This window comes from Hypanus sabinus, unplaced genomic scaffold, assembly GCF_030144855.1.
Source record: "Hypanus sabinus isolate sHypSab1 unplaced genomic scaffold, sHypSab1.hap1 scaffold_122, whole genome shotgun sequence".
NCBI classification, from domain to species: Eukaryota; Metazoa; Chordata; class Chondrichthyes; order Myliobatiformes; family Dasyatidae; genus Hypanus; species Hypanus sabinus.
Genome location: NW_026779281.1, coordinates 567,902 through 1,036,826, shown reverse-complemented (window position 1 = coordinate 1,036,826; position 468,925 = coordinate 567,902). Strand labels below are relative to the sequence as shown.

The window sequence follows — 468,925 nt, the reverse complement described above, 5'->3', positions numbered from 1 at the left end:
GGGGACTGGGAGGAGAGACCCCACAGGAGGAAGGGGGACGGAGACGGGAGATCCCACAGGAGGAAGGGGGACGGGGAGGGGAGATCCCAAAGTAGGAAGGGGGACAGGAGCTGAGATCCCACAGGAGGAAGGGGGGACGGGGAGGGAGACCCCACAGGAGGAAGGGGGACGGGGAGGGGAGATCCCACAGGAGAAGGGGGACGGGGAGGGGAGACCCCACAGGAGGAAGAGTGACGGGGAGGATAGACCCCACAGGAGGAAGGAGGAAGGGTACGAGACCCCACAGGAGGAAGGGGAGTGGCCGAGAGACCCCACAGGCGGAAGGGGGTCGGGGAGGAGAGACCCCACAGGAGGAAGTGGGACGGGGAGGAGAGACCCCAAAGGAGAAAGGGGGACGGGGAGGAGAGCCCCACAGGAGGAAGGGGTACGGGGCCGAGAGACCCACAGGAGGAAGGGGGATGGGGAGGAGAGATCCCACAGGAGGAAGGTGGACAGGGCCGAGAGATCCCACAGGGGGAAGGTGGACGGGGACGAGATCCCACAGGAGGAAGGGGGCCGGGGAGCAGAGATCCCACAGGAGTCAGAGGGACGGGGAGGAGAGATCCTACAGGAGTCAGGGGGACGGGGAGCAGTGACCCCACAGGAGGAAGGGGGACGGGGAGCAGAGACCCCACAGGAGGAAGGGGGACGGGAGCAGAGATCCACAGGAGGAAGGGGGACGGGGAGGAGAGACCACACAGGAGGAAGGGGGATGGGAGGAGAGACCCCTCAGGAGGAAGGGGGCGGGGCCGAGAGACCCCACAGGAGGAAGGGGGACGGGGAGGAGAGACCCACAGGAGGAAGGGGGACGGGGAGGAGAGATCCCACAGGAGGAAGGAGGAAGGGGACGAGATCCCACAGGCGGAATGGGGAAAGGGCCGAGAGACCCCACAGGCGGAAGGGGGTCGGGGAGGATAGACCCCACAGGAGGAAGGGGGATGGTGAGGAGAGATCCCACAGGAGGAAGGGGGACGGGGAGGGGAAATCCCACAGGAGGAAGGGGACGGGGAGGAGATATCCCACAGGAGGAAGGGTGACGGGAAGGAGAGACCCACAGGAGGAAGGGGGACGGGCAGGAGAGACCCCACAGGAGGAATGGTGACGGGGAGGAGAGACCCCACAGGAGGAAGGGGGACGGGGAGGAGAAACCCCACAGGCGGAAGGGGACTGGGACGAGATCCCACAGGCGGAAGGGGGACGGGGTGGATAGATCCCACAGGAGGAAGGGTGACGGGGAGCTGATATCCCACAGGAGGAAGGGGGACGTGGAGGGGAGATCCCAGAGGAGGAAGGGGGACGGGGCCGAGAGACCCCACTGGAGGAAGGGGGACGGGGAGGAGAGACCCCACAGGAGGAAGGGGGTCGGGGAGGATAGACCCCACAGGAGGAAGGGGGACGGGGTGGAGAGATCCCACAGGAGGAAGGGGGACGGGGAGCAGAGATCCCAGAGGAGGAAGGGGGACGGGGAGCAGAGATCCCACAGGAGGAAGGGGTCGGGGAGCAGAGATCCCACAGGAGGAAGGGGGACGGGGAGGGGACATCCCATAGCAGGAAGATGGGACGGGGAGGAGAGATCCCTCAGGGGGACGGGAGGAGAGATCCCTCAGGAGGGACGGGGAGGAGAGATTCCACAGAGGGGACGGGAGGAGAGATTCCACAGGAGGGACGGGGAAGAGAGATCCCACAGGAGGAAGGGGGACGGTGAGGGGAGATCCCACAGGAGGAAGGGTGACCGGAAGGAGAGACCCCACTGGAGGAAGGGGGACGGGCAGGAGAGACCCCACAGGAGGAAGGGGGACGGGAGGAGAGACCCCACAGGAGGAAGGGGGACGGGGAGGAGAGTCCCCACAGGCGGAAGGGGGACGGGGAGGAGAGACACCACAGGAGGAAGGGGGACGGGGAGGAGAGACCCCACAGGTGGAATGGGGATGGGGAGGAGAGACCCCACAGGAGGAAGGGGGACGGGCCGGAGAGACCCCACAGGAGGAAGGGGGATGGGCAGGAGAGACCCCACAGGCGGAAGGGGGACGGGCAGGAGAGTCCCCACAGGAGGAAGGGGGACGGGCAGGAGAGATCCCACAGGAGGAAGGGGGACTGGGAGGAGAGACCCCACAGGAGGAAGGGGGACGGGGACGGGAGATCCCACAGGAGGAAGGGGGACGGGGAGGGGAGATCCCAAAGGAGGAAGGGGGACAGGGAGCTGAGATCCCACAGGAGGAAGGGGGACGGGGAGGGGAGACCCCACAGGAGGAAGGGGGACGGGGAGGGGAGATCCCACAGGAGGAAGGGGGACGGGGAGGGGAGATCCCACAGGAGGAAGGGGGACGGGGAGGGGAGACCCCACAGGAGGAAGGGTGACGGGGAGGATAGACCCCACAGGAGGAAGGAGGAAGGGTACGAGACCCACAGGAGGAAGGGGAGTGGCCGAGAGACCCCACAGGCGGAACGGGGTCGGGGAGGAGAGACCCCACAGGAGGAAGTGGGATGGGGAGGAGAGACCCCAAAGGAGAAAGGGGGACGGGGAGGAGAGCCCCACAGGAGGAAGGGGTACGGGGCCGAGAGACCCCACAGGAGGAAGGGGGACGGGAGGTGAGATCCCACAGGGGGAAAGTGGACGGGGCCGAGAGATCCCACAGGGGGAAAGTGGACGGGGACGAGATCCCACAGGAGGAAGGGGGACGGGGAGCAGAGATCCCACAGGAGTCAGAGGGACGGGGAGGAGAGATCCTACAGGAGTCAGGGGGACGGGGAGCAGTGACCCCACAGGAGGAAGGGGGATGGGGAGCAGAGACCCACAGGAGGAAGGGGCACTGGGAGCAGAGATCCCACAGGAGGAAGGGGGACGGGGAGGAGAGACCACACAAGAGGAAGGGGGACGGGGAGGAGAGACCCCACAGGAGGAAGGGGGACGGGGAGGAGAGACCCCACAGGAGGAAGGGGGACGGGGAGGAGAGACCCCACAGGAGGAAGGAGGAAGGGGACGAGATCCCACAGGAGGAAGGGGGAAAGGGCCGAGAGACCCCACAGGCGGAAGGGGGTCGGGGAGGATAGACCCCACAGGAGGAAGGGGGATGGTGAGGAGAGATCCCACAGGAGGAAGGGGGACGGGGAGGGGAGATCCCACAGGAGGAAGGGGACGGGGAGGAGATATCCCACAGGAGGAAGGGTGACGGGAAGGAGAGACCCCACAGGAGGAAGGGGGACGGGCAGGAGAGACCCCACAGGAGGAATGGTGACGGGGAGGAGAGACCCCACAGGAGGAAGGGTGTCGGGGAGGAGAAACCCCACAGGCGGAAGGGGGACTGGGACGAGATCCCACAGGCGGAAGGGGGACGGGGTGGATAGATCCCACAGGAGGAAGGGGGACGGGGAGCTGATATCCCACAGGAGGAAGGGGGACGTGGAGGGGAGATCCCAGAGGAGGAAGGGGGACGGGGCCGAGAGACCCCACTGGAGGAAGGGGGACGGGGAGGAGAGACCCACAGGAGGAAGGGGGACGGGGAGGAGAGACCCCACAGGAGGAAGGGGGACGGGGAGGAGAGACCCCACAGGAGGAAGGGGGACGGGTGGAGAGATCCCACAGGAGGAAGGGGGACGGGGAGCAGAGATCCCAGAGGAGGAAGGGGGACGGGGAGCAGAGATCCCACAGGAGGAAGGGGGACGGGGAGCAGAGATCCCACAGGAGGAAGGGGGACGGGGAGGGGACATCCCATAGCAGGAAGATGGGACGGGGAGAGATCCCTCATGGGGACGGGAGGAGAGATCCCTCAGGAGGGACGGGGAGGAGAGATTCCACAGGAGGGACGGGGAGGAGAGATTCCACAGGAGGGACGGGGAAGAGAGATCCCACAGGAGGAAGGGGGACGGTGAGGGGAGATCCCACAGGAGGAAGGGTGACGGGAAGGAGAGACCCCACTGGAGGAAGGGGGACGGGCAGGAGAGACCCCACAGGAGAAGGGGGACGGGGAGGAGAGACCCCACAGGCGGAAGGGGGACGGGGACGAGATCCCACAGGCGGAAGGGGGACGGGGTGGAGAGATCCCACAGGAGGAAGGGGGACGGGGAGCAGAGATCCCAGTGGAGGAAGGGGGATGGGGAGCAGAGATCCCACAGGAGGAAGGGGGACGGGGAGGAGAGATCCTACAGGAGGAATGGGGACGGGGAGGAGAGACCCCACAGGAGGGAGGGGGACGGGGCGGAGAGATCCCACAGGTGGAAGGAGGACGGGGTCGAGATCCCACAGGCGGAAGGGGGACGGGGTGGAGAGATCCCACAGGAGGAAGGGGGACGGGGAGCAGAGATCCCAGAGGAGGAAGGGGGACGGGGAGCAGAGATCCACAGGAGGAAGGGGGACGGGGAGGAGATCCCACAGGAGGAAGGGGGACGGGGAGGGACATCCCACAGCAGGAAGATGGGACGGGGAGGAGAGATCCTCAGGGGGACGGGGAGGAGAGATCCCTCAGGAGGGACGGGGAGGAGAGATTCCACAGGAGGGGCGGGGAAGAGAGATCCCACAGGAGGAAGGTGGACGGGGAGAACAGATCCCACAGGAGGAAGGTGGATGGGGAAAGAGAGATCCCACAGGAGGAAGGGGGATGGGGAGGAGAGATCCCACAGGAGGAAGGGGGATGGGCAATTGAGACCCCACAGGAGGAAGGGGGACGGGGAGGAGAGATCCCACAGGAAGAAGGAAGACGGGGAGGAGATCCCACAGGAGGAAGGGGGATGGGGAGGGGCGATCCCACAGGAGGAAGGGGGACGGGGAGGAGAGACCCCAGAGGAGGAAGGGGGACGGGGCCGAGAGACCCCACAGCAGGAAGAGGGACGGGGAGGAGATATCCCACTGGAGGAAGGGGGACGGGGAGGAGATATCCCACTGGAGGAAGGGGGAAGGGGACGAGATCCCACAGGAGGAAGGGGGAAGGGGACGAGATCCCACAGGAGGAAGGGGGACGGGGAGGAGAGATTCCACAGGAGGAAGGTGGACGGGGCCGAGAGATGCCACAGGGGGAAGGGGGACGGGGGGGAGAGATCCCCACAGGGGGAAGGGGGACGGGGGGAGAGACCCCGCAGGGGGAAGGGGGACGGGGACGAGAGACCCCAAAGGGGGAAGGGGGACGGGGAGGAGAGACCCCACAGGGGGTAGTGGGACGGGGAGGGGAGATCCCACAGGGGGAAGGGGGACGGGGAGGGGAGATCCCACAGGAGGAAGGGGGACGGGGAGGGGAGAACCTACAGGAGGAAGGGGGACGGGGAGGGGAGATCCCACAGGAGGAAGGGGGATGGGCAATTGAGATCCCACAGGAGGAAGGGGGACAGGGAGGAGATCCCACAGGAGGAAGGGGGACAGGGAGGGGAGATCCCACAGGAGGAAGGGGGACGGGGACGAGAGACCCCACAGGAGGAAGGGGGACGGGGCCGAGAGACCCCAAAGGGGGAAGGCAGACGGGGAGGAGATATCCCACAGGAGGAAGGGGGACGTGGAGGATATACCCCAAAGGAGGAAGGGGGACGTGGAGGAGAGACCCCACAGGAGGAAGGAGGACTGGGAGGATAGACCCCACAGGAGGAAGGGGGACGGGGCCGAGAGACCCCACAGGAGGAAGAGGGACGGGGAGGAGATATCCCACAAGAGGAAGGGGGAAGGGGACGAGATCCCACAGGAGGAAGGGGGAAGGGGACGAGATCCCACAGGAGGAAGGGGGACGGGGCCGAGAGACCCCACAGGCGGAAGGGGGACGGGGAGGAGAGATCCCACAGGAGGAAGGTGAACGGGGCCGAGAGATCCCACAGGGGGAAGGGGGACGGGGGGGAGAGATCCCACAGGGGGAAGGGGGACGGGGGGGGAGAGATCCCACAGGGGGAAGGGGGACGGGGGGAGAGATCCTACAGGGGGAAGGGGGACGGGGACGAGAGACCCCACAGGGGGAAGGGGGACGGGGAGGAGAGACCCCACATGGGGAAGGGGGACGGGGAGGAGAGACCCCACAGGGGGTAGTGGGACAGGGAGGGGAGATCCCACAGGGGTAAGGGGGACAGGGAGGGGAGATCCCACAGGGGGTAGGGGCACGGGGATCCCACAGGGGGAAGGGGGACGTGGAGGAGAGACCCCACAGGAGGAAGGGGGACAGGGAGGAGAGACCCCACAGGAGGAAGGGGGACGGGGAGGAGAGACCCCACAGGAGGAAGGGGGACGGGGCCGAGAGGCCCCACAGGAGGAAGAGGGACGTGGAGGAGATATCCCACAGGAGGAAGGGGGACGGGGAGGAGATATCCCACTGGAGGAAGGGGGAAGGGGACGAGATCCTACAGGAGGAAGGGGGAAGGGGACGAGATCCCACAGGCGGAAGGAGGACGGGGAGGAGAGACCCCACAGGCGGAAGGGGGACGGGGTGGAGAGACCCCACAGGAGGAAGGGGGACGGGCAGGAGAGACCCCACAGGAGGAAGGGGGACGGGCAGGAGAGACCCCACAGGAGGAAGGGGGACGGGGAGGAGAGTCCCCACAGGCGGAAGGGGGACGGGGAGGAGAGACACCACAGGAGGAAGGGGGACGGGCAGGAGAGACCCCACAGGAGGAAGGGGGACGGGCAGGAGAGACCCCACAGGAGGAAGGGGGACGGGCAGGAGAGTCCCCACAGGAGGAAGGGGGACGGGCAGGAGAGATCCCACAGGAGGAAGGGGGACTGGGAGGAGAGACCCCACAGGAGGAAGGGGGACGGGGAGGGGAGACCCCACAGGAGGAAGGGGGACGGGGAGGGGAGACCCCACAGGAGGAAGGGGGACGGGGAGGGGAGACCCCACAGGAGGAAGGGGGACGGGGAGGGGAGACCCCACAGGAGGAAGGGGGACGGGGAGGGGAGACCCCACAGGAGGAAGGGGGACGGGGAGGGGAGACCCCACAGGAGGAAGGGTGATGGGGAGGATAGACCCCACAGGAGGAAGGAGGAAGGGTACGAGACCCCACAGGAGGAAGGGGGAGTGGCCGAGAGACACCACAGGCGGAAGGGGGTCGGGGAGGAGAGACCCCACAGGAGGAAGTGGGACGGGGAGGAGAGACCCCAAAGGAGAAAGGGGGACGGGGAGGAGAGCCCCACAGGAGGAAGGGGTACGGGGCCGAGAGACCCCACAGGAGGAAGGGGGACGGGGAGGAGAGATCCCACAGGAGGAAGGTGGACGGGGCCGAGAGATCCCACAGGGGGAAGGTGGACGGGGACGAGATCCCACTGGAGGAAGGGGGACGGGGAGCAGAGATCCCACAGGAGTCAGAGGGACGGGGAGGAGAGATCCTACAGGAGTCAGGGGGACGGGGAGCAGTGACCCCACAGGAGGAAGGGGGACGGGGAGCAGTGACCCCACAGGAGGAAGGGGGACGGGGAGCAGAGATCCCACAGGAGGAAGGGGGACGGGGAGGAGAGACCACACAGGAGGAAGGGGGACGGGGAGGAGAGACCCCTCAGGAGGAAGGGGGACGGGGCCGAGAGACCCCACAGGAGGAAGGGGGACGGGGAGGAGAGACCCCACAGGAGGAAGGGGGACGGGGAGGAGAGACCCCACAGGAGGAAGGCGGACCGGGAGGAGAGATCCCACAGGAGGAAGGAGGAAGGGGACGAGATCCCACAGGAGGAAGGGGGAAAGGGCCGAGAGACCCCACAGGCGGAAGGGGGTCGGGGAGGATAGACCCCACAGGAGGAAGGGGGATGGTGAGGAGAGATCCCACAGGAGGAAGGGGGACGGGGAGGGGAGATCCCACAGGAGGAAGGGGACGGGGAGGAGATATCCCACAGGAGGAAGGGTGACGGGAAGGAGAGACCCCACAGGAGGAAGGGGGACGGGCAGGAGAGACCCCACAGGAGGAATGGTGACGGGGAGGAAAGTCCCCACAGGAGGAAGGGGGACGGGCAGGAGTGATCCCACAGGAGGAAGGGGGACTGGGAGGAGAGACCCCACAGGAGGAAGGGGGACGGGGAGGGGAGACCCCACAGGAGGAAGGGGGACGGGGAGGGGAGACCCCACAGGAGGAAGGGGGACGGGGAGGGGAGACCCCACAGGAGGAAGGGGGACGGGGAGGGGAGACCCCACAGGAGGAAGGGTGATGGGGAGGATAGACCCCACAGGAGGAAGGGGGACGGGCAGGAGAGTCCCCACAGGAGGAAGGGGGACGGGCAGGAGAGATCCCACAGGAGGAAGGGGGACTGGGAGGAGAGACCCCACAGGAGGAAGGGGGACGGGGAGGGGAGACCCCACAGGAGGAAGGGGGACGGGGAGGAGAGATCCCACAGGAGGAAGGAGGAAGGGGACGAGATCCCACAGGAGGAAGGGGGAAAGGGCCGAGAGACCCCACAGGCGGAAGGGGGTCGGGGAGGATAGACCCCACAGGAGGAAGGGGGATGGTGAGGAGAGATCCCACAGGAGGAAGGGGGACGGGGAGGGGAGATCCCACAGGAGGAAGGGGACGGGGAGGAGATATCCCACAGGAGGAAGGGTGACGGGAAGGAGAGACCCCACAGGAGGAAGGGGGACGGGCAGGAGAGACCCCACAGGAGGAATGGTGACGGGGAGGAGAGACCCCACAGGAGGAAGGGGGACGGGGAGGAGAGACCCCACAGGCGGAAGGGGGACTGGGACGAGATCCCACAGGCGGAAGGGGGACGGGGTGGATAGATCCCACAGGAGGAAGGGGGACGGGGAGCTGATATCCCACAGGAGGAAGGGGGACGTGGAGGGGAGATCCCAGAGGAGGAAGGGGGACGGGGCCGAGAGACCCCACTGGAGGAAGGGGGACGGGGAGGAGAGACCCCACAGGAGGAAGGGGGACGGGGAGGGGAGATCCCAGAGGAGGAAGGGGGACGGGGAGGAGAGACCCCACAGGAGGAAGGGGGACGGGGAGGAGAGACCCCACAGGAGGAAGGGTGACGGGGAGGAGAGACCCCACAGTAGGAAGGGGGACGGGGCCGAGAGACCCCACTGGAGGAAGGGGGACGGGGAGGAGAGACCCCACAGGAGGAAGGGGGACGGGGAGGAGAGACCCCACAGGAGGAAGGGGGACGGGGAGGGGAGATCCCAGAGGAGGAAGGGGGACGGGGAGGAGAGACCCCACAGGAGGAAGGGGGACGGGGAGGAGAGACCCCACAGGAGGAAAGGGGACGGGTAGGAGAGATCCCACAGGAGGAAGGGGCCGAGACCCCACAGGAGGAAGGGGGAAGGGGCCGAGAGACCCCACAGGCGGAAGGGGGTCGGGGAGGAGAGACCCCACAGGAGGAAGGGGGACGGGGAGGAGAGACCCCAAAGGAGGAAGGGGGACGGGGAGGAGAGACCCCCCCAGGAGGAAGGGGTATTGGCAAGAGAGACCCCACAGGAAGAAGGGGGACGGGCAGGAGGGACCCCACAGGAGGAAGGGGGACGGGTAGGAGAGATCCCACAGGAGGAAGGGGGACGGGGAGGGGAGATCCCACAGGTGGATGGGGGATGGGGAGGAGAGTTCCCACAGGAGGACGGGGGACGGGCAAGAGAGACCCCACAGGAGGAAGGGGACGGGCAGGAGGGACCGCACAGGAGGAAGGGGGACTGGGAGGAGAGACCCCACAGGAGGAGGGGGGACGGGGAAGAAAGATCCCACAGGAGGAAGGGGGATGTGGAAGAAAGATCCCACAGGTAGAAGAGGAATGGGTAGCAATCTCCGAGGAGGAGGATGTGAAATGTGGAAACCATAGACAGGGTGCAGAGGAGATTTACAAGGATGTTGCCTGGATTGGGGAGCATGCCTTATGAGAACAGGTTGAGTGAACTCAGCCTTTTCTCTTGGAGTGACGGAGTATGAGAGGTGATTTGATAGAGGTGTACAAGATAATGAGAGGCATTGATCATGTAGATAGTCAGAGTCTTCTCCCCAGGGTTGAAATGGCTAGCACGAGAGGGCATAGTTTTAACAATGGGCTGCTGGAGGCGAAAACTTTAAACTCCAGGATGGCTACATGGAGCTTAGAAATATAGAGCACTATGGGTAAAACCGAGATAATTCTAAGGTAGAAAAATGTTCAGCACGGCTTTGTGGGCCGAAGGGCCTGCATTGTCCTGTATGTTTTCTGTGTGTCTACTGATCACATTCATTCTCAGTGTCAGACACCCAGTGACTGTAAACACAATCTCCCACAGTCTGGTACTTACCACAGTGTCTGTATTTTACACTCCGGGTTCCTCAGAGCCGCAGACACCAGTTTCACTCCTGAATCTCCCAGGTCATTATGCCCAAGTCTAAACACAAACAGACAGATTGATAAACAAACTGATTCAAACTGTGGGTCTGGGGGAATTTCTGTCACTCGGATATTTCAGGAAACATTAAACTGTCCAGTGAATCACTGATCGGAGTTCCCATCACTGTCACTGTCCCTCACTGCCCAGCTCCAGTGTATTTACCGAATGTCGGTAATTTCGTCTGTCGGTGTGACCCTCTAAACCCCACATATACTGTCCCATTCCCCAATGGAGAGAAAAGTGTTTCTGACCGAAATGCAGAAATGTCAATGGGACACAGCGAAATAGACCCACCCAAGCTAAAGGAATGGGGAAGAGAGATCCCACAGGAGGTAGGGGGTTGGGGAAGTGATCCCAGAGGAGGAAGGGGGATGGGGAAGAGAGATCCCACAGGAGGAAGGGGGACGGGGGGGAAGAGATCCCAAAGGAGGAAGGGGGATGGGGAAGCGAGATCCCACAGGAGGAAGGGGGTTGGGGAAGAGATCCCACAGGAGGAAGGGGGATGGGGAAGAGAGACCCCACAGGGGGAAGGGGGATGGGGAAGCGAGATCCCACAGGAGGAAGGGGGTTGGGGAAGAGATCCCACAGGAGGAAGGGGGATGGGGAAGCGAGATCCCACAGGAGGAAGGGGGTTGGGGAAGAGATCCCACAGGAGGAAGGGGGATGGGGAAGAGAGACCCCACAGGGGGAAGGGGGATGGGGAAGCGAGATCCCACAGGAGGTAGGGGGTTGGGGAAGAGAGATCCCACAGGAGGAAGGGGGATGGGGAAGCGAGATCCCACAGGAGGAAGGGGGTTGGGGAAGAGATCCCACAGGAGGAAGGGGGTTGGGGAAGACAGACCCCACAGGAGGAAGGGGGATGGGGAAGAGCGATCTCACAGGAGCAAGGGGGATGGGGAAGAGAGATCCCACAGGAGGAAGAGGGATCGGGAGGAGAGATCCCACAAAAGGAAGGGGGATAGGGAAGAGAGATCTCACAGGAGGAAGGGAGATGGGGAAGAGAGATCCCACAGGAGGAAGGGGGATAGGGAAGAGAGATCCCAAAGGAAGAAGCGGGATGGGAGAGAGAGATCCCACAGGAGGAAGGGTAATGGGGAAGAGATCCCACAGGAGGAAGGGGGATGGGAGAGAGAGATACCACCAGAGGAAGGGGGATGGGGATGAGAGATCCCACAGGGTGAAAGTGGATGGGGGAGAGAAATCCCACAGAAGGAAGGGGAATGGGGAAGAGAGATCACATAGGATGATGGGGCATGGGGAAGAGAGATGAGACAGGAGGAAGTGGGTGGGGAAGTGAGATCAAACAGGAGGTTGGGGGATGAGTAGGAGAGATCCCATTGGAGGAAAGGGGATGCTGAGGAGAGATCCAACAGTTGGAAGGATGGGGGAGTGGGAACAGAGAGCCCAGAGGATGAAAGGGGGATGGGAAAGCGAGATCTCACAGGAGGATTGCTACCTGTGCCACGTGCTAGTGAGGCTAGAAATAGGAAGATAATGCAGCTAAATACATGGCTGAGGGGATGATGCATGAGGGAGGGGTTCACGTTTCTGGACAATTGGGCTTTCTTCCAGGGGAGGTGGGACCAGTTCGAATTGGACAGTTTGCACCTGAACTGGAGGGGAACTGGAGGACTAACATCCTGGCCGGTAGGTTAGCAAGTTCTGCTCCGGGGGTTTTAAACAAGGTTGCAGGGGGAGGGGAACCAGAGTGTTAGAGCAGATAGTGAGGTGGTGGAGGATAAGGGTCATGCGAGGACTGCTTCTATAGACAGATATCAATGGTTTGTATGTGATAGAAATGTTCTCAGGTGCATCTATTTCAATGCAAGGAGTATTGCAGGTAAGGCAGATGAGTTTAGATCGTGGATTGGCACGATGATATCGACATTATTGCTATTAGTAAGACTTGGTTTGCAGGAGGGTCAGGACTGGCAGCTTCATGTTCCGGGTTTCCATTGTTTCAGATGTGATAGAGGGGAGGGATGAAAGGGGGCGGAGTGGCATTACCAGTCAGGGGAATATCACAGCTGTGCGTAGACGGGACAGCCCGGAGGGTTCATCTACAGAGGCCATATGGGTGGAGCTGAGGAACGGGGAAGATGTGACCACACTAATAGGGTTGTATTATAGACCGCCCAGTAGTCAGAGAGAATTCGAGGAGCAAATCTGTAGAGAGGTAGCACACCAATGTAAGAAACAGAAAGTCATAATCGTAGGGGATTTTAACTTCCCACATATTGACGGGGACTCCCATTCTGGGAAAGGGTTAGATGGCGTGGAGTTTGTCAAATGTGTCAGGAAAGTTTTCTAAATCAATACATTGAGGTATCAACGAGAGAGGGTGCAGTACCTGATCTCCTATTAAGTAACCAGACAGGTCAGGTGACAGAAGTATGAGTCGGTGAACATTTTGGGTCCAGTGACCATAATGTCATTAGTTTCAAGATAATGATGGATGAGGATAGGACTGGTCCGCCAGTAAAGGTTCTGAATTGGAGAAGGGCCAATTTTGTGGAAATGAGAGAAGATCCGGGAAGAGTGGATTGGGATAAGTTGTTTTCTGGCAAGGATGTGTTCAGTAAGTGGAACGCCTTCAAGGGTGAAATTTTGAGAGTGCAGAGTTTGCATGTTCCTGCCAGGATTAAAGGCAAAGTTAACAGGCAGAGGGAACCTTGGTTTTCAAGGGATATTGGCGATCTGCTTAAGTAGGTGTTTAGCAGCTATAGGAAACAAGGAACAAATGAGGTACTTGAAGAGTATAGAAAATGTAAGCAAATACTAAAGAAGGAAATCAGGAAGGCAAAAAGAAGACATGAGGTTGCTTTGGCGGATAATGTGAAGGTAAACCCGAAGGGTTTCTACAAGTATATTAAGAGTAAAAGGATAGTAAAGGACAAAATTGGTCCCCTAGAAGTTCAGAGTGGTCGTCTCTGTGTGGAGCCTCACGAGATGGGGGAGATCTTAAACAGTTTTTTTGCGTCAGTGTTTACTCAGGAAACTGGCATAGCGGATATGGAATTAAGGGAAACAAACAGTAGTGTCATGGAACATATAGAGTTTAAAGAGGAGGAGCTGCTTGCTGCCTTACAGTGAATAAAGGTAGATTAATCCCTCGGGCCTGACGTGATATTCCCTCGGACCTTGAGAGAGACTTGTGTAGAAATTGCAGGGGCCCTGGCAGAAATATTTAAAATGTCCTCAGCCAGGGGTGTGGTGCCGGAGGATTGGAGGGTAGCTCATGTTGTTCTGTTGTTTGAAAAAGGCTCCAAAAGTACACCAGGTCATTACAGGCCAGTGAGCCTGACATCAGTAGTAGGTAAATTATTGGAAGGTGTTCTGAGAGATCGGATATACAAGGATTTGGACAGCCAAGGGCTGATAAAAGATAGTCAGCATGGCTTTGTGTGTGGTAGACCATGTTTAATGAATCCTGTAGTGTTTTTCGAGGATGTTACCAAGAATACATATGAAGGAAAGGCTGTGGATGATGTCTACATTGACTTTTGTAAGGCCGTTGACAAAGTTCCACATAAAAGGTTAGTTCTAAAGGTCCAGACACAAGGTATCCATGGAGAGGTTGTAAACTGGATTTGAATTGACTGTGTGGGAGAAGACAGAGAGTGGTAGTGGATGATTGCTTCTCAGACTGGAGGCCTGTGACTAGTGGTGTGTCTCAGGGATCTGTGCTGGGACCATTGTTGTTTGTTGTCTGTATCAATTATCTAGATGATAATGAGATAAATTGTATCAACAGGTTTGCGGATGACACTAAGATGTAGGCATTGTGGACAGCGAGGAAGGCTTTCAAAGCTTGCAGAGGGATCTGAACCAACTGGAAGAATGGGCCAGAAAATGGCAGATGGAATTTAATGCAGACAAGTGTGAGGTGTTCCATTTTGGAAGGACAAATCAAGGTACGACATACACGATAAATGGTAGGGCACTGAAGAGTGCGGAGGAACAAAGGGAGCTGGGGGTTCCGATACATAATTCCCTGAAAGTGGCATCACAGGTAGACAGGGTTGTAAAGAAGGCTTTTGGCATCCTGTCATTCATAAATCAAAGTACTGAGTATAGGAGTTGGAATATTATGGTGAGGTTGTATAAGACATTGGTGAGGCAAAATTTGGAGTATTGTGTGCAGTTCTGATCACCTAACTATAGGAAGGATATCGGTAAGTTTGAAAAAGTGCAGAGAAGATTTACTAGGATGTTGCCAGGTCTTCAGGAGTTGAGTTACAGGGAAAGATTGAACAGGTTACGACTTTATTCCTTGGAGTGCAGAAGAATGAGGGGAGATTTGATAGAGGTTTACAATATTATGAGGGTATAGACAGGGTAAATGCGAATAGGCTCTTTCCACATAGATTAGGAGAGATAAATATGAGAAGACATGGCTTCAGCGTGAAAGGGGAAAGGTTTAGGGGGAGCATTAGGAGGAAATTCTTCACTCAGAGGGTGGTGAGAGTGTGGAACGAGCTGCCATCTGATGTGGAAAATATGGACTCACTCTTAAGCTTTAAGAATAAATTGGATAGATACATGGATGGGAGAGGACTGGAGGGTTATGGACTGGGAGCAGGTCAATGGAACTAGCGGAATAAGGTTTCGGTACAGACTAGAAGGACTGAATGGCTTGTTTTCTGTGCTGTAGTGTTCTATGATTTTATGATTCTATGGGGAGGAGAGTTCCCACAAGCAAAAGGGGAATGGGGATGGGGAAGAGATCCCACAGGAGGTCGGGGGATGGGGAAGGGAGATCCCACAGCCGGCATGGGAGTGTGGAAGAGAGATCCCACGGGAGGATGAGGCATGGGGAAGAGAGATCCCACAGGAGGAAGGGGGATATAGACAGAAAATAAACAGGATGAAGGGGGAAGGGGTTAAGAGATCGGCCAGGAGGAAGAGGGATGTGGAACAGAGTTCCCACAGGAGGATGTGGGATTGGGAAGAGAAATCTCACAGGAGGAAGGGGGTCGGGGAAGAGAAATTCCACAGGACAATGGGGCATGCCAAAGAGAGATCCGACAGGAAGAATTCGATGGGGGAGAGAGATCCCACAGGAGGAAAGGGTATGGGGAAGAGAATTCCAACAGCAGGAAGGGATAGGGAAGAGAAATCCATAGAAGGAAGGGGGATGGGGAAGAGCGATCTCACAGGAGCAAGGGGGATGGGGAAGAGAGATCCCACAGGAGGAAGAGGGATGGGGAGGAGAGATCCCACAAAAGGAAGGGGGATAGGGAAGAGAGATCTCACAGGAAGGGTGGTGGGGTGTGTGGACAAGACATCCCACAGGAGGATGAGGAAAGAGTAATAGAGAGTCCACGGGAGGAATGGGGATGGGGGCGAGATTCCAAAGAATGGAAGGGAGATTGGGTAAACGATAATCCTACAAGACGAGAGGACGCAGACATTTTTTGTACATGTGTGTTGGGTCTGAACAGAGACCCAGAGGAGATGCGCCCTCGCTCTTTGCGTATCTGGAAGTGAGCAAAGTCACACACGGGGAAGGGCAGTGGGAGGACAATCTCACAATGGTATTTCTTTCCTTCTCACTGGGACAGTCTGCTGACGGTCTCTTGTCTCTCACCGGGAAGGGGGTGTGAATCTCTGACCCACCTGCTGCAGTCAGTGTCGGTCTGGGTGTCAGTCACAGTGGGAAGGAACATTGTCAATGGACGTGTCACAGGCAGCGAGAAACACGACCATTCCTGTGATTTACTATCATTAAACCAATGGTCGTTGTTCACTGATCTGATGAAGTCTCCAACATCCCTTCACAAGGAACCACAGAACCCTCCTGTCCTTGGGGAATTACTGACTGATCCCCTGGGCATTTGTCACAATTCTTCACAATCTGATTTACTACAAATTTACCAAAATTCCTTTACATTGAAACAACACAATGGAACAGTTTCACAGATCAGAGTGAGAGATAAATCAAGTTACCTCAACTCCTGGCACTTATGCAACCCGGGTCCCAGCCGCTGTATTCCCTCATACTGAATGTGGCAGTTCTCCAGGTCGAGCTGTTTTATTGTATCACAGAGTCCGATGACATGAGACAGGACCGCGCAGTCAATCGGGGTCAGTGTCATTCCACTGAGTGAAATCCTTTCCACAGATCCCAGTGCGGCCTGAGCCAGTCCACGATTCTGAGACTCAAACAGATAGTGCAATGTGTTCAGGAGGCTCCTTTTACCAGCTTCACTCCCTGTGTTTCCACTTCGGCGTTTAACCTCCTCCTTCACCCAGTCAATCACCCGGCAGGTTGTTTCATTGGGAAATGGACCCAGAAACTCCTCCAGACCCCGAGCTGTCATTGGGTTGGAGAGACCAGCAACAAAACGGAGAAATACCTCAAATCGCCCATCCCTCACGCAGTGGGCTTCAGTGAGGAGTTTCATGATATCTCTGCCATCTGGGATCAGGAATTGTGCGACTGCAGCTACAAACTCTTGGATGGTGAGGTGTGGGAATGTGTACACCACGCTCTGGGCAGAATCCTCTCTCTCCAAAAGCTCCATCAGGAACCCGGACAGAAACTGGGAAGGCTGCAGATTGTAGTTGATCAAATCTCCACCTGTAAACACAATCTTCTTCTCCGACACTCCTCTGAAGGCCATCTGACCAACTCTGAGTAACACATCACGGGGGTTCTCAATCTCACGGCCGTGGTTTTTCAGGATGTTGTAAATATAGTAGGAGTACAGTTGGGTGATGGTCTTGGGAACTCGCTGCGGGTCCCTGACTCTTTGTGTGAAGAAGGGGCCCAGTACCAGAGCAAGGATCCAGCAGTAGGAGGGGTTGTAGCTCATGGTGTACAGGATCTCGTTCTCCTTCACGTGTTTGAAAACAGCTTCTGCCTCCGTCTGATCTTCAAAATACCTGATGAAATATTCCTTCCGTTCCTCACCAACAAATCCCAGGATTTCAGCCCAGACACTGATATCCACCTTTTCCAATAAATGTAACGCAGTGGGGCGGGTGGTCACCAGCACTGAACACCCTGGGAGCAGCTTGCCCTGGATTAAACTATACACAATGTCAGACACCTTGCACTTGAATTCAGGATCTGTGCACTGTGATTCTGTGTCTCTCCGACCATCAACAAAGTTGATTTTGTCCTTGAATTCATCCAATCCGTCGAATATGAACAGCAGTCCCTCTGTCTGTTTCCAGATCTCTCCCAGGATATTCCCAAAGTAGGGATAATGATGCAGAATCAGTTCCTTCAGGTTTATTCTGCAGTTAATGGTGTTTAAATCCCGGAATTTGAAACTGAAGACAAACTGGAATTGTTGGTATATCTTCCCCGTGGCCCAGTCGTAAACAATCTTTTGTACCATTGTTGTTTTCCCGATCCCTGGGACTCCGGCCACTGCTGCGGACATCCCTGATTTGTTTCCAAAGAAATATCTTTGCAATTTTTGAACAAAGCTCTTCTTGAATAACTGATCAGTACGGATTTTTTCCAGCTTACCACGGAGATCTTTTTCTCTCCACTCCTCGTGGTCTCTGCCTCTTGCCAGCAGCTCATGTTCCACCAGTCTCCGATCTCGAACAGTAGAAATGACCGTGAGCTCAGCGTATCGATCAACCAGCTGGAAAACCTTCACCTTCTCCCTCATCAGGATCGTGTTCACTCTCAGTTTTTCAGTCTCTGTCCGCAGAGTCTCCTTGTGTTTCTGTTGAACATCTTATGACGGACAGAAATAGGTTGTCAATGCCTGATCTGATGAACATGGAGCTCACAACATATACTCGTTAAAGACACTGTTCAGGTGAAATCGGGTGATCAGAGATTAGAGTGTCTGAAAATGAACGACGGCCCAGAAACAGTTCTGATCTGACTCAGATCCGCTGTTAAAGGCTCCACTCTCCCCTCTGTTGGTAGTTTGCAGATTCCCCGGTGTTCCAGCGAGCAGCAAGTGCACACGTGATTCTGGAGAGGAGAGTGTTGTGTGGAGAGGGTGGTTTCACTGCTTTCACTGCTCAGCTTCTGCTGAACTGTGCAACCCTACAGAGGGTAACAGTGGGGGAGGGGGCATTTACTTGCTCTACTGACTTTTACTTCTCTCACAATGGACCCCATGTTCTTGACACTCCTTTAGGATTAAGCTGTCTGTACTGCGCCTCAGAAAAGGAACATAATTTCTGTTTCCTTTTCCAGGCTGAGCCAGTCACGATGTGACGCACCCCACACTGGTCTACAGTCTCTTATTCTCCGAGGAGCTGGTACATGAACCCAGGCAATTCCCCGATGATGTGCGGAAGAGCAGGAAGCTGAAGAGGATGGCAGTGGTAATGGGAAGAGAATGAGGTGGCAGAAAAATGTGTGGCAGAGCATTTGGAGCAGGGAGCAGGAATTCAGATTTCTGGATAATTGTTACCACTTCCGGGGTAGGTAGGACCTGTACAAAAGGCACGGGTTGCATGTGAATCCGATGAGGACCAATACTCTTATGGGCAGATTTACTGGAGCTGTTGGGAGTGTTTTACCCTAAAATGGCCGGGGGACCGGAACTAGGACAATAGAGCTGTGGATGAACCAGCAGTTTCACAAGTAGATGATGGGTTTAAGATGAATGTTAGGGTGGACAAGCCAATGAATGTTTTCAAATACAGAGAGAGCAAACTGTTAAATTGTACTGCATAGACAGCATTCAAAAAGGCGCAGATGCAGGACTGAACGCCTTGTGTTTAAATGCACGGAACATTCAGAATAAGGTGGACGAACTTTTGGCGCAATTAGAGATTGGTCATTATGATGTCGTGGGCATCACTGAGTCATGGCTGAAAGAAGACCATAGCTGGGAGCTTAACGTTTAAAGATTTACGTCTTATCGAGAGGACTGGCAGGAAGGCATAGGCGTTGGTGATGTGGCTGTGCTGGTTCAAGGTGGAATCACATCTGTAGAAAGAGGTGACATAGGGTTAGAGAATGTTGAAGCTTTGTGGGTGGAGATAGGAAACTGTAAGAGTTAAAAAAAAAGCTTTATAGGGACCCTATATTGGCCTGAAAATAGCGAATGTGTGGGGTTGAGATTGCAAAGGGAGTTGGAAAAGGCGTGTGTTAAAGCCAATGACGCAGTTGTAATGAAGGACTTCAATGTGCACGGGGAATAAGAAAGTCAAACGAACGTCAGGAATCAGATTGCAAGAGAGGGAATATATTGAATTCCCACGCGATTGCGTTTCAGAGCAGCTTGTGCTTGAGACAACTCAGTGAAAGGCTGTCTTTGATTGGGTGTTGTGTAATAACCCTGATCTTATGAGGGAGCTTAATGTAAAAGAACCATTAAGAGATAGTGATCATAATATGAGTGAATTCATAATACCATTTGAGAGGGAGAAGCATAACTTACAGTATCAGTATCGCAATGGAATAAAGCGAATTACAGAGGCACGAGAGAGAAGCTTTCCCAGGTAGATTGGAGAAGGATACTAGCGGAGATGGCTGAAGCTTTTTGGAATAGGTCTCAAGTTGCAGGATGGAGGAAGAAGTTCTAAAGTGACACGTGCAGGCAACCATGGGTGACAATGGAAGTTAAGGATTGCATAAAAGCCGAGGAAAGGGCGTACAAGATAACAATAGTCATCTAAAAAAACTATAAGTAGGGAAAAGATGAAATATGAGGACAGCAAAGCCAATAATATAAAGCAGGATAATAAACACTTTCTTTCAGTTACATAAAGATTAAAAGGGAGGTGAGAGTCCATGCTGGAACACTGGAGAATGTGTACTCTGCATATATCTTCACTGTGGAGGACGCTAGCAGTCTGCGAGTGACAGGCAGTAGGAGTGAGTGCCATTGCTATCACAAAAGAAAAGCATCTCGGCATACTGAAAGCTCTTCAGGTGCAAAGTCACCTGGGCCAGATGGACTGCATCCCAGAGATCTGAGAGAGGTTGCTGAAGAGATGACGGATGGATTGGTCATGATCTTTGAAGAATCACTTTATTCTGGCATGGTCCCGGAGGACTGGAAGATTACAACTGTCACTCTGGTCTTTACGAAGGGAGGAAGGCAAAAGAAGGAAAATTATCGGCCAGTTAGCCAATCCTCAGCGACTGGGAAAGAGTTGGAGTCTCTTATTAAGTTTGAGGTTTCGAGGTGCTTGGAGACTAATGACAATATAAGTTAGCATGGTTTCTGTTGGAATTCATCCTGGAAGTAAGAAGCAGGGTGGACAAAGGAGTCAGTGGATCCCATTTACTTGGATTTTCAGAAGGCATTTGATAAGCTGCCGCACAGGAGTCTGCTTAACCAGATAAAAATCTATGGCGTCACAGGAGAGATACTGGTTTGTGCAGTGGAATTGCTGACAGGCAGCAGACAGCGAGTGGGAATAAAAGGGGCCTTTTCTGGTTGGCTGCCAGTGTCCGGTGGTGTTCCGCACGGATCAGTATTGGGACCGCTGACTTTCAGATTGTTTATCAATGATTTAGATGATTGAATGTATGTATTTGTGGTAAAGTTTGCGGATGATACAGAGATAGGTGGAGGGGTCGGTAGTGCAATTGCAACAGGACTGAGACATATTGGAAAAAATGGCTAAAAGGTGGCAGATGGAATTCATTGTTGGAAATGTATGATAATGCATTTTGGTGAAAGGAGCGGACTATTAACTAAATAGGAAGAAGTTCCAAGAATCAGAGGTGCAGAGCGACTTCAAAGGGACATCGGAGCCTCGAGCAAAACTCACAGAAGATTAGTTTAAAGGTCGAGTCTGTGGTAAAGGTGGCAAAAAAGGGAATCGAATATAAATGCTGAGCCTTTACAAGACTGTATAGTCAGGCTGCACTGCAGGTGTGTTGTCAACAGCTTTTCAGTACCTCTGAAAAGATGTGTGGTCATTAGAGAGAGTCCCGAGGAGATTCAGGAGGATGATTCCGGGAATGAAGGAGTTAACATATGAGGTGTGTTTTGGCAACTTTGGGCCTGTACTCACTGGAATTTTAAGGAATGCAAGGGAATCTCTTTTAAACCTGCAGAATGTTGAAAGGACCAGATAGGGTGGATGTGGAAAGGATGTTTCCTGTGGCAGGTGCATCCAGAACTAGGGGCCAGGGCCTCAAAATTGAGGGGCGATCCTTTACAACAGGTAAGGAGGACTCTTTGAGCCAGAGAATTATGACTGTCTGTAAGGCTCTGCCTCAGACTGCAGTGGAGGCCGAGTCCATGGATGTAATGAAGGCAGAAGTTCCTGATCGGTCAGGGCATCAAAGGATATGGCGAGAAGGCAGGTGTATGGTGTTGCGTGGAATCGGGGATCAGCCATGATGGAATGGCGGAGCAGACTGAATGGCTGAATGGCCGAATTCTGCTCCCATGTCATGTTCGTATGGAGGAATAACAACAAATCTCGGCTCCACTTTGGATCAGATGTGCGAGATTTCCCTTGCTGGAGTTGGATGTTCCAATTGGAATGGTTTGGCTTCAGTTTTGTCAAATCTCCAGATACTCGGCCCCACAGAAAAGGTGTTGTGACAAATGCAAATTGCTTCGTGTCCTCCAGCCACAGCAACAAAACCTGTCTCTCAGACTCTAACAGTCTCTAAACAGGCCTCTAAAGACACGTATTCAGACTCTCAGTGTGAAATAACAACAAAACCTGTCTCCCAGACTCTGACAGTCTCTAAACAGGCCTCTACAGACACGTATTCAGACTCTCAGTGTGAAATAACAAGAAAAACCTGTCTCCCAGACTCTGACAGTCTCTAAACAGGCCTCTAAAGAGATGTATTCAGACTCTCAGTGTGAAATAACAACAAAAACTGTCTCCCAGACTCTGACAGTCTCTAAACAGGCCTCTAAAGATACGTATTCAGACTCTCAGAGTGAAATAACAACAAAAACCTGTCTCCCAGACTCTGACCGTCTCTAAACAGGCCTCTAAAGAGACGTATTCAGACTCTCAGTGTGAAATAACAACAAAAACCTGTCTCCCAGACTGACAGTCTCTAAACAGGCCTCTAAAGAGACGTATTCAGGCTCTCAGTGTGAAATAACAACAAAAACCTGTCTCCCAGACTGACAGTCTCTAAACAGGCCTCTACAGAGACGTATTCAGACTCTCAGTGTGAAATACAGACTTTCAGATTTCCGTTCCATCACTTACCTTTCAGATGTTTGGGCACTTCAGAGAAATCCCGCTCAGTGTCCATGTAGGCGAACTGGCCGTCACCTGTTCAAACAGATTTACCTGCATGAAGTCTGTTCTGTGTAATACTGTAAACTCATCAGCATTTACATCTGTAACACACAGTGTATTGTACACCGTACCTCGCTCCCGTATTTCATTCAATATTCTGCTCAGCTTCGGTAAATGGTGGTGCAGTTTCACAAAGGATTCCCACATCACCTTCCGGGCCCCGGAGCCTCTCTCCATCACCAGATCCAGGAGGAGTTTGGAAGCGCCCGCTCGGTTTCCCTTCTTCACGAGCTCAGTCACGCTCTGTAATGAACAATGGGGAATATATTGAGGAACGGAGGGATGGGTTCAAATCTACCCTGAACATGGACAGACCCAGCACATTCTGCTCGTCGCAAATCACTGACAGCAATTGTTCGCAGCAGGAAAAAGAAATTAAAAGAAGTTAGCATGGCCAATGATGACTTTCTGAACGCCACAGATTGCGGGGTACTTATCCACTTGGCAATGTTTAAGCAAAGCAGTCATAGTGTGAGTGAGCCAGAGATAGAGTAGGTTATTGATGCTTTGTGTCAGAGAGGGTTCATTGAGGAGAGGCGGAGGCTTGGGTTGATCTTGGGTAATACTTCCCTTCTCTTTTTCACGGTTAGAACAGTGGGAAAGCCAGGCAGGATAGTGGGATGCTCTTCCTACAGGGTGCGGCAAGACAGGGAGACGTTCAGTGTCCCCGATAACTACACCTTCAGGAATTTCATCCAGCTGCAGCTCAATACAGACTGTGCTGAGGAATCGGAGCTGGAGCTGGGTGAACTCAGGATCATTCCGGAGGCTGAGAGATTGACTGACAGGCCATACAGGGAGGGAGCTGTACACAAGGCCCGGAACACAGGGAACTGGGTGACTGTCAGGAGGGGGAAGGGAACAGGCAGCCACTACAGGAAACTCTTTGTAACTGGGATACGGCTTTCTGTTTCGGGGTATGGCCTTGCAGAGGAAAGCCACGGTGATTATGCCTCTGGCTCTGAGTTTGGCTTTGTGACTCGGAAGGGATGAGAAGTGCTGTGCTGCACTGACGGGGAATAAAATGATCAGGAGAATAGACTGGAGATTCTATTTACGAGAACAGGATTTTTGGATGGTGTGTTACCAAGGTCAGTGATACCTCGTATCGACTCTGAAACTTTCTTAAGGGCAGCATGAGCAGGTTTTGGTCCACGGTGGTACCAAGGACAAGAGTAGGAAGTGTGATGAGATACTGCAAAGTGATACAGGTCCAAAATTTCTTGAAAGTGTTATCGAAGGTAGATGGCGTTGTAAAGCTTTTTTGACATGGGGCTTCATAAATCAAAATATTGAATACAGAAGTTGGGATATTATGTCGAAGTTGATGTTTCAGAGGCTAAATTGAAGCAATGTGTACATCTACCTCCTGAAAGGATGTCAATAAGATTGAACGAATGCAGAATAAAATACAGATTGTGACCAGGTGTTGAGGATCTGAGATATAGAGGAAGTGTGAATAGGCTAGGACATTATTCCATAGAGTGTAGGAGGACCATGAGAGATGTGAAAGAGATATACAAGTTTATAAAAGGTATACAGAGAGTTATTGTGAAAATGCATTTATTACTGAGGTTGAGTGAGACTGGAATTAGAGATCATAGTGTAATGATGACAGGTGAAAGGCAAAGTGAAGGGGAACCTGTTCACTCAGAGGTTGCTGAAGAGCGCGGAGCGTGCTGCCATCTTAATTAGTCGATGTACATTCAAGTTGATTATTTAAGATCAGTTTGGATAAGTTCATTCAATGGGGGAGTTTTGGACGTCTCCAGTCCGAGTTCAGATCAATGGGACTAAGCAGATAATACGTCGGTGTGGACTAGGTGGGCAGAAGAGCCTGTTGCTGTACTGTAAGGTTTGATGACTATAACTAGGTGAAACTATGGCCGGGCCACTGTTGAGTTTTGCCAGGGTAATCCCTGGTGAACCGCAGCAGCTTCACCCTTCACTGCCAGGATCCATGAAGGGTCCAGTGCCAGCCAACAGCTGGGAACTGGCAGTGAGGAGCAGCCAGCAAACTCAGGACTATTGTGTATGTGTCACAGACCAAAGCCGACCGGTGGTAATGTTGAGTAAGAAGTTTGGACTGAAATTCTCAGCTGCCTCATGTGGAATGCAATGCTCAGTATGGTGTCTGGCTCTTCACTAAGATTCATTCTAGGTGGTAATAGGTGAACGCAGTCCAGTAGCACGTGGACCATTGGAAAGCTGTTTCCTTGTAATTCTCTGTTAGCTGTAGATGTTTGGAATATTTTCAGTGGCACTAATGTTGCACTTCCCATCTTAACAGTATATGCTATGGTAATTACAAACTCAAATTGGAAGGCACAAGGAACAGAAGGTAACAGAACCATGAGGCATGTTGGGATATTGATCAAAAAAGGGTCAGCAGTTCAAATGAGAGATGACAGTCAGTGTTGAACTGACGATGGGGTTGAAGGTCGACCGAGAATGAGCTGAGAAATAAGTCACTATATATTTGATTTGTGGGAAACCCGTGGGTCATCAGGAGAACGCAGACTGGTGAGTGGCCATTAAGGTCGAACATTGGGAACATGATGGGATGAGTGGTGTAGAGTGGTTATCTGTCCACTTGCAATGTCCGTCAAGTGTCACATCACTAAATTCACCAGTCAATCATTGCCTGTATCCTAATCTGTCTATAAATGAATGTGATCAGCAAACTGGAGAGAGGATTGTGTTGGTTAATAAAAGTTCAGGGTTTTTCGCAGATGAAAACTCTTTTCTTGATGTTGACCTCAAGCATTACAGGATTTTTACAGCCCAGAGGTGTCGTTACAACGGTTCTGTCGGTTTGTGATAGATTCAGTAGAATATACAGTCAGTGTATGTCCCTTCCACTTACGTGATACTCCTGCCCGGTGAAGTGATCCTCGCCCATTAACATGAAGCTGACTCCCTCCACGCCCTCCTCAATCGTCTGCTCCAGTCGCTCCATGTAGAATCTCGTCAACCGAAACAGTTGGTGATCGTCACAATTTGACAGGAAGGCGGAGATGGCGGAGTTCAGATCTGTAGTCGGTCATAGAACATAAAATAGTAGATGTACCATACGTATGCGGACATGATGCCATTTTAAACCAATCCCATTTTCAGGAACACGGTCAATGTCCCCCGTTCCCGGCCTACTCATGAGTTCAAATGCCTCTCAGACGCTGCTGAATATCTGTTTCCAGTCCCTCCCTCGGCAGCTCATTCCAGACACCGATCACTCTCTGTAGAAAACCTGCATCGTAAATCCCCTTTAAACTTTACCATCTAAACAGACCTGTTACCTCAGGTTTTTGTGGTGAAACTCGTCTGCACCCTCTACAGACCCTCCACATCATTCTCGATTTGTGCACAATACTGAAATTGTCTCTTAACCAATGCGTATCCAGTTACAGTCTAACCTTAACAAATACCTCAACTCATCGTTAGCACACTACCAATTGTGTTGCCACCTTCAGGGAGCTGTGCACACCCATCACAGGACCCGACAGTACATCAATCTTATTATCAGTCCCAACATTCACCGTGCACATTGCGCGCGAATTTGACCTCTCAAAATGCAACTTCTCACATTTGCCTGAATTATCTGTACTTGGTGACACTGTGTTCCTATTTCTAACTGGATGCCGAACACTTTGACAACAGTCCCAAATTTATTCAACTCCTCCAACTCTGTAAATCAACGAATAAGTCCACCCAGTACATCATATGATTAACCTGTTTGATTCACACACACGACACATGGCGAAACATCGATCCTTGCGAACACTACTGGTCACAGACCTTCAGCCAGAACAACGCTCCTCTGGTGCTGACTCCATTTTATGTACCCAAGACGACTTTGAAATCAATTTACAGATCCTCAGCACGAAACGTTGAAGGTTATTTTTTTCACTATAGGTGCTTCCTGACCTGCTGAGTTCCTCCAGCATTTTGTACGGTGCCCTCTCCACTTCTTATTTTGTTTTACTTTCATCCTATTCGCCAAGGACATTTCATTGCTTCAGTAGCCCCCCCCACCCCCGCCCCAGATTCCCTGTGTACAATTTCTCTTGTTCACTGTCTCCTGTACCCAGCCCATCCTCCCTCAATATAACCTTCTTTAACTCGGCCACAGAAAACAAACACCGGGAACTCCCCTCACCTCCATTGTGCAACAACCCGTTTATCTGGGGAGAATTCACCATTGCCCTTCCAAACAGAAAACAACATCTATTTCTCTCGCTGGCTGTCGGAGGCATTTCCCACATCAGGCCTTACCAAATGCTGACGGAAATTCTATCTGTTCCCTCTACTGTTACATTGCCCACTGTTGTCTTCCTGTCTGAGTGTTACCCACAGCCACCTTATTCAGGGGCTCCTTCTCCTTTCACTCAGGTGAAGATTTGTGGGGTGAGCGGAGCGATTCGATCATTCCCCTCGTTAGGTCCCTGCGCTGGAGCTGGTGAATTGTTCCAGTGCTCAAAGTCGCTTTACCAGGTGGAAAAATGACCCCGTTTGATGGCACTCTTTTGCCCAGTTATTGCCCAAGTTTATCCCTCTGAACTATTGATAATTTGACTACACGTGTACCATAAGGACAGAGTTTTAATGAGAATGAGCTCAGTGAACATACTTGTGTCCATTCTGACTCTGACTGACGTTGGTTGGTTGTCGTCTTCTTGTCTGCCGTCTGGGTGGCAGAAAGCTCCACCTGCTGGCAGTGACCTGAATTACACAAATAAAGGAGTGAGTCAGTTACTCCGCCCTTCATAATTTAAACAATGTTTGTAAGGTCACTGCTCACTCTCCTACATTTCAGGGAGCAAATGGAGATTGAAACAAAGACCTCCAACTGAACACAGAGTTCAAGATGATAGCAAGGAAATATAAGGAAACTTTCTTAAAGGAGCGATGCACTGAAGCTGAAGAAGCCAACAGAATTGGAAAAAGAAACACAAGAGAACTTTTGCTAAATGTTAGGGAGATCAAAGAAACATTTCATGTAAAATGAGCATAGGAAAAGACAAAGAAGGGAAGGACCTTACAGAAGCAAAGGACATCAAAGGGAGTCGGCAGGAACACACAGAAGAATTGCAGACAGATCCAACAGCGAAGACATCTGCAATGACTCCCTCATCGATCTAGAGCCAGGCATTCTGGAAAGTGAAGTCGAATGGGCCATAGAAATCATTGCCAATAATAAGGCTGCAGGATGTGACAGGACTCCGGTTGAATTGTTTAAAACTCTAAAAGATGATGCTGTAAATGTGTTGCATACAATTTCCCAGAAGATCTGGGAAAAAATTAGAAACAACAATGACCTTTATGCTGGATTAAGATGTGTTTTTATCCCCATACCCAAGAAGGGAACTGTAAAGGATTGTTCAAATTACTGAACATTTTCACAAGCTAGAAAGATAATTCTAAAGATTGTGCAAGCAATACTCCAGCAATATATGGAACCCGAACTGCCAGATGTACAAGCTGGTTTTAGAAGAGGCAGAGGCACCAGAGAGCATATTGCTAACCTACGCTGGATAATGGAGAAATTGAGAGACTTCCAGAAAAGTATTTATCTGTGTTTTATTGACTACTCTAAAGCCCTCAACAGTGTGGACCATAATAAACTACAGCAAATCCATAAGGAAATGGAGATACCTGGACATCCGCTGTGCCCTATGAGAAACTCTAATAGGTTGGCCACATCAAGAGAAAACAGTATTCCATGATGGTAAAACAGAAGGTAAAGGAAGGGGAGGACACCAGAGATGATGATGGCTACATAATACTACTAGACAATGAGCCTGACCTTGTGAAATCTTGGATAGGCAGTTTCCAACAAGGCAGCTTGGTGTGCAGTAACGTTGTTTTATTTCACTGTATTCATCAGCTTTCATGTATGGTTGACTGACTATTGAGTTTGAACATAAATTGGACAATGATTTTATCATAAACTAAATGCAATAATAAATATAAATGTTTTCAGTCAATAACAGACTTATTGTTGCATTTTATTCCTCAGATAAATCGCTAATGCAGACAGGGAGCAACCATGCACCAAGCATCCGTCCCCATAACACCCCCTTGGTGAGCCTGCTGGCCCAAGGTGGGTCTGTTTACTCTGTTGTTTAAACCCAGACACCTCAAACAAAAGGCATCCGCTGGGTCCCTCCAGCCCACCGTGTCAGATAGTAAGATCGTGACTTGTTCACAAAATCACTCAACACCGCACTTGTAGGTTAACACTTTACCGGTGTCTGCTACAAATATACTGAAGCCTTCTTTATCCTCGCTACTTCAGAGGAAATAAACCCCCTGTACTCCCACTGTCGCCATTGCAGCTCCGCTAACTCCTTGGAGAGGAAGAGCAGCATTAAAAAAACGAGCTTGTTGGATCTTTCCCGGGAGTCAGGTTAGGAAACGCGTGGTGGGGTCCAGGGAGGAAACTCCTTAATGACGAAACCCATATTCCCGTTGGTTGGTATGCTAAATTGGCATTTGCTGTCACCAGTGAGGGATAAGTAAATCTCACATCACTTCACACGAGATACCGGGCACGCGCAGCATGCTTAAATTGTCAAAATGTCAGCTCGGGAGCGCAAGCGTGATGGCGCTCCGTGAGACGCATGAGCAGTGGGCTGGTGCACGCGGTCGATGGGGAAACTGTAGAGTCAGTAACAGGGAACGGGGAGCACGTCCCTCGGTCCCGTACCGTCCTGGCCAGCTCACCAAATGAGTCATGGTCAATCCGCAACCCACTGGGGTTAATACACCAATCCCCATGTATATACTTAATAAATGTAATGGTTCTTGTCAGTTCCACAATATAATTAATTTGCTGATGTTATATTGTGTTACACTAATTAAACTGTCAGAACTTGTCTAATCAACACACAAAATGCATAAGTGGACCATTCGGTCCTTCGAAACTGCTGCTGATCTGATTTAAACTTTCGTTACGCATTGCCCCATGTTCATCTCGATAAAACTTCAATCCCACTTTTTATGAAGAAGCTGGGCTTCGAATGGAAACAAAGGCTTTTCTTTCACTGGTCAGTGAGGAGAACGAGTTCCTAACTCTCCCGATTAACTACAGCAAAAAAAAGGGAGGTTGAAAGAGGGAGTGGAGAGTGGAAACTGTTGCTGCTTTTCACTGCACGACGCCCTTTCCACAGTCAACCCTTCCACAGTCTTTCTGAACATTGCATCTACCTTAATATCATCTCCTTCATCATCTGACCCAACACGCTGCCTCCCATCAAAAAATGACTGAATTTAAAGCAATTCCGGTTGCAAGGGCATTCGTTCATGTCAAGTAAAGGTATTACCTGTGACTTTGGTACCGGGTCAAAAGGGAAATTGCAAAACCTAGTTCTGTTTAAGCACAGGTTCATAGGTTCTGGCAATTTATTGGAAGAAGACTACTTGATGTCGCCAGGCTATGTAAATGTAAATTATTGGTTGCCATTTGCTAGTTAGGACTGAATTAAATGTGGTGCTAGGACATTTGGCTTCAAGAGGGTTTGCTCTTAGCAGAGGCTTGCACGACGATATACTCGAGGGCAAGTGTATCATTGTAGCTTGCAATAGATAGAGGAGTCAATGACATGTTGCTGTAGTTCACGGTAATTCCACATTTCTGCAATAACTACAGCAGGAAGCGCTGCGGGTCTCATAAAGGGAGAAAATTCTCAACGCATTTTGAGATGATTGCCACCTAACACAGCCAAGCAAAGAAACAACAGAACCGATAAGAGTTTGAAATGAGCAGGCAATGTGAGGGAATGTGTGTGGCTTCACAGAGCTGGGATGCTGAGAGCAATTAGCAAATCTGGAGTGATTGCTACTGACATAACTGGCACTTCTACATGTATTCAGTCCCACTTTATCTATTTCCTGCCTTCCTTGGTACAGATATGTAATGTCTGAAGGACCGGTGTTTGAGTAAATGAGACTCACCAAACTTTCTCCTGACTGAATCAATGGAAACTAAGGGATCTCTCCAGTTGATGCTCTCAGTACTCGGGCTGGTTCACTTGTTGATCTTCCCTCGTCTTTAGTTGTTATTTCTTTCCAGTTGTGAGCTTTTCTTCCAGTAAATCTCTCACTGTAGGTCTAACTTTAACCAGAGAGACGATGAAGCATGTTAACAACAGAAAGGAACACCAAGCATTAAACTGAAATTTAAATCTTGAATGCATATATAATGATCCGAGTGAAGAAATCTGGAACTGTCCCTCACACTTTACAAAACCTAACAAGGGATACAAAGGAATACACATAAAATGCTGGTGGAACTCATCAGGCCAGGCAGCATCTGTACGTTAACTCGACTCTCCATAGATGCTGCCTGGTCTGCTGAGTTCCTCCAGCATATTGTGTGTGTTGCTTCGCAGTATCTGAAGATTTTCTCTTGTTTGTGATGGGATACATATACAGGGGCTCAGTCAAGGTACAAGATACAAGTCATGATACATAGGAGTAGAATTCGGTGATTCGGTCATTCTAGTCTGTTGCATAATCAGTCATGGAGGATTAATTTTCCAACCCCGTATTCTTGCTTCCCTGCTATAATACTCAACCTATTTAGCAATTCAGAACATGAATGTACCCAACGATAGCCTCCGCCACCCTCTGTGGCATCAAATTACACAGATCAACCAACATTTGGCTAAAGTAAGTGGTCTCGTCTCAGTTTTAAAGTGAAGCTTCTTTATTCTGAGGCTGCACACAGATCCCAGACACTCCGTCTAATCAAGACATCCTCTCCATTCCCAATATATCCAGGCTTGTTGTTATTTAGTAGGTATAAATAATCACTCCCCCCCCCCCCACAACCAGCATCCTTCTGAACTCCACTGAACTCAGGCCCAGGGCTATAACATGCCCCACATGCATAAAGCTCATCATTCCCCGGCTTATTTTGTGAACCTTGTTCTCAACAATTGTACTGAACAGATGTCCGGGATTAAAAGGATAGAAAACTGGTACCAGGATAATTTACAGGGAAAAGCTTTGATTTCTTTACTGTCCTACAATTACAAAACGAGCGCAGCTGCACTGCTCCATTCACAGGAAATTTAACATGTTCCAGAGTGAGTGTAATAAAGAGAAACTGGAATCACTAGAAATGCTCAGCAGGTAAGGAACAGCCGTGGGGAGAGGACCAAGTTAACAATTCGGTTTCCTAACCTTTCGTCAGAATAGATTCAAATATTACCCAGTTTTTACTGGAAATCCTGTGTTGTTTACCTTGGGGCGGCGGAGACTGAGGGGAAAACTGTCAGAGGTTTGTAAGATTATGAAATACATTGACAGAGTAGTCAGGGAGTATTGTTTCACTGGTTAGAAATGTCCAATACCAGAGGACATGCAATGAACGTGTGAGGGAATAGTTGCAAAGGAAATGTGAGGGTAAGTTGTTTTACTCAGGGAGGGAGTGGTGAATACCTGGAATGAGCTGTCAGTTATAGTGGTGGAAGACAATACATCGGAGTCTTTGAAGACACGGTTAGATAGGCACATGTGTGTGAGGAAGATCGAGAGGATATGGATATTGTTTAAGACAGACGGATTAGTTTTTTTTTGGTGGGGGCTTGATTTCTTTTTTAGCTGGTTTAGCACACCACTGTGGCTGAAGCGCCTGTTCCTGTGATGCACTGTTCCATGTTCTGTTCTATCTCCAGCATCTTGAGTTTCTCTTTGACTCCCACTGGCAGATAGATAGGTGAGAGTGAGGGGGGATTTCCAAATGTGAATTGAATTCTGAAACCCCGGTCTATTTCTACTGGTGCAAACACAAAACTACATGTTTAATCACAGGCTCACCCTGTGAGGGACAGAATTGGAAATTCAATTCCCTACTTTTCTTCCAAAGGAACTATAGAATCAAATATCTGAGCACAGAACAGAACTACGAACTGATCATTTCATAAACCCGGGAAGCTTGATCCCCGAATTAATTTTATCTGGTTAAAAAATTAGTGTTATCTATCCCGGGATCCAACCTCACTGGGTCACAGCCCACACTGAGAGTTTAGGACATCTTTCCCATTTTCCACATTGGGCGGCATCAACACAGATTCAACCTGATAGTTTTGAACCAAATTTCCCAGTTCCACACAACTGCCCTTCCCAAGAGACTTAACCCCTTCCAAAGCAATGTACTAAAAAGCTGAAAACGAAATGAACATTCAGCAGATAAAGATCATCTGTGAATAGATGATCTTTCAGGTCCAACACCCTGAATCGAAATGGCGTTGAACATTTTTTTGATTTGATTTCAGGTCTCCAGCATCTTATTTTTTTTATATATAATATACAGCTGTTCACAGACAGGCGACAGTGAGTGTGAATTTCCAAACACTGTGAGGATACTGAACCCGAGGTAGATAACCAGTGATGCAAACACTGAACAGCTCACTCCAGGTACTCACCGCCTCTGTGTATTGAGGTTAACTCGCAGGTCTATTCGATCTGTCTGCTCTATTGTTTCTGTGCCCTTCGGTTCAGACTCACTCACCCTGGGAAACGAACACTGGTGTATGTGGCTGGGCATCAAGGGTTTACAGACTACACAAGGCTGGACTCACTCACCCCGGGAAACGAACACTGGTGTATGTGGCTGGGCATCAAGGGTTTACAGACTACACAAGGCTGGACTCACTAACCCTGGGAAACGAACACTGGTGTATGTGGCTGGGCATCAAGGGTTTACAGACTACACAAGGCTGGACTCACTAACCCTGGGAAACGAACACTGGTGTATGTGGCTGGGCATCAAGGGTTTACAGACTACACAAGGCTGGACTCACTCAACCTGGGAAACGAACACTGGTGTATGTGGCTGGGCATCAAGGGTTTACAGACTACACAAGGCTGGACTCACTCACCCTGGGAAACGAACACTGGTGTATGTGGCTGGGCATCAAGGGTTTACAGACTACACAAGGCTGGACTCACTCACCCTGGGAAACGAACACTGGTGTATGTGGCTGGGCATCAAGGGTTTACAGACTACACAAGGCTGGACTCACTCACCCTGGGAAACGAACACTGGTGTATGTGGCTGGGCATCAAGGGTTTACAGACTACACAAGGCTGGACTCACTAACCCTGGGAAACGAACACTGGTGTATGTGGCTGGGCATCAAGGGTTTACAGACTACACAAGGCTGGACTCACTCACCCTGGGAAACGAACACTGGTGTATGTGGCTGGGCATCAAGGGTTTACAGACTACACAAGGCTGGACTCACTCACCCTGGGAAACGAACACTGGTGTATGTGGCTGGGCATCGAGGGTTTACAGACTACACAAGGCTGGACTCACTCACCCTGGGAAACGAACACTGGTGAATGTGGCTGGGCATCAAGGGTTTACAGACTACACAAGGCTGGACTCACTCACCCTGGGAAACGAACACTGGTGTATGTGGCTGGGCATCAAGGGTTTACAGACTACACAAGGCTGGACTCACTCACCCTGGGAAACGAACACTGGTGTATGTGGCTGGGCATCGAGGGTTTACAGACTACACAAGGCTGGACTCACTCACCCTGGGAAACGAACACTGGTGTATGTGGCTGGGCATCGAGGGTTTACAGACTACACAAGGCTGGACTCACTAACCCTGGGAAACGAACACTGGTGTATGTGGCTGGGCATCAAGGGTTTACAGACTACACAAGGCTGGACTCACTAACCCTGGGAAACGAACACTGGTGTATGTGGCTGGGCATCAAGGGTTTACAGACTACACAAGGCTGGACTCACTAACCTTGGGAAACGAACACTTGTGTATGTGGCTGGGCATCAAGGGTTTACAGACTACACAAGGCTGGACTCACTAACCCTGGGAAACGAACACTGGTGTATGTGGCTGGGCATCAAGGGTTTACAGACTACACAAGGCTTGACTGTACCAATGACACCCCCTCCCTGGCACTAACCCTGGGAAACGAACACTGGTGTATGTGGCTGGGCATCGAGGGTTTATAGACTACACGAGGCTGGACTCACTAACCCTGGGAAACGAATACTGGTGTATGTGGCTGGGCATCAAGGGTTTACAGACTACACAAGGCTTGACTGTACCAATGGCACCCCCTCCCTGGCACTAACCCTGGGAAACGAACACTGGTGTATGTGGCTGGGCATCAAGGGTTTATAGTCTACACAAGGCTTGACTGTACCAATGGCACCCCCTCCCTGGCACTAACCCTGGGAAACGAACACTGGTGTGTGTGGCTGGGCATCAAGGGTTTACAGACTACACAAGGCTTGACTGTACCAATGACGCCCCCTCACTGGCACTAACCCTGGGAAACGAACACTGGTGTATGTGGCTGGGCATCAAGGGTTTACAGACTACACAAGGCTTGACTGTACCAATGACGCCCCCTCCCTGGCACTCCAAACAATGCCTCGAAGCACACAACACAAGCCAGCTAGGAAAGCTACCCCCCTCAGAGCTGAGCATCCAATGTCGGTAACAGCAAAGTTAATGAGGACTCTGGCCAGAAAGCATCCAGGCTGAGCTCGCAGAAAGAGTGTACATATGCACATTGATGTCTGCACCGCTATCGTCAGCACTTCAATCATCCAGGCTGCTGTTCCCATGTGCTTCAAATCAACCACCTGTACCACGGAACTCTAAATATTCGGAACAAAGTGACCTACTGCCCAGTGGAGCTGTCGCCAACCAGCATTAAGTGCTTTGATCGGCTGATAACGGCACACATCAAAAACTCACTGGTCACTCTTGTTCACTGGTCACTCACCAGTATGCTTACCGACTGAATTGCTAAGTGGCATATGGCATTGCATCTCTCATTCTCCTTGGCCTGACCTGCCTAAAAAAAGACAATTAGGTCAAAATGTTGTTTCTGGATTCCATTTCGGCATTCAACGCTGTTGTCCCACAAACCTTGGTGAACAAATTCCCACCCCTCCGTCTAAACACACCACTGTGCAACTGGGTGGTGGACTCCCTAACCAACAGACGACAGACAGTCAGAGTGCACAACTGGTACTGTCTTCCCATCATCGTCAACCTCTGTGACCCTCAGCCTTGTGCTGAGACCATTGCTGTCCACTCTGCTCACCCGATTGCGAATCCAGACTCCTGAGCAAGACCGACCTGCCATCAAGCACATATTCACAGAAAGGTGGTGGAAAATTTACCATAGGTCCCACACACCCTAGTCCGGGACTGTTTGTCCCACTCACATCAGTCCATCAGGGAAGAGGCTACATAACATCCACGCCAGTACAATCATCCTCGAAACAGTTATTTTTCTCTTTTTGAAAAGTAAAGAAAACTATTGAGGCTTGGTCGACCTCTTTAAATTGCTTTATAATCAGCCTGCAGTCAGAACATTTCTTGTAAACATAGCAGGAGTAAATTGGCCACTACCCCACCGAGCCTTCTGCCCCAAGCAGTGAACTCATGGCTTTCGTTCCGCAATGCCGCCGGCTGCTTTCTGTCACTGGTCACACCCTCACTTCCCCAACTGTTTGCTGTGTATCGAGCCTTTGAACAGAATCAGTCTTTGCTTCTACAGGACTTTCAGGAGATCAGCTCAAAACACCCACAATAAACACACTTTCAAAGAGAGAACAGCGAACATTTATCGGAAACGGCAAGTTCTGATAAAAGGGAACTCATGTTCCAACTCAAACAGCTCTTTGCACGCTTGCTTTGCAGTTGTAACACCCGGTTAGAGAACTGTTCCAAATCTCAAACATCTCTTGCAGACTCACTGGTGTTCACTCCTTTCGCAGCATCATTTCCCTGCTGACATTGATTTACAATCACACCCACTTTGCATCAAATTTATATCAAAATTGAAAACACTCGGAACCCTCCCTCACTTAATGTCTTTACTTTTGAGCTACTGTTTCTTCATAGCATTCGTGTGATCTGTAATAATGAGCACCCAGACCAGGGCATCTTACAGCCATATCCCCGTAATCGCAAACAGGCCCGACTGAAATATGCTGATTTAGGAATAGTTAAGAAATTCTATCGAGGCCTCCATATCGATACTCAGAAGATCTCGGATACAGTTTTGCATAACATACAGCTGACAATAAGAAGAACAAAATAAAAAGTAGGGTTTTGATTTAGAGAAACACAGAGAGGACGCTGACTGGGAAGTTTAGAAAACTGTGTGAATGGAGGGAGGGCAGGGAAAACAGAGCCAGATCATGATAATTCTCGTGGCGAAAGGGGTGCAGTAGTAGGGTATATAAACGTGAATTCTGTAAACACACTGTAAGGCAGAGGGTGGGGTCTGAGTGCAACTGTGAGCGAATAATCAAAAATGTTATTCATGAATTATCAGACTGGAACAACGTGACACTTCCTGCTCTGGGGGGGAAAGGAAGAGGTAATTCACCGAATGAAAAAAACAATTGAATAATTTAGAAAAAATTACCAGGGCATTCGGCAGATTCCCACATCGGAGGTTAAGTCAAGAAGCCTCAGTGACTTAACGTTAAGGAAGCGATGGTAACATAGCTTCGGCATCGGCTTCCTGGGAGAAGCCAGTAAGCGGTAGAAAATCTTTTGGTCCTCTGACTGGAGACCATTGACTGGGTTCCTCGGGGATCGGTGCTGGGTCCATTGTTGTTTTTAAGCTCTGTTAGCACTCTGGTTGATTTAATTGCTGCAATGTTTGTTTTTGGTTCAGAGACAGGTATTTTGCATGAGAGATAGTCCGTACTTTTTAAATTGTTTTCCAATAACTCTGGAGTCAGACCTTTACTGTAAATATACCACGCAGAAATCGGCCACTCATCCCATCCAGCCTTCTATCCCGTGCAATGAAATCATGGTTTTCGCTCCGCAATCCCGCCTGCCGCCTGTCTCTTTCTGTAACCGGTCATACCACCTTTTCCCACCACCGGCCCACACGCGCTGCTTACTGTCTCCCGTGGCCTTGAAAGGAATCAAAATCTTTGCTGCTACAGGATGTCAGCGTGATCATTTCGAAACACCCACAGCAAACATCTAAAATGTCTCAAACATCTAAAATGACAAGTATTGGAAATGGAAATCGTGTTGTCCGAAAAGGTTTTTCACATGCTTACTTTGAAAACGTAAACCCTGGTTAGAGATCTGTTTTTAATCTTGACATAAACTGTGGAAAATCTCAATGGCGCTGACAGGAAACTGCAGGATCTCAAATACAATCGCGGACAGAAGGGGGTTAAAATGGAGCGAATGAGCTATTGATCACTAATCCAAAGCACAGAATGATTTGAAATAAAGATCGAAATAAATATCGGAAGCTGAATTATTCTGACCTAATTCACCAAGAATGTTCAGTCTCCGTGTGGATATATTTTCAAGTCGTTTTCTTCCAATTTCGTATCAGAGAATCAGGCGGACCTCAGTTAGTAGCTGCGGGGGAGGGGCCGGGTTGCTGTTTGTGAGACTCACCTACCAAAATGAACTATTTCACGCTTATCTGGACTGAACTCCATCTGCCACTTCTCAGCCCAGTTCTGCATCCTATCAATGTCCCGCTGTAACCTCTGACAGACCCCCACACTATTCACAACACCACCAACATCTGTGTCATCAGCAAACTTACTAATCCATTCCTCCACTTCCTCATCCAGGTCAATTATAAAAACTACGAAGAGTAAGGGTCCCAGAACAGATCCCTGAAACACCCCACTGGTCACCATGCAGAATATGACCCGGCTACAACCACTCTTTGCCTTCTGTGGGCAAGACAGTTCTGGATCCATAAAGCAATGTCCCCTTGCATCCCATGCCTCCTTGCTTTCTCAATAAGCCTTGTATGGGTTACCTTATCAAATGCCTTGCTGAAATGCACATACACTACATCTGCATTTCTTACTTCAGAAATGTGTTGAGTCACAAGCTCAGAAAATTCTAACACTGGGAACAGAAAAAGCAAAGCCGCCAGAAATGGCTCAAAATAAACAAATATCTCCTTGATCGCTGATTCAATACAGGGACAACTTGTTTGGAAATAAAGATCCAAAATAAATATCCGAAGCTGAATTATTCTTAAGCCAATTCCCCAAGAGTGTGAGAGCTTTCTGACAGTGTAAATACTGTGTACCGTTTCTTACAATTAATCCCGCCCACAAACCCACACGTATCACACGTAACCATGGCAACACACAGAGTGCTGGGAGAACTCAGCAGGTTAGCCAGCATTTAAGGATGGGTGTAAACAGTCGACGTTGCGGACCGAGTCCCGCCATCCGGACTGGACTGGAATGGGGAAGAGGGCAGATGATTGACTGATTTGGAAGGTGCGGCTTGTTGTTCTGTGAGACTCGGTGCTCAGGTCTGCGTGCAAGCAGCTGCCTGTCTGTCACATTCCTTAGAACAGGGAGCGGCCGTTCCACTGAATTCAAATCCAAACCGGTTCAACAAAACACTGTTATTCAAATATGAAGAAAGTTTAATATTGCATTTAACCCCTTCTTCTACAGGGAAGAGCAGTAGAACCAAAGGCACAATGTAAATAACATTACTGGGCTCTCGAATGTCGACTGTACTATTTTCCATAGACGCTGCCTGGCCTGCAGAGTTCCTCCGGCATTTTGTGTCTGTTGTTCGGATTTCTAGCATTTGCTTTTTCCTCTTGTTTGAGAGAAATCTGTGACGGGTCACTGGCCCGTGGGATATTTCACATCTCACTACCGGGGAGAAAGACGCCCTCTGCTCCCAATCGGTAGAAACCACCCTCGTTTCTCTGAATCCATTTGGTCAGTAATTGACTCGTTAGCATGAACTCCCTTCTCCCACGAAATTCACTCCCGATCCCGACCAAAGCCGAGCCCCGCTGTAAACGCTGAATAATTTTACAGAATCGTAGACAACATTTACCTCTGATGTTGTAACCGGACGGCGTTCAATATGGTCCCGGGAAATCACAGTCTGACTACCCGGGTGACCGACAATGTTCCTGCACCGATGTGCTCACCCTGTACGGAGAGTTGAGTCTGAGCTGCTGCTCCCGAGGCCACTCGGCTGTGATGTGTCCGTCGCTCATTACAGACGGACAGGGCCGGGTGAGCCGGGGTAGAGCGGGACTGCCGCAGTCCGGGTCACACTAACTCTCACCGGCTCAGGACGGGTCTGACAGCGGGAGGGGGCGGGAGTGGTCACTCATTACAGATGGACAGGGCCGTGTGAGCCGGGGTAGAGCGGGACTGCCGCAGTCCGGGTCACACTAACTCTCACCGGCTCAGGACGGGTCTGACAGCGGGAGGGGGCGGGAGTGGTCACTCATTACAGATGGACAGGGCCGGGTGAGCCGGGGTAGAGCGGGACTGCCGCAGTCCGGGTCACACTAACTCTCACCGGCTCAGGACGGGTCTGACAGCGGGAGGGGGTGGGAGTGGTCACTCATTACAGAAGGAAAGGACCGGGTGAGCCGGGGTAGAGCGGGACTGCCGCAGTCTGGGTCACACTAACTCTCACCGGCTCAGGACGGGTTTGACAGCGGGAGGAGGCGGGAGTGGTCACTCATTACAGATGGACAGGGCCAGGTGAGCCGGGGTAGAGCGGGACTGCCGCAGTCCGGGTCACACTAACACTCACCGGCTCAGGACGGGTCTGACAGTGGGAGGAGGCGGGAGTGGGATCAATGCAGCAACCCCGAAGAGGAAAACAAACAGGCTGCGTTAACCTTTCTGTCCGGATTTCCGTGTGGATCTCTCCTTTTTCTTTCATCGCAACCAGTGGGGCGGAGATTCTCTGTTTAACTCAGCCAATCCCAGGCTACGGATTTGATCCAGTCCGGGTTCTGGGAGGGTCTGAGCTCCGCCCCGTGTGTAAACTGGACTGCCCGGAATAGATATAGCTTCAGTTCCAGCGTCCCTTACCTGTTCAGGTACAGGGAACTGACTTTCTTCTGAAATTAAATCAAACTCGTTCGGCTATATGTATTCACACTCAACTGGAATAAATCTGATCAAAAATAGTCAGGAAGGAAAAGTTAAACTCTAGAAGTTTTGATCAAAGAGAAACACACGAGGGGATGCTGGGCCTCCTAATGAGTATTAAGGCTAAAGACCGTAAGACATAGGAGTAGAATTAGGCCTTTCGGCCCTTCAAGTCTGCTCTGCCATTTACTCATGTCTGATCCTTTTTTACCCCTCCTCAACCCTACTCCCTGGTGTACTACCCATAACATTTGATAGGTGGATGGGTCCCCAGAGCTTTTTGGGATTTACTCCATTTTATTTTACGAGGCAAGAGATGAGATTGCTGGGACCTTGCCCAGTATCTTTCTGTCCTCTCAAGTCACCGGCGAGGCCCCGGAGAACAGGCAAGCCGATAATTTTGCAACTCTCTTTATGAAAGGATTAAGGAGAAAATCCTGGGAACTGTAGACCGATGGGTCTCACGTCAGGTGGAATGAAGTTGCGGAAGGAAATTATTCGGTTAGGGCTTTTGAGCATTAGGAAACCATGGCCTAATTTAGGAGAGCCAGCTTGGCTATGTGTTTGTTAGGTCGTGTCGTACCAAATTGATTGAGCATTTCGACAAGATGATGTGAGAGATTGATGGCGGTGGGGCACTGGATGTTGTCTACATGGATTTTAGTAAACCATTTGACCGTCCCTTATGGGAGGCTAATCCAGAAGAGGAGGATGCACGGGATCCGCAGCGAATTCGCTGTTTGAATTCAGAACTGGTTTGTGCATGGACGACAGGTTGTAGCGGCTGAAGAGACTAACTCGAGGCGGTGGTCTGGAATTAGTGGAGCTCCGCAGGCATCTGCATCGGGACCTCTGCTGTCGGTGCTGTGTATAAATGATCCGCAGAAAATGCAGAAGAGTCGGTTAGTACATCTACGTATCATACCAAGACCGGTGGAATTGTCGACTGCCAATAAATACAGCATGACGTAGAACAGTCACAGATGTGGCTGAGAAATAGCACTTGGTGTTTAACCCAGATAAATCTGAGGTGCAGCTCTTCGATAGGGCAAAATGCAAGGAGACAGTACACTGTCAGGAACAAGATCCTTAACAGTTTTGCTGAGCAGAGAGATCCGTGATCCAAAGTCATAACTCAAAGGAAGTGGCTACACAGGTCGATAAGGTTCAAAAAAGGTAATAGGGATAGTCCAGGTAATTATAGAGCAGTGAGCCTTACGTCTGTGGTGGGAAAGCTGTTTGAAAAGATTCTTAGAGATAGGATCTATGGGTATTTAGAGAATAATGGTCTGATCAGGGACAGTCAGCATGGTTTTGTGAAAGGCAGATCATGCCGAACAAGCCTGATAGAGTTCTTTGAGGAGGTGACCAGGCATTTAGATGAGGGTAGTGCAGTGGATGTGATCTACATGGATTTTGGTAAGGCATTTGACAAGGTTTCACACGGTAGGCTTATTCAGAAAGATAGTGTAGAGGATTGTCAAAGATTGCCGAGAGACATCGATAGGATGCAGAAGTGGGCTGAGAAGCGGCAGATGGAGTTCAACCTGGAGAAGTGTGAGGTGGTACACTTTGGAAGGACAATCTCCAAGACAATAAAGTAAATGGCAGGATACTTGGTAGTGTGGAGGAGCAGAGTGATCTGGGGGTACATATCCACAGATCCCTGAAAGTTGCCTCATAGGTAGATAGGGTAGTTAAGAAAGCTTATGGGGTGTTAGCTTTCATAAGTCGAAGGATGGAGTTTAAGAGACGCGATGTAATGATGCAGCTCTATAAAACTCGAGTTAGGCCACACTTGGAGTACTGTGTCCAGTTTTGGTCGCCTCAGCATAGGAAGGATGTGGAAGCATTGGAAAGGGTAGAGAGGAGATTTAGCACGATGCTGCCTGGTTTAGAGAGCATGGATAATGATCAGAGATTAAGGGAGCTAGGGCTTTACTCTTTGGAGAGAAGGTGGATGAGAGGAGACATGATAGAGGTGTACAAGATATTAAGATGAATAGACAAAGTGGACAGCCAGCATCTCTTCCCCAGGGCACCACTGCCTAGTACAAGAGGACATGGCTTTAAGGTAAGGGGAGGGAAGTTCAAGGGGGATATTAGAGGAAGGTTTTTCACTCAGAGAGTGGTTGGTGCGTGGAAGGCACTGCCTGAGTCAGTGGTGGAGGCAGATATACTAGTGAAGTTTAAGAGACAGGTATATGGAGGAATTTAAGGTAGGGGGTTATATGGGAGGCAGGGTTTGAGGGTCGGTTCAACATTGTGGCCGAAGGGCCTGTACTGTGCTGTACTGTTCTATGTTCTATGTACTAAGGTGGTTAAGGAGGCTTATGGAACGCTTGGCAATATCAGTCGAGGCATTGAGATCAAAAGTTTGAGATTATATTGCAAATTTATAAAACTCTAATAAGGCCACATCTGGAGAACTGATACATTTCTGGTCTCTCCACTGGAGAAAGGATGTCGAGGCTTTGGAGAGTGTGCAGAAGAGGCTTACAAGGATGCTACCCTGTACAAAGAGTATGAGTTATCATGAGAAGCTGAGTAAATTTGTTGTTCACTGGAGCAACAAAGCTGAGCAGAGATTTGATAGAGGTTGAAAATATTATGAGAGGCTTAGATGGAGTGGACAGGGGTTATCTGTTTCCTGGGGTTGCAATGTCTTATACCAGAGTGCACGCATTGAAGGCAGGAGGGGGTGGCTTCAAGGGGGATGTGAGGGGTAAGCTTCTTTATTCAGAGTCGCGTTCAGAGAATGTGCTGCCTGGTATGGATGGAGAGGCAGAGATATTAGAGGGTTTTAAGATACGTTTGGATAGGCACATTGATGTAACGAAGACTGGGGATATGGACATGGTGTCGGTAGGAGGGATTAGTGTCTGTGTGCTTTGATTTACCTCTGAGGTGCTTTGGCACAACATTGTGGGCCACGTGGTCTGTTCCTGTGCTGAGCTGTTCTGTGTTCTCTGTGGAAGAGTTCTCCAGTCTGTCCTGTCTGAGCAATGATGTGATCTTTTCCCTGACTAGTAACGCCGCAACCCCCCTTTCATCCCGCCCAGATTCTTGCATCTAAAACACCTGAACCCTGAAATTCTGAGCCGCCAGGCCTATCGTCCTGTAAACAAGTCTAATGGCTACAGTAGCTGATCTGCCTGTCCTTCAATAATTATTACACTGAATTATTAGTCTTATCACCATCGGGACATTATCATATCGTACTTAAACTTTTGATTCCTTACTCTTTCCCCACTCCCTACTCCCTCCCCTCCCCCTATTATTCCGCCTCTCTCTCACTTATCCCACACACACGCTCTCTACCTCTCTCACTCACCCTCTCACCATCCTTTAGACCCTTTCTCTGACAATCTCCTCCTGTAACTCACCCTCACTCCCCTCCCTGTCCTCCGCTCTCTCTCTCTCTCCTCACCTATTCCTCTCTCCTCTGTCCTTCTCTTTCCCTAGCTCTCTCTCTCGCTCCTCCTTCTCTCTTCCTCTACCTGCCCCAAACAGTGAAGCACATTTTCAGCATTCCCCTCTCCAACTACCAGACCCACACCCTGCCATTCCCCTGCCCTGTTCACCCCCTGACCATCCACATCACCGTGTCCCTTCTCCTTTCCCTCAGCTGTACACCAAACCTATTTAAAAGTTTACTGGTAACTCTGACTGGGACTGAAACAGGTTCCAGATACTTGATAATGTTCTTTATATTGTGGAATGACGAGGTTGGGAATACCAAGGGTTGATTTATTTAAAGGCATCATGAAAAATAGTTTTTAAAACAGCAGCAGATTATGTGAGTTTCAGGTGAACATAAAATGTTGTAAACCCGCAGAAAACAGGGCAGCAACTATAACTGGTAACGTGGCGGGTTCACGACCTTAGGCAATTTACTATAAATCACGTTGCAGTTTTTAATCGTATTATTCTGCAGCAGAAATTGTTAAATACAATATTGAAGCGACTTTTTTCACACCCGCATGAGGGCGAATTGTCAAACTGGTCCGATTTGATTTCAGCAGAAAGGACGCTCCCTGTTCTGAAGAATGCGCCCGGGCAGGAAGCTGCTTTTACACAGACCCTGAGCTCATAGTCAAACAGAACAACAACCCGCATCTTCCAAATCAATGATCTGTCCTCTTCCTCATTCCTTTACAATTCCACTGAGGGGTCTTGGTGCGAAACATAGATTAATGATTCAGTTCCACAGATGCTGCCAGACCTGCTGAGTTCCTGCAGCATCTTCAGTGTTACCATGGTTACGAAAGATTGGCGAGTGGGAACGTGTGGGACAGTGGACAAGGCAGTGTGAAACTACTTCAAAACACATCCATGCTTTTGGATTTTATTTGGGGGGCGAGATTAGGTGTGAATAATTCAACATCTGATATTTATTTTGGACCATCATTTAATCAGCCCGTTGTCTGGATTGTGGATCGGAGATCAAGAAGTAATAGAGTCATAGATAATTACCGCACAGAAATAGACCCTTAGGCAGAGGAATTTAAACTGCTTAATCTCATCGGCCTCCGCCGGGGACAGAGCCCACCATACCCCTACCATCCAAATGATTAATCCCACCGAACCGCGCCGGGGACATAGTCCACAACACCCCTACCATCTAAATGATTAATCTCATAGACCCGCGCCGGGGACATAGTCCACAACACACCTACCATACAAATGATTAATCTCATCGGCCTGCGCTGGGGCCGTAGCCCACCATACCCCCATCATCCAAATTATTAATTTCACCGACCTGCGCCGGGTCCATATCCCATCACACACCTACCATCCAAATAATTAATCTCATCAACATGCGCCGGGGCCATAGTCCACCATACCCGGACCATCCAGATAATTAATCCCATCGACACGCGCCGGGGCATAGCCCACCATACCACGACCATCCAAATTAGTAATCTCATGGACCCGCGCCGGGGCCATATTCCACCATACCCCTACCATCCAAATGATTAATCTCATAGACCCGCGCCGGGGACATAGTCCACCATACCCCTACCATCCAAATGATTAATCTCATCGACCCGCCCCGGGGACATAGTCCACCATACCCCTGGCATCCAAATGATTAATCTCATCGACCCGCGCCGGGGACATAGTCCACCATACCCCGACCATAAGCGATCAGTTAAACAGTGAGGCCATGTTCGCATGCACTGCTTTTTCTGGCCACTCATTCCACGACTCTCTGAGTGAAGAAGTTTCCGCTCATCTTCTTCTTAAACTTTTCATCTTTCACCCTTCCCCCATGCCCTCTGGTTGCAGTCCCACTCACCCTGGGTGAAAAAAGCTTGCTTGCACTTACCCTACATATATGCCTCATAATTTTGTATACCTCGATCAAATCTCCTCTCAATCTTCCAACCTCATAAACCTGTCCTTATAACTCAAGTCATCCAGACCCGGCAACACCCTTCTACAATGTTTCAGTATCCTACAGCCCTATTCACATCTTTACTGCAGGTCGGTGACCAATCCTTCACACTGTACTCCAAAGTCTTATACAAGTTCAACATAACATCCCATCTCCTGTACTCAATACATAGATTTATGAAGACGAATGTTTGATAATGTTTTCTTTATGACCCTATCTAACTGTCACGTTACTTACAATGAATTACGGACCTGTCAACCCAGATCCCTTCGTTCTTCCACATTCCTCAGTACCCTACCCTTCACTGCTAAAGTCGTACCCCGGCTGTTCCTACCGAAGTGTAACACCTCGCACTTGTCCGCCTTATATTACCTTTGACGTTTGTTAGCCCACTTTTGCAACTGGTCCATTTCCCGCTGAGAGTCATGATAACATTCCTCACTATCCACTACACCCATAATCTTGGCGTTCTCTACAAATTTGCTGATCCAGTTAACATTATCATGTTGATTGATGTTTTCGATGACAAAGAACAACGGAGCCAGCACTGATCTCTGCAGCATTTCAGTAGTCACAGGTTTCCAGTCAGAGCGATAACAATCTACTTTCTGGTTTCTGGTTTCACCCACTAGGACAATTTCTTATCCAGTTTATTGAATGCCGAGTGTCTGAACCTTCTTGACTATCCTCCCATGCGAGACCTTGGTAATTCCCTTCGAATGTCCATGAAGACTATATCCACTGACTTGTCTTCATCAACTTTCGTTGTAACATCCTCAAAAATATCTATAAGATTGCTGAGACAAGACCAACTACGTACGACGCCATGCTGACTATCCATAATCAGTCAATGTCTATCAAATAATTCATATATATGTTATCCCTTAGAATAGCTTCCAATATCTTTCACACTACTGATATCAGACTTACCTGCCTATTACATTCTCACAGAGTTTTAGACCCTTTCTGAAACAGAGGAATAGCCCTGAACTACCCTACCCGTTGTTTAGGGTGATTTAATTATCTATTCCAGGCCCCCTGTAATTTCTGTCCTTGCCTCCCACATTCTGAGGAGGGGCCTTGTCAGTCCCGGGGGATTTATCCTCCCCAATTTTCTTGAAGACAGCAAACACCTCCTGTCTAACCGCAGAGGATCCAGCACGTCAGTACTTATACAGACTCTCTATCCATCTCCCGAGTAAATTCAGATGCAGAAAATCCATCTCTTCCATCTCATCTCCCCCATCTCCTTTGGCTCCATTTATGCACTACTGTTCTGATTTTTCAGAGGACCTGCATTGTCCCTTGTAATCTTTTTATTACAGTGGGCGAGGCAGTGAGAAACTACTTCAAAACACATCCATGCTGTTGGATTTTATTTGGGGGGAGGATTAGGTCTGAATAATTCAACATCTGATATTTATTTTGGACCATCATTTAATCAGCCCGTTGTCTGTATTATGTATCGGAGATCGAGGAGTAATAGAGTCATAGATAATTACAGACCAGGAACAGGTCCTTCCGCCGAGGAATTTAAACTGCCTAATCTCATTGGCCTGCGCTGAGGCCATAGTCCATCATACCCCACCATCCGAAATATTAACCTCATCGACCCGCTCAGGGTCCAAAGTCCACCTTAGCCCTACCATCCAAATGATTAATCTCATCGACCCGTGCCGGGGACATAGTCCACCATACCCCTACCATCCAAATGATTAATCTCATCGACCCGTGCCGGGGACATAGTCCACCATACCCCTACCATCCAAATGATTAATCTCATCGACCCGCTCAGGGTCCATAGTCCACCATAGCCCTACCATCCAAATGATTAATCTCATCGACCCGCGCCGGGGCCGTAGCCCACCATACCCCTACCATCCAAATGATTAATCTCATCGACCCGCCCCGGGGACATAGTCCACCATACCCCTACCATCCAAATGATTAATCTCATCGACCCGCCCCGGGGACATAGTCCACCATACCCCTACCATCCAAATGATTAATCTCATCGACCTGCGCCGGGGCCAGTCCACCATACTCCTACCATCCAAATGATTAATCCCATCGACCTGCGCCGGGGCCATAGTCCACCATACCCCTACCATCCAAATGATTAATCTCATGGACCCGCGCCGAGTCCATATTCCACCATACCCCTACCATCCGAAATATTAACCTCATCGACCCGCGCCGGGGCCATAGTCCACCATACCCCTACCATCCAAATTATTAATCTCATGGACCCGCGCCGAGTCCATATTCCACCATACCCCTACCATCCAAATGATTAATCTCATCGACCGGCGCCGGGGCCATAGTCCACCATACCCCTACCATCCAAATTATTAATCTCATGGACCCGCGCCGAGTCCATATTCCACCATACCCCTACCATCCGAAATAATAACCTCATCGACCGGCGCCGGGGCCATAACCCACCATACCCCAGCCATCCAAACGATCAGTTAAACAGTGACATACTGCTTTCATGCACTACTTTTGCTGGCCGCTCATTCCACGACCCTCTGAGTGAAGAAGTTTCCACTCATGTTCCTCTTAAACTTTTCATCTTTCACTCTTCACCCATGACCTTTGGTTGTAGTCCCACTCACCATGTGGAAAAATATTGTTTACACTTACCCTATCTGTCTCAAAATATACAATTTTTCAGTATCCTAAAACCTTATTGACATCTTTACTGCAGGTCGGTGACTAATCCTTCACACTGTTCTCCAAAGTCTTATATAAGTTCAACATAACATCCCATCTCCTGTACTCAATACATAGATTAATGAAGACGAATGTTTGATAAAGTTTTCTTTATGACCCTATCTAACTGTCACGTTAATTTCAATGAATTACGGACCTGACACCCCAGATCCCTTCGTTCTTCCACACTCCTCAGTACCCTACCGTTCACTGCTAAAGTCGTACCCTGGCTGTTCCTACCGAAGTATAACACCTCGCACTTGTCAGCGTTAAATTGCCTTTGACGTTTTTAAGCCCATTTTGCAGCTAGTCCAATTCCCTCTGCAAGTCCTGATAACCTTCCTCGCTATCAACCATACCCCTAATCTTGGCGTTCTCTGCAAATTTTCCGATCCAGTTGACCACATTATCATGTAGATTGTTGTTTTAGATGACAAAGAACAACGGAGCCAGCACTGATCTCTGCAGCATTTCACTAGTCACAGGCCTCCAGTCAGAGATTTATCTATCAACTGATACTTTCTGGTTTCACCCACCAAGACAATGTCTTATCCAGTTTATTTAAAGCCGAGTGTCTGAACCTTCCTGACTATCCTCCCATGCCAGACCTTGGCAATTCCCTTCTGAAGACCATGAAGACTATATCCACTGCCTTGTCTTCATCAACTTTCGTGGTAACACCAGCAAAAATATCTATAAGTTTGCTGAGACAAGACAAACCACGTTCGACTCCATGTAGATTATCCATAATCAGTCAATGTCTGTCAGATAATTTATATATCGTATCCCTTAGAATAGCTCCCAATATCTTTCCCACTGTTGATATCAGACTCACCTGCCTAAAACATTCTCACAGACTTGTTGACCCTTTCTGAAACAGAGTATCCTCTCTAATCCACAGAGGATCCAGGACCTCAGTACTTATAGAGACTCTGTATCCATCTCCTCAGTAAGTTCAGGTGCAGAATATCCAACTCCTCCATCTTGTCATCTCCACGTCTCCTTTGGCCCCATATATGGTTTGCTGTTCTGATCTTTCAGAGGACCAATGTTATTCCTTGCAATGCTTTTGTTCTAATCTGTATAACCCGTTAGTACCGGCCTTCACCCAAAGCATTAATTTAGCACTCTTGATTTATTTCTAAGTGTTACCTTGCACTTCGTATATTCAATGATTACCGACTTGCCTTTACCTACTAATGAACTCCTTTTATCTCGTAACCAGAGCCTCAACATTTCTCAAAAAAACAAGGATCACTAAACCAGTTATCCTTGCCTTTTATTCTGACAGGCACATACTAACTTCATACTCTCAAAATTTCACCTTGGAAGGTCTCCCGATTATTAGAAAGCCTTTGCCAGAAAACAGCCTGTCCCATTCCATAGTGGCCAGTTCATTTCTGATACTATCAAAATTGTCCTTTCCAAATTTTAATCTCAACCCATGCAGATAACCCTTTTCATATTTCCTTTGAGTCTGGTGGTATTGTGATCGTGAGATGCAAAGATTAACCCTCCACACCCCTCTGACCTTTCCGCCCACCTCACTCATTCTTCTCCCCTGTGCTTCCCGGTCTCTCGTCCATCTTACTCACTATACTTTTCTCCCACCCCTCCCACTCGCCTGCTCGTGCACACCCCTTCCTCTCTCTCAATCAACCCTCCTCGCACCCCTCTGCATCATCGTCACTCCCATTCTGCTGAACCCTCACCACTCTCCCCTTTTCCCCACCTTTCTCTCCTATCCTATTCCCCCTTCCTTACATGTAACTCACCCTCTCTCAAACTCTCTTCTCTCCCAGCCGCGTTTGCTACCCCTCTCATTTACCCTCTCCCGTTGCCTCACACCCTTTATCTCAAACTCTCCCTCTATCTCCGCCCTCTATCTATCCCTTCCGTTCTCTCCCCTTTTCCTCCAGCGGTTCCAGTCCCCTTTCTCTGTCGTCCCCCTCTCTGTCGCCCTCTCCATGTCTCCTATCTCTTTAACTCTCTCCCACTCTTCCTGCTCCTGACGCAATTTCATCTTCCTCCTCTCCAACTTTCACACACTTATCCTGCCCCTCCTCCGCCTGTTCACCCTTTCAACCCGCACTCTCCATCGGGCTGTCCCTCCCCCTCACCCTCGCGGTTACAGGAAACATTTAATTACTGGCAGCCGTAACTGGGAACATAGCCAAGTTAATGTTGTGGTTAAGAATGCCACGGACTGATTCTTTGAAGGAATCCTGAAAATACTTGTACAGTAATTGCAGCTGATGCGAGTCCTCGGGGAATATAAAATGTTGGAAACTCGCAGCCCTGTAACGGGTATTGTTGCGGGTTCGAGACCCCAGGTAAATTTCTTAAATACACATTAATGGTTCTATCAGTCTTCCCCGCAGCAGAAATGGTCAAATACATTATAAAAGTGAATGATTTCACACCTGAATGACAGTGAATTGTCGAACCGGTCGGATTTGATTCCAGCAGAAAGGCCGTTCCCTGTTCCGAGGAATGTGGGGTCCAGCCGATGCTTCCACACAGACCCTGAGCTCCGAGTTTCACAGAACAACCACCCGCATCCATGGTCTGCCCTCTTTACCCTTCCTTTCCAGTTCCACTGAAGGGTCTTGGCCCGAAAGCTCGACTTATTTCTCCATTCCAAAGAAGTTACCTGTCCTGCTGGGTTCCTCCAGCATTTTGTGTGTTACCATGGTTACGACAGATCAGCTCGTGGGTCAGAGAGAAGGGGCAGCTTGAAAATTCCTCAGAACCTGTCCTCCTTGTTAGAATATTCTTGGGGAATTAAGCTGTGAAAAATAAAAATTCTGATAATTATTTCTGATCTTTGTTTAGTTAACCCGTTGTCTCTGTTATGAATCAGAGATCAAGGTGACATAGAAACTTACAGCACAAAAACAGGCCTTTCGGCTGAGCCATTTAAACTGCCTAATCCCTTCGTGCTGTACCGGGGCCAAAGCTCTCCACACCCCTCCCATCCAGACTGTCTCTTAATGGTTGAAATCGAACTTGCTTGTAACATGTGTAGACAGCAGCACGTTCCACACTCTCTGGCCCTTCTGAGTGAAGATGATTCCCCTCAGGATCCCCTGAAACTTTTCATCTTCAACCCTTAACCAATGACCTCTGGTTGTAGCTCCACCCAACCTCAGTGGAAATCGACTGATTGTGTTTACCCTCTCAATCCCCCTCATGATTTTCTCTACCTCTGTTATACCTCCTCTCGATCCTCTTCGTTCAAAGGTATAAAGTTCGAACCTACTTGATCTTTCCTTACAAACTCGTTTTTCTATAATTTGTTTTTTATTAAATTTAAAAATATTTTATAATAATGCAGATGACGCGAATCAGGAGTACAAATAAAATGCTGGAAATTCGCTGCGAACGGGGTAGATTGACTGGTAAAGTTGCGAGTTGAAGACCCCAGGTAGTTTTCTTTGAATCACGTTAATCATCCTATCTCTCTTCCCTGCAGCAGAAATGGTTACATACAATATTAATGTGGTGTTGTTCACACGTGAATGACAGTGAATCGCCGAACCGGTAGGATCTGATTTCAGCAGAAAGGCCGCTCCCTGTTCTGAGGAATGCGGGCGGACAGGCCGCTGCTGTCACACAGACCTGAGCCCAGAGTCTCTCAGAACAACAACCCGAACCTTCCGAATCAATCAGTAACCCGGCCTCTTCCCAGACTGGCGAGAGGGAGTGTTTGGTGTAGTGAGCGGGGCAGTTTCAACGACTTCAAAACAGATCCAAGAACATACTTGTGGAATTTAGGAGTGAATAATACAACTTCCGATATTTACATCGGATCTTTGTGTAATCAACCCGTGGACTGTTGTGAATCAGCTACCAAGGATTTATTCCTTGCTAGGGATTTATTTCCCCCGCCCCCCAAATTCAGGAGCAAACCGACTCTTCTGTACAATTCCCAGCCTCCCTGCCGCGCGCCGATGCTTTACGTACTCAGTCGGCAAACCTGATTGGCGACGTCTTCGGATTCAGCGGACACTGCGGATTCAGATTGGCCGCTGCTCAAAAGCGGTACAAATCCCCAGTGTTTATCAGTAACGCAGTTACGGATCACATTAATGTTCAGTGTCAGACACCCAGTGACTGTAAACACAATCTCCCACAGTCTGGTACTTACCACAGTCTCTGTATTTTACACTCCGGGTTCCTCAGTACCGCAGACTCGGTTTCCACTCTGAATCAATCACGTCATTCCAGCCGAGTCTAAACAAACAGAATAAAAAAGAGAAGCAAAGCGAATCAAACCCTGGGTCCGGAGGAGTTTCTCTGCCATGGGTAATTTAGGATCTGCACTGTAGTGTAGCAGTGAGCATTCTGCTATCAAAGCACCAACGACCGGGTTCCATTCCCGAGACTGTCTGTTTGTCCATTCCGCCCGTCACTGAGTGTGTTTCCACCGGGTGCTCCAGTTTCCTCCCACTTCCATAGGTGCACGGTTCCGTGGGTTAATTGGTCATATTGGTGTAATCGGAAGGCAAGAAATTGTTGGGTCCGTAGGTCTTGTTCCTCTCCCTTATCTTTACAATGAAACAAAGTAAAATTCACGAAGCATCAAACCTTCCGGAAGTGTCAGTCTGTCAATGCCCCTCAGACCCCAGCTCCAGTGTGCTCGGTAAACTGACTCGCCGACGGAGGGAAATATTTCTGACATGAGAGGGTCAGAGGGGACTAGGGGGATGGATGCAAGGAAGTCCTATAGAAGGTGGAGTTTGGGCGGGAAATAATCCAAAGGAGTTAGTGGGATAATTCACACAGGAGAGGGATGGACAACAGGGATTGCGCAGGAGGGGTTGATGGGGAAGAGAGATGCCCACAGGAGGGAGAGGATTGAGAAAAAGAGATCTCACCAGTGGAGGGGGTTGAGGAAGTGAATCGCAGAGGGAGGGGTGGTTTGAAATGAGGTCGACAGTGGAGAGAGACAAGAAATCCGGATGTCTGGCGTGACGGGATTGACAAGAGTCTTGCAGGAGAGAGCGATGATAGTAACTCACGGTGGCAGGAAGGGGAATGGGGTGAGCAGAATGCCACAGATTTACCGCTCAACCCTCTCCTGGCCCTCAACAGAAAGAGGCTGTGAAGCTCTGACACAGCGACTGTTGCAGTTAGGAACAAGGTCCATGTCATAGGCACCGAAAAACACGGCCATTCCTGTGATTGACGGCCATTAAACCAATCTGATGATTACTCCAACATAATACAAACTCCTTCAACATGACTCTAGGTCTCGGAACGCCGACTGTTTACTCTTTTCCGTGATGCCGTCTGGCCTGCGTGGGCTACTCCGGCATTTTATGTGTATTACTGATGTTCAGCATCTGAAGATTTTAAAGAGCAAACACGAGGAAATCTGCAGATGCTGGAAATTCAAACAACACACACAAAATGCTGGTGGAACTCAGCAGACACAGACCTGACGAAGGATTTTGGCCCGACACGTCGACAGTGCTTCTCCCTATAGATGCTGCATGGCCTGCTGTGTTCCACCAGCATTTTGTGTGTGTTATCTGCAGATTTTCTCTTGTTAGCGATTCCACCTTGTATTCCTTGGTAGCCTCCAACATGAATGCATGAAATCAATTCCTCCTCCGGGTAAACAAATTTCGCTCTATTCCCGTCAATGACTTTTTGCCTCTTCTCACCTACCTGTATCCTCCCTCAGGGCCCCGCCTCTTTACACTTTGTCCAGGTGGAGGAAAGCCCCACCTGCTGCTGGCGTTCTGAATTACACATAACAAGCAGACATCGAGTGAGATTGTCTCTAACTGGTGAGTCAGAGACAGCACGATTACTTTGCAAACATGACAGTATTTTCATCCTCCTTACACTTTGGTCCAGGTGGAGGAAAGCCCCGCCTGCTGCTGGCGTTCTGAATTACACAAAACAAGCAGACACCGAGTGAGATTGTTTCTAATTGGTGAGTCAGAGACAGCACGATTACTTTGCAAACATGACAGTATTTTCATCCTCTGTATCGGAGCAGCAGTCGGCGTAGGGAGCAAACGTTCCCCATTACCACCAACATTCACACCATATCTTCATGCCTGTCCACTGATATCTGTTGCATCCCAAAGATAGAGTCACAGACCACGCATACAGTCCCTTCTGCCCAGTGGGACTATGCTGACCACAGTGACAACCATGATGCTCCCAATTTCCCGTGATAGTCCCAAATCGCTCCGGGCCCCGAGCCTCTATGCACCAATCTAAACTGCTTCTTGAATGATACTGCTAGTCCTCTGGAAACTCACTACACATTTGAAAAACTGAGGATCATATACCTTTTAAATATTCCCCTCTCACCATAAACCTCATTCCCTAGTTTGCGCTTCACCTCCAAAAAGGAAACCCACCTAGATGTCTGGCGCCTAATCAAGTTCACTGCCTAGTGCTAGACACACTACGGCATCTCATCCGGCTAGCTTATCCACATGGTATGTCAGGAATTCTTCCGGGACTCGCATAACATTCTGCCCAGTATTCTGAAGCATTTTTTAATAAAGAGGTGAGAATCAACACTAGGGAAATTGAAATCATCAACTATAAGAATCAAGTTATATTTTCACCTTTCCAGAAGCTACCAGCTTATCATCTCCTCATTGTCCCAATGCCGTTAGCGGGAGGGGAGGCTATAGAATACTTTCAGAGCGATCACACCTCTCCTGCCATTGCACTAATCCTGTTGAAGGGATTCGGTCTGAAACGTCAACTGTTACTTTCTTTTTTCAATAGTTGCTACATGACCTGCTGAGTTCCTCCAGCATTTTGTTTGTGTTACACGTTTCCTGTTTCGGACATTCACCTACACTGAATCCGTGTCTGCTACTCCTTGTCCCGGTGAACACTGGGGTGGGGAGGTGCGATAGAATACTCCTTACTGTTTACGACTTTTACTCATAAAAGACGGTGTAGACATGTATCATCTATCTACTGTACACTGTACTGTTACTGCTATTCTTCATACTTACTGCATTGACATGAACACATTTCAAAGCATCCAATTGACTCTATGATGCCCTGTCCACAGCTTATCCTTACACAGTCTCTGAACGTCCAGTCTACACTTATATCCACTGCTCCATCATTTGACCTAACACGCAGCTTCCTTCTCTCATATCAGGCGAGTTTAAACAGACACCAGCAACTCCAGCAGACCTGCCTGCAAGGTATATCCCGTTCGCATTGTACACGTTGAAATGGGAACAGAGCTTCCTTCCAATTCCCACTTCTCCTTAATCACAGTGTCAAAGAATCCGACAATTCAATTCATAGAAAATACCTAACGATACCTGACGTATATAAATGTAAATTACTGGTTGGTATTTGCACAGGACTAAAAAAAATGCTATGTTGGGACATTTCGCTTTAACAGGGTTTGTTCTCAGCAGAGGCTACACCACACAGACTCGAGTGTCAGTATATCATTGCAGCTTGCAATGGCCTGAAAATCAATGAAATACTGCTGTTGCACATGGTAATTTCACAATTGTGCGGGTGCGACCTGTACCAAATCCGAGGGGGGCCTACATCCTCGTGGGCATATTTACTAGAGCTGTTGGGAGACATTCGGGGCTGAAAGAAGCCCATAGTTGGGAGATAAATATCAAAGGATATACATTTTTTTCGAAAGGACAGGCAGGAGGTCAGAGGCTGTGGTGTGTCTCTGTTGGTAAGAGCGAATTTATTGAATGGCTACGAGATGGCTCTTTAGAGCAGCTTGTGCTTGAGCCTACTCGGGGAAAGGCTATCTTAGACTGGGTCTTGAGTAATAATCCATATCCTATTAGGAAGCTTAACGTCAAGGAGCCCTTAGGAGGTAGTGGGCATAATATGATCGAATTCATTCTGCAGTTGGAGAAGGTGAAGCATAACTCACACGTATCAGCATCGCATTGGAACAGAGGGAATTACTGAGGCATGAGAGGGGAGCTTGCCCAGCTGGACTGGAGGAGGATACTGACAGGATGACGGCAGAGCAGAGATGGCTGAGATTCCTGGGAGAAGATCACAAGGCACAGGATTATTATGCCCCACAAAGGAGCAAATTCTCAAATGCTACGGGTAGGCAACCATGGCTGACAAAGGAAGTTAAGAACTGCATAAAAGCCAAGGAAATGGCAAATAAGGCAGCACGCTGAGTAGGAAGATGGATGATTGGAAAGCTTTTAAAATCCAACAAAAGGCAACTAAAAAAGCTATAAAAATAGAAAAGATGAAATATGAGGGCAGACTATCCAATAATATAAAGCAGGATAACAGAAGTATGATTGGAAGTTTGTGGATGTTGTTCCCTCATTCAAAAAAATGGAGTAGGGGTAGCCCAGGACAGGTGAGTCTTAATTCTGTGGCTGGTAAGTTAATAGAGAAGATCTTGAGAGGCATTAGTTATGAGCATTTGGAGAGGCATAATATGATTAGGAATAGTCAGCGTGACTTTGTCAAAGACAAGTCGTGCCTTACGAGTCTGACTGAATTTTCTGAGGATGTGACTAACTACATTGTTGAAGGTAGAGCGGTAGATGTAGTGTATATGGATTTCAGTGAGGAAGCTGATACTGTACCCCATGCAAGGCTAATTGAGAAAGTAAGGAAGTAATGGATCCAAGGGGACATTGCTTTGTGGATCCAGATCTGGCTTGCCCACAGAAGGAAAAGAGTGGTTACAGACACGGAGACTGGACTTGGACTTGGACTCGGACACGGAGGCTGGACTTGGACTTGGATTTGGACGGGGGACGACAAAACCAAACAACGAGAGTCCATTCGTATCTTGGCTCGGAGTAGCGGCAAAACGGCCTGGGATACTCAGCTGGACACAAGAGAACAAAAACAAACAACGACAGACAACTTGTATCTTCATTCGAAATAGCGGCAATCGGCCAGCTGTATACGAGACGACAAAACTAAACAATGACAGCCCATTCGTATCGTGGCTCGGAGTGGGGGGAAACGGCCGACAACTCAGCTAGCCAGGAAAACAACAAAATTCACAAAGCAACCCCGGGCACCGAAGCAACTTAGAGTCCACTATTCTCAGCGGCCCAAATGTGCATTGCCGCACTGGCTCGGAAGACGGTCCAAATTCTTGGCGGCCCGGAACGAGCAATGCCACACAAACCCAGAGACGAACCAGCAGCGGTTAGATGTGCTGCCGGTTCGAAAGAGGATCAGGTGCCCGAATCAAGGAGCCCCCTGGAACACAAGGGAAGGGAAATTAACTGAAATGTGTCGCTAATGGACCAGATCGTGACACCCTCCTACTCTGGGAGAAAAGACAGTTGATCTACCGAATTGAAAATAATCCAGAACAATTTGGAACAATTTAGAAAGGTACTTGGCAGGATCTCACGTGCGAGGTTAGTTAAGAGATTTCAGAGGCTTGGCATTCGAAGTGATGTGTTAAGCTGGCTTTGACATCGGCTTATCGGGAGAAGTCAGTAAGGGGTAGAAGATGGACTGACCCTCGCCAGTGAGTAGTTGGGTGCCGCGGAGATCGGCGCTGGGTCCATTGTCGCGTAACATCTAAGTCAGCGCACTGGATGATATAATTACTGCAGTGTTTGTTTTTGGTTTTGCGAGAGGTAACTTACACCTTGGACTGTACTCATCGGTTGAGAATAACTGGTCAGATACCACGGAGAAATTGTCCTCTCTGCCCTTTCGGACTTCTGCCCCACACGGTGAATTCAAGGCTTTTGTTCCGCAGTGCCGCCCGCGGCTTTCTGTAACTGGACACCCCGTCTCCCACCCCCAATGCTTACTCTTTTTCAGGACCTTGAACAGAATTAAACAGAGTTAGTCCTGACGAAGGATCTCGGCCCGAAACGTCGACAGTGCTTCTCCTTATAGATGCTGCCTGGCCTGCTGTGTTCCACCAGCATTTTGTGTGTGTTGTTTGAATTTCCAGCATCTGCAGACTTCCTCGTTTTTGCTCACAGTATGGAGGCCTTGAACAGAATTAAAGTCTTCGCTTCGACAGGACATTGAGGAAATCAGCTTAAAACACCCACAATAAACACATTCGCAAAGAGAGAACAACACGAATTCATCTGAAATGACAAGAATTCTTATTGGAAACGGAACTCCTTTTGCCGAAACAGCCTTTCGCCAGCGTGCTTTGAAATCTTAACCCCTAATTAGAGAACTGTTTAAATCTCGACGATCTCAATAGTTCGGACGAAAACTGCAGGATCAATTATCTCACCTCCGGCAGAGGAGGGTCACAATTCAAAACACAGATAAGGTGCTGATTGGAAATAAAGATCGGAAATAAATATCAGAAGCTGAATTACTCTCACCTTAATTATCCTAGAATGTTCTTTTTCCGTCTGGTTATATTTTCAGGTCGCTTTCTTCTTCCTTCATATTAGACAATCAGACGGACTTCAGTTAGTAACTGCGGGGGAGGGGCCGGGTTGCTGTTCTGTGAGACTCACCGCGCGGTTTTCTGTGTCAAGCTGCTGCCTGTCCGCAGGGCGGATTCCGACACGCAGACATTCCTCAGAGCGGGAGCGGCTTCTCTGCTGAAAACAAATCCAAATGGTTCGACATTCCGCGCTCACAGTCAACTGTGAACAAAGTTGTCTCAATACTGTCTTTAAATACTTCTGTTACAGGGAATACACTATAAAAAGAATGATATAGAAAAGCAGGTTCTCCAGTGTCTGCAATCTGATGTCCACTTGCTACAATTGCTATCAGACTTTATTAGATAACAGTATTTTAATTTTACCTCAAACTCCCATCATCTGTTGTTTTAATGTGCGATTTTGCAATTTAATTAAATAAATCGATCTGTGATCGGTGGCTTTCTGAACGGCGACATTCCGTGTGTGTGTGTGTGTGTGTGTGTGTGTGTGTGTGTGTGTGTGTGTGTGTGTGTGTGTGTGTGTGTGTGTATGTGTGTATGTGTGCGTGTGTGTGTGTGTGTGTGTGTGTGTGTGTGTGTGTGTGTGTGTGTGTGTGTGTGTGTGTGTGTGTGTGTGATCTGTCCTCTGAGAGATTTCGGAAGTCGTTGTCGGAGCGAAAGGTTCTTCTGCACCGACTCAGTACAAACCAATCAGAGAATTCGTGATTGAAGGTAATAATATCGTTTCTTTCAATCCATTTGGTCAAAAATGAATTCGTTTAGTTGAACATTTCCCTTCTCCCCTAGTATTCCGTCCCTATCCTGACAGATGCCGAGCTGCGGGGTAAACGCTCACTGTTTCTGGAGTAGCAGACACACCATTTACCTCTGATGTTGAAACGGGGCGGAGTTGAGTGAGTTCCCGGCTGACCGGTGTGATCACCATGCACCGAGATTTCAGTCCGAGCCGCTGCTCCCGAGGCTATTCGGTTATATTCCATCCGTCGCCCATTACAGGTACACAGTTCCGAGTGAGACGGGGTAAATGTGGATTACAACAGTTCTGCTTCCGCAAACCCTCGCCAGTCTGGGACGTGTCGGACATCGGGAGGAGAGGGGACTGGAGCAAATGCAGGAGGCACAGACGGGAATATTAAAGACTGGGGTGACTGTCAGTCGCGGTCGCAGCTAGGTTCCGTCCGGATTTCCGTGTAGATCTCACATTCCCCTTGTTTTACAATTCCCATACTGTGGAAGGGATTCTGAAAGTTTTTATTCTTCACCTTCCGTGGGGACGTACTTCCCGACGCTGGACGAGTTTGAGCTCAAACATTCCTCACCTGTCCCGGTACCGGGAGTCGCAGTTCTGCTGAAATCAAACCAAGCATTTTGGACAAATTGCCCCCAGAGGAGATCTGAACAACTTCTGTCGTATATTTCTGAGAGATTCCCGATTACAGAAAATCTATAATATTGATTTAGTAACACTAACATTAAGATATTAGTGCGTCTTCATCCGGACAAATGTTGTCACGAGAAAACCGTCGCCGGCCGTCAACAACGGGCTTTACTTCACAAGCAGCGCTTGTTGACCCACATCACGCCAAAACTCATCAGAAATGCTCCTTCCCTGATTTATTTATTTACTTAACCCTCCCCTTTTTGTTCTCTCTCTGCCCATCACTCTGCCCGTTCTCCATCTCCATCTGGTGCTCCCCTCCCCCTTTCTTTCTCCCTAGGTCTCTCGTCCCATGATCCTTCCCCTTCTCTGTATCCCTTTTCCCAATCACCTTTCCGGCTCTCAGCTTCACACCCCACCCCCCCTTTCCAGTTTTCTCCTATCATTTTCAATTTCCCTCTCACCCTCCTACTTACAAATCACTTACTATCTTTTCTTTCAGTTAGTCCTGACGAAGGGTCTCGGCCCGAAACGTCGACAGTGCTTCCCCCTATAGACGCTGCCTGACCTGCTGTGTTCCACTTTGTGTGTGTTGCTTGAATTCCAGCATCTGCAGATTTTCTCGTGTGTGGATAGAGATGCATTGTTTAAAGCGGAGATGCTCAGGAACGTCTTTAGCCAGAGAGTGGTGAATCAGTGGAGCTATTTCCCACAGGCAGCTAGGGAAGCGAAGTTTTTATTTATATTTAAGGCAGTTTGACAGACTCTTGATTGATCAAGCAAGAGGGATACGGAGATTAGTCTGTAGACTGGGGCTGCGGGGAAAAATGGATCAGCATAATGAAATGCCGGAGCGGACCCGATGGGCCAAATGGCCTAACTCTGCTCCTATATCTTCTCGTATTATGGCCCTCCTGCTCCTGACAGAAATTTGTATTTGGAAACCCTTTGCTTCTAGAGATCACAAAGCTACTAAATCCAACTGAACAGTGAAAAACAGTGCACCGTGTTGAGATTCTGAACTGGAGTAATCTATCGGAAAGGATTTGACGTGTGGATTGGGAGCAGCAATTTTCTGGCAAGTCTGTACGTGGTAAACAGGAGACCTCCAAAAGGGAAACTGTGAGAGTTCAGAGCCTGTACATGGGAAACAGGAGACCTCCAAAAGGGAAACTATGAGAGTTCAGAGCCTGTTCGTGGGAAACAGGAGACCTCCAAAAGGGAAACTATGAGAGTTCAGAGCCTGTTCGTGGGAAACAGGAGACCTCCAAAAGGGAAACTATGAGAGTTCAGAGCCTGTACGTGGGAAACAGGAGACCTCCAAAAAGGAAACTATGAGAGTTCAGAGCCTGGAAGTGGGAAACAGGAGACCTCCAAAAAGGAAACTGAGAGTTCAGAGCCTGTACGTGTGAAACAGGAGATCTCCAAAAGGGAAACTGTGAGAGTTCAAAGCCTGTACGTGGGAAACAGGAGATCTCCAAAAGGGAAACTATGAGAGTTCAAGGCCTGTACGTGCCTCTCAGAATAAGAGCTAAATGTATCAGTTTGGGGAATCCGAGGTTTTCAAAAGATATTGAGGCTCTGGTAAAGAAAAAATGCAGGTGCATAAAAGGTATAGATTGTTAGAAACAAATGCGGTATGTTTGGGGTCGAGGGAACGTACGAAAAAAACTTGAGAAAGATACCAGAACGTTTAAAAGAAGACATGAATTTGCCCTAGCAGACAAGGCGATGGAGAATCTTATGGGATTATACTGATATTTGCAGAACAAAATTATTGTCACGGACAAAATTGACCGTCTAGATTATCAATTTATGCAATTTATTGCAACTTATGAATGCAGACAAACAAGATGGGAAAGATTGTAAATGGTTTATTTGCATCTGTGTTAACTCGGGAAACGGACACAGAATCTACCCAAGAGAGGCAAAGCAGCAGTGACGTCATGGACCCTGGACAGAATGCGGAGGAGGAAGAGTTTGCGGATTTGAGGCAAATTAGGGTGAATAAATCCCCAACGCGAGACAAGTTGTTCAATTGGATACTGAGAGGGGCAATTACAGAAATTGCAGGGGTGGTAGCAGACATATTGAAAATACGCTTAGCAACAGGAGAGGCACCGGGTGATTTTATGCTCACCTCACATTCGAATTACCTGCTGTTGTTTTCACGATGTCTTTAAATAAATCAACCCGCGGCAGTCCCGACCGCGACATGACACAATATAAAGAACTATATCAAGGGGGAGGGGAAGGGCAGGGGGTGTGTGTGGAAGCTCCTGAGGGGGAAGCTGAAAATGTGTTCCCCTCTGTGGGTAGGTTGAGAGAATGAGAAGGAGCGAGAGAGAAAGAGATGGAAAGAGGGGAGAGAGAGAGTGTGTGAGGAGAGGGGAGGAAAGGAGGGAGAGTGGAAGGGACAAAGAGCGGGGTAACTAGAGGAGGCGAGAGCTTGAGTTAGAAGAGAAGAGTGTAGAAGAACTGGATTATGAAGGATGGTGAGACGGTGAGTAACAGGTAGAGAGCGAGGAATGTGATAGGACTGGCAGCTCAATATTCCGCAGTTCCGTTGTTCCAGACACAACAAAGTTGGGGGGCGGGGTAATTAAAGGGGCTGTTGCCGTCACTAGTCAGGCAAAAAAAATCGTGATTACTCAGTCAGGCCAAACTGGAGAACCTGTCCACATACAACACAGAAAAATACAGCACAGCGGCAGGACATGCGCCAAAATGTTGTGTCGAACAAGCTAAAATGCAAATCACTACATCCCTTCGACGTACGTCATGTCCGTATCTCCCAAACTTCCTTACATATATGTGCCTACCCAAACGTCTCCTAAAGGTCTCTAATGTATTTTCCTCTCCCACCAAACCAGGTCATTTACAAAACAGCACAAACGACAGAGGCTCCAGCGCCGATCGCTGCAGACTCTCCTCATTGCAGACCTCCCACTCGAATGTCCCTTCAACTACTACCACCTGTCTTCTATACGCAATACAGTTCTGAATTCAGGCAGCCAATTCACCCTGGACTTTCCCTTGTTCCCTTCACAAACAGAACAGCAAGATTGGCCACTTGCCAGTCCTTCGGGACCTTGCCTGTGTCAAAAGACGACAAGGATACTGGTCAAGGGGTCGGCAATCTCATCTCTAGTCTCCTGCAATAACCCGGGGCTAATTAACCCTTGGGTCCGATCCACCCTAATACGCACCTTAATCGACAAGTGTCAATTGGAACACGTTGTTTTCTGAAAAGAAAATAGACTATGTCAGTGGGAGAACATCAAGGTAAAATTTTGGGAATTTAAGCTTTTCTGGGTCTGTCAGAATAAAAAGGAAAAGTAATACTTTTTGGGAATCTTGATTTTCAAAAGATATTGAGCCTTGGTAAAAAGAAAAATTGAGGTGTGTGTGATGCAGAGGCTGGTTGGAATAAATGTGGTACCTATGGAGAGTAGGAATAACAGTGAACGCTTAAGAAGGAAATCAGCATCGCTATAAGATGGCATGAGGTTGCCCGAGCAGACAAGGTGATGGAAATCCGATGGGATTATACAGATATTTTAAGAACAAAGGGATTGCAAAAACAAAATTGACTCCCTGGATTTTCAGAATGGTAATTTAGACGCGGAGACAAAAGAAAAACAATGCGGGAGATCTTAAATGGAGTTTTTATATCTGTGTTCACCCAGGAAACGGACAGAATCTATAGAAGTGAGACACAGCAGAAGTAGGTCATGGACGTGATACAGATTACAGAGAGGACGTGCTTGCTCATTGAAGCAAATTAGAGTCTGACAGGTTGATCCCTCAGACCCCGAGGGAGACAAGTGCGGAAAGAGCAGAGGCCATAGCTGATATGAGGGTGATGTAGGGGCAGCGAAAAAGGGTGCCAGAGGAATGGGACAGAGGGTCATGAGAGGCGTAGGGGAAGAGTGGGATAAGCGAGAGGAGAGGGCACGTGAAAAGGAGAGCGAGGGTGAGAGAAGGGTAGGAGACCAGGGAGGAGTAAGGGGTAGGGAGAGTGAGGAATATGAATAGTAGTGAGGGAGAAACAGATGAGTATGAGACAGGATTAGGGAGGTTGAAAGGGGGAGGGGAAATAACGGGGGCGAGGAGGGGCTGAGGGAGTGGGATGCGGAAGGAGAGGTGTGCGTCGAGGAGCAATCGGTGTGTGATAGGGGCAGCAAACATGGAGGGATGTGACCGGGGATACCTGAGATGGTCTGCAGGGAGGGAGGGGTGGTGGACTCTGCGAAGAAACAGGGTGACGAAGTCGGACGGCGAAGAACAACGGGGGAGTGAGATGGCTTCAATGACGACAGTGAGCGAGGCGGGTTGGAGGCAGAAGGAGGGAACGTGTTTTCTGCGGAGGGGCAGGAGGGTGAGCATGACGGTGCTGGAGAGAAACAGAGTTGAGCTTGACATGTGGCGAGGTCAGGATTATTGGAACAAGTATTTATTTATCCACAATTGCAAGAACGGTCGTCATGGCTTTTCGTGAGTCACTGAACAAAGCCAGTGTGAGATTGCGGTTCCTTGTCTTTGGACACCTCAGTGGGGATGTTCAGCACGCAAGGTTCCTGGTCTGCGATTTTACACGGGAATTTTCTACAAACGATTCATTCACGGTCTCTGGATCTTATTGCGCACCATTCCAGTCTTTACCACGCATGATTCTCATTCTCTGTATCCCACAGCAGGAGATTCACTGTGCACAGTTCCCGATCTCCAAGTCGAACGTGTTAATCTATCGAGTCCCATTCATCTGCTCTCCATCCCCTCACATCCATGTTCCACGAAAAAAATGCGATGCTTATGGAGTCGAGGAAAAGCAAGATAACATGGAGAGAGAAAATATGAAGGCCAAAAGGTGGGATACGGTTGCTTTACAGAGAAGATGAGTAGGAATCCTAAGGGATTATAAAGGAATTTGAAAATCAGAAGGATTGCAGGGGACACAAATGACCCTCTGGATTATCGGAATGGTAATCTGTGCGTGGAGACAACAAAGATAGTAAAGTTCCGAGGTGGATGTTTGCACCTGTGCTCACTCGGAAAAAGGACACAGAATCTGTAGAAGTGAGGCAAAGAGGTGAGGCCATGGACGTTGTACACGTCACCGATCAGGAGGTGCTCAGACAAATCAGGGTAGATAAATCCTCAACGGCTGACAGGTTGATCCCCTGGATCCTGATGCACGGAAATTGTAGGGACGTAGCGGATATGTTCAAATTATGTTCAGCGACAAGAGACCGACCAGAGGATTGCAGGATAAGTAATTTTGTTCCACTTTTTAGGAATGGCACCAAATTTAAACTGGGAAAATTATAGGACAGTTGCACCTCATATCTGTAGTGGAAGGAATTGGATGGACCAGAATAGTTAACATTTGAACAAACAGGCCTGTTTAGGGACTTCGTGTTTTCTAGAAAATCCTATAGTTTTTTTTTGAAGAGGGATGTTAACAGGAAAATTGATGAAGGGAAGGCATTGGGTATTTTCTGCATGGATTTTGGTAAGACTTTATACAAGGTCTCACATCGGATGATGGTCAATCAAGTTCACTCTCCGGGCATTGTGGGAGAAGGCAGACAGTGGTAGCAGATGGTTGCCTTTCTGACTGGAGACCTGTGACTGGCGGAATGTCGCAGGGATCGGTGCTGATATCCGTTGTTGTTTGTCACATATATCAGTGATATGGATGATAATCTGATTAACCGGATCGTCAAATTTGTGGATGACAGCGACGTTTGAGATGCATTTGACAGCGAGGAGGACTATCAGAGCTTGCAGACGGATCTGCATCAGGTGGGAAAATGGGCTGAAAATGGCAGATGGAATTTAACTCAGGCCAGCGAGTTGTTGCTCTTCGAGATGATCAGCCAGGATAGGAATTTCACGGTGCACGGTAGGGCACTCAGAAGTGCGGCAGAACAAGGGCGCCTGGGAATACAGGTCCACATTTCATTGAACGTTGCGGCACACCTGGACAAGGTAGTAAAGAAATGTTTGGCACATTGTCCTTCATAAGTTAAAGTATTCAGTACAGGAGATTGCGTCAGTTAGGAAGGTTATGAGGCCTAATTTGGAGTATTATGAGCAGTTTACGTCAGCGACCCACAGGAAAAATGTAAATAAGATTGACAGAGTACAACGACAATTTACAAGGATGTTATTGTGACTGCAAGACCCGAGTTATAAGGGAAGATTAAAGAAGTTTACGACTTTGTTCATGAAACGCAGAAGATTTGGGAGAGATTTAATGAAAGTCTACACAGTCATGAGGGGTATAGATAGGTTACATGGGGTAGAGGGATGGGGGGAGAGTGAGTATTAGGTCAGGCGATAGAGGGAACTGAGAGTCCCATTTTTAATTAGCACACTACTACTCCCCACCCCACCCTGGTAGCTCATTTTCAATCAGCCCATCACCACAGCCCCTTGGTAAAACTTCCGGCCATTTGGAACAGCCGAATTTTAAGTGAAACAAATTCCACAAGTATTTCCGGCAGGATGACATTCAGCAATCACTGCTTGTGAAACGAAACCCGCTGTTAACCGTGAGCGAGGGGATTTCTTGTGACAGCAGTTGTCCGGATGGAAATACAATAATCTCATAATGATGGAGTTTATAAATGTTAATAAACTCCTCTGAATCGAGAGGCGCTGAGAAAATCATTGACTATATTTTTTTCCCACATGAGTTGGAATATGTAGTCGAACGTGTTTGCATTAATTTCAGCAGAAAGGCGGCTCCCTGTACCTGAACAGGTAAGGGACGTTTGAGTTGAAACTGTACCTACGCCGGGCAGTCCTGTTTACACACGGGGCGGAGCTCAGACCCTCCCAGAACCCGGACTGGATCAAATCCGCAGCCTGGGACTCGCTGAGTTAAACAGAGAAACTCCGCCCCACTGGTTACGATGAAAGAAAAAGGAGAGATCCACACGGAAATCCGGACAGAAAGGTTAACGCAGCCTGTTTGTTTTCCTCTTTAGGGTTGCTACATTGACCCCACTCCTGCCTCCTCCCGCTGTCAGACCCGTCCTGAGCCGGTGAGAGTTAGTGTGACCCGGACTGCGGCAGTCCCGCTCTACCCCGGCTCACCCGGCCCTGTCCATCTGTAATGAGCGACGGACACATCACAGCCGAGTGGCCTCGGGAGCAGCAGCTCAGACTCAGCTCTCCGTACACGGTGAGAACACCGGTGCAGGACCATTGTCGGTCACCCGGGAAGTCAGACAGTGATTTCCCGGGACCACACTGAACGCCGTCCAGTTACAACATCAGAGGTAAGTGTTGTCTATGATTCTGCACAACGATTCAGCGTTTACAGCGAGGCTCGGCTTTGGTCGGAATCGGGAGTGAATTTACTGGGAGAAGGGAGTCCTGACATGTACATGTTAACGGGACAATCATTGTCCAAATGGATTAAGAGAAACGATGCCGTTGCCTTCAACCAGAAGTACTTTCCAGGGTGGTTTTTAATGAGTGCGAGCAGAAGATACCTTTCACCCCGATAGTGACACGTGAAATCCCACGGGGTAGTGACCCATCACCGGTCTCTCTCTCCCTCATTAAAACACAGAATAACAGGACGAGATCCCAGTTATATTACGGAATGTCTCTTTTGGTAATGCCTCGGTTTGACTTATTTGAAGAAAGCCTGAAAATTATTTGAGCACATGTCCAGATGAAGTGAGTCTGAGATTAAACGCAAAATGCTGGAAACTCGCAGCAAAGTAACTGATAACGTTGTGGGATCGAGACCACATGCAATGTTCCGTGCAGCACATCATTGGGACTATCTCTTCCTGTAGCAGAAAGGGTTAAACTTCCTTTAGATTTGAAGGGCAGTGTTCTGTCCAACCGGTTGAATTTAGTCTCTGCATAACGGCCGCTCCCTGTTCAGAGGAATGTATACGAGCAGGTAAATACTTGCACGCAGACACTGGGCTCCGAGACTCACAGAACCAGCCGCACCTTCCCAATCAGTCAATCATTTGGCCGCTTGCCCTTTCCATTCCAGTCCTAATGAAGGGACTCGGTCCGTAACGTCGACTATTTACACCCATCCATAGATGCTGCCTGACCTGCTGAGTTCCTCCAGTATTGTGTGTGTTGCCATGGTTACGAGAGATCCGTGTGGGGCATGGGCGGGGTTATTTGTCAGAACCGACACACGGTATCCACACTCACAGAATATTCTTGGGGAGTTACGGTGAGAATAATTCAGCCTCTGATATTTATTTCGGATCTTTATTTCCAATTAGCCAGTCCTCTGTGCATTGGATCAGCGGTCAAGGAGATATTTTAAGCCACTTTTGTCTGTGGTGCTTTTTGTCTTCCGACTGTTACCGGCTTGCACAATTTACATTTTCCACAAGTTAAGTAAAGGTTAAGAACAGCTCTCGAACAATGGCCACCTGTTTCAAAGCAAGAGAGCGAGATCCGTACAGCAAAACACCTGCTTCGTTTTCAGAATGTCTTATTTCAGACGAAATATCGATTGTTCCTGCGCCGATTGGGAGAGTTTTGAACTCTGCTCCTCAATGGCCAGTGGAAGCAAAGTCTTCCACTCTGTTTATGGCCGATATTGTCGATAAACAGCGGGATTGAAGTGTTTCGGGGATGGACAGGGGTGGGGGGGGGGGTGAACGCGTAATTACATTTTAGATCAGATCTGCCGTGACCTCATTATCTGCAGCAGCAGCTTCTAGCAACCGTGTGGTCCAGTTATACGTATTGGTGTGTTGACACGAAAAGCTCTGACAATTTAATCAGTGCAATTTAGTATAATGACGGCTTGCGAAGAGGGATATGATTTTATTATAGGGTTGAATTGGAAACAAATAGTAAATCGATTAATTATTCGATTTCCAGTTTTATGCATTGATTATTTCCCCCTGCTGGTAAATAATCAACACACAGTTGGAATTTAAATAATTTAATTTATAATTAAGGTGAGGGGTTCACGCTTAGACGATTTGGGGAACCTTGTGTGCCCGTCATCTGCCAGACAACCGTCGTCAGGAGACGTGCGAGTTATTTAGTTCCATTGGTGCCGAAAAGTGTCAATTTCTGCCTCACCTCAGACTGAACTCTCCTCGCAGGTTAACCACCCTGGTCCAGATCCACTGCCGCTCACCCGGGAGGTCAGAGTGAGGTTACCCGGGACCACACCGAACGCCATCCGGTTACAGTCTCAGAGGTAAGTGGTGTCTCCTATATCAGGGTATAGGTTTATCTGTTTCCCCGCAGGGCAAAGGGTTGTGTGAAATATGAAAGCGACGTCGATCATACCTAAACGAGAGAGAGTTGTTGGGTAAATTGGAGTTTGCGCGAATAGGGAGCTGCTGACAAATAGAACCAAGTCTCACAGGACCACAACCCACTTCTCCAAAATCAATCAAACATCTGGCCCTTCCCCCTTCCTTTCCAGTACTGATGGAGTACTGATAAAGCTGTTTACCCTCTCAACCCCAGATCCTGTCAATGGGGGTTAGTCTGTCTCCCTTCCTCCTGTAGTCCACAATCAGCTCCTTAGTTTTTGTGACAATGAGGGAGAGGTTGTTTTGTTGACAAAAGACAGATGTTGTTCAGACGTCAGGGCATGGAATTATGATATTGTAGCCATTACTGGAATTTGGTTTGACCCAACAGTCTGAGGGATTTACAGGAACCTATTTATAGAGAGATCGCAGACTATGCCAAGAAGCAATTTTTCATTTAGTAAGTGAATTTAACTTTCCATATATTGACTGGGACTCCCATACTGTAAAACGACTAGATGGGGTAGAGGCGTCAAATGTTCCTTTAATCAGTACGTAGAATTCCCGACGTAGAGGTTAGGAAATGATCCAGGGCTAGAGACAGAAATTAGTGTATGGGGACACTTTGTGTCTAGTGATCATAATGCCATGAGATTCCAAGTAAATACGGAAAAACAGAGGCCTGGACAGCACTTGACATTCCAAATTGCAGAAAGCTCAAATTTAAGGATTTGACAAGGGTGGATTGGGACAGAATGATTTTTGGCAAAGGAGTACTTGGTAAGTGGGAGGCCTTCAGAAGTGAAATATTGAGGATGTCTAGTTTGTATACGCTTGCCTACATAAAAGTTGAAAAGGAACTGGTGCAAGGTACCTTGGTTTTCAAGAAATATTGAGGCCCCGGATATTTTGTTCCTCTAAATGCCTCAGACTGTTGGGTGCAGCCAAGACTCATTAATGACTACATCATTACATCATGACAACATGACTACATCATTCCACGCCGTGAGCTCAGATGACATTTTTTAGTGGTCTTCTGTTGGTTTCTGAAAGCTTCCCTATGGGTTTTGCTCGTTTGTTTGCCCTTTCTTTGGCTTTTATGTTGGCTTTGGTCTCTCATTTCAACCACGGTTGTGCCCTCCTGCCTTTACAATGCTTCCACTTCTTTGGGATGTACCTACCATGCACCTCCTAAGTTGCTCCCAGAAACTCCAGCCATTGCTGCTCTGTCGTCATTCCTACCAGATTCCCCTTCCAGTCAAGTCTGACCAGCTTCTCTGTCACAGAAACATGGACAAGGTCAGAACAGAAACATGCCCACTCTGGACGATCAGAATGGTATTCTATACGGGAGACAAAATGGATGGGGGAGGTTTGAAATAGTAGTTTTGCGTCCGTATTTATACAGGAGATGGACACAGAGTCTGTAGAAGTGAGTCAAGGCAGCATCAACTTCAGGGACCCTGTACAGATTACAGAGGTGAAGGTGTTTTCTGTCTGAAGGAAAATTAGCGTGGATCAATCCCCAGGGCCTGACAAGTTGTTCCCCAGGACCCTGCATAAGACAAGTGCAGAAATTGTCGAGACCTAAGCACAGATATTTAAATCATCCTTAGTGACAGGTGAGGACAGCCAATGTTGTTCCTCTGTTCAAGAAAGGCTCTAAAAATAAACGAGGAAATTGACATCAGTAGTGGGAAACGTATTGGAACATTTGTGCAGAAACAGAATATATAATTATTTGGATCTACGTGGATAGATGCCATGGCTTTGTGCATGGTAGGTCATGTCTAACCAATCTTATAGAGTCTCTCGAGGAAGTTATCAGGGAAGTGGGTGAAGGCAAGGCAGTGGATGTTGACCACATGGACTTTAGCAAGGCACTTGACAAAGTCTCATATGGGAGGTTGGTCAAGAAGATTCAGTCACTCAGCCTTCAAGACGAGACAATAAATTGGATGAGATACTGTCTCTGGCAGAATTCAGTGGTAGCAGATGATTGTCTTTCTGACTGCGGGCATGTGACTAGTGGTGAGCCACAGGAATCAGTGCTGGATCTGTTGTTGTTTGTCATCTATATCAGCAATCCGGGTAATAACATGGATGGCCGTAACAGCTAATTTGTAGATGAAAACAAGACTGCGGGTTTAGCAGACTGAGAGAAGACTTGCTTGCAGTCTTGCAGTGCTTGCAGTGCGAACCGGACCAGGTGAAGAAATGGTTTGAGAAATGGAAAATGGAATTTAATGCATCCAGTTTTGAGGTATTACACTTTGGTAGGATCTACCAGGATAGGTCTTACACAGTGACTGTTAGGGCACTGAGGAGTGTAGTTGAAGAAAGGGATGGGACCATAGGTCTATAATTCACTGAACGATGTGTCACAGTTGGATAGGGATAAAAAGAAAGAATTTGGCACATATGCCTTCATAAGCCGAAGTACTGAGTACAGGAGATTGATGTTATGTTGACGTTGTACAAGACAATGATGAGGCCTTATTTGGAGTATTGTGTGTAGTTTTGGTCACCATCCACATGAAAGACTTTTAAAAAAGTTGAAAGAGTTCTCAGAAAATTCACAAGGATGTTGCCAGGTCTGGAGGTCTTGGATTATAAGGAGAGATTGAACTGGACTTTATTCCTTGGAACGCAGAAGATTGAGGCGAGATTTGATGGAAGTGTACCAAAATTATGAGGGCATAGATAGTGTAAATTCAAGCTGACTTTTGCTACTGAGATTGGGTGGGACCAGAACCAAACGTCATGGGTTAGGGGTGAAAGGTGAAACATTAACGACAACATGAGGCGAAACGTCATCATGTCATCGTGCGAGTGTGGAATGAGCAGCCAGCTCAAGTTGTGCATGGGAGATCGATTTCAGCAAGTTAGAGGTTTGTACAGGTACCTGGATGGTAGCGATATGGGAGTGGGCAGATGGCCAACGAGCCTGTTTCTATCTTGTACATTCTATGACTCTGATTCAAGAAACTGAAATAATACTAATATTCATTCTAAATTCTTTGAACAGCTGTGTGGATCAACTATTCATCTCAGCAGGATATATTTACATGGCTTTAAAATGTGGCACTTTAGATTGACAGTACATGAAAGAAAGTCAACATAGGCTACTTGTGTGAGATTGTTTCAGTTGCTCTGGGGCCAGACACCAACGCAGCTCAGTGGAAACAGGGAGTAATACCAATTCGAGAGTCAGACTGAGGCAAGTCACAGATTGGAGACAGCAGAAACATAGAAAAAATCCAACAGCACAATACAGGTCCTTCGGCCCACAAAGTTGTGCCGAACATGTTATTACCTGAGAAATTACCCAGGGGTAGCCATCGTCCTCTAATTTTCTGAGCTCCATATACCTGCCCAGGACCCTCTTAGACCCAATGGTATCCGCCTCCACCACCGTCGCCGGCAGCCCATTCCACACACTGACGACTCTCTGTGTAAAGATCTTACGCCTGATAACTCGTCTGCACCGATTCTTATAGAGAAAGGAGGAGCATCAGAGAATTTGATGGGCATCCCATATACCAGCACTGTGCCCAGTTAGAAGGTCATTTCTCTCTCCAACTTGGGTTGAACTTCACTGTAACAGTTTGATGTCAGACCACACCTCGGCGACCAAGTGATCTCATCTTAAATGTTGTCCTTCACACACTGATTGATTTTGTTATTTTTTTCAGGTTACACACGACAAGGAATTTGGCTACGGGAATCTCGAACACAACAGGCCAGTCTCGCTGTGTCTGCCCAGATATTTAAAAAGTGCAGCGGGCTATTCGTGCAATCATCCTTCAATCGTGCAATCATCCATTTGTGCAATATTTCCCGATCCTACCTGTTTCGACTGGGAAGGGACTCGCTCGGTCATCTGACCTACTGGCATACCCGTCATTTTACACCGGGGAGCGGCGTTCATCTGCTCAGACTGCGGGAAGGGAGTCACTCGGTCATCCCACTTACGGACACACCAGTCAGTATACACTAAGGAGAGGCCAGTCACCTGCTGAATTTGTGGGGAAGGTCATCTGATATAATGGCAGATCAGCGAGTTCACACTGGGGAGGGGCCATTCACCTGCTCAGACTGTGGGAAGGGATTCAGTAAATCATCTCACCTACTGAAACACCAATCAGTTCACACTGGGGAGAAGCCGTTCACCTGCTCAGACTGTGGGAAGGGATACACTCGGTCCTTTCAGCTGAAGGCACATCGGAGACTTCACACTGGGGAGAGACCATACATCTGTTTTTTGTGTGGGAAGGGGTTCACTCAGTTATCTAACCTAAAAGCACACGAGTCAGTTCACACTGGGGAGCGGCCGTTCATCTGCTCAGACTGTGGGAAGCGATTCAGTCGATCATCTCATCTGAAGGTACATCAGAGTGTTCACACTGGGGAGAGGCCGTTCACCTGCTCAGACTGTGGGAAGGGATTCACTCATTCATCCTACCTGCGGAGACACCTGGTAGTTCACTCTGGGGAGAGGCGATTCTCCTGCTCCGACTGTGGGAAGGGATTCAATCGATCATACGACCTACAGAAGCACCAACAACTTCACACCGGGGAGAGGCCGTTCACCTGCTCAGTCTGTGAGAAGGGATTCACGCGGCCATTCGACCTACAAAGACACCAGCGAGTTCACACTGGGGAGAGGCCGTTCACCTGCTCAGTCTGCGGGAAAGGATTCACTTTCTCATCTCACCTACAGACACACCAGTCAGTTCACTCCGGGGAAAGGCCATTCAGCTGCTCAGACTGTGGGAAGACATTCACTCAGTCATCTAACCTACAGAGACACCAGCGAGTTCACAGTGGGGAGAGGCCGTTCACCTGCTCTGACTGTGGGAAGGGATTCTCGCGGTCATCTAATCTACTCAGACACCAGCGAGTTCACATTGGGTAGAGGCCGATCATCTGCTCAGACTTTCGGGAGAGATTCTCTCAGCCATCTCCACCAAATGTGCGTCATTGAGTTTACACTGGGGAGAGGCTGTTCACCCGTTGTGAAAGTGGGAAGGGATTCACTCAGTAATCTAACCTTGTGACAACTGGAGTTTAATATTCTGGATCTGAGACAAATAAATCAGTTCTATTTTAAACTCGGTCTCCGGTACTTAGTTAATTTATAGCACGCGTAGTGCAGAGTAGAGAGTCAATTCAGGCTAGCTGGACCCTGCCAGTGATTCTGTTCCAGGGCAGTCCTTTAAATCCTCCCCTGTTGTTCCCCTTTCGCTCTCCCTGTGGGATGGGTTCCAGTCACCAGTCTGTCGGTTAAGAGGTTCCCCTTGAATTCCCTGCAGACTGAAGAAGACGAGCTGACTGCAGTTCTGTCTGACATGTTCTCCGCCCCTCTCATCTCTGGACTGAGGAAGAATGACCTCCTTATTCACGACTCATTTCCACATTATGTGTCATTTTTCCTGCTTCTAAAGGTTGTTGAAAACACCCCTGTCCTTTAAAGACTGAAAGCAGAATGGGGAAACATCTGTTGGATGTTCAACGAAGCAGGGTCAGAAACCCGATGGGGATCTGCACAGGGCAGAGTTTGCGGCTCTGGATTATGAACGTATGATGATGAGAAGGGAAGGAAATTTGTCTCCAGGAAGCTCAAACATGGCACAACAGTTTTTTTGTCTCTGTCTAGATATTTAAGAAGTGGAGCAAGGGATTCAATCGACCATCCTTCCTGCTCAGACTGTGGGGAGGGATTCATTTGGTCATCTGACCAACTAGCAAGCCCAGCATTTTACACAGGAGAGAGGCCATTTGCCTGCACAGACAGTGGGAATGTATTCACTTGGTCCTTTCAACTGAAGGTACATCAGCAAGTTCACACTGGGCAAGGCCATTCATCTGTTCTATGTGTGAGAAAGGATTCTGTCGGGCATCCCACCTGTGGACACACCAGTCAGATCACACTGGGCAGAGGCTGGTCATCTGCTGAATTTCGGGGAAGGGATTCTCTCGGTCATCTGACCTAATGGCTCACCAACGTGTTCACACCAGGGGGCTGGCATTCACCTGCACAGTCTGTGGAAAGGAATTCACTGCGTCATCCCACCTACTGAGTCATCAGCGAGTTCACACTGGGGAGAAGCCGTTCATTTGCTCAGTCTGTGGGAAGGGATTCACTCAGTCATCCCAACGACAGAGTCATCAGCGAGTTCACACTGGGGAGAAGCCATTCATCTGCTCAGTCTGTGGGAAGGGATTCTCTCAGTCATCCAACCTACAGATTCATCAGCGAGTTCACACTGGGGAGAAGCCATTCACCTGTTCAGAATGTGGGATAGGATTCACTCAGTCATCCCAACTACTGGCACATCAGTCAGTTCATAATGGGGAGTGGCCATTCACCTGCTCAGTTTGTGGGAAGGGATTCACTCAGTCATCCCACCTACAGAGTCATCAGCGAGTTCACACTAGGGAGAAGCCGTTCACCTGCTCAGTCTGTGGGAAGGGATTCACACAGTCATCCCAACTACAGAATCATCAGCGACTTCACACTGAGGAGTGGCTGTTCATCTGCTCAGAATGTGGGAAAAGATTCACTCAGTCATCCACCCTACTGAGTCATCAGCGTGTTCACACTGGGGAGAGGCCGTTCACCTGCTCAGAATGTGGGCAAAGATTCACTCACTCATCCACCCTACAGAGACATCAGCGAGTTCACACTGGGGAGAGGCCATTCACCTGCTCAGTCTGTGGGAAGGGATTCACTCGGTCATCCATCCTTCAGAGTCATCAGCGAGTTCACACTGGGGAGAAGCCTTTCACCTGCTCAGTCTGTGGGAAGGGATTCACACATTTATCCAGCCTACAGAGTCATCAGCGAGTTCACACTGGGGAGAAGCCGTTCAGCTGCTCAGTCTGTGGGAGGAGATTCACTCGGTCATCCCAACTACTGGCACACCAGTCTGTTCATACTGGGGAGAAGCCGTTCACCTGCTCAGTCTGTGGGAATGGATTCACTCGGTCATCCCACCTACAGAATCATCGGCGAGTTCACACTGGGGAGAAGCCATTCATCTGCTCAGAATGTGGGAAGGGATTCACTCGGTCATCCACCCTACTGAGTCACCAGCGAGTTCACACTGGGGAGAAGCCATTCACCTGCACAGCATGTGGGAAAGGATTCACTCGGTCATCCACCCTACAGAGACACCAGCGAGTTCACACTGGGGAGAGGCCATTCACCTGCTCAGTCTGTGGGATAGGATTCACTCGGTCATCACAACTACTGGCGCACCAGTCAGTTCACAGTGGGGACTGGCCGTTGTTATGAATCCCTGGGTTTCGTTTGCTGTGGACTGTCATTTTAAGAGAGAGAGACAGAGACTAGGATGCCGACTCAGTCTGACTTGCAGCTTGTTTTCATTGCTCGCAGCTTGTTTAGTTTTAACCGAGGACACAGACACTCAGAGTCAGACGGAGACAAAGGAGGAAAAATGGAAGGATCGAAACCAGGGAACTACTGGCCAAGTTCACTGTTTGGAACTTTCCTATGCCCACAAGGATGGGTTAATTATCGATTCACCGTACATCGAATGTGTGGTTGTTACCTCGTTTGATCCTTAAGAGTGGATCGGATTTGGCGCATCCTGTGTTAACCCTTGTCTGGCTGTGGTGTGGTAGTTCATGAAGACAATACCCCTTGTGACAAGTCACTTTCGATGAGAATTTGTATGTGGATTTGGAACGATGACGGATAAAATCTCCAGCAACTGTTCTCTCGCTTTACCACCGTGGAACCTGTGCAATTCTACATATTTGCCTTCTCTCGCCATTTACCCTGGATCATAACTCTCTCTCTCTCTCTCTCTCTCTCTCTCTCTCATCGCCTATTCTGTAGTTGAACTGAACTTTCATACTTTACCATCTCAAGACTGTAAGCCTTGTTTCCCCCGAGCTCAATAGTTTGGGAGTTACATTTACACACATTTATAAACTTAACACTGTTAACTTCTGTTTATCTTGTTTAAGTTGCAATTTTACAAGTAGATTCTAATAAAGACAGATTTAACATCAAAACCAGACTCCAGGTGTAGTCTATTGCTGCTGGCTTGTTTCTAAAGCATTATGGTTTGTAACAAATTTGGGGCCTGCGTCTGGAATATGAGCAAATTTGGGGGCTATTGATTGATGAATTCTCGATTTGATTGGGGAAATCCCTTTTGATTTATTTGTGTGTGGAAATCAGCAGCGATGGCATTTATAAATTTCTGGAAGCACCAACCCATAAGGCATTAGCAAAAGCCAAAAAGAATGAATTGCTGACTGTTGCTAATGGGCTGAATCTTAAGCAGGTAAGGGGATGTGAAGGACCAGGGCAAGCATAAAACTGGGAGAGGAGTTAAAGGTAAACCAATAGGGGTTTTATTATAAAATATGGGCATCCACCCCCTTTTTCAGAGACTGGGATCCCTGTTTCAACCGGTAATGATGTGCATTGCAATGTGTTCACCTCTCAGTCCTCGATTCTCTAAATGAAAGGGTTATCACATTTGATCTTTCTTTATATGATGACCCAACCATTTCAGGGATCAGTCCGTTGAAACTTCATTGCACTCTCTAATACAAATACTCTCCAACCACTTTTTTAATCCTCTGTGCAAAAAATGTCCATCTTCCGCAGCCCCGTGTTGCCCCAACCACTCAGCTCCTACCCCTGTTATTGGCCACACTTGCAGGTCAACAGTCTGTCGGTGTTTCCCCCCCCCCCCCCGCCATGTGAATCCCTCTGCTCGCCAGCACCTTCGGCTCAGACATTTTCACAGATTTCCACCGGGACAAACATTCTGTCCGCTCCCTCTCACACCATCTTTTTCCTTTCAATAAAATCCCTCCTCTCTCTCCCCAGGGAGCTGGCATCAAACTGACGGGCCGAGCGGTCTCCACCTCTCGGCGACACATCAGACTCTGGCCGCTTGAGACGCTTCACAAACGTCCCAACTTCCCTTGGAGGGAAATGGAAATAAATCAAAAAATGGACATTTACTCCGCTGTGATGTGGCCGGAGCGGGAGGCGAACAGAGCGGGGGAAAGGCCCCATCGACTTGTCCACCTCTGCGACTGGTGGTAACAAGTGATTGACATCGCTTTGCACCAATGGGAATAGCGCAGCCCCGAATCCTCTGTTGACAGCGGTGGGGGAGGGCTGGTCACGTGATTATTAGCCAAGCTATTAAACTGATAAAGCCCGAGCTCACCAGCGCATGGATGACGTAAGACGCTGTGCACGTAAGGGCAGATCCCGGTGTGGGAAGCCCATGCGTGACGTCAGGCGCGAGGGGGGTCTGTGCGACATCACCTGTGGGGATGCGCTCTCATTTAAATGCACCTTAGTGCGTTTCTTATGATTTCAGAGGGACAACAACATTAATCACGGGTTTCATTACTGAATCCACTGTTGTGAGATGTAAAGTCACCTGTTATGTGTCCGGCTGGCACGTGTTGTTTTGGGGGCTATTGATTGATTAATTATCTATTTGATTGGGCATATCCCTTTTGATTTATTTGTGTGTAGAAATCAGCAGCAGTGGATATTGATAAATTTCTGTAGGTTGGATGACTGAGTGAATCCCTTCCCACGTACTTCCGCATCCAGATCATCCACACTTGGTCTTCCTGGAATCATTCTTTGACACTTCTCCGGACCCACTCCAATACGAGCACATCTTTTGCTCAGATAATAAGACGTAAGTACAGTTCGGAATCTGCTCACAATGCACGAACAGTGATCTGCCCAATGCATTATAAATCTATCGTATAGCATCCTTGCTAACATTGCAGTTGTCATCCTTAATCAACTCAAGCTACAAGCAACTCTTTAGGGCCTCTTGCTCAAGGACTTACAAGCACTTATGCACCTCTAATTGTTTCAAGTTTCTCCCATTTATTTTTACTCTACGCCCAATTACTTATACCAAATGTACATGACTTGCATACACTGTATTTCAACTGCTACTTTGCTGGCATTCTCCAGACCTATCGAAGTCCTTCTGCAGACTCCCGCTTTGCTCTAAACTACCTGTCCCGTACCTATCTTTGTATCAACTGCAATGTTCGTCACTAAGGTATCAATGCCGTCATCCATAACATTCAGATTTAACATGAAACGATGCGGTCTCAATACTGACCCCTACAGAACAGCATTTGTTACCGACAGCAAAACAGAATTGCCCACATTATTCTGACTCTTTCTCCCTTGTCAGTACAAGTTTCTTCCCTGTAATTCCATGAGCTGTGATCCTGTTAAGCAGCCTCACGTGCAGCACCTTAGAAACATAGAAAACCTGCGGCACGTTACAGGCCCTTTGGCTCACAAAGCGATGCCGAACATGTCCTTGCTCTAGAAATGCCAAGGGTTACCTACAGTTCTCTGTTTTTCTTAGCTCTGTGTACCTATCCAGGAGTCTCTTAAAAGACCCTATCGTGTCCGCCTTCACCACCATTGCCGGCAGCCCATTCCAAGCACTCACCACTCTCTGTGTAAAAAAATTTACCCCTGACATCTCCTCTGTACCTACGTCCAAGCATCTTCAAACTATGCCCTCGTGCTCGCAATTTCAGCCCTGGGAAAAAGCCTCTAACTATCCATACGATCAATGTCTCTCATTTTCTTGAACACCTCGATCAGGTCACCTCTCATCCTCCACCACTCCAAGGAGAAAAGACTGAGTTCATTCAACCTATTCTCAAAAGGCATGCTCCCCTATCCAAACAACACCCTCGTAAATCTCCTCAGCACCCTTTCTATGGCTTCCACATCCTTCCTGTAGTTTGGCGACCAGAACTGAGCACAGTACTCCACGTGGGGTCTGACCAAAGTCCAATATAGCTGCAACATTACATCTCGGCTTTTAAACTCAAGCCTGCGGATGATTAAGGTCAATACACAGTATGGCTTCTTAACCACAGAGTCAACCTACATAGCAGCTTTGCGTGTCCTATGGACTCCGTCCCCAAGATCCCTCTGTTCCTCCACACTGCCAAGAGGCTTACCAGTAATACTATATTCTATCATATTTGACCAAAGCAAATGACAAACATCACACTTCTTTGGGTTGAACTCCATTTGCCACTCTTCAGCCCAGGTTTGCAGACTATCAATATCCCCCTGCAATCTAACCCAACCTTTGTGTCATCAGCAAATTTACTAACCCATACCTCCACTTCCTCATCCAGGTCATTTATAATAGTCACGAAGGGTAGGGGACCCAGAACCGATCCCTGAGACAGACCACTGGTCACCGACCTCCATGCAGAATATGACCAGTCTGCAACCACTCTTTGTCTTCTGTGAGCAAGCCCGTTCTGGATGCACAAAGCAATGTGCCCTTGGATCCCATCCCTCCTTACTTTCTCAATAAGCCTTGCATGAGGTACCTTGTTGAAGATCATCTGAAAATCCAAGCAAACAACATACACTGCCTCTGCTTTATCTATCTTGCCTGTTATTTCCGCAAAATATTCCAGGAGATTTGTCAGTCAAGATTTCCTCGAAAGAATCCTGCGGACTTTGGCCTACTTCATCATGTTTCCCCAATTACAGTACCCAAAAAACACACTCTTAGTACACTCTAACATCTTCCTGACCACTAAGGTCAGACTAACTGTCCAATAATTTTCCTCTTAAATTGTGGAGTAGCATTTGCAAATTTCTGGTCCACCAGAACCGTTCCAAAATCTAGTGATTTGTGATAGATCATTACTCATTGCCAGAGCAAGTGGCAGGGACGATTGTAATCTTCAAGAGAAGTTTGCTTAGGTCACTGGATGAGAAGCATATGGAGGGCGATGGTCCAGGTGGAAATTGTTGGAACTCGGAAGATTAATGCTTTAGCACGGACTAGACTGGCCGAATGGCATTTTCCTGTGTTGTAGTGTTTTATGAGTCTAATGCCTTCACAATCTCTTCAGCTAACTCTTTCTGAACTCTGCGGTGTCTTATCTACCTTCAGGCCTTTCAGCTTCAAAAACATCTTCTCTCCTTGGTAAAAGAATGTATCCTAACTTCTGCCCCAGGTACTGCTGAATGTTTGGCATTTATGTAATAAATTTAATGACACAACTGTAGTGGGTGACTTCACTCTGCAGGAGGATCGGGAAAGTCAGATTGGCGTGAGATCGCAAAAGAGGGCATGTATTGAATGCAAACGAAATGGCTTTTTAGAGCAGCTGATGGTTGAGCCTACTCGGGGAACTGCTATTTTACATTGGGTGTTGTGTAATAACCCAGATCTTATTAGGCAGGTTAATGTAAAGGAACCATTAGAAGGCAGTGATCATAATATGATTGAAGTCCTACTGCAATTTGTGTGGCAGAAGCACAGGTCACATGTGTAGTATCGCAATGGAATGAAAGGGAATTACAGAGGCATGAGAGAGGTGATTCCCCAGGTGGATTGGAGGATGCTGGTGGAGATGACGCCAGAGCAGAAATGGCTGACGTTTCTGGGAATAGCTCATGAAGTACAGGATAGATATGTCCCACAGACGTAGTTCTCAAACAGCGGGGCTAGGCTATCGTGGCTGACAAAGGAAGTTAAGAACTGTATAAAAGCATATAAGGTAGCAAAAATGAGTAGTAGGTTGGATAACTGGGTAGCTTTTAACATCCAACAACAGGCAAATTAAAAATAAAAGCTGTAAGGGGAAAGGTGAAATATGACAGCAAACTATACAATAATATCAACCAGTTATAAAATATACGAAAGGGAGGCGAGAGTTGATATTGGACCACTGGAAAATGATGCTCATGGGGTACAAATGGGGAAGAGATGGTAGATGAACTTGATAGGTACTTTGCATCCGTCTTGTCCGTGGAAGACACCACCAGTGTGCCAGAGATCCATGAGTGTCAGGGAACAGGAGTGAGTGCCATTGCTATTACAAAGGAAACGTTTGAGGCAAACACAGGTTCTTGAAGTGGATAAGTCATCTGGACCAGATGGACTACATCCCAGAGTCCTGAGAGAGGTTGCTGGAGAGATAACAGATGCATTGGTCATGACACGTCAAGAATCACTTGATTCTGGCATGGTCCCGGAGGACAGGACAGGAAGATTGCAAATGCCAATCCACTCTTTGAGAAGGGAGGAAGGCAAAGTAAAGCAAATTATAGTCCAGTTAGCCTAATCTCAGTGGCTGGGAAAGTGTGGAGTCATGATAACAGTTGAGGTTTTGGTGTACTTGGAGACTAATGATATAATGTCAAAGCCAGCATAGGTTCTATACAGGGAAATCTTGCCTGACAAATCTGTTAGAGTTCTTTGAGGAAGTCATAAGCAGGATGGACAAACGAGAGGCAGTGGATATCATTTACTTGGATTTTCAGAAAGCTTCTGATAAGGTGTCACACATGAAACTGCTTAACAGGATAAAAGTCAGAAGTAATACTGGCATGGATAGAGGAATGGCTGACAGCCAAGAGGCAGCGAGTGGGAATAAAAGGTGCCTTTTCTGGTTGGCCAGCAGTGACTTGTGCTCTTCAGGGGTCAGTATTCGGACCGCTGCTTTTCACATTGTTTGTCAATGATTTGGATAATGGAACTGATGGCTTTGTGACAAGGTTTGTGGATGATACAAAGGTAGGTGGAGGCGATGGTAGTGCTGACGAAGCAATGCGATTGCAGCAGGACACAGACAAATTTGAAGAACGATCAAGAAAGTGGCAGATGGAATACAATATTGGGAAAAGTACGATAGTGCATTTCGGCAAAAGGAACAATAGTGAACTGTTATGTGATTGGGGAGAAGGTTCAAGCCACAGAAGTACAGAAGGAAACGTGATGATGATGATGATGTCCTCGACTCAGGACTGACTCAGGGCAGCGTCGGGCATTTTCATGCCTTACAAGGCGCGAATCGGAAGGTTGTGTAGGGCGCTTCTCCTCACATAGACATTTCACAGTATTTTTCTTTATTTTATGAGGTCGAATTGCGAGCTCAACACTCAACCCGGCACGGATGGAAAGCGTACTCGGGAGAGGACCGACTGTATTCAAACCCGGGAACCTCCGTTACGGAGTCCGGCGCTGACGTCACTACGACACCAGGACCTTGGGCAAGACTCCCAGAAGATTAACTTCCGGGTTGAGTCTGTGGTAAAGAAGGCAAATACAATGCTGGCTTTATTTAAAGTGAAGTAGAATATATCAGCAAGGAGATAATGCTGATACTTTACAAGACACTCCTCAGGCCGCACGTCAGAACATAAGAAATGGGAGCAGGAGTCGGCCATTGGCCCATTGAGTATGTCCCGCCATGCAGTAAGATCATGGCTGATCCGTCAGGAAACTCAGCTCCATCTACCTGCCTTTTCCCTATAACCCTTCATTACCTTATTCTGCAAAAACCTATCGAGCTCTATCTTAAATATACTTCGTGAGGAAACCTCAACTGCTTCCCTGGACAGAGAAGTCCACAGATTCACCATTCTGTGGGAAAAGCAGTTTCCCCTCATCTCCGTCCTAACTCTTCTCTCCTGAATCTTGAGGCAATGTCCCCGAGTTCTACTCTCATCTACCAATGGAAACAACTTTCCTACTATCTTATCTATCCCTTTCAAAATTCTGGGTATTTCTATAAGATTCCCTCTCATTCTTCTGAACCCCAGAGAGAAAAGTCCCAGCCGACTCAATCCCTCCTCATCCCTGGAATCAAACTGTTTCACCTTCTCTGCATTGCCTCCAAAGCCAGTACTATATATCCTTCCTCGAGTACGGAGACCAGAACTGGATACAGTACTCCAGGTGCGGCCTCACCTGTACCCTGTATAGTGGCAGCATTACCTCCCTGCTCTTGAATTCAATCCCTCTGCCAATGAAGGCTAACATTCCGTTAGTTAGAGTATGCGGGACTTCTATCTTAGAAAATGTGTGTTATCATTGGAGAGAGTCCAGTGGATCTTCAAGAAGACGATTCCGGGAATGAAGGGGTTAAGCATGAAAAGCGTTTGCCAGCTTTGGGCCTGTACTCCTGCACTGACTTATGTTCAGTAAATGTGGGTGGAGGGTGTTCAGAAGCTGCAGAAGGCTGTAAATCTCGTCACCTCCATCTTGGGTACGAGACTACAAAGAATCCAGGACATTTTCAGGAAGCGGTATCACAGAAGGGCAGCGTCCATTATAAAGGACCTTCAGCACCCAGGACATGCCCTTTCCTCACTGTTACCATCAGGTAGGAGATACAGAAGCCTGAAGGCGCACACTCAGTGATTCAGGAAAAGCTTCTTCCCCTCTGCCATCCGATTCCTCAATGGACTTTGAAAGCTTTGGACACTCTTCAATATACAGTATTTCTGTTTTTACACATTTTAATAATCTATTCATCACAGATAATTGATTTACTTGTTGATTATTGTTTTAATTTATTATTATTATTATTATTATTATCTATGTCAGAATATGAATTGCATTGAACTGCTGCTGCTGTCAACAAATTTCACGCCAAATGCCGGTGATAATAAACCTCATCCTGAATCTTGAATCTCACTGAAACCCACCGAATGTGGAAAGGTCCGGATAGGGTGGATGAGGAGAGGCCTTTTCCTATGGTGGGTGTAGCCATAACAGAGGGCACAGCCTGAAAACTGAGGAGCAGCCCTTTAGAGCAGTTAAGGAGGATTTTATTTAGTCAGAGAGCAGTGAATCTGTGGAATTCTCTGACACAGTTGGCAGTGGGGGCCAACTCTGTGTGTACATTTCAGGCAAAAGCTAATAGTTTATGGATCAGTCGAGGCATTACAGGATATGCCGAGGAGACAGGTGCATGGGGTTGAGTGAGAACCGGGATCAGCCATGATAGAACGGCGGAGCAGACTCAATAGAGCTGATTGGCCTAATTTTGCTCCTATGTCTTATAGTATTATTCTGCATGTGTCTTACACAGTGAAGATTGACACAAAATACTTATTACATTCGGCCGCGATTTCTTTGCTCTATTACTAACACGCCAGCATCATCTTCCAGTGGTACAATATCAACTCTTCCCTCTCTTTTACTCTTTATATATCTGAACAACTTTTGATACCTGATATTATTGGATCACTTACCGTAATTTTTCATCATGTCTCTCCTGTGTGTGTGAGTGTGTGTGTGTTTTTTTTGTTGTCTCCTGTTGGTTATGTAAAAGATTTCCAATCCTCTCACTTCCCACTGTTTTCTTGCTATATTACATGACCCTGCTTTTGCTTTTATCAAAAACAGGAGAAAATCTGTGGATGCTGGAAATCCAAGCAACACAGACACAAAATGCTGGAGGAACCTGGGAGGCCAGGCAGCACATATGGGAAATAGCAAACAGTCGACGTTTCGGGCCGAGACCCTTCATCAGGACTGGGAACAAAAAAGATGAGACGTCAGAGGAAGCAGTGTGGGGGTTGGAGGGGTGGAAGATGTGGTAGGTGATGGGCGAAACTGGGAGACGGGGAGCAGTGAAGTAAAAATCTTTGGATTTTATTTCCTTAACGATTCTCGAAAGATCAATGCTAATGCCTCCACATCACTTCAGCCACCTCTTTCGGATCTCAGGGGTGTACACCATCTGGTCCAGGTGACCTATTTACCTTCAGACCATCTCTGTTTCCCAAAGAACCTTCTCCCGTGTAACGTAACTTTACACATTCTGACCACTGACATCTGGGACTTCCATATCCCTGCCAGTGTCTTCGAGAGATAAGAGTGACATACAAGACTTTTTCAGTTCATCTGCCATCACCATGCAGCCCCACCCCATTTCTACCTCTCCAGCATCATTTTTCAGTGGTCCGATATCCACTTCAGCCTCTCTTTTACAATATATGTTCCTGAAGAAAACTTTGGTATCCTCTTTAATATTGTGGGCTCGCTCATCTATGTGATCCATCTTTCCCTTCTTAATTATTTTAGTTGCATTCTGTTTGTTTTTAAAAGCTTCCCAATTCTCTAACTTCCTAATAATTTTTGCTCTGTGCCCTCTCCTTGGTTTTTACGTTGTCTTTGGTTTCTCTTATCAGCCACGGTTTTGACACTTTACCTTTAGAATACTACTTGCTCTTTGTGATGTGTATATACCCTATGCCTCGCAAACTGCTTCCAGAAATTCCAGCCATTGCTGTTCTGTTTTCATCCCTGCCCGTGTTCTTTGCAAATCAATTTTGACCAATTCTTCTCTCTTGCTCTCTTTTTAAATCTTGTTATTAATTTTAAACAAACATAAATGAAACATGAATACAAAGTGTTTGAGAGTACGTAATTAATAGTGTAAAGACATTAATATATATAATAATAAAAATAGATAACCTCCCAAACTCATAACATTGATGAACAAAGAAATAAAAAGAAAAAAAGATTAAAAAAAACACTAACCAACATGGGCCATCAATAATGTTAAGTACGTATACAGTAGTGCCAGTAACTCCGAACCTCCATCCAAATAATTAAAGATAATGTAAGTAAGGTTTAGGAAAAGACAATTCAACTCATATGAAAATGTTTCATCATTTCCATCGAAGTACGTCTTTATGTCATCAGGGACGCACCTTCTGAATTCTTCAATTAAAACCAACTCTCTCAAGCTGTTAAAATCCTCATTTACATGTTCAGATGTGCACCAGCAGTCAAAACACACAAATTTCTCATAAGCAAATTCTGTATGTCTGGTTCATAGATTTCTTCAAATTTCTAAACTTTTGCCTGTCTGCTTCTGGGACCAACCCGTAAGCTTTGAGCACAGCCTGTTTTTCACTATGTCATAATATGTGGTCATAATGCGTGACCATGTGGTTAAGGTGGTGAACTAGCGATCTGAAGGTCATGAGTTCAAGCCTCAGCCGAGGCAGCTTGTGTGTCCTTGAGCAAAACACTGAACCACACACAGCTCCTGCACATTTATAGCCCAGTGGCGATGATTGGGGCAGCATAAGTAAGTAAATAATAAGCTGCTTCAGCTACTGTCAAAGCAGAATAGGCTTGCTAAGCCTTCCCTTTAATTACACTTTGTAAGAGAATTTTCTGTCTGTTTTTTTGCCTTTCCAGCCTGTAACTGCCTCTGCCTTTCCGGAGCCTCCATCTTCAATTTTTCTAACTTCTACTGGAGCTCAAGCCCACGATGTTTACTTTCAGGAAACACCTCCAACTCCTCCACTTTAAACACACCCTCAGATACATAATGTTCAGCTGTTATCCTCTGCATCACTGCCCTCCTCATTGTCAATTTCACCTCAGCAAGTATTAACGTTCTAGCAATACTCAACAACTCAATCCTTCTGGTGTCCTCTAATGCCTGAGAGGTTCACACTTCCAGATATCTATCAACATCCATTGCTGCTGGTTTTCCACACACAAATTAATCAAAAGGGATTTCCCCAATGAAATCCATATTAAATCAATCCTTAAATTTGTTCATATCCCAGGTGCAGGCCCCATTTTGTTACAAACCATAACTCTTTAGAAATGAACCAGCAGCAACAGACTACTCCCAGTGGCCATACATTTTAATTCCATGTCCCATTCCCATTCTGATATGTCTATCCATGGCCTCCTTTACTGTCAAAATTAATCCAAACTCAGGTTGGAGGAACAACACTTTATATACCGGCTGGGTAGCCTCCAACCTGATGGCATGAACATTGACCTCTAACTTCGATTAATGCCCCTCTTCCCCTTCTTACCCCATCACTGACATATTTAATTGTTTGCCTGTTTTCCATGTCTCTCTGGTGCTTCCCCCCAACCTTTCTTTCTCCCGAGGCCTCCTGTCCGATGATTCGTTCCCATCTCCAGCTCTGTATCACTTTCGCCAATCACCTTTCCAGCTCTTAGCTTCATCCCACCACCTTCGGTCTTCTCCTATCATTTTGCATTTCACCCTCCCCCCACCACTTTCAAATTTCTAAGTATCTTTCCTTTCAGTTAGTCCTGACGAAGGGTCTCAGCCTGAAACATTGACAGTTCTTCTCCTTATAGATACTGCCTGGCCTGCTGTTTTCCACCAGCATTTTGTGTGTGTTGTTTGAATTTCCAGCATCTGCAATTTCCTCGTGAGTGTTATGTGTATAAATATAACTCGCAAACTATTGAGCTCGGGGGAGACAAGGGTTGGAGTCTTGAGATGGTAAAGTATGAAAGTTCAGTTCAACCGCAGAATAGGTGACGAGAGAGATATTTGTAATCCAGGGTAAATGTTGAGAGAAGGCAATTATGTCGTATTCCACAGGTTCCATGGTGGTAAAATGAGACCAACAGTCGCTGTAGATTTTATCTGTCATCCTTCTAAATCCACAAACTAATTATCACCCGAAGTGACTTATCATGAGGGGTATCGTCTTCAAATGAATTACCACACCACAGCCAGGCAAGGGTTAACACATAAGTGGTCTCTGCAGGATAAACCAAATCAGATCCACTCCTAAGGATCAAATGAGGTGACAACCACACATTTGAGTATGGTGAATTAGCACACACTTGTGGGCAAAGGAAAATTCCAAACAGTGGCCGTTGGCCACTAGTTCCCTGGTTTTGATTCTTCCATTTTTCCTCCTTCGTCTCAGTCTGACTCTGAGTGTCTGTGTCCTCGGTTAAAACTAAACAAGCTGCACGCAATTTAAGCAAGCTGCGAGTCAGACACATTTGCCTTCTTAATCTCTCTCTCTCTCCACAGCAAACAAAACCTAGGGATTCATAACAATGGCCACTCCCCATTCTGAGCTGACAGGTGTGCCAGTAGGTGGGATGACTGAGTGAATCATTTCCCACATTCTCAGCAGGTGAATGGCCTCTCCCCAGTGTGAACTCGCTGGTGTGCCAGTAGGGTAGATGACTGAGTGAATCCCTTCCCACAGACTGAGCAGGTGAACTGCTTCTCCGCAGTGTGAATTCGCTGATGACTCTTTAGGGTGAATGACCGAGTGAATCCCTTCCCACAGACTGAGCAGGTGTACGGCTTCTCCCCAGTGTGAACTCGCTGATGTACCAGTAGGGTAGATGACAGAGTGAATCCTTTCCCACAGACTGAGCAGGTGAACGGCTTCTCCCCAGTGTGAACTCGCTGATGTACCAGTAGGGTAGATGACTGAGTGAATCCTTTCCCACAGACTGAGCAGGTGAACGGCTTCTCCCCAGTGTGAATTTGCTGATGTACCAGGAGGTTAGATGACTGAGTGAATCTCTTCCCACAGACTGAGCAGGTGAACGGCTTCTCCCCAGTGTGAATTTGCTGATGTACCAGGAGGGTAGATGACTCAGTGAATCCTTTCCCACAGACTGAGCAGGTGAACGGCCTCTCCCCAGTGCTAACTCGCTGGTGTCTCTGTAGGCTGAATAAATTAGTGAATGTCTGCCCACAGACTGAGCAGGTGAACGGCCTCTCCCCAGTGTGAACTCGCTGATGTCTCTGTAGGCTGAATAAATTAGTGAATGTCTGCCCACAGACTGAGCAGGTGAACGGCCTCTCCCCAGTGTGAACTCGCTGATGATTCCATAGGTTGGATAAATGAGTGAAGCTCTTCCCACAGACTGAGCAGGTGAATGGCCTCTCCCCAGTGTGAACTCGCTGATGTCTCTGTAGGTTGGATGACTGAGTGAATCCCTTTCCACAGACTGAGCAGGTGAACAGCTTCTCCCCGGTGTGAACTCGCTGATGTCTCTGTAGGTTGGATGATGCAGTGAATCCCTTTCCACAGACTGAGCAGGTGAATGGCTTCTTCCCAGTGTGAACTCGCTGATGTCTCTGTAGGTTGGATGACTGAGTGAATCCTTTCCCACAGACTGAGCAGGGGAATGGCTTCTCCTCAGTGTGAACCCACTGGTGAGCCATTAGGTCAAATGACTGAGTGAATCCCTTCCCACAGACTGAGCAGGTGAATGGCTTCTCCCCAGTATGAACTCGCTGATGTCTCTGTAGGTTGGATGACTGAGTGAATCCCTTTCTACAGACTGAGCAGGTGAAAGGCTTCTCCCCAGAGTGAACTCGCTGATGTACCAGTAGGGTAGATGACTGAGTGAATCCTTTCCCACAGACTGAGCAGGTGAATGGCTTCTCCCCAGTGTGAACCCGCTGGTGAGCCATTAGGTCAGATGACCGAGTGAATCCTTTCCCAGAAATTCAGCAGATGACCAGCCTCTGCCCGGTGTGGTGTGAACTGATTGGTGTGTTCACAGGTGGGAAGACCGACTGAACCCCTTCTCACACACAGAACAGGTGAATGGCCTTGTCCAGTGTGTGAACCTGCTGATCTAACTTCAATTGTGATAACCGAGTGAATCCATTCCCACTGTCTGAGCAGGTGAAAGGCCTTTCTCCTGTGTAAATTACAGGTGTGACAGTTGGTCAAATGACCGAGTGAATCCCTCCCCACAGTCTGAGCAGGAAGGATGGTCAATTGGATCCCTTGCTCCACTTTTTAAATATCTAGACAGAGACAACAAAACAGGTGTGCCGTGTTTGAGCTTCCTGGAGACGAATTCCTTCTCAGTTTTAACCTGTAAAAAGATTTACAAAATCCATCAATGGGTGTAGGACAACATTTCAGATGAGATTACTTGAGTTGCCAAGGTTTCATCTGGTATCACACTGTTACAGTGAGGTTCAACACAAGTTGGACAGAGAAATCATCTCCTGACTGGTCAGAGTGATGGTATCTGGAATGACCATCAATTCCCTGATGCTCTTCCTGTCTCTATAAGAATGGGGCATTTCTGCCGTCTCCTGGCTCAGTTTGACTCTCTCCGTTGGTATTATTCCCTATTCCTGCTGAGCAGCATGGGTTCTTCGCCCCACAGTAACTGAAACACTCTCACACAAATAGTCTTTCTTGACGTGTATTGGAGTGTTATATATTGGAGTATAAATTTTGCTGGACCAAAACTATGCAGTCAGCTTTGACTTGCTATTTGCTATGCATGTACCGAGAATGAAATCTTAGGAATGTAGAAGACAAAGGTGTGTTAATGAGAGGTAGCTAAGAGATGTAGATTAGTTTGGTCAAGTTTTGAAGCTTGCTATTTTGCTATGCATGTATCCAATTTAGTAGAATGAAATCTTAGGAATGTAGGTGTGTTAATGAGGGATAGCTGAGAGATGAAGATTAGAACATGATTAAATCAATTGGTAGAAACAATGGTGGCAAGATGTACATGTAGTACGTGTGATACGCAACTATAGATTGATTACATATGCTAATACAACTGGACAAGTACTATAAAAAATGCTGTGTCTGAGGATCGGGGGAGGGGGGCAATCAGCGACTAGCTCAATGACTGTCTCAGCTTTGATTTGCAAATTAAAATTTAACCCTTCTTGAAGAATCTTCTGCGTCTCCTGGTCATTTGTGAGGCACGAAAAACCACGACATAATTGGCGTCAGGAACAGGACCGGAAATAGACCCGCAGAAAGGAAACGGCAGATTGTGGATGCTTCCCAGCCCTCTGGGGATCCCCACAAGGCTAACAGAATTAAGGATGCACCCAAACAAAAGGTAAGCACTTTCTGCGACAATTTGGACTAAGAATTCGGTTGGCTTTGGGGAGGTCTTGGAGTCTCTGAAGTGTGGAACCACTGCCGAAGGGTCTCTCCGGTCCAAAGAATCTGGCAGAGTTGGGGGTAACAGAGGAGGCTCAGAGGATTGATCAAGAACACTGCAGTGAGGGTAAGTACAAATAATTTAATAAGACGTAAAGAAAAAGTCCACGTGGTGTTGGTAGATCACTGTAGGTACCGCTTCGTACGAAACGAAGGGCTGAACGGGCAGGGAAAGGAAATTAGACTAGGCGTAGAATTAGAGTAAATTTAGTAAAGAAAAAGTCCATGTGGTGTTAGACAAGGCGTAGAATTAAAGTAAATAATATTATCCAGTAAACAAACTGCGAATCTCTGAAATACCTTAAAAAGAGAGAATAACCTGACATGTGAAGGAATGGCAGTAGAGATTCTGAGCAAAAAATTCCTGCTAATTAAATATGAGATCACAAAAACTTCAGAAAAATGGGGAAAAGAACCAAAAACCTGGAGAGAAGGAAAGTTTGATGTAAGCTTGTGCAAAGATATGGAGGGACTAATTAAAAAATTACAAACCAAAAGATAAATCTAAACAAAGAGGACAAAAAAGAGAACGAGAAATGGAAGTGCAAAAACTCTTCAGAATGGAGGGGGAAAGGCAGAGGGGGACAGGCAGAATATTGATTACAAGCGAGGAAGACACTAAGGTGCCGGAGAAACACCGGAGAGAGAGGAGGGTACGGAGAGAAGCTGGCTTCAGCTCCGTACCCGGATGCGAAAGAAACAGAAAAGCCCCCTCCCTATAATGCGGAAGGAACCCCTAAGCAGTGCCCCCTGCTGACGAGAATGGTAAACATGCAGGGAGAAGTACAGGTTTGGGATAATGAGGAGGAAAAAAAAACAATATGAGAAGGAAAAAGCGGCGATATGGAAAGAGATACAGGCAGAAAGGATAAAGATAGAACAGGTACAGAGAGAAATGGGAGAAGAGATTGAACGGATGAAATACTTGAGAGAGGAAAAGGAGTATGAGGAGTATCGGTTATACTATAGAAATAAACAGACTAGAAAAGAAAGTAGCTCATCAGAACAGGAAGAAAGAGAAGGTGACTCATTGGAGGAGCAAGAGTTAAGCAGAGAGAGAGAGGATACGAGAATTTGGGGGAAGAGGGAGGAGGCAGAAGCCTAGAAGGGCAGATGGAGGCGGTAGAGGAACAACTTGCAGAAGTAGAGAGAGAGCTAGATAAGTTACTCAGAGGGGATTGTCAGGAGAGATGCGAAAAATACTCTAGGGGCCAACCAAGTATAGAATGAAGACAGAAAGGAAGGACTCCACAGGGAGACCAAGGGAAGGAGAGGACCCCAGAGACATTTGTGTGGGAGGCAGTACAGACATACCCTGAGACAGATGGGGAGTCAGGTGAGGAGGAGAGCCAGGTCTGGTGGGAAGAAGGAGGAAAAATGATGCCTTTGTTAGTTAAAGGATCAGGACAAGTGCAGTATATCCCTTGGGGATCCCAGGACCTAGAAGGGCTGAAAATCACTCTGCCCAATCTACATGAAGGAGCAGGGAAATGAATTAGAGCCTTTGAAGAAGAAACAGCAGGACGATTATTGGCGATGGGAGATTTGAAGGCACTGTTGATAAGGTTGATGGGAACCTCCAAATTTAACGAACTAATGGAAATGGCTGGCATAGTAAACTCGAACGACCCAAGAACTGATGGAGATGGGTTTGAAAGAGTGAGGCAGAGGATATGGCAGGCTTTATCCACCCAAAGTGGACCCCAAAGCCTTAAAAGGGGATCCACTGGGAGACACTGAAAACCCAGCAGCCTACGTCGAAAACCAGTTGAAAAGGTGACGACTGGAGACTGAACAAGAGGTGAAGAATAGCTTATTTATGACCTCACTGTTCCGACATAACATTTTGGATGCAATGCCTCGACAAGTAAAATCCAAACTGGAGGAAGTGGTTGGGCTGACGTCAATGACCCCACAAGTATTTAGAGACCACATAGTCCATGCGGTTGAGAAATACCGGAAAGACAAACGAAGGTTGGCTGAGCAGCAGGAAGAGGTGCAAAGAATGTTAATACAAATGCAGCTTGAAGAACACAAAAAGAAGGAAAAAGAGAAAAACAAAAAGTTGCTGCCAGCAACCACCAGTTCGAGTACAGCCATCGAACTGGACAAAGCACTGCTATATGGAGGGACCGATCATACTGTAAGACAAGGGCTGGAAAACCCCATGCCAATAATCATCTTTGGAGGAGCATTCCCACAAATGCCCTATCAGGAACAGACTAAATTCAAACAGCCCAGACAGGACTGGAAGTCCCAAGGAGGGGGGCAGAGGAGCTATGGGCAGAGGGGACCAGTGAAGAGACAGGGGGAAAGAGAGGTAGAGAGATTGTGCTGGGGATGTAATCAGCCAGGTCACATGAGAAGAGATTGTCTGTTTACACCATGGCCTGTCACACACCAGCAGGAACTGATAAGGGAACTAAAGTTTAGTCAAGGACAAGCCCCCACAGGCCCAAGCGGACCTGCGAACCCCTATGCAAGGTATTAGGGGTGCCCCGAGATCTTGAGTGGGAAGGGACATTACCCAATGATAAGGGAGGCAGATGAGGAACCCATTGTTCAGGTTATGTTAGAAGGACAACTGACACCAATGATGATAGATACTGGAGCCACGTACACTTGTGTACAGCCACAGTCTGCCCTTCACCTTCCCATGTCAGGAAAGTTTATTAAGATGGTAGGGTTCTCGGGGAAAACACATTTGACACAGTGCACGGCTCCAGTGCGGTTGAGAATGGGAAATAAAGAAATTGTTTTGCCGGTGCCAGTATTTAAAGGAACTCCAATTAATTTGTTAGGCAGAGATGCCTTATAGAAATTGGAATTAAAATTAGATTGTACTAGAAATGGGCTGAGTGAGGAAAGAGCAGGGGCTCAATTGATAGTGCGAGAAGACAAGAAGGCTAATGTCTTTTGGATAGGAGATATCACAGATCAGATTCAGGAAACCTGGGAGAAATGGACAAAGGGCACCCAAATCTGAGCTACATTGTACAGTGATTTTTGTCGAGACTCAGAACAGGGAGTTCGAGGAGAGATGGCAACTGGAGGCATCTACCCAACAGCACCTGGAAGGGGAGGCTGTGATAATTGGAAAGCAAGGGGCAGCTTTACAAGTTAAGTGGAACACATTAGAAAAATGGTACAGGATACCGGAGGCTGTGCCCCACATAACGTTGTTGGTAAACAAGGGATATCAGTCTAAAGACTTAGGACCCTTAGTTAAGAGTGCTGAAACCGTCACAGTGTGGAGGAAAATCATGCCCGAGGTGTGGGTATCAGAAGACGACAATTGCATTAAAATAATGGTAAGTGTAGATATGGTAGGGACAGTGAGAGAGGTCGAAATAACTCCCCAACCAGACCTGCCCTTGCTGGGAAAGGATACAGGCCAGCAGAAAGATAAAAGGTTCTATGAGTTGCCGTCTATTCTGTGGTCACAGCCTGACAAGGACGTAGGGAAAATAAATACAGCTCGTCCGGTGGAAATAAGGCTGAAAAAAGGAGCAATTCCACCCAGGAGACCACAAGCAGAAGAGGGAATAGCATCGACAGTGCAGGGGGTGCTTAAAAGAACAAACAGTCCATGTAATACCCCGTTGCTGCCGGTCTTAAAAGCAGATAAATCTAAGTGGAGATTGGTGCATGATTTGTGAGCGGTAAATGATGTGGTAGAGGACTGGCCAGCGGTAGTCCCCAACCCACACACGCTTTTGACTAATGTCCTACCAGAAGCAAGTTACTTTTCAGTGATTGATTTGTGTTCGGCTTTCTTCAGCATTCCTCTAGCCGACCAGTGTCAGTATCTGTTTGCATTTACGTACAGAGGTGCTCAGTATACCTATACCAGAATGCCGCAAGGATTTAAACATTCACCACACGTTTTTAATCAGGTGTTGAAGGCAGACCTAGAGGGCATGCCATTGGAAAGTACATTGTTACGGTATGTGGATGACCTGTTGATTTGCTCCCACAGTAAGGAACAGTGTGAGCAGGACACTATAACTCTGTTAGAGAAGCTGGCATACAGAGGACATAAAGTATCCAAAAAGAAACTGCAATTTTGCACGCAGCAAGTGGAGTACCTAGGCAGGGTAATATCCAAGGGAGTGAAGGTGAGAGCACCAGATCAGATTGAGGCAATAACTAAGGCCCCCAAACCCCAGACTGTAGGGCAGATGATGACGTTTTTGGGAATGGCAGGGTACAGCTCAGATTGGACAGGAGAATACGCTGAGATTGTGGCACCTTTGGGAAAGATAATGAAAGAAGCAGGACATACAAATTTGAAGAATGGCTTACAGTGGAATGGAGAGGCGGAGATAGCTTTCAATACTATTCAGCAGGAATTGCAGTCAGCACCAGCATTAGCTTTGCCTGACTACGAGAAGGTTTTTCATTTGTATGTATCCAACCGACAGGAGGGTTATGTCACAGCGGTTCTAACACAGGAGAGAGGCACAGGAAAAGCAAAACAGCCAATAGCAGACTACAGTACGAGACTAGATGAGGTGGCTCAGGGGTATCCACCCTGTTATCAGGGATTGGCGGCGCTGTACTATGCATATGAAAAGGTGTCACCTGTCACCCTGGGCTATCCTGTGACTCTGTCCACACACCACAAAGTAGCAGAATTGTTGGAAAGAGGGAAATTTGTGCTAACGCCAGCCAGGATAGCAGCGGATCAGATGCTATTGACATTTCCTGACATATCAATACAGAGATGCACTACCAGTAATATAGCCGATTTTGGCCCTTTGGACTATGAAGGAGAACCCCATGATTGTGTAGGGAAGACGATGGCATTTGCCAAATTGAGTGCAGATTGACGGTCAGAACCTCTAGAGGATGCAGATAAAAAGGTTCTGTTCGTAGATGGCTCTTGTTATAGGGATTATGATGGAAATCATGCAGGGTTCTCAGTCGTACAGCAGGATCAGTCGAGGTATAAGATTATTAGGATGGAGTCCTGTCCCCAACCGTGTTCCGTCCAACTAGCGGAAATCAAAGCCCTGACAGTTGCGTGTGAAATGATGGAAGGTGAGAAAGTAGACATCTATACTGATTCGGCATATGCTCATGGCGTTTGCCATTTGTTCGGGGCAGTGCGGAAGCAGAGAGGTTTTAAAAAAAGTAGCGGAGATCACATACAACATTGTCAGCAAATTCTAGACTTAATAAAAGCTATAATGAAACCTAAAGCATTGGCTATAGTAAAATGCCAGGCACATAAAAAGGGAAATGATGTAATTACAAAGGGAAATCAAGCTGCGGACGAGGCAGCCAGAAAAGCGTCTGGATGTACATCAGCTGTCATTGCTCCCTAGGTAAGCCTAACTCCAGAACCCGAGGTAGAGGACCTAATTGAAATACAAGGTAAGGCAACTTTGGCAGAACAGACAATGTGGAGAAAAAGGGGGGCCAAGCAGAACCCAGAAGGCTTGTGGAGCACGGAAGACGGTTTGTTGGTAGTGCCCACCCCTCTACTGACGATTCTGATTTCAGAAGCGCATGGGATTGACCATTGTGCACGGGGGGATAAAGAAAATAAAGGATGGTTTTTGGTTACCTTATTTACAGGCTTCAGCGGACTTTGTCTTGTCACAGTGCGAGGTATGTGCACAGAATAATGTTCAGAAGGGAATTACAACCCCAATAGGTCACATTCCTATACCTGAGGGACCATTGAAACATCTAGTAATCGATTACGTAGATATGATAAAGACAGTGAGAGGGAAAAGATACATGCTGGTAGTAATCGATCGATTTAGCAGATGGGTGGAGGCGGTACCTTCAAGAGATCAAGGGGCAAATACAGTGGTAACATTTCTGACAAATGAAGCGATCCCAAGATTTGGAATACCTACAGAAGTTAGCTCAGACAATGGTTCAGCTTTTATCCAGAAAGTGGTCAAATTGGTACTACAGGCGCTGAGGATAAAGCAAAGATTTGGATGTGTATACCACCCTCAGTCGCAGGGCATGGTAGAGCGAATTAATGGAACCCTGAAAGCCAAACTAAATAAAATTTGTGCAGACACTAAACTTAATTGGGTTGATGCTTTACCGTTAGCATTGATGTGTTACCACATGCAAACTAATCGAATGACATGCCTGACACCGCATGAGGTGCTCACTGGGAAGCTATCACACCTGTGATAGGGGTAAGCAAGAATGTTGAATGGATAAACTATATATACTATAATCAGCAGAGATTCATCAACTACACCGATGATGCACTGGAGGCCTTAGGGCAACAGCTAGATGCAACTAGCAGGATGGCGTGGCAAAACAGACAGGTACTGGATTGGCTTTTGGCAGAAAAAGGGGGTGTGTGCGTAATGTTTGGAGAAGAATGCTGCACTTTCATACCGAACAATACTAGCCCAGAAGGGTCTTTCACCAGAGCAATGAATAAATTAAAGAATCTGCGGTCGGAGGTCAAACAGAATGCAGGATTTGGACATCAGTTCTTTGGTTGGTTGGAAAGTAGACTCGCAGCATGGGGAGCATGGCTGACTAAAATTGCAATAACTGTCAGTATTATATTGTTGAGCTGTGCGCTTGTGCTGTGCTGTTTTCTTCCTTGTCTCAAATCTCTTGTAGTGCGTGCTGCAACCAAACAATTTCCGATGCTCGTGGCAATTACTGAAGCAAGCTTAGTGGAGAAAGAAACACTGAAAATGTATTGTTACAGCCTACAACACCTGCAGGATGAACAAGAGCAAAACAACAGTGGGGGAGTAGATTGTAAGGGCTTCTGAGTCTTTTTCCCTGTCTCAGGTACAGAGGGACAGGTTTTTGGCTCAGCGGCCCAGGGTAGCAGGGAGAGAATACTTTGAGGTCTTGGTGCAGAAAATTATAGTTTACCCGAGATTTGGGAATAAATGCTTGAGTTTATTGAGGCTTTTGTGCGGGGACTCTTAGTCTTCTTTCCCTGTGTGAAACCCTCTGGGTCTCAAAGGGGGGATATATTGGAGTATTGGAGTATAAAAATATTATGGAGTATAAAACTTGTATATTTTGCTGTGTACCTAGTCAGTTTGCTATGCACGTACTCAATTTAGTAAAATGAAGTCTTAGGAATGTAGAAGACAATGGTGTGTTAATGAGAGGTAGCTAAAGAAATGTAGATTAGAACATTGCTCAGTTCTGAGTTTATTATTTGCTGTGCATGTACTCAATTTGGTAGGGGACTGAAGTCTTAGGAATGTAGAAGACAATGGTATGTTAATGAGAGGTAGCTAAGAGATGTAGATCAGAACATGATTAAGCCAATTTATAGGAACAATAGGGACATGATGTACGTGTAATACACAACTATAGATCGATTATATATGCTAATACAACTGGACAAATACTATAAAAAATGCTGTGTCCAGAGATCGGTGGGCAATCAGCGACTAGCTCAATGACTGTCTCAGCCTTGATTATCAAATTAAATTTTAACCCTTCTTGAAGAATCTTCTGCATCTCCTGGTCATTTGTAAGGCAAGAGAAACCACAACATAATTACCCCACCGATAGTAAGGGATAAAATTGGTCCTCTTGAAGATCAGAGTTGTCGGCTATTTATGGAACCAAAAGAAATGGGGGAGATCTTAAATGTTTTTTTACTAAGGAAACTTGCATGGAGTTAATGGAAATAAGGCAAACAATTCGTGAGGTCATGGAACCTTTTCAGATAGAAGAGGAGCTTGCTATCTTGAGGCAAGTCAGAGTAGATAAATCTCCAGGACCTGACAAGGTATTTTCTTGGACTTTGAAGGAGTGCAGAGAAGGTTTATGAGGATGTTGACAGGACTTGAGAACTGAGTTACAGAGAAAGGTTGAACAGGTTAAGACTTTATTGCTTGGAGCATAGAAGAATGAGCGGAGACTTCATAGAGGTATATAAAATTATGATGGGTATAGATAGAGTGAATGCAAGCAGGCTTTATCCACTGAGGCTAGGGGATACCAGAGGACGTGGGTTAAGGGTGAAGGACAATAAGTTTAAAGGGAACATTGGGAGGGCTTCTTCACAACTGGTTCTGACAGAGGCATAACTGGTTCTACTGGGCATATTCAGTCTCACTCCCAACCAGTGTTTGAGTAAATGAGACTCACCAAACTTTCTCCTGACTGAATCACTGGAATCTCCAAGTCAGATGGGTTCTCTACAGTTGATGCTCTCAGTCTTCGGGCTGGTTCACTTGTTGCTGTTCCCTCGTCTTCAGTCGTGGTTTGCTTCCAGTTGCGGTTTTTCTTCCAATAAATCTCTCACCACAGGTCTAACTTTAACCAGAGAGATAATGAAGCACATTAACAATAAAAAGGAGAACCAAACATTTCTGCTTAATGTCACTCTGAACAACACTCACTGACAGTTAAACACTGAAGGCAGATTTAATGATCTCTGTGAACCATCTTTTATTGTCCCTCACATGTCACAGAACGATATGGGATAAGAAGGAGCCATCATTCAATCATGGTAAGACATACGACACAGGAACAGAATCAGGTGATTCAATCCATCTGGTCTGCCCACCATTCAACCACGGCTGATTTTTATTCCAACACCATATTCCTGTCTTCCTCCTGTAACCCTGAAGCTATTTAGCAATCATGAATATATTAATCTCTGTCATAAATATACCCAAATGGCAGCCTCAACCAACCTCTGCGGCAAAAAATTCCACAGATCAGACATCTTTTAGCCAAAAATTGTTTCTCATCTTTGTTTTAAAGAGAAGTATCTTTATTCTGAGACTGTGGTGTCAGATCACAGACTCTGTCTAATGGAAACCTCCCCTCCCTTTCCAGTGTATACAGGCTTTTCAGCATTCGATAGGTTTACTTAACCATACATCCCTCCACCGTCCCTCTGAACTCCATTGCGCACAGGCCCAGACCCATCAAATGCTCCTCATACATAAAGCCAATCATTCCTGAGATTGTTCATGTAAACCTCATTAGCAACAACTGTACTGAACACATTTCCAGCAATAACAGACAAAATGGTACCAGATAATTGACAGGGAAAAGTTGTGCTTTCTTTACTGATGTACTATCACAGGACGAGTCATTTCCATTTCCAGGTTAAATCAGGTCTATTTCAGGAAATACCAATCAGTCCTGGGTGAATGTAATAAAAAGAAACTGGAATTACCAAAAACACACAGCGGGTAAGGAACAGCTGTGGGATCTACAATTCAGGTTGATAACGTTTCATCAGAATGACTTCAAACATTTTCAGATTTTAGTGCAGATCTCCAGCAACTTGAAATTCTGCTTGATTTCCACCGATTTTACTCGGATCAAAAACTGATATCCCAGGACCCAACCTCACAGAGTCACACAGCTGAATCTGCCACTCACCGACCCTGAGAGTCTCTTGGACTCGAGTCCCATGCTTAGTGACGATTCCTGGGGTTACACCCATTGCTACTGGTCATCTATGTCAATAATTTAGTTGAGAAAGTACAGGGTATGGGTAGAGAGTCTGCAGCAAGTTCAAACAATTACTTTTTTTGAAAGACAGTCAGTAAAAACACTCCCCTCTCTTTCCCTCTCCCCACTCAGAACTGACCAATAGCGACTTCAGAAGATGCAAGAGTAACCACTGTGAGGGAATGGGAGTGGTTTCAATGGGCCGGGCTGCTGGAAGCACATTACCAGACCTGGAGTGATTGGAACCGGGTCTGACAGAGGCATAACTGGTTTTTCAGGGCACATTCTCCAACTCCAACTATTTCCTACCTTCCTTTGTACAGGTATGTAATGTCTATGTGTGTTATGTGGTAAACACTTGTGAGAAGGGATATTCTGTGGAAATCACTGTCAGTAATACTTTGTGTGTTGGATCTGGATTGGGAGTACCTTGCGGAATCTACCTGTGTGTCAACCCCTACCTGGGTGGTCATTCCCTTTGCAGACAGTACCCCTGTGATAATTCGTATGTGGATTTAGAACGATGATGGATAAGACCTACAGCAACTGTTATCCTGTTTTACCACAGTGGAATTTGTGGAATTCAACGTAATTGCCTTCTCTCGACATTCACCTTGGATTACAAATATCTCTCTTGTCATTTATTCCATGGATGAACTGAACTTTCATACTTCACCATCTCAAGACTTTGAGCTTGGTATTCCCCGAGCTCAGTGGTTTGGGAGTTATGCTTACACATATGTGTACTCATAACACTTTTAACTTTTGATTATTTTGCTTAATTTGTTATATTATAAGTAGATACAAATAAAGACAGTGGTATTAACATCAAAAAAGGTAAAAGGGTTAGCACTACATTAAAAAATAGCAGCCTGTTTTTCTGAAGGAAACTGCTGATGATCAACAGATCAATAGATGTGCTAAGCCGGGCTGAGCCATATTTCTTCTGGAGGGTAGCTAGCTAGGGTTTCAGGATGATTATCTCCTTGTGCACTCATGTGTAGAGATAGGACAGCTTCAGTCTGTTCTGTGTGTGCAAGCCATTATGACTATTTTGTAATTTGTCTTTAGGGGCTGTCATGTAGTAAGTAGCTTTGGCTCCAGCCTGTCTTGTGTGGGGAGTATCTGGATGGATATATCTGGGGTGTAAGGGGAATTGTTGGTCAGTTAGTGGATTGGGTGGGAACAGTCATCAATTGTTCCTGTTTGAGCGAGTAACTGATTAAGCCCCGGGTACTTGGGAATAAAGAGTTTGTACTTATACGGTCTCTAAGAGACTTTCTCCGGATTCGATTTCCACAGATTGGGAGTGGTTTCAAAGGGCTGGGCTGCTGGAAGCACTGTACCAGACCTGCAGTGATTGCAATTGGGTCTGACAGAGGCATAACTGGTTCTTCTGGGCACATTCAGTTTCACTCCAGCTATCTCCTACCTTCCCTTGTACAGGTATGTGATGTCTAAAGGACCAGTGTTTGAGTGAATGAGACTCACCAAACTTTCTCCTGACTGAATCACTGAGTCAGATGGGTTCTCTCCAGTTGATGCTCTCAGTCCTCGGGCTGGTTCACTTGTTGCTGTTCCCTCATCTTCAGTCGTGGTTTGCTTCCAGTTGCGGTTTTTCTTCCAATAAACCTCGCACCGCAGGTCTAACTTTAACCAGAGAGACAATGAAGCACATTAACAATAAAAGGAGATCCAAACATTTCTGCTTAATGTTACTAAGAACAAATCTCAATGAAATTTAAACATTGAAGGCAATACAGTAATGATCTCAGTGAACAATCAGTTATTGGCCCTCACATGACACAAAACGATATGGGATAAGAAGGAGCCATCATTCAGTCATGGTAAGACATTAGGAACAGAATTAGGTGATTTGATCCATCTGATCTGCCCCATCATTCAACCATGGTTGATTTTTATTCCAACACCATATTCCTGCCTTCCTCCTGTAACCCTGTAGCTACTTAGCAATCTTGAATATATTAATCTCCGTCATAAATATACACAAATGGCAGCCTCAGCCAAACTCTGCAGCAACAAAATCCACACTTCAGACACCTTTTGGCAAAAAAAGTTTCTCAAATGAATTTTAAGGGGAACCACCTTTATTCTGAGACCGTGCTGTCAGATCACAGACTCTCTGTCTAATGGAAACATCCTCTCCATGTCCACTGTATCCAGGCTTTTCAGCATTTGGTAGGTTTACTTAACCATACATCCCCCACCATTCCCACCGTCCCTCTGAACTCCACCCCCACTGACCCTCTGAACTCCAGGTCCAGAACCATCTCTATCATTCCTGAGATTATTCATGTGAACCTCATTAGCAACAACTGTACTGAACACATTTCCAGCAATAACAGACAAACTGGTACCAGGATAATTGACAGGGAAAAGTTGTGCTTCCTTTACTGATGCACTATCACAGATGAGTGATTTCCATTTCCAGGTTAAATCAGGTCCATTTCAGGAAATGTAAACCAGTCCAGGGTGAATGTAATAAAAAGAAGCTGGAATTACCAGAAACACTCAGCAGGTAAGGAACAGCTGCGGGGAGAGGAAAAAACCTTACATATCAGGTTTATGACGTTTTGTCAGAATGACTTCAAACATTTAGTTTTTAGTGCACATCTCCAGCAACTTGAGATTCTGCTTGATTTTCACCGAATGAGTGAGGGGTGGGGGAATTTCCAAACACAGTTTGAACGCCAGACTCACGGGTCTAATCCTGCTGTTGTAAACACGAAAAAGCCGGTCCGGAGACGTCAGAACACACCAGAGCTACTGAATGAATGATACATACTACTGTATAAAAGATTCAAAAATGACAAAGTTAGAAGAAACAACAAGAACTTTGTCATATGTACTTTGACCCTCACCAAATTTTTATCAACACACCATAGAAAGATTCCCATCCGGACACCTCACGCTTTGCATGGTAACTGCTCCGCCCGTGACTGTGAGAAACGGCAGCGACCTTTGGATACAGATCAGCACATCACAGAAACCATTCTCACCCCGAGACTTCCCAGTCCCTCGTTAAAGCAGGCAGTGAAATCAAAGATCCCCAGAACCTGGGACGTTCTCCTTTCTCACCCACCCCAGTCCGGGAGAACACACAACAGCCATAAAGCTCCAGGACAAATGTGAGGAGCTTCAGGAAGCGAGGCGAGTTCGGGGAAGTTAATGGAACTCAGTGGCCAAAATCACACCACGTGATCTGGCGTCACAAAGCGGAGGGCGGGGCGAATCTGCGGCACACAGCCTCACGTGACCTGTCGGCGGGACTTCCATTTCAATTCTGCGGAAACAGACAGCCTGGGCTCCTGGTTTGGATCGTTCAATGCAAATTAAGTGAAGTCGACACATTTCTGACGAGCCCAGATAGTTGGGAAACAAATGAATTCCTGGCCCTCAGTTCGGGGCTCACGGCCAACATCGGACCTCCCCGCTCGGGATCGGTCTCAATACTCACCGATGGGAAAGTGATATCTTCGGCCCGCAGACAGTGATCCCGACGGGAGACGAAAGTCTTTCCCGAACACACAGCCGACCCACTTCAGCTCTGAGCGGAGAGGATAACACCGTCCACCCGGAGACTGTGAACATGCGCGAAGAGATTGTTACATCATCGGGAGGCGGGGCCTCGGAAACAGACGCGCAGATGCTGCCCACCTGCGGTTAAATGGGAGGGGCAAACGGAATCACGTGTCAGGATTGGTGACACCGCCCCCACCCAGGCTCCCATCCAGCTACTCATTCGTCTGTGGAAAGAAGCAAACTTGCCGCTCACATCACCTCTCACCTTAAATGTATTAGACATTTCAAACCCCAGGAAAAATATATCGTCTGTCCACTCTATCTATTCCTCTCGTAATTTTATAAACGTCCATCCACTCTCACCCCAGCCTGCACCGCTCTGGAGAAAACAACACAAGTTTGTCCAACCTCTCGTTATAGCTCCTGCCCTCTAATCCAGGCAGGGTCCTGGTAAACCTCTTCAGCGCCCTCTCCAAAGCCCCGACATCCTTCCGAGAATGGGGGCGACCAGAACTGTATGAAACACTCCAGATGTGGTCTAACTAGTTCTATAAAACTGTGTTACGAACTGTAACGTTTTAGAAACGAACCAGCAGCAATAGAGTTCACACTGGAGTCTGGTTTTGATGTTAAAGCCATTGTCTTTAGTAGTATCGACTTATAATATAGTAACAACGAAGTAAAGGAAAGTTACCAGTGTTAAGTGTATATATGTGTAAATATAATTCCCAGACTATCGAACGTGAGGGAACAAAGCTTAGAGTCTTGAGATGGTAAATTAGGAAAGTTCAGTAATCCAAGGAATAACTGACGGGAGAGAGATATTTGTAATCCAGGGTGAAACGTAGAGAAAAGGCCGTTACTTCAAAATAACCGTCGACGAAGTTCTTATCCGTTGAATCCGTCCACAGACGAGTTATCAGCGAAAGTGACCAGTCACAGGAATATCGTCTTCCAGGGGTTACCACACAACATACCCAGGCAAAGGTTAACACAAGATATTTCAAAACCCACTCCTATGGATTATACGAAGTGACAGCCACACACATTCGTTGTGTTTCCGTGTACCGATGATCAACCCACTCTTGTGGGCAGAGGAGAGTTCCAAGCCTCAGCTGCGACTAACTGAAGCGATCAGCTTTTCCAGTCTCTCTCTCTCTCTAGACTGGCCGACTGCCTGTCTGCAGATCTCTCTCTCTCTCTCTCTTATGGTTCAGTCCACAGTCAGCGCTGTCAGCCTGTGACTGACGTCATAGCCCCGCCTCCTCACGCCGGCGCTCTTAAAGAAACAGTCACAGTACGACCGCAGGCTCGTAACAGCCGCAACACAACTTCCCGACTTTTGAACTCAGTGCTTCAACTAATAAAGGCAACCACGCCATTTGCCTTCTTAACCACCCGATTAATCTGTTTCGGTCTCTTTCAGGGAGGGATGAACTTGGAGTCTAAGATCCCTCTGATCATCGACACTGTTCAGGGTTTTGCATTTAACAGTGTACTGTCTCATACATTCGTCCTACCGAGCTGCCAAGATGATCATCACTAATCAAATCTCACTGAGATTTCTCAGGTCCTGTTGAATTTATTGCCAAGTGCACAAGTACGGGAAGGTACAGGGACAGAGAAACACTGACTTGTGGCAGCATCACAGGCAAGTACATTCACATAACACACGGAACACAAATTATACGATGCTCTGTCAGTAACAATCTCTAAATATGTTTTATATCATTAACAATATATTAAATACATTGTGTCATGATCAATAGTAAAATGTGCATTTTGTGTCAATAACAGACATGGAAATGTTGAATATGGTCCCTGTCTCCATTCCTCCTGTAATCCACAACCAGCTCCTCTTTTTTTGTCACAATGAGGGAGAGGTTGTTTTCTTGACACCACTGTGTCGGGGTGATGACTTCTTCTCTGTCGGCTGCCTCGTTATTGTTTGAGATTAGGCCAGTCAGTGTAGTGTAGTCAGCAAATTTAATTAACAGATTGGAGCTGTGGGTGGCGACACGTCATGGGAATACAGAGAGTAAAGTAGGGGGCAAAGAGACACCCCTGTGGGGTATGTGTGCTGAGGGTCAGAGAGACAGAGGTGAGGGAGCCCACTCTTACCACCTGCCGCCGATCTGACAGGAAGTCCAGGATCTAGCTACACAAGGCAGGGAGAAGGCCGAGGTCTCTGAGCTTCTTGTCGACACTTCACGCCTTCGTATGGCTACTGCTCTGCCCATGACCGCAGAGAACTTTGGAGAGCAGAGAACATCAGGGAAACAAGCCTCCCCTCCATGGACTCTTCCGACTCTTCCCCTGCCTCGGAAAAGCAGGCCATGTACTCAAAGACCCTCACAACCTGGATATTCTTGCTGCAATCCCGCTCTCCCATCGGGGAAGAGATACAAAAGCCTTAAAGCGCGACACGCCCGGCTCAAGGACGGTTTCCTGTCTACAGTTACAATCTAAATGAATGATAAAATGGACTCGACCTCCCAATGTAACTCGACGTGACTCTGCACCATATGTCTAGTGATTGTTTTGCCAGTTTCATTTTTCATTTTTAGAATCTTTTTTATTGATGCATAATCTTCTACAGCTATATAATGATGCAAAACGTCAATAGATTAGTATGTACACAGTTAATAAAGCTGAAAAAACTGATCGTAAAATATAAAAATGGAAAAAAAAATATATATAGAAAAATAAGGGAAAAAAGTGTCCCATCTAACGCGGAAAAAACCCAGTAACCAGAAAAAAAGGGGAAAAGTCCATTAGGAATGAACCCTCCGGAGCAATACGTTTGACCATTACCTAAATTTTTTTAAAAAGAATCATCAACCGTCATTTCACACTTATAAAAAAAATAAAATTGGACGGAAACCATATAGCATAATTCAAATTAAATGATAATATTTGGCAAAAGAACCCCATCTTCTCTCAAAATCGAATCGAGGATCAAAAGTTCTACTTGTATTTCTTCCAAACTAAGACATAACATTCCTTGAGAAAACGATTCAATGAATGTAGGGGAAGAAATATCTTTCCATTTTAATAAAATAGCCCTTCTTGTCAGTAGAGTAACAAATGCAATTACATGTTGATCTGAAGATGAAATACCCTGAATATGATGTGGAGCTATTCCAAATAGAACAGTCAATCTATTAGGTTGTAAATTAATTTTCAGAGCTTTAGAACTTGTAGAAATAAAAGATTTCCAAAACTATTTTAATGAAGAACTTGACCAGAACATACGTGACAAAGTAGCTACTTCAGTTTTACATCTATCTCAGCATTTGTCTATACTAGGAAATATTTTAGATCGTCTCTCCTTTGTTAAATAATAACGGTGAACAATTTTAAATGGAATTAAACAATGGTTGGCACATTCAGAAGAGGAATTTACATTTTTAAAAACTCGAAGCCAATCTTCATTAACAAAGGTCATATTAAGTTTTCTCTCCCAATCTTGTTTAATCTTTAGTGATAGGTTCTCGTTTGGTAACAAAAATAAATGATACATTCTGCCAATGGAACCTTTCACAAAGGGATTCAATTTCAAAATGGTATCCAACAAATCAGTTTCTTGTAAATATGGAATCTTAGGTAAATAATGTTGTAAAAAATGTCAAAACTGAACATATTGAAAAACATGTGTATGAGCGAGAGAAAATTTGTTAATTAACTCTTCAAAGATCATCAATCGGCCATCACAAAATAAATCTGTAAAACAAAGGATCCCTTTATTTTTCCATAGGAGAAAAATGGGGTCAGTTGTTGAAGGTATAAATGAGAAGTTTCGATGTAAAAAACTAGTCATCTTAAATTGTTTAAAAGTTTTTAAAACACGAAACTGAACCCAAATCCGTAGGGATTGTTTAATAACCGGGTAAAGATTTAAATTTGGAATTTTAAAGAGCTGTAAAAGTAATGGAGCTCCTAATATTGAAGTTAAATGAAATTGTTTAACTGCTTTTAATTCCAAATCAACCCACAATTGATTTTAGTTCTTATCAAGACAATATAACAAAAAACAGGATTCTCTAATGTTCACAGCCCAATAATACAGTCTTAAATTAGGAAGTGGAATTCCACCATCTTTTTCAAATTTTTGTAAATGATACTAATTAATTTATTGTTCCAAATAAAGGAAGAAATAAGTGAGTCAATTTGATCGAATTTGTTTTTTAGTTAAAAAGATAGGTATATTTTGGAAAACATATAAAAATCTAGGTAAAATCATTTTCACAGCATGAATACGACCGATTAAAGAAAAAGTAAGTGGATTCCATCAGGAAAATTGTTGTTTCCTGGAGACCATTAAAGGAAATGTATTCGCTTTGTAGAGATCTTTATTGTTTTTTACTAATTATAATACCTAAATGTATAACGTTATATAAAATACATTGTGTCATGATCAATATTAAAATGCGTATTTTGTGTCAATAACAGACTGGGAAATGTTGAATTTGATCCCTGTCTCCATTCCTCCTGTAATCCACAACCAGCTCCTGTGTTTTTGTCACAGTGAGGGAGAGGTTGTTTTCTTGACACCACTATGTCGGGGTGATGACTTCTTCTCTGTAGGCTGCCTCGTTATTTGGGATTCGGCCGATCAATGCGTGTAGTCAACAAATTTAATTAGCAGATTGGAACCCGCCACTGCAGATCAAGAAGGAACAATATACGAATTTTGGGTCTTCCTGAGTTGGTCGAAGGCAATCGACCTTCAGAATGTTTTCCAAAGCTGTTCGCTCGTTTGTTTTCTGACGTTTTGGAGACTCCGCCTGGAATAGACCGGGTACACCGAGCCCCGGTGTTTAACTCCTCTTCTCAACAGAAACCTCGACCTGTGACCATTGCTTTTCATGACTTTCAAACAAAGGTTACCATAATTCGCCAATATCGTCGGTTAGGTATGATGAGGATGATAAGATAAGGCTGGTCGAAAATTATTTGCCCGGGGCATTAAATGAACGTTTTAAGTATGAAAGAAAAGTCATGGCTGCGTTATATAACAGAGACTATAAACCTTCACTAAATTACCCCGCTCGCCTCAGGATCATTTTGAAAAATGAAATGTTGTCTTTCATCCACTGACATTCTTTGTAAACTTTTAACAGTGTAAAGAATTCAAAGGATTTGTCGATAGGAATATCAAACACAACATCACATTAGCTCCGCTGTATCTATCAGGTCGCCAGCGCTTGAATGCCGCCGATCCTTGAAAGTGGAGACGGAGATGCTGGAGAAGACAGCGCCCCTCTCGCTGCAAGGAGAGCGCGAGCACGTGTCCATCTCCGTGATCTGATTGGATACATCGCCATGACGTTGTAGCACTGTGACGTCATTCACTGGCTCTCATTTTGGAAGGGATTCAGTGGCACATCGCAGATACACCAACAGCTTCGCTCTGGGAAGCGGCCGTTCACCTGCTCCGTGTGTGTGAAGAGATTCATTCAGTTAACCCACCTTGTGATGCTCCGGTGAGTTCGCAATAAATAGAGGCCACATTTCTGTCCGGAGTGAGCAAAGAGTTTTACTCAATCATCCCAGCTGCTGCAACACCAGCAACTTCACATCAGGGAGGAAGTTCAAATCAGCTCCGTGTTAAATGTTTCACCATCGCGGTGACTGAAGGCAGCTGCAGGTCCATGAGGGACTGTTACTGTCAGATTCTGCAGTTCTTGCGGCTGCTCATCGCACCCAGGGCTGAACCCTGGTCACTGAGCATTGGAGGAGTCTGTTCTGCTGATGTTAGACTTAAACTAGACTGATGTTTAATATTGTGGATCTGTGAAAGATAAATCAGTTTTATCAAATCCCGTGTGTCAGGTACTTACAGTCTCCACTACACTCACTATGTACACTAGAGAGGGCACTCGGCCCATCTGGTTTCAGCCCATGTTTCTGTTCCGTATCAGTTTATGAAAATCTATCCCTGCCGTTCCCCTCTTGCTCTCCCTGAGATGACAGGTTGCAACTAGTCACCACTCCGTGGGATAGGAAATTCCCCTTGAATTCCATAGAATCACAGAAATCTACAACACATTACAGACCTTTTGGTCCACAATGTTGTGCCGACCACGTAAATTAGTCTCTAAACTGCTTAGAATTACCCTACCGAATAGCCCTCTATTTTCCTAAGCCCCATGTACCTATCTAAGAGTCTCTTAAAAGATCCTATTTTATCCGACTCTACCACCGTCGCTGGCAGTGCATTTCATACACAATCACCACTGTTGTTTAAAAATCTTAGCTCTGACATCTCCTCTGTACCTACTTCCAAGCAGCTTAAACCTATTCCCCCTCGTGTTAGCCGTTTCAGCCCTGGGAAAAAGCCTCTGACTATCCACACGACCAATGCCTCTCATCATCTTATACACCTGCATGAATTTCCTGCATGATTTTCTCCGGGCTGAACAAGACGATGAGCTCACTGTGGTTGTGACGTTGTTCAGGGCTCCGGACGAAGATGGTTAAACTCCTTCTTCCCCGCTCTTTTCAATGTTTTCAGTCATTCTCACTAATTTCAAAGGTCTTCGCTTCGAACTGCTGGGTTGTTACAATGAACCTCTGAAGTCTGACAGCAGACCAGCGAGTAAATGGAGCAGAGTCAGAAACCAAGTTGCCAGTCAGGGATTTGGGGCTCCAGAAAGAGATGGGGCCTGGAGTTTACAAGGAGGAGGAAGAAGAGAAACCGAACCTGCAGGATGTGGCTACAGATGAAAGATCAGACACATTTGGAAACTGCTTGATTAAAAAAAAACTGGTTAATTTCTGCAAAATACTGGAGGAAATCAACAGATCGGGCAGCAAATGTAGAGAGGAATAAATAGACTACGTTTAGGCCGAGACCCTTCAGCATGCCTAGACTGTGTACTCCTCTGCTTAGTTGCTACCTGAACTGCACAGTTCCTCCAGCATTGTGTGTGTGTGTGTTTCTAGCAACTGCAGAATCTCTTGTGTTTTATATCTGCCTCTGTAAGAGGGTTATACGAGAGGCATTAGATAAATAGAATGCCTGTTGATATTGAGTATATTGTTTTTGGGAGCCGCTTTCCAGGTTAAAACAGCTGCTGTGTTCTCTACACAGAAAAAAAAACCCTGAGGTGTGGACATGAAACCGGTGCGAGCAGGAATGTTTAATGGCACCGCGATTACCCATAAGGCCCTGAGTTTAAAATTTCGCTGTTTCTGAAGCAACGATCAAATGTGCAGGCATCAAGGTCGATGACGTCACCGAATACCACGCATGCGCGCCGTACACAAAGGATCTCCGGAGGATCGGTAACGGTAAGAATGATTTTTCGGGCTGCTATCTTAAACACCCACTGAGGGACATTTGCTGTGAACTCTGGACATCATAGTCCGCAATCCTGGGACGGTCCTGCTCTCTCCCCTCTCTCTCAGCCCCGCGATCCGTACACGGGCGCCGGGAAGCTTCCGGCCGCTAAGCGAATGGGAACCGATGGATCTCTCAGACAGAGCTGAGCTCCAGCTATCTAAAATGCAAGGATTAGGAACTCGGAGAAAGGGAACAAAAATCTTTTACATCTCCAGTTGAGAAAATCACCTTTGTTCTATCTCCGATCACAAACAAGAGAAAATGTGCAGATGCTGGAAATCCAAGCAACACACACAAAATGCCGGAGGAACTCAGCATTAGTACTTTTTTCAATAGATGCTGCCTGGCCTGCTGAGCTCCTCCAGTATTTTGTGTGTGTTGCTTGAGCTACCTCCTCTAGTTCTGCACTTTTCTACCGGTGAGAACATGTTTTGTCCCATTCTCTCTGGGTACGTAATGATATCAAACACCTTTGCCCTGGGCAACAAGCAGCTTTCACATCACAAATGTGCCAGACTCCAATGAGGCAGACTACTGCCCTTCCCTTCATATTCATTGGCATTGCATTCACTGAGTTTAACACCATCTGTCACTTGGGGGAGGGTTCAGGGGAAATATTTATGTACAATACAGAAACTGGTGTTACAGTATTGTGGCGATGCAAAATTTGCTGGAGAATTTGCAAGTGGGGAGTGATATTTGGAAATCTGACCTTTGAAAGTATCATTTAGCAAGCAAATCACATATGGATGGTTTGCAAAAGTTCTAGTGAGAAAATCCTTCATAACCCACAACAGGCCTGTTACATAGTTTGTGTGAGAGTGCAGATGAACTCGATCAAACCCAGAGGAGATCAAAGTTCTTATCGACAGTGATTTGCTAGCTGTTAAAAGAAATACCTCCCTATTTAAAATTCAGTGTGCATGTCTTGTTGTCAGTGGGTAAATATTGCACAGCACAAGGTGTTTTGGCACACCGGTCATTACAAATTAGACGGGACATTGGTGGGAAGGCGTGGAGACCTCCAGTGCCCCTGATACCCTCACATACAAGATGTGCATACAGCTGCAGCCTGTAACCCTGCATTTTAAGGAGCTGAAGCTGGAAATGGATGAATTCTGGATCATCTAGGAGTTGGAGGAGGTGATAGTTATAACATCAAGAGAGGTGAGTTACACTCAAGGTGCAGGACACATTAAACTGGGTGAGAGTAAGGAAGGGGAATGAGGTTAAATAGCCACCACAGAGTACTCTTGGGGTCATCTCATACAACAACAGGTGGACCACTTTACAAACTGTTGGGGGGGGCGGGCGGGTTACCTGGCAGAGGAAAGTCAAATGTTCGGAAATTAAAACTAGCAGAGATCTAATATCCTAGTGGTAAGGCTTGCTATTGCTAGTGTGTGGAGTGGAGGGTGTTTGGTGAAACTAAATTTGCAGGGGGGAATTGGAGTCAGAATGCCAGAACAGATGGTGAAGCGGGTGAAATGAATTGACTTATACCATTCATATACATGAGGAGTAGAAATCTTCATATTACTTCTTCATCTAAATGTGCAATCTGTAATTTACAATAAATAGTTTATACTTACGACAGTCATTATAACAGAAACACAATTGTATCAGCATAAATTAATCAGTCTGTTGCCCTGGTGGAAGAAGCCGTCCAGGAGCCTGTTGGTCCAGCTTTTATGCTGCTGTACCATTTCCTGGAAGGTCGCAGCTGGAACAGTTTGTTGTTGGAGTGACTTGGGTCCACAATGATCCTTTGGGACTTTTTACTCCCCTGTCTCTGTAAATGTCCTGAACAATGGGAAGCTCACAACTACAGATACGCCGGGCTGTCCGCACCACTCTCTGCAGAGCCCTACGATTGAGGGAAGTACAGTTCCCATATCAGGCAGTGATGCAGCCAGTCAGAATGCTCTCAATTGTGCCCCTGTAGAAAGTTCTTAGGATTTGGGGCCCCATCCCAAACTTCTTCAACCGTCTGAGGTGAAAGAGGCACACGGCCACGTACCACACAGCCGGTATGTACAGACCACATGAGATCCTTGGTGATGTTTATGCTGAGGAACTTAAAGCTGTTCACTCTCTCAACCCCACATCCATTGATGTTAAAAGGGGTTAGCCTGTCTCCATTCCTTCTGTAGTCCACAACCAGTTCCCTTGTTTTTGTGACATTGAGGGAGAGGTTGCTTTCTTGACACCAGAAAGATGTTGTTCAGACCTCAGATAGAGTCAGCAGACAAAAGGTTAAGCATGGTATGATGAACGTGCTGAGCTGTATATATCACAATGCAAGAAGCATTGTAGGAAAGCCCGATGAGCTCATGACAGGGAATTTGATATTGTAGCCATTATTGGGACTTGGTTGCTCCCAACACTCTGAGAGATTTAGAAAAAAAAAACTTTGTAGAGATCGCAGACTATGCTTAGAAACAAAGATTGATATAGTAAGCGATTTTAACTTTTTATATATTGAGTGGAATTCCCATACTGTAAAAGGACTAAATGGAGTAGAGTTTGTCAAATGTGCTCTTAATCAGGACGTCGTATTCCCGACATAGAGGTGTGCGGTAAGCTGTTAGGAAATGATCTTGCATTAGTGACAGAAGTTTGTGTATGGGAACACTTTGTATCTAGCGATCGTAATGACATAAGGTTCCAAGTAAATATGGAAAAAGAGAGGGCTGGACCATGGTTTGAGTTTCTAAATTGGAGAAAAGACAATTTTGATGGTATCAGAAAGATCTAATAAGTGTGGATTGGGACTGGCGGTTTTTCTAGCAAAGGAGTACTTGTAAGTGTGAGTTCTTCAGAAGTGAGGGAGTAGAGTTTGTATGTGCCTGCCAGAATAAAAGTGGTAAGGTAACTGGTACAGTGAAACTTGGGTTTCAAGAGATATTGAGAACTCGGATATTTTGTTCCTCTAAGTGTCTCAGACTGCTGGGCGCTACCAAGACTCATTAATGACTGACTCATTAATCATCATTCCAAGCCCTGAGCTTATCTGACTTTTTGTTTAGTCGTCTTCTGTTGGTTCCTAGAAGCTTCCCAATAGTTTTTTTGTTCTTTTGTTTGTCCTGTCTTTGTCTTTTATGTTGGTTTTGGCTTCTCATTTCAGCTATAGTTGTGTCCTCCTGCCTTTCCAATGCTTCCATTTCTTTGGGATATATCTGTCACTCAGCTCCCAAATTGCTCCCAGAAACTCCAGCCATTGCTGCTACGTTGTCACTCCTAACTTTTCCCTCCCAAACACGTTTGGCCAGCTGCTCTGTTACAGAAACATGGAGAAGTTCAGTACAGAAACAAGCTATTTGGCCCATCTGGTCAATCCAAAAAAAATTTAAGCTGTCTAATGCAACGACCTGCACTGGGACCATCGCCCTCCATACCCCTACCATACAGGTACCTGTCAAACTTCCCTTAATTGAGAAATCGAGTTCATATTCACCACTTGTGCTGGCATCTCTTTCCACACTCTCATGACCATTTCAGTAAAGAGCTTTCCCAAATGTTCCTGTTAAATTTTCACCATCCCCACTTACCCATGACCTCTGGTTGTCATCCTACCCAACCTCAGTGGAAAAAGCTGCTTGCATTTACCCTATCTATACCCTCATAATTTTGTAGACTTATAACAAATCCTCAGAGCAATGTCTAATTTCCTTGTTTATGTTTAGAGCCTTTTTTAGGTTTATGAAATGATGAGGGATGTTGATCGTGTGGATAGCCAGATGCTTGTTACATTGGCCTTTATAAATCTAAGTGTAGAGTATAACAGTTGGAATGTAATGGTGAAGGGGTATTAGACATTGTTAAGACTGAATTTGGAGTATTCTGTGCAGTTTTGGTCACCTAATTACAGGAAGGATATTAATAAGGTTGAAAGAGTGCAGAGAAGGTTTACAAGGATGTTGCTGGGACTTGAGAAAGTGAGTTACAGAGAAAGGTTGAATGGGTTAGGACTTTATTCCCTGGAATGTAGGAGAATGAGGGGTGATTTGATAGAGGTGTATACAATTATGATGGGTTTAGATAGAGTGAATGCAAGCAGGCTTTTTCCACTGAGGCCAGGGGAGAAAAAAAACAGAGGTCATGGGTTAAGGGTGAAGGGGGAAAAGTTTAAAGGGAACATTAGGGGGTGATTCTTCACTCAGAGAGTGGTGGGAGTGTGGAATGAGCTGCCAGATGAAGTGGTGAATGCGGACTCACTTTTGACATTTAAGAAAAACTTGGACAGGTATATGGATGAGATGGGTTTGGAGAGATATGGCCCAGGTGCAGGTCAGTGGGACTAGGCAGAAAAATGGTTCTGCATAGCCATGAAGGGCCAAAAGACCTGTTTCTGTGCTGTAATGTTCCATGGTTCTATAGTTGAAATTTCCCAGGGAAGAAATGGCTAACATGAGGGGGCATCATTTTAAGCTGCATGAAAATAGATACCGAGGGGATTTTGGGGTAAGATTTTACACAAAGAGTGGTGGGTGCGTGAAATGCACTGCCGGATATTTGTGTGAGAGTGCTTCAGTTACTGTGGGGCCAGCAACCCATGCAGCTCAGTTGGAACAGGGAATAATACCAATGGCGAGAGTCAAACTGAGCCAGGTCACAGATTGAAGATGGCAGAAATGCGCCATTCTTATAGAGACAGGAGGAGCATCAGAGAGTTTGATGGTCATTTCAGATACCAGCAATCTGCCCAGTTAGAAGATGATTTCTCTCCAACTTGGGATGAAATTTACTGTAACAGTGTGATGTCAGATCACACCTTGACAACTCAAGTGATCTCATATGAAATGTTGTCCTACCCCATTGATGGATTTTGTAAATCTTTTTTACAGGTTAAAAATGTCAAGGAATTTGTCTACGGGAATCTCAAACACAACACACCAGTTTTGCTGTCTTTGTCCAGATATTTAAGAAGTGCAGCAAGGGTTTCACACGATCATCCTTCCTGCTCAGACTGTGGGGAGGGATTCACTCGATTGTCCTTCCTGCTCAGACTGTATGGAGGGATTCACTCTGTCATCTAACTGACTGGCACACCCATCGTTTTACATGGGAGTTCACCTGCTCAGACAGTGGGAATGGATTCACTCGGTCATTTCAACTGAAGGTACTTCAGCAAGTTCACACTGGGCAGAGGCTGGTCAACTGCTGGAATTGTGGGAAAGGATTCACTCAGTCATCTGACCTAATGGCTCACCAGCGAGTTCACACTGGGGAGAGGCCGTTCATCTGCTCAGACTGTGGGAAGGGATTCATTTCGCCATCTAAACTGAAGATACATCAGAGAGTTCACACTGGAGAGAGGCCATTCACCTGCTCAGATTGTGGGAAGGGATTCACTCAGTCATCCTACCTACTGGTACACCAGTCAGTTCACACTGGGGAAAGGCCGTTCACCTGCTCAGAGTGTGGGAAAGGATTTACTCAATCATCCACCCTAATGGCTCACCAGCGAGTTCATAGTGGGGAGCGGCTGTTCACCTGCTCGGACTGTGGGAGGGGGTTCACTCGGTCATATAAACTGAAGGTACATCAGCGAGTTCACACTGGAGAGAGGCCATTCACCTGCTCGGACTGTGGGAAGGGATTCACTCAGTCATCTCTACTGAAGTCACATCAGCAAGTTCACACTGGGGAGCGGCCGTTCACCTGCTCAGACTGTGGGAAGGGATTCACTTGCTCATCTCAACTGAAGGTACATCAGCGAGTTCATACTGGGGAGAGGCCGTTCACCTGTTCAGTCTGTGGGAAGGGATTCACTTTGTCACCTCACCTACTGAGACACCAGTTAGTTCACACTGGGGAGTGGCCATTCACTTGCTCAGTCTGTGGAAAGGGATTCACTGAATCATCTTTCCTGCAGAGACACCAATCAGTTCACATTGGCAAGTGGCGGTTCACCTGCTCAGACTGTGGGAAGGGATTCAATCGGTCATCTCACCTGCTGTCACACCAGTCAGCCCATACAGGGAAAGGGCCGTTCACCTGCTCAGTCTGTGGGAAGGGTTTCATTTCATCATCTCAACTGAAGATACATCAGCGATTTCACACCGGGGAGAGGCCTTTCTCCTGCACAGACTGTGGGAAAGGATTCACTATGTCATCTCATCTGAAGGTACATCAGTGAGTTCACACTGGGGAGAGGCCATTCACCTGCTCAGACTGTGGGAAGGGATTCACTTCGTCATCTCAACTGAAGGTACATCAGAGAGTTCACACTGGGGAGAGGCCGTTCACCTGCTCAGACTGTGGGAAGGGATTCACTCGGACATATCAACTACAGAGACACCAGCGAGTTCACACTGGGTAGAGGCCAATTTCATGCTCAGACTTTGGGAAAAAATTCTCTCAGCTAAATCAACCAATGTATATCACCGTTGACACTGGGGATATTCCGTTCACCTGCTGTAAATGTGGGAATCGATTCACTCAGTGAACTAACCTTATGTAACTCTTGCTTTGGCTAGTAGCTTAATATAATGGGTGATAGACCCCAGCCTGGCTAAACTTAAGAAATATCATTTGGATGGATGCTGTGTGATGTGTCCCCTGCTACAAATCAGAACCCAGAAATAACAGTAAACAATATGTGATTAAACAATTGAGCTTTGTAATTCATACTTTGACCAGAGGGTTAGTAAAGAAAACAAATTTAAGAAAAAGAAAAATGACCCACTCTCTCCATTTGCATTTTCTCATTTCTCCCTAGCAAAAGACCATGAAAATCTCTCTTCCAGACTCACAAGAAAGAACATTTCTGTCATTGGATAGCCCCATAGTCGTAGCCTAAACATTGCTGCTACTGAGAAACCATTACCTCAGCTGGGAAACTTTACTGAGAGGTCCTTACATTAGCAGTGAAACCTTACAGCATGTAAGACTTGTGATACACTACTGGGTTCACACTGGGGAGAAAGTTTCAATGAGCTGCATGCTGGATATTTGTCCATCACCATTGCTGAATGCAACTTCGAGACTGACTGTCGGTGCTGAACTCTGCAATTATTGCTGCTGCTCACCACACCCAGTTCTGCACCCTGGTCACTGGGCATGGGAGGAGTTTCTTCTGCTGCACATTCACCTTTAATGGGACTGAAGTTTAATATTCTGGATCTGAGACAAATAAATCAATTATATTTTAAACTCTGTCTCTGGTACTTACTGAATTTATAACACACCTAGTGTACAGTAGAGAGTCAACTCAAGCCAGCTGGACGCTGCCAGTGATTCAGTTCCATGACAGTCCTTTTAAATCCTCTCCTGTTGTTCATCTCTCGCTCTCCCTGGGTGGTGAGATCCACCACTGGATCCATATTCCAGTGGTGACGGATTCCAAACAGACACAACTCTGTGGTGAAGAGGTTTCCTTTGAGTTTTCTGCAGAGTGAAGAAGTCGAGGAGAAGGAAATCAGAAGTGGGGTGTGGCATTGTCAGAGTTGAAACATTTTGAAGCTGATTGACAGAGAAAATCTTTTGTTTGTCTGACTGATAACACGAACAATACCTGTGTTGAAGTGCTCCACTGTTTGAGGAACTGTGTGTGTTCGGAAATGCTTTATCTATTAAGGGAGTTGTTCCTGCTTGTTTATCTTGTAATATTATATCTGTATCGTTGTTATGGATTGTCCTATCTGAAATAATGTATTGATTAATGTATAATTTTGTCACCATTTCATCTGCTCAGATCATTGGGATGTCTCCCATGGAGGATCATACTCGTTCAACTGATTAATGTTTCCTTCCATAGTGATGATTAATTTTTCTGAGTTGGCCTCTCATTTAAGATTTCCGGTCTGTATTTCTTATCACAATTGGATATACACACATGGAGTGCTGAATCCAGTTCATTTTTGATGAAAACATATATACCTAGAAGTTTGATCTGACTTTTCTGTGATATTTTTTTATTTCATGTGTGTTATTTCCCTTCCTCCATCTGTCCAAGGTAGTGTTAATCTAAGTGGGTTTGAGTGTAAATAGTCTTTTCTAAAGCTTTCTTAAGTTATTGTTTATCTTTCTAAATTTTACTAATTGAAATGGGACCAAGATATTTTTATTAAAAAAAAAGTCAATGTCAGTCTTGATGAAAGTGTGTATTGCCTGTGTTGTATTTGTTAGTTATTGAGCTCTATTTGGTAGTTTTTTTTTAAAGTCTTGAACTGAATTTTGTCAAAGGTTTTCCCTATTTTGCAGTACTTTCTATTTTCGTTGCTTGTTGATATTCCAGATATGTGGGTATCAAGTGTCCCAGTGAAGGATCTTGGCCCGAAATGTTTATTCCCATCCATAGATGCTGCCTGACATGCTGAGCTTCTCCAGCACTTTGTGTGTCGTTCTCTAGATTTCTTGCAACTGCAGGTCCTCGTTTCCCAGATACTTATATGTTTCTTGAAAGAAGAAGCCAAGAACAAGCTGGTAGTGGGGTTGAGTGGCTCTGTTGGTAAAATATTAAATGAAATCATTAGAAAGAAGTGGCGTAGGGTAGGAAGGTGTAAAATCTGTGGGTAGAATTAAGGAACAGCAAATGTAAAAAAGAATCCCTGATGAGAATTGCACAGAGACCCCCAAACAGTAGTAAGTATGTGGTCCTCAAATTACAATGGGAAATAGAAAATGCGTGCCAAGAGGGCAATGTTACAGTAGTCATTGGGGATTGTCATGCAGGTAATTAGGAAAATTAGGATGGTGTTGGTCTCAAGAGGAGGAATTCCTGGAATGCCTACAAGATGCTTTTTTAGAGCAGCTCGTGATTGAGTTCACTTGGGGGTCAGCTATTCTGGATTGGGTGTTGTAATAAACCAGAATTAATTAGGTCACTTAAGTCCAAAGAACCTTTAGGGGTAAGTGATCTTAATCTGATCTAATTCACCCTGACATTAGAGAAGGAGAAGCTAAAGTCAGGTGGAATAAAGAGAATTAGAGGGGCACGAGAGAAAAATTGTTCAAAATTGATCTAAAAAAAACATGGGCCGGGACGAAAACAGATCAGCAATGTCTGGAATTTTTGGAAGGCACAGGATATATACTGTGGCATGCAAAAGTTTGGGCACCCCTGTTCAAAATTTCTTTTACTGTGATTAGATAAGCGAGTAAAAGATGACTTGATTATAAAAGGCATAAAGTTAAAGATGACACTTTTTAAATATATTTTAAGCAAGATTACATTTTTATTTCCATCTTTTACAATTTCAAAATAACAAAAAAGGAAAAGGGCCCGAAGCAAAAGTTTGGGCACCCTGCATGGTCGTTACTGAGTAAAACCCCCTTTGGCAAGTATCACAGCTTGTAAACACTTTTTGTAGCCAACCAACAGTCTTTCAGTTCTTGTTTGAGTAAATTTCTGGGTTCACTCATAAGTAGCAAACTACTGACTGTGGAAATTACAAATGAGAATATTATTCAGGTCACAGAGCAGCAGTACTGAAACAGGCCCTTCTAGTCCATGCTGACCTGTTTTTGTTGTCACTGCCTGGTTCCAGCTACCTGCACCACAGCCTCCATACACCTCCCATCCACGTCCTCACCCAAATTCCTTTTCAGTGTCTAAATCGAACCCACATCCTCCACTTCCACTGGCAGCTCATTCCACACTCTCACCAACCTCCAAGTGAAGAATACCCCTTCAGGTTCTCCAAAAATAATTTCCTTTCACCCTGAACGTATGTCCAATGTCAGGGTGAGAGGGTGGACGGGGCACAGAAGGAAGACAGTAAGGGAAGGTGGTGGTCGAGTGCAGAGAGGGAAACAGTGTGGAGAGTGTAACGTTCTCCTTCGCGTGTACTAATAACGCCGAATTCAACGTCGAGATAAACCACAGTCAATGAAACCAGATCGCAGTAAGATTAACCATTTACTGTTCACTCTTCACATTAACATATGGTGAAAACTGTTGATAAAACAATACAAAATTGATACAGTATTTGTTCCTTCCTTAATATCACATTTCAATTGTAAATACTTGCAAAGGTGACTATAACTACATTACACTAAGGTGCAGTATACAGGCAGAGTTTACCCGCTCCATTGACTACTTTAAATACACTTCAATGCAAACTATCCGCAACTCTTTAACTAACGAAAGCATAAACATTATCGACCGTCGTTACTTTTAACAGGATCGGCATTAACATCTTAGTTCAATATATTGATTATCTATCAACTTACAGCGTTGCTCTCACTGTGATTTCTAATGCCTGCAAAACAACTTCTGCTCAAGTGTGCCTCGTGGTGAGCCCCCACCCTCGCGCTAATTTCAAACCGGTACTTTCCCACAAGACGCGGCGAAACCGAATGTGACGTCATCGCATGCCGATATATTTTACATGCAATGAATATACTTTAAACACTTCTAATTCTAACTAGAAAATACTAACAAATGAATTACTAAGCGAAAATATTATAAACTAAATAACTGTCGTAAAGACAGCACAGAGAGTTTATACTTAATATCTTTCAGAAAAAGTAATTGTTTGAACTTACTGCAAACCTGCTATCCATACCCTATACGTTATTGATCTAGATGACAAGTAGCAGTGCTTGACGTTCAAAGTAAATATTGTTATCAGAGCACACATATGTCACCACATACAACCCTGAGATTGTTTTTCCGACAGGAACACTTAGCAAATCTATAGAATAGTAAAAGGATCAATGAAAGTTCAACTAGAGCATAGAATTCAACAAACTGTGCAAATGCAAATATATTCAAATATCAATGAATAATGAGAGCAATGTGGTGTAACCCTGGGGAACCTCACTAGGCTCGGGCCTCGAGTCCAATAAACAGCCTCCCACCATCACTCTCTGCTTCCTACCATCAAGACAACTGTGCATCCAGTGAGCCAGCTCTCCCTGGATCCCATGTGATCTGACTTTCCACAGCAACTTACCATGTGAACCGTATCAAAGGCCTCCCTGATGCCCATATCAGCCCCGATCCTGGGACAGAGGTGTCACCGATCAGAGGGCACAGATTTAAGCAGAGGATGAAGAGGTTTAGAGGGATCTGAGGAGGAGATTTCTCACTCAGGTAGCTGAAATCTGGAACTCACACCCCTCAGGTTCCCTTAAAATATATCACCTCACATCATTAACATATAACCTGTCGCGGATCAGAACAAAGACTGCGTGGAGAGGGAAGGCGGGTGGGGAAGGGGGATGATGCGGGAGGGTGGCCACAGCTGTAAGGGGTAAGGGGAGAGCAACTGCAAGATGGAAACAAGGAGTGTCTAGACTTACTATCTGAATACAAGTAATTGTTTGAACTTACTTGCTGAAAAATGCTAATTATACCCTGTACATTCTCAACGAAATTATTGACATAGATGACAAGCAGCAATGTGTAACCCTGGGGAACACCACTAGACACGGGCCTCGAGCCCAATAAACAGCCTCCCACCATCACTCTCTGCTTCCTACCATCAAGACAACTGTGCATCCAGTGAGCCAGCTCTCCCTGGATCCCATGTGATCTGACTTTCCACAGCAACTTACCATGTGAAACTATTCAAAGACCTCACTGATGCCCATATCGGCCACGATCCTGGGACAGTAGGGTTACAAGTCAGAGGGCATAGATTTAAACACTGGATGAGTAAATTTCGAGGGATCTGAGGAAGAGGTTTTTTACTCAGAGGGTAGCTGAAATCTGGAACTCACTGCCCGAGGTGGTGGTGGAGGCAGGTCCCTTCACAACATTTACGAAGAGGATGAACATTGAAACTGCCGAGCTACAGTCGGCTGTGAACCAAGTGCTGATAAATGGGACCAGTGTAGACAGTGAGTGGATGGTCAGAACAGGTATGGCCGGCCAAAGGCCTGTTTCCGTGCTGTGTGATCCACCGCTCCGGACATGCTAAATTAACGATGGTGGCACCGCAAGGCATTGATTTCAAAACTCCACACCCCTCTCTAACCTGAAGTAAACCAGACTGCACCCCTTTGTCACCTCTGTGAATATCTGTTTCTGTCAAGGTAGCATAGAGATTGGTCACTTCTGCTAAACCACTGGCAATTGATGAAGTTCCCGTGTCGTCTTCCATTAATGCTGCTGCCTTACATCTCTGTCACTCTATTCCAGCTGCTACCATCCGGGAAGCAGTACCACAGCATAAAAAGCAGGACCAACAGGCTCTGGGACAGCTTCTTTCACCAGGCCATCAGACTGATGAACGTACTCTATATTACACTCTGTTTTAATTATTATAAACTATTATAAATTACAATGATTGCACGTTGCACATTTAGATGGAGATAATGTAAAGATTTTTACTCCTCATTAATGTATGAAATAAAGTCAATTCAACTCACTTCCTGATTCCGTGCCTGACCTGCTCGCCTCTGGGTATCCTCCGTCAACAAGCTTCTTCCTCAGTCACCATCTGTGAGGTTACACAAACAAAAAAAAACATAAAATGATCTATTAGACTGCTCCTGTATCCCTTTACCCCTGAACATGTTCTCCTGTTAAAACTCTCTCCTCAGCCCCTTCCCGATTCCCTTTCACTTTCAGAATCCCGATATGCCAGCTGATCCGAATTCACTGTAAGGACATTTATACCTCACAGGAGGATGTAGAAACCCGTGTCCCCTGATGCAAGTGTCACTGACACACCCTCCCCCTTCCCAATCTGCACTCGCAGCCCATGATGGAGACAGCTGTCCTAGACTCTGAGACTCTGTAACACACAATCTTGTAACTCATAATCTTGTGAACAGCAATCTTAGACAGTCATTAATATGAAGAGTGAATTGTTGTTTCCTGAAAGGACACGCGAGCTAAGCTGTCTGATCCAGTTCACCAGATTGTCCCTTGTTTACAACTTAATTTGTCTCGGGACCATCCTCCCCGTATCACGGAATGTGCAATCATCCCACTTTCACTCAAAAGAACCCAACCCGCCTACAAACCCACACCCACATTCCACTCATAACCTCTACCCACACACACAGACAGAGCCCATTCTCCCCAAACACCTTGGAGAACCACAAGAAATTGACCCTACAGCCCTGGCTCGGTCGCAAAGTTAAAACCGGGGCTGAGGAGAGCCTGGAGCTCACAGCCACCCGGCAGAGCTCGGGCCAGGCCCTTTCTCACTGCTACCGGCCCCCGATTTACACAAACCCGACATCAGCCTCTGTCTACCGCCGCTCGGACTGTCACAGACCCAGTGTTGCGACGCTTAGTGTCGGCAGCGCGCCTGCGCGTCTCCCTATGGTCCAGACTCTGGCCGAGGGTTCCCACAGCGCCACCACTGGCCAGAGCCGGAGGGACAGCGCAGAGAGCTCGGCCGTTCGGCTCTTTCGCTGAGACACGCCGAAAATCCCCATCAACTCCATCCAGCTGGAATGTAATAACCATCAAATATAATTCCTGTCAGCGATTAGCTGTCTGAGTGATTCGATGACTTTTAGAGGAAGGGATATCTATGGTCCACATTGTCAAGGTGTTAGTTTACCAGCATACAAAGACGCTGCCGGAGGAACTCAGTGGGTCGGGCAGCATCTGTGGAGGGAAATGGGCCGTCAACATTTCGGGCCGAGACCTTCCCTCTGGATTGTGAGTGGACGGGAAATAGTCAGAGAAAAGAGGAGAGGGGTGGGGATGGGGCAAGAGCTGGGGAGTGAGAGGTGGATCCAGGTGAGGGGGTGGGTGGGAAGGTGGAAATAGGGACAGGGGTGGGAGGTGAGTGGTTGGAGCAACACGGGATACAGAAGATGGAAATTAATTCCATAGGTGATGAACAAAGAGGTTAGAGAGTATTTGTTATAGAGAGTGCAATAAAGGTTCACCAGACTGATCCCTGGGATGGTGGGGTCATCTTATGAAGAAAGATCAAGTGTGATAACCCTTTCATTTAGAGAATCGAGGACTGAAAGGTGAACTCATTAAAATGCGCAACATCATTACCGGTTGAACCAGGGATCCCAGTCTCTGAAAAAGGTCATGGACTGTCCGAGTTTGAAATGTCTCCACTCCGAGGGCGGTGAATGTTTGTAAATCCCCACAACAGAGGGCGGTGAAGACTCAGTGATCGTCCTCACATAAAAACAGAGAACAACAGATGTGTGGAGACCAAAGGGAATCGAGGAAATGAGGATCGGGCAGAAATATGTGGCTGAGAAGGGAGAACAGCCGCTATCTTGTTGATGGTTAGAGGGGCTGAATGGCCTTCTGATGCTGTTTCTCACTTAATGTTTCAGTGTTCCTGATCAGTGAGGCCGGAGGAATATAAATAGAAATTAGTGTTTATAGACATAGTCTGATTTAAATGAAACTTGCACATTTCTGGTTTGGGTCTGAATTGTGTTTCGGACCGCGATGTGAGTCGAAACTCTTAACTCTGAGAGCTCTGTGACCTGGGGCTAGAGGGAACGGGACCGGGGAAGATATGGTGGGAAAAATTAAATACGTATCTGGTTTAAGTTTGGAAATAATAAAATAATATGGGAAATGCGACGGTGGGCAGGGCAGTGTGTGAAGGGCGAGGAGCCGTCACCGGATCACGTGGGAGGCCCTCCACTCGTCACGTGATCCCGTTTTACCGCAGATCGGAAGCATCTGCCGATTTTTCTGAGGCCCCGCCCACCGCTCGATGACGCAATTAGCACATTGCGCATGCTTACATTCCTGGGCTAGTCCGTGCTGTTTTTTTCGTTCTTTGTGAAAGCGGGTCGGCGGTGAGATCGGGATGCGGAGGGGGGTTCTCGCCGTCTTGGACGGGGTGCCGAAGACGGATTATTCTCTGCGGGGCAACACCAAAAATTTTCTTTCGGTGAGTATTGAAGCCGGTCCCGATCGGGGAGTTCTGACGTTGGGTAGTGAGTTAACTTTCCCGAACTCGAAACAAGAGAAAATCTGCATTTGCTGGAAATGCGAGGAACGCGCACAAAATGCTGGAGGAACTCTGCAGGCCGGGCAGCATCTAGGAGAAGAGTACAGTCGACATTACTGGCCGAAACCCTTCGGCAGGACTGGAGAATGAAAGGTGGGGGAGGAGAAGGGAGAGAGAAACACAAGGTGATCGGTGAAACCTGAAGGGGGAGGGGATGAACTTTCCCGAACTGGCGGCCTCGCCTCGCTTCCTTCACAGAATCTGCCAGGGTCAGTCCGGGTTGTGAGACCTTCACAGCGAACCGTCTGAGATGAGCCGCCGCTCAGCCCCTGTTGTTCTGGTCCTATTAGCATGATGACGTAAAACATATTTCCATATTGTTACTGACAGAGAAATGTATAATTTGTGTTCCGTGTGTTAACTGAATGTACTTGCCTGTGATGCTGCCACAGTGTTTCTCTGTTCCTGTACTTTCCCGTACTTGTGCACTTAGCAATAAATTCAACAGGTCCTGCGAAAATTCGGTGAGATTTGATTAGTGATAATAAACTTTGCAGCTCGGTCGGTGGAATGTAGAGGCATGTTAATGTAGACACTGTTAAATGCAAAACCCTGAACAGTGTTAATGATCAGAGGAATCTTGGAGTCCGAGATCATCGCTCCCTGAAAGAAACCGCACAGATTGATCGGGTGGTTAAGAAGGCAAATGGTGTGGTTGTAGCGGTGTGCTATAGGCAGCGCTAAAATAACGACACGGGAGTTGGTAAACTGCAGTCAAAGATAACTTTATTCGAACTCAACAGCCTTGCTTTAAAGCCTCCTTCAACCCGCCCCCGTGGGCGCGGATGCTCCAAAAGACACGTACTCACAAACCCCCGTAGGCTATCTCCCTTAGCTGGAACGCTGGCTAATTGTGAGCCGGTTCGGGTGTGCCAGGAAATGGGTCGCCACATGGTTGTATTGATCATTGAGTTCAAAAGTCGGGAAGTTATGTTGCAGCTTTATAAGATTAATTAGGCCACATCTGGAGTGTTTTATACAGTTGTGGTGGCTATCATTCTCTGAAGGATATCGGGGCTTTGGAGCGGGTGCAGAAGAGGTTTACCAGGACACTGCCTGGATTAGAGGGCCTGAACTACAACGGGAGGGTTAGGGTTAGGCCACATCTGGAGTGTTTTATACAGTTGTGGTCGCTCTCTGAAGGATATCGGGGCTTTGGAGCGGGTGCAGAAGAGGTTTACCAGGACACTGCCTGGAATAGAGGGCCTGAGCTACAACGGGAGGGTTAGGGTTAGGCCACATCTGGAGTGTTTTATACAGTTGTGGTCGCTATCATTCTCTGAAGGATGTCGGGGCTTTGGAGCGGGTGCAGAAGAGGTTTACCAGGACACTGCCTGGAATAGAGGGCCTGAACTATAACGGGAGGCTGGACAACCTTATGTTGTTTACTCTGGAGCCGTGCCGGCTGGGGTGAGACTGAATAGACGTTTAGAAGATTACCAAAGGATTAGAAACAGTGTCTCAGAAAGTCTCTGACTAACCACATGATCAATGCCTCTCATAAACTTATATACCTCTTTCAGGTCACCTCTCATCCTCTGTCACTCCAAGGAGAAAAGGCCGAGTTCACTCAACCTATTCTCATACGGCATGCTCCCCAATCCAGGCAACATACTTTTAACTCTCTTCTGCACCCTTTCTAAGATTTCCACATTCTTCCTGTAGTGAGGTGACCAGAATTGAGCACAGTGGAGTGTGACCAAGGTCCTATATAGCTGCAACAAAAACTCTCGGCTCCTAAACTCAACACACAATTAATAAAGGTCAATGCACGGTAGACCATAGAGTCAACCTGCATATCAGACTTGAGTGTCCTATGGACTTGGATCCCAAGATCCCTCTGATCCTCCACACTGTGAAGAGTCTTCCCATCAATGCGAAATTCTGCCATCATGTTTGACCTAACAAATTGAACAACTTCAAACTTATCCGGGTTGAACTCCATTTGGGACTTCTCAGCCCAGTTTTGCATCCTTTCAGTGTCCCACTGTGACCTCTGACAGCCCCGCACACTATCCACAACACTCCCAACATTTGTGTCATCAGTAAATTTACTAACACATCCCTTCACTTCCTCATCAAGGTCATTTATAAAAATCACGACGATCAATGGTCCCAGATATAAGTATACTGTAAATTTTTATTATTTTGTTTTTTTTTTCTTCTATATCATGTATTACATTGAAATGCTGTTGCACAGTTAACAGATTTTACACCACATGCTGGTGATAATAAACTTGATTATGAATCTGAGTGGATAGACAATACATTTTTCCTGGGGATTGAAATGTCTAATACACTTAAGGTGAGACCAGATGTAAGTGACGTTTGTGTCTTTCCACAGAGTGTTGGGAGCTGGACCCTCTGCCTGGGGTGGGAGACCCCACTAGTCACGTGATCCTGTTTGCCCCTCCGATTTATCCGCAGATGTACAATCTCTTCACGCATGTTCACTGTTTCCGGGTGGGTGGTGTTTTCCTTTCTGCTCAGCCTTCAATGTTTAACGTTCAGTGAGTTTTGTTCATAGTAACAATTAATAGAAATGTTTGGTTCTCCTTTTTATTGTTTATCGGCTTCATTATCTTTGATGTTAAAGTTAGATATGTGATGAGAGATATATTGGAAGAAAATCCCCAAATGGAAGCAAACCATGACTGAAGACAAGTGAAACAGCCCGAGGATTGAGAACATCAACTGGAGAGAATCCAACTGACTTGGAGATTCCATTGATATAGTCAGGAGAAAGTTTGGTGAGTCTCATTTACTCAAACACTGGTCCTTTAGACATTACATACCTGTACAAAGGAAGGTAGGAAATAGTTGGTGTGAGACTGAATGTGCCCAGAAGAACCAGTTATGCCTCTGTCAGACCCAGTTACAATCACTCCAGGTCTGGTAATGTGCTTCCAGCAGACCAGCCCTTTGAAACCACTCCCATTCCCTCACAGTGGTCACTCAGTTCAAGATCTCTCATCCTCTGATGTAGCTTTTGGTCAGTTCTGAGTGGGGAGAGGGAAAGAGAGGGAAGTGTTTATACTGACTGTCTTTCAAAAACAGTAATTGTTTGAACTTGCTGCAAACTCTCTCCCCATACCCTGTACTTTCTCAACTAAATTATTGACATAGATGACAAGTAGCAATGGGTGTAACCTCAGGGAATGTCACTAAGAACGGGACTAGTCCAAGAAACAGGCTGTCACCATAACACTCTGCCTCCTACCAATCGTCTGTTTGCAGACTCTGGGGCTCTGTAACAAACTCAATGTTAACAGGAAGATTAGTCAGTGATTAAGATGATGAGGGAATTGTGGCCTCCTGAAAGGACACGTGAGCTGATCTGTCTGATTCATTGGACCAAATCCACCCTCGATGATAACGTAATTTACCCCTTGCCCATCCACCCAGGTCATGTTACTTCTGATCACCCACAGTACCCCAACCACCCTCTGTCCCGCCAGTGGCTCCAAACCCTTCTGACCATTCACCCCACACCGACTCACTGACAGGCCCCCTTCACTCACATCCACCCTCCCAAGCTGGAGGGGAACCACAACAAACTGATCCCGCAATCCCGACTCGGGCGCAAATCTAAAAGACTGGAGAACCCGGTGGCTCCAGCTGTCTGGATCGATCCAAGCCCATTCCCACTGCAACCGGCCCTCGATTTACACAAACCCGAGATTAACTCTTTCCTCACCGCTACCTGAACATGAGAAACACCAGCATCACCTGGGGTTGGCATTGCACTGTGATTTGCTGTAGGTCCTCGTATGCTGTGAAACTCCCCACTGTTGGACATGTAGACCAGAACCGTATACGTTAAAGACTCCCCACTGTCAGATATGTTGACCAGAACCATACGTGTTAGAGCTCCCCACTGTCGGATATGTTGACCAGAATCATACACAGTAAATGTCAAGGCATGGAACCATAATCCCATGGTGGATTTGTTCAGTGACATGTGAACATACGTGATTAACGACCCTGCAACTGGGGACTGAATAAATAGTTAGCCTAACAATTCTAATCAGACACATCATCTTCTCACCTTTCTCCCTCATCCCTGTCTACGTACCCCGTTTCCCTCACCACTCCTCCTCATGGTCCCTCTTCATCCTCCTGCCCTCTACTCCAGACCTCCCTTTTTATTCAGTCTCTCCCTTGCCATCTCGCCTCTCCCTCACCCCCTTCCATATCATCGCCCCCTCAACCATTCTTGCTTCCTCCCCACCTCTACGCTCCCCTTCACTCTTCTCTATCTGTCTCAGTGACACTGCTACTTGACCATTCTCTCACTCTCTTTCACCTTCTGCCTTCCCCTCTCCATCTCCCCCTCTCTCATGCACCCTCTCACTTCAATCAAATTTGTCTCTCTCACTCAGTCACCTCCACCACTCTGTAACCTCCATTTCCAGCTCTCACCCTCTCTTTCTCTCTCTCTGCATCCCACCCTCCCCCTCTCTCAAACACTTTCCCTGCTGGCTCCTATATCCCACATTGTCTTCCCCTCTTTATCACCCTCTAAATCTACCACTCATCCCGCATGTTCTGCCTCTTTGCTCCCTGTCAGTCCTCCTCCTCACCCCCACCCCCCCATCACACCCCGTGCTCACCACCTCATCCGATACAGTGGTATGTAAACAGCTGGGCACCACTGGTCAAACATTCTGTTACTGTGAATAATTTAGTGTGTAGAAGGTGAACTGATCTCCAAAAGTCTTAAACACGAAACATTCTTTTCAACACTTTAAGCAAAATTAGTGTATTATTTCTGTTTTGTACAATTTTAGAGTGGAAAAAAAAAAGGAAAGGAGCACCATGGATAAGTTTGGGCACCCCAAGAGATTTGAGCTCTCAGATAACTTTTACCAAGGTCTCTGACCTGAATTAGCATGTTAAGGCTATGGCTTGTTCACAGTCATCATTAGGACAGGCCAGGTTATGCAAATCACAAAGCTTTATAAATACCCTGTCTCTTCAAACCCTGTTCCAACAATCAGCAGCCATTGGCTCCTCTAAGCAGCTGCCTAGTACTTGAAAAGTTAAAATAAATGATGCTCACATAGCAGGAGAAGGCTATAAGAAGATAGCAAAGCATTTTTCAGGTTGTCGTTTCCTCAGTTCACAATGTAATTAAGAAATGGCAGTTAACAGGAACAGAGGAGGGCAAGTTGATGTCTGGAAGACCAAGAAAACTTTCTGAGAGAACTACTCATAGGACTGCTAGAAAGGCAAATCAAAACCCCCATTTGACTGTAAAAAAAAATTCAGGAAGATTTAGCAGACTCTGGAGTGGTTGTGCACTGTTCTACTGTGCAGCGACACCTGCACAAATATGACCTTCATGGAAGAGTCATCGGAAGAAAACCTTTCCTCCGTTGTCACTGCAAAATTCAGCATCAGAGGTTTTTCTCACATTGAGGGAGAGTTTGTTTTCTTGACACCAGACAGATGTTGTTCAGACCTCAGACAAAGTCAGCAATCAAATGCTTGAGCATGGTGCGATAAATGTGTTGAGCTGTGGAAATCATGATCCAGGAAGCATTGTAGGAAAGCCAGATAAGCCCAGGGCATGGAATTATGATATCGTAGGCATTACTGGGAATTGGTTGCACCCAACAGTCTGAGGGATTTAGAGGAACAAATTTGTAGAGAGTTCACAGACTACACCAAAAAACAAAAGTTGATATAGTAAGTGATTTTAACTTTACATGGGACTCCCATACTGTAAAAGGACTAGATGAGGTAGAGTTTGTCAAATGTGCCTCAAGCAGTACGTAAAACATCCGGCGTAGAAGTGTGCAATAAGCTGTTGGGAAATAATCCAGGGCTGGTGACAGAAATTAGTGTATGGGAACACTTCATGTCTAGTGATCCTAATGCCATGAGATTCCAAGAAAATATGGAAAAACAGAGGCCTGGACTTCTCTTGAGATTTTAAATTGGAGAAAGATCAATTTTATGGTCTTTGCAAGGATTTGACAAGTGTGGATTGGATCAGGCTGTTTTCTGGCAAAGGAGTACTTGGTAAGTGGGGGTTCTTCAGAAGTGAAATTTTGAGTGTGTAGAGTTTGCATGTGCCTGCCAAAATAAAAGGTGAAAGGTAACTGGTGCAGGGAACCTTTGTTTTCAAGAGATATCGAGGCCCTGGATATTTTGTTCCTCTAAATTCCTCAGGCTGCTGGGTGCTACCAAGACACATTAATGACTACAATATCATATTTCCACACCCAGAGCTCATCCGACTTTCTTTAGTTGTCTTCTCTTCGTTTCTAAAAGCTTATTTACCCTCTCTTTGGCTTTTATGTTGGTTTTGGATTCTCATTTCAGCCAAGGTTGAGTCCTCCTACCTTTCCAATGCTTCCACTTCTTTGGGATGTGTCTATCACTCAGCTCCCGAGTTGCTCCCAGAGACTCCAGCCATTGCTGCTCCATCATCACTCCTACCAGGTTCCCCTTCCAGTCAAGTTTGGCCAGCTCTGTCACAGAAACATGGAGAAGGTCAGAACAGGAACATGCCCACTCTTGACGAACAGAATGGTGACCTATACAGGAGACAAAATAGATGGAGGAGGTTTTAAATAGTAGTTTTGCATCTGTATTTGCTCAGGAGATGGACACAGAGTCGATAGAAGTGAGTCAAAGCAGCATCAACTTCATGGACCTTGTACACGTTACAGAGGTGGAGGTGTTTGCTGTCTTAAGGCAAATTAGCATGGATAAATCCCCAAGGCCTGACAAGTTGTTTCCCAGGACCCTGCGGAAGACAAGTGCAGAAATTTTCGGGGTCCAAGCTCAGATATTTAAATCATCCTTAGTGACAGGTGAGGTACTGGAGGATTGGAGGACAGCCAAGGTTGTTCCGCTGTTCAAGAAAGGCTCTAAGGATAAATGAGAAAACATTATGTTAGTGAGCTTGACATCAGTAGTGGGAAAGTTATTAGAATATATGTGCAGGAGCTGGATATGTAAGTATTTGGATAGATGTGGACTGATTAAGGATAGACAGCATGGTATTGTGCATGGTAGGTCATGTCTAGCCAATCTTATAGAGTCTCTGGAGGAAGTTTTCAGGAAAGGGGATGAAGGCAAGGCAGCTGATTTTTTCTCCATGGGAACTTGACAAAGTCACATATGGGAGGTTGGTCAAGGAGGTTCTGTCACTCAGCATTCAAGATGAGATAGTAAATTGGATGAGGCAATGGTTTTGGGAGATATTTAAGGAAAGGTACGCTGCAACCGGTGTTTCTCCAGTTAACGGACGATTTCCCTCCATGCCTCTCTGGCATCATGGGCAACCGCGTACGAGGCAATTACAGCAGTGGTTCCAAAGAAATCAGCAGCCCATAACCCAGCTCCCCTGGAAAGTGTCCAGGGGAGCTGGCTGGATTCAAACTCAGGTTCATCCTGAAGTCCGGCACGGTTGCCACTGTGCCACCAGCCAGATCCGGAGATTTCTTTTCAATATTGTTATTGATTTTCTTACATAAAAGAATACCGAGTAACTTAAGTGTGTGTGTATATATATACTATATAATAATATATATATAATATAAATATAATATATATAATAATCTATAAAAATGATAAAATGGTACTAAATACAGTATATTAGAAACTGTATATTAGAAAAAATCTAATCCGCTACCAACAAAAAGCTGCTTGGTAAAAAAAAAAGAAAAAAAGGAAAAACATCCTTATCATTATAAATAAATAGATGATAATATTAGCCAACATCCGTACGTAACAACAAATCAAATGCTTTGAAAATAATTCAAAAATGGTCCCCATTATGTTTGAAAGTCTTTGATTCAGAAATTGAACACCAAATCTGTTCTAAATTTAAGCATGATGTAACATCACGTAGCCACTGATCAGGTATTTCCAAAATCATATCTTGCCCTCCAACATTACCAAATAAGGCAGTCAAAGGATTAGGCTTAAAATTAACTTTAAAAAGTGCAGAAAAGGTTTGAAATACTTCCTTTCAGTATTTTTGAAGACTCGGCCATATCCGAAACATATGAATCAATGAAGCTACTCCATAGTTGCATCTGTCAAAATAGGGAGACATATCTGAATAAAAACGAGAGAGCTTATCCTTAGTCATATGGGCCCTATGGACTACTTTAAATTGTAGGAGGGAATGGCAGGCATATAACGATGAAGTATTAACCAATTTAAAAATTTCATTCTAGATGTTGAAATCTGCAAATCTTGTTCCCAGAGATTTTAATTTTGTCTAAAGGAACATTTCTCATTCTCAACTGCAAGCCACAAATATTGGATATTGAACCATTCTGAAAAGGTTTCAGATTAAAAATTACATCTAATAAATTTTTATCTGGACTTTTTGGAAATGTATGCAATTGAGACTGCAGAAAGTCCCTAATTTGCAGACATTAAAAAAAAATAGGTTTTTGGTAAGCTCTATTTAGCTGAGAATTGCTCAAGTGAAAAGGCTTCCTCCAACTAACAAATCCTGGAAGCAGTTAATACCCAGTCTATCCCATTCTTTAAAAACTACATCAATCAAAGAAGGGTTAAAAATAGTTAGAAAAAATAGGACTTGATAGCAAATGTCTCATTAAAACAAAATATTTTCTAAATTTTATCCAAATCCTCAAAGTATGTTTAACTACCAATCTGTCAGGTAGTTTATTTAAAGGTAAAGGAAGTGAAGATCCAAGAAGAGAAATAATAGAGAATTTATGAACAGAATTAGCTTCTATAGAAACCCAAACAGGACAGTCCTCATGGTTAATATAGTATGACCAAAATGTGAGGTTCCATATATTGCCTGCCCAGCAATAAATCATAAAATTTGGTAAAGCTAAACCTCCATTCTTTTTTGCCTTTTGAAAATGAAATTGATTTTGTCTAGAAGGTTGATGTTTCCATATATAGGAAGATAGGGGAGAGTCAAGAGAATCAAAATAGGATTGAGGAATAAAGATGGGTGAGGCCTGAAAATGGTATATAAATTTAGGTAAGATTCATTTTAATAGAATTGATTCAGCCAATCAACGATAATGAAAGTGGCAACCATTTTGAAACTGTCCTTTTAACGTAACTCAATAGAGTGAAAAAACTTCCTTTAAACAGTAGCTTATAAATCTTAGTAATTCTTACACCAAAATAGGTTAATTGATTTCTTATAGATTTAAAAGCAAGGTTAGTATGAATGGGTACCAAATTATTCAAAGGAAGAAGTTCACTCTTATGTAAATTTAGATTATATCCTGAAAATTGGCTGAAACAAGAAAGTAAAGAAAGCACAGAAGTTTTGACATTAGAAATATAAAGTAGTACGTCATCGGCATAGAACAAAACTTTGTGAATAATACCTCACCTTAATATCCCATTGATACCGTGAGATACTCTAAAGGCAATAGCTAAGTGTTCTAAGGCCAGATCAAAGAGCAATGGACTCAAAGGGCAACCTCAAAGGACCAGACTGGATTTATTAAAGATTAATATTCTCATTTCCCTATTCGTCTTTTATTAAATGTCATTTATTCTCCTTCTAAAGAGACATTGGAATGTGTGACATCCTTAGATACTGAGAAGGCCTTTGATTGGGTTGAATGGAATTATCTATTTAAAACATAAGAAAATTTAATTTTGGGTCTGATTTTATTCAATGGTTTAAATTATTTTATTTATATCCTTCTGCTCGGGTTTTAACTAATTCTCAGAATTACAAACCATTTATCTCCAATGTTGAACTAGACAAGGTCAGGAGATATTTACATGGCATTAAGTCTATGGCACTTTAAATTAATAGTACATAAAAGAAAATCCCAGCTGTATGTCAACAAAAGCTACTTGCGTGAGAGTGTTTCAGTTACTGTGGAGCCAGGCACCCATGCAGCTCAAGGGGAATGGGGAATATTACCAATGGAGAGAGTCAAACTGAGCCGAGTAACAGACTGGAGATGGCAGAAATGCCCCATACTTATAGAGCATCAGAGAGTTTGATGGTCATTCCAGATACCAACACTGTGCCCAGTTAGAAGATGATTTCTCTCTCCAGCTTGGGTTGAACCATACTGTAACAGTGTGAGCTCATCTGAAATGTTGTCCTTCACCCACTGATGAATTTTTAAATCTTTACAGGTTAAAAATGACAAGGAATTTGTCTATGGAAATTCAAACATAGCACCCCAGTTTTGCTGTCTCGGTCTAGATATTTAAGAAGTGGAGCAAGGGATTTACTCGATCATCCTTCCTGCTCAGACTGTGGAGAGGGATTCACTTGGTCATCTGACCAACTGGCACGCCCATCATTTTACACAGGGGAGAGGCCATTCACCTGCTCAGACAGAGGGAGTGCATTCACTCGGTCATCTCAACTGAAGGTACTTCAGCAAGTTCACACTGGGACAAGGCCATTCACTTGTTCTGTGTGTGAGAAGGGGTTCAGTTGGTCATCCCACCTGTGGACACACAGTCAGATCACACTGGGCAAAGGTTGCTCATCTGCTGAATTTGTGGGAAAGTATTCACTCAGTCATCTGATCTAATGGCTTACCAGCAAGTTCACACTGGAGAGAGGCCATTCACCTGCTCAGACTGTGGGAAGGGATTCACTCGGTCATCTCACCTATTGAGACACCAGACAGTTCACACTAGGCATAGGCCATTTACCTGCTCAGACTGTGGAAAGGGATTCACTCGGTCATCCCATCTGAAAGTACATCAGTTAGTTCACACTGGGGAAAGGCCATTCACCTGCTCAGACTGTGGGAAGGGATTCACTCAGTCATCAAAACTACAGACACACCTGTCCATTCACACTGGGGAGAGGCCGTTCACCTGCTCAGAATGTGGGAAGGGATTCACTCGATCATCTCACCTATTGAGACACCAGACAGTTCACACTAGGCAGAGGCCATACACCTGCTCAGAATGTGGGAAGGGATTCACTCGGTCATTTGAACTGAAGGTACATCAGAGAGTTCATACTTGGGAGAGGCCATTCAGCTGCTCAGTCTGTGGGAAGGGATTCACTCGGTCATCCAACCTGAAGTTACATCAGCGAGTTCACACTGGAGAGAGGCCATTCACCTGCTCAGACTGTGGGAAGGGATTCACTCAGTCATCTAAACTGAAGTTACATCAGTTAGTTCACACTGGGGAGAGGCCATTCACCTGCTCAGAATGTGAGAAGGGATTCATTCGGTCATCTGACCTACTGGTACATCAGCGAGTTCACACTGGGGAGAGGCCATTCACCTGCTCAGAATGTGGGAAGGGATTCACTCGGTCATCTGACCTACTGCTACATCAGCGAGTCCACACTGGGGAGAGGCCATTCACCTGCTCAGAATGTGGGAAGGGATTCACTCGGTCATCTGACCTACTGAGACACCAGTCAGTTCACACTGGGTAGAGGCTGATCACCTACTTAGACTCTGGGAGGAGATTCTCTCGGTCATCTCACCTTTATGTGCATCATTGAGTTCACACTGGGGAGAGGCCGTTCAACTGCTGTGAATGTGGGGAAGGATTCACTCAGTAATCTAACCTTGTGACACACTGCCGGGTTCAGACTGGAGAGAAACTTTCAATAAGCTGCATGCTGCATATTTGTTCATCACCATTGCTAAATGTAATTTCAAGAGTGACTCGTAAATTATTGCTGCTGATCACCACACCCAGTTCTGCACCCTGGTCACTGGGCATGGGAGGAGTTTCTTCTGCTGCACATCCACCTTTAATAGAACTGGAGTTTAATATTCTGGATATGAGAGAAATAAGTCAGTTTTATTTAAAACTCTGTCTCCAGTACTTGGTGAATTTATAACACACCTAGCGTACAGTAGAGAGCCAACTCAGGCCGGCTGGATGGTGCCAGTGACTCTGTTCCAGGACAGTCATTTTCATTTTTTCAACTTTTTTATTGATTTCCAGTAAAAAATATACAAATCAGTGGAAAGGTTTAGCAAACAGATAATACAATAGACATATAAAGAGCAATAAAGAAAAGTATATATTGTCAAAATCAGATAGGTTTAATGTTATGCAGTTATACATACAGTATAATCAAAAAAAACACAACTCCTCTTAACAAATCGTTAAAAAAAATTGGAAAATTTTATTTATATGCAGGAAAACAACACCAAACTAAATTGGAACAAAAAAAAGAAAAGAAAAGAAAGATTGGGCTGTCCAATTGAGGATAAAATTAGAAGAAAAACAAGGAGAAATGCAACCTTCCAGTCACCTCCAAACTTTCACGGATAAGGAGTTTCCCGAAAGAGAATAAAGTAAAAATAAATTAAATCATACGAAAATATTGAATAAAGGGTTACCAGACTTGCTCAAAATTAAAAGATGTATCAAACGTCCAGCTTCTAATTTTCTCCAAGCTCAGATATGACATAATGAAGGTGAGCCAATAGAAAACAGTAGAGGATTAGATTCTTTCCAATATAACAAGACAGTACTCCTAGTCAGTGAAGTTGAAAAGGCTATCACATGCTGAGCGGAAGCAGATACTCTGCCTATTTCCTCTGGAATAATCCCAAAAATTCCTGTAAGTGAAATTGGGTTGAACATCCACATCTATAACTTTAGACAATATTCTAAACACATCTCTCCAAAAATTATTTAAGCTTATACATGACCAAAACTTATGAGTTAGAGCAGCTACCTCTATGGTATATCTGTCACAAATAGGGCTTATATTAGGAAATATATGCACCAATTTATCTTGGCCCTATGTACTATCTTAAACTGAATAGAGAGTCAATTTAGGTCTGCTGGACCCTGCCAGTGCTTCTGTCCCACGAATCCTTTTAAATCCTCCCCTGCTGTTCACCTCGTGTTCCCCCTGTAGGATGGGTTCCAAACAGTCACCACTCTGTGGGTAAAAAGGTTCCCCTTGAATTTTCACCAGACAGTTGAGCTGACTGCAGTTCTGTCTGAGATGTTCTTTGCCCCTGAAATCTCTGAGCTGAGGAAGAATGACATTTGGACTTACTCTCCTTATTCATGGCTCATTTCCACATTTTGGGTCATTTTCCGTGCTTCTAAAGGGTTGTTAGAAGACATCACTGTTCTCTAAAGACTGAAAGCAGAATGCGAAAACATTGGTTGGATGTTCAAAGGAGCAGGGTCAGAAACCAGAGGTGAGTCTGCACAGGGCAGAGTTTGGGGCTCTGGACGATGGTCGATGTAAGAACGTATCACGAAGAGAAGGAAATCAGCAGCTGGGTGTGGCAATAAATGACAGAGTAGTAACATTTGGAAGCTGATTGACAGAGAAAATAATTTGTCTGACTAATGACACAAACAATACCTGTGGTGAGGTGCTCCACTGGTCAAGGAACGTGTGTGTTCAGAATTGTTATATCTATTGAGGGATTTGCTTGTTTATCCTGTAATATTATATCCGGATGGTTATTATGGATTTTCCTATCTGTAATAATGTATCGATTATCATATATATTGTGAGAGTTTGACTAAGTGGATCAGGCTGGAAATAATTGTACCTTAATTAGGTTAACATGGTCATTCATCCGTTTGAATTTTAAAGCAAGATTTTGGTGAATGATATTTGCCACTTGATTGCAGCTGCATAATTAATCAGATTGAGTTCAACTGCCGCAGGATCCTGGAATGTGTTGGATTGTGTCTGGTTTCTCTTAGTATTTTCTGCATTGATTGCCTTGTTTATATTGTATGTATTTTTGATTTTTTTCCCCGCTTTTGTTAACCACCTTGTCCTGTATTTCCGCAAGGAATCCTTCTGTTTCTGGGAAGAGGTCTCCAACTCTCAGTCAGGTGCTCGATATTTCCTTTTCACTATCTCATCTGCTCAGATCATTGGGATGTCTCCCATGGAGGGTCATACTCATTCCACTAGTTCATGTTTTCTTCCACAGTGATGATTCGTTTTTCTGAGGTAGCTTCTCATTTAAGTTTCCTGGTCTGTATTTCTTATCACAATTGCATATACACATATGGAGTGCTGAATCATGTTCAAATTCAACTGTAATCCAAGATGGTGGCGCGACGGAGCTTGCAGCGGCCACTCCGGAGCTGATTATCTGTTATTTGTGAAGCGGGGTGCCGTGCGCCATCATAATCGGGTGAAAAACGGACGTGGGAGCACGGAGGAACCTCGGGAAATGTCCAGTAAGACCTTCTTCGTTGCTGCTGCTGTGAGGTCCGGGACTCAGCTGGGAAGAACAGGCCCCCAGTCCTCGGGGTCGCGTTGGTGGGGCCGTCTTGATACCCACGGCAGAGGATGGTGCTCGGAGAAGCTGTGCCGGAGCGGATGGTCGGAGTCTCGGAGCTTCGCCGGACATGGAGTCCACTGCGGTCAGGTCGCTTTCACTGTGTGCTGTGTCTGCGAGGCTGAGTCGGGCGGCGCCGTGGAAGCCCATAGCAGGGGTATTCCCTTCTGCCGCCGGCGTGGGATGGCGAGTCTGTCGGGACCCTGGGGACTTGTGGAAACTCTGTGGTAGTTTCTGTTGAAATTATAGTCCTTTAACATCTTTGGACTACTTTTACTGTGCCCATGGTCTATTTTTTTTAATGAATTATGCTATTGTTTGCACTGTTGTAACTACGTGGTTTTGTGCAGGTCTTGTAGCTTTAGTTTTTGGTCTTGTTTTGTCTGGTAGCTTTGGAGCTTCTTTCCGGGGAACGTGCTAAGATAGTAATGCGATATTAATACGCAGCAGCCTCTCCGGACTCTGGATTGGGGATTGCCAAACGTTATGTGGATTTTCCGGTGTAGTCTGTTTTGTCATGTGCTTTTGTGATATCATTCTGGAGGAACGTTGTCTCATTTTTTTAACTGCATTGCATTTGTGGTTTCTAAATGACAAACAATCTGAATATAATAACGTGTTTTGATTTACTTTGTTTATCTGTGCGTGGCTCATCGGAGGATGCTGTCCTTTCTTTCATAAGTTGTTGTGTGTGTTGTTTGTGCTGCTGTTCTTTACAACCCGGCTTGGAGAAACCTTGTCTAGTTTGTCGGAGTGCATGTGTATTATTAAATGACAGTAAACTCGACTGGAGTTAGCTAGGCCACACCAGCCTCCGAGAAAAACATAGACTGACTGCCCAAACCATGTTCAAACAAAAGAAAGGTGAGGAATCTCAGAGTCTATATCCTCACCTAGACAGCCAGTGCCCAGGCAGGAATCAGGTCTGAACAAAGTTTTCCCGTCTTTGTGACTCCTTTCCTTGACGGCACTCCTTCTAACCGGCATTCACGCTCTCCCTCCCTCCGAACATTATTCACGACCATCACCCTCGCTCTGTCTCTCTGACATCGAACCGCCATCCCTATGGATGACATTTACTAATAGAAGGTTTACAGGGCTGTATGCTGCTTAAGCTTTGGGAGATTGTGGACTTCTGCGTTTTCCACGAAATAATATCGTGCCTGTCACTTCTGTTCCTCAGAACCATAATACAGCTGCGCAAATGAGATGAGTTTAAACCGATAAACAATAAGTCATGAAAATAAACATTGTGAACTAACTCCTTTGTTCTGCTAAGATTTCACACACCTCTCTGCTACTAGATATAAAGAGATGCATTATACTTGTACCTTAAGAATTCCACGCATGTGGACTCTCCGTGATAGCATGTTAAATAAAAGATTTGCCAACTGAACTTGATTCTTCAACATCTCTGACAATTTGCCTTAGCTAAGCAGGACGCCAACAAAATGGTTTCGAACGATGGAGTAACTGTGGGTGGGAATGGCAACTTCGAGTTAGCTACCCGTTGGGTGATCCGCTTTGAGCCTCCTGGCCCATGACCGGGTAGAAAGGACGGCATCGGCAAGATCAAGTCGGAAGGAGCGCAGCATTGTGTGAAATTGTGGGAATTAAGGACGTGAGGATCCGGATCCTAGTCCCACCCAGGATGTTTTCCGATTAGTAAACAAATCCAACGAGTATAAATAAGTCTTCGACAGGCGAACAGAACGAAATGTCGTTCACGCTTGTGCTTGCGACTGACCGTCTTTCCTTTGCAGGAGCAGGTAAGTAGATTGAAGGCGGATGGGAAGCAGTGACAGTAAAGTTGATCAGGGAGAGAGTTTCCTGTAAACGTAATGATGAAAACCAGGTAAGTAGATTGAAGGAAGATGGCAAGTAACGACAGTAAAGATTGCTGACAGAAATGCGGGGTGAGTTTTCTCTGTAAAGGTAAAGAAAAACAATGAGAAAGTTGCACCGGCAGATGGAACGAGTAAAGAAATCCCGGGGAGAGCCGCTGGTGCCGCCAGTCTCCACTGCTGATGATAGCTAGTTGGAAAGTGGAAATACTAGACATGTGATTCCTTTTACCAGTGACTTGTGTGGTTGGACACAAGGACGGTGGCTCTATGGGAGTCTTTTGAGATAAAGAAAATTAAATATTTTAAACGAGATCCTGTTCGAGGAGACGGAGACACTACGCGGGATTTAATAAAGTGTTTTGATTTATGCAATTTACTTTGTTATTTTGAGCCTAGTCAACGGAGTTTGTTGTCTTTGTTTTCCTAAGTATCTGTGGGTTGTGTGTGTCCTGGGTCAAACCTTGACTTGAGAAAAGGCTGGTGGTAGCTAAGCGACATCAGTCTCCGAAACCAATAAATAGACCGACTCTGCAGAAGACGTCCGAACAGAAGAACCGGGAGGTGTCTCGGGGCTTATATCCTCACCCAGAGAGTCTGAGAGAGCCCGAGCCCGCCCCGGATTCAGATCTGATCGATGTTTTACTGTTCGCAGAAGCTGTACAACAGAATCAAACACCCCGACCCGTCTGATAATGCCCAGGCAACCGAAGCCGACGAGCAGAAGGGGGATAAGGACAAGACAAGGAACTATCCAAGGAAAGATGAGCCTATTTTAAGGGTCTTCTGTCCACTGGCGGAAGGGACTAAAAATCAAATGGGACATGAATATAATTTGCGTATTTAACCCGGAAACGGGAAGCGAATCAGAATAGATCCTGTTACACAATATCCAAAAGAAAATGTTTGCCCCGTCGCGGTAATCCGGCCGTGGGCTATGTCCGAGGTGCAAGCTAAGGAACAAATTTGTAAGATTTATAACCCCTTGCCTGGAAATGTTCAGATGTTATTGAAAGTGGTGTGTGGGACCGACTTGGACGGCAGTGCAAGGAAATTTTGAAGTCCCCAGCGGAATAAAGTGAGATACAATAATGATGGAGATAACGTTACTAATGGAAAGTGGTTAAAGGGCACCGTGTAAGGCTGCCATTATGGGGAAGCCATAGTGACTCTGAAGAGTTTGCCAGGTGCAGACAAAAAACATGGGAAAATATGACTGACTGTGCTTCCTGTTTCCTTGACAGCTGGGAATCATCTGTTGGAATAGACTTACAGGACAACTCTGCGCTACCGTGCAGACAGTACAGACATTCTTAAACTGCCGAACGACGCTTATTATCGACGGCAGTCTGTTCCGACATGCAGACCTCTGATGCATTTCCAACGCACCGCCTGACACACTGAAACATCTCGGCTGAACAATCACCAGAAGCTCCTTTCCGTGTTTCACAGAGCAGAAACTCTTTCTCTTACCGGGCGCATCTATTACGGTCCAGAAGACACAGTGGCAGAACTGTTTATGAGTGAGGAACAGAATGAGTGGTTTAAATTGCCAAACTGGACTTCTCATGTCACGATTGCCGTTAAACTCCCTGCAACTCCTGAACTACTCGAAACCGTGCTTCAGACTTTACAGGGTTAAACCTCACACAGTCTACATCACTGCCTAATACTAACGCTACTCAACAACTTCATTCCGGATATTTAATCTTTGCCCTTTTCAGCGTTAAAACAAAGTTTGACTGCTTGCTCCCCCTCCTTCGCCCGAGCGTGTCGTACACCTTTTGCTTTCGCAGTCACCTCCCTCCCTGTGGTCGGTACACAAGAACCATGTGGCATTGTATATTCCGCCCCACCACAGGAAGACCAATGCTGTTCCACCCTCTATACGGAAATATAATTTGTCAACGTAGGGGTCACCTCCCACCCTGTGGTCGATACACAAGAACCATGTGGGATTGTACATTCCGCCCCACCACAGGAAGACCAATGCTGTTCCACCCTCTATACGGAAATATAATTTATCACCGGAGGCAGTGAAAGGTATGGAGCCTGGCACAGAAGCGCTGTTAGATCAGGAAGTGCTGTTCCCAACCTGTATTCCATGTAATTCCCCTGTTTCACCAATTCCAAACGCAAGTCATGGTAATGAGTGATTTTTTTAACAGACCTAAGTGCTATTAACAAGATAGTTGTACCTCTTGGTCCCGTCGAGCCCGATGCTGACGTCATCATCTCCATATTCCTGCCGCATCTGATGTTGTTCTGTTATAGACCCTGTTCTGCCTTTCTCTCCATCCATTTACACAGGGACAGTCAGTGTTTGATTGCTTTCACTTACAGTGGTGGACAGTGAACTCGGACCAGGGTGCATCATGGGTAAACTGAGAGCCCCCCGGTTTATGCCGCAGCAATCACACGGGATTTAAGCGCCCAGCGGTTGCCAGCGGAAAGTAGAAATTTACAAACTGCCGATTATCACTCTCGGCCGAGTTAATTGCGAAAAAATGACGTTGCGGCTCTGTTGCCAAGCCTGGCTGGAAAGAAACAAAAGGTATCCCTCAATAAATGTCAGCCCACTCTACAGGATTTGGGAGACATGGTTTCTCAAGGAACTGAGCAAATTGCCAAATACCTAATTGCAGCTTTTATTGATGCGCCACTTCCCCGCACCCGAATTGAAATGTTTCCCGTTTTGTGAATGGTCAATTACTGTAGGCATTGGATTCCTGAATATCGAATGATAGAGGCTTCTCCTCGACAAGCCTCATTACCGAGCATGTCTGACGAAATACAGTGGAGTCAGGAAATGAACACAGCCTTTAATGATCTTGACACTGCTTTGTCAACCGTCCCTGCTTTGGGCATATCTGACTATCCAGCTCCTTTCCAATTGTTTGTAAATAAGCACAAAGGGTTTGGAGTGGCAATTTAACACAAATACATCCGGGTCTCAGACAACCCGTTGCATATTATTCATTACAGTTACCTTTATTTGTAAGAGACAGGCCTGTTTGTCTAAAATCTGTCGCCGACCCTGCAGTTGTGGTGGAAAAGTCCAATCCTATTGTATTGGATCACCCTGATGAAGGGTCTGGGCCCGAAACGTTACTGTTTACTCTTTTACTCAGAGGCTGCCTGACCTGCTGAGTTCCTCCAGGATTTTGTGTCCATTACTTTGATTTCCAGCATCTGCAGATTTCCTCTTGTTTGTGATTGGACTCAGACAGCAGTCAACAACAGAAGGAGATGTGCTGCATTGACACAACAAAGTTAACCCCGGGTCATTACCATCTCCAGATACAATGGTCTTGTCATTTAATCTTGCCAGGCGGTTGTGTTGTAGTCACTAAACCTCTCAAACTGATTGGGAGTTAATTTGACCAAGACTAGTACGAAGTCCCTTCGGATTCAAACTGTGATTGTGTTCACGTGGTGGACGGAGATGGGACATAATCGTTACGTATCACTGGAACAGTTATGTGTAATAAAGTGTTGAGTTACTAATGACTGGCGCGAGCCGCATAAATCAATCCTGTGCTCGAAAAGTTACCTGTCGCGTCAACTCTTACTTCCGTCAAACTCCGGGCGTGTAGAATCACCGGAGTTGTACAAGGCTGATCGGTTGCAGGACAGACATCGGTGCGACGGAACTGGAAATTGAACGGAGTGTGTAATGTTCGGTCAGAGAGCGGTACAACACCATTTAAAGTAATTCTGCGATATTTCTCTGTGTGGCTTTCCGCATCAGATCATCAGTGTAAAAGATACAGGGTCCGAACCCTCAGACACGAGGTATTTGACATTTTTAACATGGTGATGAACTATGAGCACAGATGACTGAAATATTAATGGGTATTTAATCTACTGTACCTTACAAGCTGAGCGTTTCCAGTGATTGATGCCTGAATTCGGATTTCCAGTACCATTCTTTTTCCCAAAAATCGATTACACTTCCTGATGGAGAACAGTTCGTTCAGAAAGAGAAACAGCGGAGAGGTTGAAAAAAAGGGAATTGATCCACCCTGATTGAAGAAACCTGGAGAAAAGCACAGAGGGAAACACCAGAACGAAGAATGAGATGTCACGGAGAGAATGAAAATAAAATGGGACCGTCCCGGATAGTTCCCGAGTTCAACAGAGCGGCCACCGGGGTGAATTACCCCTTAGGCGCGTCTCACATATTTTTCAGGAGTCTGATGAAGGACAATTTTCATATTTACGGGGTAAACAGCGAGTGAAATGTATCACCACTAAACGCTTGCGCATTTCAGAGAGCTAAGTGTTACCCATGGCTCTACATATCGGCAAGTGGATAGATTATGAAGGAAAATGGCGATTGATTTAATTCCACTGCAGAAACAAGCTGGTCGCTCTACAACCTAACGAATTTGTCACTCTGTGCTGCAGTGTGAGAGTGTGGGTTTCATTCTGCATCTGTCAGTCTCTGATACAGTGTAAGAGTGTGGGGTTCATTCTGCATCTGTCAGTCTCTGATACAGTGTGAGAGTGTGGGTTTCATTCTGTATCTGTCAGTCTCTGTTACACTGTGAGAGTGTGGGTTTCATTCTGTATCTGTCAGTCTCTGTCACAGTGTGAGAGTGTGGGTTTCATTCTGTATCTCTCAGTCTCTGTCACAGTGTGAGAGTGTGGGTTTCATTCTGTATCTCTCAGTCTCTGTTACAGTGTGAGAGTGTGGGTTTCATTCTTAATCTGTCAGTCTCTGTTACAGTGTGGGAGCGTGGGTTTCGTTCTGTATCTGTCAGTCTCTACTATCGTGTAAGTGTGGGGTTCGTTCTGCAACTGTCTGCTCCAGCGTTACTGGTGTTGTCTCAGTCCCGTACCTATGAATAGGAATTCGAGGGAAGCTCAGATCTGACTTATGGAATCATGTAAAGTTCCGCATTGCAGCAGGAGGTTGACTGATGAACTCTGAGAATCTGCTGTCAGTGTTACGTCACTGCACAGCCGGGAACGTCCCGCTCGTCAGGGACGTGGCTGGCGGGAGAGCTTGTTCCAGTGATGCAAGACACCGTGTCCTATGTCACCCCCGTCAGTGCAGAAGACCGAGATGAAAGTAAGTGAATGGACCGAAGATGGTGAACAGACTGATACCGAATGAGACTAAACTCTGATGACTGTACATGCCCCGTATCCCTTCAATCACTGGATGCTCATGTGCTTTGACTGAATATTTACCGTTATGGGAATCTAGAGGTTATTTCCCAATAGAAAGGAAACCTTTGTCATCAGCTCCCTTGTTGAAGTAAATATTTGAGAAGGCAAGAGAAAACACTGATCGATTAAAAAGGTGGAGGTTCACTTAAAGACATCCCCAGAAAGGAGCAGGAAGGCTGGAGAGTTATTCATAACTGGAATCAACTTGGGTGATGAAAGTGAGTGCAGATGTAGAGGTAGGGATGACTGCAAATCCAGCAAACTCTGCACTTATAGACTTAGTTATTACACTGCAATAGGATCAGGAGTGAGCAAAAGTACAAACAGGAGAGGATTCTGAAGAGTTTGGGAAAATTCGATTGGATACAGGCACCAATCTGGATTATACTTGATAGTGCTAAATTTGAGGAGCGGGATTGTGAAAGAAACCAGTTGATGTACTTGCACCGTGACATTTGTGGACATCAAGGATCAGATAGAACTGTGGAGCATTTGAAGAATCTGTGTTGGTGGCCAAATCTGCGAGGAGATGCACATTATTGCAAGAACTGTTTGATTTGTCCCCAGTGAGAAACCAGATAAATCGGCTAGAAATGCTTTTTCAGGATACGCCTTGCAGAAGGACCTTTTGTTAACTTGCAGGGTTATTCTGTTGGATCTTCAGCTCCATCCTCAGGAGGACCGAAATATATCTTCGAGATAGTGGATGCGGTCACCAAGTGGAGAGAGGCATCCCCAACTAGATAATGAAAACCGCTGACGTTACCGCCAGGGTTTTGTTGGACAGAGTTTCTACCCGTTGGGGATTGCAAAGCTCTCTCGCGACACAAGTTGGTATCCCTTATCCACCACAATGGAGTGCAATTGCTGAACGGATGAGCAGAACTTTAAAGACAATGTTATGCAAAATGAAATGGTTGGAATCCCTCTTTGGGTTAGATTTATCACAGACCCGGTATGATGGCATTGGAAAGGACAAATGCAAGCAGCAATTAATTGACTCTATTAAGGTAGCTCATTATGATGCCGCCATTAATAGGGGACGGAGGAAACAGCAAAAAAAAAGTTTATTTCGAGGTGCGAACAAAACTGCGGGTGTCGGAAATAGGACAGAAAGTTAGTAACTCACTACATCAGCCAAGCCCCTTGAGAGCTTCGCGATTTGCAGACACATATGATGTCGCTGACAAAGCAATTCCATCAGTATATTGAATCCAGTCCGCTCCAAACAATTTGGGGTGATATCATATTAACCAACGTAAACCCCTTGGAGATACTCAATGTCCTCTGGTAGCTGAGTTCCAGAAAACATATTGTCCAGAAAGCAGGATGTCCTGGACCGAGATGAGATGATCCTCTTAGAATTATGTCTCAGGTAATTGATGGTAACGTGGACGGAGGAGTTGGGCAACCATTTCCAGATTGCCCCCGGAGGATGAGGATTATTTACAAATTTGCACTCGCCCGAGCTAAGGTGGAGTCAATGGAAGAGAGAAACAGATGAGAGAACGTGTTTGTTCCGTGGTCTTCTGGAAATAAAGTGGTGGATAATTTATCTGATATGACTGGATTTTAACAAGGCGTTAAGTTTAACGATGGTAGGACCATTCATAACGTCAGAAGGTTTGGTATCCAGGTACACAGAAGGCAAAGGTTAGTTGTGGATGGAAAATGTTCTCCCCGGATGTCCATGAGCAGTGGAGTCCTGCAGAGATATGTTCTGAGACCTCCGGATTGTTGTGTTTTTATGAATGATTTGGATGAGGAGGTGGAAGGGTGGTTTATTGTATTTTCAGAGATTACGGTGCAATTACGGATAGTATAGAAGGTTGTCACAGATTACCAACAGGACGGTGGCAGGACGCAGAACACCGCTGAGCAGTTACAGATGGAGTTCAACCCGGAAACGTAGGGAATGATTCACTTTTTTGAAGGATGGATTTGATGGAAGAGGTAATACTTTCTGGAGTCAACCGAGGGCCGCACATCAGTACAAGATCCACAATGGAAACAGAGTGATGAGACTTCCTCCAATAAGCCGAGGGCCGCTCATCGGGACGAGAACCACAACAGGCATTGAGCGGTGCACTGCAGGAGCAGAAGGAAGTGTGATTGACAGGTGAGCTTGACCACGTCCGCTGTTCTGTACGTACTCACAGTGACGCTCAAAAGGCAATATACCTGACAGTAAATCAGGGGGAAAAAATACAACTTCGTGGCAAATAATAGAACAGCCTGGGAACCTGCGGATAGATCACAGATTTGAATTACTACTTTTATTCAAACTGAGAATGATAGAGTTTTGGCAGGTTTGAGAATATCTTTAAAGTTAAATAAACGGCATCGCACGCCACGGTTATGGGGCGGTGAAGTCCTTCACTGGCAGAGGTCAGGTTCCTGGCAAACGGCCCATGAGTGCGCTAGAAAATATTGTTCTTCAAACTGTCCACAGCCTTTGCTACTTTCCTGAACACAGGCTTGCTTTTTGATCACACGTCTCTGGAATATCGCTGTGGATCTTTAAAAGTGTTTGGAGGACCATAAGTACAGTGTTATTGTAATATATGTCAGCTGTCATTATCAATTCCACCACTCAAAGAGCATGGAATGACTGCAACGAGCGAAAGAAAAGAATGAGCGAATGTTCCCCTTTTAATAAAGTAGTGTTCTCCATTTCAGCCGTCAGAACAAACTCCTTCCCTCAATTTCAGAAGTGAATGGGCACGGTCAAAAATTACGAAGTAAGTCGACTTCAAGATGAATGCTTATCTTAAAGCAAGAATGTTATAAAAATATGCTGTTTAAACAGCTGATGACAGGTCTCATGGAAAATAACCTGGAGAAAAGCACATCGTATTTTGGTTTAAAGTAAATAGATTGCAATATCCCTTGAAGAGTCAAATTCATGACAAGGGAACAGTGAGTAAAAATAGTTTAACGTAAGTGTTTGTGCAGTTGGGTGTCACTAATGTCCCTGACGTGATAGCCACGCTAATTGCATCAGTGGAATTGCTAATTGCTCTCACCTCAATAAAAGTTTGCTTAACCGATCACCAGTCCATCTGAGCAGCTGAATCGCTCCGTACAACTGAACGCTGCTTCTGACGGAATATGGGATATGCGGCGATTTTCTACATCGCGGCCATTTACTATCCCATACTTGTAGCGGTTGGTGTCCCCGGTAAGTTGCCGGAGCTGGTCACTTTATGTATGGTGGCGTGGTTGTTCTGCTGCGGTATCCGCACTGTTACTGAGCACAGATGCTACCGCCGGCTGAAACCTGTTTCCGGAATGGAGGATTTCGGAACCTGATTGTTTTATTTTCATTTTCCCTATTTTGGCCGCAGTGATTTTTTTTTTTGTCAATTACGTTCGTGCCGATATTGACATTGTTTCAGAATTTCACATCGCTATACTTTCTGAGCTGATGCTGGTATATGTTATTCTAGGTCCGAGTTTCTATCTGTGCAGACACTTCGACCTTATAACAACGTGGCAGCTTATTTAAATGACGTTCCAGTCTATTTTCGACACGTAGGTCTGTTCTTCTGTAAGTCAGTAAATGAGAACTCGTGCTTTATATCTCCTTGATGGCACATTGACACCGCTACAAATAATCCCGTCTGTTCTTTCACTTCTAATAATGGCAAAGGTGTTGTTTACAGGAGCGATCGACTGATCACCGGTCCGTGAGTCGTGGAACTCGGATGCCTCGCTCTAAACTGTGGGGAGGTCGCCAATCCACTGACACTCACATCCGTCATTGTCCTCCAGCCGGAGAGCAGCGACGGAGACAGCACACACTGGATTCCCGCTTTCCACTTCCAAACAGACCATACCTGGGGGCATTCAGAGAGTTGCTGCTGACCATATTTTAATTTTGCTTTCCAATTTCTTGAGGGTAATTTAACGGCGATTGTGGTCCTCTGTCGGGGAAAATGCGGACTCTCCAAATGCATCACCCGTTACCTGGTTGGAATGGCAACAGCGGATCTGATGGTGATTATCGTTGTTGTTTTAGTGGAAAAGACCAACAATATCTACATTTATTTTAATTGTATTTCCATTTTCCAATTTATTGCAGTTAATTTAACGGCGATTGTGTTCCTATCTCGGGGAAAATGCGGACTCTCCAAATGCATCACCCGTTACCTGGTTGGAATGGCAACAGCGGATCTGATGGTGGTTATCGTTGTTGCTTTAGTGGAACAAATCAACAATATCTACAGTTATTCCAGATCCCTGCTCATCACTCCTGTATGCGCTCTGACACTTGTACTTAGGGTCTTAACAACAGACTGTTCTGTTTGGTTCACGGTTAGTTTTACCTTCGATCGTTTCATCGCAATATGTTGCCGAAAGCTGCGGGAGCGATACTGCACCGAGAGAACAGCAACGGGCGTTATCGTTACCGTGGTTATAGTGAGCTGCGGGAGAAGTGCCCCGTTATACTTTGCCCTTGAACCTTACGTCATCATTGATAACCAGCCGTGGCGGTGCACCGTCACATATGAATACGTTACTTCACCCGAGTGGAGAAGTTACCAATTACTGGACAGTATTTTAACACCATTGTTACCAATCGGATTAATCCTGGTGTTTAACGGGTTAACCGTAAGACATATCGTTGTGGCAAATAGAGTCCGCAGAAGGCTTCGGCACAGCAGCGACAATCAGAAAGATGCCGAGGTGGAAAAACGCAGAAAATCGATGATTTTGTTGTTTGCTATATCAGCTAATTTATATATAATTTTGGATGCCCTATGTGGCCCATTCTCTGAAATGGCAACCAGAGAACTATTTTTACCAGGACAGATATTTGAGTTCCCCGGTATACATCCTACAGCAATTTGCGTTCATGTTGCAAATGCTCAGCGTGTGCACCAATACTTGTATCTATACACTGACACAGAGGAAATTCAGAGAAGAGTTGAGAAATGGAATGAAATATGTGTTTACCTTAAATGGGCATCTGTGTAGATAACGCCCATGTCCAATTACAGTTCAGTGGAGTTATTAAATAAAGCCGTTTTGCAATGAACAGCATTGGCAAATATTACATAAATTCAAACCATCATATGCCTGGTCATCTGGAAATTGCAGAATTGGCGGAAGATAGCTGACTTCATACAGTTCAGGTAGGTAGCAATACAAACGCTCAATGCTGCTGGCGTGATTGTTGCATTGGTTGAGGTATGTTGCAAACTATCACAGACACTCGACTGTCAGATGGGCAAGGACAGCTTCAGGAGTTTCCGGGTGTTAGATGTTGAAAGTGGGACAGGGTCGGATAACAGAGTATAAAGGGAGTGTGATGGGAAACCAGGGATAGTATCGCAGTTGCAGAAAGGGAGGACAACGTGGAGCGTTCGTTTGTTGATAGACTGGGAGACGAACACAGAAAACTGAAGGGCACGATCACCGGATATGGAGTATTCTGTACAGCCGTCCCTAGATTAAAAAAAATGCAAGGGGAACAGTGAGGAGCCCAACGGGAAGCGGAAAATGGACTTGTGCAATGTTATTGGAACGGAAAACTGAAGCTTTCCTAATATTCTTTGGCACTTCCCCAGGGCAAAAAGTTCAGGTATCGGATAACGTTTTCGTTGTGTCCAGGAAGGATTTGTGTCAATATATTTCGACAGGAGGACTAGCGAACAGTTCGTACAGCGTCAAATATTAGAAAAGGAAACGAGTCAGATGACAGATCTTTCCGCGGGTCAGCATTTCAGAACGATAGCGCAGGACTCCCCGACATTTACCTTGCACAGGGATAGGACCAGGGAGCATGGAATTCGGCGATGTGTTAGTGATGTGTGGTGCTACCTGTTAGGAACTTGGGAACGTACGTTGGGAAATTGTATACTCAGGTAAATGAGCGACAGATACGTGGAGTTTGCTTAGGGAGTAATAACGTGGGGTTCAGTATAAGCTTGTCTCTTTGACGCAGGGAAGGATGAGAGCATACAGTAACGCTGGGTGACAAGGAAGTTGGAACAACTCGCCAAGAGGAAGAAAGAAAGATACTTAAGATTTAGGAAGAAAAGATCGAGTGGGGTTATGGCGAGTCACAAAAAAGACAGGGAAGAATTTAACAATGGACTTCGAAGAGGTAGATAGGGACTTGAGAATGTCATGGGGAGATGCACTAAGGTGAATGAAGAACAGGAGGATAACTAGAGAGAGTGTGGGCAGCTCAGAGGTGAAAGGAAAATTGTATTCGGAGTCAAGGAGGTAGTGAAGCTCCTTACTGATAATATTGATGAATGTGAGCACGGTGTCAAAAGGCAGATATGCTCGAATATGCCGACGCTCAGAAAGAGGATGTGCTGCAAACTTAGAAAACATTACGATAGACGATTCTCCGGTGCCAGAAGGGATATAGTCCTGGTAACTTTGGAAGGCGAGCGAAGTTATTCCTAAGCTATTGGACGGGATATTTGTGTCTTCGCTGGCGACGGAAGGAGAACTCGACGATTGTAGGGTGGAAAACGTTATTCAATTGTGGAAGAAAAATAATATGTTAACACGTTCGAATTATAGACCAATGAGTATTATGTCAGTAGTGAGAGAAGATTATTGTGGAGGGAATTTATGGGCATTTGGAGAAACGTAGTCCAGATACGGAGGATCAACGTGGCTTTTTGAGGGGCATGTTGTCCTTTATGAACCAGATTGCATTATTTGTAACAGTGAAAAACAAACAGATGAATCAGAACAGTCGATGTGGATGTATTGATTTTGATGAAGCGTTTGATCCGATTCACCATAGTAGACTCATTCAGAAAGTCAGGAGACATGGGATCCAGGGAAACCTGGCTGCGTTGATTCAGGATTGGCTTCCTAACAGAAGGCAGTTGATGTCGTAGATAGAGTGAATTCTGGCTGCAAGACAGTGGGCAGCCTTGTCCCGCAAGGAGGATAGAAATTCCGATACACTTTGTAACCCTATTTAGACTCAGCCGAGAAATAGGACTGAGGGAAATAACCGATTTAATCTGATCACCCAGCAGGTGCTGGATAATTTATTGAATTAGGGCTGCCGATGTAAACTAACCGCTGAGCGATCGACTGCACAAGCGCGTTTTCTAAACTGTCCTGTAATTTACACATTACAGGGCAGATGCTAATTTATGGAATTAGGACTGATGACGTAAGCAAATCGCTGAGGTATTGACTGCACCGCCACGTTATCTAAACTGACCTGCCATTCACATATTACGGGACAGGTGCTACAATGACTTCAAAACAATATTTTCCAGTGAGACCTGCAACTCAAAATCAGCACTTCAAAGTGTTCAGCAGCAACTTTCTCTGCTCATTTAAAGAGCCATCGTTCCGAAATGCCAATTCCAAATTTCCAGTTCAAGTACACACCATTTTATCCTAATGCCGATTTAACTCTGAATCGTGATTTTATCGTGCTGGGTGTAGAAAAGTTTAAATTTCGATCCCTTTAACCCTGAATCCACATGGCCAGTGTGGAGTCTGTATCTCCATCAGAAATCCATAATAAAAATAGATACATTTCCAACCATCCGTCTGAGCGCGTCCCTTCTCTATCACCTGCCTATCCTCTCTCTCTCTTAATACCTACAAGCTTTCTTTATTTGTGAGCCAACCGCCTCTTCCTCCGTCTCTTCAGTTCGGTTCCAACCCCCAGCAGTTCTAGATTAAACTCTCCCCAGTCACCTTAGCAAACAAGAGACTTGACATTCCCTTCTTCTGAGCAGTCCACCTGACGTCAGTGCTTGCAAACGAAGCACTTCCTGGATGGTTGCAGCTGAAATAGATTGCGGCTGGGGTGAATAGGATCCTCAATGATCCTTCAAGCACTTTTTACACACATGTCCTTGGAAATGTCTTGAATCATGGGAAGTTCACAGATGCTCTGGGCTGTCTGCACCACACTCTGCAAAGTCCTGCGATTATGGGAAATACAGTTCCCATTCCATGCAGTGATGCAACCAGTCAGGATGCTCTCAATTGTGTCTCTGCAGAATGTTCTTAGCATTTTGGTGCCCAAGCCAAACTTCCTCAATCGTCTGAGGTGAAAGAGGCGCTGTTGTGCATTTTTTCACTTCACAGCTGGTGTGTACAGATCACTTGAGGTCATCGGTGTTGTGGATGCCAAGGAACTTAAAGCTGTTTACCCTCTCAACCCCAGATTTATATATGTCAATAGGGGTTAGCCCGTCTCCATTCCTCCTGTAATCCACAACCAGCTCCTTTGTTTTTGTGACGTTGAGGGAGAAGTTGTTCACTTGACACCACTGTGTCGGAGAGATAATTCATTCCCTGTAGGCCACTTCGTTTTTATTTTTGAGATTAGGCCAATGAATGTAGTGTCGTTGGCACATTTGATTGACAGATTGGAGCTGTGGGTGTCGATACAGTAATGGGTATACAGGGAGTAAGGGAGGGGACTCGCTACTTGGCCCTGAGTGGATCCTGTGATGAAAGTCAGAGGCGTGGGAGGCCACTCTTACAACCTGCTGGTGATCTGAGAGGCAGGGTCAAGAACGAGATCTCTGAGCTTCCTGTCGAGCCTGGAGAGGATTATGGTGTTGGAGTCCAAGAACAGCATTTCTACATAAGCATCCTTCTTCTCCAGATGTGTAAGGACGGTGTGTAGAGCAGTTGTTATTGCGCCATCTGCCGATCGGTGGTGTCGGTAGGCAGAGTATAAGGGGTCCAGCACCCTCATTTCGTAAAAGGGTTACATACACTAATCACTCAGGCCCGCGTCAGTCACTCAGTAATCTCAATGCCAAGCTGCTCCCCACAACCTCGTTTCATTCCCCATACCCATCCCATTGCCTCACTCTCTGCCCACTGACCCGTGTCCGGGTGCAAATTAATCACTGCACCCTCTCTCGTCCCACAGCTCTGTGTCAATTCCCTAAGTAATTATCTGTGTAATTGAAATTATGAAGATATTAGGCTGGAACATCAAAACATAAATCAGGAATGGATATGTTCTAGGAAATGTCAGTGTGTTTTAGGCTGCACTTACATGGGATTCTGGATAAATTTGCCCCATTCAGACAGGGGAAGGACGGTAGGGTGAAGGAACCATGGCTGACCAGAGATGTGAAACATCTGGTCAAGAGGAAGAAAGAAGCTTCAGGAAGCTGACCTCAGGGTTTGAAAGCAAGGATCAGACATGACTGTAGGTTTACAAAGTAGCCGGGGACAAACTGAAGAATGGAATTAGGATAATTAGAAACGTCTACAGGAGGTCTGCAGTGGTGTTAAGGAAAACCCCAAGACATTCGAGATGTATGTGAAGAGGAAGACGACTAGAGAGAGTATAGGACCGGTCGGGGATAGAAGATGAAACCAGCCCCTGAAGTCGGGGGAAGAAGGGCAGATCCTGAAGGAGGACTTTAGTTCAGTATTTACCAGTCAGAGGGACATTTGTGATGAGTGCGGTAAACAGGCCGATGTGCGACAACATGTCGGGTTTAAGAGAGAGAATGTACTGGAAGTTTTGAAAAAGAAACATTAGGATAGATAAGTCCTATTGTGCGTTCGGGAGAAACCCTGGATGACTGAGGGAAGCGGTGAGTCCTTCTTCAGTGACGGGCAAATTATTGGAGAACATTCTTAGAAACAGGATTTACGAGAATTTCCAGAAGCAGAAACTGATTTGGGAGACGCAGTATGGCTTTGTGAGGGGCAGATGATTTCTCCCGAGCCTGGTTCAATTCTGTGAGGATATAACGGTCATTCTTTGGTTAACCATGGTAGGAACTTTCAGAACGTTAGAAGACTTAATATCATGGAAAAGCTGGCTTGTGTATTCAGGACTGGCGCCCAAGAAGACAGAGGATACTTCTGGATAAAGAGCTTTCCCCTTGGATGCTGGTGCCAGTGGTGTACTGTTCTAAGAGCCCCTGATTTCTGTGCTTTAAGAATGATGTGAATAAGGAAGTGGAACAGTGGGTTATTAGGCTTGAATTGATGTGGAAGTTGGTGGAATTATGAATAGTATGGAAGGTAGTCACAGATAACAATAGGACGCAGAGCAGTGCTGAGCAGTTACAGACGGAGTTCAACCAGGAAAGGTACGAAGTGATTCACGTTGGAAGGATGAATTTGAAGGCAGAGGTGATGCTTTCCCGAGTCAACCGAGGGCCGCACATTAGAACGAGTTCCACAATGGAAACAAAGTGATGAGACTTTCTCCAATAAACCGAGGCCCGCTCATCGGTACGAGAACCACAGTCGGCACGGAGCGGTGCACTGCAGGAGCAGAAGGAAGTGTGATTGACAGGCGAGCTTGAACACATCCGCTGTTCTGTACATACTCATAGTGACGCTCGAAAGGCAATAGACCTGACAGTAAATCAGGAGAAAAAAAATATATCTTCATGGCAAATAATAGAACTGCCTGGGAACCTGCGGATAGTTCAAAGATTTTACTTGTTACTTTTGTTTATGCAGAGAATGGATGGCGATATATTGGTAGAATTGTGGCATATTTGAGAATACCTTTAAAGTTAAATGGACTGCAGCGCACGTCACGGGTATGGGGCTGTCAAGTCCTTCACTGGTAGAGATCAAGTTCCTGCCAAACGGCCCATGTGTGCGCTGGAAAACATTGTGCTTCTAACTGTCCACAGCCCTCGCTGATTTCCAGAGGACTCGTTCTCTTTTTGATCACAGGTCTCTGGAATATCGCTGTGGATCTTTTAAATTGTGTCGTGGGATATGAGTGCAGTGTATTTAATTCTAACACGTGTCAGCTGTTGCTGTGACTTCCAACACTCAAAGCGACATGAATGACTGGAACGAACGAAAGAAAAAAATGAACGAATGTTCCCCTTTAATAAAGAAGTATTCTCCATTTCCCCTGCCAGAACATTCTCCTTCCCTCAATGTCAGAAGCGAATGTGCTCCCGACAAATGTTACACAGTAAATCGACTTCAAGATAAATGCCTACTTTAAAAGCAACACAGATATACATACAAATGTCCTATTTACTATCTGAAACCAGATATCATGGAAAATAACATGGAAAATTCACATCATATTTTGTTTTAAAGTAAATAGATAAGGTAAAGCAATATCCCTTGAGGAGAAAAATTCAGGACACGGGAACAGTGATAAAAATAGTTTAATGTAAGTGTTTGTGCAGTTGGTTGTCACTAATGTCCCTGACATGATAGCCACGCTAATTGTCTCAGTGGAATTGCTCTCTCCTCAATAAAAGACTGCTAAACCGATCACCAGTCCATCTGAGCAGCTGAAACGCTCCGTACCACTGAACGCTGCTTCTGACGGAATATGGGATATCCGGCAATTTACTACATCGCGGCCATTTTCTATCCCACACTTGTAGCGGTTGGTGTCCCCGGTAAGATGCCGGAGCTGGTCACTTTATGTATGGTGCTTTCGATACTCTGCTGCGATATCCGCACTGTTACTAAGCACAGACGCTACCATCGGCTGAAACGTGTTTCCGGAATGGAGGATTCAAGCATCCAATGATTTTATTTTCATTTTTTATAGTTCGATCGCAGTGTTTTCTTCTTTTCTCAAATAAGTTGGAGTCGATATTGTCAATGTTTCATAATTTCACCTCGCTAGGCTTTCGGAAGTGATGTGTTCTCTGCTTTTCTAGGTCCGAGTCTCTATTAGTGCAGACACTTAGACCTTATAACAACGTGGCAGCTTATTTAAATGACGGTCCAGTCTATTTCCGACACGTAGGTCGGTTCTTCTGTAAGTCAGTAAATAAGAACTCGTGCTTTATATCTCCTCGATGGCACTTTGATACCACTACACATAATCCCATCTTTTCTTTCACCTCTAATAATGGAAACGGTGTTGTTTACAGGAGCGATCTACTGCTCACTGGTACGTGAGTCGTGGAACTCGGATGCCTCGCTCTAAACTGTGGGAAGGTCGCCAATCCTCTGACACTCACATCCGTTATTGTCCTCCAGCCGGAGTGCAGCGACCGAGACCGCACACACTGGATTCCCGCTTTTCACTTCCAAACAGACCATCCCCATGGAGGCATTCAGAGAGTTGCTGCTGACCATATTTTTATTTTGTTTCCAAATTTCTTCTAGTTAATTTAACGGCGATTGTGATCCTATCTCGGGGAAAATGCGGACTCTCCAAATGCATCACCCGTTACCTGGTTGGAATGGCAACAGCGGATCTGATGGTGGTTATTGTTGTTGCTTTAGTGGAACAGACCAACAATATCTACTTTTATTCTAGATTCCTGCTCATCACTCCTGTATGCGCTCTGACACTTGTATTTGTGGCTATGACACGGGACTGTTCTGTTTGGTTCACGGTCAGTTTTACCTTCGATCGCTTCATCGCAATATGTTGCCGAAAGTTGCGGGAGCGATACTGCACCGAGAGAACAGCAACGGTTGTTATCGTGACCGTGGTTATAGTGAGCTGCGGGAAATGTGTCCCGTTTTACTTTGCCATTGAACCTTACGTCATCATTGACAACACGCCGTGGCGGTGCACCGGCTCATATGAATACGCTACTTCACCCGTGTGGAGAGGGTACGAATTACTGGACAGTATTTTAACACCATTACTACCAATCGGCTTAATCCTTGTGTTTAACGGGTTAACCGTAAGTCATATCGTTGTGGCAAATAGAGTCCGCAGAAAGCATGGGCGCAGCAGCGACAATCAGAAAGACGCCGAGGTGGAAAAACGCAGAAAATCGATGATTTTGTTGTTTTCTATATCAGCTAATTTCATATTATTTTGCATGCCCTCTGTAGCCGATTCCCTGAAATGGCAAACACAAAACTATTTTTACCAGGACAGATATTTGAGTTCCCCGGTATACATCTTCCAACAGCTTGGGTTCATGTTACAATTTCTCAGCATGTGTACCAATACTTGTATCTATACACTGACACAGAGGAAATTCAGAGAAGAGCTGCGGAATGGAATAAAGTATGTGTTTACATTAAATGACCATCTGTGTAGATAACGCCCGTGTCTAATGATAATTCAGCGGAATTTTCAAATAAAGTCCTTTTACAATGAACAGATTTTGCAAATTTGTCATAAATTCATCCGGAATTCATCCTGGTTATCCGGAAAGTGCAAAATTAGTGGAAGATTGTTTGCCTCATACAGTTCAGGTAGGTAGCAATACAAACGTTCAATTCTGCTGGAGTGATTGTTACATTGGTTGAAGTATGTTGCAAACTATCACAGACACTCGACTGTCTCTAGGACAGAGATGGCTTCAGGACTTTCCAGGTTTTCGATGTAGCAAAATGGACAGCGTCGGGTAACAGAGTGTGAAGGGAGTGCGACGGGAAACCAGGGATAGCATCGCAGCTGCAGAAAGGGAGGACAACGTGGAGCATTCGTTTGTTAATAGACCGGGAGACGAACACTGCTTCTGTTCCGGCGTTTGAAATGGGCGCGATCTCACCATTTGGACTATTCTGCACAGCCGCCCACCAGATTAACAAAAAGAAACGCAACGGGAACAGTGATGAACCGACTGGGAAGAGGAACGTGGATTTGAGCCATGTTATTCGCACGGGCAACTGCAACTTCCCTAATAGTCTTTGGCACCTACCCAAGTTAAAATGTTTAGGAATGGCATAAATTCTCGGTTGTGTTCAGGAAAGATTCATGTCACTATAAGAATAAAGGCTGACTAGCTAACATTCCGTACCAGATCTAATATTAGGAAAGGAAACGGGTCTTGTGACAGATCTTTCCGCGGGTCCGCATTTCAGAACAACATGGCGAACTCCCCACCAGTTACCTTGCCCAGGGATAGCACCAGAGAGTATGGAATGTGTTTAATTAGGGGTCAGCGATTTATGGTGCTACCTGGCAGGAGTTTAGGAAGGGACATTGTACTCGGGGTGTTGCGCAACAGGTATGTGTGGATTCTTTCTGGGGCACTTACACGGGGTCCAGTATAGGCTTGGCTCACTGACGCAGGGAAAGGATGAGAGCGTAAAGTAACCCTGGGAGACAAGAAAGTTGGAACACCACGTCAAGAGGAAGAAAGACCGGTACTAACAGAACAGGTAGAAAGGATCAGGTAAGGCTATAGCGAGTCACAATGGAGACAGGAAGGAAATAAACAATGGACTTAAAAGAGTGATAGGGGGATTTGAGAAATCCTTGACTAGTTGGACTGTGAAGAACAGGAGGAGACTAGAGAGAGTGTGGGCAGATCAGAGGCAAAAGAGGAAAACTTGTGTCTGGAGTCCAAGGACGTGGTGAATCTCCTCACTGAATACATTGATCAATGTTAACAGAGCGTCCAAAGGCAGATATGCTCGAACATGCCGACGCTGAGAAAGGGGATGCGCTGGAAACTTGGAAAACATTATGATAGATGATTCGACGGTGCCTGAATGGATATAGTCCAGGGAAGGCGATCTCGGATATTGCTGTGCTTTTGGACAGGATATTAGTGTCTTCGCTGACTACGGAAGTAGAACTAGGTGATTGGAGGGTGGAAAATGTTATTCATTTGTTGACGAAAAATAACAGGGATACTTCTTGGAATTATAGACCAGGGAGCCTCACATCAGTAGTGGGTAAACTAATGGAGGGGATTATTGAAGAGGGAATTTATGCGTATTTGGAGAAACGTAGTCTGGCTACGGAGAGAAAGCATGGTATGTTGTCGTTAATGAGCCAGATTGAATTATTTGAAAGTGAAAATAAAACTAACAGTTGAATCAGAACAGTCGATGTGGGTCCTTTAATTTTTGTTGCTGTCTGATAAGTTCCCGATAGTGGACTCATTCTGAAAGTGAGGAGACATGGGATCGTGGAAACCTGGCTGCGTTGATTCAGAATTGGCTTCCTAACAGTAGGAAGATGATATAGTAGATAGAGTGAATTCTAGCTGGAAGACAAAGTACATCCGTCTTCCGCATGGAGAGTTGAAATTCTGGTACACTTTGCAACTCTATTGCGAGTCTGATGGAGCCCTACAACTTGAAACCAGCATTTCAAAGTGATCAGCAGCAGCTTCCGGTGCTTATTAAAAGATCCAGCCTTCCAAATCCCAATTCCAGTACACACTAATTTATCCTAATGCCAATTTACCTCTGAAACGTGGTTTTATTGCATCGAGTGTAGATACGCTCATTTTTCGATCTATATAACCCTGAATCCACATGGCCGGTGTGGAATCCGTGTCTCCCTCTGAAACCATTAATAAACGAAATATACAAAACTACACAAACTAAAAACGCAGCGAAGGCAAAGCAAATATCTGAACTCACACTTGTCTTCCTTCAAAACCATCGCAGACAGTCGGAAAATGCAAAATAAACAATTTCCAAAGCTTCCATCTCCTCATGCTGTAACCATCCATTAACTCAGTCTCCATGCTTCAGTCCGTGCAAGGACAGTGGAATCGAACAGTATCAACGACTTTCTAGATTGGTCGGTGCTGTGAGACAGTAAGGTTCTAACCCAGATATACAGTCAGACAGCCACAGGGAACCACTGCACAGAAACAGGGTCTTCAGTAAGTTCGGGCCTTGAGGAAATATTTAATCTGTCTACTCCCATCGACCTCACCCGGACCGTAGCCATCCATATCCCTCTCATCCGTGTACTTCTCCAATCATATCTTAAACGTTGACCTCGGAATGTCAATTACCACTTGCGTTGGCAGCACTGTCTACATTCTGTCGACCCTCTAAGTGAAGACTCTTCCCTTCATGATCCCCTTAAACATTTCACATTTCACCCTTCACCCATGATCTCGAGTTGTATTCTCGCCCAACATCAGTGGAGAAAGCCCGCTTGCATTTACACTCTCTATACGCCTCATAATGTTGTATAAATCTCCCCTCAGTCTTCTACCCGCTCGGGAATACAGTGCTGACATATGTGATCTTTCCTTTTTAATTCAAAACATTCAGTCCCGGCAATAGTCGTGTAATTTTTTTCTTCATTTTTTCAATCTTATTTGCATCTTTCCTGCAGGTAGTTGAGCTCAACAGCTCACAATATTCCAATTCGGGCCCCTATAAAGCCGTAAACCGTAACAACGTAACATCCCAACTCCTGTACTCCATACTTTGGTCCGGGAAGGCCAATGTGCGAAAAGCTTTACCCTGTCTAACTGCGCCGCAACTTTCATTGAATTATGGACCAGCATTCCCAGATTCGTTTGTTCTATCGTACTCCTCAGTGCCCTATTTCTCATTGTGTCGGACCAGCCAGGGTCCAGGACTGTGTGTGTTAAGTCTGATCTGACAATTTTCAACCCGTTTTTCCAGCTGGTCCAGATCCCGCTTTATGCTCCGGTACTCTTCCCCCGCTGTCCTCCACGGCTGTAATTCTGTTATCATCGGCAAATTTGCTGATCCATTTAACGACATTATTATCCAGATAGGGATATGGATGACAAGGAACAAGGGGCACAGCAACGATCCCTGGGATACTCCACTCATTACAGGTCCTCAGTTAGAAAGACAATCATCCATCACCACATTCTGGCTTCCCCAACGTATCCATTGGCGAATCCAATTTACATCCTCATTGTGAAAGCCAAGCGACTGATCCTTCCCGAGCATCCTCCCACACGGAACCTTGCAAATTCCTTGCCGAAGTTCCTGTAGACGGCATCCACAGCTTTGCCTTCAACACCATTCCAGATTACTACCTGTAAAGCTCTGTGAGATGGGTTAGACATGATCTACTGCGCACTGGTCCATATTGTCTATCGCTAATATTCCTGTTCCTGATCGGAGGCTGGTGAAAGAACTTCGATGGGGAGAGAGATCGGAGTCAGGTGTTTGGTGTCGGGAGAATGCAGGAGGGGGATAGAATGGAGAGAGATGAAGTGCCGAGTGATGCATTTTGTAGGCTCCAGTAAGAGCGGGATGTCTGCATTATTGACGAGGCTTTCGGAATGTTGAGATTTGTTTATAAATCCAAAGATTCACGATGGCACGCTGGGAAAGGGGTCGGTTCGGAAGACTTCAAGCCAGACTAAATCGACGGGCGATGAAGCATCCCCTGCCCAGCATCTTCTTAGCCAAAGGCCAATTACTTGAAAACAAGATGCATTACGTCAGCGCAACATTGCAGTTTCGGAGGGAAATGAGGGGCTGCTGTCCTCTCTGTTTCATGTAGTGTAGAACGGCTGTGTTGTTTCATGACTAACTCTTCATGCTGTCCGTACACTTCACATACCGCCAGAGCAGATGTTAAGCAAGCAAACCATGTACTGAGTGCCGCGACCAGCAAACAAGGAACTGCCTACCCTGAGGACTTTCAAATCATTGCCGGGGTTTCTATCAGGCTTGTTTAAAGAAATCTAAGCTAATTTGTCACCAGCACATCATCCTCAGTACCAGGGGCTCCCGCACACTCGACCACGGTTAGAGCACGATCAAAAAGCCCAGCATTCCATCCCCAGACCATATTTCAGGCATTCTGAACGTCTGGGTTTCTTTCTCCTACCTCCACCCAGGCGGAGGGTAAAGAACAAGACACCAGATGTATCGGCAACAATGCCACGGGAATCGGAGGGCAGAGTACTGAATTGTTTCGAGGCGACAGACAGAAACAAAAACGAACCAGGGCTCATAAGAGAAACTGAATGTTACCATCTTTATAAAGACACTGGAGAACAAGTGATTCCCACTGATTCATTCAGAGTCCAGAGTGTTTCTTAAACTGAAGCACTGGGTGAGCACGCGGTCTGCAAAGTGCTGAGCAGTAGATTCGTGACAATATTTATCACATTTATTCATTATTATTCAACTATAGGTTTCATTTCATATTTTGCTGGTTTGGTAGTTGTCTACTGCTTTAGTCAAAACTTTATTAGCCTCCCTGGTGGTCTAGTGGTTAGGATTCGGCGCTCTCACCGCCGCGGCACGGGTTCGATTCCCGGTCAGGGAATTAAGATATTGCCTGTTTATTTAATGTGTTTATTTTAAAATTATTTTGTGTATTCATTGCTTCCACAAGAACCCGATTTCTGTCTATGCTTACCTGCATCCGCCTGATTCAGCACCATAAAACCACAAAATATACGAGCAGAACATGGCATTGAAAAAAATATCGCAGGTGCAGTCTCAGTAAAGCTGGAAATAACTGTGCGAGGTCTTACAGACAATAACTTGCAATCGATACAATGTAGGTTTGATCTTCTTCACTCCTCACTGCAACTCAATCCACTCAGAGACGCTGTCTCTCTGTAGAAGAGGGTGACCATACATTTCCCATATTGGACTCTGGTCCTACTCACTCAGTTTTCCGACATCACCTGGACTCATCTGCACGGGGTCATCACTGCTCAAATCTCAGTGAGTATTGTCAGGTCCAGTCGGGTTTATTGCCGTGTGCACAGGCACAGTGAGGGACAGGTACAATGAAACACTTGCATTATCACTGCAGGCTCGAAGAAACAGACAATATGCAGAACATAAATTGTACAATTCTGCATCATTAACAAAAGATGGATATCAATCTTGTGCCAGTTTCAGGCTTGGAAATGATTCCTCAGGCAAACTGATGACATAGATTGCGAACTATTATATCCACGGGAGAGCATCCAGGCCCAAGAAAGGCTGTTTATTCCTTTTCTTTAAACAGACAGACAACAGAAAGAAGGGAAGTGTCTAGTCCTTTTCAGCCAGCCTTGGCATTCAATAAGATCAGGCTGGCCCAGACTTTTTTCTCAATCCTCCCTCCCCCCCCCATACAGCAGTTGCCGGTCAAAAGTCGGCCGGTCACCTCCACCAAATCTTCGACCGTCTCCCCAGGTGAGAGGAGATAAACTTCTGCCTCCGGCCTTTGTTTCGACGCCCTGACAGCGCCCCCAGCTTCGATCAGAAGCCTATTGATATTAATGTTATATAATGGGACATTGTACTGAGCTTTGCTCGGTATTGACGGGATTTTGTGGAGGCAGAAGCAGTCAGAGTCTGAGGGAAAGAACAACTCTTGGTGAAACCCTTTCCGCAACTGGATAACACGTTGGATTGACATCTGCATACACGAATGGGAGCTAGGTAGGTTGCACGTCATTTGACGAGATTTGTTGATGTCGGGCAATTACACCGCTCAGTGACAATTGGCGAGGGTGATTTTGACGGAAGGTCAGCGAACCGATTTGTCTATGGCAATAGGCGGGGTCGCTCGCTGGACAAAAGAGCAATGGGGACTCTGTACAATGAGGGATATGAAACCGGCGAAAGCTTTTCACGTTCAGAGACCGTGCTGACCACTTCAGTGAAAGAATGAAGTCCACCTCTTTACACTGACGCTGAAATATCCGTTCTCTGCATTTGATTCTTTTAGTTTTACAAGTCGGTAAAGCTGCAAACTACAAAGCGTTTAAGCTGCCCAGAGGGGGATTGGTCAGAGTCGTAATAGAAATGAAATTTGCACAATGAGTGTAAAAATCTATAAATCTGCCGGCTGGTACGTAGTCAGGGTGTTAAACTTTTATTGGCATTGAGGTTTTTATTCACTTGCGCTGATGTTTGAGCGCTGCAAACAGGATTCGAACCTGCGCGGCGAATCCCCTTTGGATTTCAAGTCCAACGCCTTAACCACACGGCCATCGCAGCTCCATCAATGTTCATTGATGAACACTGTAGCACTACAACTGAAGTGATGGTTGTACTTGATTTATTTTCGGTAACGGAAAAGGTGATTCATCATTCTAATACAAATAGTATAATTCGACAAATTTGGAATTTGTTTCAACACAGTTACGTCAGAACGTGAGTGTGGAAGGATCACACTGCTGTTAGCATCGTAAATGAAGCAGATTTCCATTGTTGGGGATAAAGGTCAGGATCAGAATCAGGTTTATAACGACGGACATATGTCAACATTACGTTGTTGTTATATATTCTACCCCTCCGGAACCGAATGTTAAAATTGCATTTGCCTTCCGTTACCGCTGACTAAGCCTGGAAGTAAACATTCAGGGAATATTGCTCAAGTTCACTCTGCACCTCTGATTTCAGAAAACCTTCCCCGTTTAGAGAATTTTTTGTCCTTTCTTCCAAGGTGCATCACCGTTCCAAACGATGATTTATTTGACAAATCTCCTCCCTTTCTCCTCAACTGTCTTTGATATTCAATGTGCTTCGAATCTTTTGAGTTATTTAACACATTGAAGTCAGGCTGCCTTTCTTTTATTCTCCTAACTTCCTTCTTTCAGAGTGGAGTGACAGACAATTCTCCAGTCATCAGGATCTTTTCTCGAATATCAAGTCGTCACTTTTATTGTCATTTCGACCATAACTGCTGGTACAGTACATAGTAAAATAGTAAAACTTTTTCTGCACCGTGGTGGTACATAGCACAGTACAAAAAACTAGAGTGAACGACATAAAAAGCAATACAGAATAAAACTACACTAGACTACAGACCTACCCAGGACTGCATGAAGTACACAAAACAGTACAGGCATTACAATAAATAATAAACAAGACAGTAATAATAAACAAGTCAGTCCAGGCTCTGTGTATTGGGGACTCTGATAGCTTGGGGGGGGGGAAGAAACTGTTACATCGTCTGGTCGTGAGATCCCGAATGCTCCGGTATCTTTTTCCCAATCGGCAGGAGGGAGAAAAGTTTGTAGGAGCGGTGCTTGTGGTCCTTCATAATGCTGTTTCCTTTGCGGATGCAGCGTGTCGTGTAAATGTCCGTAATGGCGGGAAGAGAGACCCCGATAATCTTCTCAGCTGACCTCACTATCCACTGCAGGGTCTTGCGATCTTGAATGGTGCAGGTTCTGAACCAGGCAGTGATGCAGCTGCTCAGGATACTCTCAATACAACCCCTGTAGAATGCGATTAGATGGGGGTGTGGGAGATGGACTTTCCTCGGCCTTCGCAGAAAGTAGAGACGTTGCTGGGCTTTCTTTGCTATGGAGCTGTTGTGTATATATAATGATACGTGAAGGAGGGCCTACAGAATCTCGTCATTTACCACTTCCAGAACCCTTGTGTGTAGTCCAACTGGTCCCGATGACATCTAACTTCAGTCCTTTCAGCTCCATAAGCATCTTCTCCAGGTGATAACATCCACTCTCACTGATGCCCTCTGACACATGTTTCTCGGTGCCATTATGCTGGTGTCTTCCACAGAGCAGCCTGGCGCAAAATATTCATTCAGTTTGTCCCTTTACTTTTTCCCCCATTACTGCTTCTTCCGCGTCATTTTCCAGCTTTCTGATACCCACTCTCGCATCCCTTTTATTCTTCATGGTGTTTTCTCTATTATTAGCCATTTAGTTTTCTCCTCTCATCAAATGTTATTTGCGTTCTTCTGTATTTCGAAAGCATCCCAAACCTCTGGCTTCCCACTAATGCTGGCTATATTATAAACCCACATTTTTGTCTTTATTCTGTCATTACTTTCCAGTATTAGCCACTGTTGCCTCATCCTCCCCATCGAATATTTATTCTTGTTTGTGATGCATCTATTCTGCGCATTTCCAATTGCCCCTAGAACACCAGCCCTGTGGATCTGCCGTTAGCCCTGCTGGTTCCCCTTTCTCATCGACTTGACCAGCCCCAGACGGGACGCGAAGCCTAGCGGGACGACCCCGACCCTGGGAATAGCCTGTCCTTGCCGGTCTCCATCACGTCTCAGGTTCTCCAATGGGGTCACACATCCCGGTTCACCTGCCACCCCGGGAGTGATCGGACCCTGGCTCTCCTGAGGAAGCACATTTGGTGGCCGTCCATAGAGGGGGCACCCGTTCTTTTTCCATCTGTGCCCGAGGAAAGGACTCTCATCGACCACCCGCGGGTCTTCTTGGTCCTCTACCTGTACCTGGTCGTCCCCTGTCACACATCGCCCTAGACCGTCACCGGTCTACCACTTCCCGCGGAAACACAGCTGTCTTCATTGTGGTAGACCCATTCTCCAAGGAGGTGCACTTTGTGGCCCTCCCTAAACTGCCTTCCTCTCAAGAACCGCAGATCTTCTCGTCTTCCGCCTCCACGGAATCCCCGCGGACATCGTATCAGATCGAGGTCCCCGGTTCGTCTCGCAGGTATGGAGAGCCTTTTGTCAGGCCTTAGGTACATCGGCCAGCCTGTCATCCGGCTTCCACCCTCAGTCGAGCAGGCAGACGGAACGGGTCAACTAAGACCTGGAGGCGACGTTACGTTGTGTAACGGCAAACAACCCGTCGACCTGGAGCGACCACCTCCCGTGGGTTGAGTACGCCCACAACTCTCTGGTGAGCTCTGCCATTGGGAGGTCTCCGTTCGAGTACTCCCTTGGGTACCAACCCCCGCTGTTCCCCGCGCAAGAAGGGGAGACTGCAGCACCGTCGGTTCTGGACCATATTGATCGGTGCCGTAAGATTTCAGAGGAAACACGCACAACCCTACTCAGATCGACAAATCGAAATACGAAGTGAGCCGACCGACACCGCACTCCGGCACCGGAGGTACCAACCTGGGCAGATGATGTGGCTTTCCTGCAAGGACATACCGCTCAAAAACGAACATAGGTAACTCGCCCCTCGCTTCCTGCGACCATTCAAGTTTGAAAGGATTATCAATCCCACAGCGGTCCGCCTAATGCTGCCAAGGTCCATAAGCATTCACCCAACTTGTCATGTTTCTCAGTTCAAGCCAGTTTCCGTCAGCGCCTTGTGTCCCCCTGCTGAGACTCCCACACCTGCCCGTCTCATCGACAACCAAAAGGCATACACCGTCCGAAGACTACTGGACGTGTGCCGTCGGGGCCGGGGTCTCCAATACCCGGTGGACTGGGAGGGGTACGGTCCTGAAGATTGTTCCTGGGTCCCTTGCTCTTTCATCCTAGATCCTTCCCTCATCCAGGACTTTCATCGGAACCATCCAGACAGGCCTGGAGGATCGCTGGAAGGCTCCTGTTGGTGGGGGTGGGGGTGGGGGTGTTGTATTGTCATGGTCCCTTCGGGCACCTGGCGATCTTCCTCAGGAATTGGGCCTCAATCACCTCGTTTAGTTCTCAATCATTTTCATTCTCCACTAAATACAAACACCTGCTTTCCATCAGCAAATGCATTATAAAAACCCTATGATCACAACTAGAAGGTGCCAGTTCGTTGGTCGACTCGTGTTTGAGTAACCTCACCCCATGGATCTTAGGACGATCAGTTCTAAGTCGAGCATCGTTCCTGAATTCTCTCCTAAAACCAAGACACCAGGTAAACACTAACTTGGCACCCATTCCACGCCCGTGTTCAGCACTTGGGTTCGTTCCACTGCCACGTCCTTGTAACATTCTACCTATACCCATATTCCAGGGAATAAAGTCCGAACTATTTAGTACTTGGTACTGAAAACGGAAAGGGATGGTGGGCAATATTTTTTGCTTAATGCTGTATTTCAGAGGAGGGCGGGGAGGGGTGCATCGGGTCATTGCTCAAGAGCGCAAAGCATTGAGCGCTTTGCTTGATTTCTGTGGTAGTGGTTATCACATTCGCTTCACACGCGAAAGGTCCCCAGTTCAATCCTGGGCAGAACCATTGTTTGGGCTTCAGTGCTTCAAATGAACTTGAGACTCAACTTTTCGGTTTGTGTTCAAGTTTACTGTCATGGGCATGGAGGTGTAAATATAATGAACTTTCGCTTTTCTAGCAGTAGCGCAATGTATTTCAAACCTGGCAAAGGTAAATTAAAGAAAGAAGAATTAATAGAAATTATATATAATTTACGGGAGAACATAAACTGATTTAGACCTAAGGAGGTTCGTAGATAACGTACACTGCAACGTACACGGGAGAATTAGCCTTCGAACCTATTGCCATGTATTGTCGCATGAGGATGCATTGTGGTTTCAACGGAGCTCGCATCTCAAATGTTCCCATTCAGACAAACATCAGGAAGAATAACCGTGTGCTGCAAAATTCCAAACCTACTTTAAAATGTTAAAACGCTTTCTTTTTCCTCCTCCTGTGTTCCACTCCTTCCTAGTCCCACCATACAGACTCTCTGTTCAAATTACCCGGCACGTTCTCGCGCATTCAATCTCTCTGCTTTTCTTTGTTTTCTCTGTCGCGAGCAGCACCACATTCTGATGAAACATTCATTTTAAAATTAACTTATAAAAAGGACATTTACATATCCTTTATGAGATTGTCTTAACTTTATTAGATACATCCTTCACACACACATGGAGCAAAAATCCTTACGTTATGTCTCAGTCTAAATGTACAATGCGCAAATTTGTAGTAATTTATAATAAATATATGTACAACTGTATAGTCAATATAACATTGACATACAGTTGTGCCAGCATGAATTCAGCAGTCAGATGTCCTGGTGGAAGAAGCGGTCCTGGAGCCCGTTGGTCCTAGCTTTTATGCTGCGCTATATTTTCCCGGATGGTAAAATCTGGAAGAGTTTGTGATTGTGGTGACTCGGGTCTCGAATGGTCTTTCGGACGCTTTATACACATTTGTCTCTATAAATGTCCTGAACAGTGAGAAGTACACATCTTTTGATGTGAAGGACTGTCCGCAGTGCTCCCTGCAGGATCCTGCGATTGAGGGAAGTACAGTTCCCAAAAGAGCCAGTGATGCAGCCAGTCAGGATGCTCTCAAATGTGGCTCTGTTACAAGTTCTTAGGATATGGGTACTCACGCCAAATCTCTTCAACCGTCTGAGGTGAAAGAAGCGCAGTGCGGTATGTACAGACTACCCGACATCCTCGGTGATGTTTATGCCAAGCAACTTAAAGCTATTCACCCCCTTAATCCAGGTACCTTGATGTCAATAGGGGAGAGCCTATCATTTGCTTAGGACGGCTGAACATACATTTATTGGCATGTTTCATTCTAATTAAGTTGTGGTATGTTAGTAAATTAATTCAACGGGAACATTTAAAACTCGCCTGATTTCCAAAAAAAAAACCAAACAAAAAGAAAACATGACTTTGCACCTAATACAGACTAATTGAAGCCTGCAGTGTTTCTGTTCATTGACGGGAAGCGATCGCGATGGAAAATAAAGTGGAAATGATAAAGCCTTTGGAAATAGCGGAAACGCCATCGGCCATTGGAAAAACGGTCGGCTGGAGTCGGTCCACAATCGTAACAATTTTAAAGGATAACAGATAAAGTAAGAATGATGTAGCATGTGAAAGGCCCTGCCCCAATGAAAGCTACAATTATTACTAAGCAACGCAATGATTTTATTATTGGTATACATACCTTTCTTAAGTATTTTATATGCATAGAAAGGTAAAATATATACTATATACTAAGACAAACGTTTGACTAACTGACGCTAAATAATATCGGATGTAATTGTTCCGACGTACGTACAAATCCGACTTAAAGACTGGCTTGGAACGGAAAACGTACGTAACCCGGGGAGTACCTGTTATAATGATGATGATGATGATGATGTTAATGATGATGATAACAGTAATAATAATAATCATCATCATAATACTTTAGTGATCCCGAATGGGAAATCCTTTCGTTAGAGTAGTAAATTTTAAAGACACACTGCGGAAGAATTTAAGACTCTTTGGATATGTTGGGGTTGTGAATGCTCCTGAGATTCAGCTAAAATCAGCAAGAAAGAAGTGGTAGCGCCGGGTAGAAAGCAATCAAAATGTTGTAATCTAGTTCTAAGTTGAAAGTCAAGCAATGTTCTTCTTAAGTGCTTTTAGTTACACACGCTGTATCTATATAATGAAACGCGTCTACAAGCTAAGCAGAGCCCCTAAACACCGCACTCAGGTGCAGTGGCTCTCTGTAATATCGTATAATGAAGTTCTTTAGTCTGAAACAATTCTCTGAGTCGGCCTGATTTGTTCTGTCTGCCGCGCCAGAGATTTTTCCGCAACATATTAGCAACGAGGATGGGATCCTCTATCGAGTCTCCTCGGTGAAAGGAGGAGGCGAGAAGAGCAGGATCCAGAAAAGGAACCCTAAGTGGAAAAAGAGAAGCAAGACAGAAAGGATCGTGCCAAGTTGGGAAGGAAATTCTGTCTCCTAGCTGAAAGTGGGAGGCTGGTGCCCTGCGTTCTAGCCGAAAGAGGGACGGCAAGGGGTACTCGTATGGGTACCAAGGTAGCTACGGATCAATTCCATAACTGAACTCAAAGACCCGTGGAAAGGCAGAGGAAACACACCGGTGAGCGCTCTCGGTAAGATTCCGTGTGAAATAATACGAGCGCTCGGTATAGTTACTCAATGTTGCAGAACGGCTGGGAAAGCAAGGAAGGACCTTGAAAGCAAGAAAGAAAGTGGAAAAACGAATGAAGACTGTTAAAAAGAACCGCCGGTAGGTAAGAAACTGGTGCCACCATGGTCGCCAGTGGACACCATAGTAAGAGGAACTTGGGATAACGCGTAGGCTACAACCTTTATCAGTGTTCTCTATGGGTGGTCTCAAGGACACTGGCTCTATGGGGGCAGATTTAAGACCCCCCAATTCAGACTTGGTAGAATGTAGTGTCTAACGGAATGGGGACACTAATTGGGATTTTGAGTACATGATGGGATGTTTTGAAAAATGGATGAAGGTGGCCAAGAAGCACCAACCCACCCAAACTGAAATATAAGGAGAAGCAGGGGCAGGAGCTGTCGGAGGACGGGAGTTAGACGTTAAGGCAGGGGTTGGAAGGGATGGGGCGACTCAATCTAAAATAAGCACGTGCTTGAGAACGCGCCGTGGAGGGGAATCTCAGCCATTGCCGGACTCGCAGATACAGCAGGCGACAAAAATCATGATTGGAGCCGTACCCATACTCAAACCCTGGACTCCCTCTGAGGCCCGGGATATTGTTGTTGAAGCCCCTAACCCGTTAAAAAGGCCGGCTGCATTCCTCAGTTGGGTAGAACAAATGTGCGGGATTTACATCCATGGAACCATAGAACCAGAGAACAGTACCGCACAGAATCAGTCCTTTTGGCCCTTCTTGGCTGTGCCGAAACATTTTTCTGCCTACTCCCACTGCCCTGCACCTAGACCATATCCTTCCATGCACCTTTACGTTTTTCTTAAATGTTAAAAGAGAGCCTGCATTTATCACTTCATTTGGAAGCTCAATCCACACCCTCACCACTCTCTGTGTGAAGAAGCCTCCCTCCAATATTCCCTTTAACCTTTTCCCCTTTAACCCTTAACCCATTTTCTCTGTTTTTTCTCTCTCTCCCCTGGCCTTAGTGGAGAAAGCCTGCTTGCATTCACTCCATCTATACCCATTATAATTTTATACACCTCTATAAATTTGCCCTCATTCTTCCACGCTCCAGGAAATGAAGTCCTAACTTATTCATCTTTTCTCTGTAACTCAGTTTCTCAAGTCCCGACAACAGCCTTGTATTCCTTCTCTGCACTCTTTCAATCTAATTAATAGCATTCCTGTAATTAGGTTACCAAACCTGCACACAATTCTCCAAATTCGGCCCCACCGGTGTCTTATACAATCTCAACATTATATTACAACTCTAATTCTCAGTACTTTGAGTTATAAAGGTCAATGTGCCAGAGGATGTCTGCAGAACCCTATCTACCTGTGATGCCAGTTGTACGGAATTATGTAACTGTATTCCCAGATTACCCTGCTCTACTGCACCCCATCAGTGTCCTACCATTTAGCTTGCATGTTCACCTTGGTTTGTCCTTCCTCACACTTGCCATACCTCACACAAGTGCAATACAACACACTTGCCTGCATTAAACTCCATCTGCCATTTGTCAGCCCATATTTCCAGCTGGTCCAATTCCCTCTGCAAGCTTTGAAAACCTTCGTCACTGTTCACTACATCTTCAATCTTTGTATCATTAGCAAATTTGCTGATCTAATTTACCACATTGTCATCCAGATCATTGATATAATTGACAAATAACAATGGACCCAGCACTGATCCCTGCGGCACCCTTTGTCAGGAGACTTACGAATTCTGTTGAGATGAGCTTATGGTAGCTCTTGGGTGGCCCTAAAAGAAACCTGACAGTTCCCACTTGGAGAGAATGAGGATTGGCGGACCGATGATGTGCAGGTACCCCCGGGAAATGAATCACAAGTGCATTGAACGCATTGAAGCCTTGTGGTACTTGCTGCAGGTAGTGCAGTATTGCTCCCGATCGCACTCTACTGCCTGGTATACTGGAGAAGATGTCCCGGAGTACAGGAAAAGGGCATTTACTTCTGAGGGTCAGAAAAGCGAAATATACCCGCAACCTTATCTTCGCTTTGGAAAAGAAGGGTTGGGTATTCCGGTAAACCTAACTGAAGGACAGCGGGCCCCTGTCTCTTCAGGAGACAGATTCAGTTCCTCATTTAACCATTGCTATACGCTCGCCGTACCACGCTAAACAGACAGGTCCAATGATAAAACGATTGCAATCAGCAACATTTCCGGTATTTCCTACTTGTCGGGAGCCCACGTTCCTTTTCAGCAAAGTTCCAAAGACAGCAGCCGCCCGAAACACCAAGTCCGGCCGCTCCTCTGGCATTAAAAGCAATAGACGCAAAACTATGGGCTCGACACGGGACGCATGTGGGCAGGGTACTCAATGCAAGGGATCACTCTGTCACACTGAAGAAGAATGCAGTCTTACCATGTATCAGGCAATACCGACTTGCCCCTGAGGCAGAAAAGCACATAGTCCCTGTGATTGATTCACTGCTCCAACAAGGGTTTCTTAACCTACCGTGAGCCACTGTAACATTCCAATACTGCCCATACCTAAAGTCAGTCGAACCAATGAGTGGCTCTTCGTGCAAGACTTAAGAGCTGTCAATAATATCGTGATTCCAATAGTTCCAGTGGTACCTGATATCAATATGATTCTCCCGTCCTTTCCCGCCGGTGCTGAAGTTTATACGGTGGTGAACCTGTGTTCCGCCTTTTTCTCCATCCCCCTCCATCCAAACGGCCAATATCTGTATATTTTTACTTATAAAGGACAGCAAAATACTTGGACTCTATTACCACCCGGGGTAAAACGAAAGTGCAGCCCTGTATGCAGCAAATGTTACGTACAATTCGGACGAGTGTCTAGGAGGGGAATCTACTTTGCTACAATATGCTTATGATCTCTTAGTAGCGTCTTCTGGTCTATCAGTCTGCTTAAAAGACCCGATAGCTTTGCACCTGTTTCTAGCCGCTCGCAGACATCGCATGTTACGATCGGAGCAACAATTCTGCCAGTCGCTGGTGCAATTCCTTCTTCTCCGCTTGAAGACAAAGTTCGAGAGATAGGGCCGGACTGAATAACGGCTATCTTGCGAATACCGCCGCCTAAGATGAAGAAGGAAGACCTTTCCTTCCTGGGAATGGTCGGCTACTGCCGTCAGTGGATCCACGATTGCCGTCTACATGATGTCGCCCTCCGCGCCGCAGCTGCCAAGAATGCAACCGGGCGAGTCATCTCATCGGCCAAAAGACGACGTAGTGTCAGTAGGTTACACCATAGCCGATATATACCAGACACAGGAAGCCTATGCACTGACGCCAGGAACTATAGTTGATCTATACCAGACAGAGGAAGCCTATGTACTGACCCCGGGAACCATAGTTGATCTATTCCAGACAGAGGGAGCCTATGTACTGACCCCGGGAACCATAGTTGATCTATTCCAGACAGAGGGAGCCTATGCACTGCCCCCAGGAACTTCTGCGCAGGCAGCCGAACATGTTGCACTCACCCTAGCTTGTATATTGGCCAGGAATTGGGACTCCCGATACGCCTTTGTGATGGTGCATGATTTTGGGCAAATATGGAAAAATAGGGGTTTCATAATCTCAGTGGGGAAGTGCATAAAACATTCACGACTAGTATTGAATCTTCTCGAAGCTATTCAACTGTCTTAGCAGCTAGAAATGATCAAATCTGGAGTCACACACCAATGCTGCAGATGAATTTTCCCAGGAAAATGACCGACCAGACCAAGCCGCAACGAAGTTCGTTTTAACTCAACATCCTATTTCTCAAGGCCTTCGCGAATCGTACCCCACGCCTCTCTCTGCCCGAGAGCCCTCTGTGCTTCAGGTAACACAGCAGAACTTTGGGCCACAGGAAATGGAGGCATGGCAAAAGGCGCACTGACACTATAAAGATGGTTTTGGGTTCCACCCCGACGGGAGGGTGGTGTGTCCTCGAAGCTTGTTTTTGACCCCGTGCCGCCTGGCGCATGCCCAGGCCAATATGGGTAAAGGAGGGATGCAGCATGTAATCGATCATCAGTGGTACGCACCCGGATAACACCTACAATACAGGAAATTACCCGTGCGTGAATCATTTGCCAGGGCAATGATCAGGGCAAATCGCCGGAGAAATTCTAACATCTCCCGATGCCTAAAATGCCGTTTGAAATTTTGCAAATTGATTTCCTTCATGTGCCACCGCCGTCGGGGTATAAATACATGCCAGTGATAGTTGACATGTTCACTCAATGGGTGGAGGCCTATCCCACACGAAAGGATGATGTTCGAACAGTGGTAAAAATATTATGGAGAGAATTAATACCCCGGTACGGAATACACATGCGAATAAACAGTGATAGGGGAACACACTTCACGGGTCAAATGGTGAATGATTTGGTGCGGGCCTTGGGGTTCCAATGGAAATTCCATATCCCATATCAGCCTCCATCCTCAGGGATAGTCGAAAGGACGAATGGGGAACTGAAAGTAGCCCTGTTTAAAGTGCACCAGGACAATCAGCTATCCGGGCCAGAGGCACTCTCTATAGTGTTATGCGGAACAGGAAAAATAGGGCCACTGGAATTCTTATGGGGCGCCCCATGAACTACTGTCATTCGACCCCCGGTTACCACTGAGAGACTGGCCCTGATCTGGAACAATTAACAAACCCCAGCGTATGCCCAAGCATTGGGCAAAACAGCCACCAAGCTGCATGAGACAGTGAGACAGGCGCAGAACCCTCTGGGAAGCGAGAACCTGCATCATTTCCAACCCGGTAATAGGGTGTATGTAAAGGAGCTGAAAAAGCGTTCTCTTTCTTCTAGGTGTAAGCGCCCTTACACAGTGCTGATAATAACCGGAACCGCGGGGAAAGTTGAAGGAAACGGAGAATGGATTCACGCTACTAGGTGCACTGCACCAGGAGTTGGAAGACAAGAAAGCATGCAGCTGAACAAGCCATTTGCTGTTATGGGGACTGATACTGCGGGGAGTCAGTGTGGCCTTGTCCAGAAATACCTTTTTGTCACTTATTCCAGTCATTAAGGTGAAGAGTTGGACTCTTGTTGGGTGATTGTAAAAATTCCTCAGCATGTCGCCCAGGGAATGTCCGTGGAAGGGGTCCCCATGAGCGGAAGCGAAATGCTTTCTGTGTAACTTACGAAGCTATTTAACACATCCTATTCCAGCTTTAGAACGAGATTGGCAGAAGGACTGTGATGTCAGTGAAGTGGATTGTGGATGTCCCTGCTTCAAAGGATGGTACCTCTTTTTCCCAACGGAGGGAAAAAAGGATGCGCTCCTTCGAGTTAGTAAATACACAGAAAACTGTAAGTGGAAATTATTATAATACGACAAGGGGAATAGGGGCATTTTGGTGTAATAGTTCTTGTACTGAATGGAAGGTGGGTCCTACTCCGCCTAGTCTAATGGGTCTTACTGGGTATGTGTGGAAAGAGTTTTTCCATGGCTTCCAAGGCCGCCAGGCGAAAGTGAGAATGTATCCCCAGGAAATTGGACGGGCTGCTGTTATCTGGTCTATATAGTGCCCTCCATGCATCCTATGAATGATATGTCGCAACACCTTTATTTAAGGCTATGTAAGAGAGGGTAACGAAAAGTGAAAGGTTTTGGACGACAGCATTTCCCTCATATGGTATTGCCCGAAATTCGCGATAAATTATTATTATTATGGCAAGCACTCTACAGGTATTGGACGATGGCACTGCCGATGCCCTAACTGACGTGCAGACGTCAGTGAAAGACATAACAACAGAGGTAGTTGCCCTTAGAATGGTAGCCTCGCAAAATAGAATGGCCCTGGACATGTTATGAGCCGTAAAAGGGGGGACAAGCGCCGTGGTAGGGCAGGAATTTTGTTCTTACATTCCCGATGCTTCAGGATACATAACTGACCTTAGTGAACACATAAGGGGAAAGATTAAGGAGATTACGAAGATAGAGAAACAGATTAAGAATTTTGGTTCAGGAACGAAATGGTGAGAAATAATAGAGGAATGGTTTTCTGACTGGGGAAGCTGGATTACCCATGGAATAATTCTAGTGGTAATAATATGTGTTTTAGGATGCTGTGTATGTGGAGTATTACTATTGTACTGTGACCAGTCAATAAAAAGAGCCTTATTCGGAACTGAAAATGACGCTATGTTACCCCCAGATGGTGAGAGAAATTCGCAGTAAGCGAAACTGGTGGGCAGAGGAGGTACATCCTGGCAAGGAAATACACTTTCCGGAGGGAACTGAACCCCCTCTGACGAAGAGGAGGAAATGCATCATCAGGAGTGTTGATCAGAAAGGATCATCAACGAGTGAATTGTGGAAGAATTTAAGACCCTTTGGATACGTAGGGGTTAACCTAATCGCCTGTGAATTCTCTTAAAATTTTTCTAAAATCCTTGCAGGTCTTGGAATTCAGCTAAAGTCCTTACACGAAAGATGTCGTGGCCTCGCATTTACGTAAAGCTCTTGTTTGTTGCAATCTCGTTCTAAGATCCGAGTCACGTTGTTTGTTGAAATCTAGTCCTAAGTTCAGAGTCAAGCAATGCTCTTCTTAAGAGCTTTAAGTCACGTAATCTGTGTCTGTACAATGAAGCGGGTCTGCAAGACAAACAGAGACCCAAGCACCGCCTTTAGGTGCAGAGGATCCCCGGGATATCACGTATAAATAAAGTCCTTTAGTCTGAAATAATTCTGAGTCGGCCTGATTTGTTCTGTCTGCTGCTCCTGAGATTGATCTGTCAGAAACTACATGTCGTATATGCACTTTATGTCAACTTGTATTTCGACAGCATATTCTACCTGTTAATATTATTGTATTGCTTTGATATTATTTTATGTGCTGTATGTGATATATGTTCTGTGCTTTGCACCTTGGTCCCTGTTTCATTTCGCTGCATACATGTGTACAGAGCAATAAAAATATATCTGAACTTCAGCTTTAAATTGAACTTGAGTGTTGGACAATTTCGATAATTCACCCTGAAGCGTTCTTTAGACCATAAGACCATCCGCATAATTGGGACCTTCAGCCCATCGTGTCTGCATTTCCATTTCATCATGGCTGACCCCGGATCCCACACAACTCTATAAATCTTCCTTCTCACCACATCCTTCGATGCTTTGGGCTCTCAGGAAACGATCAGCTTCTGTGTTAATTACACCCACGAACTTGGCCTCCACCTCAGTCTGTGGCCGAGCCCTCCACAGACACGCTACTCTCTATCTTAAAAAAAATCCCCTTTGCCTCTGGTCCGAAAGTTGGTCCATCAATTTTGAGGATATTTTGAGAATTTTGAGGCCCTCGTCTGGGTGCCCCCACTATAGGAGACATCCTCTCCATATCCACCCTATCTAGTCCTTTCAAGATTCGTTAGGTTTCAGTGAGATCCCCGTGTATGCTTCTAAATTCCAGTGAATACAGACCCAAAACTGCCGAACGCTCTCCATATGCCAACCCAGTCCTTCCCGGAAAATCATTCTCGCGAATGTCCTCTTGACTCTCTCCAATAACAACAGATCCTTTCTGAGATCTGGGGCTTCTAGCTGATGACGTCACTCTAAGTGCGGCCTGACAACTGACTCATAAAGGTTTAGTATTATCTCCTTGCTTTTATATCCTGTTCCAACTGAAGTAAATGCTTACATTGCAATTGCCTTCTTTACCACAAACTCAGCCTGTAGCTTCAACTTCTGCAAGTCCTCCACGGGGACTCCTAACTTCATCTGCATCCTAATGTTTGGGTTTTTTTCCCCATTTTGATAACAGTCCGCACTATTGTTCCTTTTAATAAAATGGTGACCATTCTTTTCTCCACACTGTATTCCATCAGCCCAATGTTTGCCCACTCTTGCAATTTGTCCAAGTTCTGCTGTAATCGCATTGCTTGCGTGGTACTACCTACCCCTCCTGCTATCTTTGTATCATGTGCAAACCTTGCCACAAAGCCATCAACTCCATTATCCAAATCACTGACAAAAGTTGGAAAAGTATGTTCCCAATACTGACCTCTGAGGAACACCACTAATCACTGGCAGCCAACCACTGCCGCCTCCTGTCCGTCAGCCAGTCCGCAATGCATGCTGGTATCTTCCCTGTAACGCCGATACTTCCTGAAATTTGATGTCTTCGCAATTGGAACAGACTTTGAATCTATTGGAATGATGAAGAACATTGAGGGTGGCTGATGCTTCAATTGGCGAACGTGCTGATTTACAAAACTGTCTGATATGTTTGTAGAGAATTGCTTAATGTAAATAACCCCGGCACTGAGATGGACTTGACATTTGATTTACCTCAGCTCCGAAGGCAGAGAGAATATCATACATCATCCACCTAATTCCGATGTACTCCGACATACGCATGTGTACATTGATGAACTGTGGACATTATCTCACGAGCAGTGGCCGTTCTGCATGGTTGTTGACGTACTCTTGTTTCGTATCACATACCCGCCAGCGCACATACACACTGTGGTTCATTTCCACACTGCGCGAATTTATCTAATTTAGAAAATGTACTTTTCAGGAGTGGGGATCACTGACAGTGTTCAGTGTGCATCACCGCTCAAACTTGTAGTCTGACACCTTCTGAGGCGCCGACATCGCTCCGCTCAAGCACGTTAATCCCCGGTCCCAGCACTGAGCCGGTAACTTTGTATATAACATTTTATGAGATCATAACAAAAAAAACAGCATTTTGTGTCTCCTTACCTCCAACAGTGTGTGATGTCGGAAGTTCCTTATCACCCATATACTTTGTAGATGAAAGGTGTAAGACAATCTGCAACATTTAAACCCTGAATATCGTAGCGAATGCTCTGGTCATACTAATCTCTGCTCATTGAAATAAAACCTCAGTGACATCCTCTTCTATTTCATTGGTAACGTCGCTTGCTCAGTGAAGGTGCAACTCTGTAATCTCTCCGACGAAGTCTGAGAGGTTTCATGGGAACAAGCGGCTTCGGTCCCCACACCGAAGTAATGTGGAGGCACAGGCGGCTCTAAACGCATAAATATCAGCGTTTTCAGTGCTGATGGAGATGATTTATATCTTCTTGTTTGGAGTAACCATATCATATATAACAGTGACTCTCCACCAGCTATAACAGAATATATCATCAGTGACGGTAGAGTCGCGTCACTACCCCATTGCCGGGTTTCTGCATCAATTGTTTGGTTTCAATGACGTCACATTCAGGAAGGAATCACAGCCTATAAGGTGAGACAGAGACTAACGGGTTGACATTAGACTGGACGTATGATGAGAAAGATTATTGAAGGATTATTCTGTGAAAAGTAAAGGCAAGCGCAGCATCAGTAATGTTGCAGTCAGTGGGAATCAGCCGAACGCTGGGTGACAAATGCAGTTACGGAACGGAGCGGGACCTCTTCACTGAGTTACTATGGGACAAAAAAAGGACCCTCCTGGAGCGATGCTCTCCGCGGGCGAGGGGAGCGCTGACGTCAATCCCTCGGGGGTGGGGGTGTTCTGTTGTGGAATATGAATGAAGGAGCTTCATGATCCAGCTGCTCAGTCTGGTGGCACCGGAGCGGAACATCAACCCTTGTTTGTTCATCGGCTGTAAGTAACGTCATTCATTGCACAACCCGCCTACCCGTGACGGAGAATTCGTGTTCCCTATAAATTAGCAGGGTATCGCGTTCCGAGTCACACGCTGATGTGAACTGCACAATGGGAGATAATTCAAGCAATCGAACATGAGTCGACCGGCGATCCTACAGGTGAAAGACGTTTGTTACCCTGTTCTAGCGGTGTTTGGTTTACCCGGGAAGTTGTATTAATACATTGTCTAACAGCTGTTGGCCTTCTGCAAGACATTGATATTCTTTATGAAGTATGATCAGAAGATGCGCCGCAATGTGTCCATTATACAAGATGCTCAATAGGCGCTGTATCGTTCCGTGTCCACACGACCGGTGAGGAGACTTTCCTCTGGACACAGGAGGCCGTCTCCTCATGTCCGGTGCAAAGGGAACGGAGGGATACCATCGCTGAAATAGCAGTAGTGTTTCGCTCAGGAGTTAATGTATTTTTCATCGTGCCCGTTGGAAAATAAAAGTGTACAACACAAAAAGTGGCCATTCAGCCCGCCATGGCGACTTGAACCTCTGTGGTCCTATCTACCGGCACCTGGCTGATATTCCTCTACCTCCCTCCCACCTTGGCCCTTTACAAGTTTATCTTACGTGGTACAACAGATCCCGCACCGTCCGCTCCGCAGGGAGCTGTTTTCACACTCGCAGCAACCTCTGAGTAAATAACCTTTCTCTGATTACCCCCGAAGCATTTCAGGTTTCACGCGAATCCTATGATCGTTCAAAATAGTCTCACACAACCTGAGGGGAAAAGGCTGAAATGCATTTACACCAATTATACCCCTAAAGTATACAAAAATCTCTAATTCCCGTCAGTATCCTTGTAAATATTTTGAACTCTGTCCTGAATTTTGATATAATTTCCGTAGGAAGGTGAGTAGAATTGTAAACAATACTACGAATTCGGTTTCAATTACGTATTGTACAACCTCAACTCAATAACACAACCCCTGCGCTCAGAGTCCTGATTTGTGATGGCCGATGTGCAAAATGATCTCTGTGCCGCCCGGTTTACCCAGTGTTTTACTTTAAATGAATGACGGATCTGTATTTACAGCTCCGTTTATTTTATGCGGAGCACCTCACAGCCTACCATTCACCATACAATGGTAACCTGATTTATCCTCCTGCAGGGCAGCACATTACCCAGGCTCCCAGTACATTACACGGGCTGTTTCTCAGCCCGTTTCCAGCCGGTGAAGATCACACTGCGAAGTGCCTTTCTGTCCTGCCTATGCTCACTCTCAGACCACCGGACTAAACAGAAATACATCCGAACGTATTTCAGAAATAAGTTGTAAGATTCTCCTCTCTTCCTCCTTTAGTGATGCCTTTATATAACCATATAACCATATAACAATCACAGCACGGAAACAGGCCATCTTGGCCCTCCTAGTCCGTGCCGAACCCTTAATCTCACCTAGTCCCACCTACCCTCACTTAGCCCATAACCCTCCACTCCTTTCCTGTCCATATACCTATCCAATTTTACCTTAAATGACACAACTGAACTGGCCTCTACTACTTCTACAGGAAGCTCATTCCACACAGCTATCACTCTTTGAGTAAAGAAATACCCCCTCGTGTTTCCCTTAAACTTCTGCCCCCTAACTCTCAAATCATGTCCTCTAGTTTGAATCTCCCCTACTCTCAATGGAAACAGCCTGTTCACGTCAACTCTATCTATCCCTCTCAAAATTTTAAATACCTCGATCAAATCCCCCCTCAACCTTCTACGCTCCAATGAATAGAGACCTAACTTGTTCAACCTTTCTCTGTAACTTAATTGCTGAAACCCAGGTAACATCCTAGTGAATCGTCTCTGCACTCTCTCTAATTTATTGATATCTTTCCTATAATTCGGTGACCAGAACTGCACACAATATACCAAATTTGGCCTTACCAATGCCTTGTACAACTTTAGCATTACATCCCAACTTCTGTACTCAATGCTTTGATTTATAAAGGCCAGCGTTCCAAAAGCCCTCTTCACCACCCTATCTACATGAGACTCCACTTTCAGGGAACTATGCACAGTTATTCCTAGATCTCTCTGTTCCTCTGCATTTCTCAATGCCCTACCATTTACTCTGTATGTTCTATTTGGATTATTCCTGCCAAAATGTAGAACCTCACACTTCTCAGCATTAAACTCCATCTGCCAATTCAGCCCATTCTTCTAACCGGCATAAATCTCCCTGCAAGCTTTGAAAATCCACCTCATTATCCACAACACCTCCTTCCTTAGTATCATCGGCATACTTACTAATCCAATTTACCACCCCATCATCCAGATCATTTATGTGTCGTTTGTTTTATCTGTTGCAGCTAATTTGTTAACAATTATTATTCTGTCCCGGGGAAAATGCCGTCTTTCCAAATGCATCTCTGCCTACATGACGATGATGGCGGTGTCAGATCTATCGGTCATTCTCATCAATGTCCTTGTCTATGAGATTTTAATATTCCGCCTGTCCAGTTCATTTCTGCATTATACGGAAGTCCTTAAAGCCACGATCTACGTGCTGGCGGTCACTCTGGAACTATCACGGCGGTACACGGTGGCCTTCACCTGTGATCGATATGTTGCCATATGTTGTCAGAAGTTTAAAACAAAATACTGCAGAGTGAAGACAGCCAGAATCCTGGCAGCAGTAATACTGGCGGGGCTTTGCTTGGAGAATCTACCCCTCTTGTTTGCATTTCAGCCTCAACGGATAATTGGAAATATTTCGTGGGGTATTCGCCCGAAATTGGACATCTTCAACTCTCCAACGTTCGTCGCGTTCAGCAGATTCAAATCCTTTCAAAACCTGTGCGCATCCGGTTTAATAATTCTGTGTAACGGGATGACGGCCAGGAATATCCTAGTGGCCAGCAAATCCCGGCGGGGCTTCCGAACCCATAAGAGTAAGATTGAACGTGACCCGGAGATGGAGAACAGGAAAAAGGGCATCATATTACTGTTCTGTGTATCGGGCAGCTTCAAGCTATTTTGGCTGCCGTCGGCAGTGACCGATATTATCGCCAGCATAACCATGTATTTTGATCGCGACTATAACTCTGCCCGATATATCGCTGCTCAAACCGGGACTCTGCTCGCGAACATGAGTTCTTGTACAAACACGTGTATTTATGCAGCAACCCAAACTAACTTCAGGGCAGAGTTGAAAACGTTGATACTGCCTCCTTGGACGCTTATCCGGAAATTGATCAAGAGAAATGTCAGATCACCTAAGGCTTTCTCCCCTGAGTAGAACTCAGTTCCAGCTCGTACACGTCTTACAACAGGCAATGTTTTGTTGAAGATCCGCGCTTTTAGTTTGATAATAAAATAAAAATTATCATTTAAAACATCCCGATGCTGGTAACTGAAAGTGTCTCATTTGTATCTGATAAGAATTAACTCAAGGTAGAAATAAAATTTACGAATGCGCGGAATGGGCCGGATGGAACAGTATTGAATTAGACAAGCGTCATTTCAATGTTATAGAAACCAGATTATTTGCACCCAACATTGGATCTCTGTAAAACATCAGAGAGCTACGGTCAATAACACCCTTATTCCATACTTCCCGATCTGCCAAACTGTATCACGTCAAACAGCGGAAAAGAGGGACAAAAACTTTTCGAATAATTAGTACAAGAATACAAAATTGGAAATAAGTTACATCGCCTTTCAAAAGATCCTGTGTTAGTTTAGCTTACGTTGTGTGGTTCCATTTATTTCGTGATCGGCAGTGCCACTCAGCTGTACTGGAACCTCCTCAATTGACCAGCCACCCCTCGGCAATAGAAGGCGATCTTCTACTCCCGATCCTGCAGACATTATATTCGATGTTACCCCGCGAGATGCCTGGTTACGGAAATCAGCCCTTACAGGAGTCAGAGATCAACGCCTAAATATTTGAGAACCTTCTGTGAAAACTAATAAATAAGCACACGATGTCTTCCTTTTCAAACTGATTTTATTAAATCGTGTACAGGTGACTCGCATTCACTTTCTAATTAAATCTAATATGGTTCATACTTTAGGGAGGCGATACTCTCACCAAAGCTCCACAGCACGCCCAGCAAACCCATCCCCAAAATGGCGGGATTCCGTGACAACTGATTTATTCAGGTCATTAACAAGGAGCACGAGAAGCTGATTCTCACCTGGTCTAAAGCCGACTGAGCCAAAGCAATCTCGCATTTCCCTTCCACAAGCTTCAATGTCACTCAAACCTGTCGAACTGTCTGCCTGATTTATTGGATTTGATGGATTTTGATGTTGAGGGATGTCTGTTAAGTCCAGTCCCTGTAGGCTTTTGGAAAGCTAAGAAGGATGAATTGTCGGAAGTTGTTAATACATTGCATTATGACGAAGGGGGAACTCCGTATGTTAATAATGGAGCACAATATTTTTACTAAGCGCTTTAGTGAAAAGGAGGTGGAAATGTTTCCTCTAGAGGTCCAGACCTGTCTGGAAGAGATGAGGATAGAGATAATTAAGTTAAGGGTGGAAGAAGCACAGAGACGCAGAGTGGGAAGGGAAAGACAGAGACAATTCGAGAGGAAGATGTGGCAGTTTGAAGGTCCAGTGTTGGACCCTCATGATTTATATAGCCTGAAAGAGCTGCTTGTAGTTGAAAATTTTAAGGAGTGTATTCCCGATGATGTAAGGGCATTCCGTGATGAAAAGAATGCCACTACCTTGAGGGAGTCTGCTGGGTTAGCAGACGAGGTTGTTTTAACCCGCAAGGTTGAGTTTACTCCCGATGTGAGTTGCCCAGAGAGTAACTGGGAGGATAAGGGGAACTTGGAATTTGAAGCTGGGACTGGTATTGATATCCTAGAAGAGGCAGGTGTCCCGTTTGCCTGTGTTCAGGTTATGGTGGTACCTGTGGGTTCACCGGGTACTGAAACTTGTGTTGAAACTCAGGAAAGGTCTGAGGTGTCTGATTTGGTCAAAAAGGAATGCAGTCCTTTTGGGTCAGATGGACTTGGTTCAGTGAGAAATCGGTTAACCCTGGCACCAGAGGAAATTGAGGATTCTTAGTCACTTTTGTCAGAAGGTGTTCTAAAAGCTAGTGATCAGATGAAAGCTGGCGATGTGAATTTTATGGACAATATTGAGAAAGGGGCTGTTGTTCAAGATTACAATGTAGAGAAAAAGGATTGTTTTGGTTTTGGGTTTGAGAGGCCACCTGTCTGGGTTACTGTGGGGACCAATCGAAGTAAAGGTCGAAAAAATGGATTTGATGGACGGTTTGGGAACTTTCTGAATGTAAACATGGTCTTTCTAAGCTTAATGACAGTGCTGAGTGTCGTAAACATTAAATTGGCACCTGGTCAGGGTGAAGTCAATTGAACAGTTCAGCTGACGCCTACAGATTCTGAAGTTTATCCCGCCTGCGCAGTCACCCGAAGCACGGTGAAAAGGGCGGCTGGAAAAGGCGCTGAGGTGTCTGCAGCAGACGTGGATTTAGCTGAGACGTTTTTACCGACCCTGTATCGGAAGGGGTTAGAGGATGAGATGAAAGAGAATAGTGGAGCTGTGTAGGGAGAGGTGGTGGATTTACCATTAGCGAGGAAGGAACTTATAAAAGAGCAGAGACGTGATGAGGAGCTTGTGGCATTGAAGGAGACAACTCTCTCTGAGGCGGGATTTAGGAAGGAACCAGTGGGCTACTATATGAAGGAGGGGGTATTAATGAGAAAGTGGAGACCGACCACCTTGCCGGCAGATGAGGAATGGGCGGTGGTACACCAGGTGGTGGTTCCGAAGGTTCATCGGGACGACATGTTGAACCTGGCCCACAAGGGAAACGGTACATTGGGTTAAGAGGGACACGATTGATGAGTCTCTGGGGTTCAGCCCATTTGAGATTGTTTTCGGTCACAGGCCCGAGGGACCTCTGGCCTTACTTAAAGTTAAACGGTCTAACCCGACAGTGCATGTCAATGTGATTGACTATGTTTTGAAATTCCGAGAGAGGCTCAGCAGAATATGTGACCTTGCCAAGGAAAATCTGCGAGACTCCCAAATTAAAATGAAGCAGTGGTATGATAGACGAGCACGTGAACAGGTATTTCAAGTGGGAGGTAAGGTCTTGGATCTGTTCCCATTAGTGATCAACCCCCTACAGGCGAACGTCCAAGGTCCGTACAAGGTAATTAAGAAAATACACTCTCTGAACTATGTTATCGAAACCCCTGACAGGAGAAAGCCGAGCCGGTTGGTACACGTCGATGTGCTGAAAGGTTACCGTGATTCAAAAGCTGCGCCAATCGGTGCTGTCACGAAAACAAACGAGGCTGTAAGGATTGATAATGAGGGACCCGAGCATCTTGAATAGATAAACATAGTGCCCACCAGACTAGAGAACTATGTTATTTTGGCCAATTTTGCTGATAAGGTCAGTCATTTGAAGCCTGGACAATGGGAGCAGCTGACAAAGCTAATTAACCGGCATGCAGATTTATGCCCTGTTACATACTCGTGACACATGACAGTGGTGCCCTTGTCATGTGACTGGGGTTGAAGCTGTACTGGACTTGAGGTGATGGTCTTGTGATGGTGGAATGACGTCATTTTCCCGCCAGTAGAGATCATGTGACGGGTTTTTTTTACAGGTTATAAAAGGTAGACCCCACCCTGTGAGGAGGGGCAGTTCGTGGCTGGATTTGCCAAGTTGACTTCATGCCACTGCGTGTTTGAAGTGATGACGCAGTTTAGTTGAAGGATGAAGTTTTTATTTAATGCCTAAAGTTTAAAAGGTTAATGCCAACAGGTTCTTTATGATTCTGTTAGTTTGAGAATTAAAGGAGAGTGAAGATTCAAGGTTGGAAGTTAAAGATCGAGGAGAATCGCTTTCTACGGTGAAACGGGGGGCGACCTTTGTTTGATCCTTATTTGGAAGGATTTCGTTGACTATCTTCGTGTTAATCCCTGGGTTTACCAGAAAGGATTGAAGGTAGTGAGGAAGGAAAGGTCAGTGCCTTTAAGCCGTTCTGTTTCGTAAATTCTTCGTGGGAATTTCGACGTCGGGGATCGAAGCAAGCGACGTGAAAGAGAACTTAAATCGTCCTGTAAAGTCTCTCCTTTTAAATGGACTGTGAGCATATCGAACTTTTGGCAATATCACTTTAAGAACTGTTTTGGAATATCACTTTACGAACTGTTTGAACAGCCGCTCAGCAGCTGTTTCCGGTTACGGTAGTGTTTGTTTACTTTTGGGGGGTTTGTTTTCTGTGTTTAATAAACGTGTTGTTTTATTATAAGAAACCCTTGCCGAACTCATATATTTATTGTTGCCTGAATACGTAACAGCCCAGACGTTCCGAGAAGATGCGAGGGAACAACAGATGATGTTATTGTTACTTCAGCCCAGCCTATTAAGCAGCCCCCTATCGGATGAATTTAGAAAGGAGCAAGCTGGTGGAAAAAGAAATTGAACATATGCTAGCTGCTGGTATTATCCAGGAATCTTCCTCAGCGTGGGCATCTCCATGTCTGGTTGTCCCGAAGCCTGATGGTAGTGTAAGGTTCTGTACAGATTACAGGAAGGTGAATACCGTCATAAAGACTGAGGCGTGCCCTATCCTAAGTGTGGATGATTGCATTGATAAAGTGGGTAAGGCGAGATACATCACCAAGATTGACTTGCTAAAAGGAAACCGGTGTGTTCCTTTAACTGACAGGGGTCGAGATGTTTCCGCATCTGTCACTCCGTCAGGGTTCTATGAGTATAATGTCTTGCCTTTTGGAATGAAAAAAGCTCCAGGGACATTTCTGAGAATGATTGACTCAGTGATTAAAGGGTTACAGAATACGGGACTTACATTGATGATTTATTGGTTTGGAGTATTACGTACCCTGTAACGAGGTATTTAAACAGCAGAGAAAGAAGGATCCGTTGGAGTCTGTTGGTACCAAACTAAAGGTGTTTATTAATAAAAATAAGCAAAAACCATATCAATAATGCAAATATACATCTAAAACAAGTTAGCAGTAATAAACCTCAAAATGTAGGAATAACAATAATCAATAATAAACAAGCTCTATCGAAGTCTAGGGGTAAATGAATTGTCATAGAAAAGTATAAAGTTCAGATCAGTTCATGAGTGCTGAGGTAGTTATGGTTGTTGTATTGTAATCATTGGAGAGAGAGCGAGAGAGAGAGAGAGAGAGAGAGCGAGCGAGATGTAACAGCTACAGCAGCTAAACCTTCCTTTGCTTTCTAAATCCGTCGTACCGTTGTGCTCATTCAGTTATGACCTCTCCGTCTTTCTGCCAAACCGTTCTTCTGTGGTGGACTCGTCACTCTGGCATGTGTGGACACACACACAAGTCCCCACCGACCCTGCTTTTACACTGATAGCCTTACTGACCGACCTCTTGTTTCGGTCTTGGAAGCCCCCACCTTTCCTGTGGGTTCCGACACTCAAACAGTGTCCACTGGTGTCTCTGGAGGGTGTCTCTCCAGACCTGCCTTTTATCCCCACTCACGGGGACTCAGCTATCGATCAACTCTGAATGACTGTGTCCATCAAATAAGGCCACTCCTTCAGTCCACTGAGGAATGTTTATGAGCAAACTATTGTCCTTGCAGTGAAACAGTAAATAATTTCAAAAATGAGTCACATTACGGTTAATCAGCAATACCCCCCTCTCTGATCTGTCGCAGATGTTCTTGCCTGTTTTTCGTCTCTTTCTCATGGTCAGCATAGCAACAGTAATAGTTCGAGGTGCTCAGGAGTGGGGGGGGGGGGTTGGTTAACTCTTCACCCCATTGTCCATCAGGTCTGTTCATCACTCATAACAGAAGTGATACGTGGGACGAGCACATTGACGCTGTGGAGGAACTGTTTAAACGAATGTCTGCAGCCAATCTCACTGCTAACTTCGCCGAAAGTGAGTTCGGCCATGCCACGGTCACATACCTGGGGTATGTGATAGGACAGAGGCATCTGGCTCCTGTGCAGGCGAAAGTACAGTCTATTTCTGAAGTTCCGGTCCCGACTGATAAGAGGGCACTGAGAAGGTTTCTGGGAATGGTCGGGTACTATCGGAAGTTTTGTAAGGACTTTGCGGATATTGCCCTCCCTCTTACAAAGCCCTTACAAAAGAATGACAAGTTTGTGTGGAGCAATCATTGCCAAGAAGCCTTTGAGGGGCTGAAAACTACATTATGTTACCATCCTGTGTTAAAAGCACCTGACTTCGAAACCCTTCTCCCTGGCAACCGACGCAAGTGACGAAGCTGCAGGGGCAGTCCTACTGCAGAGAGCTGTGGACGAAATTGAACACCCAGTGGCTTATTTCTCTAGGAAGTTCAATGTGCACCAGAGAAATTATTCCACTGCAGGCAAAGAATTACTGTCACTTATTCTGGCGTTACAGCATTTTGAGGTTTACATTTGTCCGGCACAGAAGCCATCGATAGTTTATACTGATTACAACCCCTTGGTATTTTTGACGAACATGAAGAATAAAAACAGACGGTTATGAAGTTTGATGTTCAAGAATTTGATATTAAAATACAATACGTAAAGGGAACTGACAGTGTAATTGCTGATGGTTTATCTAGATGTTAGATTTGAAATTATATGTGTGTTACTCTGTTGGTTAATGACTGCATCTGTATCATATTAGATTCTGCAATGTGCCTGAATATTGAATTTTTCACCCGGGTAAAAATACTTCTAAGGGTGGGGGTGTTATGTGTGATGAGAAAACCATTTAGAGATGGGGTCCAGAGTTGACCCCCCTGTGAACTATGTTGCTAACGAGAGAGAGAGATGAAGGGTGGATGCATTCTCTTGCAGATGGGAGAGAGAGAGACCAGGATTAAAATGGATGATTTAGTATTATGGCTTCTTTGCTAATTGTCGATTTTAACGACAAGGACATTTGGCCTGTTTGTGTGGTTCCCTGCTGACACAGCAGAGTGAAGCCATTTGCCTGCTGAGAGAGGAGGGAGTGGCCAGTCTGATGAACACGCACATGGTCAATTGATGGATGGCTTATACCGCGTCAGGGGAGATAAAAGACGGGTCTGCTGAGACTCCGGGAGACACGCCACGAGACACTGCAAGAGTGTTGTGCACCCACAGGAAGGTGGGGGCTTGTTGGACAGAATCAGGAGATCGGTCACAAAGCTCACAGTGTGACGGCAGGACCGGTGGGGGCTTGTGTGTGTGTGTGTGTGTGTCCACTCACGTCAGTGACGAGTCCACCACAGAAGATGAGTTTTGCCAAGAACGGAGGGGTCATAACCGAATGACCACATCAGTACAACGGAACAAGAAGACGACAGAAGATTTGCCTGCAGCAGATGCTCATCTCTCGCTCACTCTCTCACTTTCTCACTTCCCCCCCCCACTCTCTCTCTCTCTCTCTCCCCAACGTCACAAACTGAACTGAACTGAACTCTGCATTATTTTAAGACTATTCATTTACCCCTAGACTGTGATAGAGCTTGGTTTTGATTCCTATTTCTACGCTTCTGTATTTATCATTGCTAACCTGTTTTATATGTATATTCGCACTTTTGATACTGCGTTACTTAGTTTACTAATAAGCACTTCTAGTTACAGTACCTCCAGACTCCAACGTATCATTCTATTTCTGCTGGTTTGGTAACCTGGTCACTGGGTACGTGACAGTTTACTCACTTTTCCTTGTTTTCTGTCCTTGCTCGGATGAAGGTGGTTTACCTATTTATGCAAGTACTTCTCTGACAACAGATGTGTAACAGCCTAATGTAACATTGTATGGAAAAACAAGAAAACACTGACGCAGACATATTTTATACGTTTAACAAGGGGCTTTATTAACGCAACAGAGTTGGTCAGTCTGTCAATGTTCGTCGTCCGCCGGATCAAGCTGTGGTTGAACCCCCTGTCGGATGCTGCCGTACGCTCCAGTATTTTTTTTAAGTTTTAATTTCTCCTGCGCGAGAGACAACAGCTGTCCGACGTTTTAAGTTTTTCTGTCTGTAACTACACAAACCCGCACTTCTACGGCGAGATTCGACACCAAACATGTCGCTTGTTTTCGGTAGCTGTGTCCTGCGCATGCGCAGCAGGAGAAGATTCGCCGAAATCTCCGTTTCAGTGTGGACAGAGATGTTTTCAAAAACGCGTAGTGTGGACGCCTATTGTTTTTACGCAAAATTGGTGTTTCTCAAATTATCCAGTGTAGTCTGGATGCAGCCCAAGTGTTAGCAATGTTATGCATATATAGAGGAAGAATAAAGTTCTCAATCTCATTCAAGCTCAGGTGGCAGGAGTTACAGTCTTACGATGGTACGTATGGAAGTTCCGTTCACTCCGCAGAACTGAGGCGAGAGAGAGAGGTATTTGTAACCTGAATAGACAGGTGTCGCTGATCTTCCCGTTGCTCTCCGAATCCTTCAGGTGAGCCAAGTTTTGACTACACTAAGGGTACCATTTCAGGTGGTAAAGAGAACGACCCAGGTAGGGGTTAAACACTCCGGTAGTTCCCACACTGTGACAGCAACTGATCCTGTTCCGCGATGTACGAAGTAACCAACAGTGATTTGCCTTCTTCAGTGAACTATCTCGCCCAGACAAGGGTAAACACGCAAGTGGTATTCACAATGGCTTCCCCCTCACCAGAGAACCCATCCTGTGGATTAACGGTGTGACAATCACACTTCTGTATTCGAACGGAATCGAAATCACCACTCACAGGCTACTTGGAGGGAGAGTCAAACAGTGATCTCTTTGTCACTAGGTTTTCTCTGTTTCAAACCTTCCACTCCTCTCTGCAAACTTCTTCCGGCTGCAGCACTTGTGAAAGTCATTTATCAACACTCTGGATCGATCTCCACTCACCCCTTTTAAACTGCTGAGAGTTTAAACCAGCCACCCCACGCACTGGTGACTTTCATTGACCGAAGCCATCTCGACTCTGACTGTGTCCTTGTATATTGCAACTCTACAAATCTCTGGTGAGACTGCACTTAGAGTATTGTGTTCAATGCTGGTCACCTCATTATAGGAAGGATGTGGAAGCAATGGAGAGGGTGCGGAGGAAATTTACCAGGATGTTGCCGGGTTTGGAGAACAAGTCACATGAAGTAAGAGTAGCAGAGCTGGGACTTTTCTTTTGGAGTGTAGAAGATTCAGAGGGGACTTGATAGAGGTCTACAAGATTATGACAGGCACAGATAGGGTGGATGATCAGTCCCTCTCTCCCAGGGCACCAACAGCAAACACCAGAGGGCATCAGTACAAAATTAAGAGGGGAAGTTTAGGGAAGGCATTGGGGTAATTTTTTACACAGAGGGTTGTGGGAGCCTGGAATGACTTGCCAGGGATGGTGGTGCAGGCTAAAACATTAGGGGGTATTTAAGAGCCTCTTGGACAGGCGCATGGATGAAAGAAAAATGGATTTAATGATATAATTTATTTTTCTTTATTCTCTTTCGGGAAAATCCTTATCCGTGAAGGTTCAGAGATAACTGGAAGGATTTTTTTTCTCTCACTTTTTAAAAATTTTATCCTCAATTGGACTGCCCAAACTTTCTTTTTCATTATTTGTTTCGTTCTTGTTTTTTGTTTCAGTTTAGTTAGTAGGGTTTTTGTTCCCTTTAACAAATAAAAATTCCAATTTTTTTTATGATTGCTAAGAGGAGTTGTAATTTTCTGACCATTGTATATATAACAGCATAACATTTTACCTGTCTGATTTTGACATTATATACGTTCTGATTAGTATTACTGTTTATATGTCTTTTATATTATCTGTTTGCTAAACTCCTTCTCTGATTTGTATATTCTTTAATGGAAGATCAATAAAAAGATTGAAAAATGAAATGAAATGGAAAAACTGGAGGGTTACGGGGTAGTGTGGGTTTAGTACTATTTTTAAGGCTTATATGGGTCGACACAACATGGAGGGCGCTGAAGGGCCTGTACTGTGCTGTCGTGTTCTATTCAAAACAAGCCGCAGGGAAAAACATTCATGTCCATCAGACAACACCACCACCCTCACCATAGCAAACAAGTCTTTCTCACCCCCCCCCCCCCAGCTCCCTTCCAATTTCTCTCTTTTTCTCTTTTTTCCCTCCCTGTTCCTATCTCCTCATCTTTCCAACTTTCTGGCTCTCTCTCTCTTTCCCCATCCCTCTCTCTCTCCATCACCCCCCGTCTCTTATCTCTTTTTACCCCCGTCCTCCTCTCTTTCTTCATCCCTCTGTCTCTCACCCACTCTCTATGTTCCCTCTCTGTCTCTCCTCCCTTTTCAATTCCTCTCCCACTCTCTCTCTCTCTCTCTGTCCCTCCTCCCGCACCCTTTCCACACACACTCCTTCGCTTCCCCGTCTCGCTGCTTTCCCTGTTCATTTTGTCTCCCCTCTCTCTCACATCCACTGTCCCTTTCAAACTTATCTCTCTCACTGTCTCTCACCATCTCTCTTTCTCTGTCTCACCTCCTCCCCCACCCCGTCACTTCTCAATTTATCTCTCTCTTTCTCTACGGCAGACCATCGCCTGCCTGGTTGCGAAAGTGATCTGCGCCCTTGCCTGCACTCCCGCCTTCATCCTGTACTCTCTGAACGTCCGCATCTTCCCCTAATCGGGTACTGCTACACCGGATGCCGGATGGTGAGTGTTCCGCCCGCCCCCTAACACACACACACACACACACACACACACACACACACACCACACACACACACACACGCACGCACGCACACACGCCAGCGAGCCAGCCCTCATCCAGACACCCCCAACCGCACCCACGGCCTTCCCCCTCTCCCGCGGCGCTATCTTGCTCCCCTCGCGGTAGCGCTCCCTCACTACACGCCAAGCCTCCTCCGAACCCTCCATCCCCTCTGTTGTAGCGGCCACTCTCTCCTCTCCTCCCCCTCCCTCCCTCGACCACTTCCTCCGGCAGCTCCTTCCACAGACGGACCACACGTATCGCTCTAAACCTTTCCTATCCGTGTCCCTGTCCGAGTGTCGTTAATGTACCTGTCCCGACCACTTCCTCCGGCAGCTCCTTCCACAGACGGACCACCCGTATCCCTCTGAACCTTTCCTATCCATGTCCCTGTCCGTTAATGAACCTGCCTCGACCACTTCCTCCGGCAGCTCCTTCCACAGACGGGCCACCCTCTGGGTGAAAACGTTTTCCCTCGGGTCCCTATCAAATCTCTAAAACCTGTGCCCTCTGGTTCAAGATTCCCCGACCCTGGGGAACAGTCTATGCACATTCACCCATCTATTCCCCTCGTGGTTTTCACACCTCTGTAAGGCCCCCCTACGCTCCAGGGAATGATGTCCCCACCAGCCCGACCTCTCTCCGTAACTCAGCCCCTCGAGTCCTGGCGACACCCTCGTAGCTCCTCGTGAACTTCCGCCCCCGGTACACGGTGCCCTGTCCGGCGATGGCGGTGATGCCGAACGCCGCCTTCACCGCCCCGTCTGACTGTGACCCCGCTTCCAGGGAACCACAAATCTAGGAAAATCTAGGAATCTGGGAATAATGGTGCATAGTTCCCTGAAGGTGGTATCTCAGGTGGATAGAGTGGTGAAGAAAGCTTTTGGTATGTTGGCCTTTATAAATTAGAGCATTGAGTACAGGAGTTGGGATGTAATGTTAAAATTGTACAAGACATTGGTGAGGCCAAATCTGGAGTATTGTGTACAGTCACCGAATTTTAGGAAAGATGTCAACAAAATAGAGAGAGTACACAGGGGATTGACTAGAATGTTCCCTGGGTTTCGGCACCTAAGTTACAGTGAAAGTTTGAACAAGTTAGGTCTTTATTCTTTGGAGTGTAGAAGGTTGAGGGGGGACTTGATAGAGGTATTTAAAATTCTGTGGGGGGTAGATAGAGTTGACGTGGATAGGCTTTTTCCATTGAGAGCGGGGGAGATTCAAACAAGAGGACATGAGTAAACAGTTAGGGGCGAAAGTTTAGGGGTAACACGAGGGGGAACTTCTTTACTCAGAGAGTGGTAGCTATGTGGAACGAGCTTCCAGTAGAAGTGGTAGAGACAGGTTCGATTTTGTCACTTAAAGTAAAACTGTATAGTTATATGGACAGGAAAGGAAAGGAGGGTTATGGGCGGAGTGCAGGTCGGTGGGACTCGGTGAGAGGAAGCGTTCGGCACGGACTAGAAGGGCCGAAATTGCTTCTTTCCGTGCTGTAATTGTTATATGCTTATAAACCAAAACTTGGCACGTTCCGTTAATCAGAGGCTAAAGTTCTCCATCTCTCACCCCTCTTCCTCTTTCACCCCTCTCCGCCTCTCACCCTGCCCATGTCTCTTTCTTTTTTCTTTTTAAATCTTTTTCTTAAATTTCATATACAAAAAAAAACAATAATATAACATAACATATTATTGAATAGGTTATAAATACACTGGGCTTGAAGTTATATTAATAATGGTATACCAATATCTTATTAAGATATCAACAAAGAACACCATAAAATAATCAATCAAACCTATATTGTATATAAAAAAGGATAATCACAAAACGAGAAAAAAGAAAAAAAAATAGAAAAAAATATATATATTAAAATAAAGCAAAAAACCCTAAACTAGCATGGGCAATAATAATAGTTTATATATACATGATAGTGTCAAAAACTCCGGAACTCCATACCAGAACAAGGATAAAAAGAGAAAAGATCCAGAAGGGATCAAGTTAACTCATATGAAAATGTCGAATAAACGGTCCCCAAGTTTCTTCAAATTTAATTGATGGATCAAAAATAGTACTTCTAATTTTTTCTAAGCTCAAACAAGAAATAGTTTGAGAGAACCATTGAAACGTGGTAGGAGGGTTTACTTATTTTCAATTTTGTGATATAGACCTTCTAGCCATTAAAGTTGCAAAGGCGATCGTTCGTCTAATTTAAGGGGAGAATTGACTATCATCCTCAAATGGTATACCAGAAATTGCAGTGATAAAATGGGGTTGTAAATCAATATTCCAAACCGAGGAAATGAGAGCAAATATATCCTTCCAATAATTATGTAAGGTGGGACATGACCAAAACATGTGGGTCAATGAAGCAACTTCTGATTGACATCTGTCACATTGAGGGTTAATATGGGAGAAGAATCGAGCAAGTTTATCTTTAGACATGTGGGCTCTATGTACCACCTTAAATTGTATTAAAGCATGTTTAGCACATATAAAAGAATACATTTGTATTTACATTTGTATAATTTTTTTCCCTTTTTTCTGTTGATATAGTATATTGAAGCTCTTTTTCCCACTGTAATTTAATTCTACCTGACACCTCTGGTTGTATCTTCATGATCATATTATAAATAAGAGCCACTAAACCCTTCTGACAAGAGTTCAAATTAAAAATTATATCTAAAAAATCCATCGGGGTTGAATTGTGAAAGGATGGTAAAACTTTATATAAAAAGTTTCTGATTTGTAAATATCTAAAAAAATAAGTTTTTGGTAATTTAAATTTGTTAGAAAGTTGATCAAAAGACATCAAACTACCTTCAAAAAAAAGATCACGAAAACATTTTATACCTTTCCTTTTCCATACACTAAAGGCTCAATCTATTAAGGAGGGTTTAAAAAAAAGTTAAATAAGATCGGGCTATCAAGAACAAAATTTCTCAAAGTGAAAAACTTACGAAATTGAAACCAAATTTGTAATGTGTGTTTGACAATAGGGTTAGATATCTGTTTATTAAACTTGACTAAATCAACGGGGGAGAAGATCCAAGAACGGAAAATAAAGAATATCCTCGTGCATCATTACATTCCAAATTTACCCACTGTGGGCATACTGGTGAATCCAAATCATGTTTCCGATATATTAAGTTTCGAATATTATTCGCCCAGTAATAAAATCTAAAGTTATGTAAAGCTAAGCCACCATCTTTTTTAGGTTTCTGTAACTGTTTTTAACTCAACTGGGGTTTTTATGTTGCCACACAAATGAGGAACTTTTTGAATCTATGCTATCAAAAAAAAGATTTAGGGATAAAAATTGGTAGAGCTTGAAATAAATATAAAAAATTCGGTAAAATCATCATTTTAATAGCATTGATCCACCAACCAATGATAAGGATAAGGGAGACCATCTAGTAGTAAGTTGTTGAATTTGATGAAGCAGAGGTAAAAAATTCAATCTGAATAAATCTTTATGTTTCTTGGTAATCTTTATACCTAAATAAGTAAAGTTATCAGTAACAACTTTAAATGGTACCCTGTCATTCAGTAAAGTTTGCTCATTTAGAGGGAATAATTCACTCTTATTCAAATTCAATTTATAACCATTGAAGCTACCAAACTGAACTAACAAGGATAGAACAGCGGGAATAGACCTATCAGGATCAGAAATATATAACAGCAAGTCATCAGCATATAGTGATAACTTATATAACTTCTCATTACGGGTAATACCAAAAATATCAGGTGATTCACGAATAGCAATGGCTAAAGGTTCTAATGCAATATTAAATAATAGAGGACTTAAAGGACAACCTTGTCTCGTACCACGAGTTAATTGAAAAAAAGAGGATCTATAATTATTAGTAAGAACAGAAGCAACAGGTTTATAATATATTAGTTTAATCCGTGATATAAATTTAGAACTGAAGTTGAATTTTTTTTAACGTATTAAATAAGAATGTCCATTCAATTCTATCAAAAGCTTTTTCAGCATCTAATGAAATGACACATTCTGGGGTTTTGGGTGAAGAGGTATAAATTATATCAATCAATTTTCTAACATTGAAAAAGGAATACCGATTCTTAATAAACCCAGTTTGATATTCTGAAATAATCTGTGACAGTATTATTTCTAACCTAATAGCTAAAATTTTTGTAAGAATCTTAGAATCTACATTTAATAATGATATAGGGCGATAGGATGCACATAGGGTAGGATCCTTATCTTTTTTAAGAATTAAAGAGATAGTAGCGTCATAGAAAAACTGAGGTAATCTCTTCTTGATAAAAGCATCATTAAAAATTTCACATAGCCATGGGGAAAGCAAAGAAGAAAAAGTTTTTAAAAATTCCATGATATATCCATCAGAGCCTCGGGCTTTCCCTGAATTCATTCATGAAATAGCCTCTCCTACTTCAGCCACAAAAGTAGGAGCATCAAACAAGCGCCGATCTTGATCTGTCAGTTTGGGAATGTTCAAATTATTAAAAATAATCATCCATCATGGACATATCGCCATCAAATTCTGATTGATATAATTTATAAAGATCTTGGAAAGTTTTGTTAATTTCTTTATGATCAGTAGTCAGATTACCATCTTGTTTACGAATTGTAATAATTTGTCGCTTAGTCGAAATAGTTTTTAATTGGTTAGCTAACAATTTACCAGTTCGATCACTATGAATATAAAATTGAGCCGTCGTCTTAATTAATTGATTCTCAATTGAAGAAGATAATAATAAGCTATGTTCCATTTGAGGCTCAACTCTCTTCTTATAAAGTTCTTTGGCAGGAGTCACAGAATAAATCTTATCAATTTCTTTAATTTTATCCACCAACATAGCTATATCAAGATACCTTTGTTTTCTTTTACCAGCGGAATATGAAATAATTTGTCCACGAATAAAAGCCTTAAAAGAGTCCCAGAGTATTCCTCTGTCAATCTCTTTGATATCATTTGTTAAAAAAAAAAGACAAGTCAATTTGCTGTTCTATGAAGGTAATAAATTCTGGATCCTGAAGCAACGTAGCATTGAACCTCCAAGATCTAATGGAACAATCCGATACCTTAATAGATAACTTCAAAGGAGCATGATCCGAGATGGCAATAGAATCATATTTATAATCAATAACATCTGTTAATAAACGGTGATCAATAAGATAATAATCAGTTCTAGAATAAGTATAATATACATGTGAAAAAAACGAAAATTCTTTATCTTTGGGATACAAAAGACGCCATATTACAGTAATTCCCGAGTCAACCTTAAAGGAATTAATAAGTAAGGCTGATCTATTCGGAAGAGTTCGAATAGTTTTAGATCTATCCATTAAGGGATTTAAACAACAATTAAAATCTCCACCCATAATCAACATATATTCATTTAAATTAGGAAGGGATGTAAATAAACGTTCAAAAAATTCAGGGCAATCAAAGTTTGGAGCATAAATATTAACTGAAGCCAGTTTTCGGTTAAAGAGTGAGCCAGTAATCAGCAAAAACCTGCCCTGTGGATCAGAAATAGTTTCATAATGTGTAAACGAAATTGAGGGGTCTATAAAAATAGACACGCCCCTAATTTTGGCAGTAAAATTTGAGTGAAATTGTTGGTCCTTCCAGAACCTAAAAAAGCGTTGCTTATCGTCCTCCTAATATGGGTCTCTTGTACGAAAATAATATTAGCATTCAGTCTATAAATACTTTAAATATTGTTTTACTTTTAATCGGATGGTTTAAAACATTAGTATTCCAGGAGATAAAATTAATAGACTTATCCATCATGCCAATATTAGTTGTATATTTCATAAAAGGTTAAAAAAGACACGTAACCCATAACTCAGGAAGAAGGGGAAATGATTCAGGAGCAACTGGAGAACATGACACTTCAACAGTATTAACAATTTAAAGTCGGCCCATAAACTAAAAGCAAAAAAAAATAAAAAGGAAAAGCATGAAAAAGACCCCTACCCCCTCCCCCAAACCCTCGAAAAAAAGCCAAGCGGCAGGCGCACAAACTAATACTAATATTACCCCCATTTCAAGATGGCAACTCCACGAAAAGGTAAGAAAAGACTATACAATATAACACCCAGGTTTAGATGAAGGGTTGATAAAAAAAAGATATATCAATCAAGAAAAACAGAGAGAAAAAAAGTAATATAATAAAACAAAAAGTCATTAATAAAAAAAGAATAAACATTAAAATTTAAAGAAAAGTGAAATATGCTTTTAAGAAAAATCCCATATTCAAATATAAATAGATGACATGTTCCAAAGGCAAAGACTTATGGGAAGAAGAAGCGACATTTTGACAAAAACTCATATTACAAAATATAAATGTAAATTCAGCAATCGATCAAAAAAGTAAAAAAAAAGTCATCAAAGTAGAATAGAAGGAGGATTCAATAATCACTACAATACAAAAAAAGTCTAAAAATCCAAAACATCCATCCCATATTCACATACAAGCAGATAAATAAACGAGATCGACAAACAAAGTCTTATGGGAAGAAGAAACAACATCTTAAAAATAATTCTTATTATGTGTATACACAATTCAGAAAAAGAGAATTGAAAAAAAAAATCATTATAATAAAATTAAAAGAGCATCTATAACCATGATATAAAAATACCCAGTCTACAGACCGAAGTAAAAAACTATAACGCGGCTTCATGGATTAAAGCACAAAAAGAAATGGCATCTTCTCTCCAAAAATTCTTCAACATTTGCAGGCATTTTTTAAGGAAAACAGCCAAATTTTCTCACAATAAAAAACCATTGAGGAGAATCAACAGAGATATAACACATCGTTCAACTTATGTTAGAAGATCGATATTCCTCGAGGAATTTCTTCGCGTCTGTCAGAGTTTTAAAGAAGCGCAGGTTACCGTCGCCCAAAGTACCTCTGAGATTCGCTGGATATCTTAAAGCTTGTTTAAGTCCGACCTGATGAATCTCTGCCATCACTCGTTTTAAAGCGATTCTTGCTCTCATTACTTCATACGAATAATCTTCAACAAATTTGTTTTTTTCTGTGAGAAAGCATACCTTTCTGACGAGCTAAGCGGATTAAGAGCGCTTTTTCCCGAGGATAATGGAGACGAACAATCACAGCCCGTGGCTTGTCGCTCGAGGCCGAGAATCTCGAAACTCTGTGGGCGCGATCAATAGTGGGTTTAACACTCAAAGCATCAGCGCCAAAAACTTCCCACAGCAAGTTAGAGAAAAAGTCAATTGAGTCACCAGACTCGACATTTTCGGGAAGTCCAATGATTCGCAAGTTCTGTCTGCGAGATCGGTTTTCAAGATCGGTGACTTTAAACTTATAATGCTCTACTTTTAGAGTAGGCAACACTACCTTTTTCTCCAATGTTTCAATTGTACGTATTTGTTGATGAATTAACTCTTCAAGAGTCGCGAACTTATTTTCATGTCGTTGAATATCTGCTGCCAGCGATTGCAACTTGGTATCAAGCGATCTAACAACTTCTTCAAGCTCAGACATTTTTGAGGTAAGTTTACTTTCCAAATTTACCAGTTTGCTTTCCAAACTCACAAGTTTACTTTCCAAACTTGCTAGTTTAGTATCCAGAAGGTTAGAAATTGCCTCGAGCGATACAGGCTCTTTAGACGATTTCTTGACTGTAGCCATTTTAAGTTTGAAAAGGTTAAATCAAGGGTAGTTTTTTTTAAAAAATGGTAAACCGTATCAACCCATATGATTAAATACGAAAAGATTTGATTAAAGGGGGCTTATAGTTTGAAAAATGAACAGTGCCTAAAAGGCAAATGTCTACGTCGCCATCTTGAAACTCCCTGCCCATGTCTCACTCTCAGTCTCTGCCCCCCTCTGTTTTCCACCTTTCTCTCCACTCCCTGTCTGACCTCTCTCATCTCCTGCCTCTCACCTCTCTCTCCCCCATCTGACTCTCATGTCTCTCCCTCGATCAACTGTCCTCTGCCACCTCTTATTTCTCCCCTTCCCTACCCCCATCTCTCTCCCCCCACCCCCTCTCTTCCTCACCCATTTCCCCCCTTCCCTACCCCCATCTCTCTCCCCCCCACCCCCTCTCTTCCTCACCCATTTCCCCCCTTCCCTTCCTCCCCGTCTGGGTCTCCCCACCTCCGCCTACCCCAATACCCACTCTCCCTCACCCCTCTCTCTTCCCCGGCCATCTCCACCCATGCCCCTCACTCCCTCTCTCCTCTGTCTCTCACCCCATTTCTCTCTGTCTCTCTTTCCGTCTTGCTCTCTTCCCCCTCCCATGCTTCCTCCGCTCTGTGCCTCCGCCAAACACCGAATCTTGCAGAGGTTTGTCAGCGGGATCACGGTGATCTTGCTGGTCAACTGCTTGGTCTCGCTGGTGATGTCAGTCCTAACGGTCATCGCCAACTGCAGGGACCCCGAGTGCTGCGCCGCACACCCTCCGGTGGTGATTGGAATCTTCCTGTGCACGGGGGATATGTGTGTCGGCGGCGAGGTATGGGTTTAAGAGATGGGGGAGGTGAACAGCGTGGGGAGGGATCAAGAGAGCGGGAGGTGTAGAGAGAGATGCGGGCAGAAAAGTAATAAAAGGGTGGGTAGAGGATAGAGTGGGAAGAGGTGTGGAGAGAGGATAGCGTGGGGCAGGAGTGGAGAGAAGAGGATAGGGTGGAGAGAGGAGGATAGGGTGGAGAGAGGATAAGGTGGGGAGAGAGAGGTGGGGGAAGAGATGGAGAGAGAAGAGGGGACAGAGAGAGAGGCTGAGGGAGTGGGTCTCATCTCCTACCCTCCTCGATCTGATTCCTCCCTCTTCACCCATTCACCCATTTTAAATCAACGCGTCCCTCCCTCTCTTGCACTCACTTCTACCAAAGCCGTCACTCTCTCCCCAGCGGCAATTTCAAGTGAAGCGTCGGACAACCCACCTCTCCCGGAAGTCTCCCGCAGATTGATAGTGGCTCCCTGACGGCCGCGAATTATATACGATATCCCGCAAATCGATTTTTTTGAGAATGAGAGAGAGAATTGAATACTCTGCCATGGCAGAGTTAAAAAAAATATATACCGTACTTCACCCCAGACTACACTGAAGTGTACCCCTGCCTAATAGGGGTCAGGAATAATGACAGTGTTGTTCGCTGCACTGTTTGCAACATTGAGTCTTCTATTGCCCATGAAGAGGTTAAATCACAGTTGAGGTGAGTTTAACGGTGTCATTCGTTCACTAGCATAGCTAACGCTATTTAAACTAGCTGGCTGGCTGCTAAGGAGTTAATGTCTCTATTGCAGACATCCCAGCACTCCCAGGAGTCTCCCACAAATTGATGGTGCCTGCTTCCCTGAAATGAGATTTTTTAGGGTGGAATGAATTGAGTGATGGAATGGTGCAGATGGGTAATTCTCTGGGGTGTCACGAGGGAGTCTCAAACACGCACATCCGGCGGAAGCTGACCCGCCGAACAACAGGCGGAAACACATCACAGTGGGACCGCTCCGAGCGACGCACAGCGCGAGGTCTGAGCCGGTTCCATTAAAAGCGTTGAGAATCACCCCCGGCGCATGGCCATTAAAGGTAAGGGAGGGTGTTAAAGTTGAGGGCAGGGAATCGGCCAAGATGTCCCCATCCCGTGGGCGGGGATGTTCACACGATCACTCTCAGTCCGGGTCTGGGTTCCTGCAGAGATCTCAGTTCCTTCTCCCCGGTCCAACTGAACCGGTTACTGTACAGCCTGAAACAGATGGGAGAATAAATATAAAATAAACAGATTACACAACAGTGTCAGTAACAGGGGACTGGGGTTAATGTTTCAACAACACTCACAGACAAACATCACCAGAAAAACCGCGGATCCGCTGATATTTTATCACATTGAACATTAACACAAACACTCACAGGATCCGCTCCAGACTCGGGAGGGTCAGTATGAGGCGGCGGAGAGCAGGGACAGATCGGTCTGTCAGAGAGTTGTATCTCAGGTCCAGCACCGTCAGTGATGGGTTTGTACTGAGAGCGGAGGCGAGATCCTCGGCACCAGAATCTGTGAGACCGACTTTCCACAGCCTGGAGATGAGAGAGAATGAGGGTGAAGGACACAGAGAGATTGGAGATGGTTTAAATCCCCAGTGTTTATCAGTAACGCAATTACTGATCACATTAATGTTCAATGTCAGACACCCAGAGACTGTAAGCACAATCTCCCACAGTCTGGTACTTACTGCAGTTTCAGTATTTTGCACTCCGGGTTCCCCAAAGCTGCAGATACTAATTTCACTCCTGAATCTCCAAGTTCGTTATAACTCAGGTTCAGCTCCATTAGTGATGGGTTTGTACTGAGAGCAGCGGCGAGATCCTCAGCACCAGAATCTGTGAGACCGACAGTGTCCAGCCTCGAGATGAGAGAGAGTGAGGGTGAAGGACACAGAGAGACAGGAGAAGGTACAAATTCCCAGTGTTTATCGGTAACACAATTACTGATTTTTCTTTCTGCAGCACGACTGCGCAAGTCGGCCACTGAGAACAACGAGAAGAGTTTAAAAGGAAGACAGATTTACAGAGCGAGCGTCAGAGGAGCGGGAGACAGAGTAGGAAGGCTTTGGCTCAACGGGGCTTCGGCGATAAAGGGTCGAGGCGAGGTAGGTTATCTGTTTACAATACAGACAGAGAGCATGTGTGTGAGGCTGGTTTTCTGTGCTCAGTGTCAGATGTGGGAGATCCTGGAGACTGCACATGGTGTGTCGAGCTGCAGCTCCTTAGAGACCGAGTTAGGGAACTGGAGATGCATCTCGATGACCTTCGTCTGGTCAGGGAGAGCGAGGAGGTGATAGAGAGGAGTTACAGGCAGGTGGTCACACCGGGGCCACGGGAGACTGAAGAAGTGGGTCACAGTCAGGAGAGGGAAGGGCAAGAAGCAGGTACTAGAGAGTACCCCTGTGGCTGTACCCCTTGAAAATAAGTACTCCTGTTTCAGTACGGCTGGAGGGGGTGACAGCTTGGGGGCTGGGGTGATGAAGTAACACTGGCCGTGCCCCTGGCACAGTCTGGCCTTGTGGATCAGAAGGGCAGAGAAAGGAAGAGGATGGCAGTAGAGAAAGGGGACTCTATGGTTAGCGGGTCAAACAGGCGTTGCTCTGGACACAGGACAGAAACTCGGATGGTAGTTTGCCTCGCAGGTGCCATGATGATTCAGATTGCGTCCAAGATATTCTAAGTGGGATGGAGAACAGCCACAGGTTGTGGTACTTATTGGGGCAAATGACATAGGTAGGAAAAGGTAAGAGGTCCCGAAAACGGACTACAGGGCGTTTGGAAGTAAGTTGAGTAACAGGACCGCAAAGGTAGTAATCTCGGGATTACTGCATGTGCAACATGACAGTGAGAATAGGAATAGAATGAGGTTGCGGATAAATGCGTGGCTGAGGGATTGGAGCAGGAGATGGGGATTCAGATTTCTGGATCATTGGGACCTCTTTTGGAGCAGGTGTGACCTGCACAAAAAGGATGGGTTCCACTTGAATCCCAGGGGGCCAATATCCTGGCAGGAACGTTTGCCAAGACTGTTGCGGAGAGTTTAAATAGAATTGCTGGGCGTGGGAAAGGAAAGGCAGGTTGGCTCACAAATAGAGAAAATTTGGAGACAGTGCGAGAGGGAAGATAGGCAGGTGATAGCGAAGGGACGCTCTCAGACTGACGGTTTGAGATGAGTCTATTTTAATGCAAGGAGTATGATGAACAAAGTGGGTGAGCTCACATCGTGGTCCAGCTGTTGGAGCTATGATGTTGTAGCCATTACAGAGACTCGGATGGCTCAGGGACAGGAATGGCTACTTCGAGTGCCAGGCTTTATATGTTTCAGAAAGAATAGGGAGGGAGGCAAAAGAGGTGGGGGTGTGGCACCGTTGATCAGAGATAGTGTCACGGCTGCAGAAAAGGAAGACTTCATCGAGCAGTTATCTATGGAGTGTCTGTGGGTGAAAGTTAGGAACAGGAAGGGGATCAATAACTCCACTGGGTGTTTTGTATAGACCACCCAACAGTAACAGGGACATCAAGAAGCAGATAGGAAGACAGATTCTGGAAAGGAGTAATAATAACAGGGTTGTTGAAGTGTGAGATTTTAATTTCCCAAATATTGATTGGTATCTCCCTAGATTGAGGTATTCAGATGGGGTGAAGTTCATTAGGTATGTTCAGGAAGGTTTCTTGACACAATATGTAGATAAGCCTGCAAGAAGCCAGGCTGTAGTTGATCTGCTATTGGAAAATGAACCTGGCCATTTGTCAAGTCTCTCTGTGGGAGATCATTTTGGAGATAGTAATCACAATTCTATCTCTTTTACCACAGCATTAGCGAGGGACAGGAGCAGGCAAGTTAGGGAAACCTTTAATTGGAGTAAGGGGATCTATGAGGCTATCAGGCTGGAATTTATAGGCATGAATTGGAAACAGAGTCTCTCAGGGAAAGTTACCAAAGAAATGTAGAAAATGTTGAGGGGATACTTGTGTGGGGATCTGAGTAGGTACGTTCCAATGAGACATGGAAAGGATGGTAGGGTAAGATCCGTGGTGTGCAAAGGCCGTTGTAAATCTATCAAGAAGAAAAGAAGAGCTTACGAAAGGTTCAAAAAACTAGATAATAATATGAATCTGGAAGATTATAAGGCTAGCAGGAATGAGATTAGGAATGAAATTAGGAGAGCGAGAAGGGGTCATGAGAAGGCCTTGGCGGACAGGATTAAGGAAAACCCCAAAGCATTCTGCATGTATGTGAAGAGCAAGAGGATAAGATGTGAGAGAATAGGACCAAACAAGTGTGACAATGGAAAAGTGCGTATGGAACCGGAGGTATTTAATGAATCATTTGTTTCAGTATTCACGACGGAAAATGATCTTGGTGATTGTAAGGATGACTTGCAGTGGACTGAAAAGCTTTACAATGTAGATATTAAGAAAGGGGATGTGCTGGAACTTTTGGAAAGCATCAAGTTGGATAAGTCACCAGAAGATGACGGGATGTACCCAAGGTTACTGTGGGAAGCGAGGGAAGAGATTGCTGAGCCTCTGGCAAAGATCTTTGCATCATCACTGAGGACATGAGAGGTTGCAGAGAATTGGAGGGTTGCGAATGTTGTTCCCTTGTTCAAGAAAGGGAATAGGGATAATCCAGGAAATTATAGAAGAGTGAGTCATACTTCAGTTGTTAGTAAGTTAATGGACAAGATCCACAGAGGCAGGATTTATGAACATCTGGAGAGGCAAAATATGATTAGGAATAGTCAGTGTGGCTTTGTGAAAGGCAGATCGTGCCTCACTAGCCCGATTGCATTTTTTGAGGATGTTTCTAAGCACATTGATGAAGGTAGAGCAGTAGATGTTGTGTATATGGATTTCAGCAAGACACTTAATAAGGTACTCCATGCAAAGCTTATTGAGAGAGTAAGGAGGCATGGGATCCAAGAGGACAGTGTTTTGTGGATCCACAGAAAGCAAAGAATGGTTGTAGACGGGTCATATTCTGCACGGAGGTCGGTGAGCAGTGGTGTGACTCAGGGATCAGTTCTGAGACCCCCAGTCTTTGCGATTTTTATAAATGACCTGGATAAGGAAGTGGAGGGATGGGTTAGTAAATTTGCTGATGACACAAAGATTGGGGGTGTTGTGGATAGTGGGGAGGGCTGTCAGAGGTTACAGCAGGACATTGATGGAATGCAAAACTGGGCTGAGAAATGGCAGATGGAGTTCAACCCAGATAGGTGTGAGGTGGTTCATTTTGGTAGGTCAAAGATGATGGTTGAATATAGTATTCATGGTAAGACACTTGGCAGCGTGGAGGTTCAGAGGGATCTTGCGGTCCGAGTCCGTATGTCACCCAAAGCATCTACGCAGGTTGAATCTGCAGTACGGTATATTGACCTTCATCAATCATGGGATTGAGTTTAAGAGTCGAGAGGTAATGTTGAAGCTATATAGAACCCTGGACAGACCCCACTTGGAGTACTCTGCTCAATTCTGATTGCTTCACAATAGGAAGGACGTGGAAGCCATAGAAAGGGTGCAGAGGAGATTTAGATGCACGTTGTCTGGATTGGGGAGCATGCGTTATGAGAATAGGTTGAGTGAACTCGGCCTTTTCTCTTGAAGTGATGGAAGATGAGAGTTGACCTGATAGAGGTGTACAAGATAATGAAAGGCATTGATTGTGTGGATAGTCAGGCTTTTCTCCAGGGCTGAAATGGCTAGAATGACAGGGCACATTTTTAAGGCACTTGGAAGCAGGTACAGAGGAGATGTCAGAGGTAAGTTTTTTTTTACGCAGAGAGTACTGAGTGCGTGGAATGGGCTGTCGGCAGTAGCAGTGGAGGGGGAAACGATAGGGTCTTTAAGAGAATCCTGGATGGCTACTTGGAGCTCAGAAAAATAGACGGCCATGGGTACAGCCTAGGTAGTTCTAAAGTAGGGATATGTTCAACACAGGTTTGTGGGCCAAAGGGCCTGTATTGTGCTGTATATTTTCTATGTTTCTGTGTTTCTACTGATTACATTAATGTTCAGTATCAGACACCCAGTGACTGTAAACACAATCTCCCACAGTCTGGTACTTACCACAGTGTCTGGATTTTACACTCCGGGTTCCTCAGAGCCACAGACACCAGTTTCACTCCTGAATCTCCCAGTTCATTCTCCCCAAGTCTAAACACAGATAGACAGATTGATGAACAAAGTGATTCAAACCATGGGTCTGGGGGGAAATTCTCTCCCTCGGATATTTCAGGAAACATTAAACCCTTCAGTAAATCACTGATCAGAGTTTCCATCACTGTCAATGCCCCTCACTGCCCAGCTCCAGGGTATTCACCGAATGTCAGTACTTTAGTCTGTTGGTGTGACTCTGTAAACTCCACATATACTGTCTCATTCCCCAGTGGTTAGAAATGTGTTCCTGATGTGAGAGCGTCAGGAGGGGCAGGGAGGAAGGATGGGAGAAAGTCCCCCAGTGAGGAAGATTTGTGTAAGTGTCCATGGGAGACGGTGGAAGAGACCCCACCTGAGGAAAAGGGATAGAAAGACAGAATCTATGATAGGAAGGGGATGGGGAAGAGAAATCCCTCAGGCGGAAGGAGATAATGATAAGAGATCCCACAGGTGGAAGGGGAATGGGGATGAGAAGTCCCACAGTAGTATACCGATGAGAAAAGATAACCCCACAAGATGAGATGATCCAGAAATAGATTGTACGGGAGGGGTGGGTCTGAACTGAGGCCCACAATCAGGAGAGGAGTTGCACCCATGGGGTCTGGGTATCTGAAGCTGAGCACAGTCACACAGGTGGACTGATGGTGATAGTCACACACGGGGAGAGGCAGGGGAGGAGAAATTCACAATGGCATTTCATTCCTTCTCACTGGGACAGTCTGCTGACGGTCTCTTGTCCCTCACAGGGAAGATGGTGTGAACCTCTGACCCAGCTTCTGCAGTCAGTGTCGGTCTGGGTGTCAGTCACAGTGAGAAGGAACATTGTCAATGGACGTGTCACAGGCAGCGAGAAACACGGCCATTCCTGTGATTTACTACCATTAAACCAATGGCCGTTGTTCACTGATCTGATGAAGTCTCCAACATCCCTTCACAAGAATCCACAGAACCCTCCCGTCCTTGGGGAATTACAGACCAATCCACTGGGCATTTGTCACAACTCTTCACAATCTGATTTACTACAAATTTACCAAAATTCCTTTACATTGAAACAACACAATGAGGCAGGTTCACAGTTCAGAGTGAGAGATAAATCAAGTTACATCAACTTCTGGCACTTGTGCAGCCCAGATCCCAGCCGCTGTATTCCTTCACACTGAATATGGCATTTCTCCAGGTTGAGGTATTTCATTGTATCACAGAGTCCGATGGCATGAGACAGGACCGCACAGTCAGTCGGGGTCAGCATCATTCCACTGAGTGGCAGTGTTTCCATAGATCCTAGTGCGGCCTGAGCCAGTCCACGATTCTGAGACTCAAACAGGTAGTGCAATGTGATCAGGAGGATCCTTTTACCAGCTTCATTCTTTGTGTTTCCACTCTGGCGTTTAACCTCCTCCATCACCCAGTCAATCACCCGGCAGGTTGTTTGATGAGGGAATGGACCCAGAAACTCTTCCAGGCCCCGAGCTGTCATTGGGTTGGAAAGCCCAGCAACAAAACGGAGAAAAACCTCAAATTGCCCATCTGTCGTGTTGTGGAGATCAGTGAGGAATTTCAGGATTTCTTCGGGATGTATCGTCAGGAATTGTGCGACTGCAGCTACAAACTCTTGGATGGTGAGGTGTGGGAATGTGTAGACCACACTCCGGGCAGAATCCTCTCTCTCCAAAAGCTCCATCAGGAACCCGGACAGGAACTGGGAAGGCTGCAGATTGTACTTCATCAAATCTCCATCTGTAAACACAATCTTCCTCTCGGACACTCCTCTGAAGGCCATCTGACCAACCCTGAGAAACACATCACGGGGGTTCTCAATCTCACGGCCATGGTTTTTTAGGATGTTGTAAATATAGTAGGAGTACAGTTGGGTGATGGTCTTGGGAACTTGCTGTGGGTCCCTGACTCTTTGTGTGAAGAAGGGGCCCAGTGCCAGAGCGAGGATCCAGCAGTAGGAGGGGTTGTAGCTCATGGTGTACAGGATCTCGTTCTCCTTCACGTGTTTGAAAACAGCTGCCGCCACCGTCTGATCTTCAAAATGTCTGATGAAATATTTCTTCCGTTCCTCACCAGAAAATCCCAGGATTTCAGCCCAGACACTGATCTTAGCCTTTTCCAATAAATGTAATGCAGTGGGACGTGTGGTCACCAGCACTGAACACCCCGGGAGCAGCTTGTGCTGGATTAAACTGTACACAATGTCAGACACCTTGCACTTGAATTCAGGATCTGTGCATGTGTACTGAGGTTCTGTGTCTCTCTGACTGTCAGAAAAATCAATTTTGTCATTGAATTCATCCAAACCATCGAATATAAACAGCAATCCCTTTGGGTTCTTCCAGACTTCTCTCAGGGTATTCCCAAAGTAAGGATACTGATCTAGAATCAGTTCCCTCAGGTTTAGTCTGCAGTTAATGAAATTTAATTCCCGGAATTTGAAACTGAAGACAAACTGGAATTGTTGGTACATTTTCCCCATGGCCCAGTCATAAACAATCTTTTGTACCATTGTTGTTTTCCCGATCCCCGGGACTCCGGCCACTGCTGCCGAACTCCCAGATTCGGATTTACTTCGCGAAAAGCTGCTCTGGAACAGCTGATCCATTCGGATTTTCTCCAGCTCTCTGCGGAGATGTTTCTCTCTCCACTCCTCGTGGTCTCTGCCTCTTGCCAGTAACTCATGTTCCACCAGTGTCCGATCTCGAACAGTAGAAATGACCGTGAGCTCAGCGTATCGGTCAACCAGCTGGAAAACCTTCACCTTCTCCCTCATCAGGATCGTGCTCACTCTCAGTGTTTCAGTTTGTGCCCGCAGAGTCTCCTTGTGTTTCTGTTGAACATCTTCCATGGGAACAAACAGTGGACAAACTGTTAGATGTCTCAACGCTGAATTCAGTATTTAAGCAGACAGGAGTTAGCTCAGATCTATTGTATTGATTGGACTCACCAATGGATGTTCGTACAGTAAAGTAATTTCATTTACCAGACCACTGACCGGACAGAGAGGCCTGGTCCAGATAAACACCAAGTCTTCTCATTTCCACATTAACTGTGCTGTGAAGGTGAGTATTTCCCTGGTAGTTTACTGACCCCTGACTGTCCCGTACTGGAGAATCTCCCACTACTGTCACAGCTGTCATTTTTCCCTGAGGAAGAAACTTTTCATCCCCAGTGTTGATGTGGCGTATGGAGATAGAGAAGCGGGCAGTGGGCATTCTGTCAAAGGAACAGGTCGGAGAATCACAGCTCCCCCTCCACTCCCACCGTCACTGATTCAAAGAAGTAACTTTGCGCATCAGCACGTGCACTGTCAGGGGTGTGTGGGGTCTCACAGTGTGTCAGGACCCTGTCAGGGGTGTGTGGTGTCTCACAGTATGTCAGGACCCTGTCAAGGGTGTGTAGTGTATCAAAGGGTGTCAGGACCATGTCAGGGGTGTGTGGGGTCTCGCAGTGTGACAGGACCCTGTCTGGGGTGTCTGGCCTCTCACAATATGTCAACGCCCTGTCGGGGGGGGGGGCAGGGGGGAGGAATGTGGTCTCACAGTGTGTCAGGACAATATCAGGAGTATGTTGGATCTCAATGTTTGTCATTATCCCCTTTGGAGTGTGTGGTGTCTCTCAGTGTGTTAGGACCCTGTATGTGTGTGTGGCATCTCATAGTCTGTCGGGAACCTGCCAGGGGCCCGCAGGGTCTCAGAGTGTGTCCGGACACTGCCGGGTTTGTGTGCGGTCTCACAATGTGTCAGGACCCTGCCAGGTTTCTGGGGTTGGACATTGGGTCAGCACCTTGTCAGGGTTTTCTGGGGTCGGACAGTGGGTCAGGTTCCTGGCAGTGGTGTGTGCAATATCACAGCGTGTCCGGATCCTTACAAGGTGTTTGGGGTCTCACTTTGTCTTAGGACTCTTTCAGGGGGCAGTGGTGTCTCACAGTGTGTTGGGAACCTGCCAAGGGTGTGTGCAATCTCACAGCATGTCGGGAGCATGCTAAGGGATCGTGGGGTCTCAATGTTTGTCAGGATCATCTTCGGAGGGTGCGGAGTCTCCCAGTGTGTCGGAACACTGCCAGATGTGTATGAGGACTCAAAGTGTCTCAGGCTCCTGCCAGGAGTTTCATCGTGTGTCAGAGCTCTGTCGGGGCGTGTGGGTTTTCACGGTATGTCCGGAACCTTTCAGAGGTATGTGGAATCTCACAGCCTGTCAGGACCCTGTCAGGGGTGTGTGGGGTCTCACAGTGTGTCAGGACCCTGTCAGGGGTGTGTGGGGTCTCACAGTGTGTCAGGACACTGTCAGGGGTGAGTGGGGTCTCACAGTGTGTCAGGACCCTGTCAGGGGTGTGTGGGGTCTCACAGTGTGTCAGGACCCTGTCAGGGGTGTGTGGGGTCTCACAGTGTGTCAGGACCCTGTCAGGGGTGTGTGGGGTCTCACAGTGTGTCAGGACCCTGTCAGTTGTGTGGGGTCTCACAGTGAGTCAGGACCCTGTCAAGGGTGTGTAGTGTATCAAAGGGTGTCAGGACCATGTCAGGGGTGTGTGGGACCTTGCAGTGTGTCAGGACTCTCTCAGGGTATGTGAGGATTCACAGTGTGTCAGGACCCTGCCAATCGTGTGTGGGTCCCACAGTTTCTGTGGACCCTACTAAGTGAGTGTGGGGGCCCACTGTGTGAGAGGCCCTGAAGGTGTGTGTGGGGTCTCACAGTGTGTCAGGACCCTGTCAGGGGTATGTGGGGTTTCACAGTGCATCAGGAACCTGTCAGGGGTGTGTGGGGTCTCACTGTGTGTCAGGACCCTAACAGGAGTGTGTATGTTCTATCTGTGTGTCAGGACCCTAACAGGGGATGTGTGGGGTCTCAATCTTCGACAGGATCCTGTTAGAAGTGTGTGTGGTCTCTCAGTGTGTCAGGATCCTGTCAAGTGTGTGTGGAGTCTCATAATGTGTCAACACCCTGTTAGGGGTGTGTGTTGTCTCCCAGTGTGTCGGGGCCCTGTTAGGGGTGTGTGGGTTCTCTCAGTGTGTCACAACCCTGCCAGGGGAGTGTGGGTTCTGACAGAGCGTCAGGAACCTGTCGAGGGTGTGTCGTGTATCAAGGTGTGTCAGGACCCTCTCAGGGTGTTGTGGGGTCTCACAGTGTCAGGACCCTGTCGGGTATATTTGGAGTTTTACAGTGGGTCGGAGACCTGTCAGTGGTGTGTGGAGTCTCACACTGTGTCAGGACCCAACTCTGAGAAAAGATAATCTGCGGGAACGGGGGGAGTTTGGAAAATGGTTCAGGATGAGGCTGTTCAGGAGGGGCAGTGGCTGGCAAGGGAATGTTTTCACTATTTGCTGTGAGGAAATATAAGTTTTTTTTCACCCCATCTCCAGATCGCCCCTTCTCCACTCAGACTCCGGTGGGGATCTGTAGTTGCAGGCCCCAGAGCGGTGTGACCACTTTCCCCAAACTCGCCAGCTCTCTGCCTCTTTCCTCAAACTGTCCTGTGAAAACTCTCCCTCTAGCAAACACGTTTCTCTGTGTCTCACTGTGTTCTCTGTCACAGTGCCAGTATTTACCTGGTCAGATCCTCATGGCGCAACAACTGAACCGCCTGACGCAAATTACAACCGCTGGTGGCAACGGAGGTCAAGTTTCAAATTTATGAACTTCGCTTCAGCCTCATCTGGGTGATTGTGTACCGTTCTGATTGCTCCACTACAGGAGGAATGTTGAGGCTTTAGAGAGGGAGCAGAAGAGGTTTACCAGGATGCTGCCTGGTTTAGAGAGCATGTGCTATCATGAGAGGCTGGATGAAATTAGATTTACCCTGGTTCATCGGAGGCTGAGAGGAGCTCGGACACAGGACGACAAGATTCCGAGAGGCATAGATAGAGTGGACAGAGACAATCGGTTTCCCGCGGTTGAAATGTCTATTACCAGAGGGAATATACAGAAGGTGAGAGGAAGGTGAGAAGGTGTAGAATGAAGTGGGATGTGAGGGATAGCTATTTTTTTTAATCAGAGAGTTGTGGCTGCCTGGAATGTACTACCTGGTAAGGTGGCAGAAGCAAAGTACTAGAAGCTTTTAAGGGAGTTTTGGACAGGCACATGGATGTAAGGAAGATGGAGGCATGGGGACATGCTGCAGGAAGGAGAGATTAGACTTCAGTTTTGTTTGATTTATTTCATAGCTGTTCCAGCACAATATTATTTGCCTAATGGCTTATTCCTGTGTTATACTCTTCAATGTTTAATGCATGTTCACTTACCTTTCTGTGCACTAGGAACCTTTAGTAAAATTTGACTGGGAATTGTTTGATGGGAAGGATCACAACCTGTTTGAATATCAACAAATTAAGGAAATCATTTTTGTAAAATTTTAAAGTGTGCTGTATTCAATCCAAACTTGAATTAATCTCTGATATTATCTCACCATATATCTGTATTTCCTTCAGTATTTTGTCCAGCTTTGGGACACTAATCCGCATTTTCACAAAGGTTTCCCACATCATCCTCCGGGCGCGGGAGCCTTTCTCCATCACCAGGCTCAGGAGGAGTTTAGAACTGTCCGCCCGCTCTCCCTTATCAGCGAGATCAGAGATTTTCTGTGAAGAGTAACAGTGAATGTATTGGGGGCTGACAGATTCACACAGGGAATGAGAAGTAAATGATGTGCTCTGTAACGGGATCATACTGAGCAGTCACCCGGACGGGTGCTGATCCTGTCTGGAAGTCAGGAGGGTTTTTATAACAGAGTAAGCAACCTCAGAGATGTTGCAGAAAAGATGATGTGATTCATCTCCTCAGTCCGCCAGTGTCCAACATGACAGCGGATTACCGGCTGACACCTGATGCCTTTCCTTTGCCTTTTCCAGTGGAGGTTTATTCAGTGATTACCATTACAAAATGCAGTATTCCCTTGTCGACACTGTTTGCAGTTACAGATTGTAACGGAATGATCTCCACCCAGAACGAAACACACTCGAGCTCCTGTGGTATCCGGTCGTAATGCCCCGGTTCTCACTGAATCCTGCCGTCACACTGTACAGTCTTCCCGAAGTAAAAATTCCTGTCGTATTTCCACTTAAGCTCATTTATTGCAACATCATAGAACTGTTGCCTACACTCATTCTGAGCATTGAGCTGCCAGCATGGGTATTTACAAGTTTTTCAATCATTGCTTGAGATTCACATTTTTAAGAATTATATATATTTATTTCTGATTTGTTTTTATGCTCTATTATCCAATGAGTGAGAGTCTCGACACCCATCGGTCCTGTGATGTGTGAAAATTCAAACCCATTCTCCCTCCCACTCACCCGATGTTCCTCTCCGCTGAACTGATTCTCGGCCGTTCACGCCAGGCTCACTCCGTGCACCCCTCCTTCCATCGCCTGCTCCAGCCTGTCCCGATAGAAGTCCGTCAACTGCAGCAGCTGGGAATCATTCCAGCTTGTCAGGAGCTCGGTGATTGCTGAGCTCAGACCTGTGAAGGAAAATAATTAGGAGCATTAAAGAAATTAATACACCATACTTGGTAGTAACTTTTTCTCTGGAACCTAAAGATCACCACAAAACACAGTCCGAAATATATATATGGGGGGGGGGGGGGGAGAAGAACGGGTTTGGGCTGGGGGGTGGGGGTCACCGGGGGTGTAGGAGGTGGCACAGTTCCATCTGTTGAAGTCTGCTCTTTCGTGTCCCCAGGAGTATACCTCTCTGTTTGGAAAGGACTCTGCGTATTGCTGGGAATACAGTAAATATCACCATCACTCTCCTGGTACTGCCCATCACCACCACTTTGCTCTTTGCTCTGGGATACTGTCTGCCTGCCTGGTCAACCCCTTCCTCAGCAAATCTCTGGAATATCTCACAAAATGCTGCAGGTACTCAGCAGGTCAGGTTGCGTCTATGGAGGAGAATAAACAATCAACGTTTCGGGCCAAGGCCCTTCATCGGACTGGAAATGAGGGGACAGAAATTCTAGATATTGTCACATTACTTTCTATTCCTTGTGGTCCTGATCTGAAATGTCAACTGTTTATTCCTCTCCATGGATCCTGCTGAGTTCTGCTGATATTTTGTGTGTCTTTTTGTTGCCTGAAACTTACATCATCCGGAGAAAGTCTTGTCTTCTGGTGTAATTCGCTATTTTAATGTGCATCACAATCTGTCAGAGGAGCAGGAGCAGACGGTAACTGTCCTCCTTCCATGTGTGACTGTGTTTTCCCCAGAGATGTCAACTCTCTCTCTCTCATCTCTCTGCTCAGTTTTCACAAGTATTTTGTGAATTGCCTATATTGCATTAAACCCAGACGCAGAATCATCAGAGTATTTATAAATTTAAATATTTCGCCAACATACCTGTGTCCTTTCCCGATGTTGATATCACTTGAACTCCTCCACTGCTCGAACCTTGACCCATTTTGGGGACAGGCGTGATCAGTTTTACTGTTCTACTACAAAACAAAACAACAACAAGAGGGTCAGACATTAATTAAAGGAGAACACTGTATTGTTTTTAAACGGAGGCAAACACTTCCAAACATCTTGGGCCGATCTACTGAAGCCTTGACATGGCCGGATCCACCTGCACCCATCCACCCACAGTCACACAATGTCCATTTCCGATCTCTCCCTGGATTGTACACTGGACCATGATTCTCCAGGGTATCTACTCTCTGTATTGCAGGCAATTCCCTTTTAGGAACCAATCTTGTGCCCTGGACCAGGAGTGTTGCGTCTACAGAATGCAGAGGCAGATTGAGCCGTCAGCGCCCACTGCTTTGGTCCTCCTACCACTGGTGGCGCTATGGTGGGTAATGGACAAGTGTTACCGCAGTGTGGAGTGAACCATTTCTGCTGATGATGAGACTTCTATTCCTCTTGTCACTGGATTATACAGATTTCTCAGTCACACCTGATTCTCACCGTCTCCTTTCAGGTTATCAGTCCCTGGCCTTGACACCTACGGCATTATATGATTTGAGTCTTTAGAGAAACACTCTGACATCCTGAACAATGCAATGCCACACATAGCATCGTGACATCTTGCCCTGAACCGCTATAGTTTTTTCCGGCAGGAATTTGTCCAATATTAGCATCAAAACTTGGTTAAGATTTCTGTCAGCATATCACCAGGCTATTATCAGATAGTTAGCTATATGACACCTTATTAAACACAATGTCGACATTCAATACCTCCAAAACAGCCAGTTGGGAAAAATCGTCAATATAACTAAAACAAAAAAATGGAATTAATCAACAAGACAGACAGTATGTTAATATTTCAGGTGGAAGACCCTGTATCAGAGCTGAGATGAGTGTAGGAGCCATGTATCTGTTCTCTATCACCATTGTATTCTGTGTTGTGCATTTATGATGCTTTTTATGGGAACTAGTCACATCAGTGACAGTGTGGTAAATGCAAGGGGTATCAGTTACACATTTGTGCTTTCTTCAGTGGAGTACACAGCTGGGGACAGACGGATGCAATGTATCTTGTTATTATCCACTCAAATACGATAAACTTACACTTGGGTACAGTTCAGTTTCATGGGCACACGTTTGTATGTTTGCTGATTGCTAATAAAGGACCCAATACATATCACCGACTTTTGTAACAATCAGCATGAGAGCTGAGGGTGTGTCATGCAAGTATAACAGATCTGCGGGGGGGGGGGGGGGGGGGGCGGAGTCGCCGGCAATGGCAAATTAGCTTGGGTAAATCTCACCGCTACATTCTCAACAGATGCTTCTCAACCTGCCGATCATTGAAATATTCTGAGATACTGAGTATTTTGCTTCAGTTTTCACAGTGAAAAGGATTTTGGCAATTGTGGGGATGACTTGCCACAGACTGAAACGCATGAGTGTATGGACTTTAAGAAAGAGCATGTGCTGGATCTTTTGAGAGGTATTAAGTTCGATAAGTCACAGGGACTTAACGAGATATACTCCATGCTACTGTAGATATTGAGTAAGGAGAGTACTGAGCCTCTGAAGATGACCTTTGCATTGTAGCGATGTGCTGCACGCAGAGTTAGGAGTAATGACACTCAGTCAGTAAGCTGCACTCAAAACCAGTTTATTCAAACTTCGCGGCACTGGCTTTACTCAGTACTGTTCCCGCCCTCTCCGGGCGGATATGACGTCAGCGATTCATTACAAAAGTCTCTTCCCGCGCGCGGGCTATTTGTGAGATGGTTCGCCTGCCTAGATAGTGAGTCGCCACATAACCCCCCAACCCAGAACCGGCGATATATCCCCCAAATTCCACAGTCAGGACCAGTCTCTGTTTCGGCAGTCTGCCGCAACGCCGCGGTGCCTGAACTTTGACCGGCAGCGCCAAGTCCACATGGGCTGGTTTGAGCCAGTCCACCGTGAAAACCTTCTCTTTCACCCCACTGTCCAGAACGTACATGGAACCGTTGTTCTTAATCAGCTAGAACGGCCCCTCGTACGGCTTCTGTAGCGGTGCCCGGTGTCCGCCCCTTTGTTCAAATACAAACTTACAGTTCTGCAGGTCGGGATCTGTCCGTGCTGTGAAGTCGGTACGGGGGCCAGGCTGCCGAGCCTCTCGCGTAGTCTGTCCAGGACTGCTGCGGGTTCGTCCTCTTGCCCCCTTGGGGCTGGTATGAACTCTCCTGGGACGACCAGGGGGTCGCCGTACACCAACTTGGCCGATGAGGTGTGCAGATCCTGTTTGGGCACTGTGCAGATTCCAAGCAGGACCCAAGGAAGCTCGTCCACTCAGTTAGGCCCTTTCAGGCGGGTTATGAGAGCCGACTTCAGATGACTGTGGAAACGCTCCACTAGTCTGTTCGACTGTGGGTGGTAGGCAGTTCCTTTCCCAACAGGCTGGCCAACGCTGACCACAAGCTGGAGGTAAACTGGGCACCTCTGTCGGAGGTAATGTGGGCCGGTACCCCAAAGCGTGCTAGCCAGGTTGCAATCAGGGCTCAGGCGCAGGAATCGGCGGTGGAGTCAGTGAATGGGAAGTGGGTCACCACAGCATCATCAGTTAGGTGTGAGAAGTACCAGAGGATTGGAAGGTTACAAATGTTGCTCACTTGTTCAAGAAATGGAGTAGAGATAACTCAGGAAATTATAGACCAGTGAGTCTTACCTCAGTGGTGGCAAGCTTTGGAGAAGATCCTGAGAAGCTGGGTTTATGACCATTTAGAGAGACATAATCTGCTTCGGGATAGTCAGCATGGCTTATGAACCTGATTGAATTCTTTGAGGATGTAACAAAACACATTGATGAAGATAGAGCAGTGGAAGTACTGTATATGGATTTCAGTAAGAGGTTAGCTAAGGTTCCCCATGGAAAGCTCATTCAGAAAATAATGAGGGATGGGATCCAAGGAGATACTGCGTTGTGAATCCAGAATTAGCTTGACAATAGACGGCATAAGTCCGTTGCAGATGGTTCGTATTCTGCATGGATGACGGTGACTAATATTGTTCCATTGTGATCTGTTCTAAGACATTGATCAGATTCTGCTTGGGAGCACTGTGTTCAGTTCTGGTCGCCTCACTACAGCAAACGTTATGGATGCTATAGAGAGAGCACAGAGGAGATTTACAAGGATGCAGGATGAGAGGTGACCTGACAGAGGTGTATAAGATGAGATGCTTTGCTTGTGTCGATAGCCAGAGGCTTTTCCCATGGTTGAAATGCCTAACAAGGGACAGCATAGTATTAAGGTGCTGGAAGTAGGTACAAGGGGGATGTCAGGGTTACGTTTTTCACACAGAGAGGAGTGTGTGTGTGGAATGCACTGACAGCGATGGTGGTAGAGGGTAGCGATGTCAGTCACTGGTTACACCCAATAGCAGAGATGGGCCAACCGAGAGGGCGTTACCGCCACTGAGCACATCTCACACTCCTGCTGCGAATGCTCAGTCAAAGTGGAACAAACCCCAAACTGTCCCACTTTTTGAATGATTTCCCTTTCCCTCCGAGGGAAGTTGGGGGTGTTTATAAAGCGTCTCATGGGGCCAGAGTCTGATGTATCGCTGAGAGAGAGGAGGTCTTTTAATGCTTCCAATGAGGTCTTTTAAGAGACCCGCAGATTGGTACATGGTGCTTATAAAAATAAAGGTCTATGCTACAAGGAAATTCTAGTCAATGTCTAGAATAGGTTACATGGTCGGCACAACATTGTGGGCTGAAGGGCCTGTAATGTGCTTTAGGTTTCTTTGATCTATGTTCTTTACATTTTAACTACCGAGATGCCAAGATAATCATCACCATTAAAATCTCACTGAGCTTTCTCAGGTCCTGTTGAATTTGCTGCCAAGTGCACAAGTACGGGAAGGTACAGGGACAGAGAAACACTGACTTGTGGCAGCATCACAGGCAAGTACATTCAGATAACACACGGAACACAAATTATACAACTCTGTGTCACTAACAATATGAGAATACAGTCTGCCACAGTTTGCCCACTGAAGTGGTGAATAACTCTTCTTGCCACCTTCTTGGGCTGTCACGTTTCCATAGACGAGTCCCTCATGTCTCTGCCCCGCTGTCAATGGGCTCCTTCCCCCGTCCTCCTCCCTAATCCACCACTGGGACAAACAACCTCTCAGACCCTCTTCTGTCGATTCCCTCACACCATATTTATCCTCACAGTTAATTCCCTCTCCCTCCTCCTCCTGCTGGTTTCCCTACCTCCCCAGGCAGCCGGCATTGAGACAATGGGCCAAGCGGTCTCCTCCTCTCTCTCAGCGATACATCAGACTCTGGCCCCATGAGACGCTTTATAAACACCCCCAACTTCCCTCGGAGGGAAAGGGAAATCATTCAAAAAGTGGGACATTTTGGGGTTTGTTCCACTTTGAGCATTCGCAGCAGGAGTGTGAGATGTGCTCAGTGGCGGTAACGCCCTCTCGGTTGGCCCATCTCTGCTATTGGGTGTAACCAGTGACTGACATCGCTTCGCACCAATGGGAAGAGTGCAACTCCTCTGTTGACTGTGGGGTGGGGTGGGTGGTTCAGGTAATTGTTCCCTTAGCTGGTAAAGCTCAACAGTCTCAGCGACAGTGTGGCATAAAGAAGTGCACACGTGATGTCATATCCCGGTGTGTGGAACGCACACGTGACAGCAGGCAGGCAGATTGGCGTCAGATCCCGGTCTGGAACAGGCTCAGGCTGGGTTGTTCCATCTGTTGAAGGCTGTTCTTTCTTGTCTCCAGGTATGTACCTCTGTTTTCAAAGGACTCTGCTTATTCCTGGGAATATAGTAACCCATTACCATCACTCTCCTGGTACTGTGCATCACCACTGGATTGCTCTGGGTAACTGCCTGCCTGCCTGTTCAACCCCTTCCTCAGCAAATCTCTGGGATTTCTCAGAAAATGCTGGAGGTACTCAGCAGGTCAGGCAGCATCTATGGAGAAGAATAAACAATCAACGTTTCGGGCCAAGGCCCTTCATCGGACTGGAAATGAGGCGACAGAAATTCTAGATATTGTCACACTACATTCTATTCCTTGTGGTCCTGATCCAAAACATCAAATGTTTATTCCTCACCATGGATGCTGCCTCACTTGCTGAGTTCTGCAAATCTTTTGCGTGTCTTTGTGTTGCCCAAAACTTACAGCATCTGCAGTAACTCGCTATTTTAATGTGCATCACAATCTGCTAGAGGAGCTGGAGCAGACGGTAACTGGACTCCTTCCACGTGTGACAGTGTTTCCCCCGAGATGTTAACTCACTCTCATCTCTCTGTTCAGTTTTCACCAATATTTTATGAATTGTCGATATTGAAGTAAACCCAGACACAGAATGAGCAGAGTATTTATAAATTAAAATAACTCATCAACATACCCGTGTCCTTTCCCAATGTTGACATCACTGGAACTCCTTCACTGCTCGCACCTTGATCCATTTTGAGGACAGCTGTGATCAGTTTTTGCTGCTCTGTAACAAACAAAAAGGAGGGTCAAACATTCATTGGGGTTTAAAGGAGAACACCGTTTTGTTTTTAAACTGAGGCAAACACTTGAAAAAATATTGGGCCTGTCCACTGAAGCCGTGACATTGCCTGGTCCAGTCACAGTAACAAAATTTCCATTTCTGCACTATCCATGGATTGTACACTGAGCCGGGATTCTGCAGGGTATCTACTCACTATATTACACGCAATTCCCTTTTAGGAACCAATCTTGTGTCCTGGACCAGAAATGATGTGTCAAAGGAATGGGCAAGGCAGGTTGAGCAGAAAGCACCTGCTGATTTGGCCCTCCTACCACTGGTGGCGCTGTGGTGATTAATGGACAAGTGTTACAGCAGTGTGGGCTGAATCATTTCTGCTGATGATGAAACTTCTATTCCTCTCGTCACTGGATTATACAGATTTCTCAGTCACACCTGATTCTCACCATCTCCTTTCGGTTTAACATTGTCTGGCATTGACACCTATGGCTTTATATGAATTGAGTCTACAGAGAAACACTCTGACAACCTGAACAATGCAATGTCATACATAGCATCATGACATTTTGCCCTGAACCAGTATAGTTCTTCCAGCAGGACTTTGAGACCATTATTAGCAGCAAAACTCGGTTAAGATTTCTTTGAGCATACCACCTTTGTATTATCAGATAGTTATATGACACCTTGTTAAACACAATGTCGACATTCCATACTCCCAAAACAGCCTGTTGGGAAAAATCATCAATATAACTAAAACTAAATACTGGAAGGATTCAGCAAGACAGAGAGCATGTTAATATTTCAGGTGGAAGACCCTGTATCAGAGCTGAGCCCGAGTGTAGGAGCCATGGATCTGTTCTCTATCAGAACTGTATTCTGTGTTGTGTATTTATGATGCTTTTTTATGGTAATGAGTCTGTTTTGTGTTGTTTGTGCATCAGACTGACTGTAACCTGGGTGTGTGATGGTCACCTCCCCCATCAGTTGGAGACTGGTTGGGTTCACTCTCCGGGTCACGGTGCCAAGTCTATTTTGTGTTGTTTGTGGGTCAGTCTGACTGTAATCGGGGTGTGTGATGGTCACCTCCCCCATCAGTTGGAGACTGGTTGGGTTCACTCTCCGGGTCACGGTGCCCAGTCTGTTTTGTGTTGTTTGTGGGTCAGACTGACTGTAATCGGGGTGTGTGATGGTCACCTCCCCCATCAGTTGGAGACTGGTTGGGTTCACTCTCCGGGTCATGGTGCCCAGTCTGTTTTGTGTTGTTTGTGGGTCAGACTGACTGTAATCGGGGTGTGTGATGGTCACCTCCCCCATCAGTTGGAGACTGGTTGGGTTCACTCTCCGGGTCACAGTGCCCAGTCTGTTTTGTGTTGTTTGGGGATCAGTCTGACTGTAATCGGGGTGTGTGATGGTCACCTCCCCCATCAGTTGGAGACTGGTTGGGTTCACTCTCCGGGTCACGGTGCCCAGTCTGTTTCGTGATGTTTGTGGGTCAGACTGACTGTAATCGGGGTGTGTGATGGTCACCTCCCCCATCAGTTGGAGACTGGTTGGGTTCACTCTCCGGGTCACGGTGCCCAGTCTGTTTTGTGTTGTTTGTGGGTCAGACTGACTGTAATCGGGGTGTGTGATGGTCACCTCCCCCATCAGTTGGAGACTGGTTGGGTTCACTCTCCGGGTCACGGTGCCCAGTCTGTTTTGTGTTGTTTGTGGGTCAGACTGACTGGAATCGGGGTGTGTGATGGTCACCTCCCCCATCAGTTGGAGACTGGTTGGGTTCACTCTCCGGGTCACGGTGCCCAGTCTGTTTTGTGTTGTTTGTGGGTCAGACTGACTGTAACCTGGGTGTGTGATGGTCACCTCCCCCTTCAGTTGGAGACTGGTTGGGTTCACTCTCCGGGTCACGGTGCCCAGTCTGTTTTGTGTTGCTTGTGGGTCAGACTGACTGTAATCGGGGTGTGTGATGGTCACCTCCCCCATCAGTTGGAGACTGGTTGGGTTCACTCTCCGGGTCACGGTGCCCAGTCTGTTTTGTGTTGTTTGTGGGTCAGACTGACTGGAACCGGGGTGTGTGATGGTCACCTCCCCCATCAGTTGGAGACTGGTTGGGTTCACTCTCCGGGTCACAGTGCCCAGTCTGTTTTGTGTTGTTTGTGGGTCAGTCTGACTGTAATCGGGGTGTGTGATGGTCACCTCCCCCATCAGTTGGAGACTGGTTGGGTTCACTCTCCGGGTCACGGTGCCCAGTCTGTTTTGTGTTGATTGTGGGTCAGTCTGACTGTAATCGGGGTGTGTGATGGTCACCTCCCCCATCAGTTGGAGACTGGTTGGGTTCACTCTCCGGGTCACGGTGCCCAGTCTGTTTTGTGTTGTTTGTGGGTTAGTCTGACTGTAATCGGGGTGTGTGATGGTCACCTCCCCCATCAGTTGGAGACTGGTTGGGTTCACTCTCCGGGTCACGGTGCCCAGTCTGTTTTGTGTTGTTTGTGGGTCAGACTGACTGTAATCGGGGTGTGTGATGGTCACCTCCCCCATCAGTTGGAGACTGGTTGGGTTCACTCTCCGGGTCACGGTGCCCAGTCTGTTTTGTGTTGTTTGTGGGTCAGACTGACTGTAATCGGGGTGTGTGATGGTCACCTCCCCCATCAGTTGGAGACTGGTTGGGTTCACTCTCCGGGTCACGGTGCCCAGTCTGTTTTGTGTTGTTTGTGGGTCAGACTGACTGTAATCGGGGTGTGTGATGGTCACCTCCCCCAGCAGTTGGAGACTGGTTGGGTTCACTCTCCGGGTCACGGTGCCCAGTCTGTTTTGTGTTGTTTGTGGGTCAGACTGACTGGAATCGGGGTGTGTGATGGTCACCTCCCCCATCAGTTGGAGACTGGTTGGGTTCACTCTCCGGGTCACGGTGCCCAGTCTGTTTTGTGTTGTTTGTGGGTCAGACTGACTGTAACCTGGGTGTGTGATGGTCACCTCCCCCTTCAGTTGGAGACTGGTTGGGTTCACTCTCCGGGTCACGGTGCCCAGTCTGTTTTGTGTTGCTTGTGGGTCAGACTGACTGTAATCGGGGTGTGTGATGGTCACCTCCCCCATCAGTTGGAGACTGGTTGGGTTCACTCTCCGGGTCACGGTGCCCAGTCTGTTTTGTGTTGTTTGTGGGTCAGACTGACTGTAATCGGGGTGTGTGATGGTCACCTCCCCCAGCAGTTGGAGACTGGTTGGGTTCACTCTCCGGGTCACGGTGCCCAGTCTGTTTTGTGTTGTTTGTGGGTCAGACTGACTGGAATCGGGGTGTGTGATGGTCACCTCCCCCATCAGTTGGAGACTGGTTGGGTTCACTCTCCGGGTCACGGTGCCCAGTCTGTTTTGTGTTGTTTGTGGGTCAGACTGACTGTAACCTGGGTGTGTGATGGTCACCTCCCCCTTCAGTTGGAGACTGGTTGGGTTCACTCTCCGGGTCACGGTGCCCAGTCTGTTTTGTGTTGCTTGTGGGTCAGACTGACTGTAATCGGGGTGTGTGATGGTCACCTCCCCCATCAGTTGGAGACTGGTTGGGTTCACTCTCCGGGTCACGGTGCCCAGTCTGTTTTGTGTTGTTTGTGGGTCAGACTGACTGGAACCGGGGTGTGTGATGGTCACCTCCCCCATCAGTTGGAGACTGGTTGGGTTCACTCTCCGGGTCACAGTGCCCAGTCTGTTTTGTGTTGTTTGTGGGTCAGTCTGACTGTAATCGGGGTGTGTGATGGTCACCTCCCCCATCAGTTGGAGACTGGTTGGGTTCACTCTCCGGGTCACGGTGCCCAGTCTGTTTTGTGTTGATTGTGGGTCAGTCTGACTGTAATCGGGGTGTGTGATGGTCACCTCCCCCATCAGTTGGAGACTGGTTGGTTTCACTCTCCGGGTCACGGTGCCCAGTCTGTTTTGTGTTGTTTGTGGGTCAGTCTGACTGTAATCGGGGTGTGTGATGGTCACCTCCCCCATCAGTTGGAGACTGGTTGGGTTCACTCTCCGGGTCACGGTGCCCAGTCTGTTTTGTGTTGTTTGTGGGTCAGACTGACTGTAATCGGGGTGTGTGATGGTCACCTCCCCCATCAGTTGGAGACTGGTTGGGTTCACTCTCCGGGTCACGGTGCCCAGTCTGTTTTGTGTTGTTTGTGGGTCAGACTGACTGTAATCGGGGTGTGTGATGGTCACCTCCCCCATCAGTTGGAGACTGGTTGGGTTCACTCTCCGGGTCACGGTGCCCAGTCTGTTTTGTGTTGTTTGTGGGTCAGACTGACTGTAATCGGGGTGTGTGATGGTCACCTCCCCCATCAGTTGGAGACTGGTTGGGTTCACTCTCCGGGTCACGGTGCCCAGTCTGTTTTGCATTTATCATAATAAAACCATTATTGAGATTAATCAGCGCCCTTGGCTGTCATTATGGACCAAATGCTCACCACAATACCACTGTATAAAAGAAACAAAAATGACAATGCTAGAACAAACTGTATGAACTTTGTCATATATGCTTTGCCAATCACCAAATTTTATCAATGCACCATAAAAAGTTTCCCATCCGGATACTCCACGCCTTGGTATGGTGACTGCTTTGCCCATGGCCGCAAGGAACTGCAAAGTTACGGACACTGATCAGCTCATCACAGAAACCAGTCTCCCCTACATGAACTCCTTCTGGACTTCCCACTCCCTCTGTAAAATCAAAGATCCCCACAACCCGAGACATACTCCTTTCTCACCCACACCATTGGGGAGAAGACACAACAGTCATTAAGTATGTATCAACAGACCATGGGTGGTTCTCCCCAACAATGAACTGACATACAAGCATAATTAGGCCATTTGGCTTATCGAGTCTGTTCCAGCATTCTATCATGTCTGATCCTTTTTCCCTCTTCAGCCCCACTCCCCGGCCTTCTCACCACATCCAATTAACATATCAACCTCCATCTTAAATACCCCCAACCTGGCCTCCAATGCTGCCTCTGCTAATTCCACAAATTCACCCACACTGGCTAAAGAAATTTCTCTGAGTTCAGTGAAGCGTATCCCTCTGATCATCGACACTGTTCAGGGTTTTGCATTTAACAGTGTACTGTCTCATACATTCGACCTACCGAGCTGCCAAGATGATCATCACGAATCAAATCTCACTGAGATTTCTCAGGTCCTGTTGAATTTATTGCCAAGTGCACAAGTACGGGAAGGTACAGGGACAGAGAAACACTGACTTGTGGCAGCATCACAGGCAAGTACATTCAGATAACACACGGAACACAGATTGTGCAATATGGAAACATATTTACATCATCTGCTAACAGGACCAGAACAACGGGGGCTGGGCGGCGGCTCATCTCAGACGGTTCAGTGTGAAGGTCTCACAACCCGGAGTGACCCCGGCACATTCTGTGAAGGAAGTGAGGCGAGGCCGCCAGTTCGGGAAAGTTCATCCCCTCCCCCTTCAGGATTCACCGACCACCCTGTGTTTCTCTCTCCCTCCCCACCCCCACCTTTTATACTCCAGTCCTGCCGAAGGGTTTCGGCTGCTAATGTGACTGTACTCTTCTCCTAGATTCTGACCGGCCTGCTGAGTTCCTCCAGGCTTTTGTACACGTTGCTCGCATTTCCAGCAACTGCAGATTTTCTCTTGTTTGAGTTTGGGAAAGTTAACTCACTACCCAACGTCAGACCTCCCACTTGGGACCGGCTTCGATACTCACCGAAGGGAAATTGTCGGTGTTGCTCCGCAGAGAAGGAACCCCTCCCGATGCCGATCCCACTGCTGACCCACTTCCACAACGAACGGAAAATACCACTCTTCAAGGACTCAGCATGCGCAGTGTGAACATTGCATTATCAGTGCTGAAGGCAGGGCTCAAAAACGAACCTGCAGATGCTGCAGCTCTGCGGCAAAATGGGGTCACGTGACAGGTGGAGAGTCTCCCATGTGACCCGGTGACTCTGCTCCTCGACCCTCACACACTGCCCGACCCACAGCCGCATCTACAACACTATATCATATTTACAACAGCTACATTTGTAATTTTCCCTCTGCATCTTCCATATCCCATCCCACTACACCTGTGTCACAGGGTTTTGGGTTCAGTTCCCATCCTGGTCTGACACTGAAGTCAGACACAAACAGAAACTGCGCAAGTCTCATTTAAATCATTTTATGTTTATAAGAACTAATTCGGTGAGCAGTGGTGTGACTCAGGAATCTATTCTGGGACCCTTACTCTTCGTGATTTTTATAAATGATCTGGATGAGGAAGTGGAGTGATGGGTTAGTGAGTTTGTTGATGACACAAAGGTTCGTGATGTTGTGAGTAGTGTGGAGGGCTGTCAGAGTTTACAGTGGGACAGTGATAGGATGTAAAACTGGGCTGAGAAGTGGCAGATGGAGTTCAACCCGGAGATGTGTGAAGTGGTTCATTTGGTAGGTCAAACATGATGGTAGAAAACAGTATTAATGGTAAGACTCTTGGCAGTATGGAGGATCAGAGGGATTTTGGGGTCCAAGTCCACAGGACGCTCAAAGCAGCTGTGCAGGTTGACCCTGTGGTTAAGAAGGCATACGGTGCATTGGCCTTCATCAATTCTGGAATTGAATTTAGGAGCTGAGAGGTAATATTGCAGCTATATACGACCCTGATCAGACCCCACTTGGAGTACTCTGCTCAGTTCTAGTCTCCTCACTGCAGGAAGGATGTGGAAACTCTAGAGAGGGTGCAGAGGAGATTTACAAGGATGATGCCTGGATTGCGGAGCATGCCTTATAAAAATAGGATGAGTGAACTCAGCCTTCTCTGCTTGGAGTGACGGAGGATGAGGTGACCTGATAGAGGTGTACAACATGTTGAGAGGCATTGATCGTGTGGACAGACAGAGACTTTCTCCCATGGCTGAAATGGCTAGCACAAGAGGACATAGTTTTAATTGCTTAGAAGAGGAGTTGTCAGGGGTAAGTTTTTTTACACAGAGAGTGGTGAGTGTGTGGAATGGGCTGCCGGCGGTGGCGGTGGAGGTGGATACAATAGGGTCTTTAAAGAGACTCCTGGAGGGGTACATGGAGCACAGAAGAACAGAGGGCTATGGTTAACCCAGAGTAATTTCTAAGGTAAGGAGATGCTCAGCCCATTATTGTGAGTCGAAGGGCCGTATTCTGCTGTAGTTTTTCGATGTTTCTAATTTCTATTCACATTCCTCTGGCCTCACTGGACAGGAACACTGAAACAGCAGGTGAGAAAAAGCCCCTCCTCCCTGACCAAACCGTCAGCAAGATGGCAGCTGCTCTCCCATCTCAGCCACATGTTCCTGCCCGATCCTCATTTTCTCGATCCCCTCGCTCTCCACACATCTGCCGGCCTGTTTTATGTGAGGACGATCACTGAGACTTCACCTCCCTCTGTGGTGGGGATTTACAGACATTCAACACTCTCGGAGTGGAGGCATTTCCCCTAATCTCAGTCCCGGACAGTCCACCCCCTTTTTCAGAGACTGGGATCCCTGGTTCAGCCGGTAATGATGTTGTACATTTCAATGTGTTCACCTCTCAGTCCTTGATTCTCCAAATGGAAGAGGTATTGCATTTGATCTTTCCTCATATGATGACCCCACCACACCAGGGATCAGTCAGGTGAATCTGCATTGCACTCTCTACAACAAATACTCTGACCTCTTTTGTTAACCCTCTATGGAATTAATTTCCATCTTCTGCAGCCCCAACCACTCACCTCCCACCACTGTCACTCTCACCACCTTCCTACCTCCCCCCTCACACGGATCCACCTCTCACTCCCCAGCTCTTGCCCCATCCCCACCCCTCACCTCTTTTCTCTGACTATTTCCTGTCCACTCTTAGTCCAGAGGGAGGGTCTCGGCCCGAAATGTTGATGGTCCATTTCCCTCCACAGATGCTGCCCCACCCACTGAGTTCCTCCGGCAGTTTGTTCTTTGGTCTGTGTAACCCGTGTTAGTATGGGGTGTGGGATTTTACACCATATTCCAGGTACAATCTCAACAAAGCCCAAATAACTGTTAAGGTCATTTTCAATCTTATACCCAGTAACTCTTGCAATAAATACAATGTACCTTGGGCCTCCCTCCCTACCCAATGCACCTCAGTCCATCTCCATTCGATCACACTCAGGATTTCGGTTTGTCCTACAGAAGTGGGTGATCTCAAATTTCCCACATTGGCCTCCAGCTGACCTGTTGTTCCCACTCACTTATTTTGCCTCTGTAACCCCGAAACCTTTTGACAAGAGACACAGAACATAGAACAGTGCAGCACAGGAACATGCCATTTGGCCCACAATGTTGTGCTCAAACTATTTAATTAATCAAATTGCCAACTAGACTAATCCCTTCTGCCTACACAATTTTCCCTCACATTCATGTGTCTATCTAAACATCTCTGAAATGTCTCCAATATATCTGGGGCTACCATCACCGCAAGCAGCACATTCCAGCAACCCGCCACTCTGTGTGAAAAAAACACTTCCCCCTACATCTCCTTTCAAACTATCCCTCTCACTTTAAATGCATGAATTTTGATATAGACATTTCTACCCCGGGTAAAAAGGGAGGATCTGGTCCAGCGGAACAGACAGCTCAGTTCGCGTGTCCTTTCAAGATTGCATTAATATTAATATAATATTCATATTAATTACATTTATTAACTAATCATATTGTTATAAATATTAATATTCTTATTTACCTATGCATATTTATTGATATTCACATTAATTACAGTCTAATCTTACTGTTAACATTGTGGTTATTACAAACTCCCAGAGTCTGGGACATCTGTCACCAGCATGGTCTGCGAGTGCGGATTGGGAAGGGGGAGGCGGCGTCAGTGACCTCTGCACCAGAAAAGGACACGGGTTTGTACAGCCTCCTGTGAGATACAAATGTCCACATAGTGGACTCAGATCTGGTGGCATATCTGGAGTTGACGAATCTTACTGTTAAATGGGATCTTGCCCAGCACAACTGGACATCAGGCCAACAGGAATAAAATACGTTTAATATGAAATTGAAAGTGCTGGAAACTCTGTACATTAGATTGGAAGTGTGGAAAGAGAAACACTAGAAGACCCAGTATCAAAACTGGGACTGTACAAGATGCTGCCCGATCTGCTGAACGGTTCCAGCATATTCTCTTTATACTTTAAATGATGCACAACTATTGACTGATTACAAGATGTTCGTGACGGCCTGAACAAAGTTACACAAATGTAATGCCCACATTCATCAGTTTTGTCTTCGTTCCAACACAGGGTTAATACAATCGATACAGTCAATGCTCACAACATCCCCCCACCCCACTGTCAGTCTGTTACATCTGCTCCCGAGGCCGCTGTGCTCATTGAGGGAGCGTGACCAGAGAGCGAACAAACGTCCACCATTCCGTGCAGGTCAAGTGGGCTATTCCCGGCAACAGAGGAAGAGGCTCTCCAAACATGACCAAAACAGGAAATTACACACTCAACTTTAAATGCTGAGCCTCCTTCTGACAGAGATTAACACAGCGGTCATTTGGTAAATTGAAACTAAAACTGTAGTGACTGTCTTTACCGGACCTTGTGCTGCATTCTAGTCCATTTGCTAATTACGTGTAACAAACACCGATTTCAGAAATAACTCAGTGAGGCCGACAGTTAGGGGAAGTTACCGGGACTCACTGCCCAACATCAGACTCCCGACACGGGCCTCAATATCCACCGATGGGAAACTGATTTCTCCCCCGGCTCCCCGCCCGAGGGGGCAAGGACCCCTCCCCCCACTCGCTCCCTCTCCCGATCCGCTTCAACATCGAACGGGATGAAAACAAACCACCGCCCACCCGGGGGCTGTGAGCGCGCAGGGTGATTATTGTGTCATCAGAGCGGAGCGTCTCCCCAGGGGGAAAATTCCAGCGACCGAACCAGCAGACTCCGTGGGGAACACAAACTCGCCCCTCACATCTCCTTTAACCTACCCCCCCCCCACCCACTTATCTTAGAAAATTCAACCCTGGGAAAAAAGATATTGTCTAACTGTTGTATCGACGTCTCTGAAATTCATACAAACGTCCATCCAGTCTCACCCCAGCCTGCGCCGCTCTGGAGAAAAGGACACAAGTTTGTCCAGCCTCTCGTTATAGCTCATGCCCTCTAATCCAGGCAGTGTCCTGGTAAACCTCTTCTGTGCCCTGTCCAAAGCCCCGACATCCTTCCGAGAATGGGGGCGACCAGAACTGTATGAAACACTCCAGATGTGGTCTAAACAGTTTTACAAAGCTGCAACACAACTTCCCGACTTTTGAACTCAATGCTTCAACTAATAAAGACAACCATGCCATTTGCCTTCTTAACCACCCGATCAATTTGTGCAGTCTCTTTCAGGGAGCGTTGCACGGAGTCTAAGATCCCTCTGATCATCAACACTGTTCAGGGTTTTGCATTTAACAGTGTACTGTCTCATACATTCGACGTACCGAGCTGCCAAGATGATCATCACTAATCAAATCTCACTGAGATTTCTCAGGTCCTGTTGAATTTATTGCCAAGTGCACAAGTACGGGAAGGTACAGGGACAGAGAAACACTGACTTGTGGCAGCATCACAGGCAAGTACATTCAGATAACACACGGAACACAAATTATACGATTCTCTGTCAGTAACAAGATAGAAACATGTTTAACTTCATCCTGCTAATAGGACCAGAACAACGGGCTGAGCGGCGGCTCATCTCAGACGGTTCGGTGTGAAGGTCTCACAACCCGGACCGACCCCGGCAGATTCTGTGAAGGAAGCGAGGCGAGGCCGCCAGTTCGGGAAAGTTCATCCCCTCCCCCATCAGGTTTCACCGATCACATTGTGTTTCTCTCTCTCTCTTCCCCACTCCCACCTTTTATTCTCCAGTCCTGCCGGAGGGTTTCGGCCGCTAATGTTTACTGTACTCTTTTCCTGGATTCTGCCCGGCCTGCTGAGTCCCTCCAGCATTTTGTGCGCGTTGCTCGCATTTCCAGCATCTACAGATTTTCTTTGTTTGATTTCGGAAAAGTTAACTCAGGACCCAACGTCAGACCTCCCCGCTCGGGACAGGCGTCAATACTCACCGAAGGAAAATTTTTGGTGTTGACCCGCAGAGAATAATCTGTCTCCGGCTCCCCATCCAAGGGGGCGAGGACCCCCTCCCGATCCCGATCCCTCTGTCGACCCGCTTCCACACACAACGAAAAACCAACACTGCCGATCCCGGGACTGTGAGCATGCGCAATGTGCTTTTTGCGTCAACAGGCGGTGGGCGGGGCCTCGGAATCAAACCCGCAGATGTTGCTGCCGATCTGAGCGAAACGGGATCACATGACGCTGGAGGGTCCCACGTGATCCGGTGAGTGTTCCTCGCCCTTCACACACTGCCGTACCCACCGCCGCATTTCCCATATTATTTAATTATTTCCCTATTTACAACAGATACGTATTTAGTTTTTCCCTCCATATCTTCCCCAATCCTTTTCCCTCCACCCCAGGTCACAGAGTTAGAGTTTCGATTCCCATCCCATCCCAAAACACACAAATCAGACCCACACAGGAAATGTGCTGGTTTCATTTAAATCAGTCTATGATTATAAACACTCATTCCTCTTCATATTCCTCCGGGATCACTGGACAGGAACACTGAAACAGCAGGAGGTGGCCATTCAGCCCCTCTAACCATCAGCAAGATGGCGGATGCTCTCCCATCTCATCCACATGCTTTTGCATGATCCTCATTTCCTCGATCACTTCGGTCTCCACACATCTGCCGACCTCTGTTTTATGTGAGGACGATCACTGAGTCTTCATTGCCCTCTGTGGTGTGGATTTACAAACATTCACCACGCTCGGAGTGGAGACGTTTCCCCTCATCTCAGTCCCGGACAGCCCACCCCCTTTTTCAGAGACTGGGATCCCTGGTTCAACCGGTAATGATGTTGTGCATTTCAATGTGTTCACCTCTCAGTCCTCGATTCTCCAAATGAAAGAGTTATCACATTTGATCTTTCTTCAAATGATGACCTCACCACTCCAGGGATCAGTCTGGTGAATCTTCATTGCACTCTCTATAACAAATACTCTCTAACCTCTTTGTTAATCCTCTATGGAATTAATTTCCATCTTCTGCAGCCCCGTGTTGCCCAACCAGTCACCTCTCACCCCTGTCACTATTTCCACCTTCCCACCTCCCCCTCAGCTGCATCCACCTCTCACTCCCCAACTCTTGCCCCATCCCCACCACTCACCTCTTTTTTCTGACTACTTCACTCCACTCTCAGTCCAGAGGGAGGGTCTCGGCTCGAAATTTTGACGGTCCATTTCCCTCAACTGATGCTGCCCGACCCATTGAGTTCCTCTGGCAGTTTGTTCTTTGGTCTGTATAACCCGTGTTAGTATGGGGAGCGGGATTTTACACCATATTCCAGGTACAATCTCAATAAAGCAAAAATAATTGTCACTTTGCCCGGACCATTGGCCCCGCTTGCAGGGCAACAGTCTGCCGGTGTTTGCCCCCAATGTGGTAAATCCCACTTCTTGACAACCCCGTGGGCTCATACATTTCCACAGATGAGCCCCTCCTGACCCTACCGGGACAAGCATCCTGTCCGCCCCCTCTCAGACCATTTTCATCCTTTCAATAAAATCTTGCCTCTCCCTCCCCGGGGAACCGGCATCAAACCGACGGGTTGAGTGGTCTCTTCCTACCTCTCAGCAATACATCACATCTTGGCCGGAGGAGATGCTTCACAAACGCCCCCAACTTCCCTCGGAGGGAAATGGAAATAAATGAAGAAACAGGAAATTTACTTTGGGATTTGTTCCGCTCTGACGAGAGCTCGGCTTCACAGCGGGAGACGAACTCAGCCGGGATAACGCCCTCTGCACTGGTCCCTCTCCTCTATTGGGTGTAACCAGTGATTAACATTCCTGCGCACCAATGGCAATAGCGGATCTCCTGTCGGCGGAGGGGGAAGGGCTGGTCACGGGAATAGTAGTTCAGCCGTTAAACCGATAATGCTGGAGCTCAACAGCGCGTGGGTGACGTAAGACACCGCGCTCGTGAGGGCAGATCCCGGCGTGGGGAGCCCATGTGTGACGTCAAGCGCGTGAGTGAGCCTGTGACGTCACTCGTGGGGGGAGCACTCCTATTTAAAAACACATAAATGAAATGTTGCTTTTCTGCCCAGCGTGCACGCTCTTCAATGCTGACTGGTTCTTTTATATCATTCCACAAGATAGCTGTTCTGTATCCGGATTCATAGATAATACTGCATTGGTCTCTGCAGTCGGGATCCTCTATCCAGTATCGAAGATTCCCAAAATCTTCGAAAGGCTGTTTCTCTGGAATTCCCCAATCATCAATATCCATGTGCTTATCAAAGTCTGTGAAGAAATTGACACGAAAGGTATTGCTGCTGTCTAACTTGCATCCATCTGCATCTTTTTACCGCACCCACAGCAAAAGCTGGTGAACTGTATTCCCTATCGTCTTCCATCTGTCCCTGAGTAAAATCCATCTGTAATATCCCCAAACTTGGAAAAGATCTTCTGGATAACATTTCGACGTTTCTCTAGCCAATCTGGTTCAACTTGTGGTCCATTATCCACAACAATAACAGAATCTATTCCATCAGCTTCTGGAGGTTGATTGTTTAAAATATCACCCGGCAATTCCTCGTCGGAGATAGCATCATCCACGAAGCCTTCAGGATCACTGAAACCTTCCTCCGGCTCCTCCAACACTTAGAGCCCCGTGGAGTTGTTGACACTGATCAGCTGGATGACTGGGAGGAAGAGACAGTTGATTTTATTTCTGACAGAAGAAATTATCCCTTTTGGAGATCAGGAGTAGTCTGATACAGTGCCACCATATTTTGCAGCGAAGCTGATTTCTCCTGCATCATCTAGAAGTTCAATGTGCTCCACGCTGCAAAGATCATCACAGTGCCTTTTCCTGTATCAGTTTCCGTGGTGGTGATAAAGACGCTGCCTTCACTTTTACTAATTGTGAATAAATTCCACTAATTAGCAGCAGCTCAGCAGTTTACTTTGTGCAACTATCGCTAGTCACTGTGGAAGCTGTCATTGGTTTAAGTAAGTATATTATTGAGGCACTCTTTCCCGTAGCCATTGGCTATTTTTACATCCATGGTAAGTTAACATTGTATTTTGTACGGAGGATTATTGAGACTACAAAGAGAATTATTACGTATTTTAGTGTCCACACTGGACTGTACCCTCCTCCATTCAGGTTATATCTGACATCAAACGGGATAAAATAAACCTTAGTAACACAAAAAAAAAACACGTAAATGGTCGTTTCTCATGATTTCGGTGGGACAACAACATTGATCACGGGTTTCATCACTGAATCCAGTGTTGTGGGATGTAAAGTCCCCTGTTATGTGTCCGGCTGTGCCGTGTTGTTGGTGGAGTGGGCAGCGTGGTGTTTGTCTCGATTCCGGTCGCAACACCAGAATTGCCAGCGGGGTCCACACACAGAGTATCAGTCAACAGAACACCTCTCGTCCCTGCAATCTTTGTCTCCCGGTAAACTCAACACCCTGACAGTGTGGACCATAGATACCCCTTCCTCTCAGAGTCAGGGAATCATTCAGACAGCTGATCGCTGAGAGGAATTATACTTATTGGTCATTAAAGTTCGCCCAGATTCGTTTGGACGGATTTGATGTGGAGTTCGGGGTGTCACGGTGAAAGGGCCGGACGGTCGAACTCTCTCCGTTGTCCAAACATCCTTCCAGGTGAGGCGACACTTCACCTGTGAATCCTCCGGGGTCGCCTGTTGTGTCCGCTGCTCCAGATGTGGCCGCCTCTACACTGGCGACACCGGCTCCTCCGCAGTTGTGCGGGGCAGGGGTGTTCTTTTACCGGGTGTGGCTATTTTCTTTCTTTTGTGCGGAGGGGTGGGTTTAGGGGGTTGACAATCGGGATGCCGTTCTTTTTTTATGCGGGAGGTTGGGGTTGGAGTTTCATTTTTTTTCTCTCTGATCGACTTTCATGTTTTCTTTGTTTGGTTCTCTGGAGAAGAAAAAAAACTCAGCGTTCTTTATGGATACCTGCTTTGATAATAAATTAACCTTTGAACTATCCGCTCCGAGGGGGACTTCCGGTGTCCAAACATTTCAATTCCGATTCCCTTTCCCGTTCCGACGTGTCAACCCATCTTGTGCCAAGATGAGTCCACCCTCAGTGTCCAAGATCAGAACCTTATGTTCCGTCTGATGGCATGAATATAGATTTCTCCTTCCGGTGAAAAAATTCCCTCACACCCCTCCCTCCCACTCCCTCTCTGACTTTTCACGTCCGCTCACCTGCTTATCACTTCTCTCTGGGTCCACTGCTCCATCCCTTTCTCCGATTCTCCAATCTCCTCTCCTATTAGACTCTATTTTCTTCTGATCTTGAGCTTTCCCACCTACCTGGCTTCACGTGTCATCTTCCAGCGAGGCATTTCCTCGCCCGCACCGATTTTATTCAGATATTTCTCCCATCCCATCTCAGTCCTGAAGGAGGGTTCAAGTGGAAACGTCGACTGTTGACTCTTTTCGATTGATGCTGCCCGGCCTGCTGAGTTCCGCCAGCATTTTCTGTGTTGCTGTAAATTTCCAGCATCTGCAGACTTTGTCGTGTTTGTGATCTTCCTCTCCGTTGTCCCTCTGGCCTCCGACCACTGGTGGCGCTGTGCAGACCTCCGTCCACCGGTGTTGCTACGGAGAACCTCCTGCGAAACGCAGGCGCGGCGTTTCTCCTATTCGGGCAGCGGAGAGTAAGGGGCTGATCCCGAGGTTGTGTAAATCGGGACCGGCTGGAGAGGGAAAGGCCTGGGATCGAGCTCGGCCGGACGGCTGGAAGCTCCGGGCTCTCCGGTCCCGAGCCCCGGTTTTAGCTTTGCGCCCGAACCCTGTGGGATCGGTAAGTTGTGGTTCCCCGAGCCGGAAGGATGTTTGGAACGAAAGGAATCTGTGTGTATGGATAGAGCTGATAGGTGGATGTATAAGTGAGGGGTGAGTGGTCGGATGAGGGATGTGGGAGCAGAGTGGTGATCGGACGTTCCCTAACCCGGGGAAGAGAGGTCCCGGGACAAAATAAGTTGTTAACTGGGGAGAATCTGGGCAATTGGATGAGCCAGTTGGCGTGTCCTTTCAGGAAGCAGCAATTCTCTGTTCATATTAATTACTGTGTAATCTTGCTGGTAACATTGTGTTTGTTACAAAGCCCCAGAGTCTGGCAGCCTCTGTCATCGTCATGGGCTGCGACTGTAGATTGGGAAGGGGGGGGTGGGGGAGAGAGGTCAGTGACCTTTGCATCAGAGGAGGACACGGGTTTGTACAGATGGTTCGGATCAGGTGGGACAACCGGTGTTTGCAAAGGGAGAGAGAGTTTTAACCAGCGCAGCATGGTCAGAGGTGGAGGGGTACAGGAGCTGTCTGATAGATCGTTTTAATTGTTTTTTATAATCTCACAGATGGTGACTGAGGAAGAGGCTTGTTGATGGAGGATACCCGGAGGTGAGCAGGTCAGACACGGTATCAGGAGAGTGACAGTGATGTGATTTCCTGTGTCACGGGTACAGACAGTCATCTCAAGTGAGGAGTTTGTGCGGAGATGCAGCTTCCCTGGAGATGGAGGAAAGAGGACACACCAACAGGTGGAACCAGCTGTGGCAAAACATGGTTTGTCAGGTCTGACGATGAGCTGAATGTACCATAACCTTCAGACTGAATCAGAAATTCATTCTGAGGGTATTTGAAATGTCAGAAGCAGGGGAGATATGATCCCTTGTCTCCATCAGACCCTCAGTGAGATGGTTCCAGTTATAACGTGCAGGGATGAAAGCACAGTGTTTGGATTCTGATTTAATCACTGATTCTGACACAGTGAGAGGGTTAGTTTTGCTGTAAGGCAGCAATATTAATGGAAGAAGACACAAGAACTTCATCAATTGCCAGTTGTTTAGCAAAAATAATCAATCGCTATGCTACCTTGACAGAAACAGATATTCACAGAGGTGACAAAGGGGTTCAGTCTGGAGAGGGGTGTGGAGTTTTGAAATCAATGCCTTGCGGTGCCACCATCGTTAATTTAGCATGTCCGGAGTGGTGGATCACACAGCACGGAAACAGGCCTTTGGCCAGCCATACCTGTTCTGACCATCCACTCACTGTCTACACTGGTCCCATTTATCAGCACGTGGTTCACAGCCGACTGTGTCTCGGCAGTTTCAATGCTCATCCTCTTCGTAAATGTTGTGAAGGGACCTGCCTCCACCACCACCTCAGGCAGTGAGTTCCAGATTTCAGCTACCCTCTGAGTGAAAAGTCTCTTCCTCAGATCCCTCTAAACCTCTTCATCCTCTGCTTAAATCTGTGCGCTCTGATCGGTGACACCTCTGTCCCAGGATAGTGGCCAATATGGGCATCAGTGAGGCCTTTGATAACATTCACAGGGTAAGTTGCTGTGGAAAGTCTGATCACACGGGATCCAGGGAGAGCTGGCTCACTGGATGCACAGTTGTCTTGATGGTAGGAAGCAGAGAGTGATGGTGGGAGGCTGTTTATTGGACTCGAGGCCTGGGCCTAGTGAGGTTCCTCAGCGTTACTCCCCATTGCTCTCATTATTCATTGACTTTTAATTAATTTGCATTTGCACAGTTTGTTGAATTCTATGCTCCACTTGATCTTTCATTGATCCTGTTACTATTCTATAGATTTGCTAAGTGTTCCTGTAGGAAAACAATCTCAGGGTTGTATGTGGTGACATATATGTACTCTGATAATAACATTTACTTTGAACATCAACCACTGCTACTTGTCACCCAGATCAATAATTTGGTTAAGAATATACAGGATTTGGAGAGCTTCGCAGCAAGTTCAAACAATTAGTTTTTCTGAAAGATATTAAGTATAAACACTCCGCTCTGTTTCCCTCTCCGCACTCGACCACCCCCTCCCATTACTGTCTTCCCTCTCTGCCCCATCCTCCCTCTCACCCTGATATTGGACATTCATTCAGGGTGAAAGTGAATTATTTCCGAGGAATCTGAAGGGGAATTCTTCACTCAGAGGTTGGTGAGAGTGTGGAATGAGCTGCCAGTGGAAGTGGAAGATGTGGGTTTGATTTAGACACAAAAGAGGAATTTAGGTGAGGACGTGGATGGAAGTTGTATGGAGGCTCTGGTGCAGTTAGTTGGAACCAGGCAGTAACAACAAGAACAGGTCAGCATGGACTAGAAGGGCCAAAAGACCTGTTTCAGTGCTGCGGCTGCTCTCTGTGACTCTAATAATATTCTCATTTGTAATTTCCACAATCAGTACTTTGCTGTTTATGACTGAATCCAGAAATTTACTCAAACAAGAACTGAAAGACTCTTGGCTGGCTACAGAAAGTGTTCACAAGCTGTGATACTTGCCAAAGGGGGTGTTACTCGGTACTGACCAAGCAGGGTCCGCAAAGTTTTGTTTCTGGCCCTTTTCCTTTTTTGTTATTTTGAAATTGTAAAAGATGGAAATAAAAATGTAATCTTGCTTAAAATATTAAAGAAATGTGTCATCTTTAACTATGCCTTTTGTAATCAGGTCATCTTTTAATCACTTAGCTAGTCACAATAACAGAAGTTTTGACCAGGGGTGCCTAAACTTGTGCATGCCACTGTATATATCCTGTGCCATCCAAGTTGCTTCCAAAAATTCCAGCCGTTGCTGCTCTGTTTTCATCCCTGCCCAGGTTTTTTTTAGATCAATTTTGACTAATTTTTCTCTCATGCCTCTCTAATTCTCTTTATTCCACATCGACTTTAGCTTCTCCTTCACTAATGTCATGGTGAATTTGATCATATTATATTCACTTGCCCCTAAGTGTTCTTTGGATTTTAGTGACCTAATTAATTCTGGCTCATTACAACACCCAATCCAGAATAGCTGACCCCCAAGTGAGCTCAACCATGAGCTGCTCTAAAAAAGCATCTTGTAGCTATTCTAGGAATTCCTCCTCTTGAGACCAACACCATCCTTCCTAATCTCCTGCATGACAATCCCCCATGACTATCCTAACATTACACTTTTGGCAAGCATTTTCTATCTCCCCTTGTAATTTGTGGACCACAAATTGAGGCTCTCGAAACAATTCCTATCAGGGATTTTGTTTTACATTTGCTCTTCCTTAATTCTACTCACTGATATTCTACATCTTCCAACCCTGTGCCACCTATTCCTCATGTTTTTATTTAATATTTTACCAACAGAGCTACACGACACTACAACCGGCTTGTTATTTCAAGAAACACAAGTATGTGGGAAACGAGAGGACCTGCAGATGCTAGAAATCTAGAGAACTAAACACAAAGTTCTGGAGGAGCTCAGCATGTCAGGCAGCATCTATGGATGGGAATCAACATTTCGGGCCAAGACCCTTCACCAGGACTCTTGATACCCACATATCTGGAATATCAACAAGCAAAGACAATAGAAAATAGTGTGAAATAGGGAGAACATTTGACAAAATTTAGTTCGAGGCTTAAGAAAACCTGCCAGAGCTCAGTAATTAACAAATACAACAAAGGCAATAAACACTTTCATCAATACCGACATTGACTTTTTCTAAATAAAAATACCTTAGTCCTACTTCAATCAGTAAAATTTACAAAGATAAATAAGAACTTCAGAAAACTTCAGAAAAGACTACTTACACTCAAACAGTACCTTAGACAGGAGGAAGAGGAATAACACAAATGAAAAAAAAATCACACAACAGTCAGATAAAACTTTTAGGTGTATATTTTCTTCAAAAGTAAACGGGATTCAGCACTCCAAGTGTGTATGTGCAATTGTGCTAAGAAGACCAGAAAACTTAAATGAGAGGCCAACTCAGAAAAATGAATAATCAATATGGAAGAAAACATTAACAAATGGAATGAGTATGACTCTCCATGGGAGACATCCCAACGATCTGAGCAGACAAGATGTTGAAAAGGAAGCATCAAGCACCTGACTGAGAGTTGGACACCTCTTCCCAGAAACAGAGGGATTCCTTGCAGAAATACAGGACAAGGTGGTTAACAAAAAACTCACAAATACATACAAACAAGGCAATAAATGCAGAAAATGCCAAGAGAAACCAGACACAATCCAACATATTCCTCGGATCCTGCAGCAGTTTAACTCAATCTGATTACTTATGCAAGTACAATCAAGTGGCAAATATAATTCACCAAAATCTTGCTTAAAAACACAAACTCATGAATGACCTCTATCACCTCATTAAGGCACCATAAATTGAAGCCATATCCAGTTAGGGACAGAATCTCACAATTTATATTATAATCAATACATTATAACAGACAGGTTAATCAAAAATAACTATCCAGATATAATATTACAGGATAAACAATCAGGAATAACTCCTTCAATAGATATTACCATTCTGAACACACATGTGCCTCAACAAATGAGGAATCTCACAACAGGCATTGTCTGTGTTGTCAGTCAGACAACTGAATTATTTTCCATCAAATGAGCTTCCAAATCTTGCTATCTGTCATTTGTTGCCACGTCCCGCTGCTGATTCCCTTCTCCTCACCATACATTCTTATCCCGACCATTGTCCAGAGCCCCAAACTCTGCAATGTGCGGACTCGCCTCTGGTTTCTGACCCTGCTTCGTTGAACATCCAATGGATGGTTTCCCATTTGGCTTTCAGTCTTTAGAGTAGAGTGGTGTTTTCTAACAACCCTTTAGAAGCAGGGAAAATGGCCCAAAATATGGAAATGTGCCCTGAATAAGGAGGTTAACTCCCAATGTCATTCTTCATCAGCCCAGAGATCTGAGGGGTGAAGAACATCTCAGACAGAACTGCAATATGTGTGACTTCTTCAGTCAGTAGAAAAATTAAGGGAAACCTCTTCACCACTGGTTTGGAACCCATCACCACAGGGAAGCAGGAGATGAACAATAGGGGATGATTTAAAAGGACTGTCAAGGAATAGAATCATTGGCAGGGTCCAGCCGGCCTGAGTCCACTAGTTGTGTTGTAAACTCACAGAGTTCCAAAGACAAAGTTTAAAATAGAACTGATTTATTTGTCTCAGATGCAGAATATTAAACTCCAGTCCCATTAAAGGAGAATGTGCAGCAGAAGAAACTCCTCCCATGCCCAGTGACCAGGGTGCAGAACTGGGTGTGGTGAGCAGCAGCAATAATTGCAGAGTTCAGCACCAACAGTCAGTCTTGAAATCGCATTCAGCAATGGATGGAGAAATATCCAGCATACAGCTTATTGAAACTTCCTGCCCAGTGTGAACCCGGCGGTGAGTCACAAGTATAACATGCTGCAAGGTTTCACGGCTACTGTAATGGCCTCTATGTAATGTTTCACTGCTAAGGTAATTGATTCTCTGCAGCAACAATGTTTAGGTTATGACTAGAGATAACAGGGTTTGGGAGTGCGGGGCTCTCCAATGGCAGAAATGTTGTTCTTTCCTGTGAGTCTGGAAGAGAGAATTTCACCACCTTTTGCTGGGGAGAGATGAGAAGATGTGAATGGAGAGAGGAGAGACTGGGCCCTTTTTCTTTCTTTTTGTTTTCTTTACTAACCCTATAGTCTAAGTAGGAATTATAAATCTCAATTGTTTAATCACATATTGTGTACAGTTTGTTATTTCAGTGTACTGATTTGGAACGGGACACATCATGAAGCATCCACCCAAATGAGATTTCTTAAGTTGGCTGGGTTGGGGAGCTATCACTCTAAAAGTTAAGCTGCTAGCCGAAGTGAGAGTTGCATATGGTTAGAGGACTGAGTGAATCGATTCCCATATTCACAGCAGGTGAAAAGCCTCTCCCCAGTGTGAACTCAATGATGCACATTCGGTTGATTTGGCTGAGAGAATCTTATGCCAAACTCTAAGCAGGAGATCGGCCTCTACCCAGTGTGAACTCGCTGATGTATCTTCAGTTCAGATGACTCAGCGAATCCCTTCCCACAGACAGAGCAAGTGAACGGCCTCTACCCAGTGTGAACTCACTGATGTATCTTCAGTTCAGATGACTCAGCGAACCCCTTCCCACAGACAGAGCAAGTGAACGGCCTCTACCCAGTGTGAACTCGCTGATGTATCTTCAGTTCAGATGACTCAGCGAATCCCTTCCCACAGACAGAGCAAGTGAACGGCCTCTCCCCAGTGTGAACTCGCTGATGTCTATTCAGCTTATATGACCAAGTGAATCCCTTCCCACAGACTGAGCAGGTGAATGGCCATTTCCCCGTGTGGGCTGACTGGTGTCTCTGCAGGTGAGATGACCAATTGAATCCCTTCCCACAGACTGAGCAGGTGAACGGCCTCTCCCCGGTGTGAACTCGCTGATGTACCTTCAATTGAGCTGACTGAGTGAATCCCTTCCCACAGACTGAGCAGGTGAATGGCCATTTCCCCGTGTGGGCTGACTGGTGTCTCTGCAGGTGAGATGACCAATTGAATCCCTTCCCACAGACTGAGCAGATGAATGGCCTCTCCCCGGTGTGAACTGACTGGTGACTCAGTAGCTGGGATGAAAGAGAGAATCCTTTCCCACAGTCTGAGCAGGCAAACGGCCGCTCCCCAGTGTGAACTCGCTGATGTAACTTCAGTTCGGATGAGCAAGTGAATCCCTTCCCACAGTCTAAGCAGGTGAACGGCCGTTCCGCAGTGTGAACTCGCTGGTGAGCCATTAGGTGGGATGACTGAGTGAATCCCTTCCCACAGACTGAGCAAGTGAATGGCCTCTCTCCAGTGTGAACTCTCTGATGTACCTTCAGGTGGAATGACGCAGTGAATCCCTTCCCACAGTCTGAGCAGGTGAATGGCCTCTCTCCAGTGTGAAATCTCTGATGTGATTTCAGTTGAGAAGACCAGCTGAATCCTTTCCCACAGACTGAGCAGGTGAACGGCCTCTCCCCAGTGTGAACTCGCTGATGGACCTTCAGGTCGGATGAGCAAGTGAATCCCTTCCCACAGTCCGAGCAGATGAACGGCCTTTCCCCAGTGTGAATTCGCTGGTGAACCTTCAGATGGGATGACTGAGTGAATCCCTTCCCACAGTCTGAGCAGATGAATGGCCTCTCTCCGGTGTGAACTCGCTGGTGTACTTTCAGTTCGGATGAGCAAGTGAATCCCTTCCCACAGTCCGGGCAGGTGAACAGCTGCTCCCCAGTGTGAACTCGCTGGTGTACTTTCAGTTTGGATGAGCAAGTAAATCCCCTCCCACAGTCTGAGCAGGTGAACGGCCTCTCTCCAGTATGAACTCTCCGATGCACCTTCAGATTAGATGACATAGTGAATCCCTTCCCACAGTCTGAGCAGGTGAACGGCCTCTCTTCAGTATGAACTCTCTGATGTACCTTCAGATTAGATGACATAGTGAATCCCTTCCCACACTCCGAGCAGCTGAATGGCCTCTCCCCGGTGTGAACTGACTGGTGACTCAGTAGCTGGGATGAAACAGAGAATCCCTTCCCACAGTCTGAGCAGGCAAACGGCCGCTCCCCAGTGTGAAATCGCTGATGTAACTTCAGTTCGGATGAGCAAGTGAATCCCTTCCCACAGTCTAAGCAGGTGAACGGCCGCTCCCCAGTGTGAACTCGCTGGTGAACCTTCAGATGGGATGACTGAGTGAATCCCTTCCCACAGTCTGAGCAGATGAATGGCCTCTCTCCAGTGTGAACTCTCTGATGTATCTTCAGGTGGAATGACGCAGTGAATCCCTTCCCACAGTCTGAGCAGGTGAATGGCCTCTCTCCAGTATGAACTCTCTGATGTGATTTCAGTTGAGAAGACCAGCTGAATCCTTTCCCACAGACTGAGCAGATGAATGGCCTCTCCCCAGTGTGAACTCGCTGGTGGACCTTCAGGTCGGATGAGCAAGTGAATCCCTTCCCACAGTCTGAGCAGATGAACGGCCTTTCCCCAGTGTGAATTCGCTGGTGAACCTTCAGATGGGATGACTGAGTGAATCCCTTCCCACAGTCTGAGCAGATGAATGGCCTCTCTCCGGTGTGAACTCGCTGGTGTACTTTCAGTTCGGATGAGCAAGTGAATCCCTTCCCACAGTCCGGGCAGGTGAACAGCCGCTCCCCAGTGTGAACTCGCTGGTGTACTTTCAGTTTGGATGAGCAAGTAAATCCCCTCCCACAGTCTGAGCAGGTGAACGGCCTCTCTCCAGTATGAACTCTCCAATGCACCTTCAGATTAGATGACATAGTGAATCCCTTCCCACAGTCTGAGCAGGTGAACGGCCTCTCTCCAGTATGAACTCTCCAATGCACCTTCAGATTAGATGACATAGTGAATCCCTTCCCACAGTCTGAGCAGGTGAACGGCCTCTCTCCAGTATGAACTCTCTGATGTACCTTCAGATTAGATGACATAGTGAATCCCTTCCCACAGTCTGAGCAGGTGAACGGCCTCTCCCCACTGTGAACACGCTGATGTAATTTCAGTTTAGATGAGCAAGTAAATCCCTTCCCACAGTCTGAGCAGGTGAACGGCCTCTCTCCAGTATGAACTCTCCAATGCACCTTCAGATTAGATGACATAGTGAATCCCTTCCCACAGTCTGAGCAGGTGAACGGCCTCTCCCCACTGTGAACACGCTGATGTAATTTCAGTTTAGATGAGCAAGTGAATCCTTTCCCACATTCCGAGCAGGTGAACGGCCTCTCTCCGGTGTGAACTCCCTGGTGTGCCATTCGGTCAGATGACCGAGTGAATGCTTCCCCAAAATTCAACAGATGACCAGCCTCTGCCCAGTGTGAACTGACTGGTGTGTCCACAAGTGGAAAGACTGACTGAATCCCTCCTCACCCACAGAACAGGTGAATGGCCTTGCCCAGTATGAACTAGCTGATGTACCTTCAGTTGAGAAGGCCGAGTGATTCCATTTCCACTGTCTGATCAGGTGAATCGTTCCACCCTGTGCAAAATGATGGGTGTGCCAGTTGGTCAGATGATTCAGTGAATCCTTCCCCACAGTCTGAGCAGGAAGGATGATTGAGTGAATCCCTTGCTCCACTTCTTAAATATCTGGACAGAGACAGCAAAACTGGTGTGTTGAGCTCTAGATTCCCGTACACAAATTCCTTGTCATTTTTGACCTGTAAAAAGATTTACAATATCTGTCAATGGGTGAAGGACAACATTTCAGATGAGTTCACATAAGTTGTCAAGGTGTGATCTGGCATCACACTGTTACAGTGAAGTTCAACCCAAGTTGGAGAGAGAAATCATCTCCTGACTGGGCAGGGTGCTGGTATCTGGAATGACCATCAAACTCTCTGATGCTCTTCCTGTCTCCATATGAATGGGGCATTTCTGCCATCTCCAATCCGTGACCTGGCTAAGTTTGACTCTCTCCACTGGTATTGTTCCCTGTTCCCACTGAGCTGCATGGGTTCCTGGCCCTGCAATAACTGAAACACTCTCACACAAATAGCCAGCAGTGTATTGCATGAACCCCCCACTACCTGTGTAAAAAAACTTACCCCTGGCATCCCCTCAGTATCTATTTCAAAGCACCTTAAAACTATGCCCCCTCGTGTTAGCCATTTCAGTCCTGGGAATAAAACCTCTGGCTACCTACACGATCAATGCTCCTCGTCATCTTATACACCTAAAAAATGCACTAAACATAGACAAGGTAATTAAACATTGCATGAGGATTTGTTGGAAGTATACAGAATTATGAGGGTATAGATAGGGTAAATGCAAGCAGCTTTTTCCACTGAGGTTGGGTGGGATGACAACTAGAGGTCATGGGTAAGCGGGGAAGGTGAACATTTAATGGGTGCACATGGAAAAGCTCTTCACTGAATTGGTTGTGAGAGTGTGGCATGAGATGTCAGCACAAGGGGTACTTGTGAGCTCAGTTTCACCATTTGAAAGAAGTTTGGATGGGAGCCTGGATGGTAGGTGTATGGAAGGCGATGGTCCCAGTCAGGTAGTTGCAATAGATACCTTAAGTGGTTGTTTAAGCATTGACTAGATGGGCCAAATAGCCTGTTTCCGTACTGAACTCCTCCATGTTTCTGTGACAGAGAAGCTGGCCAAACTTGTTTGGAAGGGAAAAGGTAGGAGTGACAACAGGGCAGCAATGGCTGGAGTTTCTGGGAGCAATTCAGGAGCTGAGTGTTTGATATCTGAGGTCTGAACAACATCTGACTAGTGTCAAGAAAACAAACTCTCCTTATTGTCACAAAAACAAAGGAGCTGATTGTGTACTACAGGAGGAATGGAGACAGGCTAACCCCTATTGACATCAATAGATCTGGGGTTGAGAGGGTGAACAGCTTTAAGATCCTCAGCATGAAGATCACCAAGGATCTCAAATGCTCTGTACATACCGGCTGTGTTGTGAAAAGAGCACAGCAGCACCTCTTTCTCCTCAGATGGTTGAAGTTGCTTGTTGTGGGCCCCAAATCCTAAGAACTTTCTACAGAGAGACAATAGAGAGCATCCTGAGTGGATGCAGCACTGCCTGGTATGGGAACTGTACTTCCCTCAATCGCAGGACCCTGCAGAGAGTGGTGCGGACAGCCCAGTGCATCTGTAGATGTGAACTTCCCACTATTCAGGAGATTTACAGAGACAGGTGTGTAAAGAGGGCCCAAAGGATATTGGGGACCCAATTCACCACAACAACAAACTGTTCCTACTGCCACCATCCAGGAAACGGTACCACAGCAAAAGGACTAATAGGCTTTGGGACGTCATTTTCTACCAGGCCATCAGAATGATTAATTCATGCCGATACAATTGCATGTTGATGTTATATTGACTCTTCTATGTATAAACAATATATTATAAGTTACTATAAATTACACATTGCACATTTAGATGGAGAGTAACATAAAGATATTTACTCCTCACGAGTATGAAGTATGTATGTAATAAAGTCAATTCAATTCGACTCAAATCACCCTCTCCACTATCCGTTCTGTCACTCTGGCTCCCATTCCCCATACAACTTATTTTAACCACTTCAACCCCTCACTACACCAGCTCTAGCAAATCTTAATACTAGGATATTAGTCCACTTCTTGTTCCATTCCCATAACTAATGAATTCCCTATCACTTATTTGACTTTTCACTGCCAGGTAATCCCCCCAACAGTTTCTAAATTGGTCCAGCTGCTGTTGTGTGGGATGTCCGCAAGAGTACTCTTCGATGGCTGTTTAACTTCATTCACCTGCCTGACTCTCACCCAGTTTCCTGTGTCCTGCACCTTGGGCGTAACTCACCTCTCTTCATGTCACATGCATCACCCCCTCTGACTCCCAGCTGATCCAGAATTCATCAATTTCAAGTCCCAGCTCCTTCAAGTTCAGGGCTACAAGCTGCAGCTGGATGCACATCTTGTAGGTGAGGGCATCAAGGACACTGGCAGTCTCTGCACCTTCCCTCCAATACCCCCTCTAATTTCTAATGACCAGTGTGCACATAAATCATGTACTGTGCTTATTTTTACCAAGTGACAACATGTGCACAGTGATTTTTATATAGTGAGGTATTCATTTTAACAGCTAGCAGATCACTGTCAATAAGAACTATGACCTGCTCTGGGTTTGATCGAGTTCATCTGCACTCTCACACGAACTATGTAGCGGGAGTGTAACGGGTAATGAAGGATTTTCTTACCAGAGCTTTTACACATTGTCCATGTGGTTTGCTTGCTAAATTACACTTTAAAAAGTTAGAGTTCCAAATATCACTCCACTTTTCCCACTTGTAAATTCTCCAGCAACTTTTGCATCACCACAATACACACAGGTAACACCAGTTTCTATATTGGACAAAAACATTTCCCCCGAACCCTCCTGAAGAATTAAGGATATATACAAAACAAAATCATTTTGAACCTATGTAACCTCTGGCTAAAAGAATAATTGGGACTGAATAGGAATATCTGAACCGAAGTAAACACTGTCTTCAGTGGTTAGCGAAGACAGGCTCATTACCAGTTCTACGGCTCTACGGCTTGCAGAGAGACACACTGAGAGATGATAACATTATACACTGGACCCTCATTAGTTGATAACATTATACATTGCACCCTCATTAGTTGATAACATTATACACTGGACCCTCATTAGTTGATAACATTATACATTGTACCCTCTTTTGAGTAAAGGGAGGAGGACTCACTGATAAGGACAGGAATAAACATCTGTTTGTAATTAAGTCAGGGCCTTGCAAAGGGAATAACTGTTAAGGACTAGACAGTGTATCCATCTGTAATTAAAACCTTCATTTAGCAAACTCTCTTATCTAATTAAGTTTGGAGACAACAGACTTGGTGGGCGTACCAGTTCAAATAACATCTTGCAATAGGAATGTATGGGGCTTACTATGTATAAATATATGGCTGTAACCTGATTAAGTCAGTCCACTTATCAGATGGTGGCAGTGCTTACATGCCTTCCCTTTGACAACAGGGTCTCAAACTCCTGCTGGAAAATTAACTGTGGCGACAATAAGAAGCTGGTCCGCCGAGTTTTATTCAACTTCAACATTTGGAGTCACAAACACGATCCCAATATAGGGAGTGCTGAGCAGATCGGCTGAATGAAGATGTAAAGTGGAACAGCATATTATCAGCAAGTTGGAGGAATAATGCATGTGAGAAAGGGAAACAGGTATGTACTGCAGAAGGAACGCCAAAGGTTGGGAGATGCTAAAAGTGGAGCATGAATGAGTGGATGGGCACCAAAAACAAGAGCAGGAGAAACAACGTAAGCAAACCGAAGTTGGTCCAGATAGGAGAGAAGGGCAGGAATATCAGTCTAAAGTTCGAACTTACAGGAAAACAAGGGATCGCAACCCCCATGTTTGAGGACAGTGGCCATGCTGAGGAGTGGGCACCCACCGTACCTCTCCTACCTTACCAGCGGCCAAGTTCACCCAGTGCCCCCGAACCCCAATCCTCCCAGTACCCAGATACGGTGGCCGCTCAGGTAAAACAGCGGCACAGGGAAGGGGATCTCTACACCCTGAGATCCCGAAAGGGAATACCGGGGATTGTTCCGAGTCAGGGAGGGAAGAATCCAATAAATCCCCAGAGTTAGTGGCTCCACAAAGACAACTGCCCACTCTAATGCTGCTCAATCCATGAGCAGGAGGAGGGACAGCCCTCAGTGATTCCTGTGTATGCACCCTGGAAGCCTCAAGATATGATAATGATCATGAATCAGGCCCCAGATAGAAAAGAAAAACCAGCACAGTTTGCTCAGTGTGTCCACAGTACTACACAAATGTCTAAAGAGAATCCGCAAGATTTATTCAGTCTCTGCTGCATGATTCTGTCAGCTGATGAGGGGTGGAAATGGAAGGCAGAATTGCGATACCAAACCTATCCGGAGTTACAGGCGGGAAACCATAATGAGAATGAACAGACAGACCAGATTATTCAAGCCTTGGAAAGGGCTCTCCAGCAACCTGTAAACATCACTAAAGTACTTGAATGCAATCCGAACCCTGGGGAATCAGGATCAGACTATTGGCAGTGATTTGTGGCCTGCTATGGCACTTTCACAGGAGACCAAGCCTTTTAATAATGGGAATCTGTCCCCCCAGTTTAATGTCCTACTGCTCCAAAACTTACCAACTAAGCCAACATGATTTAAACAGATAATATGGATTGGCCTGACAATGACCGAAATTGAATGTGATGAGCTTTAACATATTATTGGAACCTGATTTTCGATTCCTGATCAACCCCGAAAGGAACTAATATTTAAAGTGAGCATGTTCAGCGGGAAGAAGGATGCAAACGGGCTATATCTTGGGATCAGAAATGGGATCAAAAACCTACCATGGGATAGGTGGGGACAACAACCCGTTTAGAAATTGACAAGCAAAGATCCCTCAGGAAGAGCCCAATGTAATATTGACAGTTGCTGGAATTTCAATTCCGTTTATGATTGATATGGGGCAACCAAAAACACCCTTGATCAGGAAATACTATCAAAAGGGATTCCAGCTATCAGACGCTACAATCACTCTGTCAGTGTTCGAAGGCACGGAACGTACGTATTCACGTACCCAGCCACTGCAGGTGGAATTCCAGGGGAACCAGTGTGAGGTTTCATTTACAGTCACCACCAGACGGGGGGTGAAATCTCGTAGGGAGAGACTTGCTCTGCCTTGGAAGTCGAGATTCTATACATGGACAAGGATATCATGCCGGAACTGCGAACAACTGATAGCTTCCCGTGACCACCCAGTGGTGGGCACTTTGACCCTACGTGGTGCTCATCTGAGGAATCCCCTCAAGGGACAGAAGTTCCCAGTCCCGGTGATTGGAGAGGTTAAAGGAAGAGATGGTACTGCATTTCCGGACGAAGTTCCAGATTTCTTTTGGTGACAGACAGGACTGGTGGTTCCCTATACCACCAGTGGGTTTGCCCTGTGTTCAAGCCGAAGAGCCCAGGGTTCCTTGCCTACACCCTGATGAAACAAGCCTCCAGCACCGAGGGAGACTGGCAAGACTTGGCCGTGGGCCAACTCCGATACTGGCAGGAGTCTGAGGTGAAGACGGGACATCTGGTAAGACATTCTTTTAATATTGACCAAACCCAAGATGTTGTACCCCATCTCTGGGCAATTGCAGTCCATGATGTCAGCCCTCCTGTCTGGATCACAGTGAATGAAGGACAGACTCTCCCATCCATTCTGCAATACCCCCTCTAGCCCATCCGGATCACAGTGAAAGAAGGACAGACTCTCCCATCCATTCTGCAATACCCCCTCTAGCCCGTCCGGATCTCTGTGAAAGGACAGACTCTCCCATCCATTCTGCAATACCCCCTCTAGCCCATCCGGATCACTGTGAAAGGATAGACTCTCCCATCCATTCTGCAATACCCCCTCTAGCCCATCCGGATCACAGTGAAATACAGACAGACTCTCCCATCCATTCTGCAATACCCCCTCTAGCCCGTCCAGATCACAGTGAAAGAAGCACATACTCTCCCATCCATTCTGCAATACCCCCTCTAGCCCGTCCGGATCACAGTGAAAGAAGGACAGACTCTCCCATCCATTCTGCAATACCCCCTCTAGCCCGTCCAGATCACAGTAAAAGAAGGACAGACTCTCCCATCCATTCTGCAATACCCCCTCTAGCCCGTCCAGATCACAGTAAAAGAAGGACAGACTCTCCCATCCATTCTGCAATACCCCCTCTAGCCCGTCCAGATCACAGTAAAAGAAGGACAGATTCTCCCATCCATTCTGCAATACCCCCTCTAGCCCGTCCAGATCACAGTGAAAGAAGGACAGACTCTCCCATCCATTCTGCAATGCCCCCTCTAGCCTGAGGAAACGTTTTATAAGGATGGAAGCTCTTTTGTGGATCCAGCAGGGAAACGATGCAATAGTGACGGACAGTGAAATAATTGAACAGGCCTCTTTTGAAGCAGCTGTCTCCGCCCAGAAGGCTGAGCTGTTTGCTCTGACTCGTGCCTGTATCCCAGCAACAGACTAAAGTGGGAACGTTTACACAGACTCCGCTTTGCATTTGGGATTGTACATGACTACGGGGCTCTCTGGGAACATGGGGATTCCTGACTTCCTCCTGCCACCCCATTAGTAACGCCACCTTTGTAAACAACTTACTCACCGTTCTACAGCTACCTCGAGTTTTGTTCTTCTCAGGGGCTGCCTCTGAGGAGGAGTGAAAACTGTGGTCCCAGATGGGGTGCCAGAAAGACCCCGACCTAGGTTTTTGGATCACCCAGTGGGACAAGTTTATGTTCCTACACAGTTTTTACCAATATTGGTTGATTATATACATAATTGTACACACCTGGGAAAGCAGGGAATGGTTGGTAACCTGTACCCTGCACACCGGGTACGACTCCCTTGACAGGTGGATCTTTTTCGTGTCTACAAGTTGATTTTATTGAATTGCCTAGAGTACATTGCTACAGATACTACTTAGTTATTATAGATCTGTTCAGTTGATGGATTGAAGCTATAGCAACTACCATTAATACTGCTGTGACAGTTGTGAAGGTATTATTACGGGAAATAATTCCCAGGTACGACCTGCCAGAGATGCTGAGCTCAGACAATGGCCCACACTTTGTGGTGAAAGCAAATGAAGGGGTATGTAACAAACTAGCTATCAAGCAACAATTCCACTGTCTACACCATCCACGGGCCGCTGGCAGAGTGGAGAGAGCCAATGGCACTCTGAAGAGTAAACTGGCCAGACTAACAGTGGAGACTGGACTCACTTGGTTGAAGGTCCGACCATTAGCCCGATTCCACATGAGGGTTACCCCACAGGGGAAAACAGGGTTGTCACCAGCTTAAATCATTTCCGGATGGCCCATGAGGACACCCTGGGAACAAAGTCTCAGGATTAAAGGCAAGGTGAATAAGAATAAGGAACCTTGGTTCTTGATGGATATTGGAACTCTGATAAAGAAGAGAGAGATGTATGGCATATATGAGAAACGGAGCAAATAAGGTATTTGAGGAGTATAAAAAGTGCAAAAAAATACTTAAGGAAGAAATCAGGAAGGGCTGAAAGAAGACATGAGGTGGCGTTGGCAGTCAAGGTGAAGGATAGTAAGAGCTTCCACAGGTATATTAATAGCAAAAGGATAGTTAAGGGATAAAATTGGTCCTCTTGAAGATCAGAGTGGTCGACTATGCATGGAACCAAAAGAAATTGGGGAGATGTTAAATGGTTTTTTTGTGTCTGAATTTACTAAGAAAACTGGTTTGGAGTCAATGGAAATAAGGCAAACAAGTATTGAGGTCATGGAACCTATACAGATAGAAGAGGAGGAGGTGCTTGCTACCTTGAGTAGATAAATCTCCAGGACCTGACAGGGTATTCCCTTGGACCTTGAAGGAGACTAATGTTGAAATTGCAGGGACCCTGACGGATATATTTAAATGTCATTATCTACGGGTGAGGTGCCAGAGATTTGGAGGATAGCTCATGTTGTTCTATTGTTTAAAGCATGCTCTAAAAGTAATCTGGGAAATTATAGGCTGGTAAGTTTGATGTCGGTCATGGGTAATTTATTGGAAGGAGTACTAAGATAGGATCGTCAATTATTTAGATGTACAATGTCCTGTGTATGTTACTCAGAATGGCCTCTTTGGTTTGTTACAAGTAGGAATGTTTCTTTGTCGGATAAGTGTTTCTCTCACCGTTGTTTCACTTCAGAATGGCTGATATGGTAATTGTATTCATTTGTTAATCAATGGGGAATGTTACTGTGTCTTGTGATGCTGGGAATTTGGGGGAGGGGTTTTTTTCGCGGGTTTTTTTTTGGTGGAAGGGAGAGGCCGAGGAAGACGCTGAGGAAGGTGGACGTGTGCTGGACTGCTCGTAAGACCACCGGGGTGGTCCCAGGTGCGACGGCCGGATGGGTCGATTGGTTCGTTGATTGAGCTCCAACGAGTGCACTAAACAGACTGAACTTTTTAAAGTGTATTTCATAACGGTATTTGTTGTGGGTTTGATACTGTTGGCGGGCGCGAGGCATTAACTCGATTCTCACAGCACCTGCGTGTATGGGAGGTGGGTTGGAGAGTGGCTGGATCTCCTTTTTCCCCTAGACATATACCAGCCTGTTGGGTAAGGGTTACATTTGTGGGCTTACCACTTTTATTCTGGCAGGCACATACAAACTCTACTCCCTCACTTCTGAAGAACTCACACTTACAAGTATTCCTTTGCTAGAAAAACCGCCAGTCCCAATCCACACTTATTAGATCTTTCTGATACCATCAAAATTGTCTTTTCTCCAATTTAGAAACTCAAACCATGGTCCAGCCCTCTCTTTTTCCATATTTACTTGGAACCTTATGTCATTACGATCGCTAGATACAAAGTGTTCCCATACACTAATTTCTGTCACTAATGCTAGATCATTTCCTAACAGCTTACCGCACACCTCTATGTCGGGAATACGATGTCCTGATTAAGAGCACATTTGACAAACTCTACCCCATTTAGTCCTTTTACAGTATGGGAGTTCCACTCAATATATAAAAAGTTAAAATCGCTTCCTATATCAATCTTTGTTTCTAAGCATAGTCTGCGATCTCTACAAAGTTTTTTTTTTCTAAATCTCTCAGAGTGTTGGGAGCAACCAAGTCCCAATAATGTCTACAATATCACAATTCCCTGTCCTGAGCTCATCTGGCTTTCCTACGACGCTTCTTGCATTCTGATATACACAGCTCAGCACGTTCATCATACCATGCTTAACCTTTTGTCTGCTGACTCTATCTGAGGTCTGAACAACATCTTTCTGGTGTCAAGAAAGCAACCTCTCCCTCAATGTCACAAAAACAAGGGAACTGGTTGTGGACTACAGAAGGAATGGAGACAGGCTAACCCCTTTTAACATCAATGGATCTGGGGTTGAGAGAGTGAACAGCTTTAAGTTCCTCAGCATAAACATCACCAAGGATCTCATGTGGTCTGTACATACCGGCTGTGTGGTACGTGGCCGTGTGCCTCTTTCACCTCAGACGGTTGAAGAAGTTTGGGATGGGGCCCCAAATCCTAGGAACTTTCTACAGGGGCACAATTGAGAGCATTCTGACTGGCTGCATCACTGCCTGATATGGGAACTGTACTTCCCTCAATCGTAGGGCTCTGCAGAGAGTGGTGCGGACAGCCCGGCGTATCTGTAGTTGTGTGCTTCCCATTGTTCAGGACACTTACAGAGACAGGTGCGTAAAAAGTCCCAAAGGATCATTGTGGACCCAAGTCACTCCAACAACAAACTGTTCCAGCTGCTACCTTCCAGGAAATGGTACAGCAGCATAACAGCTGGACCAACAGGCTCCTGGACGGCTTCTTCCACCAGGGCAACAGACTGATTAATTTATGCTGATACAATTGTGTTTCTGTTATAATGACTGTCCTAAGTATAAACTATTTATTGTAAATTACACATTGCACATTTAGTTGGAGAAGTAATATGAAGATTTCTACTCCTCATGTATATGAATGATATAAGTCAATTCATTTCACCCGCTTCACCATCTGTTCTGGCATTCTGACTCCAATTCCCCCCTGCAAATTTAGTTTCACCAAACACCCTCCACTCCACACACTAGCAATAGCAAGCCTTACCACTAGGATATTAGATCTCTGCTAGTTTTAATTTCCGAACATTTGACTTTCCTCTGCCAGGTAACCCGCCCCCCCAACAGTTTGTAAAGTGGTCCACCTGTTGTTGTATGAGATGACCCCAAGAGTACTCTGTGATGGATATTTAACCTCATTCCCCTTCCTTACTCTCACCCAGTTTAATGTGTCCTGCACCTTGGGTGTAACTCACCTCTCTTGATGTTATAACTATCACCCCCTCCAACTCCTAGATGATCCAGAATTCATCCATTTCCAGCTTCAGCTCCTTAAAATGCAGGGTTACAGGCTGCAGCTGTATGCACATCTTGTATGTGAGGGTATCAGGGGCACTGGAGGTCTCCCCGCCTTCCCACCAATGTCCCGTCTAATTTGTAATGACCGGTGTGCCAAAACACCTTGTGCTGTGCAATATTTACCCACTGACAACAAGACATGCACACTGAATTTTAAATAGGGAAGTATTTCTTTTAACAGCTAGCAAATCACTGTCGATAAGAACTTTGATCTCCTCTGGGTTTGATCGAGTTCATCTGCACTCTCACACAAACTATGTAACAGGCCTGTTGTGGGTTATGAAGGATTTTCTCACTAGAACTTTTGCAAACCATCCATATGTGATTTGCTTGCTAAATGATACTTTCAAAGGTCAGATTTCCAAATATCACTCCCCACTTGCAAATTCTCCAGCAAATTTTGCATCGCCACAATACTGTAACACCAGTTTCTGTATTGTACATAAATATTTCCCCTGAACCCTCCCCCAAGTGACAGATGGTGTTAAACTCAGTGAATGCAATGCCAATGAATATGAAGGGAAGGGCAGTAGTCTGCCTCATTGGAGTCTGGCACATTTGTGATGTGAAAGCTGCTTGTTGCCCAGGGCAAAGGTGTTTGATATCATTACGTACCCAGAGAGAATGGGACAAAACATGTTCTCACCGGTAGAAAAGTGCAGAACTAGAGGAGGTAGCTCAAGCAACTGACACAAAATACTGGAGGAGCTCAGCAGGCCAGGCAGCATCTATTGAAAAAAGTACTAATGCTGAGTTCCTCCGGCATTTTGTGTGTGTTGCTTGGATTTCCAGCATCTGCACATTTTCTCTTGTTTGTGATCGGAGATAGAACAAAGGTGATTTTCTCAACTGGAGATGTAAAAGATTTTTGTTCCCTTTCTCCGAGTTCCTAATCCTTGCATTTTAGATAGCTGGAGCTCAGCTCTGTCTGAGAGATCCATCGGTTCCCATTCGCTTAGCGGCCGGAAGCTTCCCGGCGCCCGTGTACGGATCGCGGGGCTGAGAGAGAGGGGAGAGAGCAGGACCGTCCCAGGATTGCGGACTATGATGTCCAGAGTTCACAGCAAATGTCCCTCAGTGGGTGTTTAAGATAGCAGCCCGAAAAATCATTCTTACCGTTACCGATCCTCCGGAGGTCCTTTGTGTACGGCGCGCATGCGTGCTATTCGGTGACGTCATCGACCTTGATGCCTGCACATTTGATCGTTGCTTCAGAAACAGCGAAATTTTAAACTCAGGGCCTTATGGGTAATCGCGGTGCCATTAAACATTCCTGCTCGCACCGGTTTCATGTCCACACCTCAGGGTTTTTTTTTCTGTGTAGAGAACACAGCAGCTGTTTTAACGTGGAAAGCGGCTCCCAAAAACAATATACTCAATATCAACAGGCATTCTATTTATCTAATGCCTCTCGTATAACCCTCTTACAGAGGCAGATATAAAACACAAGAGATTCTGCAGTTGCTAGAAACACACACACACACACACACACACAATGCTGGAGGAACTGTGCAGTTCAGGTAGCAACTAAGCAGAGGAGTACACAGTCTAGGCATGCTGAAGGGTCTCGGCCTAAACGTAGTCTATTTATTCCTCTCTACATTTGCTGCCCGATCTGTTGATTTCCTCCAGTATTTTGCAGAAATTAACCAGTTTTTTTTTAATCAAGCAGTTTCCAAATGTGTCTGATCTTTCATCTGTAGCCACATCCTGCAGGTTCGGTTTCTCTTCTTCCTCCTCCTTGTAAACTCCAGGCCCCATCTCTTTCTGGAGCCCCAAATCCCTGACTGGCAACTTGGTTTCTGACTCTGCTCCATTTACTCGCTGGTCTGCTGTCAGACTTCAGAGGTTCATTGTAACAACCCAGCAGTTCGAAGCGAAGACCTTTGAAATTAGTGAGAATGACTGAAAACATTGAAAAGAGCGGGGAAGAAGGAGTTTAACCATCTTCGTCCGGAGCCCTGAACAACGTCACAACCACAGTGAGCTCATCGTCTTGTTCAGCCGGAGAAAATCATGCAGGAAATTCATGCAGGTGTATAAGATGATGAGAGGCATTGGTCGTGTGGATAGTCAGAGGCTTTTTCCCAGGGCTGAAACGGCTAACACGAGGGGGAATAGGTTTAAGCTGCTTGGAAGTAGGTACAGAGGAGATGTCAGAGCTAAGATTTTTAAACAACAGTGGTGATTGTGTATGAAATGCACTGCCAGCGACGGTGGTAGAGTCGGATAAAATAGGATCTTTTAAGAGACTCTTAGATAGGTACATGGGGCTTAGGAAAATAGAGGGCTATTCGGTAGGGTAATTCTAAGCAGTTTAGAGACTAATTTACGTGGTCGGCACAACATTGTGGACCAAAAGGTCTGTAATGTGTTGTAGATTTCTGTGATTCTATGGAATTCAAGGGGAATTTCCTATCCCACGGAGTGGTGACTAGTTGCAACCTGTCATCTCAGGGAGAGCAAGAGGGGAACGGCAGGGATAGATTTTCATAAACTGATACGGAACAGAAACATGGGCTGAAACCAGATGGGCCGAGTGCCCTCTCTAGTGTACATAGTGAGTGTAGTGGAGACTGTAAGTACCTGACATACGGGATTTGATAAAACTGATTTATCTTTCACAGATCCACAATATTAAACATCAGTCTAGTTTAAGTCTAACATCAGCAGAACAGACTCCTCCAATGCTCAGTGACCAGGGTTCAGCCCTGGGTGCGATGAGCAGCCGCAAGAACTGCAGAATCTGACAGTAACAGTCCCTCATGGACCTGCAGCTGCCTTCAGTCACCGCGATGGTGAAACATTTAACACGGAGCTGATTTGAACTTCCTCCCTGATGTGAAGTTGCTGGTGTTGCAGCAGCTGGGATGATTGAGTAAAACTCTTTGCTCACTCCGGACAGAAATGTGGCCTCTATTTATTGCGAACTCACCGGAGCATCACAAGGTGGGTTAACTGAATGAATCTCTTCACACACACGGAGCAGGTGAACGGCCGCTTCCCAGAGCGAAGCTGTTGGTGTATCTGCGATGTGCCACTGAATCCCTTCCAAAATGAGAGCCAGTGAATGACGTCACAGTGCTACAACGTCATGGCGATGTATCCAATCAGATCACGGAGATGGACACGTGCTCGCGCTCTCCTTGCAGCGAGAGGGGCGCTGTCTTCTCCAGCATCTCCGTCTCCACTTTCAAGGACCGGTGGCACTCAAGCGCTGGCGACCTGATAGATACAGCGGAGCTAATGTGATGTTGTGTTTGATATTCCTATCGACAAATCCTTTGAATTCTTTACACTGTTAAAAGTTTACAAAGAATGTCAGTGGATGAAAGACAACATTTCATTTTTCAAAATGATCCTGAGGCGAGCGGGGTAATTTAGTGAAGGTTTATAGTCTCTGTTATATAACGCAGCCATGACTTTTCTTTCATACTTAAAACGTTCATTTAATGCCCCGGGCAAATAATTTTCGACCAGCCTTATCTTATCATCCTCATCATACCTAACCGACGATATTGGCGAATTATGGTAACCTTTGTTTGAAAGTCATGAAAAGCAATGGTCACAGGTCGAGGTTTCTGTTGAGAAGAGGAGTTAAACACCGGGGCTCGGTGTACCCGGTCTATTCCAGGCGGAGTCTCCAAAACGTCAGAAAACAAACGAGCGAACAGCTTTGGAAAACATTCTGAAGGTCGATTGCCTTCGACCAACTCAGGAAGACCCAAAATTCGTATATTGTTCCTTCTTGATCTGCAGTGGCGGGTTCCAATCTGCTAATTAAATTTGTTGACTACACGCATTGATCGGCCGAATCCCAAATAACGAGGCAGCCTACAGAGAAGAAGTCATCACCCCGACATAGTGGTGTCAAGAAAACAACCTCTCCCTCACTGTGACAAAAACACAGGAGCTGGTTGTGGATTACAGGAGGAATGGAGACAGGGATCAAATTCAACATTTCCCAGTCTGTTATTGACACAAAATACGCATTTTAATATTGATCATGACACAATGTATTTTATATAACGTTATACATTTAGGTATTATAATTAGTAAAAAACAATAAAGATCTCTACAAAGCGAATACATTTCCTTTAATGGTCTCCAGGAAACAACAATTTTCCTGATGGAATCCACTTACTTTTTCTTTAATCGGTCGTATTCATGCTGTGAAAATGATTTTACCTAGATTTTTATATGTTTTCCAAAATATACCTATCTTTTTAACTAAAAAACAAATTCGATCAAATTGACTCACTTATTTCTTCCTTTATTTGGAACAATAAATTAATTAGTATCATTTACAAAAATTTGAAAAAGATGGTGGAATTCCACTTCCTAATTTAAGACTGTATTATTGGGCTGTGAACATTAGAGAATCCTGTTTTTTGTTATATTGTCTTGATAAGAACTAAAATCAATTGTGGGTTGATTTGGAATTAAAAGCAGTTAAACAATTTCATTTAACTTCAATATTAGGAGCTCCATTACTTTTACAGCTCTTTAAAATTCCAAATTTAAATCTTTACCCGGTTATTAAACAATCCCTACGGATTTGGGTTCAGTTTCGTGTTTTAAAAACTTTTAAACAATTTAAGATGACTAGTTTTTTACATCGAAACTTCTCATTTATACCTTCAACAACTGACCCCATTTTTCTCCTATGGAAAAATAAAGGGATCCTTTGTTTTACAGATTTATTTTGTGATGGCCGATTGATGATCTTTGAAGAGTTAATTAACAAATTTTCTCTCGCTCATACACATGTTTTTCAATATGTTCAGTTTTGACATTTTTTACAACATTATTTACCTAAGATTCCATGTTTACAAGAATCTGATTTGTTGGATACCATTTTGAAATTGAATCCCTTTGTGAAAGGTTCCATTGGCAGAATGTATCATTTATTTTTGTTACCAAACGAGAACCTATCACTAAAGATTAAACAAGTTTGGGAGAGAAAACTTAATATGACCTTTGTTAATGAAGATTGGCTTCGAGTTTTTAAAAATGTAAATTCCTCTTCTGAATGTGCCAACCATTGTTTAATTCCATTTAAAATTGTTCACCGTTATTATTTAACAAAGGAGAGACGATCTAAAATATTTCCTAGTATAGACAAATGCTGAGATAGATGTAAAACTGAAGTAGCTACTTTGTCACGTATGTTCTGGTCAAGTTCTTCATTAAAATAGTTTTGGAAATCTTTTATTTCTACAAGTTCTAAAGCTCTGAAAATTAATTTACAACCTAATAGATTGACTGTTCTATTTGGAATAGCTCCACATCATATTCAGGGTATTTCATCTTCAGATCAACATGTAATTGCATTTGTTACTCTACTGACAAGAAGGGCTATTTTATTAAAATGGAAAGATATTTCTTCCCCTACATTCATTGAATCGTTTTCTCAAGGAATGTTATGTCTTAGTTTGGAAGAAATACAAGTAGAACTTTTGATCCTCGATTCGATTTTGAGAGAAGATGGGGTTCTTTTGCCAAATATTATCATTTAATTTGAATTATGCTACATGGTTTCCGTCCAATTTTATTTTTTTTATAAGTGTGAAATGACGGTTGATGATTCTTTTTAAAAAAATTTAGGTAATGGTCAAACGTATTGCTCCGGAGGGTTCATTCCTAATGGACTTTTCCCCTTTTTTTCTGGTTACTGGGTTTTTTCCGCGTTAGATGGGACACTTTTTTCCCTTATTTTTCTATATATATATTTTTTTCCATTTTTATATTTTACGATCAGTTTTTTCAGCTTTATTAACTGTGTACATACTAATCTATTGACGTTTTGCATCATTATATAGCTGTAGAAGATTATGCATCAATAAAAAAGATTCTAAAAATGAAAAATGAAACTGGCAAAACAATCACTAGACATATGGTGCAGAGTCACGTCGAGTTACATTGGGAGGTCGAGTCCATTTTATCATTCATTTAGATTGTAACTGTAGACAGGAAACCGTCCTTGAGCCGGGCGTGTCGCGCTTTAAGGCTTTTGTATCTCTTCCCCGATGGGAGAGCGGGATTGCAGCAAGAATATCCAGGTTGTGAGGGTCTTTGAGTACATGGCCTGCTTTTCCGAGGCAGGGGAAGAGTCGGAAGAGTCCATGGAGGGGAGGCTTGTTTCCCTGATGTTCTCTGCTCTCCAAAGTTCTCTGCGGTCATGGGCAGAGCAGTAGCCATACGAAGGCGTGAAGTGTCGACAAGAAGCTCAGAGACCTCGGCCTTCTCCCTGCCTTGTGTAGCTAGATCCTGGACTTCCTGTCAGATCGGCGGCAGGTGGTAAGAGTGGGCTCCCTCACCTCTGTCTCTCTGACCCTCAGCACACATACCCCACAGGGGTGTCTCTTTGCCCCCTACTTTACTCTCTGTATTCCCATGACGTGTCGCCACCCACAGCTCCAATCTGTTAATTAAATTTGCTGACTACACTACACTGACTGGCCTAATCTCAAACAATAACGAGGCAGCCGACAGAGAAGAAGTCATCACCCCGACACAGTGGTGTCAAGAAAACAACCTCTCCCTCATTGTGACAAAAAAAGAGGAGCTGGTTGTGGATTACAGGAGGAATGGAGACAGGGACCATATTCAACATTTCCATGTCTGTTATTGACACAAAATGCACATTTTACTATTGATCATGACACAATGTATTTTATATATTGTTAATGATATAAAACATATTTAGAGATTGTTACTGACAGAGCATCGTATAATTTGTGTTCCGTGTGTTATGTGAATGTACTTGCCTGTGATGCTGCCACAAGTCAGTGTTTCTCTGTCCCTGTACCTTCCCGTACTTGTGCACTTGGCAATAAATTCAACAGGACCTGAGAAATCTCAGTGAGATTTGATTAGTGATGATCATCTTTGCAGCTTGGTAGGACGAATGTATGAGACAGTACACTGTTAAATGCAAAACCCTGAACAGTGTCGATGATCAGAGGGATCTTAGACTCCAAGTTCATCCCTCCCTGAAAGAGACCGAAACAGATTAATCGGGTGGTTAAGAAGGCAAATGGCGTGGTTGCCTTTATTAGTTGAAGCACTGAGTTCAAAAGTCGGGAAGTTGTGTTGCGGCTGTTACGAGCCTGCGGTCGTGCTGTGACTGTTTCTTTAAGAGCGCCGGCGTGAGGAGGCGGGGCTATGACGTCAGTCACAGGCTGACAGCGCTGACTGTGGACTGAACCATAAGAGAGAGAGAGAGAGAGATCTGCAGACAGGCAGTCGGCCAGTCTAGAGAGAGAGAGAGACTGGAAAAGCTGATCGCTTCAGTTAGTCGCAGCTGAGGCTTGGAACTCTCCTCTGCCCACAAGAGTGGGTTGATCATCGGTACACGGAAACACAACGAATGTGTGTGGCTGTCACTTCGTATAATCCATAGGAGTGGGTTTTGAAATATCTTGTGTTAACCTTTGCCTGGGTATGTTGTGTGGTAACCCCTGGAAGACGATATTCCTGTGACTGGTCACTTTCGCTGATAACTCGTCTGTGGACGGATTCAACGGATAAGAACTTCGTCGACGGTTATTTTGAAGTAACGGCCTTTTCTCTACGTTTCACCCTGGATTACAAATATCTCTCTCCCGTCAGTTATTCCTTGGATTACTGAACTTTCCTAATTTACCATCTCAAGACTCTAAGCTTTGTTCCCTCACGTTCGATAGTCTGGGAATTATATTTACACATATATACACATAACACTGGTAACTTTCCTTTATTTCGTTAAGTTACTATATTATAAGTCGATACTACTAAAGATAATGGTTTTAACATCAAAACCAGACTCCAGTGTGAACTCTATTGCTGCTGGTTCGTTTCTAAAACGTTACAGCTCGTAACACAGTTTTATAGAACTATTTAGACCACATATGGAGTGTTTCATACAGTTCTGGTCGCCCCCATTCTCGGAAGGATGTCGGGGCTTTGGAGAGTGCGCAGAAGAGGTTTACCAGGACACTGCCTGGATTAGAGGGCATGAGCTATAACGAGAGGCTGGACAAACTTGTGTTGTTTTCTCCAGAGCGGCGCAGGCTGGGGTGAGAGTGGATGGACGTTTATAAGATAACGAGAGGAATAGATAGAGTGGACAGACGATATATTTTTCCTGGGGTTTGAAATGTCTAATACATTTAAGGTGAGAGGTGATGTGAGCGGCAAGTTTGCTTCTTTCCACAGACGAATGAGTAGCTGGATGGGGGCCTGGGTGGGGGCGGTGTCACTAATCCTGACACGTGATCCCGTTTGCCCCTCCCATTTAACCGCAGATGGGCAGCATCTGCGCGTCTGTTACCGAGGCCCCGCCTCCCGATGATGTAACAATCTCTTCGCGCATGTTCACAGTCTCCGGCTGGACGGTGTTATCCTCTCCGCTCAGAGCTGAAGTGGGTCGGCGGTGTGTTCACGAAAGACTTTCGTCTGTTCCGTCGGGATCACTGTCTGCGGGCCGAAGATATCACTTTCCCATCGGTGAGTATTGAGACCGGTCCCGAGCGGGGAGGTCCGATGTTGGCCGTGAGCCCCGAACTGAGGGCCAGGAATTCATTTGTTTCCCAACTATCTGGGCTCGTCAGAAATGTGTCAACTCCACTTAATCTGCATTGAACGATCCAAACCAGGAGCCCAGGCTGTCTGTTTCCGCAGAATTGAAATGGAAGTCCGGCCGACAGGTCACGTGAGGCTTTGTGCCGCAGACTCGCCCCGCCCTCCGCTTTGTGATGCCAGATCACGTGGTGCGATTTTGGCCACTGAGTCCCATTAACTTCCCCGAACTCGCCTCGCTTCCTGAGGCTCCTCACATTTGTCCTGGAGCTTTATGGCTGTTGTGTCTTCTCCCGGACTGGGGTGGGTGAGAAAGGAGAACGTCCCAGGTTGTGGGGATCTTTGATTTCACTGCCTGCTTTACCGAGGGACCGTGAAGTCTTGGGGTGAGAATGGTTTCTGTGATGTGCTGATCTGTATCCAAAGGTCGCTGCCGTTTCTCACGCTCACAGGCGGAGCAGTTACCATGCAAAGCGTGAGGTGTCTGGATGGGAATCTTTCTGTGGTGTGTTGATAAAAATTTGGTGAGGGTCAAAGTATATATGACAAAGTTCTTGTTCTAACTTTGTCATTTTTGAATTTTTTCTACAGTAGTATGTATCATTCATTCAGTAGCTCTGGTGTGTTCTGACGTCTCCGGAACGGCTTTTTCGTGTTTACAACAGCAGGATTAGACCCGTGAGTCTGGCGTTCAAACTGTGTTTGGAAATTCCCCCACCCCTCACTCATTCGGTGAAAATCAAGCAGAATCTCAAGTTGTTGGAGATGTGCACTAAAAACTAAATATTTGAAGTCATTCTGACGAAACGTCATTAACCTGATATGTAAGGTTTTTTCCTCTCCCCGCAGCTGTTCCTTACCTGCTGAGTGTTTCTGGTAATTCCAGCTTCTTTTTATTACATTCACCCTGGACTGGTTTATATTTCCTGAAATGGACCTGATTTAACCTGGAAATGGAAATCACTCATCTGTGATAGTAGATCAGTAAAGGAAGCACAACTTTTCCTTGTAAATTATCCTGGAACCAATTTGTCTGTTATTCCTGGAAATGTGTTCAGTACAGTTGTTGCTAATGAGGTTCACATGAATAATCTCAGGAGTGATAGAGATGGTTCTGGACCTGGAGTTCAGAGGGTCAGTGGGGGTGGTGGGGGATGTATGGTTAAGTAAACCTACCAAATGCTGAAAAGCCTGGATACAGTGGACATGGAGAGGATGTTTCCATTAGACAGAGAGTCTGTGATCTGACAGCACGGTCTCAGAATAAAGGTGCTTCCCCTTAAAATTCATTTGAGAAACTTTTTTTGCCAAAAGGTGTCTGAAGTGTGGAATTTGTTGCTGCAGAGTTTGGCTGAGGCTGCCATTTGTGTATATTTATGACGGAGATTAATATACTGATGATTGCTAAGTAGCTTCAGGGTTACAGGAGGAAGGCAAGAATATGGTGTTGGAATAAAAATCAACCATGGTTGAGTGGTGGAGCAGATCAGATGGATCAAATCACCTAATTCTGTTCCTAATGTCTTACCATGACTGAATGATGGCTCCTTCTTATCCCATATCGTTTTGTGTCATGTGAGGGACAATAACTGATTGTTCACTGAGATCATTACTGTATTGCCTTCAGTGTTTAAATTTCAGTGAGATTTGTTCTTAGTAACATTAAGCAGAAATGTTTGGATCTCCTTTTATTGTTAATGTGCTTCATTGTCTCTCTGGTTAAAGTTAGACCTGTGGTGCGAGGTTTATTGGAAGAAAAACCACAACTGGATGCAAACCACGACTGAAGACGAGGGAACAGCAACAAGTGAACCAGCCTGAGGACTGAGAGCACCGACTGGAGAGAACCCATCTGACTCAGTGATTCAGTCAGGAGAAAGTTTGGTGAGTCTCATTCACTCAAACACTGGTCCTTTAGACATCACATACCTGTACAAGGGAAGGTAGGAGATAGCTGGAGTGAAACTGAATGTGCCCAGAAGAACCAGTTATGCCTCTGTCAGACCCAGTTGCAATCACTGCAGGTCTGGTACAGTGCTTCCAGCAGGCCAGCCCTTTAAAACCACTCCCAATCTGTGGAAATCGAATCCAGAGAAAGTCACTTAGAGACCGTATAAGTACAAACTCTTTATTCCAAGTACCCGGGGCTTAATCAGTTACTCGCTCAAACAGGAACAGTCGATGACTGTTCCCACCCAATCCACTAAATGACCAACAATTCCCCTTACACCACAGATATATCCATCCAGATACTCCCCACACAAGACAGGCTGGAACCAAAGCTACTTACTACATGACAGCCCCTAAAGACAAATTACAAAATAGTCATAATGGCTTGCACACACAGAACAGACTGAAGCTGTCCGATCTCTACACATGAGTGCACAAGGAGATAAGCATCCTGAAACCCTAGCTCGCTACCCTCAAGAAGAAATATGGCTCAGCATGGCTTAGTACATCTGTTGATCATCAGCAGTTTCTTTCAGAAAAACAGGCTGCTATTTTTTTAACGAAGTGTTAACCCTTTTACCTTCTTTGATGTTAAAACCACTGTCTTTATTTGTATCTACTTATTATATAACAAATTAAGCAAAATAACCAAAAGTTAAAGGTGTTATGAGTACACATAAGTGTAAATATAACTCCCAAACCACTGAGCTCAGGGAATACCAAGCTTTAAGTCTTGAGATGGTGAAGTATGAAAGTTCAGTTCATACACAGAATCAATGACGAGAGAGAGATATTGGTAATCCAAGGTGAATGTCGAGAGAAGGCAATTACGTTGAATTCCACAAATTCCACAGTGGTAAAACAGGATAACAGTTGCCGTAGGTCTTATCCGTCGTCGTTCTAAATCCACATACAAATTATCACTAAAAGTAGCTTATCACAGGGGTACTGTCTGCAAAGGGAATGACCACCCAGGCAAGGGTTGACACACAGGTAGATTCCGCAAGGTACTCCCAATCCAGATCCAACACACAAAGTATTACTGACAGTGATTTCCACAGAGTATGCCTTCTCACAAGTGTTTACCACATAACACACATTGACATTACATACCTGTACAAAGGAAGGTAGGAAATAGTTGGAGTTGGAGAATGTGCCCTGAAGAACCAGTTATGCCTCTGTCAGACCCAGTTGCAATCACTCCAGGTCTGGTAATGTGCTTCCAGCAGCCCGGTCCTTTGAAACCACTCCCATTCCCTCACAGTGGTTACTCTTGCATCTTCTGAAGTCGCTTTTGGTCAGTTCTGAGTGGGGAGAGGGAAAGAGAGGGGAGTGTTTATACTGACTGTCTTTCAAAAAAAGTAATTGTTTGAACTTGCTGCAAACTCTCTACCCATACCCTGTACTTTCTCAACCAAATTATTGACATAGATGACCAGTAGCAATGGGTGTAACCCCAGGAATCATCACTAAGCACGGGACTCGAGTCCAAGAGACTCTCAGGGTCGGTGAGTGGCAGATTCAGCTGTGTGACTCTGTGAGGTTGGGTCCTGGGATATCAGTTTTTGATCCAAGTAAAATTGGTGGAAATCAAGCAGAATTTCAAGTTGCTGGAGATCTGCACTAAAATCTGAAAATGTTTGAAGTCATTCTGATGAAACGCTATTAACCTGAATTGTAGATCCCACAGCTGTTCCTTACCCGCTGAGTGTTTCTGGTAATTCCAGTTTCTTTTTATTACATTTACCCAGGACTGATTTGTACTTCCTGAAATGGACCTGATTTAACCTGGAAATGAAAATGACTCGTCCTGTGATAGTACATCAGTAAAGAAAGCACAACTTTTCCCTGTCAATTATCTGGTACCATTTTGTCTGTTATTGCTGGAAATGTGTTCAGTACAGTTGTTGCTAATGAGGTTTACATGAACAATCTCAGGAATGATCGGCTTTATGTATGAGGAGCATTTGATGGTTCTGGGACTGTGCGCAATGGAGTTCAGAGGGACGGTGGTGGTAGTGGAGGGATGTATGGTTAAGAAAACCTACCGAATGCTGAAAAGCCTGGTTACACTGGAAAGGGAGGGGAGGTTTCCATTAGACAGAGTCTGTGATCTGACAGCACAGTCTCAGAATAAAGATACTTCTCTTTAAAACTGAGATAAGAAAAATTTTTTGGCTAAAAGATGTCTGACCTGTGGAATTTTTTGCCGTAGAGGTTGGTTGAGGATGCCATTTGGGTATATTTATGACAAAGATTAATATATTCATGATTGCTAAGTAGCTTCAGTGTTACTGGAGGAAGACAGGAATATGTTGTTGGAATAAAAATCAGTTGTGGTTAAATGGTGGGCAGACCAGATGGATTGAATCACCTAATTCTGTTCCTGTGTCGTATGTCTTACCATGATTGAATGATGGCTCCTTCTTATCCCATATCATTCTGTGACATGTGAGGGACAATGAAAGATGGTTCACAGAGATCATTAAATCTGCCTTCAGTGTTTAACTGTCAGTGAGTGTTGTTCAGGGTAACATTAAGCAGAAATGTTTGGTTCTCCTTTTTATTGTTAATGTGCTTCATTATCTCTCTGGTTAAAGTTAGACCTGTGGTGAGAGATTTATTGGAAGAAAAACCGTAACTGGAAGCAAACCACGACTGAAGACGTGGGAACAGCAACAAGTGAACCAGCCCGAAGACTGAGAGCATCAACTGTAGAGAACCCATCTGACTTGGAGATTCCAGTGATTCAGTCAGGAGAAAGTTTGGTGAGTCTCATTTACTCAAACACTGGTTGGGAGTGAGACTGAATATGCCCAGTAGAACCAGTTATGCCTCTGTCAGAACCAGTTGTGAAGAAGCCCTCCCAATGTTCCCTTTAAACTTATTGTCCTTCACCCTTAACCCACGTCCTCTGTTTTTTCTCCCCTAGCCTCAGTGGATAAAGCCTGCTTGCATTCACTCTATCTATACCCATCATAATTTTATATACCTCTATGAAGTCTCCACTCATTCTTCTATGCTCCAAGGAATAAAGTCTTAACCTGTTCAACCTTTCTCTGTAACTCAGTTCTCAAGTCCTGTCAACATCCTCATAAACCTTCTCTGCACTCCTTCAAAGTCCGAGAAAATACCTTGTCAGGTCCTGGAGATTTATCTACTCTGACTTGCCTCAAGATAGCAAGCTCCTCTTCTATCTGAAAAGGTTCCATGACCTCACGAATTGTTTGCCTTATTTCCATTAACTCCATGCAAGTTTCCTTAGTAAAAAAACATTTAAGATCTCCCCCATTTCTTTTGGTTCCATAAATAGCCGACAACTCTGATCTTCAATAGGACCAATTTTATCCCTTACTATCTGTGGGGTAATTATGTTGTGGTTTCTCTTGCCTTACAAATGACCAGGAGATGCAGAAGATTCTTCAAGAAGGGTTAAAATTTAATTTGATAATCAAGGCTGAGACAGTCATTGAGCTAGTCGCTGATTGCCCACCGATCTCTGGACACAGCATTTTTTATAGTATTTGTCCAGTTGTATTAGCATATGTAATCAATCTATAGTTGTGTATTACACGTACTACACGTACATCATGTCCCTATTGTTCCTATAAATTGGCTTAATCATGTTCTAATCTACATCTCTTAGCTACCTCTCATTAACATACCATTGTCTTCTACATTCCTAAGACTTCAGTCTCCTACCAAATTGAGTACATGCACAGCAAATAATAAACTCAGAACTGAGCAATGTTCTAATCTACATTTCTTTAGCTACCTCTCATTAACACACCGTTGTCTTCTACATTCCTAAGACTTCATTTTACTAAATTGAGTACGTGCATAGCAAACTGACTAGGTACACAGCAAAATATACAAGTTTTATACTCCATAATATTTTTATACTCCAATACTCCAATATATCCCCCCTTTGAGACCCAGAGGGTTTCACACAGAGAAAGAAGACTAAGAGTCCGCGCACAAAAGCCTCAATAAACTCAAGCATTTATTCCCAAATGTCGGGTAAACTATAATTTTCTGCACCAAGACCTCAAAGTATTCTCTCCCTGCTACCCTGGGCCGCTGAGCCAAAAACCTGTCCCTCTGTACCTGAGACAGGGAAAAAGACTCAGAAGCCCTTACAATCTACTCCCCCACTGTCGTTTTGCTCTTGTTCATCCTGCAGGTGTTGTAGGCTGTAACGATACATTTTCGGTGATTCTTTCTCCACTAAGCTTGCTTCAGTAATTGCCACGAGCATCGGAAATTGTTTGGTTGCAGCACGCACTACAAGAGATTTGAGACAAGGAAGAAAACAGCACAGCACAAGCGCACAGCTCAACAATATAATACTGACAGTTATTGCAATTTTAGTCAGCCATGCTCCCCATGCTCCGAGTCTACTTTCCAACCAACCAAAGAACTGATGTCCAAATCCTGCATTATGTTTGACCTCCGACCGCAGATTCTTTAATTTATTCATTGCTCTGGTGAAAGACCCTTCTGGGCTAGTATTGTTCGGTATGAAAGTGCAGCATTCTTCTCCAAACATTACACACACACCCCCTTTTTCTGCCAAAAGCCAATCCAGTACCTGTCTGTTTTGCCACGCCATCCTGCTAGTTGCATCTAGCTGTTGCCCTAAGGCCTCCAGTGCATCATCGGTGTAGTTGATGAATCTCTGCTGATTATAGTATATATAGTTTATCCATTCAACATTTTTGCTTACCCCTGTCACAGGTATGATAGCTTCCCAGCCTGCAGCAATCTCATGCAGTGTCAGGCATGTCATTCGATTAGTTTGCATGTGGTAACACATCAATGCTAACGGTAAAGCATCAACCCAGTTAAGTTTAGTGTCTGCACAAATTTTATTTAGTTTGGCTTTCAGGGTTCCATTAATTCTCTCTGCCATGCCCTGCGACTGAGGGTGGTATACACATCCAAATTTTTGCTTTATCCTCAGCGCCTGTAGTACCAATTTGACCACTTTCTGGATAAAAGCTGAACCATTGTCTGAGCTAACTTCTGTAGGTATTCCAAATCTTGGGATCGCTTCATTTGTCAGAAATTTTACCACTGTATTTGCCCCTTGATCTCTTGAAGGTACCGCCTCCACCCATCTGCTAAATCGATCGATTACTACCAGCATGTATCTTTTCCCTCTCACTGTCTTTATCATATCTACGTAATCGATCACTAGATGTTTAAATGGTCCCTCAGGTATAGGAATGTGACCTATTGGGGTTGTAATTCCCTTCTGAACATTATTCTGTGCGCATACCTCGCACTGTGACAAGACAAAGTCCACTGAAGCCTGTAAATAAGGTGACCAAAAACCATCCTTTATTTTCTTTATCCCCCCGTGCACAATGGTCAATCCCATGTGCTTCTGAAATCAGAATCGTCAGTAGAGGGGTGGGCACTACCAACAAACCGTCTTCCGTGCTCCACAAGCCTTCTGGGTTCTGCTTGGCCCCACTTCCGTCTCCACATTGTCTGTTCTGCCAAAGTTGCCTTACCTTGTATTTCAATTAGGTCCTCTACCTCAGGTTCTGGAGTTAGGCTTACCTGGGAGGCAATGACAGCTGATGTACATCCAGACGCCTTTCTGGCTGCCTCGTCCGCAGCTTGATTTCCCTTTGTAATTACATCATTTCCCTTTTTATGTGCCTGGCATTTTACTATAGCCAATGCTTTAGGTTTCATTATAGCTTTTATTAAGTCTAGAATTTGCTGACAATGTTGTATGGGATCTCCGCTACTTTTTTTAAAACCTCTCTGCTTCCGCACTGCCTCGAACAAATGGCAAACTCCATGAGCATATGCTGAATCAGTATAGATGTCTACTTTCTCACCTTCCATCGTTTCACACGCAGCTGTCAGGGCTTTGATTTCTGCTAGTTGGACGGAACATGGTTGGGGACAGGACTCCATCCTAATAATCTTATAGCTCGACTGATCATGCTGTACTACTGAGAAACCTGCATGATTTCCATCATAATCCCTATAATAAGAGCCATCTACTAACAGAACCTTTTTATCTGCATCCTCTAGAGGTTCTGACTGTAAATCTGCTCTCAATTTGGCAAATGCCATCGTCTTCCCTACACAATCATGGGGTTCTCCTTCATAGTCCAAAGGGACAAAATCGGCTATATTACTGGTAGTGCATCTCTGTATAGATATGTCAGGAAATGTCAATAGCATCTGATACGCTGCTATCCTGGCTGGCGTTAGCACAAATTTCCCTCTTTCCAACAATTCTGCTACTTTGTGGTGTGTGGACAGAGTCACAAGATAGCCTAGGGTGACAGGTGACGCCTTTTCATATGCATAGTACAGCGCCACCAATCCTTGATAACAGGGTGGATACCCCTGAGCCACCTCATCTAGTCTCGTACTGTAGTATGCAATTGGCTGTTTTGCTTTTCCTGTGCCTGTCTCTTGTGTTAAAACTGCTGTGACATAACCCTCCTGTCGGTTGGATACATACAAATGAAAAATCTTCTCGTAGTCAGACAAAGCTAATGCTGGTGCTGACTGCAATTCCTGCTGAATAGTATTGAAAGCTATCTCTGCCTCTCCATTCCACTGTAAGCCATTCTTCAAATTTGAATATCCTGCTTCTTTCATTATCTTTTCCAAAGGTGCCACAATCTCAGCATATTCTCCTATCCAATCTGAGCTGTACCCTGCCATTCCCAAAAACGTCATCATCTGCCCTACAGTCTGGGGTTTGGGGGCCTTAGTTATTGCCTCAATCTGATCTGGTGCTATCGCCTTCACTCCCTTGGATATTACCCTGCCTAGGTACTCCACTTGCTGCGTGCAAAATTGCAGTTTCTTTTTGGATACTTTATGTCCTCCGTGCGCCAGCTTCTCTAACAGAGTTATAGTGTCCTGCTCACACTGTTCCTTACTGTGGGAGCAAATCAACAGGTCATCCACATACTGTAACAATGTACTTTCCAATGGCATGACCTCTACGTCTGCCTTCAACACCTGATTAAAAACGTGTGGTCAATGTTTAAATCCTTGCGGCATTCTGGTATAGGTATACTGAGCACCTCTGTAAGTAAATGCAAACAGATACTGACACTGGTCGGCCAGAGGAATGCTGAAGAAAGCCAAACACAAATCAATCACTGAAAAGTAACTTGCTTCTGGTAGGACATTAGTCAAAAGCGTGTGTGGGTTGGGGACTACCGCTGGCCAGTCCTCTACCACATCATTTACCACATGCAAATCATGCACCAATCTCCACTTAGATTTATCTGCTTTTAAGACCGGCAGCAATGGGGTATTACATGGACTGTTTGTTCTTTTAAGCACCGCTATTTCAAGCAATCCCTGCACTGTCGATGCTATTCCCTCTTCTGCTTCTGGTCTTAGTGGGTATTGTGGTCTCCTGGGTGGAATTGCTCCTGTTTTCAGCCTTATTTCCACCGGACTAGCTGTTTTTATTTTCCCTACGTCCTTGTCAGGCTGTGACCACAGAATAGACGGCAAATCATCTAAACTTTTATCTTTCTGCTGGCCTGTACCCTTTCCCAGCAAGGGCAGGTCTGGTTGGGGAGTTATTTCGACCTCTCTCACTGTCCCTACCATATCTACACTTACCATTATTTTAATGCAATTGTTGTCTTCTGATACCCACACCTCGGGCGTGATTTTCCTCCACACTGTTATGGTTTCAGCACTCTTAATTAAGGGTCCTAAGTCTTTAGACTGATATCCCTTGTTTACCAACAACGTTATGTGGGGCACAGCCTCCGGTATCCTGTACCATTTTTCTAAAAAGGTGTTCCACTTAACTTGTAAAGCTGCCCCTTGCTTTCCAATTATCACAGCCTCCCCTTCCAGGTGCTGTTGGGTACATACCTCCAGGTGCCATCTCTCCTCTAACTCCCTGTTCTGAGTCGCGTCAAAAATCACTGTACAATGTAGCTCAGATTTGGGCGTTACGCCCTGGGTAATATAGCCTGCACGCCCTTTTTCCATTTTTCCCAGGTTTCCTGAATCTGATCTGCGATGTCTCCTATCCAAAAGACATTAGCCTTCTTGTCTTCTTGCACTATCAATTGAGCCTCTGCTCTTTCCACATTCAGCCCATTTCTAGTACATTCTAATTTTTATTCCAATTTCAATAAGGCATCTCTGCCTATCAAATTAATTGGAGTTTCTTTAAATACTGGCACCGGCAAAACAATTTCTTTATTTCCCATTCTCAACCGCACTGGAGCCGTGCACTGTGTCAACTGTGTTTTCCCCGAGAACCCTACCATCTTAATAAACTTTCCTGACATGGGAAGGTGAAGGGCAGACAGTGGCTGCACACAAGTGTACGTGGCTCCAGTATCTATCATCATTGGTGTCAGTTGTCCTTCTAACATAACCTGAACAATGGGTTCCTCATCTGCCTCCCTTGTTATCATTGGGTAATGTCCCTTCCCACTCGAGTTCTCGGGGCACCCCTAATACCTTGCATAGGGGTTCGCAGGTCCGCTTGGGCCTGTGGGGGCTTGTCCTTGATTAAACTTTAGTTCCCTTATCTGTTCCTGCCGGTGTGTGACAGGCCATGGGGTAAACAGACAATCTCTTCTCATGTGACCTGGCTGATTGCATACCCAGCACAATCTCTCTACCTCTCTTTCCCCCTGTCTCTTCACTGGTCCCCTCTGCCCCCCTCCTTGGGACTTCCAGTCCTGTCTGGGCTGTTTGAATTTAGTCTGTTCCTGATAGGGCATTTGTGGGAATGCTCCTCCAAAGATGATTATTGGCATGGGGTTTTCCAGCCCTTGTCTTACAGTATGATCGGTCCCTCCATATAGCGGTGCTTTGTCCAGTTCGATGGCTGTACTCGAGCCGGTGGTTGCTGGCAGCAACTTTTTGTTTTTCTCATTTTCCTTCTTTTTGAGTTCTTCAAGCTGCATTTGTATTAACATTCTTTGCACCTCTTCCTGCTGCTCAGCCAACCTTCGTTTGTCTTTCCGGTATTTCTCAACCGCATGGACTATGTGGTCTCTAAATACTTGTGGGGTCATTGACGTCTGCCCAACCACTTCCTCCAGTTTGGATTTTACTTGTCGAGGCATTGCATCCAAAATGTTATGTCGGAACAGTGAGGTCATAAATAAGCTATTCTCCACCTCTTGTTCAGTCTCCAGTCTTCACTGTTTCAACTGGTTTTTGACGCAGGCTGCTGGGTTTTCAGTGTCTCCCAGTGGATCCCCTTTTAAGGCTTTGGGGTCCACTTTGGGTGGATAAAGCTTTCTGAGGGCCTGCCATACCCTCTGCCTCACTCTTTCAAACCCATCTCCATCAGTTCTTGGGTCGTTCGAGTTTACTATGCCAGCCATTTCCATTAGTTTGTTAAATTTGGAGGTTCCCATCAACCTTATCAACAGTGCCTTCAAATCTCCCATAGCCAATAATCGTCCTGCTGTTTCTTCTTCAAAGGCTCTAATCCATTTCCCTGCTCCTTCATGTAGATTGGCAGCCCTTCTAGGTCCTGGGATCCCCAAGGGATATACTGCACTTGTCCTGATCCTTTAACTAACAAAGGCATCATTCTTCCTCCTTCTTCCCACCTGACCTGGCTCTCCACCTCGCCTGACTCCCCATCTGTCTCAGGGTATGTCTGTACTGCCTCCCACACAAATGTCTCTGGGGTCCTCTTCTTCCCTTGGTCTCCCTGTGGAGTCCTTCCTTTCTGTCTTGATTCTATACTTGGTTGGCCCCTAGAGTATTTTTCGCATCTCTCCTGACAATCCCCTCTGAGTAACATATCTAGCTCTCTCTCTATTTCTGCAAGTTGTTCCTCTACCGCCTCCATCTGCCCTTCTAGGCTTATGCCTCCTCCCTCTTCCCCCAAATTCTCGCATCCTCTCTCTCTCTACTTAACTCTTGCTCCTCCAATGAGTCACCTTCTCTTTCTTCCTGTTCTGATGAGCTACTTTCTTTTCTAGTCTGTTTATTTCTATAGTATAACCGATACTCCTCATTCTCCTTTTCCTCTCTCAAGTATTTCATCCGTTCAATCTCTTCTCCCATTTCTCTCTTTGCCTGTTCTATCTTTATCCTTTCTGCCTGTATCTCTTTCCATATCGCCGCTTTTTCCTTCTCATATTGTTTTTTTTTCCTCCTCATTATCCCAAACCTGTACTTCTCCCTGCATGTTTACCATTCTCGTCAGCAGGGGGCACTGCTTAGGGGTTCCTTCCTCATTATAGGGAGGGGGCTTTTCTGTTTCTTTCGCATCCGGGTGCGGAGCTGAAGCCAGCTTCTCACCGTACCCTCCTCTCTCTCTGGAGTTTCTCCGGCACCTTAGTGTCTTCCTCGCTTGTAATCAATATTCTGCCTGTCCCCCTCAGCCTTTCCCCCTCCATTCTGAAGAGTTTTTGCACTTCCATTTCTCGTTCTCTTTTTTGTCCTCTTTGCTTAGATTTATCTTTCGGTTTGTAATTTTTTAATTAGTCCCTCCATATCTTTGCACAAGCTTACATCAAACTTTCCTTCTCTTGGCCACTTTGTGGCCAGGTTTTTGGTTCTTTTCCCAATTTTTCTGAAGTTTTTGTGATCTCATATTTAATTAACAGGAATTTTTTGCTCAGAATCTCTACTGCCATTCCTTTACCTGTCAGGTTATTCTCTCTTTTTAAGGTATTTCAGAGATTCACAGTTTGTTTACTGGATAATATTATTTACTTTAATTCTACGCCTTGTCTAACACCACATGGACTTTTTCTTTACTAAATTTACTCTAATTCTACGCCTAGTCTAATTTCCTTTCCCTGCCCGTTCAGCCCTTCGTTTCGTACGAAGCGGTACCTACAGTGATCTACCAACACCACGTGGACTTTTTCTTAATGTCTTATTAAATTATTTGTACTTACCCTCACTGCAGTGTTCTTGATCAATCCTCTGAGCCTCCTCTGTTACCCCCCAACTCTGCCAGATCCTTTGGACCGGAGAGACCCTTCGGCAGTGGTTCCACACTTCAGAGACCCCAAGACCTCCCCAAAGCCAACCGAATTCTTAGTCCAAATTGTCGCAGAAAGCGGTTACCTTTTGTTTGGGTGCACCCTTAATTCTGTTAGCCTTGTGGGGATCCCCAGAGGGCTGGGAAGCATCCACAATCTGTCGTTTCCTTTCTGTGGGTCTATTTCCGGTCCTGTTCCTGACGCCAATTATGTCGTGGTTTTTCGTGCCTCACAAATGACCAGGAGACCCAGAAGATTCTTCAAGAAGGGTTAAATTTTAATTTGCAAATCAAAGCTGAGAGAGTCATTGAGCTAGTCGCTGATTGCCCCCCCCCACCCCCACCCCCGATCCTCGGACACAGCATTTTTTATAGTACTTGTCCAGTTGTATTAGCATATGTAATCGATCTATAGTTGCGTATCACACGTACTACACGTACATCTTGCCACCATTGTTTCTACCAATTGATTTAATCATGTTCTAATCTTCATCTCTCAGCTACCCCTCATTAACACACCTTTGTCTTCTACATTCCTAAGATTTCATTCTACTAAATCGGGTCCATGCATAGCAAAATAGCAAGCTTCAAAATTTGACCAAACTAATCTACATCTCTTAGCTACCTCTCCTTAACACACCTTTGTCTTCTACATTCCTAAGATTTCATTCTCGGTACATGCATAGCAAATAGCAAGTCAAAGCTGACTGCATAGTTTTGGTCCAGCAAAATTTATACTCCAATATATAACACTCCAATACACGTCAAGAAAGACTATTTGTGTGAGAGTGTTTCAGTTACTGTGGGGCGAAGAACACATGCTGCTCAGCAGGAACAGGGAATAATACCAACGGAGAGAGTCAAACTGAGCCAGGAGACGGCAGAAATGCCCCATTCTTATAGAGACAGGAAGAGCATCAGGGAATTGATGGTCATTCCAGATACCATCACTCTGACCAGTCAGGAGATGAGATCTCTGTCCAACTTGTGTTGAACCTCACTGTAACAGTGTGATACCAGATGAAACTTTGGCAACTCAAGTAATCTCATCTGAAATGTTGTCCTACACCCATTGATGGATTTTGTAAATCTTTTTACAGGTTAAAACTGAGAAGGAATTCGTCTCCAGGAAGCTCAAACACGGCACACCTGTTTTGTTGTCTCTGTCTAGATATTTAAAAAGTGGAGCAAGGGATCCAATTGACCATCCTTCCTGCTCAGACTGTGGGGAGGGATTCACTCGATCATTTGACCAACTGTCACACCTGTAATTTACACAGGAGAAAGGCCTTTCACCTGCTCAGACAGTGGGAATGGATTCACTCGGTTATCACAATTGAAGTTAGATCAGCAGGTTCACACACTGGACAAGGCCATTCACCTGTTCTGTGTGTGAGAAGGGGTTCAGTCGGTCTTCCCACCTGTGAAAACACCAATCAGTTCACACCACACCGGGCAGAGGCTGGTCATCTGCTGAATTTCTGGGAAAGGATTCACTCGGTCATCTGACCTAATGGCTCACCAGTGGGTTCACACTGGGGTGAAGCCGTTCACCTGCTCAGTCTGTGGGAAAGGATTCACTCAGTCATCTACCCTACTGGTACATCAGCGAGTTCACTCTGGGGAGAAGCCTTTCACCTGCTCAGTCTGTGGAAAGGGATTCACTCAGTCATCCAACCTACAGAGACATCAGCGAGTTCATACTGGGGAGAAGCCATTCACCTGCTCAGTCTGTGGGAAGGGATTCACTCAGTCATTTGACCTAATGGCTCACCAGTGGGTTCACACTGAGGAGAAGCCATTCCCCTGCTCAGTCTGTGGGAAAGGATTCACTCAGTCATCCAACCTACAGAGACATCAGCGAGTTCACACTGGGGAGAAGCTGTTCACCTGCTCAGTCTGTGGAAAGGGATTCACTCAGTCATCCAACCTACAGAGACATCAGCGAGTTCACACTGGGGAGAGGCCATTCACCTGCTCAGTCTGTGGGAAGAGCTTCACTCATTTATCCAACCTATGGAATCATCAGCGAGTTCACACTGGGGAGAGGCCGTTCACCTGCTCAGTCTGTGGGCAGACATTCACTAATTTATTCAGCCTACAGAGACATCAGCGAGTTCACACTGGGGAGAGGCCGTTCACCTGCTCAGTCTGTGGGCAGACATTCACTAATTTATTCAGCCTACAGAGACACCAGCGAGTTCGCACTGGGGAGAGGGCGTTCACCTGCTCAGTCTGTGGGAAAGGATTCACTGAGTCATCTACCCTCCTGGTACATCAGCAAATTCACACTGGGGAGAAGCCGTTCACCTGCTCAGTCTGTGGGAAAGGATTCACTCAGTCATCTAACCTCCTGGTACATCAGCAAATTCACACTGGGGAGAAGCCGTTCACCTGCTCAGTCTGTGGGAAAGGATTCACTCAGTCATCTACCCTACTGGTACATCAGCGAGTTCACACTGGGGAGAAGCCGTTCACCTGCTCAGTCTGTGGGAAAGGATTCACTCTGTCATCTACCCTACTGGTACATCAGCGAGTTCACACTGGGGAGAAGCCATTCACCTGCTCAGTCTGTGAGAAGGGATTCAGTCAGTCATCTGCCCTACAGGCACATCAGCGAGTTCACACTGGGGAGAAGCCGTTCACCTGCTCAGTCTGTGGGAAGGGATTCACTCGGTCATTCACCCTAAAGAGTCATCAGCGAATTCACACTGCGGAGAAGCAGTTCACCTGATCAGTCTGTGGGAAGGGATTCACTCAGTCATCTACCCTACTGGCACACCAGCGAGTTCACACTAGAGAGAGGCCATTCACCTGCTGAGAATGTGGGAAAGGATTCACTCAGTCATCCCACCTACTGGCACACCTGTCAGCTCAGAATGGGGAGTGGCCATTGTTATGAATCCCTAGGTTTTGTTTGCTGTGGAGAGAGAGAGAGATTAAGAAGGCAAATGTGTCTGACTCGCAGCTTGTTTACATTGTGTGCAGCTTGTTTAGTTTTAACCGAGGACACAGACACTCAGAGTCAGACTGAGACGAAGGAGGAAAAATGGAAGGATCAAAACCAGGGAACTAGTGGCCAAGGGCCACTGTTTGGAATTTTCCTTTGCCCACAAGTGTTTGCTAATTATCGATTCACCGTACTCAAATGTGTGGTTGTCACCTCATTTGATCCGTAGGAGTGGATCTGATTTGGTTTATCCTGCAGAGACCACTTATGTGTTAACCCTTGCCTGGCTGTGGTGTGGTAATTCATTTGAAGACGATACCCCTCATGATAAGTCACTTCGGGTGATAATTATTTTGTGGATTTAGAAGGATGACAGATAAAATCTACAGCGACTGTTGGTCTCATTTTACCACCATGGAACCTGTGGAATACGACATAATTGCCTTCTCTCAACATTTACCCTGGATTACAAATATCTCTCTCGTCACCTATTCTGCGGTTGAACTGAACTTTCATACTTTACCATCTCAAGACTCCAACCCTTGTCTCCCCCGAGCTCAATAGTTTGCGAGTTATATTTATACACATAACACTCACGAGGAAATTGCAGATGCTGGAAATTCAAACAACACACACAAAATGCTGGTGGAAAACAGCAGGCCAGGCAGTATCTATAAGGAGAAGAACTGTCAATGTTTCAGGCTGAGACCCTTCGTCAGGACTAACTGAAAGGAAAGATACTTAGAGATTTGAAAGTGGTGGGGGGAGTGTGAAATGAGAAATGATAGGAGAAGACCGGAGGGGGTGGGATGAAGCTAAGAGCTGGAAAGGTGATTGGCGAAAGTGATACAGTGCTGGAGATGGGAACGAATCATCGGACAGGAGGCCTCGGGAGAAAGAAAGGTGGGGGGAAGCACCAGAGAGACATGGAAAACAGGCAAACAATTAAATATGTCAGTGATGGGGTAAGAAGGGGAAGAGCGGCATTAATCGAAGTTAGAGGTCAATGTTCATGCCATCAGGTTGGAGGCTACCCAGCCGGTATATAAAGTGTTGTTCCTCCAACCTGAGTTTGGATTAATTTTGACAGTAAAGGAGGCCATGGATAGACATATCAGAATGGGAATGGGACATGGAATTAAAATGTATGGCCACTGGGAGTAGTCTGTTGCTGCTGGTTCATTTCTAAAGCGTTATGGTTTGTAACAAAATGGGGCCTGCACCTGGGATATGAACAAATTTAAGGATTGATTTAATATGGATTTCATTGGGGAAATCCCTTTTGATTAATTTGTGTGTGGAAAATCAGCAGCAATGGATGTTGATAGATATCTGGAAGTGTGAACCTCTCAGGCATTAGAGGACACCAGAAGGATTGAGTTGTTGAGTATTGCTAGAACGTTAATACTTGCTGAGGTGAAATTGACAATGAGGAGGGCACAGATGCAGAGGATAATAGCTGAACATTATGTATCTGAGGGTGTGTTTAAAGTGGAGGAGTTGGAGGTGTTTCCTGAAAGTAAACATCGTGGGCTTGAGCTCCAGTAGAAGTTAGAAAAATTGAAGATGGAGGCTCCGGAAAGGCAGAGGCAGTTTCAGGCTGGAAAGGCAAAAAAACAGACAGAAAATTCTCTTACAAAGTGTAATTAAAGGGAAGGCTTAGCAAGCCTATTCTGCTTTGACAGTAGCTGAAGCAGCTGATTATTTACTTATTTATGCTGCCCCAATCATCGCCACTGGGCTATAAATGTGCAGGAGCTGTGTGTGGTTCAGTGTTTTGCTCAAGGACACACAAGCTGCCTCGGCTGAGGCTTGAACTCATGATCTTCGGATTGCTAGTTCACCACCTTAACCACATGGTCACGCATTATGACCACATATTATGACATAGTGAAAAACAGGCTGTGCTCAAAGCTTACGGGTTGGTCCCAGAAGCAGACAGGCAAAAGTTTAGAAATTTGAAGAAATCTATGAACCAGACATACAGAATTTGCTTATGAGAAATTTGTGTGTTTTGACTGCTGGTGCACATCTGAACATGTAAATGAGGATTTTAACAGCTTGAGAGAGTTGGTTTTAATTGAAGAATTCAGAAGGTGCGTCCCTTTGGATGGAGGTTCGGAGTTACTGGCACTACTGTATACGTACTTAACATTATTGAATGGCCCATGTTGGTTAGTGTTTTTTTTTATCTATTTTTATTATTATATATATTAATGTCTTTACACTATTAATTATGTACTCTCAAACACTTTGTATTCATGTTTCATTTATGTTTGTTTAAAACTAATAACAAGATTTAAAAAGAGAGCAAGAGAGAAGAATTGGTCAAAATTGATTTGAAAAGAACACGGGCAGGGATGAAAACAGAACAGCAATGGCTGGAATTTCTGGAAGCAGTTTGCGAGGCATAGGGTATATACACATCACAAAGAGCAAGTAGTATTCTAAAGGTAAAGTGTCAAAACCGTGGCTGATAAGAGAAACCAAAGACAATGTAAAAACCAAGGAGAGGGCACAGAGCAAAAATTATTAGGAAGTTAGAGAATTGGGAAGCTTTTAAAAACAAACAGAATGCAACTAAAATAATTAAGAAGGGAAAGATGGATCACATAGATGAGCTAGCCCGCAATATTAAAGAGGATACCAAAGTTTTCTTCAGGTACATATATTGTAAAAGAGAGGCTGAAGTGGATATCGGACCACTGAAAAATGATGCTGGAGAGGTAGAAATGGGGTGGGGCTGCATGGTGATGGCAGATGAACTGAAAAAGTCTTGTATGTCACTCTTATCTCTCGAAGACACTGGCAGGGATATGGAAGTCCCAGATGTCAGTGGTCAGAATGTGTAAAGTTACGTTACACGGGAGAAGGTTCTTTGGGAAACAGAGATGGTCTGAAGGTAAATAGGTCACCTGGACCAGATGGTGTACACCCCTGAGATCCGAAAGAGGTGGCTGAAGTGATGTGGAGGCATTAGCATTGATCTTTCGAAAATCATTAAGGAAATAAAATCCAAAGATTTTTCCTTCACTGCTCCCCGTCTCCCAGTTTCACCCATCACCTACCACATCTTCCACCCCTCCAACCCCCACACTGCTTCCTCTGACGTCTCATCTTTTTTGTTCCCAGTCTTGATGAAGGGTCTCGGCCCGAAACGTCGACTGTTTGCTATTTCCCATATATGCTGCCTGGCCTCCCAGGTTCCTCCAGCATTTTGTGTATGAGTTGCTTGGATTTCCAGCATCCACAGATTTTCTCCTGTTTTTGATAAAAGCAAAAGCAGGGTCATGTAATATAGCAAGAAAACAGTGGGAAGTGAGAGGATTGGAAATCTTTTACATAACCAACAAGAGACAACAAAAAAAAAACACACACACTCACACACACAGGAAAGACATGATGAAAAATTACGGTAAGTGATCCAATAATATCAGGTATCAAAAGTTGTTCAGATATATAAATATGAGTAAAAGAGAGGGAAGAGTTGATACTGTACCACTGGAAGATGATGCTGGCGTGTTAGTAATAGAGCAAAGAAATCGCGGCCGAATGTAATAAGTATTTTGTGTCAATCTTCACTGTGTAAGACTCATGCAGAATAATACTATAAGACATAGGAGCAAAATTAGGCCAATCAGCTCTATTGAGTCTGCTCCGCCGTTCTATCATGGCTGATCCCGGTTCTCACTCAACCCCATGCACCTGTCTCCTCGGCATATCCTGTCATGCCTCGACTGATCCATAAACTATTAGCTTTTGCCTGAAATGTACACACAGAGTTGGCCCCCACCGCCATTTGTGTCACAGAATTCCACAGATTCACTGCACTCTGACTAAATAAAATCCTCCTTAACTGCTCTAAAAGGTTGCTCCTCCGCTTTCAGGCTGTGCCCTCTGTTATGGCTACCCCCACCATAGGAAAAGGCCTCTCCTCATCCACCCTATCTGGACTTTTCCACATTCGGTGGGTTTCAGTGAGATTCAAGATTCAGGATGAGGTTTATTACTTCAGGCATTTGGCTTGAAATTTGTTGACAGCAGCAGCAGTTCAATGCAATACATATTCTGGCATAGATAATAATAATAAATGAATTTAAACAATAATCAAACAGCAGTTCAAAGCAATTCATATTCTGACATAGATAATAATAAACTAATTAAAACAATAATCAACAAGTAAATCAATTATGTGTGAGGAATAGTTTATTAAAATGTGTAAAAACGGAAATACTGTATATTGAGTGTCCAAAGCTTTCAAAGTCCATTCAGGAATCGGATGAAAGAGGGGAAGAAGCTTTTCCTGAATCACTGAGTGTGCGCCTTCAGGCTTCTGTATCTCCTACCTGATGGTAACAGTGAGGAAAGGGCATGTCCTGGGTGCTGAAGGTCCTTTATAATGGACGCTGCCTTTCTGTGATACCGCTTCCTGAAGATGTCCTGGATACTTTGTAGTCTCGTACCCAAGATGGAGGTGACGAGATTTACAGCCTTCTGCAGCTTCTGAACACCCTCCACCCACATTTACTAAACATAAGTCAGTGCAGGAATACAGGCCCAAAGCTGGCAAACGCTTCTCATGCTTAACCCCTTCATTCCCGGAATCGTCTTCGTGAAGATCCTCTGGACTCTCTCCAATGATAACACACATTTTCTAAGATAGAAGTCCCGCATACTCTAACTAACGGAATGTTAGCCTTCATTGGTAGAGGGATTGAGTTCAAGAGCAGGGAGGTAATGCTGCCACTATACAGGGTACAGGTGAGGCCACACCTGGAGTACTGTGTCCAGTTCTGGTCTCCGTACTCGAGGAAGGATATACAGTACTGGCTTTGGAGGCAATGCAGAGAAGGTGAACCAATTTGATTCCAGGGATGAGGGGGTTAACCTATGAGGAGAGATTGAGCGCCTGAGGCTTTTCTCTCTGGGGTTCAGAAGAATGAGAGGGAATCTTATAGAAATACCCAGAATTTTGAAAGGGATAGATAAGATAGTAGGAAAGTTGTTTCCATTGGTAGATGAGACTAGAACTTGGGGACATTGCCTTAAGATTCAGGAGAGAAGAGTTAGGACGGAGATGAGGAGAAACTATTTTTCCCAGAGAGTGGTGAATCTGTGGAATTCTCTGTCCAGGGATGCAGTTGAGGCTTCCTCACGAAGTATATTTAAGATACAGTTAGATAGGTTTTTGCAGAGTAAGGGAATTAAAGGCCATAGGGAAAAGGCAGGTAGATGGAGCTGAGTTCAGCCATGATTTTATTGAATGGCGGGGCAGGCTCAATGGGCCAATGGCCGACTCCTGCTCCCATTTCTTATGTTCTGACGTGTGGCCTGAGTAGTGTCTTATAAAGCAACAGCGTTATCTCATTGCTAATATATTCTACTTCACTTTAAATAAAGCCAGCATTGCAGTTGCCTTCTTTACCACAGACTCAACCCGTAAATTAATCTTCTGGGAGTCTTGCCCAAGGTCCTGGTGGCGTAGTGACGTCAGCGCCGGACTCCGTAACGGAGGTCCCCGGGTTCGAATACAGTCGGGCCTCTCCCGAGTACGCTTTCCATCCGTGCCGGATTGAGTGTTGAGCTCGGAATTCGACCTCACAAAATAAAGAAAGATACTGTGAAATGTCTGTGTGAGCAGCAGCGCCCCACACAACCTTCCGATCCGCGCCTTGTAAGGCATGAAAATGCCCGACGCTGCCCTGAGTCAGTCCTGAGTCGACGACCTCATCATCATCATCATCACATTTCCTTCTGTACTTCTGTGGCTTGAACCTTCTCCCCAATCAGATAACAGTTCACTATTGTTCCTTTTGCCGAAATGCACTATCGTACTTTTCCCAATATTGTATTCCATCTGCCACTTTCTTGCTCATTCTTCAAATTTCTCTGAGTCCTGCTGCAATCGTATTGCTTCCTCAGCACTACCATCACCTCCACCTATCTTTGTATCATCCGCAAACCTTGTCACAAAGCCATCAGTTCCATTATCCAAGTCACTGACAAACTATGTGAAAAGTAGCGGTCCGAATACTAACCCCTGAAGACCACAAGTCACTGCTGGCCAACCAGAAAAGGCCCCTTTTATTCCCACTCGCTGCCCCTTGGCTGTCAGCCAGTCCTCTATCCTTTCCTGTATTACTTCTGACTTTTATCCTGTTAAGCAGTTTCATGTGTGACACCTTATCAGATGCTTTCTGAAAATCCAAGTAAGTGATATCCACTGCCTCTCGTTTGTCCATCCTGCTTATGACTTCCTCGAAGATCTGTAACAGACTTGTCAGGCAAGATTTCCCTGTACAGAACCTATGCTGGCTTTGACATTATATCATTAGTCTCCTAGTACCCCAAAACCTCATCTGTTATCATGACTCCACACTTTCTCAGCCACTGAGGTTAGGCTAATTGGACTATAATTTACTTTAATTCGCCTTACTCCCTTCTCAAAGAGTGGATTGGCATTTGCAATCTACCTGTCCTCTGGGACCATGCCAGAATCAAGTGATTCTTGACGGGTCATGACCAATGCATCTGTTATCTCTCCAGCAACCTCTCTCAGGACTCTGGGATGTAGTCCATCTGGTCCAGGTGACTTATCCACTTTAAGAACCTGAGTTTGCCTCAGACGTTTTCCTTTGTGATAGCAATGGCACTCACTCCTGTACCCTGACACCCATGGATCTCTGGCACACTGGTGGTGTCTTCCACAGACAAGACGGATGCAAAGTACCTATCAAGTTCATCTACCATCTCTTCCCCATTTGTACCCCATGAGCATCATTTTCCAGTGGTCCAATATCAACTCGCGCCTCCCTTTCGTATATTTTATAACTGGTTGATATTATTGTATAGTTTGCTGTCATAATTCACCTTTCGCCTTATAGCTTTTATTTTAAATTTGCCTGTTGTTAGATATTAAAAGCTACCCAGTTATCCAACCTACTACTCACTTTTGCTACCTTATATGCTTTTATACAGTCCTTAACTTCCTTTGTCAGGCACGATAGCCCAGCCCCGCTGTTTGAGAACTACGTCTGTGGAATATATCTATCCTGCACATTATGAACTATTCCCAGAAACGTCAGCCATTTCTGCTCTGACGTCATCTCCACCAGCATCCTCCAATCCACCTGGGGAATCACCTCTCTCACGCCTCTGTAATTCACTTTCATTCCATTGCGATACTACACATGTGACCTGTGCTTCTGCCTCACAAATTGTAGTGGGACTTCAATCATATTATGATCACTGACTTTTAATGGTTCCTTTACATTAACCTGCCTAATAAGATCTGGGTTATTACACAACACCCAATGTAAGATAGCAGTTCCCCGAGTAGGCTCAACCATCAGCTGCTCTAAAAAGCCATTTCGTTAGCTTTCAATACATCCCCTCTTTTGCGATCTCACGCCAAACTGACTTTCCCAATCCTCCTGCAGAGTGAAGTCACCCACTACAGTTGTGTCATTAAATTTATTACATAAATGCCAAACAGTCAGCAGTACCTGGGGCAGAAGTGAGGATACATGCTTTTACCAAAGAGAGAAGGTGTTTTTGAAGCTGAAATGCCTAAAGGTAGATAAGACACCGCAGAGTTCAGAAAGAGGTAGCTGAAGAGATTGTGAAGGCATTAGAGTCATAAAACACTACAACACAGGAAAATGCCATTCGGCCAGTCTAGTCTGTGCTAAAGCATTAATCTTCCGAGATCCAACAACTTCCACCTGGACCATAGCCCTCCGTATGCTTCTCATCCAGTGACCTAAGCAAACTTCTCATAAAGATTACAATCGTCCCTGCCACTTGCTCTGCAGCTCCGGGCACACTCTCCCCGCCTCTGAATGAAGAAGTTCCCCCTTAGTTTTCTCTTCAAGTGATGAGTAATGATCTATCACAAATCACTAGATTTTGGAACTAGATTTACACCTCTTTGATGTCTCCTGTCATCCCCCTTCTCTCTGAAGAGTAAAGCCCTAGCTCCCTTAATCTCTGATCATAATCCATACTCTCTAAACCAGGCAGCATCCTAGTAAATCTCCTCTGTACCCTTTCCAATGTGTCCGCATTCTTCCGATAGTGAAGCGACCAGAACTGGACAGAGTACTCCAAGTGTGGCCTAACTCGTGTTTTATAGAGCTGCGTCATTAAATCGCGTCTCTTAAATTCTATCCTCCAGATCCCTCTGCTCCTCAACACTATCAAGTATCCTGCCATTTATTTTGTACTCTGACTTGGAGTTTGTCCTTCCAAAGTGTACCACCACACATTTCTCCGGGTTGAACTCCATCTGCCACTTCTCAGCCCACGTCTGCATCCTATCAATGTCTCCCTGCAATCTTCGACAATCCTCTACACTCTCTACAACCCCACCAACCTTTGTGTCGTCTGCAAACTTACCATCCCAACCTTTTACCCCCGCATCCAGGTCGTTAATGAAAATCACAAAAAGTAGAGGTCCAGGAACGTATCCTTGTGGGACACCACTAGACACAACCCTGCAATCTGGATGTACTCCTTAAGTTGTCATATTTTTCCTCCTGATTTACTGTCAGGTATATTGCCTTCCGAGTGTCACTATACGAAAGTGCAGAACACAGGATGCGTTCACACTTCCTTCTGCTCATGCAGTACATCGCTCCGAGCCTATTGTGGTTTTCGTACCGATGAGCGTCCCTCGGCTTATTGGAGTAAGTCTCACCTTTCTGTTTCCATTTTGGAACACATACTAATGTGCGGCCCTCGTTTCACCCTAGAAAGTATCACCTCTGAATTCAAATTCATCTTTCCAAAGAGAATCACTTCGTACCTTTCCGGGTTCATCTCCATCTGTAACTTCTCAGCGCTGCTCTGCTTCCTGTCACTGTCCTGTTGTAATCTGTGACAACCTTCTATACTATCCATAATTCCACCAACCACCACATCATTGAAAACACAATAAACCACTCTTCCACCTCCTCATCCAAATCGTTCATAAAACACAAATAGCTGGCGGTCTCAGAACAGATCTCTGCAGAACACCTGTCACCAAAATCCAGGGAGAAAACGCTCCAGCCACAACTATCCTTGGCCTTCTGTGGGCGTCAGGTCAGGATCCATCAGCGAACTTTCCCTGGATGCCAAACCTTATGACATTATGAATGGTCCTGCCATGGAAAAATTTAACGCCTTGTTAAAATCCTTTCATATCAGGTAAATTATCGCCCACTTTATTTCCAAAATACCACGCAACAAACACGTTCTCCCATCTGTTTTTCTCTTCCAGTGTCTCCGTTTTCGCCCGGGCGAGTGCAGAGATGTGAACTGTCTCGATCCTCCGGGTATAAAATGGAAGTTTTCGCCCAACTCACTGAGGGGGCAACTGCTCCTTTATCCGTCGATTGTCTGAAACGTAAATCCAAGAGAATTATCTCATCTCGGACCAGAGCATCCCATTGACAATAGGTTTTCTGTAATTCAGTTACTAGAGGACATTGACTATCTCCAAGGGGTTTGAGTTGGTTAACATGATACCAACCCAACTTGTTTGGAGCGGTCTGGATTCGATATACTGATGGACTGGCTCAGTCCCGACAAATCCGGAAATTGTAAAGGGGCTCGGCAGATGCAATGACAGCATAACCTTCTGTCCTATTTCCAACGACCGCGGTTTTGCTCGCACCTCGAAACAAGCTTCGCTCTGCCGTTTTTTCCATCATGTATTATGGGCGGCATCATAATAAGCCTCCATAAAAGAGTCAATTAATTGCTGCTTGCATTTGTCCTTTCCAATGTATCATACTCGGTCTGTGATAAATGTAGCCAAGCAGGAATACTAACCCTTTCATTTTCCTCCCGATCGTCAACTTAAAACGTGTAAATGCAGGAGAGGATGCTTCTCTGCCGAGGACTATCTTAAGAATGTAGTTTAAGACACTGACCCAGGAGCCGTTTAGCCATTTTAGACAACATTGTCTTTAAAGTTCTGTTCATCCGTTGAACAATAGCTCTGTATTGTGCTGGATAGGGGATATGGAACTTCCGTTTTACCCCTAACGTTTCATTAGATTTCGTGTCACCTCTGGGGTGTAGCGGGGATCATGATCTGATTCGAGAGTCCTTGGCAATCCCCAACGGGGAAAAACTCTGTCGGACAAAATCCTGGCTGTAACATCAGCGGTTTTCATGATCTAGTTGTGTAAACCTCTCTCCACTTGGTGACCGCATCCACTATCTCGAGGATATATTTCAGTCCTCCAGGGGATGGAGGCGAAGAACCATCAAAATAAATCTGCATGTTAACAGGGGGTCCTTCTACGGGACCACTTACAACTACTTCTCTTGCCGATTTATCTATGTTATCGCTGGGCACAAATCAAACAATCCTTACAATAACATTGTACATCTTATCGCAATTTCGGCCACCAACACAGTTTCTTCAACTGTTCCACAGTTCTCTCTGATCCTTGATGCCCACAAATGTCATGATGCCTGTACCTCACCTGTTTTATTTTCGCCATTTTGGCACCACAAATTTATCATTATTAAGTACAATCCGATTCCGTCCCTGTATCCCTCGATATTTCCCAAACTCTTCAGATTTTTCGCCTCTTTGTAGCTTTGCTAACTCCTGACCCTCTTAAGGTGTCATGACTGTCCATATGTGTACAGTTTGCTGGTTTCTCTGTCATCGCTACCTCTACATCTGGATTCCCGTTCACCACCCAGATTGATTCTAGTTTGCGGAACTCATCAGCCTTCCTGCTCCCTTCCGGAGAAGTCTGTAAATGATCCTTAACATTTTTGTCTAATTCATAAGTGTTTCCACTTCCCTCCTCAAATATTTCCATCAACATGGGGGCTGATCGTACTGGTTTGCCATCTTTTAAGATATAACCTCGAGCTTCCCATAACGGTAAATATTCAGTCAAAGTACATGAGTGTGCAGTGAGTGAATGGAGATGGGTCATGTACAGTCATCAGAGTTTAATCTCATTCGGTATCTTGTTCAGCGCAGAAGGGCTTGTTCCTGTTCTCTACAGTTCCCTGGATCCCAACATCTCCAACTGATGTATTCACATTGTAATATCAATCTATTAATCAACAGCTGTCCATTCTCCTCCATTCATCTCGTTCTTCGGCACCAATGAGTGTCATATATGACACGGTGTGTTGCAACACAGCGATAAAGTATGTAAAGGATTAACACGGTCAGTTAAACATAGCAGCTTAAATCTAACAGGAGCAAACTGTTCCATCCACCATATTTCTGACATGCGGAACATTCCCGGATGAACAGTGACGTAAGCGGTGACGCCAGATTCTCAGGGGTTCATCAATGAACTGAAAGCTGCAAAGTGGAAAGTTGGATTATTCGAAATGTGACACTGGAGCTTCCCTCGCAGTCCTATTCACAAACTCTCACAATGCTGCACAGAACAACGTAGACACAATTTTATCAATGCCAAATGCAAGGCACATTGCAGACAAGTCCGAAACTATCATAAGTTTTTTTTTCACGCAGAAAATGTTGAGTGCGTGGAATATACTGCCGGCAACGATGGTGGAGGTGGTTATGATAGGGTTTTTTAACGACTTTTGGATAGGTACGTGCTTAGAAAAACAGAGCTATGAGTAACCCTATAAATTTCTAATTTAGGGACATGTTCGGCACAACTTTGTGGGCCGAAGGGTCTCTATGGTGCTGGAGCTTTTCTTTGTTTTTTTTTTAATAAGAAACATGAAATGAATATTGAATGATTTATGAGTGGGGCATAACTCGAGTAGATTCATGGTCCAGTGCACATTGAGGAATCTGGGACAGAATTGGCAAACAATACAGAGCAGATACACGGTGAAGAGAGCGACATAGAATTGCTGAGAGGAAATGTGTTCATATAAATGATGCTGGAACATGAAACGCTTTGCCTCAGTTGGTCTTATTTCGAACCAACTATTAATATAATTACGTACTTATTTATAAAAAAAAACTAATGAATTTATTTAATCAGATTATTTTCATTCAACATTTAAGAAGTTGTCTTGCCAAACCACAGAAAAATACAGATCACGGGCTACTCAATTGAGTCTGTGTGGTTGAGCAATGAAATGGGTGCAGGATGACGTCGGACAGAATGATCAGTTTGACGTAAGACTCCTCGACGCTGAATGTTCTGCTCGATGCAACCGTCATCATTCATCAGCGCACTGTCAATCCCATAATTTTAACATAAACCAACTGCGGGAGATTCTTGTTCTAAAAATAGCTCAGGGAATACAGAATCTATTTTATGAGTATTTACTGGGTTTGAGGAACAGCGGAGAAGAAGGAGAAAAAAATACACTCGCCAACATTGAATCAGAGTCTCACAGGCACAGGACTGAGATGACAAACTTAACCGTTGGAGCGGAAACAGACAAATACAAAATGAAGCCCACACTCTCACATTGTAAAAGACAGAGACAGATACAGATCGGAACCCACACTGACAGCGTATAGAGAGTGTAAATGCCAGCAAGTTTTCCCCACTGATATCGGGCGAGAATACAACTGGAGATCATGGATGAATGGTGAAATGTGAAATATTTAAGGGAACCATGAAAGGAAACTTCTTCACCCAGAGGGGGGGGGGGGGTCAGAGTGTAGACAGTGCTGACAACACAAATGGTAATTGAGATTCCGATTTCATCGTTTAAGAGATGATCGGATAAGTACACAGATGAGAGGGATATGGTTGGCCACGGTCCGGGTGAGGTCGATGGGAGTAGGCAGATGAAATAATTCCTCACTGACTGGACGGGCTGATGACTGCTTCTGTGCATGAGAAGATGGAAGCTTTTGAAGTTGTTTATTCCATATTCTCCAATTGCCCACGATGTCTTTGTGTGAGCACAGGTGTTTGTTTTTCCTTTGCTGCATTTTACTTTGTGTAGTTTTGTATGCTTCATTTATTATTGATTTCAGAGGGAGACACGGATCCCTCACCGCCCATGTGGATTCAGGGTTAAATGGATCGAAATATGAGCGTATCTACACTCGATACGATAAAACCACGGTTCAGAGGTAAATTGATCTTGGGATAAATTGGTGTGTCCATTAATTGGGAATTTGGAATTGGCATTTTGGAAGGCTGATTCTTTTAATAAGCGCCAGAAGCTGCTGCTGATCAGTTTGAAATGCTGGTTTTAAGTTGTAGGGCTCCAATGGAGAAGGTGTTTTGCAGACATTGTAGCATTTGCCCTGTAATATGTAAATGACAGGTCAGTTTACAAAACGCTCTGGTGCAGTCAGTAGCTCAGCGAATTGCTTACGTCGTCAAGCCTAATTCCATTAATTATGCTCTGTGGTCAGATTAAATCGATTATATCCTCAGCCCTATTTCTTGGAGCACTGTAACTGCAGACGCGTAATAGAGTTGTAAATTGTACAGAAGTTTCGACTCTCCGTGCGGAACACGGCTGCCATTTGTCTTCCAGCCGGACTTCACTCTGTCTACCATATCATCTGCCTCCTGTTAGGAAACCAATACTGAATCAGCGCAGCCAGGATTCCCTGGATCCCTTGCCTTCTGACTTTCTGGATGAGTCCACTTTGGGGAGCTGATTAATGCCCCACATCGACCGTCCTGGTTCATCTGTTCCTTTCTTTTTCAGTTTTTCAAATAAATCAATCTGGCTCATTAAGGACAACATTTCTCTCCGTAACCAGACTACGTTTCTCCAAATACTCATAAGTTCCCTCTTCAATAATCCTCTCCAGTAGTTTACCCACTACTTATGTAAGACTCCCTGGTCTATATTTACAAGAAGCATCCCTGTTATTTTTCGTCAACAAATGAACAACATTTCCCACCCTCCAATCATCTAGTTCTACTTCTGTTGCCAGTGAAGACACAAATATCCTGTCCAATAGCTCAGCAATATTTGCGCGCTTTCCAAAATTACCTGGACTATATCCCTGCCGGTATCGGGGAATCATCTATTACCTGGGCTATATCTCGTTCGGCATCGGAGAATTATCCATCATAATGTTTTCTAAGTTTCCAGCGCATCCTCTTTCTCAGCGTCGGCATGTTCGAGCATATCTGCCTTTTGACGCTGTGTTCGCATTGATCAATGTATTCAGTGAGGAGCTTCACCGCCTCCTTGGAGTCCAGACACATTTTCCTCTTTTACATCTGATCTGCCCACACTCTGTCCAGTCTCCTCCTGCTCTTCACAGTGCAACTCGTCAAGGACTTCTCAAATCCTCCTGTCACTCTTTTAAGTACATTGTTAAATTCCTTCCTGTCTACATTGTGACTCGCCATAGTCTTAACTGATCCTTACTTCCTGTTCTGTAAGTATCGTTCTTTCTTCCTCTTGACGTGTTCCAACTTTCTTGTCTCCCAGGATTGCTTTACACTGTCATCCTTTCCCTGCGTCACTGAGACAAGCCTATACTGAACTCTGTGTAAGTGTTCCCTAAAAAAATACCCACATATCTGTTGCGCAATACCCCGAGACCAACGTATGGAGTACAGGAGTTGGAACGTTACGTTGCTGTGGTTTAAGGCTTTATTGTGGCCCGAATTGGAACATTGTGTGTTGTTGGGGTCAACTAGCTACAGGAAAGATGCAAATATGATTGAAAAAATAAAGAAAAAAATTACACAGCTACTGCTGGTACTGAAGGTTTTGAATTAAATGGAACGATTACATATGTCAGCACTTTATTCACGAGAGGGTAGAAGACTGAGGGGAGATTTGATAGAGGTATACAACATTATGAGGCGTATAGAGAGTGTAAATGCAAGCGGGCATTCGCCACTGATGTTGAGCGAGAATACAACTGGAGATCATGGGTGAATTGTGAAATGTGAAATGTTTAAGGGAAACATGAGGGGAGACTTCTTCACCCAAAGGGTGGTCAGAGTGTAGACAGTGCTGACAACGCAAATGGTAATTGAGATTCCGATGACAGCGTTTAAGAGATGATTGGAGAAGTACATGGATGATAGGGATATGGATGGCCAGGTCCGGGTGAGGTCGGTGGGAGTCGGGAGTTTAAATAATTCCTCACGGGCCTGACAGGCTGAAGACCCTGTTCCTATGGGTGTCTGACTGTATGTCTAGTTTAGAACTTCACAGCACCGAACAATCTAGAAAGTCGTTGATACTGTTCGATCCCTCTGTCCTTGCACACACTGAAGCATGGAGACTGAGTAAAATGTATGGTTACAGCAAGAGGAGATGGAAACTTTGGAAATTGTTTCTTCTGTATTCTCCAATTGCCTGGATTGGTTTTATTATTGATTTCAGAGGGTGACACGGATTCCCCACCGGCCATGTAGATTCAGGGTTAAATGGATCGAGATATGAGCGTATTTACACCCGATATGATAAAACCACGATTCAGAGGTAAATTGGCACTCGGATAACTTGGTGTGTACTTGAAATGGGAATTTGGAATTGGCATTTCGGAAGGCTGGTTGTTTTAATGAACACCAGAAGCTGCTGCTAAACACTTTAAAATGCTGGCTTTAGGGCTCCATTGGAAAAAAAATGTTTTGAAGTCATTGTAGGATCTGTCCTGTAATATGTAAATGGAAGGTCAGTTTAGAAAACGTGGCGATGCAGTCAACAGCTCAGCGATTTTCTTACGTCATCAGCCCTAAATCCACAAATTATTCAGGTGCTTCGGGGTGGTCAGATTAAATCGGTTATTTCCCTCAACCCTTTTTCTTGCAGCACTGTAACTGCAGAGTCCAAATAGAGTTGTAAAGTGTACGGAGGTTTCCACCCTCCTAGCAGGACACGGCTGTCCGCTGTCTTCCAGCCCGAATCCACTCTATATACTACATAATCTGCCTTCTGTTAGTGGCCAACTCTGAATCAACGCAGCCAGGTTTCCCTGGACCCTATGCCTCCTGACTTACGGAATGAGTCTACTGTGGGGAACTGATCAAACTCCTGACGCAGAGTGATGCACCCACATCGTCTGTTCTGATTTATCTGTTTGTTTTTTTTTTTCAGTTTTTCAAATAATTAAATCAGGCTCGTAAAGGAGAACATGCACCTCAAAAAACATTGCTCATTCTTCTCAGCAGCCAGAGTACGTTTCTCCAAATACTCACAAATTCCTTATTCAATAATGCTCTTCAGTGGTTTGCACACTACTGATTTAAGAATCACTGGTCTATAATTCCAAGAAGTGTCCCTATTACCGCTCGTGAACAAATTAATAACATGTTCCACCCTCCAATCATCTAGTTCTATTTCCGTGGCGAGCGACGACACACATATCCTGTCTCAAAGCTCAGCAATATCTTAGCTCGCTTTCCCAAATTACCTGGACTATATCCCTTCCGGCACCGGGGAATCATCTATCATAATGTTTTGCAAGTTTCCACCTTGTTCTGTTTCGGAGTGTTAGCATGTTTGGCATATTTGCCTTTTAAGCTGTGTTTGCATTCATCAATGTACTCAGTAAGGAGCTTCACCGCCTCCTTGGACTACAGACACGGTACCTCTTTTTCCTCCGATCTGCCCACACACTCTGCAGTCTCCTCCAGTTCTTCACAGTGCAACTCGCCAAGGCCTTCTCGTCTCCTTCTACACTTCTAAGAACACTGTTAAATTATTTCCTGTCTACATTGTGACTCGCCATAACCCTACCTGATCGTTTCTTCCTAATCTTTAAGTATCATTCATTCTTCCTCTTGACGAGTTGTTCCAACTTTCTTGTCACCCAGAGTTACTTTACGTTATCATCCTTTCCCTGCGTCACTGAGATAAGCCTATACTGAACCCCGTGTCCGGGCTCCCTAAACAATCCCCACATATCGGTTGCGCATTTCCCTGAGTACACCATTTCCCAATTTACCTTTCCAAGTTCCTGCCAGGTAGCACCATAATTCTCTGACCCCCAATTAAATAGATCCTATGCTCCCTGGACCTATCCCTGTGCAAGGTAGATGGAGGGGAGTTCTCCCTGTCTCCCCGGACCTGCGGAGAGATTTGGCACCTGATACGTTTCCTTTTCTAATTTCAGATCCGGAATGGTCTGTTTTCTAGTCCGCCTGCCTTCATATAGAATCCTCGCAGGACACAGCTGATAATTTATGCAATATCGAAACCTTTTACACTGGGGAGGTGCCAAAGAACATTGTAAAATTTGCATTTACCCGTGCCAATAACATGGCACATGTCCAGGTTCGCTTCCGGATCGGCTCCTCACCGTTCCCGTTGCAGTGTTTTTGTTAAACTGGTGGGCGGCTGTACAAAATGCTCCAAATGGGGAGATCGCGCCCTTCATGTTTCTGTGTTACGCTCACTACCTATTAACAAACGAACGCTCCACGTTGTCCTCTCTTTCTGCAGGTGCGATACTATCCCTGGTTTCCCACCGCAATCCCTTTACACTTTGTTACCCGACGCTGTCCATTTTTCAACATCTAAAACACGGAAAGTCCTGAAGTCATCCCTGCCCTTGTGACAGTCGAGAGTCTGTGATAGTTTGGAACAAACTTCAACCAAATTGACAATCAGGCCAGCAGCATTGAGCATTTGTATTGCTACCCACCTGAACTGTATGAAGTCAGTAATCTTCCGCCAATTCTGCAATTTCCGGATGACCAGGGATATGATCGTTTGAATTTATGACATATTTGCCAAACCTGTTCACTGTAAAACAGCTTTATTTGAAAACCGCCGAATTACCGTTAGTCGCAGCCGTTATCTACACGGATGGCTGTTTGATGTAAACACATATTTCATTCCATTCTTCAGCTCTTCTCTGAATTTCCTCTGTGTCAGTGTATAGATACAAGTATTGGTGCACACGCAGAGAATTTGCAACATGAACCCAAATTGCTGTAGGATGTATACCGGGGTACTCAAATATCTGTCCTCGTAAAAATAGTTTTCCTTTTGCCATTTCAAGGAATGGGCTACATAGGGCATCCAAAATAATATGAAATAAGCTGATATAGAAAACAACAAAACTATCGACTTTCTGCGTTTTTCCATCTCGGCATCTTTCTGATTGTCGCTGCTGTGCCGAAGCCTTCTGCGGACTCTATTTGCCACAACGATATGTCTCACGGTTAACCCGTTAAACACCAGGATTAAGCCGATTGGGAGCAGTAGTGTTAAAATATTGATCAGTACTGCGTATCCTCTCCACACGGGTGAAGTAGCGTACTCATGTGTGAGGGCGCAACGCCACGGCGTGTTGTCAATGATGACGTAAGGTTCAATGGCAAAGTAAACCGGGACACCTTTCCCACAGCTCACTATAACCACGGTCACGATAACCACCGTTGCTGTTCTCTCGTGCAGTATCGCTCCCGCAGCTTTCGGCAACATATCGCGATGAAGCGATCGAAGGTAAAACTGACCGTGAACCAAACGAAACAGTCCGTCACTAAACCGACAAATACAAGAGTCAGAGCGCATACAGGAGTGATGAGCAGGGATCTGGAATAAATGTAGATATTGTTGGTCTGTTCCACTAAAGCAACAACGATAACCACCATCAGATCCGTTGTTGCCATTCCAACCAGGTAACGGGTGATGCATTTGGAGAGTCCGCATTTTCCCCGAGATAGGATCACAATCGCCGTTAAATTAACTACAAGAATATATATATAAAAAAAGAAATATCGTCAGTGGCAACTCTCTGAATGCCCCATTATGGAGATGCGATGCAGGGTATGGTTTAGCTGCAACTGATTAAATGCCCCCCACCCCCATCCCATTCCTCTGATGCTCTGCGGGGTACGGCTTATAGCGAAGCGGGAATCCAGTGTGTGCGGTCTCCGTCACTACACTCCGGCTGGAGGACAATGACGGATGTGAGTGACAGTGGACTGGCGACATTCCCACAGTTTTGCGCGAGGCATCCGAGTTCCACGACTCAAGTACCGGTGAGCAGTCGATCGCTCCTGTAAACAACACCATTTCTATTATTAGAGGTGAAAGAACAGACGCGATTATTTGTAGCGTAGCGAAGTGGCATCAAGGAGATACAAAGCACAAGTTCTCATTTACTGACTACGTGTCGAAAACAAACTGGGCTTACTCATGTAAGTAAGCTGTTGCTTGTTTTAAGGTAGATGTGTCTGTACTGATCGTGACTCGGACCTAGAAAAGCAGAGACCAGCATCACTTCAGAAAGCCTAGCGAGGTGAAATTATGAAACATTTACAATATCGGCACGAACTTCATTGACAGAAGAAAAAAACACTGCGATCGAAGTATGGAAAATGGAAATAAAACCATTGGATGCCTGAATCCTCCATTCCGGAAACACGTTTCAGCCGATGGTAGCATCTGTGCTCAGTAACAGTGCGGATACCGCAGTGGAGTAACGACAGCACCATACATAAAGTGACCAGCTCCGGCATCTTACCGGGGACACCAACCGCTACAAGTGTGGGATAGAAAACGGCCGCGATGTAATAAATCGCCGGATATCCCATATTCCGTCAGAAACAGCGTTCAGTTGTGCGGAGCGTTTCAGCTGCTCAGATGGACTGGTGATTGGTTTAGCAGACTTCTTTTGAGGTGAGGGCAATTCCACTGAGGCAATTAGCGTGTCTATCATGTCAGGGACATTAGTGACAACTAACTACACAAACACTTACCTTAAACTATTTTTACTCATTGTTCCCGTGTCGTTAATTTGACCTCAAGGGACATTGCAATCTATTTTCTTTAAAACAAAATATAATGTCAATATTGCCAGTTTAATTTTCATAATACCTGCCGTCAGCTGTTTAAACAGGACATATTTGTCTCAGTATTGTTTCTAACATACGCGTTCATAATGAAGTCGATTTATTTTGTAGATTTGAACGGAGCACATTTGCTTCTAAAACAAGGAGAGGTGTTGGGTCTGGCAGCTGGAATGGAGAAAGCCTCTTTATTAAAGGGGAACATTCGTTCATTCTTTCTTTCCTTCGTTCCAGTCATTCCGGGCGGTTTGAGTGATGGAAATCACAGTGACAGCTGACAGTTGTTGCAATAAAATACACTGCACATGTTCAGCCAAATGCTTTAAAAGATCCACAGCGATATTCCAGAGAGCTGAGATCAAAAAGGGAGAGTGTCCTCGGGAGATTAGCGAGGGCTGTGGACAGTTTGAAGAACAATGTTTTCCAGAGCACACATGGGCCTTTTGGCATGAACCTGGCCTCTGCCAGTGAATGACTCGACCACCCCACACCCGTGACTTGCGATGCAGTCTAGTTAACTTTAAAGATATTCGCAAACTTGGGACAATTCTACCACTATTTCTCCATCAATTCTCTGTCTGAACAAAAGCAGCGACTAAGATCTGTGAACTATCCACATGTTCTCAGGCTGTTTTGCCATTGAGCTGCGCTTTTTTCCCTCCCGATTTACTTTCAGCTATATTGCCTTCCCAGCGGCACTGTATGTATATACAGAACAGCGGGTGCGTTTAAGCTCGCCTGTCAGTCGCACTTCCTTCTGCTCTTGCAGTGCACCACTCCGTGCTTATTGTGGTTCTGGTAATAAGGAGCGGCCCTCGGTTTATTGGAGAAAGTATCACTTCAAATTCATCCTACCAAAGTGAATCACTGTACCGTTCCGTGTTGAACTCCATCTGTAACTTTTCAGCGCTGCTCTGCGTCCCGCCACTGTCCTGTTGCAATCCGTGACAACCTTGTATACCACCCATAATTCCACTAACCTCCACATCATTGCAATTACAACAAACCACGCATACACGTCCTCATCCAAATCATTCATAAAAACACATAAACCCGAGGGTCTCGGAACAGGTCTCTTCAGTCACTGGCCACCGACATCCAGGGAGAAAACGCTCCATTCACAACTATTCTGTCTTCTGTGGGCGTCAGTTCTGAATCCATCAGCCAACTTTCCCCGGATACTAAACCTTCTGATGTTATGAATGGTCCCAACTTGGCGAACCCTAATGCGTTGTTAAAATCCATTCATATTAGATCAATTTCCCCCCACTTTTTTTGCAGAAGACCACGTCACAAACAGGTTCTCCCATCTGTTTCTCCCTTCCATTGCCTCCGCCTTGGCATTAGGCAAGTGGAAACATGTGACCTATCCTCATCCTCCGGGTACAAACTGGAAGTGGTTGCCCAATTCACTGAGGGAGCAATTGCTCTTTCATCCACATCACCGTCGGTTATGTGAAACATAACTCCAAGAGGATCATCTCATCTCGGTCCAAGGCATTCCATTAACAATATGTTTTCTCGAACTCAGCTCCGAGAAGACATTGACTATCTCCAAGGGGTTTGAGTTGGTTAATATGATACCAACCCAACTTATTTGGAGCAGTGTGAATTCGATATACTGGTGGACTATCTAAATCCTATCTAAATCCAAGATGGCGGCACGACGCAGCTTGCAGCGGCCACTCCAGAACTAATTATCTGTTATTTGTGAAGTGGGGTGCCGTGCGCAATCATAATCGATTGAAAACGGACGTGGGAGCACGGAGGAACATCAGGAAATCTCCAGGAAGACCTTTTTCGGTCTACTGCTGCTGTGAGGTCCGGGAATCTGCTGGGAAGAAGAGGCCCCAGTCCTCGGGTTCGCGTTGCCCAGTGGCCTTTGGAGGGGCCGTCTTAACACGCTCGGCAGAGGATGGTGCTCGGAGAAGCTGTGCCGGAGGGGATGGTCGTCGGCTCGGAGGTTCGACGGGCTCGGAGTCTGCTGTGGTCTGATCGCTTTCGGTGTGTGCTGCGTCTGCTATACTGAGTCGGGTGGCGCCGTGGAAGTCCCTAGCGGGGGTATTCCCTTCTGCCGCCGGTGTGGGATGGCGATTCTGTTGGGACCCTGGGGAATGGTGGAAACTGTGTGGTTATTTCTTTTGAACTTATAGTCCTTTAACATCTTTGAACTATTTTTACTGTGCCCATGGTCTGTTTTTTTTTATCAATTATGCTGTTGTTTGCACTGTTGTAACTATATGTTGTAACTATGTAGTTTTGTGCAGGTCGTTCAGCTTTAGTTTTTGGTCTTGATTGTCTAGTGGATTTGAAGCTCCTTTCCAGGGAAGGTGCTAAGACGGTAGCGCGATATTAATACGCAGCAGCCTTTCCGGACTCTGGATTGGGGATTGCCAAACGTTATGTGGATTTTCTGTTGTAGTCTATTTTGTCCTGTGCTTTTGTGATATCATTCTGGAGGAACGTTGTCTCATTTTTTAACTGCGTTGCATTTGTGATTTCTAAATGACAACTAATTGAATCTGAATCTGACTGACTCTGCCAGCGATATCACATGTCCCTACAAATCGTGAAGCTGTAAAGGGGCTCGACTGATGCAGGGACATTATAACTTTCTGTCGTATTTGCAACTCCCGCATTTTTTGCACCTCGAAATAAGCTTTGCTCTGCTGATTCTTCCTTCTCCTATTATGCGAGGCAACATAATAAGCCTCCTCAATAGAGTCAATTAATTGCTGCTTGCATTTCTCCTTTCCAATGCCACTATACTTGGCTGATGATAAATCTTGCCCTAGCAAGGATTCTAACTCTTTCATTTTAGCTAACATTGTCATTAAAGTTATGTTCATTCATCAAACAATTGCACTTGTATTGTGGTCGATAAACGATACCAACTGTGTTTTACCCCAATCAGTTTTTTTACATTTTGTATCACATGTGCGGTGCAGCGGGGACCATGACTGATTCCAGAGTGTTTGTCAATCGCCAACGGCTAGAAACTCTCTCAAAACCAAATCGTGGCTGCAACGTCAGCGGTTTCAATTATCTATTTGGGGAAGCCTCGATCCACTTGGTGAAAGCATCCAGTATTTTGAGGATATATTTTAGTCCTCCAGGGGATGGAGATGAAAATCCACCAAAACAATGCTCTAAAGTAACACATGCTCCTTCTACGGAGCGTATCTTAAAATACTTCTTTAGCCAATTCATCTGGGTTATTACTGGGCACAACACAACCAATTCTTACAATAATGTTGTACATCTCCTCGCAATTAAGGCCATCAACACAGATTATTCAACTGTTCCATAGTTCTGATTGCTCCTTAATGCCCCCAAATGTCATGGTAACAATACATCATTCGGTTTCTTCCACATTCTGGCAACAAAAATCTACCATTATTAAGCACAATCTTATTCTGTGCCTGTCTCCCTCGATATTCCGTATACTCCTCAGAATCATCTCCTCTTTGTACCTTTGCAAACTCCTGATCCTGTTGCTGTGTCATGACTAACTCTCTGTATATAGACAGTTTGGTGGTTTTTCTGCCATCCCTACCTCTACATGTGGATTCCAGTTCATCACCTAACTTGATTCTAGCTTGGCGAACTCACCAGCCTTCCTGCTCCCTTCCGGGGATGTATGTAACTGAGCCTCACCTGTTTTCATCCATCAGTGTCTCCCCTTTCGTTCTCAAAATTTACTTCATCAAGGGAGCTAATTGTAAAGGTTTGTTGTCTATTGAGATGTAACCTCGAGATTCCCATAACGGGAAATATTCAGTCAAATCCCATGCGTATGCAGTGAATGAAGGGAGATGGGTCACGTACATTCATCAGAGTTGAGTCTCATTCCCCATCTTGTTCAGCGCAGGAGTAGTGAGTCAAAGGGCTTATTCCTGTACTCTACTGTCCTTTGATCCCAACGTGTCCATCTGATGTGTTCATATTGTAATGTCAATCTATACATCATCCTCTGTCCATTCACCTACATTCATCTCTTTCTTCCGCGCTGATCAGTGTAATATAGAACACGGTGTCTTGCAACACAGGAACAGACTCTTCCGCCCACCATGTCCCTGACGAGCGGAACACCCCCGGCTGTGAGGCCGTGACTTAAGCAGTGACGCCAATTTCTCAAGATTTTATCAATCACCCCGATGCTGCAATGTGGAGCTTTGGACTATTCCAAATGAGAAACTTGAGCTTCCCTCGCTTTCCTACTTACAAACTCTCTCAGTGCTGCCAGCGACAAGGCTGTCACAATTTTATCAATGAAGAATACATGCCATATTGCAATGTTTTTCTTAAGTGCGTTTGAATTGACGGATTGATATCTTTTTCGATGGAAGCTTGTATGATGTATAGCTCCAGGGTTGAGCTCCCAATGTTTTTTTTGTTTCTCTGTTTGTTTTCAGTTATTAGGGTTGATTTTTAGGTAGCAGGGGCCTTACTTTCCTTCTTTTTCTTCAAAAAAATATACTTAACACTTTATTTTCTCTTATAATTATTGACATATTGCTTAGCTTTATTAATCAGTTACTTGCTAATTTAATTCTTTATTGTATATAATGACATATTGACAATGCATCTTTTAGTTAATCAATAATAATTATTAAAAAGATTTTAACATGAAAAAATGAGAATATGTTACAGAATCGGCAAACATAAGACAGAGATACACGTTGAAGGTAGCAATTCAGAATTGCTGAGAGAAATGGATTCCTATAAATGCTGCTCGAACTGAAAAGCACTGCCCCGATGGGATTTATTCCGACCAATTATAAATTTAATTAAGTATTTATTTAAATTAATTAGAATGATTGTTTTGTTTATTCTCATTTAACTTTTCAGAAGTTGCTTTGCCAAGCCACAGGAAGTTGCAGATCAGGTGCTGTTCGATTGGCTCTATGTGGTGGATAAGGTGTAGCAGGCAGGAAGATGCCGGGCCGAATGGGCTGTTTGGCAAATGAATCTATGACGCTGAAAGTACCGCTCAATAAAACTGTCATCATTTATCAGTACATTGTCTCTCGCACAACATTAAAGTAAACTGACTGCAGTAGACTCTTGTTCTAAAAATAGCTCAGGGAATACAGAACATATATTAAGAGTGTTTACTGAAAGAAGATATAGTAAGAGACTTGAAAATGGGAGGGGAGGGGAAAGATCCGGAATGATAGGAGAAGACAGGAGGGGGAGGGATGAAGCTAAGAGCTGGAAAGATGATTGGCAAAAATGATACTCACCTGGAGAGGGAGAGGACCATGGGACGGGAGGCCTAGTGAGAAAAAAAGGGCGAGTGGAACACCAGAGTGAGATGGAGAACAGGCATCTAACCCTAACCATACCCTAACCCTAACCCTAACCCTAATACTCGTGAATCTTCTCTGAATCCTCTCCGATGTCAGTATATCCTTTACAAGCTCAGCAGCCCAAAACTGCACAAAATACTCCTAATATGGTTTGACGAGTGCTTTATAGAGCCTCAACATCGCATCCCTGCTCTTTTATACTATACTTGTAGAAATGAATCGCCTTCTTCACAACTGACTCAACCTGGAGGTTACCCTTTAGGGTGTCCTGCACAAAGACTCCCAAATCGCATTGCGCCTCTTTATTTCGAATTCTCTACCCATTTAGTGTTCCCAATTATTTCTTCCACGGAAGTGCCTGACCATACACTTTTTGAACATTGTATTACATTTGCCACTTCCTTTCCCATTCCCCTAAACTATCTAAGTCTCTCTGCAGAATCTCTGTTTTTGCAACACTCCCCGCTCCTCCACCGATCTTTGTATTGTGTAATTTACCCTCAAATTCATTAATTCCGCAGTCCAAATCATTGACATACTTTGTAAATAGCAGGGGTCCCAACACCGACCCCCGTGGATCTCCACTGGCAACCAGCCAGCCAAAGTAGGATCCCTTTATTCCCACACTTTGTGTTCTGCCGATCAGCCAATGTCCCCCCCACCCCACGCTAGTAACTTCCCTGTAATTCCAAGGGCTGTTATCTCCTTTGTCCACCCTGCTCGTAATTTACTCAAAGAATTGCAGGTTTGTCAGGCAGGACTTTCGTTTCCGGAAAACAAGCGGGCTTTGGCCTACCTTGTCAGGTACGTCCAGGTACTCTGTAATCTCAAACCTTACAATCGATTCCAACATCTTCGCAACCACTGATATCAGCCTAACTGGTCTATAGATTCCTTTCTGCTGCCTTCCACCCTTCTTAAATAGCGGGGTAACATTTGCAATTTTCCTGAGCTCCGTTCATGCCAGAATGTATCAAATCCTGAAAGATCGTTGTTAATGCCTCCGCAATTTTTCCAGTTACTTCCTCCAGAGCGCGAGGGTGCATTCCATCAGGATCAGGAGCTTCCACTGTGAAAACTGTTGCAAAATACGCATTCAGTTCCTCTGCTGTCTCTGTATATCTCATTACAGTATCCCCAGCATCATTTAGTATTCTTCCTATATCGACCCAAAACTCTCGTTTACACTTTATATACTTAAAAAAACATAGTATCTTAATTGATATTTGTCTCCCGCTGCCTTTCACAATTCATCTCTTCCTTCCTGATGACCTTCTTAGTTCCCTGCTGCAAGTTTATAAAAGCTTCCCATTCCTCTATTTTCCCACCAGTTTTGGCTTCCTTGTAGTCCTCTCTTTTGCTTTTACTTTGGTTTTGGTTTCACTTGTCAGACGCAGTAGTATCCTTAATCCCTTTGAAAGCTTCCACTTATTTGAAATATACCTGTCTTGCACTTCCCTCATTTTTCGTGGAAACTCCAGCCATTGCTGCTCTGCTGTCCTTCCTGCTAGTGTCCCTGTTCAGTCAACTTTGGGAAGTTCCTCTCTCATGTCATCATAACTTCCTTTATTCCAGTTAAATACCGACATATTGTAATTTAGTTTTCTCCATCTGCACGCAACTGCACACAATGCACTTAGTTCTCATCAGCGCCTTGTACACATCGATCTATGGCCAATGTACCAAAGGCCTTCTTTACGTCCCTATCTACCAGTGCCGACACTTTCGATGGATTCTGGAACTGTATTTCTTGATCCCCTCGTTATACCACACTTCTCAGTGCGCTAAAGCTGACTGTCTAAGACTTACCCTGGCTGGTCCTCCCGAAATTCAACATCTCACACTTGTCTGCATTAAACTTCATCGGCCATTTTGCAGCCCATTTTCCAGGTGGCTCAAATCCCACTGTTCCCAACCCTTGATCTGGGATCCTAGGTTCAGCTAGCGGCTTCATCTCGGGGAGGACAGCCCTAGCTCCCGCCAGACTTAAGAAACAATGTTTGGTCGGATGCTGCGTGATGTTTCACCCTGTTACAAATCAGTAGCAGGAAATAGCAAACAGTACACAATATGCAATCAAACGATTGAGCTTTATAATTCTTAATTTCACTGCATGGTTCGTACAGAAACTAAAAAGGAAAAGGACCCATTCTCAAGAAACAGTCTAATGTGCAAATTTGGAGGTCATGTTTCCATCCATTCGTTCCCTGCCGACCCGCGGACCCTCGCTGTAAGTCCACTCCGTACGGAGGTCTACCAACTCTCTCCATTCGCGTCTTCATCCCTCGCCAAAAAACGTGAATCCTTCTCTCAGCCCCACAAGAAAGAAACAACATGCTTCTCATTGGATAGCACACATTCCAAAGCCCCCCTTATCTCTAGCTATAACCCAAGCCACGCAGCTACAGAGAAACATTAGCAGTGAAACGATGCAGCGCGTTCCATACGCAATCTTACAGAATTGTTCCAGGAGTTTCCAAGAAACCCGATGAAGACCTGTCAGTGGATCTCGTCGACTTGTACATTAACAGGGCTTTTGACAAATCCCACGTTGGAGATTTGCCCAGAAGTTTCAGTCCCTTTCATTCAGTGGAAAGTAGCAGACCACAATCAACATGACTACGGTAGAAGCCAGAGAGTGAAGTTATATGGTTGCCACTCTGAAAGGAGGCCTGAATGGAATGAAGTGTCGCAGTGGTCACCGCCGTCTCTGTTGTTAATGCGGACGTGTGGGGTTTTGCACACTGGGAGGACTGACCAGCGTGGGACGTACACATGGAATAGTACGGCTCTGAGTAGCGCAGTGAACAAAGGTGTCTGTGAGTACAGATCCATTATTCATTGATAATGGTGTCTGAGGGAGATCGGGTCGTAAAGAGGGTTTTGGGGTCATTGGCATTGATAAATCAAACTCTTCAGTTCAGAAGTTGGTCCGAATTTGCATTAAACTTTGGTGAGGCTCAACTTGGAGTATTGTGTGGAGCTCCGATCAAGTATCTGCACAAAAGTATCGTTGAGATTGACGGAGTAGACAGCAAATGTACAACGACATGGTCATGACTTGAAGATCTGATTCACAGGGAATGTTTGAAGAGGTTAAAACATTACTTTTTCTTACCTCGAGCGCTGCAGAATTTGTGGAGATTTCGTAGAGGCGTACTAAATTATGAGGAGCAAATGGAAACAGGCATTGGTCATTCTTTGGGTGAGAGTAGAACTATCTGTCATATATTAAGGGTGAAAAGTGAAATATTTAAGGGAAACCTGATGAGGAGCTTTATTCAGAGGCTGGGATGGGGGTGCAACTGGCTGCCAGTGAAAGGGGTGGACGCAGTTTTGATGTAATATTTAAGACAAATTTGGGTAAGTACATGACTGGAGAGGTATGGAAGTCCAGGCAGAAGTAGACACGAACTGGATGGGTCCTGCTTTCTGTGCTGTACTGCACAATTTATCTGACCCTCTAAAATACATTTAATAAACATCGAATGAATTGTATGTGATGGCCCACGAAGAGCTAAGTGTGTGACGCAATGTCACAGTGAGTAAAAATAGACCGAAGCAAACACGGATTGTTTGTTCACTGTCCTGTAGCTAATGCAACTAAAGAGGAGGGGGACATTTTTTGTCTTAAGGGACATTCCTCCTGGTGTTTAAGGGGTGCTGAACGAGTGCATCTAGACAGTTGGCCCTTTCCGTAAAACTGATCGCCACTTCTGGCAGAAAATGGAATATGCAGCAATATATTATCTTGTCCGCATTTACTATCCTGTACTGGCCGCCGTTGCTCTTCCAGGTAAGGTCGCTGAAATACGGAGATGTGAGACATACTGTAGTCCTTAAATTGTGCGCTATAATTCAGAGCCTTCGTGATTTCCTATCGAAGTCTTTTACATCAACTCACACAGGAAATATTGAAAATAGAAGCACGTTTCATTGTGTTTTTTAAAAATTATTTACGTGACCTTCATGTATTTCTGGTATTTTGTTTGTTTTAATGTACTTTATCATAATCTGACAAAATTGTGTTTCGGGTGCAAAGAACTGCACGACATTTGGCGCTGGTATTAAACCTGATTCTGGTTCAGAATCTGAAGCTAAGTGAATGTGTTTGATTCATGATGTCCTCTAACAGGAATAGTTATGGTGGCTCAACTCTGCATTCCGCTTAATGCTGTGTTCTGTCATTGGTGTTGGGACCGAACCTTTTCACGTTATATGTCAATGATTTGGATGAAGGAATTGATGGTTTTATGGACATGTTTGCGGAAGTTACGAGGAAAGGTGGTGGGGCAGATAGTGCTGAGGCAGCGGGGTGTATGCAGAAGGAATTTGACTGATTGTGTCAATGGACAGCGAAGTGCCAGGTGAAGGGTGGTGCAGCAAAATGCGTAGAAGGAATAAAGGTGCAGATTATGGTCTATATGGGGAGGACATTCAAAAATCAAAGGTGAAAACGCACCTGGGAGACCTAGTTTAGGATATCCTTAAGGTCAAACTTCAGAATGAGTCACTATTCAAGAACGTACATGCAACGTTAGCGTTTATTTCCTGAGAACAAGAACGCAAGGGCAAGGATGTAACACTGACACATTATAAGGCATTCATCAGAATGCATGGAGTATTATGCGAAGTTCTGAGTCCCTAATCGAAGAGAAGATGCGCTGGTATTGGGGAAAGTACAGAGGATGTTTAGGAGAATGATCCCAGGTATAAAAGGGCTAACATATAAGGAATGCTCGGTAGATCTGGAACTGTATACATTGGGTTTACAAAAATTAGATTGATGTCATTAAAGTATATCGAATATTGAAAGGTCAACAGTGTGTGGATGTGGAGAGGATGTTTCCGATAGTGGGGGAGTCTCGGACCAGAAGTCACAACTGCAACATAGAGGACATCCAATTTAAACTAAGATTAGGGGAAGGAAATTCGCCAGTGCCTGGGGAATCTCTAGAGTACCTTGGCACGGGTGACTGTGCAGTGCAAGACTTTAGTTATATTTAGTCTGGAGGATGACAAGTTATTGAGTAATCAGGGCGTCAAAGGTTACCGGGAGAAGGCATAAGAATGGGGTTGAGGAATAATAGAGACAGTCATGATGGAACGGCGGAGCAGACTCCGGGGTCCGAATGGCCTAATCCTCCTCCTATGGTTTAAGGTCTTGCATTCTTCTTTTCCGCAACGTTTCTGTAATGGGCATAAAACCGCAAAGGGGCATTGCTATCTCTTCTCTGAATACATTCAATTCACTTTGCCCCAGTCATTGCCCTTCTGTTGCCTTGCTTCCCTGTTGAAAGTAATCCGACTGAGTTCTGCATCACCTTCCTGCTTCTTTTTGCCTCCCTTGTGCTGCTGAACCCATCCACTAGTCAAATTAATCGTAGCATAGCAAACCTCGGGTTATTGCCCTTCTACCGCACAGGTGCAAACTGCCATTTTTGTTCAGATCACTTCCAGAGTAAAGAGATGCCAATGTTAAAAAAAAAAACTGTCTTTGCACTTTCCACATTTTTCAGCCACAGATTCATCTGACAACCTTCAATTGTGAACCTCTGGCAAAAGACACTCCTATTAATCCAGAAGAATTGAATGATTCCATTACCACTTACGCAGCCTGATATCAATTTCTTTCCTAGCTCATTATTTTCATTCCTAAGTACTTTTTCCCTTTCTCTACCTGAGCCTTTTGTCCATTCGTGGACAACCAGTCCCCACTAAATGTGGAGAAAGAACACGAGAGCATTATAGATCAACACCAGAGAGAAGGACAGGGAGCCAGGAGAGTTAATGAAGGATGTTAATGAAATAATGAAATGAGTTCATGAAATATCCCCTGTTGTCTGTTCTCTACTTGATGAAACCATCGGTGGTCGAGCCGCTTCCCTTCTTGCCCATTGTAATCAGGTCGTGAAACTGGCGAGAACTAGGTTGCTTGTCGCTGAAGGGGTGTCAGGGTGATCGATCACTAAATCCCAGCTCAGTCAGCGCAGGCGCACTCGCACACTGCCGGCCAGTTTGGGCAGTGGAGCCATCTGGAGTACCAGGCTTAGGATGCATATAAAGTCACGCTGAGCACTCGACACAAATTAAGCAATGAATCGTTTTCTTTTGTCTCAGTTAATTTAGTGGCGATTGTGATCCTGTCTCGCAGAAATTGTGGGCTCTCCAAATGTATCACTCGCTACCTCGTGGCCATGGCGGCAGCTGATCTGATGGTCGTTCTCTTTGGTGTTGTATTGTATAAAATCAATACTCTCTACTTGTTTGCTGTCTTCATGATGAAATCTCGGCTGCGTGCTCTGGGACCTATACTGGGGACTGCAACATTGGATTGTTCCGTTTGGCTGACTGTCGCTTTCACTTTCGATCGCTACGTCGCGATCTGCCTTCCGAAATTGCGGCCCCGATATTGTACGGAGAGAACAGCGACCGTGGTGATCGTGGCAGTGGTGATAAGTAGCTGTGTTCAGCAATTTACCTTTTACTTTGCAGGAGAGTCAGGGAAACACAAACTCGAGTACTATACATCACCCCTGTGGAGAGTTTACGGGATATTTGACACCATCATGACCCCATTATTACCAATTGGTTTAATTCTGCTGTTCAATGTTTTAACCACCAGATCTATTATAGCAGCGAACATGGTTCGGCGTGGACTTCGGAGCAATACTGACAACAGAAGTGATCCAGAGGTTAAGAACCGGAGAAAGTCAATGGTTTTGTTGTTCTCTCTGTCCGCCAATTTCATATTATTGTGGATAACCAACATTGTACAGTCCATGACCTGGGCAGAAGTAAACGTTTTGTTCACAGACAAATATTACAACACGCCTACATTTATCCTACAAGAGTTTGGGTATATGTTAATATCTCTTAGTTCCTGCACCAACACGTGTATCTATGGACTGACACAGAGGAAATTCAGGGAACAGCTGAAGAATGGGGCGAAGTATCTGTTTACACTGAATGGGAAGCTTTGTAAATAAAAAAAGGTAAACTAATTATCCGTAATTGTGTTTTGCCTTAAATATGTAGAATACTTTACTTTTGTATCGTGTTTCAGTGGAATACTGATGTCACCTTTCAATCTATACTTACTGTGTTTTCAATCTATACTTACTGCGCCTGTCTGTGGATGGAGTAACAGCAGTTTCTGTGCTGCCTCTAGTTTGGTTCCTTTCCCCCTAGTTTAAACTTCGAATTTAAAAATTTTAGTTGCTGATTCTTGAAGGGGAACAATATGTCTTTGAGGAGTGGGAAGAATTTGTCTGAACCTCATGATAAAGACAACGGAAAAGGAAAGATGCAAAAGGAAAGATCTGATTAAATGCCGTCGTGGGCCGAAGAAGTGGCTGGGACACTGAATTCAATTAAAGACCAAATGGAAAAGAACATAAATGAAATGATGTCATTTCTGATAAAGATCTAGAAACTTAAGTCATTACACATGAAGAGGACTTGAAGATAACTAGGCAAAAATTGCTTGAAACTTAGAACTTGTTTGAAAAGATATCGAAATAAGATAATAGACCTGGAAACTAGGCCTCACCGAAGGAATATATGAATTGTTTGGCTGCAAGAAAGAATCGAAAATGGAGACTTAACTGTTTACTTTTGCAAGCTTTTTTTATACCTTAATTCCTATTATACTATCCCAGCCGCCTACAATAGAAAGATAAACTACGTTCTGTTTTGGTTTCTTTTCATCACTTTAAGATTAAGGATCAAATAATGCAACAGGCAAGAAAGCAGAGAGTTTTCAGATTTCAGTAATCTGAGCTCCATTTCTCTGAAGATTATCCAAAGGAGGTAATAGAGCATAGTTCAAAATTTGCTCTGGTAATGAAACGGGCATATGAAAAGGAACTGTTTCCTTCCTTGCATCACCCAACAAGAATTAATGATTTTCCTCCTGGTTCTCCTCCTTGCACATTTTTTGATCCTAAAGTTGCACTGGCGTTTGTTCAAACGATACCTGCTGTAACTGCCGATTGAATTGCCTGGAAGATTGTTTGGTTATCTACATTAGCATTTCCGAAAGAATATTTAAGAAGGCTGATTTATGAACATTAGGAGACTTGTTCATTATTACATATCTTCGGTTTGCCTTGGAAAGAAGATTCATAGTTTAAGTATGACTGTTTAAATGGTTATTCGGACATTTAAGAAGATAAGACAACTTATTCCTTTCATCAAATATCTGGATTGATTTTTTTTGTTTCTTTTTCAATTAACTAACTGGTACTTTTTCCTACCAATGGGGCTATTTCATATATATACACACACACACACATACATACTTAGCGGAGGTTTCAATTATTTATATAATATTATTAGTTGGTATTTTTGAAAATTTAGTTATGTTAAATATAATATTAAATATCTTCTTGTCTTTTTTTAGCCTTTTTTAAAAAAAAAGTTGTGTTGATTTGTTATTAAATACTATGCTTGGTTTCTCAAGGTAATACATTTTAGATCTTAATAACTGCTTATTTTTTTCATTTTTTTTCAATATATCCGTATGTTTTTATGTAATAGAACAGTATAGCGTATTACAACTGAATTTAAAGCTATTTTAGGGGATCAAATGTTAAATTTTAGATGGTGCTGGTTTTTCTTTTTAAGAGATAATTTTTTTTTGTTTTTCTCATTGTTTAAAAAGAGTACACATAAACATGGGGTAGTCTGTAGATGCTGGAATGTAAACACTTACCTCTGTTGAAACGTTGTCGTTTCTCTTCCAAGGTCAGTGGATTTCATTTTTTTAACTAGGGGTCGTGGTAGAGAATTTCTTTAATTTTTTTTTTGGACGGATAGAGCAGTAATTGGCTTCGTTTCATAACAGAGGGCGCCTGCTTTTTGCTGAGCTGTGGGGGGAGGAGTGGGATTAGAGTTAGGGGTTTTTCCTCATTTGTCGTTGGGGCCCATGCGTGTTTTCTCTGTGGTTGTATTCTTCAGCGCCACCAGTTTTTGATCATTTCGTATTGGTATTTGCTCTCTGCATGTGTAAAGTTGAATAAAATTACAGTGTGGTATGTAAACGGATTAATGTAATAAATTGGAATGTACGTGTTTGGAATCATCCTATCAAACGAAAAAAAGGCTTTTAAAATAATTAATCGATTTCAGCCTGATAGAATTTTTGACCAAGAGACGCATATCAGTGCTGGAAATGAAGATAGATTTTTTTTGGATCGCGGAATGGTTTGCAATTTCACTCTACTTCTCAAAGTAAAACTAAAGGGGTGTCTATTATTTATAAAATCCAAAATTCTGTTCCTTCAAGAGGATATTAAGTCAGATTTTAATGGTAGATTTTTAATTTTGAAAGGAGTAATTTGTAATATAAAAATTATTTTGGTCTATCTGTATGGTCCTAACTTAGATGATCCTTCTTTATAAAGAAATGTATTTGCTTTACTGCTTGATTTAAATGAATATATGTTGATAATTGGCAGTGATTTTAACTGTTGTTTAAATCCCTTGATTGACAAGAGCTCAACCAATCAGCGACTTCCAAATCACTCTGCGTCACTTATTAATTTCTTTTTGACCGATTTTGGATTGATTGAACTATGGAGATATTTACAACCTGATGTCAGAGAATATTCTCTTTTTTCACATGTTTATGGAAAATATATCTGAGGATCGATTATATTGTAGTCGACCCTCGCCTCTTGCCTAGTGTTAAGAATTCTGAATAGGACGCTGTTGCTATATCTTATCATGCGCCTTTGAGTATGTCTTTTGAATTCCATGATGTCATCCCTGCCCGCCCACCTTGGAGCCTATCTCAAACATTATTGCATAATTCTGACTTTGTTAGATTTATTGAATCCCAGATAAAATATTGTTTTTCTCTTTTCAGCGATATAGGGGTTATGGCTAAATTAATCATATGGGATACATTTAAAGCATTTTTACGTGGTCAGATCATTTCTTACTCAGCTAGGCTTTAAAAAAAACCAGACTGAAGTAGAATTAGATAAGATTTCAAAATAAATTAAAGATTTGGATAATACTTATGAGATTTCCCCTAATATTGATTTATTTAAACAACGGGTGGAACTTCAATTACGATATGATTTATTATTATCACATCCTATTGAAAGCTACTTACTTATGCTAAAAAGTCAATTTTATATGATGCAGATAAAAATAACAAACGGCTTGCATTACAATTAAAAACGGCCAGAGCCAAAAGGCAAATTTTGAAAATCCGTAGGAAAGATGGCACCCTGGCTAGGGAATATGAAGAAATTAATAAGAGTTTTCAATATTTTTATACTGAACTTTACAAATCTCAATTTCCAGTGGATTCTTCTAAAATGAATGTTTTTTTAACGAAAGATTGCTTTTCCTCAAATTTCTGTTGAGAATCAAAAAACTCTTGATGCCCAAATTACTGAAGCCGAAATTCATAAAGCTATTATCTGTTAAGGTCCCTGGACTTGATGTCTACCCTGTAGAGTTCTATAAAAAATGGAAAATTGCTTTCTCCATATATGTTGGAAATGTTTGAGAGCTCATTTAAGAATGGTGATTTTCCCTATAACTGTTCATGAGGCTTCTATTCTTTTAAGTCTTAAAAAGGTTTAAAATCCTACTGATTATGCCTCATATAGACCTATTCCATTATTCGATGTTAATGCTAAGATCAATGATAATGGCTAATCGGTTGGAAAATATTTTGAGTAAAATTGTTATTCATTTTCAAATGTTCGGAGTTTATTTAACTTTATATATTCATCTTCTTTTAAAACTCCACAATGCGTCGTCTCTTTGGATGCTGAAAAGGGTTTGATTGAGTCGAATGGAAATATTTATTTAATGTCAGGAAATGTCGTTTTGGTGTTAACTTCAATAATTGGATTAGAATGATATTTAATGTTCCTATTGGTACTGTTATTATTAATAATTGTAGATCCCCTTTTTTCGGCTTTCACGTGGAACAAGACAATGTTGTTCATTAAGTCCTTTGTTATTTAACTTAATATTAGAACCCCTTGCTATTGCTCTTCGTGAAGCTAAAGATATTCATGGAATTCTTGCGAATAAGACAATTCATAAGACTTTTCTTTATGCTGGCGATTTATTGGCTTATATATCTAATCCTGAGGAATCTATCCTTGCCTTGCAAAAATTATTTAATGAATTTTGAGATTTTTTAGGATATAAAATTGATTTCAATAAAAATGAACTGTTTCCTTTAAATGAATCTGTTTCTATACTTGACAATACTCCTTTTCCAATTTACGGATTCCTTTGGATAGGCGTTATATTCCCTAAACGATATAAGGATCTTTATAAAGTTAATTTTGTTCCCTTGGTAGATTCTATGAAGTATTTATTTAGTAGACGGAACCCACTTACGTTTACACTTGCTGGCCGCACCCATATAGTCAAAATGATGATTTTTGAAGATTTTTTAATATTTAATTCAGAATATCCCTGTTCTTCTGACTAAGAAGGTGTCATGGATCCGGTTGGCCGTACCCCTTCAGCATTTCTTTCCCGCTGTTTATTCCCCAATTTCAGTCATTTCATCTCCACCTGTTGCTGGTTTACCCAATTGCCGTGCACCTGGTTTTCATCGGAGATGGTGGAATAAATCCGATGGCGACTCTTTCACAGGTTGCCAGTTTGTTGGTCTATTCCCGTGTGATACTTCGTTCCCTGCAAATCCCGTCACTTTGTCAAGATTCCTCCGGTTTCCTGTTCTACGGTCAGGTCTACGCCAGCCTCCCCAACTCAGTCGACGTGTCAGTGACCTGCACTTGCGTGCTCCTCAGTCGCCCTTGCAAAAGAAGCTATTTTGACCGAATTGGTTCTATTATCTTATCTTTTATTTGGAATGATAACTGTCAAAAATTGAAAAAGGACGGAAGTCTTGCTTTGTCTAATTTAAGAAGGCATTACTGGCATTTAATCTGCAATATACATCATTTTGGCTACACTGCGTTGATAAGTATGAGCGGCTAACTTGGGTAGATTTGGAATTGAAAGTTGTGAAACATTTTTATTTAACATCGTTATTGGGAGAAGCTCTACCTATATAATTATCTAAGTTGTTAATTTAAATTTATACCTTGTGATTAAGTATTCATTAAAAATTTCCGTAATTTCCGTAATTTTTTTAATTATAAAAATAATCTTTGTAGTTTAATATATCGAAATTATTTTTAAGTCTTCTTTAAGTGATCCATTTTTTAAATTTTGGGAATATAAAGCTATTAACTCTTTTTTTGGATCTATTTTATGAAGATAGACTGATGTATTTTGAACAGTTAGTTGATAAATGCACTCTTCCATATTCATACTTCTTACAATACCTTCAAGTTTGACATTTTTTAGGAAAATACTTGTAGTTTTCATTGCATATTAGAGACCGACCCGTTAGGCACTATTATGAGAGTGAACCCTTTGATGAAGGGTTCCACTGGAAGAATTTATAATTTATTATTACAATAGGATAAGCTCCCTTTCTGTAGAGTAAACAAGATTCGGAAAAGGAACTTAACTTGCCTTTTACGACAGAGGACTGGGTGCAGATCTTCAAGTCGGTTAGTTCTTCCTCGATTTGTGCTAGTCATTCATTGATGCAATTTAAAATTGTATATCGTTACTATTTGACAAAGGAGAGATTGTCTAAAATCTTTCCTAATGTTGATATTTATTGTGATAGATGTAAAACTGAGACAGCTACACAGACACACATGTTTTGTTCTTGTTCTACTGGAACAGTTTTGGAAGACAGATGTTTCTACAATTTCTAAAGCACATAAAATTAATTTACAACCCTGAAAATTAACTGTGCTCTTGGAATAATACCTCAAACTATCCGTGATATTTCCTTGTCTGAACAATATGTTATTGCCTTTATTACTTTGATAGTTAGGAGGTCCATTCTTTTGAAGCAGAAGTTTACGTCGGCTCCCACTACCTTTTATTTAGGCATCTCTCCTCTTGCGTCTCAGTCCTGAAGAAGGGGCTTGGTCGGAAATGTCGTCTGTTTACTCTTTCCCGCAGATACTACCTGACCTGTCGAGTTTCTCAAGAATTTTGTAAGCTTTTATTTTATAGAGGAGTAACAAAGAGGTTAGAGAGTTTTGTGATAGGGAATGGAATGAAAAATCACCAGCCTGATCTCTGGACTAGTCGGGTCATCATGCGAAGACATATCAAGAGCAATAAGCCTCTAATTTTGAGAACCGAGGACGAAGAAGTGAACACATTGAAATGCGCAACATCATTAGATGTTGAACTAATTAAAAATGCTGTGAATTGTTCGGGACTGAGATGAGGGGAAATGTCTCCACTCCGAGGGTGGTGAATATTTGACAATCCCCAGCACAGAAGGCAGTAAAGATTCATGATCTTTAAAACAGTAAAACAGAGGCCTGCAGATATGGAAAACCGAAGGGATCGAGGAAATGGGGATCGGGCAGAAACATGTGGCTGAGATGGGTGAGCAGCCGCCATCATGTTGATCGTTCGATGAGCTGAATGGCCACCTTCTGCAGTTTCTCGCTTTGTAACGTTGCATGTTCACTCTCCAGTGAGGCCGGGGGGGATGCGAATATCAGTTAGTGTTTGTAATCATTGAACTGATGTGGAAGGAACGTGCACGTTTTCGTTTTGGGTGTAAACTGTATGGCGGACTGATATGGCGGCCGAACCCGTAAATCATTGACCCAAGGGAGGAGATAGGTGGAAGATACGGGGAAGTAGTTAAACACGTAGCTGGTGTAAATATGAAATAATGTGGAAAATGCGGCAGGTGTGTCATGAGGCATGTGAGGGGTGAAGAGCAGAGTCACTGGTTTAGGAGGGAGACTTCAGCCCCCCTTTCCCATTTTATCGCAAATCTGCAGTATCTTTGAGATTGTTTCTCGTGGTTCTGCTTCCCAAGGCAAAGACATCCACATCTGTCACGCCCTGTCATTGTGGGTGGGCACTCTTTCTTTCTTGACTCATTTCACTGCAACGAGCTGCGATGTCTAATGTTTCCGAAAGTACGACAGTATTTATGGGAGAATTAAGCCTTTTCCATTTATCGGAATTTCTCGAAAATGAGCACACTTCAGTTAAGCCTCCTTCCAGAAGATTCAAAGCTGCAAACAAGGTTGTCTAAGATTTCCACAAAATTAAAATGAGGAATCGATTATTATTATTATTATTATTATTATTATTATTATTATTATTATTATTATTATTATTATTATTATTATTATTATTATTATTATTATTATTATTATTATTATTATTATTATTATATAATCTTTCAGCAACTCTATGGTCTATGCTCTCCTTTCTACCTGGAAGACCGGAATGGCAATCCACGTGTGGAAACAAAGCAGATGGGGGAGATCTTAAATATTTTTCCATCTCTATTTACTCAGCAGATGGACAAAGATTATATGGGAGTGTGGAAAAGCGGCACTAAAATCGTGGACGCTGTGCAGTTTAAATATATCTCTCCTAATCTTAGAAACCTCAATCAGATTCCCTCTCAGTCTCCAGCGCTCCAGAGAAAACAGCACAGACTTGTCCAAACACATGCCCTCTAATCCAGGCAACATCCTTGTAAACCTCTTTTGCAACCTCATCAACTTTTTGACATCCTTACTGGAAAGGGACGACTAGTTAATTATGAAATACTCCAGTGCTGGCCGAACAAGGATCTTATGTTGCAACATAAATACCTGACTTTTGAACTCAATGCCTCGACTAATAAAGGGCAGCATGCCATTTGCGTTCTTGGCCACTTTCAGGATGTGATGAACTTGGACTCCAAGATCGCTCTGTTCATCATTAGCTGTTAAGTGTTTTGCATTTAACAGTGTACTGGCTCTTTACATTTGACCTACCGAGGGGCAACACTTCACAATTGGCCGGGTTAAGCACCATCTGCAATTTTCGCTACCCATATCCGCAACCGATTTACAGGATATCCCGTTATATTCCTTGAGTGTCATGGATTCCATCCACACCTGTCGACATTTTCTTCCGGGTTGTTTATATACATAACAGAAAGCAGAGGTCCCAGTAAGATCCCCGCAGAACACGACTAACCCAGACCTCCAGCTAGAATAGGTCCCTTCAACCACCACCCTCTGCCTTCAAAGCGAATGCCAGTTCTGAATCCAATTTCCCATTGACCCATGCATCTTAATCTTCTGGATGAGACCCCATGTGGGACATTGTCAAAGGCCTCACTAAAATGTGTGTAAACAACATCCAGAATCGACATTCAGCAAACATCATTGTCGCCTCATCAAAAAATGTCAATCAAGTCTATAAGCCAAAACTTGACCCACACAAACCATGCTGCTTCTCCCTAATTAAGCTACGCTTTTGCAAATACTGATAACTCCTATCCCTGAGAGTTCTCTCCAGAATAATGGATCAAGAATGGTTGCTCACCAATCCTCTAGGTCCTTGCCCGTGGCTAGGGAGGATACAAACAATTTGTTCAAGGCCCCAGCAATCTGTTCACTTGTATCTGTCAATACCCTGGGCCATATCCCATCAGGTCCTGGGACATACCCACCTTAATGTTATTTAAGAGACCCAACCCGACCTCTTCCTGTACTTCCAAATGCTCGAGCATGTCAATATTATCCACATCCTCCACATCCTTTCTGGTAAATATTGATGTAAAGTACTCATTATAAACTTCACCCACATTCTTCACATCCAACCAAATGTTCCCCTGCCCGTTTATCATTCAGCGGTCCCACCCTCTCCCGTGTTATCGTTTTGTTCCTGGTGTATGCATAGAACGCTTTGAGATTCTCCTTAATCATAATTGCCAAGGATGTTGCATTGTGCGTCCTGGCTTTCCTAATTACCATCCTTTTTTTGGCTTCTTATTAATCCTACAAGTCTCGGTTTGATTCTGTCTTCCTCAGCATTACCTATTTTCCTTCTTATTCTGGACGACACTCATAATCTCCCACGACATCGCTCGTTCTCTTAGCTTGCCGTCCTTGCCTTTTGTTCTCACTGGAACCTGCTTGTTCTGTACTCTATGTTGTTAGGTTTCAAAGACCCTCTACATGTTGGATGAAGACTTGCCAAAAGCAGCTGTTCCCAGTCAACTCTCCCTCCTTCTTGCTTAATGTTCTCATAATTTGCCCTGCTGCAGTTTAATTCTCTTCCGTGCTTACCCTTACAGAAACATAGAAATGCACAGCACATTACAGGCCGTTCAGTCCACAATGCTGTGCTGATCATGAAACCTACTCTAGAAACAGCCTAGAATTCCCCGAGCGCACAGCCCTCTATTTTTCTAAGCTTCGTGTACCTATCTCAAAGTTTCTCCAAAGACCCTATTGTAGCCACCTCTACCGCCGTTGCTCGCAGTGCATCCGCACCCTCATCACTCTCTGTGTGAAAACAAAAATCTCTGACATCCCTTCTAACTACTTCTAAGCACTTTAAAGCTATGCTTCCTCGTGTGAGCTATTAAAGCCCTGGGAAAAGGCCCCTGGCTATCCACACGATCAATGCCTCTCATCTGCAGCTATCTTGAAACTGAAAGTCAACACGTACAAACAAGCTGAAGGAACTCAGCCGGTCGGACAGAATCTGTGGAAACGAGCAGTCAACGATTCGGGCCGAGACCTTTCGACAGGACTTTTAAAACTTGAAGTGTTGTATTCACTGTTCAGTCAGCTGGCCGCGCTTTTTCCCCAACACCACATGCAGCACAGGCCCTCTGCTTGTTGGACAATGCACATATTTATTTAAGCTGGAACTAACAAATTCTGCTCCATTTACACCATTTACACTCAGCAGGTCCCAAGTCATATTTGCTTGTTAGTTCGCTACGTGCCGTGTCGTATGATGTAGGTGATTATGGATTTCTCATGACTGTGATTTCCCAGCTAATCTTTCTACAGAGGTGGTTTGCAATTGCCACTTTCTGGGCAGTGCCTTTACAATCCTGGTGACCCCAGCAAGTATTAACGCTCTTCAGAGATTGTCGGCCCGGGTTCAGTGATCACATAAGCAGAACTTGTGACATGCACCGGGCGCTCATAAGACCACCCACCATATGCTCCCATGGCTTCATGTGACCCTGATCGGGGTGGTGGGGAGGTTTTGTGCAAAGTAGTTGCTACTCCTTGCCCAGGAGTGACCTGCAGGCTGGTGGAGGGAAGGAGCGCCGTCAAATTCGCCCTTCCAAATTAAATCATGCCACACGTTTCCGGGGTGAACTCTATCTGCAACTTCTCAGCCGTGTTCTCCACCATGTAAATTTCCCGTTGTAACATATGACAATCGTCTGCACTATTCACAACTCTACTAATCTCCATATCGTCTGCAAACTTACTCAACAAAATCATTTATAAAAAAGCTCTAAAAAAGCAGGGGATCGCAGAACAGATCCTTGCACAATAACACTGGTCTTATTCAAAATTATCCTTTATCTCCTATGGACAAAAGCCAATTCTGAACCCACCAGCCAAATTTCCCTAGATACCATGGCTACTGACAAAGCCCATCATGGTATGAAATGCTTTATTAACATCTATTTCATACCAAATCACCTTCTCGACCTTTATCACTGTGCTTTGTCATATCAACACCGAATATTGCCAGGCTTGTGAGATATGACTGTCCCGTCACAAATCCACACTGTCTACACCTTTGCTCCAAAAAGAAACATCCTCACTCGCTCAAAGTACCATCAGAGCAAACCCTCTGTAATCCAGGCAGCATCCTGGTGAACCTCCTCAGCACCCTATCTATCGGTTCCACACCCTACCTGTGATGAGGCCCTCAGAACTGAATACAATATTCCAGGTCTAACCAGGATTGTTAGAGTTACAACATTACTTCGTGGTCACTGCATTTAAACCCCTGACGAATGAGGCCGACACCCAATTTTCCTTCCGAAACTCCCTATCAATGTGTAAAGAAATGTTGAAGGATCTATGGATGAGGACCCTATCATCCCTCTGCTCCACTACACTACTAACAATCCTGGCATTAACCCTGTATTCTTCCTTCAAATTTGTCATTCCCAAGTGAATCAGTTCGCACTTTTTTTTTCTGGGTTGAACTCCATCTGCCACTTCTCAGCCCTGTTCTGCATCCTATCAGTCCTATTGCAGCCTACGACATTCCGCTATGCTATCCACAACTGTACTAAACTCCATATCATATGCAAACTTACTACTTCGATCCTTCCACTTCCTCAACAAACTACTTATAAAAATGCACTAAAATCAGGGGGTCCCAGAACAAGTCCCAACCAAATATCGCTGGTCATATGCATAATTCTCCTCTGCCTTCCATGGACAAAAACCGATTCTGAATCCAGCAGCCAACTTTTCCTGGATACCACGAAAGAGCATATCATGGTGAAGATTATCAAATCCCTCATTAAAATCCATTCATACTAGATCAACATATCTGCTTTTAACAATGTTCCTTGTCACAACCTCTCTAAATTAAACCAGGCTCGAGAGAAATGGCCTGTCCCTCACAAAACCAGAATCTTCTCCAATAGTTTGCCCACCATTGAAGTAAGAGTCACTGAACTATCATTTCCAGAGTTATCCCTACTCCCTTTCTTGAACAGCGGAATAATATTTTCCACGCTCCAATCCTCTGACACTACTTCTCTGGGTAGTGATAACGCAACGAACATCTCCAAGGCTGCAGCAATATCCCCCCCCACCCCGCGAACTAAAGTATCCTGGTGATAACTTGGCCACTCAAGAGGACTCTCCATAACGCCTCCCTCCCTGTTTCCCTCTACCGTCCCAGTCTCTCCCGTTCTTTGTGCCTGCCAATACCCCTGTGCTGTCTTTACGACAGTTATTTAGTTTATAATATTTTCGCTTAGTAATTCATTCAATAGTATTTTCTAGTTAGAATTAGAAGTGTTTAAAGTATATTCATTGCATGTAAAATATATCGGCATGCGATGACGTCACATCCGGTTTCGCCGCGTCTTGTGGGAAAGTACCGGTTTGAAATTAGCGCGAGGGTGGGGGCTCACCACGAGGCACACCTGAGCAGAAGTTGTTTTGCAGGCATGAGAAACCACAGTGAGAGCAACGCTGTCAGTTAATAGATAATCGATATGTTGAACTAAGATGTTAATGCCGATCCTGTTAGAAGTAACGACGGTCGATAATGTTTATGCTTTCGTTAGTTAAAGAGTCGCGGATAGTTTGCATGGAAGTGTATTTAAAGTAGTCAATGGAGCAGGTAAACTCTCCCTGTATACTGCACCTTAGTGTAATGTAGTTATAGTCACCTTTGCAAGTATTTACACTTGAAATGTGATATTAAGGAAGGAACAAATACTGTATCAATCTTGTATTGTTTTATCAACAGTTTTCACCATATGTTAATGTGAAGAGTGAACAGTAAATGGTTAATCTTGCTGCGATCTGGTTCTTATTAACTGTGGTTTATCTCGACGTTAAATTCGGCGTTCGTGACACGCGAAGGAGAACGTTACAGTGAAAAAGAGGCATTATCAGGTGTTTCAAGTGCTGCAATGTCAGCTCAATCCAGCATCAAGTCGACGCCGCCCAGCGACAAGGGCGGTAGAACGACATCAAGTAAGTCCACCCGGGCGTTATCAGGTGTTCCAAGTGCTGCAATGTCAGCTCGATCCGGGATCAAGTCGATGGCGCCCAGCGACAAGGGCAGTAGAGCAACATCAAGTAAGTCCACCCAGGCAAGAGCCAAGGCAGAAGCCGCCAAGGTGCGACTGCGTTACGCCAGACAAGAAGCAGTTTTGAAAATGAAACAGGCCACCAGAGAAGCCGAAATCCAGAAAGAAAGGGCCGCCAGAGAAGCCGAAATCCAGAAAGAAAAGGCTGCCAGAGAAGCCGAAAGGGCCACCAGACAAAGAGCAGAGGCCGCCAGAGAAGCCGAAACCCAGAAGGAATGGGACACCCGAGAAGCCGAAACCCAGTTGGAAATGGCAAAAATATCGACAGAGTTGCAAGTGCTGCAGCTAGAAAGAGAAGGAGAAGCTGCCATGGCGGAAGCAGAGTACATAGAAGAAGCTGAAGGGTCGCGTGATCTGACCGAAGCAAGATCTGCTTTAGAAAGGACCAGACTGGAACGCACAAGCGACTATGTACAATATCAAACAGACTGGCAGGCTCGTCTCCCCTCTCCATACGTATTCGATAACTTCCCCAGCTACGAGGAACCTCAGAGAGTCACGATTGCATCACATCCATACGAGGAAGGAAATTTACCCTCACGGCTCCGTGATGAAGTCAAGAATGAAAGAACCGACAACGCTCCTTCACCCCCACAACAGGACGGCGGGGAGGGAGAGGTTCACTCCAGGACAACAATTGTCAGCTCGAACTGTACAGAAGTTTGCGGTCAAACTCAGTCAAGCCGTTCTTGTTCCAAGATCTGCCTCACTGAGGTGTACCCTAAAGAAGCACAACAAGACATTACCAAGCGTAAAGTAACCAATGAGACGCTAGGTCAGTCAGTTTTCGTTCAAACCGAGCACGGAAACAAACTTGCACAATCAGCTCAAGATACCATTTCTTTAAAACCCAAAGACACCAAGGTCTTCAGAGATGAAGCAAATAATGGGGTTGCCCCGTTGCCTTTCAGAGAACCACGCCAGCGCTCACCAGATAACAAAGAGCAGGCAGTCAAACGGTTCACGTCCTTACGGAAAACCCGGAAAAGGAAACCTGAGATGCAGCAACGCACCCGATTGGCCCACGAGGTACTGTGCACCCTAATGGCAGAGGTCACAGCCATTATAAACGCACAATCATTCCTACCTCTGTCTTCTGACCCAGAAAACCCCTTTATACTTTCGCCATCAACGCTCCTTACGCAGAAGGCAGGAGCACCTCCTCCACCAGGAGACTTCTCAGACAAGGATTTGTACACAAAGCAATGGAGACAAGTCCAGGCTCTGGCAAATCAGTTCTGGTCCCGCTGGAGACAGGAATATCTACCTTTGTTGCAACAGAGACGAAAGTGGACAGAACCCCGCAGGAATCTTCAAGTTGGAGACTTAGTCCTGCTCAGGGACAAGCAAGCCACCCGCAACAGCTGGCCAATGGCCAGAATCACTGCTACATTCCCTAGCGAGGATGGACATGTCAGGAAGATCGAATTGAAGACTACCGACCAAGGCGATGTGAAAATTTACCAAAGGCCAGTTACAGAAGTTATTCTACTTCTACCCAATGTCTGATTAAGAGACTAAGTTTGTACTCTGCTCATTGTGACCTTACGAAGGTCAAGCGGGGAGTGTGCTGTCTTTACGACAGTTATTTAGTTTATAATATTTTCGCTTAGTAATTCATTCAATAGTATTTTCTAGTTAGAATTAGAAGTGTTTAAAGTATATTCATTGCATGTAAAATATATCGGCATGCGATGACGTCACATCCGGTTTCGCCGCGTCTTGTGGGAAAGTACCAGTTTGAAATTAGCGCGAGGGTGGGGGCTCACCACGAGGCACACCTGAGCAGAAGTTGTTTTGCAGGCATGAGAAATCACAGTGAGAGCAACGCTGTGTTAATAGATAATCGATATGTTGAACTAAGATGTTAATGCCGATCCTGTTAGAAGTAACGACGGTCGATAATGTTTATGCTTTCGTTAGTTAAAGAGTCGCGGATAGTTTGCATGGAAGTGTATTTTAAGTAATCAATGGAGCAGGTAAACTCTTCCTGTATACTGCACCTTAGTGTAATGTAGTTATAGTCACCTTTGCAAGTATTTACACTTGAAATGTGATATTAAGGAAGGAACAAATACTGTATCAATCTTGTATTGTTTTATCAACAGGTTTCACCATATGTTAATGTGAAGAGTGAACAGTAAATGGTTAATCTTGCTGCGATCTGGTTCTTATTAACTGTGGTTTATCTCGACGTTAAATTCGGCGTTCGTGACACGCGAAGGAGAACGTTACAACCCCTCTCCACTCAGATCTCTCTCCCCATCCCAATATCACTCCTCACTCCAATCTATCTTCCAATCAAAGTTTCCCCTTTCTCTCACCCGCTCGGTCTTTCTCTCCTCCCACCCCCAATCTCCCTGTTCAGCACGCCAGTCTCATTCTCCCCAGTCTCCTTCTTCCTACGGTCTCTCCCTCTCTCTCTGCGCCAGACACTCTCTCCCTCCCAGTCCATTCCCGTCTGTGTATCCTCCTCCCTTGTCTATTTCTAGCCTCCGTCTCCCTATTCCCGTCTTCTCTTCCTCCGTCCCTCCCCTCCGATTTTCTCATCCCGTCTCTATCTCCCTTAGGACTCCCTCCCTTCTCTCCCCTATCTCTTCGTTAGCGCCCCCGACTGTGTCCCTACCTCAGTCCCCCCTCACCCACTGTTGCTGTCTCCCTCCCCATTTCCCTCATTGCTCCAAGTCTCTCTTTCTGTTGGTCTGCTCTACCTGGTTCAGCTTCTCCCTCCCCAGCTTCCTAGCCTCCCTTTGTCCCTCTGTCTCTCCATCACCCAACAATTTCCCCAGACGTTTCTTTTATCCTCACGCTGTCTGCATTGTCTGTCTCTCACTGCCAGCAATCTCCCTCACCCCTTCTACATGCGTTCAATTTCCGTCCATATTTACTCACTTTGAACTCTCTAACCCACCCTTCCGGCTGCCCCACCCTCCGTCCCTTCCTTCCTTCCTTTCTTTTTGTCTCTTCCTACACGCTCTCTGCACACAATCCTTCTCAGTCTTTCTAACCCCTGAGTCTACTCCCCTCCAATCTCTCTCGCAATTCCCCATCTCTCCCCTGCTTCTCCCCGTCGTTTCTATCACAATCTCGCGGGCTACCTCTCTCCCGCGTCACCCACCCCTACCCAATCCACTCTCTCTTTCCTCTACCAAGCTCCTCCCCACCTCTCTCTGCCCCGTTTCCCTCTCTCCGTCTCTCGCTCCGCGAGTATTTTTCCGCCATGCCAATCACATTGCTCGCCATTCTCTCCTCTCTCTCTTTCTAGACCCCGCCCCGTTTCTCCCCAAACCCTCCTCCCACCTCTCATGCAGTCACTCCTCCCGACCCCAGTCAGTCTCTTTCTCTTCCTTGGCGCGCTCTTTCTCTTTCTCCTCCTTCCCGTCTTTTTCTCTCTGTGGTTCTGCCAGCCCTGAATGCCTGAAAATTCCAATCTCCAAACCCAAGACTGAGCCTGTCTATCTTGCAGACAATTGTATCTCTGACAACATCGCCATTGAAAGGGACGGGGAGTTTTGTGCACGGGAAGAGAGATTCAGTGACGGTCAGAGAAGGAGCTGAGGTGGGAGGTGTGGTTGGTTGTAGACGGAAAGGGGAGAAAAGAAGTGAGAGAAAGTGGAGATGAGTACAGTTCGAGAGGCAGGTGAGGAAGAGGAAAAGGGAGTATTAGGGTGAGGAGGCAAAAGCGAAGAAATGGAGGAGAGAGTAAAAAACTGGAAGAGTAAGACCGAAAGAGGAGGATGCACTGTGGAGTGAAAGAATTGTGAGTGGTGGGGAGGAAGCAGGAGTCAGAAAATCTGAGTTACTGTTGGTAGAGGAGCGAAGAAGATGTTGCGGGAGCTGTACGCATTGAGAGAGGCTGTTGGGGGATTTCCATTCCCTTTGTCCCTCTCACAGTAAACCTTCAGAATAGTTCCTTCTAGAAATATAGGACCAGGTGGTTCACACACAAAAATAAGCAAAAATACACAATTGAAGACCCACACATTCAAAACGATAAAAGCAGAAAATGCCAAGAGAAACCGGAAGCAATCCAACAGATTGCAGAATACTGCAGAAGTTAAATTCAATCGGGTAATTTACACGGACAGAATCAAGTGGCAAGCGTCATTTAACAAAATCTCGCTTTAAAGTGAAACTCGGGGAAGACGACCACTGATTCACTTTTGGGGATAGGGCAATACATAATGTCAGTCTGGATATAATATCACAGGAGAAACGGGCAAAAACAATTTAATTAGTAGGTAAGGCCATTCCGAACTGACACAGAAAGCAACAAGTGAAAAACACTGGAAACATGCGAACTTGAGAGAGAGCATTGAAAGGGTATGGTACACGAATAGTCTCAATAGTAATATATACAGCTGGTATCAACCCAAAGTCACTACACGATAACATAAGTGACAGTTAACCAGACAGAGCAGTCAGTGGCTGCAGCTTTCAGGCCAGTAATCACACTGCATACGGGGGTGATGTCCAGGAAAGTCCCGGGGAAGTAATAATAACTGATCTGCCACAGTGGGACATCAAAGATGATGGTCAGTAGATCCGCCGCTGCCATGGCCACCAGGTAGCGAGTGGTGCAGGTGGAGAAGCCGCACTTTCCCCGGGAAAAGATCGGAATCGCCACTAAATTCACTGGGGAAGCATGAAAATGAATAAGGGAATTACTGTCTTTCTGATACGTTGGTCACAGGGCAGAGATAAACTGAAAATTGAGAACAATCAAACATTGCACAAAACTGGGTTCTGGGTGATTAAAATCTGTACAGTCGGAGTCGAAGATGCCTGCAGCGGAGCATGCTGGGTGTGTGCACGATATTGGGTACCTCAAAGGGAGTAGCTTTTGCGTAGGAGGCGTTGTCAACTGATTGCCAAGGGCTCTTTGGGTGAATCAATACATATCTCCAACCACAAGGATTTCGACAAACGATTAAGGCCTGGGTACCTCGGCAACTTTCGCTGTGACGGTGATTGCCGCGTTCCTGTCACCTGTGTACTGCCACTCTCCACATATAGCGAACCCCCGATCCCTCCGTCTCTGTTCATTACAAAGGTCAAATCAAATTACTGGCTATCCGCTTTGAGGGTTTTAGCGCATGCATTTGTGGGTGGGGTCGGTGAGTGGGTTTGGTAGTGAGGTGTTAAGAACAAAGATGTGATGCTGAGACTTTATAAAACACTTGTGAAGCCTCACCTTGAGTATTGCGATCTGTTTTAGGCCCTTTGTCTTAGAAAAGATCGTCTCAGCCCCAGGATAGATTTTTCTTTACCCAAAGGGGTGGTGGATTGGTGGAATTTGTTGCCACATACAACTGTGGAGTCAAAGGTCATATGGTCTTTTTAGGCAGAGAATGATAAGATCTTAATTGAACACCACACAAAGGTTACGTGGAGGAGTCCAGGAACTGGGGTTGAAGAGGAGGAAAAAAGGGTTCAGCCATGATCGAATTGAGGAGGACTCGACGGGCCTAATTCTGCCTGTATGCAGAAGATCGTTGTCGGCTACACTGGAGCATGGACAGGACGGAGAATTGCGATGCCACATGCAGTTCACCCTGAAAAAGTGTAAAGTGATTCACTCCTGGAGGTGGAAATTGGAAGCAGAATACAGTGTTTGTATCTCAGCACTGTGGATGGATAGAGGGACCTTGGGCACCACGTCCAGAGATCTCTCAAAGTTTCTGCCCAGTTCAGCAAGGTGGATACAGTGGCCGTCAGCGCCAGTACAGAAATATAGGATTCTCTTCTTCTTTTTTCCAAATAGCCTTTTTCTTCTTCTGAACTCGATCGATTGTAGACAGCAGTTTCCCTTTTAGGATTGCCTTTTTGGGCCGACTGAAAAACCTCGTGATTCTGTGAACTCGTGGTGGTTTCGGTGTGGAGTACAGATACATCGACGTTGCCAGGATACAGTAGGTCAATTCCTAATAGCGGGTCACTAACCCTTGGCCGATCCCATTATCTTGCTCCAAATAAAGTGCCAAATAAGATTAAATTCGGCGAGCATGAGAGCGTCAAACGAACGCATGCTCAGTGCCGTCTGCAGGCGCTTGACCACACTCACTCTCGGTGCTGCTACCGGAGGAATGTGAAGGAGTTCTGGGTCCCATACTGCAAGGTTTGCTCGCTTTGGCGGTTCGTGGCTGTGGACTCACTTTATGCGACACTGTAATGTTTAATGTCCTCAGCATTGATCGTGCTTTGCTATTTCGTTATTTAATCGAGGCGCTTCGGCTCGGAATTCTCTCTGCCAGAGTAGTGCAAATACAGTTGAACTGACCGAGTCGGTGGCGTTGGCGGCTTCACACACCTCGGTGGGTCGTGGATGCAGATTCACTTTCGGGGTCTCTACGATTTGATGTCTGATATTCTGTGTGTTATCTGTCAGCTGTTTGTTGTTTGTGCGGCTTGTTCTTACGCAAGTTTAATGGTCTTGTACTGTGTGTGTGATTTTTCTTTAAACTGGTTCGACGGTGTTTCTTTGCATTTAGCTGCGTGTAAAACGACAAATCTCAAATGTGTATGCTGTGTTCACACTTTGATAATAAAGGTACTCTGAACTATGAACGAATTGGGAGGAGTGTTAAGAAGACGGGCTGGCCTTCATTAGCGGGGAACCGATCACAAAAGTTGTGAGAAAATGTTCCAGTTCTATAAAACATTATTTAGCCCACACTTGGAATATCGTGTTCAGGGAGACCGCCTCTGTCTGTTGATGGAGTAACAGCAATTCTGCGCTGCTCTTAGTTTTCTTTCCCTCCCCACCCCCCCCCCCCCCCAGCTTACATTTTGAATTATTTTTTTTTTTAATTGCTGATTCTTGAAGGGGAGTAATATTCTGTTTCTACGAGAAGTGGAAAGAGTCCGCATGAACCTGCTGACAAAAGTAATGGAAAAGGAAAGATGCCGAAGGAAAGATCTGATGAAATGCCAGCATGGGCTGAAGATATCGTTCGGACACGGAATTCAATTCGAGATCAGAATAAGGCAATTAAAGATCAACTGGAAAAGGATAATAATAAAATGAAGTTATTTCTGGGAAAAACTTAAAGATGTGGAAACTCAAGTTACTAAACATGAAGAGGAATTGAAGTCAACTACGCAAAATCTGTCTGAAACTACAACCCGTTTGGAAAAATATCGTTAATAGGATTATTGATCTGGAAACTGGGTCTCGCCGAAACAACATACGAATCAATGGATTGCAAGAAGGAGCTGAAAATGGAGACTTAATGGTTTACTTTGGTAAGCTCTTTCATGATCTATTTCCGACTATTTCATCACAGCCGCCTGATATAGAAAGAGCACGCAGGCTGTCCTCTTCGAAATTTAAAGACTCAACCAGACCAAGGTTTATTTTGGTTTGTTTTCATCAGTTTAAAATTAAAATCAAATAATGCGACAGGCAAGAAAACAGAGTTTTCAGATTCAGTGAGTCTGAGCTCCGTTTTTACGAAGATTATCCAAAAGAAGTAATGGAACAAAGAGCAAGATTTGCTTTGGTAATGAAACAAGCATATGATAAGAAATGATTTCCCTCTTTGAGTTACCCGACAAGAATGAAAGTTTTTCCTGCTAATTCTTCCCCTTGTACTTTCTTTGACCCAAAAGTCGAGCTGGATTTTGTCCAGGTTATACCTGTCACCACCACTGACGTTACTACTGAATGAACTATCTGAAAAGCTGTTTGATTATCTGTATATTACTCACACTATGAAAAGAAGATATATGAAGGCTATTTGGATATTTCATTGACAGATTAATAAAAGAAGAAAAGAAAACTTGCTCATCATTACATTCTATTGGATTTTTTTTGGAAAGAAGATTTACGGTTCAAGTTTGACTGTGTAAAAGTTTAATTATATATTTGACTGAGAAAAGAGGATAAGTTCCTTTTATCTAATATTTGGTTTGTTGGTTTTTTTTGTTGTTTCTTAAATTACTAGTTGGTAGTTTTTTTTTCTTACCAATAGGGTTTCTTATATATATATAAAAACACAGTAATATCTTAATATCATAATTATTAATAATATCATAGTAACTAAATCATATATATTAGGGAGGATTTAATTACTCTGATATTACTGCTTAATATTTTCGTAAATTTAGTTCGTTTAAATATACTATTAATCTTTTTTAATTTTTTATCTGTTTTAATATGGTGCCCTATAACCGAATTTAAATTTTTCTTAGGGATTTAAAGCTGAACTTCTCTGTTTAGCTTATGTTTCGCTGTTCTTCTCTCTAAGAAATTATATTATTGTGGTTCTTTTTCCGCTTAATACATGATGGAATGTAAACACTGTCCTTTGTCCAGACGTTACTCTCTTTCTTGCCAGGTCGTTTTATTTTTTTTGTGTGTGTGTGTACTAGCTGGGGGGAGGGAGAGACGAGACCAACAGAGCGACCCATGGCTTCGCATCTATCTCAGTTCGTTTGCCTTTTTTTCGGGATTTTGGGAGGGTGGGTGGATTTAGAGTTAGGAGTTTTTTCCCATTGGGTGGTTCCGGAGCATGCGTATTTTCTATATCCTGTATTGGTATGTCTTCTGCGCATGTATAAAGTAAATTGGAATAAAATTAGTAGTTAAACGGATTAACGTAATTAAAGATTACGATTAAAAATTAAAGTTGGAATGTACGTGGTTTGAATCATCCTATTAAACGAAAAAAGATATTTTAAATTATTAATCGATTCCAACGTGATATCATTTTTGCTCAGGAGACGCATATCAACGCGGGAGATCAAAATAGTTTTTTTCGCTGGTGGAATGGATACAGCTCCATGCTAATTCTCATAGCAAAACTAAGGGCTTCTCTATCTTTATTAAATCTAATATATTTACTCGAGGATATTGAGTCAGATTCTAATGGAAGATTTTTAATTGTTAAAGGAGTGATTTGTAGTAGAAAGGTTGTTTTGGTTCATCTGTATGGTCCTAATTTAGACAATACTTTTTTTTTAATTGCTTTACTGCAGGATTTAAATGAGTATATGTTGATAATGGGTGGGGAATTTAACAGTTCTTTAAATCCTGTGGTTGTTAAGAGCTCAAGTAATCAACGACTTCCAAATCGTTCCGCATCAGTTATTAACTCCTTTTTGACCGATTTTGGGTTGATCAAATTATGGAGGCATTTACACCCTGATAACAGAGAATATTCTTTTTTTTTCACATGTTGATAAAAATATTCGAGGATTGGTTATATTATAGTTGATCCCTGTCCTTTGCCTAATATTAAAAACTCTGAATATGACGCTATTGTTATATCTGATCATGCGCCTTTGAGTTTGTCCTTTAAATTTGACGATCTCATTTTTGGCCGTCCACCATGGCACGTGTCTCAGACTTTATTGCAAAACTCTGACTTTATCAGTTTTATCGAAAGCCAAACTAAAAATTATAATTTGTAGTATAATTTATGGTAATTACTTTTTTAAAACTTCTCGGAGTGATCCTTTTTTTATTTTGGGAAAATAATGTTATTAATTCTTTTTTGGATTTACTTAAAGAAAGCAGATTGATGCCTTTTGAACAATTAGTCGATAAGTACTCTCTATCATATTCACACTTTTTAGAATATCTTCAAGTTAGACATTTTTACAAAAATATTTAAGTAATTTTCCTTACATATTAGAGCCTGACTTGTTAGATAATATTATGAATATGAATTTGGATATGAATATTTTTACGTTTTAATGATATAGGAGGTATGTCTAAATTAATTTAATGGGATACATTCAAAGCATTTTTACGTGGTCAGATTATTTCTTATCAACTAAACTTAGAAAACAAACTAAAGCAGAAGTAAATATAATTTCAAAACAAATTAAAGATTTAAATAATATCTATGCGACTTCCCCTAATATTGACTTATTTTTAAAAAAAGGTGGAACTTCAATCACAACATAACCTGTTATTAATTCATACAATTGAAGTTTAAAGAGCCAATTTTGTATGTTTGGAGATAAAAATAATAAACTACTTGCATCTCATTTAAAATCAAGGCGCATTTAGGCAATTTTGAAAATTCGTAGAAAGGATGGTAACCTGGCTCGGGATTATGAAGAAATTAATATTTTTCAAATTTTTTATATTGAACTTTATAAATCTCAACGTCCTGTAGACACTTCTGAAATTAATGCTTTTTTTTACGAAAGATTGCTTTTCCCTAAATTTCCGCTAAGGATCAAAAAACTCTTGATGCCCAAATTACTGAATCCGAAATTCATAAAGCTATTTTTTCGATGCAATCTGGTAACGCTCCGGGACTTGGTGCTTATCCTGTAGGATTTTATTAAAAAATTGGAAAATAGCTTCCTCCATATATGTTGGAAATGTTTAAAGAATCTTTTGTGAAGTGATTTACCCTCTAATTTTTATGAAACTTCTATTTCTTTAATTATCAAAAAGGAAAACGATCCTACTGATTGTGCCTCATACAGACCTATTTCATTATTGATTGTTGATGCTAAGATTCTCTCAAAGATAATGGCCAATCGGTTGGAGAGTGTAGGGGTAAAATCATTTTTAAAGATCAAGCAGGCTTTATAAAGTGTCGTTATTCTTTCTCAAATGTTCGGAGATTATTTAACATTATATATTCGCCTTCTTCTAAAACCCCAAATTGCGTTATATCTTTGAATGCTGAAAATGCATTTGATCGAGTCGAATGGAAATATTTGAATGTTTTAGAAAAATTTGGTTTAGGTATTACTTTTAACAATTGGATTAAAATAATATATAAAGCTCCTATTGCTATTGTTGTCACTAATAACTGTAAGTCTCCTTTTTTTTCAGCTATCACGGGGTACAAGACAAGGTTGTCCATTAAGTCCATTGATATTTAACTTAGTATTAGAACCCTTTGCTATTGGTCTTCGTGAAGCCGAAAATACTCATGGGATTTTTGTGAATGAGACCATGCACAAAATCTGTCTTTACGCTGATGATTTATTGATATATATATATATCGAAACCTGAAAAATCTATTCCTGCTTTGCTAAAATTATTTGTCAAATTTGGAGACTTTTCAGGATATAAAATAAATTTTAGTAAAAGTGAATTATTTCTTTAAAATGAATCTGTATATATGATAATATTCCTTTTAAAGTTACGGATTGTTTCAGATACTTAGGTGTTATAATTACAAAAAAATATAAGGATATTTATAAAGCCAATTTTCCTCCTGTAGTGGACTTTATAAAGTACGCATTTAGTAGATGGAGCCCAGTTACATTTTCACCTATTGGTCGTATTCATGTAGTTAAAATGATGATTTTACCGAAATTATATTTATTTCAGAATATTCCTGTTTTTTGACTAATAAGTTTTTTGATTGGATTGATTTTATTATTCTATCTTTTATTTGGGATAATAAAAGACGAAGAATTGGTCAATGCCATTTGCAAAAGTTGAAAAAGGACGGAGGTCTCGCTTTGCCTAATCTAAGGATGTATTATTGGGCTGTTAATTTGCGGTATATGTCCTTTTGGTTATATGGGGGTTATAGGAATGATCGACCAATTTGGGTAGACCTGGAACTGAGTGCTGTGAAATAGTTTTATTTAACTTCGTTATTAGGAGTTGCTCTACCTAAACAATTAGCTAAAGTTGCCAATTTAAACGTATATCCTGTGGTTAAGCACTCTCTACAGATTTGGATCCAGTTCCACAATTTTTAAGATTAAAAATTTTAAACTTCTTAGTGTAATTTATCGTAATTACTTTTTAAAACATTCTTGGAGTGGTCCAATTTTTTTACTTTGGAAAAATAAAAGTATTAATTCTTTTTTTGGATTTGTTTAAATAAGGCAGATTGATGTCTTTTGAACAATTAGTCGATAATTATTCTCTCTCATATTCACACTTCATAGAATATCTTCATTGTAAACATTTTTACAAACATATTTAAGTAATTTTACTTAGATATTGGAGGCTGACTTGTTAGATACTATTATGAAATGAACCCCTTGATGAAAGGTTCTATTAGAAGAATTTATTATTTATTATTACAATGGGATAAGCGTCCTTAAGATTAAACTGGATAGCGAGAAATAACTCAATTTGACTGTTATATGGGAGGATTGGACACGGATTCTGAAGCTGGTTATCTCTTCGATCTGTGCTAGTCATTCACTGATTCAATTTAAAATTGTACATCGTTACCATTTGACGAAGGAGAGACTTTCTAAATTATTTCCCAATGTTGATAAGTATTGTGATAGGTGTAAATCTGAGATAGCTACACTGACAGATATGTTCTGGTCAGGGTCTATATTAAAACAGTGTTGCAAGTCAGTTTTATCGACAATTTCTAAAACACATAATCAATTTACAGCCTAATAAATTGACTGTGCTTTTTGGAATAATTCCTCAAAATATCCATGGTATTTCTGTGTCTGAACAACATGTTATTGCGATTGTTACATTGATAGCTAGGAGGGCCATCTTGTTGAAATGGAAGGATATTTCAGCTCCTACTTTGTCACAATGGTTTTTCTCAAGTGATGCTGTGTCTTAGCTTGGAGAAAATTAGAAGTCCAACCTTTGAACCTTTATTTGATTTTGAGAAGAGATGGATAGGATGAGACCAGTCGAGAATAATACTATTGGAACAATGTATACTAGACAATGTCTGTTCGGGAGGGTCTAAACTAATCCGGCGGTGGACTGGAACTGGAGTGATCGTGCTGAGGATGAGGGAGTTGGTTCAGAAACAGTGCCAGTGTGTAGTCAGACTCTGAGTGAAGAGAAGCTCATAATAGAACAAAAATGCAGTCAACAGGATACTGCAATGTTAAATGTGACAAAATTGAACACGGTGAACGCAGGACGAAAGGTGTTATACTTCAAAGCGCGCAGTATATGGAATAAGGTTGATGAAATTGTAACAAGTTACAAACTGGCGTGTAAGAAGTTGTGGGTATCACTGAATTGTGGCGGAAAGTAGATTTTAGCTGGGAACTTAACGTCCAAGGATTCACGTTGTATTTTAAGGATAAACAGATAGGCGGATCAGTTGTTGTATATCTGTTGGTAAAAAAAAATGCAATCATATTATCAGAAATAGGTGACATAGTGTCGAAAGTTATTGAATCGTTGTAGGTGGAGTAACAGACTGCAACGGTAAAAAAGACCCTGATGGGAGTAATATACAGACCTCCAAACAATAATAAAGATCTAGTTTGCAAATTCCAATGGGAGATAGAAATTACATGCTAAGCAGACAATGTTTCAATAATACGGGGAATTTAAATATACACGTAGACTGGGAAGACCAGGTTGCTGCGAGATCCCAAGGAAAACCTCCGAGATGGCTTTTGGAACAGCTCTGGTTGAGCCCACTGCGGGATCAGCTGTTCTCGATTCGGTGTTGTGCAATGAACGGAAGTTGTTTGTGGAACTTAAGGTAAAGGAACCCTTCGGGACAAGTGATGATAACATGATAGAATTCACCCCGCAGTTTTGTCTTATGATTTCATACCCCGATCATTTTCAATAGCATTTCAATTTTCTATTTTAAGTCAGCACATTAAAGGTGTTTTCTAATGTTGATTTATGGAAGTTGTGTGTGTGTGTGTGTGTGGAATAGTTAAAAGTTGTTGTCGCTTCTGTATCCGGACGGGCTTCATGTATCGGCCCTGTCTGTAATAATGGACCGGTTTTAATGTAATTGTACGACTCCGACTCTCAGACTGGATCAGGATTCCACTGATACAAATGTAAACACCTTTTATGAGTTGGCATTTTAAAGCGAGAACTTGGTGAATGACGCTTGCCACCTGATTTCACCTGTATCAGTAATCAAACTGAGCTAATCTGCTGCAGGATCCTGTGCTGCGGTCGATAGTTTCTGCTTTCTCGTGACATTGTCGGCTTGAATTTGTTGTTCTTTTGTATTTTATATTGGTTCAGAGTTCACCACCTTGTGTTGCCCCGTTCCTGGGAAAAGGACTCCAACTCTGAGCCAAACCTTCGACGTTTCCTTATCGACATCGACTCTGTTCAGATCGTGGGGATGTCTTCCACAGAGGGTCATGTTCTTCCATTGGTTAACTCTTTCTTCCAAAGTGATAATTTTGTCATTTTTTTCTATATTGTACTTTTATTTAAGTTTAATGGTGCGGTGTCCATATCAGAATTCCACATGCTCGCGTTGATCGCTAAATCCTCTCTTCCTTGATGAAACGTCATCTCTCGAAGTTTCAGCTGACTAGTGCGTGAACTTATTACGTCTGTTATTCCTCTTCCGTCTCTATACGAGGTAACTGCGCTCAAGTGTATGTAGTGTTTTCTAAAAATTTTATCTCAATTGTTATTTTTCTTTATCAGTTTTCCAGATCTGTTTCGAAAAACAAACATAATGTATTTGCAGCAAACCTGTGTGTTGCCTTTGTTATATTTTCACTATTGAGCTCTTTCTGGCGCATTTTCTTAAGCCCTGAAATGATTTATTTCCATTTGTCACACTATGATCCAATTCGTTTGCATTTTGATATCCCAGGTATTTATCTGTTTCATTTCCATCCATCAGGTGTATCGGACATTGCTGCTCTACTCGCTCTATTGTGTTCTATTGTGCTCTACTCGCTTCATTGTGTTTAATGTTCTGCGGTTATCCAGTCCAAATGACATGTGTCTCCAGTGTGGGGCAGAATTAAATAGTTTTTGGTAGTCAACATAACAACATTAAAGCTTTCACATTCATTTGGGCTTGATTTAGAATTTCAGAATCTATTATCAGTTATCTTTACATATTTTCACACCCTCACGGCATACTTTCTGCTCTTCTGTAAGTATATTGTGATTATCTCAGTGAGTATCGAGGAGCTGTGGGATGCATGATGTTACAATTTTATATCCTGCTTTTAAACGGGTAAATGTTTATCAATGATATTACTGCTGCTGCACGTTTTCTTTTCCTTTTGCTCTCAGCTCCGGCTGCTAAAGACAGACAGACAAACTTTATTGATCCCGAGGGAAATTGCGTTTCGTTACAGTCACACCAACCAAGAGTAGTGTAGAAATATAGCAAAATAAAACCATAATTAAATAATAATAAGTAAATTATTCCAAGTGGAAATAAGTCCAGGACCAGCCTATTGGCTCAGGGTATCTGACATTCCGAGGGAGGAGTTGTAAAGTTTGATGGCCACAGGCAGGAATGACTTCCTGTGACGCTCAGTGTTGCATCTCGGTGGAATGAGTCTCTGGCTGAATGTACTCCTGTGCCCAACCAGTACATGATGGAGTGGATGGGAAACATTGTCCAAGATGGCATGCAACTCAGACAGCATCCTCTTTTCAGACACCAACCTCAGAGAGTCCACTTCAACCCCCCACAACATCACTGGTCTTACGAATGAGTTTGTTGATTCTGTTAGTGCCTGCTACCCTCAGCCTGCTGCCCCAGCACACAACAGCAAACATGACAGCACTGGTCACCACATCAGACACTCCCTCCCTTCCCATTACATCCCCTCCCTTCCCATCCCATGTTCCCCTCCCTCCACGTCCCATCACTTTCCCTCCCTCCCTGTCCCATCATTCCCATTCTCTTCCTGTCGTTTCACTCCTCCTTACACCGGCTTTACCTTCTCCATGTCGGCCTCCAGTTTGTGACAGAAACTTTCGCCCCTCCCCTCTCCGTCCCCTATTGAGTCAGTGCCTTCGCCACGCTCACCGTCTCATCAGTCCACTCCTCGTCCCGTCACTCCTCTTCCTCCCAAACCCCTCACCCCTCCTCCCCAAAACCCTCATGTATATGTGTATGTGTGAATATCTGAGATATATACATGTTTATTCAATGACAAAATCATTAGAATTAAAACATATATACAATACCCAAGACGATAGAAAACACAAATTAAAATACTGTTATTACAATCAATAATACACGCGATCCCGGGATTGCATCCATGTTCCTTCGCCATAGATTCTGAGTGTGACAGTGGCCATTGTAAGTCAGTGTCTCACTCCATCCCTGGCGGCCACATCAACCAAGCATTCGCCCATTTTAAATCAGCGCGACCCTCGTGCTCACTTCTACCAAAGCCGCCACTCCCTCCCCAGCGGCCATTTCAAGTGAAGCGTCGGCCATTTGAGGTCAACGTGTCCTTCACTCCTTCTCTGCCGCTCACTTTAACCAAGGCGTCGCTTCCTCCTTGGTTCCGTTTCAACCTTCCGGAACGGGGTCTCTGCCTTTGTCTCAACAGAATAAACGATGGTGACAGCCGTTTTCAATCGGAGTGTCAGCCCCTGCCTTCCTGGCGCTCATGTTAAACAAGGTATCACAAACCCTAAACTGCCCCGTCAGACAGTTTAAGTGAAGCGGCGGCTATTTTATGTCAGTTCGTCATTCTGTCCCATTAGATCATTTTACATCGACCCATTACCCCTTCTCTCTTCCCAATGCGCCACTCTCTCCATTTCGGCCATTTTACCCGGTGCGTCTCTCCCTCCTGTTGGTCATTTGAAGTCTGTCCATCACTCTCTCCCCGTCGGCCATTGTAACCAAGGACTCAGGGACTACTTCAGGTCGGGCCGCCACTCCCTCTAATTTGTCAACTCCTGGTGTCCATTTTCTCTCAGAGTATCCCTCCCTCCCTGCTGATTATTTTCAATGTGCGAGTCACCCCCTCCCTGGTGACAGCGTTATGTCCGCGCGTCACTCTCTCCCTAGTTATGATTTATAGTCTGGCTTTAATCCAGAATCCTATTTTTAATTATCAAAAGTAACTCCCTCCCTGTTGATAATTTTCACTCAGCGTGTCATCCCCACCCTGTCGGTCATTTTACATCTGCCTGGCACTCCCACCGTCTTGTCAGTGTGTCACTCCTTCTCTGCCGGCCCTGAGAAACAAGGTGACCATGGCCATCTTAATTCCGCCCATCGCTCCATGGGCCCATTGTCACTCAGCCCATCACTTCCCCCCCCAGACCACTTTCAGTCAACCTTTCACTCCCTCCCCAGTGACCATTCTAAATCCTTCTGTCGTTCCCTCCCTATTCACCATTTTCAATCAGGAAACCCTCGCAGGACAGACACTCTCGACCACCCTCCACTCGATTGCGCGGACTGTGTATCACAAATAATAAATATATCACCAACAACAGAGACCGATCCGACATCCTTATCTCGGATCCTGTGCGACATCACTCCGAGTGTCGTGGAGAGAGGAGGATACAGACACCAGGAAACGTGTGGTAATATTCCCGGTGACGATACAGAGACCCAACACCGTGCGCGGTAATACTCTTGGTGTAGAGACTGAGATCGGGAACCGTCTCTGGCAAAATTCCCAGTTTGGGGTTTGGAGACCGGGAACCGTACCCTGTGTAATTTCCTGTGTGCTCTGTGAACACGGGGAACCGGGCGCAATGAATCTCCCGGTGTGGGGAAACGGAAACCATAAAACTCTCTCACACGCACCCCACCCCCACCCCCGCCATTTTCAGGAAGGCATGCCGAAGTTCCTTCAGTCTGATCATATCCACCGTCTCTGCCAGAATTTAGAACATCGTCATTTGTACAAAGTCGTCAATATCCTCATGACCCTCGACTTTCCTTGTAACTAATGAACCATCGGCGTTTTCGTGAAATTCCCTAAACGCAGCCCTGAGTTCTGTCAAACACGGAATTTGGGCGTCGCGGCCAATTACCAGGTTCACAGACCCGTTGGAAATGAACTGGAAGGTGGGAGTGAAAGGGAAGAGCTGGGTCCCATTTGGAGTGAACGGGAAGGGGTGGCATCCAGTTGGAACCTTCGGACGGTAGGAGTGAATGGGAAACAGTGCAGACGGTGGGGGTAAATGAGAAGGGGTCATCCGGTTGGCAGGCAAACGGTGGGAGTTAATGGGAAAGGGCGGAGCCCACTGGGAGGCAAACGGTGGGAGTGAATGGAAGGGGTGGGATCCGTTGGGCGTTTGGACGATGCAAGCGACTGGGTAGGGGTACGTCCCGTTAGGAATGCGGATGGGTGGAGCGAATGGGAAAGATTGGCATTTGATTGGGATCGCAGTCCATGTGAGTGGACAGGAAGGGACAGGGTCCTGTGAGGAGTGCGGACCGTGGGAGAGGACGGGAAGGGGTGGAGTCACGTTTTGCAAAATTATCCTCAACTTCAATTTCATCCTGGGTGACTTCATGACCCGAGAGGTCAAATGTGATTGTTAACCGCTATGGTTATGATTCCCATTTGTACTCCCCTGCCCGTTTGTGCACCCTCCCACCCTCTCCTAGTCTGTGAACACTGCATTACTCCTCGTCTCTGTGCCCACTTCTACATATATTCATCGTGTGTGTGAGTGTGTGTGGTTCCCTGTGCTGTAGTTCCAAGGTGAACACAGTGAGAGTCTCCTTTGTAATCTGATTCAACTCGAGAACTCAGTTGATATATCTCACACTTTTTTTCGTGTCTGACTCCAGGAGTTTGTGATGGGACAGTGCGGAGGGATCTTCACTTTGTGTCTGACCTCGTGAGTGTGTAATAGGATGATGCAGAGGGAACTACACTCTGTGCCTGACCCCAGGAGTGTGTCATTGGATGGTGAGGAGGGAGAAAACCTCTGTGTCTGACGCCAATATTCCATCCCACATCCCTCTCATACTCAGGACCTCAGTGGACTCAAGTTGATTTTATCTGTCTGCGGGGGGCAGGCGGGGGTGAGTTAACCAGGAAGGGGGCTGGGTAGAGATGAGTTCCAGGGCAACCAGACTCTGCTAGTCTGACCTCCCTCAGCCTGGTGCTGAGACGCTACTGTGTCAGCATGAGCTCCGACCCACTGTTGCGGTGCACAGGGTGCGGGGGGCAGCAGAAATAAAACTCGAGTCCGGCACCAGGACAGGAAGTTACAGCGGTTTATTGGTTTGATCATGACAAATGTAAATTAAACGATGTGTGAGCTGCTGACGTGCGGGTATAAATAAGCTGCTCCTGACTCACTCACAGTCACACAATTAACCGACCAGTGGCAACGAGTGACAGTTTGAATAATCAGTCCCATTTCTCACCGTCACTCTGCATCGGGGAACCGATGTTTATAAAATCACACTTCAGGACAGTGACCGAGATCGCTACAGATCCAGGGTCACTCCTGAGGGATTTGTCAATTTAACATCATTATATCGGCCAGGCTGCAGAATGCACTGTCTTCAGCAAAGGGAGCAAAAGGTTTCTCTCCTGGGATAATCCCACCCCGGGACACTGGTGTCCCAGACTGAGCCCCTGCCCCTGGGCCCTTCCTGTCTGTGTAATTCCCCGGGGTCTCACGAGAGGGAGTCACAAACCTGCATATCCAGCGGAAGCTGTGCTGCAGGACAACAGGCGGAAATACGTCACTGCGGGACCGCATCCGATGTAACCGAGCGCAAGACTGGAGCTGGTTCCGTTAAAACCGTTGGGAATTACCCCGGCGCGCAGTCATTAAAGGTAATGGCAGGAGTTAAAGGGGAGGGCGGGTGTTAAATTGGAGGGGGGAGTTAGAGGGCAGGGAATCGGCCAAAGTGTACCTAAGCCCCGGGTGGTGATGTTCACACTTCCAGCTGTTCACAGATACACTCTCAGTCTGGGTCTGACTCTCCGCAGAGATCCCGCTTCCTTCCTCCCGGTCTCACTGAACCGATTCCACCACAGCCTGAAACAGATGGGAGAATAAAGATGAAATAAACAGATTACACAACAGTGACAGTAACAGGGGACCGGGGTTAATGTTTCAACAACACTCACAGACAAATATCACCTGAAAACCCGAGGATCTGCTAATATTTTATCACATTGAACATTGACTCAAACACTCACACAATCTGCTCCAGATTCGGGAGGGTCAGTATGAGGCGGCGGAGAGCGGGGACAGATCGGTCTGTCAGCAAGTTGAATCCCAAGTCCAGCTCCTTCAGTGATGGGTTTGTACTGAGAGCGGAGGCGAGATCTTCAGCACCAGAATCTGTGAGATCGACAAACTCCAGCCTGGAGATGAGAGAGAGTGTGGGTGAAGGATACAGAGAGACAGGAGACGGTACAAATCCCCAGTGTTTATCAGTAACACATTTACTGATCACATTAATGTTCAGTGTCAGACACCCAGTGACTGTAAACACAATCTCCCACAGCCTGGTACTTACCACAGTTTCTGTATTTTACACTCCGGGTTCATCAGAGCCACAGACACCAGTTTCACTCCTGAATCTCCCAGTTGATTACCACCCAGGTTCAGCTCCATCAGTGATGTGTTTGTACTGAGAGCGGAGGCGAAATCCTCGGCACCAGAGTCCATGAGACCAACATCCCTCAGCCTGGAGATGGGAGAGAGTGAGGATGAAGGACACAGAGAGACAGGAGACGGTACAAATCCCCAGTGTTTATCAGTAACACAATTACTGATCACATTAATGTTCAGTGTCAGACACCCAGTGACTGTAAACACAATCTCCCACAGTCTGGTACTTACCACAGTTTCTGTATTTTACACTCCGGGTTCCTCAGAGCCGCAGACACCAGTTTCACTCCTGAATCTCCCAGTTTATTACCACCTAGTCTAAACACAAACAGACAGATTGATGAACAAAGTGATTCAAACCGTGGGTCTGAGGGAATTTCTCTCACTCTGATATTTCAGGAAACATTAAACCCTTCAGTAAATCACTGATTGAAGTTCCCATCACTGTCAATATCCCTCACTGTCCAGCTACAGGTGATTCACCGGATGTCAGTAATATTGTCTGTCGGTGTGACACTGTAAATTCCAGATATTCTGTCCCATTCCCCGATGGAGAGAAAAGTGTTCCTGACAGAAATGCAGAAATGTCAATGGGACACAATGAAATAGAGCCAACCGAGCTAAAGGGATGGGGAAGAGAGATACCACAGGACGTCAGATGGACGAGTGAACCAAAAGCATGAAGGGGGATGTGGAAGAGAGTTCCAACAGCAGGAATGTATTGGGAAGAGTGATCCCATAGGATGAAAGGGGATGGGAAAAGAGATGCCACAGGAGCAAAGGGGGTGCAGAAGAGAGATCCCACAGGAAGAGGAGGGATGGGGAAGAGAGATCATACGAGAGGATGGGGGATGCGTAGGAGAGATACCTCAGGAGGAATGGGGATGCGAAAGAGAGATCCCACAGGAGGAAAGGGGATGGGGAAAAGAGATCCCAAGCAGGAGGTTGATGGGGAAGAGAGATTCCACAGATGGAAGATGTATGTGGAAGAGAGATCCCACAGGATGAAGGTGGATGCTCAGGAGAGATCCAACAGTTGGAAGGAAGGGGTGTGGGAACAGAGAGGCCAGTGGACGAAAGGGGGATGGGAAAGCGAGATCTCACAGTTGGATTGCTACCTGTGCCACGTGCTAGTGAGGTTAGAAATAGGAAGATAATGCAGCTAAATACATGGCTGAGGGGATGGTGCACGAGGAGGGGTTCATGTTTCTGGACAATTGGGCTTTCTTCCAGGGGAGCTGGGACCAGTTTGAATTGGACAGTTTGCACCTGAACTAGAGGGGACTAACATCCTTGCCGGTAGGTTAGCAAGTTCTGCTCCCGGGGTTTTAAACAAGGTTGCAGGGGGAGGGGAACCAGAGTGTTAGAGCAGATAGTGAGGTGGAGGAGGATAAGGGTCATGCGAGGACTGCTTGTATAGACAGATATCAAAGGTTTGTACGTGACAGAATTGTTCTCAGGTGCATTTATTTCAATGCAAGGAGTACTGTAAGTAAGGCAGATGAGCTTACGTCGTGGATTGGCACATGGGATTACTGCATTATTGCTATTAGTGAGACTTGGTTGCAGGAGGGGAAGGACTGGCAGCTTCATATTCTGAGGTTACGTTGTTTCAGACGTGATAGAGGGGGAGGGATGAAAGGGGGAGGAGTGGCATTACTAGTCAGGGGAATATCACAGCTGTGCGTAGACGGGACAGCCCGGAGGGCTCGTCTACAGAGGCCATATGGGTGGAGTTGAGGAACGGGAAAGGTGTGACCACACTAATAGGGTTGTATTATAGACAACCCAATAGGCAGAGAGAATCGGAGAAGCAAATCTGTAGAGAGGTAGCAGACCAATGTAAGAAACAGAAAGTTGTAATCGTGGGGGATTTTAACTTTCCACATATTGACTGGGACTCCCACTCTGCGAAAGGGTTAGATGGCATGGAGTTTGTCAATTATTCTGAAAAGTTTTTAAAATCAAAATATTGAGGTACCAAAGATAGAGGGTGCAGTACCTGATCTCCTATTAGGGAACCAGACAGGTCAGTTGACAGAAATATGTGTAAGCAAATATTTTGGGTCCAGTGACCAGAATGTCATTAGTTTCAAGATAATTATGGATAAGGACAGGACTGGTCCACCAGTTAAGTATCTGAATTCGAGAAGGGCCAATTTTATGGAAATGAGAGAGGATCTGGGAAGAGTGGATTGGGATAAGTTGTTTTCTGGCAAGGATGTGTTCAGTAAGTGGAACGCCTTCAAGAGTGAAATTTTGAGAGTGCAGAGTTTGCATGTTCCTGCCAGGATTAAAGGCAAAGTTAACAGGCAGAGGGAACCTTGGTTTTCAAGGGATAGTGGTGATCTGGTTAAGTAGGTGATTAGCAGGTATAGGAAACAAGGAACAAATGAGGTACTTGAAGTGTATAGAAAATGTAAGGGAATACTAACGAAGAAAAATCAGTAAGGAAAAAAGAAGACATGAGGTTGCGTTGGCAGATCATGTGAAGGTAAACCCGAAGGGTTTCTACAAGTATATTAAGTGTGAAAGGATAGTAAAGGACAAAATTGCTCCCCTAGAAGATCAGAGTGGTCGTCTACGTGTGGTGCCTCATGAGATGGGGGAGATCTTAAACAGTTCTTTGCATTAATGTTTACTCAGGAACCTGGCATAGCGGATATGGAATTAAGGGAAACAACCAGTAGTGTCATGGAACATATAGAGATTAAAGAGGAGAAGCTGCTTGCTGCATTACGGTGAATAAAGGTAGATAAATCCCCGGGCCTGACATGATATTTTCTCGGACCTTGAGAGAGACTAGTGTAGAAATTGCAGGGCCCCTGGCAGAAATATTCAAAATGTCCTTAGCCACGGGTGCGGTGCCAGAGGATTGGAGGGTAGCTCATGTTGTTCCGTTGTTTGAAAAAGGCTCCAAAAGTTCACCAGGTAATTACAGGCCAGTGAGCCTGACATCAGTCGTAGGTAAATTATCAGAAGGTGTTCTGAGAGATCGGACATACAAGGATTTGGACAGCCAAGGGCTGATTAAAGATAGTCAGCATGGCTTTGTTCATGGTAGATCATGTTTAATGAATCCTGTAGAGTTTTTCGAGGAGGTTACCAAGAATGCATATGAAGGAAAGGCTGTGGATGTTGTCTACATTGACTTTTGTAAGGGCTTTGACAAGGTCCCACATAAGACGTTAGTTCTAAAAGTCCGGACACTTGCTATCCATGGAGAGGTTGTAAACTGGATTCGAAATTGGCTGTGTGGGAGAAGACAGAGAGTGGTAGTAGATGATTGCTTCTCAGACTGGAGGCCTGTGACTAGTGGTGTGTCTCAGGGATCTGTGCTGGGACTATTGTTGTTTGTTGTCTGTATCAATGATCTAGATGATAATGTGATAAATTGGATCAGCAGGTTTGTGGATGACACTAAGATTGGAAGCGTTGTGGACAGCGAGGAAGGCTTTCAAAGCTTGCAGACGGATGTGGACCAATTGGAAGAATGGGCCAGAAAATGGCAGATGGAATTTAATTCAGACAAGTGTGAGGTGTTCCATTTTGGAAGGACAAATCAAGCTACAACATTCACGATAAATGGTAGGGCACTGAAGAGTGCAGATGAACAAAAGGATCTGGGGGGTTCCGATACATAAGTCCCTGAAAGTGGCTTCACAGGTGGACAGGGTTGTAAAGAAGGCTTTTGGCATTCTGGCGTTCATAAATCAAAATTGAGTTTAGGAGTTGGAATATTATGGTGAGGTTGTATAAGTCATTGGTAAGGCCAAATTTGAAGTATTGTGTGCAGTTCTGATCACCTAACTACAGGAAGGATATCAGTAAGGTTAAACAAGTGCAGAGAAGATTTACTAGGATGTTGCCGGGTCTTCAGGAGTTGAGTTACAAGGAAGGATTGAGCAGGTTAGGACTTTATTCCTTGGAGCATAGAAGAATGAGGGGAGATTTGATAGAGGTTTACAAAATTATGAGGGTATAGACAGGGTAAATGTGAATAGGCTCTTTCCACATAGATTAGCAGAGATAAATTACAGGAGGACGGCTTCAGGGTGAAAGGGGAAATGTTTAGGGGTAAATTCTTCACAGAGGGTGGTGAGAGTGTGGAATGAGCTGCCATCTGATGTGGAAAATGTGGACTCACTCTTAAGCTTTAAGAATAAATTGGATAGATACATGGATGGGAGAGGTCTGGAGGGTTATGGACTGGGTGCAGGTCAATGGGACTCGCGGAATACGGTTTTGGTACAGACTAGAAGGTCCAAAAGGCTTGTTTTCTCTGCTGTAGTGTTCTGTGATTTTATGATTCTATGGTGAGGAGAGTTCACAAAGGCAAAAGACGGGTGGGGATGGGGAAGAGAGATCCCACAGGAGGAAGGGGATGGGGAAGAGAGATCCCACAGGAAGAAGGGGGATATAGAGAGAGATTAAACAGGATGAAGGGGGAAGGGGTTAAGAGATCGGCCAGGAGGAAGAGGGATGTGCAAGAGAGTTCCCACAGGAGGATGTGGGATTGGGAAGAGAAATCTCACAAGAGGAAGGGGGGCGGGGAAGAGAAATTCAACAGGACAATGGGGCATGCCAAAGAGAGATCCGACAGGAGGAAAGGGTATGGGGAAGAGAATTCCAACAGCAGGAAGGGATAGGGAAGAGAAATCCATAGAAGGAAGGGGGATGGGGAAGAGCGATCTCACAGGAGCAAGGGGGATGGGGAAGAGAGATCCCACAGGAGGAAGAGGGATGGGGAAGAGTGATCCCACAAAAGGAAGGGGGATAAGGAAGAGAGATCTCACAGGAAGGGTGGTGGGGTGTGTGGACAAGACATCCCACAGGAGGATGAGGAAAGAGTAATAGAGAGTCCACGGGAGGAATGGGGATGGGGGCGAGATTCCAAAGAATGGAAGGGGGATTGGGATGAGAGGTCCTACAGGAGGATTCCAAGGGTAAATTATAATCCTACAAGACGAGAGGACGCAGACATTTTTTGTATGTGTGTGTTGGGTCTGAACAGAGGCCCAGAGGAGATGTGCCCTCGCTCTTTGCGTATCTGGAAGTGAGCAAAGTCACACACGGGGAAGGGCAGTGGGAGGACAATCTCACAATGGTATTTCTTTCCTTCTCACTGGGACAGTCTGCTAACCGTCTCTTGTCCCTCACCGGGAAGGGGGTGTGACTCTCTGACCCACCTGCTGCAGTCAGTGTCGGTCTGGGTGTCAGTAACAGTGAGAAGGAACATTGTCAATGGACGTGTCACAGGCAGCGAGAAACACGGCCATTCCTGTGATTTACTACCATTCAACCAATGGCCGTTGTTCACTGATCTGATGAAGTCTCCAACATCCCTTCACAAGGAACCACAGAACCCTCCCGTCCTTGGGGAATTACAGACCAATCCACTGGGCATTTGTCACAACTCTTCACAATCTGATTTACTACAAATTTATCAAAATTCCTTTACATTGAAACAACACAATGGAACAGTTTCACAGATCAGAGTGAGAGATAAATCAAGTTACCTCAACTCCTGGCACTTATGCAACCCGGGTCCCAGCCGCTGTATTCCCTCATACTTAATGTGGCAGATCTCCAGGTCGAGCTGTTTTATTGTATCACACAGTCCGAAGACATGAGACAGGACCGCGCAGTCAATCGGGGTCAGTGTCATTTCACTGAATGAAAGTGTTTCCACAGATCCCAGTGCGGCCTGAGCCAGTCCACGATTCTGAGACTCAAACAGGTAGTGCAATGTGTTCAGGAGGCTCCTTTTACCAGCTTCACTCCATGTGTTTCTACTCTGGCGTTTAATCTCCTCGTTCACCCAGTCAATCACCCGGCAGGTTGTTTGATGAGGAAATGGACCCAGAAACTCCTCCAGGCCCCGAGCTGTCATTGGGGAGGAGAGACCAGCAACAAAACGGAGAAAAACCTCAAATCGCCCATCTGTCGTGCTGTGGACTTCAGTGAGGAATTTAAGGATATCCCCGGGATGTGGTTTCAGGAATTGTGCGACTGCAGCTACAAACTCTTGGATGGTGAGGTGTGGGAATGTGTACACCACACTCCGGGCAGAATCCTCTGTCTCCAAAAGCTCCATCAGGAATCCAGACAGGAATTGGGAAGGCTGCAGATTGTACTTGATCAAATCTCCATCTGTAAACACAATCTTCCTCTCGGACACTCCTCTGAAGGCCATCTGACCAACCCTGAGTAACACATCACGGGGGTTCTCAATCTCACGGCCGTGGTTTTTCAGGATGTTGTAAATATAGTAGGAGTACAGTTGGGTGATGGTCTTGGGAACTCGCTGTGGGTCCCTGACTCTTTGTGTGAAGAAGGGGCCCAGTGCCAGAGCGAGGATCCAGCAGTAGGATGGGTTGTAGCTCATGGTGTACAGGATCTCGTTCTCCTTCACATAATTGAAAACAGCTTCCGCCACCGTCTGATCTTCAAAATGTCTGATGAAATATTCCTTCCGTTCCTCACCAACAAATCCCAGGATTTCAGCCCGGACACTGATATTCGCCTTTTCCAATAAATGTAACGCAGTGGGGCGAGTGGTCACCAGCACTGAACACCCTGGGAGCAGCTTGCCCTGGATTAAACTGTACACAATGTCAGACAGCTTGCACTTGAATTCAGGATCTGTGCATGTGGACTGAAGGTCTGTATCTCTAGGACTGTCAGCAAAATCAATTGTGTCATTGAATTCATCCAAACCATCAAATATAAACAGCAATCCCTTTGGATTCTTCCAGACCTCTCTCAAGATATTCCCAAAGTAAGGATACCGATCGAGTATCAGTTCCTTCAGATTTATTCTGCAGTTAATGGTGTTTAAATCCCGGAATTTGAAACTGAAGACAAACTGGAATTGTTGGTATATTTTCCCTGTGGCCCAGTCGTAAACAATATTTTGTACCATTGTTGTTTTCCCGATCCCTGGGACTCCGGCCACTGCTGCCGAACTCCCAGATTTGGATTTACTTCGCGAAAAGCTGCTCTGAAACAGCTGATCCATCTGGAGTTTTTCCAGGAGTCCACTGAGATGTTTTTGTCTCCACTCTTCGTGGTCTTTGCCTCTTGCCAGCAGCTCCTCTTCCACCAGTCTCCGATCTCGAACAGTAGAAATGACCGTGAGCTCAGCGTATCGATCAACCAGCTGGAAAACCTTCACCTTCTCCCTCATCAGGATCGTGTTCACTCTCAGTGTTTCAGTTTGTGCCCACAGAGTCTCCTTGTGTTTCTGTTGAACATCTTCCATGGGGACAGACAGTGGACAAACTGTTAGATGTCTCAACTCAGAACTCAGTATGTAAGCACACAAGAGTTAGCTCAGAGCTGTTGCATTGATTGGATTCATCAATGGATGTTCGTTCAGTGAAGTAAATTCAATTAACAGACCGCTGACTGGACTGAGAGGCCTGTTCCAGATAAACACCAGGTCATCACATTTCCACATTAACTGTGTTGTGAAGGTGAGTATTTCCCTGGTAGTTTACTGACCCCCAACTGTCCCATAATGGACAATCTCCCACTACTGTCACAGCTGTCATTTTTTGTGGAAGAATCTTTTAATCCACAATGTTGATGTGGCATATGGAGATGGAGAAGAGGGTAGTGGGCATTCTGTCAAAGGAACAGATTGGGGAATCATAGCTCCCCTTCCCACCCACCATCACTGATACAAAATACAAAGAAGTAACTTTGCGCATCAGCACGTGCACTGTGGGTGGCTGGTTGGGGTGTGTGGCATCTCAAAGTGGCTTTGAATCCTGTCAGGAGTGTGTGGGGCCACACAATGTGTCAGGGCCGTAACAAGAGTCTGTGGGGTCTCACAGTGTGACTGCACCGTCAGAGGTGTGAGGTGACTCACAGTGTGTCGGGACAATATCAGGGGTATGTGGGGGCTCACAGTTTTTCAGGATCCAGTCAGGGGTCTTACAGTGTGTCGTGAACCTGTCACGGAATCTGTCAAAAGGGGGTCAGGACCCTGTCATGGGAGTGTGGGATCTCACAAATAGTCAGAAACCTGACACGGGTGTGTGGGGTATCACAGTGTGTCAGGACCCTGTCAGGGGTGTGTGTGTCTCACAGTGTGTCAGGGCCTTGTCAGGGGTGTGTGGGGTATCACAGTGAATCATGACCCTGCCCGGTTTTATCGGGTCTCGGTGTGTGGCAGGACCCTGTCAGATGTGTGTGGTGTCTCACAGTGTGTCAGGACCCTGCCAGGGGAGTGTGCAGTCTGACAATGTGTCAGGACCCTGTCAAGGGTGTGTAGTGTATCAAAGGCTGTCAGGACCCTGTCAGGGTGTATGGGATCTTGCAGTGTATCAGGACTCTCTGAGGGTGTGTGGGGTTTCACAGTGTTTCAGGACCCTGCCAATTGTGTGTGGGTCTCACGATGTGTGAGGACCCTACCAGGTGAGTGAGGGGGCTTACTGTGTGAGAGGGCCCTGCAGGTGTGTGTGGGGTCTGACAATGTGTCAGGACCCTGCCAGATGTGTGTGGGGTCTCACAGTGTGTTTAGACCATTTCAGAGATGTGTGGGGTCTCGCTGTGTGTCAGGAAACTGTCAGGGGTGTCTGGCCTCTCATAATGTGTCAACACCCTGTCGGGAGGTGGTGTGGCATCTCACAGTGTGGCTGCCCCCTGCCTGGGTTGTATATGGTCTCACAGTGTGTCGGGACCTTGTCAGAGTTGTTTTGTCTCACAGTACATCAGGACACTGTCAGTGGTGTGTGGGGTCTCACAGTGCATCAGGAACCTGTCAGAGGTCTGTGGGGTCTCACAGTGTCAGGACCCTGCCAGGTTTTATAATGGTACTAAGATATCCGACCATTCTGAAATTAACAACGTATTTTTAAGACTTGTATTTTAAGTCGTATCAATCTGATTCTTCTTCAGATGATACCTATATGAACTCTTTTTTCAGTAATATCAACATTCCCACATTGTCTGCTGATTGCCTAATACAGTTTGATCAGCCTATTTCCAATGAAGAAGTGGCTGAGGCTATAAGTGCTTTACATTCTGTTAAGACCCCATGACCTGATTGCTTTCCTGGGGAGTTTTGTAAAACCTTCACTACATTACTTACACTTTATTTATCCTCTGTTTTATCAGAGTCCTTTAAATCAGGTAAACTCCCTAATCTTTTTATGAAGCTTTTATTTCTCTTATTCTTAAAAAAAAATCCAGCTGCATGTTCTTCATGCGGACTGACTTCTTTATTAAATGTTGATTCAAAAATTTTATCCAAAATCTTAGCTCGAAGACTTCAAAATATTTTACCATCTATTATATCAAATAACCAGACAGGATATATTAAAAATCTTTACTCACATTTTAATATACGTCGGTTATTGAATGTGATAGATTCACCATCCAAAAAAAAGGTGTATATTATCCTTAGATGCAGAAAAAGCCTTCGATAGGATTGAGTCGAATTATTTTTTTAAGTCCTTAAAAAAGTTTAATTTTGGGCCTAATTTTATTCAATGGGTTAAATTAATTTATTTGTCTCCTACCATTCGGGTTAGTACTAACTCTCAAATTTCTAAGCCCTTTAAATTACAGCAGGGAACTAGACAAGGTTGCTGTCTTAGTCCTTTACTTTTTGCTTTAGCTATAGAACCCTTAGCAATAGCATTTTGAGAATCTAAGGACATTTCTGGTATACTCAGGGAAGGTAGGACTCAAATTGTTGTTATATGCTGATGACATTTTACTTTTTATCTCTAACATTGAAACTTCTTTACCTTCGGTTCTTTCTTTAATTTCCCAGTTTCATATTTTTTTTCAGGATATAAGCTGAACTTACATAAAAGTGAGCTATTTTCTTAAATGACCTAATGTCATCAAATGCCAAATTTCCATTCCAAGTTGTTACAAGTCAATTTACATATCTAGGTGTAACAATTACTAAAAACTTCAAGAATTTATTTAAAGAAAACTTAAATCCCTTATTGAATTATGTGAAAAAAACACTTTCTAAATGGTCTCCTCTTTCTTTATCCCTAATTGGCCGTATTAATTCGATTAAAATGAAGATTCTTCCTAAATTTTTATATCTTTTTCAGGCCTTGCCTATTTTTATTCCTAAGACCTACTTTGATTCCTTAGATTCAATTTTAACATCTTACATTTGGAATAATAAACAAGCTCGTTTAAGTAAAGATAACCGACAAAGAAATAAAGAGATAGATGGATTAGCCTTACCCAATTTTAGGTTTTACTACTGGGCTGCCAATATAAGGAACATTACTTTTTGGTCCTATTATATTTATCGTAAAGATTGCCCAACATGGCGGTCTCCTTAGAAGTTAATTCTGTAAAAAAAAAAAAATCCTCTATTGTCTCTCTTCTTGGATCATACTCTTCTTTTTCAGCAAATAAAACAACAGATAACATAATCGTTAAGCAAACTTTAAGGATCTGGTCTCAATATAGAAATTTTTTTGGTTTAGCGAATTTTTCATTATCATCTCCTATTCTCCTTAATTATGTTTTTATCCCTTCCATGACTGACAATATCTTTAAGGATAGGGATGAACTGGGTATTAACTGTTTTTGGGACCTGTTTATCTCAGGATCTCTTGCTTCAGTTGACCAATTGCCAACTAAATTTGCACGGCCAAAAACACATTTTCACTGATACCTTCAAATAAGAGATTTCTTACATTCCCAATTAACTACTTTTCCTATAGGTCCTGATAAAAATTTATTGGATGATCTTTGAAATTTTAAACCTTTCGTTAATGGTTCTTCTACCAGTATCTATCTATAATTTGATGATTGATTCTAGACAAGACTTTTTAGATAAAATAAAAAAATCTTCGGAGAATGACCTAAATTGTCAGATTTCTGATGAAAGATGGAATAAAATTCTTAAACGAGTTAATAAATCATCTTTCTTTGCCCGTCATTCTCTTCTGACCCAAATCCCCTTACTGCCTTGCTTGGTATTATTGCAAATGAAGATATAACTTTAAATACTCCTAACCTACAGGTTTTAGATTTTACCTCTCTTTTAGCAAGAAGAGCAATCTTGCTTAAATGGAAGGAGTCTACCCCTCCTACACATCTCCAATGGCTACGTGATATTATGTCTTATTTAAATTTAGAAAAGATCTGCTGCTCAGTCCTAAATTCGAAACAATCACATGATATCTGGGGACCTTTCCTAAATTACTTTTCCAAGTTATAAAGTTTAACAGTGCACAGACTTTTATGTATATTTCTATCTTTACTTCTTAAACAAATATGTTTTTTTTCTAATTATCTATGATCATCAGCTTTTTTCTTTGTTAGTTGGTAGGGGGTTGATATTTTTATATTAAAAAATTTCTTTTACGATGTATGACCCATCTTTAAATTTTTGATTACAGATTACCTTTATATGATATGCTATAACATTTTGATCAATTTTATTACAATATATGAATGTACACAATTTATGTTGAGATGTATCTATGTGTTGCACTCTGTAAATCTTGTTTTTTTTCTTCTGAATAAAAATATCGTAATAAGGAAGGACCCTGTCATGTATGTGTGCGGTCTCGCAGTGTGTCAGGACCCTGTCAGATTTCTGTGTGGTCTCACAGTGTGACAGGACCCTGTCAGATTTCTGTGTGGTCTCACAGTGTGACAGGACCCTGTCAAGTGTGTGGGGTCTCACTGTGCGTCAGGACCCTGTCAGGGGTGACTGGGGTCTCAGTATGTCAGGACTCAGTCAGTGATGTGTGGGGTCTCACTGTCAGGACACTGTCAAATGTGTGGGGTCACACAGTGTGTCAGGACCCGAACAGGGGTGTTTGGGGTTTCATAGTTATGTTGTGTTCCTATCAGGGGTGTCTGTGGTCTCAGTGTTTCAGGACGGTGTCAGGGGTGTATGGGGTCTGGCAGCGTGTTGGTTCCCTGCCAGGGGTGTCTGGGGTCTCACAGTGTGACAGGACCCTGACAGGTATGTGTAGGGTCTCTATTCAATGTATTCAGCTGTGATAGGCAGTGTAGGAAAACATTGATCTTGTACATATTTAATTTAGAGAATGTGACAGTGGTAGAAGTGATGCTGTTCAATAATCAGGGAGTGTGTCAGTTTCATATTCAGAAATGGGTGTGGAAATTTCACTGTCAGGTGTGTTCCCTCTATAAACCGGCCCTGGTGAGACCACACCTGGAATATTGTGTACAGTTTTGGTCTCCAGGTTTAAGGAAGGACATTCTGGCAGTTGAGGAAGTGCACCATAGATTCACTAGCTTGATTCCTGGGATGGCAGGGCTGTCTTACACAGAGAGATTGGAGAGATTGGGCTTGTACACGCTGGAATTGAGAGGGGATCTGATTGAAACGTTTAAGATAATTAAAGGATTTGATAGGATTGAGGCAGGAAATATATTCCAGATGTTGGGAGAGTCCAGTACCAGAGGGCATGGATTGAGAATAAGAGGTCAGTTATTTAAAACAGAGTTGAGGAAGAGCTTCTTCTCCCAGAGAGTTGTGGAGGTGTGGAATGCACTGCCTCGGAAGATGGTGGAGGCCAATTCTCTGGATGCTTTCAAGAAGGAGCTAGATAGATATCTGATGGATAGGGGAATCAAGGGATATGGGGACAAGGCAGGGACTGGGTATTGATAGTGAATGATCAGCCATGATCTCAGAATGGCGGTGCAGACTCGAGGGGCCGAATGGTCTACATCTGCACCTATTGTCTATTGACAATGAGGAACAAGCTTGTAGTGATTTACTAAACCCGTGTTCAGGGACACTGAGGGATTTCATTGACCAGATGTGGACTGGAACATCATTAACAGAGGTCTCAGAGACGTGTGTAGTTTGTAAACTTCCTGTTGGTCTATCTCTGGAACCAAATTTAAATTATCATCTTTGGGATTTGTTCCTGTAATTGAGAGAGACTGAACCAGGGTTCTGGCCGAGTTTCCTTATATTTATGATAAGAGCTTCGAATAATCAGATAAAACATGGGCTGATGCAATATTAATACGTCTTGTGATATTTGTCTTTCCTTCGCTCTCTCCTCTGTTAAATGTGCATTTGAGTGATCCAACTAAGTCTGCAATGATGAAGCCTTACAATCTCTTGAGCCCATGCACTGCCCCGGGCTCCATTTTCACAGACATGATGGGCTTATGGATGTAGTGAGCTCCCATCGAGACGGACACAATTTAACTGCAATATCTTTTGTAGATATTTTCAGTCCTTTGCACCTTCCTTGCCGAGATCCCACAACCCTCGGTTTCCCTGTCCTAATTCCCATCTTTCATCCTTCGACAGTGTCCATCACACAACACCGGCAGACATGAATTTCAGCTTCTGTGGACGGAGCTGAGGAATATGTCCCCCGGCCTCACCCTCTCTAACACTGTAGCAGTGTTTGCACTCGGGAGTGTAGATGTGAACACAGCGGGGTTCATCTGCTGCTCTGTGGTTGAACAGACCAGTTGTGATCTCTGTCACAGTGCCAGTATTTACCTGGTCAGATCCTCGTGGCTCAACAAACTGAACCGCCCTACGCAAATTACAACCGTTGGTGGAAACAGAGGTCAAATTTCAACTTTATGAACTCTGCCTCAGCCTCATCTGGGCCATTGCGTACCGTTCCGATCACCCCACTGCCGGAGGGATGTTGAGGCTCTAGAGAGGGAGCAGAAGATGATTACTGGGATGCTGCCTGGTTCAGAAGGCATGTGCTGTCTTGAGAGGCTGGATAAAATTAGATTTTCCCTGGTTCATCGGAAGCTGAAAGGAGCTCTGACACAGGTTTACAAGATTACGAGAGGCATAGGTAGAGTGGACAGAGAGAATCGGTTTCCGGCAGTTGAAATGTCTGTTACCGGAGAGAATATATTTAAGGTGAGAGGGTGTAGAATGAAGGAGGATGTGAGGGATAGCTTATTTTTTAAATCAGAGAGTCGTGGCTGTCTGGTAAGGTTGTAGAGGCAAATTATTAGAAGCTTTTAAGGGACTTTTGGACAGTCACATGGACGTAAGGAAGATGGAGGCATGTGGACATGGTGAAGGAAGGAGAGATTAGAGGTTGTGTTTGTTTGATTTACTTCTTAGCTGATTCAGCACAATATTATTTGCCTAATGGCCTGTTCCTGTGTTATACTCTTCAATGTTCAATGCATGTTCACTTACCTTTCAGCTCACTGAGAACCTTTAGTAATTTTTGAGCAGGAATTGGTCGATGGGAAGAATCACAACCTGTTTGAATTTAAACAAATTGAGGAAATCATTTTTGTAAAGTTTTGAAGTGTGCTGTGCTGCGATCCAAATTAAAAAAATCTCTGAAATAATCTCACCATATATCTGTATTTCCTTCAGTATTTTGTCAAACTTTGGGACACCAATCCGCATTTTCACAAAGGTTTCCCACATCACCCTCCGGGCGCGGGAGCCTTTCTCCATCACCAGGCTCAGGAGGAGTTTAGAACTGTCCGCCCGCTCTCCCTTATCAGCGAGATCAGAGATTTTCTGTGAAGAGTAACAGTGAACATATTGGGGACTGACAGATTCACACAGAGAATGAGAAGGAAATGATGCGCTCTGTAATGGGATCACACTGAGCAGTCACCCGGATGGGTGCTGATCCTGTCTGGACATGGACTGTACATTGTGAGTGCAGAGCACACGGAGGGACATTCACCGTGAACCTGGTCCACCAGTCAATGAGATCCTGGCTGGTCTGTGACCGCTTCATTGACGTGGCTCCAAATCCAGAAATAATTCCTCACCGGATTTGACCGTGTAAAACAAAATCAGAAAATGACGATGACAGATGAGGAAAGAAGTCAGGAGGGTTTTTATAACAGAGTGAGCAGTCACAGGAGAAGTTGCAGAGAAGATGATGTGATTCATCTCCTCAGTCCGCCAGTGTCCAACATGACAGCGGATTACCAGCTGACACCTGATGCCTTTCCTTTGCCTTTTCCAGTGGAGCTTTATTCAGTGATTACACATTACAACATGGCAGTATTCCCCAATCGACACTATTTGCAGTTACAGATTGTAACACAATCATTTCCACCCAGAACAGAACACACTCGAGCTCCTGTGGCACCCACTGATGATACCCAGGTTCTCACAGCCATCCTGCTGTCACGCTGCATGTTCTTCCCAAAATAAAAGTTCCTACTATATTTGATGACACCAAAGTTGGGGGTGTTGTGGATAGTGTGGAGGGCTGTCAGAGGTTACAGCGGGACATTGATAGGATGCAAAACTGGTCTGAGAAGTGGCAGATGGAGTTCAACCTAGATAAGTATGAAGTGTTTCATTTTGTTAGGTGAAATATGATGACAGAATATGTATTAATGATAAGACTCTTGGCAGTGTGGAGGATCAGAGCGATCTTGGGGTCCGATTCCATAGGAAGCTCAAATTATCTGCGCAGGTTGACTCTGTGGTTAAGGAGGCACATAGTGCATTGACCTTCATCAATCATGGAATTGAATTTAGGAGCCGAGAGGTAATGTTGCAGCTTTATAGGACCCTGGTCAGACCACACTTGGAGTACCGTGCTCAGTTCTAGTCACCTCACTACAGGAAGGATGTGGAAGCCGTTGAAATGGTGCAGAGGAGATATACAAGGATGTTTCCTGGATTGGGGAGCATGCCTCATGAGAATAGGTTGAGTGAACGGCCTTTTCTCCATGGAGTGACGGAGGATAAGAGGTGACCTTATGGAGCTGTATAAGATGAAGAGAGGCATTGATCATCTGGATAATCAGAGGCTTTATCCCAGGGCTGAAATAGTTGCCACAAGAGCGCACAGGTTAAAGGTGCTGGGGAGTAGGTACAGAGGACATATCAGGGGTAAGTTGTTATTTTTTTATGCAGAGAGTGGTGAGTGCGTGGAATGGGCTGCCAGCAACGTTTGGTTTTCGATGTTTTCTATGTTTCTATTTCCATTTAAATTCATGTATTGCAACCTCGTTCAATTGTTACCCGCTCCTCTCACTCTGAACATTCAGCTGCCACTGGGATATTTACACCTCTTTCAATCATTGCTTCTGATTCACAGTTTTATGAATTATATACATTTATTTGTGAAATATTTTTATGCTTTATTATCCGATGATTGCGAGTTCCGACACCCATCAGTCCTGTGATGTGTGAAAATTCAAACCCATTCTCCCTCCCACTCACCCGATGTTCCTCTCCGCTGAACTGATTCTCGGCCGTTAACGCCAGGCTCACTCCGTGCACCTCTCCTTCCATCGCCTGCTCCAGCCTGTCCCGGTAGAAGTCCGTCAACTGCAGCAGCTGGGAATCGTCCCAGCTTGCCAGGAGCTCGGTGATCACTGAGCCCGGACCTGTGACAGAGAATGGAGAAAATTAAAGACAATACCAAACACCTATTGGTGAGCAAATTTCTCTCTGGAGCCTAAAGACAGGAATTCTGTGCAGCAAGTGATGAAACACAATCTGAAATAGACGCACTAATGTGTTACTGTTTGAAAGGACAGGTCAGGGATGGAATTACACAGCAAAAGAAAGGACTCTGAAGAGTGCACTGAAGAAACTAGATACAACTCAAAGCATTTAATTAATTGAAAGTAGGGTCATGTGGAGATAGGGTTGTAAAGAAAGCTCTGATACACCAGATGTTATAAATCTAACTGTTGAGGATAGACACACAAAATGCTGAAGAAATTCTGCAGTCAGTCAGCAACTAAGGAAACGTGTATAGAGCCGACGTTGGCGGCCGGGACACTTCCCGAAACGTTGATTCCCATAGCTGCTGACTGACCTGCTGAGATCCTCCAGCATTTTGCGTGCATTGCTTAGATTACCGGAATCTGCAGATCTTGGCATCTCTGTTGAGCAGAGAAATTGGCATGTCATGTTGGAGTCAAATGGGTTGTTCGCGATGTTTAATTCGGAGTATTGCGTGCAGTTCCAACTTGGATCAGCTTTGGAGGCATTCAGTTCTCAGTATTTACACCTGTGTTTACCAACTTCAGAAACTTGCCTTCAATGGGCAAATGGTGCCTCATAACCTGACAGGCAGCGATAAACCGAGACAGTTTGAATGTTATGAGATTCCTAACATTACCTGAGACAAATTACAACCGTGGAAACAGAGGTCAAGGTTCAACTTGAAGAACTCTGCTTCAGCCTCATCTGGGCCATTGCGTACCGTTCCGATCGCCCCACTGCCGGAGGTATGTTGAGGCTTTAGAGAGGGAGCAGTAGAGGTTTATCAGAATGCAGCCTGGTTTACAGGCCATGTGCTATCATGAGGGACTGGATAAAATTGTATTGCTTTCTCTGGATCATCAGAGGCTGGGGGGGGGGGGGGGGGGGGGCTCTGACACAGGTTTACAAGATTATGAGAGGCATAGATAGAGTGGACAGAGAGAATCGATTTCCTACAGTTTAAGTATCTATTACTGGAGGGCATATATTGAAGCTGAGGGGGTATAGAATGAAGGGGGACATGAGGGATAGTTTTTTTTATAAATGAGAAAGTGGTGGCTGCCTGGAACGTACTGTCTGGTAAGGTGGTAGAGGCAAATTATTAGAAGTTTTTCAGAGATGTTTTGATAGGCACATGGATGCAAGGAAGATGGAGGCATATGGACTTGGTGTAGGAAGGGGAGATTAGAGTTCAGGCTTGTTTGATTTATTTCATAGCTGTTTCGGCACAATATTATTTGCCTAATGGCGGATTCCTGTGTTATACTCTTCAATGTTCAATGTATGTTCACTTACTGTTCAGCTCACTGAGAAACCTCAGTAAAAGTTGAGTGGGAATGGGTCGATGGGAAGGATCACAACTTGTTTGAATTTAAATAAATTAAGGAAATCATTTTTGTAAAGTGTGCTGTGTTGCGATCTAAATTTAAATTAATCTCAGATATTATCTCACCATACATCTGGATTTCCTTCAGTACTTTGTCCAAATCTGGAACACCAATCCGCATTTTGACAAAGGTTTCCCACATCACCCTTGGGGCGCGGGAGCCTTTCTCCATCACCAGGCTCAGGAGGAGTTTAGAACTGTCCGCCCGCTCTCCCTTATCAGCGAGATCAGAGATTTTCTGTGAAGAGTAACAGTGAACATATTGGGGACTGACAGATTCACACAGGGAATGAGAAATAAATGATGTGCTCTGTAACGGGATCACACTAAGCAGTCACCCGGACGGGTGCTGATCCTGTCTGGACATGGACTGTACATTCTGAGTGCAGAGCACACGGAGGGACATTCACCGTGAACCTGTTCCACCAGTGAATGAGATCCTGGCTGGTCTGTACCTGCTTCATTGACGAGGCTCCAAATCCATAAATAATTCCTCACCGGATTTGACAGTGTAACATAAATCAGAAAAAAAAAACGATCACAGATGAAGAAAGAATTCAGGAAGGTTTTTAGAACAGAGTGAGTAGTCTCTGGGAAGTTGCAGAAAAGATGATGTGATTCATCTCCTCAGTCCGCCAGTGTCCAACATGACAGCGGATTACCGGCTGACACCTGATGCCTTTCCTTTGCCTTTTCCAGTGGAGGTTTATTCAGTGATTACACATTACAACATGGCAGTATTCCCCGATCCACACCGTTTGCATAGAAACATAGAAAACCTACAGCATAATACAGGCTCTTTGGCCCACAAAGTTGTGCCGAACATGTCCCTACCTTAGAAATTACTGGGCTTACCTATAGCCCTCTGAGTGAAAAACACTCCTGACATCTCCTCTATAGCTACCCCCCACCCCCAGCACCTTAAACCTGTGTCCTCTTGTGGCAACCATTTCAGCCTGTGACTATCCACATGATCAATGCCTCTGATCATCTTATACATCTCTATCAGGTCACCTCTCATCCTCTGTCACTCAAAGGAGAAAGGGCCGAGTTCACTCAACCTATCCCCATAAGACATGCCCCCCGATCCAGGCAACATCCTTGTAAATCTCCTCTGCACCCTTTCTATAGCAACCACATCCTTCCTGTAGTGAGGTGATCAGAACTGAGCACAGTACTCCAAGTGGGGTTTGACCAGAGTCCTGTACAGCTGCAACATCACCTGTCGGCTCCTAAATTCAATTCCACGATTGATGAAGGCCAATACACCGTGCGTCTTCTGAACCACAGAGTCAACCTGTGCAGCTGCTTTAAGCATCCTAAGGTCTTGGACACCAAGATCCCTCTGATCCTCCACAGTGCCAAGAGTCTTACCATTCATACTATATTTTGCCATCATATTTGACCTACCAAAATGAACCACTTCACACTTTTCTGGGTTGAACTCCATCTGCTACTTCTCAATCCAGTTTTGCATTCTATCAATGTCCTGCCGTAACCTCTGACAGTCCTCCACACTATCCACAACACCTCCAACCATTTTGTCATCAACAAACTTAGTAACCCATCCCTCCACTTCCTCGTCCAGGTCATTTATAAAAATCACGAAGAGTAAGGGTCCCAGAACAGATCCCTGAGTCACCAACCTCCATGCAGAATATGACCCGTCTACAACCACTCTTTGTCTTCTGTGAGCAAGCCAGTTATGGATTCACAAAGCAATGTCCCCTTGGATCCCATGCTTCCTTACTTTCTCAATAAGCCTTGCAATTACAGATTGTAACACAATCATCTTCACCCAGAACAGAGCACACTCGAGCTCCTGTGGCATCCACTGATAATGCCCCAGTTCTCACAGACATTCTGCCGTCACACTGTACAGTCTTCATGAAATAAAAATTCCTACCGTATTTCCATTTAAACTCGTTTATTGCAACATCATAGAAATGTTGCCTACTCGCCTCGCTCTGAACATTGAGCCACCAGCAGGGGTATTTACAACTTTTTCAATCATTGGTTGAGATTCACATTTTTAAGAATTATATATACTTTTTTGTGATTTGTCTTTATGCTTTGATATTCCGATGAATCAGAGTTCCAACACCCATCAGTCCGGTAATGTGTGAAAATTCAAACCCATTCTCCCTCCCACTCACCCGATGTTCCTCTCCGCTGAACTGATTCTCGGCCGTTAACGCCAGGCTCACTCCGTGCACCCCTCCTTCCATCGCCTGCTCCAGCCTGTCCCGGTAGAAGTCCGTCAACTGCAGCAGCTGGAAATTGTCACAGATTGCCAGGAGCTCAGTGATCACTCTCAGATCTGTGAAGGGAAATGGGGAAAATTAAAGACATTATCAAACACCTAATGCACCACAAATTTCTCTCTGGATCCTAAAGACGGGGTTTCTGTGCAGCACGTCGCCAACCAGAATCCGAAATACGAAATGGACACAATAATGTGTTACAATTTGGAAGGACAGGTCAGAGAAGGAATTTCACTGCAAAAGACAGAGCAGTGAGTAGTGCACTGAGGAACATGGATATGACCCCAAGGAATTTAATTGGTTGAAAGTGGTCTCACGTGGAGTTAGGGGTGTAAAGAAATATTTGATACACTGGATATTATAAATCCAACCATGAGTAGCGACATACACAAACTGCTGTAAGAATTCAACAGTTCAGGCAGCAACTATGGAAATGTGTATACAATTGATGTCACGGTCCGAGACCCTTCGCAAAATGTCAACACTTTACTCTTTACCATAGCTGACGTCTGGCTGCTGAGTTCCTCAAGCATTTTGTGTGTGGTGTTTAGAATTCCCGATTCTACAGATTTTCTCACCTCACAGTGTTTCAGGACCCTGTCAGGGGTGTGTGGGGTCTCACAGTGTGTCAGGACCCTGCCAGGTGTATGTGGGGTCTCACAGTGAGTCAGGACCCTGTCAGGGGTGTGTGGGGTCTCACAGTGTGTCAGGACCCTGTCAGGGATGTGTGGGGTCTCACAGTGTGTCACGACCCTGTCAGGGGTGTGTGGGGTCTCACAGTGTGTCAGGACCCTGTCAGGGGTGTGTGGGGTCTCACAGTGTATCAGGACCCTGTCAGGGATGTGTGGGGTCTCACAATGTGTCAGGACCCTGTCAGGGGTGTGTGGAGTCTCCATTCAATGTATTTGGCTGTGATAGGAAAACATTGATTCTGGACATATTTACTTTAGAGAATGTGACAGTGGTAGAAGTGATGCTGTTCAATAATCAGGGACTGTATCTGTTTCATATTCAGAAATGGGTTGGGAATTTCACTGTCGGGTGGGTTCCCTCTGTAAACCAGATGATGGACAATGAGAAACAAGCTTGTAGCGATTTACTTAACCTGTGTTCAGGAACAGAGGGATTTCATTGACTGGATGTGGACTGGAACAGCATTAACAGAGGTCTCAGAGACGTATGTTGTTTGTAAACTTCCTGATTGGTCTATCTCTGGTGCCAAATTTAAATTATCATCTTTGGGATTTGTTCCTGTAATTGAGAGAGACTGAACCAGGGTTCTGGCCGAGATTCCCTATATTTATGTTAAGAGCTTCGACTATTCAGACAAATCATGGTCTGATGCAATATTAATAAGTTTTGTGATATTTGTCTTTCCTACGCTCTCTCCTCTGTTTAATGTGCAGTTGAGTAATCCAACTCAGTCTGCGATGATGATGTCTTACAATCTCTTGAGCCCATGCACTGCCCCGGGCTCCATTTTCACAGGCATGATGGGCTTATGGATGTAGTGAGCTTCCCATCCAGACAGTCACAATTTAACTAATTTATAGATATGTTCAGTCCTTTGCCGCGATCCCAGAACCCTTGGTTTCCCTGTCCTAATTCCCACCTCTCATCCTTCCACAGTGTCCATCACACAACACCGGCAGACAGGAATTTCAGCTTCTGTGGACTGAGCTGAGGAATATGTCCCCAGTCTCATCCTCTCTAACACTGTAGCAGTGTTTGCACTCGGGAGTGCAGATGTGAACACAGTGGGGTTCACCTGCAGCTCTGTGGTTGAACAGACCAGTTGGGATGTTACCTGCTTTTCTAATTAAAGTGATGCTATTATTACTATTCTGTGACTGGAACTTCAGTGGACGCCCAACTCTGAGAAAAGATAATCTGCAGGAACGGGGGGAGTTTGGAAGATGGTTCAGGATGAGGCTGTTCAGGAGGGGCAGTGGCTGGCAAGGGAAGGTTTTCACTATTTGTTGTGAAGAAATATAAGTTTTTTTTTTCCATTCTCCAGATCGCCCCTTCTCCACACAGACTCCGGTGGGGATCTGTAGTTGCAGGCCCCAGAGCGGTGTGACCCCTTTCCTCAAACTCGCCAGCTCTCTGCCTCTTTCCTCAAAATGTCCTGTGAAAACTCTCCCTCTAGCAAACACGTTTCCCTGTGTCTCACTGTGTTCTCTGTCACAGTGTGAACATTTACCTGATCAGATCCTTGGGGTTCAACAACTTAACCACCCTACGCAAATTACAATTACATACCATTCCGATCACACCACTACCGGAGGGATGTTGAGGCTTTAGAGAGGGAACAAAAGAGGTTTACCAGGATGCTGCCTGGTTTAGAGGGCATGTGCTATCATGAAGAACTGGATAAAATTTTCTCTGGAACATCAGAAGCTGAATGGAGCCCTGACACAGGTATACAAAATCATGAGAGGCATCGATGGAGTGCACACAGAGAATCAGTCTCCTGGGGTTGAATTGTTAATTACTTATTGTACTGCCATGCACAGTTTTGTGCACTTTATGTAGTTCCATCTGTTGAAGACTGCTCTTATTTTATCCCCAGGAATATACCTCTCTGTTTTGAAAGGACTGTGCAAACTCCAGATAATATAGTAACCCATCACCAACACTGTCCTGGTACTGTCCATCACCACCGTTTTGCTCTAGGTTACTGTCTGCCTGCCTGGTCAACCCCTTCCTTGGCAAATCTCTGGGATTTCTCACAAAATGCTGGAAGTACACAGTATCTCAGGCAGCATCTATGAAGGAGAATAAACAATCAATGTTTTGGGCCAAGGACCTTCATCGGACTGGAAATGAGGGGACAGAAATTCGAGATATTGTCACACTAATTTCTATTCCTTATGGTTCTGATCCAAAATGTCAAATGATTAATCCTTTCCATGGATGCTGCCTGACCTGCTGAGTTCTGCAAATCTTTTGTGTGCCTTTGTGTTGCCCAAAACTTTCAGAATCTGCAGTATGTCTTGTCTTCTGGAGTAACTTGCTATTTTAATGTGCATCACGATACGTTAGAGCAGCAGGAGCAGACGGTAACTGCACTGCTTGCACATGTGACTGTGTTTCCCCCAGAGATGTCAACTCTCTCTCAACTCTCTGTTCAGTTTTCACCAATATTTTGTGAATTGCCGATATTGAATTAAACCCAGACACAGAATGAGCAGAGTATTTATAAATTAAAATAACTCGCCAGCATACCTGTATCCTTTCCCGATGTTGACATCACTGGAACTCCTCCACTGCTTGCACCTTGACCCATTTTGAGCACAGGTGTGATCAGTTTTGGCAGCTCTGTAACAAACAAAAGGGAGGGTCAAACATTCACTGGGGTTTAAAGGAGAACACCATTTTGTTTTTAAACTGAGGCAAACACTTCCAAACATATTGGGCTTGTCCACTGAAGCCGTGACATTGCCTGGTGCACCCACAGTCACACAATGTCCATTTCCACACTATCCATGGATTGTACACTGTGCCGGGATTCTGCAGGGTATCTACTCACTATATTGCAGGCAATTCCCTTTAAGGAACCAATCCTGTGTCCTGGACTGGGAATGATGTGTCAATGGAATGGCAAGGCAGATTGAGCAGAAAGCACCTGCTGATTTGGTCCTCCTACCATGGGTGGTGTTATGGACAACTGTTACAGCAGTGTGGGCTAAATCATTTCTGCTGACGATGAAACTTCTATTCCTCTCGTCACTGGATTATACAGATTTCTCAGTCACACCTGATTCTCACCGTCTCCTTTCAGTTTAACATTACCTGGCATTGACACCTATTGCATCAAGAGACAAACACTCTGACAAACTGAACAATGCAATGTCACACATAGCATCCTGACATCTTGCCATGAACCACTATAGTTTTTCCTGCAGGAATTTAAGTCCAAAACCAAAACGGTTAAGATTTCTTTGAGCATATAACCTGGCTATTATCAGATAGTTAGTAACATGACACCTTGTTAAACACAATGTTGACATTCCATACTTCCAACACAGCCAGTTGGGAAAAATCGTCAATATAACTAAAAGAAAAAAAAATGGAATTAATCAACAAGACGAGAGTATGTTAATATTTCGGGTGGAAGAAACTGTATCAGAGCTGAGTCTGAGTGTAGGAGCCATGTAACTGTTCTCTATCAGCACTGTATTCTGTGTTTTGTATTTATGATGCTTTTTTATGGTCACGAGTCACATCAGTGACGGTGTGGTAAATGCAAGGGGAATCAGTTACACATTTGTGCTTTGTTCAGTGGAGTACACAGCTGGGGACAGACGGATGCAATGTATCTTGTTATTATCCACTCAAATACGATAAACTTACACTTGGGTACAGTTCAGTTTCATGGCCACACGATTGTATGTTTGCTGATTGCTAGTAAAGGACCTTAATAAAATACATTGGAGCTGAGGGTGAGACAGGTACAATAAATCCATGGGGGGTGGCCAGCAATGGCAAATTAGTTTGGTTAAGTTTCACCACTACCTTCTCACAGATGTTTCACAACCTGCCGATTATTGAAATATTCTGAGATACTGAGTATTTTGCTTCAGTATTCACCAGTGAAAAGGACCTTGGCAATTGTGGGGATGACGTACCGCGGACTGAAACGCACGACTGTATGGACTATAAGAAAGAGCATGTGCTGGACCTTTAAAGAGGTATTAAGTGAGATAAGTCGCCGGGACTGAATCAGATATACTCCATGCTACTGTAGAAATCGAGTAAGGAGATTGCTGAGCCTCTGAAGATGACCTTTGCATTGTAGCGATGTGCTACACACAGAGCTGGGAATAATGACACTCAGTCAATAAGCAGCACTCGAGGCTGGTTTACTCAAACTTCGTGGCACTGGCTTTTACTCAGTACTGTTCCCGCCCTCGCCGGGCAGATATGACGTCAGAGATGCATTACAAAAGTCTCTTCCCGCGCGCGAGTTATTTGTGAGCCAGTTCGTCTGTGTAGATAGTTGGTCGCCACATAATCCCCCCCCCCCCAGAACCAGAAATACACCTCCCAAACAGTCTGGAACAGACTCCGTTTGGGCAGTCTGCCTCTGCGCCGCAGTGTCTGAATGTCGACCGGCTGCGCCATGTCCACATGGGCCTGTTTAAGTCCGTCCACTGTGTAAACCTCCTCTTTTACCGTATTGTCCAGAACGTACGTGGACCCGTTGTTGTTGATCACTTTGAATGGCTCCTCGTACGGCCGCTGTAGCACTGACTGGTTTGCATCCCTTCGTACAAATACAAACTTACAGTTCTGCAGGTCTTTGGGCACGTAGGTCGGGGTCTGTCTGTGCTGTGAAGTCGGTACGGGGGCCAGGTTGCTGAGCTTTTCGCGTAGCCTGTACAGGACTGCTGCGGGTTCATCCTCTTGGCCCCTTGAGGCTGGTATGAACTCTCCTGGGACAATCAGGCGTGCGCCGTACACCAACTCAACCGACGAGGTGTGCAGATCCTCTTTGGGCACTCTGCGGACCAAGGAAAGCTCAGCCACCCAGTTAGGCAGGCCATGCGAGTGACTTCAGGTGATGATAGAAATGCACCACTAGTCCGTTTGACTGTGTGTGGTAGGCAGTTGTGTGGTGTAGCTGCGTTCCCAACAGGCTGGCCACAACTGACCACAAGCTGGAGGTAAACTGGGCACCTCTGTCGGAGCTAATGTGGGCCGGTACCCCAAAGCATGCTAGCCAGCTTGCAATCAGCGCTCGGACGCAGGAATCGGCTGTGGCGTCGATGAGTGGGAAGTGGGTCGCCACAGCATCATCAATTAGGTGTGGAGAAGTACCAGAGGATTGGAAGGTTGCAAATGATGCTCTCTTGTTCAAGAAATGGAGTAGAGATAATTCAGGAAATTATAGACCAGTGAGTCTTATTTCAGTGGTGGGCAAGCTTTGGAGAAGATGCTGAGGCAAGGTTTCAGTCCATTGAGAGAGACATGATCTGCTTAGGCATAGTCAGCATGGCTTTGCCAAGGGCCGATCATGCATTAGAACCTGATCGAATTCTTTGAGGATGCAACAAAACACATTGATGAAGGTAGAGCAGTGGAAGTACTGTATATGGATTTCAGTAAGACGTTAGTTAAGGTTCCCCATGGAAAGCTCATTCAGAAAATAATGAGGGATGGGATCCAAGGAGACCTTGCTTTGTGGATCCAGAATTGGCTTGCCAATAGACGACATAGGTCAGTTGTAGATAGTTCATACTCGGCATGGATGATGGTGACTAATATTGTTTCGTTGTGATCTGTTCTAAGATATTGATCAGACTCTGCTTGGGAGTACTGTGTTCAGTTCTGGTCACCTCACTACAGGAAATGATATGGATGCTATAGAGAGCGCACAGAGGAGATTTACAAGGATGCAGGATGAGAGGTGACCTGACAGAGGTGTATAAGATGAGAGGCATTGGTTGTGTTGACAGCCAGAGGCTTTTCCCATGGTTGAAATGCCTAACAAGAGGGAGCATAGTATTAAGGTGCTTGGAAGTAGGTACAAGGGGAACGTCAGGGTTACATTTTTCACAGAGGGGTGGTTGTGTGGAATGCACTGACAGCGATGGTGGTAGAGGTGGATCCATTGCGGTCTTTTAAGAGACCCTCAGATTGGTACATGGTGCTTATAAAAATAAAGGTCTATGCTACAAGGAAATTCTAGTCAATGTCTAGAGTAGGTTACAACATTGGTCGGCACAACATTGTGGGCTGAAAGGCCTGTAATGTGCTTTAGATTTCTTTGATCTATGTTCTTTACATTTTAACCACTGAGCTGCCAAGATAATCTTCACCATTCAAATCTCACTGCGTTTTCTCAGGTCCTGTTGAATTTATTGCCAAGTGCACAAGTACAGGAAGGTAGAGGTGCAGAGAAACACTGACTTGCAGCATCACAGGCAAGTACATTCAAATAACACACGGAACAGTAATTATACAATTCTGTGTCACTAACAATATGAGGATGCAGTCTGCCACAGTTTGCCCACCGAAGTGGTGAATATCTCTTCTCGCCACCTTCTAGGGCTCTCATGTTTCCATAGACGAGCCCCCCTTTTCTCTTCCCCGCTGTCAATGGGCTCCTTCCCCCATCCTGCATCCTTATCCACGACCAGGATAAACAATCTCTCAGACTCTATCCTATCGATCCCCTCACACCATATTTATCCTCACAGTTAATTCCCACTCCCTCCTCCTTCTGCTGGGTTCCCTACCTCCCCAGGAAGCCAGCTTTAAGACAATTGGCCAAGCGGTCTCCTCCTCCTTCTCAGCAATACATCAGACTCTGGCTGCAAGAGGTGCTTTATAAACACCCCCCAACTTCCCTCAGAGGGAAAGGGAAATAAGTTAAAAAGTGGGACAGTTTGGGGTTTGTTCTGATTAGACGAAGCATTCGCAGCAGGAGTGTGAGATGTACTCAGTGGCGGTAACGCCCTCTCGGCTGGCCCATCTCTGCTGTTGGGTGTAACCAGTGATTGACATCACTTTGCACCAATGGGAAAAGTGTAACTCCTCTGTTGACTATGGGGTGGGGTAGGTGGGTCAGGTAATTGTTTCCTTAGACCGTAAAGCTTAACCATCTCAGCGACACTGTGGCATGAAGAAGTGCACACGAGATGTGGGGAATGCACATGTGACAGCAGGCAGGATGGGGCGCAGTGTGCTGTCAGATCCCGGTCTGAAACGGGCTCGGGCTGGGGTGTTCCATCTGTTGAAGGCTGCTCTTTCTTGTCCCCGTTAATATACTCTCTGTTTTCAAAGGACTCTGCTTATTCCTGGGAATATAGTAACCCATCACCATCACTCTCCCGATACTGTCCATCACCACCGCTTTGCTCTGGGTTACTGTCTGCCCACCTGGACAACCCCTTCCTCAGAAAATCTCTGGAATAACTCACAAAATGCTGGGGCGCTCAGCAGGTCAGGCAGCATCTATGGAGGAGAATAAACAATCACCGTTTCGAGCCAAGGCCCTTCATCGGACTGGAAACGAGGGGACAGAAATTCGAGATATTGTCACACTAATTTCTATTCCTTGTGGTTCTGATCCAAAATGTCAAATGTTTGTTCCACTCCATGGTTGCTGCCTGACCTGCTGAGTTCTGCAAATCTTTTGTGTGTCTTTGTGTTGCCCAAAACTTTCAGCATCTGCAGAATATCTTGTCTTCTGGATTAAATTGATATTTTAATGTGCATCACAATCTGCTAGAGGAGCAGGAGCACGTGTACTCTTCCACGTGTAACTGTGAGATGTTAAATCTCTCTCATCTCTCTGCTTTGTTTTCACAAACATTTTGTGAATTGCCGATATTGAATTAAACCCAGACACAGAATCAGTAGAGTAGTTATAAATCAAAATAATTTGCCAACAGACCCGTGTCCTTTCCCGATGATGACTCCACTGGAACTCCTCCACTGCTTGCACCTTGACCCATTTTGAGGAAAGCTGTGATCTGTTTTTGCTGCTCTGTAACAAAAAAAAACAGGAGGGTCAAACATCAATTGGGGTTTAAAGGAGAACGCTGTTTTGTTTTTAAACTGAGGCAAACACTTCCAAACATCTTGGGTCTACCCACCAAACACTAAACATGGCCTGATCTACCCACAGTCACACAATGTCCATTTCCACATTCTCCGTGGACTATATACTGGACCAGGATTCTACAGGGTATCTACTCATTGTATTGCAGACAATTCCCTTTTAGGAACCAATCTTGTGTCCTGGACTGGGACTGATGTGTCAATGGAATGGTGAGGCAGATTGAGCAGACAGCACCCACTGCTTTGGCCCTCCTACCACTGGTGGCGCTGTGGTGAGTAATTGACAAGTGTGACAGCAGTGTGGGCTGAATCATTTCTGCTGACGATCAGGCTTCTATTCCTCTCGTCACTGGATTATACAGATTTCTCAGTCACACCTGATTCTCACTGTCTCCTTTCATTTTAACATCACCTGGCATTGACACCAATGTCAATATATGATTTGTATCGAAAGAATAACACACTGACAACCTGAACAACGGAATGTCACACATAGCATCGTGACATTTTGCCCTGAACAACTATCGTTCTTTCTGCAGGATTTCAAGACCATTATTAGCACCAAAACTTGATTAATATTTCTTTGATCATATCACCTGGCTATTATCAGATAGTTAGTTATATGACACCTTGTTAAACACAATGTTGACAAGTCACACGTCCAAAACTGCCAGTTGGGATTAATCATCAAAATAAATGAAACAAAATGATGGAATTATTCAACAAGACAGTGAGCATGTTAATATTTCAAATGGAAGACCCTGTTTCAGAGCTGAGCCTGAGTGTAGGAGCCATGTATCTGTTCTCTATCAGCATTGCATCCTGCATTGTGTATTTATGATACTTTTTATGGTAATGTTGCATCACTGGGGTTGTAGTAAATGCAAAGGGAATCAGTTACATATTTGTGCTTTGTTCACTGTAGTACACAGCTGGGGACTGATGAACGTAATATATGTTGTTATTATCCACTCAGATACACTGAACTTACACTTGGGTACAGTGCAGTTTCATCGCTTCGAGATTGTATGTTTGCTGATTACTAATAAAGTACCCAATACATAGGCCCTACTTTTGTAACAATCATTATTGGAGCTGAGGGCACGTCTTGCAAGTATGACAAATCCGCGGATGGCGCCAGCAATGGCAGATTTGCTTGGTTGAATCCCACCGCTACATTCTCGACAGAATGACCTTGACAATTGTGGGGATGACTTACAGCAGACTAAAACTATGGAGTGTATGGACTTTGTCCTCCTACCACTGGTGGTGTTGTGGTGAGTAATGGACAAGTGTTACCGCAGTGTGGAACATCTATTCTTCTCTTTTCAGTTTAACATCATCTGGGATTGACGCTTCTGGCAATATATGCTTTGAGTCTACATAGAATCACTGACATCTCGAACAATGCAATGTCACAAATAACATCATGACATCTTGTCCTGAACCACGACATTTTCTCCTGCAGGACTTTAAGACCATTTTTATCACCTAAACTCAGTCAAGGTTTCTTTGAACTTATCACCTGGCTAATATCAGATAGTTACATGGCACCTTGTTAAGCACAATGTAGACCTGCCATACATCGAAAACAGCAAGCTGGGAAAAGAAGCTTTTGAGATAAATAAAACAAAATGCTGGAATTATTCAACAAGACAGACAGTATGTGAATATTTCAGGTGGAAGACCTGGTATCAGTGCTGAGCCTGTGCATCTGTTCCCTATCTGTATTGTGTATTTATGATTTTTTTTATGGTAACTGTTCGCATCATTCGGGGTGTGGTAAATGCGAAGGGAATCAGTTACATGTTTGTGCTTTGTTCCATGCAGTACACAGCTGGGGACTGATGGATATCATATATTTTGTTATTATCCTCTCAAATATGCTGAACCTACACTTGGCTACACTTCAGATTCATCGCTTCAAGATTGTACATTTGCTGATTGCTAATAACGGATCGAATACATATCACCGACATTTGTAACAATCATCACGGGAGCTGAGGGGACACCATGCAAAGATAACAAATCCGTGGGGTCGCTAATAACGGCAACTTGGTTTGGTTAGAGTTCACCGCTACATTTTCAACAGATGTTTCTCAATCAGCCGATCATTTAAAACATTCTGATGCACATAATGAATACTTTGCTTCATTATTCACAAGTGAAAGAGACCTTGGAAGTTGTGGGGATGACTTACAGCGGACTGAAACACTTGAGTGCACAGAATTTAAGAAAGAGGATGTGCTGGATCTTTTGAGAGGTATTAAGTTCGATAAGTCACCAGGACTGAACGAGATATACTCCATGCTACTGTATAAATCAAGTGAGGAGATTACTAAGCCTCTGAAGATGATCTTTGCATCATCAATTATGTGGGGAGAAGGTTGTAAAGGTTGCTCTCTTGTTCAAGAAAGGGAGTCGAGACAGTCCAGTTATTCTTACTTCAGTGGTGGGCAAGCTTTGGAGAAGATCCGGAGACGCAAGTTTTATGAGCACTTGGAGGGACATAATCTGCTTCAGGATAGTCAGCACGGCTTTGCCAAGGGCAGGTCATGCCTTGGAACCTGACTGAATTCTTTGAGGATGTAGCAAAGCACATTGATGAAAGTAGAGCAGTGGAAGTACTGTATATGGATATCAGTAAGAGGTTAGCTAAGGTTCCCCATGGAGAGCTCATTCAGAAAATAATGAGGGATGGGATCCAAGGAGACCTTGCTTTGTGGATCCAGAATTGGAATGCCCACAGAATGCATAGTTCGGTTGTTGATGGTTCATATTCTGCATGGATGACTGTTCCGTTGGGATCTGTTCTAAGACCTTGATTGGACTCTACTTGGGATTACTGTGTTCACTTCTGCTCACCTCACTATAGGAAACGATAAGGATGCTATAGAGAGAGCGCAGAGGAGATTTACTGGGATGTTGCCTGGATTGGAGAACATGCCTGATGAGAATAGGTTGAGTGAACTTGGGATTTTCTCCTTGAAGCAATGCAGGATGAGAGGGTGACCTGACAGAGGTGGATGAGATGAGATGCTTTGCTTATGCCGATAGCCAGAGGCTTTTGCCTCACAATAGGGAGCATTAAGGTGCTTGGAAGTAGGTACAAGGTGGATGTCAGGGGTACGTTTTCACACAGAGAGGGGTGGGTGCATGGAATGCATTGGCAGTGATGGTTGTAGAGGTGAATCCAATGCGGTATTTTAAGGACTTAGATGGTGTTACGGATTCATCAACAATAAATATAAGTGAGGCAGGGTTTTTTTTTATAACAAATAAAACATTATTAAACACTGAAAAACAAACTGCCAAAAGTAAACAAACAACTAACGTAACCGGAAATCAGCTGCTATGCGGCAGCTTGAACAGTTCTGAAAGGAATAAAGCAAAAACAGTTCCTAAAGCGATGTTGCAAAAACAGTTCTTCAAAGCAGTACTGCAAAAGTTCAAAATGCTTACAGTCCATTAAAGGAGAGACTTTTTAGATGATTTAAATTCTGTTTCACGTCGTGTTGCTGCAGTTCCCAGTCGAACTATACTTTTCCCGGAGAATTTATGAAGATGAAAATGAAACGGCTTAAAGGCACTGACCTTTCCTTTACAAAACTGTACCCAACCCTTTCTGCTAATATGTGCAGGGGTTAACACGGGGACAGCCAACGGATTCCTGCTGAATGAGGATCAAACCAGCTCGAAACTGTTTCACCGTCGAAATCGACTTCCCTCGATCTTTTAACTCCCAAACTCCGATCTTCACTCTCCACTGATTTTTAACTGGCGGCATTGTAATGAAACTGCCGGCAATGACATTTTAAACTTTAGGCATTAAATAAAACTCCACCTTTCAACCAAACTGCATCATACTATTGGACTACGCATGGAGTCAAAATTGCAAATCCAACCACGAACTGCCCCTCCTCACAGGGAGGGGTCCTCCTTTTATACCATGTAAAAAAAACACCTGTCACATGACCTCTACTGTCAGGAAAGTGATGTCACTCCACCATCACAAGACCATTATCTTAAGTCCAGCATATCTTCAACACCACTGTCACGTGACAAGTACAAGATAGCCACGTATCTTGTACAACTCCCTCCAAAAAAAATATTATTCTGATAAGAACAAAATTTTAAAAATTATTTACAAAAATATATATAAATTTTATAATATACACAGTACACAGAGTATTATGATATAGCATCTTACAACTTCCAATACAGTAGGTGTTACAATTGTTTAAAAAAATCACTCCATAAAAAAATTACATTGTACAATCAACATCTAGATAGACAATCAGCAACCACTTTATCCTTACCTTTAATATGAGTTATCACAATATTGTACTCTTGTAACATCAAATTCCAATTTAATAACCTTCTGTTTTTGTTTTTCATCTTACACAGAAACACTAACGGATTATGATCAGTGTAAACAATAAGTGTTTTTTGAGTTGTACTAACATATACATCAAAATGTTCTAAAGCTAAAACAAGAGATAACAATTCCTTCTCTATTGTCGAATAGTTTCTTTGATGCTTATTAAACTTCTTAGAAAAGTAAGCTACTGGATGATCAACCTCATCACCCTCATTCCTTTCCATTAAAACTGCTTCTGCAGCCTCATCACTAGCATCTACAGTTAATGAAAAAGGTTTTTCAAAGTCAGGTGCCTTGAGCACAGGTTGTTGACATGTCATAGTTTTCAATTTCTCAAATGCTTCTTGAAAAGGCACTGTCCACACAAACTTCTCAATCTTCTTCAAAAGGTTAGTTAATGGAAGGGCAACATTTGCAAAATTCTTTAAACAATTTCGATATTATCCTACCATTCCCAAGAATCTCCTGAGAGTTTTTTTTTCCCGTTGGAGTGGGAATCTCTGAAATTGCCTGAACTTTTGCCTGAACAGAAGCTACCTTACCATGACCCACAACATAACCAAGGTAAGTCACAGTGGCATGTCCAAATTCACCCTTAGCTAAATTAATAGTTAAGTTAGCTTTTGAAAGCCTTTCAAACAATTTCTCCACCGCAGTAATGTGTGTTTCCCAAGTATCATTTCCTGTCACTAAATCATCAATATAAGCATCTGTATCTTTCAATCACTGAATCACAGAGTTAATCATCCTCTGGAAAGTACCTGGGGCATTCTTCATCCCAAATGGAAGTATATTATATTCATATAGCCCAGGTGGAGTTACAAATGCAGAAATCTCTCTACCTCTGTCCGTTAGTTGTACACACCAATACCCTTTCAATAAATCAATCTTTGTAAGGAACTTTGCATTTCCAACTTTATCTACACAATCATCTACTCTAGGAATTGGATATGCATCTGTTTTCATTACCGCATTCACCTTCCTATAGTCCGTACAAAACCTAATACTATCGTCTGGTTTTGACACCACAACACAGGGTGAACTCCAATTCGAGTTAGAAGGCCTAATAATATTATTCCCCAACATATATTTAATTTCTTTCTCAGCAAGTTCACATTTTTCTATGTTCATCCTATAATGGTGTTGTTTAATGGGTTTGGTATCTCCAACATCTACATAATGTGAAGCTATAGTAGTCCTTCTCGGAATGTCTGGAAACAAATCCTTATATTTAAAAATTAATTTCTTCATCTGCTGTTTCTGCTCTGGCTGTAAATGTGCTAATTTATCATCAATATTTTCCAGAATGGTTGAGCTTGGTAACCTGACAGAAACAATGTTGGATTTAGAATGAAATTCAGATGAATCATCTATCATGTTCCTAGTTAGATCAGACTCATTATCATTAACCACAACAGTCACAGTAGCAGAATGTTTCTCATAATATGGTTTTATCATATTTATATGGCACAGTTGTGTTGGGCTTCTACGATCTGGAGTTTTTAATCACGTAATCCACATCATTGATTTTAGACACAATTTCATAAAGACCATGAAATCAAGCTGGTAAAGGATTTGTTTGCACTGGGAAAAGAACCAGCACCTTATTTGCAGGTTTAAATATCCGCATCTTAGCTTCTTTATCGTAACAAGTTTTCATTTTCTCCTTGCCAATTTTAAATTTTCCTTGGCTAAGCTACAAGCTTTATGTAACCTGTCCTTAAATTTCAAAACATAGTCCAACAAATTAGTGTGTACTTCCTTACTAATCCACTGTTCTTTTAATAAAGCTAAAGGTCCTCTAACTCTATGCCCAAGTACAAGTTCAAATGGACTGAAACCTAATGATTCCTGTACCGATTCCCTTACTGCAAATAAAAGTAAGTTTATACCCTCATCCCAGTCACTTTCATTTTCCACACAAAATGTCCTAATCATATTCTTGAGGGTAGAATGAAACCTCTCCAAGGCACCTTGCCACTCTGGATGGTATGCAGATGAAGTAATTTGCTTAGCTCCCAATTTATAAACTATCTGTTGAAACAACCCGGACATAAAATTACTGCCTTCATCAGATTGTATTTCCTTAGGTAATCCAAAATAAGTAAAGAATTTTATAAGCGCCTTTATCACAGTTTTAGCTGCTATATTCCTAAGTGGTACTGCCTCTGGAAACCTAGACGAAGTACACATGATAGTCAACAAATACTGATAACCAGTTTTTGTTTTTGGTAATGGACCGACACAATCTATAATAACGTTAAAAAACGGTTCACCAAATGTTGGAATAGGTTGTAATGGAGCCACTGGTGTAACTAGATTTGGTTTACCCACAATCTGACAAGTATTGCATGTTTTACAAAACATCGCCTAATCTTTTCTTAGACCAGGCCAGTAAAAATGTTTTAAAATCTTGTCCACAGTTTTCCTTACCCCTTGATGTCCACCTAAGGGCACACTATGAGCTAAAGTAAATATCTCATTTCGATAAACCTTCAGGACAACTACCTGGTAAACAATATTCCATTCATCACCTGCAGGAACTGTAGGTGGTCTCCACTTCCTCATCAACACTCCTTTTTCAAAGCAATATCCTACTGGCACCTTCTCAATTTCAACATCTGGTAGAGCTTGTTCTCTTAATCTTATAATCTCAGGGTCTCTACTCTGCTCTGCTATCATCCCCTTGCGAGACAGAGATAAATCTTCATAGTCAGACTTACTGCAAGAATCTTGTTCAAACAATGAAGGTAAGGAAGTCTCTGACACATCCTCAAAACTCGAATCCTGAGATGAACAGTCATGAGTAACAACCTCATTCTGCACATCAATCTTTTTAGCCACAGCTCTAGTCACAACACAGGAAGAATCTGTGTTAGAATTCATCTCTGGTTCCTCTGACTCCATTGTCAAATGCACTTCAGGAAAAAATTGTCCAACTGCCAAGTCATTACCTAACAATAAAGAAATATCCTTCACAGGTAAGCTAGGCTGTAATCCTACTTTAACAAGTCCTGTAACTAACCCTTACTTTATGCAAATGTACAGGCATAAAGGCACTCCCAACACCTCATATATAATTTACCTCATCATTAAACTTCAATACACTGTCTAACATCAGTGATTGAGACTTTTATTGGCACTGGAGTAGACCCTTCTTTCAAGGATACAAACCCTTCAGTTATAAAATGATCATATCCACCTTTAATTTGGTCAGACTAACAAAACTTCATTTGTGTTTGTCAAAACCTGTAATTTACAGGTGTTTCAGTATGTTGCATGCAAGCATCTTGGACTGCTTCTTTCTCTTTCTTTTTCAATCGGAAACAGTTTGCTATTACATGGCCAGGTTTCTTACAATAGTTACAAATAGGACCAAACTGTCTTTCCTTCACAGGATTTCCTTCCTCTTTACCTTTCTCATTACCTAGTAATTTAATTTCTGGTTTACCTTGAATCTCCGTGTTATTTTTCCTCTTATAAATTCTGCCCCAAGGAAATTTATTCTTATGGATTAAAACATACTCATCAGCTAATCTACCAGAGTCCTGCAATGTATCAATATCCCTCTCATTTAAGTAGGTATTTACTTCAACAGGGATGCTTTGTTTAACTTCCTCCATTAAAATCAGTTCTTTCAATTTATTACAGTCCCCATTTACAAAGAGGAAAGCCATCTCTCAAAATGCACAGCTTTATCATAGGCAAATTCCACAAGTTTTTTCCACAGACTTCTTCAAACTTCTGAATCTTTCTCTATATGCTTCTGGGACCAATTTGTATGCTTTCAAAATCTGCTGTTTCACAATATCATAATCAAGTGCTTGCGCAGCAGTTAAAGCTATATAAACTTGTTGTGCTTTGCCTTTAAGTACACTCTGCAACAACACTGACCATTTATCTTTCGGCTACTCTGAAATCTGTTTTCTATTTCTGTTTCACTAAGTGGAGGGACCAATTTAATTTCTTGACTAACAACAAACGGTTTTCTAGAACCAGAAGACTGATTCTCAGACCTTAATTCCGCCATCGCATATTCAAATTCCCTCTTTTTATTTTCAGCTTTTGACCTATAACGCTCCAATTCTGCTTTACTTTGTTCCAACTTCATTTGTTCGAGTTGCAACTGCATCTCTAGATTACTTATTGGAAACAGCTCTAAAGTGGGTTCATCAAAATCACCCGAATCCACATAGTCTGATGTGATTTTTCTCTGTATTAGAGCCTTTGATGTAGACCTTGAAATACCTTTAAGTTCCAATCTACTAGCTATCTCAGACACCTCAGTTTTTTTCACCTTCGCTAACAACTCTGGCAAAGCCAGAAACTCAACAATATTCATTGCTGCCGAATTCCACTCACAAGCCAATCAGACAAAAGAATCCAGTATTCCCCTTTTCCAAAACACCGATTCAAAATAGAACAAACATGTAAACACAAAAATGGTTAATCCCGGATATACCCCCATATATATGTTACGGATTCAGCAGCAATAGATATAATGTGAGGCAGGGTTTTTTTTAAAAATAACAAATAAAAAATGTATTAAACACTGAAAAACAAACCCCCAAAAGCAACAAACATCTAACGTAACTGGAAATCAGCTGCTGTGCTGCGGTTTAAACAGTTCTTAAAGGAATAAAGCGAAAACAGTTCTTAAAGCAATGTTGCAAAAACAGTTCTTCAAAGTAGTACTGCAGAAGTTCAAAGTGCTTGCAGTCCATTAAAGGAGAGACGTTTTAGACAATTTAAATTCTCTTTCACGTCGTGTTGCTGAGGTTTCCAGTCGAACTATATTTTTCCTGGAGAATTTACGAAGGTGAAAATGAAATGGCTTAGAGGCACTGACCTTTCCTTTACAAAACTGTACCCAACCCTTTCTGCTAATATGTGCAGGGGTTAACACGGGCACAGCCAATGGATTCCTTCCGAATGAGGATCAAACAAGGACGAACCTGTTTCACCATTGAAACTGACTTCCCTCGATCTTTTAACTCCTGAAATCTGATCTTCACTCTCCACTAATTTTTACCTGGCAGCATTGTAACGAAACTGCCAGCAATGAACTTTTAAACTTTAGGCTTTAAATAAAACCCCACCTTTCAACCAAACTGCATCATAATATTGGACCACGCAGTGGCATGGAGTCAAAATGGCAAATCCAGCCACGAACTGCCCCTCCTCACAGGGAGGGGTCCTCCTTTTATACCCTGTAAAAAAAAACTGTCATATGACCTCTACTGGCGGGAAAATGATGTCACCAATGGGAAGAGTGTAACTCCTCTGTTGACTGTGTGGTGGGTTGGGTGGTTCAGGTAATTGTTACCTTTGGCGGTAAAGCTCAACAGTCTCAGCGCCAGTTTGATGTAATGAAGTGCACACGTGATGTCATATCCTGGTGTGGGGAACGCACACGTGACAGCAGTGTGGGCCGGGCTTGGGTTGGGGTGTTCCATCTGTTGAGGGCTGCTTTTTCTTGTCCCCTTGAATATATCTCTCTTTGCAAAAGTCTCTGCTTATCCCTGGGAATATAGTAACACATCACCATGACTGTCCTGGTACTGCCCATCACCACCACCTTGCTCAGGGTTACTGTCAGCCTGCCTGGTCAATCCCTTCCTCAGCAAATCTCTGGAATATCTCACAAAATGCTGGAGGTACTCTGCAGCTCAGGCAGCATCTATGGAGGAGAAAAAACAATCAACGTTTCGGGCCAAGGACCTTCATCGGACTGGAAATTAGGGGACAGAAATTTGAGATATTGTCACACTAATTTCTATTCCTCGTGGTCCTGATCCAAAATGTCACATTTTTATTCCTGTCCATGGATGCTGCCTGACCTGCTGAGTTCTGCAAATCTTTTGTGTGTCTTTGTGTTGCCCAAAACTTTCAGCATCTGCAGAATGTCTTGTCTTCTGGAGTAACTCGCTATTTGAATGTGCATCACAATCTGTCAGAGGAGCAGGAGCAGACGGTAACTGTACTCCTTCCACGTGTGACTGTGTTTTCCCCAGAGATGTTGACTCTCTTTCTCATCTCTGTTCAGTTTTCACCAATGTTTTCTGAATTGCCAATATTGAATTAAACCCAGACACAGAATGAGCAGAGTATTTATAAATTAAAATAACTCGCCAGCATACCTGTATCCTTTCCCGATGTTGACATCACTGGAACTCCTCCACTGCTTGCACCTTGACCCATTTTGAGGACAGGTGTGATCAGTTCTGAAACAAACAAAAACGAGGGTCAAACATTCACTGGGGTTTAAGGAGAACACCGTTTTGTTTTTAAACGGAGGCAAACACTTCCAAACATATTGGGCTTGTCCACTGAAGCCGTGACATTGCCTGGTCCTCCCACAGTCACACAATGTCCATTTCCACACTATCCATGGATTGTACACTGTGCCTGAATTCTCCAGGGTATCTACTCACTATATTACACGCAATTCCCTTTAAGGAACCATTCTTGTGTCCTGGGCTGGGAATGATGTGTCATGTGACAGCAGGCAGGAGGGGGCGCAGTGTGGTGTCAGATCCCGGTCTGAAACGGACTCGGGCTGGGGTGTTCCATCTGTTGAAGGCTGCTCTTTCTTGTCTCTGTTAATATACTCTCTGTTTTCAAAGGACTCTGCTTATTCCTGGGTGAATATAGTAACCCATCACTATCACTCTCCTGACACTGTCCATCACCACCGCTTTGCTCTGGGTTACTGTCTGCCTGCCCGGTCAACCCCTTCCTCAGACAATCTCTGGAATAACTCACAAAATGCTGGGGAGCTCAGCAGGTCAGGCAGCATCTATGGAGGAGAATAAACAATAAACGTTTCGGGCCAAGGCCCTTCATCGGACTGGAAATGAAGGAACTGTAATTCCAGATACTGTCACACTACTTTCTATTCCTTGTGGTCCTGATCCAAAACGTCAAATGTCTATTCCTCTCCATGGTTGCTGCCTGACCTGCTGAGTTCCGCCAATATTTTGTGTGTGTTGCTCAAACTGATCAGCATCTGCAGAATATCTTGTGTTATGTAGAATCTCGCTACTTTAATGTGCATCATAATCTGTTAGAGGAGCAAGAGCAGACACAAGTGACTGTTTCCTTCCACAAGTGACCGTTTCCCCAGAGATGTTAACTCTCTCTCATCTCTCTGCTCAGTTTTTCACAAACATTTTGTGAATTGCCGACGTTGAATTAAACCCAGAATCAGTAATTTATAAATTAAAATAATTCACCAAAATACCTGTGTCCTTTCCCGATGTTGATGTCACTGGAGCTCCTCCACTGCTCGAACCTTGACTCATTTTGAGGACAGATGTGATCAGTTTTTGCTGCTCTGTAACAAAAAAAATAACAGGAGGATCAAACAATCACTGGGGTTTAAAAGAGAACACTGTTTTGGTTTTAAACTGAGGCAAGGAATTCCAAACATCTTGGGTCTGTCCACTGAAACCTTGACATGGCCGGATCCACCTGTGCCCGTCCACCCACAGTCACACAATGTCCATTTCCAATCTCTCCATGGAACATAGATTGGGATAGGATTCTCCAGGGTTATCTACTCACTATATTACAGGCAATTCCCTTTTAGGAACCAATCTTGTGTCCTGGACCGGGAGTGATGAGTCTCCGGAATGGCAAGCCAGGTTGAACAGACAGCACCCATTGCCTTGGTCCTCCTACCACTGGTGGCGCTGTGGTGAGTAATGGACAACTGTTCCAGCAGTGTGGGCTGAATCATTTCTGCTGACGATCAGGCTTCTATTCCTCTCGTCACTGGATTATACAGATTTCTCAGTCACACCTGATTCTCACCGTCTCCTTTCATTTTAACATCACCTGGCATTGACACCAATGTCAATATATGATTTGTATCGAAAGAATAACACACTGACAACCTGAACAACGCAATGTCACACATAGCATCGTGACATTTTGCCCTGAACAACTATCGTTCTTTCTGCAGGATTTCAAGACCATTATTAGCACCAAAACTTGATTAATATTTCTTTGAGCATATCACCTGGCTATTATCAGATAGTTAGTTATATGACACCTTGTTAAACACAATGTTGACAAGTCACACGTCCAAAACTGCCAGTTGGGATTAATCATCAAAATAAATGAAACAAAATGATGGAATTATTCAACAAGACAGTGAGCATGTTAATATTTCAAATGGAAGACCCTGTTTCAGAGCTGAGCCTGAGTGTAGGAGCCATGTATCTGTTCTCTATCAGCATTGCATCCTGCATTGTGTATTTATGATACTTTTTATGGTAATGTTGCATCACTGGGGTTGTAGTAAATGCAAAGGGAATCAGTTACATATTTGTGCTTTGTTCACTGTAGTACACAGCTGGGGACTGATGAATGTAATATATGTTGTTATTATCCACTCAGATACACTGAACTTACACTTGGGTACAGTGCAGTTTCATCGCTTCGAGATTGTATGTTTGCTGATTACTAATAAAGTACCCAATACATAGGCCCTACTTTTGTAACAATCATTATTGGAGCTGAGGGCACGTCTTGCAAGTATGACAAATCCGCAGATGGCGCCAACAATGGCAGATTTGCTTGGTTGAATCCCACCGCTACATTCTCGACAGAATGACCTTGACAATTGTGGGGATGACTTACAGCAGACTAAAACTATGGAGTGTATGGACTTTGTCCTCCTACCACTGGTGGTGTTGTGGTGAGTAATGGACAAGTGTTACCGCAGTGTGGAACATCTATTCTTCTCTTTTCAGTTTAACATCATCTGGGATTGACGCTTCTGGCAATATATGCTTTGAGTCTACATAGAATCACTGACATCTCGAACAATGCAATGTCACAAATAACATCATGACATCTTGTCCTGAACCACGACATTTTCTCCTGTAGGACTTTAAGACCATTTTTATCACCTAAACTCAGTCAAGGTTTCTTTGAACTTATCACCTGGCTAATATCAGATAGTTACATGGCACCTTGTTAAGCACAATGTAGACCTGCCATACATCGAAAACAGCAAGCTGGGAAAAGAAGCTTTTGAGATAAATAAAACAAAATGCTGGAATTATTCAACAAGACAGACAGTATGTGAATATTTCAGGTGGAAGACCTGGTATCAGTGCTGAGCCTGTGCATCTGTTCCCTATCTGTATTGTGTATTTATGATTTTTTTTATGGTAACTGTTCGCATCATTCGGGGTGTGGTAAATGCGAAGGGAATCAGTTACATGTTTGTGCTTTGTTCCATGCAGTACACAGCTGGGGACTGATGGATATCATATATTTTGTTATTATCCTCTCAAATATGCTGAACCTACACTTGGCTACACTTCAGATTCATCGCTTCAAGATTGTACATTTGCTGATTGCTAATAACGGATCGAATACATATCACCGACATTTGTAACAATCATCACGGGAGCTGAGGGGACACCATGCAAAGATAACAAATCCGTGGGGTCGCTAATAACGGCAACTTGGTTTGGTTAGAGTTCACCGCTACATTTTCAACAGATGTTTCTCAATCAGCCGATCATTTAAAACATTCTGATGTACATAATGAATACTTTGCTTCATTATTCACAAGTGAAAGAGACCTTGGAAGTTGTGGGGATGACTTACAGCGGACTGAAACACTTGAGTGCACAGAATTTAAGAAAGAGGATGTGCTGGATCTTTTGAGAGGTATTAAGTTCGATAAGTCACCAGGACTGAACGAGATATACTCCATGCTACTGTATAAATCAAGTGAGGAGATTACTAAGCCTCTGAAGATGATCTTTGCATCATCAATTATGTGGGGAGAAGGTTGTAAAGGTTGCTCTCTTGTTCAAGAAAGGGAGTCGAGACAGTCCAGTTATTCTTACTTCAGTGGTGGGCAAGCTTTGGAGAAGATCCGGAGACGCAAGTTTTATGAGCACTTGGAGGGACATAATCTGCTTCAGGATAGTCAGCACGGCTTTGCCAAGGGCAGGTCATGCCTTGGAACCTGACTGAATTCTTTGAGGATGTAGCAAAGCACATTGATGAAAGTAGAGCAGTGGAAGTACTTTATATGGATATCAGTAAGAGGTTAGCTAAGGTTCCCCATTGGGAGCTCATTCAGAAAATAACAAGGGATGGGATCCAAGGAGACCTTGCTTTGTGGATCCAGAATTGGAATGCCCACAGAATGCATAGTTCGGTTGTTGATGGTTCATATTCTGCATGGATGACTGTTCCGTTGGGATCTGTTCTAAGACCTTGATTGGACTCTACTTGGGATTACTGTGTTCACTTCTGCTCACCTCACTATAGGAAACGATAAGGAGGCTATAGAGAGAGCGCAGAGGAGATTTACTGGGATGTTGCCTGGATTGGAGAACATGCCTGATGAGAATAGGTTGAGTGAACTTGGGATTTTCTCCTTGAAGCAATGCAGGATGAGAGGGTGACCTGACAGAGGTGGATGAGATGAGATGCTTTGCTTATGCCGATAGCCAGAGGCTTTTGCCTCACAATAGGGAGCATTAAGGTGCTTGGAAGTAGGTACAAGATGGATGTCAGGGGTACGTTTTCACACAGAGAGGGGTGGGTGCATGGAATGCATTGGCAGTGATGGTTGTAGAGGTGAATCCAATGCGGTATTTTAAGGACTTAGATGGTGTTACGGATTCATCAACAATAAATATAAGTGAGGCAGGGTTTTTTTTTATAACAAATAAAACATTATTAAACACTGAAAAACAAACTGCCAAAAGTAAACAAACAACTAACGTAACCGGAAATCAGCTGCTATGCGGCAGCTTGAACAGTTCTGAAAGGAATAAAGCGAAAACAGTTCCTAAAGCGATGTTGCAAAAACAGTTCTTCAAAGCAGTACTGCAAAAGTTCAAAATGCTTACAGTCCATTAAAGGAGAGACTTTTTAGATGATTTAAATTCTGTTTCACGTCGTGTTGCTGCAGTTCCCAGTCGAACTATACTTTTCCCGGAGAATTTATGAAGATGAAAATGAAACGGCTTAAAGGCACTGACCTTTCCTTTACAAAACTGTACCCAACCCTTTCTGCTAATATGTGCAGGGGTTAACACGGGCACAGCCAACGGATTCCTGCTGAATGAGGATCAAACCAGCTCGAAACTGTTTCACCGTCGAAATCGACTTCCCTCGATCTTTTAACTCCCAAACTCCGATCTTCACTCTCCACTGATTTTTAACTGGCGGCATTGTAATGAAACTGCCGGCAATGACATTTTAAACTTTAGGCATTAAATAAAACTCCACCTTTCAACCAAACTGCATCATACTATTGGACTACGCATGGAGTCAAAATTGCAAATCCAACCACGAACTGCCCCTCCTCACAGGGAGGGGTCCTCCTTTTATACCATGTAAAAAAAACACCTGTCACATGACCTCTACTGTCAGGAAAGTGATGTCACTCCACCATCACAAGACCATTATCTTAAGTCCAGCATATCTTCAACACCACTGTCACGTGACAAGTACAAGATAGCCACGTATCTTGTACACCTCCCTCCAAAAAAAATATTATTCTGATAAGAACAAAATTTTAACAATTATTTACAAAAATATATATAAATTTTATAATATACACAGTACACAGAGTATTATGATATAGCATCTTACAACTTCCAATACAGTAGGTGTTACAATTGTTTAAAAAAATCACTCCATAAAAAAATTACATTGTACAATCAACATCTAGATAGACAATCAGCAACCACTTTATCCTTACCTTTAATATGAGTTATCACAATATTGTACTCTTGTAACATCAAATTCCAATTTAATAACCTTCTGTTTTTGTTTTTCATCTTACACAGAAACACTAACGGATTATGATCAGTGTAAACAATAAGTGTTTTTTGAGTTGTACTAACATATACATCAAAATGTTCTAAAGCTAAAACAAGAGATAACAATTCCTTCTCTATTGTCGAATAGTTTCTTTGATGCTTATTAAACTTCTTAGAAAAGTAAGCTACTGGATGATCAACCTCATCACCCTCATTCCTTTCCATTAAAACTGCTTCTGCAGCCTCATCACTAGCATCTACAGTTAATGAAAAAGGTTTTTCAAAGTCAGGTGCCTTGAGCACAGGTTGTTGACATGTCATAGTTTTCAATTTCTCAAATGCTTCTTGAAAAGGCACTGTCCACACAAACTTCTCAATCTTCTTCAAAAGGTTAGTTAATGGAAGGGCAACATTTGCAAAATTCTTTAAACAATTTCGATATTATCCTACCATTCCCAAGAATCTCCTGAGAGTTTTTTTTTCCCGTTGGAGTGGGAATCTCTGAAATTGCCTGAACTTTTGCCTGAACAGAAGCTACCTTACCATGACCCACAACATAACCAAGGTAAGTCACAGTGGCATGTCCAAATTCACCCTTAGCTAAATTAATAGTTAAGTTAGCTTTTGAAAGCCTTTCAAACAATTTCTCCACCGCAGTAATGTGTGTTTCCCAAGTATCATTTCCTGTCACTAAATCATCAATATAAGCATCTGTATCTTTCAATCACTGAATCACAGAGTTAATCATCCTCTGGAAAGTACCTGGGGCATTCTTCATCCCAAATGGAAGTATATTATATTCATATAGCCCAGGTGGAGTTACAAATGCAGAAATCTCTCTACCTCTGTCCGTTAGTTGTACACACCAATACCCTTTCAATAAATCAATCTTTGTAAGGAACTTTGCATTTCCAACTTTATCTACACAATCATCTACTCTAGGAATTGGATATGCATCTGTTTTCATTACCGCATTCACCTTCCTATAGTCCGTACAAAACCTAATACTATCGTCTGGTTTTGACACCACAACACAGGGTGAACTCCAATTCGAGTTAGAAGGCCTAATAATATTATTCCCCAACATATATTTAATTTCTTTCTCAGCAAGTTCACATTTTTCTATGTTCATCCTATAATGGTGTTGTTTAATGGGTTTGGTATCTCCAACATCTACATAATGTGAAGCTATAGTAGTCCTTCTCGGAACGTCTGGAAACAAATCCTTATATTTAAAAATTAATTTCTTCATCTGCTGTTTCTGCTCTGGCTGTAAATGTGCTAATTTATCATCAATATTTTCCAGAATGGTTGAGCTTGGTAACCTGACAGAAACAATGTTGGATTTAGAATGAAATTCAGATGAATCATCTATCATGTTCCTAGTTAGATCAGACTCATTATCATTAACCACAACAGTCACAGTAGCAGAATGTTTCTCATAATATGGTTTTATCATATTTATATGGCACAGTTGTGTTGGGCTTCTACGATCTGGAGTTTTTAATCACGTAATCCACATCATTGATTTTAGACACAATTTCATAAAGACCATGAAATCAAGCTGGTAAAGGATTTGTTTGCACTGGGAAAAGAACCAGCACCTTATTTGCAGGTTTAAATATCCGCATCTTAGCTTCTTTATCGTAACAAGTTTTCATTTTCTCCTTGCCAATTTTAAATTTTCCTTGGCTAAGCTACAAGCTTTATGTAACCTGTCCTTAAATTTCAAAACATAGTCCAACAAATTAGTGTGTACTTCCTTACTAATCCACTGTTCTTTTAATAAAGCTAAAGGTCCTCTAACTCTATGCCCAAGTACAAGTTCAAATGGACTGAAACCTAATGATTCCTGTACCGATTCCCTTACTGCAAATAAAAGTAAGTTTATACCCTCATCCCAGTCACTTTCATTTTCCACACAAAATGTCCTAATCATATTCTTGAGGGTAGAATGAAACCTCTCCAAGGCACCTTGCCACTCTGGATGGTATGCAGATGAAGTAATTTGCTTAGCTCCCAATTTATAAACTATCTGTTGAAACAACCCGGACATAAAATTACTGCCTTCATCAGATTGTATTTCCTTAGGTAATCCAAAATAAGTAAAGAATTTTATAAGCGCCTTTATCACAGTTTTAGCTGCTATATTCCTAAGTGGTACTGCCTCTGGAAACCTAGACGAAGTACACATGATAGTCAACAAATACTGATAACCAGTTTTTGTTTTTGGTAATGGACCGACACAATCTATAATAACGTTAAAAAACGGTTCACCAAATGTTGGAATAGGTTGTAATGGAGCCACTGGTGTAACTAGATTTGGTTTACCCACAATCTGACAAGTATTGCATGTTTTACAAAACATCGCCTAATCTTTTCTTAGACCAGGCCAGTAAAAATGTTTTAAAATCTTGTCCACAGTTTTCCTTACCCCTTGATGTCCACCTAAGGGCACACTATGAGCTAAAGTAAATATCTCATTTCGATAAACCTTCAGGACAACTACCTGGTAAACAATATTCCATTCATCACTTGCAGGAACTGTAGGTGGTCTCCACTTCCTCATCAACACTCCTTTTTCAAAGCAATATCCTACTGGCACCTTCTCAATTTCAACATCTGGTAGAGCTTGTTCTCTTAATCTTATAATCTCAGGGTCTCTACTCTGCTCTGCTATCATCCCCTTGCGAGACAGAGATAAATCTTCATAGTCAGACTTACTGCAAGAATCTTGTTCAAACAATGAAGGTAAGGAAGTCTCTGACACATCCTCAAAACTCGAATCCTGAGATGAACAGTCATGAGTAACAACCTCATTCTGCACATCAATCTTTTTAGCCACAGCTCTAGTCACAACACAGGAAGAATCTGTGTTAGAATTCATCTCTGGTTCCTCTGACTCCATTGTCAAATGCACTTCAGGAAAAAATTGTCCAACTGCCAAGTCATTACCTAACAATAAAGAAATATCCTTCACAGGTAAGCTAGGCTGTAATCCTACTTTAACAAGTCCTGTAACTAACCCTTACTTTATGCAAATGTACAGGCATAAAGGCACTCCCAACACCTCATATATAATTTACCTCATCATTAAACTTCAATACACTGTCTAACATCAGTGATTGAGACTTTTATTGGCACTGGAGTAGACCCTTCTTTCAAGGATACAAACCCTTCAGTTATAAAATGATCATATCCACCTTTAATTTGGTCAGACTAACAAAACTTCATTTGTGTTTGTCAAAACCTGTAATTTACAGGTGTTTCAGTATGTTGCATGCAAGCATCTTGGACTGCTTCTTTCTCTTTCTTTTTCAATCGGAAACAGTTTGCTATTACATGGCCAGGTTTCTTACAATAGTTACAAATAGGACCAAACTGTCTTTCCTTCACAGGATTTCCTTCCTCTTTACCTTTCTCATTACCTAGTAATTTAATTTCTGGTTTACCTTGAATCTCCGTGTTATTTTTCCTCTTATAAATTCTGCCCCAAGGAAATTTATTCTTATGGATTAAAACATACTCATCAGCTAATCTACCAGAGTCCTGCAATGTATCAATATCCCTCTCATTTAAGTAGGTATTTACTTCAACAGGGATGCTTTGTTTAACTTCCTCCATTAAAATCAGTTCTTTCAATTTATTACAGTCCCCATTTACAAAGAGGAAAGCCATCTCTCAAAACGCACAGCTTTATCATAGGCAAATTCCACAAGTTTTTTCCACAGACTTCTTCAAACTTCTGAATCTTTCTCTATATGCTTCTGGGACCAATTTGTATGCTTTCAAAATCTGCTGTTTCACAATATCATAATCAAGTGCTTGCGCAGCAGTTAAAGCTATATAAACTTGTTGTGCTTTGCCTTTAAGTACACTCTGCAACAACACTGACCATTTATCTTTCGGCTACTCTGAAATCTGTTTTCTATTTCTGTTTCACTAAGTGGAGGGACCAATTTAATTTCTTGACTAACAACAAACGGTTTTCTAGAACCAGAAGACTGATTCTCAGACCTTAATTCCGCCATCGCATATTCAAATTCCCTCTTTTTATTTTCAGCTTTTGACCTATAACGCTCCAATTCTGCTTTACTTTGTTCCAACTTCATTTGTTCGAGTTGCAACTGCATCTCTAGATTACTTATTGGAAACAGCTCTAAAGTGGGTTCATCAAAATCACCCGAATCCACATAGTCTGATGTGATTTTTCTCTGTATTAGAGCCTTTGATGTAGACCTTGAAATACCTTTAAGTTCCAATCTACTAGCTATCTCAGACACCTCAGTTTTTTTCACCTTCGCTAACAACTCTGGCAAAGCCAGAAACTCAACAATATTCATTGCTGCCGAATTCCACTCACAAGCCAATCAGACAAAAGAATCCAGTATTCCCCTTTTCCAAAACACCGATTCAAAATAGAACAAACATGTAAACACAAAAATGGTTAATCCCGGATATACCCCCATATATATGTTACGGATTCAGCAGCAATAGATATAATGTGAGGCAGGGTTTTTTTTAAAAATAACAAATAAAAAATGTATTAAACACTGAAAAACAAACCCCCAAAAGCAACAAACATCTAACGTAACTGGAAATCAGCTGCTGTGCTGCGGTTTAAACAGTTCTTAAAGGAATAAAGCGAAAACAGTTCTTAAAGCAATGTTGCAAAAACAGTTCTTCAAAGTAGTACTGCAGAAGTTCAAAGTGCTTGCAGTCCATTAAAGGAGAGACGTTTTAGACAATTTAAATTCTCTTTCACGTCGTGTTGCTGAGGTTTCCAGTCGAACTATATTTTTCCTGGAGAATTTACGAAGGTGAAAATGAAATGGCTTAGAGGCACTGACCTTTCCTTTACAAAACTGTACCCAACCCTTTCTGCTAATATGTGCAGGGGTTAACACGGGCACAGCCAATGGATTCCTTCCGAATGAGGATCAAACAAGGTCGAACCTGTTTCACCATTGAAACTGACTTCCCTCGATCTTTTAACTCCTGAAATCTGATCTTCACTCTCCACTAATTTTTACCTGGCAGCATTGTAACGAAACTGCCAGCAATGAACTTTTAAACTTTAGGCTTTAAATAAAACCCCACCTTTCAACCAAACTGCATCATAATATTGGACCACGCAGTGGCATGGAGTCAAAATGGCAAATCCAGCCACGAACTGCCCCTCCTCACAGGGAGGGGTCCTCCTTTTATACCCTGTAAAAAAAAACTGTCATATGACCTCTACTGGCGGGAAAATGATGTCACCAATGGGAAGAGTGTAACTCCTCTGTTGACTGTGTGGTGGGTTGGGTGGTTCAGGTAATTGTTACCTTTGGCGGTAAAGCTCAACAGTCTCAGCGCCAGTTTGATGTAATGAAGTGCACACGTGATGTCATATCCTGGTGTGGGGAACGCACACGTGACAGCAGTGTGGGCCGGGCTTGGGTTGGGGTGTTCCATCTGTTGAGGGCTGCTTTTTCTTGTCCCCTTGAATATATCTCTCTTTGCAAAAGTCTCTGCTTATCCCTGGGAATATAGTAACACATCACCATGACTGTCCTGGTACTGCCCATCACCACCACCTTGCTCAGGGTTACTGTCAGCCTGCCTGGTCAATCCCTTCCTCAGCAAATCTCTGGAATATCTCACAAAATGCTGGAGGTACTCTGCAGCTCAGGCAGCATCTATGGAGGAGAAAAAACAATCAACGTTTCGGGCCAAGGACCTTCATCGGACTGGAAATTAGGGGACAGAAATTTGAGATATTGTCACACTAATTTCTATTCCTCGTGGTCCTGATCCAAAATGTCACATTTTTATTCCTGTCCATGGATGCTGCCTGACCTGCTGAGTTCTGCAAATCTTTTGTGTGTCTTTGTGTTGCCCAAAACTTTCAGCATCTGCAGAATGTCTTGTCTTCTGGAGTAACTCGCTATTTGAATGTGCATCACAATCTGTCAGAGGAGCAGGAGCAGACGGTAACTGTACTCCTTCCACGTGTGACTGTGTTTTCCCCAGAGATGTTGACTCTCTTTCTCATCTCTGTTCAGTTTTCACCAATGTTTTCTGAATTGCCAATATTGAATTAAACCCAGACACAGAATGAGCAGAGTATTTATAAATTAAAATAACTCGCCAGCATACCTGTATCATTTCCCGATGTTGACATCACTGGAACTCCTCCACTGCTGGCACCTTGACCCATTTTGAGGACAGGTGTGATCAGTTCTGAAACAAACAAAAACGAGGGTCAAACATTCACTGGGGTTTAAGGAGAACACCGTTTTGTTTTTAAACGGAGGCAAACACTTCCAAACATATTGGGCTTGTCCACTGAAGCCGTGACATTGCCTGGTCCTCCCACAGTCACACAATGTCCATTTCCACACTATCCATGGATTGTACACTGTGCCTGAATTCTCCAGGGTATCTACTCACTATATTACACGCAATTCCCTTTAAGGAACCATTCTTGTGTCCTGGGCTGGGAATGATGTGTCATGTGACAGCAGGCAGGAGGGGGCGCAGTGTGGTGTCAGATCCCGGTCTGAAACGGACTCGGGCTGGGGTGTTCCATCTGTTGAAGGCTGCTCTTTCTTGTCTCTGTTAATATACTCTCTGTTTTCAAAGGACTCTGCTTATTCCTGGGTGAATATAGTAACCCATCACTATCACTCTCCTGATACTGTCCATCACCACCGCTTTGCTCTGGGTTACTGTCTGCCTGCCCGGTCAACCCCTTCCTCAGACAATCTCTGGAATAACTCACAAAATGCTGGGGAGCTCAGCAGGTCAGGCAGCATCTATGGAGGAGAATAAACAATAAACGTTTCGGGCCAAGGCCCTTCATCGGACTGGAAATGAAGGAACTGTAATTCCAGATACTGTCACACTACTTTCTATTCCTTGTGGTCCTGATCCAAAACGTCAAATGTCTATTCCTCTCCATGGTTGCTGCCTGACCTGCTGAGTTCCGCCAATATTTTGTGTGTGTTGCTCAAACTGATCAGCATCTGCAGAATATCTTGTGTTATGTAGAATCTCGCTACTTTAATGTGCATCATAATCTGTTAGAGGAGCAAGAGCAGACACAAGTGACTGTTTCCTTCCACAAGTGACCGTTTCCCCAGAGATGTTAACTCTCTCTCATCTCTCTGCTCAGTTTTTCACAAACATTTTGTGAATTGCCGACGTTGAATTAAACCCAGAATCAGTAATTTATAAATTAAAATAATTCACCAAAATACCTGTGTCCTTTCCCGATGTTGATGTCACTGGAGCTCCTCCACTGCTCGAACCTTGACTCATTTTGAGGACAGATGTGATCAGTTTTTGCTGCTCTGTAACAAAAAAAATAACAGGAGGATCAAACAATCACTGGGGTTTAAAAGAGAACACTGTTTTGGTTTTAAACTGAGGCAAGGAATTCCAAACATCTTGGGTCTGTCCACTGAAACCTTGACATGGCCGGATCCACCTGTGCCCGTCCACCCACAGTCACACAATGTCCATTTCCAATCTCTCCATGGAACATAGATTGGGATAGGATTCTCCAGGGTTATCTACTCACTATATTACAGGCAATTCCCTTTTAGGAACCAATCTTGTGTCCTGGACCGGGAGTGATGAGTCTCCGGAATGGCAAGCCAGGTTGAACAGACAGCACCCATTGCCTTGGTCCTCCTACCACTGGTGGCGCTGTGGTGAGTAATGGACAACTGTTCCAGCAGTGTGGGCTGAATCATTTCTGCTGACGATCAGGCTTCTATTCCTCTCGTCACTGGATTATACAGATTTCTCAGTCACACCTGATTCTCACCGTCTCCTTTCATTTTAACATCACCTGGCATTGACACCAATGTCAATATATGATTTGTATCGAAAGAATAACACACTGACAACCTGAACAACGGAATGTCACACATAGCATCGTGACATTTTGCCCTGAACAACTATCGTTCTTTCTGCAGGATTTCAAGACCATTATTAGCACCAAAACTTGATTAATATTTCTTTGAGCATATCACCTGGCTATTATCAGATAGTTAGTTATATGACACCTTGTTAAACACAATGTTGACAAGTCACACGTCCAAAACTGCCAGTTGGGATTAATCATCAAAATAAATGAAACAAAATGATGGAATTATTCAACAAGACAGTGAGCATGTTAATATTTCAAATGGAAGACCCTGTTTCAGAGCTGAGCCTGAGTGTAGGAGCCATGTATCTGTTCTCTATCAGCATTGCATCCTGCATTGTGTATTTATGATACTTTTTATGGTAATGTTGCATCACTGGGGTTGTAGTAAATGCAAAGGGAATCAGTTACATATTTGTGCTTTGTTCACTGTAGTACACAGCTGGGGACTGATGAATGTAATATATGTTGTTATTATCCACTCAGATACACTGAACTTACACTTGGGTACAGTGCAGTTTCATCGCTTCGAGATTGTATGTTTGCTGATTACTAATAAAGTACCCAACACATAGGCCCTACTTTTGTAACAATCATTATTGGAGCTGAGGGCACGTCTTGCAAGTATGACAAATCCGCGGATGGCGCCAGCAATGGCAGATTTGCTTGGTTGAATCCCACCGCTACATTCTCGACAGAATGACCTTGACAATTGTGGGGATGACTTACAGCAGACTAAAACTATGGAGTGTATGGACTTTGTCCTCCTACCACTGGTGGTGTTGTGGTGAGTAATGGACAAGTGTTACCGCAGTGTGGAACATCTATTCTTCTCTTTTCAGTTTAACATCATCTGGGATTGACGCTTCTGGCAATATATGCTTTGAGTCTACATAGAATCACTGACATCTCGAACAATGCAATGTCACAAATAACATCATGACATCTTGTCCTGAACCACGACATTTTCTCCTGCAGGACTTTAAGACCATTTTTATCACCTAAACTCAGTCAAGGTTTCTTTGAACTTATCACCTGGCTAATATCAGATAGTTACATGGCACCTTGTTAAGCACAATGTAGACCTGCCATACATCGAAAACAGCAAGCTGGGAAAAGAAGCTTTTGAGATAAATAAAACAAAATGCTGGAATTATTCAACAAGACAGACAGTATGTGAATATTTCAGGTGGAAGACCTGGTATCAGTGCTGAGCCTGTGCATCTGTTCCCTATCTGTATTGTGTATTTATGATTTTTTTTATGGTAACTGTTCGCATCATTCGGGGTGTGGTAAATGCGAAGGGAATCAGTTACATGTTTGTGCTTTGTTCCATGCAGTACACAGCTGGGGACTGATGGATATCATATATTTTGTTATTATCCTCTCAAATATGCTGAACCTACACTTGGCTACACTTCAGATTCATCGCTTCAAGATTGTACATTTGCTGATTGCTAATAACGGATCGAATACATATCACCGACATTTGTAACAATCATCACGGGAGCTGAGGGGACACCATGCAAAGATAACAAATCCGTGGGGTCGCTAATAACGGCAACTTGGTTTGGTTAGAGTTCACCGCTACATTTTCAACAGATGTTTCTCAATCAGCCGATCATTTAAAACATTCTGATGTACATAATGAATACTTTGCTTCATTATTCACAAGTGAAAGAGACCTTGGAAGTTGTGGGGATGACTTACAGCGGACTGAAACACTTGAGTGCACAGAATTTAAGAAAGAGGATGTGCTGGACCTTTTGAAAGTTTGATAAGCCGCCGGGACTGGATGAGATATAACCCAGGCTACTGTGGGAAGTGAGGGAGGAGATTGCTGAGCCTCTGGCAATGATCTTTGCATCATCAATAGGGATGGGAGAAGTACCAAAGGATTGGAAGTTTGCATTGTTCTTTTGTTCAAGAAAGGGACAAACAACCTCAGACTCCATCCTATCCAACTTCTCACACCATATTTATCCTCTCAGTTAATTCCCTCTCCCTCTTACTGCTGCTGGGATCCCTCCTTCCCTGGGGAACCAGCATCAACTGAAGGGCTGAGAAGTCTTCTCCTAACTGTCAGCGATACATCAGAAACCTGCCGCAGGAGATACTTCACAAACACCCCCAACTTACCTCGGAGAAAAATGTAAATAATTCAAAAAGCAGGACATTTACTTTGAGATTTGTTCCGCTTTGACGGGGAGTTCAGAGCGGGAGTGTGAGATGTGATCAGCAGGGTTAACAACCCCTCGGCTGGCCCATCTCCACTATTGGGTGCAACCAGTGATTGACATTGCTTTGCACCAATGGGAAGAGTGCAACTCCTCTGTTGATGGTAGGTGGGGTGGGTGGGTCAGGGAATTGTTACCTCAGCCAGTAAAGTTCAACCGTCTCAGTGTCAGTGTTATGTAAGGAATTGCACACATGACATCATATCCCAGTGTGGGGTACCCACACGTGACACCAGGCAGGTGGGGGCGCAGACTGATGTTAGATCCAGTGGTGGGGATCCCACATGTGGCACCAGGCATGTGATCCTGGTGTGGGGAACCCACGTGACATCAGACACATGAGGGCACAGACTGAAGTTATATCCCAGTGTGGGAACGCAATGGCGTCACGTGTGGGTGAGAGCTTGTTTTCAAAAGCTGTTCAATGGAGGTTTCAAATGATTTTAGTGGAACAACAAAGGAAACTTAACAGGTTTCATCACTGAATGCAGTGTTGTGTGAGGGGAAGTCCCCTGCTACATGCCTGGCGTTATGGAGTGGGCAGTGGAGCCTTTATCTTGTGTTGGGTTACAAAACCCCCAGTGTTCCTGGGGAGGACTTTCCAGTGTGATCTGGTTCGGGGTGCTTCAGTCAGTGCAGTATCTTGTTCACCACCCCTTTTGATACAGCCCACAACAGTGGTGTCAAAAACGTACTTATATATGGTACTTAGCCACACAGTCACAGGTGTAAAGCGAATAGACTGGGGGCTGAGTACACATCTCTGTGGTACTCCTGTAATGATGGAGATTGTGGAGGAGATGTTTTTGCCAATCTGAACTGAGTGGGGTCTGCAAGTGAGGAAATCCAGGATCCAATTGCACAAGGATCTATTGAGGTCAGGTCTAGAAGTTTAATGAGAAGCTTTGAGTGGACGATGATTTTAAAGATAACCCAGTAAATTTTATTTTAAACTTACTCAGCATCCCTTATGAGGCAAATGACATCAAGCATTTGCAGCTCCAGTTCCTTAACACTTCTCTCAGGAGTTGCAGCTTGGTGTACTGGTGTAGATGTGGTTACCTGGAAAGCTGGAGGTCTCCCCGAATATCCAGTAATTTCCTTTTTATTTTGAATAATGCACAAACACCATTTTCAAGATGCTTGTAACATCCTGAACAGATTTTGCAGAAATGCAAAGCCCATATTCATTAGTTTTCTCTTCAGTCTAATACATTCCTTACAGCCAATGTTCACAACATCCTTTCCCTCCCCCCCCCCCCAATCACCCCACCTCACGCTCCTGAGGTCAGTTGTCTATTCACTGAAGGGCATTGATCAGAGAATGAAAAATAATGCAACACTCCTTTGTGAGCTGTTACTGACCAAAATAAACTGAAAAAGCTCTGTATCACATGCTGTGAGTTTAATTTCTGTAATAATGAAATTAAAGTTGTAATTTACCCTTTTACCCTGCCTTGTGCTGCATTTAATTCAACCTGTGCTGGTGATGCTTCCCCAGGCACACTGCCCCGTGGGGGCGAGGGTCCTCTCCCAATTCCGACCCCGCAGACTATCCCAACACAAAATGGAAAGGAAACTGCTGTCCGTCCAGGAGGAGCGAGCATGTGCTGTGATTGTTGAAGCAAGCATGAGGGGGCAGGCCTTGAAATGAAACCCACAGATGCTGCAGAACTACGGTAAAATGAGATGGCTTTTTAGAACAGCTTATTGTTGAGCCCACTAGGGGATCATCTGTACTGGATTGGGTGTTGTGTAATGAATCAGAGTTGATTAGAGAGATGGAAGTGAAGGAACCCTTAGGAGGCAGTGATCACAACATGACTGAGTTCCTGTGAAATTTGAGAAAGAGAAGCCGAAATCCGATGTGTCAGTATTTCAGTGGAGTAAAGGAAATTACAGTGGCATGAGAGAGGAACTGGCCAAGGTTGACTGGAAAGGGACACTAGCAGGAAGGACGGCAGAGCAGCAGTAGCTGGAGTTCATGTGAGAAGTGAGGAAGATATATTCCAAAGAAAAAGAAATTTTCAAATGGAAAAAGGATGCAACCATGGCTGACAAGCGCAGACAAATCCAAAGTAAAAGCAAAGCAGAGGGCATACAAGGAAACAAAACTTAGTGGGAAGAAAGTGGATTGGGAAGTTTTTAAAAGCTTACAAAAGGAAACTAAGAAGGTCATTAAGAGTGAAAAATTGAACCATGAAAGGGAGGTAGCAAATAATATCAAAGAGGATAATGAAAGATTTTAAAGTACATAAAGAGTAAAAGTCAGGTGAGAGTAGATATAGGACCAATAGAAAATGATGCTGGAGAAATTGTACTGGGAGAAAAGGAGATGGTTAGAAACTGAATGTGTATTTTGCATCAGTCTTCACTGAGGAAAGCTTCTGCAATATACCGGACATTCAAGGGTGTCAGGGAAGAGCAATATGCACAGTCACAATCACGACAGAGAAAGTACTCAGGAAGCAGTATAGTCTAAGGGTAGATACGTCTTCTGGACCAGATGGAATGTACCCTCATGTTCTGAAGGAAGAAGCAGTGGAGATTGCGGAGGCATTTGCAATCATCTTTCAAAAGTCAACAGATTCTGGTCTGGTTCCGGAGGACAGGAAGATTGCAAATGTCACTCGGCTATTTAAGAAGGGGGCAAGGAAGCAAAAAGGAAATCTTGACATCAGTGGTTGGGAAGTTGTTGGAGTCGATTGTCAAGGATGAGATTACGGAGTACCTGGAGACATATGACAAGATAGGCCGAACTCAGCATGGTTTCCTTAAAGGAAAATCCTGTCTGACAAACCTCGTGCAAATTTTGGAGGAAATTACAAGCAGGCTAGACAAGGGAGATGTGGTGGATGTTGTGTATTGGATTTTCAGAAGGCCCTTGACAAGGGGCCACACATGAGGCTGCTAAACAAGATAAGAGCCCATAGAATCACAGGAGAGTTGCATACGTGGATTGAGCATTGGTTGATTGGCAGGAAACAGAGAGTGGGAATAAAGGGATTCCATTCTGGTTGGCTGCCAGTTACCAGGGGTCCACAGGGGTCCGTGTTGGGGCCGCTTCTTTTTACGTTGTATATCAACGATCTGGATTATGGAATTGATGGCTTTGAGGCTAATTTTGCTGATGATACAAAGATAGGTGGAGTGGCCCGTAGTGCTGAGGAAACAGAGTCTGCAGAGAGACTTGAATAGATTGAGGGAATGGGCAAAGAAATGGCAAATGAATTAGAATGTCGGAAAGTGTACGGTCAAGCTCTTTGGAAGAAGAAATAAATGGCCAGACTATTATTTAAGTGGGGAGAGAATTCAAAGTTCTGAGAGGCAACAGGACTTGGGAGTTCTCGTGCAGGATAACCTTAAGGTTAACCTCCAAGTTGAGTCGGTGGTGAAGAAGGCGAATGCAATGTTGGCATTCATTTCTAGAGGTATAGAGTATGGGCGCAGGGATGTGATGTTGAGGCTCTATAAGGAACTGGTAAGACTTCACTTGGAATACTGTGTGCAGTTTTGGACTCCTTATTTAAGAAAGGATGTATTGACATTGGAGAAGGTTCAGAGAAGATTCACTAGAAGGATTCTGGGAATAAGAGGGTTAACATATGAGGAATGTTTGACTGCTCTTGGACTGTACTCCTTGGAGTTTAGAAGAATGAGGGGGGACCTCATAGAAACATTTCGAATGTTGGAAGGCATGGACAGAGTGGATGTGGCAAAGTTGTTTCCCATGGTGGGGGAGTCCAGTACGAGAGGACATGACTTGAGGATTGCAGGGCGCCCATTCAGAATGGAGATGTGAAAACATTTTTTCAGCCAGAGGGTGGTGAATCTGTGGAATTTGTTGCCACGGGTGGCAGTGGAGGCCAGGTCATTGGGTGTATTTAATGCAGAGATTGATAGGTATCTGAGCAGTCAGGGCATCAAAGGTTATGGTGAGAAGTCGGGCGAAAGAGACTAAAGGGGAGATTGGATCAGCTCATGTTGAAACGGCGGCGCAGACTCAATGGCTGACTATCTGAATAGCTGACTTCTGCTTCTTTGTCTTATGGTCAAATGGGCTCCAAGCACCGGACCCTACGACAGCCAATGGGAAATCCTGCAGACCCAAAAAGGGTCTGGTTATTCTTTCTCAATAGACGCACAGACAACAGGAACAGGCCTCTCAGCCCATCCAGTCATTCAATGACCCAAGACCAGTCCATCCTTGCACCCCAACACCACTCCAATCCAGATCAACAGTCTGTCAGGGTTTGCCCCCCAAAGTGGTGGATATGTCTGCTTACCACCACCGTGTGCTCAGACATTTCCAATGGTGAGCTTGTCCCTTCCCTCACTATTAATTGGCTCCTTCCCCCATCCTGCTCCTTGATCCCCCACTGGGACAAACATCCTCTAAGGCTCCATGCTGTCCTCCCCCCTCACACCATCTTTACTCTCTCAGTAAAATCCCTCACCCTCATCCTTCTGCCGGATCACTCACTCCCGGGTTTATAAATGCCCCAAATTACCTCGGAGGGAAATGGAAATAAATCAAGAAGTGGGACATTTACTTTGAGGTTTGTTACGCTCTGACGGGGAGTTCAGCAGAAGCAGGAAATGGGTTCAGCAGTGGCAACAATCTCTCGGCTACTCTGCTTCCGCGATTGGGTGTAACCAGTGATTGACATTGTTTCGCACCAATGGGAATAGCTCAGCTCATAAACCCTCTGTTAACCGTGGTGGTGGGTCAGGTGATTTTTACCTTATGCATTAAAGATCAAATGTCTCAGTGTGAATGTGACACAAGGAACTGCACGCATCACTGCATCAGATCCCGGTGTGAGGAACCCAGACCTGACATCAGGCGCAGAGTGACGTTATGTGTGGGTGAGATCTTGTTTTCAAAAGCTGTTTAATGGGTGTTTTTAATGATTTCAGGGTACAAAGGAGGAAACTTAACGGGCTTTATCACTGAATCCAGTGCTGTGTGACGTAAAGTCCCCTGATATGTGTCCGGCTTTGCCATGTTGTTGATGGCTGGGCTGCATGGCCTTTTTCTCGAGTTGGGTCACAAAACCCCAAATGTTTCCTGGGAGGATCTTCAGGGTGATTTGATCTGAGGTGGTTCAATCAGTGCGGTGTCCTGTTGTTCACTAATTTCATAAACAACGTGTTTGCTAGTGTAAACCAGAATTGCCAGCAGGGTAAACACAGATTTGTGTCAGTGAACAAAATCTCTGCATTCTTTGTCTCCTCGGAAACTAATCAATCTGACAATGTGGACCACAGATACCGCTTAATCTAAAACTGAGTGAACCATTCAGACAGCTGATCGCCGAGAGGAATCATGTTTGTTGGTCATTAATTTTCACCCAGAGTCATTTGAATGGAGTTAATGTAGAGTTCAGAGGTGTCACCATGAAAGGACAAACACTCTACAGTTTCCCTCCGACGTCCGGCCATAGGTAGTTACGCAGGGACCTCCTGCAAATGGCAGCACAATGCCAACCCCAGCTGATGTCAGCGGGCAGCGGAGAGGAAGGCGCTGATCTCAGGTTCATGTAAATACATGACTGGTTGCAATGGGAAAGGGTCGGGTCTGAGCCCGACACCTGCACAGTCTGGGCTCTCCAGTGCTGCAGCCCTGGTTTCAGTTTTGCTCCCGAGCCAGGATTGTGGGATCAATTAGTTGTGGTTCCTGAAGCTGGAAGTGTGGACATGGGTGAAGGGAATCTGTCTACGTGTACAGGTGTGGGATAAATCGTGGGAGTGTTGTGGTGGGATTGCCGGGGTGGAGGGTGTTTGGGGCGCGACCTGGGAGGATGGGTCCGGGGGCAAATTAAGTTGTAAACAAGGAAGGATCTGGTCCATTGGATCAGACAGTTCATGTGCCCTAAGAATCTCTTTATATTAATTACTGTCTAATCTTGTTGCGAACATTGTGTTTGTTACACAACCCCAGAGTCTGGGAACAGCTGGATTGTACGAAGCAAAGTGTGATGATGAGAGGCTGTTTATTGCACTTGAGCCCAGTGCCTAGTGATGTTTTCCATGGTTACACCTATTGCAACTTGTCATCTATGTCAATAATTTGGTTGAGAATGTATAGGTTATGGGTAATGAGTTTGCAGCAAATAATTTTAAACAATTACATTTTTTTAAGATCTTAAGTATAAATACTCCCGTCTCCCTCTCCCCATTCAGAACTAACCCCCACTGCAGCTACTTCAGAAGATGCAAGATCTGCAAATGATCAAACACTGAGGTAATGTGAATGACTTTGTAGAGCTGGACTGCTGACAACACATTACCAAATCTGGAGTGATTGCAACTGGATCTGTCAGAGGCAACTGATACTTCTGGGCACATTCTGTCTCACTCCAACTATTTCCTATCTTTGTGCAGGTATGTAATGGGGACAGGACCAATGTCTGAGTAAATGAGACTCACCAAACTTTCTCCTGACTGAATGAATGTTAACTCTGAGTCAGATGGGTTCTGTCCAGTTGATGCTCTCAGTCCTTGGGCAGGTTCACTTGCTGCTGTTCCCTCGTCTACAGTCGTGGTTTGCTTCCAGATGTGGGCTTTTCTTCCAATAAATCTCTCAACACAGGTCTAACTTTAAACAGAAAGACAATGAAACACGTTAACAATGCAAAGGGGAACATTTCTGCTCAATGTACCAAAAAACATAAGCTCACTGAAATTTAATTATTAAAGACAAATATAATGATCTGAGTGAAGAAATCTATAATTGTCCGTCACATGTCACAAACCCTTACATGGGATAGGAAGGAGTCATCGTTCAGTTATGGTAAGACTGAAGACGCAGGAATAGAATTAGGTGATTCAGTCCATCAAGTCTACTCCACTATTCAACCATGGCTGATTTTATTCCAACAGCATGTTCCTGCCTTCCTCCTGTAACCCTGAAGGTGATTAGCAATCTTTTCTGGAAATTTAAGCTATTCCAGAGTGAATGTAATAAAGAGAAACTGGAATTACCAGAAACACTCAACAGGTAAGGAACAGCTGTGGGGAAAGGAACAAATTTGATGATTCACGTTCACAACTTTCGTTACAAAGTCTTCAAATATTTTCAGGTTTTGGTGCAGATCTGCAGCATCTGAAGCTTCTGTTTGATTTTCACTATCTGACAGAGACTTGAGACTGAGGGTGGATTTCCAAACACCATCTGAACCATTTTTCCTGGTGCAAAGATGGAACAGCCCATTTAATCACAGCTTCATCCTATGACGGATGGAATGGGAACTCATTCTCTCCTCAGATTAGCAGTGATTGTTTCCAAATGAACTCGATCACCAGACATCGGAACCCAGATCAGAAACACCTACTCAACCGCTCATAAATACAGGTAATGTCACCTGCGGGTTCATTACTGGGTGACATTCCAGGCCAACCATCACAGGGTCACAGAGCTGTACCTGCTACTTACCTACCCTGGAATCCTCACACACTCCCCCCACGTCTCACATGGAGTAGTCTAATCAGGAATTTTCCTGCAACAAATTTCCAGACACCCAGTCACCACTTCTGATTCATTGGGGAAGGAGGACCATTCAGCCCCATCTGCAGAAATACGGAACTGGGTTGAAGCCAGTTCCACACTGTTGGGAGTCTCCACCCCAGGCTTATTACTCTCCCATTACTCTTTGCTGCCAGTAATGTGCTGCAGTGTCTCAGCCATTCACAGTTCAAAAACTCATACTACCACACCGACAGAACTGGAACCTGATGATCCTCTCACAGATCCATGTAATAATGACCGATTCTGTATTAACTCCGAGGCTAAAAGTGCAACAGAATTGATGAAGACAAAGGTTAAAAGAAAGACTGAATGATGTGGTGGGATATAGGTTGAACAAGATGGTTGATATATATCATTGAGGTGGTGGGATACAGACTGGACAGAGGTTGAACAAGATGGTTGATATACATCACTGAGGTGGCTGGATACAGGCTAGACAACGGTTGAACGAGATGAGTGAGGAATGAGCAGATGGAACCAGGTGGGAGAAGGGATCAAGGACGATCACTGATGGTCCTCTAGCAATACACAGATACGGAATTAATGATACATACTGTGACACTCTCAGAGGAGGGGGATGGGGGGAGGAGAGGAGGGTCTGGTCGACAGCCCACACCTACATTTGTGGAGTCGGCTGATGGTGCAGTATCAGCTCCCGGCTCGCGAACGGAGGGTCTGAGCTCGATCCAGTGACGGACCACTCCCAAGTGTGCACTCCATCCATGCCAGGTTGCTGTCGATCTTGCAACTCGACCTTTTAAAAAAACACTGCCACATCCATTTTAAAATCGCACGTGGAATATTGTGGAGGATCAAATACCCAAATCCAAACAGCTCTGTTTATTGTTCTTGTGTGAAAATGCTTTTGTGGGGTTATGATGGTATGTTCCAGTTCATTTATTGTTACCTTTTAGCTTGGATTGTACAGTTTTTGCTTGTCTATTTCTGGGCCACCCTAACTGTAAGTGGGGTGTGTGAAGATTACCTCCCTTGTCTGTATGACACTGGTTAGGTTCACTCTCCGGGTCCTGCTGGCTGGTCTATTTTAAGTTTATCACAATAAAACTGCTGAGTTTAATGAGCTACCTCGTCTGTCATTATGGAACAAATGTTCACCACAATACTACTGTATAAAAGATCCCAAAGGAACAAACCTAGAACAAACCACAAGAACTTTGGTATGCTTTGCCCATCACCAAATGTTATCAATACAGCATATTTTCCATCCGGATACTTCATGGCTTGGTATGGTGACTGCAAGGAACTGCAGAGTTACGGACACAGATCAGCTCATCACAGAAAACAGTTTCCTCTACATGAACTCTTTCTGGACTTCCCACTCTCTCGGTAAAATGAAAGATCCCCACAACCTGGGACATTCTCCTTTCTCACCCACCCCAATTAGGGAGAAGGTAGAACAGCCCCGAAGCACATATCACCAGGCTTAAAACCGGCTTATCTGAACTGAAAAAGTTTTTGAGAAGTTCCAGGAAGCGAGGTGAAGTCGACAGTTTGGGAAGTTAACGGGACTCATTGGCAATATCAGATTTCCTCAACAAAGGAAAAGATGCTTGTGCTGCGCAGCACAAAATGGTGACTGTACTCTGTCGGCCAAAAATCACTGCCATTCCGCGGACTCTCAGCATGCGCGATGTGATTTTCACATCACAGCCGGAAGGGGTGGGGGGCCTCGGGGAAAAAAGCTGCAGGCTGCAGATCTGCGGCGAAATCAGAGCGGAAAGCAGGATACCGTGACCGGTCGGTGCGTCTCCCCGACAATAAACCGGGTCCATAAGACACAGGAGCAGAATTAGGCCGCTTGGCCCATCGAATCTGCTCCGGCGTTCAATCACGGCTGATCTTTTTCTTCCCCTCCTCACAGCCCCACTCCACGGCCTTCTTATCGTAACCTACAAAATCTCCCTCTTAAATACCCCCCAACATGGCCTCCACAGCTCGCTCTGCTGATTTCACAAATTCACTGCACTCTGGCTAAAGAAATTCCTCCGCACACAAAATGCTGTGTTCCACAGTAACTGAGTAAATGGCCGACAGCTCGGGAAGTTACCGGGACTCACTGCCCAACATCAGACAACCAGACTTGACACTGGCCTCAGTACTCACCGATGGGAATCTGAATTCCAGCCCGAGGAGGCGAGGACCCGTTCCCTCCCTCTACCACCCCTCCCCCGCAGACGATCCGCTTCAACAACGAACGGGATGAAAATAAACCACCCCCCACCCGGGGTTGTGTGAGCGCGCAGGGTGATTATTGCGGAGGGTGCAAATTCCACTGACCGACCCAGCAGACTCCGTGAGGAAAACAAACTTGCCCCTCACATCTTCTGCAACCTACCTTATCTTTGACATTTGAACTCTGGGGAAAAAGATATCGTCTGCATATTCTACGTATTCCGCTCGTAATCTTTAAACGTCCATCCAGTCTCACCCCAGCCTGCGCCGCTCTGGAGAAAACAACACGTTTGTCCAGCCTCTCGTTATAGCTCATGCCCTCTAATCCAGGCAGTGTCCTGGTAAACCTCATCTGCGCCCTGTCCAAAGCCCCGACATCCTTCCGAGAATGGGGGCGACCAGAACTGTATGAAACACACACAACCCGGACCGACCCCGGCAGATTCTGTGAAGGAAGCGAGGCGAGGCCTGCAGTTCGGGAAAGTTCATCCCCTCCCCCTTCAGGCTTCACCGATCACCTTGTGTTTCTCTCTCCCTCCCCACCCCCACCTTTTATTCTCCAGTCCTGCCGAAGGGTTTCGGCCGGTAATGTCGACTGTCCTCTTTTCCTGGATTCTGCCCGGCCTGCTGAGTTCCTCCGGCATTTTGTGCGCGTTGCTCGCATTTCCAGCAACTTCAGATTTTCTCTTGTTTGAGTTCGGGAAAGCGAACGGGACTCTGAAGTTTAAATGGACTTTTAAGATAAAGGGAAAGTTAAAGCTCGGGACCGGCATCAACACTCACCAATGGAAAGTCGTTGGTGTCGCTCCGCAGAGAATAATCCGTCTCCGGCTCCCCGCCCCAGGGGGCGAGGACCCGGACCCGCTGCCAATCCGACCACCGACCCACTTCAACAAAGAACGAGAAACACCGCCCCTGCAGCACTGAGCATGCGCAGTGTCATCAGGGCGTCATCACAGCGGTGGGCGGGGCCTCTGAAAGGAACTACCCTGCTACGAGGGAAAACGGGATCACGTGACGGTGGAGGGTCTCCCACGTGTCCCGGTGACTCCGCTCATCGCCCCTCACACGCTGCCCGACCCACAGCTGCATTTCCCACATTATTTCATATTTACACCAGATACGTTTTGCATTTTTCTTATATATCTCCCCGTCCGATCCTCCACCTCCCCAGGTCGCGGTTACGGGTTCGATTCCCATCCCGGTCCAACACACAGTTCAGACGCAAAACAGAATTGCCCACACAAAATGCAGGAGGAACACAGCAGGAACGTCAGGAACGAATGGTCCACAGGGCTTCCCCCTATAGATGCTGCCTGGCCTGCTGTGTTCCACCAGCATTTTGTGTGTGTTGTTGTTCACATTTCCAGCATCTGCAGACTTCCTCATGTTTGCTCCAAAACAGAATTGTTCTGGTTTCATTTAAATAAATCTATGTTTATAAACACTAATATCTATTCACATTCCTCAGGCCTCACTGGACAGGAACACTGAAGCATCAAGTGAGAAACAGCAGGATGTGGCCATTCTAACCAGCAACAAGATGGCGGCTGCTGTCCCATCTCAGCCACATGTTTCTGTCCAATCTTCATTTCCGCGATCCCTTCGCTCTCCACACAACTGCCGGCCTTTGATTTATGTGAGGATGATCGCTGAGTCTCCACCGCCCTCTGTGGTGGGGATTTACAGACATTTACCACCCTCGGAGTGGAGACATTTCCCCTCATTTCAGTCCCGGACCGTCCATCCCCTTTTTCAGAGACTGGGATCCCTGCTTCAACCGGTAATGATGTTGTGCATTTCAGTGTTCACCTCTCAGTCCTCGATTCTCTAAATGAAAGGGTTATATCATTTGATATTTCTCCATATGATGACCCCACCACCTCAGGGATCAGTCTGGTGAATCTTTATTGCACTCTCTATAACAAATACTCTCTAACCTCTTTGTAATTAATTTCCATCTTCTGCAGCCCCGTGTTGCCCCAAACACTCACCTCCCACCCCGTCACTATTTCCACCTTCCCACCTCCCCCCTCGCCTGGATCCACCTCTCAATCCCCAGCTCTTGCCCCATCCCGACCCCTCACCTCTTTTCTCTGACTATTTCCCGTCCACTCTCAGTCCAGAGGGTATGTCCTCTTCAAAATTTAAAGTGGATTGTGTTGGCCCTTTGCCAAAGACTAAAGCTGGCCATCCGTATCTGCTAACTATTATGTGTACTGCATCCAGATTCCCAGAGGCAATACCTCTCAGAAATATTAAAGCTAAAACTGTGGTGAAGGGTCTTACCAAGTTTTTTTACTTTATTTGGTTTGCCTAAAAAAATCCAGTCTGATAAAGGAAGTAATTTTACATCTGGATTATTCCAGCAGGTAGTTTATGAACGGGGAACTAAACAAATTACATCATCTGCATACCATCCAGAATCACAAGGGGCTTTAGAAAGATTTCTTTCTGCCCTCAAAGCCATGATTGAGACATATTGTGTTGAAAATGGAAAAGACTGGAATGAAGGAATACATTTGCTTTTGTTCGCAGTAAGAGAGTCAGTACAGGAAACACTAGGATTTACTCCATTTGAGCTTGTATTTGGTTGTAGAGTGAGGGGAACTTTGACCTTGTTAAAGGAACAGTGGATTAATGGGGATGTACATGTTAACTTGTTAGACTATGTTTTGAAGATCAAAGATAAACTACTCCACACCTGAGGTCTAGCGAGACAAAACTTAAAGATTTCTCAAAACAAAATGAAGTGTTGGTTTGATAGGAGGGCTTGCGAAAGAAAATACCAGGTGGGGATAAGGTGCTTACCTTATGTTGAAGAATGTTGACAAATCCACCTCAGGCGAATCTCAATGGACCGTATAAAATAGTCTCTCAAATTAATGATCTGAATTGTGTTATTAAAACACCCGACCAATGTAAACTAACACAGGTGGTACACATAAATATGATAAAGCCTTATTTTGACAAGCAGGCACCATCTGTGAGTGTTGTTGTCAAAACATATGAATCTGGTAACCCTGAGAATGAAACAATTGACTCATCTGAGAATTTTCACAAGCCAAACGTGGTCCCAGTTAGGCTAATGAACTCGGTTGTTCTGGAAAACATTGATAACAAGTTGGCTCATCTGCAGCCAAAGCAACAACAACAGCTGAAGGAATTAATTCTGGAGTTTAAAGATGTATTCCCCGTTGTTCCCAAGCAAACCACGGTTGCAGTGCATGATGTAGATAATGGTCAAGCCAAACCAATTAAACAACACCCATATTGCATGAATGCAGAAAAGTGTAAATTGCCTGAGCATGGAATTGAATATATACTGGAAAATGGTATTATTAGTCCTTTAGCAGCAGATTGCTCACCCTGTGTTATTGTGCCCAAACCTGATGGTAGTGTTAGATTTTGCACTGATTATAGGAAGGTAAATGCAGTAACAAAAACAGATGCCTATCCTATCCCTAGGGTGGATGATTGCATCGATAAGGTTGGAAAAGCTAAATTTCTTACAAAGATTGATCTTTTGAAAGGATATTGATGTGTTCCATTGATGGACAGAGGTAGAGAAATTTCTGCATTTGTGACACCATCTGGTTTGTGTGAATACAATGTTTTACCTTTTGGAAGGAAAAATAATCCAGGAACATTCCAGAGAATGTTTGATTCTGTAATTCGAGGATTAGAACATACAGATGCCTATATTGATGACTTAGTCACAGGAGTGCCACTTGGGAAGAGCATATCTCTGCAGTAGAAAAGCTATTTGACAGGCTTTCCCAGTCCAGCCTTACAGTTAACTTGGCTAAGAGTGACCGCCATGCCACTGTGACCTGTCTTGGCTATGTTGTAGGTCAAAGCAAGTTGGCTCCTGTTCGGGCAAAAGTCCAGGCAATTTCTTCAGTTCCTATTCTGACGCTGAGAAGTTTCTGGAAGAACTTTGCTGCTTTGCTCTTCCTCTGACCAATCTCCTGAAGAAGGGTGAAATGTTTGTTTGGACAGAGATGCATTTGATCGATTGTTATCAGTATTTGAGATTAGGCCAATCAATGTAGTGCTGACAGCAAATTTAATTAGCAGATTGGAGCTGTGGGTGGCAACACAAGTCATGGGTGCACAGAGAGTAAAGGAGAGGGCCAAAGAGACAACCCTGTGGGGTATGTGTGCTGAGGGTCAGAGAGACAGAGGAGATGGAGCCCACTCTTACCACCTGCCGGCGATCTGACAGGAAGTCCAGAATCCAGCTACACAAGGCAGTGTGAAGGTCTCTGAGCTTCTTGTCGATACTTCACGCCTTTGTCTGGCTACTGCTCTGCCCATGACTGCAAGGAACTGCAGAGAACTTTGGAGGGCAGAGAACATCAGAGAAACAAGCCTCCCCTCCATGGACTCTTCCTACACTTGCCCTCCCTCGGAAAAGCAGGCCATGTACTCAAAGACCCTCATAACCTGGTCATTCTCGCTGCAAACCCGCTCCCCCATCGGGGAAGAGATACAAAAGCCTTAAAGCGCGAACCACCCGGCTCAAGGACGGCTTCCTGTCTGTGGTCATAATCCAAATGAATGATAAAATGGTCTCGACCTCACAATGTAACTCGACGTGACCCTGCACCATATGTCTATCTGCACTGCACTTTCCCTGCAGCCACAATGCTTTGTTACAGTGATTATTTTGTTGTATATCAGCTCAATGTACCGTCGTAATGTATCGATCTGTGTGGATGGTACATCAGGTAAGATTTTCACTGTAGATCAGTACATGATGATGATAAACAAATTCCCCATTTGTGTGGAAATATTAGACAGACTGAGCTTCTGATCTGGAACCAAAGTAGGAAACTGAACTGTTGTCATTTCTGAGGAAAGCAAATATATGGAAAAGGATTCAATCTCACATTACGATCCGCGGTAACTGGGAACTGGTGACTGGTGATGGGTCTCCCATATCAATATCAGAATCAGATTTAATAGCACCGGCATGTGTCATGAAATTTGTTGTCCCTGCGGCAGCAGTAGAACCTAATTCATAACAATAGATTTTAACAATTGTAATTTAAAATAAGAATATACTTATATATATAGTACAAAAATAGAAAAAAAAATGTAATAAGCTATTTTAATTGTGTGGAGCAACTTGACTGACTGGGTGTTGCTTTGGAAATTCTGAAGTGAAGCTGAACTAAACTTTACACATTTTTGAGAAACTCAGAGAAATGCAAATGGCTAAATTCTCACATAAACGGGTCAGACACCCAGAAACATCGGCTGCACTTCAGCATCTCAAAATAGTGAATGAAACATGCAGAAACTATTGCAGAGAAAAAAAGCATTGTCCAGCCACAACGAGAGGACGTGACAGATCCGGATCTCACTGCCTTGTCTGAACGGGTGAAAGATGAAGCTACACGTACACGTAGAGCAGTGATCCGCAGATGCTGCAGATCTGCAGAAAAACGTGAACAGGAAACGGGATCAGTTGACGGGTGGAGGGTCTCCCTCCTGAACTGGTGACTCTGCTCCTCGCCCCTCACATGCTGCCCGACCCATCCACCGCATTCCCCACATTATTCCATATTTACCCCAGATACATGATTATTTTTCCACACCATATCTTCCCCGATCCTTTTCCCTCCACCTCCAGGTCACAGAGTCACCGGCTCAATTCCCATCCAGGTCCAAAACATAACTCAGACGCAAAAAGAAAATGTTCACGTTTCATTTAAATCAGTTCTGTGTTTATAAACACTGATTTCTATTCACATTCCTCCAGAGCCTTGCTGGACAGGAACACTGAAACATCAAGTGAGAAACAGCAGGAGGCAATTCAGCCCCTCTAACCATCAGCAAGATGGCGGCTGCTCACCCATCTCAGTCACGTGTTTCTGCCCGATCCTCATTTCCTCGATCCCTTCGGTCTCCATACATCTGCTTTACGTGCGGACGATCACTGAGTCTTCACCGCCCTCTGTGGTGGGGATTTATAAACATTCACCACCCTCGGAATGGAGACATTTCCCCTCATCTCAGTCCCGGGTAGTCCACCCCTGTTTCAGAGACTGGGATCCCTGATTCAACCGGTAATGATGTTGTGCATTTCAGTGTTCACCTCTCAGTCCTCGTTTTTCTAAATGAAAGGGTTATCACATTTGATCTTTCTTCATATGATGACCCCACCACTCCAGGGATCAGTCTGGTGAATCTTCATTGCACTCTCTATAACAAATACTCTCTAACCTCTTTGTTCATCCTCGATGGAATTAATTTCCATCCTCTGCAGCCCCATGTTGCCCCAACCACTCACCTCCCACCCGTCACTATTTCCACCTTCCCACCTCCCCCTCACCTGGATCCACCTCTCACTCCCCAGCTCTTGCCCCATCCCCACCCCTCACCTCTTTTCTCTGACTATTTCCCGTCCACTCTCAGTCCAGAGGGAGGGTCTCGGCCCGAAATGTTGACGGTCCATTTCCCTCCACAGATGCTGCCCGACCCACTGAGTTCCTCCGGCAGTTTGTTCTTTGGTCTGTATAACCCGTGTTAGTATGGGGAGCGGGATTTTACACCATATTCCAGGTACAATCTCAACAAAGCACAAATAATTGTCACTTTGCCCGGACCATTGGCCCCGCTTGCAGGGCAACAGTCTGCCGGTGTTTGCCCCCAATGTGGTGAATCCCTCTGCTCGACACCACCGTGGGTTCAGACATTTCCACCGATGAGCCCCTCCTGTCCCCACCGGGACAAACATCCTGTCCGCCCCCTCTCTCACCATCTTCATCCTTTCAATAAAATCCCCCCTCTCCCTCCCTCCCCGGGGAACCGGCATCAAACCGACTGGCCGAGCGGTCTCCTCCTACCTCTCAGCGATACATCAGACTCCGGCCGCGGGAGACGCTTCACAAACGCCCCCAACTTCCCTCGGAGGGAAATGGAAATAAATCAGAAAGCGGACATTTACTTTGAGGTTTTCTCCGCTCTGAGGAGGCGGTCGGCGCTCGAGCTGGAGACGAACTCAGCGGGGTAACGCCCACTCGGCTTGTCCGCCTCTGGGATTGGTTGTAACCTGTGATTGACATCGCTTCGCACCAATAGGAATAGCGCAGCTCCTGAACACTCTGTTGGCAGCGGTGGGGGAGGGGCTGGTCAAGTGATTATTAGCCCAGCCGTTCAACCGATAAAGCTCGAGCACAGCAGCGCGTGGGTGGCGTAAGACACCGCGCACGTGAGATCCCGGTGTGGGGAGCCCATGTGTGACGTCAGGCGCGTGGGAACTGTGTCTGACGTCACCTGTGGGAGAGCGCTGGCATTTAAAAGCACCTTAATGGACTTTTCAGTGGGACAACAACATTAATCACGGGTTTCATCACTGAATCCAGTGTTGTGGGATGTAAAGTCCCCTGTTATGTGTCCGGCTGTGCCGTGTTGTTGGTGGAGTGGGCAGCGTGGTGTTTGTCTCGATTCGGGTCACAACACCAGAATTGCCAGCGGGGTCCACACACAGTGTATTAGTCAACAGAAAACCTCCCGTCCCTGCAGTCTTTGTCTCCTGGTAAACTCAACACCCTGACAGTGTGGACCATAGATACCCCTTCCTCTCAGAGTCAGGGGATCATTCAGACAGCTGATCGCTGAGAGGAATTATATTTATTGGTCATTAAAGTTCACCCAGGTCAGGCACAGAATCAGGAATTGAATTGAATTGACTTTATTTCATACATTCATGAGGAGTATGTCTCCATCTAAATGTGCAAAGTGCAATCATAGTAATTTATAAGAGTTTATAATAATTAAAACAGACAATGTAATATAGAGTACATTCAAGTCAGCGTCAGTTCATCAGTCTGATGGCCTGGTGAAAGAAGCTGTCCCAGAGCCTGTTGGTCCTGGCTTTTATGCTTTTATGGTGGTAGCAACTGGAATAGAGTGACAGAGATGTTATTTCCTTTGTCACGGGTATAGACAGTCGTCTCAAGTGAGGAGCTTGTGTGGAGATGCAGCTTCCCTGGAGGTGGAGGAAAGAGGACACACCAACAGGTGGAACCAGCTGTGGGAAGACATGGTTTGTCAGGTCTGACGATGAGCTGAATGTACCATAACCTTCAGACTGAATCAGAAAACCATTCTGAGAGTATTTGAAACGTCAGAAGCAGAGGAGATGTGATCCCATGTCTCCATCAGACCCTCAGTGAGATGGTTCCAGTTATAACGTGCAGGGATGAAAGCACAGTGTTTGGGGTCTGATTTAATCACTGATTCTGACACAGTGAGAGGGTTAGTTTTGCTGTAAGGCAGCAATATTAATGCAAGAAGACACAGGAACTTCATCAGTTGCCAGTTGTTTAGCAGAAGTGACCAATCTCTATGCTACTTTGACAGAAACAGATATTCCCAGTGGTGACAAAGGGGTGCAGTCTGGTTTATTTCAGGCTGGAGAGGGGTGTGGAGTTTTGAAATCAATGCCTTGCGGTGCCACCATCGTTAAATTCCCATGTCCGGAGCGGTGGATCACACAGCACGGAAACAGGCCTTTGGCCGGCCATACCTGTTCTGACCATCCACTCACTGTCTACACTGGTCCCATTTATCAGCACTTGGTTCACAGCCGACTGTATCTCGGCAGTTTCAATGCTCATCCTCTTCGTAAATGTTGTGAAGGGACCTGCCTCCACCACCACCTCGGGCAGTGAGTTCCAGATTTCAGCTACCCTGGTGACACCGGCTCCTCCGCTGTTGTGCGGGGTAGGGTTGTTTCCTTTGGGGGGGGGGTCGATGTTATTGTTCCCTTTTGTCCAGAGGGGTGGGGTTTGTAGATTGATGATCGGGATGCCATTCTTTTTTTAAGCTGGGGTTGGGGTGGGAGTTTGATTTTTCTCTCTGAACGACTTTCATGCTGGGACTCACAAACACAACAGCTCGTTAGTTCCGCTGTATCTGTCAGTTCACCAGCGCTTGAATGTCGCCGATCCTTGAATGTGGAGGCGGAGATGCTGGAGAAGACAGCGCCCCACTCGCGACAAGGAGAGCCCGAACACGTGCCCATGTCCGTGATCTGATTGGATACATCGCCATGACGTTCCGAGCAGTGAGATATCATTCCCTGGATCTCATTTTGGAAGGGATTCAGTCGGCCATCGCAGATTCACCAACAGCTTCGCGCTGGGAAGCGGCCGTTCACCTGCTCCGTGTGTGCGAAGAGACTCATTCAGTTAACCCACCTTGTGATGCTCCGGTGAGTTCACAATAAATAGAGGCCACATTTCTGTCCGGAGTGAGCATAGAGTTTCACTCAATCATGCCAGCTGCTGCAACACCAGCAACTTCACATCAGGGAGGAAGTTCAAATCAGCTCCGTGTTAAATGTTTAACCATCACGGTGACTGAAGGCAGCTGCAGGTTCATGAGCGACTGTTACTGTCAGATTCTGCAGTTCTTGCGGCTGCTCATCGCACCCAGGACTGAACCCTGGTCACTGAGCATTGGAGGAGTCTGTTCTGCTGATGTTAGACTTAAACTAGACTGGTGTTTAATATTGTGGAGCTGTGAAAGATAAATCAGCTCTGTATCAAATCCCGTGTCTCAGGTTCTTATCGTCTCTAACACACTCACAATGTACACTAGAGTGGCCACTCTGTCCATCTGGTCCCTGCCCATGTTTCTGTTCCATATCAGTATATTGAAATCTACCCCTGCCGTTCCCCCTCTCACTCTCCCTGTGATGACAGGTTACAACTAGTCACCGCTCCGTGAAATAGGAGATTTCTCTTGAATTTCAGAGAATCATAGAAATCTACAACACATTACAGACGCTTTGGCCCACAATGTTGCGCCGACCATGTAACTTACACTAGAAACTGCTTTAAAATTACCCTACCGCATAGCCACCTATTTTCCTAAGCTCCGTGTACCTATCTAAGAGACTCTTAAAATACTCTATTGTATTCGCTTCTGCCACCATCGCTGGCAATGCATTCCACACAAACACCACTCTTTGCTTTAAAACCTTAGCTCTGACATCTCCTCTGTACCTACTTCCAAGCAGCTTAAACCTATTCCCCCTCGTGTTAGCCGTTTCTGCCCTGGGAAAAAAGCCCCTGGCTATCCACACGACCAATGCCTCTCATCATCTTATACACCTGCATGAATTTCCTGCATGATTTTCTCCGGGCTGAACAAGACGATGAGCTCACTGTGGTTGTGACGTTGTTCAGGGCTCCGGACAAAGTTGGTTAAACTCCTTCTTCCCCGCTCTTTTCAACGTTTTGTGTCATTTTCACCTATTTTAAAGGACTGTGACTCACAGCTGGGTTGTTGCAATTTTTACGTACCAGCAGCAATAGATCACTAACGGAGTCTGGTTTCGATGTTAAAACCACTCTCTTCATTAGTATCTACTCCAAATCTAAAAGATTGAATGAAATAAACAGCAATTAACGGTGTTGTACGTATTCCAAACTATTGGGAAACAATGCTTAAAGTCTTAAGATGGTAAAGTGGAAAAGTTCAGTAATCTACGGAACAAGCGAGTGAGAGGAGAGATTTGTAAATCCACACGAAGATGTAGAGAGAAGGCAATTACGAAGAATTCCACACACATTCCACGCTGGGTGAACGAAATAACAGTCGCCGAAGATCTTATCCGTCGATTAGTTCCGAAATACACTTAGAAATATCACCAGGTGACAGTCACAGGAATATCGTCTTCAAGTGGTTACCACAGAACACCCCGATTCCAGGTAAGGGAAATCCACACATATGGATTATACGAAGTGACAGTCACACATCCGTTGTGCACTGCGTGCCGATGATCAACCCAATCTTTTGGGCATAGCAGTGACAAGCTGAAGTCTCTCTCACTCTTCCTCTCTTCCTCTCCCTCTATCTCTCTCTCCCCCCTCCCTCTCCTCCCCCCTCTGACTCTCTGTCTCTGCTGCAGCGCCTGTGTGACGTCACAGACCCGCCTCACTCAGGCACTTAAAGCGACACTCACAGTAAACGAACCTGCGGTCTCGTAACACAATGCACCTCTAAAGTCTGACAGCAGACTAGCGAGTGAAACTTCGATGGTGCAGAATCAGAAACCAAAGAGTTGCCAGCCTGAGTCAGGCTTTGCGGCTCCAGAGAGAGAATGGGTCTGGAGTTTACGAGGAGGAGGAGAGGGAAGAAACAGACCAACAGGATATGGCTACAAAAGGAAAATCAGAAAAATTTGGAAAAGAGATTGTTAGTTTCTGCAAAATACTGGTGGAAATCAAAAGATTAGGCAGCAATTGTGGAGAGGAATAAATAAACAACTTTTAGACCGAGCCTCTTCAGCATGCCTAGACTGTGGACTCCACTGCTTAGTTACTACCTGAACTGCAGAGCTCCCCCAGCATTTTGTGTGTGTGCGTCTCTGTATGTCCAGCCACTGCAGAATCTCCTGTGTTTTATACTTGCATTTTACATTGGCATTAGATACACGTGGATATTGAATACATTGTTTATGTGAGCCGCTTCCTGCGTTAAAAAAGCTTCAGATTTTTTCTATATACCCGAAAAAAAAATGAGATATGGACATTGAATCGGTGCTTCAAGAACTGTTTAATGGCACCGGTATTACCCAAAAGGGCCTGCCAGGATAATTCTTATCAGGCACTGAAGCTCTGATGAACTGCGCAGGCGTCAGGCTGACGACGTCCCCGAGTATCACGCATGCGCGCAGCACACGAGGCCTTGAAAATGTCGGTTGCAGGTAAGAGCGATTCTCCGTGTTTTTTTCGTAAACACCGACTTCGGGATAATTCCTCTGAATTTCGGACACCGTGACCAGCAATCCCGGGACAGTCCTGTTCTCTTCCCTCTCTCTCAGCCCCACGATCCGTACACGGGCCCCGGGGAGCTTCCGGCTGATGAGGGAATGGGAACCGATGGATCTCTCAGACAGAGCTGAGCTCCAGCTATCTAAATGCAAGGATTAGGAACTCGGAGAAAGGGAACAAAATCTTTTACATCACCCATCTGTGGACACTCTCTGGAGGTCTAAGATTCGTATGTTCCACGACCGCTGGACTAAGTGTGTAAATGTAGGAGTGGACAATGCTGAAAAATAGATGTGCTGGATTTTCTAAAATTGACTCCTTCTTCCTTAGACCACAACCTTATCTGTCATTCCTTATTTATTTAGTTATTTATTTATCTATCTATCTATCTATCTTATATATGGAAAAGCAGTATAACATTAGATGATCATCAGCATAAGATGAAAGTTTAAACCTTAGCCTTTGTTTTAAATTAGTACTTAGTCTTTTCTGTGATTAGAAAATCGGAATCTTGGTTAAATTACTGGACATAAAGTATGGTGTGCTGCAGTGCTAGCATTGTAGATTAGCAAAGATTCTACTTTGGATTGGACTTCCAGAGCACAGTTAGTGGATATCCACAGGACAGTACTGTCGAAGACTAAGACAGTACTTCCAAATAGAATTGGAAAGGAAATGAGAGTGAATTTTTGCAGCAGGGCAAGAGAAAAGGATTGGAGTTGAAAGGATAGTTCTGGTTGATGATCTCCTTTCATGCCAACAATAATTTTATAAAATTGTTCTGTGATTCTGTGTGAAGCTTTCCCTGGTCATTTGCCAGCTCTTCTTGTGATTCTGCTCCTAAATGTGAAAACTTGGGGAAGTGAGTTTAAAATTATGCCATTGAACTGGTTGTAAGAATGGACCACACCTATTGGTCCTCATTTGCTTTATTCGGAGCCTTGTCAATAGCATGAATAACTGAATAAACATTTCATTAGAACGGGGTGGATTAAACTGAATATATAGGATCTTTAAATTATACCCCTTCCCACTTATTATTTTCACTGGAAAAGAGATGTTGAAATTCTAAGTAATCCTGACTAAAGTGTAATATGGTTTTAAAAAAAAAGCTCAAGGTCAAATAAGTGTGAAACAACTGTCGAGCATTTTATAGAAAGGGACATTAAAGACATTCATCATTCATGCTGATTTTTCCTCCCAGCACTGCTGCAAATACACAAACCACTCCACCTCCCTTCAGACCTTCTCCATGCTGTGCCTGATGAACAAGCCAAGATTAGCAGTTCACCATCTGTGGGAAAAATTGAGTACAAATACCTAATAAGGTTGGGACGTGTACATTTGTCTCCCAATTTATGATGTAGGAGCATTGATATTATGCTGCTTTGTGCGTAAAATATACAATCCTCTTTGTTCAATTCTTTATTAGCTAGTGAACTTACAAGTTTGCTTCAGGGAGTTAAGCAATTTAATTTTAAACAAAAGCATGAATTGATAAATGTTACCAATTTTAAATAGCAAAAAGTTTATAGTATTTTTTTCCTGGGAAAAAATAAAAGGGGGAAAAATAAGACTTTTGGTCAGAAGTTTGAATAGTATTATGATGTGACTGCATTTTTCGAAAGAAAAGAACAAAAATTGTAGATATCCAAATGCAGAAAGGTTAATTCTATGTTAAACTTGTGAATTAGGATTAAGAGATGCAAGATAATGTTAATTTAATAAAATAATTTAAATCCAATTAATGCTTTAAATCTGCAGTATACGTTCAAGAATGCATTTTAGGTAGCTCAACACCTCATGCAGGTCAGTCAGGTATCTCTGCTCCCTTTAAACTTGCACGTTTCTGTTTCCCAGATGACTTTGAAACTTACTTTGACCTTATTTTCACATAATTCTAGAATGTGATGTCTAAAAACAGTGATTTGGAAGTGAGGTATGATGTATTAATAAGAGAACATCTAATAATACAGAAAATCTGCTGGTCCGACACCAAAGACCCAACCATGGCAGGTTCACTAAGTTTTACTGTGGTTCGTCACATGTTTGCAGGGCTGTCGCCTGAAAGTAATGATCATTAATCACCATCAATGTTACATAGTTCACACTGAAAATAAAAGCACAAGGGAGAAATCGGCCTCTGCCGCACCTTTTTTTCAGAGTGCTCAGTGGTTCATTTGAAATCAGGTACAGAATTTTCCTGCACTTCTGATGGGAAATCTGTTGGATGTGTTTCTGACAAACATAAACCCAAAAAATGTAATGAGTCAATGCACCAAATGGATTGAACGCCAGCACTTTTGAACATTGTGTTTCAGCCTATTCTGTTTCAATCTTTATGAAATGTGAAATAATATGAAAGGTCTAGAACTTGATAGAGGGCTAAAAGATTACGAGAGGCATAGACAGGGTGGATAGTCAGTACCCGTTTCCCAGGGCACCAACAGCAAACACCAGAGGGCATATGTATAAAATTAAGGGAGGGAAGTTTAGGGGAGACTTCAGGGGTAAGTTTTTTTTTTACACAGAGAGTTGTGAGTACCTGGAATGACTTGCCAGGGGTGGTGGTGGAGGCTAAAACATTAGGGGTATTTAACAGCCTCTTGGACAGGCACATGGATGAAAGAAAAATGGAGGGTTACGGGGTAGTGTGGGTTTAGTTCTTTTTTTAAGGTTTATATGGGTTGGCACAACATGGAGGGCTGAAGGGCCTGTACTGTGCTGTAGTGTTCTATTCTATGGCTCTAAAATCTTTTACATCACCAGTTGAGAAAATCATCTTTGTTCTACCTCCAATCACAAAGAGGAATTCTGCAGATGCTGGAAATCCAAGCTACACACACAAATTGCTGGAGGAATTCAGCATTAGTACTCTTTTCCATAGATACTGCCCGGCTTGCTGAGTTCCTTCAGCATTTTGTGTCTGTTGCTTGTTCTACCTCCTCTCGGTCTGCATTTTTCTACCAGTGAGAACACGCTTCCACCAATTCTGTCTGGCTATGTAATGATATCAAACACCTTTGCCCTGGGCAACAAGTAGCTTTCACATCAGAAATGTGCCAGACTCCAGGGAGACGGACTACTGTCCTTAAAGGCAGTATTCCTTGGCATTACCATCACTGAGTTCACCACTGTCAGTCACCTGGGTGAGACTTCAGGGGAAATACTTATGTACAGTACCATCTGTATTGTTGCTGGAGAATTTTCTAGTGGGAAGAAGTGGAGTGATATTTGGAAATCTGAAATTGAAAGCATCATTTAGCAAGAAAATCACAAATAGGTGGTTTGCAAAAGCTGTGGCGAGTAAATCCTTCATTAACCTGTTACATAGGTTGTGTGAGAGTGCAGATGAACTCAATCAAGACTCAACCAGAGGAGATTAAAGATCTTACTGACAGTGACTTGCTCGCTGTTGAAATGAATATCTCTCTATATAAAATTCAGTTTGTACATGTTGTTGTCACTGGATAAAAATTGTACAGTGCAAGGTTTTTGCACACACTGGTCATTACAAATTAGAGGGGACATTGGTGGGAAGGCGGGGAGACCTCCAGTGTCCCTGACGCCCTCACGTATATCCAGCTGCACTTTAAGGAGTTGGAGCTGGAAATGGATGAATTCCGCATCATCCAAGCGTCAGAGGGTGTGATAGGTATGACGTGCAGAGAGGTGAGTTGTACCCAAGGTGCAGGACACAGGAAACTGGGTGAGAGTCAGGAAGGGGAGTGAGGTTAAATAGCCATCGCCGAGTACTCTTGTTGCTATCCCCCACAACAACAGGTGGACACTTTAGAAACTGTTGGGGGGAATTACCTGGCAGAGGAAAGTCAAAGGGGTGATAGGGGATTTGTTAGTTAGTGGAACAGAACTAGAAAGGGATGAATATCCTAGTGGCAAGGCTTGCTGGTGCTCCCCTGTGGGGTGGGTGGTTAAACTAAAGTTGCAGGGAGGATTGGAGCCAGAATGACAGAACAGATAGTGGAGAGGTTGAATTGAATCGAATTGACTTTATTACTTACATTCTTCATACATGAGTTGCAGAAATCTTTATGTTACGTCTCTGTCTAAATGTGCAATGTGAAATTTATAATAGTTTATAATAAATAGTATGTACAACAGGACAGTCAGGATAAATAAAAGTACAATTGTATCAGCATGAATTAATCAATCAGAGGGCCTGGTGGAAGAAGCTGTCCCTGGGCCTGTTGATCCGGGCTTTCAGGCTGTGCTACCGTTTCCCAGATGGTAGCAGCTGGAACAGTTTGTGGTTGGGGTGACTCTGGTCCCCAATGATCCTTTTTACACAGTGGCCCTTTTTACACACCTGTTTTTGTCAATGTGCTGAATAGTGAGAAGTTCACATCTACATATGCGCTGGGCTGTCTGCACCACTCTCTGCAGAGTCCTGCAACTGAGTGAAGTACAGCACCCATACCAGGCAGTCATGCAGCCAGTCAGGAGGCTCTCAATTGTGCCCCTGTAGAAAGTTGTTAGTATTTGGGGCCCCGTCCCACACTTCCTGAACCGCCTGCGGTGAAAGTGGTGCTGTTGTGCCTTTTTCACCACACAGCCAGTATGTACAGACCCGGTGAGATCCTCGGTGTTGTGTGTGCCAGGGAACTTAAAGCTGTTCACCCTCTCAGCCCCAGATCCTGGGTCAGCCTGTCTCCATTTCTCCTGTAGTTTACAGCCAGCTCCTTTGTTTCAGTGACATTGAGGGCAAGGTTCTTTTTTTGACATCAAACAGATGTCATTCAGACCTCAGGACATGAAATTATGATATTGTAGCCATTACTTGGACTTGCTTGCGCCCAACAGTCTGATGGATTTCAAGGAACAAATCTGTAGAGAGATTGCGGACTATGCCAAGAAACAAAGGTTGATAAAGTGAATGATTTTAACTTTCCGTTTATTGACTGGAATCCTAGGCTGTAAAAGGACTAGATGGGGTAGAGCTTATCAAATCTACCTTAATCAGTATGTAAAATTCCCTATGTAGAAGTGTGCAATAAGCTATTGGGAAGTGATCTAGGGCTAGTGACAGAAATTAGTGTATGGGAACACTTTGTATCTACTGATCATGAGATTCCAAGTAAATACAGAAAAGCAGAGGCCTGGACCTCTCTTGAGATTCTAAATTGGAGAAAGGCCAATTTTTTTATGATATTTGCAAGGATTTGACAAGCGGTAATTGGGACAGGATGTTTTTTAGCAAAGGAGTACTTGGTAAGTGGGAGTTCTTCAGAAGTGAAATTTTAAGGGTGTAGAGTTTGTATGTGTCTGACAAAATAAAAGTTGAATGGTAACGAGTGCAGGGAATCTTGGTTTTCAAGAGATATTGAGGCCCTGGATATCTCGTTCCTCTAAATGCCGCGGACTGTTGGGTGCAACCAAAACTCATTAATGACAGCCATTTCATAATTCCACTCCCAAACTCATCTGACTTTCCTTTAGTTGTCTTCTGTTGGATTCTGAAAGCTTCCTAATGGTCCTTTGCTCTTTTGTTTGCCCTCTCCTCTGCTTTTATGTTGGTTTTGGATTCTCATTTAACCCACGGTTGTGCCCTGCTGCCTTTCCAATGCTTCCACGTCTTTGGGATGTATCGATTACTCAGCTCTCGAATTGCTCCCAGAAACTCCAGCCATTGTTGCTCTGTTGTCACTCCTACCTTTTCCCTTCCAAACAAGTTTGGCCAGCTTCTCTGTCGCAGAAACATGGAGAAGTTCAGTGGAGAAACAGGCTATTTGGCCCATCTAGTCAATGCCAAAAACATTTAATCTCTCTAATGCAACTACCTGCACCGGGATCATCACGCTCCGTACCCTTACCATCCAGGTACCTGTCAAACTTCTCTTAATGGTGAAATCGAGCTCAGATTCTCCACTCGTGCTGACATCTCATTCCACACTCTCACGACCATTTCAGCAAAGAGCTTTTCCAAATGTTCCCATTAAATTTTCACTTTCCCCACTTACCCATGACCTCTGGTTGTCGTCCCACCCAACCTCAGTGGAAAAAGCTGCTTGCATTTACCCTATCTATACCCTCATAATTTTGTTTACTTCTAACAAATCCTCAGAGCAATGTATAATTTCCTTGTTTATGTTTAGAGCCTTTTTTGGGTGTATAAGATGATGAGGGGCATTGAGTGTGTGGATAGCCAGAGGATTTTTTCCCAGTGTTAACATGGCTAACAGGAGGGGGCATAGTTTGAAGGTGCTTGGAAATATATGCGGAGGGGATGTCAGGGGTAGTTTTTTTACACAGAGAGTGTTGGATGTGTCGAATGCACTGCCAGCAGCGGTTGTCGAGGCGGATACAACAGGGACTTTTAACACTCTCTTAGATAGTTACATGGAGCTCAGAAAAATAGAGGACTATGCGCTAGGGAAACTCCAGGCAGCTTCTAGAGTAAGTTACATAGTCGGCACAGCACTGTGGGCCAAAGGGTCTGTAATGTGCTATAGATTTCTATGATTCTATGAAATTCAAGGGAAATCTCCAAACCCACGGAGTGGTGACTAGTAGTGAATAGTGGGAAAGTTACTGGAACGTATGTGCAAGAACCGGAAATATAAGTATTTGGATAGATGTGGACTGATTAAGGATAGACAGCATGGCTTTGTGCATGGTAGGTCATGTCTAACCAGTCTTACAGAGTCTCTTGAGGAAGTTATCAGGAAAGTGGTTGAAGACAAGGCAGTGGATGTTGTCTACATGGACGTTAGCAAGGCACTTGACAAAGTCTCATATGGGAGGTTGGTCAAGAAGGTTCAGTCACTCAGCATTCTAGATGAGATAGTAAATTGGATGAGACACTGTCTTTGGCAGAAGCCAGAGTGTGGTAGCAGATGGTTGCCTCTCTGACTGGAGGCCTGTGACTAGTGGTTGCCACAGGGATCAGTGCTAGATCTGTTGTGGTTTGTCATCTATATCAGTAATCTGGATGATAGTGTGGTTAACTGGATTAGCAGATTTATGACCACCAAGACGGGTGGTGTAGTGGACAGCGAGGAAGACTATCATGGCTTGCAGTGCAATCTGGACCCCCTGGGAAAATGGTTTGAGAAATGGAAAATGGAATTTAATTCAGACCAGTGTGAGCTGTTGCACTTTGGTTTGACCTACCAAGGGAGGTCTTTCACAGTGACTGGTCGGGCACGGAGGAGTGTTGTAGAAGAAAGGGACCTGGGAATACAAGTCCTTAATTCACTGAAAGTGGTATCACAGTTAGATAGTGACGGAAAGAAAGATTTTAGCCCATTGGCTTTCGTGAACCAAATCCTGACAATAGATGGATATTATGTTGACTTGTAAAAGAGGCCTAATTTGGAGTATTGTGTGATGTTTTGGTCACCTACTGACAGGAAAGATTTAAAAGAGATTCAAAGATTTCAGAGAAAATTCACAAGGCTGTTGTCAAGTTTGGAGGACTTGGGTTATAAGGAAAGATTGAACAGGTCAGGACTTTATTCTTTGGAATGTAGAAGATTGAGGTGAGATTTGATTGTGGTAGAGGGGCATAGATAGTGTAAATGCAAGCTGGCTTTCTCCACTGAGATTGGGTAGGACTTCAACCAGTGGCCAGGGGTTAAGGGTGAAAGGTGAAATGTTAAGGGGAACATGAGGGGAAACTTCTGCACACAGATGGTCATCTAGGTTTGGAATGAGCAGCCAGCACAAGTGGTGCACGCGAGCTCGATTTCAACATTTAGGAAGTTTGTGTAGGTACCTGGATTGTAGGAGTGTGGGAGGGGCAATTTAAATAGTTCAGCACAAGACCAGATGGCCCAAAGGACCTGTTTCTGTGTTGTACTTTTCTACAAGAACTTGAAATATTACAAAAATTCACTCTAACCCCTTTTACCAGCTGTGCGGACCAACCAGTCATCTCAGCAGGAATTTTTTTATATGGTGTTAAAGCTGTAGCACTTTAAGTTAATAATACATAAAAGAATTCCCAGATGCACATCCACAAAGATAATTTGCGTGAGACTGTTTCAGTTACTGTGGGGCCAGGCACCCATGCAGCTCAGCAGGAACAGGGAATAATACCAATGGAGAGAGTCAAACTGAGCCAGGTCACAGATTGGAGATGGTAGAAATGCCCCATTCTTATAGAGACAGGAAGAGCATCGGAGAGTTTGATGGTCATTCCAGATACCAGCACTCTGCCCAGTCAGGAGGTGATTTCTCTCTCCAACTTGGGTAGAACCTCACTGTAACAGTGTGATACCAGATCAAACCTTGGCAACTCAAGTAATCTCATCGGAAATGTTGTCCTAAACCCAATGATGGATTTTGTAAATCTTTTCACAGGTTAAAAACGAGAAGGAATTTGTCGCCGGGGATCTCAAACAGAAAACGCCAGTTTTGCTGTCTCTGTCTGGATATTTAAGAAGTGGAGCGAGGGATTCAATCGACTATCCTTCCTGCTCAGACTGTGGAGAGGGATTCAATTGATCATTTGACCAAATAGCAAGCCAGTCATCTTACACAGGAGAAAGGCTGTTCACCTTCTCAGACAGTGGGAATAGATTCACTCAATTATCACAATTGAAGGTACATCAGCAAGTTCACACTGGGCAAGGCCATTCATCTGTTCTGTGTGTGAGAAAGGATTCAGTTGGACCTGTGGACACACCAGTCAGTTCACACCACACCTGGTAGAGGCTGGTGATCTGCTGAATTTCTGGGAAAAGATTCACTCAGTCATTTGACCTTATGGCTCACCAGCGAGTTCACACTGGGGAGAAGCCATTCACCTGTTCAGTCTGTGGAAAGGGATTCACTCAGTCATCCAACCTACGGAGTCCCCAGCGAGTTCACACTGGGAAGAGGCCGTTCACCTGTTCAGAATGTGAGAAGAGATTCACTCAGTCATCCAACCTACGGAGTCCCCAGCGAGTTCACACTGGAGAGAGGCGCTTCACCTGCTCAGTCTGTGGGAAGAGATTCACTCAGGCATCCAACCTACGGAGACATCAGCGAGTTCACACTGGGGAGAGGCCGTTCACCTGTTCAGTCTGTGGGAAGAGATTCACTCGGTCATCCAACCTACTGTTACATCAGCGAGTTCACACTGGGGAGAAGCCATTCACCTGCTCAGAATGTGGGAAAGGATTCAGTGAGTTATCCAACCTACTGGTACATCAGCGAGTTCACTCTGGGGAGAAGCCATTCACCTGCTCAGTCTGTGCGAAGGGATTCACTCGGTCATCCCAACTACAGAATCATCAGCGAGTTCACACTGGGGAGAAGCCATTCACATGCTCAGAATGTGGTAAAGGATTCAGTGAGTTATCCAACCTACTGGTACATCAGCGAGTTCACACTGGGGAGAAGCCATTCACCTGCTCAGAATGTGGGAAAGGATTCAGTGCTTTATCCAGCCAACTGAGACATCAGCGAGTTCACACTGGGCAGAAACCGTTCACCTGTTCAGAATGCGGGAAGAGATTCACTCAGTCATCCCACCTGCAGAGTCATCTGCCAGTTCACACTGGAGAGAAGCCATTCCCCTGCTCAGAATGTGGGAAGAGGTTCAGTCACTCACGCTCCCTGCAGAGACACCAGTCAGTTCACACTGGGGAGAAGCCGTTCATCTGCTTAGTCTGTGGGAAGAGATTCACTGAGTCATCCAGATTACTGGTACATCAGCGAGTTCACACTGGGGAGAAGCCGTTCATCTGCTTAGTCTGTGGGAAGAGATTCAATAACTCATCCAGATTGCTGGAACATCAGCGAGTTCACACTGGAGAGAGGCCATTCACCTGCTCAGAATGTGGGAAGAGATTCACTCACTCTTCCACACTACAGAGACATCAGCGGGTTCACACTGGAGAGGAGCCATTTACCTGCTGAGAATGTGGGATAGGATTCACTCAGTCATTCCAACTACTGGCACACCAGTCAGTTGTTATGAATCCCTAGGTTTTGTTTGCTGTGGACTGTCATTTTAAGAGAGAGAGATTAGGAAGTTTAATCAGTCTGACTTGCAGCTTGTTTACATCACTCACAGCTTGTTTAGTTTTAACTGAGGACACAGACACTCAGAGTCAGACGGAGATGAAGGAGGAAAAATGGAAAGATCGATACAAGGGAAGTAGGTGCCAAGGGTCACTGTTTGGAATTTTCCTATGCCCGCAAGTATGGGTTAATTATCGATTCATCATACATCGTCTGTGTGGTTGTCACCTCGTTTGATCCATAGGAGTGGATCTGATTTGGGGTATCATGTGAAGACCACCGATGTGTTAACCCTTGCCTGGGTGTGGTGTGGTAATTCACTTGAAGATGATACGCCTTGTGACAAGTCACTTTGGGTGATAATTATTATGTGGATTTGGAAGGATGACAGATAATATCTACAGTGACTGTTCTCTTGTTTTACCACCATGGAACCTGTGGAATTCGACATAATTGCCTTCTCTCGACATTTACCCTGGATTACATATATCTCTCTCATCACCTATTCTGTGGTTGAACTGAACTTTCATACTTTACCATCTCAAGACTCCAAGCCTTGTTCCCCCCAAGCTCAATAGTTTTGGATTTATATTTACACACATATATACACATAACACTGTTAACTTTTGTTTATCTTGCTTAAGTTACTATATTATAAGTCGATTCTAATAAAGATAGTTTTAAGATCAAAAACAGACTCCTGGTGTAGTCTCCACGAGGAAATCTGCAGATGCTTGGAAGTCAAACACACACAAAATGCTGGTGGAGCACAGCAGGCCAGGCAGCATCTATAAGGAGAAGCACTGTCAACGTTTCAGGCCGCGACCCTTTGTCAGGCAGTCTCAGGCAGTCCTGACGAAGGGTCTCGGCCTGAAACGTCGACTATGCTTCTCCTTATAGATGCTGCCTGGCCTGCTGTGTTCCACCAGTATTTTGTGTGTGTTGTTCCAGGTGTAGTCTATTGGTGCTGATTCGTTTCTAAAGCTTTACGATTCATAACAAAATTGGGGACTGCATCTGGGATATGAACAGCTATGGGGGCGTAGTCATTAATTATCGATTTCATTGGGGAAGTCCCTTTTGATATGTTTGTGTGTAGAAAATCAGCAGCGGATGCTGATTATTGTTTGGAAGCGGGAACCTCTGAGGCATTAGAGGATGCCAGACGGATTGAGTTGTTGAGTCTTGCTGGAAGGTTAAAACTTGCTATGTTGAAATTGACAATGAGGAGGGAACAGATGCAGAGGGTAATAGCTGAACATTATGTATCTGAGGGTGTGTTTAAAGTGGAGGAGTTGGACGTGTTTCCTGGAAGTAAACCTAGTGAGCTTGAGCTCCAGGACAAGTTAGAAAAATTAAAGATGGAGGCTCCGGAAAGGCAGAGGCAATTTGAGGCTAGAGAGGCAGAAAATCAGAGAGGAGGCAGAAAAACAGAAGGAGGAAGCAGAAAGACAGAGGCTATTCGAGCTGGAAAAGATACAGTGGTTTCAGCAAAGGGGTCTAGCGTTAGACTCTGGTAATAAGTTTGAGGCTAGTCAGGAAATTAAATTGGTACCTCCATTTGATCAGAAAGAGGTTGATAAATACTTACAGCATTTTGAGAAGGTTGCTTAGAATTTAAAGTGGCCAAAAGAGGGTTGGTTCTCTTACAAAGGGGGAGGCTTAGCAAGCCTATTCTGCTTTGACAGTTGATGAAGCAGCTGATTGTGACATAGTGAAACAGGCTGTGCTCAAAGCTTACGAGTTGGTCCCAGAATCATACAGGCAAAAGTTTTGAAATTTGTGGAAATCTGTGAACCGGACATATGTAATTTGCTTATGAGAAGTCTGTGTGTTTTGATCGCTGGTGCACATATATGATGATGATGATAAGTATATGATGATTTTAATAGCTTGAAAGAGTTAGTTTTAATTGAAGAATTCAAAAGGTGTGCTCCTGACGACATAAAGACATATTTAGATGAAAAGGATACTGCCAATTTGCAGGAGTCTGATAGAATAGCAGATGAGTTTGCTTTTTCTCATAAGGTTAAGATTATCCCAAATAAGAGCTTCCAAAAGAGTGCCAGAGATCACCAGGGTAAACCAAAAATTACAGCTGTGACTAGTGACAAGAGTAAGGATGAAGGGAAGCAGTTGAAAGAGAAATATTCTGGTCTTGCTTGTTACTATTGTAAGAAAGCTGGTCATGCGATGGCTAATTGTTCTATCCTGAATAAGAAAAATGAAAAGAAGCCAGTCCCAAATGCCGGTGTTCAGTTTGTTGACGCACCTATAAACCCACAGGGTTCTGAACATTCTGTTGAGGCTCAGTTATGGACTGAGAACTCTGACTGAATTAAGAAGGCTTTTGATCATTTTATGTCAAATGGGTTTGTATTAGTAAAGGAAGGGTCAACCCAACTACCAAAAATTCTTCGAGTTACTGGGGATTCTCAGTCACTTATATTAGACAGCATTCTAAAGTTTGGTGATGAGACGAACACTGATGAAGTAAATCTTATTAAAGGCTTTGGGGGTAGCATGGTTTCTGTGCCATTGTACAAGGTAAATTTACTGTCAGGGTTGCTTTTGGGACCTGTTAAAATTGGATTATACTCCATTTTACCATTGGAAGATGTTAGTTTGCTGTTAGGGAATGACCTAAAATTGTTCCTGCAGCGCTGTTGACAACTAAGACAACCGCTGACGACCCACAGATGGATTTTAACATTTATCCTTCCTGCGCAGGAACTCAAAGTATGGCTAAAAGTATGCCAACGCAGACGAATCTGTGCAGCATGATTCTGATACCCATGATAGCCAAAATCGGGATTCAGGTTATGATGACTTGTCAGGGAATTTCTGCCTTCATTGTTTCAACAGGATTCAGTCGTAAGTCTGATGAGAAAGATTTATCCCTGTCTAGGAAGGAGTTTATAGCAGAACAGAACCGAGACCCTGAGATTGAAGCTTTAAAAGAAACAGCCCTCTCAGATGATGAGATTAAGAATGTGCCAGTAGGGTATTATCTCATGATGAAGTGTCAATGAGGAAGTGGAGGCCACCTGCTATACCAGCGAGTGAGGAATGGGAAATTGTTCACCAAGTTGTAGTTCCTAAAGTTATATGGCTGAAATTTTAACTTTGGCCCACAGTATGCCATTAGGTCGACATTTTGGAGTGAATAAAACTGTAAACAGTTATGTAATAATTCTACTGGCCTAATTTGAGGAAAGATGTTGTGACCTTTTGCAGAAGCTGTCGCACTTGTCAAGTTGTGGGTAAACCGAATCAGGTCACCCCAGTGGCCCCACTCTGCCCTATAACTGCATTCGGTGAACCCTTTTAAAAATTTATAGTGAGGGGAACTTTGTCCTTGTTAAAGGAACAGTGGATTGATAGGGATGTACATGTTAACTTGTTAGACTCTGTTTAGAAGTTCAAGAATAAACTACACCAAGTCTGTAGTCTAGTGAGACAAAACTTAAAGATCTCTCAAAACAAAATGAAGTGTTGGTTTGATAAGTGGGCTTGAGAAAGAAAATACCAGATGGGAGATAAGGTGCTTGAAATAGTCTCTCAAATTAATGATCTGAATAATGCTATTAAAACACCCGACCAACGTAAACTAACACAGGTGGTACACATAAATATAATAAAGCCATATTTTGACAAGCAGGCACCGTCTGTGAGTGTTGTTGTCAAAACATATTGAGAATGAAACAATCGTCTGAGAATTTTCACAAGCCAAACATGGTCCCAGTTAGGCTAATGAACTCGGTTGTTCCAGAAAACATTGCTAACGAGTTGGCTCATCTGCAGCCAAAGCAACAACAACAGCTGAAAGAAGTAATCCTGATGTTTAAAGATTTATTTCACGATGCTCCCAAGCAAACCACAGTCGCAGTACATGATGTAGATATTGGTCAAGCCAAACCGATTAAACAACACCCATATTGCATGAACGTCGAAAAGTGTAAATTGGCTGAGCAAGGAATTGAATATATGATGAAAATGGTATTATTAGTCCTTTGGCATCAGATTGGAGCTCACCCTGCGTTATTGTGCCTTAACCTGATGGTGGTGTTAGATTTTGCACTGATTATGGGAAGGTAAATGCAGTAACAAAAACAGAATCCTCTCCTATCCCTAGGGAGGATGATTGCATCAATAAGTCTGGAAAAGCTAAATTTCTTACAAAGATTGATCTGTTGAAAGAGTATTGGTGTGATCCATTGACGGACAGAGGTAGAGAAATTTCTGCATTTGTGGCACCTTCTGGGTTGTATGAACACAATGTTTTCTCTTTTGGAAGGAAAAATGGTCCAGGATCATTCCAGAGAATGATTGATTCTGTAATTCGAGGGTTAGAACACACAGATGCCTATATTGATGACTTAGCCACAGGGAGTGACACTTGGGAAAAGCATATCTCTGCAGTAGAGAAGCCGTTTGACAGGCTTTCTCAGGTCGACCTTACAGTTAGCTAAGAGTGAATTTGGCCATGCCACTGTGACCTGTCTTGGCTATGTTGTTGGTCAAAGCAAGTTGGCTCCTGTTCGGGCAAAAGTCCAGGCAATTTCTCAAGTTCCTATTCTGACTGATAAGAAGGCTCTTGGAAGGTTTCTGGGAATGGATGGATATTTTCGTAAGAACTTTGCTGCTATCGCTCTTTCTCTGACCAATCTCCTGAAGAAGTGTGAAAAGTATGTTTGGACTGAACCTTGTCGGGAGCCATTTGATCGATTGAAAGTTATTATTTGAGGTTAGGCCAATCAATGTAGTGCTGTCAGCCAATTTCATTAGCAGGTTGAAGGTGTGGGTGGCAACACAAGTCATGGGTGCACAGAGAGTAAAGGAGAGGGCCAAAGAGAAAACACTGTGGGGTTTGTGTGCTGAGGGTCAGAGAGACAGAGGAGATGGAGCCCACTCTTACTACCTGCTGGCGATCTGACAGGAAGTCCAGGATCCAGCTACACAAGGCAGGGTGAAGGCCGAGGTCTCTGAGCTTCTCGTCGATACTTCACGCCTTTGTATGGCTGCTGCTCTGCCCATGACTGTAAGGAACTGCAGAGAACTTTGGAGAGCAGAGAACATCAGAGAAACAAGCCTCCATCCATGGACTCTCCCTACACTTCCTCTCCCTCAGAAAAGCAGGGCATGTGCACAAAGAACCTCATAACCTGGACATTCTTCCTGCAAACCCGCTCCCCCATCGGGGAAGAGATACAAAAGCCTTAAAGCGAACCACCCGGCTCAAGGACGGCTTCCTGTCTGCAGTTATAAGCCAAATGAATGATAAAATGGACTCGACCTCACAATGTAACTCGACGTGACCCTGCACCATATGTCTATCTGCACTGCACTTTCTCTGCAGCCATAATGTTTGTTACAGTTATTGTTTTATCGTATATCAGCTCGATGTACCGTTGTAATGTATCGATCTGTGTGGATGGTACATCAGGGAAGATTTTCACTGTCGTTCAGTACATGATGATAATAAACAAATTCCCCATTTTAATTGTGTGCAAATATTAGACAGATTGAGCTTTTGCTCTGGAACCACAGAAGGAAACTGAACTGTTGTCTTTCTGAGGAACGCAAATAAATAGAAAAGGCTTTAATCTCTCATTACGATCTGCGGTAACTGGAATCAGGTGACTGGTGGTGGGTCTCCCATATCAATATCAGAATCAAGTTTAATAGCACCGGCATATGCCATGAAATTCGTTCAGAAGTAGAACCTAATTTTTGACCATAGATTTTAACAATTGTGATTTAATATAAGAATATAACTATCACATTGTTAAATTATATAAATAGTACAAAATGAAAAAAAGATGTAATAAACTATTTTAATTGTGTGGAACTATTTGACTGACTGGGTTGTTGCTTTGGAAGTAGTGGAGTGAAGCTTAACTGAACTGCACACATTTATGAGAAGCTCAGATAATTATAAAAAGCTAAATTCTCACATAAGTGGGTCAGACACCCAGAAACATCGGCAGCACTTCAGCAGGTAAAGACAGTGGAATGAAACATGCTGAAAATATTGCCGGAAAAAAACATATTGTCCACCACAACGAGAGGACGTGACAGATCCGGATCTCACTGCCTTGTCTGAACGGGTGAAAGATGAAGCTACACGTATAGGTAGAGCAGTGACCCGCAGATGCTGCAGATCTGCAGAGAAACGTGAACAGGAACCGGGATCACATGGCCGCTTTGGTCTCTCACCCCCAGACAGATGTCCGTTTACCCACTACTCTGTGGAAAGACGCAAACGCCGCTCACATCTCCACTCACCTTAACTGGATTAGACATTTCAACCCCCAGGAAAAATATATCGTCTATCCACTCTATCTATTCCTCTCGTAATCCTATAAACGTCCATCCAGTCTCACCCCAGCCTGCGCCGCTCTGGAGAAAACAACACAAGTTTGTCCAGCCTCTCGTTACAGCTCATGTCCTCTAATCCAGGCAGTGTCCTGGTAAACCTCTTCTATGCCCTCTCCAAAGCCCCGACATCCTTCCGAGAATCGGGGCGACCAGAACTGTATGAAACACTCCAGATGTGGTCTAACTAGTTCTATAAAACTGTGTTCCAAACTGTGGCGTTTTAGAAACGAACCAGCAGCAATAGAGTTCACACTGGAGTCTGGTTTTGATGTTAAAACCATTATCTTTAGTAGTATCGACTTATAATATAGTAACTTAACGAAATGAAGGGAAGTTAACAGTGTTATGTGTATATGTGTGTAAATATAACTCCCAGACTATCGAGCCTGAGGGAACAAAGCTTAGAGTCCTGAGATGGTAAAGTAGGAAAGTTCAGTAATCCACGGAATAAATGATGGGACAGAGATATTTGTAATCCAGGGTGAAACGTAGAGAAACGGCCGTTACTTCAACCAAGTTCTTATCCGCTGAATCCGTCCACAGACGAGTTACCGTCTTCCAGGGGTTACCACACAACATACCCAGGCAAGGGTTAACACAAGATATTCCAAAACCCACTCCTATGGATTACACGAAGTGACAGCCTCACACATTCGTTGTGTTTCCGTGTACCGATGATCAACCCACTCTTGTGGGCACAGGAGAGTTCCAAGCCTCAGCTGCGACTAACTGAAGCGATCAGCTTTTCCAGTCTCTCTCTCTCTTTAGACTGGCCGACTGCCTGTCTGCAGATCGCTCTCTCTCTCTGATGGTTCAGTCCACAGTCAGCGCTGTCAGCCTGTGACTGACGTCATAGTCCCGCCTCCTCACGCCGGCGCTCTTAAAGAAACAGTCACAGTACGACCGCAGGCTCGTAACAGCCGCAACACAACTTCCCGACTTTTGAACTCAGTGCTTCAACTAATAAGGACAACCATGTCATTTGCCTTCTTAACCACCGGATCAATCTGTGCAGTCTCTTTCAGGGAGCGATGAACTTGGAGTCTAAGATCCCTCTGATCATCGACACTGTTCAGGGTTTTGCATTCAACAGTGTACTGTCTCATACATTCGACCTACCGAGCTGCCAAGATGATCATCACTAATCAAATCTCACTGAGATTTCTCAGGTCCTGTTGAATTTATTGCCAAGTGCTCAAGTACGAGAAGGTACAGGAACAGAGAAACACTGACTTGTTGCAGCATCACAGGCAAGTACATTCAGATAACACACGGAACACAAATTATACGATTCTCTGTCAGTAACAATCTGTAAATATGTTTTATGTCATTAACGATATTTAAAATACATTGTGTCATGATCAATACTAAAATGTGCATTTGTGTCAATAACAGACTTGGAAATGTTGAATTTGATCCCTGTCTCCATTCCTCCTGTAATCCACAACCAGCTCCTTTGTTTTCGTTACAATGAGGGAGAGGTTGTTTTCTTGACATGACTATGTCGGGGTGATGACTTCTTCTCTGTCGGCTGCCTCGTTATTATTTGGGATCCGGCGGATCAATGTACTGTGGTCAGCAAATCTAATTAGCAGATTGGAACCCGCCACTGCAGCCCCACAGTGCACTATGTACTGATTGCAAACTACGAAATTGCATGTGAATAGCCTCCCCTCCCCCAACTCCACTCTTTCTGCCTCACCAGCAGACTGGGACATCTCTCATCTCGCTGCCTCTGCCAGGACATTAAACTGTGAACAACTGTGGTCAGGGACTGATCTCTGGGGAACTCCAAACGCTACCTCCTTCCAGTCTGAAAATGACCCACTCATCCAGCCACACACTACCGGCAGTTTATCGATCTCCAACGAAAAAGCCTAATCACCTACCCCCGATGTTCAATACCATTGCTGACTCTGAGTTTGCCACCGTCAAATGCCGGGAGGGACATAATAATCAGAAAGTCTCCAGTCGCAGCCGTGTAAATAAAATGTGATCTCAGTGGGTGTGTGGCGCATGCTCAGAATGCGAAGGAGACAGACAGACTGAGCCAAGTCACAGACTGATGAAGGGGAGGAATGATCCATTTTGATACAGAGAGGGAAGCGGAGAATTTGATATTGTGCCTGATGCCGGAACTGTAGCCTGTTAGAAGATGAAGTCTTGTTCCTCCAACTTGTTCTGAGTTGTGACAGTTTTTTTCAGAAGCCACCATGGAGAGTAAAATTAACTGAGTTGAAGTGTTGTCCTTCACCCTCCAACGTGCTTTGTAAGCTTTTAACAGTGTAGAAAAGGCAAAGGATTTGTCTATGGGAATCACAAACACAACAACACGTTAGTTCCGCTGTATCTGTCAGTTCACCAGCGCTTGAATGCCGCCGATCCTTGAATGTGGAGGCGGAGATGCTGGAGAAGACAGCGCCTCACTCGCGACAAGGAGAGCCCGATCACGTGTCCATGTCCGTGAACTGATTGGATACATCGCCATGACGTTATAGCACTGTGACCTCATTCACTGGCTTTCATTTTGGAAGGGATTCAGTCGGCCATCGCAGATACACTAACAGCTTCGCACTGGGAAGCGGCCGTTCACCTGCTCCGTGTGTGCGAAGAGACTCATTCAGTTAATCCACCTTGTGATGCTCCGGTGAGTTCGCAATAAATAGAGGCCACATTTCTGTCCGGAGTGAGCAAAGAGTTTTACTCAATCATCCCAGCTGCTGCAACACCAGCAACTTCACATCAGGGAGGAAGTTCAAATCAGCTCCGTGTTAAATGTTTAATCATCACGGTGACTGAAGGCAGCTGCAGGTTCATGAGGGACTGTTACTGTCAGATTCTGCAGTTCTTGCGGCTGCTCATCGCACCGAGGACTGAACCCTGGTCACTGAGCATTGGAGGAGTCCGTTCTGCTGATGTTAGCCTTAAACTAGACTGGTGTTTAATATTGTGGATCTGTGAAAGATAAATCAGTTTGTATCAAATCCCGTGTCTCACTGGAGAGGCCACTCGGCCCATCTTGTCCCTGCCCATGTTTCTGTTCCATATCGGTATATGAAAATATATCCCTGCCGTTCCCCTCTTGCTCTCCCTGACATGACAGGTTGCAACTGGTCACCACTCTATGAGATAGGAGATTTGTTACGTACCCCGTAACTGGGTATTTAAACAGCAGAGAAAGAAGAATCTGTTGGAGTCTGGTGGTACCAAACTAAAGGTGTTTATTAATAAAAATAAGCAAAACCATATCAATAATGCGAATATACATATAAAACAAGTTAGCAGTAATAAACCTAAAAGTGTAGGAATAATAACAAGCAATAATAAAGAAGCTCTATCGATGTCTAGGGGTAAATGAATTGTCATAGAAAAGTATATAGTTCAGTTCTGTTCATGAGTGCTGATGTAGTTATGGTTGTTGTATTGTAATCATTGGAGAGAGAGAGAGAGAGAGAGAGAGAGAGAGAGAGAGAGAGAGAGAGAGAGAGAGAGAGAGAGAGAGAGAGAGAGAGAGAGAGAGAGAGAGAGAGAGAGAGAGAGAGAGAGAGAGAGAGAGAGAGAGAGAGAGAGAGAGAGAGAGAGAGAGAGAGAGAGAGAGAGAGAGAGAGAGAGAGAGAGAAGAGAGAGAGAGAGAGAGAGAAGAGAGGAGAGAGAGAGAGAGAGAGAGAGAGAGAGAGAGAGAGAGAGAGAGAATGAATTATGGTTTATCTGCAAGCTTTTTTACACTTTTTACAAGGACACTGTCAGCTTCTGTGTTCTTCCAGAGAGAGAAGGAGGAACTGTTTGATGGACAGCTGGGGCTCAGCACGGTGAGATAAGTAGGAGGTCCGCTGACAGACCTCCAGACACATGGTTTTGGACACTGAATGAGCTTTGTTGTGTCCACAGAAAAAGGTGGGTTTTTGGAGGATCGATCAGGAGCATCGATCAGTGGCTCTCGCAGTGTGAAAAGGCTGTGACCAGTGGGGAGTTATTCGTGTGTCCATCCCTCGCCTGGGTTAATAACTCCACCACTGAAGAACGGTCCCGTTTGTAGTGTCACAGTCGGTGACATCCAAAGGATTTCGGAGGACGACGGGACTATCGACGGCGTCAGCTTACCTGAAGACACAAACCTCTCCTTCTCTCTCTCTCCATCACTACCCGACTCAATCCCACGAACTGAACCGAACTTCACTCATCACCGTCAGACGGTCTCCATTCACCCCGAGGCGTGAAGAAGCTTGGCTTTCCTATTTCCACACACACACACACACACACACACACACACACACACACACACACACACACACACACACACACACACACACACACTCACACACACACACACACACACTCACACACACTCTCTCTCACACACACACACATATAATCATTGCTAACCTGGTTGATATATCTGCATTTATATTGCTGTATCGCGTAGTTACTAATAAACAGCATTAGTTTACAGCAATACCAGACTCCACGGTGTTTTCTATTTCTGCTGGTTCTTTGACCCGTCACGGGGTACCTAACAGTATCTACTCCAAATATGAAAGATTAAAGGAAATAAACAGAAGTTAACAGTGTAATGCGGATATATAGCTCCCAAACTATCAAGCTTGAGAAACAATGCTTAAAGTCTTCAGATGGTAAAGTTGAAAAGTTCAGTAATCCACGGAATAAGCGAGTGAGAGGAGAGATTTGTAAATCCACACGAACATGTAGAGAGAAGGCCATTACGAAGAATTCCACACACATTCCACGCTGGGTAAACGAAATCACAGTCGCCGAAGATTAGAAATATCACCAGGTGACAGTCACAGGAATATCGTCTTCAAGTGGTTACCACAGAACACCCCGATTCCAGGTAAGGGACAACTAAAATGATACCACAGGATACTCCAGCAAATCCACACATATTGATGATACGAAGTGACAGTCACACATCCATTGTGCACTGCGTGCCGATGATCAGATCAACCGTACCTTTTGGGCATGGAAGAGTTGCAGCCTATAGCAGTCACACGCTGAAGTTCCAACAGCTTGTCTCCCTCTCCCGCTCCCGCAGCTTGTGTCTGACGTCACAGCCCTCCTCACTCTGGCACTTAAAGTGACACTCACAGTAAACGGTCTCGTAACACAATGCACCTCTGAAGTTTGACAGCAGACTAGCGAGTGAATCTTCGATGGTGCAGAGTCAGAAACAAAAGAGTTGCCAGCTTGATTCAGGGGCTCCAGAGAGAAATGGGGTCCAGAGGAGGAGGACGAATAAGACCAGCAGGATGTGGTTAAAAGTGAAAGATTAGAAGTATTTGGAAACTGGTTGGTCGAAAAAAAAAGGTGGTTAATTTCTGCAAAACACAGGTGGAAATCAACAGATCAGGCAGAAATTTTGGAGAGGAATAAATAGAAAACTTTTAGGCAGAGCCCCTTCCGCATCCCTGGCCTGTGTACTCCGCTGCTTAGTTGCTCTCTGAATTGTTTTGTGTGTGTGCGTCTCTGTATTTCCAGCAACTGCAGAATCTCCTGTGTTTTATATCTGCATTTTACTTTGGCATTAGATATACGTTGATATTGAGTATATTGCTTATGGGAGCCGCTTTCTGCGTTAAAACAGCTGCAGATTTTTTCTATACCCATAAAAAAAAATGAGATATGGACATTGAACCGGTGCTTGCAGAAATGTTTAATGGCACCGTGATTACCCATAGGGCCATGCGTTAAGAATTTCGGCGGCGCTGAAGCGCCGATGAACTGCGCAGGCGTCAGGCTGAGGCCGTCCCTGAGTTTCACGCATGCGCGCAGTACACCGAAGCCTTTGAAAATGTCGGTTCCAGGTAAGAGTGATTCTCCGTGTTTTTATCTTAAACACCGATTTCGGGATAATTCCTCTGAATTTCGGACACCGTGACCAGCAATCCCGGGACAGTCCTGCTCTCTTCCCTCTCTCTCAGCCCCACGATCCGTACACGGGCCCCGGGGAGCTCCCGGCTGATGAGGGAATGGGAACCGATGGATCTCTCAGACAGAGCTGAGCTCCAGCTATCTAAACGCAAGGATTAGGAACTCGGAGAAAGGGAACAAAATCTTTTACGTCACCAGTTGAGAAAATCGGCATTAGGACACTTTTCCGCAGATGCTACTTGACCTGCTGAACTCCTCCAGTATTTTGTATGTGTTGCTTCCTCTACCTCCTCTTGCTCTGGACTATTCTACCGGTGAGAACATGTTTTGTCCCATTCTCTCTGGGTACGTAATGATATCAAGCACCTTTGCCCTGGGCAACAAGTAGCTTTCACATCACAAATGTAACAGACTCCAATGAGGCAGACTACTGTCCTTCCCTTCATATTCATTGGGATTTCATTCACTGAGTTCACCACCGTCAGTCATTGGGGGAGGGTTCAGGGGGAATATTTATGTCGAATACAGAAACTAGTAATGCCTGTTTGCATTTTGGTGATTGAAAAGTTACTGGAGTATTTGCAAATGGGAAGAAGTGGAGTGATATTTGGAAATCTGACTTTTTAAAGCGTAATTTAGCAAGGAAATCGCATATGGACAATGTGCAAAAGCTTTGGTGAGAAAATCCTCCATTTCCTGTTACAGGCCTGCTATATCGGTTGTGTGAGAGTGCAGATGATCTCAATCAAACCCAGAGGAGATCAAAGTTCCTATTGACAGTGATTTGCCAGCTGTGAACATGAATACCTCTCTATATAAAATTCACTGTGCACATCTTGTCACTGGGTAAAAAATGCACAGTGCAAGATATATCTGCATACTGGTTATTACAAATTAGAGGGGAGATTATTACAAATTAGAGGGGTAGTGGAGGGAAGGAGGGGAGACCTCCAGTGTCCCTGATGCCCTCACCTACAAGATGTGCAGCTTGTAACCCAGCACTTCAATGAGCTGCAACTTGAAATGGGTGAATTCCAGGTCATCCAGCAGTTGGAGGAGGTGATAGATATGACACGAAGAGAGGTGAGTTATACCCAAGGTGCAGGACACAGGAAACTCGGTGAGAGTCAGGAAGGGGAATGAGGTTAAATAGCCATCGCAGAGTACTGCAGTAGCCATCCCCCACAACAACAGGTGGACCACTTTAGAAGCTGTGGGGGGAATTACCTGGCAGAGGAAAGTCAAAAGGCTGATAGGGGATTCGTTAGTTATAGGAACAGAACAAGAGGGGACGAATATCCTAGTGGTAAGGCTTGCTAGTGGTAGTGAGCAGGGGAGGGGGTGATGTGGTTAAAATAAGTTGTAGGGGGAATGGGAGCCAGAATGACAGAACAGATAGTGGAGAGGGTGAATTGAATTGACTTTATTAGATACATACCTCATAAACATGAGGAGTAGAAATATTTACCTTATATCTCCATCTAAATGTGCAATGTGTAATTTATAGTAATTTATAATAGCTAGATTGTGCATTGGACAGTCAATATAACATTAAAATGCAAATGTATCAGTGTGAATTAATCAGTCTGATGGCCTGGTGGAAGATGATGTCCCGGGGACTGTTGCTCCTTTGGCTGTGGTACCGTTTCTTGGATGGTAGCAGCAGGAGCAGTTTGTGGTTGGGGTGAATTGGGCCTGTTGCTCCCTGATATTCGTTGGGCCCTTTTTACACACCTGGCCATGTAAATGTACTGAATCGTGGAAAGTAGATTGTGCAATGTATAATTTCCTTGTTTATATTTAGAGACATTTTTTGGTGTATAAAATGATGAGGGGTATTGAGCGTGTGAGTGGCCAGAGGAGTGTTTTTTCCCCCAGGGTTGAAATGGTTAATGCCACTTTTCCACACTCCCATAGACCCTTTGTCCATCTCCTGAGTAAATTGAGTTTGAAAAATATTTAAGATCTCCCCCATCTGCTTTGTTTCCACACGTGGATTGCCATTCCGGTCTTCCAGAGGACCAACTTTGTGCCTTGCAATCCTTTTGCTCTTAATCTATCTCTAGAATCCCTGAGGATTATCCTTCACCTTTTCTGTGACGGCAACCTCATGCCATCTTTTAGCCATCCTGATTGATTTCTTATGTGTTCTCTTGCATTTCTTATACTCCATAAGAAACTGACTGCCTATCCCTGTTATGCAATTCCATTTTGCGCTTTACCAGGGTCTGAATATCTCTTGCAATCCGAGTTTCCCTACAGTTTCAATCTTTACCTTTTATTCTGACATACCCGCTTTGTACTTTCAAATTTTCGCTCTGAAGGCCTCCCATTTAGCAAGCACACCTTTGCCATAAAGCAGCCTGTCCCAGTCCACAGTTGCCAGATCCTAGTGTTGATTCCAGGTGTTGATCCATGTCCTGAACACATCCACCTTTCCGACGCTGCTCCTTGTATTGAAATATACAGGGCTCAGCATATTCACTGCACCATGCTCAACTTTTTCATTCCTGACTTTGTCTGAGGCCTGAACAACATCTGTCTCCACAACCCCACCACTATCTGTTCTGTTATTCAGACTCCCATTCCCCCTGCAACTTTAGTTTAACCCTCTTTACCCCCACCTCCCACCATGCAGATCTATCACCCCTTTGGCTTTCCTCTCCCAGATCAATAAAAAGGAGGTGCATACCAGGTACAGGCAGATAGGAACAAATGGGGTACTTATGAAATACAGGAAATTCAAGTGAACACTTATGGAAGAAATAAAGGCATGAGGTTTCCCCAGCAGACAAGGTGAAGGAGAATCCTCAGGGATTCTGCAGATATGTTAAGAGCAAAAAGATTGCAAGGGAAAAAAATAATTCTCTGGAAGATCAGAATGGTAATCCATATGAAGGGATAACATAGACTTGGGGAGATTTTTTTTGCATCCGTATTTACTCAAGAGATGGACACCGAGTCTATAGAAGTGAGGCAAAGCCGCATCAACTTCATGGACCCTGTACAGATTACAGAGGTGGAGGGGTTTGCTGTCTTGAGGCAAATTAGTGTGGATCAATCCCCAGGGCCTGACAAGTTGTTCACTAGGACCCTACGGAAGACAAGTGCAGAAGTTATTGGGGCCTTAGCACAGATATTTAAATCATCCTTAGTGACAGGTGAGGTACTGGAGGATTGGAGGACAGACAATGTTGTTCTGCTGTTCAAGAAAGGCTGTAAAAATGAACTAGGAAATTATACGTGGGTGGGCTTGACATCAGAACTGGGAAAGTTATTGGAATGTGGGTGCAGGATCCAGGTATATACTGTAAGTATTTGGATAGGTGTGGACTGATCAAGGATAGACAGCATGGCTCTAGCCAATCTTTCAGAGTCTCTCGAGGAAGTTATCAGGGAAGTGGATGAAGGCAAGGCAGTGGATGTTGTCTACATGGACTTTAGCAAGGCACTTGACAAAGTCTCATATGGGAGGTTGGTCAAGAAGGTTCAGTCACTCAGCATTCGAGATTAGACAGTAAATTGGATGAGACACAGTCTTTGGGAGAAGTCAGAGTGTGGTAGCAGATGGTTGCCTCTCTGACTGGAGGCCGGTGACTAGTGGTTACCACAGGGATCAGTGCTGGATCTGTTGTTGTTTGTCATCTATATCAGTAATCTGGATGATAGTGTGGTTAACTGAATCAGCAAATTTGTGGATGACAACAAGACTGGGGGTTCAGCGGAGTGCAAGAAGACTATCATGGCTTGCAGTGCCATCTGGACCAGGTGGGAAAATGGTTTTAGAAATGGAAAATGGAATTTAATGCAGTCCAGTGTGAGTTGTTGCACTACCAAGGGAGATCTTTCAGAGTGAATGGTCGGGCACGGAGGAGTGTTGTAGAAGAAAGGGACCAGGGAATACAAGTCCTTAATTCACTGGAAGTGGTATCACAGGTAGATAGGGATGGAAAGAATGATTTCAGCCCATTGCCCTTCATGAACCAAAGTACTGATAACAATAGATGGATGTTCGGTTGACTTCTAGAAGACATTGGTGAGGCCTAATTTGGAGTATTGTGTACAGTTTTGGTCACCTACCTACAGGAAAGTTGTAAAAGAAGTTCAGAGATTTCAGAGAAAATTCACAAGGATGTTGCCATGTCTGGAGGATTTGGGTTAAAGAAAATATTGAACAAATCCGGACTTTATTCCTTGGAATGCAGATGATTGAGGGGAGATTTGATTGTGATAGAGAGGCACAGATAGTGTTAATGCAAGCTGGCTTGTTCCATGAAGATTGGGTGGGACAACAACCAGAGGCCATGGGTTCAGGGTGAAAGGTGAAATGTTAAGGGGAACATGAGGGGAAACTTCTTCACATAGACGGTTATCCGGCTGTGGAATGAGCAGCCAGCACAAGTGGTGCATGTGAGCTCGATTTCAACATTTAAGAGGTTTGTGTTGGTACCTGGATGGCAGAGGTGTGGGAGTGGGCTGTTTAAATAGTTCAGCACAAACTAGATGGCCCAAAGGGCCTGTTTCCATGTTGAAATTTTCTATGATTGTGACAAGAACCTGAAATAATACAAAAATTCACTCTAACCCCTTTTGACAGCTGTGTGAACCAACCAGTCATATCAGCAGGAATTTTTATGTGGCGTTAAAACTGTGACACTTTAAGTTAATAATACATAAAAGAAGATCCCAGCTGCAAGTCAAGAAAAACTATTTGCGTGCGAGTGTTTCAGTTACTGAGGGGCCAGGAACCCATGCAGCTCAGTGGGAACAGGGAATAATACCAACGGAGATAGTCAAACTGAGCCAGGGCACAGATTGGAGACGGCAGAAATGCCCCATTCTTATAGAGACAGGAAGAGAATCAGAGAATTAATGGTCATTCCAGATACCAGCACTCTGACCAGTCAGGAGATGATTTCTCTGTCCAGCTTGGGTAGAACCTCACTGTAACAGTGTGATACCAGATCAAGCCTTGGCAACTCAAGTAATCTCATCAGAAATGTTGTCCTACACCCATTGATGGAGTTTGTAAATCTTTTTACAGGTTAAAAATGAGAAGGAATTCGTCTTCAGGAAGCTCAAACACGGCACAACAGTTTTGTTGTCTCTGCCTAGATATTTAAGAAGTGGAGCAAGGGATCCAATTGACCACCCTTCCTGCTCAGACTGTGGGGAGGGATCCTCTCGGTCATTTGACCAACTGGCACGCCTGTAATTTACACAGGAGAAAGGCCTTTCACCTGCTCAGACAGTGGGAATGGATTCACCCGGTCATCGCAACTGAAGGTACATCAGCAAGTTCACACCGGACAAGGCCATTCACCTGTTCTGTGTGTGAGAAGGGATTCAGTCGGTCTTCCCACCTGTGGACACACCAATCAGTTCACACCACACCGGGCAGAGGCTGGTCAACTGCTGAATTTCTGGGAAAAGGATTCACTCAGTCATCTGACCTGATGGCTCACCAGCGAGTTCACACTGGGGAGAAGCCGTTCACCTGCTCAGAGTGTGGGAAAGGATTTACACAGTCATCTACCCTACTGGTACATCAGCGAGTTCACACTGGAGAGAAGCCGTTCACCTGCTCAGTCTGTGAGAAGGGATTCACTCAGTTAGCTACCCTACAGAGACACCAGCGAGTTCACACTGGGGAGAAGCTGTTCACCTGCTCAGTCTGTGAGAAGGGATTCACTCAGTTAGCTACCCTACAGAGTCACCAGCGAGTTCACACTGGGGAGAAGCCGTTCACCTGTTCAGAATGTGGGAAGAGATTTAATCAGTCATCTAACCTACTGGTACACCAGCGAGTTCACACTGGGGAGAAGCCGTTCACCTGCTCAGAGTGTGGGAAAGGATTTACACAGTCATCTGCCCTACTGGTACATCAGCGAGTTCACACTGGGGAGAAGCCATTCACCTGTTCAGTCTGTGAGAAGGGATTCACTCAGTTAGCTACCCTACTGAAACACCAGCGAGTTCACACTGGGGAGAAGCCGTTCACCTGCTCAGTCTGTGGGAAGGGATTCTCTGACTCTTCCATCCTTCTGATTCATCAGCGAGTTCACACTGGGGAGAGGCCGTTCAGCTGCTCCGAATGTGGGAAGGGATTCACTCAGTCATCCCACCTACGGAGTCACCAGCGAGTTCACTCCGAGGCGAAGCCATTCACCTGCTCAATTTGTGGAAAGGGATTCACTCAGTCATCTACCCTGCTGGTACATCAGCACGTTCACACTGGGGAGAAGCCGTTCACCTGCTCAGTCTGAGGGAAGGGATTCACTAATTTATCCAGCCTTCAGAGACATCAGCGAGTTCACACTAGAGAAAGGCCATTCACCTGCTGAGAATGTGGGAAAGGATTCACTCAGTCATCCCACCTACTGGCACACCATCAGTTCACAATGGGGAGTGGCCATTGTTATGAATCTCTAGGTTTTGTTTGCTGTGGAGAGAGAGAGAGAGAGAGAGAGAGATTAAGAAGGCAAATGTGTCTGACTTGCAGCTTGTTTACATCGCGTGCAGCTTGTTTAGTTTTAACCGAGGACACAGACACTCAGAGACAGATAGAGACAAAGGAGGAAAAATGGAAGAATTGAAACCAGGGAACTAGTGGCCAAGGGTCACTGTTTGGAACCTTCCTTCGCCCACAAGGGTGGACAAATTATCGATTCACCATACATCGAATGTGTGGTTGTCATCTCATTTGATCCATAGCAGAGGATCTGATTTGGGGTATCCTGTGGAGACCACTTATGTGTTAACCCTTGCCTGGCTGTGGTGTGGTAGTTCACTTGAAGATGATACCCCTTATGACAAGTCACTTCGGGTGATAATTAGTATGTGGATTTGGAAGGATGACAGATAAAATCTACAGCGACTGTTGGTCTCGTTTTACCACCATGGAACCTGTGGAATATGACATAATGGCCTTCTCTCAACATTTACCCTGGATTACAAATATCTCTCTCTCATCACTTATTCTGTAGTTGAACTGAACTTTCATACTTTACCATCTCAAGACTCCAAGCCTTGTTTCCCCCGAGCTCAATAGTTTGGGAGTTTTATTTCTACAGATTTATACACATAACACTCATGAGGAAATCTGTAGATGCTGGAAATTCAAACAACACACACAAAATGCTTGTGGAACCCAGCAAGCGAGGCAGTATCTATAAGGAGAAGAAATGTCGATGTTTCAGGCTGAGACCCTTCGTCAGGATTAACTGAAAGGAAAGATACAAAGAGATTTGAAAGTAGTGGGGGGAGGGTGAAATGCGAAATGATAGGAGACAGGAGTTGGTGGGATGAAGCTAAGAACTGGAAAGGTGATTGGCGAACGTGATACAGAGCTGGAGATGGGAAAGAATCATTGGACAGGAGGCCTCAGGAGAAAGTAAGGTGCGGGGGAAGCACCAGAGAGACATGGAAAACATGTCAGTGATGGGGTAAGAAGTGGAAGAGGGGCATTAACGGAAGTTAGAGAAGTCAATGTTCATCCCATCAGGTTGGAGGCTACCCAGCTGGTATATAAGGTGTTATTCCTCCAACCTGTGTTTGGATTAATTTTGACAGTAGAGGAGGCCATGGATAGACATATCAGAATGGGAATGGGATGTGGAAATAAAATGTATGGCCACTGGGAGTAGTCTGTTGCTGCTGGTTCTTTTTTAAAGCGTTATGGTTTGTAACAAAATGGGGCCTGCGTCTGGGATATGAACAAATTTAAGGATTGATTTAATATCGATTTCATTGGATAAATCCCTTTTGATTTATTTGTGTGTGGAAAATCTGCAGCAATGGATGTTGATAGATATCTGGAAGTGTGAACCTCTCAGGCATTAGAAGACACCAGAAGGATTGAGTTATTGAGTATTGCTAAAGTGTTAATATTTGCTAAGGTGAAATTGACAATGAGGAGGGCACAGATGCAGAGGATAATAGCTGAACATTATGTATCTGAGGGGGTGTTTAAAGTGGAGGAGTTGGAGGTGTTTCCTGAACGTAAACCTAGTGAGCTTGAGCTCCAGTACAAGTGAGAAAAATTAAAGATGGAGGCAGAGGCAATTTCAGGCTGGAGAGACAGAAAAGCAGTAAGAAAATACTCTTACTAAGTGTAATTAAGGGGAAGGCTGAGCAAGCCTATTCTGCTTTGACAGCGCTGAAGCAGCTTATTATTTATTTATTTATGCTTCCCCAATCATCGCCACTGGGCTATAAATGTGCAGGAGCTGTGTGTGGTTCAGTGCTTTGCTCAAGGACACACAAGCTGCCTTGGCTGAGGCTCAAACTCATGACTTTCAGATTGCTAGTTCAACACCTTAACCACATGGTCACGCACCACATATTATGACCTAGTGAAACAGGCTGTGCTCAAAGCTTATGAGTTGGTCCCAGAAGCAGACAGGCAAAAGTTTAGAAATTTGAAGAAAACTGTGAACCAGACATACAGAATTTGCTTACGAGAAATTTGTGTGTTTTGACCGCTGGTGCACATCTGAACATGTAAATGATGATTTTAACAGCTTGAAAGAGTTGGTTTTAATTGAAGAATTCAGAAGGTGTGTCCCTGATGACAGAAAGATGTATTTAGATGGAAATGATGCTGCCACTATGGAGGAATCTGCTGGATTAGCAGATCAGTTTGCTTTAACTCATGAAGTTATGTTTACCCTGAATAAGAGTTTCCAAAAGGTACTTGTCAAGTTGTGGGTAAACCTAAAGAGCTCACCCCAGTGGCCTGTACCTGCATTCAGTGAACCCTTTTTCCAAAGTTATAGTGGATTGTGTTGGCCCATTGCCAAAGACCAAAGCTGGCCATCAGTATCTGCTAACTATTTTGTGTACCACATCCAGATTCCCAGAGGCAATACCTCTCATACATATTAAAGCTAAAACTGTGGCGAAGGCTCTCACCAAGATTTTCACATTATTCGATTTGCCTAAAGAAATCCAGTCTGATCAAGGATGTAATTTTACATTTGGATTATTCCAGCAGGTAGAACTGGGAGCAAAACAAATTGCATCACCTGCATACCATACAGAATCACAAGGAGCTTGAGAAAGATTTCATTCTACCCTCAAAACAATGATTAAGACATATTGTGTTGAAAATGGAAAAGACTGGGATGAAGGAATACATTTGCTTTTGTCCACAGAAAGAGAGTCAGTACAGGAATCACTGGGCTTTACTCCATTTGAACTTGTATTTGGTCGCAGAGTGACCTTTGACCTTGTTAAAAGAAACAGTGGATTGATGTTAACTCGTTAGACTATATTTTGAAGTTCAAAAATAAACTACACCAAACCTGTAATCCAGTGAGACAAAACTTAAAGATTTCTCAAAACAAAATGAAGTGTTGGTTTGATAACAGGGCTCGCGAAAGAAAATACCAGGTGGGAGATAAGGTACTTGCCTTATGTTGACGAATCCACTTCAGGCGAAATTCAATAGACCATATGAAATAGTCTCCCAAATTAATGATGTGAATTATGTTATTAAAACACCCAACTGACGGTGAACTAACACAGGTGGTACACATAAATATGATAAAACCTTTTTTGAACAAGTAGGTACCATCTGTGTGTGTTGTTGTCAAAACAAATGAAACTGGCAACCCTGAGAATGAAACAATTGACTTGTCTGAGACTTTTTACAAGCCAAACATGGTCCCAGTTAGGCTAATGAACTCGGTTGTTCCAGAAAACATTGCTAACAGGTTGTCTCATCTGCAGCCAAAGCAACAACAACTTGCTTGTCCGAGAAAATCTTATGGCGGTGCTTTGGAAGGATAGATTAGAGAGCTCTTCTAGGGAGGCCATTTGGGTGGAATTGAAGAATGGGAAAGGTGCAGTAACACTGATAGGAGTGTATTATAGGCCACCTAATGGGGCGCGTGAGTTGGAAGAGCAAATGTGTAAGGAGATAGCAGATATTTGTAGTAAACACAATGTGGTGATTGTGGAAGATTTTAATTTTCCACACGTAGACTGGGAAGCTCATTCTGTAAAAGGGCTGGATGGTTTAGAGTTTGTGAAATGTGTGCAGGATAGTTTTTTGCAACAATACATAGAAGTACTGACTAGAGATGGGGCAGTGTTGGATCTCCTGTTAGGGAATGCGATAGGTCAGCTGACAGATGTATGTGTTGGGGAGCACTTCGGGTCCATTGATCACAATAGCATTAGCTTCAATATAATTATGGAGAAGGACAGAACTGGACCTAGAGTTGAGATTTTTGTTTGGAGAAAGCCTAACTTTGAGGGGATGCGAAGGGATTTAGAGAGAGTGGATTGGGTCAAGTTGTTTTATGGGAAGGATGTAATAGAGAAATGGAGGTCATTTAAGGGTGAAATTATGAGGGTACAGAATCTTTATGTTCCTGTTAGGGTGAAAGGAAAGGTTAAAGGTTTGAGAGCACCATGGTTTTCAAGGGATATTAGAAATTTGGTTCAGAAAAAGAAGGATGTCTACAATAGATATAGGCAGCATGGAGTAAAGGAATTGCTCGAGGAATATAAAGAATGTAAAAGGAATCTTAAGAAAGAGATTAGAAAAGCTAAAAGAAGATACAAGGTTGGTTTGGCAAATAAGGTGAAAGTAAATCTGAAAGGTTTCTACAGTTATATTAAAAGCAAGAGGATAGTGAGGGATAAAATTGACCCCTTAGAGAATCAGAGTGGTCAGCTATGTGTGGAACCGAAGGAGATGGGAGAGATTTTGAATGATTTCTTCTCTTCGGTATTCACTAAGGAGAAGGATATTGAATTGTCTAAGGTGTGGGAAACAAGTAAGGAAGTTATGGAACCTATGACAATTAAAGAGGTGGAGGTACCGGCGCTTTTAAGAAATTTAAAAGTGGATAGATCTCCGGGTCCTGACAGGATATTCCCCAGGACCTAGAGGGAAGTTTGTGTAGAAATAGCAGGAGCTCTGACGGAGATCTTTAATATGTCATTAGAAACGGGGATTGTGCCGGAGGATTGGCGTATTGCTCATGTGGTTCCATTGTTTAAAAAGGGTTCTAGAAGGAAGCCTAGCAATTATAGACCTGTCAGTTTGACATCAGTGGTGGGTAAATTAATGGAAAGTATTCTTAGAGATAGTATTTATAATTATCTGGATAGACGGGATCTGATTAGAAGTAGCCAGCATGGATTTGTGCGTGGAAGGTCATGTTTGACAAACCTTATTGAATTTTTTGAAGAAGTTACGAGGGTAAGGCAGTGGATGTAGTCTATATGGACTTCAGCAAAGCCTTTGACAAAGTTCCACATGGAAGGTTAGTTAAGAATGTTCAGTCGTTAGGTATTAATGCTGGAGTAATAAAATGGATTCAACAGTGGCTAGATGGGAGATGCCAGAGAGTAGTGGTGGATAATTGTTTATCGGGATGGAGGCCGGTGACTAGCGGGGTGCCTCAGGGATCTGTTTTGGGCCCAATGTTGTTTGTGATATACATAAATGATCTGGATGATGGGGTGGTAAATTGGATTAGTAAGTATGCCGATGATACTAAGGTAGGAGGTGTTGTGGATAATGAGGTGGATTTTCAAAGCTTGCAGGGAAATTTATGCCGGTTAGAAGAATGGGCTGAACGTTGGCAGATGGAGTTTAATGCTGAGAAGTGAGAGATTCTACATTTTGGCAGGAATAATCCAAATAGAACATACAGAGTAAATGGTAGGACATTGAGGAATGCAGAGGAACAGGGAGATCTAGGAATAACTGTGCATAGTTCCCTGAAAGTGGAGTCTCATGCAGATAGGGTGGTGAAGAGGGCTTTTGGAACGCGGGCCTTTATAAATCAAAGCATTGAGTACAGAAGTTGGGATGTAATGTTAAAATTGTACAAGGCATTGGTAAGGCCAAATTTGGAATATTGTGTACAGTTCTGGTCACCGAATTATAGGAAAGATATCAATAAATTAGAGAGAGTGCAGAGACGATTTACTAGGATGTTACCTGGGTTTCAGCAATTAAGTTACAGAGAAAGGTTGAACAAGTTAGGTCTCTATTCATTGGAGCGTAGAAGGTTGAGGGGGGATTTGATCGAGGTATTTAAAATTTTGAGAGGGATAGATAGAGTTGACGTGAACAGGCTGTTTCCATTGAGAGTAGGGGAGATTCAAACTAGAGGACATGATTTGAGAGTTAGGGGGCAGAAGTTTAAGGGAAACACCAGGGGGTATTTCTTTACTCAAAGAGTGATAGCTGTGTGGAATGAGCTTCCTGTAGGAGTAGTAGAGGCCAGTTCAGTTGTGTCATTTAAGGTAAAATTGGATAGGTATATGGACAGGAAAGGAGTGGAGGGTTATGGGCTGAGTGCGGGTAGGTGGGACTAGGTGAGATTAAGGGTTCGGCACGGACTAGGAGGGCCAAGATGGCCTGTTTCCGTGCTGTGATTGTTATATGGTTTATATGGTTAACAGCGGAAGGAATTATTTCTGAAGTTTAAAGATTTATTTCCCTTTGTTCCCAAGCAAACCACGGTCGTAGTACATGACGTAGATGTTGGTCAAGCTAAACTGATTAAACAACACCCAAATTGCATGAACGTAGAAAAGTGTAAATTGGCTGACCAGGGAATTGAGTATATGCTGGAGAATGGTATTATTAGGCCTTCAAAATGAGATTGGAGTCACCCTGCATTATTGTGCCCATACCTGATGGTAGTGTTAGATTTTGCACTGATTATAGAAAGGTAAATACAGTAACAAAAACAGATGCCTATCCTATCCCTAGAGTGGATGATTGCATCGATAAGGCTGGAAAAGCTAATTTCTTACAACGATTGATCTGTTGAAAGGGTATTGGTGTGTTCCATTGATGGACAGAGGTAGAGAAATTTCTGCATTTGTGACACCATCTGGGTTGTATGAATACAATGTTTTGCCTTTTGGAAGGAAAAATGCTCCAGGAACATCCCAGAGAATGACTGATTTTGTAATTCGAGGGTTAGAACACACAGATACCTATATTGATGACTTAGTTACAGGGAGTGGCACTTGGGAAGAGCATATCTCTGCAGTAGAAAAGCTATTTGATAGGCTTTCCTAGGACAACCTTACAGTTAACTTGGCTAAGAGTGAATTTGGCCATGCCAGTGTGACCTGTCTTGGCTTTGTTGTCGGTCAAAGCAAGTTGGCTCCTGTTCGGGCAAAAGTCCAGACAATTTCTCCAGTTCCTATTCTGACTGCTGAGAAGGCTCTTAGAAGGTTTCTGGGAATGGATAGATATTATCGTAAGAACTCTGCTGCGATTGCTCTTCCTCTGACCAATCTCCTGAAGAAGCGTGAAAAGTTTGTTTGGACCGACCCTTGTCAGAAGGCATTTGATTGATTGTTATCAGTATTTGAGATGAGGCCAATCAATGTACTGTTGTCAGCAAAATTGAATTAGCAGATTGGAGCTGTGGGTGGCAACACAAGTCATGGGTGCACAAAGAGTAAAGGAGGGGTCCAAAGTGACAACCCTGTGGGGTATGTGTGCTGAGGGTCAGAGAGACAAAGGAGATGGAGCCCACTCTTACTACCTGCCGGAGATCTGACAGGAAGTCCAGGATCCAGCTACACAAGGCAGGGTGAAGGTCTCTGAGCTCCTTGTCGATACTTCGCGCCTTCGTATGGCTACTGCTCTGCCCATGACTGCAAGGAACGGCAGAGAACTTTGGAGAGCAGAGAACATCAGAGAAACAAGCCTCCACTCCATGGACTCTTCCTACATTTCCACTCCCTCGGAAAAGCAGGCCATGTACACAAATAACCTCATAACCTGGACATTCTTGCTGCAAGCCCGCTCCCCCATCGGGGAAGAGATACAAAACCCTTAAAGTGCGTAACACCAGGCTGAAGTATGGCTTCCTGTCTACAGCTATAAGCCAAATGAATGATAAAATGGACTCAACCTCACAATGTAACTGGACGTGACCCTGCACCATTTGTCTATCTGCACTGCACTTTCTCTGCAGCCATAATGCTTTGTTACAGTGATTATTTTGTTGTATATCAGCTCAATGTACTGTTGGAATGTATCCATCTGTGTGGATGGTACGTCAGGCAAGATTTTCACTGTAGCTCAGTACATGATGATAATAAACAAATTTCCCATTTTAATTGTGTGGAAATATTAAACAGACTGAGCTTCTGCTCTGAAAGCTCAGAAGGAAACTGAACTGTTGTCATTTCTGAGGAATGCAAATATATGGAAAATGCTTCAATCTCACATCACGATCTGTGGTACCTGGGATCAGGGTGGTGGGTCTCCCATCAGAATCCGGTTTAATAGCACCGACATGTGTCATGAAATTCGTTGTCCCTGCGTCAGCAGTAGAAAATAATTCAGAACAATAGATTTTAACAGTTGTGATTTAAAATATGAATATACATATATATAGTACAAAAATGGAAAAAATGCAATAAGCTATTTTAATTGTGTGGAGCAATTTGACTGACTGGGTGTTGCTTTGGAAATTCTGAAGTGAAGCTGAACTAAACTTTACACATTTATGAGAAGCGCAGATAAATACAAAAGGCTAAATTCTCACATAAACGGGTCAGACACCCAGAAACATCGGCTGCACTTCAGCACCACAAAACAGTGGAATGAAACAACAGAAAGTGTTGCAGAGAAATAAACATTGTCCAGCCACAACGAGAGGACGTGACAGATCCGGATCTCACTGACTTGTCTGAACGGGGAAAGGTGAAGCTACACGGACACATAGAACAGTGACCCGCAGATGCTGCAGATCTGCGGAACAACATGAACAGGAAACGGGATCAGTTGACGGGTGGAGGGACTCCCTCCTGAACCGGTGACTCTGCTCCTCGCCCCTCACATGCTGCCCGACCCATCCACCGCATTCCCCACATTATTCCATATTTATCCCAGATACATGATTATTTTTCCACACCATATCTTCCCCGATCCTTTTCCCTCCACGTCCAGGTCACAGAGTCACCTGCTCAATTCCCATCCAGGTCCAAAACATAATTCAGACCCAAACAGGAAATGTTCACGTTTCATTTAAATCAGTTCTATGTTTATAAACTCTAATTTCTATTTACATTCCTCCAGAGCCTTGCTGGACAGGAACTCTGAAACATCAAGTGAGAAACAGCAGGAAGAGGCCATTCAGCCCCTCTAACCATCAGCAAGGTAGTGGCTGCTCACCCATCTCAGCCACACGTTCCTGCCCAATCCTCATTTTCTCCACCCCTTCGGTCTCCACACATGAGTCAGCCTCTGTTTTACGTGGGGACGATCACTGAGTCTTCACTGCCCTCTGTGGTGGGGATTTACAGACATTCACCACCCTCGGAGTGGAGACATTTCCCCTCATCTCAGTCCCGGGTAGTCCACCCCTGTTTCAGAGACTGGGATCCCTGGTTCAACTGGTAATGATGTTGTGCATTTCAGTGTTCACCTCTCAGTCCTCGATTCTCCAATTGAAAGGGGTATTACATTTCATTTTTCTTCATATGATGACCCACCACTCCAGGGATCAGTCTGGTGAATCTTCATTGCACTCTCTATAACAAATGCTCTCTAACCACTTTGTTAATCCTCTATAGAATTAATTTCCATCTTCTTCAGCCCCGTGTTGCCCCAACCACTCACCTCCCACCCGTCACTATTTCCACCTTCCCACCTCCCCCCTCACCTGGATCCACCTCTCTCTCCCCGGCTCTTGCACCATCCACACCCCTCACCTCTTTTCTCTGACTATTTCCCGTCCACTCTCAGTCCAGACGGAGGGTCTCGGCCCGAAATGTTGACGGTCCATTTCCCTCCACAGATGCTGCCCGACCCACTGAGTTCCTCTGGCAGTTTGTTCTTCGGTCTGTATAACCCGTGTTAGTCTGGGGAGCGGGATTTTACACCATATTCCAGGTACAATCTCAACAAAGCACAAATAATTGTCACTTTGCCCGGACCATTGGTCCCGCTTGCAGGGCAACAGTCTGCCGGTGTTTGCCCCCAATGTGGTGAATCCCTCTGCTCGGCACCACCGTGGGCTCAGACATTTCCCCAGATGAGCCCCTCCTGTCCCCACCGGGACAAACATCCTGTCCGCCCCCTCTCTCACCATCTTCATCCTTTCAATAAAATCCCTCCCTCCCCGGGGAACCGGCATCGAACCGACGGGCCGAGCGGTCTCCTCCTACTTCTCAGCGATACATCAGACTCCGGCCCCAGGAGACGCTTCACAAACGCCCCAACTTCCCTCGGAGGGAAATGGAAATAAATCAGAAAGCGGACATTTACTTTGAGGTTTTCTCCGCTCTGAGGAGGCGGTCGGCGCTCGAGCGGGAGACGAACTCAGCGGGGTAACGCCCACTCGGCATGTCCGCCTCCGGGACTGGTTGTAACCAGTGACTGACATCGCTTCACACCAATAGGAATAGCGCAGCTCCTAAATCCTCTGTTGACAGCGGTGGGGGAGGGGCTGGTCACGTGATTATTAGCCCAGCCGTTAAACCGATAAAGCTCGAGCACAGCAGCGCGTTGTTGACGTAAGACACCGCGCACGTGAGGGCAGATCCCGGTGTGGGGAGCCCATGGGTGACGTCAGGCGCGTGGGAACTGTGTCTGACGTCACCTGTGGGCGAGCGCTGGCATTTAAAAGCACCTTAATGGACTTTTCAGTGGGACAACAACATTAATGACGGGTTTCATCACTGAATCCAGTGTTGTGGGATGTAAAGTCCCCTGTTATGTGTCCGGCTGTGCCGTGTTGTTGGTGGAGTGGGCAGCGTGGTGTTTGTCTCGATTCGGGTCACAACACCAGAATTGCCAGCGGAGTCCACACACATATTAGTCAACAGAAAACACTGTGTGTATTCTCAAGTGAGGAGTCTGTGTGGAGATGCAGCTTCCCTGGAGGTGGACGAAAGAGGACACACCAACAGGTGGAACCAGCTGCGGGAAGACATGATTTTTCAGGTCTGATGACGAGCTGAATGTACCATAACCTTCAGACTGAATCAGAAAACCATTCTGAGGGTATTTGAAACGTCAGAAGCAGAGGAGATGATCCTATGTCTCCATCAGACCCTCAGTGAGATGGTTCCAGTTATAACGTGCAGGGATGAAAGCACAGTGTTTGGGGTCTGATTTAATCACTGATTCTGACACAGTGAGAGGGTTAGGTTTGCTGTAAGGAAGCAACATTAATGCAAGAAGACACAGGAACTTCATCAGTTGCCAGTTGTTTAGCAGAAGTGACCAATCTATGCTACTTTGACAGAAACAGATATTCCCAGAGGTGAGAAAGGGGTGCAGTCTGGTTTATTTCAGTTTGGAGAGGGGTGTGGAGTTTTGAAATCAATGCCTTGCGGTGCCACCATCGTTAATTTAGCATATCCGGATTGGTGGATCACACAGCACGGGAACAGGCCTCTGGCCGGCCATACCTGTTCTGACCATCCACTCACTGTCCACACGGGTCCCATTCATCAGCACTTGGTTCACAGCCGACTGTATCTCGGCAGTTTCAATGCTCATCCTCTTCGTAAATGTTGTGAAGGGACCTGCCTCCACCACCACCTCGGGCAGTGAGTTCCAGATTTCAGCTACCCTGGTGACACCGGCTCCTCCGCTGTTGTACGTGGTATGGTTGTTTCCTTTGGGGGGGGGGGTGCTCAAAGGCCTGTTTCCGTGCTGTGTGATCCACCAATCCGGACTTGCTAAATTAACGATGGTGGCACCACAAGGAATTGATTTCAAAACTCCACACCCCTCTCCAACCTGAAATAACCCTTTTGTCCAGAGGGGTGGGGTTTGTAGATTGATGATCGGGATGCCGTTCTTTTTTTAAGCTGGGGTTGGGGTGGGAGTTTGATTTTTCTCTCTGAACGACTTTCATGCTGGGACTCACAAACACAACAGCTCGTTAGTTCCGCTGTATCTGTCAGTTCACCAGCGCTTGAATGTCGCCGATCCTTGAATGTGGAGGCGGAGATGTTGGAGAAGACAGCGCCCCACTCGCGACTAGGAGAGCCCGATCACGTGTCCATGTCCGTGATCTGATTGGATACATCGCCATGACGTTATAGCACTGTGACGTCATTCACTGGCTCTCATTTTGGAAGGGATTCAGTCGGCCATCGCAGATTCACCAACAGCTTCGCTCTGGGAAGCGGCCGTTCACCTGCTCCGTGTGTGTGAAGAGACTCATTCAGTTCACCCACCTTGTGATGCTCCGCTGAGTTCACAATAAATAGAGGCCACATTTCTGTCTGGAGTGAGCAAAGAGTTTTACTCAATCATCCCAGCTGCAGCAACACCAGCAACTTCACATCAGGGAGGAAGTTCAAATCAGCTCCGTGTTAAATGTTTAACCATCACGGTGACTGAAGGCAGCTGCAGGTTCATGAGGGACTGTTACTGTCAGATTCTGCAGTTCTTGCGCCTGCTCATCGTACCCAGGACAGAACCCTGGTCACTGAGCATTGGAGGAGTCTGTTCTGCTGATGTTAGACTTAAACTAGACTGGTGTTTAATATTGTGGAGCTGTGAAAGATAAATCAGCTCT

At 45.0% G+C, this 468,925-nt stretch overlaps 9 protein-coding genes, 1 long non-coding RNA gene, 1 other non-coding gene and 1 pseudogene across 24 annotated transcripts; 6 read left to right on the top strand and 6 right to left on the bottom strand.

Annotated features, from left to right (window-relative positions):
- Positions 1-9,578: 9,578 nt before the first annotated feature.
- On the bottom strand, positions 9,579-39,644 carry LOC132386608 (NACHT, LRR and PYD domains-containing protein 3-like). Its single transcript, XM_059958908.1, has 8 exons — positions 39,389-39,644; positions 30,468-30,627; positions 27,142-27,233; positions 25,381-25,547; positions 22,586-22,757; positions 22,422-22,487; positions 16,245-17,994; positions 9,579-10,292 (listed from the first exon to the last, which is right to left on the bottom strand). Exons 3-8 carry the CDS (start codon positions 27,149-27,151, stop codon positions 10,202-10,204), a joined length of 2,256 nt encoding a protein of 751 aa, XP_059814891.1. The 5' UTR covers positions 27,152-27,233; positions 30,468-30,627; positions 39,389-39,644; the 3' UTR covers positions 9,579-10,201.
- A 25,195-nt stretch (positions 39,645-64,839) lies between these two features.
- Positions 64,840-105,948, bottom strand: LOC132386600 (zinc finger protein 229-like). Of its 9 annotated transcripts, XM_059958899.1 has the most exons (5): positions 105,107-105,948; positions 104,350-104,436; positions 103,120-103,278; positions 100,306-100,473; positions 86,909-91,093 (listed from the first exon to the last, which is right to left on the bottom strand). In XM_059958899.1, the coding sequence occupies exon 5, from the start codon at positions 90,678-90,680 to the stop codon at positions 89,373-89,375; it is 1,308 nt and encodes a 435-aa protein (XP_059814882.1). In that variant the 5' UTR covers positions 90,681-91,093; positions 100,306-100,473; positions 103,120-103,278; positions 104,350-104,436; positions 105,107-105,948; the 3' UTR covers positions 86,909-89,372. The 9 variants fall into 9 exon arrangements, 7 of the variants coding, with proteins under 7 accessions (XP_059814882.1, XP_059814879.1, XP_059814883.1 ...); XR_009509603.1 differs by lacking the exons at positions 86,909-91,093; positions 104,350-104,436 and adding an exon at positions 64,840-65,252 and having other exon boundaries at positions 105,107-105,930; XR_009509604.1 differs by lacking the exons at positions 86,909-91,093; positions 104,350-104,436 and adding an exon at positions 66,213-66,327 and having other exon boundaries at positions 105,107-105,930.
- Positions 72,415-77,627, top strand: LOC132386604 (gastrula zinc finger protein XlCGF8.2DB-like). The gene is made up of 2 exons (XM_059958905.1): positions 72,415-72,515; positions 75,867-77,627. Exons 1-2 carry the CDS (start codon positions 72,415-72,417, stop codon positions 76,912-76,914), a joined length of 1,149 nt encoding a protein of 382 aa, XP_059814888.1. The 3' UTR covers positions 76,915-77,627.
- Positions 105,949-112,448: 6,500 nt separating the features above from the next.
- On the top strand, positions 112,449-118,899 carry LOC132386605 (gastrula zinc finger protein xLCGF3.1-like). The gene is made up of 2 exons (XM_059958906.1): positions 112,449-112,467; positions 117,367-118,899. The coding sequence occupies exon 2, from the start codon at positions 117,723-117,725 to the stop codon at positions 118,659-118,661; it is 939 nt and encodes a 312-aa protein (XP_059814889.1). The 5' UTR covers positions 112,449-112,467; positions 117,367-117,722; the 3' UTR covers positions 118,662-118,899.
- Positions 118,900-127,219: 8,320 nt separating this feature from the next.
- On the top strand, positions 127,220-153,698 carry LOC132386597 (uncharacterized). Its single transcript, XM_059958894.1, has 2 exons — positions 127,220-127,308; positions 152,781-153,698. Exon 2 carries the CDS (start codon positions 152,858-152,860, stop codon positions 153,674-153,676), a length of 819 nt encoding a protein of 272 aa, XP_059814877.1. The 5' UTR covers positions 127,220-127,308; positions 152,781-152,857; the 3' UTR covers positions 153,677-153,698.
- Positions 153,699-166,529: 12,831 nt separating this feature from the next.
- On the top strand, positions 166,530-166,601 carry trnae-cuc (transfer RNA glutamic acid (anticodon CUC)). Its single transcript has one exon. It is a non-coding gene; the product is annotated as a tRNA-Glu (tRNA).
- Positions 166,602-207,696: 41,095 nt separating this feature from the next.
- Positions 207,697-213,160, bottom strand: LOC132386591 (ribonuclease inhibitor-like). The gene is made up of 4 exons (XM_059958888.1): positions 212,734-213,160; positions 208,350-208,520; positions 208,027-208,194; positions 207,697-207,862 (listed from the first exon to the last, which is right to left on the bottom strand). Exons 1-4 carry the CDS (start codon positions 212,943-212,945, stop codon positions 207,775-207,777), a joined length of 639 nt encoding a protein of 212 aa, XP_059814871.1. The 5' UTR covers positions 212,946-213,160; the 3' UTR covers positions 207,697-207,774.
- A 733-nt stretch (positions 213,161-213,893) lies between these two features.
- LOC132386579 (NACHT, LRR and PYD domains-containing protein 3-like) lies at positions 213,894-417,260 on the bottom strand. 6 transcript variants are annotated; one of them, XM_059958864.1, is made up of 20 exons: positions 417,136-417,260; positions 416,516-416,624; positions 414,780-414,927; positions 413,061-413,229; positions 403,718-403,810; positions 402,615-402,698; positions 391,910-392,002; positions 390,807-390,890; positions 380,119-380,211; positions 374,943-375,035; positions 371,607-371,770; positions 369,517-369,688; positions 367,791-367,957; positions 365,945-366,116; positions 365,781-365,846; positions 357,136-358,873; positions 351,848-351,934; positions 351,522-351,692; positions 351,199-351,366; positions 347,182-351,034 (listed from the first exon to the last, which is right to left on the bottom strand). In XM_059958864.1, exons 5-20 carry the CDS (start codon positions 403,776-403,778, stop codon positions 350,947-350,949), a joined length of 3,501 nt encoding a protein of 1,166 aa, XP_059814847.1. In that variant the 5' UTR covers positions 403,779-403,810; positions 413,061-413,229; positions 414,780-414,927; positions 416,516-416,624; positions 417,136-417,260; the 3' UTR covers positions 347,182-350,946. The 6 variants fall into 6 exon arrangements, with proteins under 6 accessions (XP_059814853.1, XP_059814847.1, XP_059814849.1 ...); XM_059958866.1 differs by lacking the exon at positions 414,780-414,927; XM_059958867.1 differs by lacking the exon at positions 416,516-416,624.
- Positions 219,082-238,466, bottom strand: LOC132386596 (uncharacterized). Its single transcript, XR_009509600.1, has 6 exons — positions 237,849-238,466; positions 226,634-226,726; positions 221,158-221,252; positions 220,113-220,279; positions 219,227-219,398; positions 219,082-219,128 (listed from the first exon to the last, which is right to left on the bottom strand). It is a non-coding gene; the product is annotated as an uncharacterized LOC132386596 (long non-coding RNA).
- Positions 247,037-253,410, bottom strand: LOC132386581 (zinc finger protein 850-like). Its single transcript, XM_059958871.1, has 2 exons — positions 253,159-253,410; positions 247,037-251,913 (listed from the first exon to the last, which is right to left on the bottom strand). Exon 2 carries the CDS (start codon positions 251,506-251,508, stop codon positions 248,875-248,877), a length of 2,634 nt encoding a protein of 877 aa, XP_059814854.1. The 5' UTR covers positions 251,509-251,913; positions 253,159-253,410; the 3' UTR covers positions 247,037-248,874.
- On the top strand, positions 270,353-293,601 carry LOC132386587 (zinc finger protein 229-like). Its single transcript, XM_059958886.1, has 4 exons — positions 270,353-270,728; positions 272,526-272,684; positions 275,351-275,518; positions 284,832-293,601. Exon 4 carries the CDS (start codon positions 285,245-285,247, stop codon positions 286,463-286,465), a length of 1,221 nt encoding a protein of 406 aa, XP_059814869.1. The 5' UTR covers positions 270,353-270,728; positions 272,526-272,684; positions 275,351-275,518; positions 284,832-285,244; the 3' UTR covers positions 286,466-293,601.
- Positions 417,261-428,018: 10,758 nt separating the features above from the next.
- On the top strand, positions 428,019-457,047 carry LOC132386603 (zinc finger protein 91-like; annotated as a pseudogene).
- The last annotated feature ends 11,878 nt before the right edge of the window (positions 457,048-468,925 follow it).

Excerpts from the sequence above, each read along its gene's own strand:
- LOC132386608 (XM_059958908.1), bottom strand. Across the intron at positions 22,488-22,585 it reads GAATGAAATACGGGAGCGAG|GTGACGGCCAGTTCGCCTAC; the intron begins GTACGGTGTACA and ends CTGTTTGAACAG. Across the intron at positions 17,995-22,421 it reads AGTGCCCAAACATCTGAAAG|ATGTTCAACAGAAACACAAG; the intron begins GTAAGTGATGGA and ends GTCCGTCATAAG.
- LOC132386604 (XM_059958905.1), top strand. The coding sequence starts at position 72,415 with ATGAGGCGAAACGTCATCATGTCATCGTGCGAGTGTGGAATGAGCAGC. Across the intron at positions 72,516-75,866 it reads CAAGTTAGAGGTTTGTACAG|TCATCAGCGAGTTCACACTG; the intron begins GTACCTGGATGG and ends CAACCTACAGAT.
- LOC132386600 (XM_059958899.1), bottom strand. The coding sequence starts at position 90,680 with ATGGCTCACCAGCGGGTTCACACTGGGGAGAAGCCATTCACCTGCTCA.
- LOC132386605 (XM_059958906.1), top strand. The coding sequence starts at position 117,723 with ATGGCTCACCAGCGAGTTCACACTGGGGAGAGGCCGTTCATCTGCTCA.
- LOC132386597 (XM_059958894.1), top strand. The coding sequence starts at position 152,858 with ATGGCAACAGCGGATCTGATGGTGGTTATCGTTGTTGCTTTAGTGGAA.
- LOC132386591 (XM_059958888.1), bottom strand. The coding sequence starts at position 212,945 with ATGGAAACTCTGATCAGTGATTTACTGAAGGGTTTAATGTTTCCTGAA. Across the intron at positions 208,521-212,733 it reads TGTAAAATCCAGACACTGTG|GCTGGACACTGTCGGTCTCA; the intron begins GTAAGTACCAGA and ends TCTCATCTCGAG. Across the intron at positions 207,863-208,026 it reads CCGAGTCTGGAGCGGATCCT|GCTGTACAGTAACCGGTTCA; the intron begins GTGAGTGTTTGT and ends CATCTGTTTCAG.
- LOC132386581 (XM_059958871.1), bottom strand. The coding sequence starts at position 251,508 with ATGGCACACCAGGGAGTTCACACCGGAGAGAGGCCGTTCACCTGCTCG.
- LOC132386587 (XM_059958886.1), top strand. The coding sequence starts at position 285,245 with ATGGCTCACCAGTGGGTTCACACTGGGGTGAAGCCGTTCACCTGCTCA.
- LOC132386579 (XM_059958864.1), bottom strand. The coding sequence starts at position 403,778 with ATGAGTCAAGGTTCGAGCAGTGGAGGAGCTCCAGTGACATCAACATCG. Across the intron at positions 375,036-380,118 it reads ATCATCGGGAAAGGACACGG|AGCTGCCAAAACTGATCACA; the intron begins GTCTGTTGGCAA and ends TGTTTGTTACAG. Across the intron at positions 365,847-365,944 it reads GAAGGAAATACAGATATATG|GTTGTGATTCTTCCCATCGA; the intron begins GTGAGATTATTT and ends AAATTCAAACAG.